The sequence below is a fragment of the Ooceraea biroi genome, chromosome 1, assembly GCF_003672135.1.
Source record: "Ooceraea biroi isolate clonal line C1 chromosome 1, Obir_v5.4, whole genome shotgun sequence".
NCBI classification, from domain to species: Eukaryota; Metazoa; Arthropoda; class Insecta; order Hymenoptera; family Formicidae; genus Ooceraea; species Ooceraea biroi.
In genome coordinates, this window is record NC_039506.1 from 24048082 (window position 1) to 24597124 (window position 549043).

Below are 549043 nucleotides of genomic sequence, written 5' to 3' on the forward strand. Positions count from 1 at the left end.
GTGTATTTTTCTGATGTCAGTGTCGGAGCATTTATCACGTTACCCTCCCGGTGACCTGCGGAAAACGAGAATGAAGCGATGCGATTCCATCGCATACGCGGAACATCCGGCGGTAAGCTGGCAGCCGAGAGAGATACGCGCCGGCGAAGCTGACGGAACCGAGACTTCCGGATCTTGCCGTCTTCATCGTGATCGTTTCGCATTCTCGAAACCCGCCGCGACCGAAGACTTACTTGAGAGGATGATCAAATTGAGATCAGAAATGGTTGCGAGTATTTTCGCCAGATGAAAGATTAATCCTCGGAAAACTATAAAGAGAGAGCAGCCGGAACAACAAAGGAAAAGTTTTCTTAATGATATATTGTTAACTTCGTGTTTCAAAATGATAAAAATTTTTTTTTAATCAAGAGATCAATATACTTATATTATAATATAAAAATACATCTTATACATCTATTGACTAAATAAGAACTCCCTCGATATATATGTTACATAATAATCAACTTGTCGAGCTTATTGCGATGCGGAGCGTGTCCATTATTTGCGGACGAGTAGACTCTTTCAGAACGCAATGTTCGCATCAGATCTTGCTCTTTAAAAAAGGATATTTTTCCTTTCTATCACGTTGAAGTAGATATTTTTCCAGCAGGCTGCAGACCACGCAACGACGGGCGTTTATGTCAGACGCATCTGCTTGCTCATCACTTACTCATTAAAGTTTATCCTTTATTACGTGGTGTGTAAAGCGCGGTACACCGGCGTGTCCGTGGTTTATGCGTATGTAACGGACAATATAATGTCACATTAATCATCGGAAGTCAACGCGCGCTTCTCTACGCCTGTTAAAGCGTCATCTTGCCCGGCCGTCCTCTTCGGCGCAGCATCCGCGAACGCGGACCGACGTCTTTTCATTAACGTGCTCTCTCGCAGATAATCTCGACTCTACTCTATTCCACACGGCCGCGTGTACGCAGGCGGACGTTGCAGCACGCTGCAACTTCTTCGAGGAATGCGGTTTGATGGGTGTAGCGCGCTGCGAAAAGAGAAAGAAATGACCATTTAATGCTGAAGCGGCGCTGCTCGCGTACGCATTATACCGAGTTGTAAATGCGCGAAGGATACTTCGGAAAATTGGAAATAGAGTGCTCTGCGACATGCGAAACAGCAGTTCCCAAGTGCCTCTGCTTGGTTCCCCCTTTGTACTTTCGGCATCACCATTTGAGACGAAACATCGTTCCTGCGCAAATTTGTCACACAATTGGGAAGATAGATATGATGGATTTTATTTTTCGTTGAGAGATTTAACGAGGGTGTGATTGAGCACTGAATTTAAATGAGCTTTTCAATTCTGTCCACACTGATAATTTTTCCCTTTTGCAGTTGCATCTTTTTGCACATCGCTCTGGGCATTTTCTGTCACGTTTCGTAGTTTGAGAGCCGACGATGCTGCAGCAACACTGAAAGTGCCCATATGTCTCCAGTGATAAATGCGGACATTGAAGCTCATAAATGTCTTTTAAGATATTCCACGTTATCCTCGAACAAATCTCATCTGCAGCGTCACGTAAACGTGGCGGTAAGACGGCAGTAAATTAATAAATTGCATTCCCTCGAAAATGTATTTGTTCTTTCGACAAGTAAGTTTATATCCAAAGAAATAATAACTGCGAGGATGTCTCGCTTTTATCATCGAAGTATCGTTTAACATTACTTAGCTCGTTGCGCACGTGTTGTAAATATACACACTGTGTCAAGAATCCTTTCAGATTCCAAGCGTTTCCTCACTTTGCTTGCATTTGGAGGCTATCAATATTTCCGACAGCTTCGAAATTATCGATTTCAAAACCCTTTTGTTCACGCGAGAGCTTTTGAGTGTGTGCGCGCGACTGCGCGCGTTCACGTAGCCATAAATTCTCAGACCTTTAGAAAGTTTGAAGACTTTCAAGATATGTCAAGACTTTAACGCCATCGATACTTTACAGGACCGGGGAGAGGGACTTTTTAAAGTGTATTACCGCTATAAAAATTTCTTTTTTAATCCCTCGGGGATCTCGGCGTCCGCAGCACTTCAAATAATTCCGCGGAACTTTTTGAACGTACTTTCAACGTACGCTCGGTGTGATAAGAATATTTTTCGCAGCCCATGCAGATACCAATACGATCTTTTTCATTTTCAAGGGAAAATCGAATGACCCATCTTTCCTCAAACCGCAAGAAACGGCAAAGAGACGGCAAAAGCAAGAGAAGTTCAGACGCTATCTAACTTACCCTCGTCCCGGCATTAAGAAACAAAGAAACAATTTCGCGAGTGCGGGCAAAGTGCACAGCGACGAAGAAAGCGGAAGTTTCAATTGCTCGTCGCGAAGACTCGCGGTCCAGGTTCCATCAACGATACCAGTACCACCAGCTGAAAAACCGCGGATACCAAACGGTAACTCGCGAGTAAATCATCGTTTCCACGGTTTCCACGCATATTCGCGCGCGAGACACGGGAGGGTTTCGCGTGTTCATGCGAGTTTTAGCCGGTGCCGTCGCTGCAACCCCCGTAAACAGCCCGTTTCTTGCCGTTCTCGGTGGCTGCGGGCCGTTTTAGAAACTATAATGGATTATGGAAAGGCGGTCCCGCCGCGGTTGGTTGGTTATGCGGGGGCGGCAGGAAAGAGGAGGGGAAGGGGGAATTTACCTCCGCGCAACCCGCTGAAAGATCTATGGCGGGGCGGCAGATAAGCTATGCTTCATAAGCAGAGATGTTATCTTCATAAAAGCCGCAGGTCGATGCCTTCTTCCGCAGCTATACCGCGCTCGCTACTCCGCTCGTATCGCCGCGCTATATATGCAGCCTCGTACACCGCGGAGAAGATACCGCGTATCTGTACGGCTATTTACCGATACACAGATGCGCGTGCACACCGAGTAAACAGCACCGCTGATGGATTCCTTAAGCGAGTTGAAATTGACTTTCGTACCGGGGAGACGTTTATCGTTCTGTCGGTGCGTGTGCGCGTGTACATTTTTTAAATATACAGTTCGTTAATTGAAGCTATCAATTTGCGGACACGTCGCCCGGAAAAGCTTCAGGCGATGCGTCCAACAAAAAACAACTCGTGCAGAAAAAGTTACTAAAATTAATAATGACCAATGACTACTCTCGCGTCTCTTCAGCGTCCAAGATCTTCCGCGTTGCGTAAAATTTATTTTAATTCCCAATGTTGTGCAATACTCAACATCCGGCTAATTAGCCATCGACTATGCTCGTTTAATTTTGTCGCGTGATGACAAGGAGACAAGTCACTTCCTTGGATCACAAACGATTTCATCCGGTCACCGAGCTTGGTTCACTAACTGGCTGATCCTCTGATGGATTCTTCTGGTTTGCCATGCAATCATTCTCTCACATGCATCAACCGGCATGTGATGCGAGTGTGCTGGCGCCCGCGGCCGTGCCGTTCATCGCGGGCGCCGCGCAAGAAACGGACTCTTGCAGTGTGCAACCTGTGGCGTCCCTTATCCAACCACCGACCTTAGCGTGTATGCACATAACGTGCGAGCGCATTTCATCGCCCTCTCCTGCCCCTGTGCCCTTCTTTCTTTTTGCACCGTGGCGCGACCGACGACGACCGCTGAAAAAGCGTGCTGGACGTTTCTTGGACAGCGTCCAACGGACGGAATCGCGTTCTCCAGCGCGTAGCACGGGACCACGAAGCTCCTGTTGTAAATAATAGTATTTAAGAAAAACCGTGGCGGCCACCGGCTGACGTGGCGATAAATGTTTCAGCAAAACGGCACAGCGGGATACCAAGCTGAATGTTTCTTCGGTTGCCACCCCCCGCTTGAAAACCCACAAACGCGTGTGGATGCAGTTTTAAACCCTTGTCTTACAATAACGAGTGACATTCGTGCTGCAGATTACAGACCAAGACTGAAAAACACGAGAGAGACTTGTGGTTGCAATGTTTAATATGGAAGTATACATAACTGTTTAATCTATGAGAAATAATTTATTTCTATTCATGTTCTTTAAATCCTGTATAATATTAAGTCCCTTTTTGTAAAAATACATCTATGAATTTAATCAATGGACAAAAGTAAATACAAAATGACAAGCGCTTATCCATCGGATGCTTGACCGAATATACGCGAATTAAATAGTCAACTGTATCTCGCGCAGCAACGAGAAAAATAGTAAGGCAAAGGATTAATAGATGAAAATTTTTTACATTGTCGGACGCATCCGATAAATCGCAAGTTTTCTGATGTTAACCTAGTGCAGCAAGCATGCCTGGATAGTTACCGACACATTTATCGCGGCCTATTTTTAAAAAGACTGCATCAAGCTATCAAATATAAACGGAGTGTGTTTAATTCTTGATTCATTGCTTCTGTAACGCGAATGCACAACCGTTTGTGGAAAACGCGGACCAAGTCTTCTCTTGCTTTCACTCCTGTTTGTTTGCACGGCATTTATATATATTTTATTAATATATAATAAATGGCGGGCAATGAATATTTTTTTTACGTCCGCGTTTATACGCGAAGACGTATTGGAAAATCGTGCCGATTTATTATCGGCAATTATGCGGCATGACCGGCTTTCGCTGCGTGTTTTTCTGTCCCCCGTATATATTCAAGACGCCGCGTGTTGTAGTCGTAGAGCCGTACTTATGAATATGCTATTTTCCACAGTGCCGACGCGCGTACTACGTTTACTACCGAGTGATCAATACTGGATGCACAACCGGCCGAGTCACTCGCAAAGTCAGGATCGATATCGTATCGCGCGACTTTTACGCGCGGATCCAGTAATATCGCCGTCAAGTTTCTCTTTTCTTCTTCTCTTTCTTTCCTTGTCTTTTTTGCAAACACAGTAATGCGAATTCGATAACGTCGAAGGAAACTGACGAGGGTTACATACACGTATCTCTACGCGCGGTTTGCTCGCGCTTTCGCGACGACGTTGTAACATGATCAATCATTTCGATGGTACTCCAGTATTTAAACTACAGACACGCGTATAGTAAAATGCCGACATTGGAAAATTGGAACAATGTCATTTTAAATAGTCATCTTAAGTAGCTCTTAAATATTTCATTCTTAGAGAAAGAAGCTACTTTCGTTGTTGCATCGCTTCTTCCTCAGTTATCGGTTACTTTCACTTATTGAAGTGTATTATTTTATACACTATTGGTAGAAATATTACGACAGTTTATATGTTCCTTGCAATTGAAAACTTAAATTTATTCAGATATTAAATATTCATGATTATGATCACAAAAGATAGGTACGATCATATATTTATTTTAGCTCGCCTCAAGTATGCCAAAATAAAATTGCTGTTGATGCAATTAAGCCATTGTAATTTTTGATAAAAATATTCAAAATTTGCAATATTAAATAGATTTGCATAAAAAATACTTTCTATCTTCAAAATTTATTAATGATTTATTGCATTACTAATATTAAGATTCTTAATAATTACGTAAACTGTAAATGATATCGTAATACGTATTAATTTAATTGTTGCATAAAAATATATACTATAAAAATATTACTAGAAAATAAGTCCACAAATGTTTTTAATCTTACTGTTGACACAACTCTTATTTATTCATTTAATTGACATAAACATTCCGTATTAAAACTAATGGGAGCAATTAAGGCGATTATGCATGCACTCTAGTTTGTTGAGTCTGTTTTTCGTATTACATCAGTCAGAGATGCAAATGTACAATTATAATTTTTAATGAAAATTTCGTATAATAAAAATATATGTCAAAATATTATATTTTATACCTATGTTATGTATTCTTGAAATGGTCAGTATATTACTAAATATCAACAACCTTGAGTTCAAGATTGCGCATTATTCTTGTGTATTAGCTATTAACGCGACTAGATGGGTTCAAATAATATTCTATATAACAAAATTTTTAATTGAATATTAAATAATATAATTAATTATGAAATTTAAATACGTAATTTTATTTTACTACCTCATTTATTACATTGATAGGCACGTTTATCGCGAATATGATTTCAAGATCACATCTTAGATTACAGATCGCGTAAAGACATGTTTAAAATACGATAAAATTAAAGTCATTAATACAACCCGCAAATAATTTTTGCATAGATATTACAAAGCAATCTTACAAATATATTGTAGAGCAATATCCATAAAGCATTGTTAAAATAATCTTCACCGTTATAGTGCGAAGCAACTACACACATAGTGTGAAAGATCACACGTCAGGACTGAAGTAAAGTGCAGTGAAGTGAGAATTATGTTTCGACATAAATAGTCTTGAATATAGTTAACAATAATATTCTGTCGCGAATGCAAATAAAACGTATAAGTGAAGTGAGATTGAAAGCAATTGACATGAAATGTGCGACAAGAGAAGTACGATTTAAAAAATCAAGGAAACGCAAAAACAATCGAATCTAAGGTTTTACACAAGAGATTCCAAGCATGACAGATTTCAGACAGAATATCGTGATTGGAACATGGATTTTATCGCTATTAGTATACTCAATTTTATTGCTTATAGTAGCAATAGTGCAATTTGTAGTTAGCGTACTTCAGAAATAGCTATAACTTTTTATAAAATAACAAAAAATTTTATAAAATAATTTAGTTCTTTTTAATACGAAATTAATGAAGAAATCAAGTGTAATGTAAATCAATCTATATCTCTCGTACTTCGTGAACTTAGATAAAAATCGCGATTTAGTTGCTCTCTTCTTCCGCAAATATATTTTTTTCGGATAGTTTAATCCCGCTGTGAATGTGTAATTAAAATTTGCGCGAGCTCGCGGTTATTATGTGGCGAATCCGCCGACACGTAAAATCATGCAAAATGTCGGGCGTAAAAGCTTCACCGTCAGCTCGCCTCTAAACGATGTACGGTTAATGCACTGGAAGTGAAATAGCAGCTGTCCCAATTTGAATTCGGGAGTACAAACGCATAGCACGGGATCTGTTAGGAGACAAACGTCATTAAAGTTTACGATAATAAAAAGAGAAGCATGGGAACAAGTAGAATATATCGCCGAATAAAAACTCCGGGTTCGCGGATTCGCCGTGATTGTTCGCTACGCGAATACCCGAACATTGTCTGCACGACGTATGGGATATGCACTCGCAATCGCGTTAAGTGCTAGTGCATGTATTTTAATGAATTTAAGCGATCTTGTTTTTTTTGCGAAAATTTAAAAGCAAAATAACTGTATGTCGCGATTGTTTAATTAGGTATCTTAAGTGAAGACCGTGAAATATTTTTAGAATTAAAACGTCGAGGATTATCGGAGAGTCAACATTTTGCATTGTGTGATTATTAAATCTGCTTATAACTTAATATGTCTCCAAGTAAAACATAATTAAGACTTATATATAATTTATATGTATGTGTCGTTAAATATTAAATTAGTGCAAGGTTCGTCGTATTTATCATATTATAGAAAAGACAGAATTATACAAGGTCTTAAAATCAGTTTTAATTTATATAATCATCATTGGCTCTAATTCATTTCTTCTATCTAGAATAAATATTTGTATACCAGATTTAAGAAACTCTGAGTTCTTAAAATTAATAAATTGCATGATAGTACTGCAACACAATAAACCTTTTGCGCTAACTTAATATTTCTATACTGGAGCCCCGCGTTTGACAAATCGTCATCAACTAATAGAAATAATTCACAATTTGTACAATCGTGCAATCGATATCCGATTCGTGAGTTTTCTGTTTACAGCAGCACATAATTAATTTCACATATTATCATTAACAACACGTTAAATGAAAATGCTGTCAGCTCTCCGTTTTATCTCTTACGAACGTATGCACCGACGACGCGTTACGCGTAATTTCACCGCGACAAATTGTGAGGATCGATAGACGTCTCCGCCGCCACCCCTTGCACTCAACCCGTGCACAATCCTCCACTCCTTCCTCTCCGTACCCCTCTCTCTTTGCTATTTAATATTTATTTATTCAAATATTCGTCGTGGCCCGTTTTTCCACGTGCGCGCAACGCCGATGTCGACCGGTAGCACTTCGCGCCGTGACATTCGCCGCATCGACAAAATTTTACATTTTTTTCCCCATGGACTTGAGCTTATGGTCACGTCGACGCTTCCCCGTTTGCTTTACCGTTCCGTTTCGCGATTAATACGCGACGCGTACGCATTCGCGCGAAGCAAAGCGCACGCAAAACGCGAGCTCGTTTTGAGGATCGATGCACCGCTATTTCTCTTTCGTTCGTGCGGAATGCGACTTTCGCTTCGAATCTTCTTCTTTAAGCTGCCGCTATTCGTGCTCGGTAGTTTGCAACGTGTAATTTAACGCACGAATATTAAAAATCATACGATTGTCGTGAACATTTATAAAGTCCAAGAAAATCCGGAGTGTGTTTAATGGACCAGGATGTGCGCATTAATGAAAGACAGTAAAGTTATCTCTTTTCGTCCGTATTCTTGTCTCTTATTCGTTTAATATCCCTGCTTTTATTAAGCTCCGTAATTATAGTTAACCTTATATCAGGCGCACGAAAGAGGCTCTTTTTTTTGTCCGAGGGAGAGTAGGCTGGAAGTCAGAGTTTCCGAACTCTATTCTATTTCTGACCCTTCCGTCCCTTAATTCATTCAACAGACGGGAATCAATTTACAACTTGGCTTTTTGCGTCCGCGCGAAATAAAATCCTGACGTTAATGCTTTCGCCGGGGGTGGGAAGAAAAGCGGGAGCACGCTGCGTTAAGTGGTCGCATGCACTGTGCGTCGAACTTTGCGGCTCGAGCGGCTTCAAAAAAACGATATTAGGACCGCTATCACTTAACTGGGCGCGAACTTCCGCGTGTAAAAAAGCTCACAATCAACGACGCCTCGCGAGAAGTCGCGAGCGGTGAGAAGGGGTGGCGAGAAACTTTCTTGTTCGTTCCGTTCGAGCGGCGTTTTCACGGGGGTGGAAAGGAAATCGGTATCGTCATCGTCGTCGTTATCGGAAACCTTTAGCGGGTCCGTTACGAGAGACGCCCGTATTAATTTGTTCCTGCGTAGCTTTCCTGCGGCTGCCGTGGCGAGCGAAAAGTTCGCCGGGAAGAAGTCGGGGCGAAGTATATGGGGTTCCGCGAGACGCGGAGCAAGAAGCTCGGACTTGGATATAGCCGCGGGTATTTCCGCGGACGATTTATTTGGTCGGTCGGAACAATTAAACTTTTTTCCCAGGTCCATGGGGGATGAAAAATGGTACCGCCGAAAGCGTCCTGCTGGCACATCGGGACCACGTCCGGCATCCGCTCGGCACGATGAGGAGGATCGAAAGGCAACCGTAAGCCTGAGTACCGAAAGCCTCCTCTTGACGGCTCTCACCCCATCCGGCCACACCGAAGCAAAACGAGGGAGACCGCGGTTACTTGGGCGGATATCAAAGGCGCGCTCGCAGTTGCAGTTCGATGAGTGTTTCCCGTTCGGTTTCTCGGTTCCGCTCTTCGCAAATCGCGGACGAGACTCGTTTGATTTGAGAATGCAATTCAGGTAAAGAAAAATGCTCGGGTGAGCATTTTTTTACCAAAATGAGCGAGACTGATCACTTTCGTTTAATATCTGATTCTCAAACGAAACACGTTGACACAACAGCGAACGTTACGTATCGACGTGATTATGCAACTACTTTTCGAGTCAATTAAATAATTCATAACGCCAATATAATATTAAATAACAAATTATTTACAGAATTTTAGTTCGTACACACAAGAACTTTAATACCTCGAACGAACGATAGCTCGAATTTCGGTTATTATAATTTATGCTGAAAAGAGTTTGCTTTTTTACAAATATCTCGTCCCTCAATAATTTGTCTGAATCTCTATTGTAAACTTCATATTTCAAATATCATGTTTATACAAGTAGAACAAGGATGCTTTGTTTACTCATGCTACCGCGTACATCGGGCGATAACTTTTGTCAAGAGATTTGTCTTGGTTCACAGTCAGTCCGTGTTCGTATAATATGTAAGTACAACGTAACGTTGCAATTTCCAGCGACTCAACGCGCGCCGCAATAACGCAGCGTAATTTTATTTACGCGGATCGCGTGGGTACGGCTTTATTTATCGACGCGAAACTCAAGAACGCTCGCTGCCCGTTCTCGCCCGTCACTTCCAATCTCGGGATCCGCGGCCGGAATTAAAATTTCATCTGACTGCGTGCAAGAGAGAGAGAGAGAGAAAGAAAGAAAAAGAGGAAGAAAGCACGCGCGCAATTACGCAGGGAAAAGTTAAAAAGTAATGTTACAGAGACCAGAAGTCACCCCGTAAGAATGGCGCGTAAACTTCTTAATCGCGTTACGAGGGCGGGATACGCATTCGGTTGTATTATTTAAGACAGCGCGGCTGATTGCGCGCGCTCCGCATCTCGTCAGGATTAGATACCACTTCCGGGTGCTTTCACAATTCCAGCGATGCAAAAGCGTCACTTCCGCAACCGGGGAACTTTTGCAGTTTCATTGAACTACATCAGCAGGGGCTTAACATAAAAAGGGCCATAAATTTTCCATTTTCTCAAAACCACTCCTTTCTTTATTGATAAAGGTTTTATTTGAGGAAATCGTGATGGCCCTGTAAAAGACTAGAGTACCACTTGCGGGAATATTTATGGGAACATTTATGTGACGTATATATCGAATGTAACTACTCTTATATTTGACTGAAATGAACAAATGATATTATGTATCTGAGGAAATCATTTTTCTATGATAATACACATGTTCGACATATTTTGAAAGTTGCAAGTGCGTGCGAATTCGAACACAGTTGCATATTTCCATTAAACTTTCGCAAAAAGAAAATACATTGTAAGAGATTGATGTATGACGGATGCAGTGTGTGTGTCAGATGGTTCGCGACACGATTTTGAAGTAATGTCGACAAAAGAGTAATTAGAGGTGTAAGTTTGATAGCCGCAGAAGGCTGCCGAAAAATCAGTTCGTCCTGAGAAGTCGAAGTGTTCGGATGGATTGCGTATTGTGTTTCGGATATTGGCAACGGGTTTCTGTAGTGAGTATATTATGTTATACTGGATACCTGCCACACCATCCCTTACAACATATAATGATGTCGTGACAGAAGGAAACGGTTCTCGGGTCTCCAGCAAGCATTCTTCCATTCTCAGATACCCGCAAAAAAATTCTCGATGCATCAACTGAAACGATTCGAATACGTCTTTGAACACGTCTCAGATAATTATCAAGAACCGAGCATGTCTACACCCCCCAATTCAATTTTACGCGCGATGCAACGAACAACGAGCGTTCGTTCCCTCTGATTGTCGCTAAGTTTTGCGCGCAAAGCGCGATACACAGTTCTCCGTACATATCTCGCGATGTACTTGGTGGCGGAAGCTCTTTGACGCACGGTCGTTAAGCACGTAGCAAGCCGAGGAGCGTCCTTTCTTCGACATGGAACAACGAGCCGATGAAATATTCTCTAGCCAGCGCGACGCGGCGCGTCGCGGCGTCTCGTTACCCGCGTCGCTTCATCCATCCTCCCGGCGTTTCCGCGCCATCCTCGATTCTTACACCGGCACTCAGCGCGCCAGCCTGCATTATTAAATTAAGTCCGGAGGCCCCGGAGGCAGCGCGGAGGCATTCGACGATTTCCACTTTCTCGCCATTAGCCCGGGTGTACCTGGCCGATCGATAGCGAACAGTGGATCCGCGCCGTCGTCTTCTTCTATTTTCCGCTGCGCGTCCAATCACTTGGCAGTGCACGATTGGTACTTACTTAATGATCCGATGGCTCCTCTCCAATATTTTCGCGAAATTAGGGACTGTACCCGCGCGGAATTAAAGATGGAACCGTGTCCCCGCCTTGTATCGGGAAGCAATTTTCCAAATGGACATGAATTTTTCGCCTTGCTAATGATACATCGAATTCGCTACGCGAGCTACCTCGTTAGAACGAGCATCTCGATGCCACATCCTCGATAGAGACATGAAGCGCTGAAATCTCGAATCAGGGTGCGTTTGTCCAGAATCGACTAATCCGAGGGCATCGTTCGCTCGAGACTCTCCTTCGGTGACGCGGATAATTGTTAGCGCAGTTTATTAGCTGCGTTTTATATTCGCGACGTTATTATATGTTCGCGAGAGTTTTTGCTCCGGCGGCTTTATCATCGGCCACTCAATAATAAATCGTGATCCGAAGCGTTCATTCCGCGCGTTGCCGTCGCGAATATCGAGGCCCGCGAAGAAACGCGCATTAATATTTACGATCTTACGCAATAAATTACGTTTCTTGTGTCCGGCATCTGCGATGAGGAAAGTTACGACGCGATAAAACGTAACTAGTTTGTATTATGATTTACATAGATTGCGTTAAGGCCATTACGGGGCAGCGGAAGGAGCTTACACGATATAATAATGCATCTAGCGTGTGTGCATTTGTTCGCGGCGTTTCGCGAGAGAGCCGACCGCGAAGGAGAAATTAAACTTCGCTTCGGCACGTCGGTGATTCCCTTTCTCTCTTCTCACGATCGTTTTTCTGAGCGGATGACCATTCTCGGTGATTCTTCCGACTGCATTCGACCGCGAGGGGCGCAATTTATGTAAATCGGCGCCTCAAAGTGGATTAAATAAACGAATGTCGCTCCGAGTAATCTCTCGACGCGCAAGGGGCGGCCGCATCTTTTTCATCCGTCGTAATTATCTGCCGTGGCATAAAAGTTTTAATCTCGCGTGATTATTACCACCGGCCAGCCGTCATTATTATCCGTTTTTATTAGCATTAAAGGGGATCCTGGAGTCTGCTTTACTAACAAAATGTTAATTTCTTTCCGAACACCTTTATGTTTATTGATTGCAAAGAAATGAAAATTCTTTATCAGAAACCATTTACCATTAAACGGGAATATTAGATTTCATAACAAGGAATAGAAGGAATATTATAAAATCATATATTTAGTTGCTGTGTTCTTAGGGTAACACGACATTTAACGCTGCCAAGAAATGCTTTATATAATATAAAAATTCTAAGTTTTGTCGATTAAAAAATAGACGTTCTCAGTTGCGGGTTGCGCTATGGAAAAAAATTTTAGAAGCCTAAGACTTATACGAGTTTATGGGAGTTCGCATTGACTCCTGCGAGCAAATTCGTGCGGTATTGAAAATCTGTATACATGAAAAGCTAATTGAGTAACCATAAAATTATGCTTCTTTTATTTATTACTAGTACAACATAGGCGCGCGCTATTTTATTTTTCAATGTTAATAATGTTTTCGAATAATAATATTCATCTATTATTTATTAAAATTTTTTTTCTTTTTCCGAGGAGTTCTGAGATGTTTATATTATTAATTGGCATATTGCCTAGAGTTCTCTGTTATTGAAAATACCGTAAACTCAGAAATGAAAAAGTTCTAGCTCTTAGAAATTTTTTCTTTTTCCGAGCAGTTCTGAGTTGATGATATTATTATTTTTTATATTGCCTAGAGTTCTCTGCTATTGAAAATACCGTAAACTCAGAAATGAAAAAGTTCTACCCTTAGAATTTTTTTCTTTTTCCGAGCAGTTCTGAGTTGTTGAAATTATTATTTTTTATATTGCCTAGAGTTCTCTGCTATTGAAAATACCGTAAACTCGGAAATGAAAAAGTTCTAGCCCGTAGACATTTTTTCTTTTCCGAGAAGTTCTGAGTTGTTGAAATCATTATTTTTTATATTGCCTAGAGTTCTCTACTATTGAAAATACCGTAAACTCGGAAATGAAAAAGTTCTAGCACTTAGAAATTTTTTCTTTATCCGGTTAGTCCTGAACTGTTGATATCATTATTTTTTATTCTACTAGCACCACAGGCGCGCGCTATATGCGCGCTATTTTATTTTTCAATATTAATAATGTTTTCGAATAATAATATTCATTATATAATACTATTATTTATTATATAATAAATAACACAAATCCTATTCTAAAAAAAGGCGTTAAAGGTGTTATTTATTTCATCATGTTTCATCCATACAAATTTGACAGAATTGACAACTGCCGTTTTCACGTTCCTAAGAAATAATAAATTAATATAACCGCACTGACAGCCACTATGACATTCTGACATTCGCAACACGAAGTTCAAGTCACACGAAGTTCGAGCCAAGCGAGAGAACCAATCAGCATCGCGGAAAAGAGGCCTCAATATTCAATAAAAAAGAACTTCACGAAGTTAACACGCCTTTTTTAGAATAGGAACTGCTCGTATAAATATATCGACGCGATGTAGCAATCTGTTAAAATATATTTCTCGCTACGGAATCTCTTAAGGTACCGACAATCTGTTTTTGCGCTGCAAAATAAAATTCAATCAATACTTATATAATACGATTTGATTTCTGTTCGCCGTTCCATCGTGATCACGTGACCGCGGCTACTTACTACGCTCCGCGACTTACATCCGCACTGCGCATATCATAATCAATTTTTATAACGCGCTATAAGCTTCATGTTTTAACTAATAGAGTCGAAATTGCACAGGTGCGAGCACGTTGTAATATTCAGCGCGCCGCGCTGAATTTATTAGATGTTAGAAAGATATGAGTTCGCGAATAGGCGGCCGCGTTCCTAATCCCTAACGGATGCTTCGATAAGCTCTCATCGTAGTCGCGATCATACCTACGTAGTATCATGCGTTACGCACCCAAATGTAAGAATTATAAATTGTACAATTATGTTAACAATTGCATCAAAATGTAATAGAAATTAGTTTTAAATCTAGCGGAGATTGCAGCAGATCCGACAATCTCGAGTCGCATAAAGTCGCATAAAGTCGCAAAGTGGCTCGTCATTTTTATATTGTCCGTCGAACCGATTACAAGTACATAAGTTATATTCCACGTAATATGTTATTGAATATTTGAATAAATGTAAATAAATGTTTTAAATATTATCAAAACGCATATTTCAGCGTATCCATCCACGTCGAACGCATTAATTTGTTTAAGTTTCATGAGGACTTGAGTACATAAAGTCACTAAAATGCATCTCCCATCACGAATATTTCGATAATTTTCGTAATTAATCAATCATATGTATGCAACTGTGTTCATTTAATTAGATATAATACAGATGTTAATAATATACGAATAACTATAAATGTGTAATTTAATTAAGTAAATGCATATAATGTAATTAAGTAAACTTAACTTGACATTAAAATTTGCTGAGGAATATGATCGCGCAAACGTAGAAATTATTACGGAAAAAGCTAAATCGTAAATATATTCAGATAGATATTTCTTGAAGAATATATTTTACGATTTCAACTAACAAAACTATAAATTGAAACAATGAAATTAATGTTGCTTCCTCTCCCTTTATGTTTCAGAGATATTGAATTGACCAGCGAGAATACATACGCGCGTCACAAAAGTTTCGCAAATAATTATCAAATGCATCGTGCGAAAATCAACGCAACGTGAGTGCCGTATCTTGTCGCGTGAAATAGTCGTATCGGAAGTACCATTTTTTCGCGAGTGTTCCAATGAACCACTGAGAGGAGAAAAAGGGTCAGGATATAGACATCGGTTGATTGCAGAATCCACCGGAAGATAAGTTTACAAATCTTCCTGATTATCTTACTGTTGAAAAAATCATATTTAGTCATTTAATTGACATGAATACTATGTACTAAAACATGTCCGAACAAATTAACATAATTATACATATACTCCAGTGTGTTGTAGATCTTTTTCGCATTGTAGTAGTCATATGGAATCAAAATATATATAATACAATTCTTAAAAATATATATAATTCTTAATAAAAATTCTATATAATAAAATATATGTCAAAATATTAAATTCTATATTAATATTAGTTACCTTTGAAATTGCCAGCACACAAAACAACATCAACAACCTTGAGCGCTACTTTAAGCGAGATTAGCCTTCAACGCAAGAACATTAATGCGGGTATTATTCTCTACATAACATTATTAATTAAAAATTATAATAATTATAATTGCGAGTTTAAAATGTTATCAAAAAGTTTAGCATATTCGAGCGGATGCGTGCAGATCTGAAATGCATTAGTTCAATTATATTTTGTCGGGATTCAAAAACATAAATTCGAGACATGTCCCAGCTTTTGAATATTTCAATAGCTTCGATTATTAATCACATTTATAGGATTATATTCATATACCTAAATACAGTACAGATATTAAACAAATAAGTATAAATTTAGCTAAATAAAAAATAAAAAATGAACATAAAACTTTGATAACAAATCGATCCTTTTGCGAGTGTGAGAAAGTATTGCAAAAAGTTCATGAATACATAAAATAATAATTCATAAAAATATGCACAAATATTTCTTGAAAAATAAATTTCATGATATAAAATAAACACTAAAGCAATACTAAACTCACACACACACACACATACACACACACACACACACTTTTTCTATGTTTTCAGTAATACCGAGTTGACTAACGGGCGAAAATATTGCGACCGACTCTGCGCGTTTTACACGTTTTATAAAATATTAGGGAGTAGTTTCTGCGAGATACACTGTTAATACAAAATTAACGTATGCATATAAGTGGAAGCAAAAACATTATAATTTTATAATTTTATAAAAAATAAGAAATATTATGGAATTATATGATCAGTTGCTGCTAATGGGGTAATACGATGTTCAATATTGTCAAGAATTGTTTTATATTTATTCACGGTCTTTCTCTTTCCGAGATGATTCACGAACGGTTGGTTCAGGCTTCACAATGACACAGCAACGTGGATATCGTGCATGGAATATTGTACGAGTGTGTTGGATGCGCTTCTGCAGTGGCTGATAAACGCATCGCGTAACAAAGCATGATTACCGCCCGTTTCCAGAACGGAATGAGTTTTGTAGCTGTTAAAATTGACGCCGTGCGTTCAGGTTTTGCTTCGTTCTCGCGATGATTCGAGCAAACCACCGCGCGGAACAAGACGACGATGATCGCGGCCACGTTTATGATCCGCTCAGCGATATAATATATCCCCGGCAATGTATACTCGGCTGCAACCACCCTCTCTTTCCCTACGTGCGTTGCAAAAAGCACCCCGTTCGCGGCACAAACATCGTTCATCATTCTCAATATCGCCTTCCTCCTTGCTTTACCTTGCGTCTAGCGCGTTGACGCAGCGGGTACCTTGAAAAATCCGCCGCTAGTTAGTCGTTGGATCGATAAGCGATTAATCATAATCTATCAATTTGCGGTACCGTCCGCCAATTTGCTCGCGCATGGACCGCGCCTTAATATTTACCATCTATGACCACCGAGCACCGGCCGATTTCAGGCAAGAAGGCTTCAAAATGCATTTACGAGCGTGCAGCAGCGCGCTATCTTTACCTGGCGAATTTTTTCCAGCGTCCATCAAACTTAATAAGCTTTGATATTAAACGCTGCGCGTGATCAATTTAAATACCACGATTAAATCGTTGTATCCGACATGATACATTTTGTGGGTTGATAAGAACGCGGAAATAATAAACGCTACATCGTGCATCATTACGATCGTGCGATTCGCTTTGTTCCGCCGCGCAATGACGCAACGATGATGTTTTTCCTGGATAATTCCGGGATCTCGCTCTTTGCCGCCGAATGTCCGCTTACGTAGAACGCGCGTATGCGATGATACATCGTCGCGCGTGCAAGAGAAAAGCCGATCTGCACGTACGTACGAGCGGCGCGGGCGTCGCAAGAAGCCGCACGCGAGCGGCATAAATCACGCGACGCGGAAACAAAAAATTTAAACGCCGTCCTATTCCCTCAAGTCATGCGGCGCGTTCCTCCTTTTTCGGGTCGACGGTTACCATGCGCCTCCACGTGAAACGGAAGACGGGAGATGCGGGGGAGGGTGCAGGTCACACCCCGTCTGTGTCCCGGGGAGGAAATGGGGGTGGAAACGCGGGCGCCGGAAGTCGCCGGTCGCTGTGAGAACGCGATTTAGGTCCCACAAAATGTACTCCTTAGAAATAGCCGGGCCCGGTCGTTCCAATTAACCCGCCACGTTGTACGCGATATTAGTCGGCTGTTGACAGTGGCACCGATAGCATCTTTCGACAGGCCGTATCTCTCGTGCTCGCTTATTATTCATTAAACTTTAGAGCGCGGCTACAGTAGCCTCGTCGAGAGACGAGACACGCGCGGTACCATCACGCTTCTGCTCATCACGATTTTCCAACGCGCGGATTTTCCGGACAAGAGTTCGCTCCAAGTTTCCCGCCACCGGCATACAACGAACAATCTCTGCACTCTCTGGCTATGTTCGTACGGATTTATCAACATGTTAATGCTTTAAACGTATTGTGTCGTTTGCGCCGGATTGTTTAGGTCGCTTGCTGTTCAATTACAGTTCGAATTCGCGTCGACTGCGGGAATTCGCATTGTGAAATTCTCTCTCCCCTTTTTTCCTCGCTTTCCAATTGACATTTGTTAATTTTCAAGATAATAAACGTTAATTCCATCTTGGATGTCAATGCAGCTGTAATAATCGCGAGTGAGATATTCCTTAAGGATTTGAGATGTAAACGCGTATTTCCGCTAACGGATGTAGGAAAATTTCTTCCCGTAGGACGATTGTTCACCGCGGATTTGGCGAACGCAGCGCGTCTCGCCGTCTCGCCCTCATTTCGTTTCTATTTCTCGACACTCTATCTTCTCCCATGGGAACCGACGCGCGAGCCGGTTCCGCCTCTTTTCCTTACCTTTCCTGTGCTTTGCCTTGGTCTGCTATGTCGCGCATCTGCTTCTGAAATTTTCATTCCGGCTGCTCAGAACAGCCGTTCCGCCGTGTATCGGCGTCGGAGGATCGGTCAATATCGCTTCGAGCGTTATCCACCAGCGTTCTGCAATATTGAGTCCGCGTGTCGTTCTCGCATATGGTAGCTCGTGAATTGATTAACTCCATTTTAGCGAAATTAATAGCGCGTCGCGTTGTTTTCTCTTAAAAAATCCGAGATTTGTTTAACCGCAATTTTAATGACGTATCACTAGTTTTGGCTTTATGCTTTTATCCGAGATATTTTTTTAAAATCACTTACATTCACTTAAATGCACATAAGTAAATCCACAATAAGCGACCAGAGCTTGAAAAGGTTAATGTTGTTACAACTGGGATGTGCATTTAATATTAGATTCGTTTTCTCTCCGTTTGTTTTCAAGTTTGTTATAAATTTCAGTACGTTCATAATTAATATTGTAATTAATGTTTGCTTGAGGAAATGATATGCATGGTATTACACGAAACGCAATAACACTCGCAAGTACACATCGCCGAGATAATTTGCGTTTTTGGAACTTTTCCGTTTCACCAAGGAAAACTTTCGCCGGAGCTAACTGAAAAACACACGACGCTACCGCGAATGGATTAACGTCGCATTTTAATTGACAGTCCATTATGTAGCCCGAAGTTTTAATTAACTGGAAATTTTGCTGAGACCCTGCTGTTGTTCGTATAGGAAGTTGCAAAGTAATTGGTTAACGGGTAATTAAACGATAAAAATGGCAACCAAAGTTTGTTCGTACATTATAATTTATTCAACTGTTATCATATTTAACAATCATCATGTTTGTAGTCCTAATAAATAATTGATGAACGAAAGCGAAAAGTCTTCAGTAATCGCACATTGTCTTTTACTGATAGGTCGATATTAATATCGCATTCTGCATTCGTTTACATAAAAGTGAAACTATTTCTAAAGCACTACTGGTTTCTTCCTTTCCGATGAGAATCATCTTGTCGTGATAAAGAAGTCCAACTGCAGCTGCTTAAGAATTCTTTGGTCTATGGCATGCAGTCTTTCATCGCGCGAATCCGCGCTGACTGTGTTTAAAAAAGCATGCTTAGTGCTCAGTTTTCTATGTATTATATTCGTATTGTAAAGTACGACAAGATAATCGCATACCAAAATATGAAGATATTTCATAAATGAAATTTAAATTATATTTAAAAATAGATATAATACAAATTTCTTAGGAGATAAGTTAGTTTCTTAAAGGGATAAGTCTTAAAGAGAACATATACACGTCATTTGATGAACAAACTCGTATACTCAGACAATGTTATAAATAATTTTCATTTTGATTGTTGTAAATCAAGTCGCGTTATTCGATAAAAGCAGTATGTAAAATGCTCGCGCGTAAACTCCCATAACATTTTTCTCTTATCCAGTTACACCGTTTACATTCTCTGTACTTCGGCATTTGCACTTTACATTCTCGTTCCGTAGTTCGACGCCCGAGACTTATTCGCTATTGAAATTGCTCCGCACAATTGTCATGGACAACTTGAAAATTACGCGGAACTTTCCGCATCCGCGGAAATTCGAAAGTTGACGGCAAGCTGACCGGGGGTCTGAGGGGACTACGGAGTGCCACGTATCAGAGTAAACACCGATCGGAAAGTTAGTCGCAGGTCCAAATGGAGTCGAGTCCGTAAAAGTTACTGGTCAGCAAACAAATCCCTCTTCGTGGTCACGATAACGGTGACGGAGCAGGGGAATTGGCCGCGCTGTTCCGAAATGGGTCAATCCGGAGTAGAAGACGCGGTCGACGTCCATTTGGCTCGCCCTCTTCCTGTCCGCGATCCGATAAAACGACAGAGGTGCACACAATACAGGAGTTCTTATATTTTTTTAATGATTGAACGTTTGAATGCCGAACGGACAACAAACTATTCCTCGGGAAATAGAATGAGGATTGTCGAAAATTGGAGCAACCATCTTTTGTTATACTCTTGCAAATGCGTTGTATTTTCAGACGCAGATCGGGACAACAACGGATATTTATCGTGATTAAACGTGCAAAACAAGAGTCCTGTGCTAATAAAATAGACGCTGCCCCAATTTAAATCCGAGATTTATTATATTTACATTATATTAATTTACATTTATGTGGAATAATTTCCGAATTAATATCTATTAATATTATGTACATGTGTGTGCGTGTATACGTTTTCTTTCAACCGGAAATATGCAGCCATGATGAAACGCGTGCATCCACGTACCTACACATCGGCGAGATTGTTCATGTGATTCACTTGATTCGGCGATATCGCCTCTGTCGTCGCGACAGGACCGGGCCCGCGGTAATCTGAAAATTCCACGCGAAAGCCGAGAATCTGCGCCGCGTATTTCGCACAGGATTAGTTCGCTGAATGTGCACAACTTTTCGCGTAAATTAAATTTGCTCCCCATCACCGTCCACGCTGTACCTACTATTTCGCCGATATATATCGCGCATAATTTCATCATTTTCCACTTTGCACCGTAACTTCCCGCGCATTAGCGCGCTCCGTGCGCGTTACTCGCGCACCAAATTGGGACACAAGACTGCGCCGTTCTTCACCATGGTGTCGTCCCGCTTAAGGTCGCGTATCCGCGCGTTCTCGAGGATGATCGAAACATGATTGAATCTCGCCTAATATTGGGTACTCGCCGTCCGATCCGAATTGTCGATCCACCACGCCCAATTCCATTTTCTCATATCGTCCCCCATATCGTGAATCCTCTTGCTCTTTCTCTCGTGTCTCAGAAATGTTACTCCGCTTTAACGAGCTTCGCGGCGCGGGACGACGCGTCGCGACATCCTCCCTTGGCGCGCGAGCGCCACATTTATCCGGGCTTATTTTAAAGCGACGACATTCTTTCTCTCTTTCTCTGTTTCTATCTCTTACGGAGGTATCCGAGTTAAAAGTATGTCGAGCTCGCGCACATATGAGCTCGGAGGAGAGCCACAGACTGCTTCGTACAAAAATCCAGGAGATTATGTTTCTTTACGTACTCGGGCTGACGTTAACGCGCCGCGTTTCTCACTCATCCCCGGCATCCTTTCTTCCGCGCGAACGCTGCATATGTCCGGAATTTAAGCCCTTTATGCGCTCGTACGATACACAAACCAGGAGCGGGCGCCGTCGAGGGACGCTTCCTAACGCTTATGAATTAAACGTCGATTCGCGACGGGCTTCGCGGTACGGGTAAACGAGACGAGAGCTCGCACCTTTAAATCGGCATTACGAACACACTCGCGTCGCGGAAATGTTCATATAAAAATAGCTTGGTGTTGTAATCTCCTATAATAATAACATCGAGGACAAGAAAAATTAAATTCGATGCAAGCAGATGTGGCTGAAACGCGGCTGGTTACACAGTTTATCGATACGTGACGTGTGAATAACGATGAAAGCAGGACAATAAAATTCATACAGATGCGACGTGGTGCCGCGCGAGCAATTAAACGTTAAAAACGACCGTGGGGGTTAACGTTAATTTCACGAAGGGCAATAACGCGGGGCGCGTATTACGCATTCCCGGGTAATTTTATGGAGTTCCAATTAACATTTCGCCTACGTTACCGCGCGAAAACGGCGGGAGAAAATTTCCTACATACGTTTCCTGAATTTAATACGGAAGCCACAAACGGTCGGGCGGGGTATGTATGCACAATGTAAATGTAGGAAATTATATTTCACACGTATGTGTATGTGCGCGCGGGGGGGATTAACGTATTTGCAGTCTCGGCGCTGAGTTGAGCGTAGTGGCGCCGAGAATTGTGTCGGCATTCGCCTAATTTGCATATAAATCGCGTAATAATGTTATGCAATAATAATGCGGACTCGTGAAATATGACTTGTTGATCGACACACGATAATGCGTATAAACAGTGTCAATAGCGAAGGTGCCAGAGGCACCGATGATGCGCGACACGTCGAAAAACACGTCGATGACTCCGTCATGTTAATTGTCATACCAATCAGTATCACGCATCGCTACCAATTAGATCATGCACAGCTTCATGCAACTCGTCCGACAATCGCAACGTGCAATATTTAAGCGATGCGATATTTTATTCAGGCGAGAGCGAACCGCTTCGCCTTAGCGTCTCGTGTTATTCGACGCGAGCAGACAGGTTCTTCGTAGCACTGAGAGCAGAAACGTGCACGTGGCGTCGTTCTTCTCGGCGTTTCTTCAGCGTAAACTCTCTTTTCATGAATTTTACACCTTCGCGCGACTTCCATGTCGTAAGATGATCACTCTCACGCGCTCCACTTCCTCGACTACTTCGAGGCGACTTCTAATTAGCCATTCTCGCAATTCACCCTCGCGCGTGGTAGCCACATGCGCTTCGGTAGCGCATCGGTAAAATTGATGGCAATAACGCAAACAGTGCGAGCAGCGTTTCGCGGAGCTCGTAGTGCGCACTGCGGGCGATACCGGGACGCGAATTCACGTCTCGCGTATTTTCGTCCCAATTTCGTGCGAATATTTTGCAGCCGGGTGCTGATACAAAGACAGAGCCGAATTGATCTATTTAAATACGCGCAGTCGTCGACGCAAACGTTCGAGCGAGTCGTGCCGCACCGCAGCTCAAACCGTCAATCAATCTACGCGCAAACAACAGAGATCGCGGAGTGTTGTTGAAATTGCGAGTTGCGCCAGTTGCCGGCGGAACTGCGCTCGCGTTGCGAGAGAAGGAGGGACCAAGAGGAGTGAGCCCGATCCTACCGAATCACTCTCTCGTTCGGTGAGCACAACAGGGCGATAAACCCTTAGTACGGTCGTTAGCCGCGAAAGGTGAGAGAGGGCCGCGTCGGAAAACGCGCACCGACCGAAGAACTCCCTCGGGTACTCGAAATCACCGCGTTAATTCCGAGGTGTCTGGAAGTGGCTGAGTTGGGGCTGCCGACGGTGCATACGTAGGCACGCCTTCCGTAAACTCCGCTTCGAGGCTGCTGCGAGGCGTCGGTGCATCTCGCAGCGCGCGTATACCTTCGCGCCGAGCACCGTGTTTGGTGCTTGGAGTATGGTTTGGAGTATGGTGTTGCGAGGTGAATGGTGGTAAGCCGGTTGTGTGGTGAGGGTGCGCGAGAAACGCGCCACGCGGGATCGGAAAGGCCATTCTTGTCTCTGAGCTAGGCTTGTGCTCGCTGAGGGTTGCTGCTTGTGCTTGTCGCCTCGCGACAGCTATTCCAAGGCGACGAAAACGCTCCGGCTTCCACGTCCGCCGGCTTTGAGATGCAATGCGATGCTGCGAGGAACTCACGGATCAGAATTGCGATGGACGCGCTCGTGCACGTATTCGGGATGGATTGTCGACTTTGTTAATACAATGTTGATGTCGAATGTCTGATCGGAAACGTTAAAAACCGGCTAAGTCATTTAATTATGCACGATATGCTTTGATACACGATTTGCTCTGAAATAAATCGCTGCGCGGTGGTATCAGTGTGCAGTTTATAATTTATATACCTATTTCAAACTATTACCTGCTCTTATATGTTTTAGAAGAGCCAAACCATTCGTTTCACCATCACGGATATTGAATGCGCATATTGAATGCAGCGCGAAAATTCCAGATACATTATCGCAGCGCGAACGTTTGCGGAAAGTTTGATTATCCTAAATATTCCTCGATGATATTTCAATACCAAATTTTACGGCGGTTCTCTCTTGCTCGGTATTCGCACGAAATTCTCGATTACTCGATGCTCCTGGGGAAACATCAGTTAGATGCGAGGAGAAAGAATACATTCGGCCGTCAAGAGCGGCGCTGCTCTCGAGAACAATGCACATGCAGGTCAATCGTAAATAGTAACGCGCGATTGTCGATAGAAACTTTTAAAAATCTGCATAGGGTTTAATTAGAGTACCTTCGTCCGCATTCAGATCGTGAGATGAAAGCCATTAGAGGTAAATCTCTAATGAATTTCGCCGCCGTTACTAATCTTGTTGCAGGTTTTAGTTAAAACATCACGAGCAAATTGATCGTTTTAGCCGTTACTTAATTCCCTGCTGGATATTTGACCGCTTGAAAACATCGGTTTAAAATTCCCATTATCCAATAACACGCGCGCATCCTCGTACGGTAAATAGAAAGAAACGATGCCAGAGTATTCATAAGCGCACGTGACGTGTGCAGAATTCGAGTGCGGCTCTCGTGCTCCTGTTCCTGAGAATTGCGATGAATTTTGGATGAACGACGATGAATGCATGCATAATTCCGGTCCCGACGTATCCACGCGGCTCCAGACGCGTGTACGCATATACACGCACGATTTTTATATATATTTTGTATCGATTTCTCGGTGACCACAAATGCGCGCTGTATGGTTGCTCGCAATGCATTTCCGATCGAGCCCGATCATACCGTGCTTTTCCGGCTTCTAAAGTCTCAGTTTCCAAACTATTGAAATGGAAATATTTTTCTTCGCTTTGAATCGCCGTGTTCCATGTTCGAGTGCGCGAGATGATAACCGATAGTTATTATCGACAGGATATTTTTCCCAATAAAATTACAGCTGATGATCCATTTTGATTGAATAATGTTTAATGAAATTGTAATAATGGATCTATTCAGTTATCGGTAAATTAAATTTCAGAAATAGAAATGAAATGTAAATTATTTTTTGAGTGCTGTTGAAACGGTTTTAATGGAGAATCTGCTGCATTCATTGGAAGGATGCATCGAGTCGTTGTTGGCTGCTCCCGAAATTCTGGTAAACACGGCACTTTATCTCTTCTTCTTGCAACTGGTCGAATTAATGATTCTCATAAGCTCGACAAGTAATTATGTTCTTGTTTGCGAGCGTACAGCACCCGGCGCGGCGGCGATTGAGAAGTTAATTACGCTGACGACAAATAAGGCAGTCTCTTATAACTTGGGCGTAAATACAGCGACGCAGCATGAATAATTCATCGCTCTACTAGTACGCGATTATAGCACGGGGAATGATGTATAATCACTTAGCAGTTGTCTCGGATTGTTTCATCAATTTTACATTGTCTCTCGCTACACGAGTCTCATCTTAAGATTGGCACGCTCGGCGCAAAATCTATAGATTCGTCGTGATAGCTTGTCACTGTAGCGCTGGAAATTAGATTAACAGATTAATTATCCTGTCTCGAGATAGAAAGAGGCATGTATATAAAAGCAGCAGCCGCTTGTTTGCGTTTGCAGTAGTATTTCATTTTATCGTTAAAGCGATACGGTTAATTAGTTAATAAAACACGATCGGTTGAAACAGTTGCTTCACGAGTGTTTTAATGCATTATTTCCTGTGTAACTCTATACTGGAAAGTATTTCTCCCTCTTTCGGTCTGTACATCCCTCCGATATAACATACATTAATTACAAAATAATTTAATTACATTAAACAGTATCATTATCAATATGCTTCTAATGAATTGCGAAATCGCGTTTAATCCACTGCTCGCTGTGAAACTCTACCAATAATCTGTAAATCCATGTGCAGTGAATATCGCACATGTCACGTCTATTTCGAAAATCCCTCCTCCGCTCCTCTATGCGGTTTCGTTTGTGAGATAAAATTATTCGCTGTTCCTCGCGGGTGCAAAAATTATCTGCGCGATCATAACGATACATTAGAAGAAGATTTGTCGGTGCGGGGAAGTGGGAAAGAAAATTCCGATCGGAAGAAAATTGCGTGCGCGCGTGACGCCAAGGTTTGTTGCACGAGGGTTGCTAGCGTCCCTCCCGGGACTGCATCACCATTTTTATAGCGTTTTGGCGGACATAAATGAATTTGCTCCGTTCCTCTGGGCTCCGCGCGACGACCTGATCCCGATCTAAATATTATGCGCATAATAGAGCACCCTATAACCGGGCTGAGGCCAGGCCCGAGTAACACGGTAATAAATTGACTCGGTGCATCGGAACATGCGCTATCCTGTATTGTACGTAATCCAATCAGAATGCATCGTAAGCGGCACCGTGAGCGACGTTACGCGCTCGTCCGCGCCCGTCTTGCTGTTTGTGCACCGTTTTATGCACCGTGGAGCACCAATCGCGGCATGTGCACACGTGTCCCCGAATATAGTTCACACTGATAGTTGTTACATTACAGAGAGCTAAAGAGATATATATCTCTTATATATCTCTCGCTCACAATGCGAGAGCGTGAGAGCACGCGTGTATGAGATTACTCGAGATTGTCGCTGATTTTGCGGTTCAATGTTGCGTGTTGGGAATTCCATTGGTACGTCTAATCGAGCGCAAAATTGGGGAGAACTTAGCGTAAAGTGTCACGCGATGTTCGATCAAAGTGATCGGTGAGAAGAAATAGTTCGAGAAGAGAGAGAGACGGAGAGATTCTCTGGAATTATTGACCGCGCGTTCTCTCACCTCGCGAGAATTCGCATTTCCGCAGGCTGCTTTTGGCAGTCCACCCTCATTCCGCCGTCGGCCCTCGTGGGACGCGTTGCAGGAACCCGGAAAAAGAAACAGCCGGCTGATGGCTTCTGCTAATTTACGGTTCCATTAATCACATTCGCCACCTCCATTCTGCTGTCGCTAATTTCGCACGGCGGCGCGACCGCCCGGCAATTTTTCATCTACCAAGACTAAGGTCCTGGCCCTGGCGAGACGAGAGGGGAACGAGTGAGAGGAAGAGGAAGCTGCATCCGGAAAGAAAGAAGGGTTCCTCTTAATTCCCTATGGAATTCACGTACATATGGCTGGCTTTGCGTCGGCGCTTCGTCTCTCAGTTCGCATACATATGTGCGGGGATGTTAAAACTTAAATAGAGGATCGATACTTTTCATCGTACTTTTCGTTGTCCCGCCAGTCGTATACTGTACGTTACGAATATCAATGATATAGGCTACTAGTAATCTTTTTAAGAATATCGACATAATGAACCAGCAATAATATAATAATTTAATTGATGCTTTAATGCTCAACATAGGCGAGCGCAGTGCAAGGGGATGATGAGACGTCGTTGCGTGCAACCGGCAATCTTTTGAATCTCCGGTCGAGGCGATAATACGGGATACTGATTATAATATATGATTCGGGATAAGTCCCCAGGATATACAAAATAAAGCGAGAACGATGTTGCCGCTCCCTGATTGCCTTTCCGTACGCGGCTCATATACGCGTCATGTTTCTTCGTTGTATGGCGAATCTCTCATATACACGTTCCCGAAAATGACCCGCGTACGTCAACGAATTCCGGGGGTAGGCGCGCGTGTAATCCCAACGCAATTTGGTCGGGAGCTGTAGGTCGAATCGAGAAAGATGACGCGCGATGTGCGGCGGATGAGAATTCGTTTTCTCATGTTTTTCCGACTCCTCCATCATCGTCGACGGACGTATTGCGCGCGCTAATTCGAGGGAAGTCGTTCGCCCAGTAAAGGGGAACTTGAGGTAGCCTTCTTCCTCTATTGCGAGCTCCATTTGTTAACAGTGCTCAAGTAACGATTATATCCGTCCGGACGTAGATCGAGCGATGAGTTCTTTGTCTTGTCGCTGTGGATTTACACGAATTATATCATCGCATGACGTTTCACTACTCTCTTCAAATTTCTAACAATCGATGTATAACATAACATCGCGTTGAAAAGGAGATTTATTAAATTCTCGAATTTTCCGTGACCGCTCCTGGAAGCGTAACGCGTGCAACCGACATCGGAACGAATTTGCGCTAATTATTCGCCCGAGAGGGCGGACTTCCGACGAAATATAAAGCATCCCAAAACTATTTAAGCCGTAGTTTAATTATCCGTAACGTCGGCGGAATTGTTTTCCGCTTTTGATTCAAGTTGGGCGATTTCAGGAATTTTCCCTCTGTCACTGAATAATCTGCCCAAGTACTAAGTAAAATCGTGGATAAAAGTGCGTTAGCGGATGTAACTTTGCACCGTAGCGGAGAAAACTTAAAGACTCTCTGAAACGGAGAAAGAGAAAGAGAAAGAGAGAATAGCTGATCAGCTTTAGTTTCGACGTTCACCGCTGTTTCATCGTGTATCGATTACCTACGTAGTCAGACTTCCGGCGATTTTGAAAGCTTGTTCATCACGGTGTACAATTACACCTGCAACATTACTCGATCAAACGGCATCGGGTTGTTCAGTTATCAATTCATAATTAAAGCGCGATGTTGAACATCGCTGTAATCGCGAAATAATTTCTGAACGCGTGAACGGAAGTTTCTGGGCATTCCTGCAATTACGTGTCGGTAGGAACTTCCTGTTCCATGCAGAGGTGTAGGAAGCTTCGAAGGCCGCCGACGGGGTTCTCCAACGGATCACATAAATCCATCTGACGGATTCATTCGTTTTAAGCGGGCCCGTAGGTCCGCGAGACGTCCCCGCAATCCATTTAGCTCGCCCACTTCCCGAAATTACAAAGGACGTCGGATGCGACTTTGCGCACGTCGACGAAAAAGCTGGTCGTCGCGAGAGAATGACGGAAATAGAGGAAGACAGCGAAGGAACGGGGACGGAAGAAATACGTTCCGCCGAAGACGATGCAATAAACATTTCCGCCGAGCGAGCGCGATCGACGGGATCCGGAATATCGCACGGGGGTGTCGTGGACGCCGTAGTTTCCTCCGTTCCATATAAACGTCTTCGCCGACCACTTCCACGATCCTCAATTGGCTTTTTTATCAGTTAGCTTGGCGCACGAGACAAGCCGAGGGATACCAGACGGAACTGGCGGAGTAACCGACTCTTTGGCCGGAATCATCGTGGGCGCTCCTCGTTCGCGGCGAGCTGTTTCTTATCGTGGTTCCCTTGGCCGTGAATAGAGGCGCCAGGCCTCAGGCATTCAGATTCCCTGTATTAGCTGAAGGAATCAAAGGCAATTGCTGAGAAATCCGCCGCCTCGAGGCTGAGTCGGCTCTCCCTTGAATAGATATACCTCCTTTCCTCTCGTCCGCGTTTCTTCTCTTTCTTCGGCCGTTTTCACCTCTCGCTTGCTCTTCTTCTCTGCTATCTTACCCCCGTCTCGCTTTTTCTGCTCCTGGAGAGCGTTGTTGTCTGTAAACCACTCCTCTCCCTTGGTGCAGCTCAAGGCCGACGAATTTAAGGTACAGGAAGTTCTCTGGGGAGTGAGAGATGCTGGCTTCGGTCAATCTTCGCTCTTTCCTTCGTGTCGCGATCGTTTGCTCGGAGATTTTACGTCAAAAAATCGTATGCTGATTTCCCAAGCTTCCCTTAATGGTTTCCTTCTTCTTAATGCGAAAATAGCTTGCACCGGGTTTGCATCAATGTTCCCGATAGACCTGACCTGAATGTCGATGACATGAAGGAGAGAACGGTTCTTTAATTAATCTCTTTCGAAATAACAAATTAAAATTCCGATAACGACCGGAGAGTCAAGATTCAAACGGGACTCAAACGTACGTTCTTTTAACCGTGGAAACACAAAATGTGATGGCGTTTTCAATACAATTCGATGTAATTAAAAGTAACAATCAGCAAATCTTTGGAGAAATATTTGATACGAATATGTATAATCATACACATAACTTATGGCAATATCGATATCGATTAATAGTTAATTAATGTAATAGCTGCATCTGTGCATCACGATCTTTCTTACTTGAATGCAAAGTTACGGGTTCGCAACGGTTACACGTTTCCGACAGAATCTTTTCCACCGGTAATAAACCTGATTGTCGCCGTTTCTTCAGCGCGAGGAATCTGCGAGCGAAACGATAAACGACAGTACACGCCAGAAGAAGAATCTCTCCTTCTCGCGGTCGTGTGCACGTTCCTTAACTATTTCGCACCAGCATTGTCTTCGCGGGCGATTAACCTGATAATTCCGGCGAGAGCGCAATTCCGCGGCGCACGGAATTTCGGTAGTCGACTATGCGAGAGATCCTCCGCTCTCCGAGTTAAAGAGGAGAGCCGGAGGGCTTGAGGTCGAAGGCTATCGCGATCTCTCGAGCATCGGCCCTTGGGCCCAGCGCGCAACTATCTCTGGTTTACACGCTGAAACCTATTAACGGGCGCATCTCTCCTCCGGGCTAAGCATCTTGGATAAGCTGTTTGAACAACCGGGTCACTGGGTTGCATTAATTACTTCTTTAGCCGGAGGAGCGGGAACGGTCGCTCCTCGTTTGCAGGATTTGTTCTTCCTCTTTAATTTTCCGCGAAAGTCTTTCCGAGCAAACTCTGTCTCTCTTTCTCTTGCTCCTCTTTCTCCATCGTTCTCGCTGCACTCGCAACAACACGCGCTCAAATTGCGACATTTAAGCCGCTTCAAAGCGAGCCAGGAGCAGCCAGTGAGGTAATTAATATTCGCCATCGGCTGGGCGATGGCGATGGAAGAAGCTGCATAATTTGGATCCTGCGCGGAATTATTGTTAACAAGCGTGTCGCGGCTGTAATCAGTCGAATTAGCATTTTATTGAGCTATGGTCTGCATTTGTACGCTGCGCAAAAAAAGTCTGTCGAGAATAAGTAATGATCAGAGCGATGCGTGGATTATCTCGCGATTGTTTCACGCTGTGTTCTTGATTCTGATGTGACAACTTTTTCCTTAACCATTAGGTTTTTCATTCTTGAGATTACGTGACTATTATTAGCTTTTAATTTTATAAGCATTAATTGGCGATATAAAATGTAAATCCCGGAAATGCTATGAAATTTTCATGCAAGTAGTTGACTACACGCGGCGCATAAATTATCCTTAACGCAATTTGCAGCTACTTGAGAGGGTTGTGTATGATTAACGAGCATCGTTTGAAAGGCAAAATTGGAGAAGTTAAGAAATCACGCAACTTGGTTTGTTTTGCGTTTTTTTTTTTAGGCAGGAAAGCGACACGAAATCGGCAAAATGTCGCCTGTGCACTACGCGGCGTGATCATGCAACGACCGGAATCGTACCGGTTGTCATATACAAACGAGCCGCGCAGTTCTTGACGTAAAATACGTTTTTATTCGTCACGGAGAACTGCTGGAAAACAGGGACGAGTGAACACGCGCTGATTTATGCGCACGTGGCAGTGACACTGTAGGATAACGCCATCGCTATTCTAATTAGCTCTCTCCAGTTGCAAAAATTAAATATCTAAATGTTGCAATATATTTTATTTATACCCTTTTTTGCAAACAGGATAGATTGTGCAATCGTATCCAATCATATCAATTGCTGTTTTGGCCAATATATCCCGCATCGCGATAATCCACCATGTGATTCCCGATTCTTTCGTGTCGCAAAACTTTAAATCTTGTATATGATTTAAATCTAGACATTGCAGCATTATTTCAAGCATTCGCATCTCTTTCTAGATATTCCGCGAGAGAGAAAGGAATAATCTACGTGTCACGATTTACTTAACGCAGCACTATCCAAAATATCACATCGATCATCGAAGACCGAAGTTGATCTAGTTTATATCAATTAACTTAAATCTCTCTCTCACGTTTAGTATCGCAAGCTGTCTGAAACGAACATTTCATAATGTTACTGTTACGATGCGAAGGAATTAATCAAACAGCGGCCAGGAAATTTCTTCTTCGGGGGAAAGTCAATACTGCCGGGTTCGTTCGGTTTTCGTCGTCGACCGAGTTTGTTCCGGCCAGAGGGTGAAGGCGAGCCAAGGATGAACGGAGAGTTTTATTGTGAGCACAACGGAAAGGCGCACAGCGTAGTTAGGTGGCTGAATGACACAGCGGATTCTCCGGGTCCTCAGACACACTCCGAGGCGCTCTCCCGCATAAGGATGCTTCCCTTGGCACATCGACCACTGTGATAACTTCTCGTGGAAATATCTTGTTTTCCGTTCGTTCCTCTCTCGCCAGCCACGTAAGCCGAAATTGGCGTGGGGGAGGTTCGGGGGTTGGAATCACGCTTTAATTAAAAAGCACTCGTGTCTACGCTAGAAGACTACACGAGGAGAGTGCTTTGCGCGCTTGTTGGAATCCTTCCGCCCCTTGTCGATCGTCCTCGGCGTCTCTCATGGTCACAATTTTGAATCACAGAGTCAGCCGAGCGGCCGCCCGCCTCAGGTGTGTCTTGTGCTAATCAGCTTAGAGATGTCGTTATTATTGTCGTTGTACTTCCACTGCTAATTACTACGTTTCCTTCGTTAAGACTGCTGGAGAAGTTCCGCGATAAGACCTCTCTGTACTTCGAAATAAATTCTTTGTTTGAAAGTGTTACACGAGAATTCAGTATGTTTCATGATATCTTGCTTTAATAAGTAAAATTAATTTCTGCCTAAAATAAGAGTGATGATATGAGTGCTATAAATCGTAAAATATTTTTATCGCTATATGGATCGTTAATTGTTTCTCTGAAAACTTTGATGTCGACTGGTATACTATATTGGTATACTATATCGCAGCACAAGTTTGCTCGCTAGGAAGGATATTAGAAATGTAATCTATCTGATCTGGCTCGTTAGATAAGACGTTCGCATACGGGGTATTAGCGGTTCATCCCGGTATCGCTTCGCTCACAATTCGCGCGACTTCGTTCACATTTCCAGCGATCCCTTTTCAAAATCTCCTTTCAGTACTGGCCAACTTCAGTTAGCCTGAAAAATCCGCGCGCCATTATCCGGGTCGAGTAAGACAGCCGCTTCAAAATCCCGTTACAAATCGCTGCACTCCATCCGCGAAGATTCAATTGACGATATTACGGGATCGCTTTGTCGTGTTCGTCCACTGAGGCTCCGAATCCGGTTAATAAAAAGTCGCCGAAAAGATACGGGATATTTGTCAAGAACGTGAACGGGTAATCTAATGTTACTTACAAAGAAGCGAATATTACTTTGCCGATTCTCCCGTGAAAACTCATTTTGTCTCCGTGATTGGTATCGTTCGAAAAACTGCGAAATATGTGAGTGCATATTTGAGATACTTGCATAGAGGAATGCAGTTGAATCATTTTACATTCCCAAATAATTAATAACTCGATTAATCACAATTCATTATTAAATGTGTTATTTGCGATCGATCTTATTAATGATCGATTAGTCGTTGTAAAGCAAACGATTTTTTATGTAAGTATGTTACAATCAGTCGTAACGTCTAAAAGAAGATAAAATCAGATTCAGAATTAGCGAACTGCTGACCGAAATTCCGTTTCGCGTTCGCGATGTCCATTAAGATAAGTTTCGCTATTTTAAGCACCGGGTCAGTAGATCGATGATTGATGACGGCTCGTAATAGGTGCGATGTTGCGCGATAAATGAACCAATTTCCCAAAGACTTAACCCGTCTCAATATTGGCAGTTTCCAAGGCGCACGTAGCAAGACTCCCCCTTCACCGCCGACTATCCGGGATCACTTCGGGAGCCAAGCACCGGGAGAGATAGGTGGTTGTCGATGCCAGCAGTGGATTTTCTAGATGAAAAAATTGTCTCCACCTTATCCTGAAATATATAAATCGCTTGCCGTGCACTTTGTCGGCATATCCAATATTTCCCCGATACCATCCTCGGTTGACGAACGTACCTGAATCGCCGAGTGGAAGTTATTTATAACGCGAGTTAACGCAAGTCCCCTACGTCACCCCGTCTTATGCACGTGAACGCGACGAGCGGACGGATTCCGCTTCGTCACTGGTGCACGCGATGCACCATCTTCGTCCATCAATGTCCATCCGGTCACGTTTCCGCATCGTTTTATATAATATAATTTTTTATGTCTCTCGGCGTGTCAGCTCGGTTTAATTTTCAGATATTTTAGCAGCCAGACGAAACGCAATAGGTTCGATTTCGAAAAAAAGAAATCGCTGTTTTCACACGAGACTCGCGCAAAAATTGCAGCTCCCGCCAATTACGTGCCATCTGATAAAATTTTGCGTTATCACCGATAGCGAATCGCGTGAATGACCACGCGACGGAATTGTTTCAATTACCGTTGCGGTCCACATTTTTATCACATCACGTCGAGCGCTCGGCCGGCCGTCCCGGCCGTGCCGCGCGCGCACGCGAAATTGTAATTCCCCTTTCGCGATGCGCAAAACAGGAAGTTTGCCGTACAAATTTGTCCTTTCGCAAATGCATCCGTTTTCACGCTGTGTATCATTCACGTGCGCTGTGTACACTCGCGTCCCGCTCTGTGTCCACACTCACATGGGAAATTCGCGCAAATGTGTCGCGCGTACACAGCCGAAAGCGGCCGGCGCGGGCTAAATTAGACTGCTTGTTCATTGACAGGCTCATCCGCACTTCCGGTATAACTCTCGCTACTACTAATTAATGCTTATGTACGCTCGCATCCGAGAGGCGTCATCGCGGGCTCGATAATTCGGCTAATTTGCTGATTATACGGGCCAGCTTTGATATTGGTGCCCATCCGTTAATTCTCGCTTGGCGCTTCTTCCACCCCCAAAAAAAAGAGGAAAAAAGGGAATATATTTCATGGGGACAATTAAATTTAAAAATGCAACGTTATACCCAGGCACTATACCCAGATAGCGGGAATTTAATAATTTTATTGGAAAAAATAGGACAAATGACGTATTAATCGGGAAGCTTCGGCCGCGGAGCGGAATTAACAAGAATCACGAGAAGGTAACGTACGCAATGAAATTAATTCCGTTTCATATAATTCCGCATTCGTTGAATAATTATATATCCGCGTATTCCAATTGCACAGCAGCTCGGTCCGCAGCTTTCATCCTCCCTTCAACTCGAAACTCGAACGAAGTCGCGTAATAATCCCCCTTTGCAATTTCCATCGGTCAGCTTTTCCGCTTCTGATCGTTTTGCTACTCCAACCGGACGAGTGTCCACGAGAGCGGGGATTAGATCCCATCCGGAAGATGGAGTACCGCCGTGTCCCACTTTTCCGGAGACTTCTCCCTTTCCCTGAAATGTCGCGGAATGATATTTTCCGTCTCGCGAAAGGGACACAGGGAATACACCGCGCGCCCTTCGCGGATGCATCCCCTGCTTCGTATCGCCAAGATTTCTTTGATGTCGCTCTCCCCCATCATGCGGTACATACGGTATCCGCCAAGTCGGGAATAAACGAGAATTGTCAGCGAAACAGGGTACAAGTTTCTCTCAAGTCTCTCGTACTCGATCGCGAAATGCACCATTAAAGATTTCCGTTTCGGGGGTCTCGCCGTCTGGGATCTCGTCTCGTCTCTCGCTTCTCGTCTGCGCGATGTTGCGCGCCGCAAGTTTTTGACAGACACTGCTTATCGGATAGTGTCGTGTTACATTACGCGCGCGTGCACCGGTACTTAGCGTGACGACTGGTTGGACCAAAACGTGGGGGCCGATTATATCCCGCGGATGTCAGTGCGCCATTCTTAAAACGCAATAATTAATTAGCAATCCGAGCACGTGCGGATTCGGTGTGCAGCGAAACTGCGCGCATTTGATATACACCGCGTCCCGGCAAGTTTCGAGGAACGTTATTATATCAGCGCGCGGATAATTATTCATGTTGATGTAACATCGCGGTGCAGCGTTCGTGTCTGCCGGTAGTTACCGTAATCCGCGCCCTTCCCCACCTCTTCTTGCTCTCGAGAGGAGAAAGCGCGCAGATTGAAAATCCGAAACGTGTCCTCTTTATTATCAGCGGGACGTGGAGGAGGCAAGGGTTCAAGGACGAGGGGGATGTGATCCGTCTCGAGGGGTTGAACGGGGCACGCTCGATAAACGTCGCGCCTTCTTATTTACCGCACGCTTCAGGCGACGTCTATTAACCGCGTTTGTGTGCTCGCATCGCGAAATAAATTAGATTTCGAGTGCCGGATAAACTGCCGTGGTACCGACGACGGAATTTATGGCCGCGAGCCTTAAAGGTGCCACGTTCTACATTATTAATGACCGGTTTGTGTTTAATGCGCGTCGGCCGCGCTCCTGCACGTACTCTTTATAGCGTGACCGTGTCGCGATCAAAGATGAAAATACTATTGCCTGACCATTGATCGGCTCTGGTCGGCTTTTGACGCGAGACCAGGATGTCACGCTCCGGCGTCGTGCAGATTTTTTTTGTTTTTCAATATGGATAATTTTCATCCCGCGGAAAGGAAATATTTTTCAAAGGAATTCCGTGTGTGCCGCGCGTTTGCAGGTTTTATTAAAAAATTTTTATAATATTTTAAACGAGCGAAACGCCACAGCGAATGATTGAAGTCCAGAGAAGTAAACTTGTAACTCTCTGCAAAACTGCATAATTTTTTATATTACTCCAAAAATATAAATCACTTAAATGATAGTGATTGTTGATCATACGCGAAAATATCGCCGCGAAATTCACTCAGAACACTGTGTTTTCGACTTGGAGATACCTGCTGCCCAGCCATCGATTTCGCCGTTGAGTGCAACGATTCGTCCGTGATGAAACGGCAGCTCAGACATCCTAATTAGAGCTGCGGGTCCTCAACCATGAACCAAACTCACGTGTGCCAGACTACAGATATCGGTACACCGACCGCGGCTGCGGAATTAAAATCCGCGGCGCACTAATTAACGTAGATCGGACGTAATTACCGATGACGAGGCCCGAGTATCATTCTTGGATGTTTCGTGTCTCGAGTGTTTCGCGAAAGAGAATAGCCAGGAGGGGAGAGGGGGTATCCGTATATGCATATCTCGATTTCACATTCATTTCACGTTACCTCGCGCTGTCTTGCACGATATGGACGAAAATTCTAAAAAACGCTCGACACCGAATAATTCCACGGGCCGAAACATTAAACTACTCGTGCGGGACCGGATGAAGACGTACTGTCGTACCAAGTACATTTGTCAAATTCTATTTGGTCTCCGCAAAGTCATTACTTTGTATCTCGTTCCTTGCGCGAAAGTACACGATGAAAATGCGACGACGTGATATCTGATAGAGTCGATAAAATAGAATGAAATACAATGCAGGAACTCGGTGGATCCACGTGGCGGCGGTGGAACACGGTAGAACGAAAGCTTGGCGTGTACCCTTCTATAAATATACGCGATGTTGAATATGAAAAGGGAGATAAAAGTGAAGGTACGCTGCTTCCTACTGTGAAAGTCAAATTGCAGAGGGATATTTTCCGGAACTCCCGAACTCCCGGTCTCTCGAATAGTCTGTTAGAATCTTGGAGCATCGGCGTATATAAAGCACATATCCTCGGTGAATTTCGCGCAAAGCGCGAGTCGCGTTAACTTCTCGTTTGAGTTGCACGCTTCGCGCGGCATACGTGCTGATTACTTTCATGGAGAAGTGCTCGGTACAGCATCATCATCCCAGCTGGTCCTATTAATCTAGATCCACAGCGGTGCAGCCGTGGTTTGCGCAACGCAGCGATAACGCGAAACGTCGGCTTTCCTGTTATCTATGGTGCCCGACGACCTTACGTTTCTATCACGATATTAATGGGATGTTGTTTCTGCCAGTAACGAGAAACCATGAGGCAGGAACGCCTCGGTAAGTAAATATAATTCCCGCTCATGAGACTCGACACATGCGGAGTTTCGTTTCGGATGATCGGCAGGCGAGATACGTCCCGGTGCCGCATGACTGATGCGTCAAGTTCGCCACATGCAGGTGCTGCACCTAGGTGTGCGCCTGGAGCATGTATCTGTTGCCGTAAAGCCCTACAGCTGTCGCTGTAAAATAGCGAAGGGCAAAATATGATGTGACAGGAACAAGACATAACGTGTTGAAAACGTAAAAATACATAGAAATCGACAAAATTAAAATTAGTAGTAATTTATAATAATTTTCTAGAGTAGATAAAAAATATAAGACAGAAATAAAATAATGCGCACAAATTAGCATTTAGTGGAAACAAAAGAGTATAAAAATATATAATTTTATATAAAAATTTACCGAGTCGTTGAATTACTGAATCATCCCACGATTATATAAATTTAATAAATACGAGAAAGTTTTAAATAAAAATTTAAAACTTTCTCGTATTTTAATTAATTAACACATTAAATGGTTCGTTTATTTCGTAATGCATCCGACGTTGCCGTGTGCTATCTAATGGAACCTCCGCGCGAAGTGGTTGGGAAAGGTTGAAATCGTTATTTGTAATATATAGAAGGGAGTTAGGGAGTAGTTCGTGTCGCCTATACTGGCACTTCCTGTAAATACGTTTAATCCTATTATCGGCTAACGATTGTGGACGGTCATAGTTGTCTTAACTTGTCTAATTATCGGTGTCCAACTTGTTGCTCGCAAACTGAGCAGAACAATAGTTGCTCAACAAGGTGCGGCTAGTTATCAAAGTTTACTAGGATCCCACCTTTGAGGGTCCAATTAGTCGGCAAGCTATGCAAATTTCAGGTACTTACCTTCCGTGGGTAGCTCTAAGTCCGATCATAACGAATTAGGAAACAACCGGACGTCTGCAAGTGTGCGTAATGTATGGCGACAATCTTAGCTGACGTGAGGTGTTGAATATTGCAGCTCGCGCATTGGAAATACATATTTGTTCTGAATTGCAAAAACGACGACGCTGCACAAATAGCATAATGAAACGATCTCGGCGACATGATGGCAAACTATGCAGCAGTATCGTAGCAATAAGGTAATATAATTCATTTTAAATAAATATAGAACGGAAATGGACGATATGTAATATTTACAAAAAGAAGTCGCAAATCACATCGCCGACAATTATCTGCCTGCCACTTGACTGCCGCTGTCGTAACTTACGTAACTTACGACCGCGATTCCCTACGATCGTCGCAAAGCGGTGTCGCCCGCGGCGGTCATCGTCTTCACAGAAGGCGATCCGCAATTATCGGATATTAGCTGCCTTCATTGGCAATCTGTAACGATCGGAACGCTTTCATTATACCGGGGAGAATGCGGTTATTTAGGGCGCGTACGCAGAGAGATCTGACTTACGAGCCGGCTCTAATATAGAAATAGACAAGACCGATCGCGATCGCTTCCTCGACGCAACGCCTTTCTCGCGCGCGTCTCGCGGGAGGAACGCTCCGGTTTTATCTCGCCTCGGGTGCAAAGCGATCTCTCGCTTCGCCCGCTTCTCAGCTATACATAGCGCCAATAGCGATATTCTCCCCTCACGTTGATTCATTAGCGTGGACAGTAATTAAGATTGTTATAGGCATGCGAGGGAAGCGCGAGAATCTCTCCCCGAGTGTGCCAAGTATAACCGATCGTCCGATTGCGGCTCGATAACGCAGCCAGGACCGGTTGCCGGTGGATGGTGACGTCGATCGCGATTTATGGTACGCTCGCTGGGATACGCTTGCGTTCGGCCGCGCGATAAATCTCGCTTAAGAAATACGGCGAGCGTGGGATTTCTCTCTCTCTCAGCTTCTCTCGATTATATTATTAAAAGTACGTGCGCCGATTCCGCGTGGAATCGAGATCGCAAAGTAACAAGACGAAGGTTCCTTCCGCACGATTTTATCGCTCGCAAATTCGCGACGTCGTTTTAATGCGCGTTACGATTGTTCGCGCACGTAAATGGGGAGTAAGATCGCGTACACGTGCAACGGGAGAACAGCATTCGTTAATAACGGTATCGTAAATTTTTTAATAGCGTTGCGAGACATTGTGGGCGGCATTTCTCGTGCGAAACGAGATGTTCAAAGATGTTCGCATAACGAGGCGAGCGATACTACAGGCATAACTGAATTCACGCGGTTGACCCGAGTCAGCCAGGTACCGTCGTGATTGCGCGCGGCGCGACCCTAAAAGTTAAATTAGATCGCACCCCCACGAGGCAGGAGGACAGAGAGGGATGAAGAATTTGCTCACGTGGACCGCGGAGTGGGTAAAGAAACTCTCGTCGAGTTATTACCGCCATAATCTGGCGCACTAAAAGTTCCCGCTGTCCCTTGGGCTACGAAATAAAGCTTCGGTATGAACACGTACACGCCGTAACGTTCGGAACGATTCTCGGAGGGTGCATTTACATACATCACTAAGTGTCTTCCCTCCTTTTTGTACTTTCTGCGAGGGGTCTTCCATGACGAGCGTTTGCGTGGTTCCGTTTCTTAAAATGCATTTTTTCAGCGAAGAAATTCAAGTAACGATGAGCGGTTTTCTGTTTCTTATAACACTATAAAAATCGCTCGTTAATGAAACGGAGATCGGACAGTCATGATTAATTAACATGTGGAATGATACTAAGAGCTTGGCTGTAATAATCATTTCCAGCTAACGCAGTGCAATACGACGATTTTAATCGCAGAGGCGATGAAAGAAATTTTTGCGGGGCGAACGTACATCTGTAATGCGATTCAGTTTGCAGGAGACCAGGGGAAAGGATTAACGATCGTCGGACTGACCGTACTTCCCGCGCGGGGTAGCTACATTTCCCGGAGTTTCCACAATTACGACGGGCAGGCAGACAGTTAAATGAGAGGATCTTTCCCCGAGCAAAACGGCAGATAACCAAAGCGCGAAGTTCGCGGGACAAGAGTTACTAGCAGCGGGGGTCGTCACCGGGGGTCGTTCGTCACTCCACGGAACTTCTTCCCGCTAATGGTCCCGCGTGGCAGCGTTAAAGGGCGCGGCTCGGCGTCGCTTACGAAACGACATCGTGACGCTCGTAACATCAGCGCGGTTTGCTAATCGAGCAAGAAACGCCTAATTACACAGCGGAAATTCTCCGCGATTCACTTTGCATAATAAACATGAAACCGATATATCGAAACATGTTTTTCTGCTTCATTTCGATTAATCTGCACGGTTAATGAAACGCATTAAGTGCATTGCGATTTAGAAGCAAACTACCTTTACGGTGTTGCAATAGGAAAGAGGCAAAGATTGTTGTGCTTTTCGATGCGACGATATAATTAACAAATTATACGTTAATTATTATTGAATACTTTTTCCTTTGTTTTATTTCTAATTGAAATCCTAGCAGACCGTGCGCGTCGCTCGAATGAAAAGATTAAACCGCACGTGTTACCTTAATTAAGCACTTACCGTTTGCTGGCCTCAGCGCAGCTGCTCTTCTGCTTCTCTCTCGGAGGGATAATCAGGCGGATTATGGATCCAGGAGGGTGATGTTGGATCGGGGTTGGATCGTCGCGGAATGAAATACGCAACAGTCACGAGACGACTCTCGTCTGGATCTTCCATTTTCGTTTATTTCTATTCACAGTCAATAAATTAACACTTATCGCTGGAAACCATACGAGAACTGATAAGACGATAAGAACGATGCGCGTGTGATTTTTTTCGTAACCATCTATATAAACCCCGCAATTAACCAATAAATACAAAATCAGCTTATAAAAAGGTCCGGCGATGCGCGTCGATTCACGCTCGCGATATCGCCGTTTCTCTCTAGAATCTGTGTGGTTTTCCTCTCTTTTCTCTCTTTTATTTTATTTACATTATATTATTATTATTATTATTATTCGTTAACCACGCGAGAAGAATGGACTAGACCGCTACGTGAAACGCTGAATTTCCTCCGCCAGCGCGAAAAACTCGGCGACCCTAAGAGCACCGCCGCCTCGCGGCATCTCGAGGGCAGTCGTGCAGGGCAAAATGTCAATAGGCCTCCTCTTTCCCTCTCCCTCTCTTTCTTTCTTTCTCTCTAGTTATCTTTTCCCTTCTCGTTTTCTCTCGTCACAACGACTCGCTCGTCTCCCTCGAAAAAGGTTTCGCTTAAATTATCTATTTCGATTACTGCGCCTTGGGTCTACGATTAGAATGGATTCATTTTACATCGAATGGCTGCGTAATTTCCCGAGCTAATAAAATCACTATCGTGTCTATTCGTAAACTCTCTCTCTCTCTCTTTCTCTCTCACCCTCTCTCGTAAATTCGTCACTAATTCAACGTCGCGTTGTCCCTCTGCCTCTCACGCACACGCACGCTCACGCATACTCGATTTTCGAAATCTGTCTCCCTGTCTCACCCTCATTCACTCTACCTCGATGTGCTTCGTTCCTTTTTTTCACAATGACCACGTGCACTCATCCCCTACACGTGTTAGTATTCTCGATGGATCGGATAAACAAGCAGACGTCACCGAAATCGGTACACCGTTTATTGGATACGTCCTCTCGATGGGACTCGGATCGTCGGATTGCCACGCATAACGCGATTTACAAAAAAAAGGGAGGGAGCTAATGGAGCCCACGCGCGACCGGCGAGATGCAACTCTCGGACGCGATCTCGCGAAGTCTCTCGCGACTTCGCTGTTGACTTCACGATTGCGTGGCGCCGACATCTGGACGATCGAGTCCTCCTCGATTGTCCCTCCACCAGTTTCGGTCTTCGCGGTGCGATTATTTAATAGCGCGACGGTATCGTTACGGAAGAAGCGCGCGTTCGATCCTACACACTACGTTGCGTAGATGACGGTGTAAAAAGTGCGTATGTAAGTCGCGTGCGAGACGCTTGTGCCTCTCGGTGGGCTCTCGTAGCTGCAACGATGCACTTTAGACTAAATTGAACACCAAAATCAAGGCATCTGCCTCTCCAAATTCTAAATGATTGCATGATCCACGGAAGAATATCGGTTCAGCTTGTGATTGCGCTCCAGCGTAATTCTATGATGATAAATGAATTCTGGAGATGACGCTCAGCGGTCGCTTCCTGATGCAGTTGTTTCCCAGCGCATCTTTGTTTTTTCGACCACGTGCATCGACTTTGGTGTTCAACGTAAACGAAGCACGACGTCGCGAAAGCTCTTCGACATCACCAACCGCTTCCGCGTGCCATCCGCCGGGTATCGTATCGATCGTTCGTTTGTTCGTTCATTCGTTCGGGGGCGGATGTGCGCGCTGCGTTTTCTTCCCCTTGCTTTTATTTTTTATTAATAGTAATGCGCTTCGTCGAGTCGTCCCGCTACGTCTCGCGCAAACAGCTAGAAGTTATTACTTATGATTTATTATTATCATTCCCGTCTTGGGCGCCCATCGCGGCTTCTCGCCCCGGTATCCCTGTACACTCCCCGTTTTCTGATTGCGCTCCCGCGTCTCGTAAATTTATCTATGACTTTACACTGTACAAAAGATGTACATAAGATCCAACGGTACGATATATATATGTATATGTATATGCAGACCGTAGTATGTATATATATAATCTAAGTCTTGAGTTTTGGCAAACGGGCGATAGATCGATACAAAACATCGTTAGGTCCTACCGCGTATATATCCCCTATGTACATACAAAATCTCTGTAACTTTCAACGTTTCCCTCCCGTGTGTGGCGTGGCCAGTGTGGTTAATATACACATGTACAGATTACCATCGTGGTCGAAGAACCGGCGAGTCGCATCGACTCGATGGGGGATTGTCGATCGTAATTTATATTGTAGTTAAGCAGGGTCCGAGTGACGGAGTGCGACCGCGTAAATTGGCGCCGTATCACGGGAGATCTGCCCGAGATCCTCGTGATCCGACTTCTGCCGTTCTGCGCGGAATTGCACGAGAGAACGTGGAAAACAAACGGGACTTACTTGCTCGCGCATAGTCGAACCGTGTGTTTCGAGTCAGTCGATTGAACGACGCGAGTAAGCTAAGCAAGTAAAAAACGCTCGTAAGGCATCCTGTGACACGATGATCCGTCCGCGCATCATCGGATATAAGATCGGGATCTCGTCGCGAGTACATTCAGAGGGTACTTTCTAAGCGGAGAAGCGTCGCACAGTGATGCCGAGGCGGAAAAAATTAATTTTCTAAAGTTTGAATTTTTTATTTAATTTCATCACAAAAATGATGTCTAAATATATTCAATATCAATACTGAATTATCTATTTAAAAAATTATTTTTATTTTGCAATAATAATAATAATAATTAGAAACTTAGTCGATTTTAATTGATAAATCATTATCTCTAAGTTAAAAAAATAATCATAACTATCTATTTAAATTAAAAATTACATAATTTTTTCCGGCAGTATGCATTTTGGCACCACTGTGCGTCGCGATCTTGAAGATCCCATGAAGATTCGCGACTGTCCCGACGATTCGCGCGTGTTCTACCACCAGTGACGAGATCGATCGCGAACGTACAAAAAGGACTGAAAAAGCGCGCGATAAAGATCGCCATCGAACGCGGGGACAAGGACTCGATAACGCTGGCAGTTTTCGACGAGATGTATACAGTATTCGCGGGGTGATTAATCGCGGGGAGTCGTTACCGGCGAAGATGAAAAGCGACTGATAACATCGAGCGCGAAATCAAAACTAACGGACGCATCTGCATTCGTTCTCCTCTCTTTCTCTCTCTTTTTTCTCTCTTCTATCTCTCGCTCTCGTTTATTGTACGCGACAGTATGCGGCGCCATAGCGTCGCTGACCGTCGTTCTTTTTCCTTCCTTCTACCTACTCGAGTAATCGATCGAATATTGCTACCGTATCACATAGTATTCGCTTATTACTAATTACACGGCTACGATTAGGCGCGACGTGAGCTCGTATCGCGACGCCGAGAGCGACGCCGAGAGCGACGTCGGTGTTACACGATGTCGATGGGACGACCCGGCAGTGAACTTGGTGACCGCGCAGCTCTGCTCCTCTCGCCGAATGCATTTCATCCCGAGCCGAACGCGGGGAGACTTCGACCGTTCTCTCCCGCGGGAGCTTTTGTTACAACTGCCGGAATTTCGCTCGTTTCGCACGATTCTTGCTACGGTTCTTCAAGCCGCGTCTCGGCTCCGCGTCCGAATATCCGAGAGACGCTGGATAACAAAATGTTCCCCCGACATTAATATCGGGAGATGTCAGAATTTCCGTCCGCGCGGCAAGCCCGTGACGAGAATCGTCAAGCAAAGAACGAGGTTCTCCTAGTACTTTGCGATCAGCAACAACAACAGAAAATTGAAATATTGCTTTGCGTATGGAAATCGAGACGCGTTTGAGCGTCTCCCGACACTCCATGATGGGCGGACACAGCGGTGACTGTCTCGACTATTTGCCTATATCTTTATCCTAATCTTGTGATCAAAGTCGGCCGTCAAACGGTAGAACGACTGTCCGGAGAAGACACCTCAGACGTCCACCAGGATCGGATCCGGAAGCTACAGGGGCAAAGTACCCGAGATGATCTTTCGATCCCAATGAACGTTGTTGAATTTCTCACGAACGAATCGGTCGATCGCAATTGCATAACATGCCGAATCCGCATTGAGGATTTGCACCCTTAACCCGGTTAATCGCGCGACTCCCCGATCTCCAATTTCCTTACTCTCGAGCTCAAACTCGTGCTGACCCACTGCTTTCCTCATTGATAGCCGCCGTCGTTGGTATTGGTAGCCTGACCCTTGCTGCCTTGCTGCGAGGTCGGTGAAGATCTAGTGAAGGTACCAAAGCTCTTGGTTGGCGAGTCGGACGCGGCGCTGGCAGAAGCGAGCACCTTGTCGCGGGGCGGTGGCGCCGAGCTGATGCTGGACGAGCTTACCCCGGAATCGCTCGATTTCTCACTCAGGCAACCACGCTGGCTCAACCCGGTGACATTGCCGGCGCCCTCTAGGCTGAGGTCACCGGCTGTGCCGCCCACCACGTATTTTACCATGCCGCCCAGCTTCTGGCCGGCCTCGCAAGCGTCCTCGATCACCACCGTCTCGCCGAAGTTACCACGCTTTGCGATGTAGCGCACGTTGCCGCCGCGCAACAATGGCGACTTCTCGAACTGACCCTCCTTCTGACTTGTCGTCACGCTCGTGATCGGTATGTTGGGGTGGAAATCGTCCTTCGGATCGGCGAGGCCACCCTCGGTGGCTGCGGTTCCGGATGCTGCGTTCTTCGCAGACGACGCCATCGCGCCATCCAGGTTGTTCTCGCGTGACAGCTTCGTCGACGTCGAGCTCGATTCGGGACTGATGGTTCGCCGACCGGTCGTGTTCTTGTGCGCATCGTAGCAGCCACTGTCCCGCGGGAATTGCCGCCGGTTGAAGGGAGAGCAGTGGCCGGACGTCTGGCCGGAGGTCAAGACCAGTCGGCTCACCTCATCGCCCTCTGAACTCGAGGCCAGGTCACCCTCGCTGCCCGCTGTAACGAACAGGAGGAAAAAGGGCGCGTGTATGTGAGAGAACTCAAGACCAATTCGATTCGCGTTCATGAACACAATCTTAAAACTTTTCTAAGAGTTGTGATGGTTTATCCTGAACACGGCATATCACTGCCACCATCTGTGCACGATGCGTTTCTAAGATGCCGTTGTTCGTAAAAATTCTTTGCTTTCGAAACCGAATAATAAAAAGATCTAACAAAAAGTTTATAATTCGTTATTTTTGTATTGTGCAATTTTTAAGTTAATGATTGCACCGTAATTAATTAAGCCATTGCGCGCGTGTTCTCAATTTTTTTATAATTTAAACAAAACGGTTTTATCCTAAGGCTCTAAGAAGCTATGACAGATTTTATATGCGCGCGACTCGTGTTAATTGCAACGTAACATACGCGGCAAGACAAATAGCGACGATGATGAAAAGGACTTAGGGGAAACGTGAATATACATATGTAGAATGCATATGTAGCGTTCGGTGTACTCACATTGAAGATCGTGTAGAAGCTGCACGGCTGTGAGTATCTTGGCACGATGCTCGGGCTGATGTATACGCAAATAGTCCAGATCCGTCGCCTCTAACTCCCTGAAGAGCTCCAGATCCTCGTATCCGTTCAGCACAAAAACTGGAATATGCTCCTGCGCGAGCGTAACATTCGTCTTTGAGAGACGCTACTTCCATCTTAAAGGAGCTTTGAATAGTTCACTCGCGCAACGAAAACGGGTCCCGTAGTTTATACGCTCGGAAGAAGCTTACGGAATTCCCTTTCCGACAATGCTTCTCGCGTTTCGATCGAGAGATGTTAAACTGAGCACTGCATTTTCATGGTGCCAAAATAAACGTGCATTCAAAATTATGAGGATCGGCGAGGAAACGAGATGATTTTAACAACGAGGAATCCGCTTTAAGCAAGCGAATTGACATCTTTAACATTTCATGATATCTTTCTCCACGTTTCTTGGATACTCCGTGCATCTTTTCTACAAAATACATTTCAGTAACGAAACGAACTCCCGACTCGAGGAAAATCTCGGTAAGTTCGTAACACGAAAGGACAGCATAATTATGACGGTGTTCGCTTCAAAGAATCGAGAGTACAGCGACGTTCTGAAACATTAAATTTGCGCGTTTCGGAGAGATCAACTTGACGATCTTGAGCATACAATCAACTGTTGAGAAAGCACTTTGGATTTCTGGCCGCCGCTGTAACTCATGCGAAGAAGCATTCAAGCTTCAATTAAGCGTATATCGCGAGACGCTGAAAAGGCGCACACGGACGGCGCTCATTAAACGATCGATCACAGTGGCTTAATTAAGTGGCACGGCTCCCCGAATCGGAAACGACGTTTCCGGTACAGCGACTCCTCGCCCTATCATCTCGTTCCGTCCCTTCTCGTCGCTTCCGTCCCTTCGACGGGGACAGGACGCGAGACGCTCGAACTGTCGGCGGTGAATCACGATAGAGCCTAATTTGTCATTAAATCGCGGGACGCGAAACTACCGAAGTGCTCCTCTCAACCGTAAATTCTATTTTTAATTTTAATTATATTTTTTTAATTAATTTTAATTTTATCTAGCAGTGAGTAGAAAGATAATAATTGATCACAAATTTGTCTTAATATCCAGCATAAAATATCCACAACTCAATTACGTTCTATAAATTTCTATCAAGATAAGATCGAAATTAACGTCAACTAGAAGATGAAGTTTTGTTGCTCACTGATGCCCTCAACATTGATTAATCTCGCAATTAGCGTAGGCAACCGTGGTTCATTTTTGTTAATTTAATCTTCAGTATTTATCTACGGTTGGGAGGATCCTTCGATAGTCTCGGGATACTTGGCGCAGATGTGACGGAGGTAGGTAAGGAGTATGAATCAAGGAGGAGGGTAAGGAAGAGAAAGGAAAGAACACAGGACGCATAGCAAGTGAGGATAAAAATGAGCACGGAAGGCGATGAGGCAAGGAGCGAGAAACGGAGAGCGAAAGAGACGGATAGGAAGGTGGATGGGAATCGAGCAAAAAGGACTCGTCATGGTCTGCGGAACCTGTGAGTTGTACAAGGCATAAGCTGGAAAGCTGACGCGACGGTGGAAGGACACGGCAGATAGGAAGGGACGAAGGGCGAAGCAGGAACGAGAGAGAGAAGGGACAGGGAGAGCGCGACGGGGACATCGAATAAAGAAACGCAGGTTTCTCTCTGCTTTGCATTCGACGCCATGCAAATGCGAATCGGTTTGTTCGCGAACCGCGCGGCGAGATATTGCTCTCTCTCTCTACCTGGAGATTCATTCTCTGCAAGAGCTCTTGAACGGAGCCCGGCTTCTGCCTGTATCTCTGACCCCACTTGCCCCGCTCCGGTTCCCCCCGCCTGGGCACCCTGTCGTTCAGTATCTCGACGTTTATGAACTTGAAGTGGCCTATCCTGTTGTGCACGACGCCCTTCCACAGCCCGCTCTTGTTCATCTGCACCACATCGATTACGTCCCCCTTCTGAAACAACGTTGCCGTGCGATTACTCGCAAACGGAACCTCTCCTCCCGTCCTCGGTCTACTGTAATTCACATTCCATCGAATCGCGAGGTAATCGCGTTTCGCCAAACGTAATCCTGGATATATTAGCCAATAAAATGTACGAAGGAAACGGAGAGATATAGACTTCAATTCGACTCTAGATCAATGAAAAATAATGACTAATCAAACCGGCAGGCGCATCGCCAATTATACGCGAATCATAATCGTGCCAACTGCAATCGCGATAAATTTCCGCGCTGAAGCGTGCCGCCTACATCGTTAGCCGCGACGGTTGGTCTCTCGCGTAGAATCTCATCATTACGTAAATCAATTATCATGCAGGTGGGCAGGACGGACCTTGAACTTGAGCGCGTCCTTGTCGTAGGGGCTGGGAGTGTAGTCCACCAGTGCCCGCGCTCTGCACAGGACCGGGCCGATGGACGTCGGGCTGATGGCGTCCCTGTCTTCGCAGGATATCGAGCTGTGATTGCTTCCTGCGCGTACCAGTGCCTGCGTACTCGAGCCGCTTCCGCTGGGTAGACTCTCGACGCTGCTCGCGCTGCAAGGGAAGGCCTCCGAGGACGCGCGATCCTGGCGAAGCCTCGAGATCTTGCGCTGCACGTCGTGCCTCAAATTCCTCGCTCGGCCTGCGATACCCGCCCTGGCGTCGCCCTCCAGCAGGGCGCTGGCCTCCGACTGGAAATTTTAATTGAGTTTTGGAGAACATCAGGGGCCGTCGCCGCCGCCGCGTGACCGTGCCGAGAATACGTGCCCCGATCGGCTGCAAAAGAGAGCGACGGATACGCCGAGGGTGCGTTAATTAAATCGAGGAGCTATGTGAAATAAGGATCTCCGTTGGCCGAGCCATCTTCAATAATGCATTTATGACGCGCCGGAATGTGATACGATGGAGAGTTGCGCGAAGTGATCGCTTCATGTGAAAAGTATCACGCCCGGTAGAAAACGCTGAATATATCTTCACGTACTTCATCGATATTAAATATATATTGAGGATATTAAATATATAACAGTGTAAATTATATATCATAAAATAAGCGTCGGAATTAATTTACAAATAGCTGGTAGTTAAATCTCATCAGCACTTGATCTTCCTTTATTATTGTTAATGCACTTCATGCTTTCCTCGATACACATTGTCACGTCACTCTCCTCGAGCCTTCATAAATAAGAATATAAATTCGACAGCGAATAAAGGATCACACTAAAGTAACGTTTGTTGTGTCCAAAGCATGCATTTACTGCAAACAATCGTGAAGAAACCCTGACGGAAGTGGGTCGTTCGCGTTTGCGAATCGACTTGTCTGTGAAGTAGACCAACGTTGCGATTGATAGAACATTATTCGTGAGCATGCCGGGGAGCATACGGTGCTTGCGTGTTTTTCATGCTTAGCCACTACTCGAGAGCATGCTGCATCAACGAAACGGGACGGGTAAATCGTGCGGGCGCTAAATCCTATCCAGCGCGGAGATCGATGTTGCATTCTAAATTGGAATCGCAAGACGGAGAGAGAGCGCGCGCGTGCCAGTCTCCTCCGTGTAAATCGCAGTCCAATCCGTTAGAACGGACGCGGCTCTGTACATGGCACTTATATTTTCCGTTCGCTCGTAGCGTAGAGTAACAGCGACGAAACAACGTTACGTTGACGTCACGCTGTAAAACCGGGGGAGAGATCGCATATTACACGTCCTTGTGACACAGCACGTTTATTAATATGATAGGCATGCTCATTAAGGCGAATGGCCGAAGCTCGTACTTGTGACAGACAATTAACGACATAACTGCAGGTTTAACGCAAACGTGCGGATTAGTTTCCGGATGAGATCAGCGAACTCGGTCTTGCATTACCCGACGTTACATTGAGCGCCTGTGAGGTTTAATATTGGTAATATCTCGCGGTTAAACCCGTCGGATGTTCTGACAGCGCTTGAAATGGAATTTCAAAATTCAACGTCCGTTCGATGTAACGACTCTCGCGTACTTTTAACGTATATAATCGGTTCCGCAATCCGCGAAACTTTTTTTCCTTTCCACTTCTTTAATCTCGCCGCTTTCACGTGCTTGCCGGTCACTTTGTCCGCTCGTGCAACGGGGTGATTGGCGTAGGAGGAAGAGGATATCGTGCATTCGAGCGTACGCGTGTAGAAACAGCGGGAGACAGTGAGTTTCGAACGGAGATAGAAATAGAATCAGCGCATGCTCTCACAAAGAAGCATTCTCATACGTCACGTACTGTGTGTACAGCGGCCGAGTGTTGGCTCTCGAGTTCTTCTTGATCCTCGTAGTCGCTGCTCTGGCTCGGCGACAGGCCCTCCTCGCCGCTACTCCGGCTCTAAAACGTTCATATTCGCAGAGACAATTCCAACGGCGCGTAAAAAGGGGATTCTATGGACACTGTGATGATGGGTCTGGTGGCGCGCGGATGCTGTTAGATGGGGCGATGGCTACGGGGGGCGGGTGGGTCACCGCAGGGATAATATCGAGTACGAGACTGTCACCGGTGATAGAGAGCGGGTGATAGAGAGGAAAATACAGTACCCAACGTCAAAAATGTTACACCGTTACGTGCAAGCGCGACCGCCACCTCGAAAGTGTCATATAATACTTTTTTAACGTAACATTTTCAATATACATATAATGTTTCTTCTTTTTAATATAATTAATCGTTATTATTTCTCTCGGAGACCTCATGTGATTGAAGAAATTCACGCAAACTCACTTATTTCACACATTTATTTCACAACAAATGACATTTTATAGATTTCAATTTTTTAATAAATAACGAGTTTTTGTTTCGTTCATATAGAGTTTAAAGCATCCAGAAATCAATCTTTTTTGGACACGTCGTGCAAAATGCAATCTCTTTCGAGGTAGCTCTCGTGCAGTGGGCTACATAGCAGTATATATATGCATGAATTAAGGATTAAGTATATAAGTGTTACACTACGTTAACCATGTTACAGTCGATATATTAATAGAGAGGTGGTTGCGTGTTACATGAGAAGTAAATAGCGTATGCACAGGCTACGCCGTTCTAGATGGGTTAGTGATATACTTAATATTGGCGTGTCAGTGTGTGAGTATTATTTATACATATACGGAGGCTGTCAGTGCTGTGTAGGCGTCAGAGCAGGAAATGAGGCACCTTATTCTGGCGCTCCAATCAGATTGCGAGGTTCTCCAGTTTTTGCCTCGGACCTCAGGCTCGATTATTATAATGTTATACGCTCGACTATCGTGATCGAACTACAACGAAAGTATAAATCAGCTACGCAGATGTACATAAAGCGTAAACGGGGTCATGCTTCGTCAATCTCCCATGGACCGTTTCAACAGAAACTGCCTTTGCCTTTTCTACGATTTCTACGATATTCCTAGCTCTCCGTAGTCCACGAAACCACGATTCAAACGCTTGATAATTAATTAACGCGCGTTACGAAGTTTAGGTGATGGCAACGCGATGCCTCTTATCTTACGTGTCGAACAATACAGGCATCAATACAGCATCGCTCGAATCGCGGAAAGAATAAAAACGAGGTGAGAAAGAATCATATGGGGAGCGTGCGACTTCTGAGCAATTCAAATAGAATGTCGACGCTGCGCTGCGAAAATACATAGTACCACGATCGTTATCAAGTTTGTAAGACGAAGTCGACGAAGAATAACGTTTGCTAGGCGGACCGGAGGAGCGAAACCGACTAGCATAAATTTTACGTGATTCCGACGTGCAACTGCCGCGTCTGATTCCTCGCAAACAAATTGTAGATAGCGGGATCACGTTGTCTGCCCGACGAAATCAAGCTGCAGCTTTCAGCATAATTGATTCACCGAGCCGATATACTAAAAATTGATCGGAGAACGGCGTTTCTTCATTTTTTCTCTTTCTCTCTTAAATATGGTTTCGCGTACCGCCACGCGTGACACGGTTCCTCTTCGACAGAGAGAACCTCATCGATCGGGGGAAACACGGACGTCGCACGTAAGCGGAACGAAAAATGCATATTCACGAGTGTCGGCGCTCGCATATGCGTCTAATCCACCGGGATCCGTCAGTTTCCAATCGCGAGGACCAACCGACCGACTGACCGATTGATCGATCGACCGATCGACAGACCGTCCGATCGTGTTCCTACACACGGCCGAATACATATACGCACGTAATGCAGACACACACGCTCGCGTCACTCAGAAGAATGGAGACTCGCGCGAAAATTGGGTTAGTAGCACGGAAACTGCGAGGGTGCGTTGGATCTGTAGCGGTGTAGAACAGGCGGAAGAAGGCGGAGATGAACGACTGGATCATCCTCTCTGTACGAATGCGGGGGGCGGAAGGATTGATTCAGAAAATTCGGCAAAAAATACGAACGTATCTGGGGACCGGGCGACGCTGCGCATTGCTTTGCGGTGACGCTGCGTCGACGTCGGCAGCGACGACGTTGACGTTTACGGGCGTGCTAGCGGCGGCGGGGTGGTGCCGTTGATTGGGTCGGGGTGAGACCGAGTGGTGATGTTCGTGACGATGGCGATGGTTGTGATGGTGCTCGTGGTGATGCTCCGGCCGGTCGGGATGCCGACCGACCCCCGCCGGGGGCTGGTCGCTTCTACTCGTGTCCACCGACACAGTCGACAGTCTCGAGCTCACACTCTGCAGCCCCAAAATTAAATAAATCACGTCGTGACGTGCGCCCGCGAGAACGTGGCCCATCACCCCCTTATAACCCCTTATCCCTCTTCATTTTCCCCGGCTTCTATGCTCTCTGAACGCCCGTGGGACCCGTGGCGGGTTCGGGTCTCTCGCGAGGGAGATTGTACATTGAGCAAGGGCTGAGGAAACCCCCGACAAAATGGCATCCTCTCTATCTCTCCCCGTATCTCCCTCTTTGCGTGACACTACTTATCACAACGCGTAGCGACTAATGTAATTCCGCCCGTACGTAGTGACGGCTCTCTGCAATCTAACGGGATTTATTCAGACTGGATTCGGGGGTGGTCCCGCGACATCGCGCCCTGGTGTGATGGTATTACCCCGCGACTTAACGAGGTTCGCGACTTACTTACTCGGGATAATAATACGATAATTCGGTAATCCCGCGAGAAGAGCGGAGTGGTGTTCACTCTCCTCGAGGTTCGTCGCGGTTAGTCAGTCACCCTGCTCCCCGAAACGCGAATGACTAGTCACAAAAACACGTCGCAGAGGAATCACTTCATGAACCCCCCTATCCTGCGATCAGGAGCGCGATACGCGATGGTTCCTGAATACGATTCGGTCGTTTCCCGGTACGCCAAAGTATCAGGGTACCCGCCCCAGGCATACCGGAAGTCATAATATCCAAGATCTCGGATATTGACAGTGCTGTTATCTACAACTCGCTCCATGCGGGCGTCTTTTCTCCAGACATAAACGTTCCGTCGCTCATTCATTAATGCCTGAAGCCCCCGCGACAGGCGATATAAACTTTGCTGTTTACCAGCGAAGAAGTTTTCGCTCGAAGAGAGACAATGGCATTAGCCATGCAGAATCTGCGAAGAAACCAGCAATCTCGTTGTCCGGATCGTCGCGCGACGACTTACCTGTACGTCGCTGCTCGCGTAATCCCCGCTTTCACGTGAAGCCCTCGAGTGTGTCAAAGGTATGATCGTCGGCGGATTATTGTGGCCCTGCGGAACGATGAGACCCCGCATCGTCGACGTAGCACCTTTCCGCGAGCGATCGCGTGGCAGGCTAATGTCGCCGGCTGTCCGAAGAGAGATGACACCCTCGCCTCGGTTCTCCGGCCTCAGGTTCAGCGTAAAGCAAACTCTGGAAGTTAGTCGTGCCACGCGATTCACAGAACAGTGTTTCCTAATTCTGAACTATTATCTGAATCTCAAATGCGCTACTGAATAATTGCATGCCGATCAAATTCATATCTCTACAGTATCTCTACAGTAACAGCGGAGGATTCAAGTTAGCAGATCATAATTTCAAATCTCGCTGAAATATTACTCGCTTGTACCTTCGATCTTGGAAATAATGAAGTGATCATTTCCAAAAGTCGCAATAAATTTTCTTTCAAACCGTGACAATAATTGAAAGGAAATCCTGAAGAAGCTAAGATGATTCTGACAAACATCTTAGCATTAACGCTATTTAAATCGCGAGAAATTTACCTTCCGTTTTGGATAGTTGCGGTAGGTACTGGGCCACCGCTGGCTCCCATGAGGAAGTCCTCGGGATCCGATTCGTAGGGTGGTTCGTCGTACCAGTGTTGACCGCCCGGGCCGGGTCCTAAACCACCAGCCCCTCCGCATCGCGCATCTTCGTCGTACATGTATGTGTCATCTGCGAATCAATGTCCGATTGTGCGGTTTCTAGTTCGCAAACACAGGAATCGATAATTCTCGAACAAGATATCCATCTTGACTGATTAATGATTAAACAAAACGAGAAAAATCATGCGGATAAATGATAAAAGTTACCAATAAACAAGCGGTGCATTATATTTTGCAATAAATCGTTACAATTTGTGGTAACGAAATTTGTTAAAGACTGTATAATTAAATAAAAAATGTCAGTTATTATAAATCTAATAAATTTAATAATATTCAATAACAACGCATTTAAAAATTAAAGTCCTCTCTTGGTGTAGAAACCTGGGAATTACAGTGCGATGTGCGGAGGGAGACAAGGGTTAGGAGACGAAGGTGGCGGGTACTAACAATAACAAGATTAGTTCGCATATGCGAGGGGCTTCACGACTCAGCCACGCCGCAACAGTCTTTGTGAATAGCGAATAAAACCACCGTAATGGTGATAAATCGACAATAAAGAGCGCGGACCACGTTCCATTCACATGTGCTGGAATGTGTGAAATAACATTAGTCGCACGTCGCATTTATTACTTCGTCTGCAATTATTCATCGCGTAAATTCATCTGTTATTACCCTCCTAAGCATTTCCGCTTCATTATATAACTTTATCGTTAATTTTATTATCGATTTAATAACTTAACATTTTTCGAAAAATTTTATTACCTTTTATAAAACTTTTATAAATAAATATAAATCAATAATTTTTTTACATATATCTACTACAAGTAAACCGAATTTTTAAATTTGGTTCTCTGTTTCGCATGCAGTTTGCTTTTTCATTATATTTCGGCTTATCATTTATGTTTCAATTCTCCCTTTACATCCAACATCAGTTGCTAAACCTCACGTCGTTTTCCAGCGTCTTTTCTCTTTTCCTGCTGCGAGCGCCTTTTTTTATAAGGCATACGTGTGCCATTCCCGCGCACGCTTCCACTTTTATCGTGAAAAGCTGCTGAGGCTACGGGGAGCGAGATTTCTTGAAAAAGGCTACGAGGGGAGCCATCAGGAAACGAATGCTCAAAATGAGTCTCGCGAGAGTGAGCAGCTACGTACGAGGTGTCAGGCATTTGGGAGTCGATTCTCATACCGGCTGGCACGTGCACGTTTTGTTCAACGTCCGCACATACACGCACCCATACATGTGTGCACCCGTGCGCGCGGCACACCACATAGCGTACACGTACATTCACCCATACGCGGAACAGGCGGGTTGCAAGAGGGCGGGTTACAGGTCGCGGTGAGACGAGGCGACAACTAGCTGGAGGTTAGTCCTTGATGTACTTACCCCCGGGGAGCTGACCCCGTCCGTCTCGTCCTAGCTGCATTAAACCCTGCCGGATATCCCTCAGTATCTGAAACAGCACAATGACGACGTCGACGGGTAAATGTTTATCCGGCATCGTGATTAAAACTGCTATTAGCTGCGCTTCGCTCGACCCGATGTTTGCATGCCCCGGAATTGTTTCCATCGATCTCGCGCGCGTCGAGTATCGAAGATAAACGTTTAAAAAAGATTGAGGGTAGAAATAGGTATGTGTGTGTGTGTGTGTGTGTCTGCACACCCACACACACACTATTCGTCGTATCGTAGAAGGGTGCCGATTTAAAAAACATCACGTTACGACAAATTGGTTCGTGAGAATTGTGTTTTTTTCGTTATTCGTCTGATGGGAACTGATCGGGGAGGAAGAATGCTCTGCCTACACATCGGAGGACTATGTCAGACGAAGGTACAGAAAGACGAGATGGCCGACGTAATCTCTGCATAAGAAAACTTGTTATCTGGCAGCAGCCCTCATCACGCGAGCGCTCGCGAGTGAACTTGGCCGCGTCTTCTCGTTAGATCGAGTCTTATGAACTTTAACTGCAATGATTAAGCTTAATTCCCAGCGGGGATCCTTCTCTTCTCACTCTCACTCTCTCTCTCTCTCTTTCTCTCTCTCTGGTCGCGCCGCGTAATCATTAAACCTATGAAATATTATTTAAATCTGTCGGGATCTCATTAAACTTTGCAGAGCACACGTCCGACGTATCTCGCCGCTACGCAAATTGCGTTTCCACGTAAGTAGCTAATTGAAGTAATCGCGCGCCTAAGGACTGAATTTCATGCTGGCTCATGGGAGATGCCCCGCCGCCACCGGTAGCGTAATCGCGTGTAATCTAAATGGTATTACCGGGAACTTACATGCGCAGGGACCGCCTTCCCGTTTCCCTTTTACCGCGGATAATCGCCGTTATCCGGCCGCCGCTGGACCACCATCGGCGTTTTTGAGTTCTCGCGAGAGTGCGATAAGGTCAGCCGCGCCAAGATGGAGGGTAGGATAAGGGAGAAGAAAACCGTATATACATATATCGCGGCTCTTCTGCGGTCGGAGACCGCGAGCCCCGATAATCGGCGATGGAGAGCGAAAAGCGATTATCGGTCAGGACGTTGTAGAAATAACGTCCCGAGCGAGCGAGGGACAACTCGAGCTGAAGGTTATTTCCCGGGCGAGAAAAAAGGATCGAGACAGCAGGAACGGGGCGGAAAGAGAAGAAAAGGGCGATGGGGGACTGGGGGTTGTCGTGTGGTGGTCGCCTGCGGCTGTGTCGAACCAAAGTAGAAGTCGAAGTGAGGCGGAAGAAGCGGCGGACGCGGAGGGAGGAGACGGCCGGGAAGACCGGGCAAGAGAAGGGAAGAAAGCATGGGGGTTTCCTCGGGGAGCAATAAACCCGCGGAGGTAGAGGTGACACTAAAACTTTTACACGGATATCGACCTTTATTTCCATATTGCTCTCGCAGCCTCAAAGGAACATGGCCGCTTTATTTCGCCCTATGTCTCCCTTCGGTCCTACCGTTTCCCTTTCTCATTCTCGTCCACTCTTACCGGGCTACGTGCGGACCCGCGGGCTCGTAACGCGCTCGAAGGTTTTTCGGTAATTTCGACGCCACCTCTTTCACGATTTCCACGTGAAAACTCCATGGCAGATTTCACGAGGATTTCACATTCGAGTAATTAAAACTATCAGTCTTGTATCCTGGATGCTGTGCCACTTAACAACGTCGTTGTTTGATCTTTATGCACGTCTTTTTGTCCATTATAATTTTTGGCGAATAATGAGCGAACTCGAATGGCCAAAACCTACGGAAACGTACACGCGACAGTACCGTGACGTAAATCGTAGCATCGTTACGTAATGTTTCTCTGTTGCGCGAAGCGGTACGTTACACTATGTTGCAACCACTTATACGCATGAAATGTACGACGTGCATGATTGCATTGGTCCCGTTTTACCGTCGAAACTGCCACTTTTCCCTCATTACCGGATGTATTCCTGGAATTCGCGAGATATCCCGCATCTACCGTGTTATTTTCTCCGCGAGGATACTTTTACCCATCTTATTGCAACGAAAATGTTATTGAACGATTCATCTCTGTGCAACTTCCTGATTTTCCTAACATAGAGCACATATTTCGATATATCCGGCGAATCTGAACCGTTATCAGAAAATGGAATTCATTTGAGATTAAATGAGGAGTGAGGTTTCAGTATTGGCATTCATAAAATTCAATTCTAAAGGAAGATCATTACGGAAAGATTATTTCGGAAAAGTACGCCATTTACTTTTCACAGCGCGATATGTCACGCTCACCATCATTACGTAGTAATCGCGATAAAAAATCTCTCACGCTTGCACGGTCCACGAAAAATTAACTCCTTTATCAAAAAGTGGCGAAATTGCGAAATGAAAGAAGTTCGCCGGCAAATAATGGCATCGAAGATAAGAGCAACCGCCGGGAAGGGAGGAGTTCGACAACTCTTACACGGCATGTTCGGCTAACTTTTTAACAGAGTTAATTTTTTAATAAAGTCGTGCGCGCGCGACATTATCCCGAGTATCCCTTTCAAGTAGTTAATTTAGCCTGGACCCCCTTTATTCTTTTATACCGTAGATAAATTAACGATAAACTTTTTGCCAAGGATTACCGACAGGAATCGACGAGGAGAAGATACCGTTCAGCGAAGTTGATCTTTACAAGCCGTCAGACTGGATAAGTGGCCTAATGAAAAGGGTTATTTATTAATATCCTCGAACTCTTTCGAACTCAGCCGACGGATTTTATCGCAAAATAAATTCGACGAATAAGAAATTAAGAAATCAAATACCATGTCTCGATGGTTCCTGTAATTCACAGGCATTCCACGTTTCTTCATTGAAATCTCCGAGTCCTTACGTTGAATTTTATCACCGAGTATCCCAATTAAGTGGTCCTTGATTATGCGCGTCCTCGTCATTGGCGTTTTATCTCGATCGACTGACCAGCAGATCGGATATCAGCCGCGATGAGCGCGGCGATTCCACATTACGCGTTACTGTATCGGAATACCTTTCGCGATGTACGCCTCGGAATCCACGATCGCACGCACAAGGTGGATGAAGCGGATGAAGTGAGGCGGAAAGTCGGCCAAGAGAGAGAGAGAGAGTACTCGCGCGCGGACACCGCGGCGGGAAATAAGAAAAGCACGAAAAGCTGCGGCGCGTATATCGCGAGATCGTGCATAAGAAATTCACGACGCAACGTCACGGTACGCATTGACGATTATGATGATATCACGCTGATCTGGCTGCTTTGCATAATAAGAGGTATCGAGTTGGCGAAAGACAGTTCGTAGGACAAGAGGGAGGAGGAGATAGACGGGGAACGGGCGGGGAACGAGCTCACGCGTACGTGAGCCGGAGCGGGACGGTGACGAGAGAAAGCGAGAGAGCGATCGCGCGGGAGAGATCGAGGGGTGGCGAGGGAAGAACGAGCGGTGGCGGCGGAGGAGGTGGCTTTGGTGATAGCGCATACATGCAAATTTCGTCCTGCGAGAATTCCAATGCGGAGAGGCAGGATTGTATCGGATAAGGAGCCACCGGCTCCCAGGGCCAATATCAGTCGAACGACGAGAAGAGGGTTACCGATGATCCCGGGCAATGCACGGGGGAATCGCGGGGAGAAAATAAACGAGCGGAAGGCGCGGGCGAGCGCACTTGCGCGCGCGTGCGAGTGGGTCGGTTTAATCGCGATAGGGATACACGCCGCGGTATCCTTATCACGATCGGCACGCGCGATAACGAAAATTGTCGCTCGCTCGCTCGTGCGGGCGGGTCTAACGTAAGTGTTCGCGCGAAACGCGTAAGGACGTATTCTTATGGAGGAAAGAGAGAGAGAGAGAAAAAGAGAGAAATGCCATTAGAAACGATACAAAGGGAACCGGGAGTTAACCGTGGTTCTCCTGAAAGAGAGAGAGGAAGGGATCAGGCGGATCCCATCACGGGCGCGCGCGAGGAAGCTGGCAATGATTCCCGGCGACACTTTAAGCCATTTCCGCGGGTCTCTTTTACAAGTAAGTTCGTTAGTAAAACCGTGCGGCAAAAATCTCATTACGGAATCGCGGGTGAAAGATGTGGACTTAAGGTGTGCACTCACCTCCTCGTGCTCTTTATGGAATCGCTCTTTCTTCCGCAGCGCCTCTTGAACTTTCAGCTGAAAAATGCAACGGGGGATGGAAGCGTTCTTAAGTTTCGTTTAAAAAGGTTTTATCGGCGATAAAGCGACTCTCCCGCGAGTGACTTCGAGCGTTCCGACTCGACTCAAGGATCGCGCGATTGGTCGTACAAGAGCAAGTGGCTTTTACTAAGGCAGGAATTCTAATATCACGAATCGTTAGCTGTCTGTCACTTCGTCCGTCTTTATATAAAAAAACGTTTTAGTTATTCTCTCTTGCTTAAAAGAAATCGTACAATGCACGAAAAATACATTTAAAGTTGAGACTTATAGATCTCTTCGAGATGTTAAATGCCTTGGACTCATTTGATCAAAATGTGACGATTCTTGATGATACAATTGCAACAGGTGTCACATATTATGTCATAACGAGAACCAGATAAAATTTAAAAAAATAGGTTACTCACCCTATGTATGGTCTCCTCGAAGCTGTTCGGTTGGCCGCCGTTCATCTGCAAATATCTCAGCCGATCGTAATCCCGCGGATCTACCATGGAACGAAGGATCGTGTGCCCCATATCTGGCCCGAGGCCCAAACCGCTTTGCAGAACGCTGTCGGGTGTGTCTACCTGCAAGCAAGACGAAGCACCGTTCGTGATTACCAAGATAATCGGCGACGACGAAGAAATAAATCAAATATATATACGCGTTACGTCTCTCTATCTCTTCCTCAAATATGTATTTCATTCTGCGTTAGTCCCTTCCACCGTCACGACGCGAATTACTCTCAGGCAATAGAATTTATGTATCGAGCTCCGTGAAATAATGAGATCCGTCGCGGATGCTGCAGTCGGCCGCATTGATTGCGAACGATCGTTCTCGCGTCGCGCGGATCCGCGCAATAATTTATTACGGATCGCCGTGCGACCGGATCCGCTTTCGCGCGGATGCATTTTTGTACGCGGAGGTGTAACGTGCCTTTTCACGGAAACGCATCTCCCGTTCTATAGAATGTCAAGCTCCTCAAAAGCGACTGCCATTTATTCCGCGACATTCCCGCCGCTAATGGGGCTCGCGCATAAGATATTCAGGACGCGACAAGGGTCGCCATGGAGCTCATCAATTTCTCGTTCTTCTATAGGATTCTTGCGCGGCCACCGCCGCACGCCCCCATGTATTTCAGAAAAACGTGACGCGAGATATTCTAATCGTACAGCAGGGTGGCGAGGAGGAGCTGCCTTAGCTGAATAATTAAGAAACCTTCCCCGAGAGTTTCGTTCCCGCGGTAACTCCGGAAACAAAGCGTCCCAAGTATCTGCAAAGGACCGCCCCTTCCACGAGATTAGCCCCCGAGTAGAGAAATTCGTCTCCCTTTCTCGCTATTTTCAACGTCTCGTCGGCGTCGTCTTCTTCCTCTCGTCATTTGGAATAATGTACGAAAATTGCAGCATTGGATCGTCACCTCGCGCTGCTAGGAACAATTTTCGTCTCCGAGAGACGTTGAAACATAACTAAAGCAAAGTTTCATTTGTTCATCGATGTTGCATTCGCGAGAGGCAGAAGCTCCGAAATCGAGATGCATCGTACGGTGAATCTGGCGAGATTCCTGAGGAGAAAAAGCCACATACTGGCAGACAATGTCGCGGCCAGATACGACGATTACCTTGCGGCGTGCGATTTAATTAAACCACGTGGTATTTATGTTAAACGGATTAGAACCGTTTGTTTGTGCTCTGCAGACTGAGCTTTCTCTCCACGGCCGCGACCGTAGCATCCGCTAAGCCTGAGTAATACCCGGAGACAAGGCTGAGAATTTACCATCAACCCCCTCAGATTGTCGCAGGGATGTAGGCTTTTTCTTCGTACTTCTCGAGCAACCCCCGTTCAGCTGGCTCCACCACCAAGCGGAAACAAAAACCCGAGTAGCTCAAAATTAGGAAGTGTTTATGAGAATTAGGAAGTATTTTAAACGCAACACATTTGAAACTTTCAGCTCGACATCCTCGACAGGAATTTCATTTTTTTTCTTGTAGAAGGCTAGCACGGGAATTCTCGAGAGCAGGATGAGACGCAGCAACTGGAAGAAATCCCCGAACGCGGAGATGCATTTTAAATGTGTTCCTTATCCGCGAATCTGCACCCGGTAGTCCATGTAATCTTTTGATACTACGGCGTTATCACGGATTATTGTCGTTCACGGTATGATATGAAAGCGCGTCCGCATTACAATTTCAGAAGAGTGTAGCAATCTGGTATCGTTGCGCTGCTTGCACGGAATCTTTCTGTGTTCCAGTTTCGTTTTTGCGGTTGTTTAACGAGCGATACGATATTTATTTATATAAATCGATATTTGGATACTTGCAAAAATATAATACAGAACGGCATTTGTGACATAATCTCACAAAGCGTGTGGACATTTTTAGTTAATCAGAAAGAAATATCAACTGATCCGATAAAAAACTTTCAATCACAACGCAAATATTTTACGATAATAATTCAAGGAGATTCCCAGTGCACATCGTGCAGTTCGCATCGTCGTTTCGTCGTGAGTCGAGACAGAGCCGATGGAGCGCGCGGCGGTGTACAGATACAAATAGCGGTCGCTCCGAGAGACAATTTCGTCCATTTATCTATCCGCGGGATCGACACGGTAACGCATCCCGCCGCCTGGAAATAAATGTTGCGATTGCGCGCGCGGAGTACGTGCGCGTCGCCGCACGCAACAGATTTCCATCGGTTTATAAGTCGTCGTCTGAGCGTCTCCGTTGGTAGCAGTCGCGACTCCTTCGAGATGACGCGGTCAGCTGCGGAAGATTAAGCGATCGCTCGCATTCGCCGCCCCACGTAAATCACAATAAACCCGTCGTGAGTACGCTCAGTCCGGACAAATGGCCGCGTGTACACGTGCGAGATCCGTTTCGGTCGGATTGAAGCAGGGTAAAGTCTGAAGGGTTGGTCTGCTCGCTGATCGACGGAGCGGTCGGTTAGGAGAAGAGTCGGGAGAAGAACAGAACAGAATGAGAGAGAGAGAGAGAGAGAGAGAGAGAGAATCAGCTGGAAGGCGGTCAAGAGAGGACGGAGATCGGACGGAGCGCGAGGGTGGAGAATCCAGAGAGTGGTATATATACGTAGGATATATTTTTTCAGGTTAAATGGTTAACTGGCCACCTGGGGCTCAGGCCTCACCTTACAGGATCGCTTTATGGCCACTCTCAGTCAGCGTGCCGCCTACCGGTTCATTTTATCCGGGCATTGTTGCAGGCAGACGCGCGGCATCGGCGGGGCACCGCCGGTGCCCCCAGATGGATACGCCGTTACGCGGCGTCGTGACAAACGCAATTAAGCATCTCACGACTTCCTGCACCGGGGTAACCCGTAATCTGGTCATCTAGCCGGCTCCGAAGAGCCGTACTGGAGGCACGCCCCGCGGCCACGGCCGGTGATCGCCGGTAACAACGCCGCCGTCGAGCGTTCTCGCGCGGAATGCGCCTCCGAGACTTCTCGTTTTCCTCCTTCGTGCACCGACAGTGGTCTATTCCCCGCCGGGACAGACCGGATAATCTCTTTCCTTCTCGCCTCGACGACCCTTATCAGAGCTGGACTGATTTACGAACGGTGGTTAATCGGCTGGCCGGCTAACGGCATCGGCGACGTCCAGCCGCCACGATTTGTTCCCCGTGCAATAATGCCGCGATTCCTCGGTGAGAAAACGCGCTAATAGCGAGAGACGTGACTGCAACAGTAGCGATGCCCAGACACGTGGATGGAATTTGTGCGGATGGAGAATGCGAGGTTCACGAAAAATTCGCTACGAGTTTTTATCTAATCTTGTCAAATTTGGTTCTATTTTTTCGAGAACGGTATCGCGAAGTGGCACGATCGAAATTATGTTTCTCGAAATAGTACTGGGTTATGATACTGAAGGAAAATTACATTGAACGAAGTCGAGTTCTCCACGAAAACGCGAGGTATCGCTGATGACATGTGCTTTGGAGACCTATTAATAAGTTACGGCGCTTATTATCTAGAGAGATTGTGTGCACGTCTTGTGAATCCGGTAATGCGCAATTTGCCCGTCTGTGTACTTGTAGGATTCCCGCGGATTGCTCGACACGGAATTCGCGAATAAAGTTGCTACGGGATTGAATTACGGCATTGTATGTAGAACATCGTTTTTGGAGTATGTGTAATGAACGTACACATGCGCTCCATTACAATAACTTGACTGCAGGAAAATATCACGCGCGTCTGAGTATTAAAAGCAGTGGAATAAATTAATGCATCATAATTGTATTAAATATCTTGTTTAGGTACTTTTATTAATATTGGTGAAAACGTTGCAGCGCTCTTCTGCAATAAAAGTCACCATTTCACTCGTATATAAAATATTTATAGCATTAATTTATCCCGTTTTCAGCAATGTTTCCGCGCAATGTTATTGTGTATTATCAAATAAATTAATTCGAGGAACAGTAAACTAATTAACTTTAACAGTGGAGAATTGTCTTTGTTGTCCGTGCATTATAAATAATTACATCGTTTTATCTGCCGCATTACGTATGAATCTGACGTTTCGAGAGTGGAAACCTTTTAACCATCCCACACACACACACACCCCGCACAATACTTCACGATAGTTTCTCTGCCAGTTTCCGGCTGCCTCGATCTTAATGGCGATGGCCGCCTCGGTAAACAGACATGCATCGCGAAAGAGATCCGATCCCGTTTGGAATTCCGTCGGAGCTGTGCTCGCCGCGATAGCCGCTTCAGACTCGGCGTACGAAGTGGCGGTGGCGAGCCTGCAATTCCGGTCACGGGCGTAATCACGGCACTTAGGTAAAAGCGAATAGCGGCGCAACGCGGGACGTGGCAGCCGCGACGATGGTGAAGCGGTAAGGGTATAACGGTCTACCCAGAGCGGTATCAACGTGGTGCACGTACACGGTCGAGGTGGCGAGAAACCGTACGGATGCATTGCGGTGGCCGCAACGCGGCGGTGGTCGGTGTTTATCGACGAGGCGAAGTGACTTCGGACACGTGGAAACCGCGGAGCCCCACCGTGCCGTCGACTCCGTCGCCGATTCTGTTATCGGAGGAATTGAAACGCGCGTAATTGAAACATAAAACGCGCGTCTGACTGGCTCTCCTCGCGGCTGACCACAAATGCATCGCAACGTTCCGCGCCGAAATGCATGATTGAGTGTCCATGCAGAATCGACGTCAATTTTGAACCGAGTCGAATCGGACAAAATTCGACGCGATTCATAAAATCCATCAACATCCAATACGATCCTGGGAGCTGCAGGAAGTCAGAAGTGCAGAAGTCTTAAGGGGTCAAAGGACACTGTCATATCGGCGTGACGAGCCACGAAATTCCAGTGACACACTGGATCACAATGGATGACCCTTTTCAGCCTCTTTGGTAGCTGACGCTACCAACGACGATCGAACGACGATGAGGGTACATTCCAGTCACGAAAATGATGGCGCCAGTTAAACGGAATGGGATTGCATCGCCCGGCCGCCGCTCGCTGCGAAAATTGACACTAGCAGCCCCGAGACGTTGCTGGCGTACAAATGTAACCGACAGAAAAATAACGGCGGAACGTATTTATCCCGCTCGTGCCTCATAACGAGGAGGCAATATCGTGCGGCCTCGTTGAACGGATGAGAAAGCTTGATGCATGCTGCATCAAGGCGAATTTTTAAGTCGTCAAGTCGCTTGATTCGCGATTTGCGTCGATTCTCGTATTGACGAGCGCATATCTCTCGCTCTTTTTCTCTCTTTCTCTCTCGATCATACATTTCTGCTGTCTGGCTTGGATGAGATGTCCCAGAGAGGGATTGGTTTCCGCGACAAGTATCGGAAACTGCGTACAATATCGTACATATCACGCGCTAGAGAAGATAAATGGAGCTTACGGATACCGCATGGCAGTGAATCTTGGACGAGCACGAGCGAAGTGGAACGGCATGAGATTATCTGGCACGTCGCGAAATCTACGACACGCTGTAGAAAATTCATGACTAATCGATCAAATTCAATCCCGGAGCGACCGGCGCGCTCCGGCTACATCGCGCTAACAGCATGCATACAATCATCGAATTGCACGTAATAAAGGCATAGTTGGAGTAGAGAGACGTGGTACAGAGAGAGGATTCGTATCTCTCTCTCTCTCTCTTTCTCTCTTTCTAGGTCTCTTGCTTTCTTGTCCTTTCTCTCTCCCTCCCTTACGAAGCCTCCGTGTGCTCCGGGTGTGCTTGTTTGAGCGGAGAAACGGGTCCTGCGGGATTCGCTCGATTATTCGGTCATTTGAATCTTAATGTTTGATATTTGCGAGAGAATGCGCGCCCATTTACCTGACAAAGTATTCTTGGCAGCGCGAGGCGCGAATACGGCAGGATGCCCGGCAGCCTCGGCTTAATCACGATGTAAAGTATTACATCCGCGAGCGTGGGCTGTCGTATAAATAATAACGGCGGAGTCGGGTTTCTCGGTAGCTCGAACATTATAATAAATTTTTCAGACAGATCGCCGTGCGCAGCGTGAGGCACGGTTATACGACGGTACGCGCGTGTAAACGGCGCGGGATCGCGAATTTATCGATTAAACGGGACACGCGAAATTACGAAAAGCGCGAGACAGGTCGACCGTGGAGTCTCTAAAGTACACGTTACTTTTTCGGAAGGTACTCGTTGAATTATTATGAGAAGCTAATAAAAAGCGCAAGAGTCGAAGACGCATCTCCTTTCTCCGAGATCTTCCTCTTGCTGAAGAGAGTTAGCGTTCTCCAGCACAGTTCTCCAGTCATCGTATCGGATCGTAATATCAATTGCGAAAGAACGTGCTTAAAATATGAATCGTGATAGCGAGGAAGCGAATGGAGGTTTGATTGAGTCATAACGCGGATTTTCCGAAAGCAGGGCGTTCTCTGCGGAATATCATGCGGCCGACTGTCGTTAACCACGAGGGCGGCGATGGGACCGCTCGGCGAGCGGGCGGGATGCTGCGCGCATCAAACCGACTGCCTCGTCTAAAATTTAGCTAACGAGATAGGACGTTACATCGTTGGCACCTAACGACGGGGGAAACGAGTCTGCGTTATGCGTCCCGGGCGTTATGGGGTGCGTTGGAACGACGATGGCCGCGAGGTTGATGCGGGGAGGACCAGCGTGTGCAGGGCGGAAAGTAAGGCCGTAAGGGTAATGGACACCCGCTGCGCGAGCTGTGGAGGATGCTCGCGTGCGCTAAGTAAGTCGCGAACCAGTGGTTACCAACCTGCCTTCATCCCCGAATCGTCGGGGTTCTGATTCTCGATACGCAATGTCGCGGACTGCAGGACGTACTTACCGTGAAATAATTTGCGCGGATAACACTTGGGAAATTTATTCGGTAAAATTGATCGAACGTGAGTGTCGCTGTGTTTGCCGGTTCGTTTTACAAATGCATCGCCCTGACCTCGCGATCGAGCGCAATCGTGCCTTGCGCTTTTACAGATATTAGGAGCACCGTCTGCATCATTTATATTGACCGTATAGACGGTATCGACCGAAGAAGGTCCTGTCTCTCGCATCCTTCGCGCGACACATCCATATTGCAAGCGGCCGAACGTCCTTCCTGGTGAATGGTGAAACGGGTCAAGGAGCGCGAGCCGAGAGAGAGGAAATGCATCGTTCGATGCAAATGAAACGGCGAGGTCGTGAAAAGGGCCACGGCCCTCCTCGTCAAAATGTTTTACGCGCCGCGGAAGGCGTACGTCATAGATGTGTGCCGTATGCTGATCATATTTCATGCAAATTTCCCTCCCTTTCTCCCTCCTTCCCTCCTCTCTTCGACGAGTAGCTACCTACTTCAAGTAGCGCAGTCGAGAGAAGCAACCACCTTCTCTCTTTCTCTCTCTGTTTCTCTTTTTCTGTGTCCTCTTTCTTTGTCTCTACACCATTCCACTCGCGAGGACTTTTTCGCGAGTGAGGAAACTCCGGGACTCGGGCTAATTATGGGGGAAGGCTATTTCTTCCGCCACCGAGGGACGCACATGAAACACGGAAATTTTCTCGCCACGTAAGAGAAGACGCAATTTCCGTGGCTCGTATTCATCCACGTCTCAGTTTCGACCTGTTCTCCGTACCTCGCCACCTCGACCGCGATCTAATTTAATGATAATGAGAGAGCCGTGGTTTATTTCGATTTCATTGCGTGCGAAATGCGGCCATTCTTCCTCTTATAGCGTGCTAGCCACCGCGTCTAATCTCCTCGTCGATGAGTTTCTCTTCTCCGCGGAAACTCATCGGCGCCCGGCGGACGCTCACGCCGCTTGTAAAATCCTCTTCGACGTCGTAGCTTTGGCCCCTACTCTGCCCCGGCCGTTTCCTCGCGCAATAATACGCGTAATTGGTTGTAATCAGTTTAATTAAACTTTGACCGTTCAGACACGGACGCGCTCTCGTTTTACAGATTTCGGCGGGGAACACGTCGGAACGAGAAATATACTGAAACGCAGCTCTCTTGTTCCACGTTAATCTCGTCGTAGAGATAAAAGGCAGACCAAGCGGATTTAGAGAACGCCAGTCAACGTCAGTCGCCGTGACATTTCTAGCCGCGCTAGAATCGCCCGAGTTGGGCTTATTCTGATAAAAAAATAGGGAAATGCAAATTCAATGCGAGTTTAAACGATGTCCAGCAATGATTGCAGCGCACTATCCGAGCAAAGTCGTTGCTCGAGCGCGGCTATGTTTATGAATCGCGGGCAAACAGCTTTAATCCGGGCGGTAACCTTCGATAAGCGGCTTTCTCGAAATATCTTTTTGCATCGCCACCCCCGTCTGCTGCACTTGCTTTCTTGTTTGCTTGCTCGCTTGTTTGCGTATACACGTAACCAGCCGCGTTACGGCCGGATCGCGGTCCGCTCGCGAATCGATATTGTCCTGGCTGGTTGTACGCGTGTACGTGATCAACGCGAAGGCATTGCGGTTGTGCATGCGATTCGCCAATAAATTATCGCATTGACCGCGTTGAAATAATTTTCACATGACGACGATCTCCGTTTCGTTCGCGTTTCTGCTCGCGACACTTTGGTGCGAAGAAAGGGATCGCGTTCCACGCGAACGACGCAATGTTTGCATGCCATAACGCCACATTGTGATTCTAAAACGATAAATAATATATGCGCTATCAAATCTTTAATTAGATTTCCATGAAGCGTCTCGTGATACTTGCGAAATTGTTTTGCTATTTTTTGCAGTTCACATTTTGCAACTGGACGTTTGCATCGCGGTTTATACGTGACAAATTTCGAAACTTGCGTGGCGTGAACACTCGTACCTCGTTGCCGAGTGGATGGCGAAACAGCGCGCGTGGCGCGCAATTTTCGGGATTTTGTTAGTGCCAATAAAAACGAGTATTTACGTGGGTCAAATTGGGTCGTTGTTTCGGGATAATGCCGCATGCAAAAGTCCATAAAAGTCTACGCGGTCGGACGACGGTGCACAATTGACGGTGCACAGTTGTCGAAATACGCGTCGACGTTCGGACTCGTTGCCCACCCTTTACCCTTTTACGACTTGACAAGTCTGAAAAGCTATCACGGTAATCATCTCCTTCTCTCTCTATCTCTCTTTCTCTCCCTTGATGTAAATTTCCGCTCGAAAATGATATCACGTAAAACCAGAAGCGATCCCGGCAAACTCTTTCCCAACATTGCCACTCACAACTTCCGCCTGTAACTTCCGAAAAATTAAAATTCAGCTCGACATAGAGAGGGTGATAGGTACTTTCCGTTAAAATATAGCTCACGGGACATTGGATCGGATTTCACGCTTCCATTGTACATAATACATTGTATCCTCTCTCCGTATGAGAGAAAATCTCTCTCACGTCACGATTCAAAAACTTCCACTCAATTTCCTTGTGAAAATATAAAATAAAACCTGCACTATAAAGATCTGATAACAGAAAGTCGAATCTCTAGTGCTTTAATCTTCATCGTTTCAATCGACGTTTCATCCAATTACAACATCGTAATTCGCGAAAGATCTCTCACCTCTTTTACGAAGCCATTAACATCTCGGCAAGTACACAGCAATCTTTGCTAATTCGTGACATGACAGTCAGACCTCCGACATTCTGCATAAAGTTGACGGCTCGTTACGCGCTTGAAATTTCGATGCACGAATGACAGGGGACATAATGCTTCTCGCATTGTTGTACGGGAGTGGAAACTCTCGCGCGTTCACGAGAACACAAGCGACGTGAAGTCGTAAAGTGAAGCGCGCCTGCACACGTATAAATATGGAAACGCTAAAGATTCAAGCTCGATGATACATAATGCGGAAACGAAACTCGCCGTTCGCGCCGCGACGTACAAGACGTAACAAGAGGAGAGTCTCCCGTTCCATCCCGGAAACTGTGTTGCTGAACGTCGATGTTACTTTACCTCCAATTAGCAGCGCAGGATGGATACAAGTTCGGGAAAGTTTGCACGATATAATACGAGCCGAGATAAAGCCCAGCGTGACGATAAAGCCAATGCATGGTAGCGAGACCCGGGATGGTGTATTCGCTTATGGTGTATCGGCGTTGCGTGCCGCAGTTTAGCGGGGACAGGTGCTTAATTAAATAAGTTTTCCTCGTGCCCTCAATCGAAAAGACAATTAGGTCGTCCTACTGCCTGATATCGCGCCATGCGTGCTTTAATGTGCTCCATAATATAACACGCATATGTATCCACGTAAAGAGTGCTTAAAAATAAATTGTACAATTCTTTTGACGTTCCTTATTTCTTGTTCGCGCATCTGAAACTTGAAGAGAAGATACGCGATTTCCAACTATATCGAGATATCACAGGGTTGCATGATACGCTTGATCGAGCCACCCGGCCGGTTTTTAACGAGGAAACTTCTACGTGTGCATTCTCGTGCTGCAAAAAGCGCATTTGCACGCCCGTCGACGCTGTCGGAACCGTAACTTTTGAACAAAGTTAACCCCGGAGATATCATAATCGCAAAGCGCGCAATACTTATCGTCCGGATGTACCGGCAGAATATCGGAGACACCCCGGAGCATCCTGATACTCCACGACAGGGAAGAAAACCCTTAAAGTTCGCGCAGGAACCAGATTCCCGAGATAGGGTAGTGTTATTAAAGAAGAAACGTCGGTGGAAAGGAGATACTCTGACGATAACGGGAGAAAGCAAAATTGCAAGAAGACAGAGGGAAAGAAAAGGGGCTTTGAATAAACCGACCGGTGGAGACAGGAAGAGAAAGCGGACGGAAAACTACAAAGAGGGAGAGAAAGAGAGAGAAAGAAACAGAGAAGGAGAGAAATAAAGAGGGAAAAGAAGAGATCGAGAAAGCCGGTTGTTGAGGAGGCGTGCACGTGTAACGTCTGTGTCAAGTGTCCGGAATCGGTGAAGAGTCCGGCGAAGATGCGGGCGGACGGGCGAGCCTGGCAGTGAGAAAGGGACTGAAAAAGGACCCGGTCAGGGACCCTGGGGAGTGCGTGCACTGATATCTTGTTTAATTAAGCAAGCTCCAAAGCGCGCGCGGCGTCTTGTCGTGGTAAGAAGCCGGCCCATTGTGAGACCTCAAAGCCTGCAGCGCGCGGCCGTTACTCGCCACACCGGCGAGATCCGAAGAGGAAGAGGCTCATGCTCGCTTCACTCTTAGGGACGTCCTCCTCTTTCATACTCTCTTTCCTCCTCATCCTCTTTCTCATTCCTGCCTCGTGGTCCTTCGACTTTGCGCTAACGAACACCGGCCGTGGATATCGCGTGTACGTGTGTACCGATCTTACGTGTATTGCGTTAGCGAGAAAGAGAAAGAGCAAGAGAGAGGAGCGCGGAAAGATACTTGTGTGGGTACGAAAGGGAACGAGAGTACCGGGGACCAAAAATAAAATATCGAAAAAAAGCGTAGTCGTCGTCAAGGAGAAGCGGGGCGACGTGTTCCGTCCTAATTACGTGCCGCCTACCGACTGCATGCAGTTGCTGCTGCGGCAGCGGCACTGCAGGGCGTCGCGGTTAACGGAAGATGAGGACGCTAACGACTCATACAAAGCGATTCCGATCCACGGATCGCGGTTCGGCGGAGAAACCGAGAGAAACGTTTCGATTTTGATTTGAAGAGGAATTTTTGTTCGAAAGATCCATGGAAACGCGACAGTTTCCAGTGAACGAAACCAGTGAAAGAACGCATATCGAATTGATTTGTACTTTCCAAGAGTCAATTTATCGTCACTAGATAATCCGTTCATTATGACTGCTGTCAATTGCCGAAGCAGTTGAGAACATATGCATTTCATTTGTCGTGTCGTCGACCTGTGTGAATCGACCTTAAGTCTGCTTTTTTCCAAAAACTATCATCTTTACATGTAATGATGTAACATACATTTTGCAATCCTTGAAATTTCGAAAAGCTCTTATCGTGACTGAAAGATTTAAAGCATACCGACATAAAAATTTTATAATTCTAATTCGAGTTTCTCCTTTTGGAGAATTTAGAGTTTCCTATTATTTAAAAATAAATTCAAATAATAAATACTAACTGCATTGGAAAAAACAGAGTACTAACTTCACATTCTCTCTTTCAAAGTCGATGGTTTGGAATAGTATATGAATAACATCTTTTGAAATACATATTCTACACTTTCTGATAAATTAAAAACTGTTTTAATTCTTTAAAGAAGAAGAAAATATATTTTTCATTTAACATATTACTAACAATAATTTTATAATTCCTACTATATAAATAATTTAAAACATCATTTATATATATTATTTTCACTGTCTATCACTTACTTTCTAATTTTTACTTATTGTGTCAACTTTTATAGTCCTCTATTCTTAATTGTTGAAAGTTATTTCAGTGCTGTACATCAAGTGAAAAATGTTTGTGTAGAGAACTTAGAAGTACAGTAAACTCCTTAGAACTTTCTCATGTAATAACACGTGTATATGCGGCCAAAAGATTTTGTGTCACTAATTGCATAACACGTGATATTGTATTCGCTAAAATATTATTTTTGTAAATGAATTAAAAACCACTCAGAAAGCCCTACCTCCCATCCTCTCCGCACTGAATACAAAGAGTGAACGATCATCGATGACAGAGATCTTGAACAAAATCGAGACCTCGTATCGTTCTCACGCTCAGGGAAGAGAGCCATCTCTCTTCATGGTGGTTACAACAACTCCCGTGTTAGGGAAGGAGAATGAGATCAATACCTACAGAACTGATCCTGTAAAGCATGATCTTAAAATTTGCTGCCTAGCGAGTCCTATATATACCTTAGTTTACGAATTTTTAGAGCGAGTAACACGTAGTCGACGTAGCCCTCTAGTAGCAAAAGTCCAATTTAAGAATCATCAAAACTGAGCACGTGTACATGAAAAAATCTTAAAACGAAGAGAATAAATATATATATCGTATACTAAAAAGTAAAAATAAAATAAAGTAACATAATATCAAAATACTATAATAATATAATATCAAAAATAAAATATCTTTTACGAGTATAAAATCATTTAGCTTTAAAACGTGGCAAATAATATAAACGTTATTTTAAATAATTGCATCGTATGCATATGTAGTCGTGATGATCAATTTAAAAAAAATAAACTCGCGTTAGAACTTTATTCAAGCTTCGCATATGTGACGCATAAATATGAACTGAAATCTTCATCTGTTTATTTGTCTCTCGAAAATACTACGCGGGTTAATAAAACAATGCGTCTCAGAATACTAATGATTTCCGAGATAAACATGTTTTACTGAAAACGTCATCCGCGTGCACAATTCGACGATGGCGCTTAACGAGTTAATGTCGTCACGCCGAACAGCGGACAATCACCGTGGCTAATTAGCGCGCGCGATACGACGTCGCGCGAGAAAGGCAACGTGAACACGGCGTATAAACCGTCTAGACGGCCTGAAACGAATCAATTGCACTTGAGAAAGAAATCTCATCGTGTACGCGACGTCGCGTGAACAGGATCGCGTGTGTATTCCACGCGCGAAGTGCGGTTTCAACACGACCGTCACCGCTCTGGCTGGCACGTACAATGCGTGCCGGCGGAAGAGGCTTGCCCGTTTGAAGGTGCTAAGGCTGATTCCGGGACAGACAGAGACGAGAGAGGAGAATGTCCTCGTACATCCAGCCTAGTAATTATCATTTCTCGCGGGCTGGATACATTTATTAATTGGAACGAGCTGCCGGAGCATCGTTGGGACTTGTCTCGTCGACGCGAGCGCGCGCGTTGGTGCTCAGACGAGAAAATTGCGGAAGCCGTGACGAGGCTTTCGCCGAGGTATAAACGCGACGGGACGCGGAACGGGGTAAAAGGGGTTGGAGCTTTTCTGCGTGCGGGGCCTCGAGAGGGTGACGAGCGAGCGGCTGGGCGAACGAACGAAAGTTCAAGGGACAGTGAGGGTGGCGCGCCACATCGATCGCACCTAAAACACCCACCTTTCGTTGTCGCGGTCCCCTTTTCTTTTCTACGTGCCCTTCGTGCCTCCCCTATCCTCCTCTCGCCACACCATCATCCCTCGTTGGCGCGACGCAATGTGACGCCGAGGGATTCGCGCGAAAGGCACCCGGGATCCTCTTAACCACCCTTTGTGCCCTTCGGCCGCGTAACACACACGTGCGTGACACGCGTGTTCCCGCGTAAGCGCATATTCCCGCGCCGACGCTTCTATACGCACCGCTCGCTTTTACACCGTGACCCGACGACATCCAATTGTCCCGGGAATTACCGAATGAATAAGTTAGACGGCAACTTTAACGCCGGCTAAAAAGTCCCAAGTTTAATTAATTTCTCGTGCAGTCGGTTTCTTGTTGATCCTGCTTGAGAGACCCTTCACGAGAGAGTGGGTCCTTTCCTATGACTACTGTAACGCGGCTTTCACATTAATTGCGACGTGTAATACATCATGTACTTGCAAAACAGCGATGAATTATTAGATAATCACTACATCAAGTCCCCATTTGGGGATCCATAATACCCTGAAATATCTAGCTGTTTTGAAACAAGATGCAAACGAAAGATCACAATGATAAAAAAGTTTCGCAATTTCAATTAAAACCACGTGACGTTCTTTCGCAGCGAGTCGCTATATAAATCCAAATTATTGATCATACGATTGATAGAGTTGATCACGGATTGATCACAGGCAGAACGTTTGACGCGCGGCATCTCCGTTATCCAGTCACTGGTTCGCGACAGCGAATCCATTCAATCGCTCGGCTCGAACGCTGAGCCGAAAGAAGAAACTATAACGGCGAGGAGAAGTGAATTAGACGATGTTAGCGAGGTGCGCCCCGGGTCGCCCACTGCCGCCGCCAATGAATATGAAACAGTCATTAGCGCGCCAATCCGGAATCACTTAGGTGAGCGCAGAGTACCAGGCCACAGAGAGCGACGGATAGAGAGACATAGAGACACATAGATAGCGAGAAAGAGAGAGAGAGGAGAGGCAGAGACAGAGAGGCATCGGAGACTGCTGCATTGAAATGCATTGCCTGCAGGCGGTCGTCGAGCCGTATGGGCCGCGACTGCCGGCACCTATCCCAGGAATACGATCGCCCTCGAAATGGAAACGCGTATGAGAGCCGCTCTCTCTTTTTCTCTTTCACTCTCTCCCTCGTTCCCTCTCTTTCTCACGTGTAGTCTCAGCGATAAGATCGACGCGGCGTTCGCGCGTTTGTCGGCTTTATTGGCCGGTTGCGGGCCACCGATAACGCAAGATTGCATTACGACCATAAAGTCTCATCTTTCGCCGGGCGTATCCGCGTAAAGCTCTATCGTCTGGATGGCGACGCGCTCCCCAGGGCGTCAGAAGCTGGGCGAGGCGCTGGTCCATGATGGGCGGTCGGGAGAGGGAGGCAGAGGGACGGTAGGAGAAAATGGGGAGCAGGGCGGAACGGTGACTGTCGGCTGCTGGCTACAGCGGCACGTACCTGCCGGTTAAACAATTTCGCTTTACGATCTTGGGGGGGAGAGTGATCGATTCTTGAAACGAGGAACGTGCCCCCGGCTGGACGTGTCGCGCGCGCACTCCTGGACAGCCGCCGGACCAAATACATCGGCTGATTACGAATCGTCCAGCACGTCGATAGCGCTAATCTGCGTTCGATCGAGAGGCGTTGGGGAGGATTTTAACGACGGGGAGCGATCGCGAAACGTCGTCGAAAATCAGAGAGAAGAGGATCCTCCCTACTGAGAGAGTTGCCTATTTTTTTTATAATCTTCCACACGTTCCGTTTCTTGAAACTGCGTAAGTCGCGCGCATGCGACAGGAGAACGTAACGCTACCCGAGAGGGTAGCCGACCATGAATCATTTACGAGATGGAATATAAAATCCGAGTTTCACAAGAGTTAATTCATTAGACAGTCCACAACGCTCCGGGACGCGTCATCCTTCCCGATTGTTTCGGGCTGGGATAATTTCAGACTCTCCGCTCGGCGCGTCAGACTTCCAAATTTCCCGAGGATTTGCTTATGGAAACGCAAAGGCCCGAGTACGGGTCGATCGCGCGATTTGGCCGCGCGCTTTTATTCCGGGACTAATTCAATGCGAGGAGTAGTGCCACCGGAGATGCATTACCGGTTAACCCTGGGCTGTCGTAGATCTGCTTAACTGCGCCCGTAAGTTTCGCACGCCGCAATGCAATGGCGCGGCTATGTAAAGCAGCTCGTCTTCCGCTCAACACGAACTCCCAATCCACGAACGGGTGGATTGCGCGTTTTGCGGTCGACACGAGAGGATCGACTCGTCTGCACGATTACAAGGCCGCGAAAGAACAACTTCTTCTTTCGCCGCAATTTCATTGTCGTCTCGAATTCCCGTGTTCTCTCTACCTCTCGGTCCATCTCTTTCTCGCTGGACGCTTTTGCGCTCGCAGAAAATCATCGCCTTAACGAGATTCCGGCTGATGTAATTCCCGCCGTAGCGTAACGCTCGGGCGCCGTAACTGAGCGATGCTGTAAGTGCTCGACGGAGGCGTGAGCCGCTTGCCGACGATGTAAATGACGCCGTAATGCACTCAGCGACGCGGCAGACACGGCTTGGCGATACCGTTGGTAAGTAATACCAACGTAGTCGCTCGTTCTCTGTCTCTTCCGCAGAATAGTCCTCACTAACCGAGGGACGATACTCGAGTGGCCGGACGTGAATGAGGGACCAAAGGACCAGAAGGGATCGGTCGGTCCCTTCGTCATTAAGAGAGCTTAAGAAAGAATGAAGCTTCGTGCATTCTTTTCATCTTAATGGTGCGTTATATACCCGACACGAGTGAATTTTGCGTACGCTGATATTCGCGCCGTTCGAGATTTTCTCTTTGGCGTTCGCGATGAGGAACAAGGCGCGAGCTCGCCGTCCTCTTGACAGGATTTCTCTCTCATCGAGATAGTCGTCGCTCGCGCGAGTACGGCCGCGAGTTTACGTGCCATCGCCGTGAGCGACGATGCACGGCCGAAATTAAATTAGGATGTCTGGCCGGATCCCGACCGTGCCGAGAGCCGGTCGGAGTGGATTGGTTCCTGGCTGGAGGCGAACAAATCGAGAGAGAGAGTATATTTTTCGTGCGTGGCATCTGAGTTTGCTAAGTTTATCGACACACGTTACGGTCGGTCGATGTTGCGTGCCTGCGATGTGACGGGGGTGTCTTTATTACGGGGGATACGCGTCGTCGAGTGAGCGCAAATGCATCTTACGCATTTATAGAAAATGTGCAAACCGTTTTCTCGTTAAGGTAACATGTACTGTGTAGTTTGCCGAGAACAAACACGAAGCCTGGTTGTGCATTTGACTTTTTTTTATGCGCTTCACATTAAAATATTGTAATAGCTTTTCATGTTCATATAATTTTAGCGTGTCCTTTTTGCGGAAAAAACGTGGCTGCGCTGGCCGTGAAAGCAGTTTTTTCTTTGATGTTCCGTTTAATTTCACTTTTATTCGAACGAGAACGTTGTCACGAAAGAAATAGCTGCTCGATGCAATAGCTATAGGGTCACCGGGTTAACAGCTGACTGTATTTCACCCCCAACCAGCCTTAGTATTAGCATATAAAGCGAGGTGGTTCGTCTTATTTACGTTTGGGAGCCTTCTTCCGTCGAATGTTTGCAGGCTCCGCCGCGAATAATTACCCCGTTTACGATTCCGCTTCCTTTTATTCCGACCTGTTATTCTTAAAGGGAACTTTTAACGCATTCGCATCTCAAACGCATCCAACTCCCTATCATTTATCCATCGTAGAAATTTTGAGAGCACGAAACTACCAGTACTTTCACCGAGAGACACCCGATAAACTTTTACAAGAAGGAAGCGGCGCTGTTTACGTCGCAACATCGTCCAATCTGATCCGTCCATAGGACGAATCTCGAAATGCACTCGTCGGGAGTATTTCGAGTACCGGAAAGAAGAGCACCGCCTCGCAACTGCTCGCGGAAATCCGCGTCTGTTCGCCAACGCCGCGAGCACTCGTCGCGAAACAAGAACAAGATACGTCTCGCAGCAGTCGCGCGATTCTGCTCGTTCAGCTCTTAGTTCTACGCCTTCGCGCTTGCCGTGAGATCGGAAACAGGCATAACGACTGGATTAGATAAAGAGGGCCGTGTACACGATATTATTTCCGTTTCAGCGTGGGCGCTTTGTTTCTCTCGAGAACATGATGGTCCAGGCCGTGAGTGGAGAGCGCAGAGTGACTTATGTACGTGTTGAGCTTGAACGCAATCTCCTGAAGCGTAACCGGACTACCAAGTTAGATTTATGTTCACGTCAATCACGAAGCGCATATTAATTCTTGCCGGAGCGTCCGACATCGGGTTTCTCTCCGACAAGCCGGCGGAATACCCTCACGACTTTTAACAACGATCAACTCTCGCGAGTACCACGATCTAAGGGATTTTTTGATCGTGTTCCCGTGACAGCGTTTTTTCGCTACGCTGTCGAATTGTTTGATATTTTCGTACGATAGTATATTTATACGCGCATCAATTTGTATTTTATTTAAATAAACTTCGTCCACATCCGATAAAAATGAAATCCATACGAGCATTGTACCCAGTTATCATGCACTGCTGCAAGTCTTCAACCGCATTGTTCAGTAGCTGTTAAAAATGTAGCAATTTTGATATCAAGCATGAAACAGTTTGTTCTACGTGAATGTTTTTTAATTGCCCTCGAAAAGGCAACGCGGAACTGCAAACAGCGAAACATGCATTGCGAAATTTTACGCTGAAATGAGAAACGCCGGAACGACGTTTTTAATTCGCCGTTTTAATTTAAAAGACCACTCGTTTCGTACACTTTTCTATCGCATAATGAGAGTCGTTTCGCTTCTCGTCATGAATAATCTGACAGAGTCAAACGATCTCGCATTACGTCGCGGTCAAACGCATAAACGTCGCGTTTCCACTCGTCGTCGGTTGTAGGCGAGCTCGTCAAGCTTTGCAACAATCGCAACTGCGCGCGAATCGGCCGGTACCAAACCGGCGTATTCGCGCGTATTCACAGTGGAACGCGCCATTAGATTCCCATCTGGGGTCGCAGTACTGACAGCAGTCAGGTCCAAACGAGACGAATGACGAGGTGCGGTTGACGGTCGCGTCGACGTTGTAGTCACGACCGGGGATGGGGAAGACACGTATGGGACACGTATGGGGTTTCCCGCTCGCGGCAGGAGCGGTTCCGCGTTACCAGCAGGGAGGATCATCGCTATTGCTGACAGGTCGCGATATCGCGTCTGACGGAATTGGGGAATCTCCAGGAACTCGTGCTGACCCGTCATACTCGCGATCGTATTGCTGGTAGCGATACTCGGTCCCGCGACTGAGAACGCTCTCCCTCGTTCTCTCTTTCTCTTTCTCCCTCCTCGTCGTACGTGCAGCGGATCTGCGGCCGATGGAACCGTTGAACGCGCCGGTGGTCCACGTCAAGAGGGAGGAAGAGGGATAAGGGAGAGAAACGGAGAGGAAGCAAAAAAGATAGAGAGAGAGAGAGAAATGGAGAGAACGAAGATTGGAGGAGAGAGGTACGCGGTGAGGGAGATGATCAAAGCCCCGTCCGCATGTCAAATGGAGAGTCCACCTCTCCGTTGCAGCGATGGTTGGTCGACTCAGATGATCCCCCGCTACCGCTGTAACCTCTCGCTTTCTGGCGAATTTCACTCCGTCCATCTCGCTCCCTCTTTCCTTCTTGCGTATCCTCTTTCCCCTTCGCCACCTCCGTCACCTCTAAAATCGCTGCGGCAGCGTGGTAACCACAGTCTCGCTGTGGCGGCGATCCCCGTGCACGGGATCCCATGTATCGCCCGTCCGCTCGCCCGACCCTCTCTTCTCGCCGGCGTAATTCAATTTTCGTCACGGTGGATGCCGTCGCTTCGTCTCGCCGACGTCGTTCTCTCGTCTCCGAGTACATCGACTCGCGCGCACGGTCCATGCTAGCCAGTCAGCCTCTCGGCCTAGCCGGGCCACAGAAGGGAAAGGAAAAGATCGAACGAGAAAGGAAGAAGGAGATGCGATGCGATTCCGCGCCGCGGTGATCGTTGCCGTTGCTTCTCGAGAGGGCAACGCAGCTCAGCGGCTGCTTCTCCGCCAAGAGCTCTCGAGGAAATTTCATTCCAAGTGCTATCGACGTTCCGCGGGCTTTTTCAGAGACGGATCTGTGGGCACCCATCCGCGAGAGCTCGCGCGTTACATGCGCTCGAGTTTCGATGTATTATATATATACCTGTTGTACTTCTGGATCGCGAGCGCAAACAGGAGCAATCGGAAAAGATCGCGTTCTCCTTGAGCTCCGTTACGCGAGCAAAAATTTTTATGAATTCGATTTGACGAAAGGAGGACATCTTTTCGCAATGCAAAGGGGGAAGTGGAGGACCACTCACGTTATGCGAGTGCGCGGTCCTCCCGCGCGAGTTCCCGGGAACAAGATCCCGGCAACGCGGATATTCAGAACACGCATAGGTAAATGTTTGACGAGCAAGGCAAGATTGAAATGTACTCGTCTCCGCTGTTGCGGAATTCGGCGGTAAATGCACGAACTCGCGTGAAATGGAATTTTTCATTGCCAACTATGAGTGAATCCATTAAGCACGTTTAACTATTTTAAACGCAAATATATCTCACGTTTCCGCGTTATTCACGCAAAAGCTCTCCGCGTGCGCGCGCGCGCGTACGATGTTGATTCGCGAAAATTTCAGCTTTTAAACTACGTGTAAATTCCTCCAGATTTATTTAAATTTGATCGCGCGCGATCCGCTTTTTATTTTGACATCTATGAATAAATCGTTTCATTAAAGTTCGCAGCATTTAATTTATAACGCAATGCTTCATGCAATCAGCACGAAAGCGTTCGCTTGTTAAATGTCCATCTGCGTTTACGCTTGCCCAGGAAAATGCTCGCTCTTGAAAATCTTCTCAACAATCGTGGAAAATCGTACATACTCGGGGAATTACAGATCCATCATTGTCGTTCGGCAATTTTAAAATATACGATCTCATGCATTCGTTTCATTCCACGATTGAACAAACGCGAGAAACCAGCTAATTAATGCTTCCGTATTTGCCTCGGCCACTCTCATGTTTGAACACTAAACAGAAACATTTTTGTGCGATATTATAAAAGCCTCGCGACTGTCTCGCTACGTTTCTCTTCTGCACACGCAAGGAGGAAGAAAATCTATTTCCTCCCTAGTTGACGTATCTGCGCGAGTGCGGGAAGCGTCGCTGAAAAATACGCCGTTCGCTTTATCGCTGAGCGTAGCACAAACACGCTTTTCCGAATTGCGTACGTATAAAGTTACGTGTGCGGGTCGGCGAGCTAACGTTCTCCGTTCCAAAATATGCTTATACTCCAAATCTGAATGCAATCATATCAGCGAATACATGGATTTATATACAACGACTATCGTGACTAATAAATAAGTAAATATATATTTATTTTATACATACATATATATATATATATATATATATATATATATATATATTATATGTACATTTTATTTACCAAGCGTGGGAAAATCTCACATCGCTGGCACTTGCAGGCTCGCCGAATGCCCGCATTATGCATGGGTGCAAGCGCGTGCACACAGCAACGTGGTCCATGCACACGGACCGGAATACGCATACAGAGATCAAGCGCAACCCACCCACGGCTTGTTTGCCGTTAATACGCGAAGCGACGCTGGCAGCCTGTCAGTGTGCGAGCCTCGGGGAAATGTTCATTTACAGAAAACTTTTCGCCCGCTGGTTTATAATTTTAAGCTTTGTTTATCACTTTATACGAGATTTATTGAGATTTATTGGTAGAAATCATGCGTCCCAAAAAGCGGCCTGAAATATTATGACACTCTCATAAAAATGGCTCAAAACAAAAAAGAGTTCAATCACGAAAAGAAGAAAAACAAACCGGGCGATTGTGATTTATTATCGCAGAGCGTAATTTCGGATATTTGCAAGTATCAGTGTAAAACACTCAATCGTATGTTATTTTTTTCAAATTTTTCCCATTTCGGCCAACTCGGTTGATACCAATAATAATAACGATTTCATAAAAAAAAAGAGAGAAGTGCATGAAATGAATACGAATGAAAAAAATTGCCAGGCGATATTGCGTTCGGGACTGCATTTTATATGCTGTGCCATACGAGAATGCGTTTACCGCTCCGTTGTTGTGCAATTTCGGTTCTTACGTGTGGATATTCCAGGATATCCCATAACGAGCAGCTATCCGATTTAATTAGCGCTAATCGTGTCGCAGTGCAACCTGCATTACGGTCACCATCGCGTTCTCCGATTCGACATGAACGATCGCCGGGTTAAAAACTCGAAATCCGCGTTGCTGCCCGGCCGGATTTTCGCGCCGGATGTGTATCGCGGTCCCCGAGCTTATTTCCGTAATATAGTGAAACGTGGCGTACAATATCGGCTGACTAATCCACGGCTAAAATTAGGTGCGCCACGAGCGGTAGTGCGCACGCGGGACGAAGCGGAGTCACGCGGGTTAACAAATTGGCGGCACATGGGAAATCTTAGCGATATGCCCTTTACTTCTTCAGCGCCGCTCACGGATGCATGGAGTTTCCGTTTCTTTTTGCACGGCGAACGTGTAACAGCCTGAATTTCCCACGTGCCGCGATGCGACATTATTTCCGTTTCTCTGCGGAATCACGCGACGGTTTTACAGATTTGCGGCACGTACTATCAAATAATTATTAAATAACGCCTCGAGTCGCCGGTGAAGGGGATTTTCTGTCACGTGGAGCATAATTACGTCAATTATCTATATCGTCACGACTCGTAAGGACGTGACAAAAATTGGCGTCATTTAAAATTCACAAAGTGGTTGAAAATGATTGTGGCCGATTGCAACAATTTCGCGAACGATGTAGCGGTATCGGATATGCCGCGCGACTGATTAGTGGAAGAGGAAGCGAAAGAATTTCGAACGAGAAACTGGGAAAGCCGCTTTCCCACGGTTTCACCGATACAGCTGTTCGGCGGAGGAGCGCATTATTATTGATTTTTGTGAATACTCGTTAATTGCAATTTGTTCGCATCGCGCCACTATTCGGGTTTACCGAGATTCGGTCGGATCGACAGGAGGAATTGGGGGGTGGGAATGATGAAGGGACGCTCTCGCGTATCATGGTGAATAGCAAATCGATATAATCGTTACAACGTATAGAATCGCGCGTGCCATGCATTGTACACCGCCGAACGATTAACGGCAGTTTTTTAATTGGATACATTTTCGCGAAATTCGATGGGAAACATTTTGTCGAATCAGGTGTAAGAGTGAAAGAGAGTGACAGAGATGGAGAAAGAAATGGAAAGCAAGAGAAAGCGCACGCAAATAAACGAGCTGCGGTTGTACCCACCGCGTTCTTCATTGTTCGGATTAATGCGGAGAGAATGAGTATTCCTCGGCGAATAAAAATGAAACGCAATGCCGGTTGCGTTTACAAATTAGTACACGGATAGGTGCAGGTGTTGTGATCATGGCGATTTATAAATCAGCGTCGGCACAAATGAATTCGAGCGAGTTGTTTTCATCGATATTCAGCGCGAGCTAATTTACCCACCCCTCCGCCGCCGATATTAATTTACGGTTTCGCGAGAATAAAACTGAGCAAGAGCAACCACACCGACATCGCGTCAATGATGCAACTCGTTAGTGGATCTTTTTCTTCAGCACGATCGGCTAATGGACGCGAGAGGTTGATTTACAAAAGAAATTCGGATCAGTTTTCGGATCGATGAATCAATTACTAATCATTGAGAGAATTGAAGCAAGACTGAACTTTGAAGACTCTATAGATACCTTCTGCTTTTTCGAAATCGTCTCTTTTCGATAAATATAACATTCATAGAAGGTGAATGTAGACTATTTTCCGAGTTCTCGTCAGAGGTATCACGCATAAGATTGATGGAAAAGTGTTCGGCTGATTCAGCTGGAAGTTACTTCATCCGAGCGGTTTAATGGTGAAAAAACGTATCGCCATTAACGCGCTTATTAAAGCCGAGCGCGCATTTGGTCATCGGTCTGACGGAGGGCGCAATTCGCGTGAAAAATGAGCGATAGCGCGTCAGACGGTGACTTTTCGGCGCTACGAGAGCGAAAAACCGGGAAGGCACGTAGCGCGGACAGGGAAAACTTCCGAATTCCGCTCGTCGCTGGTGTGGCAACTCGCTGCTGGCTGGACGTGCTTAATAAAAGCGCCGGCGGAAGTCGGACGCCGATGGAAATTAGCCCGCGTGCTCTCGTCGATGAGAATGCGCGTGAAGTTTAATATTTGTTCGGCGGAAGCTTGCAAGCGCTGTAAGCACACGATGATGTCGCACAGGTCGGCAATTACGCAAGCATAGATTTACGCGGACGCGTTCCGCGGCGTGTTTCCGCGGAAACGCCAGCGAGCCGCGGAGCGGAATTAAACGGCGCTTCCGTCGCGTGGCTCGTTTCCGAAAAGGGTTCTTTACGCGATACCCTTTGAAACCGCGCGCGACGAAAATGCAATTTTGTCGGCCGGTCGCACGCTCCCTCGAGTGCGTGTATCTGGTATGACAAATGCGTCGGCGAAAAAAGAAGCAGAAAGAAAGGACAGAATTGTGACCGCGCTTTGGGAAATTCTAAAAATCATGCCGTCCTCGAGCGTTCGCCTTAATTTCGCCGGAATTTAAATTGAACTCGACACGCGTGTTACTGAGGAGACTTGATTTACGGAGATAAATTGATAAACTGATGCAACACGCGCGCGCACGACATGCTTTCAATCTTCAATTCGTGTCGTAAAAGACGTTATATTTAAATCATATCATCGATAGTTTTCCATTTTCACGGAAGTTGCGGATTAAATTTGATGACTGGCTTGACAAGATAACGTTATTTTTTCATGCGTATACTTTTTAACGTTATTGCACTACGTCAGGTGCACACTTACCCTTTGAGGTACGCCCATCCTTGCGCGACCATGCCTGGGAGAGCCTTGAGCCTGTTGCCCCTGCTTCTCCTTCCTGTGGGTCTTTAATCCTCGTAGCAACCGCGAGAACGTCGTCTTCTTCTTGCTCGTATTTTGTCCTTGCTCTGTAACAACGGCGAAGCGGAATGCATTATTAAAGGGCACAAATTCAAAGCAATAATGGAATATTGTATGGCACGGATTTAATATATAATGGGATACTACACCACCCTCATCCCGATAGCGGAACGAGCATTTCCTCGATTATCACGCGGCAGTAATTATTCATCGATCTCCATTTATTTATTTATTTCAATATCGTTTGATTCCCCGTGTATATCAAATTCGAGAATTATCTTTTTGCAATTGAAATCCGATTTCGCCGATGTGTTTTGAAACCGTATTGCTCATTCAATCAAAATTTTAGAGCGCGACTGATCAAGAGCGGACTATCGCGTATGTACACGCGCATGAAAATTTATCTCTCCATTATTTCGCATTCCGATGCTTGAATAAGCAGAATCAGCGATGTTACTTTTGACGCGGATAGCTGATGGAAAAAAACGGGAAAAATTTAGCTGCACGGGCGTGCACGCGAATGGAATATCGGCGGCGTGTTTGCCAAAGCGAAACTTTTAATTGTTTTCGGTATTTCTGTTTTATTTCGCGACGTTTGCGCGACTCGCGCGAAAGGCGCGGTATCAAATCGGCCAATTAAATCAGAATCGAAATAGAAAGCAACAAGATTTTTATTTCGCTTTAGAGTGACGGAATCAGTCCACGAGAAGCCATGCATGCATTATTCTCAATTTTCGTGATAGTACGTCGTCGCGCGAAATCTATCGATTTCATCAGTACGATTCCGCTTTCAGGATTCCGGACAAGAGCGCGTGCTTCCTGATCGAACCGCTCGGTAACACTCCGCTCCATCAGTTGCTCCGAAAACGTTCCATCAGCGCGAATCTTGCGGAATCGAAACGGAGACACGCTCGCTCGTTCGTTCGTTCGTTCGTTCGTGCGTGCGTGTTCGCGCAGAATTTTATTTCCGCTCGCCGAGCGACAAGTGCAATCCGTTTATTCATAAACGATGAACAAGCCGTCGAATCGATACGCGAATAACCGTCCGTAAATGCGCGCTCGTACACGGTGAAACTTTTTAAGACGATTATAGCCGAGCGGGTGTGTAGCCCGCTTTATCATTCTTTAACGGCGGCGGCGGTGGACCCCTGCACGCAAATTAAATCGGATGAGATTTTGCGGATTTAGTTGTGCCATTTAACGGCGAGTGCGTGCGAAGACCTTTCCGAAAAGCCCCAATTTCAGCGCCGCGCACTACTAGCCAGTCTCGCAAATAATCGAATAAATCGGGGCTGCCCGCAACATCGCTATTCATTAACGGATAATTCAGGTATGCCGTTAGTTATCCGGCCGAACCCCTCTTCCCCCTCCCGCGGCACGATGACAACGGCACGGTGCGTATGTGCGTATGTGGTTAGTGTCAACGCACATCCGTTTATTAGCACTGACATAGCGCTGCCTAATTAGCGACCTTTACGACGCAGGCATTAGCCGGAACGAATTATCGTGCTTTCAAACGAACGGTCATCGTCAAAGTATCTCATAGCCTCGCGAAAATTAACCATCACCGGTGATAAACAGAATGGGTATTAACTGAAATTGGACATTCCGCTCGGTGTTTTCGACGCTCATGAATGGGGAGGTAAAAAGAGGATGATTTGGCGACGCGATCTGTACAGCACGTTCGTTAAAATGTTCGTTAGATTGAAAGGACCTCCGGACGTTATAGACTGTAATTAATTCGATGGGATTAAGGAAGAAGCAGTTTTCATTCGGCACGATGATTTATCGTAAATTTGCGTTACGCTCATCATTAAAGGTCTTCCTACTTCGTGCCAACGGCCAACGCGGTATTTCAATCATGATTCTGAACGCGGAACTGTGCGTCTCGTGCTGGATGTTGCGCGAATTTAGTGCAAATTTCGCGCTCGCGATGCGATGTACTTTTTTTCGGGCGCCCGTTCGTTTGGATTAAAGGTAAACGTCACGCCCGTATTTGCACGAAACATTTCACCGGAGAACCCAATAAAAGGTATTAACGTCGTTGGAATCATTACCGAGTATCTGGTTATGTCGCAGCACGCACAATTACGACGGTATCGTTAGCTCGCGCAATGTTCCCGATAGCGATAGCGTTATAGAATGGAGTTGGCGTGCGAGCGGCAAACTGAATTTTCCACCGGCGAAAACGATGGGCAAAGTGTTTACCAGATTTGGCCAGTACCAACCGACTGCGACATGCAAGTCGACGGGTTATAATCAGCGATACCGTGATTTCATCAGCGACCATCGTAAAGCAATAATTAATGCCGCGCTGTATCGATTACGAACGGATATGCGGGAGGAGGAGGAAGGGAGAGGCGCTAGGACGGTTTAACGTGTTAATTAGGGGGGTGTCGTGACAGGGACGAGACGGAGGGAGAGGCGCTATTATGCACGCGCGTGTTTACGTAGAAAATTACTCGCGCAACGGGGGAAACGAATTAACGCTCGCACGTGCAATTATTGCGGCCCGTGCTTGCAGCGAAAGGTACCGGCCGTTTTCGTCGTCGTAACGACGCTACGCAGCTGCGGAGAATGCCGTCGCGACGAGCACTAAACGGGACTTTAGTTTCTTTAAATCGGCCGCTCGCGCAGCTGCCACGAGCTTGTTAAGTCAGACATTTCCCGTACTCGTTACGCGAGCCGCGTGTTTATTCGCGCCTCCGCGATAGTTAGTCCTGACATCCGCTCGCGTCTTTCGTGTTTTTGCAACAACAATTGCAGGCGGTTGCGACGCTCGCCCTCACTGACGAGGGAGTTTTAACGAGCTTCCCTGCGGCAAACGCTGGCTAATTTTTGAAATCGAACCAGCTGTGGCGCGCGAGAAAGCGGCGGATACCGGCACGCCCATGAATTCGCCCCCGGAAACCGCTATTATTCTACGGAGGATCGTGCGTATTTTACCCGCGCTCGGTGGTGGCGTGAGGGGTTGGAGTGGTCGGGAAGCGAGACACGGCGCAATACGGGTGAGAAGAATACAAGAGACTCGCGGGACGCGCGCGAGAGTCGGAATGTCGTCCCGTAATATCAGGAATATATCGCCGGGGCTGTAACCACAAGTCATGTTCAATCGAATGAATCGTACGGAATAAAAATAAACCTGCCTACCGCGCGCGGAGAGACGGAGGGTCTAATACCCCGGGCGAGGACCCCGGTGGCGCGGAGGGTACTAGCGCGAGGGTACAGGCGCGGGAGGGCGGAGGAAGAAATTCGAGGGAAAGGAAGACACCGAAGAGGGAAGAGGAGAAGCCTGTCGGAGCGGTTGCCAGAGCGGGAGAGCACCGCGGGAGGAGGGAAGCAGCGTGGGACGGGGAACTCGAGGGGGATCGAACAAATGTTCCGGCGGCACATGCATCAAATCCTGAAGTTGCGTGAGAGATGGAGTCCCTGCTTGCTCAGCGGCGAGCCGCGATAAAACGGCCGTGCCGGGTTCACCCTCTTCATCGTCGTCGTCGTCGTCGTCGTCGTTGTTGGCTGCCGCCGCTTCGAAAGCGAGTTCGAGCGGTACTTAGACGCGCGCGCGCGCGTGAGAAAGAGGAACACGTACAAAAAGCGTCTGATATACCTCGGGGCTCTGTGATAAAATTCGCCGCGCTCTTGAATTAAACGCCACAAGCCAACGGGGATAGCACCTCCTTCTCTCTGCTCCTCGCGCGTTTTCGTACAATTTTCGTAAAATCTTTGTGTTGCGCGGTGGTAATCACGCTTCCATTCGGAAGCGATCGACGTCGATACGAGCGATCTCTCCCTCGCAAGGAAGCTCTCGATGTCGAGGGTAACAACCGACAGGTCGCGGCAGGAAATTAAGATGAGAGAGAAAGAAAAGAAAGCAAAGGGATCCGCGTCACGTCCATTGATTGATGAAACTTTCGTTGCAAACGTTATTATCCATCGCTAAAAATGATCTTTGATTACTCGTGGTTGTTGAAGATTGCATCGCGACTCCTTGGTGACGATTAACGGTAACGGTGACAACACTCCGCGATACCTGCGCGCAAAGAGTCAGAAGTGTCTCCGCCGTTCCGACGACGATGCCGAAAGATAGAGGACCACGAGAATAGCGGAGGATGTGCAGAGAGAAGGAGAGAACGAGAGGCAGGGTGAGACACGGGGAAAATAGCTGCACCGAAAGACAAATACGGCGCCAGACTCGGTTACGTTACAGCCGGCTGCGTTCGCGCGCGCGACACCCTCTACTGCTTCCGCCCGACTCTCACCCTCTTATTCCCCTCGGCCATTTTATACGCCGCCGCGTCCGTATTCTCCTTCGTTTCTCCGTTGGCGTACTCTGGATTGTAAGTACGCTACCACCGAGCTTACGCGAAGGTGGACACGAAAAATTATCCAATCCCCGAGATTCCGCCCCGGAACGCCTTTCGTCTTCCCTCCTCTGCGCGCAATGCTGGTAGCGGACTCCAATTGCTCGCCGAGTGTAGATTCAAACGTCAACGCGGATAATCCTTTTTTCTCTTCTTCTGTCTGATCTTTCTATACGTTTTATGCAAGTTCTAATACCTTTCTCCGATAAGTGTATACGAAGTCATACGAGATGGAAATAAATATTATAGAAATATGAAAATAAATGCATAAGCGTCTTGCTGAAAATTGATTTAATATTAACGCAGCAGATTTAATCTCATCGTTATCAACATTCAATCGAAAAATATTTATTTCCCTTAAACTGAGCAAACCTGTAAATTTTTTACGGCTATTTTACCGCGCGCGAGTAAAACGCTAACGCGCAGCAAACGGGAAGTGTTCGCCGGTTGCTTAATCAAGATAAAACATATCGTTCGGCGCGTTTCAATTAGCTCGCCGTTGCTGGATGATAAAAGTTCGACTAGAGCGCACGTGTAACTGAAACTCCGCGGTCTAATAATTAGTTCTTCGCGGAGACGGGGGCGAGGACTGTAGCGGGAATAGTGGTGGCGCGGCCGCCGACAAATTCAATTGGTTCCTCGTGAGGGTACCCTTGATTATAACTGGACCACTGGGGAAAAAGAAGCGGGCAATGATATTTGCCCGGTTTTCGACTCCCGGCACGTTTCCCGTAAATTACGAGGAGAGTTTCGTGCGCCCTTTTCCGCGGGGTCGTAGGCGGTGGCGAGGGGAAGTGGGGGCGTTCTCGATTTTCCGCATTGTACCTCAACGCGAGAAGAATTTCACGTGCCGGCGGAAACGCGTTATTAAAGTCTGCGATTTTCTACCCCATCTTCCCTCATACTGCTATCCCCTTTCCCTTCTCCTCTCCCTTTTTCGCTCTTGCTGTCTGGTATGCGTTCGGGCAAAACTTCTTCGCTCCTTCGTGAATTGTTTCAGAGCAACGCGAAGGAGAGAAAGCCGATGCGAGCGGATGAAGAAAGGTTGGGCGAACGCGAGAGGGACAACTTCGAGGGGGAGGCGAGGAGAAACTTTTCACCAAGGAGAGGGAAGTTAGCACTCTCTGTCCGTTCACCTCCAACCCGATCGCGTAAAAAGGAGACGTCGGAGGAGGGGGGGGGGGGGTCAAGAGGCTCCTTTACGTATTCTGCAAGCTCAGGTTTACACGACCGAGTTATGGCTGGGAAAAATCGGAAGTTCGCGGCCGGGAAGTGGCTGCCGAGTGCCCCGCGTGTGACGCGCATAATAAAGTCGCGGGGACGCAACTTGGCGAAAAGGTTTGCTAGGGACCCGGAAGTGAAACGTTCGGGGTAGTACGCGCGCCACCGTCGTGCCAAATTCGATTTTCAGCGACGCTGGTAGGATGGAGCCGGCAATCCAACCGGTCCCGGCATACTTACATAGTGGAAAGAGAGAAAGAGAAAGAGAGACAATGTTCGCGGGCCCCTCGGGGGGACAGTCGTAAAACCCCTCGCAAACACAAACTACTTTGAAGTAGCAGGGATTCTATAAGACGTACGTGACGCTGTCGGACGTCTCGCAAATGGATCCTCCGCGAGGGATCCGATGACGGCATAAATTCTGCGACCGCGAGATTTCCCGCGGATAACGCGCGTTTCGCTGGGGATTTATAGCCGTCGCCGATACTTGGCGATTGCTCGCGATGTGCACGTTACGTTCCCGTTGGAAAAACGTACACGTTCGGGCGTCTACGTGTCCGTACGTTGACGACCGAATTCTTTCCATTCTCCATCTCTAAGGCAGCGTACTCACGTACGCTGCACTCTACTTACATGTTCCTTGATTTTAATATGTCGCGTATTACGATTCCGACGCATTAATATACCTCTCCCTCCCCCGCATTCGGGCGGAAAAACATGTGGAAAAAGTTACATGCGAGAGGAAGAGACGTGGACGTAATTCTACGTCTTTCAGGAGTATCTCGAATTTTCGTAAATTCGACTAAGGTCGACTATCTCTTGCCTATAATGCCCGTGCACTAACGTGCTACCCTCCCTCGCCGCGGAGGGAGAACAAGCCCGTTATTATGAAAATCCTTAGCAGGCGAGAGCCGGGGTTATAAGCATGAATAAAATAAGCGGTATTAAAATCCACTTTCCTCCCGTGTCCTCCTACCCCCCTTCTTCTCCTTCGGCCTCTGGCGTCCCACCTGTCCCATCCGGCGCCTCCTTGCTGTTCCTCGTAGGCGCCCCCGAGAGTTCGGCCTCTCGCGGGCGAAGTAATGGCATTCCTCTTCTCCTTTCTCTTCCTCTTGCCCAACAATTTACTTCGTTTCGCGGCGCTTCTCTATCCAAGCCCGAGGCTGTCCTCCCCCTCGCCATTCCTCTCTGCTCCCTGATAAACGCGACTCGGCGCGAGATCCTTTTTCGATGAGCGCAAGTTGCGCTGATAACAAGCGGTACGATTACCACGGGAAAGGGAGAGAGAGAGAGAGAGAGAGAGAGAGAGAGAGAGAGAGAGAGTGTGTGTGTGTGTGTGTATGTAAGAACCGATATTGACCATCGTCGATCGCGCGGAGTAACTCGGAGGGGATACGTTCAGCCAGGGAGACCATTTCGGGACCTCTGCACCTTTGAGAGTATTCTAAAAGAGCAGGAAAATGCAAGACTGGGCGAGAGAGAACGTGAAAGAACGCATATCAACTGTACACGATATTAATACATAATTTATATTAAAAAATTTCATAATTATTTGTAGTCAAATCTCATGGGGCTCATTTTACAGGCTAGGCAACTAGAGCCCGGATTACACTGCTTCCCGTACGAAATCGTTTCGGCGCGCTATTATTTGCCAGCATGCGGTCTCGCCAGCACAGGACTCGTTCGCGCGGCTGCCGATAGTGAAGTAAATTATTCGAAGCCTACCTTCTTCCCGGGAGAGAACGTCGGGCGACTGGTTTTAGAGGTAGTAGTTCTATGGTAATGACGGCGTACATGAATATTGAAGGAGTAATCTTCACGGTTTACGGTGCGGTCCTTTTCGCAACAGTGGCGGACTCGCCGGCGCGGCGGAGCCGGGTCAATATCGGCCGCGAGTAAAGCTCGCTATTTTTTCACGGCGTCAAATAAATGAAGCCGGCCGAGATAAATGACGGGGAGTACGCCGATATTATCGGGCGATCCATTTTTCACTCGACCGATATTGCTCGGATTGGAACGCGGCGGCCGGCGGCCTGGTTCATCGACGAGAGAATCGAATAATTAATTATGCCGTTGTAATCGATAAAAATATTTCATCAATATCGTTCGGCCAGATATAGCTCTTGTATATACGTCACATGTACAGGAATACGATATAGGCCGCACGGTGCAGTGTCTCTGGAGAACACACGTGGATATGTCTCGAGTCTTCCGGAACCTCAAGTCTACCACGTGGGGATTCCGGGGTTGCACCGGAGACACGGAAATAGGAGTGGAATGTCGAGATGGCCGAGAGGGTTGCTCGAGCTGGATGCGCTCCAAAGCACGCGGCCGAGCGGTGTCGCGTGCGCGCAGACGAGATCCGCTCGCGGTTTCCGCGGCGTCAAGAGTCCCATCGAGAGGTGCCCGTTCCGACCAGCAGCTCGTCATTGTCTCCATTCTTCCCCATTTCGTCACGCTTTCGATACGCCGCTTCGAGCTTGCCTCGTCTGTGTCGTTACCATGACTACACCATGACGAGGCGGAACACAAGCTGCACGTACAAAAGTATCAGGCCCACGCACGCTCCTTTCCGCTCGCGACACGGCGCGTCCGCCGAGACGAGGATGGCGAGGAGGCTCGATACCAGGTACCCTCTTGCGCGCCGCGTTACAAAGGGGTTGACGGTGACGACGCGCCGAGATGCGACGTCACGTTTGCGGTCTCTTTTTTTACCGCGGCGTTTCTTTTTGCAATTGTCGCGCTCTCGCGTTTAATCTGCCGTCTTAATTGGCAGCGGGATATTTGTCGGGGATCATGGCAGCGCATCGGTGAGATACGTGAGAAGCGTGGGATTCCCGAAAACATGTCGTCACGCACGAACTGCTCGGGTTTTGCAAATGTGAACGCATTGCATATTCCAGGAAACACTCGGTAAGATGATTATTACATGCGTCCGCTGCATATCGCCGTGTCTCGCGACATCAGCGAATTTATAACAAAAACGGATGCCGGATAACGCTCATTAGTCGCGTACGCGTTATATTGTCTTATCACACGCAGGCGTATTATGCATCAGCTTGTTCTTATCTGGCCTACTTCGCCGCGGCGAGGAATTCCATTATTTCTGTCCGCTTCTCATGCGAACATTGTCCATGCGTGACGCCGTCAGGGAGATTACCGCCCAACGATCTTAATTGCACGCGCTTTCGAGAGGAAGTTATTACCTCTTTCTTTTTCGTCCCGGATTGTTCCGCGCGTTCAAGGCACGCCGAAGAAATGCATTCCGCGCCAGACTTGTCCCCTCTTCCTCCTCCTTCCTCGCACGAAATTGAATCGCCCCGCGTCGAACAATGCGCGTACCTAATTTCTGCGGACCGCATATAATGGCAATAATAACACGCCGCTCCAGACGCGTCTCCCAAGAAACACAAGAATGCGAATAGGGAGAGGTGGAATAATGAGGGTGCCTCGTTACGGCGTCGGAAGCTTGCCCACCCCGTGCCCCACACACCGCCAACTCCCATATAAAACGCAAGTATTCCACGTGCGCGCGCGGGAAAGTGCGACACGGGTGGATCCCTGTGGCCGCGAACGATACTATTGGCGATCGCGATACCACGGCGCGATTGTCACGCGGATAACCCGCGCATGCAAAGCAGTCGCAATTAAGCCGGGATGATTTGCATAAAGGTATTGTTTAATGGGAGGGAAGGGGTCGGGCCGGCTGAGAGTGAGCGAACGAACGAGAGAAAGAGAGAGAGAGACGTGTTGCGGGCCTTGGCGCGGAGAGAGAAATGCCCGGTGATGAGCTCACGATAATTCGATTGCATTCCGTTGCACGTTGCATCGGATGACGGCCAATGTTCGGCGCCAACAAGGCAGTTATCGGCGTTGCGACGAGCGTCGATTAGCCGCGAATCCGCGTTGTAACGTGACGGTTCAGGATCGGTCGCGGCGATTGAGTAAGCGCGATCGTGACGAAATTCTTTCGGTATTCATTTGTGCAAGACGCTGGTCTACTAGGACGACTAGTTTATCCCTTCGGTTTCTTTTTTTTTTTTAATATAATGGTAATTTGATGATTGATTAAGCTACAACGGCGTACCGCGTACGCCCACGTGTCCGAGCGCTGACGTGATGTATTACGTAAGATGGCGAATGGTACGTATATACGAGCGTATAAGGTTTATCTATTCTTCAGCGATGACGGCCTCGCGGCGCGCCAAGCCACGCGATTTATTTTACTTAAAGGTACGAGAGCGCGCGCGTGCGGTGATACGAGATGGAGATTCGTTTATCAATCATACGCGGGGGAAAGTATTCTATCGCAGCCGCGCGGGAAGATTAACGTGTGCAAAGCGCGTAACAGAGAAACGATTGTGTCGGGCGAGCGACGCGGAGCGTGGCGTCGTGCTTTATATCCCGTTTGCAGGAAAGCCGGACGTCAATCTTTCTTAGATTAACGCATTCCCCGCGTGCCCGGCTCCCCGCGCCTCCTCTCGCGCCGCGGGCGGTTTGGGGAGATGATTTATGATGTTATATTTCCCCTCGCGGCATTTGAAATGGAGACGTTTCAACGTCCACGGGGAGGAAGTTTTCGCGGAGCGCGGCACGACGCCGAATGAAAAGCGCGCGCGGCCCTCGAGTAGCTGCTGGCGGAAAACGCTCGTTACAAAATGTATCGAAGTTATTAATTTCCGCGGCGCTACGTGCGGAAACCGGCACGTCACGTCCGTCTCGCGACTCGCCCCGGTCGTCCCATAAAACAACCCCGTGACTTTACGAGGGACGCGGAAACGTCGAGCTGATCCGCGAACCGCTCGATCATCTCGCGATTGATCGCACGAGCCAGACGTATTCCGATGAATCGGCGCGATGCATATATTTCCGTGTATTTCTAACAGCATCTTTGACGATAGAACCGTAACAAGAGAAATAAAGATTTCAATAATTCCATTTTCTTTGCATGTCAAGTTTCTCCGATATATCGGAAAATTTCAGCAGATTTTCCATACGTGTTCCTCTCCGCAAGAGTTTCTCTCCTTAGATGTATTAAAATATTTTTCAAGTTTCAGGGAGATTCCCCCCGATCGGGCGATGCAATCCTTACATTCGCGGACGAAGGGACGACGGAGTCCTCCACGAGGAACGCGACAACGCGGAAGAATATATCGAGACACGTTGAAGAATCGCAAGCAGTCTGCCGGTCTATTTATCCAACTTTCCCTATTTGCGGTGCTTTGCTTTACGAGGCACGGTGCGAACGGTGGAACGCCATAAGTCGTAAAATAGCGCGCCGGCGTTAAAAGCATATACTCGTATCTTTTTATTACCTTCATCATTCAATTGATGTGCCACTAAGAAAGTTAAGCTTATGCCGCTTTATCACCTATATCGCGCTAAGGAACTCGACTCAACCTTAATATACGGAGCTTAATTCCCCCCGCCGCGCCGAAAGTGCCTTCGCGCGTGGTGGAATGGCTTCTTTCGCGACGCTGCGTAATGATCATAAACTATTGCCGATCGTATCGAAGCGTCGAAATTGAGGAAGTGATTAAAACGCGACGAGGTACCGCAGTTATATCCTTCGCGATGGTCAGTTTCTTCGAGTTCCACGCGGCGACGAGGCCTCAAGATCGCTTTATTCCCCGTGCACCAATGGCGAACGTTCCCTCGAAGCTTGATACGTGATTTTCCGCCACATTTTCAGATTATTATATACCGCGCGGCGTTACTCGAAGATGGAAAACCAATCGAGGACAACGTCGCTATAAAAACAGTAACTGGACCGATAACTGAACCGCGAATCGCGACAAACAAATCGCGTTACGGCACTCGTTGCAGCGCGCCGCTCGATTTTTCCTCTTTGCGCGAAAGTCCCTCTTGATTGCCGGCAGTGATTCAATTGCTCGTACGGAAACACAGCCGGGACACGCGCGCCGTCAGAGAGCAATCGCGTTAAAAAGCCTCGCCGTCGGGTTTGTCGCACGAGAAACAGTGTTCCGTTACCTCCTCTTCCCGTTTTTTTTGCCGGCCAGCCCCCTTTGGCTCTCGCCGAATGTATTTTTGATCGGGCTACAGCCGCGAAAAACAGCCGATCGAGTCGCAATTCGGCACGTCGTTATCCCGGTAGCCCGAGGGCCGGTCACACATCTTTCGTGAGCAAACGACGAAAAACGGCGAAAAACCCCCAGAGGGGAAAATATTCGGGAAGGTGCCCAGTCGCGCACCGATGGGGAAAATGTATTACCGTTCGACTCGCTTTCAACAGAGCGACGTGAAAAACAACTAGATTTCTCGGCAAATGGATTTGATATACACACGAATGATGTAATGTTCAGATCTACGTGATTCCATTTGGATCTCAAAGAATCATAAGACACGTTGAAAATAAAAAAACTGTAATTGAACGAGTAAATAAATGACAACCTCAATGTATATTTGTATATTTCATTTATGACATATATCCCATCCAATAAAATATCACATTTCGGCATGTACTACACACACACACACACATTGTACATGTGTGTGCGTGCGTGCGAGTGTGTGTGTATCGGCAATTTTTCGATGCACGTTTGCTTGAAAAGTTAAAAGCTAATATTTTTTCAAAAATATATGTCTGTTATAACGAATGCTGCACTTTTTCGTTCTCTCTTCATGTCATCAGCTTTCTTTCGCATTTCTCTGTCGATCCACGCTCGGGATCCGCTGATCCCTGTACTTTGCACGAGTTGCCGTGTGTGGAACGTTTGAGCAGGACACGACGGATCCAGCCGTATGTCACTGAATGCGGACGCAATCACCGCCGTCGGATTTTAGGCGGCGGTTCGGCAAAGCTGATGCAATTCAATGCACGGCGAGAAAGGGATACACAAACGCTCGCTAGCGTTTCCCTAGCAGGGGTTCTGGTCTGGACAGAGCAGATCTGCTTTCCCACAGTATGCGTATTTAGCAATCAGTGGCCAAGGAATCAATCCACCGAATAAGCATTCCGGCAATTGAATTTGCAACGACTATCAATTCACGCACAATATCCACCCTTACGATACATCCGACCGGTACCCGGATACCGTGCTAAGCTGATACGCGCACTCGGCTTGTAGTGTATTAATTGCTTTCGCGTATTAATTGCTAATTACCGTCGATCATTATCATTAATTCATATATTGCCGTTAATGTCGGCGTTGCAATTTCGATGTCGATCTTCTCGTTACTCGTCTTTTCGTGAAATGTCGAGATGGATGCGCCGATAAAAGTACCGTATGTTACCAGTTTTATACGCGTCCGCGGAAAAAAAGGAAAAACGCGGATACATGAGGATACGCGTGTCTAAGTTCTGTCGTTACGTTTTATTTGAACAGCCGGAGTTTGCCCGTGTGGCACTCGATGAGCTCTCACGACGCCTTTGAGACGAGGAGCGGCGCAACGAGACACAATCATCGGCTCTGGAGGCCGACCGTACGGTAAGCGGAACGTGACATTGGCGAAATGCACTTGCACGGATGATAAACGCATCATTCTAGTCGGATTCCGCTATGCAGAAACAGCATTCCATCGGGCTGGATATCCGACCGCGCTCAGCTCCGTCTGATCCTGTTACAATAATCGGCAAATATTGTTCCAGAGGCGAATAGCGATGCGGCGATTTCTTTCTCTCAAGTACTCGCGCGGTACCTGCACTAACAGCTACGAGGAACTTTCTTTCAATCTCGGAACACTCCTCGGAGCTCGTGGAGAAATCTTTCACGCTCATTAAAGAATGATACTTTAATGAACTAGGAAATTCTTGCAATTCCATAAACAATCCCTTTGTCATAAATTATTTATAATTTACTGACAGGTGTCTCCTCCGGCATAATGACTTTTCGCGAGCGATAAAGTGTCGGCGATCACTCATCCCTTTTTTCAAAACATGCACACACGCGAATACGCGGAGGCAGTCTAATAACGGAAATTCTCCGGGGGGACATACCGTACCGTCTATTGGCCTGCTCGGAACGCGAAGAGCGGGCGCTCGCGCGTGACATCTCGACGAATTCATCTCGTAGCAAACGTACGATGCATTCATTATCATTCATCCCGGCACGGATCCCGGGCTACGGTATAGCCTGCGCGCTACTTACTACCCAGCACGGCGGAAGGGCGGAAGAGAGGATGCACACGCTATGCGCGGGGATAAGCACACCACTATCCACCAACCCCCGCGTTCCACCCCGACTTCCCGCACGGTTGCCCGGCTCTTACTTGGATTCCAGTCCAGACAAACAGCTTGCTCTCTCGCAGTCCGTGCGTTTCGCCAAGCACAACACGCCGCCGTTGCTACCGCCCCGTGCGAGGGTGTTTGCGTATCCCGGCAACCCCTCGCTTGTGCTTCGGGCACGGGGCTGGCACGGTCGGTTCCCTGACTGTACGCTACGCTAACGTTGTGTGCGCGACAACTGCTAAGTGCTGCAACAATCCGGCATCGACGCCTCTTACACGGAATTACTGTTAAGCGCGCGCCGCTTCGCGCGTTTCCGCCCTAAACTGATTAGTTTCCCCGCGATTCGGCGTAGCATCTCTGCTGCCGTAAGGGCGACGGCAGCGGCAAGCGCGAGAAGCGGGAGTGGAGGCGAGAATTTCACGAGGGCGCCGGGAGTGCTCGTCGTCGGTCAGGAACGCCGGAAGACGGTCGAGAGGTGTCAATGACTCGCCATTGGACGGCGAGCACGTCGACTGCAAGAATCTTGGAATTCGTGCGGAGTAACGGGGATCGTAGCGACATACACACATACACACTCTCTCTTTCTCGTATGATATGCAGATTCTCCTCCTGCCGTGTTTGTCGAGGGGCGAATGCGGGGTATTTTTACGACTTAGGGCATTTTGCAGCGACGGTCAAACTGAATCGATGTCACGAGTGTATTTTGCATAATTTATCCGACTGTTTTGTCGAATGTGAATGAAATAGTTGGAGTGCATATATAAAAAAATTAAGCAAGAGTACGTATAGCGCAAATTTTAGTTGATAGAAAATTTAATTGAAGAAACAAACTTCTGCAGATGAATAAAATGGAAACGGGCCTGGTACTGTAACATTTGTGCGCATCAAATAAAATCGTGGAAGGATTTCCACAATTCATTCAAATATTGTTTACGTAAGAATAAGAGAATGTTTCACTGTTTGCGACTGTACTATGCTTTATTCATCGAGCAATTAGCAGCAAAAAGCAGCGTAAATTATATATTTCAGCGTCTCGTAAAAAAACATGCTAAGCGACAGCTTAGCTGATCGATACCTTTTTCTCTTTATCGATAAGATATTCCGTACTCCCATTGCGTTTATATCAGCTACCACCAGTGGATTTTCTCGTCTCCGGGTGAAAAACAAAATCGAGGGATTTGAATCTCGAAATAGCGAGCGAGACAAAATGTCAGACCAAAGCGAGATCTGTCCGGTGAATATGCTAACCGTGTTCCAAGGCAAATAGACGATCGAAACTCGAATGTCTCCGGTGGAAAGCGGGCAGAAGCGGAGGGAAAGAGTACGAGTCAATATTAAAGATATATACGTTATCGAAAGGTATGCAGGGAGAGAGAGAAAGGAAGCGAGAGAGAAAGAGAGAGTTCGCGATCTCAATTATGTATTCATAGCTAGAAAGGGTATAACGCGTGCACGCGCGCGAGGGTGGCGGTAGAAGTCAATAGAAATGAAATATCAACGGGGCTGGGGCCCCCATTGGGGTCGCGCCACTTCACCCCCTTTCCCCCTACCCCTGCTCGCCCGCAGCCGCCTTTCCAATACGGGATCCAAAGTGTTTTTCGATATCGCGAAAAATTCCACGGCGCGCCCCTTCGTCTTGCTTTTATTTCTTCTCTCCTGAGCGGGGAGAGTGCGGGGTGGCGGAAGGGGCAAGGGGCCTATTGCATCGCGCTGGTAATATAACTACCTTTTCCCGGGTGCGCGTATCTCGCACACCGGTGAAAATCGGTGGTGGACCCGAACACCCCGGTCGAAGAAATACAATCGTAACTCGGAGCATTTCTTACGTGCGATATCGGAGTACAAGGCGAGTATCAGATGGCGGTAAATATTCATTTCGACTGCGGGTGTTGTGCCGCAACGAGAAGAATTCTCTCCTCGTCCGGTGACACAGGCGCGCGCAAGTAACGCTGCAACGTGTCGTGCCAATGAAACGCGAGCGCGACATTTATTTTCAGCCTACGCTGCGTCGAATCGATGGAAATTCTGTCGCATCGAGCGAGTATCCAATTTGCGCGGGAATCCTCCCTTAATCTTTTTCCTCGCCGTAAGCAGATCTGCAAATAACTTTATCGTTCCCGGTGATGCTAAGAGGCTTAAAGAGCTGCCGGGACCAGCCACGGGCTTACTCCCGAGCCATCGAGGGACTTCGATCTTCCCACCGCGAGAGCTCGAGCGCGATCTGCTCCGCTCCGCGATCCGCATTATCCGCGTTTGTATAGCAGACGAGACAACGATCGTTGTCGGAGGACGCTCGGCGATCCACAGCCGCAAGGATGTGAATGCTGATTCCATCTCGCGCATTCCGGCGCGTAACGACGCACCGCATCACCGAGGAAGGAAGAGGACGGCGACTCGTCCGCTCGTGCTCGCCTGCCCCATTGTCGGACCATTTAGACGTATTTCATCGCGAGGAACGTATACGAAGGAACGAGGAGCTTTACTCGCTTGGAAATCGCGTCCGTGCCACGCGTGCACGCGCTCGCCGCGCCGATGATATGCATCATGCAAAGCCGTACGATCGATCGGCGCATTAAATGCCCACGTGTATTCAAATCTGACGCAGCTTGCTTCTTCGGTTCTCCGATATAGGACTCTCGGTATAGTCTTCGCAATCCATTATGGCCTTGCTGCGTCCGTGTGGGTGATTCGTGCGCGGCGAGATAAATCGATAAATCACGAGAAAGAACGTAATTGAGGACATAAAGCGTTCTGGAGTGGTCGTCGTCTGTCAAGCGTGATTTATATCGTCGCGGAAAGTCGAAACCGCGGAAGAGTAACGTAAGAGTTACGTTAAGTTCTCGGGTAGTACAGATACGCCGGTTACCAGTCTATTAACGCAATACTCGCTCGAGCTCGCTCGCGCGATTCAATCAACTTCTCCGGCCCTGTTGAAATGTCACTAAAAATGACGTGATTAATGAAATAAAATTAAAGTGATACCAAATACGTGTGCATGCACGCCGATGATGTATGAAGCGTGCCGGAGTTGTCTCGGGTATGCGCGTTAATTGCTGAGTAAAAGTACGAGGCGCTATGTTAACGGCTACGCGTTAGTTATCCCGGTATGACTGTCGGCTACATTTGCGGAATGGCACTCGCGGTAATCCTGCACTCGCGGTGTTCGTGCATTCGCGTCCTACTTTTGCCTCGCAAATGAAAGGCACGAGACGGGCAAGAAGGAGAAAGAGAAAGAGAGAGAACGACCGGGACGGCGGCCCGGAGTTGCGTCTCTTAAATCTTAAGCGGAGACAAATGAACCTGCGAAGTCCATGTGCAACTTACCGTTAGGCGGGAACTCGTAGAAGAACGCAGATCTCGGGCTCAGACAGCTGGAACAAGAGGAAAATTACGGTTAAAATATGCTAACAATTAAAGGGGACGATGTGCCGCTTTTGGCGAACCGCCCGGTCGGTCTACAATGCATCTCCACCCCCCATTCCCTCGACCAGCGCTTTTCCGCTTCCTTCATTTTCCTCGGGCTTGTTCGTTTTTTCGTCTCGACAGCGAAAATTTTGCGCCGGTGTTTGGACGCACGCGATTGATATGCGGTCACGTCGAAGTGACAGTTATCGATGAGTATCGATAGTATCGATGGCGAGCTTAATAGAGTGACCGGTCCTGGCGGGATTTAATACCTCCTTTGATACCCGAAATGAATTGCGCGCGCATATCATTACGCGCCCATAATGAATTTACTACTGTTTGCAGAGTTAATTTCGATTTAATTAGTATGTGATACATATTGCATAGCGGCGCGAATTGACTCCCCGTTCGAATTTAACGTAGTCGTTTGTGTAATGCGCGCGGAACAGAATTGCGTAATGCGCATCCCGCTCGCGGAGCATCCTTGCGGTTTCAGAGGATTATATCTGTTATACGAAAAGCCGGCCGGTAAAAAGTAGCAGTAATCATTCGGTGAAAATTAGTGAATGTGTACACAGTTCTTTAATGTTCTTTAACGATGTGTTTCCTGATTCGAAATAATTTGTAACTTGGACGATGATTCGAGTGGAAGCGTCGAAGACGCCACTCATGTTCTGTTGAGAGCTTCATTTGGCATTAAAAACAAAAAAACCCGACATTTCCCCTTTTTGATAATACCTCGCGGATGGTGGAAGGCAAGAATTATTCTGCACGCATTCAAATGCGATCTCCCCGCGGGCACCGAATTATGTACTGACGGTCAAAGGTAGCATTATACGTGTGGTTTAACAAATGCGTAATTCCGCGCGGCAAAATCGCGGATTATTATTACGTCGTTAGCGGCAAATCTCCGCAGTGGCGGAGCACACACGGAAGCGTTGTCCACTAAATGACCGTGATTCTTCTTTTTTTTCTCTCCCTCCCCGCCTTTTTTTACACGCACATAGTACTCCGCGTGGCTATCATGAACGAGACGAGAGATCAAAGTGGTTTACAGCACGTGCTGGTATTTAATTGACTAACAATTACGATCGTTGCACAGTCCATTCGTACGTGGTGGGCCCGCTTCCGGAATGTAAATGTGTACGTGTGCGTGTCCGAAACCGCGCGAGACACAAAGAGATGAGAGGAGAGGGAGATAAGGGCAGTAGAGAAAATAGCGTTTAATCCCATTTATTAACACTTTGATTCACCATGTTGGCCAGCCGGATCACATTACACTCCAAAAGGAATTATAATTTAAATAACTATAAATAATATACAATAATTATAGTAAAATATGATTATAAATTGTAAAAGTAATAATAAAAATGGTGTAAAACTGTTTCATCCTGAGATGATCACATTTTAAACCAAAGTTAGCTAGAATTAATATATAATAAATAGTTAATTGCAGTTTCGTTCCAGCCCATGTGGATAACATATTGGAGACCAAATATTAGAGATGTTAAATAACTAATGCAGAGAATAAATAAATAATTTCGCAACGCATCCGTTTATTACCAACCATGTTGCCAACCAACGTGTCGTCCCGGAACGTCTCGTTCGTCGAACCGCTTAAACTTCGCTCGTTTAAAATCGCTCGCTCATTTGGAGCAACGTTTACAGCGCGTACTATTCCACCGAACGTTAAATGCAACAGAGTATCAAACTTTACATTCGTACATCCAGCAATAATGATCCGTTTCATTCGATACTACGATCCGGCTAATGACGGACTCTGTCGTTTGACGGTACGACGGGGTACGTAAACCCCGGTAACACGTCTCGAAGTCGCAACGCGAGACCCTCGTGTCTCTCGTAAACGGCGGTACTCGTGCTCGAAGTATTCCGGGTATCCTGCTGAACGGTGGACGCCGGAGGTCGATCTCTTACGGTAAATCATGCTGGAATGTGCACACGGAGTGATTCCCGACAGACTTAAGGGTCGTACCGAAAGCGCGCGGGGCTAATCGTCTTACTGGCGTTCTCTCTCGATTCTACCGAATCTACGTTCCACAAAGCGATCCACCGGCACAGGAAGTCGAGAAGTGTCCCCAGGTACGAGCACGATGTGTGTTCGATGAGGAGGGGCGAGGGGAGAGAATGACGGAATGGCTCGCAGGACTGGTCGGAAGGACGAAGGGTTCGCCAGTTCACGTGCCAGAGAATCGGTAATAGATAGCGCGTCATCGGCTCCGACGTATCCTAATACACCATTCCGTAATACTAACCGCATACTAATAGAGGCCTTTGACGAAAAGCTAACATCTCGCCGGGTAAACCGCGTCGCAATTCCGGGTTCCGGGGGTTCCAACCTCCTGCATCGGCATCGGCGCGCGTGACGACCGCTTCCTCTGTCTCCGCCACGGTCCACCGACCAGAATCGATTGCCTTGAATGGTTCCTCCTCATCCCCTTCACCCCGTTCCTATACGGTGCATTCGCGATAGATTCCACTGGCAACGTAGTACAAACGAAGGGTAATCCGCTGTGCCATCCGAGGACCGGCAGTACAATTAGGATAAGTAGTTAGCTATTCGTAACGTTAATTGTAGGGGCGGAGGAAGGAAGAGAAAGCGAACTTTCGCTAGAGCGACGTGTGTTTAGATTCGTTCAAAATTTTCGACGTTTCTTGCGTGACCTGGAAAATGGAAATTCGTAAACGTTTCTATTTCAAGACACCAAGATGATGAAGTAAAATGACGTACGTCTCAGTGTGTCAACGATGTATGTCATATGCTGCTGTCAATGATCTTCGTCAAGTTCCGCAGCTGCAGAGTAGAAATAACTTTTCAACTTACGATTAATAAGCTGACAGCTACTGACGAGATTTTCGATCATTTAATAAATTAAAGAATTCTCACGCTAACGGCGCGACGAAGATTGATGATCAGTGAGAGAGGTGAGATACGAAGAATTGATCCTCCACGAACTATTGCGTCCTCAGGTCAAGCTGCGAGAAGCACCTCGCCAAGAGAGACCGACGTTTATCGCACCGGGACAACTAAAGCGTCGCAGAATCGATCGCGGATGCGAGCGTACGACCGTATTGGACCTCCATTCTCGTTAAGCTTACAACGTCCGGACTTAGAGGGACTGATTGCTTCTTTCTCAGGGTGGAACGGCGAACGTTTGTCGTGCCGACGATCGATCTACAGCTGTTAAGCGTCACGATTGCCACGGCGAGTGAGTAGAGGAACCGAGTCCGCTTGCAAAAGGATGGAGGAATGTTTTTAACCGCGGCACGACTGCCACTCCCGTCTTCATGTAATAAGACGGCCGTTTATCCGGAGTGATTAATTAATTTGACGCTCACGCAAATGGAATCCTAATGAAGCTACGATCAGCTTGGCCGGGATCAAGCGAGATCTGCGCGAGATCTGATATACGAGATATTCGCGTGCGAGTAGTGGTTCCTGCTGCATCGCGGATGTTTCATACGCGATTGAAAACTGCAGAGAAACACGAGTTCCTCCGCGCTACTCGTTTTTAACTTGGTCGCTGCCGACGCTCGAGAACACTCGGCTATGCAAATTCCTCCTGGATGGAGCAGGAGCATGAACATCCTCGAGCAGCGTCGCACGTTTTTCTCATGTTGCTCCTGCTCGTTGCTCTCGAGCGTCTTCCGGCCAGAAGATGGACTTGGAAAAAATTCGTAAGATCCTTGGTCCGCCGCGGAGCGTCTCGGAGAGATTAACGAGACAACCCCTGCGAAGAAAACGCCGCTGAAATATACTGAATATCATCTACCGAAACGTTTTCGGAGAACGCTCATTATGCAAATTTTAATCGTCGCGTTTATTGTTGTGCAGGAGAAAAGTGTATATAAGTAAGACATTTGATTTTACATGCGTAAGAGGCGGTTAACGTGCTGACTGATCGAACTACAAACTAGAATTTAATGCTTTTTTACAAATAAAGAGACGAGCGCGGTTGACGCTGAATACGTGACGCATAGAGAAGGGCATAGAAACGGCACGTATCCGGTTTGCTGCATTAACGTGATTCCAGTATAATCACGCGCGATACATTTGTAATAATGAATGAATTTACGAGGGAATGGTAGTTTCCGTTGTTATTCATAAGCGCACGTTCCTCGTTGAAATCGTAACAAAACCGCGATATTTTCGTTTGGCAAAAATAATCACGCATTCCCCACAAAATACATGTCGCCGCAAAACCCGTATTTAATATTGTGAGATTGCGTTACGTTTAATAATCGTATTTCTTCCACGCACGAAAAACAGTGAATATCCAAAATTCATCCGGGCAGCTGCAGTCGCGTGGCGCCAACTCGACGCTTCATAATCTTGACGGAGGCGCGATTTATGGCGGCATTAAATAATTTCATTCATAAATGTATTAACGTTAGCCGCGGTTATCGTTTAAGAATATTAATTTCTGACATGAGGGATTACGCACGAAAAATTGGACAAACGGTCTCTCGCAAAACGGTATAAATAAAATAAAACGCGGATATAAATGTTGCATGGAGCGCAACCATACGTTTAATAAAACAATGATACATTTTACAAAACTCTCGTGCAGTACAATAAACTATGCTAAACGCTGACAGCGCCGACAATAGTAACAGCTGTAATAACAGCAATAACAATAACGGCGACAGAAGTAATCCTTTTAGTGACATTACTTTACTCCAATGCATTCGATGCATTATCAGCGATAAACAGCTCCGCGATGGAGATAATAAAGTACCGTCCAAATGGTCGCGATAAGCGTCGATTCCGCACGGAAATCGCATTCCGCGCCGCGCAATGCAGCAGCAGCCCGCGTGCGCGCGAGGGAGAAGCGGGCGAGAAGCGATACGACAGCTTCATCCGGGCGGCACGATCGAAAAATCCGGTTTTGTCCGGTAGGACGTGGGGAATCGATCGCGCGTCGGTACAATCGCTTGGAGGTGGCCGGACGCGAAATATGGACGGGGACTAAACTGCGATTATACGTACGCAGGGGAGACGCGGGGGTGAGGTCGAGGGTTTCGCAGAGCGGATAATCGGAGCGCGCGAGCGTGCGCTCCGACTCGACGCGGCTCGACGCGACGCGACGCGACGCGACGCGACGTGCCGACGAGTCGATAGGATTACTCGCCCGTCGACACGACAAAACCGACCATCGGCCCGTGGCTGTCAACACGTCAGTCAGGCTTTACTTCGCTGCGTTATTGTCCGTTTATTAATTTATGACCGCGGGCCCCGTGCGATTGTTCGCCGCGCGCGAATGTTCGCGCGAGCGGTTCGAGGTGCGCGGTCCGTCTCTCGCGGCGGCGGCCGGCCGATTAATTCTGTCATGAATTATTCCGAGCCCCGTCGTTAAAGGGATCCACCGATATTCGCCTGCTTCGCCTCGACTCGACAGAAGAGAAATCGATAAAAGAGTGCGCAGAAATTTTCGCGAAATTTTCGTCGCGATGTGTATGAGATGTGTGTACGCGTGTAGCAGACGGCGCGAATGAATCTCATGGGAAGCGGGAGATGAAACGCGTGCGTGTCCACCGCATTATGATAATGACGTTGCATTCCGCGCGGCGCGCAAATACGCTCACGGCAGAAAGACGTGACGGCCACGCCAGACCAGGTCAAGTCAGGCCAGGCCAGACCAGACCAGACCAGACCAGACCAGACCAGGACAGACCAGACCAGACCAGGCCAGGCCGGTCGCATCATCGAGCCGGGTGATCGTTAAGCGCATCATCGACCGCGTGACAAACGGCCGGCGCGTTCGCTGGCCGTGTGCGCAACCGCGTATAATTAATGCACGCGATCCATTCGTCAATCGGACGCGATATCCATCTCCCGCACCGCTAATGAATTCCGCGATCATCGTCTAGCCGCTTCGACGCGCGTTCGTTGTGCTGCACGACGGGGGCCGCGCGCGATGGATCCTCTCGTGCGCTCGAAACGGGCGGAAGCGTGCATAGGGCTGCTGCTGGTGCATTTCCATCCCGTGATCATCGGCCAGCTCGAAAAAGATATTTATCATCGCGACAGCGAGGTAGGAAGCCGGCTCGGTCACGCAACCGCCATTTCCAGAAAGATAGCGAGCAATCTTGCTGTTTCAGCGTTCTCCCATCCACGCGCGCGCTCGTATTCTTGATCTGTCTTGTATAATATTTTTCATATCAGAGAAAGAGCTTCCCGCTTTCTCACGTCTCTATTTGATATTAAAATATATCCTGGCATATACACTTATTTTATATTTATTTTATAAAGATATCTGTTCCATAAAAATGCAGCTTGTTAAGAATGAGCATTTCGTTAATGACATACGTCAATAATATCGATAGGTCCATTCCTACATCCGATCCTGCTCATGCGCGACGAAAGAAAAAGTAAAAAGAAACTTTCTCGTCGTGTGCCGTCATCGACTTTGATGCCGCGGTGAATTTATCAGAAATCATTGTAGACTCGCGAGTCCGGCTGGAGCATAAAAAGTAACGCGAATCTGCCCGATTGGTTTTCAATATTGCCGCAATGTGTTCTCCTAATATTCTCCCGATGTTTCCTGACTCGTAACGCGATGCGTGTGGACGCACGCACCTTGCGCAGCATCGCAATAAATTACCACGAAGTCGGTAATTATTTCGGCATACGTGGCCAACGGGTAGGACCGTGCTCGGTTCGTTTCACTAACTTGCCGAGCGTTGTACGACGGAATTTATGAGCCCATTAAAAATCTCCGCCTAATGTCCTCCGGGACGCAGAAATTTCTGGGTATGTAAGCGAATAAGTTTCCAACGACGCGCAATAAAGATATAATACTGAATTCGTGCGCTTAATGTTAATCTTCTGGCTGATCACCGCAGCATGACTACCATTTCACTCTCGTCCTCGTGTAATAACGTTGCAAGTTTATCCCGAGTAATTAATTGAATGTGTAATCGGATACACTTTGTGCGATCAGCAGTGAACGCCGATAAATAATTAGAAATGATTATACTGTAAGTGCTCCTTCCGAATCTCATTAATATTTATTGACTCGCGTAATGGTTATTGATATCTCTTTACATTATGATGATGACCGCGTACATGCACATCGATGCGCCCGCATCAACGGATCCTCCTTATTTAGGTGGATAATACCCGCTCAAAGAGAGCACCGATTCTCATTATTTACAGCGGAACGGTAATTGCACTCACGAAAAGCTTCGTGCGATCGGCCGTTATTTCCGAGCAATTAATTTTATACCCGCTGTAAATTAGTGCCACTGCTAGGTGCCGGGCAATGATGCTAAATCAGCATATCCACGTGTAGCGGGCGCGGTTATTCGCGCGGTTATTGTATCTCGAAACCGCACCCGCGTCCATTAGTAGCTGCTCCTCAAATCGACTCCGAGCAAAGTTGATAAAAAGCCCGTAATTTGTGGAAGAAACTGCCTGCCTTCCTGATCTGCGATCTCGGGTCGGTCATTCCTGGCGATTCCGCGAACGTCATCATTATCATCGTCGCTTGACTCGCGAGAGTTCTCTTTCTCAAGAGAGAGTCCGCTGTGGATTCCGACTCTACGTCATTACGGAAGAACGGAGGAGCACCCAGAACGCGGATATAGTTCGTGGAAGCGTACTCATTCGCAAAAACGAGCGTGCTTATCGTGTAAAGAACAGGAGAAAGAGAGATAGATAGATAGAGAGAGAGAGAGAGAGAGAGAAAAAGAGGAGAGAACGGAGAGAGCAGTTTCATGGGGTTCAGGACCGCGGTTATTCGCGCGTGCAGGAAAACAGTCGATGGCCACGGCGCGATAATGGAATTTAATAATGCGATATGCCTTCTGCACCACCCTGCCTTCCTTCCTCGCTCTCTTTGTCCGTCGCGGGTATCCTCCGTGCCCGTTTCTCCCTTTCGCCCACTTCGTCTTTCGGTTCCTGCCGCTCGCAACGACGGTGCCGTCGAGAAAGTACTGTGCCGGAGCCCGTGCACGCGCTCGCTGGCTCGGTTCGCCGGTTAATTAGCCATTAAATATCAAGCAGCCGGCATGAGACTGCACGCAGATGGTATTTCGGATCAGTTGGAGCAGTTAGCAATGGGCAATTACGGATAATAAACAGACTGCGCGACTGCGGCGGCGAGCGGCGCGCGTGGCGTGTTGTACGAATCCGGCAAGGCGGGCCGCGGCATTTATGCGATGCACGGGCTCATAAAGATGGGAACACCATGCGAAATGCACGAGACCTTCCGTGTTTGAGGTTTGGTATTTCTTCTTTTCGTCTGTAACCCTTTCGCTACGGGGAGCAGCCTCGACCGAACAGCGATTATAGAGCACTGTAGACCGCTGGCGTCACGCATTTTAGCAATTAGAATTATGTTCTTTATTTGCTCTATTGATTTAAGTTGTTACATCAAGATATGATTCTCCATAAAAATAAAACGGAACTTATACAAAAGCAATATTTATTTAAATTTGTTATTTAATCTACGAGCTATTTTTCATGAATGAGGACTATAGTTCACGTTAGGAGTTGAACTGGTCTCATATTTAATATTGGAGTTGGTGGCAGTGAACTGCTTTTTCGAACGACTGTGAATACTCGACGAGTCGATGGTTTCGGAGCCACGAATTGGAGGAATTCCACGAATTGGGAGTGTGGAATTAAAAGACGGGAGATTCGCGAGAGCAAAGTATTTATCCCGCGTTGACAGCTCAATTTCGGAACGATCTTGTTTTTCGAGCTCTTGTTATTCGAATTGTTCGTACGCAGAGGTGTGTCATGTTTGTTCGTTTGCGCGAATCGAATATATCTCAGCACGAACACGCGTACCGCAAAAATTCCCACGCTCCGTGAATATGAGAATCCGGGATGCGTTTACGATAATCGATTTGCTGCTTCGTTCCGAGGGAGATTAATTAATCGACGCGGACAAAATATCAAGCCGACTGGATAAACCATTAGCATTAATATTTCATTGTTCCCGCGCGTTGCAGGCGTTATCCGCTTATCTGGGTCAAATCATTAAACGCGGAAATCACTTTGAGAGTTTCGAGTTTTCTCGGATTTACGATATTCGCAAATGTTTGTCGTCGCACGCCGTTGCGCGTTGGTACGAACGCAATGTCGATTGCGCCACGTTACCTATTACCACTTACATGAACGAAGCCGTAATTGCGGATTCTTTATCGCAGTATACAAGAGGTATGATATTCCTCCTTCTTACCTTTGATAGGCTGCTTGAGGTCCGGCTGGTGTCACGGCGGTCGTGTTTTGTGTGGCGAGCGCGAGCTTTTGCTGTCGATGCTGGAGCATCTGCCTGCTGAAGACCCCGTATCCGAAGCCGTAGATTTCGTCCTCCTCCTTGTCGCTGAGGCAGCTCGAGGGCTGCACAAAAATGGAGAGAGTGGTTCGACTCTTTTCCTTTACCTTATACAGGGCGATGGGTTCTGCTTGCGAAGCAGCACGGTCTATACTACTTATGTACATCGCAAGTGGGAGGAGCCCCGGGGGTCGTATTAAGAACTCGTTACACGACAGCGTTGTTGCATCGTGATATTTTGCGAGAAAGAAGAGCGCGCGTGCGACCAGAGACGCGGTCAGTTTAATCCCTCTTTTCATCATAAGGAGACAAGACCGAGGAAAACCCAATTACAAGAGATATTCCTCAATGTAACGATGCGCCGTATTAATATCTTGGATTTTGGATATCCACAGAATCAGTTTTTTCTCTCTTTTCTGCCTTTCCTCTTTTTTCAGATTTTTGTCGTATTTTTTGGCTCTGTGCTCCCGAGGTTGACGCAAGATTCTGATACCGCGTGAGGCACGAAAATCGGAAGAGAGAAAGAGAGAAAAAGAGTTAAATGACGACTCGGTCGACTGAGAATTAAGCGCGGGTAGCGGCATGATGGTTTAATCAAGCCGTGATGTTCCGGAACGAGTGACCTTTATTAATTTTCCAAATCGACACACCATCGATCTCCTTCGGAGGGAATTTGACCTTAATCGTCATTCAATTGCTCGCGATTGAAAACTCGATTAGCCGCGGGGAAAGTCTGGGTAACGAACAATAACCGATTTAAGCCGGGATCGATAGGGTCTACATGGTTAATCGCCTTAAAGCACTTTGGGAAGTTACTCGTGGAGGAGCCGCGAGCCCACAAATGCAAAGTGTTTGAGCTCCCGTGAAGCATTCTCCGTCAAATCTCCCTTTTGTCGAGCACGCCGTCTCGGCGTAGCGGAAAGCGAGGCCAGAAACGCTATCACAATATTTAGAAAATTATTTCGATAAATATTACGACGATCCCTCCGTTTCAATAGGAAGGATTACGACGTGCTATCAATCATTATCAAATATTAGCTATAACGATTGATACATTTTGTCGCACAAAATCAAAACGCAATTCCAACGTTAGGCGAATAGGTTTCGCATTCTGCGACAGTCGATCGCTCAATCGCGCACGCGATAGGTATTCGTCCGACAATCTTCCGACATATAACAGAATCGTTTTCCTGTGTCGAAAGGAAAGAGAGAGAAAGAAAGAGAGAAACGCACGTATCGAATCAACCGGACTGCCGTTTCTCCTCTCGCGGGTTCGATCCCTTCGAAAGCAATTTGGCGAAGTGTCAGGGGAACGGAGTAATAAGGAGAAATCGCGGCGATGGACAAGCTACTATACGTCGCCCTCTAACCGCATTATGCCGCCGCTCGCGGAAGCAATAAAAAGAGAGAATCGTCGATCGGGTCGGAAAGGGCGGCGAATAAAGGCGAATATGAGGGACTCACCGAGTATTTCCCGGGCACGTAAATGGGCTGTGAATGACTGGTGGTGAGCTGAGTGTTGGGCATCCGAGCGGTGGCGTTCGTTTCTCGACGACGCAGCTCCTCAAGTGGCTCCAGGACGTCGCCGTAATGCGTCCTGAAGAGATCCGCGTACCTCGACGCCAGTCCCTCCAGGTAGCCCCTCTCGCCCTCCTGAAACAATCGAAATGTGACATTGAATGAATCGTCGGGGAGAACGGACGATGAGACATATGACATAAGATGTGTGTCACTCACGAGTGCATAACGCACTCGTCGTACCGCGCATAAACTGTTAAATCTTGACTACGTTGGTTTTGACTCGCACAATATTTTATTGAGTCCTTTAATCATGCGTTTCGGGTTTACGCAGTTTACGGAAGGGCGGTTCGCTTGCTACTGCTAAGTGCTAGGCACTCGCGCGGGATATCACGTTAAAGATTTATCGGTAACGTTGACATCGCTATCGATAAACGGATCAATAATCTTAATAATAAGCGGTCGGTAATGTCATATCATACATAAACTTCAACGACGCTGCACTAAATAAAAATCCTACAACCTTTACATGCTAACTCATCGGGCTAGCTGAAGGCTCTTGAGAAGACACCCGTGCACATAAAAGTATGTGTGTGTGTGATGTACGCCTTGTATTCCCGAATCGAGCCAGACCGACGTGCCGACGCCAGTGGTGTATGATTCAACAAGGTAGAGCGTAAAGGCGAACGTGAGAGGAAAAGAAAGTCAAACGTCGGAGGTCGTACGACTCGTACGAGGGAGGGTTGGAGAACGGGCGGTGAAGAAGGAACTCCGACGGTGGAAGCCGGAGAAGAAACCGGGGAGGAAGCCGGAGGTAAGGATCGGCGCACGACGGAGGCTGGTGTCACATTAATATTTCACGATTCCACTTCCGCCGGTTCTCGATTCGACTCCCGGCTCGTAGTAAACCGTAGCCGGGGTCTGTGTCCTTCCCTTTTACGGCTACAGAGAGAGAGAGAGAGAGAGAGAGAGAGAGAGAGAGAGAGAGAGAGAGAGAGGAGAAGAGGGCGCTGAGAAAAGGGGTGGCGAGGGGGTGGTAGTGGTAGAGACGAGAGCAACGAGAGCGGGTATGGCGGATCCCGGAGGTCGTGGAACGGGAACGCTTTGTCTGGCGCGAGTCGCCTCCTATTTACACTTTAAGCGTCTCTATCCATCCGCCTCCGCTTCCTCCGTCGCTGTCGCCTCCGCCGCGCGGTTTGCCATGCCGGGCGCACAAACGATATTCCGCGGCTACCGCGGTCGTCTACCGGATTTAAATCCCATTTGTAAATATTCCCTCCGCGCGGGACTGTGAGTGAATTACGTGGGAATTATGCCCGACGCGAAGAAGCGGTTCATCTTCTCCGCTCGGTTCTCGCGGCCTCGCGCCCGCTCCAATTTCGCCGAGAGGCGCCGACAGTTTTTGCTCGTCACTACGAGTACAGCTTTGCGACGAAACGCGCGAGGCGTTTAATCCTCCACCGACTTGCGTGAGAGAAACAAAAAAATGTCTTTTTTTAATTGTAACGTCAACGTGCGTTGAAATAAAAAACGCTTTGCACGGAGTGATGCTGGAGTCACATTCATCACAATCATAATGGAACCGCTGAGTGAATGACAAGGCAATTATGACATGAATTTTTGTTTTCGGGATTGTCCACAACTGCTTTACAACGACTGCAAAATCAATTCACCAATCTGTCAATCAATCAGACTCTTTTGCCAGTACCGTTTCTAAAGAATTCGTCGCGATTTATTCCGCTCTATTCCCAGGGCATAGCCATTCAGCTATTTATAAACGAAATGTAAAACACGCACGCGGAGAAATGGAATGCACAAACGCGCGAGTGTGATTAATTCCGTCGGATATGTTACGTACAGCACAATTCGGTATTCGTTTCGCAAAATTACACCCAGCTGTCGCCGACCGCGCGCTGAAAGAAGAATTCGCGACACGCGTGACGTCGCGTTTTCTCGTATTAACGTCGGCGGAACTGCATAAAATGAGATCCGCGTATCAAACTTGGTATTATGCGATTATGCTGAGCGACTGAAATAAGACATGCAAAAAGGGATATCTTCATATCTTTTGTGACAAGTTAGACAAACCGACGACCAGAGCTGTAAAATTGCTACATGAAATTCGCACAAAATTGCAAAAATAATTTTCAGTAATATAAAACTATTTTTTCGAATATATGATCGTTGAATTTATCTTACCAAAATTTATTTTATATAAATTTATTTTACATAACTTCCATGTTACACTATGAGCATTATGCAGTCCGTAATACACGTAACACGTAATACGCATCGGTACGCGAGATATTCAATGAATTCACGGGAGTAGAATGAAGTCATCAATTGCAGAGCGTCAAACGTCAAGATTTTCATTACGATATAATCTATTCCGACGGGGCGGCTCTTTCCCTTCGGTTCTCGATGGAGTGGCTAGTCCTCCGGGTTAGGGAAGACATTAAGGCGAGTGTCGAAGACGCGCGAACGATGAAACGGAACGAGTCATCGTTTCGCCATCTCTCCTCCCCTGCTCCATCGCCTGCCGCCACCCCCGTTACCCTCCGTACCCGTTTCCTTCGACCCCCTTTATCGATAATCCGCGAGTATTAATTAGAATTCCAATCTTCCGATTTAATACGATGTTCCCCGCGCGTCCACCCTCTTCCCCGTACTTTCCACCAATTCTCGTTCCAACTCTCCTCCGCTCCTCACTTTGCCCACTCCCTTGGCCACCCCGGGCTACCCCATCATTTCCCTCCGGCGGCTTAACGGTCAAACTGAAACTTTCAAATTGAGAGCGCATAAAGCGAACGAAATTTGCACGCGCGGCCACGACTCTTTGGAACTTTACTGCGTCGTAAATTAAAATTTCACTCATGAACGGATAATCAAGGGGTGATTAAAGTGCTCGTTTTATCAGTCCGCTTAGTGAAACGTTTGCGGAAATGTCGCGGTCGGACCGCCCCCTGTCTCGTTACATTCGGTTAAGAAGTTTCACGATCGCCGGCCGATTTCTTCCGAGACGATTTTCCGACAGATGCAGCTCGTTTTCCGTTAAAAGATTCAACGATCGACGAACAAACGTGCGTTCGTAACTATCCTTACGAAATCCTCGCTCGCCTTTGATTCGCATAAGACGGAACAAGTGTGCCAAACGCGAGTATGTGACGATAAAGTGTTTCCCTTTATCGGCATCTTGTGCCCTTCCGACACGGCCCGATCTCTCATGCTCTTCACGGAAAAAAAGAATCTATTCCCCGGCTATCTATTGTGTCATGTAATTAAAGAACGTGGAATTACCGCGAAGATCGTAACTGCATCTCCGTTGTAGCTTACGCCATTTTTAACGAGCGCCAGGCTTCAACGATTAACCAGGCTTTACAACGGACAATAAGATTTCTTCGGAACGGCAAAAACAGTTGATGCACAGAGTTTTTTTTCCTACACGCGAGTCAAGTGCCCGTGCAGTGAAAGAAAGAGAAAGAGAGAGAGAGAGAGAGAGAGAGAGAGAGAGAGGGAGAGAGTTCAAGTTAATTCTCCGTGTTACCATTCTCTACCTGAGAGCCATTTCATTCTAACGAGCTGGCTGCTACAAGCTAGCTGCTTGCTCTAGCTGACCCGACTCGACGTTGCACGGACATCCGTCGAACAACGACGACGACGACGAAAACGACGACGACCGGACGGTTGTCCCCTCAGCAGCTCGATGACAAGGCACGCACTGTAATTACGTTTCGTCCACGGTGGGTGAGTTCTCCGTGAAGAAAGAGAAAGAGAGAGAGAGAGAGAGAGAGAGAGAGAGAAGCAGGAACTGGTACGATACACATCGTTGCTCGAAACGCCGTCTCTTTGGCCCAGAAAATTTCACGAATAATAGAGACACGTACGGCATGACAAATGACGCTGCTTCGTTACTTATTCCCGGAGTACGCCGAAGCTACAGGCGCTGTATACGCGAACGTCGAATATGCGTATTCACGTCGAAGTCGTTCAGAAATAATGTGAACAGATGGATGACATGAACCAGTGGATGTGGGTGTAACCGCAAAAACAGATCGACGCAGGGTAACTTGTGAAATGTTTTTTTCAAATAATCAGAGAAGCTCCAGAAGCGTCATCAATCCGACAAAAATTGGTATTTTTGCAAAAACTTATGCGACCATAAAAATATGCACCTATACGCAACTTGATAATCTTTGACTATTGTTACATTACATCTTAGCGCGAATATCACGAGTTCTTTTTATTAAAACGGAATCTCACATTAGCCGGAAAGTGGCGTAAAGTGGAATGAAAAAATCGTGACGGACGAGAGACAGGAAAAAAGAAGAGGTAAACGCATGGCGATGCGTGGCAAACGAGCATTTATGAAGTACTCCCCATAATGCAGCGCATCCGCTATCGCACATTCGCTGAAATTCCTGATTAAATTTTTCGCGTCGACGCGGACATTTCGCGTGATCGCATACGAGAGCGGGAACGAACGAATCGAAATGTGAGTGCGCTTTTGCACCCCGGTTGCAGCAGGGAAATGAATGAACTTGTTCGCGTGAGAGAGCATCTCGCCTAAAATGAAAGGGATTATGTTAAACTGACAAGTAAGTTGCTTAAAGCCAACGGCCAATCATATGTTTTCGATTTTCCGTTGCATTGGCGATCATTATTCGAGATCCGCGTGATCGGATCCGCAACAAAGATCAGCGAGAGAGAAAGAGAGAGAGAGAGAGAGGCGAAGTCAAAAATAAAATACACCCTCGGCGCTATTTATTCGCCGGTCGTTTCCCGCTTTGCAGGGTTCGCGCTTCCTTCGGTTAACTTTCGTATCGCGCTCATCCGCCCTTTCTTCTACTCTTCGCATGCGCTGTCGGAATTCAGAGTGGTCAGCGATATACGCGCGATCTCCGCTTCGGCCAAGAAGACAAAACCCGGGAAACCGACAGCGGATAAAGAAAAAAGAAAAAAGCAAGAAAATAGAAAGAAAAGGAGGAAGGAGTAAAGGAGCGGATCGAAAATCAAGCGCGTCTGTCGGTTCTCATATTTTCTTTGAAGTAGGCAAATCTACTTCCGGAGTGTTAACATCGCCGAGCGGCACAACTTTCCGGAAAATTATTTTACTCGGGGCAAAGGCAATCCCTATTGACTCGCCGCGATCGCTTCGACGAGGTTGCGGCGAGGGAGCGCAGGGAGGGAGCCGGGCGAAGGGATGAAGAGGCGCCTGGGAAAGCGGTGAGAGCGAAGAAAGGGGGCGGTAGCAAGAGGGAAAGGGTGCGGCCGAGCTGAGATAGAAGAGCGGAAGAAAATTGAAAAGTCAAGAAGCTCCCCCATCCCACCCCCTCGACGTGCTCGTGGAGTTTAACCGCATACTGCAAGACGAGCTTTACTCTTTCCTTTGGCTCTCTCCTTCTTTTTATATCGGTCTATTTATCTACCTATACCTTCAGTTTTCTTTCTCTCTTTCTCTCTCCCTCTCCCGGACGCTCGATGAGTCGTTTTCTTTCGCGATTCTCTCTTCGTTCTTTTACATCTCATCTCGTGACCGTGCCGGATCGTCGCGAATGCACTTCTCACTCATCGATTTGCTCGGGAGAGTTCATCGGCAGTCGCTCACCGACGATGCACAGTGGCGAACGGTGAATTATCGTGTAACAATGTCCCCGAACTTCTGGTCGTCAGAAGATATAGGTACAGAATCCCGTACATCGTTGATCGCGAGCGTTGAAGATCCTCGTTCCGCCTGGATCACTCATTGACGACGATCTCTCACGACATTACGGACTCATTTTGAATTTAATTGATCAGATCCATCTGATTAGTGACTTCGAATTTCTCGCGTCGTTTCCTGGCGAAGTGGCGTCCGTAAACCGTTCGCCGAAAGCGAGCCGCCCCTCTCGCTGGAGAAACGCATATCGATTTCGTCCAAAAGCGCGCAAAACGACGCTCTCTTCGGCCGCTTGAAAATCCGAGGCGCGAAGTAGACGACGTCGGGCGTTTTACGGTAATTGGGCGGCCCGTGGGCGCTCTTCACCGCCACTCCTACCTTCGCGCGATGGAGAACGGAATTATTTTCGGGTGGTCCCTCCAACGGGCATTGCACCCGCCATTAGTGGAGGTCCCCGACGTATTCATTTCCTCACCCTCATTATTTACATATACTTCATTTACCCGCTTTCACGTCCTCCCCGTCACCGCCGTCGCCGCGCCGTCTACGTCATCGGCGAAATGTAATCCGCGAAAAGCCGGGAAGCGAATCAGGATCTTCTCTCGCCAGACGTTCTCCGGATTCACGCCCGATCGAGAGTTTGGACTGATGGCGAAGAGTGAAATCACGTACTTATTGTTCCCGATCGATCGCACGGCTAAAAGCGGCATGTCGAGAGATGGACTCGCTCGTTAAAAACGCGTTCCGCGCGCTTGTTGGTTCGTCCCGAAGACTATTACCTTGCACCAATGCTGATGCACGCTCCTCTCCTGTCTTTTCTTTTTTTTTACATGCTCTTTCGCGCGGTTCTGATGATAGATGTATTCTCCTCATGAAACGCCGCGCAAATGTATGTAAATATATTCTCCGTTTCAATGTACAGCACTTTACGCACGCCGTCGCTGTATTGAGTAGTCCAACGGATTATTAGATGCTCAAACTGTACTTTCGCGAGTGAAATTATATTAATTACAATCGATACAACCATTACTTGTCAAAGAAAATTGATACGAAAAAAAACTCGAAAATCAAACGCCATCATATACTCATATATTCTTTAAATTGCGACAGCAGATGTATGAAGAAAAAAGATGTATAAAACGAATATGTACCTGATCAATATCACGGATGACTGAATCAAGGAGTACGCTTCAGACTCGAAGTTTTCCTGAAGGTGAGCTGTACAAGGTACGCACTGGATGAGTACACGGTAGAAATGATTCCCGATGCAAACGTGGGAAGAGCTCGTCAGGGTGAGGCTGTTGAGTTCGATAGGACAAGCACTCCATGTTGTTTCGGTACCGCAGCGCGACGGGCAAGGTGGATAGGGTGGAAAACGGAACGACGGATGGAACGAGGATAGGACGCTAAGAGGCGAAGGTCGGGGCGAGTAATGCGCAGCAGATTGGTCCACGAGTGGTGGCGGTTGATGGGTGGTTGGTATTTCGTCCCTTTTCAGACTCGACGAAAGCCTCGACGTCAGGATTTCGGCGTCAGGCTTAAGAGCTGCCGCCTTAATCTCCGCTCTCTCCGCCTGGCCGGTCTTCCATACCCCGCAATCCCTTCGTCGTCTCGCTCCTTTTCGGGCACTCATCCTTCTTGCCGATGTGGCCGACGTCAACCCCGCCGTGGCGGAAGACAGCCGCGGCCAAGCTCCGGACGGAGATTCCTTCTTCCTTCTCCGACGACTTTTTATTTTCGGGATCGTGGGATGTTTACGGAACACGGAAGTTAACGGTGGCTAAGAGAGCAGACGCCGATGTCGTGTACTGCACGGTGGATAGCGAGGGATGATTGTGGGAATTGACGCGTGTACGTACGTCACTTGAGATGCCCGCATCCGAACTTTGGAGGAGCATTTTTCACGGGGTTGCTCGTGTCTGTCGGAAGTATCGAGCTGTCTTTATGACATTGTACGTGTAACGTACTCACGTATTCATCAATAATTTTTCATGAAATTGTGGATTCTTTGCTGGGACGAGAAATTTACACTATGAGATATGTGCAAAGCTGAAGGCAAAGCTTTGTGATGATGAATGATGATTAGAGTTTCCTCAAATTTTCTGCCGAGAGAAATCAATTCTGAATTTTTCCGGAGTAACCGTGAATGGCGGGGAGTGCTCGTTCACTTCGCGCGTAAAAATTATCTCAAAACCTCTCATCGACGCGACGGGGCGAGTTCCCATTCAGACACATGTTCACCAACGGTCTCGACGCCTGGTTCCTGCGGGAATCCCCCGTCCACGCGCACCTCGAAACAGAGTTGGCGTCACTAAATTTTAATCACAAAAATGCATTGCGCATTGTGCCGACTGTCGGTGGCTCGGAGGACGAGCGACGGGGGTAGACCGGCGCTCGTTGTCGGCGGATGGATGAGGGGGTTGAAAAGCGCCGGGATGGCAAAAGGGTGGCTCGACGTTCCGGTGGAAACGACTGGAAGAATCGAGAGGAGCGGAGGCGCGCGAGAGCGAGAGAAGAAATACCGGCAGGTACGACGAGGGGGTGAGATGGCACAAGGGGAATAGAAAGAAGGACGGCGACGACGACGACGGCGACGAGAAACGGTGGATGGAGTATGGCGTATGCACGGAGTGGATTGTAGCATTGTTAAGTGCACGAACGCGGCCGTAAAAAAAAGCGCCATTGTCGGTTTAGCGCCTCAATGTCGCTCCTCATGGACTTAGGGGCGGCATGCCGCCGGAAAAGTTCCGTCGCCTTTTTTCACGATCTTTGCGTGCCGACGTATGTACACTGCTGGTTCCAATCCTTCATCTCTCCTTTTCCGTTCGACGGGGTGTTCTGCCGACTTTCGGCATTGAGAACTCCTCGAGAATGGCGAAAATCGCGTCCGCTTTTCGCGATATTAAAAACAATACGAAATAGAAACTACAAAAAATGTGCAATGCACTGTATATGACGCGTTTGCGTCTTGACTTTTCGCTCACTCATCTCCTAATTTTTTGGAAAAGAGGAATGCATTTGTATCAAATATTTCTCGTATCGTGCGCGCACTGATGCGATATTGATACAGAAAAATTTTGATCTAAAGTATCGAACTCGTTTGAGTGGCAAACACGGAGCCTATTCGTTGTTGCGGCGCGATTCGCGCGGAAATAACCCTGAAGGCATTTCTGGGGTATTAGGCGTACAGGTCCGCTCATTTCCGGCCGTAATCACTGAAGTAACGCTAGACCCTCGTCACATCTGGAAATGCTGGTATATTTCATTTATTTTCAAAGGCCGACCCTTTGAGCAATCTCTGTGGCTTGCGGCTACTGGATCGTCTCATCCGCAACGGTTGGTTTTCACTCGACTGTCGGTATATGGTTGAATTACGAGCGGTACAAAGAGGCGACGCAAAGAGCAAAGGAACAAGATTTGAATTGCTAATTGCCTCTTCTGCCCAATAAACTGCGCGATTCCGCTACCAATTTTTATACGAAGGAAAGAAGAAGATACGCGTAAATCCCGCGTCTATGCCCAATCGAAACCTGTCGTCCATCCGTCGATTTCCTCCCCTTTACTTTGAGAGTGGACTGCAAACGGCCAGTCACGTAGTCAGTTTCGATGTCGGATTTAATATTTGACCACCTTGGAAATGTTTCCTCCGATTCTCTTTGGCAAGTTTCGCTTTTTCACTCTTTTCGCGCGAGTTTTCCCGGCGAGTTGCTTGATGCATCTTGCCGCAGGGTACAAGGGGGATGCAAGCCTCGCATGGATATCGATTCGCACATTGCGGTGCGTCCGGGAAACGGTGGAGGTTGAAGTATTTTAAAATAACGGTTACTCCTATTGTAAAGAGGGAATTAATGGCACGGAGTGAGTAACTATAGGCGCACAGCATCGACGGAGGCAATTCACGATGATCAAGTGACACCGGCGCCATCAAATACGGCGATACAAAGCACAATGCCGACAGGCAATGGACGACACGCCTGCTCCTCCATTGTGCATTTGTTGCATACTGTTCATTCAGCTAAGCGCATCGGGCTGTAATTCAGTCACGCCGATACGTCGATCATTTAATCCGTTCTATTCAATCTAGCGTGTTAATTTGAAGAACTAAAGCGATTGTTCGATGAAAATAAAATGGGCCGGTGCGAGAAAAATTCTGAATGAATTCGATTAAATAGCATAATTATATTAAATAAATTAAAGTTCGTGTTCTTTTTTTTAATATCTGATTTTCTGTTTTAAGCTAGAACACACTATGTTGCATGACGATTAAATTCCTCGTTTAATGACATTTCTAAGACGCATTTTACTCATTTTACTCCGTGCTTTAATTGTTTCGGCCAATATTTGTAATTCGTTTTCTATATGATCTTCTACTGATCGCTTCCATTATTTTGCATCGCGAAAGAACGCCACTCGAAAAATATGATCCTACAGCCTCTAATCAGACTTGTACGTCACATCGCGTAACACTTCGAAACGTACGGAAACAGATACCACGTCACGTTCCGATCGGAGAAACGATGTCAATAAACGTGTCGGCAGGTTCGCGAAAAATCACGTTCAACTGTTCCGCGCTGAAAATTTCCGCGCGGTTCATTAAGAGCGCATCCCGAGGAGAACGAACGATGTCGATTGTATCGCACATGGCAAACCGCGTTACGATTTCCTCGCGGCCTCGCGCGACCTCGTCTCTCGCGTTTCGCGCGCGATGCAGTAAAGTTCAATAACCATTAGCGCGAGCGCGCTGAGGCTGTTCGACAATTCTACAGCATCGCATAACGACGAGCTGGAGAATGCGAGCTTAACTACGTCGTAAAGAGACGGAGGGCCATTAGGGGACACTCGCGCGAGCGAGCGATGCGAGCGGATAGACGAGACCTCGATGGGAGGACGGCGGAGATCAGGACGAGAACAGGGAGACGTCGATGCCATTCGGTATCGAGCTAATAAGACGGAAAACCTAATGACGAGCGCCGAGCAGTTAATTATCTACCTATAGGCGCCGTGTAATGCAAACATTAATTAACACACACAATGAGAGGTGGTGACAAAACGCGACGGCCGGAAGAGGAGCGAGACGTACACATGTTACTTGCTCGGCCGAGGGAGGCATACGTACGTGTTCGACGTGTTGCAGCGATACACCGATACGGCGTGTCAGCGTATGCACGTGGAGAACTATTCCGGTAACCACGAAGTGTAATTCATGGATCTTTTTTATCTCCTCGGCTATCCCTCCACGTAATAAAATCGAACGTCGCGAGAGAGCGAGCGGCGGGATGAGCAGCAGGGTGCACGAGAGGAGGGTGGGAGGTCGGTTTTTCGCCACGTGTGTTAGCCCTTTTACCACTCGGTCTCTCCGGATCCCCCTCGATCACCCCTTTCCTCATCGTCCATCTCGGGTGCTCGGGCGCCCGTGAGAATAATGAGAAAAACCCGCGCGCGCCCCAGACGCCGTCTCATTAAAGACGGCACATTCAGGTGTCAAGTTTGAAATTTTAATTAGTAAAAAACCAATCCAATTCCGCCCCGGCCGTATAACCGACCGCGCTGCCTCCTCGCGGCGTTTCCTCCCTTTCTCTCCTTTCCTATTCTCTTTCTCGCTCCTTTTTCTTTCGCGCCCTCGTCCAACGTGGCGACGAGAGCTGGCCGCTCAAAAGCCTCGAACGTTTCAATTAATGCGACCGCAAGATCACAGACCGCTCTTGATCGCGGTTTTTTCCTCTTTCGCGCGAGCTTTGAGAGCGTTTTCGCTGGTTCTACACGTGAAAACGTCTGCATGTATTCACATCCGCCCTAAGATCCGTCATTTCCGGCCTTCAGGCATTCTCCTGGTATCATTAATTCCCGAGTAAATCCGACGAGCCGTAATGAACGAGGCATTCAATTCGTAATCGATGTAAATCGAGCTCACCTGGAAGCGAAAACAGATGTTATGATAATCGAGAGGAAGCATGATGCGCGTCTTGCTTGAGGATATTCAAGTCACGGTATTCAAAATATTTCATTGCTCGCTGACCGTTTTATCAATAATTTCATTACGAGCGATTTGCATAAATGCAACGTCAGTCTCGTAATTTGACTGTTGCCTGATCGAGGCTGTTCCACTATGATGCGTGAACGCGATTATCAGCGAAATCGAAGTTTATGGCAATTACTGTCGCTGCCATTGTTGCTACCATAAAAGCACACATAATGAATACCGGATAACAAAGAACGTTTTATTACGGAGAATTATTTGTCAGTCAACACAACAGCACGTTAATTAGCACTCGCGGTTAGCGATAAATGGAGATGTTAGATAATGCAAATATCAATAGCAATGCAGAATGATGTAGCACGCATGGATATTGGTTACCGGCGCGTCCGAATATTTAAGTAGTCAACGAAAGCGAAGAAGAGAAGCAAGAACTAATTACCAAAAGAAAAAATCTGGTAAATCTGGAATATAGCAAAAATTGTCTAGAAATCTTCTGCTATTCTCTAGAAGAGCGCCAATTTACAAGGCACCATGAAAATTTCATCGCGCGCGGTGGAGCTTTTTCTTGAAGCTTTTCTTGAAGCTTCTCTTTTTTCCGTTCAATTATATCGCGTTGCACGAGGAAGAGGGGTTCGTAGATATACTGTTAGTCGGTGTAACCAAGAACACTGGAAGTTCGGCCGGCTGTTTCCGACTCACGTTCGGGCGCGATCCCAGATAGTCCACGATAAAAAGCGCAATTGAGCCCCTTAAGTCTCTCGAGCGATTCTTCGCAACGAAATAGCGCGATCGAAGCGTCTGAGAAGAGGAAACCGACGTCGGGCCGATTGTTCACGCGCGCACTCGCCGAAAGAAACAGTAAAAGCTGAAGAAGAGGGTGGCATCGAGCGATTTGAGGAGAACTTGAAGAAAATTTAGAGAATCCGATTACGAACCGGGAACTTGGTTGCTTGGCAGTCTGGGCAGCGGATAGGCAGTCCGGCTGGCTGACAGTTACAGTCCGACTGCAAAATTGCTCGAAAGCGGGAAGGATGCGGAAGAAAAGCGGCTGGTAACAGTCGGAGAAGCTGGTAAAGCTGCGGTAAACTGGACTGGGTATCGCGAGCGTATATTCGTGTCGCGCCTCGGAATTCTGCCGCGTAAAAATTTGCGAGAGGAATCAAACAGGAAGACGAAGAGATTGCAAACGAGAGTGGTAAGAGCTGCTCGCGAGCTGATCGAGAGAAAAGGGAATTGCGCGAGGGTACGCGCTTTTCTCTCCGAGAGAAAGAGAAACAGGAAGAGGCGACCGTACGACCACCCTCGACTCTTGAGCTTCGGAGGACGCGATACATACCAACCCGGACGGCGCGGCGGTATTCAATTTACAGGTCGCTGCTGTTGATTGTGCGCCTTAATGCCATTACCGTGGCCGCCACCTTCGGGGTGGGATCCTCTTTCCCGTCGGTCTCGCGACGTCGTTTCGAGGCAGGCGACGGTGTATTCACGCTCGCGTACATGAATCCGCACCCCATTCAAAAGGTTGGCACGACGGCGACATCGAGGTTGATGATGCCAACGTCGACGACGCGTACCTGTCCTCATCAACGTCACCAATGACGAGGAAACGGTGCTTAAGCGATCGTGATCAGTGTGTACGAACAGCGTGTTAGCCTATTAAGGTTCTTATGCGCCCGGCTAGCTACCTTCTTACGCGGTGTACGACACGTGTTCCGTAAAACGCCGCATGATCGATAAGATTCTCGCAGGTGCGCTTGATGCCGCGATTTATTGCGCTGGGCGATAAATGTCAGCACGGGCGTTGCCGCTCGCCGACTCAATTACACCCACCTATGAATATATCGGCGTAATATATTATTATGTAATTGGGAATAATTGATACTCCGACCTAAATTAGGTATTATGATTTATTAAATCATAAAGAGCGGTTTCATTGCTAGATTTCTCTGCATTTCCCTCGCACGGAATTATAATTATTTAATCAGTACCGATTAACTTGATTTTGCAATAGATTTGCAATAAATGCATCAACTAGACGCATAATAGATTTCCAATATAATGCACGCACACAAGCACATGTGTATATGTTTTATAAATCCTCCAAAATACGGTTTTCAAACTAGACGCTTTGGACCTCTGATTTGAAATTGAAACAGATAATGACGCAATTTATAATCAATTGGCGCAAGATAATTACATTTAGCAGTGATGCATCTTTTGCATGATTAACTGCCTTCGGGAGCTATTAGGCGATTCTCTTTTTTTGCGGGGACACAGTAGTCAGTCGCTAGCCAGGCATCGTAAAGTTATCTTATCTTTACGAGGCCTTCCGCAGAAGAACTCTTTCACCGAGAAGAACTCGTCTGCGGGGTACGTAACGAGCGGCACGATAGCGGAACGTGACGAACTAGTGGCGCGTGTCGGAGCGAGACATGGGTATGCGAATTAGCCCATGCTCGCTCCGAACGACGTGGGATGTTGGCGTGGCAAATGCAATTCAACGGTTGTTTGACGAGCCAAGCTGAATGAGTGCGAGCGCACACACGCACGCACGCACGCACGCACAAGAAAGAACGGGCCCGGAAAGAGAGGAGGAGAAAACGGCATGGAACATCTGAATGGACTAGTCACGTGCCGCGCGTACACGCTCCGTAACTGCGAGCACGTGTGCTGCAGGAATACGAGGTCGATCAAGACGCGATCTTCGAATCCTCGAGTGATAGCTGTCTCCTAATGTATATACATCGCGGTAAATTTATCGATGTTCCTCGATCGATTTCAGTAGAGGAAAAGAGAGTTCTTTGTGATTTGGTATGAGTTTGTTTGACTATACTTTGTATGTAATAGCCCGCATCTTTTGCTCTCCTCTGATTTACTAATTAATTGCATCGCATTATTTGAATTTTACATATATCTTGTAGGTGGAAAGCTGAAAACGCATTCACGTTTTCTTCATACTTGCAGAGTGCACTTTATTGATCGCAATTTATTTGTACATAAATTGCAATCGCAAGTAATTTGTAGCAAAACTGCAAAACTCTTTATGTAGAGGTGAATAGATACATTATGTATTTTCCATGTATCACGTATTGCGTATCTTTCTCTCTAATACCATTCGGCAACCCCGTCACATGTTCGTTGAATACGCAGGATCGTTTCGTGTTTGGCGCGAGATGGCGATGACATTAGCAGTGCGAATTACCGAGGCATTAATTCCGCCGTTCTCTCTTTATCCGTGCGAGGGGTGGAATTTCCCGGAGTCGAGCAGCGCGTACAACCGAACACGCGTGACAACGCCGCGCGATATTTCGCACATTCGCGAGGGTTGCGCGGGGAGCGGAAACTGTTCGGTAATTTCGCAAAGCGTACTTCGTACCACACTTTGCCACCATACAGCGAAAGAGGAAATGCCAGCAATGAGCTGGCGACGTAAACGCGCGCGGCGCGAAGCGGATTCTTGCCTCGCACACATTTTATCACGGCGCGCGTAACGAGCAAGCGCTCGCGTGAAGGCGGATACATTCGTTACGTTCTCGTGGGACCCTCAAAATAGTTAATTTTTACAGCCGTGCGGATCTTTTTGCTTTCCTCCGGCACATCCGCTCGGACGTGCGAAGTGGCCCACGGCGTCGCGAACCGCATCTGTTCGCTCGTCCGCTCGCTTTCTCGCTCTTCAGTCGCTTTAACACGGATTTATTCTGGCGAGTTAATTACGCGACGATAGTTTTTGCTCAACTTTGTCCAGTCAGCTCCGCTGCAAAACGCCGCGGTCATACAACTCTTCTTCCGCGCGAACGAGTTCGCGAAGTCGACCTCGAGTCACCTCAAGTTCATCCTCAAGTTCATTCTCGCTTGCGTGCACCCTCGTTCTTCACGAGCTCGCGATTCCCACGGACCGAGCGAGTGCTTCTTCCCAGCGAAACACAAAGATTTTCGAAAATTCGTTCCGGCAATTAGCCGACGCGGAAGGAACTTCTTTTCCCCGCGTTCCTGGCTTCGCTTCTCGGTCTTTCATCACTCGGCCGGTTTCTTTGCCGAACATTTCTCCGCGTAATTCTTGCATAGATAGTAAAAGGCGCAGAACAATAGCGGTTGCTTTTACGGTCGGATCTCGAAGTCGAAAAGCTAATTTCTCAGAGAGTCAACTTCGTTCTGCGAAATGTTCCGTTACGTAAATTGTGCGGTTCAATATTTGACTTTCGTCGCGGAACGATTAAAAGAAATGCGTGGTCACGAGTTGTCAGGCTTTACCGTAATTTCGATTATTCACGTAGCATTCCAGTAATGCGTTTGGAGTTATATTTTACGAAACGGAAGATACATGAATATCGGACTAAAGCGACAGGATAAAGTAGCGCTCGATGTCGAACAAGCGCGAGAAAATAGAGTAATTAAGTTTATGCGTATTTTATTCAGTTAGAGAGAAGGCGAGTGGCGTCCCAGCTCGAATTAATCAAACATCTTCTGTTATCTAAAGTCGTCGGCTATCTCGGAGCGTAGGCGAAAAAAGTCTTCCTTCCGGGAAAGAATTCGAAAGAACATCTTTAGTTCACGATTCCGAGAAACCGAATGAAGCCGAAGGAAAATGCAGCCGACCGAATTAACAGTACTACGTTTTTCTTCCCGAAAGAAAGAGAGAAAGAGGCAAGAGGTAAGATCTATTTCACTTATACAATTATCTCGTTAATTGCGCCGTTCTTTGCCGCATCGTCGCAGAAGAACTTATCCGCGCGATATATACTGGCGGGATGGATAATTACAAATTAACTTGACCGACACGTCAACTCACGAATGTTCTGCCCCGACGCCTTTGTCTTTATTCACAGAGTCGGCGAACAGAACTGTCAAAGAACAGCGGAGTGTAATAAGTCTTAACAGCATCACGTATACGAATTTGCCGTGTACGATTTATAATAAAATACGACGCCGCCGCCGATTTTTCACTCTCGTGACGCTTCTCTCCTTGGCTAAAATGCTCCAAAATTAAGTAGATTATTCTGAAATGTTAATCGCTTGCATTAATGAGACATTAAAACAAAATAAAATATGAGATACTTCTGGAATCTGTAAAATTTAAATCACATCGCTGATTATGTATTGTTGATTTCTTATATTGTCCATGAAGTCAATATTTGTAAAACGAAGAGAACAATAATATCTCGAACTATTTGTTATCAACTGGGAAAACTGTTTTGTGATAGGAGAGAAACAGATTCGAGTCGTGCAGGAGGTAACGTTGCGACTGATTTTACGTAACGTCGCGTGTCAGTAAGTTTGCGTAGCTTCTCTCATGGTACATGTATGCTTTAATCTTATCTCCGTCACTGTCACTCGATTATTAAATCATACGTACAATACATGTATATTCAACGTGAGGAAAGGAAAAATCTTTTCACCTGCTTTTCTCTAGCCCCACATATTTTATACTTGATAGACGTGTACAAGAGAATAAAGGAATTTCTGCCGTTTATATTAATGGTTTTACATCATAAGGATGTATATAAAATGCAATCAGGAGCGAGCAGTTTTCCTGAGTAGAAATGTCTGGACGTATCATAATTTGCCCCACTGACAGACGAGGAAATATTACATCTCGTGAATTCGAATGCCAGACGCAGTAACGATTATGGCGGCTTTAAAGTCTGATATTCGTCGGAGTGAATGAAGCACGTCGCTGTCGTAAAAAAGGCAACCTGTATCGTAAACCAAATCACAATTCGTCCAGAGTAATCCTATTCGTCGGAAAGTCGATAAAAACCCCCAGGTATCTAAACACCATGAATTACCCACTATTTTCCTCCGCTTTTCTTACCTGCGTATTTGAATTCGATAATAAATTCGTTAACAAATTTCTGCGGTATCGCTGTCAAAATAGTTTCGACAATCAACCACAAAATTCGCATTGACATTTTCTATCTCTGATTGTATTCTGAATGCTTTGGTGAAAACTTTATTCAGTTTCATTCAAACTGCAATGTCAATTCGCGAATGTCGATTAGAAAAAATTTTGACGTAATTTGTATGACACGTTATATTTCCTGGTATTTATAATCTTCATCACAATTACCGTCCATTTCACCTCGATGCCGCGAATATCGATCTTGTACATTAAAATATTTTACTTTCCCCTTTTCCTTCTTCTCTCCCTAAAACAATCTGGCTTCTATATTAAAACATTCGCTTTTCTCTCTCCTAGAATCTTGTTTGACAGTAATCCAATGTGCCTCGGAATATCAGCCAAATCCGAATTTCGATAACCGAATTTGTCCATCTATGTTCTATTTGTCCTTTTTTCTATCTCTCGTTGCGTTTATATGCATGTTTGTCATAAAGAAATCTTCATCGCTCACCTATCTGACATAACAGCATATTTAACACATTGTCTCGGTTACATATGCATATATGTGAGTCACATTCATAGTTTTAATAATATGCATTCCGAGATATGAGCATGACAATGTTGAGACGGTAAATCTTTTCACGCAAGCTCGCCTTATACAAAAATCTTATGATGTTGCAATATATGATTTTATTACATTTAGTATTTCGATAATATTTCGCATTTGTGTTTGCAGAAGATATATAGCATATATAGCAGATGACAAAAATGTAAAATTAATTTAAAAAATATATATATTGTTTAATATATTTAATATATATATATTTTTTAAATATAAATATATATATATGTTTTATATAACATTTGACTCTGACATTATTGCATTGCTAGCCTTAATGCGCGCGTTAGTAAATGATTACAAAGCATAAATAGCATAGCGTAATTACCTGGATTTAACAATAACATCCATTTATAACGTATTATAAACTAATTATTATTATAAAATAATAATTGCTATTAAAATACACTAAATGGTAATGATTGAGCAGCGCATTAACTCTTGAAACTTGATCCCGATAAATTTCCAAAAATATTAAAAATAAAATAACAAAAATACTAAATAATATGGAAAGATTATTTTCTACAATTAAGAATTTACATAGTGTGCATAATCAAAAACCTTTAGCAAATAATAGTATATACCTGTTTTATATCTATTTTGCACCACACAAATATCTTGCGAAACTTATTTATTGAAAATAGATATGGAAGCAATGACAGAGATAAGAATAGTGCTATTTCAATTCTACTTAGTATGTTTCCTTTTCAGTGACGTTAACATGCGGTGAAAAATATAGATATAATTGCAAATAACACTTAACAGGATGTGCATTTATCATGTTTTGTTCTTGTTTAATAATTTTCGCAATTATATATTCAAACATATTTAACGTTTCGAGAGTTTCCAAAAAATTTCTACTATGTAAAAATTATTAATTTGACAAAGTTTTTATATGTAATATTAAAAAGAATTGATAATAAAAATTATGATACATTGAAAATTACATTCATAATCTCATTTAATCGATGATATAATAAATCGAGGATATAATCAAAGATATAATCGAAATGGATTTTTGAACGCGTTTTTCTCAGGTTTGGATTCAAGTAGAAAGAATGATCGTTTTGAAACAGTTTGCTAAAATTTTATCATTCAATGTTAATTTTGCATTAAAATTTATTAAGAAGCAATTGCATCGCAAATGTCGAGTTTTAATAATTACATAAATCGTAACCGATATCGCAACATGCGTCAATTTAATTATTACGACCAAATTTCTACTCGAAAGGAAGTCCACAAATCTTTTTGATTCACTCGTGGTTGAGAAAGATTATATTTATTCGGTAATACGAATATTTAATTAATACGAATATTTTGTATTAATTCTAATAAGCAGTTAATATGGTCATGTATATATTCTAGTTTATCGAGTTTGTTTTGTATCAATCAAACGTATTTGCACAAGCTATAATTTTTGATGAAAACTTTGTGTAAAAGTATAAATTAAAATATTAAATTCTATAATACAATATCATGTATTCTTGAAATTATGTCAATAAGATGTCAGATATTAATAACCCTGAGTTCAAGATCACGCATAGTCCTATTGTATCAACCGTCGACGCGACTATAGAAATGATATTCTATATAATATAATAGCAATATATTAATTGTATTATAATAAATTTCATATTTTAAATATTACTAAATAGTACAATATAATACATACGTGCGAATATGTGTCGATCTCGAATGCGTTAATTTAATTAAATTTCGAACATTTTATTCAAATGTTCCGCGCATACAGTATTCATACGAGAAACAAAGTTATCCACATTTTTACGTGAATATCTCTAATTTCGTAGTATTCATACGAGAAACAAAGTTATCCACAGTTTTATGTGAATATCTCTAATTTCGTTAATAATAAAATAAAGTGCGGTAAATAAAAAGCAATGCTGAGACTGCCGGTGGATAAATCGTCGCTATTATTAACAAGAAACTATCGCATCGCAAGTTTGAAGTGAAGTTTGCAGTGAAGTTTGCAGTGAAGTTTGTTCTAGCATAAATATTCGTTAAATATCGTTAATAATAATATCGCGTCGTGTGTCAGTGAAAAATGTAAAGTGAAGCCTGAATATAAAATGAAGACTGAAGAGTCAATCAACGAGAGATGCAAGACTAGAGAGGCACGTTCAATCAAGGAAATGCAAAACAGTCGAATGTGAAGTTCCACATGCCAGGGATTTCAAGAGGTTCCAAACGGTCAATTTCGTCGATGGACTACGATAGACTACGATGGACTACAATGGACTTTGAAAGACTTCGTCGCGTATTGATGAATGCCGAATTTTATCGCTTCTAGAATAGCGACAATATATGTATTAATAGTTCATATATTGCACTAATTTTAATTATAAAACTAATTAGACAATCACAAATGTGTCTAATTAATTTACAATTGACGGAATTGAATCGCGCTGGGAATATGAATTCCATTAAATTGAATTTGCGTAAATAATCTTTGCAAAACGCGAAGCAATCTTTGAAAAATGACGCAAAATAATTTTATCCGAAATTTCGTGGAGTAACAGTCACAGTTAATCTTATATGTATGCAACGTACGTGTGGATATCGATTCAGTAGACCTCACCCCGAAGCGCGGTCGGGATATCGTACATTTTCAAGGTCTGAAACACTTTCCCCCGGAGAGGCGTGTAGCCGAGGATACAACCGACGAGACAGCGAGGCGGTGATAGGCGCGAGAGCATTTTTTAGAACGCCGCCGGTCGTTTCGGGGTGCGCCGACCGGCCGTTTTCATGTCTGAGATACGGGGTGGAGTACAGTGGAAGAGATCGTGTCCGAGAAAGACGGGGGAAGGCCGAGGGAGACGAGCGAGAATACAGCATGGAAGCAAGGTGTTCGCGGAGAGATCGAGAGGAAGCCACCCCGTCTTTCTATCCGCCTCTTCTTCTATGAAAGGGGAAGGCTGGATGAAGGACGAGAGAGCGAGGGCGAGGGCGACCGTAGGCGGGAGTGATGATACGTGCGTAGAATAGCTTCGGCGTTTTGAGTTCCTCAGAGATTTAGCTTGCCGAATAAGGGTCTGCGGCGCCGCCGCCGTCCTGGTGGCAACAATCTTAAAATATCACCCCGCGGGTACCGCGGCATGAATTATTACCGTATTTAATCATCCCCAATAAGCTCGCATTTCGCACTGTGCTCCTGGATTCTGCTCTCTTTTTGTCATTTTAGATACCTCGTTCTAAAATAGGATGACCCGAAGCCCTGGTTCGCGAAAATACATTCCTAAAAATAATAAATTCTCGTTTTTTAACTGTCGCCGAATAATTGCATGATATTTTTTCTAAACTGTCCCAGTTACTCCAATAATCCAATAATTAGTGATTCCACATTTAAAGGTATTAGATACTTGCAATGTGTAAGTTGAGCGTGGCCGTGAACATTTATAAAATCCACATAATTCAATAATAAACGTTATAAACTATTTTGAGTTGAAATAAAATAAAAATATTACGTAATAACCACGTAAGATCTACCATTTTACTTCGCTTACTCATGAATTTCGCGCGATAAAAGATTGAGTATGTCTTAATTTCATTCTTTTTTTGAAACACTGTCCCATTTTCTATCGAAACTTTTTTTCCCATCACTGTTTTAATTTTCCATAAAAAAGGTAGAATCACCGTGTTCGCCAGTTTCTCGCATGTTCGCTCTTTTTACTCCGTTTTTTTTACCATCATCCCCTATGCTGTTTGCGCGCTCCTCACCGCCTCCCTCAGTCGCGGGGATATTTTCCATCAGTTTTTCAAAACTGGTTTCTCTTCGTTTCGACGAGATACGCCTAACGACGAGTCGCCGAGTACGTTTTCTTTTCAGAAGTAATTAAGAACGATTAACGGAAGTCCATCCGGCGATACTCGACGCTGGCGCAGCAAAAGAAGTTCTGATGACTTTAAAGCGCCTCGAAGACCCGTTCGGGTCGATTAATAGCTCTCGAACGAAGCCGTTTTCCCGGCGACAAAGAAGTTTTCTCGTTTTTCCTTTCTGTAATCCCGAGCTCTGGGCTAACAAGAATCCGCAATAACGGAAGGCGCGCGTTGCGCTGCGCTCATAGAACTGCTGCTGGCCCCTCTTTATCGGTATTTATCGTTCCGCCAAGGGTGTTGCTAACGATCGTGCAATTTTTTAAGTGCGCGTTTTCGCGGACCGCCGCAGCCGGCTCGCGCGTAGCGCGAGCGGATGCATTCAACGCCGTTGCATTAATCGCGGCTTCCACCGGATTGCCTTCTCCTCCTTTCGCCTGCGTTAATATATCGGCAGCGTATTCTCTTACTGCGCGAAAATTAATAACGACGACTATCAGTAGCATCCCACGACGCGATTCCGTACGCATCGTTCGAATATTGTTCTCCATTTTACTTTCTTACTGCAGAAACTTGGTCGGCAGTTTCCTAAGAGATCCTAAAAGGTACTTCAGTTTGCTTCCACTGTCATGCCATTCCATTACGCCGTTCCATTATACGTGATCTGCTAATCAGCTATCGGCTACTCCCTTAATCTCTCGCCCTCGCGCGAACTAACTTAGAAAATCCACGGGTGTACTTTTCGAGGAACCGTTCGGCGAATTAACGAGATTACGGCGAATCTGCGAGCCGAGTCCGGATTCAGTTGGGGAAGCGCGAAGGAAAGTTAACTTTTGCATCGTATTGATGAGCGACGCCTGATCCGGAGTCCACAGAGCGAAATGGGGCGAGGGGCCGAGAGTGAGTTTCCAAACAAGGGTCTCGCCATCGAACGCCGACGAATGAAGATCTCCCTCCGATAGACGGATAAAGAGACACAAGTCGTACGTCGAAGGAGCGGGAAGTGGATTTTGTGGATATGGTATACACTTCATGACAGGATTCCTCGTCGCGTCAAGCGTCATCCGGGGAGTTTGCTCGGGTAAATACAGCTTGGGGAAACGCATTCGAGGGCCATATCCGAAATCTCGCTCGGACTTGTAGGATCTCGCGGTATCCGTACGAGTCTTCGTCGTGGACTTCGCTGATGGACGGTATCTCGCGTCGTCGTCACGATATCAGGCGGACATACGAGAACGATTTCTCTCATCGCAAAACGTGTGGTTTGGACAGACGTATTTTAAATCTCTCTAGTTCTTCGAATACAATGATACTTTTCTACGTGCGTACGCGCGTCTCCAGCCTCCTTGCGATCGAATTTAAAGCACGGATTACTCATGACGTGCACAAGCGACGTAAAGTATTAATCGTCACAAATAATCTTGCGAGAGAGTGAGAGGTATCTCTGGTCGCGTGGCGGAAACCGCGCTTTACATGTCGTAGGAAAATTAACAGCGCGGGATTTAAAGGAGCCTTTTACACCCGTGAATAAAACGTCTGTCCGTAAAAAAAGACATCAGCTGCCGGCAAGTACGGGTAAGCAGAAGCGTATGCTAATATTATGCAGCGTTGCAGACTGCGAATAGCAGTTTCGGCATAAGCGGGACTGTGCGCAGGAAATGTAATACAGTCAAAGAATGCCGGAAGGAAAAAGGCCAGACTACTCTCGCGACGAGAAAGCGTAAAAGAGAGCCCGTCCGCGTGTGGCGCGCGGCAACTTACCTACTTTATAACGCTCGCTACGAATATACTGCGCTTCGTAAATTGACTTCGCACGTATACGCGTGCACAACGCACACACTGATGCATGTAAAAGCAGGCTCCGACGTGTTAATTGACAATTCGACGTGTTAACGTATGAATCATCGCATCTATTACACGCGCTATCGCGCGAGATCTCAGGAATTCATCTCGGAACTCTACCTCGTACGATTGTCGATCTCCCGCTTCTGATAAATCTAAGCATGCACGAGCATAATTATCTTCTTAATATTATAATTAATGCATGAACGCAATCTATGGTGGGCCGTATATGTCCAACGTACTTAGCATGTTGACTAGATTAACGAGATAAAATTTGTATTATAATTAATGTCCCCCCGAGAAGGATTTCGCGTTCAATTCTTCCTTCATATTAATCCTCGCCGGATTATGTCGCGAGCAGGGTACAATCGCGGGGGTGGAAAACGACGGTAGATCGGTGTCTCGATAAAAGTCCGCAGCAGCCGTCTATTGTTCGCACGGTAAATTCACGCAAAATACATTTGTCGCCTGCGAGAATCCAGCTCTCTCGGCTGGTTTTTCAACCCCCATCGGCCATCGGTATAGGTATCTCGCTCAACCCCGCGGAACTCCCGAGAGTCGCCACCCCGTCCTGCCCATCCTCTTTTAGCCCTCGGATCGGCGAATAGGGATCCTTCGCGAAAGTTTACGCGCCCGACACTGCTCGAATAGACGCCTGAATTTCCCCGGTGAATTGCACGGACGTAGCTGTATGTAACTATGTCGAACCCCCCGGGACCGTCGCCGAAGTGTCAGTCCCAGCGATTTGGCTGAAATAAAATCTACTTCCGCGTCTGACAGAGCGGGGGTGGCGTTTCTCACGTTATGAGAAATCCAGAGTCGCATTCAGCTGATTCAAGCTGCGCTTGGACTATTCGATGAGACAGAAACACGCACGCGACGAGACGCCTCGGACTAATTGATTTCAAATTAATTTCACTCAAAGATGGTAAAAATGTGGTCACCGATAAATCATGTTTACGTCGGAAGCGTCTTACGTCTGCATCGCGGAATACGGCGTACAGATATATATATATATATATATGTACGAATGACAAACATCGACAAGAGATAAAGGAATTCTATTTGGCCGACTAAACATGGGAGAAGTGTTTACTTTAAGGGAAGTGGGAGCCGCCCCCGCCAGGAAGATATCCGGGGTGCGCACCAGGGGTCTCGCGAGATTCACCCCATAATTTCTCCGCACTCACGCGAATTCGCTCGCGGCGAGGAACGCGGAATCGAGAGCAGACGCTCCCCTAGCCTGCCTAGAAGTAAAACATGCGTTTCATGCGGAAGGGATCGGACGTATCAAGAAGTTTTCGCTGTTTGTTGCCGTCAAATCTCGGGGAAGCCTCTCGGGGACATTGATTTTCCGCCCGCGGTGGATCGATGGTCTCGTTGGCGTATGCGTATGCATTTGAGCTTTCCAGAGAGTATTTGATTATTTGTCGAGCAACACGCGACGTTCCGCATTCGCGTATTTTCGCGATGGATACGCGATACGCGGGGCGGCACGATTCGTCTTTATTGCACGCGAGTGAAACGAAACTGTACTCTTTTCACTCTCGCAGCCACTCGCAGCCGGTCTCTCGCGCGAGAAAAGGCGCACGCTCACAAAGGGACGGTAACCTCGTCATCGATACTTTTCAACGAAATCCAGCCAAAGAAGTGGAAACAGCCGTTTCATCGATGGTAGTGCCAGAGAAAGCGAAAACTTCTTTTCCCGGTGGCGCAAAAAGGGAAATCCGATATTCAGCCGAAAGGTGCGCGGTGCTTCGAGGGAAAATTACGATCAAAGGGAGAGAGATCGGCTGTGCGGAATAATAGTTGTCTTTTATCGCGCAGCGGAATGTTTCCTTGCGATACTCGGCCGCGCGTCTGGGGGGTGTTTTTCGCACGATAACGCGCGACAACGACGCCCGGACCAGCGTAATGGGGCTGTAATGGAGATCCGACGGTTTACGGACGGCCGCGTTCGCATTTTCGTTGCCGTTCCCATTATGAGATTCAATACGTCCCGGAGAAGAGCTGGGTTTACACAGGCAGATCGTGTAATGCAAATAGCGATCTATACGTTTTCCAGAGCTAGCTCTACGTTATCTGCAAATTTGTTTCCTCAATAAACGAGCAGTCGCGTCACGTGCACATTCTTGCAATAGTCACACTATCATACAGTACAATATAAAGGCATAAAAATATACCGATATGAAATATTTCGATAAAATATTGTGGAAGCAGGATTGATCTCAGGTCAATTTGTAAGGCAAAGACTTTTTTGGAGCTTTGTCTTGCTTTTACTAGACTTTGCATTCCCGCGGGCATCTATAAATATGTATTTTCGAACCATATTGACTCTCGTATTTCTCCCTCAGGAATTGAACTCTCTATTTTCGAAGCTCCACATGTCATCATCCTTAAACGATTCGAGATAATGGAAGACGCACGATGATCGAGTCGAGAAGCCTTCCATTTATTTGCCCGAGGTTCGCTCCGATAGGGTGGAGTGCGCGACAATTAACTCGAAATTTTTCAGAAGGCCGCCCCGGCGTTCCCCCGCTTCAACGGCTGCGCGATATTCCATCCCGGCTGATGAATGCGACGTCGTCGTAGGGCCGAGGGAGATTTTCTTTCGGGATGGTCGCACCCTTCACCCCCGGGCGAACGAACATTAAATAGACGCGCTCGCTCGCGCGCGAGTAGAGAGTCGAAACTTTTTAATTCACTATCAAGATGCAAATTCCCTTGTCGGACGGGGGTAATTTATCCCGTCCTTTGAGGTGGGCTGCTACTTACTAAGTAGTTCGCGGATCTTGACTTTCGTATATATCCGGCAGGGATGAAAGCCGCGGGCGACGCCCGACGTCGTCGTCGTCGTCCTCATCGTCATCGGTAATGGTGGCGTGCAGGGGTGTCGCGGTCGCGGCTAAAAGCGCTCGCTCTGCTTTCCGTCTTCCTCGGCCGATCGATTTCGGCTCGAGCGTTTAGGAAGGGCTTTTCGTCCTCGGTGATGCGTTTGTCTCGTGGATAACATTACGCACGGTAAGAACTCCCAACATGCAGTTTGCGGCTAATCTTACATTTGGAGAAACTAGGAAGCACGCGAGAGAGCTGCCAGCTTTGGTTCATGTTTTACGATATTCAATCTCTCACTTGTAAAACTCGGATCGAGAAGCTTAATACGCTATTAACACTTTAATTGGAGGGTATCGAGTGCTTGAATTAAACCATTAGCCGTGTAAAACTCGGAATTCAAACAGGTAATAAGAGATTTCTATAATGTTATTCCGCCGTAAATCGACGTTTGAGTACGAAGTTACGCGCGTGTTATATCGCTTTACGCTCTCGCGTTGATCGCCCAGCGTTCGCGTAGTCCTCGTAACTCCGTAACGCGTTCCGTAACCGCATTTACGCAGCGGTCCGTTCTCAGCCGTAAACGTCGTAATTTATATCGGAATAAGTTCCGGGGGCCGACGTGGCGCGGTTCGGCCACGGGGATGGTAACCCGCTAAACTTACTCGGTCACTTCGTCAAAGGCAATTTGTGTACTCGTGTTTCGCGGCGGGGCGCATTTACGCGGGCGTCGGTGTCGTTAGTTGACCGTCCACGCGGTTGCATCGGAGGAGTATCTCGACTTAATTAGGGGCCACGCGCGTGTACGTCGAATTTCGGGGCAAATTTCGGGGGTGGTCCACCTACTCTCTGCTCACCGTGTTGTAACGTTTGCCGGAGCTGCCGCGCCGCGACGCATTTACATCGCGCTGCCGTACGCAGGACGAAATATGCAAAACAGATTATCTAGGCGACTCGGCCGTTGGTCAGAACGGGATGGTCCCATCCGACCGGTAGCCGGTCGCTTCGTCGTCTACCCCGACGCTGAGTCGTTAGATTATTCATTAAAGCGTCCTTTATATATTCAGCCGACGGTGGCCGGAGTTTAATGGCCGAGCGGTCGGTAATAAAGCTCTTAATTACTAATTCGCGCGGGAAGAATAGCCAAGAATTTACGCGGACGTAGTTCGCCCTTGTCTCCACCATTCCTCTCTGCTGTCGGATGTACGCGTGCAAGTGAATAAAACATTTACAGTCGCACCGAGAATTGTCGCGCCTTGCGCGTTGCAACTTTGTCTTGATCATCGTCCCCAGTTAAAAATACCGCGCCGACGATTGCATCGTTAATTGAAATATAGGAATTAAGAAAATTCGCCTGTTTCAACAGTTATCTCAAAGCAGTCCTACTCAAATTTTTGGTTGTATGTAAAATATCTGTGTTGTCCGCTATTTCGCTGGGACCAAGAGGAAACGAGGCGCAATTTCGTTTCGCCATTATTACACCACCACGTGGACGCATCCGCGATGACAACGAACGCGGCTCATGTCTGAGCTTTTTGCGAATAATCTGATATTCCCAGCTTAATCCCTCTTAATTACTCTTTTGTGCGCGCGCCTCATGCAAGACCTTCGACCGCTTAATAATTCTATTGCCAAAGGAGTAAATTAATAACGAGGGGGAAAGAGGCGCGCGGGAACACCCGTTTCGTGGATCACGTGCTCGCCGAACGGCCGGACGGTTTTACGAGTCCGTCAGTTTATTCCGCTAACGTATTGTGGACGCAAATTGTATACGACGCGTCGTTATAATAATTAACCGTGGCACGAGGGGAGACGCAGCGCGTCTGCCGCTCACGTTCTCCTCTCGGGCGACTCCCAGGCTTTACCAGCCCGGAAACTTCTCCATCCGGATTTGCATAACCACCTCAGAAATTACAGATGCATGCATTAAAGCGGTCGCGACCAATACTAATTCCCTCACCCTCCCCGTGAGGCCGACTATTAATTCGCAAAATGGCTATTTTGAGTGCCGAGCCGCTCAGTCTCTCTCCCTCCCCGTCGCATTCGTTTCCGGCACATTACGGATTACCGTTAATTATACAATGCTGTTTCGCTGCAGAATGCGTAATCGCGTGAAGCGCGGTGAATCTAGGCGCTCAGCGCGAAAGTTGCCGAGTGGAACGTGCTCTCGTTCTCTCGTTAATAAGCCAAAAAGTAGCTCGCGCAATAGTAATTTTTTCCATCCATTCTATCGCGGCGGTATAACGTCCGCGTCGTGTATCTTCCAACGGAAAACTCGGGTAAAATCTTGAAGTGTCGTCCACTGTTAAATCACTCCTCGTGGAAGCTCGTTCGCCGTCTTTTTACGGCAGTATTTCCGCGACAGCCCCGCAGCGTCGAGCACGATGATACATACGCACCTCTAAAATTCCCGCTGGAAAAAAGGACACTCACGGCCCTACGGCGTTAATAGATGCTCGCGCGACGTCGTTCCCGCGTAACGACTTGCACCCCGCTATTTGTTACTGGCAGCGAATAAAGAAATGACCGTGGAGAGGAGTGATACGCGGGGAGGGCGAGAGAACGCGTGTAAAACGCGGGAATAAAAGCTGTCGGCGACACGTTATTCCCGCCTTTGCAATTCCGCGGATAACACATTCGCGTGCACGCTGCTGGATACATACGTATGTATCCAGCAGCGTCGCGACGCTCCGCGTTTACGACGGCCAGTTCTCGCGTGTACTTCCTCCCTCGCTCCCCTCGGCGTTTAATTATGCAGTGGCAGTGATTAACATTTTTTTCCTCTCTCCCGCCTTCGCGGTAATACGCAATTTCAGGATACGTTTGCCGTAATCGAATTATGCTTCGTCGCTGTTGCAGTCGTTTCTCTTCACGTAACACACAGTGATATTCGTCGCTACCCGCGCGATATTCTCACACGTTTTCTCGCCCCTCTAAAAAAAAGGGGCGTGTATCAAAGAGAGATCGTGCAGCTGATACGTTTGTCGTCGATCTTTGCACATCGATCTTCGGCCGACGTTACATCACGCGATCGCGCCATGTCCGAGGGGGAGGCTTTTATTTCGCGTTTCCGCAACGTGGCAACGACGTCCGTTATATACCTGTCGTGGTATCTAGCGTTATGTACGCACATGGTCCCGCGCGACCATCAATGGATACAGATCACGCAGGATAATAGCTCAATAAAAATGCATAAGAAGCCCGGCGATTGCCGTCATCTGCGCGAACACATATAGATTAAGAGGTCGCCGAGTCGGTGATATAAAATAGATGGTCGGAAGCAGGGGACGACGGGCAGAGGGAACGCGCGGTAAACAGGATAATAAAACCACAGTAAGCTCGATACCTGGCAAATTGATCCCGCCTTTCGTTTGGAGGTGACGACAGACGGACCCGGCGGCCGCCGCCGTCGCCGCCACTCCCGGGGGATACGCCCGGCTTGTTTAAATGCAAATCGCCCCGTCACTGGCAAAAATAACTCTAGTAATTCGGCAACGGCCCTACCCCGGCCCGGGGTGAATTCCTCTTCCGCATGACCGCTGCCGGATGATGATATAACCGCGCCAGGTTCTTCCCGCGGGAAGGACGGGGGTTGGATGAGTTGTTCACGGGTGCCTCGGGGCGTCTCGGGGCCCCTCCGACTCCCTCGCGGCAGCGAGATGAAAAGGGTACCTGCATTAAGTAAATAGCAGGACGGAACGCATTACCATTGTTCCCGCGTGATTTAGGGGGCGTCTTTAGTCGAATTTGGTATGGAAGAACCGACACATGGTGCAGCGCTGATGTATGTACGTACATATGTACATGTTTTACCGTTGCGATTTACGGTTATTACGAACGACTACAGTTTTCGATCTCACGTGGGAACATGGTGCGGGAGGTTGGATTAAAGTTCACGGGAATACGTTATGTATGTGCGCGCGTACGTCCTCGGCTCGGCGATTTCCCGAGTACGTACGTGAAAAATGGATCTCGCCCGCTGATAACGGAGGTTGCGCGGCTAACTTGAACGTAAAGTTATAAACCGCCGAGCGCCGTGTCTGACTCCGCTCACTTGTGTGTACCATTTACATTATCCCGCGAGAACTTTTCGGATTTCCGCGACGGGAGAGTGGGGGAAAAAAGTACGTACATTCGTGCCGCAGATCATTTCGTGACAAGTTTCCTTTGGTCTCACTACGCTGAAGTTGTACCGAAGTCGTCGTCGAAAACAGCGGAAATTTGTTGCTCGCCGGACTGGGATCGCTCGTTGCGTCGATTCGCAAGCGGCGACTACGCTTCTGGTGCTCGAAAACTTTTTGAACATTGCACGTAAAACACAATTCGAGGTCGACTATTTTGTAACGCAAACATTCGCATAAATATCCCACGGCGGTGATTCACAGCGTGTGTGGTTGTTGCGCGAGTTTCAATTAAATCGATTAATTAAAAAATGATAAGTCCGTAATATTTTTTAATCGAGATAGAGAGAGAGAGAGAGAGAGAGAGTGAGTTAAAATGATGAATTCTGGAAAAGGCAGATCTATCGTATCAATCCGCAAAACATCCTCATACAGCATTATTGAAATCACGTAGAATAAGCACTTTATCTTCTATACCGCAGCGTGTCTATCATTTCTTTAATGCTCGTGTTTTCAGCTTGAACCGACTTGATTACAATCTTGGACTACAAAAAGATTATAGGAGAATGTGTTCCGTACTTTGTCAAGCGCATTGGCGACGAGGACCGTCTGCAGCGGAAAAGAGCGACGAATCCGCGCGGAGGAAATACGTAAGCGACAGGAATCGTGCCAATTGAAATCACGGTCGCGACGCGTTCCTGGCGCAGCTCAGAGGAAAAGAGAAATGGGGGTGGTTTGGCCGTGGCGACTCCTCGGGTCCGTCGTTAATAGCAGAACCGTGACACCGGCGACGGTTGTATAGCGTAGGATGGCATTTGGGTTAACAGCTCTCCGCGTTTCGTTCCACGCCAGTAACATTAAATTTCGCGGTCCTCTGCGAATCCCTGGACATTGGGGTACCGCGCTGGTATTTTCCGCTCTCGATCGTGCGATTCCGCGAATTAGATACCGCTGTATCTCTATTAACCGTTGCGATCATACGGTATTTTCCCATCGAACAATCGTAGATCATCGAAGCCCGTGGATCGCATATTTCCGCCGTCGCGTTGAATTCACTCGATTATTTTCGAGTATCTTACTGAAAAACTGTCTCTTTAACTTTCTTGGTTCACGTTAATTTAAATTACCTTTTTTATTGTGAGAGTAAGATTTTCGAGAATCTGTTTTCGGTAGAGTGCATTTGTACAAGATAGGATGATCTACGGAATTAATTAAATAATCAACGACAGCAATCAAGTTGATATATTTTCTGCTTGTTTACATCTCGAATCTGATGTAACAATGAATCTGAAATACAACTTGATAACGTTGTGACACGTAATCAGTGAATCTCGATTTAGACGATGCGCATTGCGTCTGAAACGCGGAAGTTCCGGGTGCATTTACGGCCAGGAGTAACGTAGCGACGCGCTCAATGAACAATGAATAATGTTGATTCGGTACCCCGCTCGCACGTTGATCGTCCCTCCGCTGGTACCACGGGCCCTTGTTTGTGGAGGGAACTGTGCGCGCGGTCCGATTGATCTTGAATGATAAACGGCACCTTCGCACGCAGCCGTCACGTAAAATGTGACGAATCAATGAGTGCGAGGTAGCCTTCTCTTTCGCTCGCCGATCGCGCGAGCTTATAAAGCGAGCATTATTGCTGAAACGATTAGTCGATTTTGCAATTGTCAGACGATTGAGCTTGTTCGCTGCAAACTGCGACGGTTTTAAGAAACGAGTTTATCCTCCAATTATTCTCCGGTTGTCTCGTCGTCGCAGCTTGGACTCGGCACGGCGGGGGAAACCGGCAAGCACGTATCTCGTCCGGCGATTTTTATTATTCAATTCGCGTCCGGTGGACGAGGTCCTTGACCACCAGGGCGCTTTCGTAGCAAAACGAGCCACCGCATTGCATCCATCTGCGGTGCACGCGCGTCACGTTAACTTCCTGGCCGTCCTGTCTCGTCGTAAACGGAGATTAGTGCTCGCAGGCGGCGGTGCGCCGGACATCGACCGTCGCCGTCGTCGAGTTAAACCCTTCATTTAAACTCGCGGCGAAGTGTTCTTGATATTCTCTTAAGTATCTTCTTAGCTACGCTAAACATTTTTTCGTATTCTGAATAATGAATAATGGTGCCGAGAGGAACTCTACATATCGTGTTGATTAAAAGCCAGCTTCTCATGTTCTTTTTCAGTTCTTTAGGACATTATCTCTTTATTGCTAAATATTCCGTTGAATCGAGAGCTGTTCTCAGATATTTTTTTTCTATTTTTATGGATTTTTATGGATTGCACAAAATCACGCTGTGGATTTTGTGCATCGCAAGATTGATGTCGAGTTGATGTCTCGACGACAGCGCAAATTGCCCGAATCCAGTCTGTATCGCGAGCGAGATGCTGGACACGAAGGGGTTGCCGGCGAGGGCGTTGTATGTAACGTTGCACGAGTACTCCGGAGGGGTGCATAATTACGCGTGACGCATGGTATAACGCAAGGATGGATCGGTCGGTTTTTTGTTAGCCCGCAAACTTGTCACGCGGTGCACACGTCAGTGTGGTGGGTGCGAGTCGCTGTGGCGGAAAAGCACATTGTTGCAAAAGCCTCTCGTCATTCTCGGAATAGGAAAAAAAACCTGTTTGCAGTATTTATCAAGGAAAGCGCGGGGAGATATTGATTTAACGCGTACCTCGCTGAATACGAAATGCGCCATGGTGCGTCAGATGTATCATCTGTCATTTAAAGATTTTCTGTGAAATTTAAAAATGGAAAAACTTTTCAACATTCCGCATTGCGATATATTTAAATCAGATTAATCATCGCAAATAAATGGCAAGTATAATCGAGCTATTTTAATCCTCAACGTCGTCAAGTACTTTAATAGAATTTTAATAGAATTTACTTAACGAGATATCCGAAAATAAAGATTATAAGATTGCGATTGTTCGTGGGTTGCAAGTTTATGATAATTTAGAAATTAATCGTATATAATTAATCGTGGAATAGGCTTATTGGGATCATTCGGAAGTTAAATTTTCGGGCTAATCACTTTTCTACGTAAAGGCGCATTATGTTGTGGGATTTGCTGTGATATCGTTGCATGAGTAGCAGCTGAGAGTCGACAACGCTTCTTAATTTATTTGATTATCTTAATGTAGAATTGTGGACCACGGGTTTAGAGGTAGCCTATGTAAACTTAGTCCCTGGCCTTATCTTTATTCACGCGATTTCGGTACAGCACTCCCGCGTAGATCCGGCAATCTCGTTTGAATCCAACTATTGTTAAGTCTCTTCAGTGTATTCACAATTACACCAATTAGATCGCAACACGCCAGATTACGAGGGGAAATAATGTCATATTATTTGATTTAGCAGATAATCTTTCTGCACTTACGATTCATCAATTAGCATGAATATTATTAGCGCTAATCTCACGAACAATATCTTACTTAAATAGTACCTATTTTGTAGTTTGTTTTTCACGAGCCAAAATGTAGACAGCGAGGAAATGTTTAGGGAATAGACAACTATTCTCAATTATTAGAAACTGCATCCATATACATTTAAGCAGCGAAGCATGGAACATAGTTACAATCTGATGGCTCTTGCGTGGAACACGTGGAATTCGCATTCAGTGGCTCCTCTGCGTTTCTGCGAAGCGGTTGCTTAATGTATCCGGTGCTCCAATTGAGCAGAAGCAAGACCCGTCCCGTCTCAGTTCCATTTAGAACGGCGCGGTCGTCGCAGACGGCGACGTTAAATCTCTCGTGGCGCGGCGGCGGGGAATGTAGCGGGCGAGAGGGTGGTTCTCCCCCGGCGACTTTCGAGGAAAGAGCGCGTCTCTCAGGGGCGGGCTGTCGCGCGCTGATAAAGCGTCAGAAATCATCAGAGGCGCATTGTGCTTACGCACGCTCGTAAATAACGCGAGTTACTTACGGCCGCTAGGTCGAGAATACCGCTACGCTCTTGGGAACACGTAGGCGCCCCATTACACGGCCGACCAGGCCGCTCCCGCGACTCCCGAGACAGTTTAATGCGAGGGTGCGACTGGTGGTACATGATGGCGACCGTAGGGTGGCCGTAGGCGGTGGGAATGGCCCGGGCGAAGAGCGAGGGGAAAAGTTTCGGGGGTTTACGCAACAGTGAATGATGAGGGCGCCGAATGGCGGTCACTCGTTAATGGTACGTTCGTACGAGACTGCCCCGATGGCTTAAGGGTTGCATCGCGCGACAACGCCGGGTCCGTTGTAAATTAAATTGATACGCGACCCTCGTCATCCTTATCCCTAATCTCTCACAATATATGCAAACGCGATGGTGATTCGCGCGCGTTACGTCCGGCTAATTCCCGGATCATTGTGGATCCACGTGTGTATCGAGTCTAGTCAATTAGACTTAATTAAATAGAAAATTTAGTAATCGAAAGTAATCAACATCTTGGCTTTCGTGGGTCTTATATGAACGAGAGTTATATTTCCTAAGGGAGTATACGATTTTTGTACAAACGATAACTTTATTTTTCGTGTTATTTATTCTTGTGTTCACCATTTGCGCATATACATGGTGTTTCCTAAGTAAGTAGACAAACTTAAGGAGGATATTCCTTGGCTTATTTTAAGAAGAAAAGGTCATATAAACATATGTCCTAAACTGCTTTGTTTTCCAAAAAAAAGTATCTGTCATTGTAAATACGTCTTGCTTGACGAGCATTTCCATTAGCAAGACCGTATACGAAATGCATATCTGCCATTTCGGCGTTTGTGTAATTTACCATAATTAATAAAATTACTAAACTTAATAGGAACTAATAAAGTTTGCGTCAAAGATAACGTGATAGCAGTGATGCCGGATAGCGTGCTTTTGCAGTACGAGTCAACAGCGGTGGAGATGGAGTAGGGATGGTCTCGCGGCGGCCGCGCGGCGCAGTCTGAAACGAGTGTTCACTTGCGGCGCCGCGAGACCATCCCCACTCCATCCCCATCGCTGTTGACTCGTACTGCAAAAGCACGCTATCCGAAAAGTGAACGAAAACAGTGATGTACTTTTTTTGGAAAACAAAGCAGTTTAGGACATATGTTTATATGACCTTTTCTTCTTAAAATAAGCCAAGGAATATCCTCCTTAAGTTTGTCTACTTACTTAGGAAACACCCTGTATAATGTTAATGAAAAGAAAAGCCACACCATCATCTGTACGTGAACATTATTTCTTCTAAAAGATGTCTTTTAATCTTTTAGAATAGTATCACGCGTTCACCCAATTTTTCCATTAATTATGTTAGCCTAATTTACCAATTATTAATCACGTCCGATTAATTTTGTAACTGCGAATTTAAGACCTCGCTGATTGGAGAGCGAATAAATGCAAGTTTGTTAGATTTCGTGGTCTCGTGACATCGCGCATTCATCTTCCCGTGTCGCGGTGCATCTCATAGATATAACATAATGGTTTTTACGGCTTAATAATAAATTTACAAGTTGTTACTCCGGCCACATGCGATTAATCTTGTCTAACTAGATGACGTTTTGGAAACTACCTACAGTAAAGATTAATCATCCCGTATTCCGACGTTAACGCTATGGAAAACTTGTAGATAACTAAAGCGCAAGTTTCCAGATCGTGCGCCGTTCGTGCTATCTTTTCTGGCGGCGAAACATTTTTCATGCCGCCTTGCTTTAACGACAGGAGACGCTGATCCGTTGAGACTACAATGAATCATTACATACGTGATTGGAACCCATTGATTTTATTTTGCAAGGGAGCGACGAATCAAGAACGAATTCTCGTTCCCATTCTCGCTTCTCGCGATTAAAACAGATCGATGCGAATCGGACACGTGAAAAATCGAGGTTTGAACGCAGGCGAACGCGCGATAGGATCGTAAAGTTTCAAGCGAACGCTTGGGCCAGCCGCGCCGAATTTTCGACGACGACGTCGTCGTTGGACGTAAAATAATTATTTCGTGCTCGTCCAATCGGCAGCAATTTAACACGCGACTCGTCGACCGGTTGACCGTCAAATCGATGACCGGCCATTAACGGGTTTGATACGAGTGTCCGACACGAAGTACTAATAAAATGTTGGAGCGTGTTAACGATCCTCCCGCCCGCAGTACGTAGCGCGTTTTATTACCACCGCGAGTACTTATTGCACGCTTTCGTCACACTCGCACGTGAAAAGCATCGGCGTTACCGGGACAATTAACGGGACGCTCTTTTATTTCCCTCCAGCATCTTTGGGCCATTTCGGCGAGTTCCTGTCGCGAGGCGGGACTGCGCCACGTTTTTATCGACCACACTTTATTGCCTGCATTACCGCCGTAAACCATCGGAGCCAACGAAAGACGCCATGCCGCGTAAAACGCGAGCGTAATTCCGCGCCCTGTGTACTACCCCAACTGTGTTTCTGCTGGCGGAGTATATCGGGACCATCGCTTCATACTGCCAATCTAAATAGGCAAAGCGATAAAATGCAATGGCTGCTATCTTCATTACACTCTCGCTTCATTTCGCGACATAATGTTATACGCTCCGTGCATCGAACACACTTTCTCCGATATTATTTTATATCTCGCCTAAATAGGAGGTAAAACATTTCTGCAGCATAAATTTATATACTTTTTTACGCTGATTTCAATTTCGATAATATTGTGCATTCTCAGATTCAAGCGAGATTTTAGACTCAAGACTAACATAAGGATCTTGAAAGAAGATAAGACTCCGTAAATGTATGATTACTTTTGTAGTTGATCACGCGGAAGTACAATGAACTCATACACAGACAACGCCTCGTCTTTAGTCGCGGACGAGAGTCCTTCGGACAGAAAAGGATCTCTTGGACTCTCTTCTACCCCAGAGCAAAGGGGATACTCGAAGACGAACGTTTCCTCTTAAACCAACACTTCCGATCGGCAGCTTCCGACAAAACGATCCGCTCGTTTTCCGTCATTACTCGCTCGAAGTGGATATCCACGGGTCGTTACGAGCCCAGCGGCGAAGTGGCGGTTTCCGATTTCCGCGATACAGCCTCGTTACCGTAACTTGCCGAGCCAGAAAGGGTCCGACGGTTCACGTGACGCGCAACCGATTTAACTCCTGCCGCTCGGAATTGCGAGCGAAACAGAGCGGAAGAAGCCAGACGTGCCAAATTCCGTGAAAAAATTCGAAATCAAGCTTCGCAGTATTATATATGAAAAGAAACTTGCCAGGTACATTAGTATGCATAGCGCGCGCGCGCGTTGCCATCAACGATGACGTCGTCCTCGTCGTTTGGGGATTCGCGAGGTACTCTCGTTACGCCCGCCTGAATTTATCCGCGAATTCTCTTTGAGTCCCAGGCAGTCATTAATGCCATAACCACCGCAGGCGCTGGTACTTTCCCTCTCGCTCGACTCCCTACACTTCCGTGGAATCTCTCCGGCACCCCTCGACGTACCACGAAGAAAAGAACGGGCGTGAATAGGCATTCGGCTGCGATTCTCGGGATTACTCCGCGAGACAGAGGGTTGCACTGCGGGGTTACTCGTTGACCCGATGTAATTAATACTCGATGAGCCGAGCGGTAATCTTAGCGCCCTTCCGCGCGCGCGGACGAGCGCACACAGATTTCTGCCGGTTATATTGGCCTGCTGGATTTATGGTCGGACTGTGCGATTGCTTCTGTGGGTTCGTATTAGTCCGGTACCGGGCAATATCTTCACTCGGGATGAAACTGGGACGAGGGTGTGCCACAGGGTCAGCCCGCACGATTCATCGAATTACGTGGCGATAGGCAAAAATTAATATTGGCTGGTGGGTGACTATGGACTCGGATTTTCATTAAGCCTCGCAACAGCGCCGAGTAGCCGTGTTAGCATACTCGTGTTAGCGTATTTGCGTTAGCGTATTTGCGTTAGCGTATTCGCGGAACACACGAGAATGTCACAAGGCAAAAATTTAATTTTAATCTTCTATCTTACCCTGGAATCTTTTTATATCTCATCCCCGTTCGACTTTGTTCTCTCCGGAGAGAATGCCTGATATTTTGTGAAACGTATGGCAAATTAAATAACGGCGATTGATTGCGCGGGAGGCACGAAAGGTCGCCGAGTTAATATCCGATATTCCCTTTGCGCGCTTAACGCAATACGTCCTCCTCGTGACGCAGGGCTTCCCCCGCCTGATATCCGTTTTTATATTATATCGCGAAACGTGCGTGCCTGTAATGGCTAATTTCGCGGCCATTACGTTATTACACGGGGAGAAAACCAATTCTCCGTTACGGAACTAATCCGCTGTATTTTTTCCTCGCGCCCTGTTATTTTCCGCGAAACCGGGGCCAATTCAGCAAGGACCTCGTTCTCCAAGGATCGGCCGATTCGCCGACATGTAATGAGGACGATAATTGCGGAGTGCAACGTGGTCGTCAATGCGAATCGAGCTATCGCGATAAAAATGATTTGCGGCTTCTGAACGCAAGCCGAAACAGCGCAGGCCGCTGATCACGCTGGCTCCTCGCGCACGATCAAAGGGGTAACGCGATTACAATTATACGGGCGTGCATTCGGCGATTGTTTCAGTCCGACCGAGATTCCCATTGTTTCGCCGGTCTAGCTGGCTCGAACGGTGGACACCACGCCATTGCGTATCGTGTGAATCCGCACTCTCGCGGTAAATAACAAATGGGCCACGTCCACCGCGTAACCATGATCCATGGGAGCGACGGGCGGCCGGTGTCCGCGGGGTGGAAGCGCGATAATGCCGCGGGTGGATTATGTGTTGCCGTGCTAGCGCCATTTGATTCTCTGCGACGGAAGAACGCACCCCCACGCGACGGAACTCGGTCCGCACAGCGGAAATCTTGGCGATTTCGCGCGAACAACGCGCGAACCACGAGCGGATACGACGCGTCGGACGCAGATCGATGAGGGTGTATTATTGCGAGCGAAAAACTGAGAGACTCGTTTCGCTCCCTTCGAATGAAATGAAAACTTTTGAAATGTTTTCGAGTGAGAATTTTTTTAAGAATTATCGCGTAATGGACGATTGCAGAATGGGATATATGGATGGGATGGAATATTTCGGATGTCATTAAAACACGCAGCGTTTAACCACGCGCGGTATCTGAAATTTGAGCAACCGCTGAGCTCCAACAGTTCATTAATTAAACCACACATTATATCGCATTTTTCACGATGCATATTTTGGTATTCCGCTTTTAGCAGACATTTTTGCGTAATGGATACTTTTAAAGCTGCTGATTTATTGATATAATATTTACGCTAACCCTTGCTGATGTTAATACATAAAAGCGTATTTTTAACACCGGCATTTCATCCAGTTTATATTTATGGCGTGTAATTAATATCTCACGTATGCTAGACGAAGAGAAGCAAATAACACGTTGCCAACAGCGTGGATGTAGTTTTGCATGGAAACGTATCTTGCAATCCAATCTGGTAAACAAATTCGCCGGTTTTACGTTGAAATTATTACATCCGAAACTAGGCTATTCCCGCCCCCTCATCGCATGAATTTCGAACGTTAATCGACGTGGTAATCCCGCAGGCGTCTCTTAGACATACAAACGCCTTGCAAATATCCCTGTTCGAGATTTCACGAGGAGATTTCGTTCCCGAGTCAAGCGACATTCCCATATTCCGAGCAGCTACATAGCGCGCGGCTCTCGTTAAAGTTTGATCGATGTGAACCACGGCGGGGTCCGTAAGAGAGCCCCGGAGGTAATCGGGCAAGCGAAAATCTTTTCGCGTGCTGGAAACCCATTTTATTCCTTCTACCCTCGTCTCGCACGCGCGGAAAGAACGCGACGCGGCGCTGCATGCACCGCGTACCTATCTTCTACACCCGTGCTCCGGCCCGATTTCGGGACCGAATCTGATTCAAGCCAATTTCAATGGCACAGGAAAATGGTCCTCGAATCCCTTTGAGTGCCCGACTTTAAATTTTCGATGCAATCTGCGAAGCGTCGCCGCGCGCGCGGAGTCGTCTATATTTTAAGATCTATAGAACACGCGCGCTGGAGTTTTGCATCTAATACGGCAGGCACGGAAACGCTCCCCCTATGCATCCCCGTAACAAGAGACCTGAATACCTGCGAGCGTCGCGGAAATTCCCGTCGCGCTCTCTCTCTCTCTGGTACCGCTCGGACCGGAAGAGCATCGCGCACCGCCTGTGTACCCTTTTAAACAATTTCGCTTCGCCGGACCGGAGGTGGCCGGCGATTCATGAGCGCGCGGTACGCGCTCGTGGAGCTTCGTCGAGTTATTACGCTCTCGCGTATGTGTAACTTAATGGGAACGCTCGTCGTGCGTAATTCGCTCGTACGAAACTATTTCGGCGTGCACTAGTTCGTCGGTCCGCCACAGATGCGTCTAGGCACGGTCGTGTATTGAATTTCCATAATTCCTAAACTAAACCTGTCGGCAGGGCCATCGTTTGCAACGATCCAATTCAGGAAGCGCTCGTGGGGCATAAAGAAATTATGGAGAAAACGGGATATCGACTTGATGCACAATTTAAGGTAACATTAAAAAATGAAGAATTGTAATTTGATTGATCGGAAGTTGTCTATCACGTTAATTGGCGAAGATAATTATATGTTCATTATTCGGAAATGTCGACGGAGCGATAGGAAGTACCGATTTAACATGTAACGCGAACGTGCACGTATCTACCATTCCGCATAGCGTTGCGGACAAATAACGCGGACTTATCCGCTGTCTTAGCGAGCAGATCAGCATAACAATTTCGTCTCCATCATCGTGCCTTTACAAGGTTCTTGCGACTACGACTACGGACCGCACGCGGAAGTATACGGCGGGATAAAAATATCTCTCCGTCGAGAGAAAGCTCGCCGAGCATGAATAATTCAAACGCACTTTCTAGCCGTGTGACAATCGGGAAAAAGGACGGTCAATCGTTCGCTTTATCCTTCCTTTCCGTGCCGCGCTTTCGCGGGCCATCACGACGACGACGATGACGACGACGAGGTATCTCGAGTGTTCGGAATGGAAACGCTTCCGCGCGCGGTGCGCTGGCGTTTTAAGCGGCCGTAAAACCGTCGGGCAATTTCCGGTGTGGCGGCTCTCCCGCCGCACGATCCTCCCGCCGCACGATCTGCCTGCGATTATAGATTACGCATCAGGATTGTAGATCAATATAAGGGTGCACTCCCGTGCGTCACCAGGGAGCAACGCACGTATTATTATGTAAGCCTCTCGACGCCGGTCGGATAGAGAAACGGTGCGGAGAAAGAGAGACAGAAAGAGAAGAAGTAGAGAAGGCAGTCGGTGTGCCGCGAGCAACCCCGGCGCAGGAAGTACATAACAAAAGAACAAGGAAAGGCTGCCCACAATGAATAATGGATAGACGAAATATGCTGAACCTCCGAGTATATATAGAGCGTGCTTTCCGCCTGGATCCTTCCGTCTCTGCTTCACCCGCGCCCAGGACGGCCGGAGGGAGAGGGAGAGGAAATAAAAGATGAAGAACAACATGTTGCCGCGGTATAAGCTACTCCTTTCAACCCCCGCGGTCGTAAAAGGTAAACGTCGGGTGTGAAATCTCATCCACCGTGCGCTGCTCCGCCGTTCATCCGTCAGACGGAGAAAGAGAAAGAGAAAGAACGGGGGAGGAAGGTGAGAGCGAGTGGTGCGCGCATCCGCACATCCGGTAGATATAACATGTGCGTGCGCCGCGGGAGGAAACTAAATTATCGCGGCTGTACGCGGCGCGTTCGCGCGATAGATAGTATTCTCGAGCGCGTAGCTGAAAATTACGCGCGGACGCGCGAGCGGACTACTTACTTTAATAATGTATAATTACAGAACCCGAATGCATTTCGTTGTATGTAAATATTATCAGAAACCCGGCGGTTCGCGTGCTTCACCCTGCGACCGCACTCGAAGACTTCCTCTTTCGCTCGCTCTCTCTCTCTCTCCCTGCACCCTCGCGCTCGCTCTTTTTAATATGTATTTCCCGCCTCGTGTGCGCGTGTGGGTGGGTTTAAGCATGCCCCGCGGCTGGTGTATTAACATTTTACATACGCACGAGAAGAATGACGATCGGAGCGCGATCGTTGAAATAGACGAGTAATTGAGTTTCCCCGTGCGAGTCTCCGAGGATCGATACGATACGTGTGAGCGACACGCGGTTTTTGCGCTATAAAAATACCCTTTTACACTGTCCTGTATTCAATTAGCAACCAATGATAATTTCAGCACACAAAATTTACACTTGGAATATGAAAATGAAAAATATACAGCGAGCGAGATGCTTTGCATAAAATAATACGCTCGTCTCGCATACATCAGCGTTCTCCATTACCATTTTTGTCGGATCAAGTGTAAGGGAGCTCTGAAGGAACAAATTTTTAACGCGAATAATTTTTGAATAGAATAAATCAGCGGAAAATCGCATTTTGCTTGTCCTCGCAACGACTCGTGTCCGCGTAAGTAACGTATCGATCAGTCAATGAGAGTCAAGCTGGCTCGGATCTAAATTATTCCGCCGAGTCGATACTCTGTCTCGTCACCTCTCTGTTCGCTCTTCGCTTCCTCTCACGCTTGCACAAACATGTGCTCCCATGCAACGTAATTCGAGCCGCAAAGAGACATATTAAAGGGGTAATCCCCGTGGCTCGACACCGCGGATTAGCGACTGACGGCGACTGACTTTCCGCAAATGCGGAAAAGCCACGGACGCGGCGTATGGGGTCACATTGCTTTTCCCGCAGCGCGTTCTTCGGTCGCAATACCGCGCTTAAGCCCACTGCATTCTCGTCTCTCGTCTTCCAGTTCCACCTCTCTCACGCGTGCGTTTCATCACCGCCGTCTCGCTCGGAAACCGACAACGACGGAACGTGGTAGCAGATTCTGTAGGTGGACTGCTAATTAAGTGGGTAACTCTTCCGTCCTTTGCCCGTCTTCACCGACCCCTCCACGCCACCCTCGTCTGACTTTCCTTACCGTTTGCCCGTCCGCTGCGTCGTCGGCAATGGCGCTTTTTACCGAGCAAATGAGAGTAATTGGATAATAAAATAACCTGCAGTGCACCGGGAACAATATCGGGGGCGCGAGGGCGATGAGAAGAGCGAGAAGAGCTGAGCGAGGGAGACACGGAAGGGAGAAAAAACGAACTGCATAGAGGCGCGAAAGCGCAATGAGGGGAGCGACGGAGACAGGGAGAAAGAGCGAGCAAGAGGTGAAGCGAGGTGGTGGAAACGGGTGATGGCAAAAAATAGGAGCGCGGGCGAAACGAAAGGGCGGAATAAAGGGATTTGCGCTTTATAATCGTGAGACTGTCTGGCCGCGATGAATGAGCAGGCCGTTTAAAAAAGATTGGGTCCGCTGGATGGCTGGATGCTGGGCTGGCAGCGTGCCTGCCGCTTTCCTATCTCTCTCTGTCTCTTTCTCTCTCTCTCTCTCTCTCTCTCTCTCTCTCTCTCTCTCTCTCTTTCACTCTCTGTTCCATCCGATCAACCCGCCGCACTGTCGTCTCCGTGGTCGCGATCGTCGCGTCGACGACTTCGTTCGCGTATTAATCGACAAGCGGATTCGATTTCGAGCCAATGAGCGCGACGCAAAACGCGAATCGCGATCGCCGGTATCGTCCGCTTTTTACATCCGTATTCTTTTTGTCGGGTGGGAAATACGCCACACGTATTTCCGTTCATTCGTTACGAACACGTGGGCTGCGTTGGACCATCCTGCGCTGAACCGATAGAAAGCCGTGATACGATTTTTAATGCCGTTAATCCTATACGCGGTAATCCTGTAACCTCGCCAGAATGTGCTCCTTGTTGCTTTCCGTGGAGTTAGCGAGATGATTTATCTTGCGCGTTGGATAGTTTGATTTTTCTACGATTCAACAAGAAAACGTACGATGATCGATACACACTCAGAGAGTACTTTCGTCTAATCGGTTTCGCGCTTTCATCGTGTAACAGCTCGTTCGCCGACCGAACGGCAAGATTTTCATGACGTGCGCTCGCCGATTTGTTAATTAATCTGTTGTCGATTCTTCGCTGATTTGATATTAATTGAAACAGCAATGCGATATAAACCCACTCAAATTACGAATGTAATATTATTGTGCATACTACAATTAGTAATATACTAATATTTCCCATCGAGCAACATATCGATGAAATGCACGCAAACAAATATTCATCGCAACAATCATTAATAATGATCACTTTCATCTCGATCTGTCGAATAAGTCATTGAAACGCTCGTCTGCACAGATCCGTCGAGTGATTGATAAAAGCCCAATAAAGATCTACAGCGAACAATGAAATCTATGGCGAACAGTAACATTCACGGCAGATTGAACACCGTAAAGAGACGGGAACGCTTCTAACGTAAATGAAAAAAAGGCGTCGAACGTGTACGAGAAATAGCGCACTTATCGTCAACATTGGTCATTCCGCGTTTCAGAAAGGTTCGAACGAAGAGCTTCTTGCAACAGCATCGGTATCGCTTGAAAGCAGCGGGTCTTTGAAGCCTCTTTCAAAGACACTTTTCTCCGCTCCCGGCGATACCGAAGTGATAAAAAAGAGAAGAAACACGGATTGCACACTAAGTGTGCAGTACCGTTAAATTCGTTGACGGCCCTCGCTCGTTCCCGAGTGTCATGTGCGTCCGTTGAACGGAGAAACGGACGCGTACCCTGCTTTCCCCCTCGTGAAATCCTTCGTTCGTTTGATAGATGCGTTTGACGTGAATCGCCCGGCGTCGAAAGCGCGCGCGCGCGCGCGTGCGATAACGGGGCCCCCCTCGTTTTTCACTTTGAGGGAAAAGCTGCTCTCACCCCGTATGATCGACGTATCTCTAAACCGCAGCGGCGGCGGCACGGTAACCCACAATTGCCCGCGATTTTACGAGAGACGAAGCGAGATCACGGTACTAGATTAACAGTTAATTTCTAAAGTAGCGCTCCTACTCCCTCCCCGCCGTGACTTCCGCGTTCTCACATAGACGCGATTAGAGCATCATGCATTATTAAAGCAACTCTCATGCCAACCGGTCTCTTGATGCCTGAATAATATTATCGACCCGTTCTTTTCTCCACCTAATTTCTCTTGAGAAGAGACGCGATTACTTTTTAATTAAGACTTCAGGTTTATGAAACTCGAGAATTTAGACAGCTAACATGTTGACAGATGACAGATTGAGGAAGCTGAGATTTCACGTGTGCGCGATTTTGTAATCCGTGGTTCTTAAGATTCGTGATTCCAGATTCTGTCGAGAGTGGTATGATAATACGAGATTGTTTGCCGTGCCTCGTCCGAAATCTCGAACAACACTACCATCGCTCCTGGCATCGCCTATTGAATATCTAAGCGTGCACGCGCGCCCCAGAATCACTAGGAGGCACCAGGAACCGAGGTGCCTGGAAGCACTTGAACCCGGTGCCGGCCCGGCTGCTCCCTGTTTGCTAACACGGTGGTAATTACTGATACCGCTTTAACGCGCGCGCCGTGTCCGCGTCTCAAGGCCCGGAGCCATCACGGCGCTACGACGTACCGCAGCCTGTTTATACAGAAAGCGGAAACTTCATCATGGACCACCCATCCGCACACATACACGCGCGGCAGACCACCATCGTGCGTGCTGACGCTCCCGAACGTAGTTCGGACCGAAGCAAACGGATACGACGCTCTGCCGCACGAATTATGGCCGTGGCGCCCCATGGTGTGTCGTCGCTCGTACGAAACCTGACACCAGCTCTCTCTTGCGCTATTGAAATTATGCTCCTCATTTCATCAGTGCGTGCACATAGCGCGTTGTCGACCGAATAAGCGGATGCGCGCGAGAACGGAGTGATTCGTTCCATACGCACATCGCTCTTGCTTGTCGAGCTCATATGTGAGCTTGACTTGATGTGATTTCCGTAACGCTGCTCTGAGTACCACAAATTATCATATGATAAAAATATATATATATGGTAAAGATATATATCTTTACCTGTTACCTTCGAGAGATCTTTCGATGGAAAAATTGATAGATTACTTAATTGGATCACTAAAATTATTGATGAACAATTTCAATATGGAAACTGGAAATGATCTGTGACATACATGATAAGTGTGAGCTATCGATTAACATTAGCTTGCTAAATCGAGATGTTTCCGACTTGGAGACGTCACAGCTAAGTGAGTTGTACAAAGCGATAAGATCAAAGAGTACTGCGCGAGGAGGCTCTCTCTCCTCTGGATGCCGTTATTACATCTTCACGCGAAATCTTTCCGGAGTATATCGTCGAGTATATCGTCTTTCTCACAGAAGCAGCAGCGGGGAACTATCGAGATCTCTGTAACGCACGAATGCGTGCTTCATCAATAAGTACGGGCGGTTGTTCAAAGCTACCGGGAAACAATCCGGCCGAGAGCCGGACCTGCACGCGGTCGACACACTTCGCTTATTCTCGATCGCCTACGCGCCATAGATGGTATTTGTGCAATGTAAATCGAATCACCAGTGGCGTTCCACTATCGCTATGCATCGTACGTGGAGTGCACGCCGATTATGATCATCGTTCGCTGATACACGAGAGAGAGAGAGAGAGAGAGAGAGAGACACAAAGCCAAAGAGAAAACAGGTACAACAATGCGAGCAATTGTACTTTTGAGCGACCGCGTTAATTATTTGTCGGCTGTTTGTTCTGATAAAATTGGAACAACAACGGTTTAAAACACGAAAGTGCGATTACTCGACCGAAAGATTAATCGACAACCAGGCCGTCCGTAAACCGACAATTTTCCGCAACAGAGAAGCTAAGTGTAACTTGAATTAGAGCTTTATTAGACAATAGCAAATTATTCAATACAGTACGTATACAAATAAATTTATATTTCAATGTTTCGTCGAAACGTTCTCATGCAAACCTCGGACTCGATAATTGCGCTAAAAAATTGACAACAGAAATCTGCAAATGATTTATTATATTTACGTAACAAGCGTTCACATATGTGACAATAATCGCAACGGCACGGCGATCCGAGATGTGACTTGGGCCAACAAAGCTTTCTCGATACGCGGAGGACACGCACAAGTTTTCTGCAGTTTGCTGAACGATCAGCAGCTGAACGAAGCAATCGGAATAACACGAATCGAAATAGCGCGACTCGCGTATAAATGGAGGACAGGCGAGAAAGAGAGAAGTAGAGAGAAAGAACGCGAAGAGAGACAGACGGTAAATAGCGAATGAGGCCCGTCGAGACGAGGATAATCGAACGTAGCGGGGACCCTCCTGAATCATCAGCGGCGTTGCTTCTAATTTGTACCCCTCGACCCCGCAAACAGGGGAGACTAAATAAACATTGACTGAACTGACAGGTTTGAAGGGAGGAGGAGGCGAAGAACCGGTGGTGGTGGAGGTGGAACGAGTGCAATCACGGCAGCTGGATTCGGTCCGAAGGAAGAAAGTTTATCCGGTGCCCAATCAGGACCTGCGGTCGATACCAGTGGATCACGACACAGAAACGTATATCTCCGCTCCGGGAAATCACTACCCAATCGCATCTCCCTTCGGGACACGTGCTGCCGGATTAGTTGGATTAGTCTCGACGCGAGAAAAATATCGATTGCATAATATTCCGTCGTCTTTACGATGAACCCAGAATGAATGTCGGAATCCAAGGTATTCGCTCGCTAAGAAACTCTCGCGCTTAATCTATCCACTGCCGTGGTCGCAGCAGAAGTTCGGAATTACGAATTCGTTAGCATCGTGCGAGAGTAACGGGACGTGACGCGGGGAAAGAAGCACAGGAAATTAACGGAGAGTACAATCTGCCTTTCCAGGTAATTGCACCGGCCACTATTTTACATTCTTTTGTACGGTGCTCTCGTATACTTTTACGAGCGCCATACAAAAGGTGGAAAGCTCGGTGTCTTCTTGGAGAGAGCGCGAAGCGGGTTCACATCAAACTTTCGCAGGAATCTCGCAATCGATACGACAAACGCGTCGAACGCGTTTAAGCTCGGAGGGATGAGAGGGAAGCCCTGCATCCTTACAATTAGCCAAATGAATCCCGGTTGCGATTCGTGCCCGCTATTCGAACGAACGCAATTCGCCGTAGTCGTTCACGAGAAACGAGAGTTTGTATTGTTGAGCGTATCGCCGCGATCGGTGTGACGCGGCCAGTCAAATACAATTACAAGGCGCCTGGAAATGAGGCAACGTTATTAAAACGAGAGCGTAACGTGGGATTCCTCCTTCGGGGTGGGTCGGGGATTTCTTGAATTTCCGCGGATTAATCGTTACGACAGAGTTCTTGCGGGTCTCCCTTTTAGGTAAGTCGTCGCTTGTGCGCGCGCCTCTTTACCGTTATCGTATCATTACATTTGCATCCGCGTCGATCCTGTCCCCCCGTTGTACCCGAGCGGCATCGTCGAACTTATTTGGCACACAAAACACGACCGACAACCTCCGACCGGCCTCAAAACTGAAATTATTCAATTAGCTTAAAATCCCGGTAGCGAGACCACGAGTGACCTCATTAAGACGCACGGAAATTTCTCCAAGTATTGCACGGATTCTGATCAGAATACCTAAATTTGTCCTAAAGTTGGTATTTAACATTAACAATACATTAATGTGTTAACTTTTGTTAAAGTTAATGTTTTACATGTTTAATAATGTATTCTTATTATTTCTATGAAAGCATTTCTCTAAATGCAATTTCTATAAATTGCAAAATTGTATAACTATAAAAAAGACATCTTAAATAAAAATATATTTTGTTTATTTATTTATGGTCGAATTTATTATAAAACAATATATTTGGTAAAACTTAAAATATTTTAAGAATACCTATCATAATGAAAAAAGATCTCCAAAAATTTATGTTTCCTTTTTATATCTAGCCTCTATGTGCGCGCGCTGTGCTTCTCGAGGTAGCCAGTGTACCATTTAAAAAGCGCGGATACGAGTGCAATTTAGGAGTTTGTTTAAATTTGTCTCTTTTACTGCAAAAGGATATCCTCGACACATGTCGAGCGTTATTTTGTGTTTGAAAATATTTTACTCTCCTCTCGCGTGCGATTATTTCAAGAACCTCCAGATGTGAAAGTAAATAAATTCTTCTTTTAGGACAACAAATTGCAAATTTACCACGTAACGTATCACTATTATCTATCGAGTTGACAGTCGCGATGCTCCGAAAGCGCGCAAGCTGCATAAAAATGAACCATCTCGCTTACTCGTATACATCTGTTCCCGTTGTCTGCACCACCTACATCCGTGGATGATTGCCGTATCACAAATCCCCGCTGCTTACTTTAATATGAACGCGCAATGGCGCATAAATAGCCCCGGCTTCAGACATAGTCCTCTTACTCACTGACCCCGCGCGCTCATCTCAACCCCGGCAGTAAGATCCGGGTGTACCGTCTGCGGTAACTGCCGCCCGTAGTTCCGGGATTCCTTATGTAAATGGTTATCACAATAGCTGCAAAACGAGAGCAAAGAAGGAGCTAGAAGATCAAACGAGAATAAGGAAGAGAGAGAGAGAAGGGTGATAGGAGAGCAGGCATGGCCGGACAGATAAGAACTCTCCGTCGAGCTTTTCCAAGTTGTCCGCCTACCATGAGAAGTACGGTGCTGCTGCTGCTGCTATCGCAAACTCCGTGTAAAGGGTGCAGTTAGACTTTATTGGCCACAGCGTAGCGGGTCGCGAGCGCGATTCCGCCAGAAGATTGGCGCGGAAGTCCTGCACGCGGAGCCGCGCCCCGTGATCTCGATACGGAATCGTCCACCCCGCACGATCGAACTCGCACTGGCCAGCTCGAGTCACGTTCGGGGTCTTGAAATTCATATGAGCGGAGAGTTCGCATCCCTGGGGGCCTGGGAAATGCGCGGCAAGACGTCGAGTGCGAAAAACCTGGAGCGCAGCTCGCTACACCAAGGAGAAGTTATTTCGTATCCAGACAATGTTTTGCGCGCATGGTTCCGACAAAGAGAAGCCATAATGGTGCGATAATGGTGCGATAATGCGCGAGCAAAAACACGTGATTGTGGATTTACGCGAGTGATCATTCAGCCGTGTTCTCACTCTCGCGCTTGCGCACGTAATTCGTGTAACAAATAAGGATGCAGTGGCGTGGACTTCGCGCAAGGCCCGCTACGTCGACGTCGGTTTAATGGCTCGTGCCTAAAGCGCAATTAACCGCGGATGCCGCGCGTGCATTTTCGATACGCACGTGCGCGACGAAACGCAAGCCTGCCGGTAAAATCGAATTCCATGCGAATACGTTCGTGCGAGCGCGCAAATGGCACGGCAAACTAATTGGCTGCGTACCTGCGATTGAATAAAATGTGTACCGTCGTAATAGCCAATAACACGTTTATCCCCGGCCGTCCTTTTCCCTCCACGTGCACACTTCATCGGCCAAGTATATTTTTTACAAATAAGGGACGGGCACTTTTCCGCGTGCGCGTACGCGATTTTCCGCCGCGAACGCAATTCCGTGGCGACCGCTGACGGGCTTTGGCGCCGCACGGTGGGATGGCTAGGTGCTGGACGAACAACTATTTGCAGGTTGACCAGACGAGTGACCATTTCAATTAACATTATTCGCACATCTTCCGCGCCGAAGGCTCCGCCGACCGGTTTCAAATTGAACGTGCCGAGCGAGAACATTAAACGCGTTCGCGCGACATTTTAAAAGGCGCGGATTTTGCACCGGAGGCATAAAGTTAGGAAAATGTTTAGTTTAATTCGCGACATACGCGCGCCTGCATACCGAGGGAAATAGCATTAGCGTGCTGTTTGCACAGTATGTATTCGCGCAAGAAAGATCGTGAAAGCGAGAGTTATGAAATTATGAGCCTGCAAATGCAACGGAACCATCGCGGCGATGTAGACGTTGGAGAACAATCCATTTCGAGCTTATTAACGTGAACGTCAGATTTTACAGCGCGGCACGTCGTGTTTCTCCGCGCGATAGCGTATCTTTCATCGCGAGGGGATGATTACACGCAGGCTTAAAACTCACGGTCTTTAAAAGCCGCGACATTAATCGCGCGAGATCTCTCAGAAACACACGTGTAATTAACGTGGAAACGCGTCGCACACCACTGCGCGACGTATTTTACGAGTCGCGCGGCGACAAATAATAACGCGGGAGATGCTTAATTAGCGTGATCAGCGCCATCGATGATCTCATCCATTTATCAGCGCCGTAATTAAAACCGGTCTGCCTTTTTCTCCACGATACCTGCCATAAAATACCCTGGCGAACGTGTATCTCGCGCCGAAACAGAAACACCTGTCGTCGCGAGGCACACTCGAAGAAACCTTAACGAAGTCTTGGAGAAAGATTTACGAACAGATCCGCGCAACGTTTCGTAATGTGAAAAATTCACGACTAACTCGTTTGGCCGGGCATAAATTTCCCGACGTTGATCATCGATCGAATACGCTTCCCGATTTACGGCCGATAAATGCGGCCGAGCACGAAGAGGAGCGACGAGGTATTCGGGAGGCAGATACGATGGTCGTTACAGTGATTGCAGGTGTATATTCGTCGGATATACGCGGATTGGAACAAACTCGGACGTATTCCATCCCGTGACGGGCATAAAAATTCATAAAGAGCGCGAGTCTGCATTATTCAGGTTGACTCGGATACCGAGCTGAAAGGGAAGCGGACGAAGAGACGAATCATCATAATTTCGGAGGGGTCACGGCGTATTCGTGTCAGTGCTGATCGCCTTGGTGATCTTTAATCCTTTCGACGCGCTAAGCCTCATTGCTTAATGTACCTAATATCGGTAGCGACGAGTGTATTATTCGCGCGCGTCCACCAGCGGTGAGGGCTGAAACTGAGCCGGAACGTGCACGGACGGAACGTATAAATTTGTGCACAAATAAGGACGCATAATACGTTTGGAGATGGCGCGAATTCAAATGCAAATATCGTCTTAAGCGCGGCTTTGCGCCAACAGTTACAAATTACCGCGGCGCTCCGAGGCCTTACGACCGCGCGCCCGTTGCAGCTATTGCCTTTCCGCTATTGTCCGTGTAACGTAAATGCATATAATGCATGTGGGAGCGTTTTTGAGCGCGGCCGGTTACCGCGACGCTTATCGTGACACGAGAAATGAAGTCGCGATAATTAATGTCGCGATTAAACATTCACGTGCTCGCTGTCACATCGCGCTCGCGCCTCCTCCGGTATGCATCCCGTTCGCGATATGTACAATTCATTTGTCTTGTTCACTCGGCAAATATTGGCCGAGCCGATACAATTTATTATCGCGCCCGCGCGCGCAAACGGAGCTAATGTGTGTCGACGTGACAATTCCGGGATTCTATGTATCGGCCGTTAGATAATAATCCAGTCGTTTGCGCAGCCTGATTAGAAGTACGTGAAAAACGATGGGGCGATTTGTGGATCGTCTATCGAAACAAATGCTTTCGATCGATTGCAATTCGCCCGGAAGTGGTCCATTGATTTGCCGATCCGATTTGTCTGCGATAAATTCAAAATAAATGGCAAACCACAAGTTTCGTGATTATGTTTCTTCAACGTCGAGAAGCTCCATCAATTTTTCGCCCGGCGATCCGTTCCGCGTGTGACAATGAAAAATCCGCCACGCGTTTCAGCTCGCCGAGCTTGTGTGTGACAAGCGGACGTATCGTCCGCGCTTGGCCGCTCGGTCTCGTTCACGAGCAGCGGGTACACTTACCAGTTCAGACACGCGTTGAATCCCGAATTCCGAATTGACGCGGACGCGCCATCGCCGCGGCATTTTCGACGAATATCCGCCCGTCCGCCAATCTGATGGTCAAAGTTTGCTGTCGTCCGATGGATAAAGATCACGATGTCCCGCCGCCGAAACGGGCGTGACGGACGGGAAAATTGCCATTGATTTTGTCGCCGGTGCACATACGAGCGCGAGGATGTACATACATCGGGACGGATAGGTGTACAGGGGTGAGGAGGACACTGGCGAGTCACGTTCGGTTTGTCAAATGTAACCATCCGAGCGATGCCGCGACTGAGGGGCGCCTGCGAGAGGGTCCGTTCGAAAACTGTGAACCCGAGAAGAAAATTCTCGTGTAAGAGGGAAAGATCGCGCAATGCAATAGATGCGGTAGAAAGAGGCTAGCTTATGATGTGGCAAGGGCGCAGATCGCGGGGCAGCCATCGACGCCACTTGGAATTCGAGACGGAGGCAAGGGCGCGTGAGAACGCGCCGGAATTACATTTTGACGGTGCCGTTTGTCAGGAGTGGCCGAGATTATTAGGTTTAGGAGTGGCTGGCCTCGCTTGTGTCGATCGAGAGACACAGGGAGAGAAACGAGAAGACAGAGAGGAAGCTAACAACGTGCGAACGATGAAAAAAGATGGAGACTTGCGTCGATCGAGAGACAGAGAGAGAAAGGAAGAGGACCAAGAAGAGAGAAGGGTGAATACGGCGCGAATAGAAGAGAAACAGGATACGGCAGGGAAGGACGCGGAAAGGGAATCCGCCGGTTGGCGAAACGGATAAGCCATTGAGGGATTTCTTTCTTGCCTTACTTTCCTCTATCGACGTCGATTCTCGAAGCCCTCGAGACGTAAAGCTCCCGGTGGATGTTCGGAAAGCTCTACGGCCCACCCTTCCTTTCGTACGCCCTTCGAACTTATCGCGTGCCTCGGCGCGCGCCCTTCGCCGCGCCGCGCGAAACGTCTCGCGCGGTTTTACGATTTGCCGCGGATTTGCCGATACGTCGGATTCGCGAATTCGCACGCGATAAAGTCGCGCGCGCGGCCGGGGGGGCGCGACGCGGTACATGCCGGCGGATTTTTAAGGGGACTCCGGTCTCACCCTCTCTCTATTTCGCATGATGGCGACGAGAATACGACGGGAAATAAAGCGTGCCGTATCGCGACGAGGCGGTCGTCGCTGACGAACATTTCCCAGGTGCAGCCGCGCCGTAATAGGAGGAGCCGAAATTGCATTTGCGGCGCGGACGCGAGCGGTTTTTCGCGCGCACTCCATTCCACGATCGGCAATAATAATGTCGGCGGAGCCATGTAATACCGCGACGAGATAAATAGGGTTCGTGCAATATGCAACTTTCATACGCCAGGTTGATTCATCGGCCGGGGAGCCAGTCGGACGGACGATCGCGCGCGAGCGAGTTTAATCGCAGTTACGCGGACGCCCGCGTCACCTCGTGAATACTGCACGCGATGCTGATGAAAAAAATCCATCATTTCGCGCGTTCTCTAATTCCCATGCACTGAATAAATCGACTTCGATTCCGGATAGCCCAACCGCGCACGGGTAAGTTGCAATCGGCGCAAGCGAGATTAAGAGTTCCGTTTTAATGCGAGCAAATTCAAACCGCCATCGGGAAGTTTATATCGCCCCTCATAAATATTCCTCGTAATCCGTTGACGCCTCGTGACCCCTCACCCACATATCATGATTTCCTCGAATGTAAGTCCGCGCGAGGAGAATTTTTCATGTCTGAGAAGAGAAGATGAAGAGGGAACAGAGAAAGGAGATGAAGAAGAAAGAGCCACAACGGTGGACAGTGTCACCACGGATCAATGATTTTAACCCGCGGCGCGCGGCATTTGTCCACCCTCTCTCTGTCTCTTTCTCTCTCTCTCTCTCTCTTTCGTACGTTCTCGTGGATTTTCTGAAAGCTACCGAGGTTACCTCGCGGTTATAATTCACGCCGTTTCAGGCTACGCTCGACGGCGGGGACGGACGTCCGCGTGTCGGGGATGCGACTTCCGCTCGCTGCGCGCGAACGGACGGGGCCAACGGACATCGGCGGGATGGGACACGGGGTGGAACGGACCGCAGGATGCAAAAGCGAGACGGATGTGCGGTTCACGCGGGAGAAAAGCGCGTTTGCTCGCGAGCTCGCGCGCAATCTTGCGGAGCACGTAATTTAGCCGGCGGAATGCGAGATTGCTTCACGGAAACTTTTTATTGCACTGTTAGCTTGACCTCGCTCCTTTCTCCTGGTGACCTTCTTTCTTATTCCTCGCCGTCACTGTGACCTTCTCCACTTCGATTGACCATCGATGGACCATGGAGGGCCCAACCGACCACGAGTCCCTCCGGATACACGTAGTTTTACAGTCCTGACGTTCTCGCCGAACCGTATAACCGAGTGTCCATAGAGTCCGAGTGCTTTGAAGGGATGACAGGGGTGCAGACGTCGCGGGAAACACGATGAAAAACAGAAGAGGGGAACAAAGAGTGCGACGGAGCGAAGAGGGAAACGCTGAAGGAAGTCGGAAGAGAAAGGAACACCGACGGAGTAGAGAGGAACGTCCGGCGGAGTGAAGAATTCCCTCTCGCGCGCGCGGCGCTGCTCGCTTTTCCCACGCGACGATAAGACAGCGCAATAAATATTCTCTCTTCCGCCGGCGATCTCGCGCGCGAGATAGATGCGGACTTTGGAGAAATAGAGCCGCAACGGCGCGGAGGAGCGCGCGAGCGCGGCAGATGACCCGGATTGATCGCCTATACATACATACATATATATATATATATAAGCGCCTTTTTTCCTTGTGCCCCTAGTAGTACAGTCAAAGGTAGAGTGACCGGCCACGCGTGCCCTCTCCAGATTGTTGTGTCTGCCGCGAGGAGATTGCGGAAATTCAATTACGCGCTCCTCCCGTCTCGTTAGTTGATCCCGCGGTGCGACAAAGCGGTAAAGAATGGCAAAATACCGACCGGTACCCGCGATAAGCTCGGCGATAAGTGGAGGAATTCGGGAAAATTTCTAAATGGAATTTCTGATAAAGACGGTAGTCGGCGTGTGCAATGCAGATACGGGAGAAGGATAAGAGCAGCACGCTAGCCGGAGCAAAACCATACTTTTCAGTATCGCTGAAACTATTTCGAGAATGCGGGGCTAAAGTTAACGGCACTTCTTTTTCAACAATTTCAATAATCTGAAAACGTAGAGTTTTTTTTGCTGTATCTTTCTTGACTAATTTTTGAATTAAATATATATATTTTGATTGTCAACAAAATTTCTTGAACATTTTTGATGATTAAGTTAATCAAGTATCTTTTTATCTAGTGTGTCTTTGGAATAATAATATTTCTATTTTCGTAAATCTGAGATCGTGTGCTTGTAATCTTTCAATGCACAATTTGCTTGGACAAATTTTAATCGCAATTTCATATGGAAAGGGAGAAATCCTAAGGGATTAAGGGAGAATCGTGTTTATTGTATAATTTTTAATCCATGTTGTTTATGGTGCTGAGATATAGTTGTTGGGTGGATCGATTGTTAATGAAGTCCGAATCATTGTTTGTTCATGGTCAGTGTCCTTATCCTTGCGCAATAGCGTAATGAATTAAGCCGTGAATACGAATAATCCTGATAATGCGATGCTGCACATTATTGATATTACGACTATGAGTTTCGCGCGTGGGAAATACCATTGGCAAACGTGTTGCTTTGAGTTCGTGTAATCCCGCGTATTATGAGAGCAGTGCATATTATAGCGCAGGATTTGCGGTCATTTTCTGATCTAAAGCGCTATTTAATACGAATTGACTTTACTGCTGCATTGATTATAAACTTTTGTCGATGAGCTGCGCAGCTGCACAATTCGCGTATATTAGTGTTACAGATCTAATAGATCAATGGATCAACGGATATAATAAACATTCATGCATGATCGAATGAAAGACAAAATCTAGTAGAATAAAAGTGATCTTTTACAAGAACAAACTACCGTTCTCTTTTAATTTCAGCGTTTTAAGGGCTTATCTGCTATTTTTCAAGACTCGTTTTGTTATCTCCCAAAAAATTACTTGTTAGTTCTATAATACATCCAAAAATCTGCATGATTATCAAATAATTACTGTAATTCCAAGCTGACTGCAATCGCGAGATAACGCTGCTTCCACAGCCGGAAATGAAGTTGCTCTCGTATGCGCTCGCATCACGCTTGGCATTCGACAAGGACGTGAAGAAATTCTCGCTTCGTAATGACACAATTAAAGCTTAATGCGACAACGTGCGTACACCGCGTATTACGTGAACGCCACGGCCGACTGACGGGCGAAAGACCGAGAAGAGACGCGATAAAGGGGTGGCGGCGGCGCCGAGTGCGAGTTTGACTGGAATACGCATACATACATAGATGCACCCCCGCGTGTTGTATAGATGGGGCGCAAAGGGGGTCTCGCACGCGAGGATTAAAGCGGAAAGTTCGTTGAAAGTTAACTCGTAAATTCGATTAATCCCGAAAGGAAGGACGCCGGGCTCACGTGCATTAGCGATCGAGTGCGCGTTGTCGGAAGGGGAAACGTTGTCGCGTTTTTTTAAATCAGCGGCAGTTAATGTGACGAAATACAGCGATTTAAATCCACGAGAAAACGTTACGTACCGCGTACGTTATATCGATTTTTCCAATTTATATCGATTTTACCGCATTACGTAATATCGATTTTTCCTGATTCTTCCCGTTTCGCCAATGGACGTGATCGAAAGGACGTGCATTATTTCCGTGGGCGGTAGTTTACAGAAGACGGTAAAATCGACGGCAACCAAACGGAAGGAGCGTTTCTCGTGTTTGATCCGATGCCCGGTGCTACCGAGTTCTTTCCCCTTTTTCTTTCTCTTTGCTGCTCTGTCCCTTTTTACCTGGCCGGTGCATTTTTAACGGGTATCGCTTTATAAATGCTGTGCTGCGGCCGCGCCGCAATTCGAGGCGCGAATACCGCTGCTGCGCGGGTTTCGACGGCGAGCGCTATCGCAGGGGCAATATTTAAGCGATAAACACGGGAGAGGCTGCGCGGCGGCGCGCAATAATGATCAGGAAATACGACGCCCGTGGTATCGTCGGAACACGCACCTGTTTCAAGTTTCGTGTAAACTACGCGACGTCGAGATCGCTTATTATCCCATAAGGGGATCGTCCCTTAAGCATATCGTCGCTCGGCCCTTATCTTTGGTTAACTAATGTGGTCGGCTGCCTACCGCTTTATCTCTCAAGCGCTAAAAATACAAACGATCCAGAAATATTCGCTCAGGAAACTATTAATCGATTCCGCCGGAAACAACAAGTTTACTCTCTGTCGCCGTATTGTTTTCGTGCCATTCGTTGCACTTCTTCAAACGTCATCGATTCTAATTTATAAAATGGAGGATCCATACACACGGTGCATTATTATTTTATTTTTACCGTTCGCAATTTCCTTCTCACGATATCTCCAGCAGCACTACAACGAAACGGATAATTGTATTGCTAACGACATGCAGACATGGTACAAGATGGTTTAGTATTCACGACGTTCTAGAAGCGAAGATGTATGGTGTACGAGACTGTTGTCTGGCGTCGATTGGTTGCTAATATCATGTGCCAGAGGATCAATGTTAACGATCCGCGCTCGTAATATATCGGATTCCCATTACAATCAAGGAGTAAGATCGGTTGCAGCACTGCATACGTCAACCATGTTGATTGATAAGGCAGTCACGTAATGCTGAATGATTATGTTCGCCGCCTGTCATTGCCGAGGAGAATAAATGGATTCCCCGGTAACCGGACGCGGGAACGTTGCCGGCGAGAAAGTGGAACGAGGACCTAACGATCGCGCACGCGAAAATGCAGTACTTCCGAGCACCGAGTACGTAATTATCGATATCGTAATGCGGGAGCGTTTATGAACCCACGTGATGCTGCGTGGATCGATAATTGCACGAAGCATCATCATCAGCCTGGCTTATCGTCGCGCACTCTTATCGTACTAAAGCGGTAAAATCGACACTGAACGCGAATTTAATTAGACCGAGGAGAGAGGAGTGCTCGTACATTTAATCCCTCCCGAGTCGTTCCTTACGTGGTACTAAATTTTAACGCGGGGCCGGCCTGTGCGTTGTATATACGACGTAAATTCCGCCTCAGCGGGACGTCCCGAATTTTTCGATGGAAACCGTGTGCGGCGCGTTGCGGTGACGACCACGCGGTCCTTTGACGGCAAAAGGGAAAGCGGTGGTCCCTTCTGCTAGCCGGTGGGTCTGCGAGAGTGTAGCGGCAGTTCGTTAAGCTTGCGGCCGCCTCTGAATGAAGGTAATGGAGTGGGCCGGGCTGGTAATCTAAATTTCTCATGTCGGGAACGTGTAGTCGGCTCGGCGATGCTCCGGCACCGCGTCGCGCACCTCAGCACTCCGCTCCGTTTCTCCGTGGAGCGCAAGGACGAGGATAAGTCTGCGGCGCGCGTACTGAGCCAGCCGGAGTCGCGCGAGGTCGTAATAAAAATTCACGCGGGTCGGCCATCATGCGACCGACACGCACCGCGTATCTTTATGGTGGCCCATAAAGCCGCGTAATTGTGAAATATTGCCAGGCGCGACGACGACCTCGTCGTGAACGAGAAAGAGAGAGAGAGAAGGGAAAAGGAGAAGATAGAAAACGAGACGGAGATGGAACGCGAGGTAGAGCGAAAACGGAGGAAGGCGAAAGAAAAAGGCGCGCCACCGATCCACCCTTCATTGTGAAGGAAGAAGAAAGGAGCCATCGAAAAATTTCGCTATCCGGCGATCCGGTGCGAGGAAGCTCGTATAAATCAAGCCGCATTACGGGCTCCGGATAGATGCGAGATCGGCGTGGCACGGAGAATAGCGAGGGAGAAGAGACCGGTGGAAAGAGTGTACGGCAGCGAGGATGAAGAAACGCGAGCCCGAAGAGAGCGAGACACCGACGGTGTCGCGACGGCGTCGTGCGGGGTCTCGCGCGCGAGTTCCCCTTTAAAGAGTCGCGCACGCGGCGGCGGATACGTTACGGCCCGCTGAATTACTGCATCTGTTACCGCGTTGCATCGCATCGCGTTGCATGCGCGCCCCCGGGAGATATCGGCGTGATCATTGAGGCGAGCGTGCCTCTCGATCGAGTCGAGAGAACGGAGACTGCCGGGAGAGAACCGGCGGAGATAGCGGCGAGAAATTGGTTCGTCAGCGCAATGGCGACGGCGACGACGATGACGACGACGCGACGAGCCATTAGATCGAGCGACGAGATTTCGCGTCGCGCCGCGCTGCTCCTCCCGAAGCGGAGGAGATAATCATCGGTGATATTGCGTGGTATAAAACGGTGATAATCTGATTTATGCACCGTCGAGAGAACGTAATTCCGGGTTCGCTCTCTCGTGAAGGAGAGCCGCCTCGATGCGTTTGATATCGATCGCGCGCGGATCTCACATATGATTTAGCAGCTGTTCCCAACGATTCCTGCCGGGAACGGCTCGCGCGCAGATCTGGGGGATCGCGCTCGATTGGAAACGAAACGACGAAACGAGAGACAAGGCTCGCGATTTTGCAAATTATTCCACACAAAACATCGCGCATTCCTCCCTCGGAGCTCTCTCGATAATTCATGAGAGAGAAAGGATGTTTGCGTCGTACGCGGTTTTAAATTAGAGATAAAGCGGTTATGCCATTTCCATCGTATTATTATTGCACGCTCGATTGAACATCGCGGAGGCATGCTTTCGATTCGCCGCGACGTGAATCGATCGCTCCTATCTTCCGCTTGAAAGCTGCTTATGTCATATTTTCCTCGGGAGACGATTATAGAGCCCGCCCGCCTGCCTCCTCGTCGATGGAAGTGTGCAAATCAAACTCTCGACGGGATTAAGATCACGACTCCTCGTATTTTCTTGGCAAGCCTCTCGCTCCATGTCGTGGCGGATACGCTTTCGCTAAATGAGTTCCACGGGTATTTCCCGTCGCGATTGAGAAATACGGTGTAATAAATTTCAGATCGATCGAGCGGCCAACTGAAACAACAGACACGGAAATTGACGGGTACGTGTACCATATAGAGAAGATCGATGGAGAAGGAATCAACGTTTCCACCTTTTTTTACCTCCTCAGCTATTCGCGGCCAATAATCCGTCTTTCTCTCTCTCGCTATCGCGTGCAATTTCTCATCGGCCTTCGCATTCTCCGCATGCGCTCGATTAGACAAACGTAGAAATACATTTGCATGCCGTCCACCCGCCCGCCTGTCATTCTTAGAAACCATATTTCACTTGTTGGCACACTTGGAGCCGAGTGTTTGCAGTCTCGTTGCCCTTACACGGTCTCCTTCCCATACTTTCAAATTAGGTATTCGTGTACGTACATGTGGAAGGGAGTGGAACTAACCCGCGCAAGGTGGACATGTCGGTTTACATGTGGTCGCAGCGCCTTAACAGCGGTTCGTTCCGGGTGATCCGTTTTATCAATATTTTGCCTGGCGTTTACGCGTTTAGCCGTCACATTATTGCGCCCCTGTCCTAGGTCTCCGCTAAGCCCTCCGCCACCCTCCAGGACGGGGTGATATGCCGCGTTCGTGATCAGACGGTGAATAGGAGAGCCAGTTACCGCCATGGATGAAGTCGTAAGCCGACGGTCGTGTGATTCGACGACCGGGCGGGATTAGGATCCAGAAACGGCTCGGCGGGCCGACACTCCTGCTGGAATTCGCGAGAGAATACGAGAGGGATGCAGGGAGAAGGAAGAGGAAGAGGAAGAGGAGGGAACCCCGACGATTCCCGTCCGATGGAGAGGACTCTCATCTCGCGGAGGGAATCGTAAAGAGAAATGTACGACCGGGACCAACGAGTCTCGCTCTTCTACGCTCGTGCCGGCGAACAGTTCTTCCTGACTGCGATTGAATACCTCCGCAAAACGGCCGCGATCGTGTGAAACGAGATTATCAGGGGTGGTACCTCGATCTTCAAATACGCCCCCGTGATTTTGGAAAACACCGTACGTTGTTTAGAGTCACATGATGACGGTCGTACGTTTCGTGCTCTCGTGCGACGTGTCTCTGACTCTGACGTGTGAGATCTGGAACTACTAGCAATCGATAGAGCGCGAACTTGGTACGACCATTGTCCATTCCGAAGTTACGAGCTGGGTCAAACGCCGTCATTGTGCCAGTTCGAGGCCACTAGACCTGGCAGTCGGATGTAGCGGACGTAGTGCGACATATCGCTTATCGTGAAGCCAAAACGCGAAACGACGCCGACCGTCCTGATCGCGGCCGCGATACAGATACGGCTTCGTCATTACACGGTCCTCCGGACAAACCTTTCCGCCCCGAAAAACCTTTCGGTGCTGCGCCGAGAAATTTGACCGAGGGACATTTCGGCCACGGTCACTTTGTTCGGAGTGAAATGCTGGCGCGGCGCTTTTCCGATCGGCGGCCGCTTTCGCCGGCGCCGGCAGAATAATTTATGTAAACCACAATTCGTTTGCGAGGGTAGCGGTGGTTAGTAGCGCTTTCACGTATTCCCAACCAGGTTTGCATTGGCGGTTGCGGCTCAAGAGAGGCCAGGTGCAAGCTCGCAGAATTTCCTCGGCCATGACGTAGGTGTCCCTACGGTTAACCGAGCTATCCGACTGTTTCTCTTTTGTTGACTCGGAATCATCGAGCGGCTCAACTGCGGCTTACCTACACTCGTCCATCGATAGCGTTGACCGGGCTGCTTGACCGGCCAATTTGACGCTGCTCGCTCGCAAACGTCCGCGAAGCACCTCGGGGAAATACGCGGGCGGAAATAAATCGATCGCGTTGGCCATGGTAAACGACACCTCAATTTGGAACGCATCGCGGTTCGAAAGTAGGCGTTGAAATTATCTCGTCGCGATATCGTGCGCACGGCGGCGTGATGAATCCTCTCGCGCGCACAGTAATTTCGGTTTAAATTAATCTTTCTCTTCCGGGGGGGGATTACGTACGGCGTTTGGATTCGCGCAAGAAGGGGAGATGGTGTCTACGAAATTCAACGTGGCGCAATTACCATAATTATGTCGGGGGTTCTTTACGAATTAATGTTGGTGCGATACTTTGCGTTTTTGTGAACGGGCGCGCGTGCGACCTGCTCCGAACGCCGGAGCTGTCTCGTTGTGAATTTACGATCGCAATTACACAAGTAGAAACGGTAACGCCATATAGAATGGTATTTCTACCGCGCCGCAAGTCCGCTCGACTCGGCGGCCGAGCTATTTAACGCAACTGCCACGAGCCAAACCAGTACAACTGATATAAAAACAATTGGTCTCGATAAAGTCTCTCGCACTGTCTTGCAACACTTTAACCGCATTACAACTTGTCATTCGTACGTGCTACGTACGTAATGCAACTTTACAGCTGCACAGATATACAGGATACCATATTTCTACAATAAGCATAATTTGTAACACGTTAAAATTTATCACAATCCTTTTAGATATACCATCACTGTATGTACATACTCTTAACTCCTTATGAAATATTTGTTCATATAATCGCAATCGCAATCTAACAGTTACAAGAATTTAAGCAAGCAATTTAATCGTATGATACATCACCTATTTAACGCTTATCATTACCGTATTCGCCGTACCGTATGTCCTCGTCACGACGTTTAACACCACTATCGGCCTCCGCAATCGTCCCACGTGTCCCAGAGCCCTTTGCTGCTCATTCAACTCGACGCGCTGATCGCGGAGGCTCGGCAGCGCGAAACCGGAGAATCAAAGTGAACTTTGCACGGTTAACCCGTAATCAGTACTCGACTCGCGTTCCGACATTAACGAGAGCCGATCCGCGGCTTTCCCCGCGGCCATCGATATCGATACGATACCGCCACGTTCTCCCTCCCTCTCTCTCTATCTATTTCTGCTCGTTCTCTCGCCACCCGAATGGGTTTCCGGTAATACAGCACCGCCGCAGCCGGCCGCAAATTATATGCATTTTATCGCGCCGCTTCGAGCGTTCCAGCCCGACGCGGAGTCCGGCGCGCGCGCAATTTCTCGCTACCGCTCGCGCTCTTCCCGCGTTTTCACTCGCGTTTCGTATACTACATATAATACCGCTATATGTGTACGAAGGGAAGAACAGGAGCAGCTCGGGATACCTCTCTCTCTCTCGCTCTTTCCGTCTGGAGAACGGCACGATTCTCGATTACCAGCGTGCATACGCGTAGCGTAGCGGCTGCGGTCGCGCGGCTGATCGCGCCGGCGGCCTGAAAAAGTCCGACCGCGAGAATAATCGTTACGACTCGTGCCGCGAGCCACGCTAGCTTCGCGGTTTTTCTTCCCCCATGGCTGGCCATTCCGCTCCCCTTTCTCGCTTCGTTCCTTCTGCCGTGTTCTTTCCCATCCCTCTTTCTCTCGTTGTCTCTTTTGCGTCTTTCCCTTTTTTCCATTCGTCCCGCTCACGGGCGCACGCAGGTGTCGTGACTGAAACACGTACGCTCGTAAATCGGGGAAGAACTCTGGTTAAATGGCTGTTCGGTAACTCGTTTCCTCGCCACTCATGCTCGTCCTGGTAACTACGTCCTCGTCGTTGTCGTCGTCCTCCTCGTCCTCCTCCTCCTCCTCCTCCTCCTCCTCATCGTCGTCCCGCGAAAGTAACGCGCGCGTGGAGTACGCTCCTTTCTTCGCGCAACGACGTGCAAATGTAGAGACCGGCGCGGCAATCGCGCGGTTTTATGGCTCATAAGACACACCGGGGGCCCGGCCTGTACCGGATTCTACTTGGGGAAATCCAATAGGGGGAATCTCTCTCCTCGCAGTATCTAGCCGTGAGGCGATTGCGAGATTGCGCGAGAGTTGTGACGCGTAATAGGCGTAATGCGCGCCGGTTGCTCCAACGACGCGCTCGTGCCGTTAGCGGCGAAGCTGATATTACCGTGCGGAGGATCTCGCGCAGCGATTATTGCGATTACTGCGGTAAAACGGTGGCGAGATCACGAGCGCGGGCGCGCGTGTGAGATCGATCATTCTTCCGAGCGATGGTGAGAGTTTAACACCACTTAAGCGCCAAATGAATGAATCTGCTGTCCGAAACGCTATCTCCGGCACGGTGGTTCTCCAGCGCTCCTAAATGGCGCAAGTTTTTTTTAACGCGCGTTTAAAAGAGACCAATTATTCTCTCCTCTGCTGGGGAGGGGGGCACGGGGGTGCTTACAACCATTTCTACATCCATAAAGGTTACCAAGTAGGTAGTTGCATTAATGCCTCCCTCTGCCTCCCCTTTCCCGCGAGTAGTAATGCTCGACTTTCCGCCGGCATATTTTGCAACGAGCTTCGCGCAATTTCGTTGCTCGCGGTATCTCTCCGCGCGCCTTTAATTTGCTCCCGAGAAAACGGTCGTTCCGATACTATTTACAGCGCGGGTATGAGTTTTAATGACGCGAGATTATCGCGTTTTTATCATCGCGTTCGTCGCTGCGAAAATCATTTCCGCAACTCGGGCACCGCGCACGAGCAGTTGCCCCGGTTTCGCAATTTACCCCCGTCGCGCAGACCCCGATTTGCGCGTGGATAATACCGGGGCTGTCATCGCTGGAACACGCGTGACCGTAAATCCGAACGAGGGTGGTACTTAAAAGGTTGCACGCCTGGCCCCCTCGTTACTCGCCCCTCGCGAACAAACGCCATCCACCCCGTTTCCGCGCCGATACATCGAGGGTGAACGGTACGCGGAATACATGTCATTTTCATTCGCGATCAATGACGTGCAACTGTTACAGATGTAACTTCATGTAACTTCAATTGCACTCGCGAATTGCATGGAAGATAGCTTTACAAGTCTCTTTGCGAAGATTAGATCTCCATGTTGAGCGATATTACCGCCGGAAGACTTTATGCCGCATGATGCATATCAAACCGTGCCTGTTTGCGTCGAAGCTTTTCGAAAACGTGATAATTTCGCCGTACGTGCTGATGTCGTATGTGTGTCATATCCCGCGGCATCGTAGAAATCGCTTCCTGGCGAACAGGAAGTCGACAAGTCGTAACGAGAAGCTGTGAAACAAATCGAAGTGACCGAGCTATTACTTTGGCCCAATTTGTTATCGAGATCCGTTCAGGCATTTCCGAGAGACTCAGATTAACATAATTGATCAAAACGATTACGGATAGATGTGAACTCGATGTTTTTGAAAGACAAATAAGTGTCGATCAACAAGATATTACTTATATTTGACAACTAAGTAACTTTCTTTATTTTTCCGATAATGCACATGTTCTCTCATCAGAATTCTTCAAAGAGAGAGCGATGACTCCTGTCATATCGTATTGCGGAACATTCCGCGAATAAATGGCTGAGTCACTCGTGGGAAATAAAATCAGCAATTTAATTTTTCCTTTGTCTTCAATTTCCCAAAATCTCCAGAACAATTCCTATTTTGCGGAACATTCCGCGAATAAATGGCTGACTCACTCGTGGGAAATAAAATCAGCAATTTAATTTTTCCTTTGTCTTCAATTTCCCAAAATCTCCAGAACAATTCCTATTTCTATTCTCATCACAAGTGCATCTTCGCTTGATTAGCCGGGATCTCAGGGGTTTCATAGAATCAACTTTCTCATCGGCTGATCCGACCGCGGGTGTCGTTGCGCGTATTGTGCGTGGCGTGGCGAACAATGGGAGACAAACGTGTAATCTGGACGGAGGAGAACGACGCGGGAGGAACGTGAGAAGAAAAGAGGGAAACGAGGAGACCACCATTGAACCCATGTCGACAGGTCAGCCGTAACGACGGGACGCGCGGGAGGGATACGGAGCGGAGAGTAAGAAGATACCGCGCCGGTGGAGGGAATAAAAGCTAACCGCCATAAAGCCATTGATAGGGGTCGTTCGAGTCGGTCGTTAATGGCATGGAAAAATAGCGAGAGCTGGCTAACTTTGTGCGACCGGCTCGTCGCAGCTTCGTCTCGGCAGCTGCGCCTCGGACGCGTACGCTCGCGCGTAGTAAGCGAGAAACGTCGCGACGATCCGTACTTCTTCCTCCCTTTCCTCTCCTGAGAGTACTCTTCGGGTACGTCAACCCTGCCATCTCTTTCTTCTCGATTTTCTTCTCTTTCTCGTCGCCGCCGCTGCCGCGATCCTCGGGTTGAAAGGTCGCGAGCAACGACGCGAGTAACAGCGCCGTTGCAGCGCGGCGATTGTGAGGTAACATCCGGCCACGGAGGGTGACGACGTCGGGGCGTTGGAGGTGGTTAACGGTGATGGTGACGGCGGCGTATAGCCGAGCGGCTAAACTAGGATAGAGTCTCGGAGAAGTCGTAGACGCGAATGAGAGAGCCGCGCGGAGAGCAACGACCACCGGCACTGTGTACTCTCTTAACTGTCCGCCGAGCTTTCGAATGAGCCTCATTTCAGTTCATCACTCGAACTGAGTGTACACACGCGCCCTGGTCCATGGTGGAGGAGCAGGACGGTCGGAGACGACGTCTGCCGTCGTCGTCGTTGTCGTCGCGTTCAGAAAACGTATCGCGGAAAAGCTGAGAGCGGCGTTTCTCCAAACGGACAATAGCTTTGAGGTGCTGTCACGATGGGTCATTACGGAATATCCGGATCACATTGATCGGCCAGATGCTGGCGAACGATGCTGGAAACGTGAATTTTATCGTAACTTGTTCCCGAACTCTCTTGCGACGTCTGATCATCCGCGAAATTAAAATCCCGGCGACCATTATTTGCGCGATCATTAGATATTAATCGTTTTCTCGAGGTATTTTCAGAAGCGATTCACTCGAAAGCATTCGAAACTTTACGCTGAAAAAGAAATTTGAAGGAAAAGTCATTACTCTTTCTGACACAATAATCTCGCAAGATTATAATAGTGTTCTGCACACATAAGAAACGTTACTTTACGAATAATGAAACTGTGAAAACTGTTTGCAAATAGAATACAGAATGAGTTGAAGAAGGATATAGACGGCGATGGGAGGCAAAGGAGTACGTACGTTTCACGACGCGATTCCGTACCTTCCGAGTAGACCTATAGACGGAGAGGCATAGAATTACTGAAAACAGAGTACTCGTGCGTCCTACCTCGGAGCCAGGGATTTTTCCATGATGAAAGAGCGAGGAAGCCAGAGATGACAAGACGCACCGGTCAATAGCGGAATACGATGATTACCCACGGTAAAGGGGAAAAGAATAATACCGATATACCGCGAGGGGGATATTGGTTCACGCGTTGAGCACGTAGATTGCGGTTTACAAAGATCGCCGTAATTAGAAGGCAGCTCGGGAGATCCGTGTCACGACGTTAATACCGTGCGCACGTGTTCACGTGCGGTATCACGGCTTGTCCGGGCAATACGGAATCGCGATACAGGGCGACTATAAACGCGCCGTCAGCACAATCGGCATGCGAGTTATCGAGACGGCAAATTATCGTATTTCGCGTTATCGGCGTTTCGCGCCGTAAGTGCGATCCCGCCTGACCGTTTGCCATTATCCGGTGCATTACGCGAGAAGTTGCACACGATGCACACACAAATTCCTTCGGTAAAGGTTTCCGATATGTCTTCAATACGGGATATCCTGAAATATTCAGGTCTAAGAGCTTCGCCTTTTCTTCAGCGACTTCTCCGTATTGAGTGTTGCGTGTTGCACATCGCGAATTTTGCGGGGGTTGCACGAACCCCCTACCGGTCACCGTGACTCATGAAAGCGTTACAAGCGCGTTACGATTGTATGAGGTTGCTTGAGCGAGGTGAATCCGCGGGCATAATTTCCGGACATAATAATTAATAAGGCTCGCGCGCGCGCCAGGCGAATCCCTCTGTACACGAGGCCAGGGAGGAAAGGTTATCAGGGAGGGATGAATTCCCGGGATTCGTCGGGGACTCTCTCGATGCCGTCGCTCCCGCCAATTTCCGTGGCTACTCCCCTTTAATTAGGAGATTAATTATAGCAGAAACGTCGAGCATGGATGTTTTAATCCTGAACACGATCGTTCTACTTGTTCTCGTCGTCGTCTCGCTCTTCTCGCTCGATTCCGCTTCGATCGAGCCACTGAAAAACAAGTCTCCGCTATTTGAGCGAAACGAAGAGCCCCACTAATTACATTTTCCCGGAGGGGCACGCGTTATTGTCGCAAGTAACGTCAACGATCGCACACCGGGCGATATTTATTATTCCGAGCTGGTTTCCCGGGGGTTACGCTCGGGTCTTATTGAAACCCTCTACAGCAGAGAGAAAAGGGAGAGAAATCTCTGCAACGTTATCGAAACGTACTGCGTGCACGGACTCGTAGTTGTACAAGGACCAAAGAGGACCGTCGACGGAAGCAACATCATCGTCATTCGTCCAGACAGCCCACTCGATCGCATTTTGCCTTCCCCCGAACGGCACTCACGCGTACGGCACTTCGAACATTTCCGTCAGCCTCCTGCTCGATTGTATTTACATTTCTGCGAACGAAACACGGATACGCGTGTAGATATTGTTTCGAATCACTGCGAATCTGATTTTTCACGAGAATTAACGAATTTAACGATAATCCCAGAATAATTCCACGCGAGCTCGTGTGGTTCACGTTCCTAGCGAGGCGCGCTGCTGCGATTGCGGAATGAAAGAAACGCAAATTCCTCAAAGATGAAACTTTGTATCCGGAAAAACCACCGTAAAATTAGCCATTCGCAAAATTAGAGTAACATATAAATTCGCGATGTTAACGCAGAGACGACGACAGAGAGATTTGAATTCGTTGACCGAGAAGGAAGAAAATGAAATCGCCCCGTTCAAATTTCCCTTATCCGTTCTACAAAGTAGTGGCGAAGGAAACAGCGCGGCCATTCGTCCGCCCTTTAAGTTTTTGTTAACCGGCACACAACCGAGGCTTTTCCAACCCCTCGTTTCTCGGTCGTGCTTAATTTGTGAGCGGGCCAGCTCGCTTGATGCAATCGTACCTGTTATTCGTTCCGCGAGGAGGTTTGCGCGAGTCTTCGCAAGGGGAGGATTTACGGCGTGTGCATAGCTCGGACAAAACAAATGTACGTCGACGTTTTCATTCCCTCGCTCGCAAAACGTCAGCCCTCAACTCCCTCCGGTTTTTAGGGTGTCAGGGCGGGCTCGCATGCTTCCTCTCGCGCCCGGGAAAAATAACAAACCATCGACAAATTATTTCGTCGGGCTGTTTTCAACGGCTGCGCCGCCACAACGGTAGATCTGTCCTATTTTTTATTATAAAGAAAATTCGCGCGTGCATGTAACGAACGGGGAACATTTTCGGCGTGTTGCGCGCGTGATTATTTTTCGCGTGTTACGAGAAATACGTAGAACATTACTGTATCTCTTCGGCGATGCAGAACGCCAATAACAAAGGGAGGCAAACAGGATGTAAAATATTAATATTATCGCCGCGCGAAATCGGATAAAATGAATCGGCTACGGTGCATTATTAACAAATGCGGCACTGTCGCACAATCGATTCGCCGCCGAAGCGCGCGCAATCACTCCGGCGGCGGATTCCGCTTCGCACGCGCCAACGACGGTCATTCATCCGGCGCACACGATAAATTCCCTGTTCTTCCGACATGCATCCCGCAACGAAAAAAAAAAAAAAAAAACGAGAAGAAAGGGAAAGAGAGAGAAAAGAGAAAAAATCGTGGAAGACGAGCTCGACACGCTAATTCGCGTTAGCGTCGATTCCGGCGGTTGTTGCCTGTCGGCGCGAGCCGAGGCATCGGGCATGCACGACATTTCAATCCGCAAGCGCCGAAAGCGGTTTATCGTTATTCTCTTCTTTTTTGTCCGCCTCTTTTTTTGCGGCGCAGCTAGCCAACGCGTGTACCCGGTACCGGCGAGTTTCGCGCGGATACGCCCGGTTAAAACGGTTATTCCCAAGTGAGCATGTGGCGCTGGTGGCAATACAGAGGAGCGCAAGGGTGACAGGGGCCGGGGCGGACTCGAGCGGATGTCGCGCAGATTGGCGACCGATGATGTGGGCAGGCTCGACGTTTTTAATTCTTTTTGTTTTAATCTCCTTTTCTTTTTTCTCGCCGGGAAGGAACTTCCGTCACCGCGATTCCATTTGCGGCCGTCGCGATTGATAGCAATCGGCGCTCCTCTCGACGTCTACGCGATCGTTCGCTCGTTCATTCGCTGGTCCTCGTTCACTCTCTCTCACACCCATTTCCGTCATACAATTTCGGCTTTTTTCGGTGGATCGAAAATGATAACTGGCAATAAGCCGCGAGCTTTACCGCATATTAAACCCACAGCCGGCCGATACATCCGGTTTCTGCGCGCTGGAAGAGGCACGGTAAGGGATACCGGACGATGAAGCGAGACGGCGACGCGAATCGGCATCCGGGATCGCCGGCGATATTCGGCGATACGTTTCGGGATACGCTCGGACGACGATGCGATATTGAGGCAGCCACGAGTCATTAAGCCGCGGCGTTATCAGGAGATGCAGCAAGGGGGAGTTTCGACCGGGGATGAGTGGAAAACCGGCACGCGAGGGGCGCGGAGATAGGGCTAAATTGTCGAGAGTGGCAGCCGGGATGTGCGGCGGAGGAGAGGAGGATGGGGCGGCGGATGAGGAGTGTCTGCTACGCGGTCGGAATAAAACAATGCCCTTCCTCGAGAGACGCCGGGCGACGCCGACGTCTCGCTGCCGTGTTGCTGCCGCTCGTGAGAAAAGAGAAAGAGGCGGAGTGGCTGCTTGAGACAGATAGCCCCAGACTGACGGATATATACGTATATTGGAGGAGCAGGAGAGAGAGAGGGACACGGACAACACCTGCACTTAATAATTTAGGAGATCACGCGCGACTCCACTCGCAAGTTTCGACGCACGCGCGCACAATCGACCAGCCCTTGTCGCGTTCTCAGATCGGTATTTTCCTGATCTTTTCGAGTAGCGGAAAACTTCGCGGAATGCCGTAGCCTTGCGGGTATGGCCATAAATAAGTACACACGCGCGTCTACGCACGAGCCGAGATCGAGTTTGTACAAAGCGCCTTCGATTTTCCGTGGTCGAACTTGGATACCCCGCTTGCAGCAAGTTACGGGCCCTATAATATCGCAAGTAATACGGTTCGCCAGGCATTTCACGTGGACGCAATATCGATGATGTTAATACGCCAGAAACCACCGCTCGTCGATCTGCCGATCGATCGGTTGGCGGACAGTTATGGGAACTTCGACCGCGGAGGTATCATTACCGGACTAAACGTCAGTATGTCTGAGCATTGTTAGAATTTCCTTGCGAACGTGAGTGCGTCCGTATCACGGATCACCTACGTTGAACGTATTTCGATTCGTTTCTGACGTCTCGATTTAACATTTCAGGTGGAGCGTCGCGGCGTTTCCCGCACGTTTCGTGCGTTCTATCCGCGCTCGTCGTCTCATCGATTCCTGAGTGGAGCCGCATTTAACACACGTGAGTATCGAGATAAACGGTCGAAAAAGCAACGATAACGGGCTCGACCGGGAACGAGGACGATGGCAACGACGATAATGGCGATGGCGATGACGACAACGACGACGTCGATGATAATACCGGTAGGATTATTTCCGTACTTAGGAACAGCCGGCGCGGAGCTGATACCGCGACGACGCGAGCGGATTAATAGTTTCTTCCCTGTAACGGGGGTAGCAACGAGCATCCACGGGAGGCATCCATGTCTTTACGGAACGACGCGAGTAGTCTTGAGAGCGTGCACCACCCGTGCATCCAGGGGGACTCTTTGGCTCGGAATCTAACTTTATCCCTTTTCCCTTTCTTGATCTTGGCAGAAGAAAGTTTTCTGTCTTACGACGAGGAGAAACAACGTCGATCGCGACGAATCCTGGCAAAGAAACCATCCTCTATTGTTTCTTTTTGATACCGACGTATTGGCGCAAAGACAAGCGTTTTGACGTGCCACGCTCGGTGCGCCGATCGTGCGGAGCTTCGTTCTTTTGTAAACGCGATACAAAAAGCCTCATCGCTTTTTTGATTTTGCTATGATTACATTAGTAAAATAAGAAGCTTACGTTCCTACATAAAAAAAGTCTTTCACTAAAAGTGAAGAAAGTATATTTAACAATTTTTTTCTAGCTACTTCCTCGGTTTGACTACATCTTATTGCTCACTAATGTCGAAGGAAATCGGTAGTGTCAGTGGCAGCAGCGTTGCTCAGTTTGTCGAGTGGACGTACCTGAAACAGAAAATTAATAATTAATTAACACGAGTTAGGGACTTAAGGAAATTTAGAAATATTTTTAGTACACCGGCGCTAGCACAAATTAAAGCAACGACGCTCGAGTCTGATGTTGCTTGCTCAGAACCCGTCTGGAAGATCATGTGCGGGTGAGAAAATTATGTTTTATCGTCTTTCTTGCGCCGATGGACGCTCCTCAAGATACGGAAGCTATACGGGAGAGAAAACCTGGCAGTGATTACGATGGATGATAATAGCGGGCTTCCGATAAAGTGCGGCGAGGAGCGAGAACGCGCTCGAAGATCACGCACGGTTCTTCGCGCTTTCGCGAGCTACGCGAGCTTGTTTACCGCGAGGCTGATTTCAGCCGACGAGCAGAGTTGCAGTCAAAGTGCAGAATCGTGTAAATCGGGCCGGTGCGATTCATCAGAGGAAGAGGAGGAGGGCCTGACGACACGACGACGACGAGTCTTGTTTCGCGTCGAAGATTAATAACGATAAGTGCGAGATCGTGCGCAATTCCGCGCATATCGAGCGTCCCGACGCTTACTTGCACGTCTTTGGCGAACATCTTGACGGATATCCGCAAGTTCCGCGTTAGAGTACTCGTAAATAGAATTAGTTCTCCGCGAATCTTTCTGAGATAATTCTGGGATCCTAATTAAAGCTCGCACACCCGTGGTTTCCCGTGTCTGTGGCTGCTAATTTCCTCTCGAGCGTGCGAGATTGATCGTGCGCGCGATTCGTCCTGAAACGTTCCACGAGGATTCCCTGAATCCTCCCATCGATTTCGTCACGATTACGCGTCACGATCGTTTCGGTGACGTCCCGAGCGATGGAGGCGCGCGGAGGAAAAAGGCGGCCCAGAGGTTCGAGAGAGCGTTTTGCTCCCATCGATCTCCAATGAGAGGAGCCGCCCGCGGTGCTTTTATGTATTTGGTAAAACGGTTCGAGCCAGACGCCGCTGAGCGACGAGCGTACGGCACAGGCGGACTGACGGAGATCGATTGCCCGTTCTAGGCTTAGCCATTATCTCCGGGCGAGGGACCAGAAACGCGCGAGGGGCATATCTATGAAATTGCTTCAATTACACACTTCTAACCGCAAAAACGCGATTCTGTTACGCCGTTGAAGCCCATTAGACCCGACGTGATGCTCGTACGCGCTCGTGGAGATAAGTTACGCTGCGCGAGAATCTCGTATCGACATTTGCGTGTACGCGAGAATGGTATTTTGTGAATTTTCGCGACCTGCATTCGGCTCGCCACATTATTTTGTCGTACAGTGCTGAGACTCTCTCTCTTTCCTCTTTCGTTTTTCTTGCGATATCTTGTATGAAATTGAGATTTTTCCAGATCACGCCATTTGTCGACGTGCAATTTCCTCTACGAGGCCCTCATAAAATTGCGGAATATTTTCGTGCATCTGCCAATCTTTTTGATCGGCGTCCAGTCTCGCTGAAAGCCGGGGATGTTGGAACCGTAAATACTTGTCGTTCTGCCAGTCCCGCCGATTTCGGAGCCGGACGGGCAAATATCCGTAAAATTGATACGATTACGAGCTCAGGTTCCAATCTACGGACGCACGGCGTCTTCCGCCTTGAGAGCGTGTTTCTTCGATCGCGATGTATCTTCGGGATACTTCGATCAGCGTTACGGTATTAGGTGATACGCTCTGTGTCTTATATACATATATCTATATACACATACATGTATCTATATGTGTCGCAGCCGCGCTCTCACATCCGCTAAAGCGGAATACTCGACTGGGACAAGTCGGGATAAAAGGATCTCTGCGGACCGATTCGACACGATACTCCATTAAATGCACGGCGCCGCGAGCGTGCCTCAGAAGCCAAACTTTATCTTCGTCATGTCGGTTAGATAAACGGCGCGCGTTTCTCAGACATGAAGTTTACGAGTATCGAGCCGCGATCGGGAGGATCGGTTTGCGTTGAGTACACGAATTTCCTAACGGGCTGTGTACCTTGCTGGAAATCACGAGTCCCGATATCCGATAAAACGATCGCGTCGCCAAATCCCTCGGGAGTCCCGAAAGCTTCTTAAGGATCCGAGCGGAGGAACCGGCCAGATTCTCCCGCCCTTACCGTGTATCTACGGGAAACTACTCATCAGATTCATTGGAGGCACGCGGAAATTAAGAGAGCGACGTGTGTCAAACAACTTATAAATAAAACATGTCTGGCGTTTTTATGTTGTACTGATGTATCTCTTTTATAAATTTCTAACAAGATTTGATGAGACGCAGGTACCTATACCTGAATTAACAAATAGAACACGATAAATATGTCTTGCCATAATTTCCGAAACTCTTTCCGAAGATGGAAACGTTTCAATATTTTTCTAACTTATTTTAAATGGAAGTGTGCCCGCTTCAGATGAAAGTATCTCAATTTGAGTAGAGCTTTTAAGAGAAGCAGCAATTTTCTCTGTCCCTATTGAATCTTTTTTCAATTGGCATGCTGTTCGTTTTTTTTTAGAATGTATTCGTGAAATGCATTTCAATATATCTTACTTTTCGTATAAAAAACACTCATCATCCAGTACGTTTCGCAAGAAATTCTTATTGGTATTGATTCGTGAAAAAATCGACGAAATCTTGTGACATAAAATATAAAACGCACATCGCACACGTTTCGCGGGGGATGCGTGAGGCTACGTAATCACACCAAACCTCGCAATTCCTGTCTCATTATATTCGATAATTGGAATTGAGCGCCAGTTACATATCCGCGAAACAAGAATCGCGCGAAAAGTTCGACACGGAATTCGACATACATGCAGCAATGCTGTAATTGCAGCCGATACAACGACGATTCAAATGAACAAACGCCTCGATCATTAACATTTACGCGCTCGTTGAAGATGATTTTGGCGATTAAAATACGCGGGCGTTTCCGGAAAAACCGGAAATGAGTTATTGTCGAAAGTCATTCGTACGAAACGCAGCTGCGGCGCGGTGTTTTACCGCGCGCGGATTATAGGCTTTATGGCGTAATTTAATGTCGCAGTTGAACAATTTGCAGCGCTGCATTACACGGAATTTCGTTCGTTAAAGCAAATACAATTACTGAGATTCCACGGCGCCATAATTGGATGGGAATACCCGACGCTGAAACTTTAGTTATAACGTATGAAGCGTTATCTGTTGAGCGATATTTACTTATCCGGCGTTAATGCCGCGCTCTCTTCTTAATTTCGCGTGTTCGCGAGTTCGTTCCGCTCGTGCACGTTCGCGCGTTTAATTAACGGCCGATTTATCCGCGCATCTAATAAATTCACCTCCACGCGCGCGACTCGCCCCGAGGTAATGCGTTTTTATCACAGAAATCAAAATGCATAACGTACGTATGCACCTGGAAAACAATGCATGATAACAAACAACTCTTTAATGACATTCCAGTAATCAAACTCGGTACTTGATGCGTTTAAAGCTGCAAATCGTCGACAAAAGCTCTACTTGTTTGTTCCAGTTGCACGAGAATTCCACAGAATAGCAAAATAGCGTGTATTAACTTGAGCATTCTTTTGAAAATAGAGTAAGAGAGTCGAAAGAGTATTAACGAATAAAGGATTAAAGCGTGCCCGCGGTGATTAAGATAAACCGTTTTCTCGCGTCCGATCCTGAATGGAGATCGAGTTGACGGGGCTTCCGTCCGTATAAACGTCCGCTCGGGATTTTTTTCAGTGGAGACTACGAACCGTGAAACTACTTGGAGCAATTTTCGTGGACGCGCGGCCCAGGACCTTTAACGGCGGCTACGGGAAACGGCAAAAAAGCTGGCACCAATTTTCCCCCGAACGAATATCGCAGCGGGAATTGTCCGGCGCGATTACGCCGTCGCGGAAAAGTACATCGATTTCCGGACAACGTATTTCCGGCGGGAACGGCTCGTGCAAATATAAATAACGAAATCTCCTGTGAGACAATTTGATTACCGCGTACGGTATCACCGTATTTTCGCAGCCGTGGCCGTCGCGTAATTGCTATTTCTCGGAAAACGTGCAGAGAGTATTGTAAGGATAATAAAAATACTCAATCCTAACAATTGACACTTCGCGAGCTATATTGTCGCGCATGACGTGAGCGTCGCGAAATGTTGTTACGGCGGATTGCGGGATAGTTGTATCGGGTAACGTGGTCCCACAGATTAATATAAAAAGACATGCGGGAGGTTTACGACGTTGTCAGTTTGGCCTTTGATACACTAAAAACCCTCCCCTTTATTCACTTAGGATGGCGGCCTAGTGACGTTAACTTAGTTTACGATCGTCGCGACAACGCGCCGTCTCTCTGAGGTGACGGGAACGCGCGTGTGGGTGGATACTTACATGTGCCACGTATGGCCACGTGTGCGCGGCGCCACGTAGATATATTTCGCGCCTTATATGAAGGCGCAAGAAGTAAGCTCCATGAGCTTTCTCGCGGGGGCGAACGTGCTTTCCCGGGGTTATTACCTCGCGGAATCAAATCCCCGCGAGGTACGTGCCCCATGTTAATAGCGGGCGGTGAGGCAGTAACGGCGTAACTCGTTACGGGTTCATTTTGCGGAGGGTTGGGAGTGCCCGGGAGAGGGTGGCAGACGAAGGAGACGCCGAACGTGGCGCGAGAGAGAGAGAGATGGGGAGAAAAAGGGGGACCAGTCTTCCACAAGAACGAATAACTCGCGAGTTTACGATTGCGCACGAAAATGCAAGAAAATCTTATTTTCCGACGGGAGCGTTGTCGGGAGAGTACATCGACCGACGATTGCTCAGCTATAAGTATTCGTCGAGCAAAAGCTCGCGCTTCTCGCTCGTACTTCACCGCGTACCGCTTCGTTTTGCGTCTCCGGGCGTACTAGTCGATTGCATCAAAATCACTTGGCGATCTTCCAGGAGCAGTGGACGGACACGTAGCAGTGATTCGCGAACGCGCGATTCGCATCTGTCGTCGAGCAAATTGCGCGAGGACCATTCGCGTTCATTCGCATGGACTCGAACGGACTCGTAATTGCTGAACCATCGCCGTTTACTCAGGTCGCTTGTCGTAGCGGGGTCCGCGATTAAGGTCACGCTCCTGCACGTGGAGAGACCTACATGTGGAAGCAATTATCCGAGACGCAGGGGAGGAACCGAAGCCCCAAGTTAATATTTATGGCTCGTGAAGAGCCATTCAACGCGACGCGACTCGCTGCACCCACGCACACGGCTCAAGCCTGGCCTCGTTTAAGCGATCCCAGCACAATGAGGATCAGATACGCGCTCGTAATGAGGGATCAAGCGGCGCGGCGATATCATCGACCTAATACCCGAATACTCCGCTCTCACCGTTGATCTTAATTACACAACGGCAATAAAGAAGCACGTAGCCCTTCCCCACCTCCCTCACCCTTCACGCGAGCGTGCTCGGGGTACTTTGTACGTACTTAAGACCGGCAAGATGTGAACGTCAGCGGTACCGGCGACTTAATCGCGAGTGGCCGGCCGTGCCGCGCGTGTGCACGAGAGGAGCGCGGTCCGATCTGCGCGGGAAAGCGTGGCCGACAGTGTTAATTTCAGATGCTAGATACGGCCGGGACGCAAATGCAAATGAGTCTCACGCGATAGCGCAACAACTTGGAAGGTGAGCGCCGGTGGTGCACATGCAAGCCCGCTCGAATCCGCTCGGAGTGCTGACTATCGGGCTACAATACCGTACTTTCTTTCTCTCTCTCTCTTTTTCGGCACACGACCTCTCCTCCTCTTTCTCTTTCACATACAATTATCACGTTACCAGATGCTGCGCACGGTAGTCAAAATAACGAAGCGTCGATATTATGCCGGGACGCGAACGATCATTATTCCGAGTTACGCGCTCGCGAGCTCGCGGGTGCGATGCTTTACAATGCTTTACAACGTTGAATAAACATCACGTTGCATTAACGTCGGCCGTGAGTTTTTGTATCACGTGGTCCACTTGCTTTTAGTACCGACGGTGAATTTCCCCCGACAAGCGCAGCAAGGAACAAAAATCAAGCGCCGGGGTATAATAAAGTCATAATTCGTCTTTACAGCCGCGCTTCGTATTTTTAGGGGCGGACTGGAAGGCAGCTCACCCGCTCGCGCGCGCACGATTTAACGGGCAATCGCGCGAATATTTATGTCAGCGCGGTTCTTATTAATTGCTGTTGTTTGCGGGGCGCTCGCGTGCGGAATTTACAGCGCGATGTCGCGCAGACGAACGAAAATCGAGGATGCAGGTAATGACGTTAGGAAGCGAGCGGGCAGAAGCTGGTAACGATTAAGAGGGCACTCATGCATTTTTCAGCTTGGTCCTGGCGATTAATCAGGCCCGCTCTTCTCCTTTTTCATCCCCTGACTTTATTTCACACTCGTACGCGCGCTTTTCTTACATCCGCGTTAACTCTCTCTCTCGTCGCAACCCTCCGCCTCGATTGACCCGTAAATCAGTAGCACACGCGTTCGTTGTAAGAAAGGAGACTGTTAACGTATTAATATGTATTTAGGTTGTTTAATCGGATATCGATCATTTTAATGTACGCGCCAAACTATTCGCTAATATGTATATGTAAACACACGTTTGGCGGCGTGCGTGTTCCGTATGATTCGGCCTTTTGTATTGTCGAGCCACGTAGCAAGTCAGTCTGTGACGATCTGTCCTACATGAAAGACTATATAATATACACAGAGCTATCCAGTCATAAAGTATTTTCTATTATTTATTGTGTGTGACTTCACTTGTAACAAACACCATCTCATCTGCGCATCATCCCTTTTGACATCCAAGCCGGAGTAACACGCTGCCACGCAGAGTTCATCAAGCCCGCATAGCATTTCACCGGAGTCACCGGATTGCGCATATTTCATATAACAGAGACCACAACGTTTCCATTCGACTTGTCCGCGCTCGCCCGATAATCGCGAGCGATTTTTACATTGTCTCGCGAGTCCTCAGTTAATTTCGGCTGGCGAAAACACAAATTCCTGATTAGATGGATGCGGGATACGTGCTCGGGATCCGGGACCAATGTTTGCACGTAACGGCGAGGGTTGACAGCGGCCGCGACGATGCAATCCGGGAGACCCGACAACGGGGTGGCAAGCGGAGGTCTACAGAGATTCGCCGTGCAATTTATTATTAATTTACGAGCACGCGTCGGGGTTTGTTTAACACGCCGTGTTAAATCGCGGGGAATATTCATGACGTCACGAGAAAATCGTGATATCGGGGGGTGCGAGGCTCTGCTCTTTTTTTTCTCTCTGCCTCGTGGGGATCCTCGCGGCCAACGTCGTCGCTTCCGCGACTCGTCTTCCCCGCCCCATCCCCCTGCGTCGAGCTGCGCTGCAACACCGCGCGCTGAATGCGCCGACTGCAAGAGGATTTATGTAAACCGCCTGCTGGGGCGGAAAATTGCGATAGGCTAAAAATTGATGGAATTTCGCGCGCGGGAGCCTACCTATGTATACACGTATATCCCCCGTCGAGAGGGGGCTATAGGGGGAGGTGCAGGGGAGGTACCGAAAATGAAAAACAAGAGGACGCGTCGGCAAGTGGTCACCGACGCACTTGCAAATCATCCGGCTGAGGAATAAATCGCTGGGTTGGTGTATACAAAAGGGATACGCATGTGTATATGCGTGAGTCTATTTGTGCATGCGATCTCTGCTTTTTTATTTCGTTTTGCTCTTTTTATAATCCGGCCGATAAGGCCGATTGGACCGTCGTGGACGGTGGCCCGCGGAAAAATATTAACGCGTAAATTATTCAGCTGCCGGCGGATTTCACCGAGCGCGAGCAATCCGTCCGGACTGATTTACGGTATTCTTCTTTCCCGTCCGCGAATCCCTCGTCTCGGGTCTTTACGCAATTTACCATTTTCCTTCGAAAACTACTCCTGCCGCTCCCACCCCTCTCCTCGCCATCCGGCTATCTGCGCGGTTTAATTAAACGGATATTCCCGTCTTGTCAATCACAGGTGCGAGTAGCACGCGCAAAGCCGTTTCGCGTGTCGAAATCTTATCAATTGAACTCGATCAAATCTATCGACACATGCCAATATAAAACGGAAAACTCTTACTCGGTCGTGATACAACTGTTGGAGTCTTCCACTACTGTATTGATCACTCGCAAGTTACGTACGTAACAAGAACCGTGCAAATGATGGATCGCGTCGATAATAAAACATTTTTTCTCGCAAGTGCATATAATAAGGCTTATGATATTTCGCGATACGATATTTCGTAATGCGGGTACGCGAAATGCGAGTCGTAATGCAAATTTTCGAATTAACGGTGATAAACACGACGGGAAAACGAGACTGGCGAATCTGCATTGACAAATTGGATCTCGCGCGGGTAAAGCGCACTAAACGCACATACGGTCCCAAATAACGTACATGAGATGCGGAAATATGTCGAGAAATAGTTACACGCTATTCCCATTAAATCCCTCGTTATAATCCCTCCGCGCTACAACAATACGACACACAAACGCAAATTACATCCCGCAACGTTTCCTTTCGTCCGGTGCACATCGTCCTCGAATTCATGCATAAAAAAATAATGATCTTTGCAATCAGCTCTGTAGTCACATCTTCTTCTGAACGGTCTCTCGAGTGCATTACGCTTTGCTAAAACTCGATCAATAATACACGAAAGCGGTAGTTTCTCTTATTAAATTTTTCATGATTTTATATGAAAGTTATACGACGTGGCAACTTTTACCTGAGCCAATTGTAAAAGACAATTACGAGTACAGCGAGCTAAATTAAAGCATTCCCCGAATTAAAATTTACGTCGTTAAATAAATTAAGCCACGAATTAACGAGGCGGCTTACGGTAATTAGCGATCAGTGCCGATGAAAATGTAGCGGCGGCGCGCGCTCACATTCGGCTGGGAGTCAGCGAATTACAGCGCTCTTTACATCTATAAATAATCGATACGATAATCATCGCCTCCCCTCGCGACGGCGGGCGCGCCGCATAAATGCGCTTTATTTTCATGGGGCGCGCATCGCCCATGAATTATCGGCCGAAACTCTTAATTAAACAGTGAAAGCGCCATTTGAGCGTTTTGCTCGACGAACTCGCTTGTCCAATCGCTCGCTCACTCTTCTAAGCGTTTATACGCACCCAACCTATGACATCGATTCTTTTGTTTTTTTTCTTTCTGCAGCGTAGCAGAATTAAATTCGTCGACCATTAAGCGATTAAAATGAAGCGAGCGAGCTCACGCGATCGGTTTGCGAACACATTCTCCGAATAAATTCTCGGACGCGCCGTTTTGATTCATAATGCTCGACTGCGTCTGATCATTACGGAGAGAATGCACTTAATTAGCGATTTTAAGCGAGACTCCTGGTCAACCGTTGACCGAAGGGAACCGTCTGGCACGTGGGGTTACTCTCACGAATGTTACATTAATACAGAATGACAGAAGACAGAATACAGAGTGAGAGTGAGAGGGACCAGAATACAGAGATATTCTAGTTGGATATGGAAATAATTGGCTCCACAGGTCCGCTCGTAGCTTCAGACTCCGCTTCTCTAACTCGTCGCAGACAGGAATCAATGCACACAAATGATACGCGCGTTTGTATTTCTCCTGATTAACTTAATTAACTGGGTTCTCCGGTATTGTATTGTCTTGATTGCATATCTTGATTGAAAAGATCGAGACGGGGGGCTTTGCGATCTTACAATTCGCACGCAGTTCCCAGCAGAGTCTGATGATTAAAACTGAAGCGTCGGGATCTCTGCAATCTCTCAGGTTTGCCTTGAGCGAGGTCAGAGAATCATTAGGTCCCGATTGCAATGCACGAAGTCTCTGCGCTTTACATCAGCTCGGATTTGCCCGGGGCAAAGTTCCTCTACGCAGAGATGGATTCGCGGAGACGCGTGCGACATAACGCGTATCTGTACGTTCATGTACTGCACAATACTTGGTTCATGTTTCAGCCGACCAGTCGACTCGTGGCTTCTCATTAACGAGGGATAACAAGTCCGGCACTCTCCTCCTCGGGTCCGCACCATGACCGGCGCAATTAAATATCTTGGTTCGGGTCAGTCACCTGAGCTACGAAATGTCAAACTCGGAGTCCGCGCTGCAAGCTGACACGCGAGCGACTAGTCCGCTCTCGCAAATTCCATATTCCATATTTCGCCGAAGATCAAAGCCCGTCGCCTGCCCTGCGAATCGACTCGCTTATATCCCATACCGCGGCAAATGACAAAGGTCCATTTCCCGAACGAGCCCGTCTACCCCGTTCATCCTCGCGAACGATTGATATAATATTGTGTTCGTGCACGCTCTGTACGCTCGCTTCCTCGTCGGCCATCGTCGAGTTGCGTTGCGCAACTCTCAATCTCTTTCGCGCATATGTACACGCGTGTATAAACGAATGAAATGCACTGTCCGATGACGCGAATGTCCGAAGAGCGGGCGAGTGTCGAATGCATTTTAGCGGAGCGTAAAGAGATCGAGGAATAAATAATGTTTGATCGAAAACGCGTTACTTGCGCTTTGACTTCGCTGCTGCTGATCGTCGCAAAGACAAATGAATCCCGCAAAAGTCGGGCGCTCTTCCACCCTGTTTTTCCACCCCTCGAACGTTTCGAAAACTCACGAATCGCTCTCGCGAAATTAAACTTGGCCTCGCAAAGAGCAGTGTACCCTTGATTGAGTACACTGCCAGGGGCAAATTACGCAGTCTCGAGTTGAGTTATAAGCGAATTGTTTAACATTCCCGGCTGAAGCTACGTGTTAAGGCTGCAGCGCGTTCCGGGCGTGCCGAGTTTTCGTTTGCGCGCTAAATCGTGCGTTTGATTAAAGACAAGGTTTAATGAAGCATCCAGACACGGTCCCGGGTAATGGCAGTTTTATAATGCCACGTAAATTAAGGGTAACGCGCTGGCCTGGGGCAATCTAAAACGTCTTTAAAACCGGATTTAAGACACCACATTGTATCTCCGCCGTCATTGCGTGAGTCGAAAACGGAACGGCACCGGCGCGAATAAATGTGAACCAAATATTAAGTGAGACCGTTCTATCGTTCTATGGGTTTCACGTAACGACAGGCAAACCGACTCGCAGAGAACGGCAGAAAGAGAGAGAAAAATTAATGTAACAAATATCGTATCAACACGCGCGTCGTAATTTGCAAGTTACGGGACATTTCTCCTATTTCTTAAAACATCGCTTGATAAACCTGGCGCGTATAGTCTTTTCTCTCCGGAATTCTCTCATTCGCAAAAGTATGTACGGTTTAAACGAGGCGAGCACTTAGGTTTTCGTCTGCTTTGCGCGGACAGTTAAGGGTTAAAGGCCCGGCTATACATGTGCGACTTAAATGTTCGCTTTTCCTTAAAAGCACGAGTATCCTTGATGACTCGTGAGAGCGGAACTCGCAGATAGACACAAAAAGACCTTCGGCCGAGAGGAGAGAAAGAGCAGGAGCAAGAGAGCCGACAAGAGGCGAGATGAGGGTCCTGCTTGGTAAGCGAAGGAAGAAACAAGGTGGCGGCCCGCCGGGCTAATTAATCCACTTTTTACATCCGGCCGGACCACGGCGCGGCTCGCTCTCTGTGAGACGACTTCTCGAGCACCGTGTTCATTTCGACGAGCAGGAGGCGAGTGTGCCGAGAGTACGCGCGAGAACTCGCCGCGTACGAAATTTCCGTCGCGGTATCGCTTTACGTTTACCGTACGTGTTTTCGCCGTAATCGGTTCGCGAACCGGCGTGAATTTCGGGCTCGACGCAGGGGTGCGTTCGATTTCGATGACGAAGCGATTCCAGGCAACGCCGACAACGTGCTTTATCGCACATCTTGAGTGCCTGCGCGCGAATCTCTCGAGGCGGGAACTGAATGGTGGCAACGATCGGAGAGAGACGGAGAGAAGATCGGGGAGAGAGAGAGAGAGAGAGTGTGTGTGAGGGAGCAATGCGACTCTGGATCTTTGTTCTTCCGAGTTTCCTACCCAGTACGAGTTCTTATCGCAATTGCTACCATCTCCTTTAGCTACCGTCTTAATCCCTTCCGATAGAGCGTAAAGTCTACGTGTTTCGTAAAGAGCAAATCCTCGAAAGGGGAGTAAGTAAAGAATCTAACGGTTTCCGCAATCGGTATTGAGATACGTTTACTACGCTGCTACGTTCCGAACGATCGCGATATGGATTATTATATGGTGGAAGCGATTATAGAAAGGACAGAAACTGCGCCATCAGTTCAATTTTTTTCGCGCGAGTCTCGCGCTCTCGGTGCACTCTCGACCAAAGTGCCGCGTTTCTTTGCGTTAAAACGATAATTTGTGCACTCTTGATTCTCTTTTTGACTCTCGCACACCTGATTAACGCAGATGCCACGTTGCATCCGTCGGCAAAAACAATGCATCTTCGCTGCGGGAGCGACTTTCGGCGAGCCAAAAAAGAAACGCGGACGAAGGTGTGCATCGCGCGGGAGGAAGAGAATGCAGAGAAGAAGGAGGAGGATATAAATAAAATACAAGAGCCGGAGAGACAGCTGCAATGCGACGTGCACCTGCAACCGCGATACAACCGAGAGCTAGGTGCACATGGGAGTTTTTCGTGGTGGTCCATTGGTGATGCACGACGGAAGTCGAGAGGCACGCAACTTGAGTAGTACTCTTTAAGTAATTGCGGCGCAGTGTGTTGTCGCTACGTGCTGGCGACACGTAATTTTTAATTAACAATCATATTCTCCACTTTATCGTCTGACGTAGCAGTGTCCTCTGATACCGATACAAAAAGACAAAGTCGTAGACTTTGGTCCACCTATAGACGCGCGGACTTTCCCGTTCACCTTTGCCGCTTCTTTCGATTCGACGGACGATTTTACTGAACGTAACGAGGAATCTCGGGGTTAGATTCGCGTTCTTTCGGTTGACGCACAACAACGACATTCCGAATAATCTAAATTATATGCGAGGCTGCTCGCGAGGCCGCTTAACGCGCCCGAGAGCGAAAGGGGTCGGAAGTTTGCCTGTCCTTAGACGTGTACGGGAATCGCGTTCTCCCTGCTTGCCTGTTTGACTTTCCATTTTCCACTCGAGTCGGCTCTTTCCGTAGTCAGTAAGCGAAAAGTGGAGATAAACACAATGGCACACAGACCCTCCATCCCCCTCCTGCTCCCTCCCACAACGCCAAATAGAAATTCTTCGTAAAATAGATCCGCCCTACGTGCGTTGCGGCACGAGATGGAAATTTATCCCTTTAGCTTGAACTTTCAGCGACGCGTCACGCGCACTTGCCGCGGCGCTTGCCCCGGCGATGCCATGTATTTCTTTTTCGTCAAATTTCTTGCCAGATACACGAGGTACCGTGACTATTATTAGAGTGAATAATGTGTAACTCATTTTAATTTCATGTAAAATTAAGGTATATTCATGTTATTACCATGAATAATTAATTTTCTAATTATACGTAAAGGAAAAATACAATATTTTCTAATTATACTTAAAGAAAGAATACTGTTGATTCTATTTAGAATGTAAGCGACGAATCACCTTGTTTTGATACATATCTACCCGCTCCTAACGAATCCACTACCGAATAGTGTCGTTCGAACCTCGTTAGCGACAGCAACTCAAGAAACCACCAGTATAATTCTTATTTCATTATCTTTGATTGCGAGTGACCAGAATTTGTAATTCAGCTATAATATATCGACTCGTTGTGCGAATTAACTTGACGATGCACTCAACTGTAAACTGTGTTTAAATTAAATAATTGTGTAACCAGTGAATTTCATCCAACAAATACAATATTAGTAAAAAAAGGAACTTTACTCAACTTGCTTCAACTAATAATCAAATAATTTATATCTGTGATTAATGTACACGACGCTGCTAACGTAAAAAGTAATAAAGGAAAAAGTAAGGAATAGCGAATCAGCCTACTGAAAGTTTCAAAATCTATAATTACGTGCAATTCTATAATTACGTGTATCATTTGACGTCTCGAGACTCGCATATTTGTCGTTGAGAACACAGTTCACTAAACAACCTTCACAAGAAAATAAAAGATATCTTCTTCCAACTTGTTGGTCTGAATAAAGATTTTTTAAGCCATTCAACGGACGACGTGAAGGCTATTACATTGCATAAGAAAACAACAAGAAACATTATAAGACAAAAATATATAATCTTTCACATATTGGCATTGCAAAACTGCAAGCGTCACAGATTTATGCGCATGTATTTTAATACCATAGTAATGTTTTGCATGTAACTGACGACGTATTTTTCTTCATCTTCCTTTGAACGATAAATTAACTCGTCTGACGACTACAGTACCTGCCAAAAGTATAACACCTTTTTGTGATTCTTGATCATAACTTTTGTCAGACAATTGAATAAGTAATACTCAAACGTATACAATACATAACTGACAGATTATGTGCATGATATGAGGTTACATATCACGATTTTCGATCATTTATTGATTTGCCAAAATCGCATTTTCGCCAAGTTATGCTCAAAAAACCAAAAGGTGATATATTTGTGGCCAGTACTGTATTTCCCACTGTTTATCTTATATCTCAAGGTGCATTAATAATACATAATACTATATGTTAAAATAGCCTTGGAGTGGAATCTATATAAGACTGATCTTGAAATAGCGTTCGGACTAATCGTAGGAACTACAGACACGATGAGATTCGCATTCGCTATACTTTGTGTTATAACGTTAGTTGGATTGTGCGTAGCACAAGAACTTCGTAAGTATTGTCGAAGACTTCTTTGTACTGTTGTACGTGAACGAAATAGAGATTTTTCTTGTGAGCACTCGATAACAAATGGACCATGAAAAACGATCTCACTAAAATAATGCAAATAAAACATTAATCATATATTCTATTTTATCCGATTTTCATTTCTGTTCACAGCTATAATTGCATGCCACCAAATATTGATGATTGCGATGATTAAGTATAAAGCACTGCCAGTTTTGCAAATTCGTGCGGCGGTAAAAATATAATCAGCATCGTAAACATATTATACAATATGAAGAGATACTTATATTGCATAAAACACAAAATAAGATTTTAAGTCTATTATTATACTATGGAATTCTGTCTGGATTCTGTTTATTATAAATTGAATTAAATCAAATTAAATTAAGGAGTGTCTGAAAAGATTGTAAAACAAAATCCAGCAAAAAGAACGATTTTTTTGTAGCTCGCAAGTTTCTGTTTCAAGTGTAAAACATTACTCACTAGTTCACTACGCCGTTATTTGAAGTTTCGATGATCTAATGACTTAAAACTGATCAATTTTTATCTCCGCTTCATTTTCAAGTCTTAATCATAATAATAATTCTGGAAATAGTTTTAATAATAAAATTTTAAGAATATTAAAAGTAATAATATAAAATAAGTGAAATAAATAAAATAATATAAAATTTATTACACTATGACTTTTTGACACTTATACAATGTTGACATCAGCATGTAAAATAATAACTAAATAATTAATAAAAATTAAGGGAAATAAAAAATAGTAAAAATTTAAAACATTAAAAAATTAACCTATTAAAAATATTAAGCTTAAATTTCCAAATAGATTACTTTATAATTATACATATCATATGCTGTCTTGAATCACGTTGGATCTACGTTGGACATATGACTGAATAAACGTGAAAAAAGTAAAGGAATATTTCTTTCAACTTGTACTGAAAACACGGATTTCTATAATAAGTCATTTTAAATGTGATTATTGCAGATTATTGTTAATTTAAATGACGCATGCTTTTCATCAGAATGATAGAAAAAGATGAAGCATGTTTCTCATTATCATCTGAGGTTACGAATATAATGACATTCGAGATTGACACTTCTATTTGTTACTTCGAAATGCATTAATATGCTTCCACAACGATAAATCTTGATATTCGAAACTATATAAAGGCAATCCTCTTTCCCTCCCTCATAACGAATAGTCGCAGTATTCGCAGGAACTGTCGACAAAATGATATTTCGCCTGTTTAGTCTAATCAGTTTCATAATGTTCGAATATAACGTTGTGCATGACACAGGAACTCATGATTCGCAGGTGTTCATCGAGAATTCTCTTTATCTCACTGTTATTTTACAAATAATAATGATCGAAATAATTAAGAAAATAAAAATACTTTATTGTGTATGAATAATTAATAATAATCATATAATACATGCCTGCTTTTTAAATTATACTTGAATCATTCAAGTTATGCGTAAAACTTTTCTTTAAGCGTGTAATATTTTAATCTATTTTAATTTAATCTATTTTAATCTATTTTAATTTAATCTATTTTAATCTATTTTAATTTTATTCAGCTGTAGTCATATGTCACCGAAATTCAAGCGACTTCTCTGCGTGCTTGAAGCGCGGGATGCAAGATGTATGGCCGCGATTTATTCAAGGTACTTGTCTTCACAGCGATTAATTTTAGCATTTTGATTTAAAGAAACTTTGTCCGACGCTTAGTAAATAACGTATCATCAATTTAAATATACACGTCCTTAAAGTAATTATTATTCCGATATTTCCCAAACGCTTAGTAGTACGTCAGGAAAATTTAGAGACTGATTGAATTCTATCCGGTTCAATTAAAAAATATAAAATAATCATCTGATTTAGGAGAAGTTTAAAATATTAAAAGACTGACAGTGATATTAATACATTTTATCTATATAGGGTTTACAGAAATCGATTTTCCACGATTGGAACCATTAAAAAACGAACATTTTCAACTATCATACAATAGTGGCTCCATAAACGTGGACATTACTATAATTAATACTACAACAGTGGGTTTTGCGAAAACTCGTATTTTGGATGTGAGACCACACTTTTTCGATGACGGCTTTCAAATAGAAATTGATATACATGTACCAAAACTGTACACTGAAGGCATTTTGAAAGTGAAGGGTAATATTGGCCCACTTGGTTTGACTATAAATCAAGGTAAAAATAAATAAATTTTATGTAAAGTAACAAAAAATTAATCACGTGTTAAATTGCACTATTTATATATATGCATATACGCGCGCGCGTGTTTGTCACTTTTGAGCATTTTAATTACTCGAATTTATAGTGTATATACATATATGTACCACTATCATGATATACATATATGTACAGACATATAAACACACGTATTGAGTCATAAGTAAAATATACAAAACGCATCTAATATTTAATTAAAATTTACAGTTACCATTTCACTAATTTCTTCTTATATTTATACCTATGAATAATCATAATTGTTTTTTAATTGTTTAATTGTCATATTATGTTTGAAAACTAATTATATTTATATCGCTTTTATAATTTACAGGACCGTTCAACTTAACTATAACAAATATCAGAGTAACGTGTAATATGATAGGACCCGTAATAAATGATAGATGGGTTGTAGAACATTTTTATGTTAATCCACAAATTGGTACCATGAAGGTATACTTCGAATTGTTCGAGAGCAAAGAAATCAGTAAGTATGACTATTGAAAGATTTATTGAACTTGACACATCTCATTTCCCTTCCTGTTAAATATCCTGAAATAGATTAGATTACAATTTATTTATATACAATGTAATTGTAAGTATAATATATATTGTTCTATACACATAATATATAATATATTCACATGACAGAGTCGCATATCAAAATTAAGTCATGAGTAATAAAAACTATTTAATTATTTCTGTCAACTCAGAATAAGTTAAATCGAGAAAATAAATTTGGTTTAGTTTTACGATACCGAAAAATGACTTTACAAAGTAATTGCTTATCAGATCTCTTTTTATTTCACCTTTTTCAAGCATTTGCATTACGAATTTATTTCAGCTTTCTTGAACACATTACTTACACAGTAAATGTCTATATTTACAGATGATCTCGCTGTGCAATTCATGAACGAATATTGGCCAACATATTATCGAGCAGTATCATCGACAGTGTTAGACAAGATAGATGAGTGGCTGTCCGAGTTAGCCAATCGCTTTTCCTCTCGGATTCCCTTCTCTGATGCAGTGCCAACATAAAATCCAAACACTTATTAAGCATAAAACACTGATAGTTTTGCAAGTAATTATGCATTATAGGGGAGACAGTACCAATGACCTTATGTTGACTATATGACAAGCCTGAGTAACTATCAAACGATACCTAGCCGACGGTCCCCCCCATCTATTACAAAGTTATTAACGAAATATAACAAATTGAAGTTTGACAATTGTAATGCGTTTTCGATAAATGTAATAATAAAGATAAACAACAAAAACCAAAATTAGAGCATAATAAACGTGTGAGCAAAGGGAAAAGCGAAGGCCACTCCTAATATAGGAATGCAAAGATAAATACCCTCTCAATTCAACCAATAGTTAGAAAATTGCGGTTTATTCAATAAACTTACATTGCTAATAACTTGTTAATAAACAGCGAGCACCGGATATAAGCTTTTGGTAACTACTCAGGATTGTAGACACGACAATATACACATATAAAGATCATTGAAGCTGTCTTTCCTGTAATGCATAATTACCAAAGTAAGAATAAAATAATATGAAATTTATTACACTACGACCTTATCAGACTTGTCGTACTATACGGAAAAAAATGAGGAATTAAAGAATAGTAAAAATTAGCCTGTCAAAAGTGGCAAATTTATATTTTTAAATTAGGTTACTGTATAATTATGCATATCGTTTGCTGTTTTGAGTTGCAAGCTCCGCGTTGAATATATGACCGAATAAATGTGAAAAAAGTGAAGGAATATTTCTTTCAACTTGTTGTACTGAAAATGTAGATTTTTATAATAAATTATTGTAAACAGGACAATTGCAGACTATTGCCTATATAAATGCGAGATAATCGCGTGATTGTGTATTGCGATTTATAACGCAGTGTATTATAACATAGCACGTTATAAATATATAGCATATTAAATAAGCAGTCACTTGTAATTTACTCATAATCACAAAAAAAGGGAGACGTCAGACTTAATATACAACAAATTGACTGCAGAATTGTGAAGCTGTTGTTGCTACAGATTTCTTAATAAGTTTATTTGATTAAAAGTGCTCTGCATTTCTCTATTTCCTCTTTCACACTAATAATGTAATAATATTAAAGTCACTGATCGGTGACGACGACAATTTGCTTAAGGGGTAACGCCACTCTAGCGCCCGGAAAAACAGCCTAATTTTGATAATTTTTTATGGGAATATAATGAATGGAATACAAAATCCGTTTAAAGGCCTTTATTGTACATACTTTGAAGTGTATTTACAAATTTTTATTGAATTTTTTTACAAAATGGCGGCGCCAGAGCTCAGCCTCTTCTCACAGATAGTGTTCCGCGGCCGGAAAGATTTCTCCTCCAATTTTTGACCTGGAACAAAAAACTAAACATTTTTGAGTCTTATATAAGGTTAGCTCGGGAAGTACGTACGGAAATTAAAAAATACCGTTTTTTGTAAAACTGACGCACGTTTGAACAAAAAGTTTCATTTTTAGGTAAAAAAAACTTTTTGTTCAAACGTGCGTCAGTTTTACAAAAAACGGTATTTTTTAATTTCCGTACGTAGTTCCCGAGCTAACCTTATATAAGACTCAAAAATGTTTAGTTTTTTGTTCCAGGTCAAAAATTGGAGGAGAAATCTTTCCGGCCGCGGAACACTATCTGTGAGAAGAGGCTGAGCTCTGGCGCCGCCATTTTGTAAAAAAATTCAATAAAAATTTGTAAATACACTTCAAAGTATGTACAATAAAGGCCTTTAAACGGATTTTGTATTCCATTCATTATATTCCCATAAAAAATTAGGCTGTTTTTCCGGGCGCTAGAGTGGCGTTACCCCTTAATCAGGAATTAAAAAATGTCCATCCTTACATTAATTTTTCGTTACATATGCTACAGATAAGAGAAAATATACTATATTTATAAATACTATATTCTTACATATGTATGTTTGATATATCATAAAGAAATAATATGCCATAAAACTAAAATTCTTTCATATGCTAATGCTATACTAGAACTTATACCATTAAACTTATTTTTCGTTTAGTAAATTTTTCTGTACATAGCAGATTTCTTATGTTCTTTTATGCTTTTTTAAATATATTAATATTTCATACACATATTTCTTACAATTATTATTAAAAATGAATTTAAATGATGCATGCTTTCAGTCGGGATGATCAGAAAAAAGATAAAGTGTGTTTCTTATTATCGTCTGAAGTTACGAATATAATAGTATTCGCGATTGATACTTCTAACATCTTTTTGTTACTGTGTTTAGAATTGCATTACTATGCTTCCACAACAAACCCTGATAAATCTTGATAGGAGACTATATAAAGGCAATCTTCATGACAAGCAGTCGGAGCATTCGCAGGAACTTACGACAAAATGATACTTCGTGTGTTTAGTTTAATCAGCTTCATAACGTTCGAATTGTGCGTGACACAGGAACACACGATTCGTAAGTGTTCTTCGAAAGTTCTTTTCATTTCATTATTATTTTAGAAAGGATAATGATCGAAATAATCGAGAAAATAAAAATATCATATTATGAGGAATTAATAATAGATACTCTCTAAATTTCTTGGAGTGAGATGTCACTACAAGCAATAATGAAAATACTGCCAGTCGAAAAGAGTGAAATTTCACCTTTTTAAAAGAGTAAAGTTATTCACGCTTATTTGGAGTGATTCTTCAACTCTGAAAAGAGTGTCATATTTCATAAAATAAAACTAATCAGTGAACACTCAGTGATTTTTTAATCTATAATTAGTTCTTGCCTTTAGATCTTCGTTGGATTCAAGTGCAGAAACCAATGAAAATATATCGTAATGAAAAATCACTGAGCGCTCACTGATCAGCTTTGTCTTCGCGGCCTATGTGATATTCTAACCTAAAACCTTCTGAACACGCAGAACCGGGAAATGGGAAGGCAATTTCACTCTAAACAGAGCGAAGTTTGGAGCGCTTATGTCTTCAATTTAAAAATAAGAGTGAAACTCTTCACTTTTTATCTTAAAGTGTATGAAGTCACTCTATTGGAGTGAATATTTACTCCATAGGAGTGAACTGGTCAGTAACTCCATGATTAGAGTGAAAATCGGCCGGATTTTCACTCCCAAAACTTTAGAGAGTACATAATACATGTCTACTTTTTAAATTATATATGAATAATCTTTCAAATAACGCACGAAACTTTTCTTTAAGCATCTGATATTTTAATCTATTTTAATTTTATTCAGCTGTAATCATATGTCACCGAAATTCGACCGACTTCTTTGCCTGCGCGAAGCGCGAGGTGCAAGAAGCATGGCCGCGAATAATTCAAGGTACTCGTCTTTAAAGCGATTAATTTTAGCATTTTGATTTAAAGAAACTTTGCCCGATGCTTAATAAATAAAATGTAATTTTGGGAGAACTTTGAAATATTAAAAGATTGATAGCCATATTAATACTTTCCATCTGTATAGGGTTTCCAGAAATCGATTTCCCATGTTTGGAGCCATTAAAAAAAGAATATTTCGAAGTATCATACAATAGTGACACCATAAAAGTAGATTTTACTCTAATCAATATTACACTGATGGGTTTGGCAAAGATTCGTATCTTGGATGCGAGACCATACTTTCTCGATGACGGCTTTCAAATAGAAATCGATGTACATATACCGCAATTGTATGCTGAAGGCAGTATGGAAGGGACGGGTAATTTGGGCCCATTTAGAGTAACTACAAATCAAGGTAAAACTAAATAAATTTTGTGCAAAAAATTAATCACGCGTTAAATTACGCTTTCGATTTTCAATAAGAATAAAATTAATCAAAAACTTCTCTTATCATATTTTTAGTAGATATCAATTAATTAAGTAATTAAAATACTCTCGAAAATTATATAGAGCTGGTTCAAAAATAATTGCGGTTTTTGCTATTCTCATTTAATAGCAAAAACTGCAATATTTATATTATAAATATATACATGTATTTTAAGTCATAAATAAAATATGTAAAAAGTGTCTAAACCATTTAATTAAAATTTACAATTACTTTGAAATATTATTAATCGCCAGTCAATTTCATATGTCAGATAAATATTTTCTTCCATCAAACCTGGCTAACATATGCTAGATGGTCACGTCTATTAAGCTGACACAGCCACTTTAGCACAATCAAATAAAACATTCATAGAAATTTAGTGCTCTTTTGTTGCTAATTTGTTGCTCTATTCCGGATTTTGTTGCTGCAGCCATTTCTTAAATCACAGTGGCTGTGCTAACTTTAAACTTAAGCTAGCACAGCCACTGTGATTTAAGAAATGGCTGCAGCAACAAAATCCGGAATAGAGCAACAAATTAGCAACAAAAGAGCACTAAATTTCTATGAATGTTTTATTTGATTGTGCTAAAGTGGCTGTGTCAGCTTAATAGACGTTAGATGGTCAGCAATAGATAAATCCCGTCGGCGTGCAGTATATCGCGTTTGAAAAAAGCAGAGATTTTAGTTTATCTATTGCTGACCATCTAGCATATGTTAGCCAGGTTTGATCGAAGAAAATATTTATCTGACATTTACAATTACTGTTTCAATAATTTCTTCTTATATTTATTCCTGTAAATAATCATGATTGCTTTATGATTGTTTAATTATCATATTATATTTGAAAACTATTTGATTATATTTATACCGCTTTTATAATTCACAGGACCGTTTAAATTAACTATAACAAATATCAGAGTAACGTGTAATATAATAGGACCCGTAATAAATGATAGATGGGTTGTAGAACATTTTTATGTTATTCCACAAATTGGTACCATGAAGGTATACTTCGAATTGCTCGACAGCAAAGAAATCAGTAAGTAGTAATATATTGAACTTGATACATCTTCTCGTTTCCCTTCCTGTTAAATATCCTGAAATCGATTACATGCAATTTATTTATATACAATGTAATTGTACGTATAATATATTGCTCTATATATATTATACACATAATATATTCACATTACAGAGACGCATATCAAAATTAAGTCATGAGTAGTAAGAAATACTTAATTGTTTCTATAAACACAGATTAAGTTAGATCAGGAGTATAAATTTGGTTTTGTCTTACAATATAGAAAACTACTTTACAAAATGATTCCTTATCAGATCTCTTTCCATTTTGCCTTTCTTCACGCATTTGCATTACGAATATATTAAGGCACATTTTCTTGAACACATCACTTACACAGTAAATGTCTATATTTACAGATGATCTCGCTGTGCAATTCATGAACGAATATTGGCCAACATATTATCGAGCAGTATCACCGACATTGTTTGACCAAATAGATATCTGGGCGTCTGATTTAGCCAATCGCTTGATTTCTCAATATTCCTTCTCCCAAACAATCCCGACGTAAAATCCAAACATTTATTAAGCATGAAGCACTGACAGTTTTGCAGATAATTATGTATTATAGGAGAGTATCAATGACCTTATGTTGTCTATATGATAAGCTTGAGTAACTACCTAAAAGTACCTATATATAGCCGGTACTTGTTACCTATTAAAAAGCTATTAATAAAATATAATAAACTGAAGTTTTACAATCGTAATGCTTTTTCGATAAATGTAACAATAAAGATAACAACAAAAACCAAAATCAAAGCATAATAAATGTGTAGGTGTAGACAAAGGGAAAAGCGGAGGCCACTTCTAATATAGGAATGTAAAGATAAATACCGTCTTAATCCAACCAATAGTTAGAAAATTACAGTTTATTCAATAAACTTACATTGTTAATAACTTTTTAATAAATAACGAGTACCGGTTATAAGCTTTTGGTAGCTACTCAGGATTATAGATTCGACATTATACATATCAAGATCGTTGAAGTTATACATAGCATATGCTGTTTTGAGTTACAAACTTTGCGTTAGATATATCATCAAAGAAATATGAATAAAGTGAAGAAATATTTGTTTTAACTTGCTGAACTTAAAAATGATTTTTTAAATTATTACAAACGCGGCAATAATCGCATGACAGTAAGAAGATGTAATGTGCATGTTGTATTAGAACATTGTATAGAATGTTAAATAGAATGTTTTAAGATATGCATTCACTTGTAGTTTAGTCATAAGCATAAAAACACGTGAGACTTCGGGCTTAATATACAAAAAATTGCTGAGAGCAGAAGTGTGATGGAATGTTGTTGCCGCTCAAGATTGATTAATAAGTTTATTTGAAACTGCATGATCACTACTTCCACGTCACTTACACTCATAAAACACAATTTGTTATCACTCAAATGTTATCATTCAAATCACTGATCGGCGAGGACGATAATAATGCGCTTGTTCAAAAATTAAAGATTTCGATTCTCACATCGATTATCTGTTAAATGTGCTACAGACAATAGAAAAGTTATTATGAGTTTGGAATACATATATGTTTTATATATTATAAAGATGTAATATATAACTTATTAATTAATGTAAAACTATAATTTATTCGTATGCTAATACTATAAATTATTTTTGAACTTATTTTTTGTTCAGTAAATCATTAAATCGTTGCTACATAACTGATTTCTTATCCGTCATTAGCGCTTTTTAAATATATCAACACATATATATTTTCTCTTACAATCATTATTTAAAAGAGGATTTAAATGACGCACGCTTTCTATCATTATAATCAAGAAGATAAAGAATGTTTTTTATTGTCATCTAAAGTAACGAATAATTTAATGTCATTTTTCATTGACACTTCTAACATTTCTTTTGTTCCTGTCTTTTGAAATGCATTAATATGATTCTACAACAAACTCTAATAAATCTTGATACCCGGGACTATATAAAAGCAATCCTCATAACAAGCAGTCGTAGCATTCACAGTTTGCACTTTGTCTGTACTTTGGGCAAAATGATACTTCGCGTGTTTAGTTTAATTAGTTTCATAGCGTTCGAATTGTGCGTGGCACAGCAACTCCCGCTTCGTAAGTATCCATTGAGAATATTCCTTATTTCACTGTTATTTTACAAATGACGGTAATCGAAATGATGTAAAAAGTAAAAATGTCATAAGTGTGAGAGCAATTAATAATAGACGCATAATATATAAATACATGTTCACTCTTTCTTTTCAAATTGTAAATAAATCATCCTTTATGTAATTCGCGCAACTTTTATTCAGGCATCTACTATTTTATTCTATTTTAATTTTATCTACAGCTGTAACCACATGTCATCAAGATTCACCTGATTTTTCTGTCTGCTTGAAACGCGGCTTGCAAGAAGCATGGTCGCGATTAGCTCAAGGTACTTGTCTTTAAAACAGTTACTTTTAGCACTTTGAGTTTTGTTAAATTTGTCCTAACGTTTAGAAAATAATATATTACGAATTGAAATGTATTCATCCTCAAAGCAATTATTATTCCGATTTTTATATTTGATTTTGAAACGTTTAGTAAGACAGTCATGATAAATTGAGAGACTGATTGAATTCTATCCGAGTAAAAAATATAAGAGAATTTTTTGATTAAGGGAAACTAAAATTAAAAAAAATTGATAGTCAATTAATATATTTATCCGTATAGGTTTTCCAGAATTTGATTTTCCAAGTTTGGATCCACTTATTTATCATTATCGTGCATCATTCGAAAGTAACTCTTTAAATGCTGACATTACCGTATCCAATAGTACAGCGGTGGGTTTGGCGAAAACTCGTATCTTGGATGTGAGATCACATTTTTTTGGTGACCGTTTTCGAATAGAACTCGATTTAGATATACCAAAATTATATCTTGAAGGAATCATGGCAGTGAAGGGTAATTTAGGTCCATTCAGAATGGATACAAACCCAGGTAAAAAAATGAACAAATTTTGTGCAATATGCCAAAAAATTAATCGTGTGTTAAAGTACGCTTTCAATTTTGAATAAGAATGCAATAAAAACTTCTTTCATCATAATTTTAATATCAGTAAATTCAGATAATTAAAATACTCTTACATATTTATTATATATATAATATAAATATTTAGTCATAAATAAAATATGTAAAGCGCCTCTAAAAAATATAAAATTTAAACTGCTGTTTCAATAATTCATTTCCAAATTTATTCCTATGAATAATCATGATTTCTTTTGTGATTGTTTAATTACCATACAATTTTTGAAAACTACTTTATTGTATTTACATTGTTTTTATAATTTATGCGACAGAAAAGTTCAACTTATCCATAATAGATGTCAAAGCAACATGTAATACAACAGGAAACATAGTAAATGATAAAGTAATTATAGAACATTTTAATATTGTTCCGGAAATTGGTAATCTGAAGATATACTTCAAATTGCTTAGGAGCAAAGAACTCAGTAAGTATTGAACTAATTTATTGAATCCTACACATTGTTTTGTTTCTCTTCTTGTTAAATATCTTGAAACAAATTACACATATGTATGTATTTATGCGGAATGATATTGTTATAATATACATTGCACCATACACATAATATATTCACATTACAGAATCGTTTATCAAAATTAAACCATGAGTAATAAGAAATACTTAATTGTTTCTATACACTTAGAAGAAATTAAATAAACAATATAAATGAAATAAGAAGTACAAATTTGGTTTTCTTTTACAATACCGGAAAACTATTTTACAAATTGATTCCTTATCAGACTCGTTTTTATTTTGCCGTTCTTCAAGCATTGTATTACGATATTTATCTTGTATATTACAATTATTTATCTTTCCTTGAACACATCAATCATACAATTTTTATATTTACAGATGATTTTGCCGTGCAATTCATAAACGAAAATTGGCCCGCATATTATCAAGGAATAACATCATCAGCGATCAGTAGGCTAGAACCGTGGCTGATCGATTTGATCAATCGCTGGATGTCCAAGATTTTCTTCTTTCAAGCACAGCCAACATAAAAAAATAAGCATTTATTAAGAATAGAGCACTGACAGTTTTGCAGATAATTATAAATTATAGGAGAGGTAACTCCAATTACGTTATATTGTCTATGGCAAGCCATGAAAATGATTATTTTAAGTAACTATCAAAAGATAATTATTAAGATAAGTATTACAAGATAAATATTATAAAGTTATTAACAAATTATAACAAATTGAAATTTAATAATTATAATGCTTTTTTGATAACAATAAAAATAACAACAAAAACCACAATCAAAATTTATGTGCAGAGCGAGCATTGGTCACTCCTAATGTAAGAATGTAAAGATGAATATCTTCTCAACCTTTCCAACTCATAGTTGGAAATAGTAAAAGTAGCAAAATAATACTTAAGAATTTATTACAGATTAAGAATCATCGTATACTACTAATATAATTATAAGAGAGCTCGATAAAAAATCGAATGATCAGTAGTGATAAATTTACATTGTCAAGACATATAATTTTGTAATTATTTGCATCGTTTACTACTGTGGAGCTTGCAAGTTTCGCGCTAGAATTATGTCTGAATAAAGACTCGAGAAAAATATAAAGTTATGCTTTCTTACAATCTGTTGATCTGAATAATGATTATTAAAGCATTGTAAACGATAGTCGCATAATGCTGTGTTGTATTTCACGAGAAAAAGTTACCTGTGTTATTATGTGTTCCGGCTTGTTATATAATATTATAATACATAGCTCTATAAACGTACAGTGTATATTAAGTATACACATGCTCCTAATTTATTCGTAATCAGAAAAACAGATGAGGCTTCATGCAATTATATAAAAAAACTGCTGAGCTTGCAGAATATTTTTCTCGCTTATAAGTTTACAAGAAATTTATCTAATTAAAATAAACATTATTTTCTTTCTGTGATAACATATTGTTGTTAACATCATTGATCAACGATAACGACAACAATTTTCACGATCAAGAACTAAAACAAACTCTAATTTTTATTTAAATTCGATGTTAAATACATCATAGAGAAAAAGTAATGCATTATATAAGTTCAAAATATATATATTATAGAATATAGAATACATATATTCATGTATCATAGATAATATACTATACGTATATATAGTATAATTAAAAATTCATTCCAGTATTGCAATTTTTTTATTATCTCCAACATTCCTTGACGTAATAAAGTTTTTATCTTCTTTATATTCCCTTTAATTAAACACATTTAATTATACATATGTATTCCAATTATCACTAAACAGTACCACTTAAATGACGTAGACATTTAAGAAGATAAAATGTGTATTCTTTTTTGTCATCTTAAGTCATCAATAATTTATTATTTGCTAACTTCTTCTTATTCACTATCTTCTAGTTTCAACATCTTTTTCTTCCTGTTGTTTAGACAGACCTTAATAATATGCAATTTTATAATATGTTGCAAGAAACAAGTCTCGAGATTTTATAAAAGCAGTTCCTAACAAAGAGCCAAATCATTCACACCAGAACTTTAGTCAGGATGGTACTTCGCATGCTTAGTCTAATTAGCATCATAGCATTCGAATTGTGTGTGGCGGAAGAACTCACGCTTCGTAAGTAATCTTCGAGAATTGTTTTTATTTTAGCGACGCTTTCCACTCAATATATCAAAAACTACGAAAAAATAAAGAGGAAATTTCTATTGAATAATTAATAATAAACATAACATAGTATGTTTACTTTGCAAATTATAATTGATCACACTTCAGATAAATCGTACAATTTTTATTTCTTCTTCTACTATTTTACTCGAGATTTATTTTTATTCAGCTGTAAACACATGCCATCAAGATGCAGCGGATTATTCTACCTGTTTAAAAGACGCAACACAGGAGGCATGGCCACGAATTGCTCAAGGTACCCATCTTCACAATAATTAAAGAGTTAGCACTTCGATTATTATTATACATTTTGTGCAAGCATTTAGTAAATAAGATACCACAAATTTATGAACTCAAATTTCATTCAATCTGAGTAAAAAACGTAAAACCCTCGGTAAAACCTTTTCTCTGATTAAGGGTCTTTAATATACTAATTGATCAGTAGTAACATTAGTTTATATTAATCTTGACAGGACTTCCGGAATTAAACTTTCCATCGATGGATCCAATGTTTTACGAGAATCATCACGCTATTTATGATGCCGGCGAAATACGTGCAGATATCGAGGTGACTAATATTACTATGATTGGTCTTAAAGACATACGTTTCACGGCCGTGAAAGCACATTTTTTAGACAAGGATGTCTTTCGCTTGGAAGTTGACTTCTTGATGCCAAAGGCATTCAGTTGGGGCACTATTAAAACGATCGGATCTGTGGGACCGTTTAGATTAAATAGCACAGGTACAAAAAGAAATCTTATGGATAAATTCTACAATGTACAAATCCGTTGTGGGATATATTATTTATGATATAGAAAGATTAATCACACGAGTTAAATTACACTTCCAACTTTCGATTCTCATTACGATGAAATATTCGATGAAAGATCAGTTTAAAACTTTCTTATTACAATATAATTATGCAACAATCAAGATGATCACGATTGTAATGGTGCCAAATATTTATTAAATATTAATTTAGCACAGATAGATATAATTGCATTTATAGTTATTCAAATAATCTTTAATCATTAAGTACGTCTAGAGATAATTAAGTTTTTTTAATAAGTTATTAATTATTACTGTTTTATGTTTAAAAACTATATCGCATTTTACACTAATATTGTAATACATGCAACAGGACACTACAACGTAACTATGACAGGCATTAAATCGAAATGGATTATAACGGGTCATGTAAAAGATGACAAATGGATCGTAGAACAGTATCGGGCAATTCCGACAATTACAACTTTGAAGATGAACACGTCTGGTATAGTGGATAGCGAAGAAATCGGTAAGTATTATCGATATATATATATATATATATATAGTAAAAGTATCGAATTAACGTCAAATATAAGCTTTATTTTTTCTTCTTACGATTAATATAATTTTTTTCATACACGCAAAATTATCCAAATAGAGCTGTTTCAATATGCTCAATGTAAATAATCTATATTAAAAAAATTCTTATGAATTTCTTCTTAAAACTTTATCTGAAACAGTCATACACGCAAAAATAACTTCAAGTTATCATTCAAATGAGATTAGATAAATGTTTTAATTAAAAGCTGAGGTTTATTTTTTATATTATTTTGTGTATGTATGTATATATATATATATATATATATATATATGTCAAAATCATTTTTATTAATTTTTATTATTTTTATTAATTATCTTCAAGATATTTCAAATGTGTTTAGGATGTTTTCTTTTTTTTCTTCTTTTTATAACATGTAAAATGTTTTAAACTAATCAATTAGTCATTCTCTAATTGCATAATCATGTGCATCCTATTGTATTCAAGGATAGCTTCTATAATTATATCAACAAGTTTAATAAGTTTATACCGCGTTTTACTTTGCCAGTACTAATTAGGCAATACTTCGAGATAATTTTGTAAACATCATTCAATAATATAAAAATGTTGCACATTAGAATTTCGAATTAATTACTATATGAAAATTATCTATCGTTGCCTTAAAAATAGAAAAATATCAAATAAATTGCAGTATCTTCTATTAATATCAGAAATTTATTTTACAAAATAAATTCTATTATTCCTTGTTTTATTTTTCTTAATTTATATTTATTGCGCGCGCGCACACACACACACACACACACACAAAGTTAATGCATATACATTTCGGTAATTTTCTCTGGAACTCATTCTTATTCATAAATTCTCATTTACAGAAAAACTCATCGATGACTTTGTGAACGAATACTGGCCAATACTGTATCGTGCAATGGCATCAACGATCATCGATACGTGGGAGCCCTGGTGTATCGATAAGGCCAATAGGTTATTCTCAAAGGTTTCTTTCTCAAAAGTATTTCCAAAGTAAACTTCAAACATTTATTAAGCGCACAACAATAGCAGACTTTACGGGATCGTTAAGAATGCATGCAACTTTGTAAATATTGTGTGCAGTACGAAGAGACACTTGCATAAAGCTAAAAAGAGAGTGAAACTTTTTGTGTATAAGTATTCTGTATCAAGAACATTTGTGAAGTGTACGAAACAATTACCACTTCACACAGAAGGATCAAGCCTTTATATTGCTTACTGCTTATTACTTCAAATTCAACGTACTAGCAAAAATTCGAGGATATTTGTAATTTTGGTGAAGTACTAGCAGTGCTTAATATTAATCATTATTTATCTGCAATTAATACTCATATTTTAGTAATAACAAGTTTGAAAATAGTAAAAATAACAATAAAATAATTGGGAGTTAGTTACATCACGACAGTATGCGACATGCACTATTGATGTAAAATAAGAATGAGAAATAAAAGATAGAAAAAATCAATGTATCAAAAGTGGCAAATTTATATTCTTGAAATAAGTATTATTTTAATTATGCATAATAATTATGTATACCGTTTGCTGTTTCGGAACTTACGAGCGTTGAGCTCGAAATATAACCGAATAGATAGTTGAGAAAAATGAAAGAATAGCTGCATTGAGTCTTTTAATCTAAATAAAGATTCTGAAGTTATTGTAAATGTAATGATAGTTCCGTGATAGTCGCATCCTATAATAAGTTCTGTGTCACATAGCATAATAAAACGCGATTTACGATTCGCTGCGTTGGTAAGAATGCAGTAAAGTCTATTAGTGTATATTAAAATGTACACATTCGTAATTTATTGGCAATCACAAAACCGGTGAATTTCAAACTTAATATTAAAAAAACTGTTGAGTATGCAAAATCATGTACAATGTTTGATTGTCAACATTACTCAAGAAGTTTGCCTGATTAAAATAACTTCATCAATATTTTATTCTACATTGTAATGACAATTTTTTGTTAGCATTCCTGATTAACCCCTTCAGCGGCAAATAGAATATCACTGTTTGTGCCCCTGGTGGCACCAAAAAAAAAGTAATCGGATTTTAAAGACACCTTGTATTTAGGGATTTTTTGGCTCGCGAAATATGAATTTGAGGTACAAAATTTCATAATTCAAAATGGCCGATCCAATATGGCGGTCAAAAAACCAAAATCTATCTATTTGTTATGAAAACTGGTATCTAAAGGGTTTTTGAGCCGCTGAATACGAATTTGAGATACAAAATTTCATAATTCAAAATGGCGGATCCAATATGGTGGTCAAAACACCAAATCTATCTAAGAACAATTGAAAAACTGACAAGTATTTGTATCTTAGAATTGGGAACCCAAACTATCTTTGGAAAGATGCATCCAAAAACTTAGTGAAAAAGTTTTTATTTATTTTGTGCCACTTCATTGGGTTCGACATTTTGAATTTTGCAATTTTGTACCTCAAATTCAGCGACTGAAAAAATTCTTGGATATCAGTTTTCATAACACTCAGATAGATTTTGCTTTTTTGACCGCAATATTGGGTCCGTCATTTTGAATTTTGGAATTGTGATCTGAGATTCGTATTCATCAGTCCCAAAAACTCTTAGATATCAGATTTAATAACATTCCGAACAAATTTTGATTTTATGATTATATTTGATCGCCATATTGGATCTGTCATTTTGAATTTTGAAATTTTGACTATGGATTCGTATTCAGCGACCCAAAAAGCTTTTGGGTACTAAGTTTTATGAAGATCGGCCCAATCAATCGAAAAAAATACAAGGACGCCATATGGCGTCAATGCCGCCAAAGGGGTTAAGAATAAAAACAATTTGCATAACCGGGAACTAGAAAATTCAAATCGTAATATAATTTCTTGTTAAATATACCATGCAAAAAAGGATATGTTATGAATTCAGATTACCTACATGTATGATCTACATGTATATTTATTACAGAAATAATGAAACTAACTTTCTTTCAACCTTTCTTCTTATGCTAATATCATAATGAAAGTTTTTATTCACTATATAATATTTCTTCGACATAATAAATTCTTTTATTTTAATATGTCCATATATATTCTACACACAATTATCAATTATCCGTTACGAAAATTATTAGAAAACCATTGACTTTGATTGATGGCAAGGAAAAAGAAATGATGTTTTAACACTTTGATGAGAATTATTATGAATAATGTAATAATCTTCGAAACAGACACTTGTAACACTTTTTTTGTTTCGTTTTTCCATGTGACTTAATAATGATTCTGTGATACGTCGTTAGAGATGTGTATTTAGCCAAGACTATATAAAGGCAATCTTCAGGAGGAGCAACCAGATCAGTCGAAGCAACTTTAGACAAGATGATATTTCGCGTGTCTAATCTAATTAGCTTTGCAGCATTCGGATTGTGCAGGGCAAAGGAACAAATGCTTCGTAAGTGTTATTTGAGAACTTTTCTGATTTATTATTCTACACTATTTTTCATATGATCGAAACAATAAAAATATTTTGTTGTCTGACCAATTACTAATAAATGCGTAACATATGTCTACTTTTCGACTTATAATCGAATTATTCTCTTAAGATAATTCGCAATGTCACTCTTCTGCTTACTATTTTATTTGATTTTAATTTCTACCCAGTTGTAACCACACATGCCATCGGGATGCAACGGATTATTCTACCTGCTTAAGAGACGCAGTACAAGAAGCATGGCCGGCCACGATTTGTTCCAGGTATCTTGGTTTGAAAGCAATTAATTTTTGCATCTTGACTTTTACATGCTGTCTCAAGACGCCTGATCAATAAGAGATCGCAAATTTATGAACTAAATCAAATTTCATTTAATCTAAAAAGTATGAAAGAACTTTGACTAAAACATGTTTACATTTGCAAATATCGCAAATAAAATTCTAAATATAAAGTAATAACTTCGTTCAATGCAAAATATGCAAAACTTTCTTTGAATAATGAATTTCGATATATTAATTCATCGATACTAACGTTAGTTTATTCATCTTGACAGGACTTCCGGAATTCAACTTTCCGTCTTTAAATCCTTATACGTTTTACGATCATCATCACGCCACCTATGATAGTGGAATATTATACATCGATGTTCAGGCAATCAACATTAGTTTAAAAGGTTTTAGGAACATTCGTTTCTTGGATGCAGAAGCATATTTCACCGACAATATTTTCCATTTGGACATAGATGTTCAAACATCACAGATTATCGAGGATCGAGGAGGCCTAGCTCATATAATAGGCAGCGCGAGTCCGTTCACATTAAACAGCACAGGTACAAAAATATTCTCTGTACGAATTGTGGAATACGCAACCATGTGGTAAGATATAACTCCATTTATAACGTCAAAAGTTTAATCACATGTTAAATTACAATAGTTCTATCCGTTATCCGGATAGAATTATCAATATATGTTTAATTTATATAATTTAGAAAAATTCTTATGAATTTCTTCTTAAAAATTTATCTAAAACATTCTATACTCAACTCACGGTTTTCAATTCTTAATGGACAATTAGTTAAAATCTTTCTTATTACAATCTTATTATAAGACAATCAAGACAATCATGATTGAAATGGTTGCAAATACACTATATATTTAGTACAGGTAACTATAATTGCATACACTTACATTTATTACAGTAAGTTTTAATTATTAAATATTCCAACACAATCAATAATCAAACATTTTTTAAATAATTTGCTAATTGTTACTATTTTGTTGAAAAAATTCTAACGTATTTACACTATGTGTTAATATATACCATAGGATATTTCAAAGTAACTGTAATAGACATCAAAGCAAGATGGATTATAGCGGGTCCTGTAGCAGGTGACAGATGGATCGTAGAACGTTTTCTTATTCCGCTAAAAATTAAGGATTTAAATATACATTTGACTGGTTTCCATGGCAGCGAAGAACTTGGTAAGTATCGAATAAACTTCAAGTGCAGTGTTACTTATTTTTTAATATAATTTTTCTTATACGCACAAAATTATCCAGATAGAAGTATCAATATATAGTCAATTTATATAACGTACATCAATTCTTATGAATTTCTTCATAAAATTTATCTAAAGCAATCACACAAAAATAGAAGTGATATCTCGTAAGTAATTACATGAATCTTCAAAATTAAAAACTAAGAAACCATTATTGGAGGCATGTGTACGTTAAACTCATGTTTATTTCTTACTAATTGTGCGTAATTAAGATTTGATAAAATTGCGATAATGATATTCTTTCTTTTTTTATGTTATATCAAATTTTTAAGCTATTAAATTAATCATCTTCTAATTGCGTTGAACATACATAAAATTATAATCAGGAAGGTCAATCGTTGACGTTTCTGTTTCTTAAATTCGCGTTTATTCTTTAAAAATTATTCATGCACTTTATCCTTGAAGAAAACATTTCATAAACACTATTCCATGACATACTTAATATCGCATATCAGAATTAAGAATTATAATAAATCACGAAAAACATAGAAATAATTTATTATTTCCGTAAAAATGGTAAAAGTTTAAATAAATTGAAATGAGTTTTCTATGACGTCGGAAGTCTATTTTACAAAGTAAACTTCTATCAGTTCTCTTTTTAATACATCAAATTTTGTATTTGTATTGCACATTTACATGTACATATTTCGCTACTATTTATCAGGAACATATCACTGCTCCTAAATTTTCATTTGCAGATAATTTTCTCGAAGACTTCGCGAACGAATACTGGTCGACGTATATCGAATAGTAGCGCCAATTGTATTCCAATTGGTAAAAAAAATACGCCAAGTACATAAAAAAGCAAAACTAAATATGATGAAATCCATAGTTAATTAGTTAACTAGCCAAGTACCTAGAAGCAATTCAGTTTGAGGATTTGTAATTTGAAATAATACTTGGCGTGCCCGGGTCGCATTGGACATGTATTCTTCTAAATTTGTACTGCTTTGAGTATTTTCACTAATGACTCGTAAATCTTTGTATTTGCTAATATTAAAACAAATACGTTTACAGTTTTGCACATTAGCGGAGTGATTATAAATATCCCTTTTCATTACTCACTCAATACAAATAACATACACATAGAGTTTACACAAATTATAGGTAGGACGTACGTTTTAATGAGACCCGGGCACGCCAAGTATTATTTCAAATTACAAATCCTCAAACTGAATTGCTTCTAGGTACTTGGCTAGTTAACTATGGATTTCATCATATTTAATTTTGCTGTTTTATGTACTTGGCGTATTGTTTTACCTTTGTAAGGTTTTTTTAGAGGGATCTCTTATTTCCAAATGTTCGCTTCTCGAAAGTATTTCCGAAATAAACTTCAGAAATTTATTAAGCATGAAGAAACAGCAGACTGCGCAATTCTACTAAAATCATATTCAACTTCATGTATATACTGGGTAGGATGCCTTGAATTTCGCAAACATTATATATGTGTATGTATGCTTTGTTGTCTGTGTGACGTATATATATACACACAATACGACGTATGTGTTACTAACTCTGGAAACCGGCTAGATGAGGTAAACTAGGTGAGGTAACCGACTAGATATTTTAAATACATGAAACGTACTAGGCGATTCACCGTTGGATAAAATAAACCGATCAAACCGGCAGTGTGAACATTCGCGCTTTGAGAGACGACGCGACGTGACGATCCGCGCTGTAAACGATTCCGCGAGCGACAATTCGATTCTAGTACAATTGATATAACTTTCTTTTATATTTTTATTAATAGTGAAAAATATACCTAATATTGTTTCCATATCAAATACCATCTTTGATTAATTTGAAAGTCTTACACTTGCGACTTATTATTTCAAGCGTAACTTGCAACAATATTTGCAGTTTTGGTGAAATACTAGCAGTGCTTAATATTTAACTATTATTTATCTCTAATTACTATTTAAGTTTTAGTAGTAAGTGTGAAAATAGTAAAAGTAACAATACAATAATCGGCAGTTAATAACATTACTTTATGCGACCTGCGTCCGTCGTGCATTGTCGCTGTAAACTAAAAGTGCGAAATAAAAGATAATAAAAATTATTAAAAGTGGCCAATGTAAATACATTCTTAAAATGGATATAATTTTGTAATTACGCATATTACTTGCTGTTTCGAAACTTGCAAACTCTTAGGCTCGAGATATAAACGAATATATTAGAAAACAATGAAAGAATATTTCCTTTTAATTTTTTGATCTGAATATATATTCTGAATTCTGAATTCGTTGCAAAACTGACAATAATCGCGTAATGAAACTGTGTAACATCGCACAAGGTGCAAATTTAATTCATTTCAAGTAACGTAGAATGCAATAATGTGTATCAGCAATGCACATTCGTAAGTTATTGGCAATTAGAAAGAAAATGAACTTCAAACTTAAGATAAAAAACTGCTCAGAATGCAAAATTATAATTAATACAATGTCTCACTGTTCAAGATTATTCAAGAAGTTGATGCAACTAAAATTATTTATACAATATTCTCTTCTACACTGTAATAATAACTTCTTGTTAACATATTTAATGAAGAATAAAAACAATAATTTACACAACCGGGAACTAGAGATTTCACTTCTTATTGCAATTTCTTGTTAAATATAATATATACAAAAGGATATGTTACGAATTCAGAATACATGCTTTACATATGTATTTAATATAGAAATAAAACGTTATGAAAATAATTTTCTTTCATGTGCCAAATATCATAATGAAATTATTTTCTATTCAGTATATAACATTTGTTATATATTGTTCGACGTAATAAATTCTTTTTCTGTTCTATTTTTTAAATATGTCCATATATATTCTACACATACATCTCAATTATCCGGTATGAAAATTATTAGAAAATGTAATGCTATTGATTTTGAATGGTAAGATCGGGAAAAAAATAGTGCTCTATGCGTTGATCAGGAATTACGATTAATATTCAAAGCAAACTCTAACAACACTTCTTTTTATCCTGTTTTCCGTGGCTTAATAATAATAACTCTGTGATACGTCGTTAGAGACCTTGTGCGCTTAGTCAAGATTATATAAAAGAAATCGCCATAAAGAGCTATCGGATTACTCGGAACAACTTCAGACAAGATGTTACTTCGCGTGTTTAATCTAATCAGCTTTGGTGCATTCGGATTGTGCATGGCAAAGGAACAAATGCTTCGTAAGTATTCAAGAATTCTCCTTATTTTTTATTCTACCATTTTCCATGCCATCAAAACAGTATGTACAACAGTATATAACAGTATAACAATATATTGTTGTTTAAGTAATAATAAATGCGTAACACAAGTCTACTTTTCGAGTTATAATCGGATGTTTTCTTAAGCTAATTCGCAGTGTTATTGTTTCTGCTCTTACACTTCTATTCGATTTTAATTTCTACCCAGCTGTAACTACATGCCATCGGGATGCGACAGATTATTCTACCTGCTTAAGAGACGCAATACAAGAAGCATGGCCACGATTTATTCAAGGTATCTTGTTTTGAAAGCAATTCATTTCTGCACCTTGAATTTTAAATGCTCTATCAAGACGCTTGAGAGATAAGAAATCACAAATTCATGAAATCAAATTTCATCCAGTCTAAAGCTCTGATTATAGAACCTCGACACACAAATATCACAAATGTATAAATTAATAAAATTTCGTACTGTATTTCATAATGTACAAAATATACAAAAATTCCATCGAATACTGAATTTTGACATATTAATTCATCAGAACTAACGTTAGTTTATCTTGGCAGGACTTCCGGAATTCAACTTTCCCCCCATAGATCCTGCGTTTTACGATCATCATTATGTCACCATTCGTAATGGAGTATTATACGTCAATGCTCACGCAGTTAATACTACTTTTATCGGTTTTGCGAACGCTCGGTTTTTGGACGCAAAAGCATATTTTACTGACAACATATTCCACTTGGAAATTGACTTTCAAACGCCACAAATCAGCTTGGAGGGCCTACTTAACCTGATAGGCAGTGTGGGTCCGTTCAGAGTGAATAGCACAGGTATAAAAAGAAATTCTCTATATTATTTGTGGAATACGCAACCATATTGTCATATATATCTTCATTTATGACATCAAAAGTGTAATCTCACGTTAAATTATACTCTCACCTCTCGGTTTCTTCACTGCTTAATGAAAAATCAGTCTAAACTATTCCTTATTACAAATTCATTATGAGACAATCAAGACCATCAAGTGTGAAATGATCGCAAATACATATTATATATTAATTTAACACACGTAAAAATAATTGCGTACATTTATAGGTATTGAAGTAATTTAATTATTATGTATCCCTATAAATAATCACAAATTTTTTAAATAATTTGTTAATTCTTACTATCTTATGTTATAAACAAATTTTAACATATTTACAAGACTCTGCTATTACATACCACAGGACATTACAAACTAGTTATCACAGACCTCAAAATAAGATGGGACATAACGGGTCCTGTAGCAGACGACAGATGGATTCCAGAACATTTTATTATAATTCCAAGACTTAAGAAAATGAAGGGATATTTCACCGGTTTCCTTGGCAGCGAAGAATTCGGTAAGTATCGAACCGTCAAGTGCAGTTTTATTTACGATTAGTGTTTAATTAAATTTTCTTATACACACAAAAGTATCCGAATAGAACAATTAATATATCATTTACTCAATTTATATCATTTATATCAATTCTTATGAATTTTCTCTTAAAAATTTATTTAAAGCACTCACACAAAAAGCAGTGATTTAACGTAAATAATTAGATGAATCTTTAAATTAAAAATTGAGAAACCATTATTGTGTATGCACGTGCACGTTATTTATTTTTATCTTGTAGTAATTATCCCTCTAATTGCGTCAAAAATGTACATCAAGTTATGATCAAGAATAGCGTTCATAATTATATTTCATTAAACGTGTACTTTTTATAAATTATACATGCAATTTATGCTTAAAGAAAACATTTCATAAACACCATTCGATGACATAATTAATATCGTATATCAGAATTTAGAATTATAATAAATCACGAAAGACGAAAATTATTTGTTATTTCCGCAAAAATGGTAAAAGTTTAAATAAATTGGAATAATTTTTCTACGACATCGGAAGTCTATTTTACAGAGTAAACTCCTATATATTTTGTTCTTAATTTACCTACTTTTGCAAATATTTGTATTACAAGTTTACATATACATATTTTGATTCATTTCCTCAGGAACATATCACTGCTCATAATTTTTTTGTTTTACAGATAAACTATTCCAAGACTTTGCAAACGAATACTGGCCGGCGCTATTTCGAGCAATAGGACCAATTGTGATGAAAAATTTGGACCCGATGTTTGTCGAAATGATTACTCCCTTATTTTCGAACGTTTCCTTCTCAAAAATATTTCCAAAATAACCTTCAGAAATTTATTAAACATGAAGAAATGGCAGGCTGCGTAGGATCTCTAAAATCATATTCAACTTCATATATATATAATAAATGGAAAATAATTTCATTATAATATTTAGCACATGAAAGAAAATTAGTTCTCTCATAATGTTTTATTTCTATAGTAAATTCATATGTAAAACATATATGTTTTCTGAATTCGTAACATATCCTGTTGTATATGGTATATTTTTCAAGAAATTGTAGACAAGAAATAAAAATTGAAAACTTTAGTTCTCGGTTATGAAGGGCAACAAAGTGTTGCAACAAAGTGTTGTTGTTGTCCTTCATTGCACACATTAACAAGACTTTATTATTACAATGTACAAAAATATACTGAATAAATAATTTTATAATCGGATCAACTTCTTGAATAATCTTGAACAGTGAGACACTGCGTTACTTATAATTTTGCATTCTGAGCAGTTTTTTATATTAAGTTCGAAGTTCATACTTTTCCTGATTGTCAATAAATTACAAATCTGTACATTGCTGATACATGCATTCTATATTCTGCACATACTACACACTATTCTATATTGTACACAGTCTATACGTATTCTATGATACGTTTTTGCATTCTATGTACTTGAAACGAATTGTAAATTGCACTTTACTACGCGACACAGTTCAGTATCACGCCACTATTGTTGGCTTTGCAATGAATTCAGAATCCTCATTCAGATCAAGAGAAAGAAGTGTTCTTTCATTTTTTGTAATTATCTATTCGGTTATATCTCGTGTTCGCAAGTTTCAACAGATCATATGCGTAGTTATAAAATTATATCTATTTTAAGAATATAAATTTACCAGTTTTAATAAGCTGATTTTTACTATTTTTTATTTCGTACTTTTATTTTACATCGTCAATGCACGACGATCACAATCGTATAAAGTCGTGATATAACTAACTGCCGATTATTTTATTATTTTTACTTTTTACTTTTTATTTTTACTTTTATTTATTGTTATTTTCATACTTACTACTAAAACTTAAGTAATAATTGGAGATAAATAATGTTCAATATTAAGCACTGCTAGTACTTGACCAAAACTTCAAATATAGTATGTTTGCAAATACGTTGCATTTGAAATAATAAGCCGCACGTGTAAGATTTTCAAATTAATCAAATGATATTTGATATAGAAACAATACTATATGTGTCACTATTAACAAAAATATAAAAGAAAATAATATTAAATGTACTAGAAACAAATTGTCACTCGCGGAATCGTTTACAGTGCGAATCGTCTCTCAAAGCGCGAATGTTCACACTGCCGGTTGTCAGTCTACCTTATCCAACGGTGAGTCGTATAGTGCGTTTTATGTATTTAAAATTATTTAAAATATCTAGATGGTTACCTCGCGTTGGTTACCCTTCGTACCGAAGTTAGTTAACATATACGTACGTATACGTCACACAGACAAAAAAGTACATATATTATGCAATATTTGCATAACTCAAGTCATCCTACCCAGTATATATATACATAACATTTGTTTAACATAATAAATTCTTTTTCTGTTTTTTTTTAAATATGTCTGTATATATTCTACACGTACATGCCAATTATTCGATATGAAAATTATTAGAAATCGTACTGCCATTGATTTTCCATGGGAAAGATCAAGAAAATAAAATAGTTCTACGTTTTAATCAGGAATTACGAATAACATAATGATATTCGATGCAAAGGCCATAGCCGGATTAGCATACTAAAAGTGCCCCCGGCGAGTTTTGGAACGACACTTGGACTGTTATTTTGTCATTATAACAAAAACATTTTCTCAAAATTTCAGTCCTTTAATTGTATTATTTCTCGAGTTATTGAAAAAAATACGATTTTCGGTTTTTATTTTTTTCTTCCATAGATATTATAGATGGACTTCTGTCGATGTTTTTTAAAAGACTTATTAACATAAAACATAAAAAAACTTTTTTTCATAGTTCCCGATTTAAAACTCCATTTACAAAAAAATAATAAAATTAAAAGTAACTTTTCCGAAATGTTCTCTTCGAGGTACAATCACTAAACTTTCACAGAAAACTCTTCTCTTTTATGAAATTGTTCTCAAATTTTTTCAATTTTTTCAAGTTGGTGCAACATCATGAAAAAAAATAAAAATCAATTTTTTCCTTTTATTTTTGCAGTAAAATAGACAATTATTTATTTCTCTCAATACAAATATAGTTATAATTATACAAACAAGATTCTAGAAAGAATTTTTATACAAAAATCATAATTTTTATCGAATGTGATCAACAAATTAATTTTTTATCAGTCTTCATCACTATCTTCAGTAATTACTACGGTGCTACTCTGTATCGTAAACAGATGGCTCAAAATTTCAGCTGGTCTTATTGTTGCTAAATATCTCGCATAAGATAAGTAATATACAGCTAGGGTGTATTACTAAAGGTGCTACAAGCTTATATTTTAAAAACTAGATGAAGTATGAAATTTTTGTTTTCCAGCAAATATTTGGTATCGAAAATAACATCATATGAAGTTAGTTTTTTCCTAGGTGGAGTGGGTAAAGTCACATCAAGGACATTTTGATTTTATAACTGTCGACATATAGTTTTTGAATGGCGCTAATTTCGAACATTTGCTTTAAGGATTTATTACTTTGTTTTGTTATTTCTATTTGTTTTGTTATTATGACTATTTGTGGTCAATCTACTCGTCAGGAGACGGGCTACAATCGTACGCAATAAAAAATATATGTCGACAGTTAAAAAATCAAAATGTCCTTGATGTGACTTTACCCACTCCACCTAGGAAAAAACTAACTTCATATGATGTTATTTTCGATACCAAATATTTGCTGGAAAACAAAAATTTCATACTTCATCTAGTTTTTAAAATATAAACTTGTAGCACCTTTAGTAATACACCCTAGCTGTATATTACTTATCTTATGCGAGATATTTAGCAACAATAAGACCAGCTGAAATTTTGAGCCATCTGTTTACGATACAGAGTAGCACCGTAGTAATTACTGAAGATAGTGATGAAGACTGATAAAAAATTAATTTGTTGATCACATTCGATAAAAATTATGATTTTTGTATAAAAATTCTTTCTAGAATCTTGTTTGTATAATTATAACTATATTTGTATTGAGAGAAATAAATAATTGTCTATTTTACTGCAAAAATAAAAGGAAAAAATTGATTTTTATTTTTTTTCATGATGTTGCACCAACTTGAAAAAATTGAAAAAATTTGAGAACAATTTCATAAAAGAGAAGAGTTTTCTGTGAAAGTTTAGTGATTGTACCTCGAAGAGAACATTTCGGAAAAGTTACTTTTAATTTTATTATTTTTTTTGTAAATGGAGTTTTAAATCGGGAACTATGAAAAAAAGTTTTTTTATGTTTTATGTTAATAAGTCTTTTAAAAAACATCGACAGAAGTCCATCTATAATATCTATGGAAGAAAAAAATAAAAACCGAAAATCGTATTTTTTTCAATAACTCGAGAAATAATACAATTAAAGGACTGAAATTTTGAGAAAATGTTTTTGTTATAATGACAAAATAACAGTCCAAGTGTCGTTCCAAAACTCGCCGGGGGCACTTTTAGTATGCTTATCCGGCTATGGCCTTTTTATAACCTTTCTTTTTATCCTGTTTCTCCATGTGACTAATACTGATACGTGATACGTCGACAGAGACCTTGTGCGCTTAGCCAAGATTATATAAAGGCTATCTTCGTGAGGAGATCATTCAAAGCAACTTTAGACAAGATGTTACTTCGCGTGTTTAATCTAATCAGTTTTGCAGCATTCGGATTATGTGTGGCAAAGGAACAAATGCTTCGTAAGTATTCAAGAATTCTCCTTATTTTTTATTTTACCATTTTCCATACGATCGAAACAGTAACAATATATTGTTGTTTGAGTAGTAATAAATGCGTAACACAAGTCTACTTTTCGAGTTATAATCGGATCATTCTCTTAAGATAATTCGCAATGTTATAACTCTGCTCTTACTATTCTATACAATTTTATTTCTACCCAGCTGTAACCATATGCCATCGAGATGCGATGGATTATTCTACCTGTTTAAGAGATGCAATACAAGAAGCATGGCCACGATTTATTCCAGGTACTGTTTTTCTAAGCAATTAATTTTCGCATCTTGATTTTTATATGCCTTCTCAAGACGCTTGAGAGATAAGGGATCACAAATTAATAAAATTAAATTTTATCCGGTCTAAAAAGTATAAAAGCTCTGATTATTATGGCACCATGACACATGAATTCATCAAATATCGCAAATGTATAAAGTAATAAAATTTCGTACTGTATTTTGTAATGTAAAAAATAGGCAAAAATTTCACTGAATAATGAACTTTGACATATTAATTCATCAGAACTAACGTTAGTTTATTCAACTTGACAGGACTTCCGGAATTCAACTTTCCTCCCATAGATCCTGCGTTTTACGATCATCATTACGCCACTTACGATAATGGAGAATTACACATCAGTGCTCACTCAATCAATAGTACTTTCATCGGTCTTAGAGACGTTCGCTTCTTGGATGTAAAAGCATATTTTACCGACAATATATTCCACTTGGAAATTGTATTTCAAACGCCACAGGTCAGTTTAGAGGGCCTAGCTCATGTGGTTGGCAGGGTGGGTCCGTTCGGAATAAACAGCACAGGTATAAAAAGAAATTCTCTATACAAATTGTGGAATACGCAACCATGTTGTCGTATAAATCTTCATTAATGATGTCAAAAATCTAATTAAAAACATTAAATTAAATTGTACTCTCAACTCTCAGTTTCCAATTCCTAATGAAAGATCAGTCTCAAATCTTTTTTATTACAATCTCATTATGAAACAATCGAGATAATCACGATTGAAATGGTCACAAAAACATATTATATATTAATTTAACACAGGTACAAATAATCGCTTATATATGTAGTTAAGTTAAATAGTAAAATAATCTTTACTTATTAAGTATTTCTACAGATAATCACAAATTTTTTAAATAATTTGTTTATTTTTATGTTGAAAAATGCTAACGTACTTACAAGACTATGCTAATACATACATATAGGACACTACAAACTAGTTGCAACAGACAACCTACTGAGATGGCATATATTGGGGCCTGTAGTAAATGACAGATGGATCGTAGAACGTTTTATTCTAAGTCCAAGAAGAATTAAGAAAGTAGAAACATACTTGACTGGTTTCCTCGGCAGCGAAGAACTCGGTAAGTATCGAATAAGTTTCAAGTGCAGTTTTACTTATTTTTTAATATAATTTTTCTTATACACAAAAAATTATCCGAATAGAACTATTAATATATATTCAATTTATATACTTTATATAAATTGTTATAAATTTCTTTTTAATAATTTATCTAAAGCAGTTACACAAAAATAGTAGTGATTTAGTGTGAGCAGTTAAGCGAATCTTTAAATTAAAAACTAAGAAGCTTATTGTATGCACGTGCACATTAAATTCATTTTGTCTTTTAGTAATTATCCTTCTAATTGTATCAAACATACACCAAGTTGTGCTCAAGCATAGCGTTGACAATTATATTTTACTAAACATGCGTTTGGTTTTTATAAATTAGTCATGCAACTTATCCTTGAAGAAAACATTTTAGAAACACCATTTGATGACATAATTAATATCATATATTAGAATTTAAAATTATAATAAATCACGAAAGATACGAAAAGTATTTGCTATTTCCGCAAAAATGATAAAAGTTTAAATAAATTGGAATAATTTTTCTACGACATCCGCGGCGGGAAGTCTACTTCACAGAGTAAACAACACAGAGTCTTATCAATTCTGTTCTTAATTCACCTACTTTTGCAAATGTTTATATTGCAAGTTTACATAAACACATTTTGGTACATTTTCTCAGGAACATATCATTGCTCATAAATTTTTATTTACAGATAAGCTCTTCCAAGACTTTACAAACGAATATTGGCCGGCGATATTGCGAATAGTAGCACCAGTTGTTACCAAAACGGTGGAGCCGATGTTTGTCGAAACTACCAATTGCTTATTTTCGAATGTTTTTTTCTCAAAAGTATTTCCGAAATAAAATGCAGAAATTTATTAAACATGAAGAGAAATGACAAATCATGCGATATCTCTAAGAACATATTCAACTTTGTGTATATACTGGGTAAGATAACCTAAGTTTTGTAAATCTTGTATAGATACATGGTGCTCCAGACTTATCGTATAATCCGTTAATGGTAGATTCCCGAACTCATTTGGAGAAAATCCTAATATCAAAAACGATCCTTTATTCAACTCGATAGGAACAATAACAAAAAACTATTGTCATCACTATTATTATCATCACTATTATTCGTCGGTTTTGTGAACAAAGAAATAATTTCGAGTGTCATTGTTTCTATCAAGTTGAGTGAACTATTGTAGAAAGGCTCTTTTGATATACGATGTAACGATTAGTTTCTTCGTTACTTTAAATATAAGGTTCGGGGCTCGAGATACGAACAAGAGGATGGTGACGAAAGATTATCTGTTTCAAATTAAAATATTCAAATTCCGTGAGCAGAGGAGAACAATTATATTTTTGTTATACAATACTTAGAAGCGAGGAAATCATTGTACAAGTCGTGTCATTATCCAATATAAAAGTGCGGAAATCATATTACAAATCGTGTTATTATCCAATACATAAAAGCGCGGAAATCATATTACAAATCATATTAATACTCATCTGAGTTTTCGAATAAAACGGAGCGCCTGATCCCTCGTTGGCTCTTTCACCTGCTTAAGGGTCCTTTGACTCGGAAATTGATCCCTCGTGTTTGCTGAGAGAGTGCTGATTAATTAGTTATCGGCCAAGTCCAATCCTTTCCAGGATACGGCGTCAATAATGATACTCGTTGCGAGCTAAGTCAGAGCCTCGATATTCCAATGGAATAGAGTCCAAACGGCTGTCCATAATGGCTGATAATACGTCGTTGTAGAATTGCTGAGAATGGTGTTGTCTTCTCAGGACCCCGAAACGAGAGAGGACGTGGCAGGCGATTACGCTCCTTTATCAATATCGATCGACGATCGATATACATGCGCAGATAGGACTATTCGTCTCGCATGCGCAGTAGATCGATTAGACAGTGCTGTCATAGGCCGTACTGGCGCGCGCTATACAAATAACTATAGTGTCGAATAGACTCACGTCTTACAACGATATCCCTGAGCGCGCGACATTTTGACAAGTTGAGTGGTGAACTTTTAACCATTCCCGTTTAAAAACTATAGGACCGAAACATTTTGATATTAGAATTTTGGTCTCGAAATGAACTACCATTAACGACAGGTCTGGGACATCCTGCATATGTATGCTTTTGTAAGATTCTTAGCTGAGCGGTTGCTAGGACAATTATTACGTGAATCAGATTGAGTAGGATATTCTTAAATAAGACACTTTCGTATAAGTGAACAAACAACAAAGCGTATATTTCAATGACAAATATAAGTGAGCGAACAACGAAGCGTGTATTCAAACGACAAAGATAAACGACTACAAATGACTCCCGAAATCACGTCTGACCGCGATAACGTCTCGAAGGAGAGTGTCGAATAATATCGGAGCTCGGATATTCGTCCTATTTTCCTTTGTTTGCCTACTTCTATTTCTATATACATCTATATACATTGATCCAGGGCCGTATCCTTCTCTTTGTTGTTGTGTCATATATATGTATGCATATGTTATTGACTCCAGTACGACGAGGAAAACGACTAGATATTTTAAATACATGAAACGCATTTCGCGATAAAGTGTTGGATAAGGTAGATCGATCAAACCAAGGAGTGAATATTCACGATTTGAGAGATGACGTGACGATCCGCGCTATAAGCAATTCCACGAGTGACAATCCGCTTCTAGTATAATTAATTTTACTGTCTTTTATATTATTGTTAATAGTGACAAATATAATATTGTTTTTATATCAAATGCCATGCTTGATTTGGAAATCTTTATGGCTTATTACTTCAAACGCAACGTACTTGCAAAAATACTATATTTGAAGTTTTGGTGAAATACAAACAGTGTTTAATATTGAACATTATTTATCTCCAATTACTATTTAAGTTTCAGTAGTAAGTTTGAAAATAGTAAAAGTAACAATAAAATAATCGGCAGGTAATAACATCACGACTTTATGCGACTGCGACCATTATGCATTGTCATGCACTGTAAATTAAAAATGCGAAAGAAAAGAAAGTAAAACTTATTAAAAGTGGTCAATGTAAGCACATTCTTAAAATGGATATAATTTTGTAATTACGCATATCACTTGCTGTTTCGAAACTTGCGAACTATTAGGCTCGAGATATAAACGAATAGATACTAGAAAATAATGAAAAAATATTTCCTTTTAATCATTTGATGTAAATATATTCTGAATTCATTGTAAAACCAATAATAGTCGCGTGATAAAACTATGTAACAATATGGTGCGATTTAAGGGGTAACGCCACTCTAGCGCCCGGAAAAACAGCCTAATTTTTTATGGGAATATAATGAATGGAATACAAAATCCGTTTAAAGGCCTTTATTGTACATACTTTGAAGTGTATTTACAAATTTTTATTGAATTTTTTTACAAAATGGCGGCGCCAGAGCTCAGCCTCTTCTCACAGATAGTGTTCCGCGGCCGGAAAGATTTCTCCTCCAATTTTTAACCTGGAACAAAAAACTAAACATTTTTGAGTCTTATATAAGGTTAGCTCGGGAACTACGTACGGAAATTAAAAAATACCGTTTTTTGTAAAACTGACGCACGTTTGAACAAAAAGTTTTTTTTACCTAAAAATGAAACTTTTTGTTCAAACGTGCGTCAGTTTTACAAAAAACGGTATTTTTTAATTTCCGTACGTACTTCCCGAGCTAACCTTATATAAGACTCAAAAATGTTTAGTTTTTTGTTCCAGGTCAAAAATTGGAGGAGAAATCTTTCCGGCCGCGGAACACTATCTGTGAGAAGAGGCTGAGCTCTGGCGCCGCCATTTTGTAAAAAAATTCAATAAAAATTTGTAAATACACTTCAAAGTATGTACAATAAAGGCCTTTAAACGGATTTTGTATTCCATTCATTATATTCCCATAAAAAATTAGGCTGTTTTTCCGGGCGCTAGAGTGGCGTTACCCCTTAATTTGTTTTAAGTAACATAGAATGCAATACTGTGTATCATTCCCCATAGTAATGCTTCGGCGGAGCTGGGGAAGGCTTCCTGTATTGTGCTGTCCGTTCGTGCCGTTGTGCCGTTCGGGAGGTGTACGTCCGGTGGTGGGTGTATGTTGGGGGGAGAGTTTTAGTGGGTAGTTCTGTCTGGGCCGTTGTAGAGGTCCGAGAGAGTCCCACACTGCCTTGAGGGCCGGTCCCTCTCGGCGTGCGTTAATGTATTTCTCTCCTCCCACGTAAACAAAAAAAAAAAATACTGTGTATCAAGTATGTAGACATTCGTAATTTATTGGCAAGCAGGAAAAAGATGGATTTCAAACTTAATATAAAAAACTGCTTAGAATGCAAAATTATAATTAATGTCTCACTGTTCAAGATTATTCAAGAAGTTGATGCAATTAACATTATTTATACAATATTCTCTTCTACACTGCAATAATAACTTTTTGTTAACATGTTTAATGAAGAACAAAAACAATAATTTGCACAACCGAGAACTAGAGATTTTATTTCTTATTTCAATTTCTTGTTAAATATAATATATACAAAAGGATATGTTACGAATTCAGAATACATGTTTTACATATGCATTTAAAGATGAACTTCAAACTTAATATAAAAAACTGCGCAGAATGCAAAATTATAACACAATGTCAGACTGTTCATGATTATTCGAGAACTTGATGTAATTAAAATTATTTACTAAAACCCCCTACACACGATCCGATCTACTGGTCCGATCTGCAGGATAGTTAGGAGGGGATAAATCGGGTGCTGCTCTCCACATGAGTCAATCTGTTGGTTCGCTCTGCTGTGTAAATACGTAAATCGGTATGACTCCTTCACTTTCCAAATTCCAAAAAATCGGGATTGCATTAACACTTTACTGTCGCAAAACCAAATGTCAATGCAAAAACGAAAAAGAAAATATTGGGCTAAAAAGTGGTTGTTGCAAAGACGACAATTTAGTCAATAAATATTCTCAAAGAATTAAATTCAGTTGACTTTAAAAACTTTCTACGAATGGATAATGACACTTTCAATGAACTGCTTTATATGGTTGCACCTTTAATAACAAAACAAGAATGCACCTTTAATAACAAATACTACAATAAGGAAAAGTGTGAGTGAACAAGAACGATTAATCGTGACGTTAAGATTTTTAGTAACCGGTGCAAGTTACGAAACTTTGAAATTCAATCTTTATATAATTCTAATATTTCCTTCTAAACTTCTTTCTCCTTTTCCAACATTTTGATGCACAACAATAGGCAGTCGCACGGCAAATGTTGAGAAATCGGTTCAATTGTCCTACACACGATCCAACTTGTAGGAGACACAACACAATCTGCAGAGTGTTGGAGTGAGGAGTCGGGAGATCGTATGGTCGACCCGACCAACCGTCCGATATCGGAATAATCATAAATTGGTCGTTCCGACAAGCCTACACACCATCTGATCTGTAGGATCTCCTACAAATCGATCCTGCAGATCGGATCGTGTGTAGGGGGTTTAAGGGGGGAATCTAGTTTAGGAGCCCGAAAAATGCATAATTTTTAGGAATTTTTTAAAGTAGGTAAAATAAAAGCAATTACTCCCACACTTTTAGAATATATTATTGTATATTTAAACTACAAAAATTAATTTTTTGGATTAAAAATATAGCCGTTAAGCCGATGAAACAGGAAGATGCTTGTAACGCCGCTGCAGTTGGTTCATTGTGTACATTCTGGAAAGCGTAAATCTTGTGTGAAACAAACGATTCAAAGTTTTTTATTAATTTTACATAATTACCTTCGAAGTGAACCTAAAAAACCAAAAAAATAACGAAAATTGAGAAATTGACACGATTTTGGAAAAAAAATTTCATTTTCCACGAAAAAAAAATTTCGTTTTTTAGTGCAAAAACCTAGTCTAATTTAATTTTTTTTACTCTGTTTTAGGTTCACTAGGTAAAAAACAAATAACGAACAAAATGAGCTGAGATAGAACTCGATCGGTTAATTAGCTTTTTCTCTATCGTGTACACAAGTTTAGAAAATACGGTTTTGAGAAAACATCATTTAAAGGTTTTGCAACCGAAAAGTATAATTTTTTGATAACTTACAGCAGTCGTAGGTTAATCAGCAATTCCTGCTCCATACAGGAGCCCTTCAACTTCCTCATAAAATTCATTTTGTACCATTTGACTGGCCTCGATTTTTTGGACCCGGTAAACCAGATTCCCCCCTTAAACGAGACACCTCAGCCAATCATAGCCTTTCACCTATCAGTTTTTATATCTTTGTCGATCGGCGATTTTCGCCTTCCTAATCGCGGTCAGCTCAGTTGCTGTTGAGCTGCTTGCGACACTGGTCTCTGACAATTCGTATGGCTATCGGGTCGGTGCCAAATCATTTCTTTGTTCTCTTAACGGGTTCTTTACGTGTTTTCGGTTTCTTTATTGATTTCTGTATTGAACACTTCTGTCTATTTCATCCTCGATTCACACGTTTTCCGCACCCTTCGCTGAGTGGAATCAACTATCCCGGAGCCAACTAGCAGGTAAGATCGGCCCTCAAACAATAATTATATAACATGTTCGACATAATAAATTCTTTTTGTGGTTTTTTTAATGTGTCTATGTATATTCTACACATACATATCAATTAACCGTTATGAAAATTGTTAGAAAAGGTAATTGATTTTCCATGAGAAAGATCAAGAAAATGAAATAGTACTCTATGCTTTGATCAGGAATTACGAACAATATAATAAAATTCCAGAGGCAAATTCTTATAATACTTCTTTTTATCCTGTGTGTTTTTCCATGTGACATATAACATATAATTAATAATGTTACGTGATATGTTATTAGAGACGTGCGTTACTCCAAGATTATATAAAGGCAATCTTCGTAAGGAGCAATAGATCACTTGAAGCACCATTAGACAAGATGATACTTCGCGTGTTTAATCTAATCAGTTTTGTAGCATTCGGATTGTGCGTGGCAAAGGAACAAATGCTTCGTAAGTATTCAAGAATTCTTATTTCTTATTCAACCATTTTCCATATACGATCGAAACAGTAATAATATTGTTGTTTGAGTAACTAATAATAAATGCGTAACACAAGCCTACTTTTTGAGTTATAATCGGATCATTCTCTTAAGATAATTCGCAATGTTATCACTTTGCTCTTACTATTTTATTCGATTTTAATTTCTATACAGCTGTAACCACATGCCATCGGGATGCAACGGATTATTCTACTTGCTTAAGAGACGCAATACAAGAAGCATGGCCACGATTTGTTCCAGGTACCTTGTTTTAAAATTAATTACTTTTCGCATCTTGACTTTTATATGCTCTCTCAAGACGCTTGATCACAAATTGAAGGGATCACAATTTGAAATAATCAAATTTCTAGTCTAGTATAAAAGCTCTGAGTAAAAACGCTCGATACGCGAATTCATCAAATATCACAAATGTATAAATTAAGAAAATTTCGTACTGTATTACATAATGTAAAAAAATATGCAAAATTCCACTGAATAATGAACTTTGACATACTAATTCATCAGAACTAACGTTAGTTTATCCGTCTTGACAGGACTTCCGGATTTCAACTTTCCGCCTATAGATCCTGCGTTTTACGACCATCATAATGTCACTTATGATAGTGGAGAATTACATATCTTTACTCACGGAATCAATAATACTGTCAGTGGTCTTGGGGACGCTCGTTTCTTGGACGTAAAAGCATATTTTACCGACAATATCTTTCAGTTGGAAATTGATATGCAAATTCCACAGTTCACCGTAGACGGCATATCTGATGTAATTGGTGAAGTGGGTCCATTCAGAGTGAACAGCACAGGTATAAAATGAAATTCTCTGTACAAATTATGGAATAGGTAACCATGTTGTCGTATATATCTTTATTTATGACGTTAAAAATTTAATTAAAAATATTAAAGTATATCTCAACTCTCGGTTTCCAATTCCTAAAAATCAATCTCAAATCTTTTTTATTACAATCTCGTTATGAAACAAGATAATCACGATTGAAATGGTCGCAAAAACATATTATATATTAATTTAACACAGGTAAAAATAATCGCTTCTAGTTATAGTTATTAAGGCTCCTGAGTACTCACCGCGGCCATGTTGAATTATGACGTCAGAAGCGAAAAATGACACGCTGAAAATTCTTGCGTGCCATTTTCTAATAAAAAGATATTTTGATAAAAAAAACACTACAGATCGCTTCAGCACACTTGTAAAATATACCGAAAACTAAGCTTTTCTGTTAACAGTCAATCAATAGTCATAAAATGACTGTGATATGAGACTTGGTTATGCGGAATGACTGCGCATGCGCAAGACTATTTTCATATTACAGGCATTTTACGACTGTGGATTGATTGTTAACAGAAAAACTTAGTTTTCGGTATATTTTACAAGTGTGCTGAAGCGATCTGTAGTGTTTTTTTTATCAAAATATCTTTTTATTAGAAAATGGCACGCAAGAATTCTCAGCGTGTCATTTCTCGCTTCTGACGTCATAATTCAGCATGGCCGCGGTGAGTACTCAGGAGCCTTAAAGTAATCTTTAATTATTAAGTATTCTTATAGATAATCAAAAACTTTTGAAATAACTTGTTAATTCTTTCTATATCTTATGGTGAAAAAATGCTAACGTATTTACAAGACTATGCTAATACATACATATAGGACACTACAAACTAGTTGCAACAGACAACCTAATGAGATGGCATATATTGGGGCCTGTAGTAAATGACAGATGGATCGTAGAACGTTTTATTCTAAGTCCAAGAAGAATTAAGAAAGTAGAAACATACTTGACTGGTTTCCTCGACAGCGAAGAATTCAGTAAGTATCGAATAACCTTCAAGTACAGTTTTCCTTATTTTTTAATATAATTTTTCTCATATACACAAAAGTTTTCTTATACTCACAAAATTATCCGAATAGAACTATTAATATACATATATTTAAAATTTATATAATTTATATTAATTCTTATGAAATTCTTAATAATAATTCATCTAAAGGAGTCACACAACAAATAACACACAAATAACAGTGATTTATCATGAATAGTTAAATAAATCTTTAAATTGAAAACTAAGAAACCATTATTGTATGCACATGTATATTAAATTTATTTTTATCTTCTAGTAAATACCCTTTCAATTGCGTCAAACGTACATCAAGTTATGGTCAAGAATAGCATTCATAATTATGTTTCATTAAACGCGCGGTTGTTTTTATGAATTATGTAATTCATGCTTGAAGAAAACATTTTATAAATACCTTTGATGACGTATCATACATCAGAATTTAGGATTAGAATAAATCACGAAAGACACGATAATTACTTATTATTTCCGTAAAAATGGTAAAAGTTTAAATCAATTGAAATCATTTTTCTATGACATGAGAAGTCTATTTTACAGAATAAATTCCTCTCAGTTCTCTTCTTAATTCACCTAATTTTGCAAATATTTGTATTGCAAGTTTACATATACACATTTTGCTACATTTTCTCAGGAACATATCACTGATAAATTTTCATTTGCAGGTAAACTCTTGCAAGACTTTGCAAACGAATATTGGCCGTCGTTATTGCGAGTAGTAGCACCAGCTATGCTCAAATCGTTAGAGCCGATATATGTTGAAAATACCAATCGCTTATTTTCGAATGTTCCCTTTTCGAAAGTATTTCCGAAATAAAATTCAGAAATTTTAATAAGCATGAAGGAATAACAGATCTCGCGTGATCTCTAAAAATACATTCAACTTCATGCATATATTGTGCAGTAGGAAAGGATACTTTATGTGTCGCATAAAACTGAAAAAAATGTAAGCTTTCTCTGAATTAATATTTTATATCAAGAAATTCTCTAAGTGACCGACAAACTCGTAACAAGAAATCTGTGCGGAAAAACTGAGCTGCGAAAATGCTTAAGACTTTTTGTTCCGAGCGAAGTGCTCTCGCAAACTACGGCATTCAAAGTTTCGATGAAGTACTAGTTGTGCTGAAGACTTACTGTTATTCACCGTCGCTTAATTTTCAAATGTTACTAATAACAATGTTTAGAAAATAATAAAAGTAATAATAATGTAATCAACAATACGTTACATTAGGACTCATATATTGTTGATCTAAGATAAGAGAAAGAAATAAAAGACAGTAAAAATCAACTTGTCAAGAATATCAAATTTATATTCTAAAAATAGGTGATTTTATAATTATGCATACTAAGTATTTACTGCTTTGCGATCTGCGAGCTCTGCAGAGGAGGTATAACGAGATAAATATAAAGATTCTTCTTTCATTTCATTTGTTAATCTAAATAAAAATTTTTAAATGACTTGCAAACGCGATAATAATCATAGAGCTATGTTGGATTATGTAAGAAGACGAAATTTGTAATTTGTTGCAACGTAACGGAGGTTTCCTCAAAAGTATTCCCATAAGATTTCTTAAACGCACAAAAATACCAAATTTCGCAAAAACCAAAACGTTCCGAGTTTTGTAGAACTTTTTTAAACGCATCGTACTATAGAAAGAAACACCCAATTACGTGAAAAGAAATCTGCTTAAGAAACGCGCTATGGACCAGAACTTTGATACGAACCATAGTTTAGTAACGCAACTTTACCAAGTTTCACCACGAAACCGAATACTCCGTAACCAGCCACGTGAACAAAGGATCACCAATGTGGCGACCTAGATAAGCGTCCGGGATCGACGGTGCGTCTAATTTGCATCGTCCGACAAACCGGGTACTTCGGCTTCGAGGAAGTGGCATCAGCAACGACGTCGGACACCCTCCGCCATATGTCGAGTGGCGTGCGCGAAGAAGAGTCGCCAAAGGAAAAGAAAAAAGAAGAATGCGGAGACGAGGGAAAGAAACTACCGGCGCTGAGGAGAAGTTAATGAGGAACCCGTTTTGCAGCGGACGATTCGATTCGGGGGATCGGCGGCGGTTTGGTCCCCGCGGCGAGCATGAATTGCCGATCACCGCTTAGGTCCAACCGGAAGAAGATGGGACGACGGGAAGCAGGGAGCTGTCGCCAATTAGCCAGCTAGGTAGGTTTATTGCTTAATGAGCCAATATATCCGGCTTAATGAGCTGCGATTATCTACAACGGACGAGCAGTTTATCGCGGCCAGGATTATGTATGATGCAAGTCTTGCCTGTGCGTCTTACGAGAATGACATTTACCGAGGAAAGACAGTTGAGGAGGCATTAGCAAGGCGGTAAGCCATATGTTATATGTTCTCTTCAAGAGGAAACGGAAAGAAATTAAGAAAGGTAGACAATATGTCATTCCATGACATGTGGACGGACAATTGAAATTCAGTAGTGATTATTACATGGAAAATTTCGTTGACGAGCTCTGATTTTGTATAATAATATATAGATATACACATAACGTAATATGTTTCTGCGCATATGTATATTTCACAGAGATATATGACAGTGCAGCTAATTGAGTCTGGGGGCTTGATGAGCGATGCATCTCGCTTTAGGAGATGAAAGATATTTCTCACGTGTTGTTATTCGCGGATCGTTGCGGCGACGTAAGTGAAAGATGACGACGACTCTCGAGCTTTACATTCTTGAGCAAGTTGCTCGATTAACACTCACTGCGCGATTCCTCGGCTTCCGTCTATGTCCGGGATTATAATGCATTAGCGTGATGAGCAGCGAGCGGATTCGCCGGATCTGGGAACCGCGGCAAAATTACCGCCAAGTATTTCCGCCCGACGAGTATAAGCACACGATTCCGAAGCTTCTCGGTTTAAACAGCCGCGTGGATGATTCAACTCGTGCGAAAACGCCGCTGGTTGCTCGCTGCTCGCCGTTGTCGCAATGGCTCTTGTCAATCAAGTACAATAATGAACGTAGTATATTAGCTGCGTGCAAAATTGTCAATACGATTTAGAGATGCAAATCCGTAAATAGGCGTAATGGATGATTATTACGTATAATCCAACAGATTATACTTATATCTGCGTAACGAATAGCTGTAATTATCCGACTAAAACGCCAGACGGATAACGATGGATTGAGGGATTTATTTCGTTGTTCAGCGAAAATCAAGGTTCGCGAAAGCGGAAGACGTTTTAACAGAATGCATCCATTCCGAGGATCCTACTGAAGGAATCGCGGATTAATCGAGCGACAGTGGTGAGCTGAACGAGGAAGGGAAGAACGGAGAACGGAAATGATAGAACAATAGACCTTAACGGCGCTATGACAATTAAGATAAAAGTTTTCAGATTCCCTTTCGCACAAGTAGGAATCGATACTTTCCTCGTTTAGATGAAAGTCTTGCGCGCTCAACCTCTTTTCTTTCCGACGACCTTTATCGCGTCCCGCTCGTAATTAAGAAAGTCTTCGAGGAAGTTGCCAAAGTCCAGGGCGATCTTTCTTCATCGCAAGCTTTTTCTCCATCGGATGACGTAGCGAGATCGAAGGTAAAACGAACGACAATCACCAATCGCTTAAACTCAAGTCGAACCCCTTTCGGCGGAATCCGTTCCGCGCTACTGACGTCCGATTAATCGAATTACAATTTTTTCGAGCATAGCGTCTTCGACCGTTTTTACGGATGATAAAAATCCCACTCGACGCTCTCTCGAATTATCAGTCAGATTTATGAAACGGATCGTGAAAATCATGACAATCTCGCGGCGCATATTTTCAGATAATTCCAGCGAATTTTCAACTCAAAGAGAATATTATCTCGTTAAATCTCTGTCGAAATTTACATATCATGACATAAAAAATAGTTTAACAAAAAACATGAGGAGAAGTGGATTCCCGTTTGTCGAGAGCACTCGGTAGCGCAATTGAACGCAATTGAAAATAACGGACGGGACGGAACGTCGAAAACGCACCGGAAACCCGCCAGCAGGCACAATGACGACGAACGGCACGGTTGATCTTCCTGCGGAAGGGATCGCGGCCAGTCGAGCGATCTCGCGGTAGCGCGATTTTCAATTTGAGCGCATATACATCCACCGCAGAAAACGGGAAACGAGCGTATCCATCGCACGTGGGTTTGCTCGGGAGATAGACTATGCGGTGTATGCCACCTACACGCAGCGCCTCGATTAAATTGACTCTGGACTGGACCACCACCTGGACCAACGAAATATGGCCTAATATCGTAGGCCGGGATCGCTAGCGGGGAGATCGCGGGGGACAATCGGGATATATTCTCCGGTAGACACGCGGCGTATCAACGATTGGTACCGTCGCGCTGTGCGTTGTTGCGTTGCGTTGCGTTGCAGGCCGTTTCAGTAATTCATGAATGACTGCACACTGCCTCGCGCGAAAGCTTACCAAGTCCGTACATAATGTACAGAAAATTGCGCGCGTTTTCGATAATAACGGCGAGCGAAATCAATGTTACGGTTAAATACGAAATACGGACAAATAGCTATAATGTGCATTTAATTCCGGCATTGTTGCGCACGCACCGAGGGGAGTTTTTCGCGGCGTACACCAAGAAAGTGTAAGAGTTATTATTTCCGTAGTGCGTGCATAGTTTAACGCATTATTAGCAATACAATCGCATTTACGCTACGCAACCGTCGTGTTCTCCTGATAAACATTTAATCTGATAATGACTTCGGAAATAAAAGTCACGTCAAACTCACGTTCGCACGTCGGGCGTGTTCGGACATTTGTTATCCTCGTAACTATGCGACAATTGCGCGAGAGGCTTCTTTGTCGTTTGATGCGTTGATTTTCCAGCTCTCTTTCTCTCTCTCTCTCTCTTTTTGATTCTTTTTCATTTCAGGACCGCAATTCATTCTTATGGCTACGAGCAGAGATCACGATCGCGCGAAATATCGATATGCGACGGAAATGCATAGCAGAGATCACCGAGCACAGCGTGCTTTCTATCCTACTTCTTCTCTTAAAAACGAGCACGGACAATTTATTAAAGACAGGTTTCAAAAACGTTCGCCTTTTACATGCGACTCCGTACGACGTACGTGACAAAGAGGACATCATTTGTAGCTACGTGTCTGCTACAAATCGCGAGCGATCACGCGTACGGATCCGGTTGTGATGTAGAGGGTTGCTCGGATCACCATCGCTACCATCACACTACTACCACCGCCTTCAACTACCACGTTGCCTGGCTTGAAATAGGTTACGCTCGTAGGAGGGCACCGATGTTCTGTCGGACACTGAATTGTGCCGTTAGATATCGCAATGCCGAGTTCCGGGCACGTACCCCATACAAAACGTTATTTCGTACGTGGGAAGTGCCGACTATAAAACTGCCACGATATCTCAGAATGGGAAACAGGTCCCTTCCCGTTGGACAGGAAGCTGTTTGAACCCAAATTTGTGCCCCTGTACGGCTACACGTATCGACTGCCGAAACGGTTTGTGGAATTCCGTCACGTTTTGAGCGCGATAATTATCCTTCTTTGGAAACTTACTCGCCCTTCGAAATATCACCAGACCAGACACGGGATAGTTCGAGATGGTGTATGTCAAACGCACGCCACGGTCTGGTTTCGAAACGTCGAAGGTTGATATCTATCCTTCCTCTTGACGGCCGTGACACTCATCGTCGTAATAAAAATTGAATCATAACCGCAATAAAAGCTGGCATTCTGCAGGCGTGTCATGTTCCTCTAACGAGACGTTATGATCGCGAAACGCATTTTTGCCGTTGCTTTGTAAGAGAAAAAGGATTCCGAATGTTTATCGAACAGGGAACAAAAGTTCTCTCTCTTCTCTATAACTCTTAATATAAATAATTATTTTATCATAAAATTCAGTTTTTCTCCTAGGTTCCTCATCAAACCTGCGCCGCAAGACACGACTCGTAGCTATCGAGCTGTGCTCGAAATTCGGTTTACCGGAAGATAGCCCGGAACGCGCGAGACAACCAGGTACCTTGTCCTGTTATTAACAGGACAAGCGAGCGTCTCGCATGTCGATCGACCATCGGCCGAACCTTCGCGTAGCTGTCTGCGTCGCAACTATACGACAGGCTCTCGTGATATCGTATTCCTTCCTCGACACGAATTGCGCAACAAAATTACCACTCGAAATTGGAATTATCCTAGAATTACCATCGCGCCCTCGGGGCGATCGCAGGCTTGTCTGCGTATTGATGTGTACGGAAGCGAAAGCAGTGGCCCAACTAACGGCCGCAAAGCACGCACAGGATTTGGCGAGTCCCCTTCGTTCTCGTTTGTCGACCGCTCTGGCCAATACGAGCGAAACTATACCAGAACGTTTCGTATTCAATGCATCGCGGTCACCGCGAAAAGCAGCGAAAAAGACGGACGTTTCACGCGGCTAGATACAATTTCGGACCACGAGCGAAACGACGCGGGACTGGCGTGGCAATAATGCGAACTAATTGTTATAAAATGTCGCGCGCGTTCTGTCACGACGACGAGTCTCTTTTCTGGCCCAATTTCGTACTTGAAAGTTGCGAGAAACAAATCAAAAGATTGTCGGGAAATTTCGTGAGTGTGAGCTCGTCAACGGGAGTTTCTACTCGAGATTTTTTCGCTTGAGACATTTCGCGCAATTAAATGATACGTTGACGGGATTCTCTGAAATTGCGGTTTCAATTGCGGAGCGGTCAAGATTTCGTTTTTTTCCTCGCAGGTGAAATTTCACGGGATTTGAGAACCGAGTGCACCACATCGTTGCATAATGATGCATTCACGCGCGTTTCAACTTGACAAATCGTCAATAGCGTTCCCGAATTTTGTTTACGGCTAAATTACGTGCAATCGGTTTCGTTGCCGTCGCTCTTGCGGCTTAATTTACACAACGAGCAAATTCACCGGGGTGTTCGAGCCACGAGCCTCCTGTCGGTGAACATTCGATCGCGGGAAAAAATTCTCATTGAAACTCGTGCGACAGAATAGCCGCTTGACGAGTCTCCATCAGTATTCTGATGTACAAAATTTCGGCGTGCGCTACTGATAGTTATTAACAGCGGCAGAATTATCCGCGATTGTGAGCATCTCCCTTGCCCGAACGTGTGATTACGCAATCTGCGAACTTCAAAGTACCCGTTTTATAATTGAAAAATCGCGCAAAGTAATCGACGTTCGAGTAAACTTCGTGATAACAGGTGTGTGTGTGTGTGTGTGCGCGCGCGCGCGTGTATGCACGTGCGAATGACTGGTCCGTATGGGACCCCATCGCGAGGTATCGTTCGCCCAAATGCTGCTGACGACTATTCCCAAATCAATTTCAGCTACAATACGAGACGTCAGGAAAGACGAGCGAGACGTCGACCCCCGACCTTGTCGGTACATCGATATCTCATCCCGTCGTACCTTGTGGAATCCCCTGTAGAAATCGTCGGCGAGAGCGAAGACGTAAGATTCTTCCTCTCGAAGAAATTGTGCGCGAGTGTGCGTGCGCATGTTTGACGCACGACGAGGCCAATACGACGAGAATTTTAAGTAGCGTCGGATCCATTAAGTGTACGCAACCGCGACGCCGATGCCTGGGCATGAGTATAATATAATTTTATCAAATAGAGTTTTGACATTAAACATGCAAAAGCGGGCTGCAATGACATGGCTGCAAAATGCGGAGATAAATGATTTATCAAACATAATCCTATTAAGCATAATAAAGATCGCCAGTATCTGGCCCCACATTATGATTTTGTGCTTTACACGCGCGATGCAATCGGTTTAAAATTGTATGAAACCATTTCACAAATCTCATATTTTTTAATATCGCGAATATTGTAAAATCTACGATTTTTGTTATTGCGATAAACATTAATTCGTGGATGTCAGTACTTTTTATTGTTGAGCATTTTATTGAAATTATTGTACCTGAAATAGCATTCGATATTAATTCTTACAAAGGTCAGTTCAGAGTTTTTTGGCAAATCTACAGAGAGAGAAATTCGTAATAGAGTTCCGTTAAACAAAGTTTCATATGTTGCAAAATTGCATTTTTTATTTTGATGGAGAAAGGAAGAAAACTATCGAAACGGAACGTAAAAAACGTAATATTAACCCTTTCCCTCATGACATGTGTTTTATGCAATGTATATTATTTCGCAGGTGCCTCTCACAGTTGTGTCAATTTCGGTTTTGGCACGTTCGCAAATGAAAATACCAGACGGAGCGCGCAACGAGACTAAACAACGAGCGCTATCGGTTTAATCATATTTGAAAGTACAATCTTCGCCAGGAAATGGCTTCCCTAATGGGTCTACTCGACGTGAAAGAATCGATACGTGCTTTTTAAAATTTTTATGTAACGTCTAGATTTTCATCGAAATAAGGAGGAAAGGAGAGATAGCGAAAAGAATAAAACTGCAAAATTATTGTGCGAAGAAAAATCCATTACTAATAAAAAAAAGAAAATACCAGAGTGTTCGGAATTGACCATAAGAAAATTAGATTCGCAACGGAATTATAATCTACGAAACAACGGGCTTTTGTAAGGACTCCGGTCGTCCGGTGTTTGTCAGAATCTGAGACAAATATTGTGCTCTGGATTTCGGCAAACACCGGTCGAAACGGCTAGCGATGCCCATATATGGGCAACTCGAATCGTCGTTCGATCGGAGCTGGCGGAAAACGGGAGATTCTTGTACCGATGAGTCGAACAAACAAGTGGAAAAACACAGTCGTCTAACGATTCTCTATCGAGCAAGACTTCTCAGTTCGATCAGCTCAACTCTCGGTCAACCGCGAAGTGCCCGTTGTTCGTGACTCGATCGAACGATTTTTCGACGCCCAGTTTCACGAACTGGGTCCTCAGCATCTCTTGTGCCAAACCGAAGTTACTCGTTTGTGAATTTGACAACCGGTCCGAGAGCTATTACGAGAGTATTCGCGGCAAGATCTCCGCCTAACACAGGTCAGAGTATTTCGCGTGAAGATATCCGCCTGACGAAAGTCAGAGATTTGTTTACCAACCAGCAAAAGAGTAGCAGCGAGACCAAGCCAACGTCAGTAATCCGGAAGCTCTCGACCGCGACCGATATTCTGTGAAATCGACTAAATATACCGCTTTTTCGGAAATTTAACGTTTACATTCTTTTGTCTGCCGTCTCGCCTTAGTGTCAAATCCCGATCGAGATTACATAATCTCGTGTGCACCGACCTCGCGCTCAGCGCTGGGCGTATCACCATCGTGATCCTATGTTTCTGATACAAATTCATACACAGAGTAATAAAACCATGAAAGAATATTGAGTTACAAATGCAGTGAAAACGCAAGCCAGTACCACGGCGATGCTAATAAAGCAAAAAACTCGCGAAATAAAAATAAAGTACGAAGCAAAGTGAACTAACCGGATAGCTGCGAGAACTGTCCGAGTTTATAATGGGGTTTGATAAAAGCGCGTATATTTAAAAGTGCATCCGAAGAAAGTTCTTATCACACGTTCAAAAGCAGACGCGGAAGACGACGAGGCAAAGAAATGAGGTCGGGGCTGCCAACTCGCGAAACACACAATGCCGTGCTTCACGATCAAGCCATCGTAAGCGCCGAAATGAAGTTTTGAACTTTCGTGTTATTGCGCAGGAAATCCTTTTTCCTCAGAATCAAAGTGTTGCTCTCGTCAACGTGATTCCGTATCCGACGACACCCGACTGCCGCATATAGCGGATCATGAACGTATCTATAACGGATCGCGATCGACGTTAATTGACGTTAACAGCGACGAGGTCTCAGCGTCGTTCTGTCCCTTCGCTACTATTCAGCATGTCTTTCTCATCCATCTTGTCCTTTCCCTCTCGAGCGTTCTACCTATGCGCCAGTCTTTCCTTCTAATCGTATTAAGCCGCCTCGTCCGTTCCTTTTAATTCAGTTTAATGGCTGATCACACGATTACTTTGTCAAGGGTCCTACGAGGATCGTGGATTTTCGAAAATTTCGTCGGAAAAATCGATTCCGCCGATTAGCGCGTGGTTATTTCTGTCCATTTTTACAATCACTATAGTATCTTACGATATCCGCGATATACACGCCTCATCGCCGCGCGCACATATCGGTTTTCATTAAAATTTTAAAGAGAATGTGCCTGCGCTAATGATCGTGGATATCGTGTTTCCTCGCGTCCCTCACCACGCGATAAAATGCACATCGGTGTGACAGCATTCTGTGGAAAGAGGCTTATTGTTTCACGTTGTACTTGCTGCATGGCTATCGGTCTTACGAACTAATTAACACATTCCTGTTAATTAAAATTTTATGCCCGCTATGAAGTACGTCCGATCCCCGCCGACAGCCGGTCCGAGTGTTATCGACGCAATGTTATCTGCACGGTCCTGCGCGTTTAATGGCTCGCTGATAACCGCTTGGTTGAACCAACGATGCTGCTCGTTTCACTTTTGAATTTCCAGCATGTAATCGTCTTTGCATGCTGCAAGGTGAATGAGCGAGATACGTTGTATGCCTTTGTACGCGCACCGGTAACGAGCGATCGTCTTTTGTAATACGCTCGCGCAACTCAGATTACGTTATCGGCGAGAAGGAAAAAAGGACTGAATCGTGAACACGTGTAGTAGCATCCCTTATCGCACCGTGTCGGATCGCGATACGAACAATTTTCTGAAAAATATCGCTTCACCGTGATCGCGCGCTGCTTCATAAAATTTCGAAAAATATGGAGAATTTCTTTTTGATCAAAGTACCTTTTTTGATCACAGTACCTGCATATTTTGCAGAAAATTGACGTGACAAAATAGTCCTCCCTCGTTTCGTTTCAACCTTCGCGTTATTTCAACTTATTCCAGATCTTAACGAGAGACGTATCAAAGCGTCGCTGAAAAAGCGCGTGCATCGCTTTTCGCGAAAACGTTTTGCTCCCGCTCCCGCCAGCCGACGCCCTCGGCGTTTAATGGCATTTCGAGAGGACGAGCAAGTGAAACACCTTTGGCGCGATTGCCTTTAACCGGAATTACTTTATTGGCGGTTCCAGCCGCAAGCTACAATCGGGAACGAACGAACGAACGAACGTACGAGAGCTAAGCCAGCACGCCATCGAATTCCCTCGTAGACGTCAATTCGGACTACCCCTTTTTCCTGAAAATTCAATTAAAATAGACCGTTTGGCCGTGGAGATTGGCCGAGCAGGGGCGAATCGGATGAGAATAGACGGTATATAACGCGCGGCGTATACGTGCTGGCTTAGGTGTTCGCCTCTTCCGTTCAGGCGGAGCGCCCATAATGGAAGTCTGGATGCGCTTCCTAGCGATATTATCGATCGCACCCAGCGCGATACCAATCAATCAGAAACAATGATCGCACATGGCGATCGATACCTGCACGCTAGAGCGAACATCATTAATCCTAATTTCTCTTATAATTCCTACAATTCAAAGGCCATTCAGCGCTGGCGCGACAGTAGGTAACGTGGTAACACATCACGGAAATGATGAGATACATAAATCAGATTGCGAGATGACGATTTCAAGTGGAGGATTACATCGGGAATTTCATATTCATATAATTTACCGGCATTAACGTAGCGATTATGTATGCAATTTAGCATCGATGATGCTTCATAGAGCATCACTCGCTGATCATTCGTTCGACATTTTAATTCTTTCAAAAAGAAAAAAGATAAAATTTAATTTTAATTTATCAAAAAGTAATTCCTTTTTCAAAAACAGAAGATGTACTTACTATGTAGTTCTGATTCACTCAAACAAGTTTTCAAAACCAAATAAAAGACTTTAATCTTAATGCCAAAAACTATTGCATCGGTAAGAAACCGCGATATATTGCGTACTTTGCTTTTGGCAATGTTCGACGCGGCGGAGATCTCTTCGTAAGGCGACGTGTTCTCCAAGCCGCGCGCTGACTTGCGGCACGAATGAGAAAATCCGTTCAGTATCTAAACTTCGGGGTAGAGGGCTCGGGACGCGAACCTTGTAAAAACTTTTACATCGCGGCACGAAAATTGCGCGGGCGGCAACATCCGTGCGGGCTGAAAGCTCCCGCACACAGGCCCACCCGAGAGTAACTCGTCCCGTTTCACCTTTCCTTTCGCCCTGCCTGTCCTCAGCCATCCCTTACGCCTGGTCGAACTCAACCTTCGCTCGCCCGCACGAACTCCGGAATGAGCGCCTTCCCCTGTTCCTTTCCCGCGAACTCTCAGATCGGATATTTCGTCGCGTTACGCACTTGACTGACGGCCTACCCCTTCCCGCCCTTCCGTGCAGCCTTCCGAGGAAAAACGCTTCCTTTTTCTTCGTCCGCCTCTTCGCTCATGCGATTATCCACTTTGAGAGTCCTCCCGGTAAGGGAAAGGAAGATCGCGCCCCCGCTGTCGGTGCGAAAAGTTAGCCGGGAATTATTTCGTCGGTCGTATCTTCGACGGAAGTTCCCGTCTCGCGAAGAGCCCCGACGAGAGAGGGTTTCTAGAGACGCGAGGATGTTTCCAGAGATGCGGATAATCGTTCTCGTTTTCTCTTTTTTTTTTCTTTCTTTCTCTCTTTCTCTCTTTCCATAGATTACGAGAAATATTATACGAGCCGCGGAAATAATGACGTACACGCTGAACCCACCCGCCCATTGCTAGTTTAGTACTCCCATATGACGCATGAATATTGATACTACGACCGCACATACGTTTGCGGATGACGATATGGGATACGCGTGATTAGCGATCAGATCAATTATTTCGCGCTGCTCATAAACAATAGTGCGCTTAGGACCACTCTGCATTTTTCATGATCGCATGAGCGCCGAAGGGAAAATACACGTCGCGAAATTAATCCCCGAAACTCTCTGGAATCATTTGCAAACATTTTCGAAGATCTGACCTCGCCGATTTATTCAATCGCGCTTTTCATTTTGAAAAACTGAAAGTCGACGTTCAGATTTCTATATTATTCACTTTGCTTGAGGCATTGCTGGCAGCAGGCGATCACCGGGAGAAGAATCACGCGAGAGGAACCGCTACTTGCTACTGAAAGTGCTTCTCCAAGCGTGATACCGCACTCGGCGAGTGTCCCCGCGAGCGAGATAAACGAGCCAATTTTCCGAGGCTTAAGTTAACGGCAATATTGCAGACGAGTTGGCAGCCAGTGCCTATTGCTTATTTTCACACTTCGCGTCTTTAAAACCTCCCGGCAGGGGATGCGACAAAGGGATGCGTTAAGAATTTTCCGGCTTCTCGGACGCGTGAGGAGCGTTTAACGTATCGTGCGAATCGGCAATGCCTATCATCGTGTTTCACGCCACCATGTTGCTCTGTGGTGCAACGTTTGTCGCAATCTGCAGTTTCATCTGCGCGTTCCAGCGCAGATGAGACGAACGCGCGGATGTCTCGCGGGGGTGGCGAAGATGAAGAGCGTGGGATAATATTATGGTTTCATTGGTGCACACCTGAGTCGCGTTACCGTGCACCGGCTACCGGCGGTCGGGACCGGCGCACGTCCGCTTTGTTCCGCCAATTTGTCTGGTTTGCACTCTGGAGGATCTTTATCCGGGATTTATTCGTCGCCTGAGACCCGCGCGCGATGTTTGCATGATGACGCTCGCCCGGGTCGACGTCGCGCAGCACGCGACGCAAACGTTATCGATCTACACGCGTAGGACGCACGAAAAGTGCTCGACTTTTTTGCGCTCAATTTCAACTATAAATACCGAACAAGCGATTAAAAACGGTATTCAAAAAAAAGAAAGTGGATAGGACGCAAATACGATAAAAGAAAAAATTGGTAGGCGTCTTGTGCAGAAGCAGAAACAATCAGGGGGAATAGTGATGACAGCCGATTTTTGTCGAAGCATAATAATTAACGCGAGCTTCCAAGATCACGGGTGAGGTGAAGGGTGGGTGGTACATGGTGCATTCACATCCGTATCTGGTGCTCGCATTTATCAAAGATATGACGTTTCAACTGTACGGATTAAATGGGGCTAGATGTTACGTCTTTGATAAATGTGTGTGTTCGGCATAGCGAGCCGCTGTCACGGACTGACCAGATTGCATCCCGGAGAATTTATTCGCGATCGCGCGGCATCGGTAGCAAAATCGCCGACGGTATGAAGGAAAACTGCGACACGCAACAAATTCGCCCTGTGATAATTTGCGGCAGCGAATTGCCGATGCCTGAGGGTGAACTCGGAGCAATGCGCGTCCCGAATCGAGCGACGCAAATGTTCGGCTGAATTTTATTTATGAACGTAGTCCCACGATGAAAAGCGCGTTCTCTTTTCAAGAATAATATGTACGTCAGGAAACGAAATCGATAGTTACAGAAAAGATTGTGAAGTCTTCTTGATGACTTGTAACGTCTTTCCGTCGTTCGCTCGCGAACTCGTATAAAGTTTCCAAGCGAATGGCTTCGCATCGATTTTCCCAAACCTGATTTCCGTTGAACACAGGATGATCCTATCTGCACGTACGCACGTTCGCGAATACAAGTTGCACAGAGCCGCGAATAACCATTTCCCAGTAACAGCGAATTACGATGCGCGATCTGACCGGGCAAATTAATTGCGGACGTTTGTGCATCGTAATTTAACTGAATCATACTGTATCAATAATTCTAGATAGCATATTGCGCGAACAGGCGTAATTCTATTAAATTAATTCCATCACATAATCCAAAAGAAATGACCCTATTGTGGTCTCTTTCATGCTAGATGTGCACAAAGCATACTTATACGCGTGAATTATTCCGACAAAACTCGCCGTCGAGCGAATGCTATCCTCGTCGTTTGCCTATCTGGATACCTCGTCGTCGCGACGTCGAGCATGACGTATGGCGCGTCCACGATGTGTGCGTATATTTTTAACGGAATTATACGGCACGGCCGATTTGTATATCGACGATAAATGCGAGCCCCGTGCCACGGACTCGCGCGCCGTTCGATCGGAGTGCGCCGTCGAGGATTTACCTGTAATCCGCTTCGGCTGCGTCGGGACATCGGCTTCAACCCCTGTCCCTTGCTCCTACTCCCTGTAGCAGTGTCGGTCGCGCTTCCTGTTCGACGATTGCCAAAACGCTTTCGCTTTCCGCGATCCGATTTCGCCCCGGCTGTCCGGGAACGCTTCTTTCCACTTTCGTCTTCGCGTGGCTGCGCGTGGGATGAACACCGGACAGATGAAGAGCGTCGGATAATATTATGGTTTCATCGGGGCGGCCAGGATCACGTTACCCGGCGCTTCCACCGGTCCGCAGGTGCGCACGTTTTGTTCCGCCACTCGGCCAGATTGCACCCTCAAAGATTTATCCGGGATCCGATTCCAAGCTCCTTCGCGGGCCAGAGAACATTCCGCGCGTCTTCGCGGCCGCTCCGTGTCGGCGTTTTGACGCGCGTTCCATCGCAAGTGTGCGCGTGATGCTACGCGAGATTTCCTGAAGAAACGTCTCGAGACTCAGCGTGAGTGTTCAATATCCGGTATCCGGTAGCAACCATCCCACAGTGATCGTCGTAACGGCGATCTCGTGGTAACGGCGCCACCTCGTCGCAGTGATAATGCTCGTGCACACGGATGCACGCATACCCCACGCACGGAATGACTTACGTAGACGTTAAATACGAAGGAGCGAAGAAACGGCGTAGGGATAGCGTTACGGTTCCGCTGAATCACTCGAATCACGTTACCGGCTGCTTCCGGAATCGCGGGGAGCTTTGTTTCATGGCTTCGTCGGATTGCGCCCTCAAGGGCTTGTCTCGTTGATCCGACTCTTCCCTTTTTTTTTCTTCTCGTCGAGAGAGACATTCCCTCTTTCCGTTGATAATTCCTTCCACCTCGTTCTCTTATTTTCCCTCCGTTACTTTTTCTCTCCCTCTCTCGTGTCTCACGCCGTTTGACTTTATTCGCACAGCGAGTGACTCGCCGGTATCCGTCGCAGTTAGCACTCCCAACTCGTTTATATTACAGCGAATCAGCGCCCGAGATGCGGTTCTCGTGCCTTGGGAACGTGACTGGTGTGTTCGCCGATGAAATGCAGATTCTCCCGAGAGGGAAAAAAGATGTAGGTCGGCGAAACGTAAAATTAACGTGCTGTCATTGAAATTCACGATACGGCTTCGGATTAAATGAAATTTACAGATACATTCGAACGTCGTGAAGCACGCAGACGGCGAAGTGCTTTCAACTCTCCGAGAAAATATCACGCAGAGTTCACAAGAAGACCTTGTGCGTAAAATCATGAAGAACCTTTATTGAGAAATACGATATATTATATTATATTATATATAGCGAAATATGTCTTTAAATCTACCTACGTATGCAACTTTGATACTGTCACGTGAAGCATGATAAGCTTCAATGGTAATTCGTTTCTCTCTCTAAACATTTTCTTCCTCTCTCCCATTATAAATGATAAGAGAAAATTATGGATTGTCGAAATGAAATATTAATGGATATTACGTGGTTACAAGACACAAGAGAGTAATTAACCGCGTCTGTCTGTGTGATTTGTTACTCCGCCGTCCCGTTATTAGCAATTTTACATGGCGCACGTCTGATACCTCATAGCGATGTCACAACGGTATGCGCTCGAAGAACGCCGGGAATTTCTGAATACGTACATAATGAGCACTTCTTCTGCCGGGCGCGCGTCTTTTTAACATTCTCACAAGTCTGTTTCACGAGCCGCGGTTACCGGCGCAGTTTTTCCAGAATTGTCAAGTCCGTTCACGTAGAACTCGATTTATTTCTCCCGTGTAATCGAGTCGCAGTCGCTACGCGCATGTAAAAAAGAACGCTCGGGCCGCCGCCGTCGCCGTCGCGGCAACGGAAGAACGCAGCAGCAGCGGCAGCAGCCAAGGTAGACCGAGATTGGACGTATGTCTATGCGTACGTGTTCGTTCCTCTTTATGAAAGGCAAGTAGCTAAACCGCTTTCGATTTGTAATCCGGACAGAGACGCATTCGCGTCTAGATTTACAGACGGCGTACGTTTCCAGACGGCGTACGGCGAAGAAGGGTGAAAGAAAGAGAAAGTTGCGTTCCCCATCGTTCTCTCAGTTTCTTTCTCTCTCTCTGCCCCTTTCTCTTTTTCTCTGATGCAAAGCACGGGACGTGCGAGCGCAGCGAAAGAGCGAAAAAGCGAGGAGGGCAAGCGACAGGCAGAAAGAGAGCGCGAGAACGGGAAAGAGGGATGAGAACGAATCGCCGCGGTATTCCGATTCAAAGGAGCAATAACGGGCGAATCCGATCTGCTTTCCAGTTTGCCCCCTTCGATCGTCCGTGTTCCCCCGGGCGTCCCCTTACCCTCGCCACCCGCCACACCAACGCGGATCGGCTGTCCGGGTGCTTATCGAACGAAATATCGGGCTGAACCCGTACGTGCGTGTATACGCGCATACACACCGAGATTCCGCATCTCCTCCGCGTGCGTATCAGGCGTATCGTTACTCTCCCGGTGCCGCGTCTCTCCGCGTCCGACTGCATTCGTCGCTTTCATCGCGCGGTCTTTCGCGCGAGTCGTATCGTACGTTCGTTACTCGCGCAAGTGCCGGGGCGTTCCGCTCGTACGCAAATTAAAATCTCGAGATCCGCACGTGCACGCGCGTACTCACGAGAGATGCATCTCGTGCCGCGCGGAGACGTCGAGTGCCATCGAGACGCAAGTGCGCTCGTTGCATCGCGACAAACGCGCGATATCGCGCAACTGCACCCCTTTGCCGCTTCCACGCTGGAGACTGCTTAGATTTTCGCGTGCTTTGGATGGAAATGCCGCTCCGCGAATGTAGGATGGAGAAGCCCGCAATTTTTAAACAACAGTGTGTACGATTGCGTTTTTTTAAATGAATTCTAGACGGTTTTTTCATCTTAAAAATATTAAACAAAAGCCATTTTTAGCATTACGTGTTGTAACGATTGAATGGATTGAGTCGAGTTTCTTGCGTGATAAAACGTCGATCGAACAAAAAGCCAGATAAAAGTCCGAACCGCCTAATTGTGCTTGGAATTTCAATCGACAAGAATTCAATTTTCATTCTTTATGTTAAACAGCTTCATAATTGAGCGTTCCGTTTATTTGGGAGGAAGATACGAGTCCCGAGACGTTAATATTCCGTTATAATGAGATTATTAATGAGCGACGGTATTATCGATGCAGCTTTCTGAAATTTATTCTACACGAAAGCGAGTATTCATGAATATGAAAATATGACAATGCTAAATAAATAATGATTATTTATTCGATTCTACGAGGTTCCTCATTGCATCGCACCGTTGCAGTAAATTCAGTTATTCTTAATTTCGGTGGATTCGGTATATTTCAATCACGATCGCGCACTGCGTATCCTCTTTTCCTCTGTCTATCTGTCTGTCTCTCTCCCTCTCTCTCTGTACGTTCGTAAAATTCGAATGCGCACAAAACGCTCGCGTTACAAAAGCATTCTCGTTATTCGATTAGCGCGGAAACATTTTTCAACTCGCCTCTCTGTAAAGTCGCGTTTTTTACTCAGCAATAAACAGCGAATGAAACTGCAAACAATCCGCTGAAATAAGTACGAGCGTGGGCTCTTGCACATTGCATTACGGATCGAAATTAAACGAAACGCGCGTGCGATAACGGACACGGAACGTCGGCTTTCTACGTAATACAACGCGCGTCCCAAATTTGCGGCAGAATCGATTCATTATGCATTTAGTAATTGCCGCGTTATTGTAGAGGTGTTTTCGCGGCACTCGCGGCATTTATGACGCCGAGCAACGATTGTCCCCGTTCATCCAATCAATACGATTGTCCGAAAAACGAAAGTCCGAATTTATTAGTTCGCGCGCCGCTCGTACGCCCGTACTTGCTTGCAGGGCCACAATCGAATTCAATTTGACCTGTTTTAATCGACCGGGCAAATCGAACACCGCTGGTCGTCAATTAAACCCACTCCGCGCGCATGAAAGTGCAACGGTGCAAAGTTCGCGATAGGAAGTGCGGCGACGTAATCAACACGCTCGTACGCGGTGGGTGGGCAAGCAAATGCACTCTCGGCGGTACATCGAGACTGTTCATCATCCCCCATCTCGTTCTTTGAAAAATACAGCGAACCTCGCTTCGTTAGAACGACGCGCGGGCACGTGCGCTAAGTATCGCGCGGTAATGCCGACTTATTCAAGCAGCGATAATGCGAAGGGAAATAAAAGCGCGAGAACAGGACCGGAAGATAAAGAGCAATGGTACGCACGATGCGTGATCTTCGACGAGAAAGAAAAAGAAAGAGAGAAAGAGGAAACGAGAGGATCGCATAACCGGGAGACAGATGCGAGACGCGAGCGTCGCGCGGAAAAAAAGTCGTATAACAAACTTGTGCGAACTTCATAAGCTGCAAACGTAAGTAAACTCCTCTCGCTCGATGATCCTTCTCGGCTTTCCTTCTTTCCTCCGCTCGGGCAATGTCCGAATGACTTTTCTTCTCGTGTTTCTTTCATAACTCGGGCGACGCGCGCGCAAAACCGCATCACTGTCGAGCGAAACTCTTCGGCTGCTCTTCGGCACGTTCGTGCAAGACGATGATTAGCACGGCGAGCGGAACGCGAGTCCGAAATTGAATGTCGTAAATTTCGTGGAGGGCCCGTGTCGAAAGGTGGACGCTACCACGCGCGTTTAAGTCTCGCTGGAGAAAGCCCGCGTGCCACTGCACGTCTTGGAATGAAACGTCGAAAATTAGCACATAAAATGCTTATGCATAGAAACTTATCGGTTCTACATAAGCGTAGGTAACGTGTAATGTATGACTGTTCTTCGCTCCAAAACATTTCTAGGACTCCACCTATTACCTTCCGGCTTAAAAAGAAAATTGATAACCGAAAGTCACATTTGTGTTACATAGCGATCCGATTATTATGTCGGGTAATATTTCCAAGAGTAAAAATGTTATTAACGTAACAGCATGTTCATTCCTCCTACTCAACAGTTCGTTCACGAGTATCGGCACGTAAGTATCGTCGAAGATGGAGTATCGATGCCAAAAGCGGTCGGTGTCGGAAGTAAAGCATCCCCAATCACGGTGGCGTCGGCGCTTCTCCCGTCGTGGCAAAAATTCCACCCGTGTGAGCACTCGATCGTTGGATTGTCAGTAGGTGTGTACGTACAAGTGCGCCTTAATCACCGGTCTGATTTACGGCCGGTGATCATGCGAGGCGATCGAACGGGCGCGCGTGTCTCGTGCGGACGTATCCCGCGGCGCTTCATTTTTCAATGGAGTCTACAACGAACCCTCCGTCCTCTCAATCTTCCGCAGGAAAAAGGGAAGACGCGACGCTCGAGGATTATCTAATAATGAATCGGATCCGCGATTCCTCCGCCTCTCTCTCGCGCGAGACGCTCGAGAGAGTCAAGCTTGGAAAAGTATCTCGCGGAACACGGTAGAGATGCTGTAATTTCATCCGCGATTTATCTTTCATCTTGTTACGACGTTATTACAATTTCTCGCACGGCGTTCATTCTATTAATTAAGTCAAGTACGGAAAATGAATTCTCCGTTATCCCGAAGTATTGCTTCGACGCGGCTAATTCGCTTTCTTCCTCCGATGCAAATATCGGTGTGATTTAAGTCGAACAACTGCGACAGGAAATAATGCACAATAACGGTACCCTCGACCGAACCCCCTCCAAATGATGATTAGTGGTCTGACGCGGTGGTGGAGCCATCCGCACGCGAAGATCCCGAGGTGAGCGAGGGGTGAGAGAGCCAGTTTGCATCCCCATTTGCAGCCCGATACGGTCCGAGCCGGCCGTTTCAACGCAACGTTGACCGTTACTAGCTACCCTCGCGCGGACCATAAACAAAACCAGGAACGATACTCTCGACTCTCGGCCTCTTGCATCCTCTCTCCTCCCTGTCGTGTGTCGTCCACCTCCGTTGTCCATGAATCGGAGACGGAAGCGAAAAAAGGTGGTCTACCGGGAGATACGTACTTCGAGTAACGCGGTTCTGTCTCCCCATCGTTCGCTCTTTACTACTCTTCTGTCTCGTATCTCCTCCCTTCTCCCTCCGCGTGCCTCTAGCACTCTTTCTCTATTTATCTGTCTGTCTGTCTGTCTCTCTCTCTCTCTCCCTCTACATCCCCTCAGTCCTTCTACATTCGTGATCGTCCGTACCTCAGCCGAAAACAAGAAATGTATGCTAAACTTATACGGCTGCGGCGATAAATTTGCATAGCAGATACTAAGGTATTCGTATTCGCCGTGGAATAGAGCAAGCTGCGCGGCTACGATAACACGAGACCGTCGGGAGAGATACGCCGCTCGCTACGCAAACGTAACGTGCATCACGTACGTACGTACATACATACGTACGTGCACTTGCACCCTCGTGTGGCCGATCGCGACGCGATGCGACCGATCGAACGGGGGTATTTTGTTTCAGCGCGTCGTTTTCCTTCCGTTTCGTCGTCGGATTCTGCTCGCTGGACCGTTTAAGACTATCCGGTTCCAGCACCGGTCTTCGTCGATCGGTATCGACGTCACCGGTCGGAGGGTACATTCGTTCCGCTGGCCCGGCGGAAGTGGTACATGGCACTCAAAAGCGCACTCGCACGTGAACGGGGGTACGTGTCGGAACGGTGCACAATGTGCACGTCGTCCGGCGAAGAGCCTGACACTACTCGCTACGCTCCGGCAACGGGACTCGTCGGCGGTCCAGCATTGAATAAAGATTTACACTGTACGCGTCGCTGCGCCAGGAAACGTTACGTCGAAGCGCACCCCCTACATCCGTCGCATCCCTTGAAATTTCGATGCCGCAACACGCCGACGTGACGAGCGAGAACCGAGAGTCTTTTCAAGAATCAGGGCGCCTTCGCGAGTGCGAGTGAAGTTGAAATTGGGAAGAAAGCTGCGCTGGAGAGATTGAGATAAATGAAGAGCTGCACGGCAACTTCGAAATACCGACTGCGGCTTCCGGCGAGAACTCGCGCGGCGACTTCGTCAAAAGTTTAGCGGAAATACTTCAAAGCCTGAAGCGGATAAAGCGGATATAAAAAGAAGTCTCGGCTTGTGAATGAACGCGATAAAACCTGATGCACACAGATGGAAATAGATAGAAAAAACGTTCGACCGCGAATGATTTGTAATGAAGCAAAAAGCGCCAGATTCGGATAATTTAACGATGTTACGAGAGAGAGGGCGAGAAAGAAGGGCAAGCGCTAATTTGTGAAATTCGGGCAAATGAAATTGGCGCTGAAGCGTCACAATCAAGGCACCCCGGGGGTGTTAAATGGAGTCGCGCGCGCGGACGGGCGCGCGTACGTCACCGGCTTCTATGGCTCGAGGTAGCGCCACTTTATCGCCCCGTAACATCAGCGATGTTGCGAGGCAAAAGTTGCCGGGATTTATGAGACCGGGAAGCGGTACGCGTACCATGTTCCAACAGAAATCGGAATGAAAAGTTTCCTGGGTTTCCCGACCTCCTTCGATATTTCCACTAACCACCTGAAGCCAACCATAAAAATGGGGGTGTGCCGGGCTTCCGTCAGTAATAAATTACGCGCGAGAGGATTATTCGCGGCTTATCGCGAGCGCCGCGATAGCATCGAGGTATTCATCACGCGGTCCGTAATTATTGCATATGTATAAGCAGATAACGCGCTTGAGAGAAACGTGCGCATTGCGGGATCTATGCCGCGCGCGTGCAAGCGTACGCGTACCTACCGTGTGCCAGGAAAACGAAAGACTTCATCGCGAACATAAAGAATCGCTCGCTGAAATTCGATCGAACGTTAAGCGGGCGCTCGACGTCATCGCTTCGTTACGTCACCGGGAATTTTGCATCCCATCTGTCACACGCGGAAAAGCCCTGCGCGGGCGATGTCGCGCGCGTGTATACGATTCGTATTTGTCGGGTTTACGACGTTTCCCTCGCAGCTAAAAATCAGGAGTAATAGGCGGTGTATGCGCGCGTGCATGCATGCACGCATGCACCCACCCACGTATGCATGCACGCATGCACCCACCCACGTATGCACGCACGCGATTCGCTCTTTTTTCTTTTTTCCCTCGTCGTTATCGGGCTGATACTGGCGACGCGCGTGTTCCCCCAGTTAAAAAGAACCGCCATGAGGGAGAACGTTTTATGAGCGCAATGCTGCTTCGTTAGTATCATCCACCGTAGATACCGGTGACTGTCGTGTGCGGTGCGGTCGGTTACGGGGGAGGTTCGATACCGCGCGGGATATACGATAATGGTGCGCGGAACAAGCGGTAGTGCGAGCGTAAGCGGGTGGATTGTGCGAGCGTACGAATCCTCGTACGCGAGTGTTCGATTGTCACCAAGTTTCGCTGTTATTTCGCGAACGGCCACATTACGCCGGCTCCATGGCGTATCGACTATCGCGTTCGGTGCACCGTAACTGCTTAGATTGCGCGACTTGCCGTATAAACAGCTGGCTGCGTCCGAATCGTATCTTTACACTCGAGACCCGACTAATCCGGCAGCCGTGAAAATTCTTTACACGTTTTACACATGCAGTAACGCTTGTTGTTAATAACGTGAGAATATCGCGCGGATATCCGACACGACGAGTTATTATCGGTCGCGTACAGTTGGCCGAGTCTCGAAGCTCGACAGCGCTGGTGAAAATCGCGGAAACATAAAACAGCGAAGTGCGACGAGAAAACGGCGATCCCTTTCGCGAACAAACGACGGGAAGCAACGAAACGCGTCGAGCAAATTACACGCCACGACGAGGAACCGTAGACGCGGAAACCGTGCACGTGAGTAGCAGGTGGCGAACGAGATCGAGGACGATCCGGTTTGCCCTACTGTTTCTGACGTAACATCTCTCTCCGAACGTAAACCGGCATATTTCCCCGAGTTCCAAGACGGGAATTTTTCATTCGTGTTTTCCCCCTCAGTGCTTCCACCAAATCCCGTCCCCGCTTAAGGCGGGAGGATCGCATTTATTGTTCATACAACGTGAGATAAGCCGCTGTCACATCTGGCCGGTATGATTAGGAAAGGTGAATCAGTAAAGCCACGTATAGCTTCGGCAGTAACGCAGTATGCCTTGAAATATGTAACGAAATTACGTTTTTCGATAAGTATAGATGGGATCCGCGCGAGTAATAGCAAATCTATCAGAAGCTAGCAGAGAAAATATCAAAAACTCGTGAAGAGATAAAGGAGAGTTGCCTCTCTTTAAGGTAAAAAGCCGGAAACGCATTAGATATTTTCCATTTTCTGCTGCGACTATTTTTATTACATTTATACTCGTGTATCTCAAGCCGGAAACGTTAAATTCTCCAAAATTTCACGTTGATGACGTCGAGAGCAAAAGAGCACATGGTCATCGAACTCGGCGGATAATAATTGAAAGATAACAACTGAACGTACGGAGGTGATCGAAGCGTTTCGCAATCCAGAAATTTCATCAAGCATCGGTCGGTGCACGATGGCGGCAAAAAGTAATTTGTGTCCCAAAGGACCGATACCGGAGCCACGAGTGTCGCAGATAAGCTCGCGAGCATAATTGCAATCATACGACGGAGTCACCACGCATCTCCCAAAGGCCAGGACTCATTTGTCAGCGCACAAACGCGCGTCGAATCTGCCGGCGCTCTGTCTCTCTCCCTCTCTTTTGCTCCGCATCGCCCGCGGTACGACGAAGATTGGCAAGCTGCGATTCCCGCCGCGGCAGAAGCGATTTCCATCGGACGTTACAACGAATGGGCCAATCGGAGGGAATCGATCGGATTTTGCAATCAGGCGTCCGGATCGCCGACCGTACGGCCAGCCCGACGCTCTCCCGACGCTTTATAGGAGCAGACGAAGCCCCCCGGTTCGCCATTCGTGCCATCTGGGGACTGCAAGATACACCCCATAACTTAACCACTCCCGCATCGATCGCATCAGCGCTCGTCCTTGATTCCACGATTATGTTACACACGTGGATCCTTCGCAGGGAGGACCCCAAAGTTCGCTTCTCCCGAGATTTACGTATGTTGAGAGGACGCGAGAAGGCGAGATCGCAGCAGGATGAGAAAGGGGAGGCTGGAGAATGGGGGAGAGAGCCGGTAGGTAATTTTCCGGGCAATCGTCAAGCTACGTCAGTCGGGGAGCACTCGAGAATGAAACGGTTCTTCAGTGTCACGCCGCTGATCCCCTCGCAGTTCAAACGGAAGCTCGAGATGGATCGAGGAGCAATGCGAGATCTCTGTCGCTTTTGCGAGGCGGAGATTATTCACGAAGGTATCCCTCGGCGACGATGTAGTATCACCGCGATCAACCCGGGTTAACGCCGGGTTCCTACTCGATTTTTAAACACGTGAGAAAAGATACATTCGACGAAACCGGATCCGAAAGCGTAAAATCCAAAGAATAGTATTTAATATTAATTCAACATTTTTTTGGACTCGCTCTTTCCTTCAAAGCTGGGAAATAAACGCGTACTAAAACTCGTCTTAGTTAGAAGAAAATATGACGTAACATTGATTGATCTATCCGCGAACTGCTTGAAATATATATTTGAGGTGATAATCTTCTCCGTGAGTCTCTCCGGTTTTACATCTTCGTATAAAGGCACACAGGTGGTATCTAGTAAGTCTGAAGGAGACTCAAATTCCGCTGGAACAATCTCGTAACTCTTCCCCCGTCGCCCTCTCTCACACACAAGTGACTTTACCTCGTCGGGTACGATACATCCTACACGATGACGATATTCGTGTCAAGGATCTATGTCGGCGATTCGCCTCGGCTACGATTTCCACTCGCTGGCAGCAGGCGCGTTTGATTACCGTGGATTTAACGGCGGTTCTCGAATGCTGGGTTTAGATTGCGTTTAGGCGGCTCAGAACGTGCAATACACCACCCTTCGGCCTACCTTTTCCTCCCCTCTTTCCCTCACGGCCCTGCCACCTATTATCGGTCTCCGTATTCATGACTGCAAGGCGGGATATCGGCGGCCACCAATTTAACGTTTCAGCTCGGGATTAGCGGCGGGCGCAGGGAGTAGGTTTTACATTCCGACTGTTGGTTTTTACGTTGCTCATCTGCTCGCGATAGTTCGCCACGCAATCTAACCGACAGGCACGTTCGATCGTTATTTGAATCGTGCAATCTTCGAATTTGAAGCGCTCGCTGTAATTCCGCTAAACGGGCAACTACCCGTCACATTTGGTTCACGTCGTGATTCATTCATGTCATCAATCACTTATTATAGGTATAAATGTGGAAGCAATAAGTACGTATCTCTTTATATCGCGTCAAACTCTTTTCTCTTTTATCTCACATGTATCTCATTACATGCGAGTGAGATAACAATACAATCTGAAAAACGAGTATACGGTACTTAAAACATCAATTAATTTTTCCGCACGAGTCACTTCCCGTAAAGAATTACATTGCACTTTCCTCGTAGCGAATTTCAAAAAAAGCTTCGATTTAGAAAGAGAGCGGGCTACACGCTCATCGACAACAATACGTGAAAAAAGGAAAACGCGCGGCGTTAAAGGTGCGCTTATTGATCGTGTCAATCGCTCGAGCTTTTTATTCGTTTCGGAAGCCAGAGTGCATCGTTCCGTACACAACTCCACGCGCGTTAATTGCTTCTCGATACGCTGCACTCGACATACGACCTAGAGATAGAAATTTGTTGCGACACACAGCCAGCGAAACATATTGTCACCTGCTCTCCGCCGAGTTTTCCTTCCTTTTTCCCGTTTTTCACACGCTTAATCGGGCCAGTCGATCGGCAATCTACGTTAATGCGCGGTCGTAGAGAAGAGCCGACATATCGCACAAACGAGAGGCTTTCCGAGGAAGAAGCGACGGTCCATCGTGTGCTCGCGAAGGAATCGAATCACGGAAAATAGACGACGCGATCGATAAGCCGGAATCGCCGTTATCGTTCGTAGCGCCGATTTTCCCAAGCGCGTTTCTTCCCACACCGTCGTTATTACGCGTTCCATCTTACTTCCACAACAAAATGTTCCACACGAAAATTCCGCTCGATATTGTGCATCTTCATATCGCGATTCCCGAATGTGATCCGGATGAACCGGTGATCGCTTCTCTTTTCTTTTTTTGGCTTGACGCAACACTCGATGGCGTGCTTGAAACGAGGTCGACGAATCCAATGAAATACGTTTTATTATGCCATTTCGCGAAATCGTTGCCATTAGAGGTCCCCTATCGATTTGTCAGGAATCGTGATAAGAGGCCGGGTAGAAGAGAAGAGGGAAGAGTGGCGGAAAAGACGTTGAGAACAGATCGGGAACGAGCGTGGATTGAAGAACTGTGTCCTCGAGCACGACACAGGTAGATGTAAGAATATAAATAATCGTCCAATTTGGACTCGATTGATACGTATTCCCTTCGTTCTCTTTCTTCCGTTCGTATTCGTACACACAGAAAAATATATACTGTATTTATATAAGTGAATATTATTTGTTTCAAATATCATGTAGATTTATACATTCGCAAATCTGTCATCTCGCCTTCCCATAAATTCATCACAAGTATAAAATTTATTTAAAATATTTTTGTCGTTATAACTGTATTCTTTAATTGTAGCTTTGTCTTCTTATGTGTACCATATGTACATAGACTAGAAACAATTTGTTATTTTCAAAGTTAATGAGTACAATTCCCAAAATTTCATTACTTCGTAAAATTTAATTAATTTTGAAATTATTATTATTAGTAAATATAATTGAAATTACATACGAAATTTTCGCGGGAAGAGATCGCGTCCTCTCGCTTTCCCGATGAATCAGACTTGTCATTCGATCGTCCGCGTCGCTTTTCTTTCTCCTTCGCTTTCACTCATATTCTTTAATTGCAATTGACTCGCTAAACATCTTTTTACACGTTCTGTAATCGTGTAACTCGCAGACGACATCGGCGGATGTTTCGTTAAGCGCGATGCGCGCATATAATTACCAGCGCGCATACAATTCAATTAACCATGCATAATCAGGCTTAATGCAGAGCCCGAAAGTGAATCGACTGTTAATAATATCATTAATCGTTAACAATTCGCGTCCGAAAAGGCTCTACGAGCTAATAACTGTTTTATGGAAATGTGCGATAACACGAAACGTTATTGGTCACATTATGACGATTAGCGCGATGATTAATGCAATCGCGCGGATTTTCGGACTTTGGAGCGATTCGCGCGCGTCGGCTGTTTCACGCGGAAAACGGAGAATAAAAGATCAGCTATACAAACGGAGAAACAGACAGATGAATGTTCAAACGCCAGTACTCTCGGAACCACCATAAAGCGGAAAAGGGAACGAGACAGAGAGAAAAAAGGCTATAGCTAAAAAGGCCGACATACGGATTGTATTGACACAAAAGAATATTGTTAACATTTCAGCTGGCGATACGATGAGTCAAGTGTGCTTGCGAATTGCCTTAGATCAGGCCTTGGAGGGAAGAAGGTGCGAGCGTGGACGAGGGACGTGGCGGAGAGACACGTGGAGACGGGAGGGGGTGGTGATGGCGATGGTGGTTGGTGATGGTAGTGGTCTCGACTGTATGGTTATTACCATCAATAATGGCAATTTGGTTTGCAAATGGCTCGAAACGCCCGGCAGAACCGTTCCTACCTACAATTTCCCTCCGTTTTGCGGCGGGAGAGCACTCCGCCCGTCTCCCGCGCACTCGGCCGACCACATTGAAATGCCTTGAGTCAACATTTGCCTACACTCGCGCAAATTGATTTTATTTAAATCCCAAGTACGGAGGGGACGCGCAGAAAGGCGCGTCTTTGGCGCACCCCGGGCGCACTTAATTGCGTTATCGCGAATCTTTAATCGTAACGATCGGACATTGGATATCGGCTGCATCGACCGCACCGACAAATTGGTCGGCAGATCAGGCCTCGAGTTTGATGACAGTTGGCGATGTGCGCGGTCATGTTTCTTTCATAGATTGCCGCACGTTCGATCGCCACATGCGGTGCAGAACGATATAAACATTTTTCCTTTACGTCTCTCGTCCGTCCGCAATTTTACCGCTATATTTTATCCAACTCGAACATGTGCACGTGATGCGCTGCAATTGGTCTCTTTGGTTCTAAGTACTGCCCTTACTCGCGATTCGGTTTGGGAATTGAATCCCCCGAATCGGCGTAAATCAGATTACACGGTAGTTTAAATAAAATTAATCGTGCCGCAGGCGTCTACTCGCGTGTATCGACCACCATTGCGCTCATACCGAATCTCTCCCCATCACTCGCGTGCTTACCCTCCGACTCTTTTGTTTTGCGTGGCTCAAAGTCAAGCTTCACGTAAAAAACGACATAAAAAGCCAACGCGAAACATCTCGCGTATTTTACAACCGTCTTTTACATGCATTATCACCGCAGAAAATGCACGCAAACACATATACACGCAACTCTTCTCTCGTCCCACCGGCCCCATACAACTCCCATCAACCGTGCATATCATGTCTCTGCTGGCGCAGAAAGTATAACGTTCTATTTGGATATCGGTTGCGCACGAGAACAGGAATACGTCGAAAGCAGGCGGATATATTGATGTATCGATATCAGCGCGAACTGAGGCAGGAGAAAAGGAGAAAAAATTGAAAAGAGCGGGGAAAGGAAGGATTATATACCGTGCAGACGGTCGTAGGTGGTTTCGGCTTAACGAACCACCGGAAGCGGGCTCGCCGCCGTCCCAATTTCTCGAACGGTCTCGAAAGGATACTCACCCGGTACGGGGCTTAATAAGGTTAAGAGGCGGACGGCGGTAGAGAGCCGTAAGTGCAAGGCACCGCCAGCCCAGGAGTCGAGTTAATCTCACGTGTTGGGAATAAAGTTAGCGGCCGGGTTCCCGTTTACCCCCTGCAGCCGGAGAGGGGAAAGGGCTCAACCGAGCCATTCTCACCGACTATCCGATTTCGCCATCCCCGATGACGGTGGCGGCCACTCGCAACTGGGAGACGCCACCCCCTACGTGGTGGCTGTAATCGTCCGAGAGCACCGTAAGGAACTGTGATAAGAAAGCGCCATCGTGAACTCTCGAATCACCTTAATCGGCACGTTCGTGTTCAACCGGGTGTTGAATTACGCATGCTCGATGGAAAATTCATGAGGAAATGAATAATATAACATTAACCGCTCGTAGACGACTGATAACTCTTTAATAATTTTAAAAATGTGAGTAATTTTTAGAAACCATTAGTTGTTCCAGAAATGTTGGAAACGCGGCGAAAGAAAGTTTTTGATTATTCATGTAATCGGAAAATTGCGATAAAGATCAATCAGATGCAGTATTTTAACAGCAAATACTTTATAAGTTAATTAAAAATAATCGATAATAGTATTTGTAATACCGTTTACAAAATTGTTAACGGGTCCTTGATTAGAAAGTGCGTTTCTCCGTCCGTTTTCGAACACCTCGACTCTTTGATGAAATTTTTTGCACGATAAAAATATCTCGTGGGTAATTATCATTTCACAATTCAGCCGAAAAGTTGCTCGGGACAAAAAGACACGAACGGAACGCGTCTAAGCTCCCACAGAGGAATCGCCGGCGGAGAAATAAATAGAGTCGAGACGTTTGCAAAACGAGCGTGAAACGAGCTTTCTATCCCCCGGCTTTTAGGAGCGTCGAAGCCCGCTAAATTAAAAGGGGTGGCTGCTTGATCCGACTAAATCCTTTTGAGCAAAACACTCGAAACTTTGCTTGCCGCGCTCAAAGTTGGCGCATACCTTCGCGCTTACATCTGCAGGCAGGTTTTATCTATTGAATCATTCGAATCGATAGAAAAGAAAATAGAATTTTTCAATGGGAACATAAGCGAGAATAGGTGCGTTAACGCAGTACTACGTACGTACTTTACAAGTACTCTGTGAGAAAAAAGTCGAATTAACTGTCGCGTGATAAAAGTGCTTATTGTTTATGCTGTGAGCTGCATAAATCATAAAAAGCAAGAGCAATCCGTATAATTGGAACAGTGATTAACTGCAAAACGCGTGAAATAAACACGCAGACGCAAGAGTCCCACTAGTTTTTCAGCATTACATCAGGTTTTACATTAAATATCCCAGAAATATCACCGCCTCCATTAAGCAATGAACGTATTTTTGTGTTAACTGGTGTTCCTATTCCTCTAGAGCCCGGGGCTAAACGTCCCTCCTCCTGAACCCCCTTTATCGATGCAGGTCTGGCTTGTAATGGCTAAAAGCTTTTCGCGAAGCAGCGCGACAGAGTATTCTCTGATAAACGATTGGTATATTCGCGGTATCCATTTAGTCGCTTCAAAAGGAGAGCGGATGAATCACGCCGCAAAACAATATTCCATAAAAGTCGAATGATCGCGTTTACCTAGAGCTGCCTGGATAGTGAAAGAGCAAGCGAGGGGGAAGCGGCGAGGACAGTGTGTGTGCGTCTAAGTTGGTTTCATCTCGGAGATCAGTCGGTAAATAACCGTACAAAGGCACAAAAAGCGTACGCAGGAAAAATTACCGTTGTATAACCCGATTTAGTAAAAACTACTCACGGAAAAAACCCCCTCCCTGGCTCAAATAAAAAAGCAGAAACAGGAATAAATCATCTCGTCAGTGCAGCTAAACCGGCGAGCATTTATAGTGAGCCACAGCAATTACGGTTAATTTCAATCGGGCTCGATGGAAAAAACGTAACATGAGTTGCATTTCAGGTAATATTACCGGATATCCGGTGCACATGGACGTCACTGTCCGCGCGATCGACTCCATTTGAGAGAGTGCGAATGCGGCGCGATCGCAGCTCGAAATCGTCGTCGCGGGCGGCATGTCCCGCACACAGGCGCGCCTTGTCGCATTATCATGGGAAATGTATTCTTCGCGTAGGGGCCGTAATAAAGTCCCATGGGGAAGGGATGGGCGGCCGCGAGGGCGCACACCACCCTATATTACAGTGGTCGAGAGATGATTTTTCCGAGCCATTGAGTTACTGCACCTTTACATCATACTCTCGAACTGTTCTCTCTTTGGACGCTTTCCTTGCTTCCGCGAATTTTGAAACGCTACGCTTCTGCCCTCTTCCGCTTCTTTCTTCTTCCTTCTTCTTCATTATAAACGTGGCAACTTTACTGGAAAATATGTTACGGATATTCCTGTTATCATAGTCAACGTCACGGTATATTTTAATTTACCGTAGGGCGCCCGATAAATTTATTAAAGCCGCCTTAAATAACGGCGTTACGTATGAGCACGTTAGTTCGTCCACGGCCACATGTGGCGATGCGTGCGTTTCATGTCTAATTTCGCTGAAATGCGATTTTTAATACTCGAAATTGAAATTTAGATCTCCTAATGAAGCAAGCCTTTTTCATTCCCTTTCTGGTCCATTTAGTATTTCTTCACGAATCCAGTTTCTTCTAAATGTAGACTTGAAAACTTATCGCAAGAAGCAAGATTGCATTACAGAAACGTTGATATTACGTGTAATTCCATATTTACATGACAGGTACTCCTCGTGCATTTGTGCGTTAAACGAAACACACGAACTTGATAGATCATTGCGTGTCGGAAATGCGTTGCGTAGACCGTGTGCAGCGTCAAAATACGCACCACGTCGTCTTAGGCTTCTCGACGAGCAGTCTTGGCGGTAGTTCTCGACGAGTTTAGATTAGTTTAGTTTAGTTCGCAACGAGTTTCGCCCGGCGATGCCGCCGACGCCGCCGCGATTAATTCGCCGTGCTCAGATTTATGGTTTTAGTCTGGCTGGTCATTTCTCTTCGTCAGGTACGCACCAACGCCGGGCACGTATCCGCTTCCGGCCGCGTGCGAACCGTGGGAGTTCACACGTTATCGGGACCCTTCTCTTCTTGAACGCGAGCTCCCTTGACCATCCCGTGATTTAGCGGTAAAAAAAGGCACTTGTCGTGCCCATTGTTTCGGCAGATAATGTTCACTGCTTCAGCAAACAGCAGTACGTGCGTCTGCTTAACGGTGATATTCTTTTTGAGGAAAATTGTTGCATATTTATAAAATTTTTACTGAATATGACAGTCCTTCTGATATAAATCAAGAAATGTAACATTGGTTTTTTTATTATTTCTCAAGCGCTGAATTGATCATTATTTTTATTAATATTTAATGTCATATCTGTTTCTATGATCAAAATTAATTGTCACGATGAACCATTTAGTTGGAGTACTGAGTGTCACTGTCGAGTTTTATCCCTGTTACTAGCAGGAAAATATAGATATCAGATAAATAATTATTTTTCCCGTCGCGGTGGAAGACGGAACTCCTTTCGACAAACATTTTCTTGAACTCCTCCCACAGGGAAACTCGGTCGAAGTCGACGAACTTAGATCGTCGCAAACCCAGAGAGCGTTATCGGGAACTTCCAACGTATCTCTTATCGGTGCTTTACTTTACCGGATAGCTTCAGGTGCGGGGCGCAAATTGAAAGACTTCGTCGTCTTAATAAAGAACAAAAAGATCCGGTGTACACGTATAATACGAGTCGCCTAGGCGCGGAACAAATTAACTTCGTTACTTACAGATTGACGAAACATCCTCCGTCTAACTACCGTATAATGTAGACACAAATCATCGGAAAGACAATCGGCGAGTTTTCTGCTCTCGACGCGAGACGGCGGATAGACGTGCACGCGCGCGTTACGGGCGGAAATCGATGAAGCCTCCTCGGGGATTCGTTAAGACGGAATTTGTAAGAAAGTGGTCCGGCGGGGTGAGAACGAGACCTCGAGAAAACGAGGCGGAAAAACCGCGAGGGGTTGCGAAACAGCGGGGGCGAGTTCTCGCAGCGGCACTTGATAAACGGCGATCATCAGGACAGGCCGTTAGATATTCGACGAGGCGCCGTGGACGCCGGCTAGGCCGGGTGATTCGGGGTCGAGCTGCCTTTCCCCCCTTGGACGAGCAGTATATGGGCGGGTTAAGTTTCCATAAATAGCCGGGGCCCGCATTGCCCCGGCGAAATCCTGGGATTGACGTTTCCGTCCTTGCCCGCACTCGCAGACCGCGACCCCCGGGGGAATTCTCCCACTCCCTTCACTCCTCCACTAGTGTCAGGAACGCGCATTCATCTCTTCTCCGCATTCACTCTGGAGCCCCCTCCCTCCGCCTGATTGCACGTGTACCGGCGCGCGTACGAAGCGCTAATACAATGCGCATTGTGCGCGCGCTGGAATCGCGAGCGTGAATTCTGCTGCAACGGCTTTAATGGTAATCGGGACCGCAACACATCTGGATAACGGTTATTTCGCAAATGCATCTCGTCGCTTTTTTTCCGGCGATGATTCCATCAAGCTGCTTTCGACGAAATGCGATCAATGTGCACTTTTACATTTGAACCGAGAATGTTTGCGATACACTTCGATGTTAATCTATTTCGAGAGTGCAAATTATATATTTACACTGAGAAAAATTTCCGGATAAACCGATTAAATTGTGTTTTCGATGGTTAATTTTGTTTTCTGATTAAATGATGGATACATTCATCGGATATGTCTAATCATGTTCTTCATCGAATATACAATTTAATCCAATATATTCGTTTGTTACTATGTAAGTGGATTATTTGATTAGATAGGCCATGATATTTTTCTCAGTGTACCATTACGTTTCTCTAATAATTCTAATTGTCTCATGATAGAGAAACTAACTCCCATAATAAACTACCATAAAAAATTATCGTAAAAATTTATGAAATTTTTCAATTTACGTTAGCATTTCCGAAATGGTCCATCAATCCGTCATCAATCCATCATGCTCGATTTAGGACGTCATGAGAGAGGCACTTGATCGCTTTCTAAAAAGATAGACTGTCTCATAACGTATCGGCCGCTATGAGGGCGATGTCACCTCATTCTATCAGAGCTGGCTAGTGTAGCGGAAAGTATATGGCCCTCATCGCCGTTTCTTATGAGGCATTCTGACCCACGGAATTGTACACTTCGCTCGGGGACGACGAAAACGAAGCGTTGGCGAGACGATAGCCGGCCTCCGAATCACCCAGTCAACGAATTTCAGCGCCTCTCAATGACAAGCCGGAGATTCACTGCGGCAGTTTCTGCGGACCTACGGCGTTCCGAAGTTCGAGCGTCGAGCGTCGTATAACGGTAATAAAATCCTTCGGGATTCTTGAGAGCCTTTTTCCCACCTCGGCATTGTCTCATCCCCCGCGTGCGCACACGAGAATATTACTATATCTTTTTATACCCACGATGCCACCCTTCTCCGGCGGATCATGTGATTTGAAATTCGTGCGAGCGAGCGAGCGAACGTGCAAGTCAACGACGCGAAGGGAGGAGGAACCGCATTAGCGCGAGTCGTATAAAAAGATCGCGTCGCGTGAGAAAATAAAATTCTCCCTTTTTTTCGCCCAGAAAACGGATTTTAATGCGATCATTCTTATTCGCGATCGAATGCTACGACTCTCTCCGGGTAAACTCCATCGGTCCGAAGGCGCGGAGAAATATTTGAGGAACTTTCCGCGAGAAACTTTCCTTGCGCGCTGCAATAGCAAAAACGTCGTTTCACGATCACGATCGTTCCACTCCCTTTGAAGATGTTATCGTCAAATTAGATTCCTGCCTCGCACATAATGCGAGACATAAACCTATTTCTACAAGGATGATGAAAGTTTTCACGTACGCATGTAGAACACGCTCACCCTTATTACGAATTTTACATCCTATTTTCGCGAAATAATATTTCAATTTACGTCAACCGGATGATAGACTTCATATACCGCGAGCGCATCCCCGACAGGACGCAACCATAGGTGAACCGAAATATCTTCCACAAACCGCATGGGTGACCCGTCGCGCGAGTCCATCGCGTTCGCCGCTACAAAAAGCCATCGCAATTTTAATTAAACCGTCTTCCAGCGGAAACAGCACCGGCGCTCGCTCGCGGAGCGAGCTAAATCGGTCCCATTTCGCGTACTCGTGACTCGCCGAGTAATAACTTCACGTACAAAGTGTCCGTAAAACTCGGTAATGGACGCGGTCCGCTCCGACCAGAACGAAACCAGTAAACTCTCCGAGTTGCACTCGCGCGTTCGGCTTAAAGATGAAAGTTCATGAAAACGCGAGCGTGCACTCGCTCGCGAGATGAGCGCACGCGATCATCGCGCACTCCGCGTCGAAAGAGTCCGCGTCTTCTTCCTGCAAACTTCGAGACGAAGAAGCGACGATGGATCCCTCCAGGGCGTTTTCGCACGCGCTCCTTTCCTTTTCCCTTCCTCGTTTTCACGTCGTATTCACTTCCTCTCAAGCTTTCCTTCTCATCCGTCGACTCACTCTCCTACGCTCGTTAAGACTGCGTTTCTCCTCGACTGCTGACGGTGCCACCGTGCGCCCGTATATCCCTTGTTTCGTCAATTCAGCCGAGATCAAATACGACGTAAGGGAACAGCAGAGGCGGCGACGGGGATGCAGGAAGATCACGCGGGAAGGGAAACCGTCGTTCTCTCTCCCCCGCCCTCTCTCTCTCTTTCTTACTTATTCTCTTAGCCAACTCAGGAACGATTTGTTTCCATTATGCCCTTTGCGCGGGCGAGCACTCGCCGTGGATACGAAATAAAGAGTGCCTTGTCTCTCCGCTCCCCCTTTTTCTCGGATTCGCTCGCTCTCTTTCTCCCTTTATCTCTCACGGCTCTTTCTCTATCACGAACAGAGCGCGGCACTCTCGAATTGATCGGAGGGAGCGTAGCACGTTAGGCAAGGGCGACCTTGATCTCGTCCGACAGATTGAGACTCGAGGCGGTGAGTGAGAAGAAACGAGGGGGTGACGGGGAGCGGATCGCGTGGGGACGCTTTATGTATGTATGAGGTATCGAGCGCGGCCGGGAGCCCTCGTGAGAAATATCACGGGCCCGAGCAAGGGGTTGGCCGCGGGGGCTTTAGCCGGATTTCGATCTCGCCTATATACGCCGTATGATTTTTATTGCAGATATCCGGATTAGCTGTCGCCGGCGTATTTACCGTGCGCGTGATCACGGAAGAATCAGGATGAACTGCCAACTGTTGTGCGATGCACCTGTTCGAATCGACGGCGCGTCGAAATGAACGGGAGCTTGCAAGTATAATATATCCTGGTGAACGCGCGACAACTTGCCTGCGACCTGTAACTCTGCAGAATGCAGATTTGTAGGATTTGTCCTGATCAACTCGTCGTCGATGCGACTAATTGTAAGAAACGCGAGTGCGGAAGAGAAATCGGTTGATTGCCTTAAATTGATGAATATTCTTATTTTGGTCGCAGCTTGAGACTGGTAAATTTTATACAATCGATTCATTGCGAAGCTATATGCGAAATTGCCGTTGCTTTTTCAGATGCAGATACAATTATTACACTGAGAAAAATTTTCATCGGATAATCGGATTAAATAGTGTTTCCGATTGTTACTTTTGTTTAAATGATTAAACCGATTAAATAATGGATATATCCGATTACCTTCGTCGAATATGTTCGATCATCTTCTTTGTCTTGTCTTTATTTTGTCTTTGTTTTAATACAATTTAATCGGATCTATCCGTTTGTTACTATGTAATTGATTATCCGATTAGATATTTTTCTCAGTGCAACTTTAATCCAATTACCTAAGAAATACTCTCTTTTCATGAAGCGTAATTAAGAAATGATTAAGAAATGAGTCATGAGTTGAGGATCGATTCCATGCTAATTAGAAATGGTGCATTGTTCATTCTTCATACTCCGCATCTCACAAAACATTAAAACACATGCATGTAAAAAAAAAAACAAACGTAATTAACCAGACCGGCAACAGAGTCGCTGATAGACCAGCATGAAATTAGTCTTCCACGCATTGTGCTTTGACCAGCAACAATTACACAACGAGCGGCAACGCGTTTTAAACAGATGTGCCAATAAACCCCAACGTCATCTCTGATGATCACGATTGGCGAATCGTAATCTTGCGATTCACCGCGAAGAATCCCACGTGTAACAACGTGGCATGTCCGAAACGTCACGGGGGAAAGAATCAGCGGGACCACACGCGCGCTCGAGCGCGCTCATAAATGCACGCGCGTGTACGAAATACACGTGCACACGTACGGTGCATTCCGCGGGACGTACTTGAGTACGATTGATTTAAGTAGGCACTTAACCGGGTAACGGTACGTAACCATCGGCATTTTACCGCGCGGACGGGGAGGAGGTGTCCCGGGCCACATCGCGGAAACGGCATGCCGCGGTATTCGCCTGCCGTAACGCAATCTTCGTATTCTGCAATCTTGTCGGTGGTGGCGGCACGAAGGAGCCAAAGACGAGGAACGCGATGAAGGACGACGTACGGGCGGTGGAGGACCGGGGAGGGGTTCCGCAGTAATTACCAATTTGGTTATTACGGTGATCCGCGAAGCGAGGATGGATGCTCCTGATACCGTTCAGCGCGTAGATTACAGTAACGCGTCTTGCTTCTTCTTCGTGCGCCACGCATTGATGCGTGCGGATGGTGGTTCGCCTTGACGTAGCTCGCTCGATCACTCGAACGAGCAAAAACGCAGATCGCTCGTCATTAATATCGCTCGCGTTCGGAAATATGCGTGCATCGATGAAATTAGGAGATGATGGAATTTCGAGAAGCGTAGCGTTACTTTGGTTTTGTCGCAGTTGATACTCGCCTCGCTAACGCCGATTAATACGGTTTACGTGGGAGACACGGAAATCCGCAGTCACTGTCGGCTATTAGTCACCATTGTAATCCGCCGCGCGTTGTATCGCAATCGGTTCATCAATGGTGACGCGAAATTATTGACGGCGAGCGTTGGACTTCCGCGTAACTTATCGCGGACTAACGAAATTGATCGGGCCTACGGGCTCGCCCGCTCGCTCGTATCGCGCAAGCGTGCACATACTTTCACGTGAGCGGATAATTAATCGATGCATTATTAATGCGACTTTCACAGATACCCCCGACTGCAGCCGCGGCGGCAGTCGTTCGTGAGTCTTCACCCGCGTTCACGTACGCGTATTCATGAATATTGCAGCGGCAACACGTCGTTACAGTCTGTTACGGGCTGCGAGTTAAGCTTAGACTACTAAATTCGAAATGAAATTGCTGTCGTAGACGCGATCGATGCTCGTCGCACAAAGCCGGAACCGGTCGAGAAATGCCTGAGCGTGAAATCCGTAATCGGTGAAACGCCGGCAGCACGTGCGCTGCAATCGATATAATTAAATTTAATCCACACGTCGTGGATGAAAGCATGCACGCGTGCATGCATCTGGATTAAATATCAACGTATACACGCGGGCACACGTATACATGCGGACTCGAAATATGCGATAATTAAAGCGCAGTCCACGCGCAGCGCTGAAATATCTCGTCTATTAGTGCTATTTTATCATGCATCGTTCTTCTTCATACGTTGCTTTTTTGCCTGTAAAAAAACCCCATCCGTGAGTTCACAAATTTCGCGTTGCACTTGGCGAAACTCTTGTTCTTAATTCCCGTGCGGAATATTCCGTTGAAGCGCAACGCGCGCATGGCGCGTACAGCAGATTGCATCTCGATTTTCCTCTTCGCAGCTCGTAATTACTGAACAAGACAGGAAAACGAGAGCAACATTGTTCACCAAGAAAAAGAAGACTGCTTTGCAAACGAAATCGCTCGCGTACGAATCATCAAGCGGAGGAGAAAGGAGAGAAAACCGCCACGCGCTGGACCGCCGAACGGAACGCCGAATGCGTCTCGAAACATCGCGCGGAAACAATCGAACCGGAAGATCGTTGCGAGATCGCGGGGAGGAATCGCGATACGACGATCTCGATACGCCCTTGATTTGTGTGCATCGCGGGATGCGTCGTTCCGCTGCCGTTCACGCGCGGATTACGCGCCGCACGGCAGTTCTCGCGCTCCGCGACTTGACGTTTGTTAATGCGTTTCTGATGCCGGATTACGGGCGCGCATGTCTCCGCCCGATAACCCGTCCCGCTCATCGCTCTCTATCGTGAGAGCGGGGTCCACTAATTTATGTGCATAATCGGCCATGTCGAAGAGAAGGGCTCCCTTTTCCGCGCCGTCCGATAATCCGCGCGCCCTTACATACGCGCGTCCCTCGCGAGAGCCTGCGAACGAACGCACCTTGCGTTTCGGGTCTTCGATTATTTTTTCAAGCCGACGTCTCTTGTATGGATTGATCGAAGAGTCTTTGCGTGAAGAAGAAAGCGTAAGCAAAGTAAAGCACTCTGGAAGGCAAGGGTTGTCTTCTGTGTTATTCTTGTCCTATCGATTGACTTGCTTTCGCGGACGTAAGCGTCTCGCGGAAGTATCTTGCTGGCTGTGCAAGAGAAGGTAACTGAAATATACTGTGATATGTGCGAGACACCGACTGCATCGAGGTTAGACCTCGACCGTTCTCCGCGGGAAGCACGAAGGGTCCCCGTTAAGCCGAATGTGAAAAACGGCCGCGCGCGCAAGAGGGAAACATCTCACACAAAAATTTACTCCAGACTTGGCAGGCATCTTATCGGTGCATGCACGATAGAGGGAGGAAGACGGGAGGAAGTTTAACGCTCCGGTATATCCACTATGCTTTTACGATCCGACGTCCACTTCGCGTTCGCGCGGGCCCGCCTAAGGTTTATGGAAAATAAAAGCTTACTTTCGGCGTAAACGCGCGGGAGGCGAAATCGCCGTAAAGGAAAAAGCTATCGTAAAATTAGAATATTATAATTCCCATAAAGGCGCCGTTTCTCGAGTACGGTCATCGCCACCCATGAGGAAAACCCCTTTCGTGGAACGTTGACGTAGGTAGCCCCGTAAATTTGCCTATCGAGTGCTCGATGGACGGCATCGACGCCGTAGAAATTCCTTATCGCCCCGTATCGCGCGAGGAACGCCACGGATTTGTTTCGATCGTTTCCTCGCACTCGAGATTCCTCCACCCTTTGCGCGTACCCTTCTCCGGATGCGATAAATATCGGAAATGTAACTCGCGCGGCGCATGCGAAAGATCGGTTCAAGGAAAGAAGACACGTGCGAGTTATAGTCAACGTTATGCTTGGCTGTAGCATAGTGCTGACTAGTTGCTAACGTATAGTGCACTATATGCATGTATTACAATAACGCTGATAACGTGTATGTACGAGAAAGGAAATATTCCATAACGCGGCCGATTCGCCGAGAGGCAGAAATATATAATATATATTTCTATATATTTCCTCGCACTATATATATATATATATATATATATATATATATATATATATATATCTGCGACAGCGGCATGTTATATTAAGCTCGCGAGAGATATCATTGCATAATTAACTTTGTGTAAGACTTTCTACTTAAACAGATAACGAAATGTCAGTTTCCATTTAAGACGTACTTCAGACGTACTTTGCTGCAACAAGAATTTTACTTTGGCACTTATTAATTAATTTCTGAAGATTACGAGGGGAACTGGAGCTCGAACAAGCCTTTCGCGCGTTCATAAAAGGGGGACGATTCATAAAATGACTAAAATAAAACGGTAGAGTAATTTCTCTCGCGTCGAGCGAAGGTTTCAAATGAATCGGATCGGAATATTTCCCGTGTTATCACGTGTTCTTGTATTATAGATATTCCCTTTGAAGTATAATAACGTGTTCGTACGTGTGCGTGAAAGTCACGTTCGCCAGATGGTTCATCCACCGCGTAGCCTCAAGCGACTCCCGCACTCTTTCGAGCAAATTTTAATAACGTTTTATATCTAAGTATCTCACTCGAAGTTCTCAAGAAATTACAAGTTTCTGGCGCGCCCGCGTAACAAAGAGCTGGCCCGGAATATATCACAAACGATCTTGCGATGATGGCTCGTTCCCTCCAAGATTATTTCACTCAAGTTTTAGAGATTCTAACAAGAAATATATCGCAAATTTTAGGGATAATGTCATCATACTGCAGATTGAATAAATCAGATTTTATTTCGACAATCGAGAATCGACGAAAAACACGCGGAGAGCCACGCGGCGGCAAACGATAACGAAACCGAGATCGCGCAGCGACACACGGAGCGCACTTCCATATACCATGTCCGCTATTATGCTATATACCGAAAGGAAGGCAGACCGAGAGGCTTTTACACGGGCGAATGCCGCCGAGGGGGACGATTAATGGCGCGGGGGTTAGGTGTTAACGTACGGCAAAGTGTTTTATAACCTCGGAGCGGCATGCGCCTTGTCTTGTCGCGGGCTCCGCCTCGTTTATTCCTCCTTCGAGGACCAATGGCGAAAAAAGTCGGGGACATGGTGCACGCCGCTGCCGTCGAGAAAAGCCAGAGAGAAAGAGAGAGAAAGAGAGAAGAGAAAGAGAGAGAAAGGGAGAAGAGAGAGAGAGAGAGAGAGAGAGAGAGAGAGAGAGAGAGAGAGAGAGAGAGAGACCGAGCGGAGGCGGCACATCGACGACGTTTAGATCCTCGGCGTCTCCTCGCGCACTGTTCAGGCAGACGTTCTGTCCTGCCCCCTCGCCTCGTAAACGAGGGGGTCCGCCGGTAATTTATCACTAATAATGGCAAACCGTGTATCGAGTTAAATTTAACGTCGCGTCGGCGTTAATCAATTTTATCAGCGAAGATAAACCGAACTGACGCTTCCTTCCGTCCGCGCCGCGACGCGATAAATCATGTCGACGGTTCCGCGGAGCTCGCGATCCACGGCCAAGAATAGACGCGAATTCAAGGCTTACGGGGCTTCGCGGGACATGCGAGCCCCGGGAAAAATTAATCCCAAGATTAGCAAGAGAAGGAAATGAATCGAAAATACATTCTTAATGGACCCTCATCGTAGCGCACAAGTTGTCTATTTTTGGAGGCACAAGTGTAGTTTCAATGATCGAGATCTACGCTTCTTCGATGTTCGAAAGGATCATTTCAGAAACGTTCGATCGCGGACGCGAGTAATCGTGAGTCGCTTTATAGCTTCGATTAATGGTTAGTTTTTAAATTTACATCAACTCCGGAATCATAAACTCGTAATCCTGGAAAGTAATTTAGAGTTGAATTTTCCCAAATATACTTTATAGCTTTTCATGTACATACAACGCGGCGACAGAGATATATGTGCGTAAGCTTTTGCGATACGTGATTGCGCATATGCAATCGGGAATTTGCCACTTCAACGTGTTTGCATAAATATTTACGCGTGGTATAAATGCAATTTACCTATTGTAGCCAAATTTGTCGATAAATAAACTTCTGCCTCACTCGGCTAAATTCATCGTTCCGCTGTGGAAACTGATCAAACTGGAAAAAAATTCTTATTTTTCCTCACTAATCATTATTTCACTCATTAATTCCGATCTCTTCAAACAAAATGATTTTATCGGAAATTCAGTGTGTTACTTTTCCATCATATCAAAATTTTACGTAATAATATCGAATAAATTTGCTTTGCAAGCTAAAGCATCGAGATTTACAAGATACGCTTGAGATTTAAAAAATGATTCTCGAGTCCAAGAATATAATCGAAGTTCTACGTTGAGGTCAATGCTATCCAATTCCAAAAATCAATTTCTCAAATAATTATCGAAACTAAAACTAACGAAAGACAACGTATTTGACTTTATAGCCGGTGGGAGCACGCAATTCCCGCTAAATAATTCGGTAATTAAAGTCGAGCGGACAACAAGTCGCTGCAGGAGAGCACGATTCGAGAGGATGCAACGGCGAATGTGTCTATAAAGCGATAAGCTATCGAACGAGTATCGGTCGAGCGACCGAGTCCATATCCCCGATTGAAGCAAGGTGATAAAAGCGATCGTGATGTTCCTAGGAGTCTTCCGCATCATTCGTTCTTTTCTTGCTCTCTCTCTCTCTCTCTCTCTACTTTCTACTCTCACGATACTACTCGCTCTACGCAAGCTCATCATTCTTTACCACGGTCTCACGCATTTTTCTTCGTTTAGCGGTATCTTCGCGTCATCGGGTCTTCCCACCCCATCGAGAAGAGACACTTCCGCCTCTTCCTGCGTCTCTTTCCGGTTTGCCAACTCTTCCGGCACGTCATCGACACTCGCGAAACGTTAGCTCGCGTGATCTTGTTTGTCTTTATTACTTGGACCGCTGGCGGGCACGTCCTCGGTGGAAGGCGCATAGCTTCAGCGATGATTATCAAACCGACGGTGGTTGTCGGTGGAGGAACACGCGCACGCGAATGCAATTCGGCGCGGCGCGTCTATTACACAGCGGTGCAATGTTTATTCTGCAAACACGGATCGCGACTTGCGAATCCGAATTCAATTCCCGACCCTGTCGTCGTCATGAAACGTAGTACTTTCAGGTGCCGTTTTCGAGATGAACACGTGCACTCACACGTCCTGGAAGTATGGTGCCGGGTATAGATCCCGTGGAAGTGCTTATTATCAAAGATCGGATACGGGTAACTTGGACTCGACGAGAGATAGCGCGCGGAATCAATTTCTGTGATCAATCCCGCACGTATATAGGTAAATATATGTAAAATATCCAGAAAAGTTAATGCATCTTCCAAAATTGCATTCACATTATCTCCGATTTGCCAGGATAAAAGTTAATTATTAATCACAGAAAAAATCTCGCTTTCAGAAAGATAGGCATGGCATCTCCTCATAAAATCTTTCAAAACTATGAGACGATCTCTCTGAAAATCTCTCTGAAAATGCAGGACCACAGAAATTTCACGGCGCATTCTCTGCGAGGAAGCCATTCGATTGCGCTGATTGCGTATTTGAACGTATCTAGAAGACAAAGTCGGAAACATCTAGCGCGATAAACTTATTGACGCACAGACTGGCGAGGTTTCCCGAAGGTTTCCCGCCGAATGCGTCAAAGACAATTAAATGATAAGCGCCCTTTCAATTTTATCTCGGCCATAAAGGGCGAACGGAGACGTGCGCAAAGGGACACGTTGCCGCGGTTGGATATCATCGCGTCGCTCTCAAAGGGATCGGAGAACATGTAATGGCCACGCGGTGACTTCCAAGGGATTAAACTGCAACGGCTACGAGCGAGATCTGTTCGTGATGGTCGGCCACGGTGCCGATTGCCATTTACTCGCGCGGAAGGTCGTGTAAATGCTTCTCGCTGATCAAAACCGCGTATCCTTCCAATAGATACATCTACGCGTGTTACGATATGTGATGACCGTGTGCCAGCCATCCGAATGGCGCATAAAATATCAAATGCAAACGGTATCGATGGCAAAAGCAGGTGTGCGAGGCCATGCAAACGCACAGTAATTAATATCGTTCCCGCGCGAGCGGAAGGCCCATACGATGAATTTCAGGACACACACGTGGGTGAACAAGTAGTCACCAGTGTATCAATCGCATCGCGAATACAGCGAAATCGCAAGGATTCTGTTTCGAGGACCGTTTCTTACTAACACCAATTATGTCGCGCGATCTCGAACGATCGGCAATACAGGGGATGTAAAGATCCATTTCTACGGAATGGCTATCTTAACACATACGTTTTTTTCTCTTGACGCGCGCGATTTCTTTTTTCTCGCGTCTCTCGTATTCGCAAAGGGAGCGAAAATGATGAGAATAAAGTTTTATGGATATCATGGAGTATTATACGCTTCGCAGTAAAACCGACATCGTTGTTTCGTCTGGGAACGATCATATCAGCGGCGTAGTTAACATTACGCCGTCTGCATGGCGTCATTCATCGAGCGAGCTGAGAAAAGTAAGAGTAATTCGATTAAAGCTCGTCGGAATGTTTCACGAGAGTCAGACTCGAAATCGGCGAACGTCGAATACCCGCAAGGCGATCGCCATATCGTTCAACAGCTGACAGACGGATTCAATCATGACCAAGCTGCACCACGTGGAACGCTGATTAAATTTAAGATTACGGATCCGTCGCATATTCGACGAACTGTCATTTTGAAGATTGAATCTGGATTGGGCGCGTGAAACGACCGGATACGCAATGGCTGAAAGTACGCGAGGAATTTGAGAGAAGCGTGTTCGTTAACAATAATCCTTACGCCTTATGATGGCGTCGATTTCCTTGCATCATCGAGATTACTTACTCTTTTATGTGCGAATAAAAATACTTTCAAACTATTCATTGTATCTAAATATCCGCACAAATTGATACGTACAGTTCGACGTAAAGTTGCACGTGACTCGATCGCGAGAGGTGTTTCGAATGTATTGAATTTCGTGTGTTTTCCTACTGTTTTTAATTAGCGCAGCCCAGCAATGCCAAGTCGCGCAGTGGCTTCGCGTTACAAAGCGAAAGGCCACTCGTTCCGGCAAACGACGTAATTACGACAACGCGTTTGCGAACCGAGAGGGTGAATAGCACAGGTAGACACGATCGCATGTGCGCACGCGGAACAGAAAATAAGAGAGACGACAGGCGACGGGCTGGCGACGAAAATGCACAGACGAAAAGAGATAGAAGGAGAGAGAAAGAGAGATACTACGTCAGAAAGACAGAGAAAGAAGTCACAGCGTACGAGGGACCGTTTTTATTAAGGATCCGCCGAGAAAGAGCGACGACGCGTAACCTGTTGATAGCGAGCTACGGTCCCGTGGCTGCCGCTGCTAATTGCGAAAGCGGGACAATAAGGCTGAAATTACGAGAGCAGCTCTCACCGGCGACATCACCTGGGCCGGATGCAGCAGCAGGCTGCTGCAGCTGCAGCTGCAACAGAGAGGGGGGGACCCCCGAGGGGGCGCGTGTACGTTACAGCCGCGAGACGGCAATCTCGGAATGGCGTTTACGATTATTGCAAACGCGTCTCGGATTGCGACGCGACATCACCGCGTAGGATCTTTGCGACGTAAAGAGAACCTGCCTCTCCCTTCCTGAGCCCCCGTTCGCCACTCGATTCGTTTCTCCTCGTTCCTCGCGACGGCTTCGTACTCTCTCCGTTTTATTGGCCCTCTCGTATAGGTTCGAATCGCAGAAGGGCTCCCCGAGCGGAAGCTCGACGTGACATTCGGCGGGAATTCCGCGTTCGATGGAATTCCCGCAGTTGCGAGAGATAATGTCGGAAGGGTGTTTCTCCCGATCGAGTAATTTCTCCTCCCCGCGCTCGCGCGTAACGAAGTGACGCCCTCCGTCTCTTAGTTCCGCTCCCTTTTACTTTTCTATACAGTACTCAACTCGTTACGGATGTTGTGTACTGTTTAGCGAGGGTAAATTGTTCCTGGCAAATTTGTCAAGTCAATATCTTATCTCTACTGCGTCTTGATTATGCGTTAATTCGATTTTTATGCCGTAATTCACTTTTCTTCGCATATTTATATCTGCGTTATTGGTGCACGTCTCGATGCTTAAAAGATTTCATTCCAACTCGTTCCCTTTTTCTCTCCTTTCCTTCGTGTCTGTTAGCGTTCGTTGCAATCTCTCAGTTTCGATTTCCACGTGCCGTTCACGACTCCACCGGCTGCCTTCGTAGCTAGTGTTTCGTGAAATCGAAGGTACATTAAACTCCGTTCCGTGCGGCTTGTAAAGCATCGGAAAGTTCGTCGCAATGGAGCGCGCCCGGCGAATGAAAGGGGTGAGGGGGAGAAAACGAGAGGCGGAAGATCCTTTGATAATTTAGGGCACGCTACGAGCGGGAGCGGGACCGACGGTATTATTACGGTAATGTTATTAAAACTTCACTTCTCTCTCTCTCTTCGTCTCCCCGTTGCTGCGCCGCGCCGTGCCGTCACGCTTTCGTCCTTAATTAACGAGTTAAGGACGAAAAGTTAGGGCCTGTAAACCTTAAGGAACAACGACGGGGAGCCCGCGGGACGCAACGAATGACGAAATTAACGACTCGTCCTTCCCGCTCCGAGGAGTACCCTTTCCGCGCGAGGCGAGAACTTTCGGTTAACTTTCCGGCCGATGCGCCCCTTCCGCGCTGCCACCCAACCTCCGCCCGATCGATGCGACGGAAAAAGGGAGTTTGCCCTTTGCTCAGCTTTTTTCTCGGCTTCCATGCCTTTGGATGCATTTAATATGGAACTCCAAGAGTTTGTAGGATCGTTGCGGGTCGACTCACCTTCTTGCGCACGCGAAACGTCTCGATTAATGTTCCGTCAAACGCGTTCCTCCCCGGCCAGGAACGATTTCCAACCATTGAAAGCGAGTCCACGCCGAGAGTTTCTGATTTACTTTCAATCGGTTACACCAAGCAACTTCGCGCAACCTCGACGAAATGAGAAAGCAGCTCTCCTCTATCTTTATCTCTCTCGCCTAGCCATTCGCGTTGTCTCATCTCCTCGTCGGTCGTGGCACTTCGCGGTACTCGTAAAGCGCGCCACGGTTTATTAAGTAATTAAATCACCCGTGCCACCGGCGTGGCGCAAATTAACTTTCCTACAGGCAAACGAAACTTGTTTAAAAACTTTCCGAAAGAATAATGAAGATTCTTGTTTGGCCGAACGTATCTATCCGGGGAGCGAACGCTCGCGAGACAAGAACAAATAACCGGCCGTGGCGGCAGGGTCGTATTACAGTCGAGGGTGAAGTATCTCTTTTATAACGCGGCTCCCTTGATTAATTTCAAGGATCGTAATTAACTCGCGGTGACGGCGGCAGCGGCGGTGGCGTGTCGAGAGCGTGCGCGAGGGACGAAGAGTAGAGGGATCGAGGACGATGCCCGGGTGCGCGAAATCTCGCACGGGGTTGAAAAAGGGGACGACCCGTCGGGTTTGATCGAAATACGAAATGCATATTGCGGGCATAGTGTCGGGACACCTGTTAACGAGCGTTCGCGGCGATTCGAGTCGTGAGACGCGACTGTCCGTTGACAGTCGACGGTACGACAAGAATTGGCAAGCGACACCGTGTCTCGGAAGCCTTATGGAAACTCGATAAGGGTAACTGCTAATTTCCGAACGAAACTTCCGAAGAAACCGTACCTCTAACCGGCAGCCGGGGGTACGCGCCGATAATAATTTTAAAAGTTCTTTAAACGTCCAATTAAACTTTAAATTACTTCATGGTAATTAATAGGAATTTACTTTCCAAGTGACTATGAGATTATTAAAGGCCGCACGCCGTTAATTGTTAATCAACGGCGAACTTAAATCGCTCCGTTTCGTCGCCTAATTTTCGTCGCAGTGCAAGTCGAGTCATCCGCTTGCTCGAGTCGAGCCAACACGCCGGTGATTCTGCTGATTCAGTCGCTAATTCAACGCGGAAAATACAATTTTCCCGTTATTTATTTACAAATGTGGAGGGACATCGCGCTTGCGTGTATATCTTGCTAAATGCCGCGATTAATTCGCGCATATATTAATTGCCGCCTCGTGTGATCACCGTTTCAGATAATCGGCGTTCAAATGAACGAGAATTTAGTACGCTCGCAGATGTGCCTCACACGGAATTTTTATTTATTACGTAAACAATATGATACGACGTAAACAGCAGCCACGTTTAGAACGATTATCGTCAACGAGAATTGTCGCCGGCTAATTCATTAGCGCGAAATAAAAATTAACAAAAAAAAAAACAGAATAACCGTTCACGTGTAGAAAACACATTTTCTTATTTCCGGCGAAATTGAAATTTTTCATCCCGTACACGTGTACAGTACTGATCTCTAATCACATTAATTATTCTTTCGACTAACATCACAGGGTCATGTAAATGTATTAAAAACTGATCCCAGGAAGTTCATGTACGTATCTAACTGCTCGTTAAATTTACAATACTTCCCATCGCGTGCGCATACAGAAATGTTAAGTCGGCCTACATCGGCAGGGCGGCGAGGGGAAGACGGAGAGAAAAAAGGAGTGAAAAAACGAGATTCGCTTGCGAAGAGTAACGGCATACCTCTAATTAGCACGCGCTCGCGATAGCCGGTGATTTAAATCGGCAAAGAGGAACCCCACTCCTTGGGTGATCCCCCCAAGTGGTGCTTGCTCGTTACGTACTAATGTTGATACATCGACACCGATGCAACGGGGCAGGAGGGAAGGAAGGAGGGAGAGAAGTAGGATCATTTCGTGGCTCAGTCGATCAGTCATGGGGAGCTACACCGTCTAATTAAGCTCGCGTTAAAATCCCAACAGTAATCAAGCCGAGGAGTCATTTGTCAGCGCCGCACCGGATGGGAATCCCGGCCAACGGGATTATATTCTCTCTCTCTCTCGCGCGCGCGCGCGCACGGCCCGGCTCTTATTCCGCCGCTGCCGCCGAAAACACGGTTTGATATTGACTTTATGCGAGAGCGTCGGGGCTCCCGCCCGAGATTAATGCGAGCGCCCCTGGTATTTACGCGCAAATACGGTGGATAAAGTGCTCGAAAACTCGGACGCGCTACATTCGTTTCAATTAGGCGATTTTTATCCCGTCCGTACTCGCGCGACTCGCAATCACCCGCGCGCGTACGTGATATCGGCGCGCGTAACCCTATCTCCGGTTTTTTCTCCTTTTTTTCCTTTTTAATCAGATGCTACCCCCGCTGACGCATTACTCTCACGCGCGCAATTCGGGAATGAATTATGCAACTGCCGTACTGCGTTTGCACGGTTTTATTTTGTCGCAGTCTTTTTATAGGAAGGACTCAGTAAAAGGGAAAAACCGTGACAAATAAAATTGTCGTCACTAATACGATTCGTTATTTGCGATAAAGAATCGTGCCTCAGGTCTGTACGTTATGGAGGAACGTTTCCGTCTTCTCCGTTTCGTTATTTGTCACACATTAGCACTGGGTTAAGTGGAAAGTTAACCCCGGCGTCTGGGTTATTCTGCCCTCCCCACGGCCCACGTCCATAAAGCATGGCTGTAACACGGCTATAAAGCACTAAAGGCTTGCGGTCGCTACATCGATAATGAGGAAAATGATTTAGTCCGGTGTAACTAAAAGGCAGGGCGAATAAATGCAAACTTTGGAAAATGAATTACATATCCACGTAAATTAGAAAGTTTGGACTTTGTCTGTGCACAGTCATCAATTAAAAAATCGATATCCAAGATCCATAGATTTCCAATATATTTCCATAAACTTCCCGATTGATGAGCAGTGGCAAAAGATAGGCATGAAGTCGTTATTTTCAAGACGAAAGTCCCTAAAGTCACGTAAGTCTCATATGTCTTTTCAATTTCTCGGCGTTGCGCGGATTTTTAATCCAATTGCGTGCGACGAGAGAACTCGCGCGTCGGCTCAAGCGCGAAAGGCTCGGCAGAGCAAATGAAACGGGGAGACCGGAACGCGTGAGAGAAATTAGCCGATGTGCGGGCACAGGAGTTGAATGGAGGAAGGAGGTAGAAGGGGGGTTGCGGGACGGCAACACAGAAATCGTGAAAACGAAACGGCGGCGAGTTTCCGATGTTCCAATTACTTTTGCTCGCGCAACCCCGATGACGAGATTGGACCGCGCGCGCCAAGTTAACCCACTTTACTTCGCGATGGGAGGCAGACAGGCGCAGGGGGTGGTGACGGGGCGGGCAAGCGGGGATGGTAAAACGGGGACGCACGATGGAAATTCGCTTTTCCGGCCGCCTCCCGAATCGTTACACGCGGACAGGTATGCATACATACACTCGGCCTCGAAATAACAGCCGAAACTAGAGAGAAACGGTAGAAGAGCGCTAGAAAGAGAGGGTGAAGAGACGGTGCCGCGTGCAGATAGGCATTGCGCGAGGTGACGCGAGGCGACGGTGCATAATTATTATCGATCACAAATTACGCCGCCTGCGGGAGCTCGGCGGTCTCTCCGGTCTCGCGGTGCCAATCTGCCGGAATATTCATTACCGCGAGAGCTAATCTCCGCCGTAATTATCGTCAGCGCACCCCGCCCGAGACTCGGGTGCTTTATTGGGGGAGAAGGGGTAGAGGAGGACCCTGGAATTTTCCAGGTTACCGCGACGCAGGAAAGTTTTAGACGCAAATGTTTGCGCGCACGTCGGCCGGAGATGATGGGCTGCCAGAGTTGAACGGTGCCTCCGCGGGAATAATCTTCAACTCCGGAACACCGACGTTTAAGAGCAAACGCACGCGGGCTCACGGTATTTTTATCGTTTGCTGACAACCGAGCAGCATCCAGCTGCAGCCGGAGGTAAGGTTGCCACTGACTACATCGCACAAGTTAATCTCTAAGTAAAGTATGTTATGTGAACAACGTGGGTACGAAGGATTCACTCACTACGGTTTCGTCTTTTTCTAAACAGTATTTATTTCGCGTGACAATGGGCCACTCACGAACGCGTACACCTTTTTAAGGCTCGTGACTTTTATGTCTATGCGCGTACTCGACGATGCCTAGGGGGACGTTCAACCCTGAGTCGGTACGCAACGTGTCTCGATTACTGCGCTTATGTCGTATCTCGATTGCTCGACCACGTCAACGCGTCCTGCAGGACTGTCGCATCAAGACTGCCAGACTACCGATTCCGCGTTGGCGACCGAGCCTCGCCCCTATGTCCGAAACCGATCCCTTATTGGCTCGCTTGGATCTAAAGAGCCGCGAACTGACCAAAACAACGGCGAGCCCTAGAAGCCGCGAACTGACGAAAACAGCGGCGAGCCTTAGAAGCCGCGACGCCGCGGACGGCTTTGATCGATGCCGCCTCCGATAACTTCGCGCTATACACGCATATATGTACTTTCAACGTGGCCGAGCCGATCGGATCTCTTATTGTTAGAATTGTTAATTGATTGTAATAAATCAATTCGCATCGTTCGCATACGTCGTGCACGATGGTTGATCGCTCGTGTCATTACAGAACGAGATTGAATTTTTTACACGTTAGTGGAACCGATGTGAGTGTGTCATACATACAAGAAATTTTTTCCACATCTCATATAATAAAAATGTAATATAGGCATACGGTATATTATATGAAATGTTTTTTGTTTTCTCAATTCTTGATTTTAATAATGCCTATATAAGTACTAATGATTTGTTAATTTTGTTTCAGATAAGTTGCACGCAATTCGTCAATTTTCATCACAAATACATCTCGCGCTGAATCATCCGGATGTAAGAGATCGTCATACTTTAATCGCTGCCAGCGGAATATGCGGGCAAGAAGCGAATCCTCACGAAGCTTCGTACTTTCGCTATCAAGCCAGAGATGATATTTCACTTTTTGTCAGTCACTGCCACGAGGTAATCGAATTAACTGACCAATAAATATTCGGGCGGAACAATTGCACACTTATGCATGTCACAGTAAATACGTATAATCCCGTTCGATTCGTCGCGATCTTAGCGAGTTCGCTTAGTGTACGTGGATGAATATTTTTACGTGCTCGATGGAATTGTCTGAAACAAGCGCTTACTGCAGTGACACGCCATTATCGACGAAATTGTGCCAAGTACAAATATCATCCCTCAGACCCCCTTCCGTCCCTCGAGAGTGGAGCAGAGCGCGTTAATTGGCAACGTCCGACGTCCGACGTCGGGGATGAATGTGCACTAACCCTCGTGTCCCCCTTCTCGAGGCTAGGGTCAGTACCGAGGGGTTCGGTGGATGATGATCGAGAGATGGACAAACTGTACTGGACAGCGCGTGTTCGTGTGGCCCATCCCTCTGATGCACATTCGCACGCGTGTGCGTGGAACACATATTTCCCATGTGGCCCCGAGTACATTCCCTCAGTGGCGCTTCCGACATGTCGCGGGTTCTCTCGTGCGCGAAATTTTAAGGCGAGCTCCACGGATCGTAAAAGCCAGCACGGGGGCGAATAGCGTGGCTTATTATGGCTGCATGTGTCAGATGAACGCGGAGGGAGACGTAGATAAATAGAAATATATTATGCAAAGCAATTTTAGACACGATTAAAGGGATCGTGCATCTACATGTCCTGATTAATTATAAACGCAGTGTTCTGGAGTTACATGTGTCGTGTAAAGTACTGCTTGAGAGATATAAAGATATGCGTCGGGCGATATAAACAAAGATACGTGCGGTCCAATTTTGCCTAGGTCTCAATTTTAATAAAACTTGTAAGAGAAGAAAAGAAGAAAGATCTGAACATAAGCCAATTTCTAAGCACACAGTCGAGACACAAGACGTCAGACATCATATTTACGACGCGAATCATACTTTGTAATGACACGAGCGATCAACCGTCGTGCACGACGTATGCGAACGATGCGAATTGATTTATTACAATCAATTAACAATTCTAACAATAAGAGATCCGATCGGCTCGGCCACGTTGAAGGTACATATATGCGTGTATAGCGCGAAGTTATCGGAGGCGGCATCGATCAAAGCCGTCCGCGGCGTCGCGGCTTCTAAGGCTCGCCGCTGTTTTCGTCAGTTCGCGGCTTCTAGGGCTCGCCGTTGTTTTGGTCAGTTCGCGGCTCTTTAGATCCAAGCGAGCCAATAAGGGATCGGTTTCGGACATAGGGGCGAGGCTCGGTCGCCAACGCGAAATCGGTAGTCTGGCAGTCTTGATGCGACAGTCCTGCAGGACGCGTTGACGTGGTCGAGCAATCGAGATACGACATAAGCGCAGTAATCGAGACACGTTGCGTACCGACTCAGGGTTGAACGTCCCCCTAGGCATCGTCGAGTACGCGCATAGACATAAAAGTCACGAGCCTTAAAAAGGTGTACGCGTTCGTGAGTGGCCCATTGTCACGCGAAATAAATACTGTTTAGAAAAAGACGAAACCGTAGTGTAAGAACTTGGAGACTTATTGTATTCGTAAGTTGGCGACAGTGGCGTAGGAAGGGAGCAGGTTTATAAGCGGGAGCTCCGTGACGTCGAGAGCGATTAGAGAAGTAATAGAGAAACTGATTAGTTAGAGAAGTGATCGAGCGATCTCGCATTTGAGGCAAAGCAGTCAGAGCGGATCGAAAGAGATTGAATAAACGTTATCATATAAGTTAAGTAAAAGTGTAAAATCATTGGCATCCTGGACCGGAAACGAACCATCCTTATAGTAGTGAGTGAATCCTTCGTACCCACGTTGTTCATAACACGTTCCTAGATGTAAATCCTAGATGCAAATCATAGATATAAATTGCGCTGCTTTTGATTTCATCCTTTATTGAAATATACCCGAAACTTTAAATGAATCCTCTATGAAATTATAACATATGGAATTTTAATAATTGCCCGCGATAGCGCATATTGAAGATTAGCGATACATGTAGGAGTAATGAATGTAGGAGACAAATTTTATCCACAAAAATATCTACTTGAGCTTCAAAATGCAAGGTAAAATATTTGAGTAATATTTTAACATTATTTGAATATTAAATTGATCATAACATTTTAAGGCTGATATTTCGCGACACAATGTGCGCGCGATCTATCTCTCTTTCTCTATCCCCCCCTCTCTCTCTCTCGTTCGCGAAACTTAGAATCAACGAGATTAATGGAATACATTGATTCCTTAATAAGAGACGAGAATTAACGGCGCAAGTTCCCGCGAAGCGCGCTTTCGTATTGCTTTCGCTCTCGTTCGAATTCACAGCGTCGTGCCGTCGTCCGGAAGTCCGTCTCATGATCGTGCTCGAATGATTTCCGCAAGTCACCGTCGCCTCGATGAAGAACTCGCGAATTGCGCGTGCAAGTGTTTCCGTCGGTCATGAACAAGAGCAGTTTCGGAGTTTGGAGACACCGCCGCGGAGACAGGAACGAGTCTTGAATAGTTTTACGGCTCGTGCCGCTCGTAATAGTATACTCCGTCTCCACCCCTCTCATTCTTCCTCGCGTTCTCCATTCTCGTTTCTCGATGCGTCATCCGTCCGAAGAGACAAAAAGCGAAAGTAATTCGGCATTGAGAGCCACATTGTGCAAATGTACGTTTCACGCAATTGTTCGTAAACATTTTTCGCAATTTTTCACAAATCAGTACACTACATCAAAGTTGAATCTTGGAAACGTGAAATGATGCTAGAATGATTACGAACCAGGCGAGAAGAAAAAACTCGCTGTGCAAAATCCGTGATAACGAAAGTAGCTCTATCTCGCACGACGAGTTCCCTTCCCGACGATGAACTCAACTAATTCTCGCGGCCGCAAGCGAGCGTCGTGGAGTTGACTCGACACGGTCATTTCTTACTTCGTTGATTCCCGCTCCGTTATCTCCGGGAGAGTTCCCGGCATTCGACCTGTCAACGCGTGTCCGCGCGACAATTTGTTCCCTTCGCGGTGCATCGGACACGAGGAAACTTGCGGCGCGAACTTTACGCCAGCGCGCGTTGCACAACTGTGTCATCAAGTCGGGAAACTAAGAAGAATGTTAATCCGCCTGTTGTTATCGCCGGATGATAAAAGGCACGCCGTCCCCCTTAACAAAAATAAGAACCTTTCCAGAAGAAAGAGTCGGAACAGAAAGCAACCGGAATGTAGGTTTTTCGCAAAGTTTCGGGTCGAAGGAAGATTACGTTCCACTCGAGCTTAATTTCTGTCCCAAGTGAAACAAAGATCGAATGCGCTTCCTGCACTTATTGCAAAACTTATGCCAAGGAAGAAACTTTGCGCTGCAAAAAGACGTGGGCGTTACGGCTTTCAGTTGACACTCGCTAAATGAATACATGTAGTTCTAATGTGCAACTTTAGTGATCGTCTGAACGTATCGATTTGAGCTTCATCTTTCCATTTCAAAATTCCAGCGTAAAGAGAAAGATTCCCAAACTTTTGACTACAATCTATAATAATTAATTGATACGTAATCTTCGTAATTGTTATTTATCGTAACAGAATTCAGAACGGTCCTTTGAACGCATTTTTGCTGAAATACGATAATGTGACTTTCGCGTTCGGCGCTCGCTGACCTATAAGTCTCACGTTAATGCCGAGGTGAATTTTGGGAGGATCACTTTCGGGAAAATCCTGTTCGAAAGCGAACCGCGACGCGAATTGAAACGCATAATAGAGGGCATATCGCGGAGAGCCTTGATTGTCCTTAGAGTTCGCCGCTGGGAGCCTCCCCTAATCGTCTACGGCCGAGTCGCTTGATCGAGCAACCGTGTCGAATTTTCCGCTCGAGGTGGTCGAGGAGCTTCGTGACCTCGCCTAGAAATCTCCGAGGATTTCGCGGGCGGGCGCCACGCCGAAAATTCTCGCGGAAAATAGGAGAGACGCGAACTTTCGATCTGATATCCAGTCGAGCGTGCACGCGCGCTGCCTTCTAAAGGCACGCGTAACTCTCTTTTTCAGTCTCGCCTGAAAAAGGTCGCCGCCAACTTGCCGATTCAAGTCCCATTTTAAAACGCGTCGGGAACTTTTCACCGTACTCCATCTGCGAAACAGCTACGTAGCACAACGTTTCTCGTGGTTTCTATATGTCTTTCGAAAAAGAGTCTTTCTCCCGTCACTAGTTCGATGTTCTTTATCGCGACACGTATGAAACGTATCCTAGAAATCGTCTGAAATCAAGCATGATTAAAGATAATACTATTACCGCTCGTTCGGAAAACGAGATCGTTATTTCTCTCGTATCACTGAGGTATCAATTTATGACGTGTTTCAGCTAGTGACACGTTTTTTAATGACCGTGTGGTGGAACGTTTCGCGTTTTTTCACGAGGATCCCACGTGTGTGCAAAAGTAATTTACGGAGCCGAATTTACGCTCGAATTAAAACGCGTTGCGCCCCGCTACGGTAACAACGCGTGTCACAACAATTCACGGGCAGCATTCAGAAAGTCGCGACGGATATTTGCGACGAGCACGAGCAGTCATTCCGGCAGTGAGAAGTGTCTCGCGCCACGCTGTTTAATTCACTCTTCTCGCGGAATAATGCATGTCATAAAGCAACATCCGTCGCACGTGACTCCGCGCGCATCTGCATTTTGTAAAGCTTGCAGCGGCTTTCGAGCACGGCCAAGTGCACGAAGGACACGGACGAGGTATGGACCAGGGATAGTCTAGGGATAGTCTGTGTAACAACGCTATGGCGTTTAAAATTGAGCACTACCACGAATTCCATAGCCGTCGAGCGGCTACCGACATGGTCTGTCCATTTCTCGTGACAAGCAGACAAACAAGCATCGCTGTCGGGACGAAGTAGAAATTCCGGAAGACAGGTCGATCCTTCAAGTTATCGAGAGACGAAACGCGGAAGCAGGAGAGAAAAAGAGAGAAAATCGTGAAGAATACGAAAAGGCGATAAGGAGGCCGAATAGACACTCGTCGTATAAATTCATCTCACATTTCGAGGGTGAGTTCTGACAAGGATGGGAGTTCATTGATGTCGAGAGTAATAGCTGGCCCTATGAACGAACGCGGAGGAAAATCTCGGAGGCCGATCATCAATAGCAGTCTCGGCCAGAACTTAAACTTTTGACAATCTGACAATATAAATAACGGCAAATTATTATTATATTTCGTCGGGCTACATAATTATTTGTAACGATGTTCATTTAAGGCTTATTTTAGACATACTTTTAATTAAGCCGCGGATACGTTAATCAATGACAATTACTGATTTTTGCAGAATTTAACAAAGCTTTGTTAAACGAACGGCGCATAATTATATGAAAATATATATGGTCGAGTAAGATATACAGGAAATAATATGTTGCATTGTATAAATGCACGTCAAATAACGGTACATTCACATATCGCGCTGGTTCGCTTTAAAGGATAATTAAACACCGCGAAGTGTGGCTAGTATCACCGTAAAAATCGTGATGGGATTGCGGTCTTCGTGGCGAACCGCAAATCTGGCTATAGTACGTATACCCGGACAGCTTTTCCCAAATCGATAGGGAACGGATTTGAGCGATGATGCAATCGCGAGTGTGAATCAGTTCAAATAATGGTCGACATATTAATGTGTATTACCGGCAAAAGCGAATTCCCGCTAAACGACCTATTTATCCTGACACGAATTTCGAGGATATGAAATGTTTATATCAAATAAACTGCCAACGAAAATAACGTAAATTAATAAATAGCGTAATTTAGAGAAAATGACGTGCGTTTTACATGACATCCTTCAACGCGTTTGAATAATTATCGTGCGTTGAAGTATGCACACAGTTATCTTTCTTTTTTTTCGTCAAACATTATACAATTATCGCGTTATGCCGAAAAGTTGTCCAGTTGATGGGTACGTTTCATTTTCGAATATTTAGCCGAAGTATTGAATGAATGAAAACGCGTAAACAACCACTTAAATTCCTCACGGTCGAAATTCTTAATTCCTCATAATTCCCGGAGCCAGGAAAGTTTCGACTTTCTCCAGCACCAGTTTCTCGCGCGACAGTACATCCTCACTAAAGTTTTGGAGATTTATCGAGGCGGAGATTTAAAAGTTTAGGAATTACGACAAGTCGAGAAACTTAATTCACACACCGATCTCATTTCCTTATCTCGCGGCCCTCCGCTCTTCTTCACTTTATAGACACATTGTCAGAGAGAAGATTTCACGATCATGGGTAATGATGTTTGCAATTTTATGTAAAACATTGCCTTTGTTTAAGTACACTGCAATATTCTTCGCCGTGTATAACCCGGCACGCTCTATAATTATTCTAAACTGCATTAGTATTCAAATTACGCGGTGGAACTAAATCCAATATTCTCTCCTTCGTATACTTAATTAAGTATTACATAATTTTACGGAAGTGTGCGATAATTGATGGTTTCAATAAAGAGAGAATGTTCACCTATTCTCTTCACCTCGAAATCATATACTTCTCTTTCAAGGATATCGCTATTTGTGTGCCCGTGTTAATATATCTATATACTTTATTAGGTAACCAGACGTGACTCGAATTGATCTTCGCCGTATTCATTGCACCTGCCAACAGCAAGGAACAAACCCTTTGACGAGGGATGATACGAACAGGGTAACGCGATTGGTAGCAAGACAACCTTCCGGAGAGATCGTGTTCTCATTGTAAACGAGACTCGAGTAGGGACCCGCACATATACCCAGTGTCCTGTGAAACTATCAAGCCTTCTCTTAACCATTTTTTCTCCCTAGTGATTCTCTGAACAATGTGGAATCAATTTTTAAACAGATATTTTATTATCTGTTGTCTTATTGTTTATCACTTGCTGTCTCCAACACTTTTATTAAAATTATCAATGTTGAAGTCGCGATCTCAAGATTTTATGGTAAAATAAACTAAAATTTTATTGTCCTAGATATTTAATTTATGAAAACTTCTCTATTTTTGATGACTTATTCGGATACTGTTCGAGAATCGCTAAAATTGCGAAATATTTCTTCAAAAAATATCAGTTTCGCATCAGTTAAATATCTCGCAGATGAAAGGCAAAAGATAGTGCCGCGGAACACCCCGTATATATAGAGATCGACGTAGAGCGGGATGAAGTGGAGTTGGAGTTGAAGTGGAGGGAAGTCTGAGGGAGAGGAGGGAGCAGGTAATGCATCATATTAATGACGACACCAACAGGGATCTGTATAAATTCGAGAGTGTTGAGTGCTGCACCAATTAAGTTCTATGTCTTTAAAGGGGCGATAAGGGATGACGCGCAGGTCCGTACGTTACTATTTCCAGTGCGCGAGGTGAAAGCAACTTCCCTCTTTCCTCTCCCGGCCCGCCCAGCGTCGGCTGAGTCCCCGGTGCAGGAAGAGCGGCAAGTCTGTATCCATGAGTTCATCAGCTATCTTTTGTAATTTCTGCCGCTGCATAAGAAACTACGCCGTGCTACCGCTTCGGGAGTGGAAAAGAGTTGAAGGATCCTTTGTGCGCGCTGCGAGCGTTACGGCAGCGCTCGAGAAGAACGCCTATTGTGCGGCGCTCATCGCGTTAACGTGCAAGGGAATGGCTTGTAATGGGAGCCATAATAAACGGACTTATTTACCGAAGGCAAGGCGGCATAATAGATCCGCTAAGCCCGCACCGACGTTAGACGCTCTTGACAGAGACCACTCTCGCGAGGAACGTGAGATGTAACAGTTTCCGCATCGCCGAGCAAATCGCTGACACGTTCATTGTTCGTGAGCAAATATTGGCGGTATCGATAATTGACCCAACGTCAATATATAAATACAAATATTTTTTCGTAAAATGTGTGTTAAAGACAAAAACATAACAAATATGAGAAATATTAAATATCAGAATATACCGGCGATTACATTACGGCGACAAAAAAAGAAAAGTGTCATTCGCCACATCGCGTCATCGAGCGCAACAAATCACTCGTCGCTTTTCAATCGTGCAGTGTGCAGTTTTTTTGCTGGAAATGCATTTTTCTGGCGTATCGCGGTGATTGGTTTTTTTTTCTCGTCCGATGCGATTCGAGTTGTCGTGACTTAGTCAATAAACGCGTCGATAATCCTATCGAGACGAGCGCGAACAGACGACGCGACGTGGTGGCCGGAAGAAAAGAGAAAACCGGAGAACCGAGAGCGCGGTCGAGTTCGAGGTGAGCTTCGATGGCAACCGCATCCACCTGTTCACGAAAGCGATTAATCGTGGCACCCGCTTGTGCGTCGGGAGCGATTCGAATTAGACGGCGCTCTCGCGGAGGGTGCTCGGCACGTTCGGCCAATGAGGATCCAATAAATCGTACGGGCGCGCGAGAAAACCAAAAGGAGACGTATTCCGAGATCGGAGGAAGAAAGAAGAGAGACACAAAGTATTAGCTGGAGCATGATGCGGACTCGAGAGGAAGACGAGAATGAAGATCGTGGAACGAATTCGAAATTCTTTATTCGACCGGCAGTCGAAGGGATGAAACATTAACGAATACGGCGAATCGGATGCGATGCGCGTAGATCGTGCCGAGAGATCGTGGAGATCCGCTCCGAGGTCGCACGCGCGGATCGGACGCGGATCTCCGCGTGGTTAACCGCTCAAATATCTCCGGCGTTCAGCGAAGCGGACGCGGAACCGACGCGGGATGCGCCGCACAGCATCCAGCCGCATGCAACATTAATGCGATTGGTTCGCGGCGCAGGAATTGGAGCGACCGCCGGGGGTCGCGCGCGCATTACCGGATTCACCGCTAATTACATAATACCCGGCGACTTACGCCGCCGTGTAAATCACGCGGCGCACACGACACCGTTTAACCGTCCTATAAATCCGTGCCTTCTCATCCGTGCCTATCCGCCGCCGGTTCACTGACGCTACCTCTGGCACGCTCGTTCACTCACGTGTTCCCGCCTGGAAACTTCGTCCGGGAAAATGCACTTTCCCACACGCTTTCCTCGTATCCGTACTCGATCTAGTAGATTGCGTTTTAACGAGCCGATGCACGTGAGAGTGGATTAAGTTACGATCCTGCCGCGGTCGCAATCGCGTTAGGGTTCTTGCTCACGATGCAAGACGCGGTGTTACTTTTATTTCGCCAGTACTAGGCCGCTGTACTCGCGAAAAAGAGACGATAAGTGAAAAGGATCTATTCGACCCCATCGAGACTGTTACTCGTAATCGTCTCCGCTCCGAAACTCGTTTCGTTCGAACGCTGTTGAACCGCGTTCATTAATTATTCAGAAAGCGGCAACTTCGTCGCCAGTTGCGTCGGGAGATCAGTTTTCAATCTACGCTGTCATAATAAGGTTGTCATAATAAAAGAAAGAAAGAAAGAAAGAGAGAGAGAGAGAGAGAAGTGAGGACCAGTAATAAGTAAAAGTGGCAGAGAGAGAAGGGACACGTAAAAGTACTTGCGGGATCTTCGAGAGAAAGGACAAGCGTGCGCCACGTGCATCAGACCGAAGCGCGTTAGGTGCAATAATGTTGGTGTGCCGCGTCGGCGACCCGCGCGTGTCGGAAGAACATTAAAATCCCTTCATACATATGTATAAACGAACTCAGGCTGGAGCAATATTAAAAACGAGTTCGAGGAAAATAAAAAAGGGAAGAAGAAAGAGGAAGGACGGAGACGGGAAAGGGAAGGGAAGAGAAGTTGGAACACGTCGGAGCACGAGATAGCGCACAAGATCGACGACTGAATCTTCTGGATACAAATTTATCTAGTCGGTTTAATATGTATTACTGCTTCGTAATACTGTGCCGAAATAAAAATCTTGAACATATCATTGCTTCGATATTTCTTGTAGCAATAAATTTCGCTGCAGGTTCTAATGAGATACGTAAGAATTTGTCTCATTTCAAACACTAGTACTGTTGCTCCGTTCTCTTTTTGCATATTTACTTCTTCCTTTAATGCCTCTTGGGATATCTTGATAAAAATACAAAATTAACGAAGCAGCGCGAGCTGCTCGGAGTAATATGCAGCGGTACAGGTCTCACAGACTAACGGATACTCCTGTTCCAATCAGTTACTAACAAGAAGTAAGTATAAAGTATATGAAGGGCTCGCGATATTAAGTTTCAGCCTCCAAGAACTCGGAGAGTAAATGTGTCTTGTTGATGCGAACGTAAATAGTAATGTAATATATGGTAAGATAATACAACGAAGTGATGTGGGAAAGAATTCCGCAGTTAAATTTAATATATGTTTTATATTGCTTTTCTTTAATTAATATATAAGTGCTTTTATATGAAAATACTCAGCCAAGAAACGCATCGGATATTGCATCGGATTTAAACCACCAGATATCCAATGATTAAATTAATTTATAGCTGCACCTACTCCGATTGAAATAATAGCTATCAATTCGGTAAATACCGTATTGATTGATTGTGAAGTGCTGCAAAAATATTGACTTTCATCAATTATTTTATCAATTTAAATGCGGATTCGCAAATTGAATCACTGATTGGAATTATACGTCAAAAACGGATACGCACAGGAAGAAAATATAGGCTAGCTTTAAATACAAAGCATTTTTTCATTATCGTTAATTAAATGTCATGTGTATGTACGTGTGCCGATATTATAAAATAGAAATTAAACGCAGGTTTCCTCTGATATATAGTGGAAAAATAATCCGGCGCTCTTGGTGAAGTTGGCTGTACTCTGTCAAATAAAAATTCATCAAAGACAAAAGCATTAAACGTCACCATTTTTCAGGTTTATTTTTCGAGCGGAAACATCTGCGGTTGATCCATAAAACAAAAGCCTGTAACCATGAACGGTGTGAAACAAAGGAGGAACGCGTGACAGAATTTGCCGAAAAACTCCAACGAATTGCAGTTTCCTTTCTTGTGCCCATAATAAATTGACATCGCAGCATGTACCGTTTCTGCCCTATTATTTTTCATGCATTCATTTCATGTATTCTCAATCAGGACTCGATTAGAAATCTATATATGCATGATCGTAATAATAATTCACAGTTTTTACTGCACGTGTTTTATGACGATGTCGCTTATCGTATTTCTTACGCAATTAAATTCAATTATAAAATGTACAATAAAATACGATTACTGAACACAACTTGAAAGTTACATGTACAAGAAAGTCGCAAGACGCGAGGCCATTACGAGTCTCAGAATGCATCGAACGGTTAACACGCGTCTCGTGGTTTCTTCACAAGTTGAATCGTGCGTGTACGTGACACATCAGACGCAATTACAGAGTGAATTTGCCAGCAGCTTTACGTTATTTCTTAACCACGACAACGACGCAGCAATGGTACCGGCGATAGCGCACAATTCCAGGGTCTAAGGCGCCCCAAGGCGTCCCCGAACCCGCTCGCAACCGCCGGAGATATAATGTACACGGCCGTAACTTACCCTCACCTATCTGCTGCCTCTCTCGCCTCTGCCCACCTCTTCCTCCGTCGCTTGCTACCCTTATTCGACCACGGCCACACGCCTCTCGACAAGCGTCCGTATAACGTTACTTTACGAGGGTGGAGGCTTTGCGAAATAGGACAATGCACTAAATATGCTCGTCCGCCACGGCATACAAATGTCGACCGGGCCCGTGTTTCCTCCGCGTGCAGCAAGCTTTTAGTTCTTCCAGGCGTGCTCTGTTTATGTGGACACTCGCAGATACAGTTCGGCTCGAACGATTCGAAACGAGCGGTGCTACCACGGATCTGCTCTTCGGGACGAGAAAGATATACTCGTGGAGGCATTCACCCGATTCCGCTCGCGACATTATTGCCGCTTATGAATCCAACTGCCGTGATGTATACACGCCGTTCCGGCTTTACTGCGCGTTCCTTTATTCGCGGATTTCTCGACAAATATGGGATCGGTATTATAGCGATGGAAATGCCGGCAATGAAAATAAATGACTAAATAAGCTTGCTCCCTATCCGCTCGTAAGCAAACTTCAGCAAAGTTTTAATTTATGAGCGAGTTTGCGAGATAATTGAAGTGAAAATCGGCGTCTCAATCTCATAATTAATCTTAGTCAAGAAATATTTAATTTTTAATTTAATTTAAGATTGATGAAAGAGTTGTAAATGAAGCGAGCGCGATCAGAACTTGGGATACAACACGTAAAGAATATCGCAAACAAAAATGGACCAATGAAATATCAATATCGTCGCAATATTTTAGCATTCATACTTGATAATATTGAATAACAGAGTAATCATTTGCCGGATGGTCGAGCATGGAAGCATAATAAATACTGTTATTACAAACATGATGATAGAAATGCGATCGAAAATTAATGCGACACAATGGTACAAGTTCGTGATGTTTGGACAAGGACTTCGGCCGAGTTGTTTTAGCGGAATTTTCCCACACGAGATTCGATTGCCAAAGTACTCGCAGCTGAGAATCACTGAGAATCACACGGAAAACACGATGTGGAGCTCGCTCAAAATCTCCGCCGTATGGAAAAGCCACTCCGGGTTTTACAAGGAACGTCACCGCAGTGTGTGTGAAGCTGGCGTATCATTTCGCGGAAAATCATTAATTATTGAGAGTTCTGGCTCCCTTTTTAATAGTTCTAGAGTTCCTGATAGGTTAAACACATAGTTCTGGCCATTAAAGCGAAAAAATCGCATAGTGCAAAGTGAGACGCCAACTTCACGCAGCGTCTCACTTTGTCCTGCGACAGTGTCCGCCATAATTCCGGCTAGATTTTAAAAGATCTACAGTTCTACATGAGTTCTAGAAAGAGTTCTAGCGAAAACATTTTTTTCATCTTTTTATAATTATTAAAGCTAAAAAATGTTTAAGGGAATGACGACTGGTTAATTTCAGAGAGTTCTGTGCTTTATGAAATATTTCTCGTGTAGTTCTGAACATATTTAACCATTTTCCAAATAGTTCTGAATGCAAACATTAACAATTATTTAATAAAAAATTTTAATCGTCCGAGAAAGACGTATCTACGGAGATATATGTGAGACGCTGGTCGATTTTCAAGAGTTCTGCTTATTCTAAAACAGTTCTCGTATAGTTCCGGACATGTACAATGCCTTTCCAAAGAGTTCTGATAGGAACAACGATTAGACAATTTTTGAAAAAATTATATCGCCCAAAGAGTGGACGTTTTCGACTTTACCAGTGAGACGCTGGTTGATTTTTGAGAGTTCTGCTTATTTTAAAACAATTTTCGTATAGTTCCGGACATGTGCAATGCCTTTCCAAAGAGTTCTGATAGGAACAACGATTAGAAAATTTTTTAAAAAATTATTTCACCCGAAGAGTGGACGTTTTCGACTTTACCAGTGAGACGCTGGCCGAAATGTCGGAGTTCTGACTTTCCTAAAATACTTTTATAGTTCCGCACGTACTTATGATTTTCCTACAGAGTGCTATGTATGAGAGGTGCATAGAACTCTTTAGGAAATTCATAAGTACCTTCGGAACTATACGAAAAATATTTTAAGAAAGCCAAAACTCCGACAGTTCGACCAGCGTCTCACCCTTTTCTGTCTTAAAATGCACTTTTCGAGCAGTTTTAATTTTTTTAAAAATTGTACAATGTCGCTTGCGCATAGCACTCTGTAGGAAAATCATAAGTACGTGCAGAACTATACGAAAAGTATTTTAGGAAAGCCAGAACTCCGACAGTTCGACCAGCGTCTCACCCTTTTCTGTCTTAAAATGCACTTTTCGAGCAGTTTTAGTTTTTTAAAAAATTGTACAATATCGCTTGCGCATAGCACTCTGTAGGAAAATCATAAGTACGTGCGGAACTATACGAAAAGTATTTTAGGAAAGCCAGAACTCCGACATTTGGGCCACCGTTTCACTGGTAAAGTCGAAAACGTCCACTCTTTGGGCGAAATAATTTTTTAAAAAATTTTCTACTCGTTGTTCCTATCAGAACTCTTTAGAAAGGCATTGTACATGTCTGGAACTATACGAGAACTGTTTTAGAATAAGCAGAACTCTCGAAAATCGACCAGCGTCTCACCCATATCTCCGTATATCCGTCTTTCTCGGACAATAAAAATTTTTTATTAACTAATGAATAATGTTTGCAGTCAGAACTCTTTGGAATACGCTTAAATACGTTCAGAACTACACGAGAAATATTTTAGTCTTCACAGAACTCTCGAAAATCGACCAGCGTCTCACATATATCTCCGTAGATACGTCTTTCTCGGACGATTAAAATTTTTTATTAAATAATTGTTAATGTTTGCATTCAGAACTATTTGGAAAATGGTTAAATATGTTCAAAACTACACGAGAAATATTTCATAAAGCACAGAACTCTTTGAAATTAACCAGTCGTCATTCCCTTAAACATTTTTTAGCTTTAATAATTATAAAAAGATGAAAAAAAATTATTTTCGCTAGAACTCTTTCTAGAACTCATGTAGAACTGTAGATCTTTTAAAATCTAGCCGGAATTATGGCGGAAACTGTCGCAAGACAAAGTGAGACGCTGCGTGAAGTTGGCATCTCACTTTGCACTATGCGATTTTTTCGCTTTAATGGCCAGAACTGTGTGTTTAACCTATCAGGAACTCTAGAACTATTAAAAAGGGAGCTAGAACTCTCAATAATTAATGATTTTCCGCGAAATGATACGCCAGCTTCACACACACGTCACCGCATGGGTTTACGCGATAATTTCTCGAGATTCCTGCTGGTGTAACGAGTCACCTCGCACACGAAACGAGCTCGCGTCGTTAATTGTAATTTAGAATCGGGGCACGCTCAAAGCACGTGCAACTCGGAGTAACCGACTGCAAGGGATCAAACGTCAAACACCGCGGCAGCCGTGAGAGGATTGTTTGCGGCTAAAGGCTTTGACGTCTGAGGTCAGAGAGGCATAATCGCGCTGCCCGACAAACCAGATAATAAACGGAGCGGCATAATCAGCTGCCACAACCGAAGGAAACAAGCCGGAGGGTGAGACGCGAGATTTTGCATGCGCGAACTCTCGCTCTCCGCCCGTTTGCGCGCGAGCTCGCTTTCCCTCTCGCGATACCATCGCGCTTGTAACCCGAAAATTTCGATTAAGGAAAGCCATTAAGTCTAATGTACCGAGGAGTACATAAAACTACGGTGGAATTGGGGGAGAACCTGTGGAGGGCACCCACGGACCCATGGCCCATATCTCATGGCACGGCGCGCGCGTTTCCCAATAAAATTTTATTCGATGCCTCGGCATTAATTCGACCCCCGGCTTCTCCCGGCGCTGGGGTCGAAAGGTTACTGTACTGCTGCCCGGGGTCATTATATCGAGAGCAAGTATCGATATCGGTACTGGGAACGGTGCACCTGGTGTACCTTCATGGCATCCTTACGCGCCGTCCTCTTTAAATATTGTCGTTAAGTAGAATCGTCATTACTCGAGAATTTCATATGTCGCATCTGGTTTCGGTGACACGCGAAACTTGATGTGTTTCGCACGTTACTCTCTCAATCGTTGGTATTCTTTAAGATATTTATCCTGCGGCAAGATATTTCTGATCGCACACTTTCACGGCGTGATTTCGCGACGAAATCACGCGGCGGTATGCGAATATTCACCACGGATAAATGCACACGCCATGTAGACCTAGTTGGCCGAGTAATAACCATTCGTTCCGCTTATAAAGGCATGCATCAAGGAGGCAATAAAAGCGGCGCGCACAGGGAAAGTATTTGTTTTCATTTACATGGGCGCACTGCCAGAATGGGACGTCGGCGGGGGGCCAGGCGAACACCCGGCGGCGGGAAGGGCCGCCACGGCGGAGGACGAAGAAAGGAAGAAGGGACCAAAAGCGGGGGTGGCGGATAGCGAACCGAGAGTTTTCGAGCGAAGGGACCGCGAAATCCCGCGAGCTATTTATGGAATGGTTATTGAAATCCTACGGACGGGGACCTCCGCATTCGCAAAACACACACGGAACCCGCGACTTACCCATCGCGGGGAGGAAAACAACTACCCTCGCGACCGGCCCGAGATCCGGCGCTCTCGTTGTTTTTCTTGGACGGAATAACACAGGACGCTTTCGATGAGCAGCTAAAAGATTTCGCCGGGGATTCGACGTCGCAGCTTTCGGCACGAGAATGGAATATTTGCTCGATCTGCGGATACGTGGTCCACGAGGATTTATCTAATCGCGCTTGTGCTTCTCGCTCGCATTCTGCGACGCGAGCGCGAGTGTGATTCCAAGTTTTTGCGATCGGAGCATTCGGATACTTTCCGACGATGAAACGTTGTTAGCTCTATCATTTAACGATAGTTTCGTCAACGAAAAGAAGAACAAAAATAAAACTGAGAAAAACAATTGCATAATACGAACCAGATTCATCTACTTGGGTCTGATCGTGATATCCGTCATCGCGGATGGAGAGAAATTCTGTTGTACGCCATCTCAAGCCGTACACACATTCCCCTAAGAGGGCGGGAGAACCCACGACGGTGCGTAGAATTTTTCTTTGCGGATTTAGTCCGCCTGCCAGTCTCCATATATACCCATTTCCGAGAGAAAGTTATTGTAATAAAGCATAGCGTGCTCGGATTTGGCCCAGCCGCTGTTTCGCTCTCTCCGCACCCCGTCGAAAACGACCGCATCGCGCGGTGTGAATCAAATAACAGGAGCGAAAAGAGCTGAGGAAAAAAATCCGATTTTTCCGGCGAGAATTTCAACGGCGTGTCGAAAAACGACGATAGGAAATAGTGGAATCGCTCACCACGTTTCGCGCGTTTACGTCGCGATCCGCGAAATGCAGATCGCGCCGGAGAGAAGAATTTTATTCCGTTGGAAAGCACATCGAAATTCCGCCGGTACGTCGTCCCCTCGTCGTTCTCCGGTCTGTATTTATCGATAAGCATATTTGTTCGGCCGTTGCGTCTCTCTTCCTTCCTCTCTAGTCCGCACTCGCTTAAAAATCCTCCCTCGACCAATCGTGATTATGCAATTTCGCCGAGTTTCGATAAATGTCAATATGCGCGGAAAAAATCTTTGAAAATATTATTTATACAAAATACATATAATTCAAATAAGACAAAAATAGCGGAAGATTGCAGTTGAAATTAAAACTCCTTTACAAGCTAAATATCTTCAATATCCATTGCAGCTCCTACAATTTAATTAGTGCTTCCAATAGCGTTTCCAGTCTATTTCCGATTGTTTTAATGCCGTTCGTGGGGTCCGAGTTAGCGAGTGTTTTCTACAAGTCGGAGGAGCAAAGCGCACACCGCGCACTCGAGAATAATGACGCGTCTACACGACACCCTCGACGAGGGGAACATACCTTGCCACTTGAGGAGCGACAGTGGTAGCTGGTGGCATTAATTAGTGGCGCCTAAGCGGCATAAATTAAGTCGGAGTCGCACCTCGAAGATGGCAGGAGCAACACCCGTTGCCGCTGCGTCTAAAGGAAGGGGATCGAAGTGCTGCCAAGGTGGAGAAGCGAGGGTACGGTTGGAAGCAAAGGACGCTTTAGCAACGCATCGTTCATTCTCCGCTGGAAAGGTGACGCGGGGGGAAGACGGGGGGAAGACAGGTGACGTGGACAGAGAAGGGTGGGACGTAGGTGGGTGTCTTCTCGGATAACAATTATTTCTTGAGTGCAGCTCTTCGGAGCGCGGCGAGGAGGGACCGAGAGGTGAGCGAGCTGCTGCCCTGCCTCGCCTTTTAATTTATGGGGAAAAATTTATGCCCCGTCGACATTGTATTCAGATGTCCGGCGATCCGGTGGAAACACATGTTCCGTATCCGCGTTTATGCGTTCCTGCAGTCTGCCTGGCTTAAAAAGGGAGACGACGCGACGAGGGACTAGGGCACAGCCGGTGTGGTCCAGGCCGGCGACGATACGCGAACACGTCCGCGCCTACGCCTTCGCCATTGTGATGTCGCGTTCTGAGAGCTGCCTGACAGACACTACACTACCGTGTGACATACGGTCAGCCACGTGAATTTGGTCGGCTGATGCATTCATTAACGGGTATGCTAAGAAGAAAAAAATACCAATGAAGTCTACACCTCACAGACGTAGAAGAGAAACTAGGATCTCTAATACATCGCGCGTTTGACGCATGAATGACGATTACCGTTGAACGTAAAACGATGCAGAAGCGAACCTAAAAGTTTCACAGTTCACGAAGACTTTTAGTCAGCACTGAAGACGCAATGAAAGGATATAGGTCAAAATATGCAGATGAGTCTTTGCGTAATTTCCATTGATAATTTGTGACGAACAGAAGATGTAGCGCTAGAGCTCGGAATGCTAATTCCCTGACACAGATTTTTCTGAACGTTTAATTACCCAGCCGAGTTTTAATGCACTATCGCATTTTAATTCGAGATATTTCGTCGTCTTTCAGAAAGTTTAATTAAAGACTCTTCCAGTTTTTCTCTAACATAAAGTTTGGACGGCAGTTAGAAAAGTTTAAACATCATTAACTGTATCTCTCTTACTGAAGGGGTTCAAAGTGAGAGGACGAGAAACTACACTAATCTCTTAATGAAGTAAATCTCGTGCAAAGTTCCGGCTTGCCGGGGAACTATTCGGAATAAAGCCAAGCTCGACGGAGAACGTTTTTTCGTAGAATAATAATTTTCCTTTGCAAGTTAGAAACATAGTTAAATCACGACCGTTTTCATAGCCAGAGGAAAACTTCCTTCATCGGAAGTAAATTCGACGAATGCGAAAAATGTGACATAGTTGCCTGATAACAATCCCGCAATACGTTATTACAGACGACACGATATTATTAATATCAGTAACGTGCCTCTCACAGAATTTCGTGACTTGCCATCGTCGTGCCCACGGAAAACTATCCGAGGAAGTCAAATACGGTACATTCCTCCTTAAATTCTTCACCGAAAGGGCAACACGACATACACGGTGGAAACCGGCAAAGAATTTCGAATCATCCTTAAAACCGGTGAAATATAATCACTACGCTGGAGGAGAGAACCTGATACTCCGGATATTTAATATATTGCACAAACGTACGTTTTATCAGCGAGTTCGTAAACGACCGCGCGGAGGGCCATCGCTTTTAATTATTGAGTTCCAGTGCTTTCACTTTTACGCCACACTCGCTCGTACTCGCGCCTCACGTCTGCATTCCAGCACGACCACAAAGCTTTTTTTCCACGCGGGTATCTCCTTTTACAAAACGTGGCGCGCGCGTGGGCGAGCGAAAGTCGATGAGACGCCGGAATTTTAAATTCCACACGTAGGGGATTGTAAATTTGTCAACTGCTGCGCCCGTACCCCGCCGTCGTCCATCGAAGCTAGAACTAAGCGCGTCTCGCCCACATTTCAGCGCTTTTCACACGCGCGCCGCGATTGTTCGGCCAACTTTTCCGGTACCTGAAGGGACCAAAAGGCAAAAGGGCCAAAACCTCTCCTTTTTCTCTCCCCCCGTGTTCGCCGTCCTTCGCGGAACTATTGATTTCTGCGAAACGTCGGTCCGTCGGTCCGTCTCCATTGGTGCGAATCATTCCACTTCGAGGGGTGGACGCGTCATTGGGCGGAAACTACCGCGCGTCGCTACAAGTCCAGATTGAACCCTCGCGCGTAAAAACACGCGACGACAAAGAGAACATCAAATTTCTCGACCTGTCAGCCACCGAAAGAGAAACTTGGATAGCCTTGCTATTCCACTATCTTCGAGTTATTACGCGATCCTCTCAGCTGAATTCACGCTTCCGTGTTCGTCGATTACTCGGAGGACCTACAAGCGCGTCCGCATCGCGCCGGTCTTGCATCACGTACAAGAAACGAGCCGAAAGTTTCGCGAAAGCTTAAAAACTAATAAAGTAAAGCGGCGGGAGAACGTACTAAAAGCCCGGGCGTATCCACCAGCTGTTCTGTTAAAAAATGGATCAGATCGCCTCGCCAGTTGATCGAACGAGATGGAAGAGACGAAGAGACAAAAGAGCGTGCCGTGTTACAAGACAAAAACATCACTTCTCGTTGCGTTTCGCTAGATACGCGACGAGTAATCGTCTAGTAATCATCCAGATCCACGATTCAGTCGAGTGCTGACACGAACAACCAGAAAAAGCGAAAAAGAGAAAAGCAACGCTCGCGATAAAAGGATCGATCGGTGTATTTGCGCGGACAACCCAACACTCCGTACACCGCTCAGGCTACAATCGTCCGCCAGGAACGTAAACGGCAGCATTCCGAGATGCTGGACAGGTAGACAACGGCAAACAACGTCTTGGTGAGGAGAAGAGAGCCGAAGTATCCCCATTATACATAATAGAGAGTCCGGTCCCTCCCGAAACGACGTTTGGTCTCCGGAGGCAGCTGACCCCCCGCTGCGCGTGTGTCGCGCTTCGGCGTACGAGACGAAGAGAGAAAGAAGCCAACACTCGCGCGTGCATCGCGCGCATGCACACGGACCCGAGCCGCACACGTGGCCGCGTAATAAATTTACTCGCGTACTCGGCCGCTAACTTTACGGCGGCGCGCCTCTCTCCGAGGAAGGGTAATACACGCAGCGGGGCCGCTTCGCATATATATTGCGTGCGCGTGTTAGTTACACGTACATACACGCTCGTACAACGGGACGTCTGTCTGTAGAGAACACTATGGCGCACACCGCTTGACCGGTGCGCGAGTACGCGCGCACACTCACGCGAGGTCCATTCGTCCGTACGCGGGGACACGTCGATGCCGTCATCTCCATGGATGTCGACGTGGGATGTCAAACGCACACCACATCGCGACAGGTCTTCGTGTGCGGACAAGGAACGTACACGAATCGCACAGCGGTGCGGGTGGACTGGACAGGCACGCTCTCTTCGTACACGAAGGGCCATTTAGAAGGGAGCTGGTACCTTGAAGGGAATAGGTGAACTTGGCGGGTCCTCGCCACCCTGGCCATCCATCGCAGCTTGATCCACACGACCCAGTCACCAGTCACAGCGATCATTTGTGGTGGTTATTCGTGGCGGTCGCCCGTGAGGACTCCGGCTACCATTTATCCATCCTGAGAGGATTTAGATAAACGAGCGGAATTCGCCATTATGAATTGCTATGAATGAATAAAATTCCATTTTAAATAAAAACTCCGACTGTACGGAACTAAAACCATCGGATGAACGGACACGGACGAACGGATCTTCCGCGGAGATCACGTCAATCGATATCGGCCCGGTTAATTCCGCAGATTTTGCTTATGTCACGATGTTATTCCCCGTCTGCGATATTTTTTCCGGCTGATCGAGGGATTCATATGCGAAAGGATGGCTAACGGTATTCGATGTCGCTTTTCTTATTTATTGACAAACTGGCGGCGCTCAAAACACGTTTGATCGATTTATCCATCACGGAAATATATTTATGTGTTCTGCGCATTAATATTTGCGTTTTTTCGCAACATGTTTTTACTCAGACTGCTCGCAGAATCGCCCGTGCTCGTGCAAGAAAAATGACTCCAACAGCGAAGGCGACTCTGCTCTTTGGTTGCGATATAAAGCGAAGGTCTTCGTGAATAATTTCGAGAATTACTGACCCAAGGAAACTCGCTATACCGTTCTCCGCGCCATCAGCAGAAAGAGGATAGAACGTCGTTCCTTCAGACGCGCGCTTCTGCGTTTTTGAAAGTACATAAAATATGTCACAACTTACTCTGGAGACAATAGTCGCGTTTCAAAACGAGAGTGTCACAGTGGAGGCCATGCGTATTTTAGGAATGTACCTGCACGTTCCGGTAGGTCTTGCGGGACCGCTCGCGTAACATGGCTGCCTCTCGGGGGGACCAATATTCCACGAGTTCGTAAGGATCGTCGGGTACGTCACTAGCTGCAAGAATAGGGTATATTCGAGGGCACGTTCAGCTGATGTATGCGCGCGCGAGCCGAAGCAACGCTACTACTAGTCAAACTTAATAATCCGTCCGCTGCCGGGCCGTGCGAAACGCGTGAAAGTTTTATTGGCGCGATGTCCACCCGCGCGGGAGATATGTGCTTGCTACTTCCCGAATTAAATATTGAACGATACGGAAGTGCATATGTCGAGCAAATGCAGCAGTCAAACGAACCGTTCGATGCTGCGATCTCGTGAAATAATATCACGTGCGCAGGTTCGCTCATGCCACCGATGCAATCGCGAGGATGTCCTTTTAATGCGACTCAATCTAGTGACTGACTCTTAATAAGGGAAGTACCGACTGTAAAATTGGAATTACTCTCCTTTCTTTCCTTTTCTTGCTCCGATCGTGGATATAATGACCGCGGCTGTTCTTTCCTTTGCCGGTCACGCTTCTGGTTTTCAGAGCGCATTGTCGTGGCGCGGTTTCGCTTCCGCGGCCGTCCTTAAAGATAAACTCCTTAATTTCTTTTGTAGAAAAAGGGGAGAGAGAATGGAGCGCCACCGGGGAGGACTCTTCTTGCAAGGCCCGGTACGGGGAACGGGTCAAAGAGAAGCCCGCTCCTCCGTACCTTAATGAAAGGGTCTTCGTCTGGTTTCCAGTCTCCTCGCGACAGCGCCATTGTGATTATGGGTACCTCGGCTTCTATCGGCTTGCCAGCGCAATTATAGGAGCGTAAAGGCCATTACGCATACAGGATAAAAAAGACAAAAAGTGGAGGAAACAAGACGCGCGTGCGAGAGAGAGAGAGAGAGAGAGAGAGAAGAGGAGAGGGACAGAGAATCAGGAATGACCGAGCTGCACGAGCACGAATTACACACCGTCGCGTCGTAATTGCGGCTCGTGGTAACCGTGTTGCACATACGCGACTGCATAGGGACGATGTGATAGATATATCGTTCTCCCTCTCCCGCCCGCTCATGCTCCGTGCAAATATTATGGAACGACGGCATGCAAGCCGCACGTTTATTTTTAGGCGCGCGCTCGCGCGAAATCCCATGTTTGATCCGCGGGCGCAAATATACCGCCGCGCGATTAACTAGCCGGATTGCTTCCGCAAACGACCATCTAAATATTGGCGAAGGAATGTTTAATGACCTCCTATGCTTGGTGTCCTTTCGAGGAAATCAGCGGAGTATCTCCGCTCCTCGGAGCCATTTAATATCCATGGGATTACGTTTGAGCGTTTATCACTGACGTTGTGATATTATTATGACGAGAGAGAATAAGATTGTAAAAACGCATCGGTACCCGCAAGCTGACGAGGAAACTTGCGGTGCCCTTTTTCGACACTGCCCTTTGTAAAATATCCGCGCTCACGAATTTGGCCCCGCTACGCTGAAAGAATTAAATCACTTGTGTCGAAAAGGTCGTTTCTCTACTCTTTCGAGAATTCGATTTTCCGTCACCATTCGACACAGAATCAATTTGTGTCACGCGTTTTATGTGACAAGGCCATCTCTAACGGCACAGCGCGCGCGCACGCACACACACACACACACACGCACGCACGCACGCACGCACGCTCGCACACACACACACACACACACACACACACACACACACGGTTCGTATAGCCATCCAATTATCTTCGTTCTGCCCGCGAAAATGTCACTTTATCATTTATTTTACCATTTTTTGGGCGCCGTGTGAAATTTACTTTCACGGGGCAGCGTGTCTCCATTTTTCAATCTTTAAATTCGTAGAATAAAACGATATGTACACCGTCAATAATTGGATAAACGCGGAATCGATGATATATACACATACATACATACATACACATATATATAATAAGCGATCTCTGGCTAAGAATATCTCTCTCTGGATAAAAATGTTTTAATACAGAACACGGGAGAGAGGCCTTAAACCTGGCGGAAAACGAACCAATCGAGTGTCCTGATGATACTGAAAAGATGAATGGATGGAGAAAGACCGGCAAACATCCGGGGAAATTCAGGAAACGCATGGGCCGCCCACGTAACGGTCGTTTATGTTCGTATTTCACGCAGCGGCGAATCCGTAGATGGGCTACTATTGTGGAGCGGATATCCCATATCGTATAAAAATGGAAGATACTAAAGATCATGGACCATTGTGCCGTCGAAGCTAAATTTCACACCGGCAAGAACCCGGCGCGTTATAGTGCGACGGCGTATTCAATCTCATCGGCGCTCAAACTCGATCAACTGAAGGGGATATCGTCGGAAAGTAATAACGAAAATTTGACGAAGCTACCCGGGCAGTATTAAGTCGTTCGATAAGACTTATCGCCGTAAAACGCAAGCGTGAGATGCAGATATCCATGCGGATCAGAAAGACAGCGAGACGCGTACGAATGCGATAAAATAATGCGCAAAGTGAAACTCGACCATAAAAATAAAAGTTGATGTAAAAAAAGGTGAAAGAAAGGAAGAGATGTTATCCAGTCATACCCGTAAATTCTCGTTGTTCACGAGGTTTGCGTTTCCGCTCACAATACGCGCCGGATCGACCGAGTTTCCACGTTAGTTCTCTCTGTGCAGTTGCTCCGATTTGCGAGGCCGAGATACAATCTTACGAAAACGAAAGTGGCCGACTGTTTCGTATCGGTTTGCGGTCGAGGACCATCGGGAGAACCGCAGTGCCACCCGCGTGGTCGATCAGCGGGCAGAGTAGGCTTCCATGGAGGCCGAGTGCAAGACAAGGAGAATAAAGGATATACAGATAGAGCGAGCAGTACTGAAAGGTGAGAGAAAGAAAGAGAGAGGAAGAGAAAGAGAAAGAGAGAACGAGAGACCAGTGAGGAAAGAGACGGAGAAATAGAATGGGGCGACCGACGGAGAGGAAAACGAGACGGAGAGCTCTCCTCTCGAACCGTGAGGAGAGTACGGCGTATTTTATGGGTTCTTTCTCAGGCCACATTGTCGTTTTATTTCCCATTATTTAAGTGCCAAGGCAGGTTAACAAAAACCAGTCGCGCGGTGCCACCGCATTATTCCCGGCGTCCGCGAAGCATGATGCGTCTAATGAGTTTCTCGGCCGGGTCCGCCGAGCCGTGCCGTCATCTTCGCCGACTCTGCCGTTTTCGTCGTCGTCGTCGTCGTCGTCGCCACCACCGTGCCGACGTCCCTTTCAACGGCCAATAACGCGATTACCTTGTTCCTCGGCAGAAATTGCTTGAAATTTCCTCCGCCGGCTCTTTTCTCTGTCCGATTTTCTCTCTTTCTCCTTTTCCCCTTCGATCGAACGATAATTCACTCATTAAACGCCGACGCGGATTAGCTTAGCAAATATGTAATCCCGCGGGAAGGATCGTAAATACATTCGCTCGGACGTCACTAATCTTTCACCAGCGTGATTCTATTGATAGGTATTACGTCCCATTAATCTTATCCGGCAAAGAGCGCACATAAAACAAACTCGTTCCACTCAAGGAAGCGAAAAATGAACTTTCAAGAAGGGATGTATCGTGCATTTATATTTTAGAAGCTCTATTCTATGAAAATCGTGTTATGCGTTTTGTTCTTCTATGCTACTTTTCGATGTAATTATAGCATATGCGTTACATGAGAGAATATAATCATGTATTTGTATAATTCGCATGTACCGCGTTTCATTCGATACTCCTCTTTTCTGGCATTAATATTCCACGCGTATTATCGTGTATCACACTGTGGCGAAGTGTCTCCCCTTTATGCCGTTACGATCCTTTCATAAGCTGCATAAGCTTTTGAGCGATTGCGCGTTCTCCTAATTCACTAATTACCCGGTCGTTACTACAACCTGTTCACACTATGCTGACGTGTAATAACGCAAATTGGGATAGACCAGTCCGATTAGAAGCACTGCTAATTACAGTTAGCATACTGGCTTGTGCCGTATCATTGATTGAATAATTCCTACATATGCCTCGCGCCCTCGATTATTCCCGTCTGCGAATGTAATTAATCCTCCGCAGCACGGCTGTTTTATCCCCCGCCAATAGCAATCCCTGTAACTGAATCTAGAATCATTGTTGAGCGACGAGAACTGCGAGTTCGACATTTCTATAGATTAATTCTACAATTAAGAAACGAAAAATGGAGAAGAAAAATGGAGAATAGCTTAACGCTTGATGAGGGAACGATATTTGTACCTTTTACGAAATAAGTTCCTCATCCGCGTCCAGATTTTAAGGTGGGGATGATATCGCTTCGCGAATGAGGCGCGCTTAAACGACATCGCGTTTTGGTCCAAGGAGAATTCCGGTCCCCCAGCGAGCGGCGTTCCGGATCGGTTCGCGATGGTGACGGGGCCCAGAATCGTGTCGTTAGCCCTCGGCGGGTCCCGTTATTAGGATGGCATGCGGGCAGACCGGCCTGGGTCCATTCGGCGCGCGTGAACAGCCGGTGCGAGTAGGCGAGCAGCATCCAAACCACGGTAGAAGAAGCGGATGACCGTCGAGCGGCTGACGTTGATGCATAGCGTACAAAGTAAAGGAAGGCGATGAGATCGGCGAGAACGCAGCGACGACGAAGTAATAAACGTTCGAGGACGATGAAGTGCTGAGGGATCCGCGAGTTTCGCAGGACGTGGGGTTACGATAACGCTACCTGAATCGGCCCCGGGCTTTTCCGACAGCTCGCCGTTTTTCGAGAACCCTTAAGGGTACGGCTGCGACTGAAATTCGCCCTCTCGAACGGACGACCGCCGCCGCTGCCGTTTCTCCGCGCGAGATCGCGCAAATAAAAGATCGCGCACTCGGCCGGCCAGTCGACTGGCTGGCTCTCTCGCGAACGAAATAAACTGGATTGCGAGTTACGTAATACTTGATACCCGAAGGCGCATTAAAAAAATATGATGTAGCCGCGTTTACGGCGGGCGCTCTTTAATTAAAGCTCGTTTCAGGCGTGAAAACTGGTTTAACGCCTCAGCTGAGCGAGAAATTTATATTATTTCATAGCGCGGATTGCTCGGTTAATCTTTCAACTGCATGAATATCGAGTTAAATTTGAAAAATTTATTTCGTCGTCCCTACTATATACTATACTTGCCATGTACGTGTATCGGTGTTACGGAATTACGGATTCTTTATACGTGCACAATGACAGCGATAATTAATTCGCATCGATGAAATATTCAGACATTAATACAGTGGAAGCAAATAGCCTCTTTCTTACTTAATTATACTTTCAAAAGTATGAATAAAAGATGCAAATTACACAATATTGACATAAATGAGTAACACAGAACTCTTTTTCTCTCTACTTTTACTTAATTTGATGTGGATTTCATTCCAATCTCTGGTAAAAAATTTCAGTTGAGACTTAATCTTCAATGTGTGCTAATTGCTTCAATATTCAGTATTTAGAATGGACAAAGTGGTATTTTCTATTTTCCATCAAATAAATGTTCTAATACAAATTGATAGAAAAATGTGTATATATAAAAGAAGAATTATTAGTAGTCAGTGTTCAGAACATTAGTTCATTTAAATATTTGTTCAATAGAAATCGAGATGCACATGAAATGTTGGCTATTAACAGATCTCGCACGGTCTTCTGCTTCCGGAACGGCGCGGTAGCGGTCCATAAACGGAATTAAAAAGAGGCAATACAGGACTATACTAGACGATAACTTCGCGAACGCACTCGGCCTCTTGTCCACGACAATCGTTCCATCGTACGAGTTACATACAGCCTGATTCTTCCGTACAAGTCGAGCGTGTCGAATGACGTCGTATAATAGATTTCGCTCGATTGACTCCATGCAAACGGCCATTCCTCGGCACTTTCGCCAACGTCATGTGCGGGAACGCGTATATCGGACCCTCGCAGATTTTATACACGTGTCGTATGTTCCGTGAAGCATTTAGTTTATTCTAGACGTCATTCTAGACACGCCATTCCAGAGCACTACCGCACTTTTACAGCATCCCGTGCTAGCATATTTAGCAAAGCGTGTCATCTCGAATTACACCGTCAAGTGAACGTAGTTCACTTCACTATCCTGCTTTGCCGTTTGCTCCTTTTTCCCTCAGACACGAGCGATGAAACCTCTTTGATCCGCGATGTGCGGTCGCACCTCGCGATGCGCGGCTCGATACAAGCCCACCTCGATATGGTTTTCCACGCATTGCGCGTGTGCATTGGAATAGAAAACGTTGGATGCTTGATTGAAGTGCGAATATCCTGGTAAAGGTCCATCGTGTAATCTCGTTTCGTTCTCGGGATAACTTTTGAAAAATATTTCTTTCGATATTTCCGCGAGTGATATGACTGATACTGATGGATTTTGATTCATATAAATGTATAACGCCGTTGCATCATAAACGAGCCTTTTGGTATACATCCCGAGAAACAAAACACTCAAGATTTCGGTACGTATCACTGCGCGAAGCATATCACGAGCTGCTGTAAAATTCAAGAATCCCGCAAATGCATACGAAGGTAATTTCCCCTGTGAAATACTGTGCGGAAGTCTAGCGAGCTTCCGCAGAAACTAAGGGTACGCTTTGCACAGGGATGCGGTTTGAGAAAGACTCTATTTAGAATTACCGTGCAGCGCGCGCGCGTAACAGAGAGGGAACGCGATACAATGAGATATAACGTAAATATAGCATACATTTAAATATATATTAAAAAGGCTGTTTGTCCATCTATTATTCCTCTCAATAATCGAAAATCGTCACGGATTATCGATTACGAATAAAAACACAATTTCTCGCGCAGATGTTGATGTTCTCTAAATAACATTTTTCAACTGCATCTGTTCAACTGCGCTAAAATCTAAAACCGCACGAACCGTTGTTCAATCAAACGTACGTTAAGTGTAGTGTCCTTCGCGAATGAGTCATGAATATTAATTAACCCACACGAGACTGATCCGTGACTGATAAGGCTTCAGTCAGGGAAGCAGAACGACGACAGGTTTGCTTGCATACATCGATAAAGCGTAAGATATGAAACCTTCTATCGTAGTCGACTCCCATTCCGCGTTCATAGTTATTTCCTTAAAGAATCATGATTAAAAAAGATTTCGTGCATCGAGAAAAATGGAGAAAAAGAGATAGAGTAAAAGACAGAGACCACAATTAGACGGAAACTCAATAAACGAGGCACGCGAATATCTCGTAAACTTCGTGAATATCGAACATGTTAGTTTATTCGAATTTTTACGAATCTACCATTCACTAACTCCGCTCGCTCATGTAACAACTCTATTTAACTGTTATACAGATGCGGTTACGTATATTTCACGTATATTAAAAATTTTCAGTCGGCAAAACATAAAATGTTTGATATATTTGCAGTATCTCACTCACCGTAACGTTGAAAAATCAGATGAACACGTTTGCAGAAAGTGAAACTTACCTGAAAAAAGAAATAAAAATTGTACATTAGTATATTACGTCTAACAAAATGCATCAAATGATATGAGTTTATTGTACGTGGCATGATATATTTATAATAGCACGCAACAAAGTTCCTTTGTGCCGCACGTTAAATACGAAATATTGTCAATGTAAGTAGATACAGGTACATCGAGAACTTCAGAGAGAAGTTTGCGGCGCCGCCGAGTATATGTAATATCCAGCGTATGCCACAAACATGCTAACTTTCCTACGTTTGGCAAAGTTGATAATTTATTTACCGAACAACTTCCAACTTCGGCAATTTGTTTTCTTGATGACAATGTTACTTGAAAACTAGTGCCGTCTAAGCGCCATAAAGGCAGCTAATATATATACCCCAATTCTCGAGCAAACTTTCCAGATATTTACATCATTATTCCTACATCAGGCGGAGCCGCAATTATATCTAACACAATCAAAAATGCCTGAGAAGCTTATGCATTAAGAACTTTAGTCTCGCGATGCCGTTCCTTACGCTTCCAAGATCGCATCATCATACATCGATATCAGATTGTCACATATATTCGTTCCGTTTGTCTAGTGTTTTTAATAACGAATATACGTTACAACCCATATTATTAAAAACGCTAAAAAAGCTGAACGAATATTGTATGTGTAGGTATTCGACGTTGCGTTGCTCGAATTTGAAATTCTATTTATCACGTTTGTGTCTATCGATCACCTGTTTGCCGTCTTCTGTTGACATCTAACAAGGCCACAGAGGAAAGTATAAATTCGCTTGCTTGCGGAGACATTCGACGTTTAGTAATTTGGTAACATCGGCGAAGAGCAACCGTAACGAGAAGCCCGGAAAGTGATAATAAAGCGAGTGACCGTTCTGACTCCAATCCTCGACACTGTATTCTTCATAATAAAGAACAACGATTATAAACCAATTTGTGTCTTATATATGTTACCCAATACATTGTTTGGAAATAAAATAATGCCAAGAGTCCCGAGTCGCTTTTCATCGGTTCGCTTTTGGACGAACGCGTCGATGAACGATGACTGCATTAATACTAGCGGGTATCGCGATTAATTGCACAGCGAGCATCCCGTTTACTCTGTGGGCGCGCACGGCAACGTGCGCAACGCACATCTCATTACGCGTAGATTCGCGGTTGTGTGCGGCCGGCCAAGTGCGGGTTATTCAGATTCCCTCTGAACGCACTGCACGCAATTATACCCGCGTTTGCCGCACGAGCGGCCAACGTCTACGAGCCGCGAGTAACGCGCGCCGCGACAAACGCGTCTCGCGCGTAACGCGCAAAGTGCTCACCTGTTTCTGCTAGTTACTCGCGGGCTACCCGCTCGCAAATCGATCCGCGATTACGTCGATATAATAAGCAGATACTCGACTCGGACACCGTGCGACTCGCACGGAAACACACGGAAGTTGCATTGCGACCCTTTGACATACACTGCGTATACGAACGGTCCAGTTATCGAACGCGCGCAACGTAAATTGTACGCGTGCATGTTGTGCGTGTGTAAACGATCTTATGACACAGTGCGCAATAATGCGCTCTGATTATACTCGCGGTGTACATTGGATTGTACACTGAGATACAATAGGATGAAATTACGGAGATCACTGTGCTACTTGCATTAAAATAGCATTCTGAAACGTTGTTTGATGTAATAGATTGATTTGTTCCAAAAAGATTGTCATCGAAACTGGATCACAAAAACGTGTTTCTTGTTAAAAGCTTCTATTAAAAGCTGGCCTGTCGGTACATGAAAATACATCTTTTTTCGTGGCTCTTTTATATTATAAATATAGACTACCGATGCAAATGTAATGTTCGACCTGAACCAACATAGCAACAAGTCGCCCATTTCAGAAACCATGCATCATTGAACCACGGATGAATTCTGCGTTATTAGCGGTACGCGTGAAAGCATGAGGAAGCATACATTAAATCACATGCCACACACGTGTGCGCGCGCGCGCGTCTACCACGAAATTCACGCCGAAATTACGATAATGATAGAAATTGCGAACGATGTTTGATAGCTCCGCAATGCCGAGGGAAATTAGTTGCGTTGACCCATCAACGCAATTAATGCAATTAAATCAAACAGAAGAAACATTTTCTCTAGCAGTAACCCTACGATATACGAGGAAAACACTCCTTTACGGATCATGTGATCTTCCGCGCATTTCCCAGATAATAATTAATCGCGGCACCATTGTTGCTGCCTCTATGGAAGCAACGTTAATTGGCCCGTCACGTCCGTCTGTATGCGAAACGCGAATGTTTGCAGTATCGTCGAGCGCATGATTATTCACACAATGCAAATGCAGCCGCCGCAGTTACGAGCAACGGCATCGCCGTAGTTTCAGCGCTGCTCGCTCGCTAAGATCCGCGTGCGAAGATCTGCGGACGAAATCCGAAACCGCGACGAAATCCTTTCACGCGGTGGCTTGAATTATTCACGGGTTTTGTCTATCCACACAGAGAGAGAGTACGCGAGCTCAAGCATGTCGATAGCGTCTCGCCCTAGCGGTGTCAATTGCCGAACAAGACATGAGCGGAGTAGTGCAACTGCTCGGAAAGGGGTATATGTGTGGTATCGGAAATATATCGGGCTTCCCGTGAATAAAAGAGAAACAAATGTGTCACAGAATAAGCTTAGCTTTTGGTTCCCTGCGGATTATGCGCTCCGAAAATGCCGCATTCGCGCCACGAATGTCGTGTTTATCGTTCGCCGAATGGAAACCGCATGTGCAAAGAGAATATTTGCTCTCCATTAATCCTCTTTGTGCGATATTAAAATATAAAAAAAAGAAAAACTGCACGTTCTCTCTTATGTCATTTTAAGAGGATGCGTTAAGAGGTGAGCATTAAAAAAAATAAATGAAAAGTAAGACGTTCTTTCGCGAGGAAGACGCAGGTAAGGCGACCGTGGGCGACTTTATCCCGCGTTTTAAAACATCCACGCTCCATTTGCTTTTTAAGCGGCTTATCTGATATAACTTCTAATTAGCCGTCTCAACAAAGTCGACGCTAAACATAAAGTGTACCTCGCATTCCATTCTTTCACAGATTACACCGAGTTTGTTAGTCTTTGACTAATCGCATTACGGAAATTTTTGAGCTATTAATTATTGTGTCATAAGTTTTTTAATTGATAAAACGGGGGGGACGGATATTGTCGTGAGCATTGAACGTCAGAGCGACAAATAACGTTTCCGTAATCGTGAGATCGTGAGACACATGGTACATGAACAGAAGTGGATAGTAGAATGCATTAAACGACAGGTAACGACGGACTCAAATAACAACAATACAGCTTATGCATTCGAGATCTTGTTGCATCAGTCGCTCATATTTATCGTATCGAGGCGCAACGGGAAAGCCCGCGTCGCGCGAGATAAATTCTGCGGCTGATATCAAGGAAATAATAATAGCGGGGCGGTGCAACGATAACAGCTGGTGTTTTCTCGAGCAACGATCACCGCCCTCGCCTATCTCTCTGTCTCTCTTTTCCTTCTCGGTTGTCCACGGAGAAACGATCATCGTCGGAATGGAGGTGGATAACCCCGGGACATCTCTCTCGCTATTTCCAGGCGGGCGATGAATTTATTTTCGCATGCGTGTTTACCGATAAGACGTCGCCGCATTTAAACGCGCGTCATCGCGCCAGATCCGAGCAGAAACGAGAGCGAACACTCGTCGCGACGGACGCGCGCCGTCCGTCTGACATCGTCGAAAATAGCGACGTGTATATCTCGGGGCCCGGTAGTGGACCGTGATATCGCGACGTGGCGATCGACCATTTACACCGCTCCCGAGGACCGTGATCGATATCACGCGGCGTGATCGTGACGGGCGATCCCAGGCCTGTCGTCGTGGCTTTACGACGGCTTTTACGGAGTCGAGACGTGGCAAAAAGGCCGCGTGTGGCAAAAAGCAGGGAGGAACGGTAAACGCGCGGACGGGTCAGGACGGTAGGAGCGAAGGGGGTTATCAAAGGGAGTCGAGATGGGGGTGGACGCCTGGGATAAGAAGACTGGCAGGATAAAAAGAGCTCGGTCCCGAGTATACGAACGCACGAGAGTCAGATATTACGACGTGGCAGGCGCGTGCATGATGCTCCTTTTTACGGGCGCACACCCACGCGGGCGCGGGTATTCCTCTTCTGCCCCTTGTCCAGGGCCGCCGTTACCCGTAACCGACCGGAATCGCTCGGTGAGCCACTCTACACGCTCGGCCGCGCTCGTTCTTCCGCTTTCTCGGACGGTCCATCGTCCACGGTTACTTGGATATTATGCGACGGTTGCTTCTATAAAACCGCATTTTTACAACGACCCGCGTTTCGTTCGTACGGTTTTCCCTGCGCGCCCCTTCCGTCGCCCCCGTCTGACCGCGCCGTCCGTTGTGCCCGTTTGCCACCCGCATTTTATGGATGCGCGTCCGCCCGCGCGAGTGCCAGCGTCGAGTGTGGTGTCCCGTTGCATCCAGCCGCGGGAGTTCGGCTCCGAGACGCTGACCTGGACGAATCGGCTTCGTGTGTGTCAATCGGGAGGGGAACCTCTTGAAACGATCGACACGGAGATTTTTACGAGGCGGTTTTACGCGCGAGCTCGCGATGATCACGATAAAATCGTCGGTGACGGTATCCCGCGCGTTAATTATATCGGTGCGATAAACGAGCGCGTTCCCGCGGCATTAAAAGCCCGTCTATACGAGGGATTTGAGAGTTACATCGCCCTTCAAAATTTTCTTGCTTTCTAATGAAAGATAATAAAAAAATGCCGTTCTTTTCCATGTTTTTATTACAAAATACCTCCCTCAATGCAGAAAATAATTTGCAATCAATATCAATTTTTCAGAAGATAATTGTGTCGATATGATATTTTTAAAGATGCATTCAAGGAATTGCAATCATTTCACGGAGCTTTATATTTTAAGAAAAAGTCAGGGAGACGTCTTTAAAATTATCACGTGCGTAGTAAAGCGGCTGGGAGTGCATCGTCGGAGACAGCGTGTACTTAGCGAGCGGGTAGCACAGTTTTGCAGTTTTAAGAACGACTTATCAAGGTGGCTAGACGTACAGGCGAGCGTACAGGCAGACGCATTACTCGAGCGTTGCACACGAATGACGCACACACGCGTGTACAGGTCTTTTGCGGAAAGACACTCGAGGCCGGGACGCAGCATTCGCATCTTTATATCCCGGAGAAGAGAAGACGAGCAAAGCCGCTCTCTCGACTACCGCCGACTTTACGTTCTCCAGAGTCTTGCAGCATTACGCTCGCGAGCGGGAGGGAGAGAACAACGAACCGCTCCGACGAGTGGAAAGAAGGATGACGATGCTAAGGATGCCGCAATTGAACAATTCAAACATCAGACTCGAATATATCTTGCAGAAAGAACTCATTGAGCTTCGAATTCGGAGTTTAGCTTGAATATATATTATAAGCAACGGTTCGTCCGCTCTCTCGCCGAGTTTTTGCGCAAGTCTCTGCCGAGACAAAATCGGAGCAAACGGTTGCCATGCTGCGTTTCCGGCCGACGAAGTTTCTGATGACGACGAGGCGAAAAAATGCCGCCCGCAAGCGAAAATAGAAGCGTCAGCCGGGATAGCGGCGCGATGGCGAACGTGCGTTAACTCGGTCACGACTTCACCGCGAAAACGCGAGCGTTTAGGTTTAGGTTGAGAAAGGGATCGCACGCAGCGCACGATCGAAGGAATCGTGATTGGATCGAAATGTGCAACTGGCACGCCATTATCACGCAACGCTGTCGTGTGTGCGCGGCGTTAGCTCCCCTTTTTGGAATTTGAGCTATCGTTTTGCGTCACGAACCGATTTACCAATATACGCTTAACGCTCGATTGCCGCGTGGAGAGAATCTGGAATCTGGATTTCACGTGTTTGCCTCATTCTGCGGCCGCGTTACAAAAGGGGGGGTTTATTTTAGGAGCAGCCAGTTCGATGGACGCGTCTAATTACACTTGATCCTACCTCGAAATCTTAGTCGAAACAATAAAAGATAGAGCACTATCTCCAGTTCAATTAATTAAATTTGCATGTAACGCCTACTTTATTATTCGCTTCGAAAATACGATTTTAGATGCATCGCGCGGAGAGAAAGTTTTTATATCATATCTCGAGCGAGACTGCATCTCAATAGAATATTGATATCGATAGAATCTTCTCTTACTGATTTATTAACTCCAATGAGACCAAGAGCTACAATAAATTATGAAGAAGGCGAATAAAATAGAAGCTAATTGTAAAAGTAGATCAATTATACAGTCGCAGGTTACAGCGTTGAAGATTCCATCAACTCTCTGCTAAAATTACTTTAAATAATACGAATTTAATTAATGTAGAATACTCCTCATTAATTCTTTCCTCTCTCGTTAGTCTTTTGAAAGGACAAGAACAACGCAATGTCTTGCGTTCTTCGTTGTGCGTAAGTCAATGACATTAGACGTTGTAAGTAACTCGAACAAGTCAATCGATTCTCCCAGTTTCAAAGAAGAACACAATGAAGAGGGTCATCGCGTCTCCTCACGAAATTCCTCCCTTCGGACGGATGATTACGCGCATCGAATCACTGCGCAATGGCGACCAACACGCGTCATCAGCTCGCACGAGCGGAAAATCCACCGTCGAGTTCCTCGCAAGGGGGCATACGTGAAGGGGGCAGTTCGGCGGGGGAGAGGGAGGGAAGAGAACAGAAAGAGCCCGCGCGCCAGCGAGAACGAGCGGGGTGGTTTGATATTAAATCCTGGTGACTGGCGTGTCCTGGACGAGACGAGAGGCGAGGAGAGTCCTCGCAACACCAGATGGAACTGACACGCTGAGTGACGTCAAATTAAAACACGCAGCACTGACGCGACGATTCGACGACATCCCCCCTTGTACAACCTCGCGCATCGCGCATCGTCCTCCCCCGTTTGCCTCGACTCGCCCCCTCGTGCAACCGGTTCCCCATCGCCACCTCTACGCCTCCATCTCCTCCCATGGAGTCTCCTCCCGTTCTCGCAACATCGCGGCCCAACGTCAAGCACCGCGATCGCGATAGCGGATCGGTTCGTCCGTCGGCTATTCTGTACAATACAACGGACATATAACTCTTTTTTTAAAGAGAGAGAGAGAGGGGGGGAAGGGCGCGTGGCACATTTTACGAGATATCGACGGAGATGCGACGACGCCGTTACATCGGCATGACATTTATGTAGCACGTGACACGCTACGACACGCGAGCGGGAGCAGTGAAGATAAATCGTCCTGTCGATGGCGGCGACTTAATAAAGACGACGGAACGATCGCACCGCACGATTTCTGCACTATTCGCCAGCACGGTCGTCGCAGTCACTCACACTCGCGAGAAAATGGGGGTGGATAATCTGTATTTTTCTCATCTAGTTTCTTTTTCTTCTTATTACTGTGCATTACTGAGAAAGCCTAATGTACATCGGGAGGAACAGTCGAGCTTAGTACAGATATCACATCGGCAGTGACGTAAGTAATAGCTCTGCAGAGCCTGCGGTCGCGAGGGAGCCTCGGGCTCCCATAAAGAAGGGAGGAAAGAAAAAAAAGAAAACGTCGGGAGAAAGAAAGAACGGAGGGGTAAAAAGAACAGAAGGGAAAGAAAATAAAGAAAAGAAGGACATAAAGACGCAAAGGTAGACGCAAAGAGAAAAGAACGAGGAAGAGAGGAATCTCGAATTTGTCACTGTTCGATATATCGGTTACGATTTCACGTTGTATTTCGCGTTTGTTGTTTGTTACGTTTAATCTGTTCCTTGTTACGTACATACATTATCAGGTACTAAATATTGCATTCGGCATAATGAAAAAAAAACAATATATACGATTTCGCGAGATTTGCGTGAATCTGCTGTATATTAGCTCGGGGGCAGAAAAGAGCTTTGTAATGGAGTTCAATTAATACCACATAATACAGCACATGCAAAACAATCGCGTTTAATTAAAATCACGCTCTTTACCTTTAATCAATAGCACATATGTCGGAAAAATATTTGTACAAAAAATTGCTCCGGCTATTGATTCAAGTTGAGGCGAGTCTCAACGAGACAGTTCACCGAGCGGTAAAGCGAATTATTTTTTTTTATTCGTATTAATTATTGCAATGCAATGACCTGCGATATCTATAATCCGGACATTTCTCGCGTCCATATACGCGCGCATATGACCGTGTCGCGGCGTATCAATCTGCGGTTTCGAACAAAGTGCTTTCTGTTTAACAAAACAAAATCCGCGCGGCGGGATCTATAACGCCGATATCCGCTGAAAGCGCATCGCCGGACATCGCGCGTACAAACGTCGCCAGTAACGACCCAAATAGATAATTCGCGCTCGACCCACGCCCATTGTCTCCGAGACGTAACAATCCGGCGTGAGCACCAAGCGCGCATTTCACCCAAGTGCATATTCTATATAGAGAGAAAGGGAGAAAGGGGAAGAGAGAAAGAGAAATCGCTGTAATAAAATCGATACGCGACTAAAATCGCCGACTGATCGCAACGGCGTTCTGTAAAACCGGATAATAAATGTATTAACGCAAGCGTTCGTTTGGTTTTAATGGTCCGATTTATTCGACGAGATAAACCCTCATTCCACCTCGCGGCACTCGGGTTTTGCTTATTCATAATTAACCGACGGTTGACATCGCGCGCGCGACGACTCTCGGATAAAGTTGCCATCGACTTTTCTACAAGACTTTTGAGACTTTTAAGAGAGGCGAGACTCTCTTAGAAAACCAATCAACACGATTTGCAATATTTAATGTCTCGGTTATATCGAAGCAAATGATATTTTCATTGGCTTCAATTTTATCAAAGCTAAGAATAATGCACAACTTATACAGTCGCAGACACGATACAATAATTTATAGCACTGAATATTTGGTCCACTTTCGTATTCACTTACAATGTCATAAAAGTATTTTAAAAGCTGTAGAAAAAATAAACAAGTTAAGTTTTATATGTCTCCTTGATAAAAGTTAAGTTTTATATGTCTTCTTGATAAAAGTTAAATTTTATATGTTCCTTGATAAAAATTTTAGATATCCGTGCGCTGTCCGGAGAGAAATCTTGCTCTTTACGTACCGACAGCTTTGAGACACTCTGTATATATTATACACGTGTGCGTGGCTTGGTAGATCGTATCTCGCGACCAAACCGCGGCAATTAATTATGCGTAATCAGATCGGGGCAATTAATAGCGCAGCGTCTACGCTACTTAATTCGCTTTATTCCGCTAATATTTCCTCGTGACTGGCTTGCATTGCGCGAGTTTAACGGTACTCCGCTGACGGAACGAGCTCGCGAGATAATTTGAATGCCTGCTCGCGATAAAAGAATACAGGAAATTTACCGGTTTCAACGAGCCATTGCTCATCTATTCCGCGAATTGTAAGAATACCATACGCTATCAAGCAGCGCGAACCATTATTGAATATTGACGAAGAGCTGTGTAGCGTGGCAACAAATCTCTCATTTAATAATACAGCGCGCAATCAGCATTAATAGCCAATCAATTATCAGTCGCACAATGCCAAAGCGCCTGAATAATCCATTCCTCTACCTCTTTCAGTCTGCGTTAATTGTTACGCGCCCGATAATATCCGCGAGCGAACGTAAGTCAGGGCGCTCATTATTCGGCGGAGAATTCCCCGATATAATTGCACTCTCTTTCTCTCGGCACTCGCAGATTCAGAAAGAACGACAAGAGTGACGGGACGGGATGTTAATTGGCCCGCGATAAATAGCCGAGCGTAATTAGACCGAGCGACGTGCGTCGCCCCATTTCGCGGCGACGCACCCTCCGGTTCTCGTCCGCCAAAGTCACAGATAGATCGGGACACGTGCGGCTCCGTTATTATTTCCCCGAGCACACGAGGAGAGCGGCCAGGATCACAAAAACCGGGGTCGGGAATGCAGCATGAAGAAGGAACGACTCGGCGCACAATGCTCCCCGAATTGTCCCCGGCGCGGTCGGTCGGGAATGACTCACAAAGTCCCCGATCGCGCTCCTGATCCGATTATTTATCGTTGTCAAAAAGCCCCGGGACCCGCACTAATCTCGCATCTCGACCCGCAGCCAGCGGCAGCTCCTCTATCTTTCTTTCTCTTTCTCTCTCGCTCCAACTCACCCCGAAAAACCTCGAGCTGTTTCAGAATGCGCGCGGAAACGTTAATCTCATTACGACTCGTCGCTCCATTGGGGCCCGGCAGTTTGTGTTTTGACACTTGAAGAAAGGTGCGGCGTTATAATAAACCCCCTCACGCGATATAAACCCCTTTTCTCGAATGCACGTTGCAAGTGGAGTTGTGTGGACACGCTCGCGCTAAAAGGAACGATGGATTCCGCGTCGGATCCACATGCGCTCGTGTGTGGGCGCGGGTATTAATTCTCGTTGCGATGACACCTCTTAAAATATCGCGTGTACCGCGGAACAACGATGTTCCGCGCGCGGGTAAATTCCTGCGTGAAGGGAGAACGAGAGATTGTATTTTTAAATAATTTCAGTTATTTAATGAAAACGTATTTTAATTACATTTCTGAATTAAAAGAATAATGTTGAAGCAGAATTACTCTTCCAGCGACGCGCGCGCGCGCGGGCTTTATCAATTCTTTTGTCATTCGAAAATATTCCGCAGCAAAATCGGAGGACTGAAGAACGAGAATGCATACATACACCTACACAGCCAAAGTATAATACATTAAATTTGAACATTAGAGAACGATGTGACGATAACGAAACGCGCTGTATGTCGTCACGTAAATGCAACTTTAAAAGTAATATTGAAGCCCATATCGTGTATTTCACCGGCGTATCGTATGATATCAAAAGAGACGAAGCCTTCTTCCACATTTTGCTACAAAGTGCCGATTCGCTTACGTCTGCAAACGTATCGCTATATCCGAGCCCGCGACGTGAAGAGAGGCACGTCGTGGACGTATCTGTTCTATGAAGGATCTCTTCCTTCCGCCTCAGCAACTTGTACGGGAAACGCGGAACGCCACATTTAGGATCGGGCAAGTTTGCGAGCTCGACAAAGAAGGGTATCGATTCCCATTTCGGCGAGCCGTAATAAGCGGTTTATCGTAATAGATCATTAACGGCCACCCCACATTCCCATTTATTCCGCTCCGTAATGCAGCGGCGGTTAAATACAGTTCGAACGAGCAACCCTCTCTCTCTCTCCCATCCTCTCGAGATGTGCACATCATAAACACATTACTACATCCCATATTGCAGACTCGATATTTATCCGATACCGATTGGGAGCATCACGGAGGCTCTCTCGTCGCGAGACACCGAATAGAATATCCCACGGATCCGATTATTCGAGAAATTCCGCGGCGAAATGTCAGAACGACGGCGAGCAATCGCTTAAAACGCCGCTCGTGTTTGCGGCTAAACGAGAGCTTAATTAGTTCGACGTCGGCAGCTGCCGCGGCAGAGGCGCGCGCGCCCGCGTGGCGGTTCACCGGATTAAAAAACGCCGTGGCGATCCATCCAGCCGGGACCCGCGGCTGTTACGCGTCGGTTCGCTTCGAAACGAAATTTTAATTACAATTCGTGCGAGTGTTGTCAGCGTAATTAGCGGCGCGACGCTTAGTCGCGCGCACGGATGATCGCATGGGAACGCGTGGTGGGATTGTGTGTCGCGCGGTACGGCCTCGTGTTCTCCAGCGTGCATTTAACGTGCGACTGCTTCGGAAATGCGAACCGCCGCCGAGCACTTTTACTCCGTTCGGTCGGCTGGATCTCGTAAAGCGAGATGTCCCTCCAGAATTCAAGATTCAAGGAGAAATACTGGCAATATCTGTCCTTAACGTGAATTTAAAAGAAAAGAATTTGCTTGCTGTTTGTCTAATATTACGATTCCAACATTTAATTACACGTAAAGGTAGATTTGATATTGTATTCCATGAAGAAGTTTTTTTTTTAAACTAGAACGTAAATAATTTAACTTATCAATCACGACAAAAAGACCAATTAATTCTTCGTCAAGAACAGAAGTTTCGCGAGTACGAGAGCAGAAGGTTCCAACCTTCCTTTATACCTAAAATAACATTCGGAGCTCGACGGAATACGGAGTACCGCGGAGCTGAAATTATTTCATTTCAAAGTTCTCACGAAGATCCCGCCGACTTGCGAGACGGGTGATAACTTTATGACATCGTCGTCATACCTTCGTCCGATTATAATCCGCCTCATTACTCGCGGCACTTGCGAAGAAAGAATCATCCCCTAGCATGTGACACCGCGATCGATACCTCAGGAATTTCAGACCATCACTCTTAAAATGTAGAAAGACCTTTCAAGTCGTAAGAAATAAAGAGTTATTTCAGCCGTAAATGTCTTTATGAACCTTCACTTCCAAACGCCTTATTAAGCGTCAAAGGGCCATGAGATCGATCTTTGTGCTTCGGTTGCCATCTGCTAATTAAATCGTCGAATATTATAGAACTTCCGCCGTCCAAAGACGAAGCTGAAAAGCAGGTTTTCGATTAAATCATTACGAAACTCTTCTCATTGTGCTGCAGCAAATTTATAATTGATAACTTCTAATCGTTCCTGTACTCCCAGTTCTCCGAAAATCTATCATTCTATCAATTTCTCGATAAATTTGATTAATAAATATGCTTCTCCAATGTGACGACGTGAGTGGACGAGAAGCATTTCATATTTCCGCTCGCGATAAAACGCGGTAAAAACTGTGTTACTAATATTTTACTGCACGCATCCGCAATCCGCGTTTGGACTAGCATTGGATGTTTTACTGCCAGGCTATTGAAGCTATTGATATCCACGATAAGATAGGATTACTATCGCTCGCGCTATTCGCCTCGGAGGTCATCTGGCCGGGCAGGCCGATCGATAGTACCGACATCAAAAGCAACACCAAGTAAACGGTGGGTAGGTAAATCTCTTCGAGGCTCTTCGGAGGAGCTTCGGAAGAGGAATCAATGGACTTAGACGAGTTCGTCGGCAAGCAAATAAATTTCTGGTAACTTGCCAAGCAAAGAAGCGGGGCGGAGCGTGCGAGCCGGATTCGAGCCGGCGTGGCAGCGCCAGCGAAGCACCAAAGACAAGAAAACCAGAGGGAGAGAGAGAGAGGGCGGGGAGGGGACGGCATCCGATTATTCAAGTATGCAAAATAACCGGAATCGAAGTTATTGTTATTGGTGGGCACGTAGCGGCGCGCGAGAGAGTTGCCTCTTTTGCTCGCTCGCTCGAACACGCGACTGGCCATGCGACTCGCGCGCGCGAGCGTCACATTGTCTCGCGTTAAAAGGCTGCATGCTTTTTAAGTCGATACCTCGGTACATCGGAAGCGATGCGCCCGTATCTCGTCCGCACCTGCACGGACAACTGATTAAGTCTTTCATTCGCTGAAAAGGGTTATCGGGTTCGGCAAACGGTCCACTGTCACGATATACCTCTCCCCTTCCTCTTCCTCTTCCTCTAGTGATGGAAACACAGGGTGCACGGAAGATCCGGTTACACGCGCGCTAAACCGCGCTGACTCTCTCACAGTCGGAATTAAATCGAAGCGGCCGATGTAGTATCGCAGTCGGCGATAAAGAATCGCGATGATGCATATCAGCTGATATGATATGAAAATCAATGCGTCACGTTTTAGTCGGAAAGTAATGTACTCTGTATGCAATTTAATGTAACTTGAAGCTTCGTAATCGTTGACTTCGCAGCTATTGTTGACTTTGTTGACTTCATAGATAACGAGAAGCTAAAAGATAATTGTCTGTCTCTTCAGTCACCCCTCTGAGTAATTCTGATATCGTTTGATCGAGAGAGATATACTCGAACGTGGCAGAAATAATTTCACGGTCGCGGCCCGAGACAGCCCGACGCAGACTTGGTGCTGTAAATGCAAATGTCGTAATCGTCGGCGAGGGTGAGAGCCGATAGTATCGGGCAAGGTGGCGGCGGCAAGCAGGAATCAGCAGCCGTATTTTTGCAACGTTACCATCCTTTCCCATATCTTTATCGCGCGAACGCCCTCCACGTAGCCTCGTACTTTCACGCGGAAGGGCTCTTGTAATCTATTGGATTAAATGTTTTTCGCCTGTCGGGAAACGGGGCTAAAGCTCCTACGCGTATTTGCGCGCCGCCGCGCGCACGTAAACGGCGAGATTTATGTGCACGCGGACCCATTCGAAAATTTACCGAGTTTACCGAAAAAAATCGTAGATCCAGATTCCTTTCGTTTAAATCACGGCGCTGTTGCGACAAAATGCTGTGCCGCGCGACGGATTTATGAGCGATTTTGTAATATAAAATATTTTAACGCGAATACTCGTGTACAGGATTCGACGAGTTGCGGTACCATCACGCTCCGCGATTATTACAGCGAAGCTTGCCGCCTAAGGAATTACATAAAACAATGCAACACGACAGCTGCCAATGTGAATATGCTTTTAGTTCTTTCCGGTTGTCTGAATATTTGAAAAGCGATATTGGGAAAGCGATATTTCGGGAAAAAGAATGTTTCCGTATACCGCGCGCGTTCTCCAGTCGAGCAGTAAAGTTGGAGATATGCATCGCGCGTGGAGCCGGGCAAAAGTCCCCCTATCGAATCAGAGCAAACAGCAGGCAAGCGTTCATTCGAAAATACGATGCACGCTCTCATCGTGGACTCAAGACAAGAATAACATCGGGTACCAGTGCATTTTTCGCAGATGCAACGATCACCGCCGGAGAAAGTCGCGCGCACCGTGGATCTCGGAGGAAAGCTGATACTTCGCGCTTGCTTATCGATCCGTCTTTCCTCGACGTCGCCGACTCGCCTCGCCGAGAAATCCGCTTTATTTTCGCCCGGTGTACTTTTCATACGCATGCCGGCTTTTTATTTCGCGGCACGAATCGCAAACGCAAGGACCGAACGCAAGCCCGGGACCGCAGAAAAACTTCGCGAAGTCGACGAACCGAGCGGAGGCGGCGCGGTTACGCGGGACGATCGAAAGAGCAGGCGGAGAGCGCAGAAATGCGCGTTGGCAAACGGATAAAAAGCGAAGGGAGGATGCGAATAGTGGCCCGCGGAGTGGGTCGAGGAGGCGAGACGGGCAAGATCGTGCAAAAAGCTCAGAAAGCGATTCGTCTCTCTCGGCGAGACGCGAGAGGATTGCGACGTGACTCCAAATCGCGGCCGCGAGCGAATCTCCGAAGGCCACATTGCCGTCGCCAACGCTCCGGTCCCGACGGGGTCGCGTGAATTCGGCAGCAGAACTTCTCTTGGCTTTTCCGTGGATAAATCCGCGATACCCTCCAGCCCTCCTGCCCTCTCTCTCTCTCTCTCTCTCGCTCGCTTTCTCTTGCTCTTTCTGCTCGACCTCACGATCGACGGCGGCCGTGATGCGACCCGGAGTCACGCGGATAACTGAAATACGCCGACTGCATAGCGAATGAAACTCGGACGGGCCCGAGAGGAAGCCCCGAGAGCAAGTTCCGCGGCAACGGCGGCGGTGGTGATGGTGGCACTGCACTATGGAATGAGAAAACTTTCTAAGCTGGTTTAGACCTGAAAGACATTTGTTCGGACCGTAATCTCGCAGTAATGCGAATCACCGGCGTGCGCCTGTCTTGCAGTCGGTGCTTGACTCGCGCCCGCGCCGAATTCTTTCCCGGCATCGATCGCTGAGTGACTTTGTTAAGGGAATTCGTACGGCCTAACAATACAGGATAAGGATGTCCCAGTTTCCTGGTGAGACTTCACGCTGCTACTTCATGTAGCGACTCGTGACGGCGCGCTTTCAATCAACAGCGTGCACACAGAAAAAAAGTAAGTGTCACATCAAAACTTATATACTTGTATATACGCAACAATTTATAATCTTCGTAAAAGAATTTAATAATCTTGAATTTCAACTAACTTACTTTTTTCTGTGCATACAATCGCGATCGATCGGCACTGCCAAAAAAAGAAATTACAAACTGCCACGTGCAGTGTTACAAGAGGGTGGGACACGCGCTATTGTGTAAAAAGATGGGCTTCCGGAAGTGACGATATTTCGCACGTATCCCTTTTTTGAAAACTTTTTTTATAAGTGTCAATACTGTCAGGGCTTGCCACATGCTTGTGGCGCAGATTACTTCACGCGATGATCGATTATTATCGCCCGCTGTAAAACATTACCATTCTCCGCGCCGCGTAAAACTCTAGCGAGCATAAATTTCGCTCCACGCGACTGCGCGAGAATAAGAAAGGTAATTAATGTAGGTAAGGAGGGTAGTTATCAACGTTAATAGGCTATGCAGCTAAAATTATGGCCATCTTTACGCATTGAGAAGAAGGAAGGGCACAAGGGAGGACGACGGGGAAGTACGACGAGCACGGCAGAGGAAGAACAGGGAGAACACCGACGAGGGTTAGGAGGACTCAGCCTCTCTAGGTGGTACAAAGCCTTTCCGCAAACAAGCTGACTTCGCGTATCCGGCGAATTACTTCACATTCGCGTGTTGGTTGATTATTATCGTCCGCTGTGAGAGACGTCGCGCTCACCGCGCCGCACAAAGCTAGTTAACATAAATTTGATTTCTCATGAGCATTCGTGCATAACGAAAGAACTCAAACGCAGGGATAAGGAAAGCGGTCATTATCTCTAATAAGCGGTACAGATGAGAGTTACGGTCAACCGTAACATGCTGGATAATAGAGAAACAGAAAAAGAAAAACAGGGGAAGAGAAAAGTACGCGAAGGAGGAAATCTGGCGCAGGTACAGGACTCTGCCTCGAAGAAGACGCCTTTCTCCGAACGTGCCGTAACTTGGGAATTATTCCACATTCGGGTGCTGATTAAGTGTCGTCGCGAGGCGTGCCGTGACTCCGTGCGAAGTTAGTCGGCCGTAAGTCTCCGTTTCCTCCCTGAGTCTCCACGAGGAGGAAGTCACATTAATAACGCGGATAAGGAAGGTAATCGTCAACATTAATAGGCGACGCAGGTGAAATTACGGTCATCCGTACGCATCGGGGGAAGGTAGGCATGCGTGAGGACGGCACCGAGACAGCGAGGGAAGCGAGATAGGGGGATAGGGGGTTCAACCTTGAAGGCACAAAGCCTTCTCCCGTTGTCCTAACGAGCCCGCCAGCCGGTATCGTATTTCACGGGCTGGTGCATGCATAGTAAAGCTTATTAATTCCATTTAACGGGCTTAAGTCCGGCTCCGCCTGCTGCCTCCCTCTCCACCCCGCGCCACCCCCTTCCGCACGGTGAAGTAGATCGGGAATACGAGTAGGTATACGAAGGAGGGCCCGAATCGGCCGATGTTGTGATCGGCCTACCCACGGCGAGCGTGAGAAACGAGTCGAGGGGGGAATACTCTCGAGGGGGCAGCGAACGGGGGAAAAAGAAGATGAAGAAGAGGAAGAAAAAGAAGAAGAAAAGGTGGAGAACGGGGACCAACGAGGGAAGAAAGACAGATAGAGAGAGGAAGGAAGAAAGAGGGACGATGGGGGACGATGGCGATGCGTGTACGCGCGTACGCGCGCAAAACCTGATATCGTCGTCTGCTCGCCCGCCTCGCCGTCGTGGCGTCCCCATTTACGGTGGCGGAGAAACGCGCGCGCGTTCGGTCGGTGGTAACCCGGAGGTCTCCGATATAGAGCTCTCTGTCTCGTTCTTCCTCCCCCCCCGCCTTCGTCCGTCTCTCGGTCCCACGGCCCCTTTTCGCGACGAATACGCAGTTATATTGAAATAGTATCTGACATTAGCACCTTATCTTTCTTTCGCAGCCGACTGGTGAAATATAGACGGCGCGTCCGGAGACGTCGCGAGAGGAGAACGGAAAGAGAGGAAAGCGGAGAAAGAGGATCGGCGCGAAGGGAGGAGGTCGGTGGCGGAAGACGGCGCGTCAGTGAGGAGAAAGCCGGGAGGACCGCAGAAGGGGAACAGGGGGGCGCAAGAGACGGTTTGCATTAAGGCGAGATCACAGGCGAGATTCCTTAGGCCTCGTGATTTATTCGAAACGAAGTCAAGCGCCGCGTGCAACGACCGGGTGAACCGAAGCCTCGGTGTAGCTTCGTTGCTCCCGACCAGGTCGAATTCGATCACCTCGAACGTGAGGCGGAATAGCGGCGACGAGGAGGATGAGGCGGACGAGAAGAACGAGAGAGACATGGAGGGTGTGGAGGACGAAGAGGACTTGCAAGAGGAAGAAGAGGAGATCGCTCGCGAGCTGAGAGCACGCGAGCCGTTAGCGTGACACCTGACGACACTATGGTGCGTGACCATCGCTCTCGTGAAATGCAGTGGCACGCACGGTTTCCGAAGGAATCGATATCGAGCAGAATGAATTGAGCGAGTTGCCCGCGACGTTCGACTAGATAAGGAAACGTTATTCAACGCAGCGGGAAAGACCCGATGAGGCTACCTACTTATTCACTCCCCATCGTCGTAATCGTATTGCAGTTTCTACCGCAAATTCCCGGAAGTCTTACGTTTGCGAGCCAATGATTGATAACGCGCGCGGTAATGCCCGTAAATGCCGAGCGTGCAAAAGAGACGTCGAGAGCAAGCAGATCGTAATCGTTACCGATGCGCAATGTCAGCGAGGTAATAAGATTATTGATTGATTGATGATTGTGATTCAGATGCTCCATATCCGATAATTATCAGCATTGGCCTACATTTCATATTTAGAATGCATCTCTGTACGCTCCGATTTATTTGATCGTATCGTGTTCGTAAATATCGTGGACAATTCGGTCGTTCGCTGAGGAACTCCGTGCAAAAAGAGCTTCACGTGGCGGAATTATGCAGCCTCGATCGAGCCAAGACGCTGCAAAAACTGCGGAAGATTCTCGCTGGCTAGGAAGCCTCGAGTGCGGCTGCTTCTTTACGGTACGGTACTTTTGCAGCTTGCGCTAATTATCTCTACTAACTGGCTCTCGACCGCCAATAGCTTTTCGAACTTTTCTCTTGCTTTCTCTTGCCTCGGGCTAGGACGGAAGGGTTAATAGACGTAACGGAATCGCATGGACCATATAATAAGAAGCCATATCAAAAATTCACGTCACCGTGCGTCACGAGAGCTTCCTCCCTCACGCGAGTGCCTGCTGTTTGAGTGCACATTAGGGTCGCGCCGAATCGAAAGGGTGGGTCGATGCGGGAACGATAAGAACGCAGGAAAGAAATCGGAACGCAGGGGGACGCCAGCGAATTCCGCGAGAAAGTGCGCGCTGGATTACAAAGGAGTCTGTCGACCAATTAAAGAGCCGCTTAGGGATAAGCGAAGCGAACGCGAGCGCAGGGCCACGCGTACTGGGGGGGGGGGGGGGGGAGAAAGATAGGAAGACAGAAAGAGAACGAGAGAGAACAAGAAAAAGACAGAGAGAGAGAGAGAGAGATAAGGGATCTGTAGGTGGAATTCGGCGTGCTCGGATACCGTGGCGGGACGTTACCGCCGATGGCACGACGGTCGGACGGGCCGTGGATTCCAGCACAGATTGGCTGCGGGTATCTGGAAGGCAATTAAAACGTCGAAAGAAACAATATTGCGCCTCTCGGAGGTTCCCGGTGCGGAGCATTCCGGCGGCGAACCGAACACGACGAAAAGAAACATCGAGGAGATGGGGACACCCCTCGTGGATTGATCGTCTCTAGGCAGCGATGCGTGAGAGTATGTCTTCGATTAGCGATCGTTTCACGAAGCCACGGGGCAAGAACTGCCATAAAAACGGGCAGCGCTGATGTGCACGTATCAGATCGATATACCTATACCATCATCGTTGCATACCGGAAGAGAGATTAGCAATGATGCAAAAAGCGGAAGCACGCGAGTCACATCAAGGGGGAGAAAACATCATCTACCTCGAACGTCTGACTTGAAAGCGCATCAGGAATTCACGCGAATAAAAAAGTCTTCCCGATACACCGCGTGCGAGAAAAAATCGTTCCGAAATCACGCCACTCTCTCTTTCTCTCAAACGTGTTTCCTTCCGCTGTTTCTTCTTCTCTCGGTAGACGCATTGTCTCTCTCTCCTTGTAATTCCTCTGTCATTCCTCTTTTATTACATTACGTCTCCCCGCATCCCGCAATCTATCGTTCCCCGCGCCCTCAACTCTGCACTTGCTTCGCGCGCGTTTTCTTGCGCGTTCCTCGCGCGCGTGCATCGTTGACGGCAGACATTACGCCAGATAACCAAATCCTTGCACATACACGTCGCGCCTTGACGTTTCTGGGTGTACGTACATAACCCGCACACGTGCACATCACAGAGCACGATCTGTGCTAAATGATATATCGCGACCGCTCCGAGCTCTTGGTACCAACGAATCTGCCCAAGTTTCGTCTCGCAGTGCGTTGACATTTCGGGATAACGTCGGGATAACGTGTATGGTTTCTCGCGTCTCGAGCACGTACACATGAAAAATATTATTCGTGTAAATATTGCAGGTATAACGAGAACATTTCGTTCCGACTGAAAATTAACGTTTTTACGATATTCGTCTGTATTTATTACATGGATCTGTATATTGGGGTTTTCATAAAATTATGTGACGATAGCAGAAAATTCGTACATCGCTGCATGAAAAAAAATCAATTAAACTTGTCATGTGCATATCGAAATCGAACGCTGACCTATTAAAGTATTCAAATACTTCAGATGGAAATTAAAGACTGTCACAAATGATTGAATTTTTATCTTTCGGGTTTTTTAATATAAATGTTCGACTTATAATGTATCCCAATGATACAAGTTATACAAGAAACATGTATAATGTGCAGACTTCCCGAGCAGCATCGCGACCCTCGTTGACCAAGTGTCAAATGTTGTAATTTCCAGGTCACTTATGCGAATGCGAGCTGAACCGTGACGTGAGTTTAAAAGCATTCGAGCTGCCGACACGAGAGTCGTAATTTCTCACTGTAATGATGGCGGATGAATGACGTTTAAACACTACACTAATCACAGTCATTGCCAAAACTACACTTTGATTGTGAGATCATGCCTGCCTCACGTTGATTGTATATTCGAGCAACACACCGTGTCGCAAAGCACCACAATGCAAAGGGAAATCGATTGTCACAGGGCGGCACTGAATGGAGCAGCTTTCAACAAAAACACATCGCATCGATACGCGCACCGTTCGTTCCTCCAGGACCCTCGAGCTGAAGTGCGTCCAAGAACGGATACGTCTTAATTACACCGTCGATTTGGCGAGAGACGAGAGTCCCTTTAGCGCGAATTGGCGCGTGCAATTGCGCCCGTAATTGGAACTGGCGCTCCGGCGTTGAATGGAAATACGAGTGGAGTACGTTCGGCACGCTTCGTTGACCGCGTAATTCTCGCGCTACACACTGCAGTAGGATTTTCAAGGGATTAGTTTTTCCCATGTTACCTTGCTCGTCGAGGTCGTCCGCGACTGCGATCCCATTAAAACTCGACGTCCGACGAGTACCGATGCTAAACGCGCTTATGGAACGAGCGAGACGGCGCGAGGCGGCAGGACGGAATAGATGCGGAAAGAGAGCGGAGAACGAAAAAGGGACAGAATAAGAGAGATAGAGAGAGAGAGAGAGAGAGAGAGAAAGAGACAGCGAAAGGTGAGCATCACTCGCTTTGCGATATGAATGCTTAATCAAGAGAAAAATGTTCCGGTACCGCGCCGTCCGCGCGTTATTTACTCGTAGAAACGAAAGCAAACTGGTCGGCGCGCACACGCCAGTCAAACGCGATTCATGAATTATTAAAACTAATTAATTTGGGTTACTCGATTTTAACCAACTGCAACGCCCGAGGAAAAAAGGCGGAGCGCCGGAGCGACCGGAGGATACCGGGCGGGCGATACGAGTGGATGCACGCGGGCCTTGTTCGACCGCTACCTGCAGCGACGTTTTAATTAAAAAAGTCAGAACACACGACGAACGCATGAATGCGGTGGCGGCGAATAAAGTGTACCTCTGACAATCCTGTCTACTTCCCTCTGGCCAGGATACATACGCGTCTCTCGTCGTTATCGTTCTCGTCGTCGCCGATAACGACGGTAATTTCGGGCTCTCAAGGGCTGTTTGATAAACTCGTTCGCCTTACGATCGTATCGTAATGATAGCCGAACAATCTCCGATGTACCAAGAGCTATGACGTTCATGAGATAGCCTCTCTCCTCTCCCGATCTCGCGACAACGCGCCTTTGCAAATTCGCATGTCGATAAAATATGAGACGGAAACAGAGAGCCCTCACCCAGCATGTGCGAGACGAGCACACGCTACTACGCGTGGGAGCTTAGTCGTACGATGGCTCCGGGTATGATTTAATTAATACGATCCTCAGCTCGGAGCTTTTGCACAAGAGGGTCTCCTACACTCGCATACGCGCTTCTTGTACACGTGTCCTCTCCGCTCTCGTTGTCCTCCGTTGTCTCTTCGTTCGAGAAAGACGAAGAGAACGAGTTAAGCCCCTTAACCCGCCGACTATCCTGCCGGCACGCAATCTCTCCTCCTTTGCATCAACGTGCGGGGTGAATTGCGAGAGGGGTACAAAAGGAACGGGACGGAAAAAAATTATACGGTACGTGCGCGATGCGTAAAGTAACGTTCCGGCGCAGCGTTCGTTCGGCGTGCTCCTGTTGCAACGTAGCCCGCATTAATTCTAATAAGTATGATTCGCAAATTTTAATTATACATTACGCGCGCGCGGCTCGTGCGCGCCCCGCACGAAGCCCGGAGCCAGGCAGAGCGCATGCAGCGAACGGAGTCGCGAATGCGCCAATTGAGAAGATCTCTTTGCGAGCGGCGCGATCTGACTTGGTTTCCCGTACTTGCAATACGAAATTAAGGTCAGACCTTAATCCCGGTCTTTATTCAAATGCCTCGCGGAGAGGAACGTGCCATTTCAAAACGAAACTTTGCTTCGTCGGGTGGCGCAAGGAAGCGGGTCACTCGCAAAATCGACGAGCACGCGAGCGAGCGCCAAAGTCGAGTCGCGAATACGTCGTTAGAAGTCCGTGTTTCGCAGCTGAAATTTTCTCGCCCCGGGCGCGAGATTCTTTCCGACGTTTGCAATCGCGCTTTATTCGTGGAACACCATCGTTCGCCGCCTTCGGCATCGCAGGAAAGAATTTCGTTCGTGAAAGGCGGCAAATCACTGTGCACCACGTTACGAACTAATGCGCGCGACAAGAAATGCGCGTTTCCAGCAACAGTTACCTCGAAAACTGCGCGGAAGTGGCGAATTTTAGAGACATGAATTTTTTAATGTCGGAACGACGAATTTTCTTCAAGTTTCTTAACCGCCGTGAAACTCAAGAACAAACCTAGTTGAGAAATATAATCCACCAAGCAACTCTTTACGAGTATAATTCCACGCTGTAATTTCATACCGAGGGTAAAAGCAAAGAAAACGAATTTAATGTATTATCCAGCTTCGTTTACCGGTATCGGCGGATTCCGTCGAACAAGCCGCGTTACCTCCACCGTGCGGATCGCGTGCCGAAAGATTAACATTGTCACCGTTGACTGGCAGTGACTGCATCGTTTCGCTCCGAACAAAGACCATGTCAAGACAAAGGCAGATCTGAGATTACTCGGCTACGCTCCCGGCATTCCTTTCAGACATGACTAATGCAGCTAACTGCCGCTCCCACGACTCAGGTGTTTTCGAGAACCGCAATGAGACGCTGTTCATCCCGAACACTTACGCACGTGCAGCCACTCGAGAAGGCCTTCCGGTGTTCCGTTCTCTCACCTGCCCGAGACACGAGGCTCTTACGTTGTTTTTGTCGTTCGACACCTGGCGACTACTAATGAGATCGCAATAAGAACAACGATGCAACCAATTAAAATTCAGTGAAACGTTTGGCACGTTCGGTATGTAATTACCACGGGTCATATCTATAGGGAAAAGCTTGGAATTTACACTCGTGAAAAGAGAGAAGAAAATGCAGTGTGTGTGAAGCTGGCGTATCATTTCGCGGAAAATCATTAATTATTGAGAGTTCTGGCTCCCTTTTTAATAGTTCTAGAGTTCCTGATAGGTTAAACACATAGTTCTGGCCATTAAAGCGAAAAAATCGCATAGTGCAAAGTGAGACGCCAACTTCACGCAGCGTTTCACTTTGTCCTGCGACAGTTTCCGCCATAATTCCGGCTAGATTTTAAAAGATCTACAGTTCTACATGAGTTCTAGAAAGAGTTCTAGCGAAAAAATTTTTTTTCATCTTTTTATAATTACTAGTACAACACAGGCGCGCGCTATTTTATTTTCCAATGTTAATAATGTTTTCGAATAATAATATTCATCTATTATTTATTAAAACATTTTTTTCTTTTTCCGAGGAGTTCTGAGATGTTTATATTATTAATTGGCATATTACCTAGAGTTCTCTGCTATTGAAAATACCGTAAACTCAGAAATGAAAAAGTTTTACCCTTAGAAATTTTTTCTTTTTCCGAGCAGTTCTGAGTTGTTGAAATCATTATTTTTTATATTGCCTAGAGTTCTCTGCTATTTAAAATACCGTAAACTCAGAAATGAAAAAGTTCTACCCTTAGAAATTTTTTCTTTTTCCGAGCAGTTCTGAGTCATTGAAATCATTATTTTTTATATTGCCTAGAGTTCTCTGCTATTGAAAATACCGTAAACTCGGAAATGAAAAAGTTCTAGCCCGTAGAAATTTTTTCTTTTCCGAGTTCTGAGTTGTTGAAATCATTATTTTTTATATTGCCTAGAGTTCTCTGCTATTGAAAATAACGTAAACTCGGAAATGAAAAAGTTCTAGCCCGTAGCCCTATTCTAAAAAAGGCGTTAAAGGTGTTATTTATTTCATCATGTTTCATCAATATAAATTTGACAGAATTGACAGCTGCCGTTTTCACGTTCCTAAGAAATAATAAATTAATATAACCGCACTGACAGCCACTCTATGACATTCTGACATTCGCAACACGAAGTTCAAGTCACACGAAGTTCGAGCCAAGCGAGAGAACCAATCATCGTCGCGGAAAAGAGGCCTCAATATTCGATAAAAAAGAACTTCACGATGTTAACACGCCTTGTTTAGAATAGGAGGATTAAAGCTAAAAAATGTTTAAGGGAATGACGACTGGTTAATTTCAAAGAGTTCTGTGCTTTATGAAATATTTCTCGTGTAGTTTTGAACATATTTAACCATTTTCCAAATAGTTCTGAATGCAAACATTAACAATTATTTAATAAAAAATTTTAATCGTCCGAGAAAGACGTATCTACGGAGATATATGTGAGACGCTGGTCGATTTTCGAGAGTTCTGTGAAGACTAAAATATTTCTCGTGTAGTTCTGAACGTATTTAAGCGTATTCCAAAGAGTTCTGACCGCAAACATTAACAATTATTTAATAAAAAATTTTTATCGTCCGAGAAGACGGATATACAGAGATATGGGTGAGACGCTGGTCGATTTTCGAGAGTTCTGCTTATTCTAAAACAGTTCTCGTATAGTTCCAGACATGTACAATGCCTTTCTAAAGAGTTCTGATAGGAACAACGAGTAGAAAATTTTGTAAAAATTATTTCGCCCGAAGAGTGGACGTTTTCGACTTTACCAGTGAGACGCTGGTCGATTATCGAGAGTTCTGCTTATTCTAAAACAGTTCTCGTATAGTTCCGGACATGTACAATGCCTTTCCAAAGAGTTCTGACAGAAACAACGATTAGAAAATTTTTTAAAAAATTATTTCACCCGAAGAGTGGACGTTTTCGACTTTACCAGTGAGACGCTGGCCGAAATGTCGGAGTTCTGGCTTTCCTAAAATACTTTTATAGTTCCGCACGTACTTATGATTTTCCTACAGAGTGCTATGTATGAGAGGTGCATAGAACTCTTTAGGAAATTCATAAGTACCTTCGGAACTATACGAAAAATATTTTAGGAAGCCAGAACTCCGACAGTTCGGCCAGCGTCTCACCCTTTTCTGTCTTAAAATGCAGTTTTCGAGCACTTTTAATTTTTTTTAAATTATACAATGTCGCTGATGCATAGAACTCTTTAGGAAATTCATAAGTACGTCGGAACTATACGAAAAGTATTTTAGGAAAGCCAGAACTCCGAAATTTCCAGCGTCTCACCTTTTCTGTCTGAAAGTTACTTTTCGAGCAGTTTTTTTTTTACAATTGTGCAATGTCGCTGGTGCATAGTACTCTTTAGGAAATTCATAATTACGTGTGGAACTATACGAAAAATATTTTAGGAAGCCAGAACTCCGACAGTTCGGCCAGCGTCTCACCCTTTTCTGTCTTAAAATGCCGTTTTCGAGCAGTTTTAATTTTTTTTAAATTATACAATGTCGCTGATGCATAGAACTCTTTAGGAAATTCATAAGTACCTTCGGAACTATACGAAAAATATTTTAGGAAAGCCAGAACTCCGACAGTTCGACCAGCGTCTCACCCTTTTCTGTCTTAAAATGCACTTTTCAAGCAGTTTTAATTTTTTTTTAAATTGTACAATGTCGCTTGCGCATAGCACTCTGTAGGAAAATCATAAGTACGTGCGGAACTATACGAAAAGTATTTTAGGAAAGCCAGAACTCCGACATTTCGGCCAGCGTCTCACTGGTAAAGTCGAAAGTAATGGTAAAGTCGAAAACGTCCACTCTTCGGGCGAAATAATTTTTACAAAATTTTCTAATATCAGAACTCTTTGAAAAGGCATTGCACATGTCCGGAACTATACGAGAACTGTTTTAGAATAAGCAGAACTCTCGAAAATCGACCAGCGTCTCACATATATCTCCGTAGATACGTCTTTCTCGGACGATTAAAATTTTTTATTAAATAATTGTTAATGTTTGCATTCAGAACTATTTGGAAAATGGTTAAATATGTTCAAAACTACACGAGAAATATTTCATAAAGCACAGAACTCTCTGAAATTAACCAGTCGTCATTCCCTTAAACGTTTTTTAGCTTTAATAATTGTAAAAAGATGAAAAAAATTTTTTTCGCTAGAACTCTTTCTAGAACTCATGTAGAACTGTAGATCTTTTAAAATCTAGCCGGAATTATGGCGGAAACTGTCGCAGGACAAAGTGAAACGCTGCGTGAAGTTGGCGTCTCACTTTGCACTATGCGATTTTTTCGCTTTAATGGCCAGAACTATGTGTTTAACCTATCAGGAACTCTAGAACTATTAAAAAGGGAGCCAGAACTCTCAATAATTAATGATTTTCCGCGAAATGATACGCCAGCTTCACACACACGAAAATGCATCTTAGTAAAATAGTCACACACAGAACGCTGCTTACTCTACAAGTTCTCTTGAAGAAGTGTCTTGCACTGGGCAGGACACGTTCAGAAATAGATATTGCTAACGAAGCAAAAACGTTAGACATAAATAGGATAGAAGGAACAAGCTATGTATGAAATATACAAGAACTTAGAAATGATATTATCAAAAACTCGTAATCTCGCATATCTGTTCAAGGATGAAAAGATTAGATATAATTGATGAACAACAAATGGATAATAATATAAGTGATAGCGCGAGCTACAAGTAAAAATCATAAATTTCTATCTACAATCTGTTTCGTGAAGTAATCCATGGCAGAGACGAAAATGTGAGCCAAATGGACAAAGAAACATTTCAAAAAACAAAACAAAAAATGGATATCAGAATTATTAGAATTTATAAAATCGCAAGAATTGTCAAGATTATTAAAATTATGACTTAACAAAAACCAGTAAAGCGCGTAAAATCATCAAAGAAAATCGATCCGTTTATTGCAATACGAAAGAAGAAAAGAGAGAAACGGAAATAAGCGGATTTATATCTCACTGTTGAAAAAAATAGTTCAATTATGGAGATTACGACACAGGACAATGAGCGTAGTAAGATGGAATGACATAACATTTGGCGCTATGAATATTTTCGAGGAAGGCGAAATTGTCTTCCAGAAAGAGTACCGTTCTCCGGAGATGGAACGATGGAGCACATGCCATTAGGTGCGATTTCAAGAAGAATAGAATTGCTCCTTTCGCAGGAAGCACATGGTCAATGTGAATAAAAATCCTGTACTCGATACAAATTCTTATCGTTCCGCCAACTCCAAGGAAAATTCCCACATGCATTTTCACAATGTGTAAATAATATCTCTACCATAGATGTTAAAACACAGAACAATTTTCCGATCGAGTTACATATTCCTCAAGCAAACTAGTTAAATGAAATTGATAACAAAAGCAACCGTTTTTTTTATTGATAATCTTTCGAGATCACAAAATGTATCTGTACGTGCACGAACTTGTGTGATAATACGACGTTACAGCACGATATAATGGATAATAAATGACGATGAATAATGAAATAAAGCGATGATAAATGACTGAAACGTTGGCAGGAAATACCCCAGTATATCTACAAATAAGCATCCGATGTTTTTTTTCCTCCCCCATATGAGAACTCCGTGACTAAAGGAGGACATCATCGGTCAAACGCACTTTGTCGATCTGTTCCGATTAAGCGACTCGGATATTGAAAGGACCGAGCATTTATATTGCCTTGATGTAGCCTTGGTACAGGCGACACAGTCTCGTCTCAGGGCCCTTCTTTTCAGGCGACCTTGAACGACTCGACGGAGTATCGAAACGCTTTGGAAACGAGGCCTCGGCACGCACACGCCTCAAAGAAGAAGCTGTCGGCCACCATGCCACAAGGAATGAGTCGAATGTCGTGCGCGACAAGAAACCGTGAGCGCACGCAAAAGGGACGCGGATTATTCATCCGTTTCGCCCGACTCCAGCTTGATAAATTAGCCAGAATGATACACCAAACATTCTTTTCCAATAACTCCATGTCTTGCGGCATTGAACACGGAATTGATGGTGGAAGCGTGTCTTTTGATGAACTCGGAGGCAACTGTCTGAGCAGAGATTGAACTTAATTGCAATTGACTGATATCGGAAATTAAAGAGTTTTGACAAAGTTAAGCAAACAGAATATAACCGAGTAACAAAATGCAACGCGATGTAACGAAACCTTCGGGGATGACTTCGTATAAATAGCACGTAAAATTCTCAGAGACAATTATCAAAATTATTAATATATCGATAATCGCAGAAATGCGAGGAGAAGGTCAAATTTTCGTTATGAAAGAATTGCAAGTTTTAAAAAACAAAAACGTCAAGAAAAAAATATTCAATGCGTTTAACCGTGTAGCATATCCTTTTTTACGACTTTCTTGAAAATTCATGAGAGTGCAATCGGTAAGTTCCGACATCGGGACAAAAAGATGAACCGTCGGTTTCGGGAAGCAATTCCTGGTTACGATGCAGTCATAATGCAAGCGATGGTCTTTGATGAGGCAGCCAGCCGGCTGCGTACCTGTAGCATCTGTCCAATGTACCTAAGAAGCGAGCAAGCTGTTAGCCTGCACCTGCATTGCAGTACGCGACCCCTTCGGGCACTCGATCATAGAACACGACTTTCTTCCTCCTCTCGTCGAGTCACGCCTCGAAAGGTCGCACACGCGTGATCGTAAATCAACACCCGCACGTTGCCTCCCCCTTCATTGATATAAGCAGGGCTTAACCGCGAATACCCCTCTTCTCGTCGTTCGTAATGCGCTGCGTGCTGCGCTTACGTCACGAGCAGATTGAATCGCAGAGCCTAATCTCGAGGAGCATAATGGAAACTTGGCATTAATTTCGATGAGCTATCGAAACACGAAGTCTCTCTGGCGGCTCTTCAGACTTCGCCGACGTCAGACGAGAAGATACAATCCGTCTCGGTGCGAATTAAATTTTAGTTTTAAGCGCAAAGTACACTGAGGAAAATTTCCATCGGATAAACCGATTAAATAGTGTTTGATTGTTACTTTTGTTTTCCGATTAAATGATGGATATGTCCGATTATCTTCATCGAATATGTCCCATCAGTTTCTTTGTCTCAATACAATTTAATCAGATATACCCATTTGTTACTATGTAACTGGATTATCCGATTATATCTAATCGAATATTTTTCTCAGTGTGATCGCGTTGTGAAATGACAATCAATTTCTCTTCGCAATTATCCTAATGTTTAGACAAACGCTCTGTCAGGTACGTCATGGCGCAAACACCGGAGCGGTGCAGAATAGTTCCAATCCGCGCGGCATCCAATCGATGGCTTTATCTCAGACGAGTGATCTGAGTAACCGGCTTAATACCGGGAAATCTGCACGAGTTCTGCGATAACGCGAGATATCAGTGCGTCAGCGATTACCAGCTGGGTACATTAGCGAGAAATTGCGACGGGACGTGATGTGTATATGTCATGTGCAGACGTCGTTTCCCTGCACGTTACGGCGAGCCTGCTGCGCATACCAATTGCAATTACGCTATCAGAATTATATAAAAGCTCATTACGCACATACGTAACGCGTAAAACGGCGGTAAGCAATTGATAAATCTGATAAAATGCAGCAGAAATTGGCGAAGAAAGCGGATTTCCGAAGGAAAACAGAGAAAGCGAGGAAAAATGCTATGGAACTAACGTGCGTTAAGAGCCCGATGGTGAATCGTACGCGAAGCATGAATACTAAGTGACACCCGACGAAGAAACGGCGAGTGCGTACATTCGAATGTAAAGTGGCCTCGCAATGGAAGTGGCCACTTAGCGCGTGGCAGGTCGAGAGAATTGAGACAGACGATACGTACGTCTCGATAAACGGAATATTCGCCGGCCGAGTTCTCGCAATGAGGACGATAACGATAGCAACGTGTCCGTACACGGATTGTCCACGCGTCCTGTTGGGACGTATGCCAGTCCGCGTAAATCCGTCAGCCAAGGATTCTCGTCGTTGCAATTTCACGAGCGGACGTTGTCGTGATTCGAGAAAGACGAGACGATTTCGTCTTTCCTCTTTTATGCACCAGCACTCTAAGTGTCGCGTTGAACGAAGCGCGTCCTCAAGTGCGCGATAAGTTCGGCACGACGAGTCCGTTTCGCTGGTGTGATGTCATTACCGGGAACGACGATCAGCAGAAAAGATATCGGTCATCTTGGACGTATGTATATGCGAGAATACGCGCGATCTTTTCCTCCGGACGGAGAAACGGTAACCGGATATCGTAGAACGACGACGTTTTAACGGCGTCTCCCCGCGGCGAATCATTAAACCGGGTGACCCGCGGTTATCGCCACATAACGTGATGAGACTGCTGGTAACGAGATTAAGAACGCGGGGGAGAGTGGAGGATGCGACTTGAAAGTCGCGTTAGAGGCGACGATGAAGTCGATGAACGGAGTGAAGAACGCGGCTGTCGACGGCACGGCACTCTCGTCGACTCGCTCGCGCCGATACGCCGACAAATAATAAAAGGGCGAATGGTGCGAGATGGTGGTCGTTAATGGTACGAGCCGGCGAGAAATTATGCCGGTCTTTAATTAAATTTCTCGATCCCGGTGCGTGAGGGTGGTGCGGCACGGCGCGGTCTCGCCGGGGCGACGAAACGACGCTCAAACTGTCGTTATCGACATAACCGTTGGTCAGGACCCGGTGGCAATCGACGACGAAGTCGGTTACCACCTTAACGCGAGCCCCCGATCATTACGGTGCACAGACATAGGGAAGGAAGGGTCCCTCGCACCGCTCTTACGCGCCATATCTCGCTGATTTCAGATTACCCGATGAATGCCCGTGAATACGTGTCCGAATTTCTCGATAGATATTATCATGGTAATAAATAAAGGACAGAGAAATATCCGCATGTCGATATGCTTGCTAACAATGCACCGTGTTGTTTTGCTCCGATAACAACGTCGCTATTGATGTATCGGTAAATATGCATATACACGTGCGTAAAGATGGAAAGGCAATCTCTGTCTATTAAGCCAGCTGAGTTCATAAATTTATTAATTGGCGGCATGTATGTATTTCTATATGTATTTGCAATACAATACATGTATTTTTCAACTTCAAAGTATTCGAAATACAAGCTTTGCGATTGCGTTATTTTTATGCATAATTTATATTATATTTTACGTGCTATACAAACATTCGGAAGTTAATTAAACAAATTAATTTAAAAAGTCTAATGTCTATCAACATTCCCCAAATTCCTTTGCGTATATATGGTGAATAGTATGAAGAGAATATCAATTTTCATTTGCTTGCGCAAACGGTCGTCCAGCTTGTTTATATGTATCGTGAAATCTCTCTTCATCACGGTGTTCATAGTGAAAGGCAAACAGAAACTGCACCACTCGAGTACTTGTTAGAAAAGTTCGTCGTTTTGCACACGCTCCAATGAAACAGTAACCGCGAACAAACGGGAGATGGTCCTTCGAAGAATAATTAAACGGAAAGAAAATGAGAGAGCACGCGAGAAACGAGAGAAGGAAAGAATAATGCAGTCAACAACAGTTTCTTGCGCGCGATAACATGGAAAGTGGAGCAAGATCGATGCCGGAACACCGGCAAGAGTGTTTTCTTGCGCGTCCACCGAAGATGAAGAAAGACGGGAGGAAGAGACGAGATTGAAGGCGCGAAAGAGGGACGGCTTCGCTTCACGATAATGATAGATGGAAACCTCTCTCCGTCTAGGCCGCGTCACGTGGACCGATAAATTATGGTAGGTCGGACTGTCGAAGGGTTGCAGCTTCCTCCCCGTGATGAAGAAGCGGAGGACTTGAGGCAGGTCAGTGCCGTCGTGCGGGCAGGCGCTGATAGATTATACGACGAGCGAAGAAGCCGCGAAAGAAACACGGGGAACCGATCGAAGCGCTGTGAGTGGCAAAGTTCGCGCGATTTCGGTGTCTATTAATTCTATCAGGAAGCAGATCGGCGGCATGCCGAGATCGAAGATGGCGACCGATAAGTCGATTCCGGAAATGAACGGATGAGCAGATCGGTGTAAGGTTGCTTTCCGATTCGTTCGGGAGTGCGCGGGCGTCACGTGGCCGTGCAATCATTAGCAGGGAAGACAGATGGGCTAATAGCGTTCTCTCGGCACGACCTCGTTTCCAAAACTCATCGCGGACCCTCGTTTGCTCGAATGGCCCGGTGTGATAAGAGGACGATAAGGGGTTCGTGCGCTTTCGCGAGGCTCGCTCTCCTGCCCGCTCGAGAACACTGCGCACGAATTAATATCGAGCTTTTCGACGTCTCCCAGCACTCCTGTCCACGGACGGATATCTCAGATACACGCACTGTGTAATTAATTACGTGACGTCAGCGATTAATTGGCATTATTGAGTCGCACGTGCGGAGCTATAGCTGTATAGTCACGATGATGTGCGTGTGCATCATTGACACATATGTCAAATTACGCGCGCACTGATGATTCTCGATTTAAATGAAATCATTGATGCGTCTCAGTGCTTAAAGTTATGATGATAACTCTCTTACATTTTCGAAGTACGCTCTTCGATTAACAAAAAGCTATAATCGACGGTTTTTGTAGCTCCGGCCGCAATCTGTTCCTCTCGCCGGGCATCGTCAGCATATCGAATGTAACAATCAGGAAGCACGAAAGTCGTCACGTCTGAATGGCTCGGTTAAACGGCCGTCGATGATGCGGCGCGCGGTGCGCTCACGACATGGGAACGAGATCGACGGGCGACCGCAAAGGCCGACGTGGAAACCGTGCGAAAGCATACCTACGTAGGGTACCCCACGGATGATCGCCCCGATATTATGTTACACGAAGACACGAAGACAACGACCGACCGCGTATTAACCGGAAGAAAGTATCTAGTTAGCGCTGCGAATCACTGGCCGCGGCAGCGACGAGCCGCGGCGAGGCCGGCAATTTTCGGAAAGCCGTTACACATCGAGGCTCGCAATTACAAATTAATAAACGGTCTGCTTCTGCCGGTGTTTCTCTCTCGCGGCCCCTCCCCCGCCCCGCTTCCGGCGTGATTTATATTCGAGCGTGTACGCTAATTACCTCCGTTGACCCGGCGCCGCCGTTGCCCCTTTCCCTCCTCACCGATCCTGACTGTTTATCTACCGCTACGCGCCACTGGTGCAAGTGCAAAGTTCAGTGGCCAGGTAAACCACGAAGGTCAAACAACATCGGATGCGTTCGGCGTTCGCGAGCCCACCGTCGCTATTTCGATCTGTCCCTTCGTCGTCGCGCAACCTTCCTATTGCTGACAGGTTTGTCATTTGTCACAGTGTGACTGGACGGTCTCCCGCCTTCTTTTCCTACGAGGATCTTTTGCACAACCATCGCAGCTCTACCTCTTGACACATGCCATCGGAAAACTTTGCTTCCAGCAAGCGCGTCGCGACGCGTGCGCTACGTGCCGCATATCAAACGTGATGTCATTTTCCGTTGCATTCTTCAAGATGCCGAGGTCGAAACGTGCGCGAAAGAGGACTTGACGTGAGGAAACACGTAGAAAGGGCAGAAACGGATCGGCTCGTATCACGCGGCTTTCTCGAGACGTCGCGCAGTCGGACCGTCGATTGTACCGCAATGTTTGTTAACATAATACATCTGAAAAGCGCTCCAATTCAGATTTATATGAAATTTCAAATTGCACATTTTATATTACAGTTCGATCGATCTGCCAGGTCTGCCGACCGAAACAAATCAACAACGAACACGGAGAAAAATGGTTTCAACGATTGCAGCCGTAGCGAGATTATCGACGCCGCATAAAAACGATAATAAGAGTACAGAATATGAGTACGGAAACCGAACAGAATGCACAGATGGTCCGCGCGGCGCCCACCACCCACATTACGATCGATCTGACAGGCTATTTAGCGAACATTTTTCGCGTGTCGATGCGTCGCTGGAAGCTATCACAGCTACACACACGTGTAGACCGATTGTGAAACGCAATTTATCGCGGTACGTGTGGGCGAGCGCGATATCGTGCGCACGCTAAGTACGCGGCGGAAACGCGGAAAAGTATCTCCGCAAACGAGAAGGCCGATGTATTAGACTATTGTTCCGAAGACGCGTAAAGCAGCCACGCGAACGTGTGTGCATCAACTCGTCTGAGTACTCGCACGGGCACTCGCGCGGATAATCGCCTTTACAGACGCGTTATCGAGACAGCATCTCCGCCGCACCGCGAATACCGTATGCGTGCAAGCGAAAACGTCCGGAACAGCCGATTGTCTGAAGGCAGAAGTGATCGGGCGTGGAATACGCGCGGGCGATATCAATTGCGCGGTGTGTCGAGGGTGTATCGCGCGAGCGCGAGAAAAACGCGGCGTGCGCGATAGTAAATTTCTGCAAAAAATGTATGCATCGCGCGATAGGTAAGTTCGTGCTGCCCGTTGAGATATCGGCTATTAAATACATCCTTATCGCGCCGATAAATTATTTCGGGCGAGCGTGCTCGCGCTCGTGCTCTTTCTCTCTCTCTCTCTCTCTCTCTCTCGATACCTGATATATGGTTACAACCGTAATATTTTACGATTAACGTCCGCGTTATTCCAGCTGTTTTCATCGCGATACGTATCGAGCGTAGTCCGTGGCCATCATATCTCGACTATTGCTCGCATGCACATAATTATCGCATTGACACGTCACGCACCACGGAGTCGAGTACGTTAAAGTGTTGCTACGTTATCTCCACTTTATGTCTCCATTCACCGCCAGACGGAAATAAATCCGGCAAAGTCCATTGCTCCGTCAGTCGAGACTCCGGCAGCCTTTCAAAGGTCGACAAATGCACGTGGGGTGGCGCACGAAGGGTCCCATAATGCCCGCTCTAAAGACAAACTTGCCGTATCCTACCGAAACTCACCTCACACGACGTCTCGACAAGGAAGCCTCGATAAATGCTGTACTTTCCGCCGATATCGCTCGCGTTCCGATACGGAACCGTGAAAAGTGCGTTTCTCCGCGCGAACGACGTATAGGAAGCTTTCTTAAGCGGCGTGAAAAATACGAGTAACGGAGTTCGAAGGGCGGTTACACACCAGCAAGTAGATCTTAACGAGCAGCACCGAAACGAATGCCCGGCGGCGGGGGTTGGTGGGTGCGAGGGATGGGGTTAAGACGAAGGGGGCCGGCTGAGGGCAGCCACTTCCTTGGCGCGCAAATTATTGTAATTTGCATCGGTTAACTCCGTAATTACTCGGGGGTTACAGGTTAAAGGGCCATTACCGTCTCCTCGCGGGCACAATACTCGTGCGCGAAACCCGCCGGGTTTCTCCCTTCCGTTCATGAGCGCCATGAGCGCAATCAACACCTGCCGCGGAACGGACGCGTTCTCCACCTGTACGCGCACCCCGGAGGGCATTGCCGTGCACTTTCTCCCGACTGCAGATACAGCGAAGGGCCGAACCGGGAAGAACACCGTTCGTCTGAATGACGAGGCACTAATAGGCTCGAACTCGTCGTTTTGCAAAAGTAAATGACTCGCACCAATTAAATATAGATAGTCGCGAATGAACGATAATAAATTTTATTCTTTATTCAATTCACTAAAGCATTTGTGTTGCAATTGACACATCAAGCGTGCCCGAAACATTCCATGTATGAAATGGAAGCCAGCGCGAAAGTGGCGTGAAAAGCATTCCGCTCGATCGTCCCTCGTTCTTCCCTCGTTTTCACGAGCCGGCCTATCCACCCCGATTCGTTAATTGGTTATCCCCGTTGGTTGCGTCATATTGGACCTTGCTAGGCGCGCCGCCGCCAATTCGCTTCAGGAAATGTGAAAGCGTTCCACGAGAAATAATTGTGCCTTTGGGTATACTGGCGCGTAAGGCAAAGAATGGGGTGCGCGCGAAACGCCGCCGCCGACGGGGAAGCTTTGTGGCCTGGGAAACCTGGTGGCGTAAATCCGGGTAAGGATTTTTCGGGGCCACCGCGAGGCGAGCCGATATCTACCGCTGAAAAAACTACCGTTGTCGCAAATAATATCCCACGACCGAGAAGGGCGGAATCGAGAGAACCTACGTCGACCTATACACGTCGACGATTTGCCGATACACGTTTCGAGCTGCATATTTGAATTTTAAGTCTTGCTGCATCGGAGTCTTAAAACTGTTGAAAGATATCCCCATCTTCTCATGAATAATTTTATTATTGATCTTAATATCGCATGTGAACGAAAGAAGAAGGGACCAATTCGATCGCATTGTCCTATATATTTGCGGATAAAGAGAAGTGACGTGGTACCAGCGACCATTACACCGTTATTTGTGCGACACGACATCATGAGATATACGTCAAGTAATTTCCTTAGCTTTGATGCGTGCGAACTTGGCAGTTCAGACGGACCACGCATTCTCTTTGTATGCAACGACGGACATCAGCCTGCGCGCAAGTCCTGTAATATAGCAATGTGTCACGAGCACCGGTCGTTTTGCTCAGCATGCTGCATTATGTGATTCCGCAGCAGTGATGCTGCTTCAAAGAAATATATGGTCTCGACTGGACGCTCTTCGAAGGAGAAATTTAATGTTCCACTTCGCCATTATACCATCTGCCGTATCATTAAAATTTCACGTGTGCCCCGCGCGCGAGCTCTCTTGACCGCAAATTTAAGAGTGACCTCGCGGGCCTCGTATTAATTTATGTAATGCACTCGGCTCGCACTCTGCGCTCTGCGCGCACGATGCGCCAGCAAGTCCGTATAGCTTCAATTACAATGTTGCGATTAATAAACCAAAAATGTGTATCCATAGAGGAATTACTCGTGAATATGACGCAACGATCTGCAGATTAAAACGCGCACGCGCGTGAATGCCGGAGTAACTTTTTACATTATCAAATGGTTTACGAAACGCCGGGCGACAACTCTTGGGAAATAAAGCAGCGTCGTAAATTCCGCGCGGGTCTCGAGAATTGGTTAGAGACGGCTGCGAGACTCCAAGCAGTCACGGAAAAACGCAACTGTTAAATTAATTTGTCGATAACGACTGATGCAACGCGATAAGATTTATTTCGCCGGCAGCTGCTGTTTACGTTCGCGATGTTCACGGGGCGATTATTTTTCTCGCGAGATACAGAGTGCTCGCCGACGCAGCGCGCCTGTAAAACGGATCGACTATTCTTTGTTGGCCGCGAGAGAGGGTGAAAAGAGCGATGGAAAACGGGGCGCGATAGCAAACCCTGAATATAATCGTGCCACCGGTTGCCCGAGTGGAGAGGAGAATCCACGCGTCACCGAATCGATCGAGACGATAAAGATCCTACGATTATCGGCGTTTCTCCTAAGTGCGCGCGTTATGTAGCTCGTTACGGCGCTCTTACAAAGTAACGTCTCCTCATCGTCTTCGCTCACATCGTGTCGTTTCAATAATGACGAGAAAAATGAATGAACGGGGAATGAACCAGGAGAGAAAACCAACGCGGCGACGAGGTTCAAGAACGAAGAAAGGGGAACTCTCGGAAGTAATCAGACACCTGGAGGCTCTCGCGCCGGAAGCACGAGTAATAGCCTCGCTCTGTCTCTGCGCGCGGTGAAGCTGCCGACAAAAGTACCGGTGACGATCTCGTCGCGGCTCGCAAAGCTGGCGCCATTTTTCCGGCCGACCGGAAGTAAATCTACCTCGTTCGCAAATCGGAGGGGATCCCTGGGGTTCCGTCCTGGATGTACGCAGGTACAACCCCAGCCGCGGTAGCTCGCCGGGGTTCTCGAGGGTCGGACGAGGGGGATCGGTCGAGGGAGATCGGTTGAGGAAGATCGAGGGGATCGGGGTGTTCACGTGCGCGACGTACGGGGGCGATTCTTTTCGGCGACTCTTTCCTTCCCGCGTGGCAAAGCGGAGTCAAAGGCGGTTGATATATCGCGCGTCTCGCGCTACTCGGCTACCCGGAAACGGTGATAACTCATGCCGGTCGTGCGACTAACGGGACGGCATTAAAGATTCCTGACTTACGGCGGTCCTTGCACACGCCGCCACCTGCCAAACCACCCCGCGCATAATAATACGGCCGTTACGCTCCGTTTTCGCGGCCTGCGCCTCGGGCCTCGCGCTAGTCGAAATTTCATGGCTCTCGCTCGATTCGTGCCCGAACACTCGAAAACGTGTAATACGTCTCGCATTCGAGACCTAACGACGTTCGTTGGTCCCGCTCGAATCGCGCGGAACATGCGTCGCGTTATAAATTGACGCCGACGATTCTATTAAACCGGACGTGCAGCACGCGTAATCGATTTCACGTTAGATATATAGTTCTCAGTTTTACTGTCTCGCGCTTTCTCATCCGCGATGTGTGACGTGATATTATGTGATCAAATGTTACCACACACATGTTCAATTCGTAATATTTATTTAATAAACATTACCTTTTCACGTATTAAAAGTGAATTTCACGAAACTTGCTCGTGTTAAATGTTTCGCGATTATGGAACAAGATCCACGTACACGTACGTTATGAAAATAATAGAAAATAATAAGTTAGAATGTTTATACTGATTTAATAGCGATCTGTGAATGAAGTTACGTGTAATGAGATAGTCGGAAATCATATCTGCCAGATTTGCGCATCGGAGTTCAGAGGCATCGCGAACGTTAGCGCACGCGGTTGGACCATGCACGTTGCAAAGCATTACGTTTGAAATCCATGCTTGACATATGAATTGTCTAATTTTGTCAGATCCACGCGCACAGAGATGGAATACCTGAATTTCTCGTGATGCGAGCGCACCAGTTTGAACACTCTACTGCTGGATTAACGCCAGACCTGAATATCCGATATTCAGATTTTCGGTCGACGCTACTCGATTAGTCGGCCACTCTGATACTCGAAAATCCATTTGAAGATCCATCTCGAGAGGGCGGCCTTTGAAGCGCTACGCGCGATTAAAGGGGAAGGCGAGTTTACCAACGGAACTGTTCGCGTTTCAGCAGCTTACTGATTTCATTCAGACATTTTTCATTTTACGCTGACGTTAATAATACCGACATTTATAATCGAGATCAATCCGTAGCTGTTTGTAGCTTTAAATGCGTGTAGTTTTAGGATATACGTTTCGGGCAATCAAAGAGAGAGAGAGGCGGAGAACTACAAAAGACGATACTCGACGAGCAATAATCCTGTATCCGAGCGTGATGCTCACAAAGCGAATACCTAAGGGCCGAGAGTCCCTCGACGAGCCTAACTCGCGCACCCTAACTCGCAATTTCTCGCTGCCCCGAAGAATTCCGGTCGGTCGGTCGGTTGGTCGATCGTCCGGCCGGCATTAGACGAAGCTTTTTGCCTCCGTCGGCATTGCTTAATCCCCAGTAACGAGAGACTGCGCCTTTGTTTCATACGTCCTCGAACTTCGTAGCGGTGACCCACGGCGCTCACCCTCGCGCGATCGATCGGTCGGGGTTGATAACAGGTCTGACGGGTCCCGCCGACGATTTTTATCGTCCCGGAGGGTACACGACGCGATCCGACTCACTGGACGCGATAGTGCGGAATCACTTGAAGTCGCTTTTGAAATTTCTTTCCAGCCTCGTGGAAAACGGCTCGACGTTAACGTGGCAGTAGCGCGAGTCCGATGTTATCGCCACTGATCAAAATGTGCCGCACAACGCGTTAACGCTGTGAGTAGATGTTGCGATACTTGTAACACGACAGAAATAATCGCGCGCTGATATTTCGCGCTTATACATCAATGTCAGGTGACGGCGATGTAATAGAATCCCCTACCGGAAGGGAATTAGAGCAATTATCTATAAAAATTAATAGGAGGCAGAAGGAAAACATCGAGCACTAATCGATTGACGAGTCACGATTGTACTTCCGAGCGAGTAGATCAATTCGGTGGAGATTCAGCGAGGAGGCCAGCAAAAAGAAGACACGCGAGTACGCACAATACCGTAGACAGTCTAGTAGGGCCGTCTCTATACCGTAGGCGCCTGCGGTGAGTAATAAACGTCGATAACAGAAGCCAACGCGGAATGCAGAACGGCGCGGAAGCTCTTAGGCGCGCGCAAATCAATCGTTCCGCGTTTTCCGTCCCGGTCAATCATCGGCGAGAGTAATCGATTATCAGGCTCGCGCCTCTTTTCCTGTCGGACCCGCATCGGCGTCGCCGCCGACCAAGCGGAGCAGAGCGGCATCGAGAGTGGCCGTCGAGAACGGGCTCTTTGGTTCGTCGGCGTTTCCACCCCCTCCCGCACCATTAGCGTTGCAATTAAACATGTTTATTACCCGGCAGCCGTAATACAGCCCGGCGGAGTCCTTAATGCCGCGTGGCTAGATAGCGCGCGGTATGCATGCGTTGCGTGCCGAGCCGAGGCCGACGAAGAGGAAGCTCGACGAGGGAGAACCGCGCGCGCGAGCGAGCGAACGAGCGAGCGACCGTAATGCGTCTGCTTAACTGCCGGCTAAGCTCGCGCGTGTATTCCCAGCACGCAACATGTACATACATATATATGTGCGTGCATATGTGATCGCACGGTGATCACGCTTGTGAGCGGTGAGTGCGTGCACCAGGAAGCAGGAAGCAAACGGCGACGTGGGCCACGGAGAGAATGTAACGCGAGGAACGAACCGAGATAGTCGCGCCTCATCGGTCATTTTCTCGCAAGATTTTTTCTCTTCCTCCTTTCTCTTCCATCCTTCGTCGATGGGAAACGTAATGTTAATGTAGCCTGAATATGCACGCGAAACACCCGAGACCGAGGTGGATAAACGTTCTGTCGTTGGCGCAGTACAAGCTCTCTTCCGATTCTCTGATTCACTCGCTCTCTCTCTTCCTCTCTCTTTCGTTCGCTCTCCTGCCTCGTTGTTTTCACGAAGAACAAGGCGAAGTTCTCAAGTGGGCCTCGTGCAATAGACTGCAACTCTGTAGGTAGTCCGCCCAATTTGCGGTGCAAATTGTTGGCACTCATGCGTCTTCCGAAATAGAGAGGCGACGGAGAGACGGATAGCGAGATGGGTTTTCCGAGTAGCAACGATGCATCGATCCGAGCTCAAGTGACGACACGCGAAGTAATCGAGCATGAACCTCGTGGAGATACATGTTGCGCTTACCGCTTTATGAAAATGTGTAACAAAGAAGTATATACTCTTTCTCTTCAAAATTTTAAAGATACCTTCAGCCGGATTTTGAACTTCTATTTCTGTTTGATAAATTAAACTATTTCCAAATTTTCTTCGTAATGTCATTACCTTCACTCTCCCACTGATTCTCGTGCGACAATTAAATCAACGTCTCCGCAATTAATAATAGTTACAATTAAATAAAGTTACGCTACTATTCGCGTGCTACCATTCACTATTCTTCGCAGTTTCGTAGCTATTACAATCCGTCGGGAATAGTTCCCATAGAAAGCGCAGAAGGTCAATCCAACGACATGGGAGCATTCCCTCCATTCCCAAAATCCCAGGCAGGGCAGGGTGGATTTTACTTACTGCTCGGAGACGCCGAGCCTAACGTCTATACCTATAGTCACCCTTAATCGAGGCTCGAACCCTCGTCTTCGAAAAGTTTGGGAGTAGCAGCAGCAGCTCGATGCGACTTGTACACACTCGCAGAGAGAGGGAGGAGGAAAACGCTGAACAAGATAGCGAGGGAGCAAGCGAAAGACAGATAAAAGGAGGCAGACAGAGAGAGAAAGAGAGAAGGGCAGGAAGAAGGTGCCCGTGAAATCCTTGAGAAAGGAAAATCCCATCCTGCTCGTCGTATCCGCTCGTAACGAAGCGGGTTCTCGCGACTTTGGGACAGACTCCACCGCCAACTATCCTCCTCCCCGCTCTGGCGCAGTGGCTTAGTCCTCTAAGACAGCGACTAATGGCCTTCTCGAATGAACTGCACCGTTATTAATGTCAGCGGGATACGTGCGCCGAGATACAAAGTGCGTGGCACTCGATTGCCGCAAATTACGCCGCGTGAGAGCACAGCGAGCTAATTAATAGCGACTGTTAACGTCGGTGGAGCCAGTCGGCTGGAAAATTGGGAGAACCGCCAATGCGCGAGCGAGCAACGACAGTCCCGCAAAGGGCGGCTCGCCATTTTTTCGGGCGCGATCAAAAGCATGATTTATTCAACGCGGCGTGGTGGAACGGTCGCCGGCCAATCTTAAAGGTTCGATCACCACGCAAGCGAATCGATACGCAGTGTAAAACTCGATGTTAATTTATCACTCCGAAATGACGCGTGTATCAACCGTTTTTATTTCGTTGTGTAATCGGCTATCACACACGGCAATTAATCACGCGAAAAACTTTATGCTTATGCGATTCCAGATTAGAATTGATCTTATGCACACATATCGTAGTCTCATTACCAGAAATATGATCAATGATATGAGAAACCAGTGGATGACAATCTTGACGAGAATACGCTCGATTAAAATTAAAGATTAAACAGACAAAGAATGGGAAGATTATTTCTTGCGAAATCGCGCTGGGTAATTTAACAAGGTATACCACTACGCGTTACACGCGAGGGCGACAATAGACAAGTCGTTCAAGTTCTCGCAGCTATAGAATAGAGTGAACCAATGTGTGTGCGACCGCAAATTTTGAGCTACCCAGTAGCGACGGATATTGAATCTGTTTGCCTGCTTAATCCGATCGTCGGCTTACTCGCAATGCGTGTGGGTAGTGCAGGAGGTGTAAGTACAAATTGAATCGCAACAAGACAGACACCGAAGTCAAGAGACAGGCCGACGAGCGCGACGTGCAGGGCGAAGCGAAATCGAGATCGAGAAGTGAGGCGCGTGATCGTCAGATCGCGTTTGATATACCTGAACTCCCGGCGGATATTTCGCTTTTCGCTGCTATATCGCGACAGCATGCCCGATAAATATGTATACGCACTGGCTGTCTCGCTACAATTCTACACTTGTCACAGGCACTTTACTCGCTCTCTCTTTTTCTGTACATTGCATATATGACGATACGCATTATAAATATTCATAAATTCTTTCTTACGACTTGTATCGTAAATTCCCCAAAATCCACAAATATGAAATAAATATGGAATAATACATCTCTGTGATGTAATTTAATGTAGAATTAAATATAGGATGATATCTGGTGCAATGTTTATGATGCACTTTAATTTTGTTGTTTCTCTTATAACGTGAAGGTAGAGGGCAAAAACTGTAATTAGATCATTAAATGCTAATTCGCGTCGTTAGAGAAGTCGATGAGGAAGTTAATAAAACGTTGAAGATCCGTTCGATGCTGCCACGCGTGTTTAATGCACGGAATAAAAGGACCCCCGATCTCATTGCAGCAACATTCCGATATGCGCGGATTAACTAGGAAATCTGCCGGCTGCCACGTTTGCAAGACGTCGAGCGACTTGGAGACAAACGATCGGTATACGCGCGCGTGGGTCGCTCGCGCGACGGATGCGCGATTTTGTCGCTGCCGAGCACGGACGAGCTGACACGCTGGAACTTCGTTCCAGATGGTTGATTTGCATAGACGCACCGTAGCGTAATCGATGTCGCAGCTACTGGGTGCCTCCCAGATTAAATGCATATAAATTCTTCGCTCTCTCATAATTGGCGCGTTAAAAGCGGGAACTTAATTAAAAGCGACGGTAACGGTTCCTAGCTTTATCACAACGGACTCGCGACGATGTCTCTTCATTAATGCCACTCTAAACTCGCTTCGCAGGCAGGTATGATAGCGCGGCGTATCGCGCCCGTTGAGTGCGGAAGCGGTCGGAAGAACGCGAGGAGACGTACGAACAAGCTAATGTCAAGAGACGGAATCTTGGCGTTTCGTCAAGGTGCGGAAAGGAGGAAGCAGAGGAATAGAGAGAGATGGATCGCATAAGACGGATAGGAAAAGGAAACTGAAGACAGAGAGACAAAGGTGGGATTATTAATGGTGGTTGCCGCGAGAACCATAAATTCCGTGTTCATATACTCGATGCTCGTCTCTCTCACCCCCTGATGCGTTTCCGGATTCCCCTTGATTACATCCTCAGACTTGACGTCCCGTTTACGCGGAACAACGACGCGGTCTGACGCGACAGAAATGAGAGGGATGAAAGAACAAGCAAAGGGAAAGGAACGACGATGGAAGCCGCGGAAGCGAGCGCGAGACAACGATTAGCGTGGATAGGCGCGCGCTTAATAAATATTCACCGGAGGCAATCTCGGTCGGGCGATCGGCATCCGTTGAAAGCCCGCGGGACTGTTCGCTATCACGGAAATTTGAATAATAATCGCGTTCTCGGGCAAGCGAAGCTGGACCGCGTAGCGCGCGAAGCGCGTGCGTTCACACGCGAGCGGCGCGTAACCGTCTTGCATCAATCATATGGCCGCGTCGTCGCGCGAGTGACGTGTAATATCTGCCATTTCGATCCACGTTCCCGCTTTGGCTTCCGGGCACAGGGCTGAGTCCGACATTGCTCTGGCCGGTCTTTCTCTCCGCGCGGCTTTCCTCTATTCCCCCTTACGGAATAAGAGAATCTCATTCCGCGCGTTCGATATTTCATGAAAACGTGCTCGGGTGCTCGGCGCGGCGGGAAAGGAATGGGTTAGAAGGGAATGGAAAGCGCGCGAGGGGTACGAGAAAGAGCCCGCGACGCGCTCGGCCAAGGGATCGGTATATCGATTGAACATTCGTTCAAATATTTAAAAGCTATTACCACGACTATGGCTAGATCGGGAACGGGAAGGCCGCTCGCTAGCGGCCGTCTCGAAATATCGAACACCGTCAGCATAGATCCGCTTTTCTATTCACGTGCCGTTGCTTAATAGGAAGATAACATGTGAAACACGCGGAGACATGCATAAATAATCGAAATCGTGTCGAAATATCCAAGTAAGACAGAGCAGAACTAACGAAGTTGAATCACTGAATATTCGCAAATTGAAGAACCAATACTTCGCAGACACCGTTGACAAAGTGTTGAAAGTACTTTCATTTCCTACGACATTTCTTTATTGAAACATCATGCACCACGTATCTCGCAAAAAAATAAAACAGACGCTTGATCGCGTTTGGACGATTAACCAGCTCAGTGAGAGAGAGAGAGAGAGAAAGAGAGACGAAAAGAGAAAGAGATGCATCGTCGACAAAAATAATCTTGCGATTTTACGAAACCATTCGTTCCACCCGCTTGGACGAAATAAATATTTATGCCGCGAGGAGTTCCTCGAAAAATCGCAGAACCGTCGATCGCGCGTTTACACGGCGGACCCGGTTGTCCTCTATCACGTGAAACCGTAGGGAACCGTACGGGACGCGAACGCGACGCGATGAAAGCGGGTTTATACGATCGAAGTTGGCGCAATTCAACTCTCATCGGCGTAAAAGAGTAGCACGCTGCCGCCGGGAAGGGTAACGACCACTCCCGTGGGCGTGAATAACGGAAATTCGCCAGACGAGTCGGAGACGCCTCGGGGATGAAGAGATGCTTGTTCGATCGCTTTACGGTGCTCGCGGGGAGAACTCTTCTGATCGGCGGAGGCTGCAAGGTCGAGCCAGGAAATACGAGTCGGAGCAACATGCTATCAAACGGATGCCACGTTTCGATGTTATTTAACACCGTTTAAGTTTTGGAGGCGCGAGTTACCGCGCCGCAAAGTTGTAGCGTTGCGCTTTAGTATGGTCGTGGGGAATTTACGGTGCTGCAGTCGGCCTAGACACATGAAATTGCGTCTCTCCGCGTTTTCCTTGCACCTTCACGAGAAGAGAAGAGAGTCTTGAAAGAAATTAAATAACTTGTCACCCCGAGCGTGTGTAATCTGGGTCAGACGGTCTTACGTAGCCACCTGTCGTGTAAAAGCGAGCAGTAAAAATACATCTGCACGGATCTTCAAGCGCGGTGCTTTCCATCGATCGCAGGCTTTGCATACATGCGGTTATTCTATCTGATCTTGTACTGGCATACACGATACAATTCACGCGCGTCAAAACATCTCGTTATCAATCGATACATCGAATAAAACGTAACGAGATTAAATGAACAAGGTTTTCATGTCAGTTTTTTGGATACGTATCTCACACGTGTCATTTGAAGACAAAAAACATTTCACACACGATAATAAATATCAGGAACGGTGCGTTCAAAAGTTTAATTAAAACCGCTAAATAAGAAGCTTTAAATTATCGGGGAATGATTTAATAGAGTGCATTACGCAAGCCACACATTAAACGTTTCCCGTAACCGCTTCTATCGCCATTTATCTAATTAATCTAATAGGATCGTAACAAGGTCGCCTACCACGAGCACTCGCCTAGCGTAGATCGCATCTTTAAAACTCGGAGGCTATCGCGGATAGTCAGCTGTTCCACCGACAATTACGAGGAGGTGTGGCGAGTAACGTGCGGCAAGCCGGCAGAAAAGGGAGAGAAAAAGAAAACCAGTTACAACGAACTCCCGATCGCACGAGCGTACCGTGAAACCTTAGAACGTTTTCCACACGGATTTTCGTGAGGTGTCGATCACGCCTAGGCGCGCCGGCTGCCAACAAGCAAGCGGATAAATAGGCGCGTGATGGCGAACGCGGATCGTATCACGAGAACCGTAATTGACCGCGTGGTCCACCGTGCTTGGAATGTTGATTGACCGAGATACGCGGCTCCGGACAAATCGGACCTTCCGCGCGTTGATCAGCACCATACCGATGAACACGGGAGTGTCCAGTTCTTGAAGACGAGAAGTATCTAAAAGCTGAGAGAGAAAGAGAAAGAGAGAGAAAAGAGCTCTGATCAACGATCGAAGCACTCGCGTGCTCCAACACGCGGTTCCCGTGTCCCGTGAGAACGAGGGAAGAGTAGCGAGAGGTGCAGGTGATGCGACAGGACCACCACCGTGGCCCGGGAGAAACGGGATTCTTTCGTTTCCCGCGCACGTTTGGTCACTCGCTCGCGTGCACGCGCGTTCCTCGCGAGAAAGGGGCAACGTACGGATCGGTGCTCCAAGTTCGGGGCGAGTTCCGTCGTCAGCTGTATAATTGCATTACTCGTACATTGACCGCAAGCAAGGGATGACACGCGATCATTCGACTCTGGAGTGCGGATTGCGTCGACGATAGTTTGCGCTTCTCGAAAACACGGGTATGATTTTAGCCTACCGGTATACATATCTGTGTACCGGTACGTATCTGTGTGTGTGTGTGTGTGTGTGCACGGACTTTTCGAAATTTTCGCTCGTCCACTGACGGTAAAATAAATGGCCTTTGGGCGTTCGCGGGGCCACACACGTGGCCGAAAAGTGGGGAATTTTGCGAAACACGAGATGGAAAATGCAAAAAACTTGCCAATGCGTTGCGACTCAGTTCAGCTGCCGCTGGTTCCTGGCGAGCGAAGTTATGATTACAACATAATAATTTGCATAATGTAATTCAGAATATTTTTCAGGTTGCGGACATTTAAATTTCAAAATCGGAAGAATTATCATCTCCATGAGAGTCTCTCTTTTTCTCTTTCTCTTTATTCTTCTCTCATTGTTATCTTTATGGAAAAAAATAAGACGATATCGCGTGAATCGTTGGTCCCTCATGCACGTGTGTACGCACTTTTCCCCAGCGAATACGATCGATATTAAAGAGAGGAGAAAAAGAACCACAAGTAGTTACCCAGAGCGAAAAAAGCCCACGTGTTTTTTCAAAGCTGTTTTTAAAAGCTGCGACTGATCTCATTTGAGTCTTACAACCGGGTCGCGTCAGGCAGAAACTGCGCATCGGGGGAACGAATTCGGGGGACGGGGGAAAATTCATCGTTTCGTATGTAACGGCGGATCGGCCGCGTTAAAATTTCAGGAACGGGACGGGAAGTGCACTCGCGTATATTGGCACGGGGAGAGGGGCGTAAATGAAAGCGAGCGTCGTTCGGACCAGCGCGAAAGTTCATAAATGAAACGGGATAGGCGCGAGCGGATCGAATGCGATGCAACCCTCCTAACGCGCGCGGAAACTTCTCCGTGCTGCGAATCGCGCGTTTGCCTTTTTTTCTTTTTCGCGTGCTCGCTCGATCAATGAAGAAACGCACGGACGTAAAGCCGCGGCATGCTCGTCCTTATCGCAAGTCGACGGCTAATACAACGAAATAATGAATTAGGAGATTATCTACGTCTCGTGGGGGAGTGCCACGCGAGGGCTGCGAGTTTTCAGCATTATCTCCGTCTCGGAAACCCTCCTGCTTCGTCGCTGGCGCACCTAAAGTGTCCGCTCAACGGCTCGATAATTCGATTATCATTGTCACGGCTAATCGCGGTACGCGTCGTAATATATTAAGGGTGATGCATGTTGTCGAGTAAGTAACGAGAGGAAAATGGTAGCGATATAATGTGGGCGTTGCATCGACATCGATAATACAAAAATCATATTCCTCTACTGCTCGTGAAGCAGAGAATTAATTGATCACTTCCTGTGAAAGATACAAAGGAATATACGTAATATTTGGTACACGTGGACGGCGGGAAAGGTGCATTTTCCGCCGGAAAATATATCGCTTAAACAATATACCACCAGCTATACAATCGTATCGTAAACATCACAGTAATGTTATGTTTGTCGTTAATATAATGCAATAATTAATGTAATAATTTAATTTCCATAATAATTCATGTTCTCCGTGTTAGGCTTGTATTGTAAACTTGACACACATGTATATCGCATTTAATAACAATGTGAATTTTTCGGAGTGTGTTTGAATGCCTCATTGTACGTCATTAAAATTAGCTTTTATAAATTACTCTCGTTTTCAATTTATTGGAACTGTTTTATTTAATCAGCAATTATCGCACTTTAGATTTTGAGATCTTCACACAAATTGAGATAAAATATTAAAATACTTTACTATCTTATCACAATAATAATTAATAATTAAAATGTCAGAAATGCACTTTTATAATATTATATTAAGTATGAAATGTACGAGGAAATGTATTAATCTGATATCTCCGTACATTTATAATTACTTTTATATATATTCCATTTCTCAAAGCTTTTTCTTTATTCTACTAATCTACTTCATTTTAGCTAAATAGACATTATCTCTACGTTTAAAACTTAGGACATAATTTACAAGTTTCTAATATTAATTAAATTTTTATATTGCCTAACATGTCTGTTATAGCATGATATATACCTTTGTCATAATTACTCTTTTTATTAAATATCAATATTCTTTATATTTTTTATTTATATTTCTGTTATCATCGTAATTGATTTCTCTCGAATGAGCTGTTCCGTTGATCGAGATTGTCGTTTTAACGTCCACATTATTCCGCATTTCCACGCCTACAATGTGAATCCTCGCAATATTCGTCAACAACCGCATTTACTTCTGACAGCTGAGCGTCAGCAACTCTCAGCGGAGAGTCTCTCTCTCGGCCGAGATAAATCGTGAATCGACTTACCGGAGTGGTGTAGGGTTGACAGGCCAGCCTGATGCCGTCGTGCCTCAGCTTCTCTTGCAGCAGCATCCTCAGCTGCATCCTTGGGATCCTCACCAGCTCCGCCTTGCCCTCTTCATACTCATCCGCGAACTTGGTCAACTCTTGGCCACCGCTGGACGAACTTGCCGTGGGCGACGCGCGTTGCGCCTCTTTGTCGCTGGGCGGCCGATCGGATGACGTTCTCGAGGACTTGGAGCTGACGTTGTCGCAGCCGTTGTCGTTGGTCTCCTCCAATGTAAAGTACACACTCGCAGCGCCCTCCTCGCGCAGCGTTTTCACGGACTGCAGCAGGCGAGCGCGGTGCTTCTGATTGAAGACACCGATCGCGTCGAGATCCGGATCGCCGATCTGCTTGCAGATCTCGAGGTCGTCGTAGCCGTTGTCGATGAACGACTCCGAGTATTGGCCGAGATGGAGCGACCGCAGCCACTCGACCACGATGTTGCTCGCCATGGTCATCTTGGCGGTCTTTCTTTGTCTCTCTCCTCTCGCTTGATTCTTCTCTCTCTCTCCCTCTTGTCCGCGTGGGCCCCAGCTACGCCCCCGCGCTCGTTCGCTCTTTTTAAGACGCTCGATCCCTCACTCGCCCGTCCGCTCGCTTCCCCGGGAGGCCTCCCTCGCGTCGGCTACCTCCTTTCCCCTCCCCGCTGCACCAACGACGATCCTATACCGGGCGCCTTTATCCGCTGTACTTGGCGGCTACCATCTCGCGAGGCCGCCTGCCAGACGACGTAACGTCCATCGAGGTCACGTTGGATCGTCGTAGATCGTCGATTCTCTCGGCGGACGATCGGCGAATAAATCGAAGGGAGGCGACGGGCTCTTCAGCGTTCCCTCATCGGCGTCCCCTCAGCAGCGTGACATCCTCGCGCTATTAATGAGGGTGGTCGCCTCGATCCCTGGTCCACGACGCTGGTTCTCGTGGCGGTCACGTTCACCGCTCGACGTGTCCCGCTCCTCCACGGCTCATTACGCGACGCACCACGGCCGATGAAATCGGAATAGGATAGGATCTTCGTCGTCGTCGTCGTCGATACGATCGTCCTGCCGAGTTCCTGCTGCTCGTCCAGCGATCGAATGATAAACGCGGTGGATAAACACGCGCGGGGGCTTTGCACCGTGACGCTTCAAAAGGCGAACGTGGTCGGGTCGTCCTTTTCCGTTTCACGTTTTCCAGCGGAGGCGGCCGAAGATTCAGGAGATGACCGGTCGGCCTCTACCGGGCGCCTCGATCTCGATAAATCCTGACGCGGTCTGGTCGTCCTTTCGTCCCTGCGTCGGCACCTTCCCTCAGCGTCTTCTCGAATTCGGCGCCGTCGCTACCTGCTCCACGTCCACGCTCGTCCGCGCGCGTAGGAATTCTGTTCTCTGGATGCCGACGCGCGGCTCGACAGCCCCGATCGTGCCTCTTCGAGGCGGCGACCTGCTTGTGCGGCGCGCTCACGCGAGGAATCAGCTGATCGCGCGACCGCAGCCGCGGCATCGACGTGCGATGAGCGACACGCGATTTCCGCACGGCGCGTGCGAAATCTCTACGTGACGAAAGCGGGCCACCGAAACGTTGCGAATCTCGCCCGCGAGAAGTATAGGTTATCTCGCACGAGGTTATCCGAAGAACGATTCGCGTCGTGCGCCGTTTTCGTTACAATGGAAGACGTGGATCAAAGTGCCCGGTGTCGGCAACGATGGATCAACGTGGGATCGACATCGACCTTCGCGAAGGGTCCTCCCATCGAAGGGCTCCTTTTCTTCCTCTCACCGCGCCGGAGAGCTCGGCAGGACAACCCGCTGCGAACGAACAAACGAAACGAACGAACGGTCACTTGGCGATCGCTCGTTATGGCGACCTTGGAACTCGCGGGGACTTACTTGCGACACTGTCAACCAACTTCATGCCGAAGGCTCGCCGGGTCCGTTTCGAAACGATCTTCGCACGATCGCGCACGAGCGTGCACTGTACGCGGATAAAGAACGCGAGGAAGCCGTCGCGACGGGTACGAAACAAAACGCGACCCCTCACCGACGATATTCTCGGAGGCGCACGGCAACGGTTCCGTCCGACGACGAACCACCACCTGTGTCACTGTCGTCGTCGTGGCTGTGTCGTGCGGGAACGCAGCTCCCGCAACGGCGTACCCCGATGCGTGCCTCGTGTCGTGCAGTCACTCGCGATGGCCACGGTCGGTTGCACCACGCGTTGAAGTTTCCCCCGTTCGCGTATCGAGATGAGCACGAACGAACGAAACGAAACGAAACGAAACGAACGGGGGACGCGGTTCACCACGAAGCGCGTACGATCGTACGATCGTCGGCGAGCGAACTGAAGTTCGGTGCGGTTCGCGGCCCGCCTGCGATTCTCGAGGACGTCGCGGCGCGAGTAGCGGCAAACTTCGCACCGGTGTGCGCTCCGGCCGTCACACGACTCACGATCTGCCGCTATCTATCGGCGCGAACGACGCGGGGAACGTGTCCCCTGCTCGATGTTCGTTACGAACGAGCCGCTCATAACCGGAACGTGGAAGACGAAGTCATCGTCGTCGTTGTCACGGCGGCTCACGGCGAGACACGCGAAAACAACGCAGCACCACCACCGCACACGACACTACCGCGACACGGCACACGGCTCAACTGACGCGAGTCACCCGCCAGAGGGAGCGCCACTCGTCCGCTCTTCACGAGCTCCCCCCACTCGGCGGCCCCGCCGCCGCCGCCGCCGCCGTTATTTCTCTCGTTCTCTCTCTCTCTGTCCTGTCTCTCGTTCTCCCTACTCGATGAAGAGGGGAGATCTCCTTGATCCCCTACCGTTCGCCCCAACGTGCGATCTCGAGCCGGGAGTATGCGTCAGGATGCAACAGCCGCCGCGATGGACCGGTCTCGACGCGAGAGCCCTGGAGTCCTGCGGGACGCGCAGGTCTCGCGTAGAATTCTTATGGAGTTCTTGGATTTCTTGGGGAACGGCGAAATTTCCGAGGGAGGATGTGGAACTTCGGACCGGCTCCGCATGAATCTCGAAAGAAACGATTGAGGTGAGGAGTCATTATGAAGATTCTACCTTGTTCTACCTCTCTCTTGTTACAATTTAATGATTTGCTACAATTTAATGACTTTCGTAAATGTTCAGGAACAATGATTTGAATTTTGGTAGGAAGGATTCATCTTTGATGATGTCATTTTAATAAGAGAATACTTTGCAATTCCGATCTTAAATATTTCTGCCATTTTACGAAAGGCTCCGGCGTCTCTTCGAAAGGGACACTTATCTCTTTGAAGATTTGCGGCTTCTGCGCAATTCTATTATTAATTCTTTCTGCACCTCTTAAGCGACATGTGTGAATCGCAAAAGATTTTATCTCAAACACGTTTTCACGTTTACACGAGTATATCGAGATTTTTAACATCCTTTACAACGTCCTTTTAACATAAATCAGTGATCCAACTGAGCTTTCGGGATTTGATTAAGGCTCGAAGTATCGAATTCCGTTATGTAGATTTCGATTTCGCGGGGGATCAGATTAAGGAGCGTATTTTAATATAGACAGTGGCAGGAAATTCTCGCCGAAATCGGTTTTCGCATTAAAACGGCAACGTTCCCTGAATTCACGATGAAAGGGAGATGACATGGCAGACGGGAATATTCCGGCCTCCCCCATAACGCCACCCACGTTGCGTGATCGCTCGGAAGGCACCGCGTTCGTTGAAGGAGAGTTACTATCGATGACTATCTTAGCGAGGATCGTAATCAGTGCCTTTGTCCAGAATTGTGGCATTTATAAATGAACGTTCCAACAACGGCAATGAAACCAGGACCCGTGACCCACGAGGCCAATAATCTGCAACACGCTCAAATGGCACCGACACGTCTGCCCTATGCGCCGTTACATTACGCTCGCGCGAAATTGGACTGCATCGAGCGGTGAATGCCCTCGATGGCTCCGAGGGCTGCTTCTTCCCTTTTTCCAGGCAAAAATCGAGTATCTCGCGCGGCTTTCCTTAAAAGCACCGATGATACTGAGAGCCACCATGGATACACACCCGTACGGGGTACAACATGTATCTACGATATTAAACAACACAAAGCTGACTAAAGCACTGTTCGAAGCAATTTCATGAAATTTCATTTCAAAAATCATGTGATTATTCAAAAGCGAATTAAGGGATAGATGAAAATTCCTCCCAGGGATTCACCGAATTTGAAATGATGTAATTTTTTTCCCCGCTGCATAACGATGAAATTTTATTGCGGATTGATGAAATTTTTGGATTAATTTGGATTGAAATTGCGGGATAACAAAATTAACGATTTTCGTGATTAACGTGCCGAATGCCTTATTATTCACGCATCGAGTAAATTATTGCGCGCGGATAGAAATTTGTTTCTCTCGTAGGACGGTTATTACATTACACAATACATCGTAACGTAATACCGGCACCATTGTACAATAACCGTTTTTAACAATAAAGAAATAACGCCGGCTATCACCCGCAATTTCCTATTCATTTCATAAATGCACGGTATTAATTTTTTAATTACTCGCATGATACACCCGCCATCGTCGGTCCATTTTTGAAAAAAAAACCCATCAGGGACCGAAATAGTGAGGTGCCTCGTAAAATCTCCATTAAACGCTAGTCGGGCGCGGAGCTCGCTCGCGAGCGATGATCGGCGATATACGCGCGCGCGTGAGGTCCGAATTAATTGAATGATCGGCATGGGCGTACCCGTCCCACTGTGACGGCGAAGCAGGGAGTGACAAGTAGCTCTCAATAACGTGATATGACATCGCGTGTCGTGGACAGGAAGGACCCTTTCAATGCAACCCTCGCTATTTCCTCGCTCTGGTCGAGTAATTTGCTTCCGAAGCGCCGGGGGATGAGATCGGAAGGCGAGTCACCTGTCAATATATTAACTCGTTTTCGCGATACCGCGGAGTCATTACGCAGTGGCGAAATAAAGCGCGTTTCCGAATGCTCCGGAATAACATTTTGACACACATATCTAATCATACCGCCATATCCGGATATCTCTCATTATCAGCGGGATTTAAACGACATCATTCGAGGTCCCTTTGAGCAAGTTATCGGTGCCGAATGCTTCGGTATGATGTTAAAATATTCCACGCCGGCGAAAATTTCGCGATGTGACCGCGATGTGTGAACTCGGATACATTACCTGGATTCGCAGATGTTTTAATAACCAGTTATCGGATGGCATAATTGACACGTGCGTGCGTAAACGGGAGTATTTTCCACAGAAGCTCAAACTCCGCGATGAACGGCTGTGCGCCAGATCACGCGCTTCCCGTTAAACGCTATTTTCCTTTTTATGTACCAATAGATCCGCGCGCGATGCATAAATCAAATTATTTCAGTGGTCATTAACAGGTCATTAATTTCACGACTACGTGGCGCGGGGGAGCGTTAGCATTCCGATGATTGTCCGCTGAATATGATAAAGCATAATCTCCGCGCCGGGAACGGCCGGCGCATACAGAGCAGGATAAACGTAGGGTCTGCTGGATTCCGGTTAGGTGCTCGGCTTATCTATGATCGGTACGTTGACAAGAGATGACGCCGGCGAGAATTCCTAATTTGCAGGTAGAGACGAACACGTACGTCGACGTCGAGGTCCGCGCGCTAAATAAATCCTTAAGCGAGAGAGACGGCGAGACGAGTGTGAAACGGAACTACTGGAATATTAACGTTCGCTAATCGTCGAAGACTGCTTGTTCTCGCAGACCCGAAGACGGCTTGTTCTCACAATTCGTTCATGACTTGTCCATCGTTTTTACGGGGAGAATAGGAAAGAGTGATATATCATCCTCGTCGGCGTAACGTTCTCCATGTGCCTGTATAGCGATATAAATTCTAATCGATACTCCCGGCTGGCATGCAATCCTGTAACTTTCATGCAGATGCCGTTTCATTGTTTTACGAGTACAACGATGGCGTGTTTACGGTATGTTTTACCGTTTCAAAACAGCCAATAAAACGACGCTTCCCGCGAGCGTTTCGCGACCTGCCAGGACGAGGCGGCCGGGCTCACGGTTTCGCATCATCCTCGCCGTCTGCAACGTCTGATTGCGAGGACGAACTGATCGTAATGAAATGTATCCAGAACGCCAGGACGAATCACCAAAATGGAGTGACTGAAATGCTCAAAAATATCGACGTTAACTGTAGATTCGTTCGGCCGCGGTCCAGAAGGAAAGCTCGCCGCGACGCTGCGAAATGGCGATCGTAAATAGCGGGGTTCGCGGCTCCTAGCATAAAATCCGGAGTAGGTATTCGGAACGCCGAATGAGCTTGAGGTGCGGACGACAATTTAAAAAAAAAGGAAAAAAGAAGACGCTACATAAGCGTGCATGGCTTCATAAGTGTTATGCGCATACATCAGCCGCGTTAACTATCGATATAAAATATAAATATAAAATCCGAGGTGGGAGTTCTTCGCGTGATCAGGCGGGTTACGATACATCGTAATCAACCGGACAATGCCCGTCTCGTATTTCAGGATGATTCACCGCAGCCAGACGCGGAGCTCGTCTCAGCTCCGTGTCATTAACGCTTTACGGGGGCGTGCGACGGTCCAGATTGCCACCACGTCGCGGTCGCACCGGCGATGATTTTTCGGTGGTCCGTTTTTTCCGCTGCATTACGCGACACGCGAGTCGCCGCGCGCGATTTATCGTCTCGCCGATATATTTTATCCGGGAAACGGCGGCGGCGTCTGCGCGCGAGTCTGAGGCGTTTTTTCATCCACGTCCGCGAATAATTTCGCGGCATTTATCGCTGCAGGCGCTCGTAAACGGCAAACGAGGTGGCCCGGTTCCCTATCTCTCTGGAGAATACTGTTAAAGAGCGACCCCGCGAAAAGAATCCCCTGCGCGCTCCTCTCCGCGATACGTTCGATGATGGATCATAAACGCTGACGGACCGCGAGCAGAATGACAGTGCTAGCGGGACGAGTGACAATGACAAGCGGGATCGTTCTGCGAGAATCGCGAGAGCATTCGCTGCAGCTCTCCAGGTGATTCGCGAGAAACGCGAGAATTTCCCGTTTTTCCCATTTGCTCGCTTGGCGAATAAGAGGGTGCCGCGCGAGATGCCTTGGAATCTGCGTAATTAAGCGAGGGTCTCGCGAATAAATTTACATCGCCTGTAAATCCTTCACATTAGATAAATGCTCACAATTAGCCCGCGCGTTTCCGATTCGTGCGCGGCCCGTCCCGCCCCCCCCCCCCGTTTTGGTAATTAAATAATGTTGCAGCTGTTATTGTTGCGCACGTGCGCGCGGCGGGGGTGGAGACGGTGCTCCTTTATTTTATTGTTAGCATGGTTGCCTATTAATTATTACTTAAATTATCGCGCACGCGTGTGCACGCTAATTATAAATCTGCGGTAATCAAACGGTTCCACGCGAATTGGGTCGCTCGATACCTAATTCAACCGGCCGTGTATGCCGAAGTTTTTTCGCGTGTTGTTCACCAGAAATAATCCTTTCCAACATTAACCCTGCAGGGATGCACAAGATTTTTCAAGAAGTCACAGAATCGAGCCACGTAAATATACATTATTATTCGATGTAAAACTACACGAAGAGGCGGGGAGGTCCCGTAGCTGAATTCTTCATAAATGAAAGGTGAATTAAAGCATCGTAGCAATTACCATATCAAATGAGCACCGTACGTTCGCGTGCGAGTCCGCCGTATCCCCCATATGATCCGTGCTCTGAGCTACTTTGCCGGAAACCGTAAGAGAGCGACGGACTTGGGAGTGATATCAGGGACGGGGCGGTTTAACGGCACCGTAACCCTGGCCGTAGGTGGAAGGAATGCACTTCATTTCTGGACGGAGTGCATAAAGGACCGTCCTTGTACCCGGAAAAGCTCGGGTTAATTCAGAGGCCCGGTGAAAGTCGTAAAATAGTGCGTGACTGCCTGGTTCTCTGGCGGGGAAAAGATCCGCGTGGCGGAACGTACATGTACATGCGGATGTATTCACGGAGCATGTGGAGGAGCTTTCTAAGGATACCAGCGTACACACGTGCCACATATTCGTACGTGCCCATGGTACAGGGCGCCCCAAAATTGCCCCCGTTTTAATCGCGTTAGCTCTCCTCAGTCGATTTGAAGATTGCTCCCATTCTCGAGGTAAAACAACGCGCCACATAGTTTGGTCAACTATCTGATTTCTCCATTAAATATGTCGATAATTAAATTTCATGTTGCAACTCGGTCAAAGTACGTACGAATTTTGAAACGGTATCTCGTGAGAATGCGTGTTAAACTTTGAGGAATTTACGAGCGGAATAATGCGGTTGCTACGTTTCTTGGATTATTCTTTCAGCCCCCTTATTGAGATATGGTGATTTTGGGGCGCCCTATAAGATCGATAGTAGCTTACCTTGGATTCGGAGGGTAGGATCCTGCCGTGAGCGAGGCACGTACGTCTTCTACGACTACAGATACCATTACGAAGATGACGGTAGGCAACTGAAAACATACACAACCGTCCGGGTTTTTCTATGCCAGACGGAGAGGTAGTTCGCTAAACATGAAGAGGCAATAGGACGCTGACATATTCTCCGTATGTGGCTGAATTTTAAGGTAGATCGAATTAGAAGTTTTAATTCGTGCAGCGCTGGAGCCGTCACAATCGGAAAAGGGAAACATGAAAGAAACGGTGGCACTATAACTCATACGAATAAAGGTTAAAAAGACGCCGTCAGATAGAAAAATAGAAGCAAAAAAGGTACGTTCTGAAACCGCGTATCCTTTATACTTCGTACAAGCAATCCTTTTATTCTTGCTGCACGGCGTAGGCATTCGCTTCGCGTTTCAAAATACTTCTTTGCGAAAGTCTTATTATTGTCAACAGCATCAATAATTCAAGCACATAAGCACATATAAAATTTCGTATACAATTCGTATCTTTCGCTGGGTATTTCTTTCCTCACATTATTTTTCATAATCTCTTTCTCGTAAAGACAAAGTTTTTAACGTAGCTGTATCTTTCACAGTTGTAATTTTTCAGTGCAGTAGTCTTGCATTTTGAGATTAAAGACGCTCTATTTGCTTCGCTTCATTAAAATCGATCGCGATGCCGTTCTTGTTGATTATTTCATCTCCCGCTAATACTTTCAGGATTCGTCTAGACACGTAATGCAAGTTGGACAGGGTGGAGTCGTATATACTCCAGTATAAATTCGTGATCGCAGCCGCAGGCGGTACGAAACGGTTATGTGGTTGTCGAGTCTGCTGAAGCACAAGGTCAGAGTTCCGGCAATTTGGGATGCGGTGCGGGTAAGGAGCTAGCAACTTTAATAACTTTCGAATCGGGGTGGATCCACTCGCGTATCTCTTCCTCTCCCTCTGTTTCGTGCCGGCAGGCTCGTGCCTAGTTATTGCTTTATGGGAAGATTCGGGTGCAAGAGTACCGCATCAGAAGTACGCAGCGGAGAAGAAACGATCGATACGCCGGTTAGATAAGTCAAGTCTCAAGTAATATAAGATTTACTTTATTTACAAATACATTAAACAGTTTACACGATTGTGCTTATGATTAAAAACCCACCTAGTTTGATTTATAATTCGGTATAATTGTATAATGGTGGTAGACCTTTTTTTGGTATAAAAATTTCGAGGATAAAAGACGCGGAAATAGTCGCGATTGATTCTGCATCTGTGATCGTGTTCTCTTCGGAATACGATCCAGCCAGACGGGCAAGCGATACGTCTCAAGTGATTTGTTGGCGATCTTCTCCCATCCGTGCCGGATTACCATAACAGGAAATATTAAATAGATTCTCGTATTACTTTTATCTTCATATCGCGCGCGCGCCTCGCATGATCCGTCTTCTTGGCCTTAGCATCGCGTTACTTTCACGCGCCCTCGAAATGTGCAATATCTCTCTTTCTCTCTCTCTCTCTCATCCTTTCTCCTGTCACTGTCGAACGCGCGAAAGTAAAACCGATACATGCCTCAGTCCCCGATTTCTTGCGGTTCCAGCAAAATTGTGCGAAATTTTGAATCGTGATCTCACCGACGTCCCGTCGTGTTCGCGAATTCATAAAACTCAAGTGAAAACGCAGGAATAAGTAAGGTGTGATTCGGACCAGCCGTGTCCCGCGTGCCTACGTGCGAGCTGATCGAGATACGTCGCTCTCTCAACACGGACTCCTTCCTCCTTATCCTCAGTTTCAGTAGAGGAACTTCTTCGCTGGTATCGGGTACGAGTATCCGTCGCTGGCGTGTTCGATGCCACCATGCAAGTGCTCACTCACATGAAGATCTGGCGCCGATAGACCCACCGAGCCGATGGAGAGGCTGGAGCTGTGTCCTCCTTCTAACGCACCCCCTTCAAAATGACCGTGTCCTATATGTCCAACGTGTCCAAGTTCGATCGGTGCGATAGATGGAATCGGCGCGATCGGATGGATTGGCGCGACCGGTGCAATGGGTGCGATCGGCGCGATCGGATGGATCGGCTGAGGGTGCACTGGCACCGGGTAAGGTTCGTGATGATGTACTGGCACGGGGACCGGCTGCGGGACTGGGACTGGGTGCGGCACTGGATGCGGCACGTGCACGGGATGGGGCACTGGCACTGGGACCGGACGGGGCACGCTTACGGGGACGGCTTTGGTGATGAAGACCGGGTACGGGTGTGGCACCGAGACGGGAACCGGGCGCTTCACCTCGACGGGTACGGGGTGCAGCACTGGCACGGGCACCTTACGGGTCACCGGGACGGGATGGGGCACGGGCACTGGCACCGGCACCACGCGGTTCACGATGGTTCCGTGCACGTGATGAACCGAGCCATGATGATGACCGATATCAATGCCATGATGATGACCGATATCAATGCCATGATGATGACCGAAGCCGGGTGTATAACCTCCATGACCGTGCGATATTCCTCCGATGAAGCCTCCGTGGCCGATGCTTCCGCCATGAAGAATGTGTCCATGCCCGTGCCCGTATCCATATCCGTGTCCGAATCCATGGTCGTACCCGTGATCAATGGGACTCGGCACGAAGCCGCCGTGCAGGATACCGCGTTTGTCATGTTTCTTCTCGTCGGTACCGGCGACGACGGCCACGACGAGCAGTAGGGAAACCTGAAAGTGAATAGGTTTGTCATTAGTACTTGTCATTGGGGAACGAAACCGTAATGTCGCAGCTGCGCGTGTATCGTTATATATCGCGGAAATCTGTAACGTATCTGTAATCCTTTCGCGGTCGTGCAGGGGGAGGCTGCAGCGAATTAAATACTCGCGATTCGTAATCATATAGTATAATAAATCGACCGATGAATTGATATAATTAACTGAAACTATTTTACAGTCAGAACGTAATAAGAGAAAGAAAACAGAGAATGGATAAGTGATAAAATTTCCAAATGGTTTCCTTTCGTTACACTTTACACGTTACACTTATCGCGATGCACTTATATCTACTCGTATTTCCGGAAACGAGACAGAACGACGAATTGTGCTACTCACTAAGAATGTCCTCATGGTGAACGTGCTAGAGAAGAAAAGATGAGTCTGAATGTGCCTCACATCAGTGGTCCGTCGGTTTTTATACGGCGGACAACTACTTTCACTAGATAGCCGCTGTAACACGCCCTCCGAACTGGACCCATCACCTTCTAAAAATTCCCAAACTTCCTTACTGATGTAACTGTCGTATTCAGCAAGGAGTGGCCGAGCGAAACTGAGAAAAGGATACGCAAAAGGCTGCGGGTGTGCGACATCGTTTGCGTTATAATGACCGCTCGTAAAATTCATCTCACCAACTGAATCTGAGTTTCTCGTTTACGTTTCTCTGAATTTCCGAGAATAGCTCTGCGATTTACATTTGTGTAAATATAAGTACGAGCAGATTTCGAAAAATGGAATTAGAATAGGTATTTTCTACATCAGCTAAAATTGAAATAATGGTCTTGCTGATGCATTTGTTAACGCAATGCGAGCGAAAGGATTTATCGTTTTCACTTGTGGATCCCGATAGCAAGTTTTGTTAATTGGACTGCACTTGTAGGGTCGCTATCATCAGTGATATTTTTTATAGTATCTGGAAACGTCATTTTCTCACGTAACATTGTTTTCAACGTCCAGCGTGTAACAATGTCCACATTTGTATGGCATGGAAATACGCTTGATAAACATTCGGACCGCGTTAATTTTTCCATTATAAAAAGTATGGTAATCAACAGTTTTAACAAACAGTAAATTATAACAATCTTCTTTCAAAAATACTCATTCATTTACTTTCTGAATGTTTTCGAACTACTTCTTTATTATTAAATGATAGCGTTACGAAATGATAATTTCTCTAGACTACACAGTGCAATTATCATCACAAAGACCCACGAACCGGTGACATTAAGACGTAAAAAGTTCTTTACAAATCCACAAAATAATTCAAAAGTTAATTTGAATCCGCGTCTTGCTATTCGCTTCATTATTCCAAAAGAAGTAACAATGCGTTTGTCATCTTCGCGACGGTACACGCACGAGAAAGAATTCACAGCGATGAGCAGACGTGTTACCTAACACGATAACGACCACCTGCGTCATAACACCTTTCTAACTGCTTTATTTGTCGCGGTCAACCGGTAATTGCCCTTTTACTTACAGTTTAGACGTCGGCAGTGCTCTCGAGTCCTGGGCGATAAATCGGTAACCATACGGCGACAATTAGCAACGTCTCGTTGAGCGCGTTGTGAGAACCGGAGACGCCGTTTCGCAGTCCTAATTTCCTTACTTGAGAATTAATTGGACTTACCGCACAAGAATCCGGTATTCCTGCGAAGTGCGCGCATAGTTCAAACATGAGCGGGTATTATTACGGATGGGGGGTGATGCATTGCCGGTCTCTCGATTTTACCCTCGTGCGCATTCTTTATAGAAAAAGTAAGAAGTAAACCCGTGTGCAATGCGAGGAAGTTTGCCAGAATTCTTGGGACATATTTAATTTCTCAGAACATTCTTCACTGCAATATATAAAAAAAGAATTATGAATAAAATTATTATTCTTAATCTTGGACAGAGCTGATTTCGTTTTACATGTATTAATTAAATACACATGTCACTGGCAGCGTTAAATATATTGTACATAACGATTTAATGAGAAAAAAGAAAGTTTCTGAATGTGATTAATTTAAACGAATTACGTAACGATCATTGAACCCGATCTCCCGAGGAACCGATCATCGAATATCGTGATCTCGCACGTGCGCTATCACTGTTACACGTATCAGTGCTTGGGAAAACAGTCCGAAAACACGAGGCAAGAAACACCTTCGCATCTGAAGCCGTGGCGATACAGGCGACCTGTTTGAACGCTAAAGCGCGTATTTATCCGCTGGCCAAGCGCCCTTTCATAATTAGTAGTTCCCGAAGGATTCCCACCCGGCGAGGGCCGCGCGCCAAGATTTATCCGCGTCATCCCTTTTTATTCCGGGATATTCTCGCGAGCGAGCCGCCCGAGAAAAAGAGCAGAAGGTACAACGAGCACGGGGAGGGAAGAAGGACATATTCCCGTAGGTGCAGGCGCGCGAGAAGCACGGTCGATGCAGAGCGGGAGCTAATGTCAGAGATTAGAGGTAATCCGTTCTCGCTGGCAATCGTCGACGAGGATCCTCGTTCGCGAGAGCGCGTCGCTTCGCAGCTTCGATCTAGATACCACGGGCTCCTGTCGCAGCGCCGGAGGTCACCCTCCTCCTCTGTTCTGCCGCCACTGGCGAGGGTCCCTTCCGCCCCCTTTTTCGCCGGCAGATACATTAGAAGGAATTACGGAGAGCGCTTCGAGTGACGCAGGCATTAAGACCGCGCAAGACACGGCACACCGGCGGTAATTACACTAATTACGAAGTCGTTAGGATTCTTTATAAATACTGTGCACCTTTGTTGCTCCCTTTTTTCCACCGTTCTTCCTTTTTCCTTCTGCTTTTTCTCTTTTTGCAATCCTCTTCTTACCGCGAGCGCACGCTTCGACGGCGGTGAGCGCGAGTAGAACGCGCGCACCGACAGCTCTATGGAAAATTCTGCGGCTCCGCGGGTCCTTGTCTCCCTCCTCACCGTGAACGAGTGTTGCATTTACTCTTTTTGCGTCTACCGTTTGCTACCTGGAAGTTAAGCGCTGGCACGGGGCGTGAAGAAATCTTGCTCTTTCCTCTGCACCGCGGTCGCGTTTTTCGCGTAGAATCTTCAGACGATTTTTCCTACGTTAAAGTTCCTACGTTAAAGTCGGACGCGTTAATCACCGTTATTCGATGTTAAAAGACAAAAGATTCTAGGGAACATCGAGGACGCGTACAAACTATTAAATCGCACTCTTCCATTAATTCGCGATTTTAATTTTAATTAAGAAATTAAATTTCACTCGCAGTTTTTTTATTAATGTATATTTAGGGCTAGATCCAAGGATACAAGTAGAAAGACCGCTGATCAAATTCTCGCTAAGAAGGAGCCATCTGCAAACTCACCAAAGGATCGTAATGTCGTTTGTTGTCGGGTATCTGTGAGACTCGATCTGTTATTTCGAGTTAAAACAAGTGGGAATTCTCGTCGTCGAACGTTAGATTGGATCTTTCCCATTCAGATTGGAATCTGGCGGGCACATCGTGAACTATCGTGTTTCTCTACTTTCACTAAACCAGTCCCCGAGGAAATCGAAAATATGCACCTGCGGACTCTTCCCTCTGCCACTAAAAAGCGAGCCCGACGCTCGCCAAATACATGAATAATTAATAGATCTCACTAATTAACACGACAGACAGATTGTATTAAGTCGGTTGCCATTCGCGAGATACGATATAGCCGTAATTTAGACAGGATTTCGCCTGTAAAACCGTTCGCTATCTTTACGTATTCATGCATTTAGATACATGCATGACGTATTAATATACATGCGAGAATTTGAGATGCAATATTTCATACGAGCTCCGGCGATATTCAACGGAATTAAGTAGGTTGAACTTGGAGGAAGGATATTCCAAATTTCTCGAACGAGAATATATTGCATAAAATATACGCGAAATAAAATATTCCCGCCGTTCGATTAAATTGAAATACGCGTTCTCGCCTTTCACGGCGCATTATTTTGCAGCATTATTTTACATCCCACATTCGGATATCAGAATCGAATAAATGTCGAGAGATACGAGCGTTTGTTTCGAGAGATTAACGTGACCCCAGGCAGTCCGAAAGGTGCGAAGAAATCAAGAAATTCATAAATTAATCCCATGCAGATGCGTTCTATAAATCAGCCGCGGCGATTACGTTGTAAAATACTGCGCGCAGCGTCACGGAGCGCTTTGACACGTTTCCAGTCGGGAATAACGTACTTTCGTCGCGCGCTCAGAAGTTCGTAAACCTCTCTCGCGGATTCGTCGACATTGTTTTATAGCACTAAGGATGGTACAGGCGACGAAGACGAGATGGAGAACGACGGGCGTCGACATGCCGGCGACGCGAGAGCTCGATGGGAGAAAGTCAATGGCAGGAACTCGATTCTGCAACCGGCGAAATAAAAACTTTTCCCTGTCGAGTTTTCCGCGCGGATGTCGCACGCGTTCTCGCGGTCCTCACGCGTTCCGCGCGCAAATTGCGACCGCCGACAATCAAACTTACCCGCTGTGCGAGACACTGCAAACGGCGGGGGGCAACTACCCTCTAACTGGGCGACCCCCCGCTTTGACACGGCCGTTTGCTTCCGGTTTAATACCGCCAGGAGTATCCCGAATCTTCTCCGAAACGATTTCCACGACGAATTTTTAAGGACAGCGTGGAAACTTGCGTTCACGAAGATGTTTGAGACCCGAGAGCTTTGTAGTGAGCACGCTTGTACTCGCGTTCCCGCAAATAATTCGGATGCCCGAATCGAACGCGGCCAGCCGCGGTTGTAAAAGTCACCAGCAACAGTAAAGTCGAACAAACGCGATGTAATAAAGTCGTACTTCGCGGAGGCAAACAAAAGTTATTGGTTCCGTGGCTGCGGATACAAGATCGATGCAAGATCGCGTTGCAGCGGCACAAATACCGCAGGTATCGATCGGCCTAACAAGCCGGAGCGCATGTACAGCTCACGATGCCGTGGATTTTACGGTACCTATGCTGCACAAAATGATCCTCGCGATTATCGTGATCCATCCCTGTTTCTCTCTCTCTCAGCCGTTTGAATTTTAAATTTATTCGCCGGAAGGTACGACATGTCGATTTTTCTTCTCGCAAGTGAATCCATTTGCGGGAGAGAAATGCCTCTTTTCTTTATGATTGTCTCGTGGTGATCTAGAATCCGAGAGGATCCGAGTCAGTACCGAGGAGGAGGGAGGACAGAATATGTACGCATCAGACTGCGCATAAATACGGTGCCGTCGAGCAATTCGGCGGGAGTGCTCGCGAGTACCGGCAAATGCGCCGCTTTTTATCAGCTCCGCGCCACATCGCGGATCAGTCGGCATTCTCCGCCCGCTCCGTGCCTCCGTGGCAGGCGGCAAGTTTTCGCAAATTGCCAGCGACTCGCGGAATTGCCCCATAACCGAAATGAATTCGACGGGCGCGCTGGTTGCCAGCATCTGAACGGCAGGCAGGCAGGCAGGAGGGAAAAGGGAAACGCTGCAGGCTCTGCAAAGGCGACGCAGAGAGCGCGACGCGAACTCGCATCGGCTGGTAATCGTATTAAAAGGGGTGAAGCACCCAAGATCGAAACTTTCGCGAGCGAGGAGTAACGCGTAAAGAGAACCGGCAGCCGTGAGGGCGAGACTAGGGCGCTGAAAGGGAGGAGGGAAGGACGTGGAAGACAGAGGGGAGAGAATAATGGAGGAGAGAACCCTGAGACGAGAGAGCGACAGACTTGGTCGCTTTGAGCTCACCCTGAGGACTTCTTTCGGGAATTTCGTCGCGGCGGAGAGCCGCCGACCGTCGTTTTACTCGTCGTGACTAACGGAGCGTTAATCCTCGAAACGAAATCGCTAGAAAACAGTTTATTTTACGTGGCGCGGAGCGGCTCCGATATTCCTTTACAAACGAGAGACCCTCCGGTCCGATACCCGATAAAAAGAAGACGAAACCTAAGGACGGATATTGATTCTTTAATCGTCTAAACCGAGAAGAAGGACCGGAGGGAAATGATATATATCTTTTTGAAATAATATTTCCGTAATATCTTTCTTGTAGCGACGCGCGCGCCTTTAATAAGATGAAAGTACCGAGACTCCGATCCGTTCAATTTTCTGGGCTGGGTTTAACGCAGATATTACAAAAGGGATAAGTTCGAGACTGCGGCTGTCTTAACGGCTTAAATTTCGAAGAGCGCGGATAGAATTTTGCATAACCAGAGATGTAATTGGCAAGCCGCTATGTTATTATAATGGGTGCAATCAAATTCCATTTTCGACTATTTTAAGTTACATGGAGAGATTTCATATATTTTGGAATAAATAGCGCTCAAAGACGTTTATATAAATATCGTAGCATCCATAAAATATCATAGCAAAAATTACTTCTACGATACGACTCCTTTGGAGAACACGTTAGAATTATTTATCAGTCTGATGTAAGACATATATCTCTACGATACTCTTCGTCAGGGAAATTGCTTGGAAGAGAAAGAGAGAGAGAGAGAGAGAAAGGAAAAGAGAACGCTCGTACAAGTTGCACCAGTAAATTATACATCACGAAAATCTTTAACACACATTGTCGGCGCTCCGTAATTAGTTGCGCGTACATCTCGCGTTAATACACATTAACCACCCCCGCTCTCCTCGCTCAGCCCCTCGACAATGCAACGAGCAAGGAGAAGCTCGTGGGAAAATTCGCGAAACTTTCGGCGCGGACCCGCATCCGTGTTCTCCGGTGCCGTTATACCGTTACGACTCGTTACGACACCCAGCATCATGACAGAGAATGAGAGAAAGACAGAGAGAGAGAGAGAGAGAGAAAATGAGAGAGAAGGAGGGAGCTTCATTGTCAAGCAGCGCGCTTCTCCAGACACATCGGACTGATGCCTCAGCTTAATTGGAGTGTTACATACTCCTCTTCCCGGCTACCCCGTTACGAAGCACGAGCCGCGGTAGTGGCGGCGCTCCGTCATCTCTCCCTCGGAACTTGTCGCAAATTCGACGAGGTGTTGCTACCTGCCGGAGATACGGAATAATAGTATAAACGTTTAACTTCCGTCTTGCATGGCGCCCGACTCGTTATCCGGGGCGCGGACTTGACGAACGTTCCGTGAATGCTGGATCTTGCAACGTGCGGCGCGAGCTAATGTCATCGGCATGAAGACGATGGGGGAGGCTACATTTGTGTGACGTTACATCCGCAAGCGAGCAACCGGTTTCCGGTATTTTTCGACGCTGCAAGAAGATTGATCGGTGCTTGGTTACGCGCAATTGATTTCGTTTGATTATCGAGGGAAATGCACGATCGCGTATGTACTCTCTTCACGCGCAACACGGCGCAATTAGCGCGCATATTCCATGCTTGTTTGTAATGCTATTGTTATCGTAATTGTTACGAATACGTGCGCGCGGTAATTATTAATTAATTAATTAAAGCTTTGTAATAGCCTGAGAGATTAATACATGAGTGCTATCTCTGTTACTTTTAGGACAAAGGGAACTCTTGACGTTCAGCACGAGATGAATAAGGTACGTAATTATCGTAATATCCTATCGTTTAAAAGCATTTGTGAAAGCACTCGCAATAGTGTCCACCGAATGATGATTCACTGTTGCGTGAAAGCGCAAACAAAGCGAAACAACCTGGATGCATTGGTGTTTATAATTATCGTTCCGAAAATATTATATTTTCCAACGACAAATAGTTTTATCTCATTTCAAGTGTGAGAATAGTGAACAAATATGCATGACGTGTGTTTCAAGATTATCTTGTATCCCGATATGAAATGATCGTGCATGAGAATTTGACATAAAACCGGAATCAGTTTCAGCAATCGCGTACAGTGAAACGTTATAAATATTCACGTGTTTTTCGTACTAATTTCAAAGAGCGATAATTTATTTACTGCAGTAAAATGTGTTGTTATCGTGTGCAGAGATTTTATTTATCCCACATTTAGAACATAAAAGTGAGCACGAAATATTTTTGGATATTACACCAACATAAATTCAAATCGGGATGACGTAGGCAGGATGGTTTTCCTTTTTCGGTGCAACCCTTGGCGCACCCTCGGCCGCTCTCAAACAGGAACAAGAGAAACGACTCGCAGACGCATAATTAAGGACCCGACGCGAGTCTGAGGATATCGCTTACCGGAAAAAAAAAGCGAAATTTCGACTATGGACTCCGAGGACTCGACGAAAAACAGGGGGGGACCGCGCGACAACGGCTCGTTTTAATTAAATGTCCGTAATTACGTTTCCCGCTAATTACCGCGCGCGAACTGCCTTCAGGAACGTTGTACTAGCCGGTCAAAAGAAAATTGGGGTCTTGCCAAAGTTTTCGTTGAATCGTTGGGCGTCCCTTTTTTCCTGCCGACGTCGTTGCGCGGCTATTTCGGCGCGTTTTCTCGATCGACAAAGGCGAATCCAAACGTACGATTCATACTGGCTTTTTCAGAAATATGCAGAAATATAATACGTAATCGGAATTACGTTCCCGGCGGATTCTCTCGTTGGTAACGAGCGGAAGTCGTGATTAAACATTTCGACTATTTCGTTTCTAATGACATCGGTTCCCTATCCTCGTCTTCCTCTTCTTTCTCCGTCTCTCTTCCTCGTGTCTCTTTCTCTCTCGCTCTTTTACTCCCGCGCTCGCACGCAGCTACGAGGAAACGCGAAATACATAAGATTACATGGGGCGTTATATACCGTGCTCTCCCGGGGTCTCAGACAACACTAACTTGAATTCCATTTAACACTCCAGATGATACCATTCTGCCTCGCTTCCTTTCCTCATCGATCTATTACGCGTTCTATGGCGTACAATTACCAGCAGGAACAGACTGGTTTGCCTTACTACGTGCATGAATTTACTCTTGCATTAACCGTCGGGAATAATGCCGTTCGCGCTACTGCTGCTGCTGCTGCTACTGCAACAACTAAATCACGAGGACTGCTTCCACCATTTGTCGATCGTTAAGGAGCTCAGAGCCGACTCTCGGTCATTAATGCGCCGGAAGAGCCGTTTCGACATCCACGAAGCATCTGTTTATGATTTGGAATACTTCGGTTCTTCCTCTCGAACTCATTTCAATATCGCCGCAGTGCCGGATCAATTATGCAGATTTTGTTTATCAATAAATTTTATTTAAATGCAGGACGACATGCTATTTGTACCTGTCGGCAAGAGCCGAGACTGTTGAAATCACGAAGAACGGACCTCGGGCGTTTCGCGTGTCGAGCCGCATAGCTAATTTATTAATTCCGCAGGATCTGGTAGGCTCATGCACGAAAGATGAAGTCAATAAATATCCATTCAGAATACTAAACCGCCCATAGTAGTGGGTAATAAATTGAGACAACTTTTACCTCATGTCGTGACAGAGATATCTGACAGAATTGTGTGAAATGTATTAATGTTAATTCACGAATTGTGAACACGCACGGAATTTTGTTTGCGAGAGACGCTATTAATTAAATCGATCCGCATTTTATAATTTTCGTACTTTCGCTTTTATTGGCCACACGTGCGCGTATTATATCCATGCAATTCTGCAGCGAAAGCACATACATATTAAAATTGTTAAAGTATTGCTATCTTATCAAACGACGCGGTAGCGTCGCGACGCCAAGTACATAAAGAACAAGGTTCCGAGCAATGAGAGCTACTGCATAGACGTCGCGCGCTACCAAGTAGCTTATCCGAAATTTTACGTTAATTTCATGTCAAATAAACTTTTGATTACAATATCTTAGGAACTAAAGACGTACTGAAAATTCTAACGATACTTTTATAACATAATGTGGATGCAAGCTTTCGATTGCGACCACTTCGAAAAAAATTGATGCACTCCATCCTCAGATACCGTAATCGTATGCGACACTTGTGACGTTTCATTCTTCTCCAGATTCAGGTTCAGACTCACGTACGTACGCTCGCACGCAAAGCGAGTTTGTCCCTAAAGGCGCGTTCACATACGTACGATAGGTTCACGTCGCCGGACGGCGACGGCGACGGTGACGGCGTAAAACCGGGTACTCACTATAAAGAGACGCGCCGCGCCAGCGTCGCCGAACGGCGACGGCGTAAGAGACGCCGGCGCAGCAGAGGCGCCAGCGTTTCAGAGGCGCCGGCGCAGCAAAGGCGCCTGCGATTCAGAGGCGCCAGCGATTCAGAGGCGCCAGCGTAGCTGCGCCAGCGTTTCAGAGGCGCTAGCCTTTCAGAGGCGCCAGCGTAGCTGCGTTAGCGTTTTAGACGCACGGCGCAGCAGAGGCGCCGGCGTTTCAGAGGCGCTAGCGTAGCTGCGCCAGTATTTCAGAGGCGCTAGCGTTTCAGAGGCGCCAGCGCAGCAGAGGCGCCTGCGTTTCAGACGCGCCGGCGTTTCAGAGGCGCCGGCGCAGAGACGTTGGGCGCCAGCGTTGCCGAACGGCGGCGGCGCAGAGACGCTGGGCGCCAGCGCAGCACGAAGGCGGCGGCACAGAGACGCTGGGCGCCAGCGTAGCACGAAGGCGGCGGCGCAGAGACGCGCTGCGTCAGCGTCGCCGGACGGCGACAGCAAAGACGCACCACGTCGCCGGACGGCGACGGCGAAGACGTTGCACCACGTCGACGACGACGACGTTGCACGACAATATCCAATCCAATAAGTTCATTCAAGCGACGCGGTAGCGAACAAAAGTATCGGTATACAACACTTGTATCCGCAATATCCATAGAAAATAAAAAACTCTTTCAGAGATAACTAACAGACTGATATCTCTCTTCCTTTATCATTCTCCACTTATGCCCGGTTTCTTCATACCTCTCAATAGCTATCTTCCAGATAACTAAAAATTTATTTCTTCATTGAAACCTCTGATTACGTATTTAACGGATAGCTATTCTTCATACTACTCACTTTTGACACAAAGTGTCTAGAATGTTATTATAAATTACCATATTCTGTCAGGTTACAAAGGTGAAGAAAACTGATTCTACGAGATATCTTTTGGATAAAGTTATCGAGAGGTGAAGAAATTGGGCCTTAGTACATTATGTATCGGATACAGTATTGCAGCATTAATGCAAACCGGTAAGATAGTATAAGATAAAAATACATCAATAATACTACTACATTTTTGTTAAAAGATAATCCCTAAAGAACCTTTTTAAAAAAAGAAAAAATATATACGCCAAGTACATAAAAACTCCCAACTTGTCAAAACTCAAAACTAAATATGAAATCAATAATTAACTAGCCAAGTATCTAGAAGCAGTTTGAGTATTTTACCCAAACGTTTTCCATGCATACTCTCTTATCGCATGACGATATTGAAGTACTTGGCGTGCCCGGATCGCAGTGGTCATGTATTCTTGTAAATTTTGTAAATCTTGTAAATTTGTACAATATCTTGATTTGTATTGTATCTTGTATCTTCATGATTTTCAATAATGACTCGCAAATGGTTTTGTGTCTCTTATAGGTAGGACAGGACATTTTAATGTGATTCGGGCACGCCAAGTACTTCAATGTCGTCATGCGATAAGAGAGTATGCATGGAAAACATTTGGACAAAATACTCAAACTGAATTGCTTCGAGGTACTTGGCTAGTTAACTATTGATTTCATATTTAGTTTTGAGTTTTGACAAGTTGGGAGTTTTTATGTACTTGGCGTATATATTTTTTCTTTTTTTAAAAAGGTTTTTTAGGGATTTTATATTTATACAATTCTAAAATATTAATTTGAAAAGAGAAATATCTTCTAATTGTTTAAACACATTGAAATTTATAACAGAACACGAACTATGATTGATTCTATTCTTTTTTAAGCGGTTAATCGATGTTTATCGAAGCAGGAATGTTAACGTACTAAAAATACAGAATACAGAAAAAATACAAAAGATACTGAAGTTCTTGAGGCTTTAATGATTTCTTTTTTTCGTCCTCAAATTTAAGTTGACGCGATCCTGGAGGAGATAATCGAGGAAAGAAGGAGGCAAACTCGTTTCGAAAGAGCGTTCGAAAGTGCAAGCGGCTATCCATGTACGATCGAAACCTCCGAAACGCGGAAGTTCACGAATTCCACATAATTTGTGAAAGTAATCCGCACAATTTGCAGTATCCACCGACGGCCGCATAGTTTCGTACTTCATGGCAGGACCGACCGCATTACACCACATATTTGGTTGCATAATAGCAGCCGCCATGGGAAGCCAGCTTGCGTACGTACATGTATGACTAATACGATTAGACAAATCATGTTCTCTTGCCCTGTACATATATGTAATCATAATTATAAGATACAAATGTTAATATATACCTCCTGCTCTTTTTTCGTGTGCCGAATATGCAATATACATGACGAATAAATACATCTAATACACATGGCACAGCGTAATGATACGTTGCATTACGTGATGTAATGATAATATACTCGTGTATGATAATAGACTTTAACTAAAGCACGATGTTAATGTTAAACAACCTGGATATAACATGTTAATTTGCACGCATGTGTCTAATTAACTTTATAATATATCACCAATTAGAAATTATAGGTGTACTATTCAAGTGTGTTATTCAGGTGTAAAGGCAGGTACCAAATTCTTTGTCGGTCAGTAGTTCTGGTCGGCATACTCGATTTAGTACACAATGTACAAACGACGCATCTCGTGAAAATGTTTTCCAAGGATTCATCCTGAAATAACCAGCGACTGTTTACGCGGTCACCGAGTTCCCTGATAAAAGTGTGTAGGTACGCGCTTCTTGGTGCATGTTTTATCGCAACAGCGGCGCGGAGAGTCATTTAATTCCGCGATAACAAGCGGAAATGTTCACGGGAAGCGTTGGCCTTTTCCCCCGCGTACCTAAAAAAGGGAAAAGAGAGAAGGAAAAGAGAGACGCGAACCCGGGAGTATTTTAATTTAATTTATGGGAGATAAAACCGCGAACGCGCTAAACAAAGTCTTCGCTACTAATATTACTGCGGGCGAGGGTCGTAGTCTTGCCGGGGAAAATGCAGCACGGCACGAAAAAAGGGCGAATCTACTCGGAGTTCGGAGTGCGAGAAGGTGCTTAACTTTTTGCAGGAGCGCGTAAGGTAAGTCCGGGTTAGTAAGTCCCTTCGCTTAACGAAAATTGGCTAGCGTCGAAGCTGTCCGCGTAATTAAAGCTAATTGGGACAAAAAACAGAAGAATGCTGCGTTTGCCGTGCAGCATGATCATCAGGATGCAACCGTACAAAGTCCAGACCGGATAGTCTACCGGCTTATATTCTGCATTACGTTACGTCCTGTTTTAATTAATGGTTCATCAAATCATGACGCGGAAATCAACGCGGAAACGCCGCAAAACCGTCCGGAAACGTGCCATCCCATTCGTTTCTTGCGGAGCTTTAAAAAATTGCCAAGAGAAATCCACTAACGTCAGTAACTCACAGAGGAAACAGTTAACAAAGGAGGAAAGGGCGCGCACATCAGACGTCCACGGCTTTTGTACATTCCATCGCGCCAGCCGGGTCTCCGGGTCTACGTGAGAAAGAGTCTTTTTCGATCGCACGTTCCGCAAAGTCGCTACATTTCTTACTTAACCAACCCTTCACGTTATCCGACCTGACGTGTCAGGGATGAATTCAAGAACGCCTTCTCACGCTCTCTGCTTTCCCCGGGAGATTCTCGCGCCGTGGCGAAACGTGAAAGGGCCTCGGCAAACGTCCCTGGCTTGGCGTGAGAATTGTCGCAGATATCTCTTTTGTCAACATACTTAACATGCAAACGGCCGGCAGCAATTTTCGAGAAAGCACGCTGTTTTTGAGTCTGGGCTTCATCGGTACGTTCGCGAACAAGAACGTTTAAATGGCTACGCTTCCCCGACGTCATTCTCATAATAGAATATACGCCGTCTCTTAAATATAAAGAAGTGCTCATTACAAACGTTGAGATAAAAATCCATTTAACGTGTCACGGACGGAACACTTGACCATTTTGAAAAATTTGATGTAAACGTTTCTTTCACTATAACAATCTTTGGGAACAATCCTTGAGATTCTATATATTGAATATTAATAATTAATAATATTATTCACTATAATTATTTTTCTTTTTAGAAAGCCTGAATAATATTTTCGCGCGGAATCTTAAATAGATTTATATGAGCATTTAGAAGCATTTAATTAACAGGATATTGAAACATTCAACGCTGAATTTTCAACAATACTTTTTTATAGCTATTTTTATCCAAAAGCTGTCGATATTAGCAACAACGTCAATGCAGTGAAAGATAACGAAAATAAAACGAAAATCTACCTCGTATTTTGTGAATATTGGCTAAAATTGTTTACGACAGAACTGGCAACTGGAAAGATATCCCTTCAATAAACGATGAAGCGGATACAATGAGGCCGGAATATTCTGTGCAAGCTTGAAAAAGCCGGACACCCTTGACGTCCCGGAAAAAAACGTTCAATCAATTTAGAAACTTGTCCTCATCCTTGTTCTCCTCGTTAACTCACTCTCTCTGGTTTTCCTTAATCGTCCGTATCCCTTCTCTCTCTCTCTCTCTCTTTGCGCGCATCGTTCGGTAAATCCTTCAAAGGGACCCGCACGGTGGGCATAAAGGAGCTCGTTTCCGAGGGTGTGCAATCTTAAAGATACGTCCGTAGCGTCCGAAGATACGCCATGGGGTTGGGCCAAGGATCTTCTCCGCCGCAGGAAACTCCCGGGCTCTCAGGCTTGGTTATATATAAGATAATAGTCGCGCACGTGGGGTCCTCGGATAGGATGAGGTGGACTCCTCAGCGACACCCAAGGGACAGATATATTATTACTAAAGGGTAGGAAATTTAGGAGCCGCGAACCCTCGATGAAGTGCAAGGAAGAGGCCGCGCGGCGGAGAAAGGGGGCCCGAGAGAACGGTACGAGGGGGCGGATGGCGGGCAGAGAACCAAGGGTACGTGGCGGGTACGCACGATAGACGAGGAGAATTGGGGCGGAGAGCTTTTGCATTACTAGAGCGCGGTAGCCGCATTGCTCCTTTGAGACTAAGCGGTTCGCGGTTCGCGGTTAATGCGTTTGTTCTGGCGAATCGATCGCGAGCACGAAACGCGTCGGTCGACGTAACGCGGCCGGCAGCTACGTGAAACACGCGTGGATGTCTAGTGCCTCGGTCTTGCCGTGACATCGCGACGCCGAAGACGTCGGCGCGATGGAAAAGATGTTGCCTTGCGAAACGTCTTCTCATTCCGGGCACGTTGCCCCGAGCGTGGCCTCGCTCGCCCAGCCGCGAAGATCAAATCGTTTCGCGCGTGGCGAGCCAAACGAGATTAGAGACTTACTCGATTAGCAGTTGGTGTTACCGACGTCTCGTAATTGCACCCGGGCTAATTCGGAAGAAAGGCAGAGACTTCGCGCACTTTTAGCCCTTCGCTTTTCATACAATTTTATTCCTCTTTCTATCACACACGCACGCGCGCGCGCGCGCGCGCGCACACACACACACACACACACACACATATTGGCCGTGCTCCGCCATTTACCGCGACGCAACTCGGGATTTCTTTCTTCGAGGCGAACGGTAATGACGGGATAATGAGATCAGCCAGCGAATCGGATTTCGAATTAAAAACTCGTTCTCCAATGCGTCCACGTGCGTTCGGGCTTCGCCAGTTCTGCCGACTGTCAGGAAACGTAACTGTTCTTACGGGCGATCTTACAATTTCTTCGCGACGTGTACTTTTAATCTCACTTTAACTCGCGTTCCCCTTGCGGTTAAAATTACCCTTACATGGTATCATATGGATTGTAATTCAAGTTCCAATGCGACTCCAACTCGGATATTTCGCCAGTTTCTAAATGCACCCACCGCACCGCAATTTATCGCGCTATCTTCAGTGACAAGTCCAATATTTCGTTAAAATTTCACTCCGCTCGCAACGAATGCGCCATTAAAATGCGCTCCGTTATTCTTTTAACGTAATTATGTATTAATGGGATGTAGAGCGTGATGATAATAATCACGAGAGCAAATGTGAGAGATGCGCGATAGAAATATCGTACATTTCCATTCAGATTCACTATTTATTATAGCGGTAGTATTTAATACAGGCACAATAAAAAAAATTAACAGTGCGATGCGTATGAATGCGGCATCAATAAAAAATTTTCGCGATAAATATCGAGCAATTCGTCGCTCGGTGCATTATATTGAAAATATCGATCTGGCTGGAGTAATGCTGTCCCCGCTCGCTTCCCCAGGGTCGCATTTCGAAGTACGTTTCATCAGTTTCGCTGTTCTATGATTTAGTACTGTGTTCTTGCCGGAACTGCTCGTAACGGGATGAAGGAAAATGCGGAGCACAAATAAAAGCTACAATAGCGCGGGGAGGGCATGATATGTGAATATTCAGATGTCTCTTGCGGAACGTTCTTTGCGAGTCTCTCTCGCCATTCAAAGTAACGTTCTATAGTCACACAATGGTACATCTCTCCCTCCCCCTCCCCCCTCCCCTTTTCCCGACCTCTGCTTTGTAGCGACGTCAATGCGCGAGAAATTTAATCCGGCCGCCACTGTAAACAGACATATCAAACGCAAAAGATGCTGTCCTCTTTCTCTCTTTCACCCACGTGCTTTCTCTTTCGTCATATTAATTACGCTTCCTCGTTCGTTGTATTAATATATTCGTAATTAATATATTCGTTATATTAATCTCACGCTCATTACGCTAATTATCATCGTCCCTCCTACGCGATCGATCTTTTCCGCAATAACTTAATGATGCTAGTTCGCGACGTTAGTTTGCCTGATAAAGCTATCGTGTATTTGATCGCACGACTTTACTGAAAATTACGGAAATTAATCTAGCATTTATTGACTCTGACTTTATCTTTCAATAAATCCCCGGATTTTAAGGGATTAATGATCGGGAAGCGATCGAGCGTTCCTTCTTTTTGCCGTCTATCTATTTTATTATTGAGCGCGCGCGCGATTCCCTGGAGTCTCAACATCCACTTTTCGAAATCGTGAGTCTTTTACTGCCGTGGGGTTCCGAAACTCACATAAACTTACCAAACCCCATCGCAGCACGCCCTAGGGCAATCCTAATTTTTACGTCAGATTTTTACGACCCGCGGATCGTCCAAGATCGCAGTTTAGTACGTACGGACAAGTCCGGATGATATTCCGCTCGATGTTCAAGACGAGCAGTGATCTGTACTTTGGATTTCTCTATTTGTCGGATGTACCATTTTCCTGGCTCCGATTAATAATCATCGAAGGAAGAGAAATTATGCGAAACGATAGATATGAATCCGTTAATGCTTGATGCTAGACCGACGATAGATCGTGTTAGATCATCGGTAGACTGTATTAGATCGACAATAGACCGTATGAGACTGTGGATAGATCGATAGGTGTTAAATCGTCGGTAAACTGACAAAGACCTCGATGAGCTGATCGAGAGAGAATTCTTGGCTATTTTGCAGCTAGAAAAATATGCTGAAATCAGTCGTTTTTCGATATTATGATTCGCTCTGTCTCTCTCGCACGATCACACGAGGAGGAAGTCAGCTGTTTGCGCGAACGAGAACTCGCGATGTGGCGCGAAAACACTCAAAAACGAGAATGCACAAAAATAACTCTTAACGAATAATGAAGCGTTTAACTTTGACATCGATTTAATATTCGAATACTTGTTCGAATCTCGAACAATGAGCGTATCTATTATATTTATAGAAAACGAAGAGAAAAGTGGAGAAAGTTGCATAGCGAATTCATTTGCGGAAATGAATGGACTTCGTAGAATTTTGCCGGGTTACCACAGTATCGAACGTGTGTACAGGAAGCCGGTAAAGTACCGTAAAAGTTGTCTGCGCACAGGGAGGTCCCGATGTGAAGAACGAGAATAAAAAGCATGAGGAAACTGCAGTAGAAAGTTTTATTTTTTTGCCGGAATACGTGTGCGGCTGTTGTATGAAGGGTTGAGCAGCATTGAAAGTGTTTGAAGTCGAGTTGATTTATGAGCCATACGCGCCGCAAACGGTTATCATGTATTAATGCAATGTAAATTGCATAAATGGCAAATAAATATAATTCGATCGTAACGCATGCAGTTTGCCGGACAATTGTAATTTTATAATGCACCATAAATAAATATATAAATAACCTTCGCAAATGTGCCATTAAATGAGCCGTTAAATGCACCGCGCGATATAATAAACGTTAAAAGCTCCTTAGTATACTCACGCCCTTAAAATATCCGCAAAAAATGATTCCGGAACAAATCATCGAAATATCCTTCGTCAAAAAATTGCCCTGTCATCTCTCACGGGGGCGTTATATCGCCTGTTCAAGCCAGCTCTCGCAGCGAAGAATTATCGTTGTCGGTTAAGTGGCACTCCTTCACCCCTGACTAATTTATGGACGGATTGCAGTAAAATACAAAGGAGTTATAAGACATTTTTCTGTTGCTGTACATATATACGTTGGATATCCGTTCCAAATAGATCACTCTTATAAACCCGCGCATTAAAAAGCCTGTAAAAACAGTCGCGCGCATTCGTCACTCGCGCTCGCTAAATTTGTGAATCACACTTTGTGAATCGCGAGACTGAATTATTAACCGACGCAATTAAATATATGATATTTTAAATATGCACACAAAGCGCACGCAGCGCTGGCAGCCGTCAGCGGAATAACTGAAAGGACAATTAAAACAGTAAGCTACAATAAAAGGGAGACAAACGCATCGAGATACACCGGCAATTTTATTCGATATAATTTGACGCGGAGAAGCGCAGGAATAACGCTGGTAATCGCGCTCGCCGTGTACCAAAGCGGCCACCGATTTCCTTCCCAAAGAATCTCGTTTCCACGACTGGAAAACACGTCCATCCTTTACGCCGGCGAGCTTGCGCTCGTTTTGTATCCTTCCGCTCGCTGGCAGGCTGAAACCTCGGGGCCTCCCGTATCTCCCGAGAAATAAGTACCATGGATAAGCTTAAAAATGGTGAATTTCCCGAGAATATCCCTGCCGCAACGTGTAGCCCATCTATCCCGCGTTCACGTAGCTGTTTGTGCTTATGTATATCACCCACGTCTTCCGGAATGCCCGGCCGAGAGGCGTCGGAGCCGCGCGATGATTTGTAATGGCGAGGGATTGATATGTGTACGTGCGTCCCGCACGTAAAAGCAGCTCATTATTTATTAACCGACAGCGATGCGTCCAGATGGATGGCGATCCCCGATCTTCGACCAGCAACGACAGAACACGTTGTAAAACTGCACTTTACGCGTATCCATTTTCAAACAGCGTATCGAGACGCGAGGCGTAAGAGACTTACGCGGCGATAAAAGCCTCGCGCGCTCGCTCGCGGAAAGCTGCTCGGTCGTTGTACACGTCCGACGGAATAATTATCCGAAGGAGCACGGGATAATCCGTCGGAATAATTAAGAAGGATCCCGGCTCCGAGATACGTGACGCGGGAGAACGTGGAGGCGCTATTCTGCTCTTTGACAACCCTCTCTCTGTTCACGCGCGCGCGCGCGCGCGAAAAGGCGCTCTCGCGACGACGCCCGCGTGTTTAACGTATAACCGCGTAATTAGCACCAATTAAGGACGTCGGCAGCGACGGCAGCCTGTGTGCATCAGCAGGGAGACGGCACCTCGCGCGAAATTTTGTTTGTGCGAGGCGACGGGTTCCGCGCTCCGGTAATCCCGCACCCTCCCCGCGCCCTCTCCGCGCCTGCTACGCGTGCGGCCGCGCTAGAGTAAAAGAATAACAGAGTACCTAAATATTTAACCGCATTAATCGCGGCATGAATAATTTATACGGCCGCAGGATCGTACGAAGGACTCGACGAATGGTACAAAGGTAAATGGCGTGTTCGCCTCTCCTTCCGCTCCCTGCTGTCGTTCTCGTAGCCGCGGATGGTCCATGAAAGGTCAGGCGTGCGTCCGCGAGCGAGATGGACCGAGGCAGAAGCGGAGGAAAGACAGAATCGGAGAACGGGGAAACAGGGGCTAGGGCGACAAGCTGGACGGTGGTCAAGGGTTCAACTGGACGACGACCATAAAAGCTTGATTAATTAGCCATGCTGTGCCGTCGGAGCTTTCGTGACGTTACTCCGCCCAACCGTTACGAGCGAGCGCGCCGCTGTCGGCGTCCCGCCCTCGTAGTTCTTCAACTGCTATTCCGCGCGAACAAAAAGAAAAAATTTCGGGGAAGGGGAGTCGGGGATCATCGCGAGGACGACACGGGGCATCGCCGGGGGCTCGAAAAAATTGGGTTAGTTGGGTATCCCGAAGCGATGGCCGCTGACGTTGCTTAGCGAACAAGAAGAGGAACACGATGCGTAACGTACGCGTCTCAAGAGGCCCCCTTTTTTCAGGTAGCCGCGCGATCGATTTTCCTTGCCTCCCTCATCGAGTTCAGGCTACACTTAATTCGCAAACGCAGCTAAAATCCGCGCGGTCCTGCTGATCACGAAGCTCCAGCATCCCCGAGGACACGTATGTAGGCATTGATGGCTCCGGTTCCGTTCGAGCTACCGAGTTTAATCCCTTGAAAAGCGAACGGAGGGATACTACTCCACGCCGCTCTGCGGAAGCGGGTGCATCGGGCGCGTATTACCGCCTCGCATCCGTGCCTTATGTAAATGTTCGGTGGAACATGGAAAGCACGGGCACACACACACACGCCGCGCGTCCGCGGGGACCAGCCGGCAAATTGAGATTCACGCGTCTACCGACTTCGCCAGCCGACGCACGATCGATGTTTCCGCCCACGTGCACATCCGCATTCCGGTTTGCCTCCACCGTGAAGGAAAATACGAGAAGAAGAAGAAGAGGGAGAAAGAGAGAAAGCATGTGATTCCTCTCCCATCTCTCGTCTCACGCATGCACCTATCTCCTCACACTCTTATTTCTTCCCGTCAGCTTGATGGATCACGTGAAATTTAATTCAGAGCGCTTACCGCGCGCGAGTGTGCGCCCCCAGAAAATCACTCGAAATTAATTGCACTTATTGCGGATTAATCGCGCCGCGTCACGCGTGGCGGACATTAATGCGGGCTCCTGCGCGAGGGGGTAGCCGTGTATTCGTGATTCATTCAGTTGCGTGGTGAGGCTTGACGATTTCTCTCCATCGCGGCATATCACGTACGGAGTATCGCCTGTGTCAATCTGAGCTCCGCTTGTCGAATGCGGTGTAACGAGCTGGACTTTGTCATATCTGCCGAGATGAGGCTATTTGCATAATTGTGGAATTTTATCGGAAAAGCTGATACAAAATATCATATATACAAAAACAGGAGAGACACTGTGTGGCATCACTAAACGTTACGATATATAAAAATAGCTATTGTATAAATAATTAATATTTCTATTAATATTTTTGTTATAATCATCCCGCAGAAATGCACTAACGAATACAGTTGTATAATATCGTGATTTTACTTATTATTATCGCGATATTACTACGATACAGAATTTATTTTATCTGCATGTATCTGTAATCGTTTACACATTGTGCTCTTACTTTCAATAAATAGACCCGTGGTCCACCACGGTTTTGCACAACGAGTCTGAGTGCTCGCGCGATGCCGCGCCGATAATCAATAGTAACGATGAGTTAGCATCCGCGTCGGGGCTCGCGTAATTTCGCGGAGCTGTACACTTCCGGGTCGACGAATCGAATTGCGCGAGTTTTTTGCTGACGGCAAGTCACTCGGAGAACCTTAAAATTTGAAGTCGCTCAGTCGCCCGTGAAGATTGATGGCACCGGGCTGCCATTTGCGCGCGTAAATTTGTAACTCCGCGCGAGTGTACTATACCGCCCCCCGGTGCAGATGAACCGGAGGCGTCGTACGATTTTCACGAAAGCTGACACTCTTTTCGAGCATTTCGCGTCTATAAAGCTCGTACACCATAGGAGGGGGTGGTTGCGCGTAAAAGTTTACGGTAACGCGCCAGCCTCCAACCAAAAATTTATATCCCCCACACGCACACGTGTGTATGCAAAACTGAATCCTAAAAAAAATTTGATAACTATGCGTGCTTGTGCGTTTACCTGCGTCAAACGCGCACCGAAATGTACACTATCGTGCGCCACTTTCTTTCCAGATTTAACACGCAATATGCCGCTAGACGTTGCAGCAGTTCCAACAATTGTATTATAAAAAGATACATTAATTGCAAATCGCTCTGAGCGGCCAAACGACAAAGCATAGCCATGCATAGCTGTTTTTTAACATTACAGTTATGTTACATCGCCTTTAATATTAACACATCAACCGTGATTTATTATTGAGCAATAATTTTCTTATCTTGTTTTTTTTTATTTATTCTAAATATATGATTTTATTATTGACGGAAATATAATTATTAAGCATATCATGTAGCGCACATGAGCTCGCTTTAAATATTTTCCGTGTAAAGATCGTTGCAGTTTCGACACTCGAATTTAAAGTGCCCAGTCATGGGATGTTCCGCATATAAGTTTTCAGTATGCGTATAATCGTATGGCGATCTGTCGATTTAATAAAATACGAACTACGTAAAACTTGAATGCACATTTTCGAAATCGATTCTTCCATACATCGACTGTATCTCGCGAGGATTGAATAATTACTAGGTAGCTAAATCGCGTTGAGGAGGGTGATTATCATGCGCACGCGACTCGAGCGTTCGCCGCAGCTATACACGAAATGACTTCATCAGTCGAGAAATGTTAATGTTAGCACCTGCGATGGAATTGACAGATATTTTAGTAATAATATTAGCGTTAATGACATTATATGTGAAGAAGTCATCAAAAAGAATTATCTTGCAAACTACTACTTACATTTGTTTTATCTGCAGTCTCACAAATTTAACTACTTTCGCAAAAGAGCGGATATTTCGCGCGGAGGAAAAAAATAGAACGCTGACAGAATTAGTGACAGCAAACATTGTTCATCGCCTGCGCATCTAGCTGATTCTAATCGATGGAATTCGATTTGCTGATTGAAATAAACCGTGAGAGAGCTATGTTGTTCAATTGGTTCCGGCCAAATGAAAGAGATACAAGCGTGTACTTCAAAACAAGAGCATCATTCGCTAATTCTCATGTCCTATTCTATTATCGCGCGCTATTCGACATCAGTTCGCGAATTGATCGATCATTTTACGCGCTATTGACGGATCCATCGTGTAATTCACGCGTTAATTTTTTAACAGAAAATAGGAAACTACAAAAATTACGGGAACTCGTTCACATGGATCGTACATCCGGCACTCTCTTGAGGCGAAACGAGAATTTACAACGGTCGTCGCGCGCCAACGCACCAAGGAGGGTAAGCAGTTACATAACGACGACGCGGCCTTGGTCCTCACGCAAAAGTTTATAACTTTATCACGGATATATTCCGGCCGCCCTCGGAAAGAATTCTTTCCGCGCGAAACTTTAACAACTTCTCCCTCCGCCGTGTATTTTAACCATTTCCACCTGACTCGCGTCCGCAACAAATTCCGTGCCTCTTCATTTCTTCCTCTCTCTGCTCGCCCTTTCATGTTTTACCCCCTCAGTGCTACATTCCGCTCCTCCGTGTGCGGAGAAAAATCCCGCGCGCTTCGAAACGAGGAGCTACACCCGAAAGGAATCTTGATTTCCTGTCGTGGTTAAAAATGGCCCGTTTGCGCGTCGTATTCGTCGTAAATTGAAGACGAGCGAAATGCACGTGTATACCGTGCGATCTCTGTTTGCGATCAATTAATCCTTACGAGACACGGGCGCAACTGCAATAGCGAGCGTGTAAATACGACGAATGGACGACCGGATGCGCGCGGCACTCTCTGCGCGCTGAAGTTCGCACGGGGAATCAATATTCTTAATTCTTATCTTCGAAAGGGAGAAGTCCATTTCGCGAAATTAAAGGAAAGAGTTGGTGAAACGAATTTACATAATTGAAATCCGCATGCTGCTGAGGCTGCAAATCAAAGAGTCGGAAGAAAACCGAAGAATCATCAAAAGAAGCCATTTGGAAAATTAACGTTACAGATTAATGAACGGAGCGTGCTAAAATCAGCCAACTTGCATTGTTATCTTTACGTGCATCGCGAACATACAGTATGCACGAACAATTTATGATATTGCATTAGATATAATCGAATTACTGTATATAAAATATGTAAAATTTATTTTACCTTAGCAAAATTTCTTTAATTACTCTATCTTTCTATGATTTTGTAATATTTCTTATCTGTAAAGTTCTTAATATTTAATGATACTAAATACATTTCTTTTACAAATCAGTTTTTAATATTTTATGATGAAATAGAAGTCTCAAGTAATACTAAATTGAAAAAACCTTATAAAGGTGAAAAAGTACTCCAAGTACATAAACAATCTCACCTTGTACGCAACAAAAAGTTTAAAATGCTATTTATAAAAATCAAAACTAAATATGAAATCAATAGTTAACTAGCCAAGTACCTCGAAGCAATTCAGTTTGAGTATTTTGTCCAAATGTTTTCCATGCATACTCTCTTATCGCATGACGACATTGAAGTACTTGGCGTGCCCGAATCACATTAAAATGTCCTGTCCTACCTATAAGAGACACAAAACCATTTGCGAGTCATTATTGAAAATCATGAAGATACAAGATACAATACAAATCAAGATATTGTACAAATTTACAAGATTTACAAAATTTACAAGAATACATGACCACTGCGATCCGGGCACGCCAAGTACTTCAATATCGTCATGCGATAAGAAAGTATGCATGGAAAACGTTTGGGTAAAATACTCAAACTGCTTCTAGATACTTGGCTAGTTAATTATTGATTTCATATTTAGTTTTGAGTTTTGACAAGTTGGGAGTTTTTATGTACTTGGCGTATATATTTTTTCTTTTTTTAAAAAGGTTCTTTAGGGATTATCTTTTAACAAAAATGTAGTAGTATTATTGATGTATTTTTATCTTATACTATCTTACCGGTTTGCATTAATGCTGCAATACTGTATCCGATACATAATGTACTAAGGCCCAATTTCTTCACCTCTCGATAACTTTATCCAAAAGATATCTCGTAGAATCAGTTTTCTTCACCTTTGTAACCTGACAGAATATGGTAATTTATAATAACATTCTAGACACTTTGTGTCAAAAGTGAGTAGTATGAAGAATAGCTATCCGTTAAATACGTAATCAGAGGTTTCAATGAAGAAATAAATTTTTAGTTATCTGGAAGATAGCTATTGAGAGGTATGAAGAAACCGGGCATAAGTGGAGAATGATAAAGGAAGAGAGATATCAGTCTGTTAGTTATCTCTGAAAGAGTTTTTTATTTTCTATGGATATTGCGGATACAAGTGTTGTATACCGATACTTTTGTTCGCTACCGCGTCGCTTGAATGAACTTATTGGATTGGATATTGTCGTGCAACGTCGTCGTCGTCGACGTGGTGCAACGTCTTCGCCGTCGCCGTCCGGCGACGTGGTGCGTCTTTGCTGTCGCCGTCCGGCGACGCTGACGCAGCGCGTCTCTGCGCCACCGCCTTCGTGCTACGCTGGCGCCCAGCGTCTCTGTGCCGCCGCCTTCGTGCTGCGCTGGCGCCCAGCGTCTCTGCGCCGCCGCCGTTCGGCAGCGCTGGCGCCCAACATCTCTGCGCCGGCGCCTCTGAAACGCCGGCGCGTTTGAAACGCAGGCGCCTCTGCTGCGCCGGCGCCTCTGAAACGCTGGCGCCTCTGAAACGCCGGCGCCTCTGCTGCGCCGCGCGACTAAAACGCTGACGCAGCTACGCTGGCGCCTCTGAAACGCTGGCGCAGCTACGCTAGCGCTTCTGAAACGCTGGCGCCTTTGAAACGCTGGCGCAGCTACGCTAGCGCCTCTGAAACGCCGGCGCCTCTAAAACGCTGGCGCAGCTACGCTGGCGCCTCTGAATCGCAGGTGCCTCTGCTGCGCCGGCGCCTCTGAAACGCTGGCGCCTCTGCTGCGCCAGCGTCTCTTACGCCGTCGCCGTTCGGCGACGCTGGCGCAGCGCGTCTCTTTATAGTGAATACCCGGCTTTACGCCGTCACCGTCGCCGTCGCCGTCCGGCGACGTGAACCTATCGTACGTATGTGAACGCGCCTTTAGGGACAAACTCGCTTTGCGTGCGAGCGTACGTACGTGAGTCTGAACCTGAATCTGGAGAAGAATGAAACGTCACAAGTGTTGCATACGATTACGGTATCTGAGGATGGAGTGCACCAATTTTTTTCGAAGTGGTCGCAATCGAAAGCTTGCATCCACATTATGTTATAAAAGTATCGTTAGAATTTTCAGTACGTCTTTAGTTCCTAAGATATTGTAATCAAAAATTTATTTGATATGAATTTAACGTAAAATTCCGGATAAGCTACTTGGTAGCACGCGACGTCTATGCAGTAGCTCTCATTGCTCGGAACCTTGTTTTTTATGTACTTGGCGTCGCGACGCTACCGCGTCGCTTGATACATCTGTGATTGATAAGAATATAAACCAATATTTCATTAAGGAGATTAATTAAATTAATTAAAATTAAATAGTATATTATAAAATTGCGGAATACAACGGAATCTAAGATTTTTCAATCTATCTATGTAAAAATTTTTCACGGGAATACTTTTGTGAAGAAAACCTTTGAGAAGAAACGATTGCAATAGTCAGTCAACCGCGTGTTCCATACTTGGCTCGCTACTGGTATCATAGTTTGATATAATATCTGCCAATTATTGTTAACAAAATCCATGGCGAGTTCATCTATAATTAACAAATTTACATGTTACATTGCGCTTTAAAAGAAACGAGTTGAAATAACATATATATGAATTATGAAGTAAATGTGAGAAATATTTGAGACTTTCAAGCTATAATTTCAAAAATTAAACATTTCGTGTTACGTAGAAACAAATTTTTGAAAAATCATTTTTCCAAATTAAAGACAAATAATTATAGTCAATATATTTGATATTATAATATAAACTATAAAGGATAGAATTATATTTGAATCAATTTAATGTTTACCAAGCTCTTTACTGCCTTCGTAGAAATTATCTAGATGTATTTTCATAGTTTCAACTGTCGGATTTATAAATACGTATTCTATGATCCATCTGTCATTTGCCATATGTCCTGTTGTAATCCATCTTATTCTGACATCTCCTATAGTTATCTTGAAATGTCCTGTTGCAAAAATTGTGCTAGTGTAAATATGATGTTTTTCAAAGAAAAAACTTGCATCGATTTCTCATCGAAAGTCAAAACTGTAATTTAACACTTAAATTTTTTAATCATTTAAAATTTTTTAATTTTTTAAACTTTTAAAATTTTTTAATCTTGTGAGTAATTAGAATATAGCCAGCACTAAAATGACATGCATTTTTATACCTTTGTCACTTAATTTGAATCCGATCAGATTACCCTCTATTTTACTATCACCCTCATAGATCATCTCCGGTACTCGCATATCAAGCTCCAAGCGGAAGATGTCTTTCTTAAAATATGGCTTCACGGATGTAAAACGTGCCTTCTCAAGGCCAAGCAACGTCGAATTTATGACAGCTATGCTTCCCTGTATCACCGATCCATTATACTCGTGACGATGATAATCGAGAAAGAATGGGTTCAGAGGCAAAAAATTGTATTCTGGCTTTCCTACCAAAACGAATGGAATAAATGTTAATTTCTTAATATTTTAAAGATCGGGGGAACTCTATTATGCTTGGACGAACAAGATTTAATCAGTTCATAAATTTGATGTGAATTTATGTACATGTTAGCTTTTAAACAATTAATATGTCTGGTAAACGTTCTCAAACATTATAAACTGCATGAATTAGATAACGCAAGTATTCGAAAAAAATGTATGAATTAAAATAACAAAAAGATAACTGTTCGGAGAGGAATTACCTGCCATGAATACCGACCATGAGTTTTCCATCGCGTGCTTTAAACAGCTGGAGTAGTTGGTTGCATTCCGCTTGCAAGAGGCTGGAAAGATAAGAGTGGAACGTGAGATAAAACAATAAAAACGGTGGAAATAAAAACACGCGAGTTACTTTCGGGCAAAGATTATTTAACTGCGATGTAAAGAATTGCACATTTAACATCTGAATATTATCGATTGTACACTTCGCTCGCAGGAATAGAAACCTCTGCTTTTCTCTTTCTCACTAAAAGGCATTATTAAAACTGTAAAGAATTGTCAACGGAGACTTACAAAACGCGGATTCCTGCGCATCGCAAAATCCAAATATCACAACACTGAATATACCGAGTCTGCGTAATTTGAAATCTGCTCTTATAGGTATTTGTGCTATATCTTTCTTTATCAAACCATGTCCAAGGTTTCTTTTTATGCATTATTAATGCAGAATTAATAAATTAAGATTAGTGAAATATTATAAGAAAACAACAATAAAACAAGAAAAAGATCGTTAAGTAGTGGAGTTACTGATGCAAGTCTATAACGAGTATGAGTCTATAATTATGCAAAGTAAAACATACTTTACATAATTTAAAAACAAACCATATATCGCATATACATCACAGGTAAGAAAAAAGATTTTGAAAAAATGAGAACATGTTCCTGTTGCGTAAAAATTCTCCATCAAAATAATCGTCGGGAAATAATTCAGTTTGCATTAATTAGCAGCCGCGCCGTTTCGTTTTCTTTATTAGGCTCGTTTAATATAATATTAGGACACGCCACTTAAAATTTAGCGATGCGCAATGAGAATAAATTACACGTTCCTCCGCAGAGGCGGTCGGACCATTTGTGTGTGTTTGATCCGCCTCTACGTGGACGTATTTCGCGTTCGCTTTACATTATAACATACTGCTTCCACAGTACTCACTCTTGCTAGTGTAATACAACGTGGACACAACGGGGCGAGATTAAAGGGCGTGCGCGAGGACAGTGGACCTTCTGTAAAATATAACGTAAAAGCTAGTGGATTCACTTAGGTGCGGGTTTCTCCGCGGCCCGGAATAAGGACATCATTTCCGGGATGAGATTACAATCTCGACGAAGGCAGAGGGAGAGATATGGAGGACTTCGCGGATGTACATATATCAGGATCGGTTTTTCAGCCGCGGTAGCGCGCGGATCGAGCATGCCGGATCTCGATGCGCGATCCATATCGCGATAATCTCGCGTTGGTGGTGGTTTTTCTTTTTTTGCACGTGAGAAACCGCCGCTGCTCCGCGGAGGAATGAGAGTGGAGTACGTGACGCGCCGACGTAAAATCGCGCGAGAAACAATACGTCTCTGTCGCGGGGGACGTAAGGAGGGCGAGCGCCGGAGGGGCAGCGGAACGACCACCTCTCTCGCCACCTAAGAATATTATGGTATTATTGAGAATGATAAATCCCCAGGGATGAGCCGGAATTAATTGCAGGGTCGATTGCAAGCAATTTACGACACTGATTGCAGCCGAGATGAGAACCATCTTGGGAGAGCCTTTCGGACGACGGGAAGAAAAGGAACCGGGCGGTCGTGCCGCTATCTGCGCCTCCTCCCTCCGTAGTCACCGTCCTTCCGACCCCTCGTCCCGGCACTCCTTTGAAGCGCGGATTTGAATCTACGTTTTACGGCGCAATTAATTCCCCAAGGAGAGTTGCATTTCTTGCTCCGTCAGGGTAAGGAAAGGGATTTGCGAACGGCAAGGTTCCCGGAGTCCCGTAGGAACCGAGTCGGGGCAAACCGGACAAGGACAGGGTGAGCAACGAGGAAGGGAAAGAAATGGAGGGTTGGGGTAGAGTCACAGGGCGCGTAGAAAGATCCGGGCTGAGAGGAGAGTGGTACAGCGAGCCGTTTTCTACGTGCTAAGGGATGTACGAGACGTCTCTCCGCGCTGGCATTATCGACGACCGCTAAACGCTCCGCTTTATCCCTGTACAGTCCTGTAAAGTTAATGATTTAGGAACGCCTCTTCTTTGTCGGGCGTTCGTGCCCGCCCGCCTCGGCCAGGGATACATCTTCCCGGGATTGCAAGGAAGCGATAAATATGAACGATGAATTTCTCAGGCGCGCTGAGCGGCTGAGAAAAATGTCCGCGACGAGAGGTGCATTTCACGTCGACGGCCCATTTACGTCAGCGGTATTGAAAGTGGGTGTCCGCGTATACGTCATTGCACGCACATCATTCTTGACGAAATGAAATTTCATTGCGTCTTGTCAGGTGAATTCGATTACTTCTCGCTAACCGCTAATTATACGTACTTATCCGTATCAAAGAATCGTCTTTCACTGTGCTAATCTTGAAAAATTCAGCGCCTTGCCTGGATAAATTCGTGTTAATAAGTACGTCAACTTCTTACATTAGCGAATATAATTAAGGCGCAATCTAAGAAGAGACCGCGACCCACATAAGTCGGTAATGTAATTACGAGCAAAGGAATTGCAGTTTCTTTACCGCAGTGTACTATAAACACATACTTAGAAATATTATTTCAGAAATAATGCGAGAGAGCTGACCACTTAGCAGATTGTCTCACATTTCAACAATGTCTGTGCGGCGACTAAACAGATTACATCATGTCTTACGTCCGAAATTAATTATTGTAATAATTACAAACAAAGTTTGCTAAGAATTTTACTAGGATATCAGTACGATAAATTTATCTCTTAAAAGCAACACTAAAATTAAGTTCTAACAGAGAAGATATATTTTGTATACGTATAAATCTTCATCAACGATCAAAGAGATCTTTATGCTTCAGACCTTCGACAGTGCCAATGATAATGTTAACAATCGATAATGAACCGAGTAGCAAGCAGTCCACGCAAAAGGAAGTGAAAGAGACCTCTCTTTATTCAATTTCGACACTTGTCTCAGATTCCCGTGTACATAAAAAGATCGAGAAAGCACGAGCGCGATACAGATGGCTTTGCGATGTAGAATTGAAGGATACCATCGAAGGGGTTAAATCATTCGACCGCGGCGCTCGCCGCACTCTCGTGTGTCAGCCGCGCTTTTCTCGCGGCGGTGCCGGCATAATTTGCAATTAAAAGAATTCAGAGAATCCTATATCCGGTGCGGATTCGAGGCCTCGCTGGAGACCACGTATCGTACATACTGCGAGGGCACGACGGCGCTCCCGTGCTCGGGGGATGCACCGACACGGGTGCATCGCAAAGGAACTTCTTATTCGCGCGCGCGCGAGTACGCCCGGAGGAGAAGCTCCGTCGACTCCTCATGCCCGCTAGGGAAATCCGATACGAAGTCTATCCATGTATATTTGAGGATCGGCGCCGTTGCCCGATGCTTGGCGAAGCGTGTTGCGCGCACAAGAAGCGGGCTCGACCTATTTACAACTGTTCACCTCGCCGTCAGTCTGTCCGAGGAGATTTTGATCCACCCGCGATATGACGTCCACGTAGGTTTCACCTTGTGGAACTAGACGTACACTTGCTCGCACTTGCCTCGTACTTCCTGTGGACACGTAGAACCGAACGATGACTGGTTTGATACCTGCCTCGAAAATACGAGACTCTGGCTGTGCATGCTTAAACCAGCTGTCCGCCCTGGTTTCGTAAGATTTAAGCTCACCTCCTCTTGACGCAAGATCAGATCTCATGATTTTAAGGAGGTAATTCGGATTTAGGGCATTTTAAATATGCACTGCTTCTATTTAGACAAATATTTCTAGACAATCTGATGAGATGATTTTAATTAATGTTTAATCGCTAATTTGATTATGTAAAGATACTCGTTTCCCTTATTGGTTCCGCGCGACCCTCGCTGTGCTCGTAGAGTGCCCTTGCATTAACTCACCTGCCGCGCCTAACGATTAGATGGCGGGTATTATCTGGTAGAATCTTATCGTTATCAAACCTCTGCCCGTCGGTATCATATGGTGAGATAAATCCTCCAGCTGTGCTATGAGCACGTGCTCGTCGCGCCGCTTAATTAAAAATGTTATCCAAGTGCGATCGGGTAGGCAGGACATAAGATCCCCCAAGCAGGATCCCTTTATGTCATTTGTCAAACGTTGCACGAGCTCCACCAAAAGGTTACGAAATGAAACTAATTAAGAAGATAACGGGAAGATTGTATCTCGCGCTCCCCATTACACATCGCGCTGACGAATTACGTCTTTCTTCGGAACGGCGCCTTGCACACCTTGCCATTCTGCCTTCTTCCTTCCTTTTTTCTTCCTTTCTCAGAGACCCCGAGCGGAGTTATTAGCTGCGTTAATATTTAATCCTGTCGAGTCTGCCTATCTCGTCTCCGCCGGTTAAATCTATCTTTCGATGCGCCAAGATCATTTCAATGAATCCCATGTACTTGGTGTACAGTTAAATAAACGAGAATTCTGCGTAATGTAATGTCGAACAAAATAACCGTACCATTTTATTCCCTTGTTATTCTAGCGCGCCTCGTGTAATTTAACAGGGAACTTTCATCCGGCAACTGACTGGCGTCGCAAGCGCACGGAGCTCGCTGATTGATGGTTACATTCGAGCAACATTTACTTGCGCGTCATAGCGAGAGCTTAATTAAGCTCGCGTTAAGGTGAGGTCTTACCGGAAACGTCGCCAAAGTCACATACACCTGCCCCGAGGTGCCCTCCTCGCCGCAGGAGAAACCACCCCCCTTCCGCTCTATGCGCCGATAGTGCAACGCGCGTCGCGTGCAGCTACGGCAAACCCGCGCCAAACTTTCCACTGTGCGGTGTGGCTGTTTACACGAATCTGATTTAATCGAATTCGCCTAATTCGGCGACGCGTTCTCGAAATTCCAAGTCCAAGAGCCTGACGAAGCCGACTGCACGACGCGGCAGCCATCTCCCGTCGTGTTGCTCGGCCCGTTGCCGCAGTTTGCCGAACAACGAAGATTGGCTGGTTCGAGCAAATTCGGCGAGGGTCAAATTTGCATGTTGTGGACTTAGGTCCGAGAGACGAGCGAGAAACAGAAGGAGGAGAGGAAAGAACAAGGAGAAGGAGAGAGAGGAGAAGAGCGCCATGATGCGGGTGGAGAAGACGAGCGAGCAAGGAGCGAGCCAGCGGACCCGAGGGAGGGCGAAAGGGCACGTTTAACTAAACTATAGCGGTAACGATGGAATAGTTCGGGCTCATAGCTTACCACCGAAGGTGTGCGGTACTTTGGGTGAGAGAGCGAGAGACAGCGAGGAATAGCGAGAGCGAGGGCGAGTTGCTGCATGGAGCGAAGCGACGACCGCGGTGGCCGGGGAAAAGGGCAAGGAATGGGAAGGGTGGCGGAGAGGAGAGCTAGTACCAGTTACGGGAGACTATAATGGGAAACTTCCCGGGACCTCTGCTACGGCAGCAGCCAAGTCTCGTCATTTCGCGCGCGCCGTAGGTGCTCTGTGCTCATCTACCACCTAGCAGAGACCCGCGCGAGCACCGGAAGCCGCATGTCATATTGCGGTCGTGTTTCCGGCGGGTATGTGCCGGTATACCCGACAGAAGTCGGTCGGGTGCCGCTCGTTCGCTTCGCGCACCGCGGGTGTCGGCGAAAGAGACTCGACCCCACGTTCGCTCTCTCGAGCAAACTCGAGACCTTATTAATTCATTAGCTTCCTACTCCTTCCCCGTTAACGCCGAAGAGAGCTCGAGAGCCGAGGAGCGATACCAGCTGGTTCTCTTTCTGCTTTACTGATAAATGGTATGCAAATCGCGCGCCGTGCTCGGGGAGCCTGCCGAATCGCGCGTCTCAGATCTGCCTCGCGCGTTAATCGAGAAAAATCGCGATCTTAATATTTCGTGATTCCGACAGATTTATGATCATTTCAGTAATTGCTAAGTGGGGAAAAAACTGCGGCAGTTGCTGTACTTGTTATCAAGCTTGTTCCGTATAATTTGTTTACACTTTTGAAAATTGAATTAAAGATAATGATGACGGTACTACAGGATGAATCTGGTTTTTGTCACTGTTACGAAAGAGACAGTAATGGTGTAAAATCGCAATGCAAACAAAATAACGTAATCTGTTTAATCTGAATTTGTTGCAAGAATACTAATCAAGAGTCTTCGGAAAACAAATACTAAATAATAATATAAAGGAAGAGAATTGCGATAAGTACTTGGATATACAAATAAGCCGTATCGTTACAGCAAGCTGGTCACGTCATAACGCTTATTAGAACGTGCTAATCACCTGTCCTTATATCGATATTAGCAAAAGTGAAACGGTATCGTTAATAGTAGCGAAGTCGACGATAAGATCTTTCCATGTTCGCCGCTGGGTCACGCGACTGTATCGCTTCTTAAAATCAGTAGTAGCAGCATGCTCGTTATTAATGCTCGGAATTACATACCAAGCGTAAGTGCCTTCGAGTACCCTTCGTGTACAAAACTCTCCCGTTATTCGACACACGCGCAATTATCGAACGTGTTCGAATTTTCTAGTTTCAGAATGTTAATTCAAACAATCATCACAACTGCATAACTATCCATAAAAATGGAATTTTATTATTATTATTATTATTATTATTATAACAAGCAGCTGTGTCATTCTGAAAATTTCCAGAATATTTTCATCAGTTGAATTGCATCAGTGCGCGTACACATCGCACCCCCGACTCGGGAAGATGACGGGGCACACTCGCGCGCGATCCTCAGCCTCCAGAGAGGTCCGAGAGCAACGATCGATTACCTCAGCCAGGTGGTCGCGGTATATCTCGGCAATTGCTGGCAAGATGTATCGCATTATACGATGCCTGTTAAATTGGGGGATATTCGCAGTATCCGTAATTTCCGCCTTCGAAGGAGGTCGAGGCTGCCGCGTCCCGGTGCCATGCGCGCGAGAGGGAGGGTGGTATCGCCTTGATCCGTCCCGATACTGTCGATACCCATAACCGTACGCTCGGCCGAGCGCGGGTTCTGTTCGCGGTACTTCGTAGACGGATCAATTTGTACGTCTCCTAGATCCCGAATCCGTAGATGAGCGTGTAATTGGGTGTCCCAGATCCCCGCGCGCGCGATCGTACGTCGCAGCCGGATTCGGGATGAGGGTGCCCACGCTCTTCATATCGATATCTGTGTTAACCGAATCGTGCCGGCCTCCCGATAGGTCGCTGCATAATTACCCGAACCCCGTGTTCTCGGCTTAATAGTCGCGCATCATCATCGTTCGATGAACACGTTATTATCGGGAGCGAGTGAGTACGCAGCGGACACGAGGGTGCGTGTAAGTATGATAAATGTATGCTCGTGCGCATCGGGAGAACCGCTGCATCAATGTCGCAATGCCAAAGAATCATAAGATTGTAAGTTAAATATACTAGTTATAACTAGTATATACTGTGTATCAAGATAATATTTTTATTAATTTTGCGCTGTAGAATGCAACATTTAATTAACTCGAACGACAGTCGTACGTATAATAAGAATTCCCAGCGTGGGATATCTTCTCGTACAAAGTACCTCGTCTCCCTTATTACGAAAAGGATCCAGCTGTCTATTTGAGATGCTAAACGGTTACATGCTTAGCTGAACGCTAAAACGAGTTTAAAAAGAGGAAGCGCCGAAGATTATAACAGCCCGAGGCCATTATAATGCCAGCGTAACGAGAATATTTTCGGTACGGGCGGGGTAATAAATGACGACGGAAGTGGTCTTTTTTCCGTACTCGCCGTAGCGTGAGCTGGGCACAATGTTATCTCACAGAAAGGTTCGTCGCGGTAAATGCCGGTTTTCCTTTCGGCTCATCTCGTCCGCGCGATGGGGGACGACGATGAGAGATTGCCATAGAAACGTGACGGCGTGACGGCGCGGCGGATAACGCGATAACGAGCGGATAATCCGCCGCGGTGAGCTGACTAAACAGCGATTACACCCCTTAACTTCTCGCCTTTCTCGCACTCAAGAATCCGCGAAACTTTAACGGGCGATAAGCAACGGCGGTGGCGGCGTTTTACGCGCCGCCCGACGATCCACTTTCCGCGCCGCCGACATCCGTATTACCGATATTATTCATCGAATAGGATTTCCACGGCGAGCCTTAGCCGCCCGTACGAATAATTCATCAAATTGGAATCAAGCATCTCTACGTGGAAGCGCGGCTGGATTATACTCCGCGATTTCCGTTGGGAAGTAATAGAAAATTCATCGTCTTTTCGTATATATCATATATACACGAGGAAAATGTGCGGGGCTACGCAAGAAAATTTATTTCCTCAGTCTATTCTCCCGCATCGCAGGCGCGACCCACATATGAAAGAGCAGTATTAAGGTCTGTATTATATTAGATGTCTCGCTCATGATTAATGGTACACAAATAATTAATTAAAAATATCAATCACAAAAATACGAATATGTTGAACTAGTGCTGACGAATTGTCGCGGTTCGAACGAGAGACGGATGCAACTTCCGGTCACTCTGCATCGAGAAAAATGGCCGCGGACATAATTGCACAGCTGCGGTAATAAATAATAAGCAGCAACGTTTACAGGGCGCATATTTGCAACTCGTGCAACGTTCCACGCTCGCTCGCTCGGCCGCGGTGGCATGCATCCCTCTCGTGAATCGCGCGTACGCTCGCCACCCCTGCGGAACGCTTCCTCCTCGCCGAGATTCCGCGGTGTTCGAGGCACGCCGCCGAGTGTTTCGCGCGTTTTCTGTGCAAGCCGGGATCGCGATGCGACACACTCTGCGGGCACCGGAAGTGGGTCAGCGGGAAAAGCCGGCGATAATCCGCGCGCGAGGTGTTGGTGCTCGAGCAGATTCAAGAAAGTCGGTGAAATTTTGGACGCGCGCGACGAGCATCCCTCCACCATTCCCGCCATTATCCGGTAGCTTCCGCACCGGATTCCGCGATGTTAATCCCGGGTCTTCTCACGGGGCTTAGATTTCATTCATTACGGGAACGTTGCAGCGAGATTACCAAAAAGGGAACCAAGAGGAAGAGAAGGTAGGGGGAAATCGGCGGTGCGTGAAACGCGAAAAACAAACCGCGAAAACGGGACGCTGGAAAATGCTGAATTAAATATTTGTGGAGTGTAACGCTGTCAACGTCACCCCAACGACCAACGAAAACAAGCGAAATAAAAGACACAGTAGTTTTACACGAAATTATGCGAGCGTGAATATTGCCCCCTGCCTCGCTGCTGGTACACACAATAGTTGCTATCGCGTCTAGTTGCGCGCGATATCTGGTATATTTTCGCGTACGGACACGCGATATCGTGGTCTGCGCACCTGGCCGTGGTGATGTGCATCGGGTATCACGGATGGGTAACGCGTAGATTAAAATATATACTAGGGCAGCTGCATATTCATACATGTGGGCGAATCATATTCATGTAAATGTCGATTTACACGCATTATGCGAAGGGTGTGTATTACGCGGCGGAATCAAAGGGGGCGCACGTAGAAAAATGGATCGCGACTGAGATCCGTGCCAGAGACTAGCTCTCTTGCCCGGTAACGCGATTAATTAACGCACGTACATACACACGGAGGGGTTTGCGGGTTCCATCTATGGTGACTCTTTACATGAAACTGTGAAACCCATATATTATTCACGATAAATGAATTCGCAATGGTATACGATTTAATTCGTCAATGGCAGGCTGTCCGGACAGAGTAGTTTTCTAATTAATCGCGCCGCCGCTCTGAAAATATAATAAGTGGAACATCAGTGTTTCGTCTGGCGATCTGAAATAAAACGGACTTAATGTTTTAATTAAGTGGTCTAATTAGAGCACAGACCGCGATCGATCGAAGCGAGACGAGCGGACGATCCAGACGGGATTCAAGTTGCGTAGCGCGGGCGACAAAAGTTCTCCGGAGATCTGCAACGAGATGCGCGCGCGTATAACACAATCATATAATCACGTGTACTTCGGGCAAAAAATCTCTCTCTTTTTCTCTCCTCTCTCTCTCTCTCTCTTGTCCCTCTCTTTGCGCGGATAATATAAATTACAACTTATAATTATGAAAGTTTTGTAATTAATTTCAGGGCAGCACGCGCTCTCTCCCAAGGATAACTGCGACGGTACAAAGAATCGCGGGGAAGAGGCCTCGCAGAGTTTCAGGGGACAGGGGGCACGGGGTGAGAGTCCGCGCTTGTGCAGTTCAGGCCGCCGCACGAGTAATTTCTTCGATTCGCACGCGACGCGGTTGCAAGAAACGCGACGGACGTAAATTTTCTGAGTGTTCATGCCCGTCACGAGTAAAACATCCCCCTTAGCTCGCGCTAAGCAAATACGAGGACACGAGGAAAGACGAGAGCGGACGAAAGCGCCGGGGGAAGTTCGGGGTCCTGGTTGTTGCAAGGAACTTGCAGCGAACCAATATACCGCCGCGGCCGACTAAATGAAGGAACTTAAGCGAAAAGTTTGTCCCGTAACCCGCGAAAATACTGCAACGCGCGCCCGCTTTTACGTATTGAAAACACGGAGTGAAACACCCTCAAGGTGTAGCTGCGGGGACGATCGAGGGGTGCGAGCGAGGGGGATATAAGGAGCCGGGTTACCGGGCGGACGCCCTCGCTTGTCTTTCGAGCGATCGACGCGCGAAGGCGCCGCGAGGAAATTTACATCTTCGCCAGCCGGAATACGAAACGATCCCGCCGCCTCACGTCGAAGATTTCGGAATCCAGTCGCGTTACACGGGCTTTCTGTAAAGGGTCCCTTTTAGCATTCCGCTGGCGGATCCCCAGCGCTCGCGCGCGCTGATAATCACGGGGCGCCTTTTACATCTTTTCATGCGATTTCGCACGACCGGCGTGTATTCACTAACAGCTTTATAATACTCGCGGAACTCGCAAGTCTGGTAATGCGCGTTAGGGAAGGACGGGTAATTTACCGTAAGCTAATTTACCGAATCGGTCTCCTGGACGCCGCGGCAATCCGCAAATCGATCGAATCAATCGTCGAGAGTTTGCAATTTATTCCTAACTGTGAAAATTCTAATTGTTGTAAATGAAAAATTTAATTGTTCGTATTTCTTACTGTTACTTGTTCATGTAGCAGAAAATATCAGTTCTGCACTTCCATTGATCGGCTTAAGCGCGAGCGCTATAATTAGATTCGTCTCGCGCATGTATCATACGAAAAGATTAATCTCTGGAAGATGATCGGAAGCCGTCTCTTCGGAAGCGATTACGTGTAAATCGCTTGGTTCTCATCAGGATCCCGCGTGTGCTATGTGTAACTGGCATACAAGTTCACACCCATGTCAGATTTCGACGTTTTCCTTCATTTTCACAGGCACGCCATTCGGACATTAAGCGTGTGCAGGTGAACACGTGGTTTGCCGGCAGATGCGCGCCGCGTTGCTTTACACCTGGATGCGCTTTGTAAAATCCCACATTACAGAAATTTCGGAATATTAGCGAGACGCACATGCGACGAGGATAATACCGTGATATTGCCGTATTTAACGGGCGATTGAACCGTCAAGTCAATCGTCAGCCTATGCATGGTGTATATTTCCAATTGCAAGGAATGGATCATAACGAGCGCTCAAACTAACAAGCAGAATTCCTAATTGGAGCATCGCGTTTGATACCGTTCATAGATGAACAATTTGGAGTATCCATCTCGCGTGCAACGAGGCGGAAACGGAAATTAAACGGGGAATCGATAAATCAAGATAGGGTTCTTCCTAGACCGCAGCGAGGCGGTAACGAGGGTGCAGTCACAGCGTAATAGTTTACGATAGACCGGTCGGTGTATCTCGCACTCTTGTTTCATGAGGTGTACACCTTACGATAAGACTTCCCAGTTCGGGAAGTCTCTTGCGCAGTGCCAGATTCGCAGTTCACCGCCAACCAAGTGTCGGAAGGACCAAGAGGGGGAGAACGCGCGTCCAAATGCAGGCCAATTTAACTGACGAGGGCAGTCGGGTGCATCGGTGCGCGATTCATCGCGAGACGTGTCGCGATCCACTCATTGTTCTCCGGAGAAACGGTGCACTCCGTTTGAAACGAGAGATTTCCGATGCGTCGATCATGCGAATTTTTCCCGACTTTCTGGTTCTCATAAAAAGGAAAATAGCGAATCTTCCGACGAACGAGCTCGTGAATCTTCTTTATATATCATTTCTCGCGTCGATACTCCTGCGAACTGATAGGGATGATTTCTTGAGGATCACCGTTGCTGCCAACGCGAATAATTTGTAATCAATTTAATTTACAAGTGTAATGTAATTTTCTGCTCTAACGTCGCTGCTGTTTATCCTTCGAGCGCTTGCACGTCTTATTAGGATAATCGTGACTCGCCAATCGTTCTCTCGACGATCTAAGCAGAATAAATGCGCGTCCCTGCGGAGGAGAACGTCGGAAGGCAGCGTCGCCGCAGCAGTGCCAACGCAACGAGGATTCGTGACCTGGGAACGAGTGCAAACGCGGCGTCGCGGACTAATATCGCGCAAGAGCCCGGAACTTCCATGAAGAACTTCGCGCAGTCTTCAAGGGTTACGCGCGAGCGGTAAGGTCCGCAATTCAGGGGTGCAGGATGCGGCAGCTATTGCGCGCGGACACGGTTCTTCTCCTCTCCTCTCAGTGCGGCGCGTTTCTTCCTTTTTCTCGATATAAATCAACTCCGGGCGCTACCGTAAACTTTATTTGAAAGTACCGAGGGAAGATTTAAAGCCGTAGACAAAAATAATCTCGAGAAGAAGGAAGAAGGAAGACGGACGGCAAAGTGGAAAGGAAACGAGAGGAGGCGAGGGACGAACGGCGGAAGAGACGGAGAAGGCAGCGAGAAGGACGAGGAGGCGCCGCTGAGGGAAAGAATGAGAGTTTTCCCACGTAGATGGGATACGAAGTAAAGTCGATAAGATGTATTGGACCGTGAACAACATTGGTTGCGGGGCTAACACTTCTTTACGTCCGTCGAGCGGGTGGAAGGGTGAGTGAGGGCGGAGGGCGGACGGGGGTTGTGGAATTGCCATACCTACTGTTACCACGTGGCCTCCCCCGGCACCTCCAGCGCCTTATCCCACCGAGGCATTTCTCCGTAAATGAAATCGAAAAGCTACAATTGCGCGTTTAAGCGCACAGCAAGCGATAGCTGCGTCTCGCTTATACGTAATACCGTCTAACCGGCCGGAAGAAAATTTGAGAAAATACGCGAGCGAGCGAGCTCGTAAAACGGCAACGATATTTCACGCCATATATCCCGAAATTCCCCGCGACCGAAGGAACGTCGTCTTCCCAGGGGTAGACAAACGTCCGGCCGCGATACAATTACGAGGCGCGATATTAGATGACCCTTTTTTCCCTTCCTTTACGATTCGGATGCGCGTGCACCGCGTTGCGTTTCGCGGGTATCTTGCACGCACCGCATCTGAAGCGGTTTCCTTATTCTAGTTTATCGATTGGCGCGAGTAACGCGTTGCGTCCTTAAGCATACTTTGCAATCTTTAGGATAAATAACTTAGTGCGCGAGTTCCGCGCGGCGGTTGGAATACTTGCCTTCGTGCCTGATACCTTTGCCTTCGTGCGCCTTTGTCCCTTCGACAAGAACGGCGCAAAGTTTCGCCGTGAGGCGGTATAAGTTGTCGTCGATCCTGAGGCGACCCGCGATATTTGCATGAGGAAACTTTTACGCGCGGAGGAAGACTACGACCAATTTTCCCGCAGCGTGTCGCGCAAAGGCGACAGCCGCCTTCACGGTCCTTCGATTCCGGCGTGTCCCAAGTGTCCAACAAACGCACGCGTGAATTTCACACGCGCGTCTGGGAAACTCGGGAATCCGTCGATGTTATATACGTGCGAACGTGAATTACGTACTTGCGGAAACTTGATACTTGCGGCACGTCGAACGCACGAGCGACAATTTTATCCGTGGATTTTTTTCACAGACGAGATTAACGTAACACTGTCCGCGCGTTTGACGAAAGTATTATATTATATTATCGCGTGCACACACGCATGTGTACGCACGCATTCAGGCGTAACGTATACGTGATGTCTCTTTAACCGCAATCAGGTTTTTCCTTATCACAGTACGCTAACGGCGAAACGCGATAAAATTCCACGCGAGTTTATGTAGTTCAGCATAAATTGTTGCTTACGCACCGTTGCGCGCTTATAGAATTTTAGGACCTTGCACCCCCGTGATATGACGCATACTGTAGATGCATGGGGAGAGAGAGAGAGTCGTTTTATTGCGCATATGGGATGGTTTAACTAAATTACTTTCCGCGTAACCGCTGAAGCGGTATGACATAGCCGCATAGTTCGCGGATCAAAGGTTACTGCCGAACATTCCCCGGCCTTTCATGTACCGGCGGTAACTTTTCGTCAGACGAGCCAATTTTCCAGCCATCAGGATAATCGTTAATTTCGGGTTTTCATCGCAGTTTATGCTGTTAACGTCCGATCGATTGTAATCTCCGCGGATATTTGGCAGTCACTTCATGCGGCAAAGGATTGCGTTACCTGATTACGCGACGCGCGTTTGAGTTTAATGAACGCCCGCGCCCATCGCTCATATAATTCTCCCGTTGCGGGCTCGCGAGCCATCCCCGCAGCAAATTTCGCGCGTGTTTGCCATTTAAAAAATAATTGCGCGTTACGACTTAGTTGTGTCAAATATTAACGTTACTACCGCATCTGTGCGTGCAAAGCGTACGTCATTACGACGTAACAATCGTAGTAACACGCGGACTAATTAATCGTTCCGCCGCGCGCGCGAATTAGGATAATTTATTTTGAAAAATAAAAATGAACGCGCGAGAGGAACTCCCTTCTCCCGTTGTCGTGCCATTCATATTATCGTTAAAAGTTTAGTAATATGCGCTTGCGCCTCGTGCGCCCGTTTCACGTTACCGGAACTCCGAACGATCTTGCACTTACGGATAGGTTCAATTTAGAAGTTTCGGCGCGATGGATCCGTAATCGGTTCCGCTTTGGAGCTACGGAGGTCAGACATTATTAAATTAACGAGGTGCATGCTTGCGCCGGTGCCGGGGTTGTGTAATCCGTTGCATCAAAAAGTCATGAGAGACCATTGGCGGACCAATAGAAAAACCCAATATGCATACTAACAGCGTCGGACCACGGTGCGCTCCCTATAATGGCAGTCCCGCGGGGAAACAGCCGCAGCTCTCTGTTCCATCTGCGAACTGAACCGCAATCTCCAGGGAATCCACCGCAAGATGCTGCGCGCAGAGAATTCCACGCGAATTCGCCAAGTACGGCGATTAACACCGACGGGGAAAAATTTGTTTGTTTTGTTTTCCATCGAAATGTTGAAAGCATTTCGTTTAATTAGGAGGCTCTGCGCGCGCAAGTGCAAGTGCGCGAATGATTGCAGATATTATTATAAATTATGTAATTTATAATAAAAAAATTTTGTAATTTATAATAAAATTTATAAATTATACTTGCAATTTATAATAACGGCAGTGTAAAATAAGCATTACAAAAAGTTTCGGTAATCACTATTTCCCAGCCTGCAACTCTAATTATTTCATATTTTCATACACATTTATTCTAGTTTGTTAAACAATATAGTAACATATTAATTAGAATCGTAAACAATGTTACTAAGAGTAATACTGAATTTAATATTTCTGTTATCTAGTATCAATAGTTCATAATTATTTCACTTTATTTTCATGCCTTTTTGGTTTTTCTCGCAAGTCTATTAAATAAATAAATATTAATTTTATGATTGACATTGAGTCAACGTTCAGTAGCGTGTTTGCTTGTACATACTGTACCTTTCTCTGTGTATATATGGATAAAAATGTGTGGTCATGTCTGAGAAGAAAGCGAATGACCGTGGAACGCTCATAATGGCCAAGGGTGAGACGAGTGGCGGCGCAGAAGGAGCACGTACGCGCCAAGATAGCTCGGACGGGGTGGACGGCGGGGTGAAAAGCCACTTCGATGATATATCGCGTCGGAAAGCAAAGAAATCGGGGGTAATAGGACTACCGAAGTACGTGAGCAAACTCGTATGTGGGTAAGGAGGAATAGCGCGCGCTAAGAACGGAGAACGCGCAGCGATGCGCGCGCGTGGAGGGGACGCGAGATTGTGCACCCTGTATGCAAGGTCACGGCGACCGGAAAAAGGTGTTTGCACCCGTCGCACAAAGTCCAAATACCTTGATCAAGCAACGGTACTTGTGGCGGGCACGTGCTCTACCTCTTTCATTGCCTTGTGAACACGAGATACGTGACGCGCGATGACGTGACGTGATGCGTTTGCTTTCCCTCCACGTCTGGCTGTCTCGGTAACCCATCCCAGCATCCGTCGATCCGTCGATCGACTCTAATTCCTAAAGAGTAGCATGAGAAGAAGCAGATACCCGAGGCTTAAGGTAGCCAAGCAATATCGGCACTCACTCTCGCGAACGTAGAAACGTAAAAACGTGTACTCTCCACTATTCTTCCATTTTATGTCTGATTTAAAATCATATTAATTATATGCTCACAAAAATGAATGAGAATTAATTATTGTAGAGAGATAAAATCCACGTCATTTGAAGTTGATCATTACGGCAGTAATGTGTTACGTAATGAACGTTACATTGTCTCTCGCTCCGCATACGCGAGGCACGTTTAATTTCATTACACGCTAATAACTTGCAAATACATAGATAATTCTTCCTTGGTGCTCTCGCTGTCCCGTCGCGATAACAATGCACTAGCGGGACACATGAATATGTTTAGTTCACCGGGACTGTGTTGCATTTCGCATGTACGTCACGTGTATAACGACACTCTACATATTGCACGATATGACACACGTCTAATAGAAACAGGAACGGAACACGGTATTATAAATGAAACATACGCAATGTTCTCATGTACATGAATACTTTAGCAGTTGTCTCTCTCGCGTGCGGAGTTCGCGGGGAGGAGGATGATATAGTTGTTCGATACACTTGACAAACGCGTTATAATCCGTGCACCAATTGCTTGCCCGAATTAAAATCATTCGGCTCATTAGCAGATCACCGGGTGCCTCGGTAACGCTTCGTTACTCGCTGGAGGGTTGAAGTCGTCGCGTCGTCCATGTACGATTAGGGGAATGAATCCACGAATGCGACGAGGAAAAGAACCGTTCCGGGTGGCGGGACGCTCTTATTGCGCGGCGCGCGGATCAATACATGATGATAAACACGGCTGCCTCATGTATATTCACGAATATCGCGGAGTGTGAAATTTCCTTTGACACAGCATCGCGAACCGGCGGCACATCGCTCGGCTAAGAGCACCTTTTGGTGCACGGACGCCCATTAAGGGAGGGTTGAATGTCTTTCCGTAGACGCGACGCGGATTCCTTTCATTTCGACTACTCTCCCAGACCCGCGCGGCTTGTGCGCGTCTGGAGAAGCTGATGAGCTCTAGCTCAACCGGCCGGGCACTCGCAATGAGAGAAGCGCTCGTGATGTGAAGCTTGCAGCGGCGTGATTTAAGAAAAACGGTACGATCCATGGAGTGCGATTGATCGTTTGGCTCCCGTGGCTTTGTTTGCGAGAGGCAGAGAATCAGTTCAAAGTGGTGGTATTCGTGGATGTCGCGGAAAGTAGCGGAATCACTGGAACGTTCGGAGCGGAATTGCATTTTAAAATTGATGCTGCATGTGCGACGAGAATGAATGACCGTGCGACTCTTGAATTTTTGTTTGACTGACAAACATTTTCTCCTCGCATAATGTTGTTATAATGCTTGGAAGGATTTAAATATTCTGATAGAAACCAGGTTTTTATCCGGCAAGCGGAACAAATAGTTTCGCGTGAGTTCCTTCGAGGTTGAGCAACATGCAAATAGTTGCATTTAAATCTGCTTGGAATTGCAAATAAATAATAATCCTTCAAAAAAAGACGATTCTAGGCGTCTCGTAATTAATCCTTGCGCGTCAACGACTCACGTATCAGCTCTCTCCTTGTAAAATCAACTTTCTAGTCATTTTGCACGCTTCGTCTCGGCACACCTCGCGGTGCAAGGATGACTCTAACTTGTACTTGCACGCGCAAGATGAGGTCGTGCAACTTTGAACAGAATTACGCACAACGTCATACTTGCCACATAAGTTTATCCAAACTTTGATTAAACCACATAATTAGTCTCGATTAGTAGTGAACGCATCTCTTTGCACTAACGCTTCGCGATGGCGCCTACTCGCGCGGAACTCTTTTAGATTGGAATATATCGTTGCAAAAAAATAGCACGATCATCAAACAATGTTTTAATTTGCGACGCAATTATCGGTCAGCGCGATGTATAAACGGGTCGATAATTTTATCCGCGGTGCTGTTCTGTTTCGAGAGTATCGCGCATAGGTCAAGCATAGTGATATTAATAGATTAAAATATTATATTACTACGAGCATAATGTGCATAGTGAGATATTATTTTAGCTAACAATGGTGCGCGCATAGCGGATTAATGAATCCTGATTAAGTCGGTTCTCGATCTCGTGTGTTACACAAAATTCCGCTAATAATCCCAGCAATTGACCGCGCGGCTGTGCGCGCCGGTTTCGAGCGTTCGCGTAATGAATTTAGCGTCGTTGTCGAAAAGTAGAACCATTAAATAAATCCCGCCAGAGTCTCGCCGTCACGGAGCATTTCATAGGCGTTTATTACGTGCTTTCATTAAACTCTTCGTGAAATACAGCGGCGCGGGTACTAACGACGAAAGCCGCGCAGCACGACCGACTCCTCTCGTGACGGAAGTAATCAATAATTCCGGGGACACATGTCACCTGTGCCGTTTTGCAAAATGATTTGCATTGTCGTGGGGTCTTACTGTAAAATACACGGGCCGTACAAATCGTGATGTTTCGAAATTGCGAATGCATTTAAAGCTGTAATTAATCATTTTTCTCGTCATAATGCGTAACATTCGCACACACAGGAGCGCAATATGCGCAATTTTGTATAATTGCAAATTACCGTCGTCGAATTATATACGTTTTTAAAACCCATTATGACATGAAAATGGAAATCTCGGTCAAATGGATTCAAAATTCCCGTCGCACAGTGGGGCAACGCGGCCAAAAATAGGTTTTGAGCAATATTTTTATTTTCCATAATAACTATTAAAATCTGTTGTATAACATCTCAAAGTATTAGAAACTCTATAAACATCAAGTATTTAAAAAATTTAATGTGTTTTTGAGTATGTAAAAATAGCTAAATTCAATTCATATTTTTGATCAAATATTCGAAACAGTTTGAGTTGCTTTTAAAAATCAACTAAAGGCAATAAATGTTTTTAACGTATTGAATTATTACTTACTGACGTTTAGAACTTATTTAAAAAATTAAACATTTAATTGTGTACATAAGTGTTTCTTGAACAGTCCCTGAGTACTAGACTAATTTCAAGGAAATAGTGCAAAAGATCATTCTTTCAACACATTTTTAATAATGATATACAACAACAGACAAGTTGTGTGATAGATGGAATTCTTCTTTAACATCTCTCCTAAGTGTTGGTAAAAATCTCCTTTGCATATATTTGCAGATGTGAAAATTACGAATAATATAAGGCGGAACGTTTTTGTAAACTATGACGCCGGATAGTGTTCCGAATTATATGCGAATACGTATGATTATACGTTATTCATTTTTCCACACAACATACGTGTGTATGTGTGTACAATATGATAGGTCACCATTCTCCATCGAGAGGTAGTGATCGTTTACACCTGTATACACCCACTGCTATGTATACATTTCAGTGTATAAAACCGACAAGTTTTTGTTTGGATTTGAACTCACAACTCTTTAGTTCCACAGAGTAGTGCTCATCTCTGTGCCACGATCGCCACTTATAATACTTTTAATAAGTTATTTTTATTATTGGCATGCTTAATTTAGAATTTTTAGTTCACATTTACGTGTATAGTCCCTCCCTCTAAAAGAAATAAACGCCCCTGAATGGACACATTACACATAAATCCATAATTCAAATATACACCCTTAACTTTACATATCCCGTAAATTTCATCGAAATCTGTTCAGTTTTACGGATTTTATAGATTTTTGGCCGTTTTTCCCCGATTTGCCCCACTGTGCGTCGTGGTGAATTTTGCGTGCTCGTTACTTGATCGGTCACATAAGTCAGCAAGCATGAAACGAAAAATCAAACGAGATCATGAGAATTTGCGTTTCGTTTTGAGAACGCCAACAGTCATCCCCCGCATTTTCGAGGGACGCAACAGCCGCGCGCAAGGGAGCCGAGGCACTCCGGCACTTCGTCGGGGTCGAAGGTGGTGAACAGGGATGTTGAAATGCGGGTTGGAATGCGACGTATTACCCCTATTCCCGTAATGTCGTTCGCCATCAGGGCGAAGAGTGCCTTCGAACATCAAAAGGTGGAATATTTCCCTGATGGAAAAGCGCGCCCTTACGCTCGCTTCCGCGAGGAAGACTCGCGAGGGGATCCCGCGTGCGTTTCCTCCGCACGAGAATGGCAAGAGGGAAAGACAGGTGGGTCGACTGGGCGCCCTAATAAAAATAAACCCCGGGCATTCGTATTTTCATAAACTTTCCGCGCGCGGTCTATCGACGTGTGCGGATGTGGTAGGCGCGCTAAAAGCGTCTGCGCTTTTCTCGCGAGGCCTCCCCGTCCCTAAGTAAAGCGCTATCTCGAGTTTCGAGCGGACGAAGTTTTTCAGCATTTTCCAGCGTGGAGTGCCGGCGGAGAAGTCGTGGCTGTGTGCGGGCCGAGCCACATCAAACGGACTGTCTGACGGCAGGCATTATATCTATATATCACGGTTACATCACACAGGCGTGAGAAGTGCGTAAGAGAAGAGGAGAGAAGGAGAGGGAGAGGATGCGCGTTCGCGGGGATCTCGGGGATAAATTGGGAAATGAATGGTCCCTGCGCGAGAGCGCTTCAAAGGATGCATCAAACGGGCGCTCGCTCCTCGGTGAATTAACACTTTCCGCGTTTTTGTGGCGAGAGCGACTCGGGGAACGCGTTTTTCCCGACCTCTCGAAAACGCTCGTGAGCGAGACGCCTGACGAAACCTGGTGTTCCATTCTGCCGCGCGATCGTAGACTTGAGCTTCTGAAAGTTCACTTACCACGTCATGGAAATAGCGCTCTACGATTTCTGATAATAGCCATCGAGTGAGCTGGTCGATCGATCGAGGGACAATCGGTCCATGATTTATCTGACGCTTCAGTTGGCGCTGTGAGGAGTGAAATAAATCTCTCTATCGGATGTATATCCTTCGAATTGACGGAGGAGCGTCGATCGGTTCGCAGGCGTCGAGAGATTCTCATCTAATGGTCGCGCCGTTCGCCGCAGCGCACACTCGCGTCGCCGGTTTGTGTTTTCCCTCGCCAGGAACAAATGGAATGGCTCTCCCGACCAAACTTTCCGCTGATCGTGGCCGATCCTGATACATCTTCACCCGGACCACCACTGTGACTCGTCGAACGGCGCAAATCTATCCCTTACCACATTTCTTTCCACCTGTTCCTATCCCTCTCCGTGCCCCGTGCTTCTCGCCTTTCTCACCGTTTAACACACACTCATACATGGACAACGCGGAACGTATAAGGGGCTCACCACGACCGGCAAATTTACTGTAGTAATGAAACTATCAGGTGGCTTGAGTTATATTGGAGCTTTGCCGCAAGCCCGCCAGCCAATAGCCTGTAGCCACTATTTGTCTGCTTGCCGACTGCACCGATTAAGATACTCGTGCGATTAAATCCTACTGTGCGCTTCGATTCGGCTACGCCACGTGAAAATAATTTCGATTGGATTGAATCAGCTGTGCGCGGCCGCGAGACCTGCACTCGGCGATACAATACGATAGCTCGATCTCCTTGCTGATATCGAGAAATAAAGAAGATCCGGAGGTGTCTAACGTCGACTCTGCAGCCGTCGTGGTTGTCATTTTACACTTTTGATTCTGCAGAAAGCTAAGATATACAAATAAATATGTGCGAAAATTAAAATTCTAAAACATTTGATTCCTGCCTGCTTTTATTCTTAACTTGCATCGCTGAACCATTCGATGTTTATGACTCGTGTTTGTAATGTATTCAAGTTAAGTATTATTACATAATCGTTCATCATTATTTCTCGCATCATTGCATGCGTTCGCCAGATTATGGAAAAAATCCGGACTGCCTTTGCCGCGGGCAGCCGAAGCTTTAACATATCGCGTTATCATGACAAATCAAGAACAAATCGTTATACCGGAAAATCGATCGCCCCATCGCACTTCTCTTCTGCATATTCCGATGCTCGCCAATGTGCCACGATACGAAGAAGCCAGGAAGGCAGTGTCTCGTGAAAAGAACGCGCGTGTCCCGCTGCTATCATTCCGTGTCTCATACCGGCCGCTACCGCTCCGCCGTCGTCCTGAATAAGGTCGCAAAATTTACGGCCTACTTCCCCCGATGTAAGAGGAAGAGCGTCGCGACGCCGGTGGACGGTGGCTGCCACCGATGCTCCGATTGCTTTCTCATCCGAGCGCCAAGTCCCCCCGGGGGACGTGCCATCGTTGCGGAACCATTCGAGCCGTTAATAATATACTGCCCGTTCGACGGGTTCCTGGCGACGAGCATGTCGATCCCAAGCCGATGTCCTCTTTTGCTCCAGCGATCAGAGAAAAGATATTTATCGCGATGTTTAGCCCTTTGTCCCGTGATTCAACACGCGACAAGTAGGAGGGATTCGATTCGATCGTTAAGAGATACCACGTTGTCGGAGATGATAACACAGAGCAGCGGCGCGAAACATCGGAAACGGTAATACGCCAGGGCTAAACCATAGCGCACGTAGCGACGATGGGAGTCGGCGATGGGGGTCGGCGATGCTGCATCCGACTGGCCGACTGGCCAGCCATCGGCGGACAAATTGAACGCGCAGCTGCGGTGACATTATGACGCCGTGACTCGGAAATTACGGAGATCCGTTTGTATCGGCGATACAGTGGACGAGAAGGTAAACCATTCACAGGTAAGTGCTCGGCGCCCCGTGCGCGTAATTTGCCACCGAAGAGCCTGGACCAGGAGTGCTTGCCGTCGATTGATGTTCGCTCCGATGATTGCGTCGCGCGCTTCTCGCATTGCGATTGTGCAGTAATCGGCCGATGTTTCTGAAAGGAAGAGCGACAATGTTGTACCAAGAATACCAGATTTTTGCACGATGTGCAAATATGTTTATTATATACATACCATTTTGCTAATAATTTATTGTTTACTGTTGCTTTACATTGCATAAATATATGTGTATATATATATATATATATATATATATATTGTGTGTATATGCATATCATGTATTACAATAATATTATATTATTATATTAATAAATCTTGCATTAATAAATAACATGCGAGCTGCGATTATCGCATTATTTATCGCCTTAATTATTTGTTTCTTCATTATTTGGTTCTTCCGAGAACACATGCCTAGATACCGATATAAAAAGTTAGAGAAACCTGAAATTTTCAAGATTAAATAAACGATGCCTTGTCGTACAGTCGACGCGACTGTTGAACCGAGAAGAAACGCCGATCTGCGCTTTATCGTTGACCGTTGATTCATGCAACGAGATACCGGTACTTTATACATCGGAAGTTAAACGGAAAGCGGGAGGGAGGGTTTACAAACGTGTCTATGTACGATAGTAGATGCCACGTATATGCTCATACGAAGACCGTTCATACAGAAATCGCCTCGAGGTAGTCCATGCCACGTCGTACCACATAAACCGCTGATAAGGCGACTCTGCGGCAACCCTATTGCCCTCCTTCCTGTAAAGAAGTATGCGACCGATGTATATAGCGACAACGAGAAGCGTACATACATATGTACATATATACAGGTACCGTATATCAGCTGTATCCACGGTATTTCGCTATCGCCTGGAATTGTCACGACTTGCACCAGCGCATCTTTATTATCGTGACTTAGACGAGCTCGTTCGAGTGCCATCGATGCATCTTTCGATCCTATTTGTTTCTGCTCAGTTTCCCTACATGACAAAAATCATTTGTCATCCCTTGTACCCTTATTGTACCCTTATTTTGCGATACGTAAAGAGTCTGTTTATAGCTGTACTTGTATTAATGAAATTTAGACGGACCACCGAGTAAATCACGGACGAAAGATATGTCGCGCATTTATTTTAACGCGCATGATGGTAACGCCGAGCGATTGATTTAATAACAATAATATATATGATGACATGTATTCTAGTCCGATAATTAGACAAACGCGCATAAATCATGATTATTCCTAAATCAAATTGCAACTGTAGGATTAGACTGGAAATCGTAACGTCAAGCATACATTACATACGATTCGAGATTGTCCAGCAATGCGTGATTCCTGAAACCGCACAGGCGATATTTCATCATATTTCATCACAGCGATATTTTTGTTTGATATTATTGAGTTCCTGTCTCGCGTAAAATGTATGATTCTTATAATTTTAATACTGAAATAAGTGAGAAAATATCAACAAGAGTTATTCTTCAATAAACTCGATCTTCTCTCCGGTGCACCAGTTTACGAAACGATTAATAGTGCACAGTTTCGAAATACCTAGTCAGAAAATAAACTCGAACCGTCGCCCTGACTGACGAACGACAACGCCGGGAAACAAATTTTCAGACGTTTACATTTCAGACGTGCGGAGGGAGGGTCTCTTGCCAAAACAATTTTCGTAAAAAGCCACGTACGTAAACAGCATGCGAGGAGAAGCAACTTCCCCCGGATAGCCCATAAAAACTTTATGAAGCACGTCAATTCCATCCAGAGCCACCGTCGCCGCACCGCATCGCTCCGAAAAGAGGGGAGAAAAAAAGGAGAAAAAGAAAAAAATAGGTGCTCGCCGAAAGTCGATCGCGGGATTTCCTACGGGTAAAAGTTTCCTATTCAGACTGCAAGCTGTTAGCGTACAGAGTGAGGATGGTCGCGTCCGGATGGCCCCGGCTTCCGTCCGCTCGAATCCAAGAATGCCCCGCTATAAACTCGGCAATGACCCGGCAAACTCGCGATCGTATTACGAGTTTGGAGAATTTTGATCGTGACCGCATGGACGAAAGTTTCAATCGTGTTTTTCCACCGCTATATTTTCCATACATATAGTCGCGAATTCTTTCGATAGTTTCGATCATACGTGGGTGATATCCGAGAAATCGTACTCTCGTCCCATTAACCCCAACATCATCAACTTTCTTTTATTTCGAAGACACAATATCGCTGTCGAGGATACAAATCTGTCATTTAAAATACTTTGAAATGCATCAGACATTTGCAAATCTGCAAAATCGATCGATTTACAAATTTTATGAAGTCACGAAATCAAACCTGATGCTCAACGTGATGATACATACGCTGCAATATTCAGGTTTAGCTCGTTTTCAATTACCCAATTAAAACAATTAAAAATAATCTACATATCGCGTGTAAACCCGGGATCTCCCCGAAATCCCGAAATCCCTCTCCTCACGTTTTCGTACCGCCATGGATACACGCGTGCAATTTCCATTCTTTTTTTTCTCTTCTAGTATATCCGTGTGTGCGTACGCGCGAGCGCATCAAATATTCACCGGCTTGACATCCGCCTGTCAGTTACTCCTCGTTGCCCGGAGGACAATCGGGGCTCGTTCTCACGCGCCGCGACCTCCCGGGGAATCGCCTCTCCGTGGTGGCGTTAAACCCTCGACGTGAAACGGAATAAAGTATCCGCGCGGACGCCCTTTCTCTCAGCCGCGCGCCGCGAATTCCCACTGCAACTTATTATCGTACAATACGCGCCGCGCCAGCGATGTAGCGAGAGCGCGACAGCCCCGCCGGGCTTGCGAGTGCAATTCATACGGAATATTCAGACGGGTGCGCCACGTTGGGGTACGTACATTCACCCGGAGGTAACACCATTCGACGCGCGATATCGCACGAACTCGCGGTACCACGATCTCGCGACGACTCGCCGGCACTCGTACGAATCGAGACGCGGAAAGGGCTCTTTTGGCACGCTCTTAGATGGCGGAAGTAGTCCCCTGATGGCGAGTTCCGTTTGCCTCGTGTCTGCCGCGTAGCTGTTCTCACTTCCGCGATTTCTTCCCTCGTTTCTACGTTTCTCTTTTTCCTGATCCCGAGGGAATACCTCTGCACTCCAATATACGCATGAACAAACAGAACCGCGGGGTAATCTCCGCACTCACGCACGCACGTACGCACGCACGCAACTGTGGACGAACGTGTGTGGTCACGTGCATCTTTCTCTTTGTCTTTGTCGTGGAGAAGGCCATTTGCTCGTTTCAATATCAGCTCGCTAAACGAGATCCCAAAGGAACCCGGTCGAGAAGCGGTGCCTCCGCTCATCCCCCATGTGCCCTCCTCGTCCCCACGAATTTCCCCGAGAGCTTTTCGCGAGATTCCATTACGGGATGGTACGCGGCGGGGTCGCGTTTACGCTTCACCGATACCGCGGATGCGTCAATCAGGGGGCCGAGAATTTGGTCGGGCTCGGTATTGAGCTCCGATAATCGAAAACCTCTCGTACACCCTTCGAGCGAAACGATTGTCAATCAGATTGATCGATAGATAAGGGCCGGCCGTCCGCGGATCCTCGGCGAATCTTTTGAAATTCGATTTTTTAATGCACAGCTTCGCCCACATCACGGACATCACGTTAATAAAACGCCTCTCCCCGTCGATTAGTCTGAATGAATGTCGGCGACAGATCACGTAACGCGAATGATTGATCGGAATAAATTAGCGGACGTCACTTCAAATATTAAGCATAAGTATGCCTATGTATGTGCTATGTTTATCTGCGTTTAGCGTTTCCTCGATTCGACGATTTTCATCGACGATGAGTTTGACGTTATTTCATCATCATGCCATGCGCGTGCCTTATAAATATATAAATATGCTGCAATTAATACACTTGGTGCTTAATTAATGCTCTCGGCGGTGCATTACAAATTGCTTGGTGCCGCGATGCTTTATCCAATTTACGTTCAACGTTATGTTATTATATTACCTCGCGATTTAATATTATCTTGCGGTTTCGAACGTTACTCTTTCTCTCTCTGAAAAGCTTTTTTAGATCTGGTACACTTTACGATGACTGTTACATAGATATCCATTTATTTAATTGGTTAACGTCCTGCATAAAAGTATACGCTGTCAATTAATGTCAATAATATTAATTCAAGACATGTATAATACATGTCCATTAGCAAAGTCTTCTTTTTTGTTATTTTAACATGGCGCATGACACGAATTACCGAAGGACTCTGTTTTAGGAAACCTGCAAAATGTAAACCCGATAACTTGATGTTTCCTATATGACAACTTGACGTTTTGCATTTTGCCGTAGCAGTGTTAAAAGGACGACAAAGTATAAATTATGTATACGAATAAATGTGGTCCGATATATTTCGTCAAGTCTTATGCATAATTTATATCTTTAGTCACCATCGTAACTGTGTTCCTATGGTAAACGTTATTTATATTGCGAGCGACGACATATTCTGAAATAAAACTAAATAATTATTAAATGTCCGTTACGTAATTCACGTGCAAATATACAGTTCAATCTAAATCCAGAGTGCAATTGTGACATCGATGACACCGCGATGCGTCGTCGCTGCCGAAATAGCGTTGATCGCCGATATACAGGCGATTCTTTAATAAAATCTGGCACGGTGACTCTATTATAGCGAGCTTTACGCGAGTTGCTCGCAGGTGGCAAGTATGAACGCGGTGTTTCGCGCACGAGAGACTGTATTGTAGGAAATGCCCGTACGAAACGTACGCGCAATTCCGGCGGTTTATAAGATTTTAATCGAACGCGGGAACCACCTCCTTTCACGCAGTTCGGTTCGGTGCGATAATGGAAGCGAAGCGATTCTGCTTACATTTCGCGCGGAAAGATTTGCCGCGCGCTTATTTTCCCCCTTCCCGGGAGGATGTAATAAACCCGCTTCTTGACCTCGCGTAATTAACAAGACGGTAATTAGCGGGAACTCGGGCTAAAGTTCCCGCGAACAAAAACTCTTAACGATATACCCAGTCGGAGCCACTGGAAATCGGGGTAATGCGCGGTTCAGCCTGAAATGCACAGCGTAATGGACGAAAGTGCGCGCCGCTAACGTCGTTGCTCCTTAACGAAGCGTCCAATGAGCAAGAACGATAATCGTTTACTCCTATTGCACATTAACGGCAGTACGTGGAAATAAGTTTGAGCGATCCCACGATTTCCATTTAAGCCTCTATCGTTTTTATTCAATTTGCGGAGGAATTTGTGAAGGGCTAAACCATTTCGCGTGCGCGGTCGGAGATACCATATTCGGTCTCTTTGTGTTTGCTCTACATTTTTGATAAAAATTCTATCGACTCGTTGCCGCAGATTTTCCTCAGTTTTTTGCGGACCTGTCTGCGCCCTTTTCCCCAACGTCTACTTAGGCTGCAGTCTAGGTTGGTCGTCGCTCGCGATCGTTACACTCCCTTCGGCTGGCGCGCTTCTCGCGTAATTAGCGAGGCCACGTGCGAGCGAAACTTGGCCCATAAATTCCGGCGAATGGAAATGTGGCGTCACGTCCGATCTCTCCCGTGATCTTTCCGTCTTTCTCCCGTTGCGCTCCGTTGCCGCCCCTTCGTCCGAACGTGCATTAAACGTTATTCTCTCCTCCCTTCCACCAGTTCACCCAGAGAAATGTCTCTTTCGCGTTCCGCGGCCTTCACGGAGAAATCAGGGACTCTACCCACGCTGATCACGTACCGCGCGCGGAGGCCAATCTGTTCCCTCCTGCCGTCACGTTTGACGGTTTATGTCAGCCGCGCGTTGCCGCGCGTCGTCTATACGCGGATCCACCTTTCCAACTCTCGGATAAGACGTCAATCATGGCCCGTTCCCGGGGGTCTTGATTCCGTCGTCGGAATCCGAATTTTCGGCCGCCCCATCCGAGCCGCGCTCGCGACGCTGGCGAACCTTATACGTTCGCCAAGCGCGAAACGCGCCCCTTTAGGCCACCGGTTTCACTGCAGCTGCGATTATTTTATGAGCCCTTAATCGTGGATGGAATGCTTTCATGTCCCCTTTCTGCGTTATTTAACATGAGCTTAAAGAAGTTATGTACTTAGAGACATTCTACGTATACTTTCGTAATTAAAGCTATTTTAATCATTGTGTTAATTTTGATTAGCCAATACGTTGTAATTTTTTCATTTAAAATTTAGTGCTCTCTTTCTTTTTCTCTTTCTTTCTCTCTTTTTCTCTCTGTCATACTCAGCAAAACTTGCTCAGCCGGAAATACGTTCTATTTTAACGTTTGACATTTGACGAATTCAACAAGTTTTCGATTTTGCGCTTGTCTATTTCCACACGAATATAGAAACTAATTCGAAAGTATTTCTATTTAGAAATGCTATTTTCAATATTGCGATATTTCAATAAAGCGACGCTAGTAAAACTACCTCACACGATAGAGCGGCCGGCGAGGATTACAGCCGCTGTTAATCGTTAAATGTGTCATAAATATGGCTAGACAAGTAAAACGTGGGAGAGAGATAAATACTAGGCTGAGAGATCATATGTTTCCGCATTTCTCTCATCAAATTTAAATCCGTATGCATATGTTGAAATATTTGCGTTACCGGTTCGTCGAGCGACAGAGATCCGGAGTAAGAGAGAGAGAGAGAGAGAGAGAACGAGATCCCTCTTATCGCTCCGCTTCTCCCATGCGCTCGCGCGCGGCCAAAAGCGGTCGTGCGATCGGCTCATTCTATTTCGGATTCGCAGGATCGGCTCCAAAAAATGACTGGTGCGCGTGAGCGTTGGAGCATACCTGTTAGAGAGCTTTCGAACGAACGACAAACACGAGACTACAACTGCGATACTCAGCAACATACTGGGCAGCTCCGTGATTTTCGGACCGATAACGGTCGGCCGCCGATTGAACAGCGACGACGCGAACGCCAACAGATTAATGCTAATTTACTCGATATTTACGCTCCTCCTCGACACTGCGGCCGCGGCAACATATTTCCATTGTTTTACTACGCTGTGTCAATATTGAATAGCGCGCAGCGTGCAATGGGCTACCGGGATATTTGCCGTGGCCTGCGCTGCGCGCCGTATGTAACTGACGGGACCGTTCGATGATTAAACATTTCGGGATTCGGAGGCATTTCGGACTTGGCCGGGAAATAAAAAGGCGTTACTTTTCATCGTGAAACGCGCGAAAATCCCAGTCCGAATCGAGAGCGATCCCGGGTCACCGGCGAACCTGATCCACCGTCGTGCATGTCTCCGCTCGGGAAGTCATATTTTCGTATTCAAATATACTCGTGTAAAGAAAGCGTTCGGTTGTTCCATATCGAGTCAAGTCGCTTTCATGCGCAAGGGTGCATTTGTTAAACGAAAGCATGCTCTGAACTCCGATGTATAAGTCGACAAGGGGTATAACGCGATTCTCGAGAAATTCCTAAATATCTTGACCCAGAGGAAATCAAGCGCCACCGGAGACACAACGGGATACAGCAAGGAAAATGTGTCAACATAAGTCTGAATTCGGTACATAATTCAGTGGAGAGAAAGACAGAAAAAGAAAGAAAGAGAGAGCAAGAGAGAGAGAGGAGGAGCAAAAGGGAGTACCTATATGGGGACGATGTTAAATTCATGTACATAAAATAAAATGGAATATAGATACAAGAATCTCCAGGGAACAAAGCTGATCCGTACCTTTTGTATAAACCGAAGATCCGTCTTCCTTTATAAACGACCGTGAAGAATTGCAACGCGCAAGTTATACGATAAACCCGCACAAATGCCACATAAATACAGACTGCAGGAACATATAATTAATTATTAGGGAAGAACATAACTCTCCTTCGATGCAATTCTTTTGGCGTGTTGTTGATTGTAGATTATTAAAAAAAGGATCATGTACAACAAAATCCTTAATGCAACGATTTAGTCGACAGTTTCGCTTGCACTTCGCAACTGACGACAGTAATGAATAGAACGAATCATCAATTTATCGAATTCTGATGCGCGAACGGGCGAGCGTCGACATGTAATCAGAATGTAATCGAATATTTCTACGGGGATGAACGTGAGCGTGAGGGACAGGAATGTGGGGGCCCACGGTTTGTTTCCTCAAGAGTTTCGAGCAATCTGGAGCATTCGGAATCGCTGACCTAGGTTCGTACAATTCCATTCTGCTTAACTCGGAACCTGGTCGGCCGTGTCGGTTGTCAATAGAAATTCGGGAGCAGAAACCGATGACGATTGGATTGGCGCGGAAGGCGGAGACGCGTGAATCTCTGATCGTCAGCCAGAGCAAAATAAAATTTTACATGGCACACGTTTCCGATCTTGATAATCTGTAGCTGCAGTTTATCATTGTGTAATACACTATCTTACATCTACTTGCTTTACGATATTTTAATGTTATACGATTATATAATGTAAAATGTATGTATACACTTTTGAGTGTCAGAATTATGCAACAATTTAAAAAAAAACTCCACCTCAAAAACAGCACATCGCTTATTTCGGACTTATCTCGCGCAGCGAGGCGTAGATTGCGTTACCGTTGCGATTCGTAAATGATTCCGTGCACTCTTTCTCTCTCTCTTTCTCTTCCCTCGCTCCTCTTTATGCACGGCCGCTCGCACGATTCCCAGCGCGCCGCGTGAATTAATGATACGCTCTTCTTTTTTTCTTTTAACCTGGAGATTTCCTCGCTGCAACACGGTGCGTTCCTCGCCGGCATTAATTCAGAGTTGATAATCTCTTACATCATTTCTCAAGCCGTCTCGCTGCGGCGTTCCCGTTGCGGAGGAACACTTGCGACGGGCAGGAGTGCGCAGCTTTGTCGCGGCGATGTCTCCGGAGATTTTTCTAGCCGGTGGATGAAATGCGACTTGCAATTAGATCCACCTAGCGCGGTATCCGCGCTGGTGCACAAGACACTTCCTGTCCGCACAATTTACATGTCTCTCGCCGGCTTTCCCGTCCTGGAACCTCGCAGAAGCGCTCACGTGGGAGTTATTACTCGCATTGCTATGCTACAACGAGTCATCGATACGCATTGACTCTGTCTATTCATAGGTGCAACCAGCTTCACGTGCGTAGGACGGATTTTACGGAGAGTTTTAGCGGCGGTTCCATTTTTCGCTTTAATTCTGCGCGCGCGCGTAAACGCACGCACGGAACTCTTCGCTAGAGCACTCGGTGAACGAACGCAGCATGTACCGCCGCGCAATTCGCATCGACCAGAATTGCTGCCGTCTGCCAACCCAATTATTTCATAATCAGTCAACCAATGGGGCCAGAGCCTGTCCATGCGAGCCGTGCTCCATGTTCATTACAGATCATAAACATAATTCAATTACGGTTGGTAATTTCAGTTGATGCTTGATCGATTAAGATTACCGGGCCGGTTTCCACGCAAAAACTACGGTACGTTTCCTGCAACAGCATGATAAATCGCTTTTATTGACTGTCGAGAAGATACGGTGGTCGCCAAAAATGAGATACATTTCGAAATAAAACTTGTAAAAGAGACTCTTTGAGAATCTTGTGTGAAAAGCGCAACGGAGAAATAACGTTCTTTAAAACGTTCGCGAGAGCGAGAGATGGAGAGATTTATTTTATTTTAGTTGAATATATTACACGTCGCTTAAACGTTTGCTTAGCACGCCGGTACCGCAACTTTAATGAAGAAAAATCTCGCGTCGCATATCCTTTAGGTAGCATCATAAGCCCCGGTATCAGACCAACTAGTTTAATCTGTTTTAGGGCAATATATCATTGCTAACGTTTATTCCACAGTCTGTCAGTTCTTCCGGCGCGAAAGAACAATGCCGAGATTTATATGGAAATTTGCCGTTCCTCTTATATTTCATGTATTTTAGTCGGGAGGGGATCTCTCGTGCGAAAAAACGTACCTATATATAGCATATGTCGTCTCTTCAAACCTGGCCCGCGAGCGCATTTTTATCTGCCATTCGATTTGCATTGTAGATTTAAGCGCGGACGAGCGCGTGCGCGCGAGCATTTTTTTCCAGGCGGGACTTCAGTTATATAATGCAACGTCGACATCGAGCTTATTAGGTCGTTACAAAGTGCGATAAAAAGCCTCGGTCTCGCATTAACAATTTTCATGCGTTCATTTCGGAGCGGTTAAACGCACTCGATTGAAATGACTCTCCTCGCGTCTCTCACATATTATGTCTTTTTTTTTTCTACACCGATCATCCGCTTGACATTCGCAGATCGATTTTCGTTACGGGAAATGAAAACCGGGGGCGACGAGCGTGACGAGATGAAATCCAGTAAGAATATCCTAAGCGATAAATGTCAAGTCGTAAATAATCAAACCGTCTTGAATTAAGACACTTCAGCACGAAATCACGGGGAACGACGTGTAGTGCGTGTAAGCACGGCAGAATTTCGCGGTGCCGTAGCTGCAACAGCGGCAGAGCTTCGCCGACGCTGCTTGGTGGTTGGTTAAGTAACGAGCGGTGCATATTTAGCTATGGTTTCTCTGCAGAGACATGCAAATGTACAGCGATGGCTCCTCTCGGTTGCTTGCCTCTATACTACGTGAAATATACTCCGCTTCATGCTTAATCAAGATTTCACCGGCCGTTATGCTCCAGAGGACCATTCTTCATAAAGTTCTGCATTCCGACAAATCTCCGATGTGTAAAGAGTATAATGTTCTTGCGCAAATCTCGGCGCTTTGATTTTACCGTCGTTGTTCCCGCAACAGTTTAATCCGAGACATTGTGGAGATAATATATTATATCATAAACAGATTTATTGTCAAAATCCTCAATGTAGAAAAAAACTGAGTAGACTTATTAAAAAGTCTAAAAAACATGAGAGTTTAAGCTTATGTCTATTACATCCGTTCTTACTTGCATGTATAATGCGTCCAAGTCTATTTACGAATAAATTTGAGGGTATCATGAATGGTGGGCTCATGAATGCTAATCTAGGCCCACTATGTCGACGAAAGAAAGCTGATTACAGGCATTAATTCGCATTAGGTTAAATAATTAATAAATCGAAATTAGAGAAGAATGTATTACACATTTTATTACACATTTTATAATATATGTACGTACGTATATTCAAACGTGATTCCCTACTACTTGTGCTACTACTTGTACAACATGATATCTGTGTAATTAGCTGGCGCAAACAGGAACTTTGCAACATTCTGGAAACATCAATGTGTTGTCTCCACCGTCATATCTCAGCAGTTTTCCTGCTGGGCAAAAACTTATGGAACAGCTAAAATTTATGAGAAATCATTATCCAATTCTTGTAATGATCAACTTCGCAGATTGCCGAATCAATGCAACTTACTCCACCACGTGTATACGCGGCATATCCTCATTGGAGGAGCATGTGACTTTACAACATTCACAATCCGTCAAAGATTGAGGAAATCCTTCGGTACAATTTACTGGATAAATAGAAACGTAATTAAAAAACGGCAATAAACATTACGTGCAATTTATAATCCTCTGATGATTACATAGGAAACATAGAATGAGTGAATACGTACTCTTTTGCGGAAGTTGCATGCTAAGGTCGACCGCGGCCAAAAGGAATATGCACAACATTGCGAAGAGTTTCATCTTGCCGGATTACGTTGAATAAATAAAACGGGTACAAGTATATAAAACACAAAAATACTTGCAGTGGAGCAATCCTCGATGTTGCGCGCAACTCTTATTATTTTAATTACCGCGAAAAGATTAAATCTAGCAAGAAAATCTGAGCTTTATGGAGACTGTCGAATCACATGTGCGCAATATTTGTGGCAATCCTGTATTTATATACAAATATCAGTGAATTTACGAGATAACGAGTGTTTGCACATGGTCAGCATTAGCATTAGTAGCATCAGCATTAGTTGGCCAGCGTTAGGTCAGAATATGTTATCTAAGTTCACGTTAAGAAAAATCTCAGCGCTTTGATTTTGTATCGTCGTTGCAGTTTAATCCATGACACATTTTGATATATTATTTCATAAACAGATTTATTGTCAAAATCCTCAATGTAGAAAAACACTGTGTAGATTTATCAGAAAGTTTGAAAAACATGAGAGTTTAAGCTTATGTCTATTACATCCGTTCTTACTTGCATGTATAATGCATCCAAGTCCATTTACGAATAAATTTGAGGGTATCGTGAATGGTAGGTTCATGAATGCTAATCTAGGCCCTCTATTTCCACGAAAGAAAGCTGTTTACAGGCATTAATTCGCATTAGGTTAAAAAAAATTAATAAATTGAAATTAGAGAAGAATATGTTGCACATTTTATAATATATGTACGTACGTATATTCAAACATGATTCCCTATTATTTGTACTACAACATGATATCTGTGTAATTAGTCGGCGCAAACAGGAACTCTGCAACAGTCTGGAAACACCAATGTGTTGTCTCCACCCTCATATTTCAGTAGTTTTTCTTCTGGACAATGAAATTCGCCACATCTAAAATTTATGAGAAATCATCATCTGATTCTTGGAATGATTAACTTCGCAGATTGTCAAATCAATGCAACTTACGCCACCGCATCCATACGCAGCGCATCCCCATCTGAGGAGCATGTGACTTTACAACATGCACACTCCATCGAAGCTCGAGGAAATTCTTCGGGACAATTTACTGGATAGATAGAAACGCAATTAAAAACCGTCAATAAACATCACGTGCAATTTATAATCCTATGATTAAATAGGAAACATGGAATACGTACCGTATTGCGGAATTTGCATGCTGAGGTCGACCACGACCAAGAGAAATATGCACAATATTGCGAAGAGTTTCATCTTGCCGTATTCTTTTGAATAAATAAAACGGGTACAAATATATAAAACACAAAAATACTCGCAGTGGAGCAATCGATGTTGCGCACAACTATTGTTATTTTAATCACCGCGAAAAGATTAAATCTCATGAGAAAATCTTTACGGAGACTGCCGAATCACATTTGCGCAATATTTGTGGCGATCCTGTATTTATATACGAATATCTGTGAATTTACGAGATAATGAGTGTTTGCACGTGGCATCAGCATTAGTAGCATCAGCATTAGTTAGCCAGCGTTAGGTCAGCGTTCGTATCTAAGTTTATATTACGTAAGTAATGTTGATTCTATTTTAGTGTGACCCTTCTAATTAAAACTGGTTTATCTATTAAATATATCATCTTTCAAGTACGTACCATACGCAGATATGGAATGTATTACTGCTATCAGTGTTTGTTTTTACTGATAAATTTTATAATTAATTTAATTAATTTAAATTGATTTTTGCATAGGAGAATTTTAACGACATGCTATCTTTTATATCATCAACATTAAATTGATTTTTACATAGGAAAATTTTAATGACATGTTATCATTTATATCGTCAACGTTAAATTATTAATATTAATTATGTCAATAACTAATGCTGTGACGAACACTTGGTTAAAATGAAGTAATGATGAATTAATTAAGAAATATAATTTCATTATTGTATGGTAATTATGTCATTAATATTTCGGAGCTATATTATTAAAAAGAAAATTGAACCAGTGTGCATTTATTTATAATTTATACATAATTATTCACAAAGTATATTTACAAAGTATTATTCACAAAGTAATTAATAACATAACATATACATATACATAATATTTATAAAGTTACGTTTGGAAGAATTTACGTTATACACGGTTTGTCCAGGCCCTAGTGCGACTAATTTTTTGAATCTTTTTTTCTCCAGCACTATCTCTTAATGAGTTGCGTTAGGAAGCTTGACATTTTAGCTACGGCCATTCAAAATTTCAAGGCGCTGACATGCTGTGTCATTAGTTCTGACTTTAAATATAACAGTATCTTATTGATGCTCGTCGAAAAACATGCTTCGTACACGCTGGAGGATCAAAAAGACGTCAGAATCTTTTTGACTCACACTGCAAAGACACGCTAGCAGCGACAAAGATTGATCTGGATTGCATGAAAAATGTCGTAACTGGTAACAAAATATGATATTTTCAATATGAACCATTCACAAAACGGCAGAGGAAAGTGCACATGCAAAAGAGCTGAATCAAGACATTGTTCATCGTTTTCTTCAATTCGAAAGGAATAGTTCATAAGGAATTCATACCGGAAAGTTAAATGGTGAACGGTAAGTATTATTTGGACGTTTTGAATCCTTGGTGGAACAGGATTCTTCGACTTCTGAATAACAAGAGCAAGAATCTTGGCTTCTGCACGATAATGCAAATGCACAATCCAAGTACGTGATTTCCAGAAAAGACATCAAAGTACTTAAACATTCCCCGTATTCGGAGTTTATTTTGACTTCTCTGTCTGATTTGGTTCTATGTGATTTCTGGCTACTCCCAAAACTCAAGTTGGCGATGACAGGAAAACGTTGCGACAAAATTCAAAACATCTCAAGGTCTTCGACTGCGATTTTTGGAAGTTCCGAAAACGAAGTGCAGTGATTGTCTCGAAAAGTTTTTCAATTGCTTCCAGCGTTGTACTGACTCAGAAAAAGCGTATTTTGAATAAAAAAAATAAAAACCAAAGATAATCTTGTATTGTTTTGGTATTGGTCCATAGATATATTAAATATATTATATATATTATATATATTATATTATTTAATATATTATTTAATATATCTATGTATTGGTCGCATCAGAACCTGGTTAGACTTTCGCTGAGCGTTTACATCAAATCAGTTTCTACATCGCGGACAGCAAGTGGGATATTCAGAATGACGTTCTCCAAGATGTAAGCTCTTCGTTCTTACATTGCAGCTGCATCTAAAACAGGTAACAATATTAATCTAGCATCAACAACTAAATATTTTAATAAATGTAATTAATATATATAGAATAAAATAAAATTCCTTATATAAATTATCCAACTTACTCCTCTATGTTATACTTATTGCCCGTGCATGTCACTTTTATGCATCTTTCCCGATCTCCTGCGGGAAGCACCTCACTGAGGCAGTTTTCTGAAATAATATTCACGAATTCGTACACAAAAGAAACATGAATTTAAGAATTTATTTTTTGAAAGAATTTAAAATTGAATTTAAAAATCATGTTCAGAAATTCACTATACAATTCACTCATTCACAGAATACTTTCTCAAAAGTGTGTCAAGAGTTCCACAGTAAAGTTACGTACCGTATTTAGGAACCTGCACTGAGTAATGCACGAATAGCATGAAAATGCAGAGTAACGCAAGATGCTTCATCCTGAGTGATATGAGTGTATCGCGCGATGGAAATTCTATGGACTACTATGAGGGATCTTGATGCGAAGTAAATTTATATGATACCCTGCACAATCGTAAATACGCGGGGTCAGCGATAAAGATAAGGCCGTAAAAATGTTAGCGTATTCCACACTTGACTCTTGCCTCGTCGTACGTAATCTTTTACAGTTACGCCTCTTTTCTACGTACATATTATGTACTTGCGTTGGAAGCACGTTGCGTTCTCTCCTCTTATGAGTCCGCACACAGTTTCTTTTACAGCTTCTATCCGGTTATTACAATCATCCGCCATGACATCGCCAGCTTACCGACAAGCTCGATCGAATTAGACTGCGCGATATTAAATACAGAAGTTGGCGCGTGCAATTCTTGCAAGTGATACCCTCGAGGGGTGTTTTGGGGGTTCGATCGCGGCGAAACGGTAAGAAAGAACGCACTGACGCGTTCTAACGCGCGGATATGTCGCCGAGGGTAGGTGAGTCCATTCCCGGGGCTTTGTTGAGCGGGATTGGTACCGAGCCCAGGGGACACGCCGAGCTAGAAGATCTCTATTATGTCAAGGAAGGGCGAAATGAGCTTCCTGGGACTTTCGTTTCGTCCGTTCTCGCCTGCCGGCGAGCCGATCGTTCAATAGAGATCATCTCCGACGACGACGGATCTTGATTTGCGAAACGAATTCAACGATCACCACGTCCGTATTTTCGATCGTAATTTTGCATTGCATCGCGACTTTCGCGCTTCAAATTGCGTGATATTCTTGGAAGCTTGTTTATTATCGAACGACACTTTGAAAGAAATATTGAAGTGGCACAGTTGTATAATGAATAACACGCGATATCCCGATGCCCGAGAGGCCACGGGAATCATGAAGTTATCAACAGCGCGGACAGTTGTGTGTGAGGAGATAAGGTGTACGTCAGCATAAAATTATGTTCAGCGAACTTGGATTCGCGTCATCCAGTCGCGAAAAATTCAGTTTGCGATTTATTTTGCAGCGAGTGTTCCTGGATAAATCAACATTTGACGCGTTCTATTTTGAGCGTGAAAGCTTTCTTGCGTTGCATAAAAATCCTAACGTGACGTATATATTGCCGCAGGAATTTTAGATTTTTCAAATGGAGATACATACATACATCGCGCGCGGAGCTGAATCTACCTCGAGAACGTGCAATTCATTATTGTGTCGGCGATGAAATATTCATACGCGAATCAGAAAGAGGCATCAAGATTTGGGAAAATTCGCCGAGATGCGCACGCGGAAAATCTCGAGCGTGGCGAGGTTTCCGCGTCGGGCACGATCAAACGCTCGCGTCAAACGTGCTCCGATATTTATCGCAATGCATGTATGTGTGGCTGCGTGTCTACCGCATTTAACTAAACGTGTCTCATTAATGCAAATCTGTTTTCGAATGTACCATGAATGTTTAATGCGCTGAATGGGAAAATGAGATATGCGTGTGTTAAACCAAGAAGAAATCGACTTGCGCGAGCGCACGTGCGGATTCAGAGAGCGAGCGCAGTAAAATCCATCACAAAATCCAGCGTACAACAGGATCGTAAATAATCAACGGCTCTTCGGTGCTCCGAGCCGACAACAATATTGCAATACGCGGCACTACCATCGCCGATAACGTGCGATTGACAGGTCAGTCTCTATCGGCGCGTATCCCATCTTCGTCCACGTGACAGGCGCCGCTGCAGTTGCACTGGTAGCGTGCGATTCGTATAACATGCAGATCCCCGATGTCCGCCAACGCGTAATAATCCGCACCCTTTAACTGCAGCAGCTCGTCGCCCTTGTTGACACACGAGAAGAACAGATTGGCGTTGTTCTCTTGCAAAATCCGCTCCGGCAAAACGGTCGCGTATCTCTCCCTCATTTCCTCCGTGTCTCTCACCGCTCGGCCAGCTTCCTGCAAAAGGAAATTTGCACGAATCACTACGCTGCTGATCGGAGCGAGACGCTTCGTGCTAATACAAGTCGAAAGTTCCGGGCTATGCACGCTTCGCAGAGCGTCCTGCGAAGTGTCTTGCGAAGTTCCTCGCGAAGTTCCTCGCGAAGCAAGTGCCTGCCAAAGCCTCATTTGCGCACGAGAATTCCATGCTCCGCTTTTCCCGGCGGAGTTTTTCGCGGAACATTGCTGGCTTTCCAGCGTGAACTTCGGATATCTCGCACCTTCACTCTCCCCCGCACTCGCTTCAGCGATTTTATTCCGGCTGTGCACGCGCGCGATAAAAAATAAAGCGCGCACTGTCGCACCGCCAGCTCTTCGTTCCTCACCGCGATCTCTGATTCGCCGTGTTTACCCTCGATGAGGCGCCGCCACTCTAGGAGAGCCGCTCGGTGCACGTTGCACGCTTTTTCGTATTCCGGGTGAACATCGGTGGCAAGGCTCCTGTATCCGAATGCGCCAGCTGCGCCAGTATTACCGTCCTTTCCGCGAGAGCTACCGCCGGCGAACCAGACGGTGTACCCTCGCAAAATTGGATATTGCCGGGTACGCGTGTACCAATATAAGGCGAAGCGAAGCGCCAGCTCTTGATTGGGCCCACCCTTGCCGGGACGCACGCCGAGACGAACGGTCGGTCGACCGCCCAGCACGAGGCACAACCCCAGGCCCCACTTGTCCCCCGTGGGGAACATCTCCCACACCTGCCGGTCAGTCAACGGGCACACCGGACTCTCCTTCATCTGCTCGTACATCTCCAGCTTGGTGATCTTGCCCTCGGCCGCCAGGATCATCAGCGACGCGATCTTTGCGTACTCCTGCGCGAACTCATCGACGGTACCGGCACCGGTGGGGTTTAGTCTTATAGGGGACAGTCCCAGTTTGAGGACCTGTGTCGCCATGCCCTCCAGAGCGTCGTCGTTGCACGCGAGCACGCATTGCTGCACGAATTTGTACCTCTTCCGCTCGTCCAATCGGCCATCCGCCGCGCTGATCCGGGGGTTGAATTCCCCTAACAGCTCGCGAACGCTCTGCGATACTTTGTCGACGAGTTCGTACTTGGCCAGAATGGCCAGGGCCCTTCGATTCTTTGGGTCGTAAACGCACGGACCGCCTCCCAATTGTTCCGACGGTTCTGCTGACACGTCGGACATGACGAGGGTGACGACTTTGGCTGGATAAGCCTGACGCGCCAGATCACCGCCTGAAATTTTCCTTTCATTGTATTCCTTCCGCATAATTTGTTACTGTTTGAAAAGGTTGTTTTCCCGAAGGGGCTTGTGTACGCAATCATTTGTATTTTTCTTCGAAAACGGGGAGATATTTTTCCCGATACATTATTTGTCCGCACACATTGGAGGAAAGAAAACGTTTGTGTAACATAATGTTTCTATCTTTATGTTTTCATGTAATTAAATAAAAATTGCGATATATCACAAAACTGGATTAGAAAACTCGATTACTTGATCACACGATTAAATCGCTCCTCATATTTTATATTTATATTTGCCGATTTAATAGACTTCCGGAGGAGCGCGAGGAGCGGAATACGCGCGTCGAAAGGTTCATCGGCGATTAATAAAATTTTCTCGCACCCGACTAAACCACTTACCTCTTATCGCGGAGAGTTTATTCCTCACGATATTGATTTCCTCGGGAGTCGCATTAGTAGCTTTTAACCTATTGAGAACTCTCAATTTATTCTTCAGCGTGATTGTATCCCGCGGGCAGCACAGGAGATCGTCCACGTCTCGCGACAGCATGACAATCAGCAGATCACATTTTTTCAGCCGCTTGCAGTAATTCGCGATTTTCCGCGTAATCTCGACCGTCTTCTCGTCCGGCTGTCCATCCGTGCCGGCCTCGATGAAAGTTATACGGCTATCCAATTTGGGAAATGCTGCCGGGTAGCTCCACATCAAGGAGATCGATCTGCGAGGGACCACCATAAATCCCCGTTTCACCTGTTTGCCGAGCATCCTTTCGAACGTCGTGCTCGTCATGACTGCCTCCTTGCCCCAGCCGATGATGTGCACGTTGTTATTTATCCTGTACTTGACATCCTTAATTGTTAGGGTGGCACGGCCGTCGTATTTAATCTTTTTGGGTAGAATCGCTGACGGTTGAACGCATTTTATGCCCGCTTCGATAATAGCGCCGAGATCTCGGCGGATCTGTGTTCGTTAAAGATTTTCTCAAATTTATTAATGCTGACAACTGAAAATAATTAATTATAATATTATATTTCCGTAGCGACTTTCAGATCGGATAATGTCATTCTAGTAGTTGTATCTTGCAAATTATTTTTATGATTGAATTTGACGGTTTTAAAAATTTTAATGAATATTGCTACTAATATCTAAAGTAGGATGTTACACAATGTATTTCTTTTCGTTTATAATTTTTATAATTTTATAATTATGTAATGCGACTAGTATTACAGAATGATTGCGCTGTAACCTGCGACATCACTTTTTCCCCACGCACTTTTCCGGCATCCCTAATCTCTTTCTGCCAAATGTTCGCTTCCGTTTCGGAACGTGCGTTTTCTATCGCTATTCTGTCAAATCGCCTTCGCTTTAAAGAAAGTTCCACGTCGTTTATGACTTTCTGTCTCTTTGCTTCCACCGCCGCGACTTTCCGCGCTGTTTCTTCTTGTTTTAACGGATCGATCGCCTCCTGCTTGCGTTGCTTGTGCTTTCTCTTGTGTTGTAGCATGATTCAGCGGTATCCTTATGATTGTGTAACTGTCGGAAATAGCTGGATGCTCTAATATGCTTGAACGTTACATTTTTACGTTATATTTTAGGTTACTAAATTGAATGTGATTCATGTGATTTCAAATCTTCGAGAATTCAATAGCGGAAAGATGAAACTGCAATTCATGTTTACTTCATTCATATGTGTTTGAATTAATATTTATGTGAAACTTGGAAATATGATTACTACATTTCTTCTCTTTGTAATTAATTATTAAAATTGAAGAACACTCAATTGCAGTTAATTATAAAAATATTACATTGTGCCGCCTGATGCACAACAAGACAGTTTCTCTAGTTTTTAATTTTATATTTTTATATAGTTTTATTATTTTCTATCAGAAGTTCTTAATAATCATTATTATTTATCATTATTATTATCATTATTATTAAATGCATTGCAATCATATTTTAAACGTAAGATAATTTAAGCGTGTAAAGCCGCAGAATTATGCAGGATAAATTCAATAATAATATTATTATTAAAAATTATTATAGAATTATTATTATTATTATTAAATATTTAAAAACGAAGATGTGTTGATGATGCTGGCCATCATTATTGGAATCATCAGTGTATAAATCATATTCGTTCACTAAATGAGGCATCACGAGCTATCTTTCCGAGTTCTTGCGGACTAGCTTCCTCTACTTCACGGATAAGAGTGCGAATACGGTTCCATCGATGAATATCGTTGAGTACCGACTGGCACAAGTGAGTTCCGAGTCAGCATACATGGATAACATGGAGAACCACTGACGACCGATCGTCGGTGTTGAAGCTTAGGCACGATACAATCTAAAAGCAGACCAATTAAAATTATTTCAACATATTTAAATAATAATTAAAAATTTTATTATATTGAAAAATATTTTTAATGCTGTTCTACGTATTCCATAAAGATGTTACAAAATTCAAAATTGATAATATTTGCGCTAATTAATAGATACAAATATCTCTGTCGCGATGGACGTTCCGCGCTTCCATGAAGACTGCTAACAGAGCAAGGTCTCCACGTTAGCAATCGGAATTGTTCATTGTTGGTAACTTTATACTAGAATGACTTTCTACTTTAGGTGGCGCAGTCATCGTATACTACTTCAGAACGGTTCAGCATTGATACTTCCTGCTGAAACTCGATGATTTAAGATGGCGCGATGAATGTTCCGCTTCTGGAAACTTAACGGTGACCATACGCGTACGATAATATATTGAGTGTTTCTGGAAAATGTGGGAAAACTGAAGGTTATGATCAGGCGAGACCTTGATCGCATCACGTTTCCGAAGTGACACGTATCGCGCGTGCGAGAGTGCCTGGAGTCTCCCGGACAATGCTCGGCACCCGGGAAAGTCGGAGTTAACGCAGTGGAGAATTATGCTTGTCAAACGATAGGTGACCCGCGATTTTCCTAGTCCTAGTTCAATAGAGGCTCGCGAAGCTGGTCCTCCCGAGCAATCATGGAAAAGCGTTACAGTCCTCTGCTCTGCATCACCCTCGTGCCGAACTTTCTCGTGCTGTTCCTCTCCTTCACGCGGGTGACGAGTGCACCGGTCCCGATGAACATCATAAGTGTCATGAGGAATGACTCGAAGCTGTGCGAGGTGTCCAAATTCCTGTACAATTTAGCATACGTGCAGGACTGCGCCATGTGGTCATACCCCAGCAAACCTATCTCGAACTTCGATTTGCAGCTCGGGACGTTCTTATGCTTAGGCGTGTACGACACAGCGTACAAAATTTGTCAATATTCTAGTCAACAGCTGATTCCTACCAATGTCTCAGCAGTATTCGACTCGCACATGAAGCAGCGACTGGTCGTTAGCGGGAAGAATCAGACCCAGAAGACCGAGTTCTGCGATAATCTGCAGGGATACACGTCTCTGTACAATAAAACAGAATATCTCTGGGAACCACTGGTTGACAATATCAATGCACCTAGCATCTGCGTGAAGATGTGCTTCGACTTCAAGGATAAGTTACACCCGTTGTGTGCGGTACTTGAGTGGATTAAAAATATCGATGATAGCATCAAGAAAGTAAATCAAGAAACGAAACATGGCTCCGTGGTAGCTGGTAGTCAGCTGAATGATGAAGCGATCAGCGATGGTAAAACGATACCAACTGGAGCCAGAAGAATGTCCGAGGCGAAGGAGACCAAAGATCAGACTCTGAAGCCGGTTGTAACAGTTTCGAAGGATAACAGTAACGTTAAAGTGGATAACTCGAATGCGGCTAATGATGCACCGACTGGAACTGTGAAAGGTGATGCAGAAGTAAAATTTGAAACCGACAAACTAAGTAAAGATGGAATCCAGAAGAAAGTAAATAAGATTGAGACACAAGAGCAGAAATCGTTAGTCCCTTCCGCAGCTGAAGGAGAGAAAAAGAGTATCGTAGATGCTGGAGTTAATGTTGAAGTTACAAAGCCCGCGAAGAACACTCCTGCAAACAGTAATCCGCAAGCTGCGTCAGTAAACGATCTAGCAGGTAATGCGCCAAGCAAAGACGTTGCAAATCAAGGGCATGTGCAGGAACATGAGAAGGAGCAAGATACCGACGACGTTAAGACTAGCACGATATCTGAAAACACGCAAGACAATTATCCGGAAGAGGAAATGGAGCCTAATAGGGCCGATAATATTGATGGTACTAATATTCATAAAATGCGCATTCACATGATTCATTTCTGAAAGAAACGACGGAAAATATTTGTATAAATTATTGTAACGAATAAAATTAAAATGAGAATTATTGTAACGAATAAATGCCAACCTATGATTGGTATCTTGTTGCACGTTTCTGTGAAGTGACGTTTTGTTTGCATAGAATCTATATCTATATGAATAAAATATATGAATAATATATTTGCCTTTCTCACGGATAAACATCAAGTTCCACGCGTGCATTTGCATAGAAATTTATATCTTTGAACAACAACGGATATCTTGACTTAACGCTGTTTTTCTTATACATATTATTATTTTCATGCAAATATGATACATGTTGCGTAATTAAATTTTCAGATATAGACGACACAGTTCCACAACCAGATATCGGCAAGGAGTCTTTATCAGAGGGTAAAAGTTGCGCCCGTATCAATCAAATATGCTTTTTATAATCTTTTTATAATCTTTTACTAACTATATAAAATTCTTTTCTAAAGGGAGTCAAAACGAAATTTTGCAAGAACCCTCCGGACAGAAGGATAACTTGCAGTATTCCAACACAAGAATAGAAGACGAGTCTCACTTTTTCACGTACTTCACTGTGATCACCGTGGCGTGCATCGCTGGATATATCGGTTATCACAACAAGCAGAAGGCAAGAATTTCAGATTCATGCATGATTATATGCCTCATATTCGTCGCTGCTCCCATAACGATTCTCTTCCATTAAACAATCGTATATTTTAATACGTTTCAGATATTGGCGATCGTGTTGGAGGGTCGCAGGTCGAGAAGTAGTCGTGGTAGACGACGACCGAGCACCGCCAGTTATCGGAAACTCGATTGCACGCTCGAAGAAGCAGTTACATCGCAATGTAACGCCAACGTCACTCACGTCATATATTAATGCGAGCAAAGAGAGAGAGAGAGAGAGAGAGAGGGCGCGTCAAATTTTGTAATGTCTGTATTATAGTATTGCAAGTGTAATATATTTTGTATTTAAGCATACTTCTCCAGCGTAACATCTCACTTCTGATTTTCTAAGGATTGTTTCATATATTAGCGTTAAGTCGATTATTCGTGTCGCAAAATATCGGAAACTGTGAACACACGCGATGACATATATGTATTATAACGTTTGATAGTATGATATTAAAGAGCACACGCAGTTATATTTTCAGCTCTACTTACATCGAACTAAATATTTAACTCATAATACTTGTAAAATAAATTAGATTGTTTCCGATCAACAGCGCATTGTCGAAGCGCTTGCAAAATTTACTCTCCGTTGCGTTTATGTATTCAAAAATTATAATTTCCGGGCAAATGAAAATAAAAATTTTCGTTTACATTGCGTTTTCTGCTCTTTGATTTCAATTATTGATGGATATACAGGGTGTCCCACTGAACGATACAAGTGTGCCAATATATACCATGAAATAAAAAGAAAATGTTATCAATTTGTCAAATTAAAGACAGCAATTCACGAAAAACGATAGATTTTAATTAATCGAGAGATTTAACGTCGTCTTTCGCTGCAACGACGTCAAATCCAACGCAAATGCGGAGTGCTAAATTGGAATATATTTTCACAAAACATCTTTCATGTTCTCTAGATATCACTTTGTCTAATTATTTTGATAAATCGTGGTTTCTTTTTCGAGCAGTAGTATACAGTGCAACTATACCATGAGCATTCTCTTATGAAGAACACGTGACTGTCATTTTTACAGATATTTGAAGATATTATATGTAGTAAATATTATATTTGTACGAGTTACTTGTAGAAATTAGGATTACATGTAGAACATATTAAATTTTCTCGTTTTGGGTTTTGTCATAACGTTCGTGTGTGTAAATAGCTGAAAAATAGTGCGCTGAGCATTGTAGAAAAAGAAAACATCAACCAACTTAAAATTAATGCCGTATTTTGCGAGGCAACTTACATGTATGTACATACGTGAGCGTAAAAAACTAATGCATTAATTATTATTCAAGCACGTAATTTCCATTTCTTTTCGGACGATGTTATCGATCATGGTAATATTGAAATACGTGTTTCAATCAGCTTCAACTGTTTCGCGAAACAATCGTGGCGTTATCGCGACTCGCGCGACAAAGTAATTTTGCTGATGATAAAATCAAATTGAAAGCACTTACTGTAGCGAACTCGTTAACAGTGCAGGAAGAACATGATTGTTACAGACTTTACTAATATCCCGAAGTGCTTGCTGTGCATTGCCTGCATGATTCGATGATGTCGCGCTTTAACTACGTTTTAAGAGACGTAGCCGCGCACCGCGCCTACGAGATATTGTACTCTGCGAATAAATTATTTGTGTGATCCAAACGCATCTCGTAAATATAAAAAGAGAAGAAACAGAGTTTTATCGTACTCGTTAAATTTTTCAAACTCGATCTCATTAAAGTAGATTGCAAATTATCGCTGAAACAGTACGCAGAATGTAATTTTAAATGGAAATGAATTTTACCTTATTTTATCTTCTTTTTTTATTCCTTTCCACTTCGAGTATTAAATAATTTTGTGAGTAGTCAATTAACGCTTATAATTCTTTATCGTTTTTTTGGAACTTGTCTGGTTGATTCAGACAAGAATCATATAATTAACGTACATGAAGTTCAGTGGTGAATCTACATTTATTTTCATTGGTATCAGTATTCGTTACACGCAGCTGTACCGAGAGCTCATCTGTCCAGACAGAACACACCCTGCCTGCTGTGAAACTTTATCCATCTCAGGTAATCTGTGTTCTTCACGTATACACCCGGCGATCCGCGAATGGCGCATCCGATACCCCAAGAGACTATACCTGTTAGAATGATGGAGAGGATAATCTCGTTGGGAGTATACATATATCCTCGAAACTAATCATGACTTAAACTCTGCAATTTACGGACACACGAGACAATCTTTTCTCAATTATCGACGTTAGATGCTGAAAGCGCTATCAAGAAATGTGTGCACTCAAGAATACCCGAAAAATGTTATACTTCAAACTATACTATCGAACCGTATCGTATACTTATGCAATGCGTACTGGAAAAATTATGTAACTGACATACATCAACACGGTATGAGCTATTAAAAATATATTTTAAAAATAATACTAAAGTGATTCTTTCTTTTTTTTAACGAAAGATTTAGTAAGCCATATGTAAAACGTGACATTCTTACCGATCACTTCGTGCTTCCCGTCCCCCCTTTCGTACATGAGAGGTCCGCCACTATCGCCCTGAAATTTCGACATTGTTAATATGCACTCTTATGCAAGATATATTTAACGACTCTCCATCCTGCGGGTATACGAGCTTTTAGTTTCTCGTATGACGTAACTCGACGATAGTGTAACAAAGTTGCGGAAATCAATATCTCGGTAATAAAGCGGCACGTGTACGCGATAAGAGAAAAAGAAGTTGCAACGTAGGATCACGTCGGTCCCGGAGCGCGTTAGATGATTAAATTGATCGTGGACATGGGGTGATACCTGACACGCGTCGGTGTCGTCTTTGTAAGCGCACATCATCGATCTTGAGATATGATCACCGAACGAAGTGTTCTTGCATTCCTGCCAGGGCATCACTCTCAGGGCAGCTTGACGCAGATAACGAGAAGTTTCGTACGTTCTGTCGGAGACCCGTCCCCATCCGGTGATTTTGACTTCCAGCCCCGTGTAATCGGAATCTGTCGATGCAGAACCCGCTTGTATCGCTCAATTTTCCCAAGCCCGATAGATGCACGAAAAGAAATAACTTCAAATGCTCTAATTCTTGCTCCAATTTCAATACACATGAATATCTCGCTGCAAAAGAATCATATGGGAGACAGACCTTTGTGCGGCAGGCATGCAGGTCTCACATTGTCGTTGAATTTGACTGGATGCTGCAGTCGAAGTAGAGTGATATCGTTGATATCATGAAGATAATCGCTTGCGAATTTCTCGTGCAGGATAACTTTGCTGATCGGAACTATGTATCCCTCGTCCTGGTTTTCGAGGTCGTGTATTCCTATGCCCACCGTAAGATTCGCATGGTCCGCCCTGTGCAACTCGTAAGAAGGTGTACGGAAATTAGAATTATTCTTACCACAAAAAGGAAAAGGAAGATTATCTTTATAAATGTTTATACACGGCGAAATTAATATTCATGAAATTATAAATTATAATTGCAGTTTTACGATAGTTTTTTATGATGGATAGATTGCGCGTGAATTTTCGGAGAAGTAGCATCAGGCAAAGACATTGCTTCAACTTTTTCAAGAACAAAAAGAAATGGATACCATCTAACGCAGTGTCCGGCTGTCAATACATATTGGTCGTTAATCAACGTGCCTCCGCAATAAAGCTTTCCATTTTGGAATATCGGCACCACCCAAGGAAAGATGTGCGGGATTGCTACGAATCCGCCGACAATGCGATTCGAGATTCCTCCCGTTAGTCCACACTCTATCGCGAGAAGAAATATGAAAAAGTTAATTAAGAATTACATGCATTTAAATATAAAACTTGACAAATATAAAGCATGACATTTCACATATTTTATATATTTTCGTAGATTGATTAAAAAATTTAGAATTCATTTTCTTAATTACTTTTATCGGATTTTATATCTCTCGTCAATTTTTTATTTTTGCTATCAACTATTTCCGGCTTCGACTAAGTGCAAAGTGCAAACTTCTGCAGCACGCGCGTCCTTTGTACGCTGGTCTCGGGTTTGCTCCCATTGTTGCCCGTGTTAAGAGCAATGAATTGAGTTAACAAGGAATTAATTGAGTTAAAGCTCTCGCTAACGGCAAACTTCAGAACTGAGCGAGTGGTCTAACTTTAACGTAAGTGCCCGTATGCTTTTCGTGCGAATGAGTTTTCGTGCGGCGCGCAGGAATATGCGTATGCCACTTGCGTATTAATTTTGTTTCGATCGTTATTTACCGCATGTCGGATTAATTCGTACGCGTAGCTGATGCCGCAGACGGGGAAGATGTTGTCGGTGCACTTGTGCCACCGCCTGAAACTGAGCGCAACGCAATTATTCAGCAGGATTATTCGTCGGATCACCATCTGCGCTCATGTCCTCGTGACAATCTCGCTTAATTACTCTCACAACGAACATCTAGGATCAAGAGGAAGCCGACCGTAACCAGGACCAGATGAGACTTCATCATTAGTTGCTTTTGAAAGATCCCAGATTTGAAGCACGTGCGATCACGTTTACGACACTGAATGTGACACGGAACAGACTCCGATCTAAATCGATCCGCGTTCGTAACAACGATAGCCAATTTCAATGTCGCACCTCCGCCGAGGGGTATCCGTGTTCCCTTGTCGTATCGCCGCCCGTCTTAACGTGTTTAATATCGCGACAGAAGCGTGCACCTATAAATCGTTATTCTCATTAACAATCGGACAGGAGCAAAGGAAGCGATCGCGATACGTGCTCGGTACTAATTGTACAATCGAGATATTTCATGCAAGTTTTATAATGCTAATGGTTTTTTGTGATTAATAAGGGGCGTACGATAAAGGAGACTTTATGCGTAATTCCTTTCGGAAGAAATTCCACCGTGACAACTTTCGCGATATGCTTTGTATCTATATTAGCGGTTATTTATCGATAACGCATCTCCGTGATCAATCAATGTTGCCCTGAAATATAATGGCAAATTGAATTTTATCTGGATTTCCGTGTCAGATGCCAGCGCACGGCGTTCTGGTTAAAAAATATTCGCAGCACATTTCAAGGATTGCGCTGACATCTCTTGCCTCAAAAGCGTCATATGTTACTTTCAGAACGACGAATAAATGCTGGAGTGCTGCGTGGGCGATAAATTCTCGTAAGTTTCCATATAGTGAATCTACCCACAGTCAAAGTCAGCATGTGAGGAAGAAGTGAAGAAGCGACAACAAGATTGGAGGAGCCACGTGAATGAAAAGAGCAGAATTAAATAACAGAATTTAAATCCACGAAATTGAAGAATGCAACAAGTGTACGATAATTTACGCAAATTGCGGGATAAAACATGTTGCAATTTCAATAGCGTTATCACTGTTCGCACAGACAGCGTAACTTTGATGTGCCCGTCTTTAAAGTTTATCGGTGAGTCAAAGGTCTCTTGCTTCATTCGCGGATATGGACAGGTCTCGAGTCTGCAGATAGCATATCGTGAATGGTTGCCTCGGACATATAATCGAACATGGTTTACGAGTTACGGAGCGACGAGCGACGAGCGGTTGACGAGGTTCTGGGTTTACGAGGTGCAGGTTGATAAACGCTCGCGGTGTTGTGGGAAAGTTGCGAACGTCTGCACATGGATCTTGGAAAATTCGCAAGAACGATCGCTAAGTTAGTTGATGATGTCGGTTTATGATGTCGATGGATAATGTTAATTTTATGCATCGGCGAAATGTATAACATAAGGCTTGTTTATTCCTTTATTCAAGTTCTGCATCAATAAGCTGTGTGCGAGTGTTCGATTATATGATACATTAACTGTATTTAGCGCCAGCAGTACTCGGAGTCGTCTCTCGTTATACTCAATATCCACGGGACCATCTGCGTGACGTCTGTATAAAAATCTGGGTAGTAAATGTTGGCGCATCCTATGCCGTTTGAAGTGATTCCTGCAAAATAGATCTTGTTAATTTTATGTTGTCAATCGCCGAATTTCCATTCACGACACAACTGACCTAGCAGCACGTATTTATGATCCTCGTCCAGTAGCTGAAGAGGGCCGCCGCTGTCACCCTAAATAAATTTTAATAGAAATTTGTATGCAGTTTTGAAAATATATGTATTGCAAACACATAACTTTTTCAATAAATCCAAATCAGTATAAAAATAAATTTATAAATTACAATACAAAAAATATTACCCCACAAGTACCGCGTGGCGATGTTTTATATCCCGCACAGATTAGACTCGAGACGTCAGTGGGACATTCCGATCGATTGTACAGCGTTAATTCCACAATGCGTAAACCGCATTCGTTACTGAATAAAGAGTTATTCTCCGAGAATCCCCAACCAAGTGCGGATACCGATTGTCCCCCGAATCGAGAGGAAACGTCTAATCCTGTGTGTAAGATATTACGAATAATTAAAAATTTTAATCAATAGTAAATCAGTTGCAAATATATTGCATGTAGAAAAATGAAGATTATGATAATTACCAATGTTTGGTAGACAAATTGGTCTGACAAATTCGTTGAAGGTGATGCTCATAATTAATTTAACTAGCATAATGTCGGCAAAATTTGTTTGATTGTCGTAATTCGGATGCGGAAAGATGCTGTCGACGGAGAAAATCGTAGACTTTGTGTCCCACTTGCACGAATTGTGACTGCCGACAGATACTTTTAGATCATCTTTGTTGAAACTATAAGAAAATATAATATATATAATTTTATTATAACTCAGAATATTGATAAAAGTTGTACCTCAAATAATCTTTTCTTTTAATATAATATTTATTTACTATCTCTTGAATATATACATATATACCCATAAACGATGCAATGAGCGGCTGTTACCACGTAACGATCGTTTATGATTGACGCTCCGCATATCGTTTCCGATCTATTGACGCTTATAATTCCAGCCATCCAGGGAAATTCATTTTCAAACACTTCCCGTCCGCCTATTATTCTGGATGACAGTAAAATATTCTTTTTTCCGCATTCTAGAGCATAAGAGTCATGTTTATCCTCATATAGCAATTCAATTCGATCCGAACTTGAGTTTCTTTCACTGATTTTAGTTTTTCGTTTAATAATAATTTATATAGATATTTTTAGAATATCTTCTTCGAATAGAATATTTTTCATCATTATTTTTTCTTCTTTCGTTATATGTATGGTTATGATTTAGATACTCGGGATGAATCTTACCGCAATCTCCGTAATCAAGATGTTCGTGCTTATGAAGATGATGCGTGCGTATGTGATTCGTATGTCTATTTATTCGCTTATATAGCCAGAATAACGTGCTCGCATGTTCAAATGTCAGACAAAACACTACAATGATCACTACGAAATACTGCATATGTAACGTTAATGTAGAACTTGTTGCTTTTACGTTAAGATGTGTCACACTGAACTGGCGTTACGTTTAAGCGCGTTACATTTACTGTGCGTGCTTTAGATGACTTAGCATGACTAGTAACTTGACGTGTGCGGGAATACTATGAAATCCGGACGTGGTTTAAACCGGTAATAATTTTTAGATAAGATATAGTACAGTAAGAAACTACTGTTTCCTATAAAATATAAGGAATCGTTTAAACATGAGATTGACACAATATTTAAAAAGTACCAACTTATTTTAATAATTTGTATTGACATACTTGAACGACTGGATGCAGCTATATTTTGTGATGCAACAAAAATAATTTTATTTTAAATATTATGCACGACACTCTCACAATATTAATATAAAGCATATCTTTTCGTACATTTCAATTTTAAGCAAATAATATATCGTTTGGTACACTTTGGCATTCAACATTGTTTTACGTTGCTCTTAGCTTATTTTATAAATGAATATATAATAATAAAATAATAATAATAAAATATTAATAATGATAAATAGCGGTATTAGAAATTTGATTGTTATCATTTTGTGCAGTAACATCCATCCTTTGTGTGCTGCAATATCCAATCGAGACGCGGGCCCACTCTTGTAAAGACGGTTGACCTGGGAACATTGTCGCATTTGTTCACACCCGGAATGATACCTGTAATACATACAATCCAGTTTACACATTTCATCAATATATTATTTTATCAATGTATTTCTTCGATTTGAATTTTTACATTATCATTAAATAGCTGTCTCTTATTGATATAAAATTGATGTAACAGCCTTATAATTTCATATCTCGAATTCTACCTTTCGTTTAATAAATAATCACGCTTACCAACGAGGTCGTAAATTCCAGCATACGATCGATATTGCAACGAAGATCCAACGTCATTCTGCAAGTATCATCAACGTCTAATTATTATGGTGTACAGTTCAAACATCTGCTTCAAAAATTCTGTTTTTATAATCTATATTACAGTAAATTTCATTCAATAAAACATTCTTGGAAATTTAAGTGTCACTACATTATCACTACATTATCCGCATTTATCAAGATCGAAACGAGCAGTTTTAATACATGGAACGTAAGTGTCTCTTACCTCGCACACGAGAGAATTTGTGCCTACTATCCCTATGCATCCGTAATCATCGTTGAAATTCATCGGATCTATTCCCGACTTGACGCATTCATTATACCCCAGAATAGGAAGTCCCAATTTTCGTGGCTTGCACGTGCGAGTGTCAGCTTTATCTTCGGGCTTGCTCGCGGTCCAACCCACCAACGTTCCGACCTGGCCGAGATAAGTCGATCCTGAAATCCGGAAGTGAGGATTGAACGTGCGGTCTCGCGATCTATCCCGATATCTTTTAGATCAACAAGTGGTGTTTTTTTAAACTAAATTAACCTGGATTAGGCAGACATATTGGCGATATCCGCTTCTCGAATTTGGTCGGTCGGCTCAGACGAATCAGAGCTAGATCGTGAGTGCCCGCTTCCGGATTGAACTCCGGATGTAGTATCACGGACTCCACGCTGAAGTTCGCCGACGAAATGTCCAACGTGCATCGATCATATTCTCCCAATGATACCTTAATATCGGGTGCCGTTGTTCTGTTTAAAAAAATGTTAATTGCACAAGTTTTAAAAATTATCTGCTTCGTAATATTATTTGATTAAAGGTTTTAATATGTACGAACCCAATGAGCTGGCTAGCCGCTGTCATGACATAACGATCGTTTATCAGCACTCCGCTTATCAGCTTGGATTTTACATGAATGTTTGCGAGCCAGGGAAATTCGTGTGATTCCGTGTTTTCGCCACCCAATAATCGCGCTGCTTTACGGTTCGGTCGACCGCACACTAGATAAATAAAAATATTAATATGACATAAATTAATTAAAATATTAATATGACATAATACGATGATTTATTAAATTATACCTAATAATAAAATAGTAAAAAATTAAATATTGAATAATGTTTAATTATACAATTTCTTTAGTATTTTACTCTTCGTGGCTTAAATATGTTATATACAATATGCAAAAATTTTAAATCGTTTAAATAATTATCAAAATTACTTACAGCAGGCACCGCAAGTACGGAACCGTCCGAAGAGCAGATCTAGGACTCCCCGTTCTTGTCTCAGTTCAATCTGATCATCGATCTAGCCAAGAAATACATTTATAAGTTCTCACAGAAAAATATAATTCTAATAATTCACATCCTCAATCTTTCTTCAATATTCGCTGGAAAGATAAAAAATCAATAATGACGAACACATGTACGAAATATACGCAACCCAGATAGAAATACAGACGAACGAATGAATCAATGTAACAATGACTCATGATTGAGAAACAGATTAGTGAAGACTTACGGAAGAACTGATGACATGTCCTTCGCAATGAATCGCACTGAGATTCACCACGAAGAGGCAAAGGAGATACTTGGCATAGTCCTGCAACTTCATGACTTTTCTCTCGGCAGTCAAGGCGATACTGGTCTCTCTGAAACGAAACTGGTTTGCGCCATGTAGCGGGACTCTCTCTATATCGTCACCCGCATCCCAAGCAAGAAAAGCATAAACAGAACATCCCACACATTTCCACACGTTTGCTTCCAAGTTTGTATGGGTTCCACTCGAAATGGTCATTTCGCTTTTTACGATTCTCTTTGGTCCGAGGCCGGTTGGTCAGTAACCTGTTTGTTAGTCCCGTTACGCGATCTTCCTGATACTGAGATCACTACGTCAATCAATAGTTAACGAAATTCGCCTCGATACCTTCGACATTTGACGAGAATTAAGAATGCATGGATCTAGCAAGTATAACTTTTGTAAAGTTATTAATTAATTAATGTTAATTATATAATTAACGTAAGGACGTGCATATAAAATAAATCATCGACTGATTCGTATGACTGCGTATTGGAATATTGTTTTTAAAATAATTCCTGTCGTTTTTATTTCTTTTTTATTCCGAATAAATGTAATGAAATAATTACGATATAATAATTAAAATACAAAATACGCAGTCATAAGATTCATTTCGATATTACACTTTAGCGCTGTGTGTGAGAATAAAATCATCCAACAGTGATTTATGCAAATGTTTATTAAACATTTCCGTATGATGTATCGTAACAAGAAACATTTTTAATAAAAAGATATGACACTGGTAGCCTACATATAGAATCGCAATCTCACTAGAGTTAATTTCCTTGGCAGCAAAATTGAGTATTTCAGCCTTTGGCTAGATTGAGCAACGGCGAAATATTGCACGGTATAATATCCGAATGCTTGTATCGCGACAATCGCAGACAATCATCGCTGCGGTGATATCTCCTTGCGCCATTATCACGTGTAGAAAAAATTAGGAAACGTGTATATGTACAATAGTACGTAAAAAGTAAAATAATAGTACGTAAAAAGTAAACTCGTTCCTCGTTGTGTCTTTAGCCAATGCCGAATAATCGCGTTCAGTTATGCTCGCAAAAACAGCCGTCCATCGAATTCTTCAGGATCCAATCCATATACCGTGTAACTCTCGTGTATACGCCGGGATATCCACGTCGAGCGCATCCGTTGCCCCACGATACCACGCCGATGAGCTCGTATTTTTTATCTTCGCGTGCTGTTATCAGGGGTCCGCCGCTATCTCCCTGTAATGCAAAAGATTTGTATTCCTTGCATAATGCTTAGCCTCGATGTTCCTCGTAACGGCGTAACGGATCTTCAACGCATTTGCACCGCGCGTATTTTTACTGCGCACCGTATTAAAATATTGCAAGATACACTTTGCTACATACGTTGCAATCACTTCTTAAATTTTATTTTCATTTTATTCTTGTTACAATAAGAGTTACCTGACACGAATCTTTCTGCCCTTCCAGGTAACCCGCGCACAGCATATTGTCCGAGATCATGCGGGGACTGTAGCTGGTGTTGCGACAGGCCTGAAGACTCATGACTGGAACTTCGACTTCCTGCAGGAGGCAAGACGGCTTGCCATCTTCTTGCAACGTGCCCCAACCTGACGCGATTGCATTTGCCCCGACGTAGTCATTATCTGGAAGGTAAAATACTGTATTATAAGCTGAGAGATAAATAATCAGACATGCGAGGTATTTTAGATGTAATAATATTATAGTAATAAAATCTTATAGGTTTTTTAAAATAAAATATAAGTTGCTTAATCAAAACTGCTTATAAAAAATCAAATCCCTGAATATGAAACTAGGTCACATGTATTATCAATCGGCGAACAATGCTCGCATGTATACTGTATCGTGTTGCGAGTTAAGCGAATTCAGAAAGAATTATCGCATACATTCGAAATGCAAATTCAAGTCCTCGATTCCAACGAGAAATCTTCTTTACTACGCAGTTATGCACCGGTGCATTATACTCGAGAGTAGGTACCCGTATACTAACTAATTTATGGCTCGACGTCATCATCGCATAATAAACAATGTCGGATCGCGCAACATTGGTCGATGCTACGTTACGTTACGTGAACATATCGGTGATTAAAATTAATTGTGGATCAATTACAGCATGAAATCATGGATGCTAAAAATGAAATTTAAATATCGACCAGATATTATCAGATATTACAATTATATTATTATATTACATTTTCAGTCTCTTGGCGTGTTTAATGAGACTCAAAATGTGTAAAACCGTAAATTTGTTAGAAAATTAGTAAGAAAATTACAAATCGTTTGTTGCACTCTCATAAACAGAGGAAGGCATCGCACTCACCCAACGTTGATGGCAAGCATATCGGCCGTATTGTGTCGCTGAGAGGTACTCTTTCATTTAGGCGCAGTAATGCGATGTCATTGTCGAAATTCAGAAAGCTGAAGTCACCAGTCATCACGCGCACCACGTACCGGGTCTCCGCTGACTTCTCCGTGCATCGGTCGTGCTCCCCGAAAGTGACTTTGATCATGAACCACATGAATCTGAAAAAAAAACTAGAAGAACCGATCACGTTCGCCTGACAAGTGAGATCGCGAGGGGATAACTGGGTGAAGAATCCAATTCAAATTAAACGTCCGAAGAAAGATCTGTCCAATTTGCGATAATCCGATGATGTGTCTTTTTTACGCCAGTATAAAATTTCGACCGACTTTGTCGCAAATTTCTCGAAGAATTTTCTATATTAGTGTACTGATAATTAGTTCTGGTATGATGATGATGCGGATGGGCAACTTTCTAAAGTAGCAGATTCTTCGTGCGACTATTTGACTAAAAATTGTAATCGTCAATAGTGGAATAATTTAGTATTCCGCTTCGGAGGGGTTAACGGCACCAAACGTTTTCCTTGTAGCACGACGCTAATCGAGGATGCAAATATGAAGTTTGACCTGTTTGCGCATCCAGTAAAATGATACCAACACGGCGATCAGCAGCGATTTTATGCTTATACAGTTATAATTCATGGAAATGGTTATGATGTTTACGCACACACGCTTCTAATAATTTTATTTACGTGAGAAACATATACGAATCATCCCTCTCTTGTAGAGATTTAAGTAATACCATACTTGATTGTTAATACATTAAGCTTTGATTTCTATTAAAATATTTAGCCTTTTATTGTTTAAAGCAGTAATAAAATTACGTGATCATACAATTACGCTCATTCAACTTTTTATAGAATAAAAGTTATCTGCAAAAACGGGAAATTAGAGCATAGTATTAAACGGAAATTTTTACGACGAAAGTTACACTGCGCACTTCATTAGATTTAAGATTATAGATTTGGATAATAATAATTTCACTTCCACTAAACGTGTGAATCACATAAGCCACACTTACCCCTTCACGCAGTGTGCAGCTGTGAGTACATAGCGATCATTTATAAGCGTACCACCGCAATAAAACTTGTTCAAGTACGATAATCTGGCCATCCACGGGAACTCATTCATATTCGTCGTCTGACCTCCAACTATGCGACTTTCCTCGTTTCGTAGTCCGCAACCTACATTGCATCGCAAGAATCGCAAGTTACATTTCTCCTATAACGTTCTCTCATAGTATTATCAACAATAAAAATAAATTCAATAGCGAATACATTAAAATTACTCACTGCAGTAGCAAGGTGCGGGTGGGTCTTCGGAGTGAGGCGGTTTATTGCCGAAAAGCCCGAAGAAATTTTTTTCGCCAAATATCCCGGCCTAAGATCAAAATGATTGATATACTTTAATAATTAAAAAAAAAACAATTTATAATTTCACATTTTTTTCACAAAAATTTTTGAAATTTCTACGAGAGATTCTAATAAAATTTCTTTTTTGTGATATATTACACAAGAAAATCTCTCAACAACAATGTTTTTCCAACGATGTTTTCTGAGAAGGACATTGCAACACGGTGCATGTCGCATGCAATTTACACGAGGATAATTCTTACCTGACATTTTCCTGTTGTCGTAAAGAGAACAAACAGCAAACCCAGGCACCACGAAGGCTTCATGTTTCGCGCCTCGGCTGGACTTCCCGCACCGGTAATCGTAACACCTCTAATTTGGAGGATACAGAACCAAGTCGTGGACGAAAGAGTCGCCACCGCCAGGGCACCACCGTGTCAGGAACGAGTCACGGACATGTCCCTGACTGCGAGCGACTATCGCCGGCGTCCTACGCCGACTGCGGAGGACTCAGGTCGAAGAGGTAATTGCTATTCCGGAAGGGAAGGAGGGCGCAGCCGACCAGCCGGTACCTGACCAGTTCACGTTCACGTTCAGGGTCGAAGATGACTGTTATTGACCGTCACCAGGGCCACGGCGGTATCGGGTAAATTATCATGCTCGAAAAGTCTTTGGGCATTAATATCGATTGATATTAATAATTTTGAAAGTAATATTTGTACTCTTTATAATAATTATATCAGTGTCCGATTAATATATCATTAATATATCAGAGCGGTTTCAATATTTCTTGTCTCTTTTCAATTTTCGGGTCACACTGTTTTGTTGCACAACAATAAATATTAAAATACTTTTTTATTAAATTATTACATAATTAATATTAAGGCTAATAAGAGAGAAGAATAAAGATTTATCTTATTATGTGCATATACGCATTTGGTACGTCGTTCGATACCGTTCGACAGGCATTTCAGACGCAGTTCAACAATGTCTCGTCGACCAAAGTTCGATTTCGAGGAGCACGAGGAGATCGTTAAATTCCGGTATTTCCACTTTTAACCGAAATTTATAACGAGGTTTATTCACTATTTAAGTCGATTGCTATCGAGGCAGTGTTTGTCTCTTTTTGCCTCTTAGAACTAGTTTCGGTCAAAAAATCAGGTTCTGCAACTAGTTGCACTGTGTTGGTAATCGATTTATGTCTCTACAAGGAATAAAAGAATCCGATTAAAAATAGCGACTTAAAATTTCTCTGTGTTTACTAATATAAATATAATATGCGTTCGTGTTATTTTACACATATTTGTACGTACGATGCTGATATCAATAATCACAATTAATCACTAATCAAATGAAATGAATCACAATTAATTAATAAAAATTGCTATCTTTATAAGTATAATATCGATAAGCGATATCTTGCCCCCTATTAAACAGTGTAGATAATTTTAATCACTAACACAATTTGTATTGAATGTAATCGTGATATTCTTGCATAATCGTAAATATTAAACATGCTCTCTGAATTGTTATTTAAAATTTACATGCTTATCTAAATGTTTTAATTTCCTCAGAGATATTTGTATATCGTTAAAAATTGTAGTACGTATATAATATTATTACGTATTTTGAAATATTATATAGTATATTACATACATTGATATCAGTAATGAATTTTGACACATAAATTACATTATAAATTAAGTTACAATTATAAATTACTTTCCATTATATGTACAAAGTAATCGTGCGGAGATGCTTTTGTATATGGAGCACACATTTGCATGCGTCAACTTTAGCCCGGTTTGACAGTGAACCGTTATCGTTCGCTGATTATTCCGGAAACGTTTGACCGCTATTCGTACGGTTCGAGGCATGCGATAGAAACGTGCGAAGCGAACTAAGCGCAGTCGCGTGCTCTGAATCATACTCGGATTACAGAAGATGTTCTACGATTAAATGCTGTATCTATCGTACCGATTACATACCTAAATAACAATTAATCGATAATAATAAATGGCCTGTACGAGGAACTATATTTAATAATTTGCTTCTGTGAAGAAAATTGAGCCAAATTCCCAAATAAGTCGTTCACGAAGGAGAATCGTGTGAAACATGATTGTGCTCGCTCACATCAGCCAAGCAGAATCGCATCGCGTGCACTAGGAAATTTTATACACGAGCTGGCAGTGAAAGCGGTGATTCTCAAACGCACAAACAGCCTTCTTTCATGTTCGTGTGGATCCAGTTGAGGTATCGAGAGACCCTCGTGTAAACTCCGGGATAACCGGGTCTACCGCATCCCACGCCCCAGGAAACTATACCTGAATAAACGATGTGGAATTAGATCTGGCATGAAATATATTTTACTTGCGACACATTTTTCTTGAATATTTTCTTGGATAACTTTGAGAAATAAAATTGAGAAATAAATCTGAAGAATATTTCACTTCTCCAGATCTTAACTTAAAAAGATTCGAAAAATGTTCAAAATTAGAGTGCAAAAATTGTTTAATTGTTTAAAATTTTCGCGCTATTATATTTTGAAATAGGAAACCAAAGTTTGCTAATAATTACAGATGAAAATTATGTTTGATATAGTTATGGGAATTCAAATTAATTTAATAAAATTAAAATTTAATAAATTAAAATTAATTTCGTTTTCTAACGAGATATAAGTAACCAATTGTTTTACCTGCAATTTCAAGTTTGTCGGCTTCCTGGGTAAGAAGGGGACCGCCACTGTCACCCTGACAAGAGTCCTGGTTTCCTCGTCCAGCACAGATCATATTTTCGGTGATTCGATTCGCACGGTATTTCATTTTTCGGCATTGTGTCAAGCTGTATATAGGCACTTGCACTTCATGCACTTCTCCGGGTATCATGCCTCCCTCCTTCGTTCGACCCCATCCTACCACTGTTCCTTCCTTCCCGGCAGGATCGGTACCTACGTTAACATACCGTCAATACAACGTTTAATATTATAATTTAATATTATTATATTTTATATTTTAATATTATAATTAAATTAAGAAAGATATGCCATCGCGATTATCTGAGGTGTGCATATTATTATATTATTTAATATTATATATATACACATATTACCTGGCTGAGGTAGACAGATCGGGCGAACCTTCTTGGAGAATTTCACGGACTTGCGCAATTTCAATAGGGCCACGTCATGATTGTATGAGTTTATATCAAAGTTTCTGTGGCGTATCACGACACTCACTGCCCTCATGATCGGGACTCCGTCAGTGTTCACGTATTGATCGTGATCACCGAGTATCACGCGAATCTTCGATCGCTTCAACCTGCAATGCCAGAATCGATTCAGCGACCAAGTTCAAGTATGCAAGAGGAAATGAAAGTATGTGTTCATGAAACTTTGTGTTCATGATCGCGTTGAAAAAAGATGTACCTCCGTACACAGTGAGCGGCAGTAATCACGTAATCGTTGTTGAGAAGGCTAGCGCCGCAATGAAGACGGCCGTCATAAACCAATCTCGCAATCCAAGGATATTTGTGTGGTACCGTGGGACGTCCACCGACAATCCGATTTTCCTGACTAGATAAACCGCACTCTGGAATCATTAGAACATATTGTTTATGAGCCTTTGTTAAACAAATTTGCTTAAAGGGACAAGCAAGGAAAATCTTTTATTCAAGCAAGCCGGCCAATCGTTAGTTTGCCAGTGATAAAGTTTTGCCAGTGACAAAGTCGATTCGAAAAGAAAGACAGCAAGGAAGCAGCGGGTTGACAATTTAACTTCGACAATTTAATCGCAGATTGACTTAAAAGTTTTATAAATAAATTGGAGAGCGGTACGATTTGATTTATATATATTATATTATGAGAAGAATGTTTACCGCATGTGCAGTTCCTCAATCTCTCGTCTGTATCGGCACCACTGGTAAAGTCGATGCCAAAAATGTCATCGAACAGAAATCTCCCGGTACGCGGAGGACTACTCGAGGAGCTTTCCTGAAAGAAGCATGCAACTCTGATTGCAGCCGCACTCACTTTCTACCGCAAACACGATGAGAGAAAGTAACCATGATCAGTATTATGGGTCAAGGCCTAAGTCGTTAAATTGTTCTTGGCATTGGCTAACTAAATATTTCATGCTCATAAGCGTTGCGTGCGCGTAATATTTACACAGGTCCTTTTACGTTGTGCATGAATGATTGCATACGTTACTTAGAAAATGAAAGAACTCCTCAAGTTATCTTATGTCTCGTTGTGTACATTAAATAACAATTATTATTGAGTAATTATTGAATTAATGTAATATGAATATAATAAAGAACAGAACAGAAACTTATTAAATAACAAGATTAAGCATATAATATTGTGTAATATAAAATATATAAAATACTTTATAAATATTTAACACTGTATTCTTTTTGAGATATAATAGATTAACGTATTATATTAACGTACACATAGTTAAAACATCACGAGAAAATATTTTACGTTAACAATCAAACGAGACCCGCAATTACATAATTTTCTTCAGCATGCACCTAAGTTTTATTATTTTTAAATTTTAGTATTGTTTACTAAGTATTGTTTATTTAGTATTTACTAAGTGAGTTTTAACATTATTGTTACTCAATCAAAATCCTCAAACAGGAACACATTTCATGAAGATTTACTGACAAACAAAATCATTTCAAATATCGAACATAAGCTTTGTTAAAACCTGAGCAAAGTTCTCTCGCTACACAAATCAAATTTGTCGCGTCACCAGTCGAATTTGTCAATTTACCAATTCTCCATCAGTACTCACAGTAGAGTTCACCGACGTTATCGTGATGCCCCGACGTGGTCCATGGGCTTCGGTTGGTACCGGTACCTGAATAATCGCGATCACGATCAGGATCAGGAGTTCAGGGCGAGACACAGCAGGTCGAGGCATCTTCCCATTCATCGTACACGTCACACTAGGATTCTTCGACTAGCGAGGATCACGAATCTTCTTCCCTTAGTCGGGCACCGCGACGAACATCACGACGGGAACTCACATGGCGCTCGCGTTTTCGGGCGTTCGCCGATCTCCTCGCTCGCCGGTGAGTTTCACTGATGGGCTGCCGGATGATGATGATGATTCGCTGAAGATCACCGTCGCCTGCTGCGCGCGCTTTCACCTTGACTCCACAAAGAAGTTGAACTGATCGACCGAGAGCCGGTCTAGTCTTTATGCTTACGAAGAAAGTTCTTCTTTCACTGTCGCGCTGTCACCGTCGCCGCAACGATTCCATCCGGTGGACACCGCGGTGGATTCTCCCGATTCTGCGGGATCCAGGGGCCGTGTGCCTCCGCATTCGCACGCAGAAATAATGCGAAACACGTACGTCGGCGAGAGCTTTCGCCGTGAGCGACATTGTTCTATTGCTGTTTCTCCATTCGATGAGATGCAACATAGTTTCTGCATTCGTGAAATACGTCGGCTTAGCATTGAAGCGTGTGCATAATTGAGCTTTCATTACGTAAGCGCAGACAGCTGACCGAACACGCGATCACTTTTGTAGCTACGGCGCGCAGCGAAGTTTCCTAATGCTGCCATTTATTTAATTTCGAGCAGAAGCAGACATGCTGCTGAAAATAGAATAGTACCTTAGAAATAAACAGTCACAAATGCTTCAGCATTTTAGTTGAATAATTCACAATATACTTACCTTCCGTATTACGTTTGCTGCGGAGTCTTTGTTGGCGTTTCGCGTAAAACCTCGATATTCCTCCGCTTCGCAAGTCGAATACGTCATCGTCTTTGTCGGAGATGCTGAAGGATGGATCACCGCCACTCGATAAAACCGACGCGTCTGTTAAATGGATAGATGTACATGAATTATTCCGCGCGATAGCTTTTCTTAAGAAAGATTACGAACTAAACTGAAAGGAACCATTGATGGACTCTGCCGAGTCTTAGCACTAGACCTCCGGACGGCCCTGTCCCACCACGATGTATTTCACGTACTACTTTTACTCTTGCGATTCATTTGCTTCCCCTACTCGAATTCAAGACACGTTCTCATGATACACTTAGAAAAATTCTCTTTCGACGACTGAAACGACGCCGAACGGAAGGAAATCCTCTTCGAATAACAGAAACTTATCGGAAACTTATAGAGGCACCGCATTAATATAACGAACGCAATTTATAGAATTTACATAGAGAATTAACTTATAGAATATTAAAATATTATAAAATTTATGGAATAGAGAGGGAAAGAGAAAGTCATCTCGTTTTGTGTCGATAAACGAGGAGTAATTTCTTGTTTTAAACAGAGATAAGCTATTCTTGAATAAATTGTGCATCAAAATCAAATTATTCTTGTATATAAAAGAATCGTCACTCGTGATAAATAGCACGCAAAGAATCATAATTTTTTGAACAAATAAATAGGTGTTGTTGGCTACATCACGTGATGAAATATGGTGTACGTGAAGCTGCTATAAAATCAATGCTGCTAAACGTTATGTTCCTGTTTGAGTTATTCCGAATTTTGCAATAATTTGATATTCAAATTATTTGGGTTATTTTGAAATGTGATTAAGAGAGAGGCTGTACAGATAAATGTGTTCCTCTCTTCTTACTTATCCGCGCTTTAATTTGGGAGGAATCACGCAGCACTATTAACGGTCCGGGCTTTCACTAACCCACATTCGCTGTTGAAAGCAAAACGTCTCGGACCGCTGACCTAGTTTGGCTTGTTGCTCGTTTGCATGAGTATTTGGAAATCTGATATTTTTCATCCAATATCCTTCTGCAAAAATTTATCCTCCGTGCAATATTTTTATGCCTCTTATTGAATGAGAGGTAGATCGCTACTGTACATACATAAGAGATGTTTCTTTGATCATGTATTTACATAGCAACATATATTTTCCTTTCTTTAACTTACCTTTTTATATTATTAGTTATTTATTATATTATTATTTGCTACTACATATAAGTAATTTTGTTTTAAATACTTGCATATTTTTTTGAATTAAAAAATTTAAAATATTTACGCAAAAATTAATTAAACATACCGTGTTCGATGTGACACATCGATTTCAGAGATTATACATGTGTGAGCAGTTTCTTTACTTTTATTTTCATGAATATGATAAAATATCAAAAATAAAGAAAGATGAAATTGTCTGCCGTGAATGGTTTCTCCCTCAGCAGTAGTGATGGTGTTTTGCATAATAATAACTTTTATTTTTCCATTTTCGTGTATCACAATTCTTTACATATTATATATGTGTGTGCATGCGCACATTTTATTTTATTTTTACAATATATATAATATAGCAATTTGCGTGCTTATCGAAAGCCATAATGTTTTCATATATATACATCTAAAAATGTTAGATCAACTATTTTTAGCTAATAAAAACTATTCTTATGCAAGCATTTGCACAGTATAAACATATACTTATACTGTAGCATTTGTTTGTTAATGTTTTCCGTTAATTAAAACAACATGTCACAAATAATTCGCTAGAATCAAAATTGTGAACAAGTTAAATATTTAGATATTCATTCATATCTTTTAAGTATCGAGAACGTATAATGTATTAGATGCTCATTATACAGGAAAAACTTATTTGATAACATACTGACACTTTCCAATACTTCCATCATATTTAACATTTTTATCTTACCTTCTTACATTGCTAGTTATTTGTTACTAAATATAGGTTTTAGTAAACATATATGTACTGCGATAATGATGTACATAATTAAAATTCAAATTGCGATGTGATAATGAAATTTCCTATGTCAAAATTTATTATCATGTGCATAAAATATTCGTAGTAAAGTGTGTACAAGATTATTATCTATATAATATATTTAATAATATATTATTATCTGTATAATATATTTAATAATTTAATAATAGATTTTATAATCCCGGAATAGACATATGGTCATAATTGCGATAAACCTTTTTGCGAAAATATTAAAAATATTTATGTAAATATAAAATTACTGTAAATTATTTTATTTATTATATCAAACTATCATGTAAGTCATTTAATTAATATCCCCTGTATGTTATATATACAGGGTGTCCCAGACCTACCGTATTACCGGTTAATGATAGATTCCTGAGGTGATTCTGAGACAAATATTCCTCTTGCAAAATGTCGAGGGTGGCGTAGTTTTGGCGCTACGAAGGGTTGTAGTTATCCTATCCTTGTGTAGAATTTCCCGCGTTCAGTGACGGTGGGTCGAAGGGGTCTCGCGCATCGCGTATACTTCAATTTGAACAGCCGCGAAAAATTAAGATCAAATTGAAGTGTGCGCGATGCGCGGGACCCCTTCGACCCACCGTCACTGAACGCGGGAAAATTCTACACAAGGATAGGATAACTACAACCCTTCGTAGTGCCGAAACTACGCCACCCTCGACATTTTGCAAGAGGAATATTTGTCTCAGAATCACCTCAGGAATCTACCATTAACCGGTGATACGGTAGGTCTGGGACACCCTGTATAATATAACCAAAATTATTCACAGTAATTTTATATTTACATAAATTATTTCATTAAAAATAGTTAAAATTATGATAAATGATTAAATATAATACATGTTTAAATTGTTATTCAGATTTTTGTGCGTAAATTATTAGTGTTTTGTGTATTTGCAAAGTTTGCTCCTGACCATCATTCATCAAGGTATGTATATATGTATTCCTTTTATGATATTCACGCACAAATGTATCCTTGAATTCTTCTTTTAGATCATGTGGCATCTTGTCCAAGTTCAATTCAAAGATGGATAATATCATACCTATTGTAATAAACAGTTAATATGAATTTTTCAAACCGATAAACCCATAGGAAAATTATAATGCAAATTATTATTTATGTAATACAAATATATAGAGGAGAATTCCCTATTATGAGATATGCTCCTAATATGAGATAATGGAGTTTCTGCTAAATTAGTGAGCACCATCTATTAATTCCACCATAAACTTATTACTCTTGGTGTAAAATGTATTTAGTGAAAAATTCATTGTTCGTTTTTGCGTTTAGCTTTTGCAAGAAAAGGTTTGTGAAATTGTGAACATGTCAAAGGAACTTAAGGTAAGTCTTTAAACCTTGTTTATTACATAATAAAGAAATGGTTGGCAATAAATTCAGTATGCAATGATAGAGTAGAATCGTAGTAACAGGAAAATACGCGATTTGTTGAATTGCTTAATTGTAGAGGTTAGATTTCATGATCGCGGAACCGCTAGGCGTGTGGCTCGTATAATGAGATATTCAGGGTACTCTTAATATGAGATAATTATTGCTCGAATATGAAAAGTATGTAGTGTAATAAAAAGAAAGAAAATACTACGTTAAGGTTAAAGAAAAGTTAATACGAATTTATATTACGAATTTTTGTGTATTTAATTTTTATAGAATCTGACTATGGAGGTTAGAGAAACGAGGAAGCGTCGACAGTGGAATCGTGAAGATTTGGCGAAGGCTGTGGCAGCAGTATTTTTATAAAAATATCTAATAAAGTTTTTTACTTGCAATACTGATGTATTTTGCACTTTTAACACCGATTTCTCAAGGTATCTTATATTAGGAGCACACTTTCGCGATCTTGCGTAAAGCTCTTTTTTCAAATTTTTTTAATTTTCAGAAAAAATAATATTTAAATTAGATTTTTCATTTTACCAACCTAAAGCTTATTAAATTCTCTTCAAGAGAACGTATTACATTTTTTAATTCTGCCTATAGATTTCCTTACATTCGGTAAAATCGATATGGTATCTCATAATCGGGGACTTTCCTCTAATATATAAAATATATGTATAAAACAAATATATAAAATATATAAATATATAAAACAGTTGCGTGATTAATTCAACTCTTTCTTATCTGAATAATGAGAAGAAACTTACTTAAAAAAAATTCTCTGCTCTTAATCATATTTACGTTATCTCTACAACTGCAGTGGTAAACCTCAAATCCAATGTCTTTAAGCAAGTCTTTTACATGTTTGTGTGGTTCGGCAACATTCTGATATGCCGGAAGAAATTTCTCCGCGCCCTATAAAGATAAAAGCAATTGCTAATGTACAAAGTTGCAACATAAAAATATAATTACGAATATACGTATGTAGGTGACATTATTTACTTGTAAATACGATGAAAAGCGGATATCATTAATCAGCATTTGGAAAATGTCGAATACAGGGTCAGACGGTACCATAAGTATAAGCATAGTTCCACCATGACGAAGCATGCGATAGATATTTTCAAATGACTGTCTGATAAAGAAGATAAACGTAATTAATATTACAATATGGGGAAAAACGTTTATTACGGCATTACGGTATATTCTCAAACTTATAAAAGTAATAATGATGAGAAGAAGTTATCCATCTATTTCGATGAAGTATAACTCTACTATGCACTTTATAATCAGATGCTGTTTATGTTTCTGAAATTATAATATATTACTATTTTACAAATTGTCGAGCAATATTACAAAGAACGGCGATGTATATCTTTATGACAAAGATAATAAATTTTCATTTTTTTAACAAAAGAATTTATCACTTTATTTCTTGCTTATTACTGGAAAAGCTTACTTACTGGATGTCGTTGCACCACTGCAAAGTATAGAACGAGAACACGTTGTCGAAGTTAGAGACGTATTTCGCCGGCAGATTCTTCGTTTGAATATCCAGCACTTCGAAGTCCAAACGTTTCTCCTCCCTGTAAGCGTTCTTCGCGTACTCGATCATCTTCTCTGAGATGTCCGTACCTTTGTAGTGTGCAATAGTCGCAATGAAATCAACGAAATTATTGATACAAGCACGTTGTAATAGCAACTTTTGTTATCCACTTGTTGCTATTGTCAAGTTTGTTTGTTTCTCTCTTACCTATCAACTTCACGTTTGCGCCTAGGGCAGGTAGAAGTAGTTCCTTCGTTATACTTCCGGGACCGCAACCGATGTCCATGCATTTTCCGGACATTTTCATCAATTCCTCGTCAAACTCGCTTATTAGGTACGATATTTTGCCATTTTGCAGATCAGTATTAGAAAGATATAGCGTTGGACTCGTCATAACTTTTGTTATAATATTACTGATTGTTATAACTGACTGACTAATTTGTTGCAGTACTATGTGTTCGCACTCTTATATATCCTAAAATTCATGAAAAGAGGGAGCTCGGAAATGTTTTATTTATATTTGTAATCTAAAACCTCCATATCTCTAGATATTATATCTCTAGCCTAGACTGTTGACTACCTTTTAAGTCAAAGTTCACGAAAAAATACACTATATGTATGTTGAATATCTCGGAACTCATTAAACATGAGTGTAGAAAACAATTTCATTATGCAGACAACATAAATTCCAGACAAGGCAAATCGTAATGTACGGCGAAGACGTTTGTTTATATCACTTAGGTATCGGGTATTTATAATGTTAGATCACCTTGGTACAGAAAAACTATTCATTTGATAATATGTTGATATTTTACAATTTTTCTACCTTACTTACCACCTTACCGAACGCCTTTTTACCTTTTTACATCATCAGCTATTTTATTACAATATACACTGAGAAAAATTTCATGGCCTATCTAATCGGATAATCCAATTACATAGTAACAAACGGATATATCCTTGTAATAAATTGTATATCAGACAAAGAAAATGGATCGGACATATCCGATAAAGGTAATCGGATATATCCATCATTTAATCGGCAAACAGAAGTAACAATCGGAAACACTATTTAATCGGTTTATCCGATGGAAATTGTTCTCAGTGTAGGTTTTAGTAAACATGTCTGTATCGCGCTTATGACCTACTCATCCGTTAAATAAGTTAAAATGCAAATCAGTTATATACATTAAAATTCAAATTACTACTTGATAATGAAATTTCATATGACAACAATGCCAATTATAATACATAGAATTAATTTTAATTCATATATGTATCTTCCTCTAAAGATATACTGACCTTGTAGAGTTTTTCTACGTCTTTCGTAATGGACAATATCATTTCTTGAACACTGCAATGCCGAACCATAAATCCTTGTGTAGCAGATTAAAAATCCAGTATGGACTAGCAGCGGAGTGTGCTTCGGGATATGAATAATTAACTCACAAACAAATTATGCGACTGCATATATTTCTAGATACATTTAGAATAAGGATAAAAACAGATAGCGCACACCATAAACTATAAATACGCTGACCATAAAACACAAAATATAAAGAAAGCATACACTATGCAATACATAGAAAAAAAACTACCATAAGTAATAAATATAATTAGCGCTAAGAGTGTTATACAAAATTGTATTATAAATCAAATTCTAACACCTCGAGTAACTCTTCCAACTCCTCTAGCTCTAGCAGAGCGACGACTGAAAAGGCGACACATATTCCCGATTGCACTATGTAAAAAGCAATAAAGAATTGTAATAAACAAAATTATAAAATGTACATTCAAGCATAATGTAGATATAAAAACTGATGTAATTTGCATTTTTTTGCGAAACAGATGTTCTGTTTTAAAATTTTGAAATAGATCGGCACACGTTTTCATTTGCAACATCCATACAGTGACAATATAGGCTGCCTGAAAAATAATTGAAGAATTCGTGATCACCGAAGCTAGATCTCTTCATTGTGGCTTCTCCTTTTTGAATTACTTGATGATTTAGGATTTTATTGTATATATATTTATGTTTTACCTATTGTCGCATTTGAATTGAGAATCGGCAATAGCATGCTCATCATTATATCACTGGGGCCATCACCAATGTTCAAGCGTATTTCGAAAAATTTTCTTAGATTTTCAGCGAAGTCATTGATTATTTATCGTTGATGTCAGCGATGTTCATTTTTTACATATCATTGGTAGAAATGTACTTGCCTGGATCCGCTATGACTTTGACGATACTTTGCAACTGATATGAGGTATCATCTCAGATGTCACCTCACTCGATTTTTATCTTGCACTCGTAATTGCTCTAATAATTCCTCGTTGGTAAAAGACAATTTTCTTGCTCGAGAGTTCTCCAAAAAAGAAGACAAACTGCAATGGATCGTTGATCGCTAACCCGAATATCCATATCGGTGAGGACATTTGCACAATATGTTAATTTGAGTGTGTTTAGCGAAACTTGTACTTAACAATGCGTACAGTGTACACGAATGTTAATTTGAGTGTGTTTAACCAAACTAACTTATAATGCTTAGTAATGAGTATACAAGTAGATATGAATATGCGAGGGCACGTAAGAATATGTATATAATAAGAGAAAAGAGTTTTCTTTTAATTATTAAGAGAAACAAGATAATAAAAATATTCAGACAAACTTTAGCAAAAGATATTTATTGATAAGAAGATATTGACCTTACATTATTTATATATTTATAAATTATTTATACTTTCTTATTATTTTTTTAACATTATTATTAGATTTTATGGTAATTATGTACTTTAACGGACCAATCTCCGATGACCTTGACCTTGACATATGTTGTCAAGGTCACCCTCCTGAGTGACCTTGAAGAGGTTTAGCCGTCGCTCGTTGTTTATTAAAAAGTTATTAACAAAAGAAGTTTAATAATTTTGCACGAATTTTCAGCTGTCCACGCGAAGCAAGGACTTGAGTTTGACATATATTACAAAGGTCACCTTCCTGAATAACCCGCACTAGGTTTCACCCTTCGCTCGTTGTTTGTTAAAAAGTTATTAACAAAAATGTTTAATTAATAAAGCATAATTTTACGATACCATATACGTTTACGAAAGAGTATATTTGATGGAATTTTAGCTTTAAATCAGAAATAGGTTTGGGTTAGGTTATATTTTCCGAAACTGGAGCCCCGGACACATACGCTCGTTTTCAGCCCGCTTCGCGGGAGGGCGGGGAGGGAAAGGGCTTTGCCTCTCCCCCCGCCGGAATCCGTGGCGTGTACTAGGTGATCAAAATCTGCACGGTGAAATCTGTTACACTGGCCCTGGCGAGGGGGAGGGGCAACGCCCCTCCCCCCCCCCCGCCCTCTCGCGAAGCGGGCTGAAAACGAGCGTATGTGTCCGGGGCTCCAGTTTCGGAAAATATAACCTAACCAGGTTAGGTTAGGTTAGGTTAAATTAAAGCAGAGAATACTTTGTATTTAACTGTTTGTGCTTTTGGTTAAAGTGAAGAATACTTTGTACTTATATTAAAAGAAACTATTCTATATATTAACAATTCACTGCTTTAAATGACTTTCCTTTCTTCGTTCATATACATATTCGTCGTTTATATCTTTCAATATTCAATATTCTTTCAAAATAACTACTATATTTTCGAAATTTCTTTTGTTAATAACTTTTTCATAAACAACGATCGACAATTAAAACCTAGCGCGGGTTATTCAGGAAGGTAACCTTTGTAATATATGTCAGTATCATGTTCTTGCTTCACGTGGACAGCTAAAAATTCGTGCGAAATCATTAAACTTTCTTTGTTTATAACTTTTTAACAAACAACGAGCGACGGCTAAAACTTCTTCAAGGTCACTCAGAAGGGTGACCTTGACAACATATGTCAAGGTCAAGGTCATCGCGGCTGGGTCCGTTAAAGTACATAATTACCGGTATAAATATATCTGTGTGTGTAATTTTTTATTATTATTCTTCTAAAAAATCCATTTTATATAATCTTTAACTTGCTTATAAGTATTTTAAACATACATACTAACAACCTTTGGTAATTATGTTAAAGATTATATAAAATGGATTTTTTAGAATAATAATAATAAAAAATTACACACACAGATATATATATTATACCTATTTGTATAATTCGGACATACTTTTTTGTGCGTATACTATCAACAGTGTATGTGAATCTATAATAGTCATTTGATTCCGTTCGCCGTTGATACAAAAACGTGGATCATCCCCGCGATATTTAACTCTTGCTTCTTCATATACGTGTTTAAAATCTTCCTTCAATTCTTCTTTTTCGTCGCATGATATCTTATTCAGGACAAGAGAGATCAGCGAGGCTATCCAACATAAAACAATCATTATCATAATCACTGTTAATAATAATCTGTTAAAGAAATATTCTCGCATATGTGTATTAAGACACCCGGTACGCAGAATACAGACATGCGCGTGCGGTGCCAGATGAGTCCAGAGCACACTGCGCACACGCGCCACGTTACTCTGTTCTGTTCGCTTACCGCGTGTAGAATTATAATAAAGTGTTCTGTGTGTAGCATAATATTGAAGTGAGTTGATTAATGCAAAACCTCTCTTTTAGAACAAACGACTAACAAGGAAAATACTTCAACATAATCAATTCTAATTATAATTATTTGTAATCGATATAAGGCAATGTTAATAAAAATCTATGACTAAATGAAGATATGCTAGTATTCATGAAATTTATAATACCGTTAACAATCACATGAAATAAATTTTACTTTGTATATGTATCTATTCTCTAGAAATACTCACATAATGCACCTTCTACATCCTTTACAGTTAACGTCATTTCTTGATGATCGCAATGATGAACTGTAAATCCAATATCGTTGAGCAACTCTTTCAGTTCTTCGCAAGGTCGAGTAGAAGAATGAAATGGCGACAAGTATGCTCTGTTGTACTGTGTTGAAAACAATTAATGGTTGTAACATGAAGAATTATAAAATAGATAGGTACCAAAATTTAAATAGAAAATGATATTTACTCGCATGTACGGCGCAGTGCGGATGTCTTGCTTCAAAAATTGACAGCATACTTCCAACGTGTCGTAGGATTTTAGCAAGGCTATAAGCATAGTTCCACCAGGCCGAAGTATGTCATACATATTTTGAAATGCTTGCCTGTTAAATTAAATAATAAGAATGAGAACTGACTTTTCCACTATATTTATATCAAAATATTGCATATACACATCTGTTCTGACATTCTTCTTGTAAAATTAAACTTGTTAACTTTGTTCAATCAAATTGACGATTCGTTTATAGAGTAGAACACTGTGTCTGGATTACGCGTTTTAAAGATTTCTCTCACCGAATGTCCTTGCACCAGTGCACTGCGTGAAACGAAAACAGATGATCAAACTCGGACACGTATTTTTTAGGCAGATTCGTCGTCTCCATGTTCAACACTTCGAATTCGATCCGTTTGCTGTCAACGTACGAGTTGTTCGCGTATTCGATCATGATTTTCGAAATATCCGTGCCTGCATTGCGACAAATATCTGATTATATAATGTGTCACTTGTGTATTTGTTTATTTGTGTGTCATTTTTGTACATATATAATTATTAATTCTTGAGATACACTACCGTCAAAAAGTTTAAGACCAAAGTAACAAATAGAGTTTAAGGTAGAAATACAAAATAAAAGTGCTATATTTATAATATTATAATATTATAAAAATTATAATATTATAGAAGTAAAGTGAGAAAACATTATCTTTTGGGGATGAAATTATATAATTAAATCTATTAATTTCTTTGGTCCTAAACTTTTTGACGGTAGTGTATGTTATCTTTTTACCTATTATTGTTGCATCTGGATTGAGACTCGGCAAAAGTATGTTTCTTGTTACATCGCCGGGACCACAACCAATGTCCATGCACTTGCCCGATATTTTATTTAGATCTTCAGCGAAATCATCGGTTATCTGTAAAACCCACTTTTTTTGGAGATCATTCGTAGAGACGTAAGCAGCCGGACTTGCCATGATGTTACTGCTACTGATGTAAGCTGGTAAATTAAGTCGAATCAACATTTTAGGCGGTTTTATATAAGCACTACACTTATCTCATAGTTTACTTCATACTTCATTGGCGGTTTACTGATAACATAATTATCTAATCTGTATCATTAACCTATTAATTACTTTTAGTATTCTTGATTTTAGGAAAGTCTAGCAACTGTGACAAAATGTAATAATAATAATAATAATAATAATAATAATAATAATAATTTATAATAAACAAAATATAAATTAGAGTAAATAAACAATGTATATTGATCAATACTGGCACAAAAATATATATTGAAGCACGTTTCGGCTTAGCATCAAGCCCTCTTCAAGTGCATATGTACATAAATCATTTTCTGTAATCGGAGAAACAATATAAATACAAAAATACAAAGAAATCACAAATAATAATAAACATTACACAAACCGTACTGCCTGAAAATGATCCAATAAACGCGAACAAAGGTAGCGGGATAGCAATACATCCGTACCGAAAGAGTCACAAGTCAGGACTGACCCAGCAAAACAAGAACTTAAGTGTTTACCAAAATACCGTCATAAACCTCCGACAAGTTCTCCGTGTCACGCTTGAGATTAATCACACTTGAATTTTTCTTTATAAAGAACATTTCAGCAATCTCTCTCTTGTGATTGTTAGTTTTATAATGTAAAACGTTCTTCCTGTTCCAATCAAATTGATAACCACAAGATAGCCTGTGTTTACTAACAACAGAGAGATTGCTGACCTGCTTGTTAATATCTTTTTTGTGTTCGTTAAAGCGACTGTCTAAGTGCCGTTTGGTTTGTCCGATATAACATGCATCACAATTCATACAATCGATTTTATAAACAACACCGGTTCGTTGACCTATCTCAATCCTGTCTTTTCCGCGTCTAATCAGTATATCTAATTTCTTAGGAACCGTGTTCGCCACAAAGAATTGAACTTTTCGTAGTAGTCGTTCTAAATTTTCAGCTAAACCTTTTACATACGAAATCGCAATACGTTTACAATCAGATGCGTCCCTTCGTACAACTTTGTTAGTTTCAGCATCATTTATCCTATTAGCATCAATGTAATCAAGCGTTTGTAATCGTCTATTAATATGCCTATTGATAAAGTAGTCCGGATAACAGTTATATTGTTTATTTACTCTCATTGAAATTTTACCTGGCGGTTGGAGTTATTATTTACTTGGAAAATATAAATTATTTTAATTAAATTAACATCATGTAATAAAATATAACAATTTATAATAATTATATATTTACATAAATATTATCATTAAAAATAGTTGAATTTATGATAAATGATTAAATATTATATAACACGTGTATAAATAAATCATTATTTAGCTTTTCGTGTGAGTGCGGGAGTCGACTCGACGCGGTCAAGATCCTATGGATCACACCGCTCTGAGTGGAGCGAGAGACGAGTATCGTGATCACTCGCGATCATCGAAAGAGTTGGTCGTGAAAAGTGATGAAGATTTGAGTAACAAATTAACAGTTTATTGAAAAAAACAGAAAGAAAACAGTTTAATACAAAGTTTAAATTGATTCTACTCACTGAACGCGTGTGCTGAGGATGGGCCGCGAATGACGAGTGCGCCCGACCTGTCTAAGCGAAGATCTTGGTGTCCGTTAGACCGATCTGGCACGAATAGAGACTAGATTGCACTGGTCGGAACAAAGCGATTTCAACGTGACGATCGAGAGATATTATTCTGAATTTGCTGAGACAAACAGGCCTGTTTTAAAATTATTCGTATCTGACTATCTGTGGTAACAACAATGTAATTCAAGACAAATACAAATACATAAACGAATATACAGGGTGTCCCGAGTTTTAACCGACAAACTGCGGGAGCATATTCTACTAGTGGAAATAAGAAAAAATTCTTATGTCGAGTTTGCTTAGAAATGCTTTATTACAAAGTTATAAACCAATATTGAAAAGAAATATGAGATAAGTAACAACGGATTTTTTCACAAAAATAAAAATTATGTACGCAATGATTTAGTGACGCATTTCAAAATGTTGTCCTTGCACATCGATACAAGCTAGACATCGACGTGGTACAGAATTTGTTACAGTACGACATTCCTGAAAATTTTGTTGCATCTCAGTAACTGAATTAGTAATTCGTTGCTTTAAATCTATCTGGTACTCTCCTGTTAGGAAATCTACGTTGATACTCTCGTACGGCAGCTTGTGCATTTCCGTCACAGAATCCGTACACGAAATGAATATCAGTGTATTCCTCATTTGAAAACACTTTTGGCATTCTGATAGTAATTGCTAGTTGACACGACGATTGAAATCTAACAGCTACTGTTGTGAAAGTAACAATCATACTGAATCGTTTCAACATAGTGAACATGAATACATGTGAATACACATAACATAAACATCTTCGACCTTCCAAATTCTACACTATGTTCCGTTGTTACTTATCTCATATTTCTTTTCAATATTGGTTTATAACTTTGTAATAAAGCATTTCTAAGCAAACTCGATATAAGAATTTTTTCTTATTTCCACTAGTAGAATATGTTCCCGCAGTTTGTCGGTTAAAACCCGGGACACCCTGTATAAACAAATATTACATATGAAATAATTAATAATAATCAAGAAGAAATAAAACATAGATATAAAAAAATAATAATTTACACACTGTTCTGGATTCGAACAATGCGGATTGAGATAATTGCAGAATTTATAAGTTTTAAATTATTCTCTTTCTAACTCGTCGAGTTCTCGTTAGAATTTGCTATTTAACGATCTTATTTGTCTGTTTGCGCGCTATGAGAGTCACCGCGCACGAGCTCTCTTGCGAGCAAACAGCTGATTTTCACGTGGAAACGAGAGAGATAAAGCAATGGCCAACAGAAATGTTAGATATGTAGTAGTACGAGATGAGAGGTAGAGAAGACGTAGTAGTTTATAACTATATAAAATAATGAAGGGGTAAAATCCCCGATTGAGTCGGTAATAAAAAAGCGAAAAAAAGGAAAAAAAAACGAAAGAACGATACGAGGAGCAGAACGGATAGCGACGACAGCGTTCCGGGTTGCGTACCTTTATGTTATGTGAGATTTGTATTTGTCTTGAAGTACATTGTTGTTACCACAGATACGAATAATTTTAAAATAAGCCTGTTTGTCTCAGCAAATTCAGAATAATATCTTTCGATCGTCACGTTGAAATCGCTTTGTTCTGACCAGTTCGATCTAGTCTTACGGTCAAACAGAACGAGTTTTGCTATCCGCATCGAACTCTGCAGTGAGTCGGTTTCGAGAATAAAAATACTTTTGAATTCTTCCCTTTTATCGTGTGGCATCTTGTCAATATATTCAAAGACGGACAATATCGAACCTGAACAGAGGACAAGTTGCTTGTATTGAATCAGAATTATAATTATTATTTCTCTATGGCTAGTAATATCGGATTATTATTTTCTTTTTACCAAAGCCGAATAAACTTCGAATTCAGTAAGCCATGTGTTGTCTTGTTGCCACCTCCATATAAATTTGACAAGATACTTATACTCAATAATACTTAAACTTATTTTCTGCAATGTGTATGGATGCGTTTCGTTTTTTTTTCGGAAAATCTTGATTATTTTCACAGATCAATCTTGTTTGTTGAGTAGAATTCAAGATTCGTCCACGACATCGAATAACTTACAAATCCGGATTTTTCAGTGGAAAGATTTTATTGGTGTAGCGGCCGGCCGAGTGGAGAGTCTGAATACAAAATTGTGATCGCTCGCCCAGAGGTCGTCTTATTTTGATCTTAACTCCATTGTAGCTTCTAACGGAGTCTGATTTTTCGAATCTCTTCGATTTCGTTAATTGGATCGAACCTATCGATTCCCCCGAATCTTGTCAAATTTCCTTAAATCAACTCGAAATAAATCGGCAGGGATGTCACTATCAACGCGGCGCTTATCGTCTTACCTAAAAATCGGAGCTAAAACGAATATCCAATAAAGCACCGAACAAAACTTTTCATACAAATAGTTTGCTCTTAACACTCAGGAAAGATCAAAAGGCACGGTAGTGTCTCGCGCCAAGTGTACGCGCAGCGCGAGAAGCAGAGTGCCTCTTTTACGCGAGACGACGTTTCGAGAGACCCTTCAATTATCAGATCTCAATAACGGCTGATCCGATCAACTTCTAAGTAGGCTCAATGGATAGTTTGGATTCGATGTGCATAAGAAAAGTGTTTTCATTTTTCTTCTACGTGTCCTACGAGCGGAGATATTGCGATGCAAAGTTCGAAATGTGACGATTTTACGATTAAGAAACTCCGTTTTCTCCATCATCATCGTCAAGTGAGGGCAAGGGGGCTTACGGTAAAGGATAAGAAAAAATGTGACTCTCGCTGTTTCGCCACTAGATGGCTACATAGCTCGAGATGACTCGTAAATGAGAGCCTATCAGAGTGAAGACATGAAAGGGTTTCCTCATGTCCGTCATATTTAATCGAAAGAGAAAGAGAGAGAGAGAGAGAGAGAGAGAGAGAGAGAGAGAGATATGCGTTCTCTCTCTTGCACTTTCTGTAGTGTTTGCACTTTGATCAAGTGTGAAAAGTGCAAGTAACAGTAACTATAAATATTTATATACAGCTAATGCACTACAAAAGGAGCTTTTATATATAAATTAGAATTAAAATGTTGCTAACTAGGAAAATAGGTATTTATGCAAATCGGAAAATTTATTATTTATTATTATCTATACTACATACAGACACATGCATATATACATACATGATATCGACTATGAATGAGGGAGACTTATTTCAATACAAATAAGTATTTATTCAAAATACTTGGCGCTGCTAAACCGAATCAATATGTTAATTGCCTTAGTATTTAAATCCTTATAATCTAAAGATTATAATGCTTTCCTTATAACCTAAATGAATGAATGCGGGAGACTTATTTCAATACAAATAAGTATTTTTTCAAAATACTTGGCGCTGCTAAACCGAATCAATATGTTAATTGTCTTTATTCTCTTTCTTTCTTTCTTTCTTGTAGGTACGTGCGTGCATGTTTCTTTTTTAAAAAGATAACTTTGTTATGATATTTCATAACGTCTGCCGAGATTTGATTTTATCAAAGACATAGATAAGTCTTCTAAAATAGAATCACGCTTTATTTTGGTATAATTTATCAAAAGTCAGCAGAAGTTACTCACAAATTTTAAATAAAAACTATAAAAAAAGATAATCGTGTTATATATAAGAATAAATATATAATAAATATATAAGAAAAAATTGAAAGTAAATTTTCAAAAGAAAACTCTAAACATGGATAAAATTTATCCAAACAAAATTTCGCTGTCTTTCTTATCGAAAACGATTAAGTGATAAAACATTTGAGTTATGACTTTCAACACAGAGATTAGTGAGCTAATTTTAGGCTAGGTTCAGTGTTATTAACTTCTTATATTTTAAGAGTGGTTACTAACTCAGTGTTACTAACTTCTTATATTTTAAGAACGGTTGAAAAATCAGTCTGGGTAAATTTTACCCATGTTTAGGATTCTAGGGTTAAATTGATATTACGGTGTTACGATTATTATAACAAAATTTATTATGATAAAAACTTTCTGTTATATATCTATCATATTTAAATTTAATGATGCAGAAGATTCTACAGAAAAATGTTAATTCTACGTGTATACATAAGAATGAGTATTTGTACTTCGGTTATTTTTAAGATGCGGTAGGTTTAAGATGCATGAGTAGAATCAAACAGTCTCTTTGCTATCAAATGTTACTCGGTATCTTTCTATCCAAACGTTTAAATATTCGTATTAAATCAGTTCAAAATCTTCTGCAAGAGTGAAGAATGAGGTTTTACTATAACGATGAGTTTTGATGTAACGTGCAAGTATTCGATAAAAAACGCGATCGTCATACAATAATTGTATACAACACATTGAATAAGAGCATGTTAATCGCGGTTTCGTTTTGTTGCGTACAATTTTTAATCAACAAAGCATTCACATCACGCAATATATGTCATATATATAATATATTGTACATAAAAACTTCATGTATAAACGCGCTTCATTATATACATTGAATTATATGACGTATATGTAACATTTTTCATATATTAATAGTTGCAATAAATTAACAGCGCAAATTTACAAGAATATTATAATGATTCTATAAAACAATATAATTAAATATAATATTTATGTATATGTATTTACAATATTTAGTATAACCGGGTGATGAAATATGTATGAATTACAAATAAAAATTTTTTTAGTGAGAGAAAGCAAAATATATAATTTGAAATCGATGTGAAAATCTGTAATATTTAGCTAAAATATGAACATGGACGGATAAAAATATTTCTCTTTCATGTATTTGATAATTAAATAAATATTGCTAACTTAATTTTACCGTCCCTCTAATTATGATGATAACTAGAATTTTGTGAAGATAATGATTAGTAATTAGTGATAAAACATTACTGACTCTATTGTGAATGTGGCGGGGGGCAGACGCATTCGCCGTCCATGTGTTCCTTAATCCAGTCGATGTAATTTGTCAATTTGGTATATATGCCAGGGAAATTTGGTCTGGCACAACCACGTCCCCAAGAAATAATACCTGAAAACGTATGTTATATTCATTATTTGAGTGTGCACCAATACCAAATTTCAAGTCAAAATTAAACAAGATCTTCAACGCGAACGTTTTCAAGGCAATAATAAAGAGATACGTAAACAAGAGATATGAAATAAAAGAAGATTATTATATTATATTATATTATAGCTTCAATTACTATTTAGAAAAGATTTCGAGTAAAGTTAAATAAAACTTTAAGTAAAATCCATTTAGCATCCCATAGATACGTACCTACTACTTCAAGATGCCCGTAACTCCTTCGAACGTGAAGTGGACCACCGCTGTCACCCTTCGAGTAAAAGCGATATCGCAAATACATTAGACATTACATATTTTCTTCATGCACTTTGCTTTCTTATGCAAAGTACCAGAGTTGACTACCTTTTTTTTCGAGTTCCTGTACTTACAAAACAGGCGTCGCGTTCGCCATTGAGATAGCCAGCGCAAAGCATCTTGTCATGCATAATGCGATTCTCCGCGTATCCAGCTTGATCGCATTCCTCTTGCGACAGAATCGGTAAATTGACTTTACGTAATTCATCACTTAACGGCTTCGTCTCTCCTGTACGACCCCATCCGACCGCGATTGCGATTGATCCGGTATAATCAATGGCTTCTGTAAGGTGTTTTATGGTGCTAATACTCTTGACTGGCATCTCTTACGAGCAGTTGCATCAACGCGCTTTATTATTGCAGAAGTCGTTACCTGAATTTTCCGTTTATATCATAGGCGGAATTTTAATTTGTCGGAGTGCAAAATCGAATTAAGAAACTCCGATGTAATGCGTTTAACATATTGATAACCTATCTTAATTTTAGACAATTATTTATCTAATTTTAATTCTGCTTTAGATATAAAAACACAGCTTGCCATTTAAAAAATACAGCGCGACTGAATGTTTGTCCGCAGCATAAATTAAGTGCTAAATTATGTCGCAAGTCAGACATTTCTTATTTTAATATCTTACTTCTAATTATTGTAATAATAAATAGAAGTAACTCACTGTCTTCGGGCAGACACGCTGTTCGCACAACGCCATCCACGCTCACGGGTTGATCCATCTCTATGATCGCGATGTCGTTATTGAAATTGTACGTGTGAAAATCTTCGTGGATCCTCGCCAACTTAATACGTCGAACTATGGCACCGCTACCGGTTGGAGAACGCTCGCTGTCCGCCAAGACGAGTCTGATGGTTTTGATGTCGAATCTGAAATTCATTTCGACAATAATGATACTCCACGGCGCGATTCTAAAGTTAAATGAGCAGCTCATGAATACGTAATTACTCCGCGGCGGTAATTGCTCGGTGTAACATGTACATACCCTTGCAGACAATGGGCTGCCGTGAGAACGTGTCGCCGTGATATTACACTGCCGGCGCAGTAGAAGGTACCTTTCTTAGTCATGCTAACTAGCCAGGGATACTCGTAGACGCTCGTCACGTTACCGCCAACAATCCTCGTCTTCCGCCCAAGCCCGCAGACTGTAATGCATCAACATACGCGTGCATAATCCGGACAATCAGTGACCGACTTGATCTGCTCGATTGTTTGTCGTTGCACGTGCTTGCCAGTTGTTTCTAACTAAGCGACTACATTATGCCGAGAAAAAGATATGTTAATAGCTCCAATCGCTGAATGGGATTCAGATTTGCTTTTTGCAAATTACGTAAGATCGAATCAAGATCGCGGAAGTTCAACGATTCTTTCCGTCATATCAATGTTTGGAATTAAAACGCGAGAAGATTGATTGCTTAATGATAATTTCAAGACCGTTTTTCAAGACCGTAGATGATCTAGAGTATATGATAACGCGATAGCGTTACGCTTCCTGATCATTCAATCATATGTAGTACTTTAATTACACAAATGTGTAATTTTTCACCTATACACACACCTTTCTTAAACATCCATATTTTGATAGCGACAAACTATTTCATATTATCATGTTGATTACTGAAGATACAATAGCACAGATAACATCATAAAAGATATAGCAAATAATTCCAGTTTTCACGGCTGTGTAGAGATATCTTAGAGATATCTTTGAGGAATCTGAAAATTCAAGGAGACTATTTGTTGTTTAAACGGTAACTGTCTACTAAAGATGATAGTTAAAGATAGTTTTTTAATCAAATCAAACAAATCCGTAACAGGATCGAAACTATCGACGAATATTTTATTATTCTACATCGAACGATCGAAGTATACCGACAACCGCGTTTTAAGTTCTTTCTCATATAATTTTGATTAAATAGAATAGAAGCACTTTAATTAGTAAGTTTTTTTTTACCATTTATTTCCTTTCCTACGATTTTTCGAAATCCTAGACGTGGGTAATGTGTGCTTAGACGTATTATGTCAAGCATCCTTACCGCAGTCGTTGCAGAAGTTTGGTTTCTCCAAGGGGAATGTAGACGTAGGATCGAAATCAATGTAAGACACCTCGTCTATCCCTGGGCGGTCGTTGACTTCGGCATTCGTGATGTTGTAGTGCACCTGAGCATTCGAGGCAGGCAAATTTCGTCTGTTGTTCAGGAACGTCTGCAAACAGAATAGGTACCCAATATGTAGATGAAGTTCAATGTCCATACCAGTTTTACAGAATACTTTTGCTTCTCTCAAAAATTTTCCAGTAAAGTCGATAATGATACATCTCATAGAGAACTCAAAGAAACCGGTACAAAATATTTCTCCACCGACAATCGTCCTGAAGCAGCAACTATCTTGCTGCTTTATGACGATTATGTATGATCTACGTTCATTCGATTTACATTTTCGATCTGTGCGTTCTCTCTCGAAGCCAATCGCGTTCGCAAACGTTGTACAATTCAACATCTACTTTGTATTGGTCCCGGCGACTCGAAAGTAAAGTAAACTTTGAAGCCGACGAACTCCAAATGAAGTACTCCAGTGAAATATTACAAGTACTACTACCGTCGCTAGTATATCTTCTCGTAATAAGTGCAACGCACTCACGTTATCCAACTTACCACACGGGGCAGTGCGTAGACGTAACAGCTCAGGCACACAAAGAGCACTACGAGCATGCATCTCGCTCTCACGTGACCGTCCATCCCGTATGCGTAAGTGCGTGCGTGGATACGTGCGTGCGGTTTCCGCTGATCGATCCGCTGATCGGTGCCGACCTGCCGTGTCGCGAGCACGAGATCCCGCGTGCCTGTGTACCTGCACGTGCCCGTCTACGTGCTCGTGGCGCGAAAAGTGTAAAGCCATCCCGGCGGTTTTGCCGTTTTATAGTAAATTATAACTAATGAAGGCGCCCGGCCGGTACAGCCACGGTGGGGACCAGCAACCTTGAGTGGTGCGTTTGCATTGGCAGATGTTGCATGTGACAGCCTTTAAATCACCGTCGGTCGGTTGGCCGCACGCCCGCCGTTGTCTCACCTGCACGCGTTGTTAACGTAGCAGACGTAACGACGAGAGAGCGAGCTCAAGTAATGGCGCAATCGACCATACGACCATCGACCACCACGAACACCATGTCCAATGTCAACCCGGTCCGCCCCCTCTCGCGGCGACCCCCTTTCCGCCCCCCTGCGAGAGAACTGCACGAGACTGGATCAATGTCAATTTCGTCAGCAGACGATACTGCGCTCCGCAGCCACTTCGGTTCATTGTCGCCGGCGATGAGACGGTGATGATGATGATGATGATGGCGATGGTGATAATTTACGGGCACAAGACAGAAGAAATTTCGCTCGTTACTGAAAGATATTTCATGGTGTCGGATCTCATCTCGCATCGCGGAATTCGGCGATGGAATTCTGCTCGCACTTGGAAAATCGCCGGATTGCGCGACCACCTCGAAGAGAATGATGGATGGAGAACGTGATGGATGGTGAGATCCTTCGGCCGCAATCGCTGGACAAAACCTTAGAACGGATTAAAAAATTGACTAACTAGGCAAACAGTTTGTTTTGTGTTTAATAAATTAATGGTCATTTGTTTCGCGCGTTGTTCCTTTGCAATTAATTGATGAAATGATTAATCAGTCCAAGTTTTGAGTCTTCAATGCGGCTTTTCATCAGCATGCGGTTGCATTCAAAGCGAGGCACGATTTTCGCAGTGAAATTACTGCACTCTGAAAACCGTAGCTCGCTTTGAATGCAACCGGCTCATGAAAAGACGCATCAAAGACTCTTCCTTTCTTAATTTTAGGAGCGAAAATTCATCTGTGAGACTCAAGAAGCATTCGCGTCATTTACATACCGCAAATTCAGCTTGTAAATTTGTCGCAAGAGCAGCTCGACGACGCGGTCTTGCACCGTGGACTATGCCGAGGTCGCTGAAGGATCATTAATCTCGATATAAGCATTTTACTGGGAGTTTCTTAGAAGCTCTCCTGATAACTGATACTCATCGCGGCAGGACGGAGTTGCAGTCTCTCGATCGGGGTCAATGAAACAGTGATATCCGCCCTTGTCATCGATTCCATTGAGCTAGAAGAAATCCACGGTGAAAAGAACAAGTTACATGATTTCCTCGAGTCGTTAACTCCCTGCAATCGTAAAGATACGGCGGCGGGCCCGCAAGTGAATAAAAAAGTGAATAAAAAAGAGCTCGATTCATCAAGGTTTCTCCTTCTCCGCTTTGCGGAGGGCTTGCGAACGAGGCTTACGGCGCGGAAGACGCGCGTAATAAGGCCTTCAATTAAAAGTGTCACAATTTCTTCGGTGCATAAATCCGAGTTGGTTCCGCATCATTTGACGACTGCAGCTCAACGGAACAAACGAAATGATTGTCCTGCTTTTATCAGTGACGAATTGTTACGAACGAGTGGTGCATCTCGCGTGAATTTCTTTCCTTTTTCTTGTCCTGACCTTAATGATGACATTATCCTCCTCTTGAGAATTACGCATAATTATTTTACTCACATATTATCATATTCATATATATATATATATATATATATATATATATATATGTATATTATACTATTCATATATATTATATTCATATATCGTTATGTGCGAATTACGCCCGTGAAGAGATTACATCGCTAATCTAATCTGACCCTGAAGAGATACGTGCAAAATAAAGCAAGGCTCCTGATAAAGCCAGCCGCGCATATATCGGGACGAGAGGCTAATGCGTCTCGCCCGCATGAGGGTCTCATGACCTATATACCTTGACCCACTGTCGCGGGTTACAAGTGGGTGTAACAATCTCTCTCGCCCAGCCGCATCATATCTCGATTTGCTCAGCAATAATCGGAGTCGCGATAAGCAGCAAGCTCGGACGAAAAAACGGATATCGGAAATGTATCGGAAATGACGTACGCGAGGACGAGAACCACCCGTCTTGTCATGGGAGATATCGGTTTCCACGCCGCTTGATACGAATCATAAGCGTATTAATGCGTGATATAACGACGGCAACAGCTAATTGGATTCCCAGTGAGCATTGTGATATCAAAAAGAGCTCTTCAAGTAATCAAGTTTGAGAGTTGGACTTCTGACAATGCCATCTTGAAGATAACATAATGATGTCAATAAGCTCTCTAATGCGTCAATATTTGAGGCAAAAAAGACATCACATAAATGACATCTAAAGGAATACAAGAATTTGATATCTTATAAATGTCAAGAAAATGTTAACATTAAGAATTGCTATTTACTAGTACTATTTATATGAAAAAAAGATAAAATAACCGAATATATGTATTACATATAAAAAATTTTATTATACGTACATATAGAATATAATATTATTATAATATTATAAAATCATTTTAGAAATTACATTTTAGCAATACAAAAATAATTTTTTTATAACATACAAAACTATAATTTCAAAAATAATAGAAAATACTGAATTGGTGTATGTATACGACTCACATATATATATATATATATATATATATATATACAAAAAATGAACATGTTATATTAAAATTTTAATTAAACTTAATTTCGTTTGAATATTTGCCATATTGCACACACGTGAAAAATAAAATCATGACAATATGAAGAAAATTTCAATATCACTTTTAAACATTTTTTAAAAATTTACCGATAAACAAAATCAGAGTCAAAATCAAATATTAAAAAAATTAATGGATGCATTCAGTAATACAATCGCTCACTGAGCGACTAAGTAGATCCGCTACTTTTTCTCCACTATTTTTCTAAACATTTCATTTCTTCAATTCATGTCGTTTGGTATTTTGATTGATCCGATCTCCAGCATGCTGTAGCCAGATTTTAATAACTGTTTGGATAGAATAGGAAGAAATCAAGGAAGAAATACTTTTTCCACTACCATTGATAATGACTTCTGTAAAAATACGATTAATAAAATTTTTTAATAAAAAATTACTAATTAATAAAACTTATAAATTGTTCATTTTATGTATTTATTATTTTCTAAAAATATATTAAGAAATATCAGAATACAAATGTTTCCAAAAGAAATTAAAATTAATTCTTGAACGTTAAACGTATGTAGTGAATACTTAATGAACAAAATTAACTGGAAATAATATATAATAATAATAATAATAATAATAGTTATTGTAATAATTTGGAAAAATTGCAACAAAACTATGTTTACAACTGTTTTGCTATTTATGCTCAATGCAATTTTCATTATTATAAAAACATAATGACAAAAAATGATAAAATAGTACTGAATATGATTGAAGTTTATAAAATTAATAACAATTATATATATATACATACATGTGTGCATAAGTATGTATGTGCACGTGTGTGTGTGTGTGTGTGTGTCAGATTAACATTTATGTCAGAAACACCCAGTATAATTTCGAAGTAATTTAAAAGTACTAAATAAAAATATAAAATTACCGATAATGACATCAACAAATTTCATGCCTCTCGTTTGTATGGTATTTTTTGTCCTGTCCATGAGAGTTTGTAAGCTAGTTGATCAGTTAGAGTAAGTTTTAATGCATTTCTTACATGTTGTTCGGGATGTTTTCCTCCTGTAGTTCTAATTAATTTTTTCTGTAAAAGATTATTTAAATGTAACTAGTGTACATATATTTTAGTTTTTTATGTGTAATTGATAAAAAGTACTTACATATTGCAATAAAGATACCGAGTCTTGTGTTAACAATTTATTAAATTCCTCTAGTGCTTCATGCGTTCCAATCGGTAAATTGAAATTTATTGCATTCTCTTGTGAAGAATGGGGATGGACATCTAACAACAATTGTTGGATTGTAACCAATAATCGTGTAATTTTGTTCATGTCATTTTAACAAGCTTCTGTTTGAGAAAAAGAGTAATATAGATATATAATCAACAACTATATATATTATACATACTTCCACATCATCTTCCACATTATTTACCACATCACTTTGTATCTGTTTGTATTGAATCTTTGTATCATGTAAATATTCATATTCTTTAAGGAGTCTTCTATTTTTTTATTTACAGATAAGCTTTTCAATTTTTTGCGAAATGACATTTTGAACTCTACTTTAAAAATGATTACACAAAAACTATAAATCAAAATAAATATACCATAAAATAAACGTTAACTCTTATTTCCTTCTTGTTACCTCTCTTCCTAGTCTCTTCTAGTCAGGTTATGTTCCACTCAGTGAACTTTATTAACAAATTATAGGAAAAAATAAAAGCCGAGTGAGACCGAAAAATAGTGCCAAAGTTCTTTCTCTCTTTAAGAGTAATTCTCTCTCTATATATAGTAATTCTTTATATTTTATAAATATTTCTGCGTCCAATGTAGCGCTATACCTTTCGCCATATGAAAGTAAATGGTCGCAAATAACCGCGCGAGGCACGATTGCACGGAAGGTATCATAAAGAGCTTTTTTGAAAGACATCTTATGAAAAGATAACTTATTGATATCGTTTTTAGAAGATGTTAATGAGGTCTACAAAAAGTCTTCTTAAAGAACTCATGCTCTCAATAATGCTCACTGGGTTTTCAATGATTTTTATACGAGTAATTTCTCTTTTTCTTTTTTTTCTTTTTCCCTCATTATTCTTTCTTAGATAAATGGAAACTGTTACGAAATGATTAAACTTTCAAGTACAATAAACTTTCAAAAATAAAATATTCATAACATAAATTCATTAAAAAAATATAAATGTAAATAAATAATGCGCAATATTTATTCACGTATAATAATAGATACTAATATCAATTTGATTAAATTTTGTTACATAATACATCAAGAAAACAGAATTTAATTTAATAATAAATACTCATATCAGTTTGATTACATTTGGTTACATAATACATTAAGAAAACATGGATTAATTTAATTATCTTTGTTTTCAAACATTGTAACATGACTATTTTGCTCGTACTGTATTTTATCTTATTTGTACAGAGATGTATCACTCTCAAAGAAACAGAATTATTTATTCAAATAAGTTAAAACCATCTATTTGTAAGTATACCAAATTGGGGTGTTTTTACTTACTGGGAAAAATAGAAACAGTATGAGATATAAGCAAAAAATAAATATTTAATAATTGCGCAAAATCGATAGATGAGTAATATCTCAATATAACATCAACTTTACATATTTATAGAAGTAAAGAAAACAATTAATATATCTATATTCAATTATTAGTAAAAATAAATAATTTACTTAAGCGTCTCCTAATATATATTCTAAGATATTTAACAAATGTAATATCTGTTTATCTGAAAGCAAATATCTTCATAAATGGGAATATATATTTGATAATTCTGGAAACATTTGGAAACGGCTATTCCACAAGAATGTACAATCCCATTTTCGTTTTATAGAAGATATTATAATAATAGCTTCTGCCAAATGACATCTATTCAGATTTTTTTGCGGACGGCTCTTCCAACATATTGCTTTTAACTGGGACACTTGCTTTTGCCCTTTTTTATCCTGAAGAGAGAAATCACGGGAGAAAGAGGAAAAAGGAATCGTTCGGCCAGGACCAGTGCCGCCAATTCGTCCCCGCGGGCCGCAACTCACCGAAGCGGTGGGGGTGACGCAGAGAACCACTGAGCGGTTCGGCCGCCTTCAGTTAGTACTTAGGTTGCGTTCCGATATCACTGGTCAACACTGATTTTGTCACAAAAGGAATGACAGGTCATTTCGATAGGATTTTTCCCGTAGATTACGAATCTGAAACCCAAAATGTTCGATCACGTCACGTTTTTGAGAAAAATGAGGTCAAATAGTTAAAAAAACCTGTTTTTGGCAGTTTTTAAACCTCTGTCACAAAGGAACGGGACGTGATAGAATACTCTATGTGGGCTCAAATTAAAACTTGAACCTTAAACTTTAATGTTATGAAGCAAAAAACCATATGACAATAATGTGAAGTCATGTAGCACAGGTTTTTGATATGCAGCCTGAGTTTACTCAATCACCGAGCTTACGTCGGATGGCTTTGGAATAGTGAGGAGCAAGGGGACTTAATAAAGCACTCCAAGTAGTGAGAAACTGTTTTATAATGCAATCCCGTACTTTACAGATGACAGTATTTCGACAAAATGTTTAATTTTTTGCCCCTATTTTGTATTAATTCGCCATTTTTTATTCTGACTTTGTATACCAAATTCAGAATCAGCGATGCCAGAAATCTCCAAAAGAAAAGTTTTGTTCACATTTTTACCTTTTGGTATTATTGGATTATTTTTTTGTCAAACGTGAGATCAAAATTGGCGCGCGTCCTGACCTCTCAGTCAAAAAACCTATGCTACATGACTTCACAGTATTGTCACATGGTTTTTTGTTTCATAACATTAAAGTTTAAAGTTTAAGCTTTAATTTGAGCCCACATAGAGTATTCTATCACGTCCCGTTCCTTTGTGACAGAGGTTCAAAAGTGCCAAAAACAGGTTGTTTTAACTATTTGACCTCAGTTTTCTCAAAAACGTGACGTGATAGAACATTTTGAGTTTCAGATTCGTAATCTACGGGAAAAATCCTGTCGAAATAGCCTGGCATTCCTTTTGTGACAAAATCAGTGTTGACCAGTGTTATATATAATCTATATATATTGATTATATATAATCTATATATATTGATTATATATAATCAATATATATAGATTATATATAATCGGCCGAATATGATATTATATTGTCAATATATACTATACATATATGTTGGCTCTCGTCTACTAAGGCTGCGTTCCGATATTCACTGCCAGTACTGAAAATCTATAGTTCACGTGACATACACTATAGATTTTCAGTACTGGCAGTGAATATCGGAACGCAACCTAAGTACTAACCAAAGGCGGCCGAACCGCTCAGTGGTTCTCTGCGTCATCCCCACCGCTTCGGTGAGTTGCGGCCCGCGGGGACGAATTGGCGGCACTGGCCGGGACTCTTCAGCGAACCGGTAGGTTTATCAGATCTGTTATACGCGTACGTTTGTTTGCGGTGAATTTACATACCGGTAGCCTAAATTTTCATTCCTGCTACCGGTCCGTTCACTATTCCGTATAAATAAAGACGTGACACCGAATCGACGGCTTGTGTGAAAGTATATATCGCCTCAGCAGGAAGTGCGTGGTGGGTCAGATCGTCGGTCTAACACTTTCCGCAGTGCTGGCTAGGAAACAGAAGCAGCAGTGTCACATCCTAAAGTGCCATTCGGAAATAATGTTGTTTCGATTTGCGCTGCCGCTAATTTTCTGCATAAGTGCGATAACTGCAGCCACCATTGATGATAAGGTATCAATTAATATACGTTAATGCGTAGATGTTACTTAAATGATGTTTTCGCGGGTCACGTGTCATGAACGATAATGTGATAGCTCGGAGAAAAATAATTCAATGTACGCCTGAAATAAATACTTCCATCGATTAAAAAACGCTTCGAATAACAGTTGCAGACGAACTCGGCTTTACGCGCGGAAATATCAAACTCGAACAACACTGTTGCGAATGAAGACGATAAAGGATTTTGGGAATGGCTGGCTGGTGTGGTGGCACCGAGGCCACCAACAGTTCCTGACTCACCGCAGACAGATGAGAAATGCGTGAAATGCAGTACGTTCGAACGTTTCTTTTCTGAGGTTCATGCTTTATAATCGCACTCGCTGTAATTTATGTATTTATTAATAATCTCTAATAATATCATCTGCGCATAATAATATTCAATCTATTCTTTTGCATTGCCATTTCGGAAATCAGTATTGAGTGAGAGAGCATGCATGTTTTAAAGTAGAAAGTACTCGAAATAACATTATGATAATTACAAATTTATTCATCAATTCATCGTTACAATCATAGATTCGTAAAGAATATTTATCTCGATTGAAGATATCATCAATGCAGAAAACAACGCATACGAGATACCAAGATGCTAAAACCGTTATTTGCAGCTTGTGGTTTAACAAACAAGCACAATCGCATTGTGGGTGGTAACGAAACGCTGGTCAATCAGTATCCCTGGATGGCGATGCTGTTGTACAGAAACCAATTCTACTGCGGCGGAACGGTGATAAATTCGCGATACGTGTTAACGGCTTCCCACTGCATCGATAGGTGATATGGCTCGTTCGCTTATTCGATCTACAACCGACGACTAATTGCAACGATAATCAATCAGATTTTCCATGTTGACAGATTCGACGTGAACAAATTGAGCGTTCGCATATTGGAACACGATTGGAACACCACCAGCGAGGCCGACACGCAGGAGTACAAAGTCGAGAAAACTATCAAGCACAGCGGTTACTCCACCACCAATTACAACAATGACATTGCGCTTATCAAGCTGGCGCACCCGATCAAGTTTCAGGGCTCGATGCGGCCCGCCTGCCTTCCGGATCGAGGTGATTTCTGGCGTTGGCTTTATTAAAAATCATACACGTTGCTTATGTATCGATTTGGAGATTGAGTGATCTTTAAACATAATTGGTAGATCTTACACTTGTGTCAATCAATGATCGATGCATTCCAGTAAAAACCTTCGCGGGCGAGAAAGGCATAGTCACCGGATGGGGTGCCGTGAAGGAGGGCGGATCGGTGTCGCCCAGTTTACTGGAAGTCGACGTGCCTATTCTCTCGAACGCCGAATGCCGCAACACGAAGTATCCGTCGCGCAGAATAACGGACAACATGATGTGCGCTGGTTATCAGAAAGGCGGCAAGGATTCTTGTCAAGTAAGCGGAGAATATGTTGTTTCGTTGTTCCTTAACTACTCTGAAACTTTAAATTATTTCTCTATTAGATTGTATCTTTAGATGGAGACATATGTACACCGTTAAAAATAATATTGCAAACCTTTTCGTAATTATTCTGAAACTTTTGCGAAGCGGTTTGTTCCATAATGTCAACGACAAAATAAAGACAAACATAAGATCGCGAATGTTAAAACACGAGTGAACTGTGAAATGTTAAATTGTTTCATCTCGCAGGGAGACAGCGGTGGTCCATTGCATGTGGAGCAGAATGGCTCTCACCAGGTCGTTGGTAAGTTGAGCTGTATTGGCGCCAGATATCTAATCTCCGCGACATGTGTGAGACTTGAGGAGTTGTTGGACGGCACACTTGTCACGCGTGAGGCCAACTAAAACCGAGTTTCAGAAAATAAAAATCCTTCTATTTCGCAGGAGTGGTGTCCTGGGGCGAAGGATGCGCGCAACCAGGATACCCTGGAGTTTATGCCAGGGTGAATCGATTTCTCACATGGATCACGTACAACACGCAAGACGGTTGTTTTTGTTGACGCATGTCATTTATCTATAGATTGACATATATATATATTTATTTTTATTTATCAACATTTATCTGATATTACGAAAACGCTCGATGCAAATTGCAGAAGCAGCCAATGTATGGCTATCTGCCATACATTGACTTTAAATATCGTAATATTCAACTGAAGATACATAGTCAACACGTAATGACCTAAAATTACGTATTTTTACGTAAGTTTCAATTACATATTTTTCTTACTATCAGGTATCAGTTACGTATTTTTCTTACTATCTTTCTGCTTATCGCAAGCAGAAAAATTATCCAATTATCTTTCACATGTAATGAGGGAGGAGTCATATAAAGAACGTTACATTTTTATATAATAATAGTTAATTAGTGTGTCTGCAATATTTATATAATACATCCGCAATACATTTGTGCCATAAGATTCTAAAGTCCCATTGCTCAAGAACTTATTACACATACGAGACAATTATTTAAGAAATATTTATTTTTCATTTTTGCTATATGTATTTTATGATTGTACGTTAATACTATCGTTATTAGTTATGTCGATTTTGATACTTTACGAGTGTACACCGCTATGCACCATGTAAAGTGCGATTCCGCAAACGTTTTATATTATGTACACGAGTTTTGTATATACGATCATTGAAAATTAAGGCACGTGCATCGCTCACCACATCGATCGGTGCTCGTAACATGCGATGTACATAGAGGAAGAAAGCCGCGAGGCTTTCTCTGTCCCTTTCAATTGGGCGACTTGGTATTTCGTGAAAACTCACGTACATGCTCGTTTGTAACATTGTCTGCGTCGATCAATTATCGCGCCACAAAACGTGTACGCTCATTTTCTTATTTAAATACGATATGTAATAAATACGATAAACGTGTTTTAGACAATTGCTCTTTGATTCTAAGTTGTTGTCTATACTGCAAAGCACAATTTGGTTTACACAAACGCCACAGCGACATCCGACAATCTAATTTTCCTTATCAGAAATTGTTTTGTTAGAAATTATGCTACACATGGGAGAAAATTTTGTTTATTTTAGTATTAGATATTTATATACTAGTGACTAGAAGACCCTCGACCACAGCATCTTCGTCGTCCGACGAATCAACTTCTTCCTTCGTTTCCTCATTTGTCGCTGATTGTAACCAATACGTCTCCATATCTCCTTTTCCCTTTTAGGTAATAAATAATATTATACTATACGTATATAATATATAATAATAGAGATACTTACTGGTCTTACGATACGAACCTTCACCCACACAACGCCGCGCGATTCAGTACGATAACGACCCTTAGGTAACAGAGCCTTAGTACTGGAGGAAATGTGCACCTTCCCCGGCTACGTCATGATATAATATTAAGTGATTAAATATAATCTCAAATATATATATAATATTATATTAATTACAACAATAAATTATTAGTCTAATTTTATAAATTTAATTTTCAGTTTGAATACGATTTCTTTTTCTTCAAAATAATGGAATAATGGAATAATCATATAAAACAAATCTTCTCTTTTCTTTTTGTTAATCTTTTCAATCAACTAAAAACGATATCAATTATTATAATAACCAAAATATCCAATTTCTTAAATCAACATTACATCTAATGTCACTCGTAACAGAAAAGAACTTACCAGACTGGTCGTCTGCATTCTCGAAGCGGTGTTGACGGTATCACCAAAAAAACAGTACCTTGGCATTTTGATGCCCACCACGCCGGCTACCGCTGGTCCGGAATGAATTCCTGAGAAATTCCAGAAATAAGACTCCCGTTAGATTTCTTCGTTATATATCGCCCGAAAGCAAAGTTAACGAGGCTGCGTCTCGGGAGATACGCTAGAATATTAGATTCAAAAGTTTCCGAGAAGTTTTGGCAATATGTTACCTATACGGATACGTATATCCAATCCAGACGGTAATTTCAGGGATCGCACGTGCTTGATCAGCTGCAGGGAAACGTCGGCAATGTTCTGCGCGTGATTCTCGTTCCTGTCCGGCGCCCCACTGGCTGCCATGTATACACGACCAACGGTCTCCACCTGTCGAATAAATATAATATAATTTTTTTAATACACAGTGTTATAATGATAATTTTATTATAAATAAATATACCTACTTTGTACACGTTAAACTGGTCCATCAGCGTATCGAAGCACGAGTAAACGGCGTTCATCGAGAGGACGATGTCCATGGCTGCTTCAATAGTGGAGTAATCGAAATCGCATAATTCGCAAAAAAGAACCGTTATCGACTCAAACGACTGCAAATACAATATATTCATATTGTTATTCTGAACAATGTAAAAAACTGGATTTCTTAGATTTCTACGTACCTCGCACGTGCTCAACGAACTGGCACCTGCTCGCAATCGATCCGCCACCGTTTGCGGAATCATGGAATACAGAAGTTCGTCGCTCTTGTTCTTCCAGCGGTCCAGCAACGCGTAGCTGTTCTCCAGCTCCGTCGATCTCTGCTCCGCCCTCTCGAACATCATTTCCAATCTACCATCGTAATGAAATAACATAATAAAATATTAATAAAAGATTCTATTTCCTTCACATAAAATTTATTTAATTTCACATGAGATAATTTTTCTTAATAATTGAGAATTCGGCCATACCTCCCGCAATGTTGCCATCCCGCCAGTACTAGTTCTTTACTCATACCGTGAGGATTCAGATCGTTCAGATACAGACCCATGTTAAGAAGCTCGTCTAGACTGTTGATTCTGAAAAGTTGTTGTGAAAAGACAATCGTGATTATTACGGATCCGTTTTTCTCGCGAAAGGTACTAGCATCGAAGGCTTACAAGGGACTGCAGAAAAATATAATCGCTTTAATATCTTCAATGTATCTCATCTGACCCTTCAGCAAGATGCTCCTCGCACCCTGGCTTCCCCGTCTATCTAAACCAGTACTTGTGCTTGGTGTGTTGTCAGAATTCATCGTGGTGTGAGAATCGTTCGCCCTAATAAGCTCCAACTCGAATATCACCGAATGTAAACATATTACCTAATAGAACAAAATTGAACATTTAATCACGCATTGATAATTTTGTAAATAAATTATTTATTTTTGTAATAAAATAATCGGACGCAATCACGTTACTGTTTAGAATTTACTTACGTTTCCCCACGTAAACGAGATTCCCTTCGGCCTTCTTAATTTGAAGATTTCCGTAACGGGCCTATTTAAAATCGACATGGTGCCGCCCCATGCCTGAAGAAGTTTGTCGCCCGCTCCTAGAATTCGCATATCCTTGTTCATCACGACGCCAAATGGAAAGAGGCGCAAGAAGAACATGCAGGAAACGGGTGACAATTCGCGAGCCAACGGAGTTTTCATGTTGTTGTTCTTCGCGATCTGACGATGTGACATGCGTGAAAAATTAAGCATTAAATTTATCATAAATAATACATACAAAAGTTTAAAATTTTAAAAGAGATTAACAAAACTCACATATTGGCGATTATCGAAATCGATGCGAAACTTGACCATTACGTTACGGGATCCCGGAATGTTATTTGAACTTTCTAATACTCTAATATTGAGATCTGTATTGTATAGGTCTTTCGCTATCTGAAATAATTGCCCTACACATACAAAGAATTTTTTAATTTAATTAAAATTAATTATTTTTTAAATTATATCATATGATACTTGTACACACACATGATTTATTTACGATATTACGATCTCATTTTTGTGAAATATTCTTGAGAAGATATTTGTCATAAAAATATGTGATAAATAAAAGAAGAGTCCATCTTCTTACCCATGAGATAATGCGTAAAGCCTTGTCGAGTGCTCCTGTAAATTAAAACAACACCCTGCGGATCTACGTGTGTCGTGTACATCGAGGGACTCTTCATTTTTGGATATGTAAACCTCATTTGCATGTGAATATTGTCAACGCTTTGTAAAAAGTCGCAAAAGTAACGTCCGGTTGCTTTGATTGTGCAATCGTATCTAACGAAATAAATAAAACGTTATGGCATATATTATATCCAAGCATATATTATATTTATATATTAATATGAAAGTCTTAACTCAATTTCAACTTTCCGCAATCGTATAATTACGTATAAAAGCTGAGGCGCTCAGATATCGAAAGAGCTTTCACTTAATAATTTCAAAATCAATAAACATGAGAATTTAAGAAAAAGAAGAATTTGTATGTATTTGACAACCGTGTTTCCGATAATATATAATAATAGATAACTATATTCCAAGAATTCTTTTTGGTAGAATTAATTACAATTAAATACTATAATATATCCATCTAACGAATTTTAAGAAGCAAAAACTGTCAATCGTTATTATATGTGATATACTTGTTATAAAAATGTTTCGGGACTTACCCTAAATTACTGAAAAATCTGACAAAGCAGTTTCCAAAAAATTGCATGATGTTATCCATGGAGTCACCGGTATATGCGGCAAGAGCCGTAGCCAGATTGGTCATTAGCTCATCTGAGTATATTTGTCTCGTGTTAAAAACCATGTGTTTGCAATCACTTTTTTCCAGGATGTGAAGCCACACCTCTTCGCCAAACTCTAACTGTAGAAAACGTTCGTAGATCGCTGCATTTTACATTCTGATTCATTACAAATATAACACAGTTTGAATAGTACTAAACTTATTAAATTATAAATACGTAAGTGATTTTCATTTAAATTGAAGTGGTTGAAATAGAGTCCGATGCAGACCCAGAATATGTGATACTTGCGAAATGTACGACATTACATATTAGAGAAAAAGTTTTACAGTAATATCTCGATTACGTGCCAGAGACACTAGGTTCCGCGCAGCAATTATGAATCGATTCGGATAATCAAGGCAATTTTCTGGCCTCCGTGGGTCAATTAATGTTTCTTTTACAGGAATAGGAGACGGTCACGAAACTGGGGATATGTGATCTTTAATGAGGAAAGCTCTCAGGAACCATATGGCAAATGAACACGTAAATTTGCAGACAGAAACGTTCCAATAAAACCGTGTGCCTTAATATTTCCGAAGTACTTCCGGTTTGAAAAATTTGAAATTAGAAAAACAACTATTCAGTGAATTAAGTCTTATCAAAAATTTGGTGTATTAAACATAGAATTTGATAACAATTTGTATCGGTATTCTCATTATATTGATTAAATTATTTAATAAAGGGAAAATAATGGATTGAAAGAAATTTCATTAAAATATATTGCGAATATAACGTAGCAATTAAAAGCGGGGAAGTAAATGAACGAGGTGTGAGGGGGTCTTCATCAAAACAAATCAATAGTCGGCCTTACGTGTTGGTGCTATTTTTAAAACTTTGTACAATTAAGGTGTCCGACGAAAAGGAAGTCTTTTAAGTTCATCCATATTCAAGTGGCTCATTTATTACACATCTACGGAGCGTTTCCTTCGACGCATACGTGACGAACGTTACAAGCACTCGAATTAATTTGAAACAATCCAAGAAAGCGTCACGACAAAGGGACACGTATGTTTAATTAATAATTGTCCGAGCGATGTGACGTCAATAAATTAAATGTCACACGTTTCTTTTGTGATGAACATGCCATATTAACTACTTCAAAGATTACGTTATTACAAGAACTATTAATCACAATTAATTTAGCAATTTCATAACTTGATTTCATAAAGCAAAATTATTTAAAATTATATTAAATTATTTAAAATCATATTAAATTATTTAAAATCATATTAAAACTATTTGTTAGAAATCTAAGAAAAAGAAAAAAAATCTAACATCAGGACAGTTGTGGATTAAATAGATTTTTTGAAGTAAATGTTTGGAATAAATGCTCGCGTGACGTTTCTAAAGTAAGAAGATAAGAAACTGGCGATAAGAAACTAGGTGACTACGTCATTATTACGTGTCTATTATTTGACTTATTTCGTAATCGAAGTACGCATCGTTCCCAACATGGAACGCACAAGGTACAACAGAGTTAATATCGAATCTCAATATCGCACACAGGTCTTATTAAAGCTAAAACCTTGAGTAAAATTGAAACCTCATTGCAAATTAGACGTTAGATGCGCTTTATTTGTCTACTTTCCGAAATTACATTCCTGTGAGTAAATAAAGTGGAATCCCCTGTTTACAGAGCAATCGATCGTGTTTGCATTAGAAGCGCCAAGTAACGATCTCATATCGTGTGCTAAGGTAGATGTGTAGCTCGTGATAATAGGTTTTCTGGTCATCCATACAATGTAGGATATGCGGATGTGTCTTCGATCAATCAAATGCATCATATATAGTTGCTAGATTAATGTTATCAATTAAAGCACTATCGGTAAATGTGATGTACGTAGCGAAAAGCGTTGGAAATTATAATATTCATTTCTGCTTAATGTATCGCAAGAAATAGTCCGCTATAGATTGATGCGCATGATTGTGCTATCTCTCCCAAAAAGTAAACGTTACGTAAATTGTAGATGGTTTTAAGATAAATGTATTCGGCTTTAAGTTGGTGGATAGTAGCAATCAGATGTCGGATGGCTCCTGTACAATTCATTAAAGTGTATACTGATGAATGCGCAATTAATCTAGATTTACGAAATTTATCATGCCGTTGAAAAACGAAAGGTGACGTCACGTTATTTATGATTTACATTTCACTGTTTTCTCCCTAAAAATAAAAGTTCACTAACTACTTGTCGCAATTTATTAATTTATCGCATTAAGTTACATTTCGCTAGATATTTCTTTTTCCCGTGTAAAAAATCTTTGTACAGAAAATGCCGGAGGAAAAAGATATAATAAGGGAGACATGATAGCTTTCATTAAAATCTGCACAGCTGCAAGATAAATGTCCTTTGGCGCAAAAAAAACGATCGATCGCGTATCTCTCTTAAGTGAACACGAAACGCACGAGCGATAATCCAGCTTTATTTATTTGACGCCTCCGTTTTATTTAACTAAATATCAGAATATTTAAACAATCGGGAAGAAGATATTGGATATTTTTGAATATACAGTTGTGGAAATCGCTGTTTACTGCTACTAATGGTGCAAGATCTGCTGCGCGAACTTCTCAGATTGAATATTCTTGAGACAGCTGCGCCACTATGATCTTGCCAAACACACGAGACAAACCATGTTATTCGCAATAAGCGGAGGAAAAAGTTTGCAATATAAGAAACAAGCTGGCAGACATATGAAAAAAATAAAATAATTCTTTTTTTACAGATTTTCATAACTAATCTTTCAATCAGTAGCAAGATCCAACAAAACTTAATGAACATTTAAATTCTATTTCAAAAAGAAATTGAGTAAAGAAAAAATTATTTCTTAATTAGAAAACAATATTGAGTACAAAAATAAGCTAACTTGGGACACTTACAAATTATACGATACATATAAATTCATTGACTTTTTTATCTTTTATCCTTTTATTTATAGGAAACGCTTAATGGCAGATGAAAAATTGATATATTTGATGCATGTACTAATAGTTATATAAATCATTTATACATAATAAATTCGCACATATATATCAATACTCTGAATTATTGTTTGTAGAAGAATGAGACAAAACGTCGCAACTTAATGTTCTCTTAATTATATATACAGTATTTAATATCATAAAGAAAGAAAAAAACGCAAATTAAACCGCGATCGAAAAAAGTTCCAAAATACAAAAGAAAATTACTTACCGTGGAGGAAAATGAGGAGAAGAAAAATAAAATATCAATTCAAACTCAATCACGTTTCCCGAGTTCCGAGTGTGCCGAGTGTGGTGCGTGTCCCAAGTTAGCCAAACATACAAAACGCCAATTGTACGATTCGCTCGCACTGTACCGACCTGCACGAAATACTGCACACTTTCCAACAGCATCCCGTACATTTTGACGGAGATTCGCGATCGCGAAGTTTGCCTCCGTTCGTCAGAGAAATTAAAAGTCGCGCCGAGTGCGACCCGGCAAAAGGGAGCGAACTCGCGAGAGTTTCCTCGCGATCTTCGGGCACGTGCGGGATCCTTCGCGTTCTACGAGGCTTGTTCCATCGCGAATCGCTCGCGAAACGGACGTTTCGCTCTATCAGGATCGACACCGCGCTGATATCCGGTGTCGATCGGAAATGACGAGTCTACCCCCGTCGCAATGGTGAGAGAGAGGTCGAACGGTGCGCGAAGGATCCAGTTTCGACTGCGGCTCGAGAGTTACTCGAGCCGGCAAGAGGACGGGTCGGAAAGGATCTACACGGTGCGTGCGCAGACTTTGTTGCTACTCCGGAAACGTTCGCACCTGAATGTGCCGGACACACAACGGGTACTCGCATGGAAATCGACGAAACTCATTTGGAAAATTTCGGATGGAACAGAGAAAGGAGTATTTTCGGTGCGGGTGAAATAAAAAGGGTACTGATTGCACGGTGTGAAGAAATTCGGCGCTGGTTGTTCATACGGTAGCTTGTGATTTGCGAGACTACCCGGAAGGATAGGGAAAGAGATCAGAGGAAGAGAGAGTAAGAAGGGGTGGAGGGTAGAGTTCTCTGGATATGGATTTTAAGATCTTCGTACATGGTTTATTTCCATGTATTAAATGTCATGAAACTTGCATATAAGATATTTTCTCATCCTTCGTGTGCTTGCAGAATTGCACTCACAGTAGCGAGTCAGTCCTCCATTCTTTGAGAAATTACTTCATCCTTCTTTCATCTCAGAACGGATAGGTCAAAAACGTGTTGTTCAGATTTTCAGGACTTGTTCCAAAGGTAATCCGATCATTTCCGCATGTTCGTAGCAAGTTCCTCGTGAGTTCCTTGAGAAACGCGATATTAGCAAGAGAGGAAATAGGACTCCTCGACTCTCGGATACGGCGACGCATCTCGCGCGAAGAGAAGCGACGGCAGGTCTCCACCTTCTACTTCGATTTTTTTAAATTAACAAAATGTCCACCCATTTTCGCGCATTTTGCTCCCAAATCATCTTCTCTTTTCGATTGAAATCCAAGCTGCAGTAAATTACGTTTACTTTTCTTACTAATTAATTCTAGAGCCTAGGCTCGTCTTCTCCAGGCTCGGTCGAGCCTCTAAAAGAAGAGACCGCGCGCTCACGTGACATGTTCCTTACCACGTGCTGGCAAGAGGAACGACGACACAGCTCGCGCGACTCGGCATCGCCGCAAAGAGCAAACAAGAGCGAGAGAGAGGCGTGTACACCCACACAGGTGAACGAGTGTCCACATATATATCTATACAACGAAGACGCGTCGGTAAATGCATGCGCCGCTGATCGACGTGGGTCGGCCATGGCAGTGGTAACGTAAACATGGCCGCGGAGAGCAGCGACGGTTTGCCAATATCCCCGTCTGAGAAATCGCTCACCGGCAGCCTCGCGTCCGATGAGAACGACAAGAGTGTCTCGCGTTCGCCGTCGAGCTACTCCATACGGGAGGACAAATGGCCGGACCTGGTCGTGTCCAGGCCCAGGAAACTGGACGCCTGGTGGCTGCCGAGACGTGAGTACACGAGCACGATAGATGATGCATGGCTCTCTCTCTCCCACGCGCGTCTCTGTCGGCGCGCTTTTCAAAGGCTTGCCGCGAGCTCCGAGACTTTCGGCGGCTCGCACCGGTGAACGCGCTCCGATGCGCGCACCTGTCGTTATCCTCGTCGGCATCATCGTTGTCGTCGACGTCATCGGTTGACCTGTCGGCCTTTGCCGATGGTCACTCGTCGCCAGTAGAACTGGCTTGCGACCATCGGGATGGCGCACGTACGAATGTCCACGTAGTCACGTAGATCATCACGTGCGAACGTTAAGTCGAAGAATGATCAAGTCGCTCGTACGAAGATCACATGATGACAAATTATTTCTTTTCGTGGGTGACGACGTGATGTTGCGTGACACGTGAGTCAAAGGTGAGGGGTAATAAAAGTCACGAATATTTGTTTACGTCTATATCATTATTAGATAAATGTGATCTGTACTTGAGAAATACGTGTTTCGCGAAGATGTTAATTTTATGAGCGCTTCTTGATTAGATCGAGTTTTGCATTCGCGACGTGACGAACTCTATGCCTGCTGAAACTGTGTAAAGAGTAACGCACGGTTTGTTGAAATAAAGTAATGAAAGGCAGGCATCAATCAAGATTTCATGCTACTCCGCTCTTTTTACGCATGAGTATCCTTATGAAGCTTGGGCGACGAGATGAAAGGGATCTATTTATAACAGTCTACTCTCTTTCTTATCACACGCAATTTAATAACTTATTTTATATATAATAGTATAGATATTTATATAATATATAATATATAATATAATAAGTTATTTCGACGAAAGCAGCTTTTGCGATTTGATAGTCTGTCTTATTTTTATAACTTTTGCTCACATCAGTCTCTCTCCCGAAATAACCAAATACTAATTACTCAACATTGTTTTCTGGTAGTGAGTTATGACCGATAACACAGCATCGCGATAAGAATGATATCGCTTCGTACACGTAGCTTATCTTTCTAATTTTTAGCACGTACACCATTATCTGCTACGCGGATCTGTCATACGAAATCTTTAGAAGGTAGCACTCGTATGTGATGTAATATTTCATAACTTACGAGCACGTAATTAATAAAACGTATATCTGTGGTATTCGCAATACGCTCTTTCGATCCAAGAAACTGATTATCGTGCGTACGCACTACGCATGAATTTGCTGTGTGTAAACGCGCTATTTACGGAATTATCAAATACTCCGAGACTTACAGGGAGCAAATCACATGCGTTTACAATTCACCGCATTTCCAATTATTAGTGACACGATTGATAAGCATTGACAAATGTTCCCCCATTAAGATAGCGTTTTCTTCGACATTTGCCAATAACGAGTTGTAAGGCCGCTAAATAACTATACGCAAAACTGTGTGTACGAGGCTTCTTTGAAAATATTTTTGAAACGTGTTGCTTTCCTTGTCACCGCATCACTTTCGCTCGTGATAATTTTCGTGGGATGGAGCTGGATCGCTTTAGCGAAACCTCAACTGAAGCGATATCAGAATTGCTGCCGTACCGATGGAGTGGTATGGTGGAAAGCTGATGGCAGCACAGCACAGCGAGCCCAATGCGCACCGGCACTCGGTATTGATTATCGCAGATGGAGGTAAAGTCAGCGGGAAAATCAATATCACGTTTCACCGGCGCTCTCTCGTTACTTTCGACGCGAAACTTTCTTCGCACGACCCTCGTACGAAGCCCGAGTTGTCTTGAAGAGTGCGTCCATTTCTGGTTCACGTGTCTGTCTGGCGAACAGCTCCGAATCATCATCGTGGGACTACAATGTAGTCTTATTAGTGCGCGTTCATCGTTTCTCCGTCACTTGATACCAGATTTTCTCTGCCGCTCGTTCAATATTCGCAACAGCAGCAGCTGGACGTGGATCGCGCTCCTCCCTAGGGCGATAGATTCACTCACCGCAACGGTGATCGAAGTAGAACGCCTGAAGAAGTAATAAAGAACGGCGAGAAAATCGACAGATGTGGATCTCTATGCAGTTTTCGACTACGTAAAGCCTGACTGCAATATAGTTAACCATCGTTGCTGACTCATCCATTGCGACATATTCTTCCATCAGCTGATCGATGCGAGACGGGAAGAAGAAGACAGTCCACCGCGTAGCATTGAGCGAATCTTGAATATTACGCGCAAATTGACGGACGCACCAACTATAGTAGCTATCTACGTCAAAGAAGGGGAGACCAGCGTTATATGTCCTCAATTAATGAACGACCAACACGGTATTTCAACGACGAGGAAGACTGTTCAGCTCTGATAAGCGAATAAATTGACTCTCGAGCGAATCCAGACTCGAGGATTGCGAAAGGAGGAAATAAAAGATCAGAGAAATAATAATCTACGCGAGTGAACGATTGAAGGATACCGATCGAAGGGTATCACCTTCAGGGTCAGCTGAGGCAGCAACGATAGAGGAATCTTCTATGCGGCAGGAATCCCTGACCGGCCTGAAACTGCGTCCGCCGGGCGATCACGGTGGTGTACATCACGGCGGAATCATGCTGGAGGAAGACATGGCTGGTGCTCAGGACACGATATACCTGTGCAACTTTCGGGTGTCAGTGGACGGCGAGTGGCTCTGCCTGAAGGAGCTCCAGGACGTCGAGTTCTCGCTGCAGGACTCGATGCAGCGATCGCCCTCGCCGCCCCTCGCTCTCAGTGGTATTAATCACCATCACGATCACCACCACCATCACCACCACCACCACCATCATCATCATCAGCAACAGCTTCCCGAGCAGCGAGAGCTTCGCGATATTATGCCGTCAAGTCCGCCATTGCAGCACGTCTCCAGCTTGTGTCTGTACTCGATGTTCTCGCACTTGCCTCGTTTTTATTCACCGGGACCACCGTAGTTTCCTCATCAGTTCTCCATTTGAACAACTCTCTATAGTATTACCTTCCGATCCTCGCGAGTTGATCAAAGCGGCACGCGCATTCAAGACCGACATCTCGCGCTCAGTTTGTTACCTTTTCCTTTCTCATCTTTTATCTGGATTCACTGTTACCCTTTCTTCTTTCTTCTTTTCTCTATACGTTTTAATTATAGTCATTTTAGAAATTCGGATTCTCTCTCTTTCTAATGCAAATCACGTGCTAATTCAGTTTGATTGTGATTATTAAATATTGAGAATCAAGCTTGAGATTTTCTACTATTGCCTTTAGGATTCATTGGCAAAGTATTTGCATTCGTAACAATAAATATTTTGTGGTAGCAGCTTTTCGTATATTTTATTAATTTATATGAAAAGTCTTACATATTTTATGTGCTGATTTTTACAAAGAAGCTTGGTAAAGATTAATGCATTTCGTTGTGAGTATTAGCTGATTGTTTTGATGTATTATGTTATTTATGAAACAAGTATCGCTTCTGTTCTTTGTAATGACAGAATATTTCTTTTCCTTTATCACGCTGCGTGAGTGCTTTGAACGTATCTCGCAATAATGAAACTGTCGCAGATATTTGCTTACGATTGCACACGTTACATTATTTTCCTCTTCTCTTTGGAAAATATCAAAATACAGAATTACATTTGGATACATATTACTCTATACAATCATTCCTACATCATTTAAGTTCCAGTGATTTTAAGGGATACTTGATATTCGTGATCGGATATCCCTGAATCCGAAATCGATTGTTCCGAGTACTTGAGAGAGGGAGATCAATCGTGATCACCGCAAGTTAGAACTCGTATTGTTTTTGCAGCACGGGACCCGGTGATCATCGAGAGGAGTAATCTTGTTAACATTTCCAAATTAATCGTCAAGGAGCTGATTGAAACATCCTTGAAATATGGTCGTATGCTTGATTCCGATCACATGCCGTTGCAACACTTTTTCATCGTTCTCGAGCATGTACTCAGGCATGGTTTACGGCCAAAAAAGGTAAAAACGCTTGTGCCGTGGTGTACGAACGGAGCAAGTTCTCCAGGTCAGTACTAACGCTGTCCGATTTCAGGGTCTTCTAGGACCTAAGAAGGAGTTGTGGGATATTCTGCAGCTCGTAGAGAAATATTGTCCTGAAGCACAAGATATTACATCCAGCATTCGTGATTTGCCCACTGTTAGGTATTGCCCATTTCCATTCTGATAATGTGACTCTGTTATATTTATTTGCCTTGAATGTCTTGATACATATAATTAATTACATTTTATATACTTTACGTTTAAAAAATATAGACAGTATAACGTTGTAATCTTCTGTTAAGTTTGAATGATTTTCTGTCATATTAATAAAGAAATATTTTTTATTTTTTTAATACTGCATCTTTCTGCGAGATTATCGTTTTACTTTTTTTTTATCAATGCTTTTACCATTTCTTATCATCGGCATTAAGAAACTGAGCTTTCTGGATCAGAATTTCGCGATATTGATCCAGATGATTGGAAATCATTTGTATTAATTAAATGTGCGATTAAAGCAGCGATCGTGATTTGTCGAGAATCGACGATTGCTGAGACTTGGGACATGGTGTTCTGAAAAACCGCTGCCATTTTCAGGACGGCTATGGGTAGGGCGCGCGCTTGGCTGCGTATGGCGTTGATGCAAAAAAAGCTGGCCGATTATCTAAAAGTTCTCATAGATCACAAGGATGATATTCTATCGGAATACTTCGAGCCGGACGCTCTCATGATGAGTGAGGAGGCAATTGTGGTGATGGGTTTATTGGTAGGATTAAACGTGATCGATTGCAATTTCTGCGTAAAGGTCAGTGCTGGATTAATTTGTCGGACATACACGCGCGAGATCATGCTTCTATTGCACCTGAGCCGGGTTGTTATGACAAGATCGATCGTTACATGTTATGACAGGAGGAAGATCTTGACTGTCAGCAAGGTGTGATCGACTTTTCGCTCTATCTACGCAACAGTAATCACATACCTGGCGAGTCGCCAGACGACGAACTGGAGAACGACAATATGACTACGGTGCTTGATCAGAAGAATTACATCGAGGAGCTGAACCGACATTTGAAGTAAATATCCGTTCCATTGAATCGTACGCGAGAAGTAACGTGTTCATTTCATCCGGCTGATTTTTACGTTTGCCTGCCGATTTCAGCGCGACGGTAACGAATCTTCAAGCGAAAGTAGAATCTTTGACGACAACGAACGCTCTCATGAAAGAGGACCTCTCCATCGCCAAGAATAACATCCTGTCGCTTCAAGATGAGAACAGGCAGCTGAAGAAAGAACTTGGTATCGAAGTCAAAGATGCGAACGAGGTATAAAAACGTTGTCGTCGTCGGAATCGCGTTACGCGCGAAATTGAATTCGTCACTGAGGGATCGCTCTGATTTCAGAACGGGAAAGTACCCCTTAAGATTACCGAAACCACGGCCGAAATGGAAGAACTCAGGAGCAGAGTAGAGTCCGAAAAGAAATTTCGGCATGATCTAGAAAAAGAGTTGGAGTTGCAGGTTGATATAAAAATTTGTAATTCTTTTATAAAGCGATATTCATGTGTTTATATAGAAATAAGATATTGTGTATATTTATTATGCTTATTTTTTGTTACAATGGTATAATAAATGGTATAATAATTTACAATGATTTACGCGCGTGCACGAATGCGCGCGGCAATTGACTTTTTTTGTCTCTTTTCGTACAGATTAGCATGAAATCCGAAATGGAAGTAGCTATGAAGTTGTTAGAGAAGGACATACACGAAAAGCAGGATACTATAATATCTTTGAGGCGGCAGCTGGAGGATATCAAGTTAATCAACTTGGAAATGTACAAAAAGCTGCAGGTGATATAACTTGCAACTATTAACTACGTATAGTTTTCAATCCACGTGATATGATATACTCGCATTTTACCTAAATATACTACATTATTTTATTGAATTTTCGATCGAGAAAAATTTTTTTATCTTTCTATGCATGTTTGATAAATAACGTTTCTTAACTAATTATGACAATCAATATATGCAAGTATACCATATCACGTCGCGTTTTATGTTAATTTCTATCAAACTGCCTATAAAACGCTCACAGGATTCGTTCTTACGCAGCAGGATCACTAGCTAGTTCTAGCACAGAAACAGTAAATTGTTTCATTTTGTATTTCTATTCATATCACCCCTTGTTGTTAATATTTCAGCAGTACCCCCTTTAGAACGAGTAATCAAATCTTTTACGCGAGGTAGCCCTTTTTTATCGCGCAAAATAGCATAACTAGGTGCTTTTTTTGTGTCGTGGATGCACGCCGGATACGGCGGAGCTTTTGCGTTTCGCCGGAGTCGCCTCTACTGGGGATGATTCCGGTGTGTCGCGTGTATTCCGTTTCTGGACATGTTTACCTTGTAGGAGTGTGAGCATGAGCTGACACAAAAGGGCGAGATGGTGAGCCGCCTCCACGCGAAGACCAATCAGATCGGCAAGATCCTCAACAACCTCGAGAAGTACAATCACCTGATGAAGGACGGCGAGAGCATGCGGAGTCCCACCACCCCGGGTGGTGTGTCGAAATCTATCTTCGCTAAGATTAGCCCGACCTCGCCGATGGGTTGCTCGGTCGTGGCGGAGAGCACGACCGCACGACCGACGGTCGACCACCAACGCTCCGTCGACGAGCAGCCGACGTCGAAGCCCTCTAATGATAAATTGAAACAGAGCTATTCCAGCACCGAGATCTCCATAAACAATTCAACGACCGAGCAAGCCACGAGCGAATAGAAGCCGGGCGGTTCGCCACCCTCGCGCGATTAGTCTTCGCGGCGGATCTCGACATCACGGATACCGCCGCGGCTATTCGCTGCTGCACGCGAGGCACGCATTTTTTATACGTACACCTGGTATACAAACCTGCCCCCGAAATTACTTTGCCATTTACGTTGACGTGGGTAACACCCTGTCGTGCTGTTGTGACGACTTCATTCATGATGCCTACGTTCGAGCGTTGATTAACGCTCTATTCTGACGAATCCACGAGTGATTGCCACGATGTAACGAAATGATTTAGTAGAGATTGAGATTTTCCTAAATGCCCGATCGAGTCTTCAATTGAGTCTTCGTGATGAGAATTGAGTGAAAATGGTGCTACGTGCAAATTGGAAATTTAATATCTCCGAGAGAAAATTGATTGAAGATTTTGTTACATCGTGGTTGTCAAGAATAATTACGGATTTTCTGTACGTTGTTGAACGTACGTCATTAAATTTATCTATGCATTATCATGTATCTTATTCATCGTGAAAATGATCTCCAAATCGATACACATTGTAATTTAATATTTCAGGTTTTGACTTAGAAATTTGGTCAAACATGAATGAAACAAAATCTCTTTCGCTTGTACTCAATAAGTATTCGTTTCAGGAATGCGAAGGCTCGCTTAAGCATAAAACAGAACTGATCACAAAGCTGGAAGCTAAAACACTGTCGATGACTGAGACCATCCAGAAAATGGATGAGAAGTATGTTTATTTGTCTTTCATTAGTGTTAATTAAGCCTGTAGGCGCGATCGTTCACGTGCATGTACAATGTACACGCACGAGAACAAAAGCGACTTGGTCATTAGTCAGATAGCCGTATGCGCGTCAAAAAAAGTTTTAGTCATATTATCTTGCGTTTTTGCACCGAGGCGTTGACAACTTTTTCCTGCTTAGCAGCTTATCTGATTGCCTATGTGAAATTTTATCGACAAATCAACTTTTCGTTCGCGAATTTTTGATGAGAGGTTCCTTTGTGAGGATTAAAAAAGATTAGTTTGATCAATGATGTATTATCTAATAGCGTGCTAATCACGATACATCTCGCATGCATGCCAGGACGATAGCAATGACGTGACACGTCATCGGGAATCGAGCGAAAGCTCATTTTTATCCGATTCGAAAGCAGTGAAATTGGAATATTCCGAGAGAACGATCCTAATCCTTCGTTGCAAGCAAATTATTTTTTTTATTGTAGAAGAAATGATGCAAAACTATTTTTAACATAGGCGTATGAGTTTTCGAGATTTCGTAAATGTAAACTTGGTGAACTTTTACGCACGGAAAAACGTGTGTGATTCAAGACTTAATTTACCGTTGCAAAAACATGCAAAGGGCTAACGCTAATTTTATACTTCAACGTTTTTCAATTGATCGTTATGAAGCATTATCGATGCTGATAAACCTTTGACTCGCAAAAACTCGATCTTTCTTTTCACACATCTATCCTCTCATTGTAACGTGTATTTCTTGAAGAAGCGCTAAAACTCTCTCCGTGTAGTACTGAATTAACAGATATTATATTTACGTACAAACATAGTCGTTGTGATAAGAAATTTTCTATATCAGCTGTCACTGCATGGAACACCAATGTGACGGCAAACAGTCGTACTCACAGTTAAAAACGAAGCACGCACGCAGACAAGTGGACAGCCCTAGCTAGAGATGATTTATTTTTTACTTAGGTGTCGCGAACGCGATCAGGTTTAAAATAGGATAGAGTTAGAAAAACGTGAAGCTTAGGATTAAAAAGAACTCTTATCGTCACGGGGATATTGGCAAACCCTCACTGAAAACTACTACTAAAAGCTACTCGATAAATGGTTATATCGACATGTAGCAATTTAACATTTGTCGAGACGTATTTCAAAGTCTTTCGCAATAATCGGTAGGTTTATACATCATGACATATAACTACGCTAATAAATTATATTAATGTTTAATCGATGATAAAAAGAATACTATCGAGTACCTTCGGTCATCTCATCTCGCTATCGATCAGTCTTGTAATCGTTATTTAAGTGAAAGTTAAAAGAAAAATGAAAGTTTTATTATGCAGCAACGCCTGCGTTATTTATAAATTTTATCAGATTGTTTTCATTAAATCAGATCAAATTTTTCGTTGCGTATCTGCGCCAAAGGAACTGATTTGCGATCGCTTCTATCGCACAGACACACACGAATCCTTTCCCGATCGGCTTATTGAGCCCACGCATTAACGCGTAAGAGACAAATGGCTATACCAGAAATCAATTAAGTTATTGCATTATCATGATGCCTGTAATCGACACACTTACTCGTATTAGACGTTCTTCGAGACGATAGTTACTCCCCTGCCGGAAGTGAAACGCGTTCGGCGGTGATTAATTGAACGTGCCATATCCGTATATTACTGGTATACTCACGTACTACGTATGAGACTCGCGCAGTGGACATTATACGCACTCCGACACTACGTGTGCTTGTACCAACGCTACGAAAATAAAGTCATGACTGAAAAAAGGTGTTTGTTTCTCCCAGAGTCATTATCGATTAAGCGTAAGGCACAGCGATGTGATCGACAATAACGATAATCTTTGTGCATATCTCATGTGTCTCTGTTATTATTTATAATATACGTTTTAAATCTGCTGAATAAAGTATTCTCCTTTTTTATCTGCTTTCATAATCATTGTTTGTACGATAATATCTCTTGAAAGGTAAGTTATGCATCTGCAACATTATTAAGAAATTTGTATAAATTAATTCTATCTGAAGTGGCTCTTACAATTTGCTAAATTCAAGTCTTTTGTGAATGAAAACTATAAGAAGATAACGTACGCTTTTATTACATTTTGAAAATGCGGCCACTCTATGGTATTATCAATTATCAATTTATATAAAATAAAATATGTAATTGAATATGTAAATTTAATAGCATTAAAAATAGCATGATTGTCTCATTTGACCATGCTCTTCGTGAGAACTGCTGCTATTTCAATATCATAATTTTCTTTCTTCTATTTGTCATATTTTGTATGATAATATTTCGGACATGACAAGAATGATCGATACTTAGCATCGATTTTTACCGCCGATCGCAAAACAGTTCCTCAGATGCGCTTTCTTCCGAATTTGATTCAGATTGAATTCAGAGTAAAAATTCATTTTCTCCTTTCCACTAATGAACGGATGTACTATAAATAGCAACGAATTAAACGATCCGTCTCAATGAAGAATTTACGAAGATTCGTTCGATATTCTCGCGTTATTCTCAAGGCGAGCGCCGTTTTAGATATAGCGTCCACGCGTCATTACACTCGCATCTACGTGAAATCCTGACGTAATCCCGGCCGAGCGAGGCACGAGTTAAAGATCGTTGATCCAATTGAACGGAATGGCCTCCAACGGCCGGGGAGGGCACGGTAGGGTTGACTCAGAGGTGACGGGGGCGGGAGGAAGGGGCAGGGGACAAGAGGGGGATTTTATGTCTCCAGCGTTTAAGTACCAGCGATTTGACTTAATCAGGTGCAAGGAGATGGACGGCGTGAGAACGGGGGCGGAGGAGCGAGTGAGGATCCTGGACGCAGCGGCGGCTGAGCGGGAAGCGCGGACCAACGGGGTCGAGAGGGAATTGCGCCTCGAGCGCGAGTGGAGGACCTCCTTGCAGGAAACGTCGATCAGTAACACGGAGAAGATCTCTCAATTACATCAGGAGATCGATCAGCTGAAACGGGTGTCCGAGGTACGTCGTTCCCAGGGGGATATCGGCGATCTTGTATTGCCACGATTGAGGCCCGCTAAACCCCCGTCGAATAAATCTCACGGGTTACGTTATCGCGCGGCGCCGCGACGCTCTGTTCGGAGACGAAGGAGACGCTCACTTTGCGGGCTCGCGTCGTGTCGCGTCGTTCCGCGCGTGCGGAAACGCTCGACACTGATCGGATCTATTCTATTTCGAGTCCCGAGCAGCTCCGTTGGGCTGGTGGGTATCTCTCTCGACGGGGTGCGGATTATAAGCCCGCAGCGTCTAATTCAATCGGCGCAAAGTCACGGTAGTCGCCGCCAGTGATTTATCCATCTTTCGATAATAGAACCGCGCCGCACGTCATCCCGAAATAGATTAATGAAATTTATTCGAAGTACACGCCGGATCCTCGTTCCCGCGCGGTGTTCCTGAAGCGCGTTATTTGGCGGTCGAGCGAAAATAAGTTAATTATATCCGCGACCCGGATGGGGAGGGCGATAGCATCCACCGGGTGCACTTAGGTATAATGACTGTAGTTAATGTATGAAGCGTAAAAATATACTGCTCCCAACGGCGCGGAAGATAAAATTGAAAGTTAGAGGCGGGAGAAAGAGGGGGAGAGGTCAATGCAGCTCATTACATGTCACTGTGAGGAGTAAAACGAAAGTTGTCAATAACAGAAGAATGTTTTCAGATATAATCGCATCGGATACAATTATAAGATTTTAAGTATAATTTAACGAGACGGGAATTCTTTTCTTCAAGTACTGACCTAACTCAACGTATCAATCACTCGAAGAGAGAGGCGCGCGTTTCAGATTCTTGCGTCCGAATCGATTCATCGGGTGATGTGCGATACTTTAATCGCGAATGGACGCACGATGAGTGGATAATCGCAAGCGGCGCGTGTCGTTGTTCCAGAGGTACTTGACGCTGCAGGACGAGTATTACGCGCTGAAGGAGGTGTGCAGCGAGCAGGAACGAACTCTGGAGGAACTTGGTGGACAATTGAGCACGGCGAAATTGGCGGCGGCCGATCTGCGCGAGGCCGCTGACGACGCTCAGCGACGGCAGCAGCAATCGACGTTGCAAGAGAGCTCGGTTACCTGGACGAATGATCGGCTGGTCACCCAGTGCAAGGGCTGCAGCCGCGAGTTCAACATGACTCGTCGCAAGGTAATCAAACTTTTTAATTGCTCCCACGCCTTCGCAATCCTCCTGTCTCCCCTTCCCTCCCTTTTTCTCTTTTCCCTTCTCCCTCTGTCTTTCGCTTTAGCTTTCCGTTCCGAGTCTGGTTCCGAGAACGAAGGAGCCCTCGGATCACCCTCCCGCCCTACCGCCTACTCTCCTACACCATTCCGACCGAGCTTCAATTCGCAGAGCTGGCTCGCGCGGAGAGCCCGGCTGAAAGCGCGGCCCACCGTACATAATTGTTCAATTATCCCCGCCGTTTCTGGAAATTACCGCGCTTTCCCTCGACGTCCGCGGATTCCACGTCGGGTCCGAGTCCAGAGGAGGCGGGCGGAGGCGAAGAGCGCGCGCGCTTCAACGACGGTCGATCGGCTCCGCAAGGCATCAGGGCGGACTGGCCGGTGGATCTCGGGGGCGGTGGGGTTAGACCGGAGGGTTACACCCTCCGGTGTAACTCCGGCGAGGATCTGATGGGTGCTCGTCAGGTCGGCGGCGATCTCGTAGATCGGAATCGCGTTGCCGCCGCTACCGTTGCCGAGTGCAGCAACAGCTTTGATGCACGGCGAGTCGTATTATTAGAGATAGCGAGCTATCACGCCGCAAGCGGCTAGCAATTACACTTAGAGGTTTGCATTTACCTAACTTGCCCTCCTGTCTCCTTCTCCCTTTATTAAATCGCGATAGGGCCGTAATGAGGGCCGGAATTCGCCAAGATAGATAAGAGTCGCTTGAGGGATTACGGGGCTTAAACAAGTTCTCGGGGGTGTTAAGCGGCCACCACGGGCGCGAATGTGCGCTTGTAATACTCGCGTTCTTTCTTTTTTTCCCCCGTTTAATTCACGTGTCGCATTACACGGCCATCCGTTCGCCCGCTCGCTTGTTCGCTCGCTCGTTCGCGCGTGCAACCAAGAATCTGCGAGACACATTCGTCTCCAGTTTTCGACGTGGAGCGCGAATCATGCCCGTGCCACAGCGCGGCACGGCCGCTTAAAGTATATTCGAGCGAGAGATCTAATCGTTCCGTTCGTCGAGGTTGCGTGCATCGATAAGGGTAGCGACGTGCCAGCGGCGAGCGGGTTGTGCGCGCTCGTGTGCATTCGTCACACAGATAAATTCCGCGTCGGGATTTCACGCGCCTGCGAGTCGCGGCGACTTATCGAAATTTCGCGCGATAAATACGGTTCGCCGACGCGGTGTATTACTGATCGTCGCTGGTCCGTTCGCTCGCCAATACCAGAAGCTCCGACCGGAAATCCGAGGATTCTGTCGAATCTCGCTGTTTGATTTTTCCTGACGCGCGATCGATAAATGTCTTCCTTGCTGGAATTTTTGTTTGCTCCTCGCTATTTCCTTCAGAAACCACTCAATTACGTTCCTGCATTATCATCGTTCGGCGAACACATCCGTGATTTCACGTCGTGCATGCACGGTGCCGCAGCACATGCATATTCAGTCGACGGTGTGATAGAGACGTTGCTTGCCCCATAAAATACATTAGGCCGCATTCTCTCTTTGCTTTACGTAACCGGTTCGAGGAATACTCGAAGCGGGCGCGCGCGCGCCCGTCCGCGGTTGCTGCGGCGAAGGGTTGAAAGGAGAACGCGAGCATAAGGGTGGTAAGTTATTGCATAATAACAAGGCAGTGCTCAAGGTATCCTTGTTACTCATTTTTCGCCCCGTGGGTGTATTACCATACTGTTTAATATAGAATAGGCCATCCTTGGCACGGCCAGATGTGTGTGCCGGGGGGGGTGAAACTGGACGGGGGTGAACCACTCGGCCTGCCGGTGAGAGGGAAAAGGCGCGCGCGCGCGCGCGAGGCTCTTGAAAGAGGCGTCGAGAGTTCGCGTGGAAAAAGGGTCGGCAGCGGCTGCAAGCTCGCGTACTTGCACATGCAAAAGCATGCAAAACAATAACCCACCCCGTGCCGTGGTCCACCGCGCCCCCGGCAGCGGTTGACCATGCTCAAGACTTGAATTCAACCCCTCCGGGGAGTCGTGCTCGGCTGAGGGAGAGCTTAGCCGCGCCACGCGCCACGGCACATAATCGCGATTTATACGCGCGCACTTGACACAATTCTCGAGCGAATCGCGGCGTTTTTTGATTCTGAGGGTGATGTTAACGAGAGACGAGGTGCGTTGAATCGCTTACGGCAACTTTTCCGTGGATGTTTTATGCATCGCCGGGCACACTGAATCGCTTACGGCAAATCACGGCGGCCAAGTTCCGTAAGTTCGGCATTTAAAAATTTTCCAACAGGTAAGATCGACAAGAAGGACGAAAGAGAGAGAAAGAGAGAACGAGCAAGAGGAACATCGATCCGCAAAAATAACCCGCGTAGGATGCAAGCAAAAATTTTAAGCACGACGAATGTCTACGAAGACGTAATTTTCATTGATAATTGATAATTGATAACTTCAAATGTAACATAAATGGGATCGGGAGACTTACATTTGCGATTAAATTATGTGATTAAATGTGATACGTTGCGGTGCAGAAATTATTATACGATTTTCTGTACGATCCCTTTCGTCGTCGTCGTTACCGCCATATGCGCCATATCCAGCCGTACTTATTATAAAGTATCATACGGGATTATTGCGTAAGGAGTTTGCAACGGTATCATGTTTGCGATATTGAATCATCATGAGCAATATCGAGTCGCGAACAGATGCTGATCAGCGAACGTCACGAGTCCGTATCTCGATGCGGCGTTTATAACGGTGTCGTAAAGGATGCGCCGGTAGCATTCCGCTCCGCGTTGCATGAACTTGTAGCGAGGCCGAGAAACGCATCCCAGACGGCGAAACACGCGCGGAAACATAATTAAAAACATAATTAACTTCTTCACGCTGAAGGTAGAATTTCGTTCGCTTTACTCGAAGAACTTTATAATATTGCAACCATTTCAACGAAAAAAAAGAGAGAGAAAAGAAACACAATAAAACGAAGAGAAAATGATGCAAAATGTCGAAAATAATGCCTATTTTCGGTAAGTACTTTTTTCAAACTTTCGAGACACTTGACGCGCGTAAGTCACCGCGGGTCAGTCACGAAACTGAAACTGACTCGCGCAATCGTGGAAGGATGTGAGGGCAAAAGTTTGTCGTTCCTCGCTGTTTCATCTGCGAAAATGAATAAGCGTGCAACGGCGTTTGCGTCTGCTTAACGCTTAACTCCAGAGATGAAAACTCATTTCCTTGCTCATGTGATTGCATAAAAGTGAGTTTGCCCGTTCCGTCCCGACGCGCGTTACGCGCTTTACAAAGGCGGCTGGGCCAGACCGAGCCGAGCTGAGACTGAGGCAAGCCGCGGGACCGTCTTTCCTCTCGTCTTTCCCCTCACTTATTGGAGAGTGTCCCGCGTCACGTACAGGCGAGTCACCCCCGCGCGGAATTTATAGATCGACCACGGTCGATCACTTGCCTCCTCGACAGTGTCTCGCGGATCTGATCTCACAACGCGTTGATTTATTCCTCTTGGAAAGTATCTATAAGTAGGCATCTATATCTATCACGGGGATGAAGATAAGGCGCGCGAGCGTGCTCGTGGCACGTGGTGGTGCGCGGTGTCGCGGGCATCCACCGATCCTCCTACGCTTCGCTCGTAAGTCACGCTGATGGGACGGCTCAATAATTAACTTCGCGAGGAAATCGGTTATCGGGACGATATTATTCGGGCTCTTACTTCCCAGGTAATAACCGGGCAACCGCCCGCCGCCACCGCCTTCATCCCTGCGCGCCACCTCCGCGCCAAAAGGAAGAACCGAGAGACTCGGTCGTGTCTCTCACTTAGCGGATTCAATTTAGATGTAAAATTTAGAACCGCGGTCGCCTTTAGAATCGCTCTCTCCTTTCCTCCGGCACTCTCGCGGGGGAAGTACGAATGCCACATTATTATAATAGACCGCCGCTAATGGCGCGAAAATAAAGACTACCGGAGCAATGAGGAACAAGGCGCGACCCGAGAGGGGTGCGGGGGATGCAAAATGAGCGCCACGGACGCCACGAGGTGCGTAAATTCGCGCGCGGATTCCTTGTGAATCGGCGGCGAACAATTCTCTCCTCTGTCCCGTGACTTTTCCACATCCGTGATTCGTGAGGGAACACGAGGGAAAAAGGGAATACTGCATCGCGCGAGTAATCCATCTCATCCACTTGTCCGCTTCGCTTCTCCGCTTCTCGAGTTACTTTCCCGGATTTCGCCCGTCCGCCCATCTATGCTTCGACGATCTAACGGCCCCTCCGCGCATGGAAATGACCAGCAAGAAGTACCGCAAAAAACTATTAAACGCTCTCTTACCTGAAGTTGACGCGCGGACAATAGTATCCCTGGCGCTGGGCGCAAAAACCTCCGGCCGTTGTCCGCGTGCCAGCTTCAGGTACTACTGCACATGCACTTCTTTTTGACCCGCAGCGAACACACGTAATCCGCAAGTGCGCCCGCGTACCGCGTTGTGGGGCTTTTTACCTTTCCGGTTCACCGTGAGGGAGGATCGGGAAGAATGAGAGAGGATTGAGGGCGGTAACTCGCCGCCGTTACACGCCGCACCGATTGTTACCGATTTGAACGCGCTCGAATTTAGCAGAAACTAGAACAATTTCAATAATCAGCGTACAATTAGCATGTAAAATGGCTCGCGTATAATTTAAGACGAGTCGCGAGACCGAAACGATCGATGCTATGAATTATTACTGTAGATTTTCGCCACCGCGGAAAAATCCCGTTGTTTCACGTGAAAACGTGGTTGATATCGCGGCTAGTGGTTCCCCGTTGCTTTCCCGCAGTCGCTCCGTTTAAGGGCGAAATTAAATGTACTGTGTAGCTGTCAATTTTCGCGGCGAACGTTTCGGAGCTGCGGTACGAGAATTTCGAAAATTTCCAAACACCGCGCGTTTCTGAATCGCGAGCTTTATTTTAAGAGCATCCGCGCTACACAGAATATATCGCGACGCGGTGCGTGTTCTAAAATGCGTACGCGTGTATATTTTGAAGCGCCGTCTTTGCCTTTCAGATTTTCAGACACTACTTATTATATATTGTTTCTGTTGCAGCACCACTGTCGTAATTGTGGCAACATTTTCTGTAACGCCTGCAGTGACAATACTACAGCTCTGCCGAACTCGGCGAAGCCGGTGCGTGTCTGCGACGAGTGCTACGTGTTTCTGGTTAACCGTTACTCAGTGGTGCGTTAATAACCCGCGCCCCATTGTGCTTTTTCGTAAGCAACTCCGGCAAACACGGATATTTTAACTCAGTATGCAGTATCTCAAAAAGGGCAGGATCAAGGACGCAAAGCGGAAGGAGGAACAAGGGCAACACGAAATCTGTCCGAAAATGTAGTGCACGAGCGTTTCAACCTGCGTTTCACTTTTCACGGCACGATCGACTACGTTAACGGTATTCCGCACGCTTTGCGGCTTCCCGAAATCTTTTCGCGATGTTTGAGAAGCGCGCGTTCTGGTTTGCACGTCCAATCTCGTGGATGAGTCGCTCCGAGTAAAATTGGGAAAATCGATGAAGCATTTTTCGCGAATATTACGCGCGACACCATTATTGCAGTCGATCGTTATGTTATTTCAGCGTTATGCCTGAGCATTCATTGTAAATTGGTTGCGTGCGATGACAGGTGAACCAATTTGCCGTGAGCAACATTTTGTTTCACGTTGATTCTTTTTTCACGAAAATACTCGTACGATATTTTAAGGTTTACACGATTGGGTAGGGCGGGAGGGAGGAGCGGCTGGAGAAATGTACAATTTATCAAATTTTACTGCTGTGTAACGTAATGTTTAATACATTTTATAAATGACCGACAAAATATACGGCCGATGGGGAACCGGTAATATTTCGTTTTTGTCCAGCGGTATTTTATTTTGTCACAGAGATGCGTTTCGCTGTGCTACAATCACAATTATCTCAACGGCGGCGGGGCGAAGGAATATCCGACGATTGTATCGGCGTTAACCGCGAGAACTTTACGGGAATTCAGCGGGAATTGCACCCTGCTTCTAGTACGTCTTGATAGCAGCCGCATCCGTCACGTTCCGCTCATGAGCGGAGCTAGGTCGTATCATTGTAAGAATCGAGGGTCGATTTGTAAATTCTCAAAACTGCGGAGTCGCCTGCTCGCGCTGCAGTGTCCAAACGCGTGTGCCTGTACAACGATATTTTTCAAAAAATGTTCTATACCGCCTATAAAAAAAAGATTATACGGAAATAAATGAAATGGTTTTTTAAGCTGCGTGTCATTATTTATTGCCCAACTCTCTTCGATTCATTTCTTCAAAAAATGCAGATAGATCCACTTCACGATCTCCGGACAGCATTTATGAAAATATATCACCCAACCACATGGCTCATGATTTTCACGGAATGGAGGAGACATTTAATTAAAGATGGTACCATGAAAGGAAGAAAACGACTTATATTTAGAAACTCTTTGGTAAGTACTTCTACTGAGACGTTCTCTTTAACCGGAAAACTACAAACGATTGACGTGAAAATTAATTAAACGCACTCGTAGCGATCTTATTAGCTTAGTAACTTAACTTCGTACGCGTACGAATGTGTGCGGTGGTGCACCAGAAGACAGTGATTTCGTCCTTCTAGATCAAGGAAAATTTTCCGAAACTTTTATCACGAAGTACTACGTTCGATATCAGAACCTTCAATTGTATTTAAGTCAATCGTATGACCCGATTGTTGTCGAGTACCTCGCAGAAACGAATCTACCGATCAAAACCCTCGACTTAGAGTTCCCTTAGAGCGCCATTGCGGAGAGACGCATCGATCCTTCAGGGAGAATTAACGAAGGGAAGAAGCGGGATGGCTTCTTCTTGCACGAAAGCGGCTCGCAACGAGAACGACGGTGGCCGTAATGTGTAATCTACCTGCCGAACGTAAATCCGTTTCTCAGGTGCATACTCACTCGCCAACCATCTCTCCTTTTTTCTCTAATCTCGGCAACGAGAGCCACACGCCACCCCATCGACTTCTACGCCGCTGGAAAAGCAGTAAAACAGTCCGCGCGGCCGCCCTCCATCGCGCCGTCCTCCTTATCCTCCCCGGACAAGTTAACAATGCCTACCGCCACCCCTGTCCTGAAGCCCCTGAAGCCGCATTACGTGCATCCGTGTGTACGCGCTCGTGTAACGTCCACCGGTATCCAACGGTGAGGGAGTTAGCGGGTGTCGTGTTACGTGTAACTCGCTCGTGGTACTCGCGCCGCCCGACCGCGGGGTGAGACTCGCGCTTGCTACCCCCTCGTGCGGGGGCCAACTTGTCGGGGTATCTACGACTTTCGAAAGCTCGTTAGCCGCGAGCGTGCACACGTTTAAACGGCCGCTAAATTGAAATCGATCCCGCAGCCGCGGGGGAACGATCGATCGTCTGCTGCAACCACCTCGACGATTGGGGAGCGAGCGATCCGCCTGCTCCACCTGCTCGCTCGCTCGCGCGAGAAGTATGTACCTAGCACGAGGAGCGTGCACGCGACAATCGTGCGAATTTTGTAATACTCGTGTTGCCACCAGGATGCTTCGAATTGTCAGAAGGCAGACTCGAGTCTTATAGCGCGTATACACGATGACACCTAGAGCGGACACTTATATCTAGATTAGTGTCATTACAGGTACAATTTTCTTTAGCAACACGGTCTCAAGCGCTGTACACACGTCGACACTTAATGTATACACTTCAATCTAGACACAAAAGTGTCGTCGTGTATACGCGCTATTAACGTTGCGATGACAGTTAAGTGCACTATTCGCGTAAAACAAAGACCAGATAAAATTGAGATGAAATTACAACTTTGATCTTCCGTGACAACTATGTACTTGGAGTTGATGATCTTTCCTTTACGCTTCTCATTACGCGATACACTGTTTTTCATGCAATCATAAGGAAAGCCTGCTGCGATAACGTTTGATTCACGTAATCATGATGTGAATTTTGCGTTACAGCTGAAAGCGAGCGAGCGTAATGCCGTGATCGCGGATCGTTCGAAATCAACTAGCGAGGAGAGATATAATTCATGGAGTGCTTTTTCGTAAAGGCCTAGATTACACACCGAGCACTGTCCGACCTGTCCAAAATAACGAGTCAGCGCAGCTGACGATCATGCACATAAATAATGCACTGTGTACCGCGGGACACATTAATGATGGCATGGCGTGTTTCACCAGTCGTGGAACGCGGTGCCAAGATCATGAGGGTAAAGTTGCCTTTACCGTAGAATCACTGACACGCGAAGTGGTTTGGTCGCACGTTCTCGTGTCGCATGCCTCCGTCAGAAGCATCGACTGGTTGCTCTCCCGTCTTTCACGACGCGAAGCTAACATGTAGCAATGCACGGTGATCGTTTACAGATGTTTGTGTTAAGACATTATTGACATCTCAGATAAAATAATGCGGATTATGACGTCAATCGCGAGAGTTAAAACTGGTTACGCGATGACGTAAACTAAAGATTATTTGCATCCCTCGTTGATAATTTTTTAAATGTACGATTATTTTAACACCATTGAACAAATTTTTTAGACCCGCAAGCGACAGGAACTTTCGATCAACATTACTATATATACCATATAAAGTACAGAAATATTTGTTCATGTCATATATCGAGGTTGCTTTAAATTTCTTTTTTATCCCACATTGACAGCTACAATTGACCGTAATGATTGCATATTTTTACGCGAAGGTTGGATTGACGATGGAACTCGCGCATATACATATATTTTAGAAACCCGCTCGTATATCATGCCAATCGCTTCAATATTTCGCGAGCAGTATTTTAGAATGGAATACATGTTATTTGACAATATGTATATTTAGCCCTCCATGAAAACTGTATGTTTCTGTTTCCTACGATTCTTTTTTCCCTCAGTACTAAAACGCAATAGCACATTTATCCCTTAACACATTATTTTCAGTATTAACGTAGGTCTTTTTAATAGTAACGTCGACGAGGTTTTTCTCGAGTCCCGCGCGCGATGACGAATTGAAAATTTCAGTCTCGTTAGGCTCGCGAATGAAATGTATTCTCCAATTACATCCAAGAACCGGAACGGACGTAAGGGTGTTTCTTGGCGCGCACTGCACATCTGCACCCCGCGGGAATCGCATGCATGTAACAAGCGAAAACAATTGTACGTAATAGCACCGAACCGGAGGTGCGATTCCATCAAGTGGCACGCGTGCTCGAAATAGCATCCGCGCCGGGCATGAATTATCACGCGAGCCGCCACCGCTGCGATTCCTCGAGGGGCGGAATCGTCCAAGAAGCGGCAGCCGTTCGCCGCGGGTGTCCCTTCCGATCTCGCCGGTTTACGTTCATCTGTCATGAAACACTTGTTCTGAGTCATGCGGATTAAACCGCCGCCGCAAACGTATCAGTTACGTACGCGCGACCGGCAATCGTGCGGAAGCGAAATTTTCCGCTACGCCCGAGCGCGCAGGAAACTCGCGCGAGGAGATCCACGCTGTACGAGCACCGCCAACCGATTCGACAAAATGGTGACAAAAAAAGAAAAATGTAAACTATACGGGGGGGGGGGAAGCCAATATTGCGCGCGTATCGTGGCTACCGAAGCTGAAGTGGACGATTCGCCAATGCATCGAGGCATACAGAGAGTTACGGGCTGCAGTGAAAACAAATAATTGTTTTCCGTAACGGTGCACCGATAAACTGCTTTGTATTTCATCCGCAGTTGTATTTATCCGGATATTACCAAATTTCGGTGACGATTTCTTGATTTAACTCTGACGATGATGCCGTGATGATGAGGCAGGTAGGTAATGCGGATTTGCCGAGTGAAATTAGAAAATGCTATTTTGAGTGTGACAGCGATTACCAAACGGCGCAAGTTAACTGCAATTTGAATAGATGAATAACAAAATTAAGCGTTATTAGGTGTCATCCGATAATAGAAACGATTTAGCCATCGAAGAAAGATATATTGTTAGATCTTTATGATGTAAAATGAAATATCTAAAATTATGTTTCTCTTCTCTCTATATTTGTCAACTCCTAATTAAAAGAGAAACAAAAAGATATTTCTGATATTTCTGCGATAGTGTGTGTGAAGCTGGCGTATCATTTCGCGGAAAATCATTATAATTATTGAGAGTTCTGGCTCCCTTTTACTAGTTCTAGAGTTCCTGATAGGTTAAACGCATAGTTCTGGCCAATTAAGCGAAAAAATCGCATAGTGCAAAGTGAGACGCCAACTTCACGCAGCGTCTCACTTTGTCTTGCGACAGTTTCCGCCATAAGTCCGGCTAGATTTTAAAAGATTTACAGTTCTACATGAGTTCTAGAAAGAGTTCTAGCGAAAAAATTTTTTTCATCTTTTTATAATTATTAAAGCTAAAAATGTTTAAGGGAATGACGACTGGTTAATTTCAGAGAATTCTGTGCTCTATGAAATATTTCGCGTGTAGTTCTGAACATATTTAACCATTTTCCAAAGAGTTCTGAATGCAAACATTAACAATTATTTAATAAAAAATTTTATTGTCCGAGAAAGACGGATATACAGAGATATGGGTGAGACGCTGGTCGATTTTCGAGAGTTCTGTGAAGATTAAAATATTTCTCGTATAGTTCTGAACGTATTTAAGCGTATTCCAAAGAGTTCTGACCGCAAACATTAACAATTATTTAATAAAAAATTTTTATCGTCCGAGAAAGACGTATCTACGGAGATATATGTGAGACGCTGGTCGATTTTCGAGAGTTCTGCTTATTCTAAACAGTTCTCGTATAGTTCGGGACATGTACAATGCCTTTCCAAAGAGTTCTGACAGGAACAACGATTAAAAATTTTTTAAAAACTTATTTCACCCGAAGAGTGGACGTTTTCGACTTTACCAGTGAGACACTGGTTGATTTTCGAGAGTTCTGCTTATTCTAGAACAGTTCTCGTATAGTTCGGGACATGTACAATGCCTTTTCAAAGAGTTCTGACAGGAATAACGATTAGAAAATTTTTTAAAAAATTATTTCGCCCAAAGAGTGGACGTTTTCGACTTTACCAGTGAGACGCTGGCCGAAATGTCGGAGTTCTGGCTTTCCTAAAATTTTTTATAGTTCCGCACGTACTTATGATTTTCCTACAGAGTGCTATGTATGAGAGGTGCATAGAACCTTTAAAATTCATAAGTACCTCGAACTATACGAAAATATTTTAGGAAGCCAAGAACTCCGACAGTTCGGCCAGCTGTCTCACCCTTTTCTGTCCTAAAATGCAGTTTTCGAGCAGTTTTAACTTTTTTTAAATTCTACAATGTCGCTTGCATAGACTCTTAGGAAAATCATAAGTACGTGCGGAACTATAAAAATTTTAGGAAAGCCAGAACTCCGACATTTCGGCCAGCGTCTCACTGGTAAAGTCGAAAACGTCCACTCTTTGGGCGAAATAATTTTTTAAAAAATTTTCTAATCGTTATTCCTGTCAGAACTCTTTGAAAAGGCATTGTACATGTCCCGAACTATACGAGAACTGTTCTAGAATAAGCAGAACTCTCGAAAATCAACCAGTGTCTCACTGGTAAAGTCGAAAACGTCCACTCTTCGGTGAAATAAGTTTTTAAAAAATTTTTAATCGTTGTTCCTGTCAGAACTCTTTGGAAAGGCATTGTACATGTCCCGAACTATACGAGAACTGTTTTAGAATAAGCAGAACTCTCGAAAATCGACCAGCGTCTCACATATATCTCCGTAGATACGTCTTTCTCGACGATAAAAATTTTTTATTAAATAATTGTTAATGTTTGCGGTCAGAACTCTTTGGAATACGCTTAAATACGTTCAGAACTATACGAGAAATATTTTAATCTTCACAGAACTCTCGAAAATCGACCAGCGTCTCACCATATCTCTGTATATCCGTCTTTCTCGGACAATAAAATTTTTTATTAAATAATTGTTAATGTTTGCATTCAGAACTCTTTGGAAATGGTTAAATATGTTCAGAACTACACGCGAAATATTTCATAGAGCACAGAATTCTCTGAAATTAACCAGTCGTCATTCCCTTAAACATTTTTAGCTTTAATAATTATAAAAAGATGAAAAAAAATTTTTTTCGCTAGAACTCTTTCTAGAACTCATGTAGAACTGTAAATCTTTAAAATCTAGCCGGACTTATGGCGGAAACTGTCGCAAGACAAAGTGAGACGCTGCGTGAAGTTGGCGTCTCACTTTGCACTATGCGATTTTTTCGCTAATGGCCAGAACTATGCGTTTAACCTATCAGGAACTCTAGAACTAGTAAAAGGGAGCCAGAACTCTCAATAATTATAATGATTTTCCGCGAAATGATACGCCAGCTTCACACACACTATCGCAGAAATATCAGAAATATCTTTTTGTTTCTCTTTTAATTAGGAGTTGACAAATATAGAGAGAAGAGAAACATAATTTTAGATATTTCATTTTACATCATAAAGATCTAACAATATATCTTTCTTCGATGGCTAAATCGTTTCTATTATCGGATGACACCTAATAACGCTTAATTTTGTTATTCATCTATTCAAATTGCAGTTAACTTGCGCCGTTTGGTAAATCGCTGTCACACTCAAAATAGCATTTTCTAATTTCACTCGGCAATCCGCATTACCTACCTGCCTCATCATCACGGCATCATCGTCAGAGTTAAATCAAGAAAATCGTCACCGAAATTTGGTAATATCCGGATAAATACAACTGCGGATGAAATACAAAGCAGTTTATCGGTGCACGCTTTGTTACGGAAAACAATTATTTGTTTTCACTGCAGCCCGTAACTCTCTGTATGCCTCGATGCATTGGCGAATCGTCCACTTCAGCTTCGGTAGCACGATACGCGCGCAATATTGCTTCCCCCCCCCCGTATAGTTTACATTTTTCTTTTTTTTGTCACCATTTTGTCGAATCGGTTGGCGGTGCTCGTACAGCGTGGATCTCCTCGCGCGAGTTTCCTGCGCGCTCGGGCGTAGCGGAAAATTTCGCTTCCGCACGATTGCCGGTCGCGCGTACGTAACTGATACGTTTGCGGCGGCGGTTTAATCCGCATGACTCAGAACAAGTGTTTCATGACAGATGAACGTAAACCGGCGAGATCGGAAGGGACACCCGCGGCGAACCGGCTGCGCTTCTTGGACGATTCCCGCCCCTCGAGGAATCGCAGCGGTGGCGGCTCGCGTGATAATTCATGCCCGGCGCGGATGCTATTTCGAGCACGCGTGCCACTTGATGGAAATCGCACCTCCGGTTCGGTGCTATTACGTACAATTGTTTTCGCTTGTTACATGCATGCGATTCCCGCGGGGTGCAGATGTGCAGTGCGCGCCAAAAGAAACACCCTTACGTCCGTTCCGGTTCTTGGATGTAATTGGAGAATACATTTCATTCGCGAGCCTACGAGACTGAAATTTTTCAATTCGTCATCGCGCGCGGGACTCGAGAAAAACCTCGTCGACGTTACTATTAAAAAGGACCTACGTTAATACTGAAAATAATGTGTTAAGGGATAAATGTGCTATTGCGTTTTAGTACTGAGGGAAAAAAGAATCGTAGGAAACAGAAACATACAGTTTTCATGGAGGGCTAAATATACATATTGTCAAATAACATGTATTCCATTCTAAAATACTGCTCGCGAAATATTGAAGCGATTGGCATGATATACGAGCGGGTTTCTAAAATATATGTATATGCGCGAGTTCCATCGTCAATCCAACCTTCGCGTAAAAATATGCAATCATTACGGTCAATTGTAGCTGTCAATGTGGATAAAAAAAGAAATTTAAAGCAACCTCGATATATGACATGAACAAATATTTCTGTACTTTATATGGTATATATAGTAATGTTGATCGAAAGTTCCTGTCGCTTGCGGGTCTAAAAATTTGTTCAATGGTGTTAAAATAATCGTACATTTAAAAAATTATCAACGAGGGATGCAAATAATCTTTAGTTTACGTCATCGCGTACCAGTTTTAACTCTCGCGATTGACGTCATAATCCGCATTATTTTATCTGAGATGTCAATAATGTCTTAACACAAACATCTGTAAACGATCACCGTGCATTGCTACATGTTAGCTTCGCGTCGTGAAAGACGGGAGAGCAACCAGTCGATGCTTCTGACGGAGGCATGCGACACGAGAACGTGCGACCAAACCACTTCGCGTGTCAGTGATTCTACGGTAAAGGCAACTTTACCCTCATGATCTTGGCACCGCGTTCCACGACTGGTGAAACACGCCATGCCATCATTAATGTGTCCCGCGGTACACAGTGCATTATTTTATGTGCATGATCGTCAGCTGCGCTGACTCGTTATTTTGGACAGGTCGGACAGTGCTCGGTGTGTAATCTAGGCCTTTACGAAAAAGCACTCCATGAATTATATCTCTCCTCGCTAGTTGATTTCGAACGATCCGCGATCACGGCATTACGCTCGCTCGCTTTCAGCTGTAACGCAAAATTCACATCATGATTACGTGAATCAAACGTTATCGCAGCAGGCTTTCCTTATGATTGCATGAAAAACAGTGTATCGCGTAATGAGAAGCGTAAAGGAAAGATCATCAACTCCAAGTACATAGTTGTCACGGAAGATCAAAGTTGTAATTTCATCTCAATTTTATCTGGTCTTTGTTTTACGCGAATAGTGCACTTAACTGTCATCGCAACGTTAATAGCGCGTATACACGACGACACTTTTGTGTCTAGATTGAAGTGTATACATTAAGTGTCGACGTGTGTACAGCGCTTGAGACCGTGTTGCTAAAGAAAATTGTACCTGTAATGACACTAATCTAGATATAAGTGTCCGCTCTAGGTGTCATCGTGTATACGCGCTATAAGACTCGAGTCTGCCTTCTGACAATTCGAAGCATCCTGGTGGCAACACGAGTATTACAAAATTCGCACGATTGTCGCGTGCACGCTCCTCGTGCTAGGTACATACTTCTCGCGCGAGCGAGCGAGCAGGTGGAGCAGGCGGATCGCTCGCTCCCCAATCGTCGAGGTGGTTGCAGCAGACGATCGATCGTTCCCCGCGGCTGCGGGATCGATTTCAATTTAGCGGCCGTTTAAACGTGTGCACGCTCGCGGCTAACGAGCTTTCGAAAGTCGTAGATACCCCGACAAGTTGGCCCCCGCACGAGGGGGTAGCAAGCGCGAGTCTCACCCCGCGGGCGGGCGGCGCGAGTACCACGAGCGAGTTACACGTAACACGACACCCGCTAACTCCCTCACCGTTGGATACCGGTGGACGTTACACGAGCGCGTACACACGGATGCACGTAATGCGGCTTCAGGGGCTTCAGGACAGGGGTGGCGTAGGCATTGTTAACTTGTCCGGGGAGGATAAGGAGGACGGCGCGATGGAGGGCGGCCGCGCGGACTGTTTTACTGCTTTTCCAGCGGCGTAGAAGTCGATGGGGTGGCGTGTGGCTCTCGTTGCCGAGATTAGAGAAAAAAGGAGAGATGGTTGGCGAGTGAGTATGCACCTGAGAAACGGATTTACGTTCGGCAGGTAGATTACACATTACGGCCACCGTCGTTCTCGTTGCGAGCCGCTTTCGTGCAAGAAGAAGCCATCCCGCTTCTTCCTTCGTTAATTCTCCCTGAAGGATCGATGCGTCTCTCCGCAATGGCGCTCTAAGGGAACTCTAAGTCGAGGGTTTTGATCGGTAGATTCGTTTCTGCGAGGTACTCGACAACAATCGGGTCATACGATTGACTTAAATACAATTGAAGGTTCTGATATCGAACGTAGTACTTCGTGATAAAAGTTTCGGAAAATTTTCCTTGATCTCGAAGGACGAAATCACTGTCTTCTGGTGCACCACCGCACACATTCGTACGCGTACGAAGTTAAGTTACTAAGCTAATAAGATCGCTACGAGTGCGTTTAATTAATTTTCACGTCAATCGTTTGTAGTTTTCCGGTTAAAGAGAACGTCTCAGTAGAAGTACTTACCAAAGAGTTTCTAAATATAAGTCGTTTTTCTTCCTTTCATGGTACCATCTTTAATTAAATGTCTCCTCCATTCCGTGAAAATCATGAGCCATGTGGTTGGGTGATATATTTTCATAAATGCTGTCCGGAGATCGTAAAGTGGATCTATCTGCATTTTTTGAAGAAATGAATCGAAGAGAGTTGGGCAATAAATAATGACACGCAGCTTAAAAAACCATTTCATTTATTTCCGTATAATCTTTTTTTTATAGGCGGTATAGAACATTTTTTTGAAAAATATCGTTGTACAGGCACACGCGTTTGGACACTGCAGCGCGAGCAGGCGACTCCGCAGTTTTGAGAATTTACAAATCGACCCTCGATTCTTACAATGATACGACCTAGCTCCGCTCATGAGCGGAACGTGACGGATGCGGCTGCTATCAAGACGTACTAGAAGCAGGGTGCAATTCCCGCTGAATTCCGTAAAGTTCTCGCGGTTAACGCCGATACAATCGTCGGATATTCCTTCGCCCCGCCGCCGTTGAGATAATTGTGATTGTAGCACAGCGAAACGCATCTCTGTGACAAAATAAAATACCGCTGGACAAAAACGAAATATTACCGGTTCCCCATCGGCCGTATATTTTTCGGTCATTTATAAAATGTATTAAACATTACGTTACACAGCAGTAAAATTTGATAAATTGTACATTTCTCCAGCCGCTCCTCCCTCCCGCCCTACCCAATCGTGTAAACCTTAAAATATCGTACGAGTATTTTCGTGAAAAAAGAATCAACGTGAAACAAAATGTTGCTCACGGCAAATTGGTTCACCTGTCATCGCACGCAACCAATTTACAATGAATGCTCAGGCATAACGCTGAAATAACATAACGATCGACTGCAATAATGGTGTCGCGCGTAATATTCGCGAAAAATGCTTCATCGATTTTCCCAATTTTACTCGGAGCGACTCATCCACGAGATTGGACGTGCAAACCAGAACGCGCGCTTCTCAAACATCGCGAAAAGATTTCGGGAAGCCGCAAAGCGTGCGGAATACCGTTAACGTAGTCGATCGTGCCGTGAAAAGTGAAACGCAGGTTGAAACGCTCGTGCACTACATTTTCGGACAGATTTCGTGTTGCCCTTGTTCCTCCTTCCGCTTTGCGTCCTTGATCCTGCCCTTTTTGAGATACTGCATACTGAGTTGAAATATCCGTGTTTGCCGGAGTTGCTTACGAAAAGCACAATGGGGCGCGGGTTATTAACGCACCACTGAGTAACGGTTAACCAGAAACACGTAGCACTCGTCGCAGACACGCACCGGCTTCGCCGAGTTCGGCAGAGCTGTAGTATTGTCACTGCAGGCGTTACAGAAAATGTTGCCACAATTACGACAGTGGTGCTGCAACAGAAACAATATATAATAAGTAGTGTCTGAAAATCTAAAAGGCAAAGACGGCGCTTCAAAATATACACGCGTACGCATTTTAGAACACGCACCGCGTCGCGATATATTCTGTGTAGCGCGGATGCTCTTAAAATAAAGCTCGCGAT

General features: G+C 44.3%; 19 protein-coding genes, 1 long non-coding RNA gene, 1 other non-coding gene and 1 pseudogene across 25 annotated transcripts; 10 read left to right on the forward strand and 12 right to left on the reverse strand.

Annotated features, from left to right (window-relative positions):
• Positions 1-44582: 44582 nt before the first annotated feature.
• On the reverse strand, positions 44583-376836 carry LOC105279368 (SAM and SH3 domain-containing protein 1). Of its 2 annotated transcripts, XM_026972703.1 has the most exons (16): positions 375256-376836; positions 114538-114726; positions 112978-113138; positions 103688-103734; positions 86498-86640; positions 61522-61683; positions 61037-61093; positions 56866-56932; positions 55380-55551; positions 54801-55029; positions 53596-53874; positions 51463-51561; positions 49568-49906; positions 48977-49189; positions 47184-47334; positions 44583-46679 (listed from the first exon to the last, which is right to left on the reverse strand). In XM_026972703.1, the coding sequence occupies exons 1-16, from the start codon at positions 375751-375753 to the stop codon at positions 45913-45915; spliced, it is 3573 nt and encodes a 1190-aa protein (XP_026828504.1). In that variant the 5' UTR covers positions 375754-376836; the 3' UTR covers positions 44583-45912. The 2 variants fall into 2 exon arrangements, with proteins under 2 accessions (XP_026828504.1, XP_026828506.1); XM_026972705.1 differs by lacking the exon at positions 53596-53874.
• LOC113563570 lies at positions 74091-74306 on the reverse strand. Its single transcript, XR_003407493.1, has one exon. It is a non-coding gene; the product is annotated as a small nucleolar RNA U3 (small nucleolar RNA).
• LOC105279369 lies at positions 202827-206844 on the forward strand. 2 transcript variants are annotated; one of them, XM_011339099.3, is made up of 6 exons: positions 202829-202935; positions 203104-203183; positions 204535-204621; positions 204896-205165; positions 205539-205691; positions 206094-206844. In XM_011339099.3, exons 3-6 carry the CDS (start codon positions 204591-204593, stop codon positions 206243-206245), a joined length of 606 nt encoding a protein of 201 aa, XP_011337401.1. In that variant the 5' UTR covers positions 202829-202935; positions 203104-203183; positions 204535-204590; the 3' UTR covers positions 206246-206844. The 2 variants fall into 2 exon arrangements, with proteins under 2 accessions (XP_011337400.1, XP_011337401.1); XM_011339098.2 differs by lacking the exon at positions 203104-203183 and having other exon boundaries at positions 202827-202935.
• LOC105279371 lies at positions 208561-212673 on the forward strand. The gene is made up of 5 exons (XM_011339100.3): positions 208561-208687; positions 209469-209555; positions 209697-209966; positions 210925-211077; positions 211476-212673. Exons 1-5 carry the CDS (start codon positions 208615-208617, stop codon positions 211625-211627), a joined length of 735 nt encoding a protein of 244 aa, XP_011337402.1. The 5' UTR covers positions 208561-208614; the 3' UTR covers positions 211628-212673.
• Positions 213076-216071, forward strand: LOC105279372. The gene is made up of 5 exons (XM_026972715.1): positions 213076-213208; positions 213444-213530; positions 213809-214075; positions 214435-214587; positions 215013-216071. The coding sequence occupies exons 1-5, from the start codon at positions 213136-213138 to the stop codon at positions 215162-215164; spliced, it is 732 nt and encodes a 243-aa protein (XP_026828516.1). The 5' UTR covers positions 213076-213135; the 3' UTR covers positions 215165-216071.
• Positions 216643-219629, forward strand: LOC105279373. The gene is made up of 5 exons (XM_011339103.3): positions 216643-216754; positions 216972-217058; positions 217276-217545; positions 217945-218100; positions 219006-219629. The coding sequence occupies exons 1-5, from the start codon at positions 216682-216684 to the stop codon at positions 219155-219157; spliced, it is 738 nt and encodes a 245-aa protein (XP_011337405.1). The 5' UTR covers positions 216643-216681; the 3' UTR covers positions 219158-219629.
• Positions 226237-229016, forward strand: LOC105279376. Its single transcript, XM_026972731.1, has 5 exons — positions 226237-226370; positions 226597-226683; positions 226956-227222; positions 227622-227777; positions 228471-229016. Exons 1-5 carry the CDS (start codon positions 226298-226300, stop codon positions 228620-228622), a joined length of 735 nt encoding a protein of 244 aa, XP_026828532.1. The 5' UTR covers positions 226237-226297; the 3' UTR covers positions 228623-229016.
• LOC105279375 lies at positions 229907-236730 on the forward strand. Its single transcript, XM_026972706.1, has 6 exons — positions 229907-229960; positions 232335-232482; positions 232684-232770; positions 233068-233334; positions 233740-233898; positions 234602-236730. The coding sequence occupies exons 1-6, from the start codon at positions 229922-229924 to the stop codon at positions 234751-234753; spliced, it is 852 nt and encodes a 283-aa protein (XP_026828507.1). The 5' UTR covers positions 229907-229921; the 3' UTR covers positions 234754-236730.
• Positions 240290-244089, forward strand: LOC105279374. Its single transcript, XM_011339104.3, has 6 exons — positions 240290-240424; positions 240738-240888; positions 241092-241178; positions 241472-241738; positions 242596-242754; positions 243467-244089. The coding sequence occupies exons 2-6, from the start codon at positions 240816-240818 to the stop codon at positions 243616-243618; spliced, it is 738 nt and encodes a 245-aa protein (XP_011337406.1). The 5' UTR covers positions 240290-240424; positions 240738-240815; the 3' UTR covers positions 243619-244089.
• Positions 376837-384795: 7959 nt separating the features above from the next.
• Positions 384796-387881, reverse strand: LOC105281480. The gene is made up of 4 exons (XM_011342734.2): positions 387854-387881; positions 387095-387146; positions 386802-387015; positions 384796-386417 (listed from the first exon to the last, which is right to left on the reverse strand). Exons 1-4 carry the CDS (start codon positions 387879-387881, stop codon positions 385494-385496), a joined length of 1218 nt encoding a protein of 405 aa, XP_011341036.2. The 3' UTR covers positions 384796-385493.
• A 61-nt stretch (positions 387882-387942) lies between these two features.
• Positions 387943-414433, reverse strand: LOC113561990 (annotated as a pseudogene).
• A 36456-nt stretch (positions 414434-450889) lies between these two features.
• LOC113562276 lies at positions 450890-452632 on the reverse strand. The gene is made up of 3 exons (XM_026971132.1): positions 452516-452632; positions 452253-452340; positions 450890-452143 (listed from the first exon to the last, which is right to left on the reverse strand). Exons 1-3 carry the CDS (start codon positions 452583-452585, stop codon positions 452056-452058), a joined length of 246 nt encoding a protein of 81 aa, XP_026826933.1. The 5' UTR covers positions 452586-452632; the 3' UTR covers positions 450890-452055.
• A 1620-nt stretch (positions 452633-454252) lies between these two features.
• Positions 454253-457550, reverse strand: LOC113562724 (glycerate kinase-like). Its single transcript, XM_026972950.1, has 4 exons — positions 457016-457550; positions 456168-456729; positions 454888-455759; positions 454253-454519 (listed from the first exon to the last, which is right to left on the reverse strand). The coding sequence occupies exons 1-4, from the start codon at positions 457271-457273 to the stop codon at positions 454253-454255; spliced, it is 1959 nt and encodes a 652-aa protein (XP_026828751.1). The 5' UTR covers positions 457274-457550.
• An 897-nt stretch (positions 457551-458447) lies between these two features.
• Positions 458448-462475, forward strand: LOC105281470 (trans-Golgi network integral membrane protein 2). The gene is made up of 4 exons (XM_011342722.3): positions 458448-459962; positions 460340-460393; positions 460480-460637; positions 460740-462475. Exons 1-4 carry the CDS (start codon positions 458774-458776, stop codon positions 460887-460889), a joined length of 1551 nt encoding a protein of 516 aa, XP_011341024.1. The 5' UTR covers positions 458448-458773; the 3' UTR covers positions 460890-462475.
• A 32-nt stretch (positions 462476-462507) lies between these two features.
• LOC105281477 (venom serine protease 34) lies at positions 462508-468150 on the reverse strand. Of its 2 annotated transcripts, XM_026975605.1 has the most exons (7): positions 467883-468150; positions 467497-467674; positions 467166-467371; positions 464280-464445; positions 463832-464040; positions 463489-463685; positions 462508-463236 (listed from the first exon to the last, which is right to left on the reverse strand). In XM_026975605.1, the coding sequence occupies exons 1-7, from the start codon at positions 468034-468036 to the stop codon at positions 463111-463113; spliced, it is 1236 nt and encodes a 411-aa protein (XP_026831406.1). In that variant the 5' UTR covers positions 468037-468150; the 3' UTR covers positions 462508-463110. The 2 variants fall into 2 exon arrangements, with proteins under 2 accessions (XP_026831406.1, XP_026831405.1); XM_026975604.1 differs by lacking the exons at positions 462508-463236; positions 463489-463685; positions 463832-464040; positions 464280-464445 and adding exons at positions 466415-466617; positions 466684-466741; positions 466869-467068 and having other exon boundaries at positions 467883-468126.
• A 214-nt stretch (positions 468151-468364) lies between these two features.
• Positions 468365-471089, reverse strand: LOC105281471 (phenoloxidase-activating factor 3). The gene is made up of 7 exons (XM_011342723.3): positions 470457-471089; positions 470162-470243; positions 469774-469936; positions 469482-469687; positions 469176-469387; positions 468911-468968; positions 468365-468727 (listed from the first exon to the last, which is right to left on the reverse strand). The coding sequence occupies exons 1-7, from the start codon at positions 470730-470732 to the stop codon at positions 468606-468608; spliced, it is 1119 nt and encodes a 372-aa protein (XP_011341025.1). The 5' UTR covers positions 470733-471089; the 3' UTR covers positions 468365-468605.
• An 84-nt stretch (positions 471090-471173) lies between these two features.
• Positions 471174-479832, reverse strand: LOC105281472 (transmembrane protease serine 9). The gene is made up of 12 exons (XM_026969787.1): positions 479031-479832; positions 478108-478222; positions 477659-477821; positions 477343-477551; positions 476930-477181; positions 476450-476558; positions 474498-474672; positions 474175-474262; positions 473904-474066; positions 472842-473056; positions 471944-472146; positions 471174-471739 (listed from the first exon to the last, which is right to left on the reverse strand). The coding sequence occupies exons 1-12, from the start codon at positions 479169-479171 to the stop codon at positions 471557-471559; spliced, it is 2016 nt and encodes a 671-aa protein (XP_026825588.1). The 5' UTR covers positions 479172-479832; the 3' UTR covers positions 471174-471556.
• Positions 479833-482826: 2994 nt separating this feature from the next.
• Positions 482827-490982, reverse strand: LOC105281469. The gene is made up of 10 exons (XM_026969789.1): positions 490779-490982; positions 490288-490459; positions 489962-490097; positions 489730-489877; positions 489060-489272; positions 485128-485385; positions 484838-485009; positions 484377-484509; positions 484142-484289; positions 482827-483027 (listed from the first exon to the last, which is right to left on the reverse strand). The coding sequence occupies exons 1-10, from the start codon at positions 490963-490965 to the stop codon at positions 482837-482839; spliced, it is 1758 nt and encodes a 585-aa protein (XP_026825590.1). The 5' UTR covers positions 490966-490982; the 3' UTR covers positions 482827-482836.
• LOC113563674 lies at positions 486373-487315 on the reverse strand. Its single transcript, XR_003407580.1, has 2 exons — positions 486962-487315; positions 486373-486846 (listed from the first exon to the last, which is right to left on the reverse strand). It is a non-coding gene; the product is annotated as an uncharacterized LOC113563674 (long non-coding RNA).
• A 6466-nt stretch (positions 490983-497448) lies between the features above and the next one.
• LOC105281465 (soluble guanylate cyclase 89Db) lies at positions 497449-518536 on the reverse strand. The gene is made up of 18 exons (XM_026975615.1): positions 518180-518536; positions 514723-514922; positions 514137-514330; positions 513821-513954; positions 513488-513724; positions 513171-513373; positions 512982-513089; positions 512694-512862; positions 512478-512621; positions 512247-512400; positions 511996-512105; positions 511606-511695; positions 500025-500193; positions 498974-499133; positions 498652-498857; positions 498055-498263; positions 497879-497936; positions 497449-497629 (listed from the first exon to the last, which is right to left on the reverse strand). The coding sequence occupies exons 1-18, from the start codon at positions 518219-518221 to the stop codon at positions 497496-497498; spliced, it is 2721 nt and encodes a 906-aa protein (XP_026831416.1). The 5' UTR covers positions 518222-518536; the 3' UTR covers positions 497449-497495.
• LOC105281464 (trypsin-1) lies at positions 508013-511240 on the forward strand. Of its 2 annotated transcripts, XM_026975597.1 has the most exons (7): positions 508013-508341; positions 508497-508659; positions 508995-509157; positions 509239-509447; positions 509576-509778; positions 510034-510088; positions 510229-511240. In XM_026975597.1, exons 1-7 carry the CDS (start codon positions 508270-508272, stop codon positions 510342-510344), a joined length of 981 nt encoding a protein of 326 aa, XP_026831398.1. In that variant the 5' UTR covers positions 508013-508269; the 3' UTR covers positions 510345-511240. The 2 variants fall into 2 exon arrangements, with proteins under 2 accessions (XP_026831398.1, XP_011341020.1); XM_011342718.3 differs by lacking the exon at positions 508013-508341 and having other exon boundaries at positions 508552-508659; positions 508933-509157.
• A 1075-nt stretch (positions 518537-519611) lies between the features above and the next one.
• LOC105281463 (RUN and FYVE domain-containing protein 2) lies at positions 519612-537761 on the forward strand. The gene is made up of 14 exons (XM_026968055.1): positions 519612-519836; positions 522291-522686; positions 523597-523775; positions 523849-523958; positions 524391-524598; positions 524703-524866; positions 524953-525115; positions 525194-525310; positions 525502-525642; positions 526202-526555; positions 527210-527307; positions 530111-530327; positions 531252-531506; positions 536576-537761. The coding sequence occupies exons 1-14, from the start codon at positions 519647-519649 to the stop codon at positions 536714-536716; spliced, it is 2733 nt and encodes a 910-aa protein (XP_026823856.1). The 5' UTR covers positions 519612-519646; the 3' UTR covers positions 536717-537761.
• Positions 537762-549043: the final 11282 nt, after the last annotated feature.

What these genes read in the sequence shown, in the direction of transcription:
- LOC105281472 (XM_026969787.1), bottom strand. Translation starts at nt 479,171, where the DNA reads ATGAATGGGAAGATGCCTCGACCTGCTGTGTCTCGCCCTGAACTCCTG. An exon ending in ATTGAGGAACTGCACATGCG is followed by an intron (nt 477,822 to 478,107) that starts GTAAACATTCTT and finishes TAATGATTCCAG; the next exon opens with AGTGCGGTTTATCTAGTCAG. An exon ending in ATGCTTGCCATCAACGTTGG is followed by an intron (nt 472,147 to 472,841) that starts GTGAGTGCGATG and finishes TTTACCTTCCAG; the next exon opens with ATAATGACTACGTCGGGGCA.
- LOC105279376 (XM_026972731.1), top strand. Translation starts at nt 226,298, where the DNA reads ATGTTACTTCGCGTGTTTAATCTAATCAGCTTTGGTGCATTCGGATTG. An exon ending in ATGGCCACGATTTATTCAAG is followed by an intron (nt 226,684 to 226,955) that starts GTATCTTGTTTT and finishes TTATCTTGGCAG; the next exon opens with GACTTCCGGAATTCAACTTT. An exon ending in GTTCAGAGTGAATAGCACAG is followed by an intron (nt 227,223 to 227,621) that starts GTATAAAAAGAA and finishes TACATACCACAG; the next exon opens with GACATTACAAACTAGTTATC.
- LOC105279373 (XM_011339103.3), top strand. Translation starts at nt 216,682, where the DNA reads ATGGTACTTCGCATGCTTAGTCTAATTAGCATCATAGCATTCGAATTG. An exon ending in GGCGGAAGAACTCACGCTTC is followed by an intron (nt 216,755 to 216,971) that starts GTAAGTAATCTT and finishes ATTTTTATTCAG; the next exon opens with CTGTAAACACATGCCATCAA. An exon ending in ATGGCCACGAATTGCTCAAG is followed by an intron (nt 217,059 to 217,275) that starts GTACCCATCTTC and finishes TAATCTTGACAG; the next exon opens with GACTTCCGGAATTAAACTTT.
- LOC105281470 (XM_011342722.3), top strand. Translation starts at nt 458,774, where the DNA reads ATGGAAAAGCGTTACAGTCCTCTGCTCTGCATCACCCTCGTGCCGAAC. An exon ending in CAAGGAGTCTTTATCAGAGG is followed by an intron (nt 460,394 to 460,479) that starts GTAAAAGTTGCG and finishes TCTTTTCTAAAG; the next exon opens with GGAGTCAAAACGAAATTTTG. An exon ending in GTTATCACAACAAGCAGAAG is followed by an intron (nt 460,638 to 460,739) that starts GCAAGAATTTCA and finishes AATACGTTTCAG; the next exon opens with ATATTGGCGATCGTGTTGGA.
- LOC105281463 (XM_026968055.1), top strand. Translation starts at nt 519,647, where the DNA reads ATGGCCGCGGAGAGCAGCGACGGTTTGCCAATATCCCCGTCTGAGAAA. An exon ending in AAAAAGAGTTGGAGTTGCAG is followed by an intron (nt 525,311 to 525,501) that starts GTTGATATAAAA and finishes CTTTTCGTACAG; the next exon opens with ATTAGCATGAAATCCGAAAT. An exon ending in TCAACATGACTCGTCGCAAG is followed by an intron (nt 531,507 to 536,575) that starts GTAATCAAACTT and finishes TTTCTGTTGCAG; the next exon opens with CACCACTGTCGTAATTGTGG.
- LOC105279372 (XM_026972715.1), top strand. Translation starts at nt 213,136, where the DNA reads ATGATACTTCGCGTGTTTAGTTTAATTAGTTTCATAGCGTTCGAATTG. An exon ending in GGCACAGCAACTCCCGCTTC is followed by an intron (nt 213,209 to 213,443) that starts GTAAGTATCCAT and finishes TTTTATCTACAG; the next exon opens with CTGTAACCACATGTCATCAA. An exon ending in CAGAATGGATACAAACCCAG is followed by an intron (nt 214,076 to 214,434) that starts GTAAAAAAATGA and finishes TTTATGCGACAG; the next exon opens with AAAAGTTCAACTTATCCATA.
- LOC105279374 (XM_011339104.3), top strand. Translation starts at nt 240,816, where the DNA reads ATGATACTTCGCGTGTTTAATCTAATCAGTTTTGTAGCATTCGGATTG. An exon ending in GGCAAAGGAACAAATGCTTC is followed by an intron (nt 240,889 to 241,091) that starts GTAAGTATTCAA and finishes ATTTCTATACAG; the next exon opens with CTGTAACCACATGCCATCGG. An exon ending in ATGGCCACGATTTGTTCCAG is followed by an intron (nt 241,179 to 241,471) that starts GTACCTTGTTTT and finishes CCGTCTTGACAG; the next exon opens with GACTTCCGGATTTCAACTTT.
- LOC105281465 (XM_026975615.1), bottom strand. Translation starts at nt 518,221, where the DNA reads ATGTACGGGATGCTGTTGGAAAGTGTGCAGTATTTCGTGCAG. An exon ending in ATTTCGATAATCGCCAATAT is followed by an intron (nt 513,725 to 513,820) that starts GTGAGTTTTGTT and finishes TCACATCGTCAG; the next exon opens with ATCGCGAAGAACAACAACAT. An exon ending in GGATGGCAACATTGCGGGAG is followed by an intron (nt 512,863 to 512,981) that starts GTATGGCCGAAT and finishes TTACGATGGTAG; the next exon opens with ATTGGAAATGATGTTCGAGA.
- LOC105281464 (XM_026975597.1), top strand. Translation starts at nt 508,270, where the DNA reads ATGTTGTTTCGATTTGCGCTGCCGCTAATTTTCTGCATAAGTGCGATA. An exon ending in TGAGAAATGCGTGAAATGCA is followed by an intron (nt 508,660 to 508,994) that starts GTACGTTCGAAC and finishes CGTTATTTGCAG; the next exon opens with CTTGTGGTTTAACAAACAAG. An exon ending in GCTTCCCACTGCATCGATAG is followed by an intron (nt 509,158 to 509,238) that starts GTGATATGGCTC and finishes CCATGTTGACAG; the next exon opens with ATTCGACGTGAACAAATTGA.
- LOC105279371 (XM_011339100.3), top strand. Translation starts at nt 208,615, where the DNA reads ATGATACTTCGTGTGTTTAGTTTAATCAGCTTCATAACGTTCGAATTG. An exon ending in ATGGCCGCGAATAATTCAAG is followed by an intron (nt 209,556 to 209,696) that starts GTACTCGTCTTT and finishes CCATCTGTATAG; the next exon opens with GGTTTCCAGAAATCGATTTC. An exon ending in GCTCGACAGCAAAGAAATCA is followed by an intron (nt 211,078 to 211,475) that starts GTAAGTAGTAAT and finishes CTATATTTACAG; the next exon opens with ATGATCTCGCTGTGCAATTC.
- LOC105281480 (XM_011342734.2), bottom strand. Translation starts at nt 387,881, where the DNA reads ATGACGCAGGTGGTCGTTATCGTGTTAG. An exon ending in GGTGGTCGTTATCGTGTTAG is followed by an intron (nt 387,147 to 387,853) that starts GTAACACGTCTG and finishes TGTAAATCGCAG; the next exon opens with AGCTATTCTCGGAAATTCAG. An exon ending in GAGAAACTCAGATTCAGTTG is followed by an intron (nt 387,016 to 387,094) that starts GTGAGATGAATT and finishes TCCTTTTCTCAG; the next exon opens with TTTCGCTCGGCCACTCCTTG.
- LOC113562724 (XM_026972950.1), bottom strand. Translation starts at nt 457,273, where the DNA reads ATGCTACAACACAAGAGAAAGCACAAGCAACGCAAGCAGGAGGCGATC. An exon ending in GGGAAAAAGTGATGTCGCAG is followed by an intron (nt 456,730 to 457,015) that starts GTTACAGCGCAA and finishes TAACGAACACAG; the next exon opens with ATCCGCCGAGATCTCGGCGC. An exon ending in ACGGCGAATCAGAGATCGCG is followed by an intron (nt 454,520 to 454,887) that starts GTGAGGAACGAA and finishes TTCCTTTTGCAG; the next exon opens with GAAGCTGGCCGAGCGGTGAG.
- LOC105279375 (XM_026972706.1), top strand. Translation starts at nt 229,922, where the DNA reads ATGTTCACACTGCCGGTTGTCAGTCTACCTTATCCAACG. An exon ending in TCAGTCTACCTTATCCAACG is followed by an intron (nt 229,961 to 232,334) that starts GTGAGTCGTATA and finishes ATACGTCGACAG; the next exon opens with AGACCTTGTGCGCTTAGCCA. An exon ending in GGCAAAGGAACAAATGCTTC is followed by an intron (nt 232,483 to 232,683) that starts GTAAGTATTCAA and finishes ATTTCTACCCAG; the next exon opens with CTGTAACCATATGCCATCGA.
- LOC105281469 (XM_026969789.1), bottom strand. Translation starts at nt 490,965, where the DNA reads ATGGCAAGTCCGGCTGCTTACGTCTCTACGAATGATCTCCAAAAAAAG. An exon ending in TCCAGATGCAACAATAATAG is followed by an intron (nt 490,460 to 490,778) that starts GTAAAAAGATAA and finishes GTCGCAATGCAG; the next exon opens with GCACGGATATTTCGAAAATC. An exon ending in CAGTGGTGCAACGACATCCA is followed by an intron (nt 484,510 to 484,837) that starts GTAAGTAAGCTT and finishes CTTCTTTATCAG; the next exon opens with ACAGTCATTTGAAAATATCT.
- LOC105281477 (XM_026975605.1), bottom strand. Translation starts at nt 468,036, where the DNA reads ATGCAGTATTTCGTAGTGATCATTGTAGTGTTTTGTCTGACATTTGAA. An exon ending in TCTTGATTACGGAGATTGCG is followed by an intron (nt 467,675 to 467,882) that starts GTAAGATTCATC and finishes CTTATGCTCTAG; the next exon opens with AATGCGGAAAAAAGAATATT. An exon ending in AATTTGTCTACCAAACATTG is followed by an intron (nt 464,446 to 467,165) that starts GTAATTATCATA and finishes TTCTCGCGATAG; the next exon opens with AGTGTGGACTAACGGGAGGA.
- LOC105279369 (XM_011339098.2), top strand. Translation starts at nt 202,869, where the DNA reads ATGAGATTCGCATTCGCTATACTTTGTGTTATAACGTTAGTTGGATTG. An exon ending in GTGCGTAGCACAAGAACTTC is followed by an intron (nt 202,936 to 204,534) that starts GTAAGTATTGTC and finishes AATTTTATTCAG; the next exon opens with CTGTAGTCATATGTCACCGA. An exon ending in ATGGCCGCGATTTATTCAAG is followed by an intron (nt 204,622 to 204,895) that starts GTACTTGTCTTC and finishes TTATCTATATAG; the next exon opens with GGTTTACAGAAATCGATTTT.
- LOC105279368 (XM_026972703.1), bottom strand. Translation starts at nt 375,753, where the DNA reads ATGACCATGGCGAGCAACATCGTGGTCGAGTGGCTGCGGTCGCTCCAT. An exon ending in GTCAACCCTACACCACTCCG is followed by an intron (nt 114,727 to 375,255) that starts GTAAGTCGATTC and finishes CGATTGTTTCAG; the next exon opens with GAGGGCGAGAGGGGCTACCT. An exon ending in CCTCAAGCAGCCTATCAAAG is followed by an intron (nt 103,735 to 112,977) that starts GTAAGAAGGAGG and finishes CTCTTGTTCCAG; the next exon opens with CTGTCTGAGCCCGAGATCTG.
- LOC113562276 (XM_026971132.1), bottom strand. Translation starts at nt 452,585, where the DNA reads ATGAAGCATCTTGCGTTACTCTGCATTTTCATGCTATTCGTGCATTAC. An exon ending in AGTGCAGGTTCCTAAATACG is followed by an intron (nt 452,341 to 452,515) that starts GTACGTAACTTT and finishes ATATTATTTCAG; the next exon opens with AAAACTGCCTCAGTGAGGTG. An exon ending in AATAAGTATAACATAGAGGA is followed by an intron (nt 452,144 to 452,252) that starts GTAAGTTGGATA and finishes TACCTGTTTTAG; the next exon opens with ATGCAGCTGCAATGTAAGAA.
- LOC105281471 (XM_011342723.3), bottom strand. Translation starts at nt 470,732, where the DNA reads ATGACCATTTCGAGTGGAACCCATACAAACTTGGAAGCAAACGTGTGG. An exon ending in GCGGCTAGCCAGCTCATTGG is followed by an intron (nt 469,688 to 469,773) that starts GTTCGTACATAT and finishes TTTTTTAAACAG; the next exon opens with AACAACGGCACCCGATATTA. An exon ending in AATATGTCTGCCTAATCCAG is followed by an intron (nt 469,388 to 469,481) that starts GTTAATTTAGTT and finishes TCCGGATTTCAG; the next exon opens with GATCGACTTATCTCGGCCAG.